This window comes from Ctenopharyngodon idella, chromosome 20, assembly GCF_019924925.1.
Source record: "Ctenopharyngodon idella isolate HZGC_01 chromosome 20, HZGC01, whole genome shotgun sequence".
Classification (NCBI taxonomy): Eukaryota; Metazoa; Chordata; class Actinopteri; order Cypriniformes; family Xenocyprididae; genus Ctenopharyngodon; species Ctenopharyngodon idella.
Genome location: NC_067239.1, coordinates 29,334,711 through 29,872,084, shown reverse-complemented (window position 1 = coordinate 29,872,084; position 537,374 = coordinate 29,334,711). Strand labels below are relative to the sequence as shown.

Here is a 537,374-nt window from a genome sequence, read left to right as displayed (position 1 = left end):
AAGAAGGGAAATTACGGTTGAAATTCTTTCAAAACACTATAATGAAAACAGAAAATAGTCTTGCTTGGTGTCGGCATGCAGGGGACTTTCTACAGAGACGCAGATGCTGAAGTGAGAATTCACCATAGACACCAAATCCCACAATGCAACCCCTCAGACACACTGCTGTTATGCAGACGCCTCCCAAAGGTCATGAGCTCTTCACACACATACACACACACCTCCACAAACTGCCTCACCTCACAGCTGAGAAATAGAGCCTTACAGATCTGACAGAAATTCATACAAAAATAACGGGGCTAGTTGTCACATTTTGTACTCCATTTTCTCACTGTGGGTCAACTGAAACTTTAAATGACCTTTCCACTGTTATAGGGGGGGATATGGTTATTTACCACATGTTGAGCCTTATACTGGGGCAAGTTGTCACAACAGGAACCTGCTGTTTATTGACACTGATTGGAGAAGAATATGCTTGTTTGAAATATGAAATATAGTGTAAAAAAAATCTGTATTTTAAATGTTATTTAATGGCCTTTCAGTACAATTTAAACAGTAAAACAATCAAGTGCAAAACTCATAAAATGTAAGAAATGTAAAATGTAAAAAAAAAAAAAAAAATGTAATTACAAAAACAAAAATTGGTAGAAAAAAGTAATATGATTAATAAATTGTATAAAACGTACATATACAACACACGTGACAACTTGCCCCGGCCTGATATTTATGATAAATGTTCTTGTCTATTGTTCAACCAAACATCTGTTAATTATATAGCTGACTTTTTAATTAGACATCTTGTTTACATTTACATCTTGTATAAAAGTGAAAGTGTTAGTGAAAACAGTGAAGAAGCTGATAGGGATATTTAAAAAAAAAAAAGAAAAAAAAAGGAAATTGCATAAACATACAGTAAAATAAGTATTATCTTTGCAAATAAATATGATGGTTCCACATAATTTTATATCGTATTGTGTATATTATTACATAATAAATTATTATAAATTATATATATTTTTTTATACAAATGTTTTAAATATAAATATTCCATGTAGTCTCTCAAGCAGCATGAACTCATAAAATTACTTGCACAAGAATGAGAAAAATGCTGTTAAAATAGCTTTAGATTAAGTATATCACGTCACTGCTTGAAATTTCACATGCAATACTCGTCTTCAGTATTAATTAATTTTTGCATGCATTCCATCAGTTGTATTTTATTACAGAATGCAACCCTCTGCGACCCCGTAACTCACAGACGCGCGTGTACACGCGAGCAGCCCAGACCACGAGCACCACTCCCTGTGTGAGTGACAGGTGGAGAGCAGCTGCAAAGCGGGCCGGCGAAGATAACAGCAGATAAAGCCTTTTCACACACACACACACACACACACACACACTGAGGCCGACATTTACAAACCAGAACAAAACAAGGTAAAGGCATCTGAAGATACAGCAAACAACAAGCTGATATGATTTACAGCTGAAACCGATCACACACACACACACACACACACGCACCAGCAGTGATCAATCAGCATTAGTTCAGCATCATTGAGAGGGCTGGATGTTGACTTTACTTGCCTCTCTGAATGACTGGCCTGTAGTGTGTGTCCTAATGATTTAACTGGACACATTTCAGCTGGTATCCATCATCTGAGGTCGGATCCAGGGAGCTGGTGCATGCTGGGAGAGAGAATGAGACTGATTAATTGCACTTCCTTCACTAACAATAAAGTACCAACAATTACTATGGTAGTACCATCTTTCTTTTTCTGTTTGGATGTGTACAATAGCACTCATAGTGTTAGTATTGGTTTTGTACGTACCATAGTTTTACATGTTTTTGGACATAGATTCTATGGTTTTCTTCTATGGTATATGAATATGGTACCGTTGAACACTTTTTCTACAAAAATATGAAGCAGCACAACGGTTTTTAACATTGATAATAATTAAATAAATGTGTCTTGAGCATTAAATCAGTATATTAGAATGATTTCTGAAGGATCATGTGACACTGAAGACTGGAGTAATGATGCTGAAAATTCAGCTTTGATCATAGGAATAAATTACATTTTAAAATATATTCAAACAGATAATATTGATATAATGGTTTTTACTGTATATGTGATCAAATAAATGCAGCCTTGGCGAGCAGAGGAGACTTTTCAAAAACTTAGTCTTACCAACCCCAAACCTGTGAACAGTAACAAGAACAAATTATCTGTGCTGCTTTTCACATTCACTTTACAGCTCTATACTGTTATTGTATGTCAACAAATATCACATTTCTGTCTATTTTTAATTCAAAAGTGATACGACAATGAAACATAACCAAGATCACCAATTAGCATCCTCAGCTATGAAAGAGCGTTAAAATGCATGCGTTTGTTTGGTGTGTCACAACAATGTGGCATTATGAAAACAAATCTCTCTTCATACAACACACGTCTAGTAGAGGTCACACCTGCCTGCTGCAGGTCACACTCGTCTGTTTGTCCTCCCTCTCTCCGCCTGCTGTCTTTCCTCAGAAGTAAACACTCGTTGAGCGGGCGGACGGAGGCGTGCGGTCTGGTGCGTGGCAGCTCTTATCTGGCCTGCGCTCAGACAAAGAGACGGAGAGGAAGGTAAACACTTGCACTTTCAGGCTCACAGCAAAGCACACAAACCTCAAGGCATTTTCCAGTATGGCAGGTGCTGCTGTTGTGATCTAACACACACACACATACACACACACACAAAGGCAACAAGAACTTACAGTAGGGTGAAAACACACAGCTTGATGGGGCTGTGAAAGAGTATAAAGGCTTTTTTAGGCACGGTACACTCTGTATTAAAACTTTCCATCTGATTGAGCATGCAGATAAAGGTTACTGCAGCGCTGCAGCTCAGAGATTCTTAAAATGTCTTCCATCCATGGATGGATGGGTGGATGGAATGAATGAATGAACAATGGATGGATGGATGGATGGATGGATGGATGGATGAATGAATGGATGGATGGATAGATGGATGGATGGATGGAACAAACGAACGAACGAACGATGGAATGAACGAACGAACAATGGATGGATGGATGGAACGAACGAATGACGATGGAACAAATGAACGAACAAACAAACGATGGATGGAATGAATGAATGAACGATACATGGATGGATGGAATGAACGAACGATACATGGATGGATGGAATGAACGAACGAACGAACGAACGAACGAACGAACGAACGAACGAACGAACGAACGAACGAACGAACGAACGAACGAACGATGGATGGATGGATGGATGGATGGATGGATGGATGGATGGAACGAGCAAATGAACGAACAATGGATGGATGGATGAATGGAGGGATGGATGGAACAAACAAACATACAATGGATTGATGGAAGGAAAGAAGGAACGAATGAACGATGGATGGATGGATGGATGGATGGATGGATGATGGATGGAATGAACGAACGATGGATGGATGGAATGAACGAACGATGGATGGAATGTATGAATGAACGATGGATGGATGATGGATCGATGGATGGATGATGGATGGAATGAACGAACGATGGATGGATGGAATGAACGAACGATGGATGGAATGTATGAATGAACGATGGATGGATGATGGATCGATGGATGGAATAAACGAACGATGGATGGATGGAATGAATGAACAATGGATAGATGGATGGAGGAAACCAACAAACGAACAAACGATGGATGGAATGGATGGATGGATGATGGATGGATGGAATGAACGAATAAACGAACGATGGATGGATGGATGGATGGATGGATGGATGGATGTAACGAACCAACAAATGAACCAACGATGGACAATGAACAAATAGATGGAACGAACGATAGAAGGATGGATGGATGGATGAATGGATGGAATGAACAAACAATGGATGGAAAAAATGAACGATGGATGGATGGATGATGGATGAATGGATGGAATGAACAAACGATGAATGAATGAACGAACGAACGAAGGATGGAACGAACAAACATGATGAACGAATGAACGATGGATGGATGGATGGATGGAATGAGCAAACGAACGAACAGACGAATGAACGATGGATGGATGGAAAGAAGGAATGGTCGATGGATGGATGGAGGGATGGATGGAATGAACAAACATACAATGGAAGGAAGGAACGATGGATGGATGGGACGATAGACAGAATGACAGAATGATAGAAAGATAGAACGATAGAACGATAGATAGATAGATAGATAGATAGAATGATAGAACGATAGATAGATAGAATGATAGATAGAACGATAGATAGATAGAAGAACAACACTGAATGATAGAACGATAGAACGATAGAGCGATAGATAGATAGACAGATAGATAGATAGATAGATAGATAGATAGATAGATAGATAGATAGATAGACATCTCTACAGAAAAGCTGAAATTCTTGAACATGCATATCAGTAAAAAAATCTTGTGTGTGTGTATGTATGTGTGCGTATGTATGTGTGTGTGTGTGTGTGTGTGTGTGTGTGTTAAGTGTTGGCCGGTTTGGAGTGTCAGTTAAACGTGGCACATGTCTATTGTGTTTTGGGACCCCGGACCCTCGGCACAATCCAGCAGGAGGTTTGCAGACGGCTTTCTGTGGTGGGGGGGGACACAGCTGATCCACACAAAAGACTCGGACCTCCTGTTCACAAGCAGCACACAATACCCCGACCCTAATGCTTGTAAATCTATTCACTGATCAGAGCGTATGGCAGCACGCCGGTCCCAACGCATTTACAAAATGAGACGGCAAGAGCCGAAAAACTATGACAAAAGATCCTGAAACATCTGAGCGTTTTAACAGGACAGAAATCTCAAGTGTGAAAAGAAATGTAGTTTCAGAAAGTGACAAACAAACACTTTACAATAAGGTCAATTAACAATGTACTTTTTGATGCATTTATTAATCTTTGTTAACATTAGTAAAAATCTAATTGTTTAGTTCACAGTGCATTAACAAATATCAACAAATACAACTTTTGATCTTAACAATGTATTAGTATATGTTCAAAATGAAGTATTGTTCATTGTTAGTTCATGTTAACTAATGTAAGGCATCTTTACACAGCTGATTTAAGGCTGCTCTTCAAGGCATTCTGTGTAAAGACGTAATGCTGCATAAAAGCCAGACTCAATCATGCCTGCTCTGACCCACCTTAACCCAAAAGTACACTATTAAAATTGATGTGTAAATGCAATTATGGCACCTCTGAGCAGCATTAAACAGCCTGTGCAACAACATCTAAATCACACTTTAGATTAGGATCCAAATCTCACTATTAACTAAATATTAACTACAACTTTTGCCTCAATTACTTCCAAATTACTGCTTATTAATAGTTAGTAAGGTAGTTGTTACATTTAGGTATTGGTTAGGATTAAGGGATGTAGAATATGATCATGCAGAATAAAGCATTAATATGTGCTTAATATGCATGCTAATAAGCAACTAGTTAATAGTGAGAATTGAACCCTAAACTAAAGTGTTACCGACATGTAATCGCCAATTCAGAAGCACTTCTGTGCCACCTTTAAAGTGAAAATTTGCCACAAGTTAACTTAAATGAAACCCTGTTGTAATGTGTTACCCCAAAACTGTTTACTTGGTTTGTAAAATACTGATCATTTATTATGTTTCTTGCATCTCTATGTACATTTTTACACAACCATTATAAAAGTTTACCATAGTTTTCATTGTGGTGTGCACAAAAGTGAGCATAACAAACCCTAGAACTGAGAACAACCTCAGAAGAATCTACAAGCATCAACACACACACACACACACACACACACACACACACACTCACTGCTGTGTGTTTGAGCTGTTCAGTATTCGGGTTGATGAAAGGTTGACGGTGGGCGGGGCTGTGTTTCAGGAAGCACGACCATAATTATGCAAATAAACCTGGCTCTCCCGCCTCCTCCCTTCACTGTCAGACTGCTGATCGGGCCAGACCGCTACGAGCACAAGCTGCACATGTCTGCGCACACACACACACACACACACACACACACACACACACACACATACACACACACACAATGTCTCTCCCCAAAGTGCTTGGAGAGATTACATCAGACTTCGTGATCTATGACATCAACCTCTGTGTGTTTCATGTGTTCAGCTTTGTTGAACATGCAACAGAAGCTGAAATGTATCTTGGAGGAAAAAAAAAAATGCTTTTGCAGATGTCTTCAGAGGTCTTTATTATTCATAAATAAAAGTATATCATGTTTTTGAAAACTTATTTTAGTGTAAAAGTTTGTGTTTGTTGGCTGAGAAGTCTTTGGTATGTCCTAATTTACATACCTCTGTAAACGTGTGTGTGTCCTTTTCTCCAATTCAGTTTCAGCTGCTGTTTAATGAATGCATGGAAACAAACACTCACCCGTCACCCCCTCCTCTTCACCAGCAACAAAGAGTTCATTACTCATTTACTGTACAAGAAAGAAAGAGAGAGAGAGACAGAGAGAGAGAGAGAGAGAGAGAGAGAGAGAGAGAGAAATGTTTAAACTGCTTTAAAATACTTAAATTGTTTTAAAATGCAAGAGGCTGTGCGCTATGGTGTTTTGAACACAATTAAGGGGTGTTTATTGTAGTATTATTTATATTCTATTATAGAATTTATGGTCACACTTTAGATTAGGGTCCAATTTTCACTATTAACTACGACTTTTGCCTTAATGAACTCTTAATTACTGCTTATTAATAGTTAGTAAGGTAGTTGTTAAGTTTAGGTATTGGTAGGATTAAGGGATGTAGAATATGATCATGCAGAATAAGGCATTAATATGTGCTTTATAAGTACTAATAAACAGCCAATATCCTAGTAATATGCATGCTAATAAACTACTTAATAGTGAGAATCGGACCCCAAACTAATGTGTTAATGAAATTATTAATATTTTGAATTAGCTTTTGTTTTTACATTTTTAGTTTGTAATTTTAGTTTACATTTTAGTATTTTTTTCTACGTTCTTTTCCCCTTTTTATCATTAGTTTTTATATTTCTTTAATTTATTTTTATTTCAGTTTTAGTTTCAGTAACTTAAATTTACTTAAAGGATTAGCTTAGTGACCTTTCCAGCGTGATTACATAATGCGTGGCGATTGCAGAGCAGTGCAAGACAAGCATTTGTGGTTAAAAAAATATATACATTTTATATACAAATGGCCGCCTGTTTCGCTAGATAAGACCCTTATTCCTCGTCTGGGATCATGTAGAGCTCTTTGAAGCTGCACTGAAACTGACATTTGGACCTTCAACCCGTTGAACCCCAGTGAAGTCCACTATATGGAGAAAAATCCTGGAATGTTTTCCTCAAAAACCTTCATTTCTTTTTGACTGAAGAAAGAAAAACATAAACATCTTGGATGACATGGGGGTGAGTAAATTATCAGGAAATTTTAATTCTGAAGAGAACTAATACTTTAAACTTACTTTTTCCAATCTATTATTTATATATATATATATATATATATATATATATAATTTTTTTTATTTCAGATTTATTTCATTTACCAAAAACAATTATGTTTTAAACACAACAATAACAACATTGATTTATAGGCAACAGAAATATGATTAAGCAATAAATAAATAAATACACAGTTACACTTGCTGTTAATAATCACAATGAACCACTGTGTATTGTTCCCAATTCTTGAAAGCATTAATAGGCTGAAGAATTAGTGCTTGTATATCGATATTTTGCCGTGGCATTGAGAGTGTCTCGTCCAATCAGAATTTAGAGTCAGAATTATCACCTTTAATTATGAAACTATGGAAGTTGTGTCCGAATCTGACCTTGTCTCATCCTGACTCGAGCAAATGAACAGTCTGCAGAGCTGCAGGGTACAGTGTGTGTGTGTGTGTGTGTGTGTGTGTCCTGTGGGGGTTTCTGTCTGGCCCCTGTGCCTGCATCTATTCTGGGTCGGGGTTGTGGTTGCGTTGCCAGGGCTGGGAGCCGGTGCCCGGGCGCAGGGCGGGTGACAGCAGTGGTGGGCTGTCAGGACGACGAGAGGCCGTCTGGCACACAGGGAGCAGCACCGCGGTGGAGAGCTGGCACGTGCCGTCGCAGCAGGGCCCAACAGAACCGTGACAAATCGCTGAAAGAGCCCGATTCAAGAGCGCAACACCATGCACCTGAGGACGCTGTCAGAGAGAGACACACACACGTCAGAATTCCAGCATCATTAACACATGGTGGACAAATGCATCCTGTTCAAAATTACACACAAACCAGCCTAAAACTTGCAATGCATTTTTTATTCAGATTCTATTGCTCAGAGGCTGCTCTTTGAGAGCTCAGGAGATTTAATTGAGAACTAAGACCACAATTCCTTGTTGGATCTGTTTGTTGTTGCGCTGTGGGACAAAGAAAAAAAAAAAAAAACATTTCACTACATTACATCACATGTACAGTACCAGTCAAAAGTTTGGAAACATTACTATACTAAGTTTAATATACAAAAGAAGTCTCTTTTGCTCATCAAGGATGCATTTATTTGACCAAAAATACAGAAAAAAACAGTAATATTGTGAAATATTATTACAATTTAAAATAACTGTTTTCTATTTAAATATACTTTAAAATATAATTTATTCCTGTGATGCAAAGCTGAATTTTCAGCATCATTACTCCAGTCTTCAGTGTCACATGATCCTTCAGAAATCATTCTAATATACTGATTTATTAAATAGTTGTGCTGCTTAATATTTTTTTATAACCTGTGATACTTTTTTCAGGATACTTTGATAAATAAAGAGTTAAAAATAATAACAGCATTTATTTAAAATATAAATCTTTTGTAACAATATACACTGCCATTCAAAAGTCTGCGGCCAGTCATTTTTTCTTTCTTTCTTTTTTTTTTTTCTTTTTTTTTGAAAGAAATTAATACTTTTATTCAGCAAGAATGTTAAATTGATTAAAACAAAAAAAAAGTGAAGTAAAGACGTATATTTCTATTTTGAATAAATGCTGTTCTTTTTAACTTTTTATTCATCAATGAATCCTGAAAAAAGTGTCACAGGTTATAAAAAATATGAAGCAGCACAACTGTTTCCAATATTGATAATAACTGAGTATCAAATCAGCATATTAGAATGATTTCTGAAGGATCATGTGACACTGAAGACTGGAGGAATGATGCTGAAAATTCAGCTTTGATCACAGAAATAAATTATATCTTAAAGTATATTAAAATAGAAAACAGTTATTTTAAATTGTAATAATATTTCACATTATTACTGTTTTTTCTGTATTTTTGATCAAATAAATGCAGGCTTGATGAGCAAAAGAGACTTCTTTCAAAAACATTAAAATAGCAATGTTTCCAAACTTTTAACCGGTACTGTATGTGTATGAGTTTTGACTTCAGACTTCTTGGCAAACCTGAGCAGTTTGAGACATTGTTGAAGTCTGAAACTATACGAGACACATCAACAGTCTCCAAATGTTTCCATTTGCTCTCTAACTAGGATAAATAACTGTAAAGAGATCTCACTTGTGACCGGTCTCTCCTGCAGACATGCACAGACAGACTCAGCGGTGTGTCCTGAACACATTTCCAAACAAACCTTTCTTCTTTATTAGCTGGAGGAAGAATGCTATATCTGTGATCCACTGCGGACAACAGACCAAAGGTTCACGACGGACCTCCCACCTAAAGCAATTTCATTAAAAATATGTTCCATTCTGTTGGGATCGGGAAGTGTATCACTATCCACGCTGCCATAGCAACAAGGACCATGTCATAAAGGGTCATTTCCTGAGTACCGTGGTATTCAGCACAGAATACAATGTGAGCACAGCTGAAAGGGCTCTCACACTCACAAAAAAAAACAATGCTCATTTGCTGATTGTGTCTTTGTTTTGAGTTTTATATATTTATTTATGCATTTAGTCACTGAATGACTTGACTTGGGGTGCAACATATTGAAAACATCAAAGCTATGCATGGAGAAAGTTCATTGTTGATAAAATGGTTGTTTTCAGTGAATTGTGTGACATCTGATTAAATTCCATTGTGTCTAAGAATGAAAAGATATATTTTGTGTTGTAGAACCTTTCAAATGCAGTAGTTTATGAATATGGTAATCATTCTGTATCTGATACCTATGGAAGCTTGTTCCCGCCATGGAATTTAAAAAAAAAAAGAAAAGATAATTGCGACATTTTAATCTCACAATTCTGAATTGTTTTTCTCACAATTGCTAGTTTACATATCGTAATTCTGACTTTTTCTCAGAATTGTGTGATATAAAGTCACAATTGCTTGTTATAAAGTCAGAATTGCAAGATTTAAACTCGCAACTGCGAGAAAAAAGTCAGAATTGCAAGATATAAACTCGTAATTCTGAAAACAAAATCACAATTGCGAGTTTAAATCTTGCAATTCTGACTTTTTCCTCCAAATTGCGTGATATAAAGTCACAATTGCAAATTATAAAATCAGAATTGTGATAAAAACCTGCAATTCTGACTTTTTTTTCCTCGCAATTCTGACTTCTTTTCTCAGAATTGAGAGATATAAACTCGCAAATGCGAGTTATAAAGTCCAATTCTGAGTTTATATCATGCAATTCTGTCTTTATAACACACAATTAAGAGTTTATATCATACAATTCTGACTTTATAACTCGCAATTGTGAGTTTACATCACGCAAATCTGACTTTATAACTCACAATTGTGTTTATATCACGCAATTCTGAGAAAAAAGTTAGAATTGCAAGATATAAACTCACAATTCTGAGAACAAAAAAATTACAATTGCAAGTTTATCTCGCAATTCTGACTTTATAACTCACAATAGTGAGTTTATATCATGTAATTCTGAGAAAAAAAGTCAGAATTGCTAGATTTAAACTCGCAATTGCAAGAAAAAAGTCAGAATTGTGAGATTAAAAAGTAGCAATTACCTTTTTATTTTTTATTCGGTGGCAGAAACAAGCTTCTATTGATACCATTACTGTACTGTTATCACCAAACATTAAAGCATCTGAAATGTGTTGTAAAATGCTCAGCATGGCCACAAGGGGCGCTATAGTGGCCATTAATCAGTTTTCTCCTTTGTTGACATGTTTATATGTAGCTACCTAAATATCAACACATCCTGTGTACTTAGGTCTTGAGTTCAGTTACTGACACAGTAAAGCACAAAAATGAGCATTTTTAGCTACAAGCAATCAACTCTTAATTTGCTTGGACCAAAAACCAAACAATCTGTCTCAATGCGTTATTGCTACTTTTGAGAAAAGTACATTTGGTATAAAAAAAATGACTAAACAAAATTAAATGTTTAGAAAAATAATGCATCTGTAACATACACAGACCAGTACCTAAATCCAAACATCTGTTCATCATTAGATCTTAGAGTGAAATATACTAAGCATGCAAGTAACGTTTCAAAGTACCATGGACAGCGCAAATCAAAGCATCCATTTACCATTACTATTGAACATATTTCAGTGAAGGAAAGCCCTTTGAATTCATTGTTCACTTCATATTGTTTGTCCTTTTGGAGATGGATGACTTAACGTTCGTGAGGGTCATGAGGGGTCAGCAACGGTCTCCTTTGACATTCAATGTGGTCTAGAGTGTGTGTGTTGACCAGACGCAAGGCACAAGCCCAAGACAGAAGACCCTACAAATCTATTATAGATGCGTGATAGTTTAAGAAAGGCAGCATTCGGAATACAAAGACACAGCTATTGACAGAAAAAAAGGACACAATTTTAACAAAGAAGATCAGGGCTCAGAGAAAATCAGCTTTGAAAAAGGAGTACAACATACATGCAAACTCCAAACTGCAAAAGTGTGTTAAGCCCAGCACGAGGAAAAAACGGTGGCTACCTTCACAAGTTATCCTCCTTTGGACGAGGTCAGCTAATTAACCTCTACGGATCAAGATGACCTTCCCTGCGCTCCTTAACTGGGCCGACCTGAATCCCTGCAGATAATTGCCTCGTTGACATTCAGCCAATCACAAAATCCAAGCCTATGAGAATTCGGTCTGTGCGGACGTGCCACGCGTTCTGCCAGTCGCGAGATTTGCCCCTTCAAGTCATTAAAGCCACACTGAAAGACTCCAATTAACCTCATCAGCTCCCGCTTCTTAACAAGGTGCTAAAAGCGGACAAGAAAATGTGTCCGCTGTCATGATGAGGATGGAATCAGAGCCTGCTAATCCAATCTCATCTCCATTACTCAAAATAAGCACACTAATTACATTTTCATATGCATTTCAGAGCCGGTATAGATCAGTTTACCCCTAGCACCAACAGGCAGCTTGATTATGCAGTAAACGTTTTCTTTTTTCTGGAAGAAGTCCACGCTGCGTCAGTACGAGGGTGAGTGTGTCGAGGAAAATGAATGCTGTTAAAGTAATTACGCTCGTGAGTAATCCCATTTGGGCTAAATAAATCTGACATGGACACCGCATTAGTCAGGGAAAGATGCTTTGTGCACGTACCTTAAAACATGAAACCTCAAAACTGTGTGACTCATTTTCTCTCTCTCTTGAATGATAAGGAGAAAGTGTTACCGTTTTTGTCCAAAAAGTTGCACAAGACTCCCAGGAAATCTGGTGCACTCTAAGAAAACACTGGGGCAGTGCCCTTTCAAAAGGTACACCTTTGTACCTTATCTACCCCCAAAGAGTGCATATTAGTTTCTTAAAGGTACATAGCAGTATCGAAAGTGTACATATTAGTACCTTTTGAAAGGGTACCTTTTAGGGGTGTAACAGTACACAAACATGATGGTTCGGTACGGGTTCGGTACAACAGGGGGGAGTAAATTAAACATTTTTTTTTTTATTAAACAGTGGATTATTGAACGAATTGTGTCTCTCTCTTTAAATAATTCAATCATAACATTTTATTAAGGATAAAAAAAAAATCTCAGCTAATGCTGTAAACTATATACATATTACTATAATATTTAAGGTTACAATTAAAAACAGAGCCCAAACTATGAAATTCAGTTGCTATTTATTTTTAGATATAATAATCAACATTAAAAAAAGAACCTAAATTGCACAAAAGGCAGGTTTTGCATTAACTTCTAAATCTAATTATAAAACTATTTTTCAATTACTTTTCTATTCCAATTAATTTTTCAAATATAAACATTTACACAGTTACTGTCATAACTTGTTTTCATGACAAATTTATTTAAACATATTAAATAATTAAGACATACTAACAGGTAAAGTAAATATAATGAACATATAAGCTAAAATAGTGCATATATTTAGTAAAAATGCTTCCCTATAGAGTTCATTTCTCTAGTGCACTAACATGCTGTGGACACTAAATGACTTGCCTGAGGTAAATGTGATGCTACGTGAGATGTTATTCTCAAGCTGTTTTATTGAAGTCTTTCCGGAGTTGAAACACTCGTTGAGAGATCGTAAACATATCTATGCATAGATTGTCTGTTCTTCTTCTTCTGCGCTTTTTCCTGTTGTGGCGGTTAGTAAACAACATTGCATTACCGCACACGCCCCCTTCTGGATTGGAGTGTGGATCGCCTGTGACCGACTGTATTCGTCATCTGACTGTATGCACAAATACATGTACTGTTACACCCCTAGTAGCTTTTGTATAATTTTTTCTGCGAGTGTGGAGTGTCTTCAGGCTATGAAGGCTTTATCTTTGTCTCATTACCTTGAAATGGGGTGCATCCGGAATTCTGCTGGAGTTAGTTAGCATTACTGCCTTAGAGATGACATCAGTGGGCAGCTGTGGGTGGGGAGTGTCCCACGGCCCTGACGGCAGTTTTTGCGCAGCGCACGGCGACGTCTCAGAGCTGTGCTGGCAGGCACTGGAGCCATCTAATTAACACAGGGAGAAGAGAGCGCTGTGCTGGCTGGTTAATTGAGCCTATGGGGCATTCTCTTACAGTAAGGGCTGAGTCCATTTACCAGAACGCTGACTCCACAACATAGGTTTTCAGAGGTGCATTAGGAGCTGAATTTGAGGGGAAAGAAGTGGTTATTCTAGAGATGCTTGGTCTGAATCTCGAGGCCAATTCCACCTTTTTTGGTCACTACAGGTGTGTTGCTCACTACATTATTTGGTCATCATGGTAGCCTTATGTCATCAGCATGAGTGCCACTGTTGAGTACCAGCAGCAGCTGTTTACCACTGTAGCTAGGTAACAACTCAGAAGGGGAAGACAACGGCATCCCATGGTTTTGTCTCTTTGCTTTTACTATCAAAACATGCATAGAACAGAACTTGCATCTGCTGTGGATTTACTGAAATAGATGCAACAAATGCACTGCCCTAAAACAGGCAAATTATGTATCATCAAAAGCACAAATTGTTTGCATACCAATTCAAGAGTCCACATTAATCATACCTTTGACCACTGATTCCTAACCAGGAGGTACTTTGGCAGGTTCCAGGGGGTACTTAGAAAGATTTTGGTATTGTTTAAACCTGTAAAACAAAGAGTACAGCTTAAATGAAGAATTTTGATTTTGAGTGAACTATAACTTTATGTCAAGGATAGCTAAACCTTCTCCTGGAGGGCCAATGTCCTACAGATCTTAGCTCTGACTTGCCCCAATCCACCTGCCTGGAAGTTTCTAGTATCCGTAAAGAGTCAACACCTTGATTAGCTGGTTCAGGTGTGTTTAATTGGGGTTGGAGCTGAACTCTGCAGGACAGTGGCCCTTCAACAGTCAAGTCACTTTATACAATACAGATTGTTTCAAAGGAGCTTTACAGTAATAAACGGAAATGACAGATGAATGATGCAAACATCATTAAATATTCTGCTGTAAAGCAGCTCTAAAAAGACAATAGTGACAGACATCTTCTTTTGTGTTCTGCAGAAGAAAAAGTCATGCAGTTTTGGACCAGCTTGGCTGTGAATAAATAATGTCAGAATTTTTATTTTTGGGTGAACTATCCCTTAATTGCATTTAATTTATTAATAAAGTTACTTGTAGGTCTAGTTTCTCTATGGTTGCCTCCAGTTCTTGACATTAACTTTTTTGGCTAGTGGTTTTTCAAAGTTACTAACCACTCAGCATTTTCACTGGCCACAATTTTGACATTGATACCATGGGGAAAAACTGGCATATAGATATTTTTAATATTATCTCATAATTTGGCATCAGGTATATTAGGCTGCTGTCACTTTAAGACCTGACGCACGGTCATAACTGACTCCGTTTACGTGAATAATCACCAAAACCGGCATTTTGCTATTATTTTGAGTGTATTTGACTGTTTAAGCCAAATATACAGTATAAGAAATAAAAAATAATTCAATTTAGCATTGAGAGGTGGCTTTATGTGTGCACACTTTGGGTGTGAGCACAAAATCTGCGGAAATGAGAAAAATTATGCACAATACACGCAATCCATGCCGAAATTCAAGTCCTGTAACACCAACAATATTCATCCGGAGCAAATGAAACAAGTGAATGAGAGAAGGGGGGTTTGTGTGTCAACTCGCTGTCGGAGAGATGAGAGATGAGAGAGTGAGAACGCGCAGCTGGTATCGTGTATCTATTCTGCGTCTTTATGTATCAAAAAATAAATATTTTTGACAACACTATATTATTTCAGATGCCTTTTTAAAAGACTACAATTGAAAAATGTATAGCACATATTACATAAAATTCAATCCACCAAATTGGCTAGTAGCAGTGACTGCGTTACACGCCACTGCTGAAATCCACCTGCATTTGTTGGGTTGGCAGGTGTTTATGTCAAGCCCTGGTTGCCCCCCAGAACCATGGAAACATGTGATAGACAAGACTAAAAGGTTGGGGAAATCCTGCCCCAGACACTGCTTAAAAGATGATGTGCATTTGAGTTTGTAAAACAGCTTGCGCACCAACCAAACAAACTGAACTCTGACTTCAAAATCTCTAGTGTGAAGTCGCCCTGAGGCTAACATGTCACCTTTATTTCTAGTTGAATGCCTAGCCATGATGTCAGATCATGTAGAGGTGTGTCTGTGATGTCAGTAGACCAGGCCTGTCGCTGAAAGCTCTGGGGACCGTCTCTGCCACCGCACCACATGGTCCCACGTCGGCCCAACGCCCAATGGACCACAGTGATTCAGCAGATGTGCGCATACCGTCTTGCAGATGGTAAACACACACACACACAAGCCAACTGACATGGAGTCTGCTCGTTAGATGGCCCTAACGATGCCAGATTATCGGCCCTTCGGCCCTGGCACTGCAAACCCAGCTCAATTTTTTCATTCCTAGGGCCTTTCGTAAATAAATAACAACAACAAACAGCAACAAGAGTGCTATACCCAGCGGGGCTTCATGTGACATATGGGATCTCCCTGCTTTGGCCGCACGGAGCGACACGGACACAGATGGCGGCTCTCAATATGGCCTCCCTCTCTGTCTCGCTCTGAAAGCCCCCCGTTCGCTGCATATTCAAATTAGCACGCTCGCGCTGACAACTGCTACCCTGCGACTGCGTTTCCAATTGTTGAGTGCTGTCAGAGGCTCAGATGGGTTAAACACAAAGGCGAACAATTAGACGAACGGTTCTAAGAGCAGCGTTGCATTAAACACAAGTTGTAACGAGCTTGAAAGGACAGAGGCGAGGTTGACTCACGTCTCTCTGCGGGCTTTGACGGGGTCTCCTGAGGCCACGGGGGAAAGGGTGGGTTAACCAGTAAAAGCGCTGTGTGTTTGCTGAGACAGGGGTTGTCACTCTCACATTAAGCTTTAGATGGAGATCTCTAGAGGACCCCAGAAGAGCTCCTGGAACATTACAACACTGAGTATGGTGTTCACACCACTTACACACATTGATGCAGATGGCCTTTAAGTGCTTTCTCAATACAACACAAAAAATACATTACAAACAATTCTGTGCACATCATAACTTATTTTGGTTGGGGTAATAAAAGTGCTATTAACTATTTCACCTCCACTGACAGCATTCTGTCATTTATGAGACAATGCTTCCCTGCCATTTCCGTCATTTATGAGACAATGCTTCCCCACCATTTACAGAATTTTTTTTCCGTCATTTATGAGACAATGCTTCCCTGCCATTTCCGTCATTTATGAGACAATGCTTCCCCACCATTTACAGAATTTTTTTTCCATCATTTATGAGACAATGCTTCCCTGCCATTTCCGTCATTTATGAGACAATGCTTCCCCACCATTTACAGAATTTTTTTTCCGTCATTTATGAGACAATGCTTCCCTGCCATTTACAGAATTATTTCTCTGTCATTTATGAGACAATGCTTACCCACCATTTACAGAATTTTTTTTCCGTCATTTACGAGACAATGCTTCCCCGCCATTTATGGAATTTTCCATAATTTGCAAGACGCTTCCCCGCCACTGACAGAATTTTCCGTCATTTACGAGACAATGCTTCCCCGCCATTTACAGAATTTTTTTTCCGTCATTTATGAGACAATGCTTCCCTGCCATTTCCGTCATTTATGAGACAATGCTTCCCCACCATTTACAGAATTTTTTTTCCATCATTTATGAGACAATGCTTCCCTGCCATTTCCGTCATTTATGAGACAATGCTTCCCCACCATTTACAGAATTTTTTTTCCGTCATTTACGAGACAATGCTTCCCCGCCATTTATGGAATTTTCCATAATTTGCAAGACGCTTCCCCGCCACTGACAGAATTTTCCGTCATTTACGAGACAATGCTTCCCCACCATTTACAGAATTTTTTTTCCGTCATTTATGAGACAATGCTTCCCTGCCATTTCCGTCATTTATGAGACAATGCTTCCCCACCATTTACAGAATTTTTTTTCCATCATTTATGAGACAATGCTTCCCTGCCATTTCCGTCATTTATGAGACAATGCTTCCCCACCATTTACAGAATTTTTTTTCCGTCATTTATGAGACAATGCTTCCCCGCCATTTACAGAATTATTTCTCTGTCATTTATGAGACAATGCTTCCCCAACATTTACAGAATTTTTTTTCCGTCATTTACGAGATATTGCTTCCCCGCCATTGATGGAATTTTCCGTCATTTACGAGACAATGCTTCCCCGCCATTGATGGAATTTTCCATAATTTGCGAGACGCTTCCACGCCACTGACAGAATTTTCCGTCATTTACGAGACAATGCTTCCCCACCATTTACAGAATTATTTCTCTGTCATTTATGAGACAATGCTTCCCCAACATTTATAGAATTTTTTTTCGTCATTTATGAGACAATGCTTCCCCGCCATTGACAGAATTTTCCGTCATTTACGAGACGCTTCCCGGGCATTGACAGAATTTTCAGTCATTTACGAGACAACGCTTCCCCGCCATTGATGGAATTTTTCGTAATTTACGAGACAATGCTTCCCCACCATTTACAGAATTTTTTTCTGTCATTTATGAGACAATGCTTCCCCACCATTGATGGAATTTTCCGTCATTTACGAGATGCTTCCCCGCCACTGACAGAATTTTCAGTCATTTACGAGACGCTTCCCCGCCATTGATGGAATTTTTCGTAATTTATGAGACAACGCTTCCCTGCCATTTACAGAATTTTCCACCATTTATGGAGACAACGCTTCCCCGCCATTGACGCCATTATGGTGGTAGCTGGCACTTTTTTTAACTTTAAAAAAAAAAACACTGGCGAGGAAAGAGTTGAATGTTATTTTATATTGTTCATGAGTATCAAATTTGCCTCAAAGTTTCTACTAAAATTATTTAGGAAAAATTAAAACACAAAGGAGACAATTGTTGACATGCAGTAATAAGCCAAGACTATATAAAGCTATACAATTCATATACAATAACCTGGATTTGAGAGAACTTAATGAGAAATTAAATGAGTTCATATTAAAATATTCAAGTTTTGATTCCACACTTGATTTTGATTCCACGAGCAAGTGTATCCCATCAATATCTCCAATTGAGCGTTTGTCATCGGTCTAATTTTTCTCTCGTGGTTCAGAGATTTACAGTCAACTATATTTTAATGAGGTGAAGGAGTGTCTCAGTCTCTGATGAGTTTCAGAGTCATCAAGCTCGTAAACAGATGGAGCCAATATCTCGCTTTCTCAAAATCCACTCCAGATCTCCACCTCCAGTGTATTAAACAATACGGCCGGTTTCTCTCCCTCTGTCTGTCCGCCCTCATCCCTCGGTCTTTCTTGGGAGGAGTGCCGGGATTGTGGAGGATAGGGGGTGGGGTGGGGATCTTGAAAGAAAGAAAGAAAATGGACTTCTGTGTCAGCAACAGCGTCTTTCTTTGCTCTAATCCTCTCGCCCCAAGCCTCACGGTGCAGTCAAGCGCGCTGTTACATGGCAACAATTAGGAGAGCCGAATCTCAGCACCTGGTCCTCCCCAATCTACGGCAGCTGACTGTACACACACACACACACACACACACAGCCAGGTGGCACCTCTTCAATCACATTAGCTGGCCACTCTAGGGTTAATAAAACTCCGGCCCCCTCCCTGATCTGCCTGCCGCCCAGCCTTTTCACCCCAGGGCAGACACTATGTATTCTTTACAGGCCCAGTAACAATGTTGTTTAAACCCGGTTAAAGAGCTGGATCCATGCGAGGAGGGCCGGGCCGAATGTTTAAGGGGCCTCTGTGGTTTCTTCAGGTCTATTTATGCCAAGTGTACTGTATAACAATGAGGCCTTTACAGAAACAACAAAACCTAAAACACTAGATTTTCACATTTTCAGAAGAAGAGGTAAGCGGTGCCTGCTGGTGAAAAACCCAATGCCAACACTGGTGAAATCTGACTAATAATTTGCCATGCATTCGCAAAATCCATTGCTAAGTTATTCTGAGCAGTTGCTTTGGTGTTGCTAGTGTACTACAAGAGGGTAAGGTACAGTATTCTGAGTGTTTTCTAGGGCATGCCTAAGGTTTACTGGTAGGTTGCGAAGGGGTTCTGAGTGGCTGCTAGGGTGTTCTAACTGGTTTCAAGGGCATTCTTCTGATTTACAGGTAGGTTGCTAGGGTGTTGATAGGCAGTTGTTATGGCGCTCTGGGTGGTAGCTAGGCAGTTTCTAAGGCATTCTGAGTGGTTGCTTGGGTTTTCTGGCCAGTTGCTAAGCAATTGCTAGGATGTGAGATTCTGAGTGGTTTGGCTGTTGCTAGGGTGTTATGGGTTGTTTTTGGACGTTGCTAGGTGGTCGCTAAGGTGTTGCTAGGGTGTTGCTTGGATGTTAAGTAGATGTTAATGTGTTCTGATAGAGTAGGGTGACCATATGTCCCATTTCCCCAGGACGCGTCCTGTCCAGGATTTCTAAATTGCCTAAAATGGCTTGAGCCCTTGCCTCTTTAATCGTGTAAGTGGTCATATCGATGTGCCCCCGGAACGCAATTTAGGAACGCGATTTCTACACGGAGGTCTGTGCAAGCCACTGTTCTTACTGACAGTCTTCATGCAATGCATTAAAATGTTGTCGTATTTGCAATGCTTTGACCGTTCTCTGTAGATCCAGCCTTCTCGCAAGCCACGATTGGTCGATTATGTATAATGCACGCTATTGGTCAAATTATTTTTCAGTCATTACCTTCCGCAAATATGAAAACAAAACCAAAACCAGGACATTTTATGTAACTTAGAAATCCTGGACAGGACGCGTCCTGGGAAAATGGCACATATGGTCACCCTATGATAGAGACAACACAGAACAGCATCCAGAAAGCTGTAGAATCACCCTAAGTTATTCTGGGTGGTGTCTAGGGTGTTGCTAGGCAGTTGCTAATGTGTTCTAAATGGTTTCTAAGGCATTGCTAGGTGGTTGCTAGGGTGATGTGGGTAATTACTGATCCAAATCTCTCTGATAATTCTGGGCTATGGCTTGGGTCTCTCCTTCGATGTACATATATGTAGTTATCTGTTGGGCAAAAGTCATAAAAATAATGAGGTACTATCAATAGACCATATTTTGAGACCATACTACTAAATTCATGTAACACAATATTTACATGGCATTCAAAGGTACTTCAAAGTATATTTTGGTACATGTCCATTGTAATTTGTTAGTGACATGGCCGTTGGACACTAACATGAGATAAGAATAATCCCACAACCTTTTGTTTGACTTTGTATTCCTTTTTTGTTTGTTTGTTTTCTTTTGTTTCTTGTCATTACAATGAGAGCCGAGCCAACAGCGCTCATTTTAATAACAATACCTGTAGATTTATATGCTAGGGTCGTGATCGCCTGCGATTTGTGAACACAAATTACAAGTGCGAATTAAGCAGCTTCGGCTTGAGCTGAATGCTATCGGTGATCAGAACGCCTGTTGCTTTGTGTTGCAGTAAGACGCCACAGACCCAATGAATGAGTAAACAGACATACAGAAAGATTAATTGAGCAAACGAACCTCTCCTGAATGCTGATTAATTCAGATGGAAACACAAATGAACAAAAAAACAAGGCTAATCCTTCTAACTGCCAGGCTGATGATATTCTGCATTTGTCAAGCGCCGAGGGAACTTTAATGGTTTACACAGGCTGTGCGCTCCATTAGACCCATGATTCATTTCTTCACATGCATTTCTACATCCTCTCTGCTCTCCCCTGCCTTTCAGGTTGACACACACACACACACACACACACTGAAGATGTGCCATTTAACACATCAAAGCTTGGGGACTGAAAGCTGCGAGCTGGAGGACAGACAGATGCAGCGCTGCATCACTTTAATCCTCTTTACCCAGCCACGTGTGGAGAGAGAGACAGAGAGACAGACAGAGACAAACAAATTCCACTCAGAGTAAACATGCTAAGGTGCAAGAGGTGAGGAACGCTCTCGCGCACACACACACACACACACACACACACACACATACACACACACACACACAGCCTTTGAACTATGTAAAGAGGCATAATGCACATCCTATTAATGATTAATCAGTCCTGGTTCAAAATAAACATTCACTTTATGCTTGTCAAGACAGAGAGACCATGTATGAGGAAGGAAGGAAGAAAGAAAGAAAGAAAGAAAGAAAGAAAGAAAGAAAGAAAGAAAGAAAGAAAGAAAGAAAGAAAGAAAGAAAGAAAGAAAGAAAGAAGGAAGGAAAGAAAATATTTCCAAGTAAAATAATAATAATAATAATTAAATTAAAATGTTAAAAAATATTTATTTAAATAAATAAAAATGCTTAATTGTTAAAAAAAAAGTTAAAAAAAAAATAAAATAAAATTAAATGTTAAATAAATCAAATTAAAAGAAAGAATAAATAAATTGCAAAATTGTTAAAAAAGTTATTAGATGCAGAGACATTAGATGCAGATGCATTAGAAGCATCAAAAATAGAAAAATTACAGATAATTTCAAATTACAGTAAATAAATGTTAAATAAGTTTTAAAGGGATAGTTCACTCAAAAATGAAAATTTGATGTTTATCTGCTTACCCCCAGGGCATCCAAGATGTAGGTGACTTTGTTTCTTCAGTAGAACACAAATTATGATTTTTAACTCCTACCGCTGCGGTTGGTGAGGTCTGAAAACGCGTTCTGATGACGGAATTGATGTCTTGCGCTTATACTTCAATGAGTGCGAGACATCACTTCCGTTGTCAGAGCGCGTTCAGACCTCACCAACCGGATGCGCAAGACAGTTGGACATAGTGGTGTTTTAGAGGTAAAAAATTATATAAATACTGTTCGGTTTCTCACACAAACCAATCGTTTCGTGTCTTAGGACATCAATGTGTCGTCACGAGCCGCAGGGTTTAATTTGGATTTGTCTGTGCATGTTTTTTTGACTCTTATAGATGGAGTTCCCATTTACAAGCATTATTCGACTGGCAGACCGCAACTCTGCAGACCGCAGAGTTAAAAATCATCATTTGTGTTCTGCTGAAGAAACAGTCACCTACATCTTGGATGCCCTGGGGGTGAGCAGATAAACATCAAATTTTCATTTTTGGGTGAACTATCCCTTTAAATAAATGTTAACTAATTAAATAAAGTGTCAAATAAATCATAACTAATTAAATAAATTAAATAAATAACAGCCAAACCATAGCAACATTACCTCAACCAATATTGTGAGATTGGGGCGGGGTTATCTGTTTGTTGACCATGGGGAAACCTGTATGAAAACAGTCATTATTTTTTGCAATTACATTTTGGAAAAATACACAGACAAAAGGCTTTTGACTATCAGTCCTCCTGCCTTCAGTGACCTTCAGTGTGACCTCAGATGACCACCACCTCATCCTCAAACTCCAACTTTCTCCCAGAGTCTGGAGAGTTCTGCGATCAGCTGTGCTGAAGGTCTCGCTAGAGGAAGACAATTCCATCAAACCAGAAGAAAAAAGCACTCAGGGTATCTGTGATAGTCACATAAAAGAACATCGGCCTGCGAAGAGAAGAGACACATTGTTATTGATACAACAGAAGACAGATAATGTGAAAAAGAAAGGTTGGAAACACTGAGTTATTGATTTCTACTGTAACCAACCACAGATCAGCAGCATTCACCAGAGATTACTCGACTAAAAGATTATACATTTAGAACATATTAAATTCTTCAGCCATTAGTTTATGTGTGTTAAAATATGCTCACTGACAAAATCTGAGCACTTAAAAAAAGGGTTCAATTTGTTAATATTAGTTAATTCGCTGTAAAAAAATATTGTTGGTTTAACTTAAAAAAGTAAGTAACCTGGCTGCCTTAAAATTTTTAGTTCATTTAAACTAAAAATTTGAGTTAATACAAAGGAGGCTGGTTTAATCAACAGAAATATTGTTATCTGAACCACATTATTGAAGTTGATTTGACAAAATAAATAAAAGTTGTGATAAATCATGAAAATAATTTTTATAGTGTAGCAATGAAGAATTTTTTTTTTTTTTTTACATAAATTCAAATACAAAATATAAATACTAGATAACAAACTAAATTTAATATATAATACTAATCATTAAACATATACTATTCAAAAGTTGAGTCATTAAGATTTGTTAATGTTTTTGAAGTCTCTTCTGCTCACCAAGGCTGCATTTATTTGCTCAAAAATACAGTAATATTGTGAAATATTATTACAATTTAAAATAACAGTTTTCTTTGTCAATATATTTTAAAATGTATTTTATTCCTGTGATGCAAAGCTGAATTTTCAGCATCATTACTCCAGTCTTCAGTGTCACATGATCCTTCAGAAATCATTCTAATATGCTGATTTGATGCTCAAGAAACATTTATTATTATCAATGTTGATTTGTGAATTATTCGATTAATAAAAAGTTCACAAGAACAGTATTTTTTTTTGTAACAATGTCACTTTTGATCAATTTAATGCATCCTTGCTGAATAAAATATTTTATTTCTTTTAATTAATTTTTTTTCTTCGAAAAACTAAAATCCTACTGATCCAAAACCATTAAATATTAGTGTATATGTTATTATTCATTGTTAATTCATGTTTGCACATAATACATCAACTAATGTTCATTTATAAAACTTGAAATGTTAAATGTTTTTATGTAGAAAGTAACATTTACCAAAATGAATAAATGCTGTTTTAGTAACCACAAATCTGATGTTTGAGTCACACAAAATGAAGAAACACAAAGCATTTGTAAAGCAGCCATCTGAATATAACTCTCACAGGCTTCTGTGCTGATTAAAAATTACTGGAGTAAGAGCATCTCCTTCAGTGAACCAGGAACGGGCAACAGCGATTCCATTTCACATGGCTGTGATTTCATTTCCAAGAGAGGGGGAGAGAGTGAGAGAGAATCCCTGAGGAATAACAGCGCTCCGCTGGCAATGACAAGTTTGACAGCTTCAGCCACAGAGACAAAGACAGGACAAAAGTGAATAATGAGTTCTTCACATCGGGGGATTCCTGCGGCTGAAGGTGCCAGTGAGTCAGAGCCACACAGGCGGACGACAGGTTCCTCCTCCAGCACCTGATGGTGGCAGCTGCCTTCTGCACCGACATGTCCTCACATGCCATTCCAACATGCTCTACGGACACGCTGCCATGCTGTTCCTGACAGCAAACACAAAAACCAGACAATTCAGCGCAATCTCGAGATGAGCTGGGTTCACTCCAGTGTGAGGGAATAACTAACTCAAATTAGCAGCACTACTTAACAAAACTACTTATTTTAGTAGTGTGACAGTAGCGGAGCATAGTGGAGCATTTCCAGGAATAAATTTTGAGAAAACGGTTGTTTTAGTGTTGCATAAACGTAACACAACCTGGCGAAACAGTCAAACGCACTTCTCTCAAATATAGCCCTGGGAGGTCCAATTCATTTAAGTGATTATGGAGCTTAATGAACTGATTCACATAAATGATTCAATGATTCATTTGGTTCTCTGCAGCATTTTGCATTTTGTCAAGAATTATGTAATGCATCACTGTTTATGACTCGTGTTTATAAAAATGAGGTTGTAGTAGGGTCCCATTGAGATGTTTATTTAAAAGCTATTTATTTAATTCTTATATATATATATATATATATATATATATGTGTATATATATATATATATATAAAATATAAATATAATATATATATGATTATTTATATTGTAATATATATGTAATATATATATATATATGTTATATATTTTGCAATATATATATATATTTATATTTAGTAGTAGAGACCTGTTCTCTGGAGTGACGAATCATGCTTCTCTGTCCGGCAATCCGATGGACGAGTCTGGGTTTGGCGGTTGCCAGGAGAACGGTACTTGCCCGACTGCATTGTGCCAAGTGTAAAGTTTGGTGGAGGGGGGATTATGGTGTGGGGTTGTTTTTCAGGGGTTGGGCTTGGCCCCTTAGTTCCAGTGAAAGGAACTCTTAATGCTTCAGCATACCAAGACATTTTGGACAATTTCATGCTCCCAACTTTGTGGGAACAGTTTGGGGATGGCCCCTTCCTGTTCCAACATGACTGCACACCAGTGCACAAAGCAAGATCCATAAAGACATGGATGAGCGAGTTTGGTGTGGAGGAACTTGACTGACCTGCACAGAGTCCTGACCTCAACCCGATAAAACACCTTTGGGATGAATTAGAGCGGAGACTGCGAGCCAGGCCTTCTCGCCAGCATCACTGCCTGACCTCACAAATGTGCTTCTAGAAGAATGGTCAAAAATTCCCATAAACACACTCCTACACCTTGTGGAAAGCCTTCCCAGAAGAGTTGAGGCTGTTATAGCTGCAAAGGGTGGGCCAACTCCATATTAAACCCTACGGATTAAGAATGGGATGTCATTAAAGTTCATGTGCACGTGAAAGGCAGGCATCCCAAAACTTTTGGCAATATAGTGTGTATATGTGTATATACAGGTGCTGGTCATATAATTAGAATATCGTGAAAAAGTTCATTTTTTTATTGTAAATTATTTTAAAAAATGAAACTTTCATATATTCTAGATTCCCTACATGTAAAGTAAAACATTTCAAAAGTTTTTTTTTTGTAAATTTGTTGATTAGAGCGTACAGCTAATGAAAGTCCAAAATCCAGTATCTCAAAATATTAGAATATTTACATTTGAGTTTCATTAAATGACCATCCCTACAGTATAAATTCAGGGTATCTCTTGTTCTTTGAAACCACACTAATGGGGAAGACTGCTGACTTGGCAATGGTCCAGGAGACAATCATTGACACCCTCCACAAAGAGAGTAAGTCACAGAAGGTCATTACTGAATGGGGTGGCTGTTTACAGAGTGAAATATCAAAGCATATTAAATGCAAAGTTGACTGGAAGGAAGAAATTGGGTAGGCAAAGGTGCACAAGCAACAGGGATGACCGCAAGCTTGACAATACTGTCAAGTAAAGCCGATTCAAACACTTGGGAGAGCTTCACAATGAGTAGAATGAAGCCGGAGTCAGCACATCAAGAGTCACCACACTCAGACATCTTCAGGAAAAGGACTACCAAGCCACTTCTGAACCAGAGACAATGTCAGAAGCATCTTACCTGGGCTAAGGAGAAAAAGAACTGGACAGTGAACAGTGGTCGAAAGTCCTGTTTTCAGATAAAAGTAAATTTTGCATTTCATGTTGAAATCATGGTCCCAGAGTCTGAAGGAAGACTGGAGAGGCACAGAATCCAAGCTGCTTGAAGTCTAGTGTGAAGTTTCTGAAGTCAATAATGATTTGGGGGGGGCGTGACGTGTGCTGGTGTTGGTCCATTGTGTTTTATCAAGTGCAAAGTCAATGCAGCCATCTTCCAGGAGATTTTGAAGCACTTTATGCTTCCATCTGCTGACAAGCTTTATGGAGATGCTGATTTCCTTTTCCAGCAGGACTTTAGCACCTGCCCACAGTGCAAAAACCACTTCCAAGTGGTTTGCTGACCATGATATTACTGTGCTTTATTGGCCAGCCAATATGCCTGACCTGAATCTATGGGATATTTTCAAGAGAAAGATGAGAAACAGTCGATCCAACAATATACAGATGATCTGAAGGCTCAATAGTGCCTCAGCAGTGCCACAGGCTGATCACTTCCATGCCACACTTCACTGATGCAGTAATTTGTGCTAGGAGCAAGTCATTTGCTGTAATATGTCCTGCCGATCAAGTATTGAGTGCACAAAAGAACATACTTTAAAGAACTTTAACTTTTCTGTTTTGCAAATCCATTTTTTGATTGATTTTAGGAAATATTCTAATATTTTGAAATACTGGATTTTGGACTTTCATGAGCTGTACGCTCTAATCATCAAAATTTAAAAAAAAAACTTTTGAAATGTTTTACTTTACATGTAGGGAATCTAGAATATATGAAAGTTTCATTTTTAAAAATAATTTATAATAAAAAAATGAACTTTTTGATGATATTCTAATTATATGACCAGCACCTGTATGTATATATGTATATATATATATATATATATATATATATATATATATATATATACACTGTATGTATGTATGTATGTATGTATATATATAGAGAGAGAGAGAGATTAAATAAATATAATACATTTGTTTATTTGTATTGTAAAATTATTAAAAACTAAAATAAAATAAAGCTAAACAGAAACATAAAAAGGCTAATATAAATGACAAAGCATATCAAAGTTACTAAATCTAAAATCACAACTAAAAAATTCAAACTGCATCCAATACTTTAAACAATGGCATGTGTTTTGGTCTGTTGGTCCGACCAATTGAAGACAGGGGAATATGTTTGAAAACAATCATAATTTTGCACGTTTGGTAACGCTAAAGGTGCAGAAATTCAATATAGTTAGCCACTTTCGTTAGTAGCAAACTACATTTTCAAACTACTAACCTTCCCAAGATAATAGCTACAGAAAGCAGCAAACTGGGAAGAAATGCCGGCTGTTGTCCAGGGAGAAATCAGTGCTAATTAGAAAATTTGGCCCCGGTTCAGATGGATTGACACGTCTCTCGGCTGATCCGTCCTTCCTCATGGACTGCGTGTTACTTCATACGGGGGATTTTCCACTTAGCCGAGTGGATTTCGCATCATTTCTTGTCAGTTTGCTTTGTTTGTGTGAGGTGAGCGGACGTGCATCTACGATAGACACTAATCTCCGTCTCATCAGAGCGACGGGTGCGAGGCATTTATGGCAGATGTCCATTAGCAGCCGATCAGCAGGGTCTGTCTCCACAGGGGCCGTGACAGGTCTGAGTGTGTGTGTGTGTGTAAGAGAGAGAGAGAGAGAGCGTGTATTACGGATCCGGCTCTGTGCTGGTCCTGTGGAGTTCTCCCTCGCCCCACACGAGCGTCTCGGACACAAGCTGCCGTCCTCCCCCCCGCCTCTGAGATCAGGAACCCACTTATCCAGCCACGCCATTGTCTAGTGTGTCCACACACATCTGTTATGCTTGGGCAACACCGCCGCTGACAGACAGTCCATTGTTCCTGTGGCCGGTAGGAGGACGCAGTCACAGTTTGGGGTAATTGCCGCTCCTAATTAGTTCAAGACACACACACAAAATTGCTTTTTAATTAAATGCCATCCAGCCTCTAATGAGCAATCAATATCAACCAATAAAAAGAGACAACATATCCAGAATCCAAGCGGGATAAAGCATAGAATAGGTTTTCTGAAGAAAATGCTCATGCAAAAGTAACTGCCATAGGCATTCAAGTCAGTTGCCAGGGTGTTGCTATGCAAGTATTCTAACCCCCGGTTTCACAGACAAGGCTTAAGCCTAGTCCCAGACTAAAATGCATGTTTGAGCTGTTTTAACTGAAAGCAAATTGTACTGACATATCTTAAAATATGTCAGTGTCATTGTTTTGTCTCAAGACGCATACCAGTAATGTTTTTTTATAAGACATGTTTTTAAAAGCTACTTAAAGGGTTAGTTCACCCAAAAATGAAAATTCTGTCATTAATTACTCACCCTCATGACGTTCCACACCCGTAAGACCTTCGTTAATCTTCGGAACACAAATTAAGATATTTTTGATAAAATCTGATGGCTCAGTGAGGCCTCCATTGACAGCAAGATAATTAACACTTTCAATGCCCAGAAAGCTACTAAAGATATATTTAAAACAGTTCATGTGACTACAGTGGTTCAATCTTAATGTTATGAAGCAATGAGAATACTTTTTGTGCGCCAAAAAAAACAAAATAATGACTTTATTCAACAATATCTAATGATGGGCTATTTCAAAATACTGCTTCATGAAGCTTCAAAGCTTTACGAATCTTTTGTTTTGAATCAGTGGTTCGGAGCGTGTATCAAACTGCCAGAGTCACATGAACTATTGAAATTTTGAAACGTTTCAAAACACTTAACGAAGCCTCGTTTACTGAAATCACGTGACTATGGCAGTTTGATACACGCTCCGAACCACTGATTTGAAACAAAAGATTCGTAAAGCTTCGAAGCTTCATGAAGCAGTGTTTTGAAATCGCCCATCACTAGATATTGTTGAAAAGTCGTTATTTTGCTTTTTTGGCACACAAAAAGTATTCTCGTCACTTCATAACATTAAGGTTGAAACACTGTAGTCACATGAACTGTTTTAAATATGTTTTTAGTACCTTTCTGGCAATTGTTAATTATCTTGCTGTCAATGGAGGCCTTACTGAGCCATCGGATTTTATCAAAAATATCTTAATTTGTGTTCCGAAGATGAACGAAGGTCTCACGGGTGTGGAGCGACATGAGGGTGAGTAATTAATGACAGAATTTTCATTTTTGGGTGAACTAACCCTTTAAATGTCCTAATTGAACTAAGGCCTAATCCTGGCTAAATCTTAGCCCTGTCTGTGAAACCAGGCCTGAGTAATATTAATAGTGATGCTTGACGTAGCAAAAAACTAGTAAAATATTTAAGAAATTAACAATTCTATTCAGCATGGATGCATTAAATTGATCAAAATTGACAGTAAAAGATGTTAATAATGTTACAAAATATTTCTATTTTAGAATGTTGGGAAAAAAAATATACAGAAATATTGAGCAGCACAACTGTTTCTAACTGATAATCAGAAATGTTTCTTAGCAGAAAATCATCATATTAGAATGATTTTTGAAGGATCATGTGACACTGAAGACTGGAGTAATGATGCTGAATATTCAGCTTTGATTACAGGAATAAATTACATTTTAACATATATTCACATAGAAAACAGTTATTTTAAATTGTAATAATATTTCACAATATTACTGTTTTTAGTATTTTTGATCAAATAAATGCAGCCTTAGAGAGCAAAATCTTACAGACCACAAAATTTTAAAAAGATAGTATATGTAAAGAAAGGAGAAAGAAAGAAAAAGGGGTGAGTGAGGCTGGTCTTGATTAATCCCAGAATGCCGAGATGTCCCATGTTGCCATGGATTCTGTAACCTGATAATGTGAACAGACTGTACCGTCACTGTGGGAATATGGGCGGCTTTCACCTCATCTCACAACTCAGGTCCTCTCTGAACTCCCTGTGGGCCGCTGGCTGACACAGACCTGCTAATGATGACGGGAACCGTAACCTGTAGATGCAAGAGGGGGAAAAAAAAAACAGAACTCCATCTGTACCCAAAATCACAATTAATGCATATGTAGCTTTACAAGCCACTCATTATTTAAAAGTTAGGCTACATGTTACTTTCAAAAAATAGTTAACTAAATTAAAGGTATGTAAGGGAACAATATCTTTTTAAATGTATCAGATGATGTCATTTGTAATTTTACAATTAAACAAAAAACAATTGGAGGAGCAGCATTAAACTTGACAACTAATAAAACTAGAAACACTCAAACTACATAACAGAATCAAAAACATAGGGACAAACAGCAGCATTTAACTAAATTAATTAGTGAATCATTCATATTAAATATCCAAACGAATCAATTAGCAGGCTCCTCACGGACAATCTGATGTGTATTATACATAATATGGCAAAACAGCAAGATCCAATGTGATTAGTTGGCTTCACACAATTCCAAGAAATCTAGGTTTTACAGTAAGTCTGCCGGTAAAGTCATGTTGACAAGGTACCAGGCTGCAAAAAGCACTTCTTAGGAAGAACCAGACACTAGATTTGCACAGGTCAATGCAACAAATCTTTGAAACATATTGAAAAGTTTGAACTGTGGTCACAATAGCTTAAAAAGATGAGCAGTCTGCCTTTGCGTAACTATGAGCTCTTTTCCAGTGATCAACCTCATCAGAAAGCTCTCTAGACCAGTCAGATTTTAAGAGGGTTACTAGATGGATTGCTGCACAAATTCAGTTTGTGAAATGTAGTGAAACTGCAGTCAGAATAGTGTGCTGACTGCAATGACTCGATTAAAATTTCATTTGACCGTTCTGTGCATGGTATTCTGACAGAAGAGAGATTCAGGAGTGAAGATTCAAGCCTTCAGTGTGCTGTCGAAGACATTTTGAGCACATATACCTGGCAGCTGTTCACAGAATCAGCAACGTACTTATGTAGAGTCGGCCAGCAGAAATAAGTCTTCACCAGTACAGTTGTATTTGGAATGCCTGGATGACCAGCGCTCAGCCAGGAGGGAATTCGTCGGATTAACTGTCGTTTTACTAGTTACCGTTCTGTAGCTCCCTTCAAATAAGAGCAGTGGCGGCGGAACTAAACCCTCAAATGGAACGGTGATAAAACTGCAAATCCTTGAAAATTCTACAATTCTTTGGTTGCTTGTGGCCATTCTGGTTTTCTGGATCTCTGAGGCCTGTTTGAAAATTGTATGAAAACATTTAGATATTAGACTATTTATTTATGATATAGTGTTATGAGAGTAAGTAAATCTTTTGAGCATTTAACTGAGAATCTTAGTTTCAGATTGTTTAATGAATATCTCATACAGTGTTCCCAATTGTTCCCAAATGGGTAATTAAATAGTTTAAGCTGATGATATTAATGTACAAACACACACACATATATATATCTTCTTGAGACAATGCAATTTTTATACACTTCAGAATTAACATATATAAAAGTACAACAACAAAAGGGGTCAAATTTTCATCACAATATAAATCAAGTGACTGAATGAGTGCAATATATTTCAAACCTTGTTCTCAGGAGTTCTAGGAAGAAAAATAATTCTCACAACAAATTGCACAGGTGAGGCGATGCTACAGGTGTTGAGGTCAGTGAAAGGTCCAGGTGACCATCTGCCCATGTGACGGCTCGCAGAGATCAGAGAGGATGTGAGAGAGTGTGATCAACCTGAAATCAGCCGAGATTAAAGCCAAAACAGCAGCAGCGTGCCAACACTGAGGAATAAAAGAGGAAAATAAACACTGGATGAGGCAGATAGAATGACAGAACGATAGATAGATAGATCAATCAATAGATAAAACAATACAACAATAGAATGATAGAATGAATGATAGATCGATAGAACGAAGGAATGAAAGAAGGAACGATAGACAGACAAATAGATAGATAGATAGATAGATAGATAGAACGACAGACAGATAGATAGAATGACAGACAGACAGACAGATGATAGATAGACAGATAGATAGATAGACAGATAGATAGATAGATAGAATGATAGACACAGACAGACAGACAGAGACAGATACATAGACAGATAGACAGAATGATAGACAGACAGACAGATACAGATAGATAAACAGATAGACAGACAGAATGATAGACAGACAGACAGACAGACAGACAGATAGATAGATAGATAGATAGAGACAGACAGATAGATAGATAGATAGATAGATAGAACGACAGACAGACAGACAGACGATGATAGATAGACAGACAGATAGATAGACAGATATAGATAGATAGATAGATAGATAGATAGAATGATAGACAAACAGACAGACAGACAGATAGATAAACAGATAGACAGAATGACAGATAGATAGATAGACAGACAGACAGACAGACAGACAGACAGACAGATAGACAGATAGACAGATAGATAGATAGATAGACAGACTGACAGATAGATAGACAGAAAGACAGACAGACAGACAGACAGATAGATAGATAGATAGATAGATAGACAGACAGACAGACAGAGACAGACAGACAGACAGACAGACAGACAGACAGATAGATAGATAGATAGATAGATAGATAGATAGCTAGATAGATAGATAGATAGTCAGATAGATAGACAGAAAGATAGACAGACAGACAGACAGACAGAATGAAAGACAGATAGATAGATAGATAGATAGATAGATAGATAGACAGACAGAATGAAAGACAGATAGACAGAATGAAAGACAGACAGACAGACAGAATGACAGACAGATAGATAGATAGATAGACAGACAGAATGAAAGACAGACAGACAGAATGAAAGACAGATAGATAGATAGATAGATAGATATGAATCAGATCTCAGCTCTGTTAATGGATCTTCTCATCTCTGATCAAAGGTGTGCGTGTGTCTTATATTAATCATCTGTGTTTTTCCTCATTCATGTTACGTCTGCTCAGTGTCTGCATGTGTTTGTACTGGACCTGAAGCCTGCCAGCAGAACCATCCAGATGCCACAAACACACGTTCATAACATTAAGTACACAAGCTGTGTTCTGACTGCACCAGTAATGCATTAAAGTACAGAGAGAAGGGAGGCTGGGGAGACGGCTGTGCTCGTACATTAAGATCCTCTGGGTTTTGTCAATACAGACCCAAAATTACATCACTCACTCACATCACTGTATGCATCTTCTGCTTTAAGAGGTAGACAATATGTGTGGAATGAACTGAATGGATATTCCAGCTCAAGATCAATGCATTTGAACTACATTTTTTGGACAATGTGAATAAATAACAAGCAATATAAACAGGACGCCTGGAGCCAGTCTAAATAAATAATTCATAGATGCACATAAACGCAGATTAGTACAGTGATGGCTTTTCATTCACAAGATGAATACCATAAGTGAATGGAAGTTGTCACACACAGTGTAAATATTAGAACAGTTAACAAATAACACATTCATAGTCAATATTTCAAGTTAAAACTAGATGGAAGAAGCAAAAATGCTTTGTTTTTTCTAAACTGTCAGATACTCATTGTTTTTATGGGTTATGTAAAAGCCAAAGCCAAAGAGAACGAAGCTCCTGGATGTTTTCTGCCCTAGGGGAGGATTGCATTTAATCCAGGCTTTAGAGAGAGGCCTATCTGAACATAATCTCCAGATTAAAAACACAAGCGTTTAATTCAGAGCCCTCTTTCACAGCCTCTCTATACCATTCTGTAAATATTATAGAGGCCATTCATTAGTGCACACACACCACAGCACTACGCATGTCTACATACAGATGGGCGATTGACTGAAAATGAAATATTTAACTCCTTCAAACTGTTTTATGCGTAAATGTGTTACCACATTTATCACGTTTGTAGAAGATCTGATCATGTAACGTGATGGTGTGGATGGTAATGATGTATGATGGTAAAGACATTTATTTTTAGATAAAATTGTAAAATATGTGCTCTTCTGCCAACTCTCATTTCCATCATAATTTATTATCTATTTGGAAACACTACAGCAAACAATTTATATGAAGTGATTTAGTATCAGTCTTAAAATGTATAAAATACCAAGAGTTCTGCACATTAAGGTTGACCTGGTGTTACCTCTTACTGTGAGACACAGGAGAGAGCAAATATCTTATCTGAGGTCCTTGGTTGGTTGTCCTTCCTTCAGCATCTACACACACACACACACACACACACACACACAGTCTGTACAAATCAGGGTAGTTAAATACGGCGCACTTTTACTGCAGCTTCTGTAAATACCTGCTGTGCACCTGAAAAATTAGTGCCCGGATAAATCTGACTAAAGATTTTATTTCAATGCAATAAATGTACGATATTTTAGTTCGATAATGATTTTGATTTAATATTTTGTATTTTTAGGGGATTTTATGGCACTAAATTAATATTATGCAGTCGTTCAGTTAACCAGTTAACAGCCACTTTTTGAGCATAGACCTGAAAATGAAATATCCAACTTAAAGGTGCAATATGTACATTTTAGGAGGATCTATTGACAGAAATGCAGTATAATATACATAACTATGTTTTCAGTGGTGTATAAAGACCTTAAATAATAAACCGTTATGTTTTTATTACCTTACAATGAGCCATTGCTATCTACATACACCGCGGGTCCCCTTACATGTTAAGTCGGCATTTTGTTTTTACAGTAGCCCTAAACAGAGAAACACTCTACAGAGCGTGTTTGCTTGACTGGATACTCTCTGCTGTCGACATCTTTGTCCTGTGTTGGCCACCGTAGTTTCTCTATATTGCAATTCGCAACCTCACCTCTAGATGCCGCTAAAACGTACACACTGCACCTTTAAACTGTCATAAATCTTGAATGTTTTGGCGCACAGACTTAAGTTAAAAAAGTGGGGGAAAAAAAACCCTTAAAAACAGTTATAAAAGTTTACGTTTATTTCTATGAAAAATGCACAAAAATACTATTTTCAATTTTTATATAAAATATATATTTTCCAAAACATGTTTTACTCTAAAGCTGTGAGAAAATCAAAGCTATAAATCTAATCAAGTTGTGTTCCAAATTTAAGGTTGATATCTCAAAAAATTAGCTTTCAGTAAGATTTGTTTGACGCAGTACCGAATGCTATAGATATATATACAGACCTATAAAACTCATTCCAGGCCAAACGAAAAATCAAATAGAGGTCACATGGGGGTAATATGTTTAAATTATTTGCTAGCTGTTTGCATGTTTCATTTATAGATATGGTATAAGAATCTTGCTTAACTTGTCTGACCAGTATCTCTTTTAAACTGATGAGTGATCTTTAAATAGAGATAACTGAAAAATGTATGGACAAATAAACAATGACTAGCTACAATTCAGCACTGGAAGGAAATGATATCACCCCTGAGAAAATTTATTTCATGTTCTAATACCAAATGACTGAATCCACAGATATGATCACCTATATGCTGCATCTCAGAAAGAGAAAGGTTAACATTGTGCCTTATGGTTTATATATAATTTGCAGTTATTATGGGTAAGGGTTTTTATCGTTGTACAACTTGCTTCCGTCTTTTTTTATCTGTTACTCTGCAATATTATAAACCAACTCATCTAACTAAGTAAAGGAAATTAATCTGGACATAAGACCTGTTTGCAGGTTTAAGATGGCATGGCAAGCCCGTCTGGCTGGAGCATTGAGCGTTAATGGCTAATGAATAGGCAGCACCTGGTTCCTTCATGCAGCAGCGCCGCAGGTTCGCAGGAGGAGCTGGATGATGATGCCAGCGATCTGATCTCAGCCAAAGCTCGATACCATCAGACCGCCTGTGCCCCTCCACACCTCCACACCTACAGAGAGATCCACACGCGGCCCTGCGGACGCCACGACAATTAAATTACCTTCATGAGGTGAGGGACCCAACAGAACTCAACAAGCACCTCTTAAACGGTCAGAATTCAACAACAACATCAAAGTTACTTGCAAAACAATACATGTGATTAAAAAATGTTAAATATAACCACAATTATAGGGTTCAAGAGAACAAAACTGACCAAAATTACCAAATGTAAAAGAATATATTATGCTTTTGCTGTGGATAAAAGTTGTTTTGGTGGTAAAGTTCAACACACAGCTAAAGATTTTTTCAGTTATGGCGCCCTCTAGCATTGGAAAATAATACAATTGCCTCATTGTCCCACTAAATTGTATAAGGATTTGTTTTAATAGGCCAATAATATGTCATTTAACTACTTATCAATGCTATACGTGTGTGTGTCAATGACGTGACGGGTCGTTTTTTTGTTCAAAGGCCTTAATAATAATAATAAAAAATGAAATCCAAAGTATGTAAGGTAGTACAACTAGATCTCTTTTATTGAATCCAAAAGGTTTTAAATATATTTTGCTACATATAAAGGTATTTTAAAGATTTTGAAGTGTCAAAAGTTCATTCGGTTTAACCGTCCAAAGGCCAATACAGCCATTTCATTCATTATTAAAATATCTTAAAATGTAATAAAACATTTTTTTTTTATTCTGGCATGATTTTATAACATTTTATATCAACATAGTGCAAAATGGTATTAAAATTATGTGTAGAAGTCGTTGCTTTGTTATGAGAAAGAATGTCCGGAAAAATTAATTTAATTGATGTCATTCGGAGTAACCAATATAAAGGGACAATTTTGGATCAAGTCATGCAGTCAATATCATGTGACAGGATGTGACATCATTCAGACACCTGCAAAGGACCACATGGTCATGAAGCAAAGGAACTAACTCTCTTTTAACTATTTGAAAAAGTTATGTTATCACTTGCTCATACACATGTCCCGAAACATCAGGTCATTCGGTACAACCGCTATAAAACATGGAAAATTTTGGAATATTTTAAAAACTTGTACTAAATATAAAATGCTTGATTATCCTTTTGCTAGCTAGCTAGATATCAGCCTGTTAGCATTGTTTGAAAATCTTGTCATTCAGTAAAACTGAAATTTTGGTTAAACCAAATGACTTTTTTAATGACAAATTTTGTCCATCTTGTAAAAAAAAAAAAAAGACAAAACAATGTTAATTTATTATAAAAACCACATAATCTCATAGTTAACACTTAATACAACTTCAAAATTAATTATATCTCCATTATGTTTTTTTACACTTTTAAAATCTTTATTTGTCAGTGACCCATATATACTGTGTGTACATATATGGCACGGCTGTGATTCGGCCTTAGGTAATCACAGCGTGCTGATATACAGCCATATCACATGTCCGACGGCATGAGTGTGTAAATAAATAAGAAATAACAACGGAGTGTCTTTAAAAACCTCTTTTGTGAGGAACTACTTGTTAATTTCTTATCCATTTTTAATTTATGTGCTAATACTCTGATATTTAAGGGGAATAAAATATAACACATCAAGATGTTCCCATCATGGATCATTTTAAGGATTTAGTTTTAATTCATTAACTTTGTTTTAAATCATTTTTAATTTTATTTACATTTTATGAATTAAACATCTTGTAATCATACATTGTCACTAGAAAAATAGAAATAACTGTTAAACATAATAGTATTATGCAATCATTTGAGACATTTCTCCTTATATAGAACCTTTTTGGCATAAAAGGTTCTGTAAAATTGAATCAAGAACCATAGAGTTCTATACAGAACCCGAGTGAACTTTTGATTGAGCTTCAATTCTAGCTGAGAAGAACACCAATCTGTCGTTTAATAGATCAGATCCAGATCTTCTCTATTTTGAGGAGCCGTGTTTCACATGGGATCATAGTGCTGTTTGACAAAAGGAGCCATTTGGGATGGCACATGGCCAGACACTTTGAACAGGAGCCAGGTGCATGTTGGGATGCTTTAGACAGGGTGAGAATGACACTTGCTGTGAAAGCAGGTTGTGACAACCACCAAGGCCATGTAGCCGAAACCAGTGAGACTCGACGGCCTGTGTTTGTCTCTAGTGGTATTGCAACTATTAACACGTTAAAAACAATAGCAACACTCTCATCATAACCACACTCTGCGTCAGAAATTATGGATCGGATCTCTACGGAGACAAAGCTCACAAGTGAACGGCTAAAAGTGGATACAATCCAGACAGACAGGAATCATGTGATTGAAAACATTTGCTAACCTGATGGGAGGATTTGGACATGAAATGAGGATCCTAAGAGGAAATAAAACCTGAACAACAGCACCACCCGGTGACGGGTCTCCTGTTGTTGACATGGGCAGATTGACTGCTCTAAGTATAAAAAGGTCACAAAATGACACATTAAGACATTAAAGGTGAAGTATGTAAGATTTTTTTTATGTTAAAATATATTCTCTTAACCCAGTTTATTATTTGACTACTATTAGTATATCGTTAATGGGTTTATCTCCCCGAAAAGTGTACACATTGAACCCCCCCAACCACCATCATTCAAAACATCGAGAGCGGTCTGCTCAGATCTGTCAATCTCTTTCCAGCTCAACCTATAGTGTGTGTTTGGGGTGTGGCTACAGTAGCAGTCGAAGCCAGAGGGTGTTTAGCAGGTGTAGGACCGTGATGATGCTTTACATGAGAGAAAGACAGTCAGCTTCTTCGGGTAAAGGAGTGCAAGCCAAATTTCCGAATTTACTAATTCAGCTAGGTGGCACTAATGTCGCAGAAATAGGCCTACTTTTAAGCATCTTTTGTACAAAAGTTTAATCTTTTTTATTCTCTAGGACATGGAATGTTCCTCGTTAACATCTGAATAAATAGCTGACAATTAACTTTTACTACATTATACATATTTTCCATATAATAGCCACTTTTCCAAATCTAGCCATTTCAATTGAAGCTATTATAGACAGATAGATAGATAGATAGACAGATAGATAGACAGATAGATAGACAGATAGATAGAAATTTGTGGTCAGTAATTTTTTTTTTAATGTTTTTAAAGGAAGTACAACATACAATAAAAACAGCAATATTCTGAAATATTATTACAACTTAACTGTTTGAATTTATTTCTATTGTAATATATTATAAAATGTAATCTATTTTTTAGAATTTTCAGCATCATTACTCCAGTCTTCAGTGTCACATGATCCTTCAGAAATTATTCAAATATGATGATTTGCTGCTCAAGAAACATTTCTGATTATTATCAATGTTGAAAACAGTTGTGCTGATTCATATTTTTGTGGAAACAATGATAGTTTTTTTTTTTTGTTTGTTTTTTTTTTTTTTCAAGATTTTTTGATAGAAAGTTCAAAAGCATTTATTTGAAATGGAGTAAATACATTTATAATTTTACAAAAGATTTGTCACTTTTGGTTTAGATTTTAGTTGACAACACATCACTTGATATAAATATAAACTGTTTATCAATATATATAACACTAGCTCTGTGACAAATTAAATATTCTATGGAATATTTTTCTATAACACACCTCATAGCATATTTTCATTAGCGTATCATCATTCTCATCACCAATAATGCAAATGATCTAACAATTTGGTTAAGATGTTGTAAATGGTATCAACTGAACTAATCCCCCGAAAGCTTTTTCAGAAATTATATCTTGCAAAGAGATGGTCCATCTTTGCAACAAAAGTCAATAGTTGCTTCAATCTCATCTGAAAGAGAAATAATCTTTCCAGCCCTGGCTGCTCAGGGTTACACTTAGAGGTCACTGAAAATAACACACTGAAGGATGACAATATATTTCAAAAGGTTTTCCCTCACTGTGTGTGAAAGCATTATTTGTAGAGGAGGGTTTTGATTAACAGTGAAGGGCAGAAGGTCACAGAGGTCAGGAATAAACGGCTCTGGCATCAGTTTTGTGATTCAGGAGCATATGAAGGTCAAGCTCTTTCTAAAAGAATCTCAAATGGAGGCAGAACGACATAAGGACAAAAACATTTTAGCTTAGTTCAGTGTTTTTATGAGCATTCTGAAATTCTTGAGCCTTATTTACACAGGCAATAGCCATTTTGGTCATATTATTGCACTTTAAAGAGATTTTAAAGATCAATACACAGACAATTGTTTAAACTCATCAGTCTTACATTTGGCTTTCACTGTCTGTAAATGAAAAGCATTACTTCTAAAATATTTTCAAAAGAGCTAAATTAATTGTGACCACTAGGAGGCATCAAACTTCCACCCCAAAAAAAGTATGAACAAGTAAAAATTAATATATGAACTAAAACCAAATAATTAAATTATATATGTCATTAATTATAAATTAATAAATTATTATAAAGTATAAAAGAAAAATAAATTAAAAATATTAACAATTATCATAATGATACATTTGAATTATATATTGTATACATTTAAAATACAAAATGTAAATTCAAAATAACAAAAACAATCATTAATATTATTATTTATAAATAACATTCTAATTAGTATTTTGCATTAATTATGATTTGTAAACAATAAAAAGAAATACCGTTCACACCCGAAAAAAATACTGGTATAGATATAGAATCATTTATTTATTTATTTATTTAATGCAATATTTTAGTCACCCGACTTGCATCAGGCATTCATTAATTATTTGTAAATAATGAAAAGTTTTGTCTGTAATTGAATTACACATTCCTAAATCAAAGCAAGTAATTATAAATAGTTGAATGTGCTGGATTGTTATGCTGTGGGATGAAAGCTTTGCTTTATTTTTGTGTGGGTTTCCTTTCGATGTGAAGGTGGACAGCAGAGTTAATGAGCATAAAATACTTTACAGACACTTCTCTCTGACTGATTCTCATGAGCCTCATCTTCAGTCTCAACAAATCATGTCTGCATCGAATGCAATCAAAAGTGTGGCCACATCTTCACAAATCCAACGGAAATCCACGTTATCTCAGCATGTGTCAGCCAAATGTTTGAATAATTGACACCTTAATGAGGCTAAATTAATTTGCCCCTAATGACCCTGCGCCTAACCAGAAGCACACTTGACACGCTCCTCAAATTCACAGCACAGGAAATCTGTCCGTTTCGGCCGGTTTCGCTGGAATACAAGTGTTTGTGGGTTTTAGAGGGATTTCAGGTTTGATGAGATGGAAACAATGAAGGAGAGGCTCTTCAGCAAATGATGATGAATTCTGTGTTTTTAAAGCAGGCAGAGATCAGCGCGTCAGCAGCTGAACTCTGTGGAAACATCTCACTGCCGGGTTAAGATCTTTTGTGTTATCAGCGCAAAATAAATAAATAAAAAAATCCATCGCATAAAGGATCATTCAGTCTAATCCTGTGTGTTTTATTCAAGTAGTGTTATGCTGAACTGAAACCACGCATATCCATTCAAGCACTCTGTATACAGCCTGTTTATTATTCAAATTAGTATCAGCATTATTGTTGTTTTTATTTTAATCGTTGAGGTTAACTGACTGAAACGGTGGTTTAGAGGCTTCGATGGATCTTATAAAAGACGTTTTCATTGGATCAACAGAGATTTTGCTGGACTTTAGATATTTGCTTTCATTCTTTATTTAAGTTATAGGCCTATAAAAGTTTCTACAAAAATAGTTGCATTATACTTTCTAAAGGATTGATGTTATTTCGCTTATCTCAGTGTTTCAGATAACATGATGGCCTATATCTGTAATGTTTAAGTAAATCTAAAAACAGACTCAGTCACTGAAAATCTTCCACTAATGCACTGATCACACATATGCATATTCAAACTTGTTTATATAATGACTTAAATGAAGTCTGCCACACAAAGTTATCATATAGCATCAGAAGACATAAATATTTAGGCAGCATAAATATCTATAGAGTTTGCATAGAAATAGTCACCCAAATTGTGAACAGAAGTAATATGATATTTGTACTATAGGGATTTTTTTAAAGAAAGGATGCATTAAATTAATCAAAAGCTATGTTTATAATGTTACCAAAGACTTCTACTTTAACTTTCTATTCATTAAAAAATCATGAAAAAATTGCATCACAAAAAAAACAACACATTTTAAATTGTAATAATATTTCACACTGTGATTACCTTTTTTTTTTACTGCATTTTTATTACAAAAATGCATAAAAAATAAATGCAAATACAGACTTCTTTCAAAAGCATTAAAAAAAAAAAAAAAATTAACAACCGCAATTTTTTAACAGTAATTTATCTGGTAAAATAAGCTTAAGCAATTCTGAGTTACTGAAAACAGCCTAAAAAAAGACTTACTATTGGCACTCTGTATAAATAGACACTGCCTTACTTTTACGCCACTATTTTTTTTTTTTCCTTCATTCTGGACCTTGACAGCCCCAGTTCCAAATGCACATTCATTACATAGAAAACACCATTCAGGATAAAAATAGAAGAAATGCATACAGGTTTTCAGAAAAACATGAAGGTGAATAAATGACAGAAATGGCATTTTTTGGAAGGAGAGTGAGAGATTCTGCCTCCAGGTTTAAGGTGAGCTAAAGCCTCTCATAAAGATGCAGCTGTCCCTCATTTGAGATTCTCAGGCCTAAAAAGACACCCATGCCGTAACCTCCAGGTGTCCGTGGGTCTTTCAGCTCTCAGAGTGCTCTGTGAAACCCAGCGCTACAGATGGAGACAAGATAAGAAACGCACTCATTGAGGGGGAGGGCTCATAAAGGACAGGCAGAGAATGAGTGGCACATGAAAAAGACGAGTGACGTGATGAATCAATGCAATGAGCCACTGCACACAAAACAAAACACGAGACCCTGTCTGCTATTTACATTCAACGAGATATTCACACGCTCACACACACACACACACACACACACACACACGGCTCCTGCGTACATTTAAACACAGAGCACTTCTAATGAATGAACGCCTTTTGAAAGCTCAACTGTGAGTCTCGTTCAATAGTCGTATTAATATATCTGTCTAAACAATCTGAAGAAAAAGTGAGTCACCCGCCACAATGCTAGAACATTGCTAGATTTCTAGGTGGTTACCAGGGAGTTCTGAACGTTGCCAGGTGGTTACTAAGGTGTTCTGGGTGATTGCTCAAGTTGCTAGAAGGTTGCTAGGGTGTTCTGGTTCCTAGAATGTTTCTAGGTGGTTACTAGATTGTTCTGGGTAGATAGAATGTAGCTAGAACTTTGCTAGGTGGTTACTAAGGCATTCTGGGTGGTTTCTAGAAGGTTGCTAGGTGGTTACCATGGTGTTCTGGGTGGTTGCTAAAACATTGCTAGAAGGTTGCTAGGTGGTTACTAGCGTGTTCTGGGTGGTTGCTAGAATGTTGTTAGAAGGTTGCTAGGTAGATACTAGGTTGCAAGGTGGTTACTAAGGCATTCTGGGTGGTTTCTAGAACGTTGCTAGAAGGTTGTTAGTTGGATACTAGGTTGCTAGGTGGTTACTATGGTGTCATGAGTGGTTGCTAAAACATTGCTAGAGGGTTGCTAGGTGGTTACTAGGTGGTTACTAGGGTGTTCTGGGTGGTTGCTAGAACGTTGCTAGAAGGTTGCTAGGTGGATACTAGGTTGCAAGGTGGTTACTAAGGCATTCTGGGTGGTTTCTAGAACATTGCTAGAAGGTTGTTAGTTGGATACTAGGTTGCTAGGTCGTTACTATGGTGTCATGAGTGGTTGCTAAAACATTGCTAGAGGGTTGCTAGGTGGTTACTAGGTGGTTACTAGGGTGTTCTGGGTGGTTTCTAAAACATTGCTAGAAGGTTGTTAGTTGGTTAATAGGGTGTTCTGGGTGGTTGCTAAAACATTGCTAGAAGGTTGCTAGGTGGTTACTAGGGTGTTCTGGGTGGTTGCTAGAATGTTGCTAGAAGGTTGCTAGGTAGATACTAGGTTGCAAGGTGGTTACTAAGGCATTCTGGGTGGTTTCTAGAACATTGCTAGAAGGTTGTTAGTTGGATACTAGGTTGCTAGGTCGTTACTATGGTGTCATGAGTGGTTGCTAAAACATTGCTAGAGGGTTGCTAGGTGGTTACTAGGTGGTTACTAGGGTGTGCTGGGTGGTTTCTAAAACATTGCTAGAAGGTTGCTAGGTGGTTACTAGGGTGTTCTGGGTGGTTGCTAGAATGTTGCTAGAAGGTTGCTAGGTAGATACTAGGTTGCAAGGTGGTTACTAAGGCATTCTGGGTGGTTTCTAGAACGTTGCTAGAAGGTTGTTAGTTGGATACTAGGTTGCTAGGTGGTTACTATGGTGTCATGAGTGGTTGCTAAAACATTGCTAGAGGGTTGCTAGGTGGTTACTAGGTGGTTACTAGGGTGTTCTGGGTGGTTGCTAGAACGTTGCTAGAAGGTTGCTAGGTGGATACTAGGTTGCAAGGTGGTTACTATGGTGTCATGAGTGGTTGCTAAAACATTGCTAGAGGGTTGCTAGGTGGTTACTAGGTGGTTACTAGGGTGTTCTGGGTGGTTGCTAAAACATTGCTAGAAGGTTGCTAGGTGGTTACTAGGGTGTTCTGGGTGGTTGCTAGAATGTTGCTAGAAGGTTGCTAGGTAGATACTAGGTTGCAAGGTGGTTACTAAGGCATTCTGGGTCGTTTCTAGAACATTGCTAGAAGGTTGTTAGTTGGATACTAGGTTGCTAGGTCGTTACTATGGTGTCATGAGTGGTTGCTAAAACTTTGCTAGAGGGTTGCTAGGTGGTTACTAGGTGGTTACTAGGGTGTTCTGGGTGGTTGCTAGAACGTTGCTAGAAGGTTGCTAGGTGGATACTAGGTTGCAAGGTGGTAACTATGGTGCCATGTGTGGTTGCTAAAACATTGCTAGAGGGTTGCTAGGTGGTTACTAGGTGGCTACTAGGGTGTTCTGGGTGGTTGCTAAAACATTGCTAGAAGTTTGTTAGGTGGATACTAGGTTGCTCTGGGTGGCTGTTAGAACGTTGTTAGAAGGTTGCTAGGTGGAAACTACTATAGGGAGTTTTGGGTAGTTTCTGGAATGTTGCTAGGTGGTTACAATGGTGTCCTGGTTATCCAATCAGTTCCACAAATCTTCTAATCTGTAGATCTTTAGAAAACCATCTTTTACTGCTGCTTTAACCAATCCAGAAACCAAAACGCTGATATGAAAAAAAAAAAACTCAAATAAACATCAAGAACTTTAATCTCCACAAAGCCACAGAATTCAACTCAAAAAACAAAAAATGGTTCTTGATTGGAATTGATTCTTTGCTGGACCTCTTTGTACTGCAAAGGTTCACTGAAAAACCTTTTTGAATATATATCCAAAAAGATTTTTCAGTGAACCTTTGCAGCAAAATTCCATTATATTTTTTCCAAAATTCTGTGTTTTCCAACCTTAAACATAAAGGTTCTTTCTGGTTCCATGAAGAACATTTACACAAATTTTGCACAAATTGTTTTTTTTTTTAAGATCTGTTCACTGAAAGGTTCTTTGAGGATCCAAAATGGTTCTGCAAAAACCTTTTGGAACCTTTATTTTTAAGAGTGTTCAGAGCAGTATTATAGTCTATACAAATATTCACGATTGTTTTCATGACATCTAGCTCATTTATACATGTTTAACATCTTAATCTTGCCCTAAGAGCGGTTAGAATTATTTCTTTGGGTTCAGCCCTCACATCTGTTGTATCCACACTGGCTGAACTGACACTTTCTTTCTTATTTAAAAACAGGCAAGACGTGATACTCTAATAAAGACAAACTAGCACTTCCACCTGACAGCACGACAACTAAACAGCTTGCTGCAACAATGCCAATTACATTTCCCTGTTTGAGCAGGAATGCTGTCCCGGGTTACACTAATAGATGTTTAGTTAAACCCTCACTTACTGGTCCTGACCTTTCAATGTCCCTCTCAACAATAGGAAACTCTTAAAGATTCAGTCATGACCTCAGCAGAGGAGTGACTTCTGATTGGCTGAAACAGATGTCGAAGCATGAAGTGAAATGCAGGTTAATAAAGGCCAAAGGTTTAAGGAATATTTCAAGTTAGATACAACCATTTTTTTTTTTAAATCATTGGTCTGTGTTGCCAACTTAGTGACTTTGTCACTAGATTTAGTGACTTTTCAGACTCCTTTAATGACTTTTTTCAATTCTAGTGAATTTTTGGACTGCTGGTTAACATGTAGTCAGTCACTGCTCACTACATCATACTCGTTCCATTGTCTGACAGAAAATATGTAAATGAGAACAGCTTTATTTAGACATTTGGCTATGTATTATATTAAAATCAGTATGTGAGCATGGATGAAGAAAGAAAACAGATGTAAAGTGCCGACATTAGGCAGAATGTAAATATGACGCAATGACAAATATTAATAAATTTTCAGTTTAATTTTAGTTGAAGTTTTAGTAATTTTGTTGTGCATTTTTGTCATTTATTATTTTTTAGTGCTGTCAAATTGATTAATCACGATTAATTTCATCTAACAAAAGTTTGTAAATATACTGTATGTATATATATATATATATGTGTGTGTGTGTGTGTGTGTGTGTGTGTATACAGACACACACATATACATACATATACAAATATATACATATTATATTTATATATATACAGTATATATATATATATATATATATACACAGTATATATATATATATATATACAGTATATATATATATATACACACACACACACACACATATACATACACACTGTATATGTACACACATACATACACTGTAAAAAAATTATTTTCATGATTTATCACATAATTTTTTTCTTTTGTCAAATCAACATCAGATAACATAATATTTTGGGTTTCTTTTGATTAAACTAACTGCCTTCACTGTATTAACTCAAATTTTTAATTTCAATGAACTTAAAATTTTAGGGCAACCAGGTAACTAAGTTAAACCAACAATTTTTGCACTTTTTTTTTACAGTGTACACATATATTATATGTTTACAAAATTTTGTTATATGCGATTAATCGATTTGACAGCACGTTTTTTTTTTTGTTTGTTTGTTTTTTGTATTTCTGTGTAATTTTTATAATTTTTTATTTCAGTTCAGTTATTTTAGTGCATTAAGTTGATATATAATAAATGAGAACTTTGTGAAAATGAGAAATGTTTCCTTGGCAATTGGAAATAAGTATGTTTTTGTATATTTTATTTTATTTCAGTTAACGTTTATTTCAAATAACAAAAACTTTTTTTATGGTTTTAGTTTCAGTTATGATGACCCTATATACAACTATCCACAATAAATAACTTGAACTATTATCTAGAGAATCTGTACAGCACTGAAGTAAACATTAAAAACAAAACAATAAAAATATTACAATGATTCACACTTATGGCCACAACAAAACGTAAACATTACGTGTCCAATTATTAATAGTGACATTGACCATGACAAGCTATATCTTTTACCTCATGACTACTGAAACTTTCACATGATCCAGTATACTGCAGTATGCATTAAACATCACACTCCTTTCCAAAGCCTGTTTCTGTGAGCAGCATGCTGTACTGGACAAAACACACACACACACACACACACACACAGCACTAGAGATGCATTTACGGGTGTGTGGAAAAGAGCAAACCCTATAAGTGGCCATTAAAATAAGCTGTAGCATCACTTACACCTGAACACTTACAGGACACAACAGTGAAGCTCTCTCTCACACACACACAAACACACACACACACACTCTTTCACTCGTTGTCCATCTATCCATCCATCTCACATACACACATTTCTCTCTCGTTCTCTGTGGGTGTGTGTGTCTCTCTTCATGCTTCAGTCTATTTTAGGCTTTCTACTGTTAGAGTTGCTGTTGTTACTTATTATGTGAGGATTGTGGCATTTTCTGCATTATATTTGCTAGCTGGTCATCACAGCTATGTTGTAAACATGCCTACCCTGTTTGTTTCTTTTTACACTGACAGATACTGGAGACCAGAATATCACAGGGACTTGAGGAGGGACTCTCCACCCAGAACACCCTAGCAACCGCACAGCAACAATCAAATGCAACATTTTAGGAACGAAATAGCAACGCAACTAGAACACACCAACACTGCAACAGTGAGTTTTAAACAGGCAGACTACATCAACATTTTCCAATCAATCAATCAATCAATCATATTTCTGGTTTTCATAAAAAAACAAGATGTCTAGAAGATACAGAAAGAGTAGATTACCCAGCTATTATGTGTTTCATTTATCATGATAAATACCTGCTTGATCACAAACATTTTTAGTAAATAAAAGGCTTTTACCAATTGTATCTAAAGAATTAGTTCCTAAGTTAAGAAATCCCACACATCTTTTAATATTGATTTTCAAAAATAGTTTTCCAATGGGGTCCGTCTGGTAATGGTGTGCAGGAGCCCACAGCCATGTGAGAAGATACACAACTCCATTACAAGAGGAATGGGTTACATGTTTTTACTTATTAATAGTTTTAGTAATGATCTTCTGAGGGACATAATGATAATGATCTGACAATGTGACCAGAAATGAACAAAATCCCAAGAAAATGCGCCATAGAAAACAAGCGATTGACTGAGAATTCTAAAGACATACGATCAATACTGGATATCATTTCGGATCACCATGAAAGCAGTATTCGGTCTTGGGGGAAGAAAAAAAGTATTTTTAAAAATGTACTAAAATATTTACATAAAATATTTTTTTAACCTTTAGGTCACAGCATAATGCATTTCGTCATAATTTACCCATGTACTAGGCACAGACAACCAGATTTAGTCCTTTAGTGCCCTTTTCAGCCTGCATTAAAATTTTCACTTAATTTAATACAGAAAAGTGACTTCACATTCAAATGCTGACAGTTACAAGGACAGCAAAAATAAAGCCAAAAAAATTAATTCATTAAAATAATTTACAATTTTTGTCATTTATAAATTATCTGTACTATAAAATAAGTTATTTTTTGCAGTAACACTACACAACTTAAATATCATTAATCAACAAGACTGTCATGTGATGCTTATGAAAAGTTGCAGTGATCATGAATTTTATGCTGATGATTAATTGTGATTAACAATTTAATTCTGTTCTGTAATCTTGTATATTATATTATATTATATTATAAAATAGGCCCATATGATTTACTTTAATGCTTTGAAAATGTATATTTATTTAATAATATAATATAATATAACACATGAATTTCACATGTGATCACATGGGTTGCACATGGGGAATTGACATGGGGTTCACACGAAAATGTTCCCGTGTGAAAAACATGTTTTATGTGTGATTCATATATTTCACATGTTCTTTTAACATGTTTTCACATTTTAAATTTCAGATGTGCAAAATCACGTTTTTGCACGTGAAATTCATGTGGCTTCTCTGTAAGGGGTATAATATAATATAATATAATATAATATAATATAATAAATGCAGTTTGATTAAATCTGCACAAGCTTTCATTTCATATGAAGAAAGATCTTTGTGTACTTTACAACACTATTTTTTTTATATATTCCTTGTTATTTACTCCACTGCTTCTCCTTTCCACACAGGAAAAGGAGCCACAATATTGTGCATTTAATGATATTTCTTACATTTCTTGAATTTTCCTTATTTGGATAGCAAAATGTGAAATTTTAGGTACACAATTATTGCAGTTATCTCAAATAATTGTGACTAGATAGAATAACCATGATCAGACAATTAATGGCATTTTTGGTGGCAATTTTTACGTTCATTCAAGTCCATCCATAGCAAAACAGTGCAGAACGCTCCTAACCCTGACTCAAAGTTTAATATTTAGTGTCAGAAGTTTGATTACATTGCTAAACCCAAGTATGAGCAACAGCAATTTGGCCGCTAATTAAATTGTTTTTTAATAACACCAAATGTAAAGTACAGCAATGCATCATTAAACAGAAAATTGTCCTTTAATGTGTGTCTCTCCCACAGCTGGTTCCTTTCAGCGGGCTTACGGATGAGCTCAACGCCACTATAGAAACCATCGGCACCCCCTCACCACCTGCCCTCCATTACTGTCCGTCTTCAAACATATGTTTTCACATGCAGCCCTGCGACACACAATAACCCCAGCACACGGGGGCTCAGGGGTGAGGGTATCTATCTCTAATGAGCCCAGTGTCTTGTTAAGGGGGCAGCTCTGGGTTTGTGGAAGAAGGCCAACAGGAAACAGACTAATGCTGCTGGGCTAAATGGAAATCCCTCGAGTCGGAGGGTACAAAGACTCCTCTTCGGGTGCCTTTGCGCTTTTGTTTGGGTTTGTTTACCCTGTCTGCCGGCCGGGAGTGTTGGTGGTCTGCCCTGTCACGGCCCCCCGGGGACAGTTCTACACTCGCACACACGGCTCAGAGGGATCTATTGTGATAAATGAGAGGGCACACACTCACCGGCTGAGGTGAGAGGCGCTGTGCACAAACATCCGCAGGTATTTGGGTTCGGTTCTGAATGCCATTTGAAGAGGAGAGTGATGTGTGTTCATGACAAGCGATGGAGTGTGTGTGTTTGCAATAATGTACAATTTTACACTAAGTCTAACCTTACGGTTTATTTTACCTTATTGTTACAAATCTCTGTGCATTTCTTTCTTTTGAAGAACACAAACAAAAACATTTTGAAGAACATTGGAGCCCAAACAACTTTGCAATCATGTACAGTTTTAGCCATTTACTGATCATCATCCCTTCTGTCAAAACTTAAGTCTAACCTTACTTAACCCTCTGGTGCTATTTGGTAATTTTTTTTGTCTGAAAAATTTTACATTTTTGGGGGGAATTTTTTACTTCATTAAAATGGTACGACACTTGGTAAAGGTTTTGGCACATGCTATGTAAACAAAAACAAAAATATCATGGACATGATTCGAAAAGGTTAAATGGTCCTGAAAAAAATAGTCACTCATTTGTACTGTCAAAAATGAGCGCACTGGAAACAAATGGGAAGCAAATTTCATCTAGTGGAAACGTTTGGTACTGCGCCCAAACAAAATCTTACTGAAAGCTCATTTTTTGAGATATTGACCTCAAATTTGGAACACAACTTTGATTTTCTCACAGTTTTAGAGTAAAACGTGTATACATTTCATTATAAAATTTAAAAATAGTTTTTATGCATTTTCCATAACAAAAAAACTTAATAAACATACAATAATACAATAAACCTAAACTTCTATAACTTTTTAAAAAGATACTAAACTTAAGTCTGTATTCCAAAGCAGAAATCCCAAAGTTGGAAATTTCATTTTTAGGTCTATGCTCAAAAAGTGATAAATGTAATAATGTAATAAATGGATCATAACTACACCATAAATATAATTTGATACCATAAAAGCCCCTAAAAATACAAAATATTAAATAGAAAACATTATTGAACTAAAATATAGTACATTAATTTCTGTCATTTTTGACCGCCGCATCAGCACCAGAGTGTTTAAGTGATAGTTCACCCATAAAATGAAAATTTTGTCGTTGTTATAAATCTCTATGCATTTCATTCTTTTGAAAAACACAAAAGATTATCTTTAAAAATGCAATAATGTACCATTTTTGTAGCCATCAACTGATAACCTTTCCCTCTGTGAAAACTGAGTTACCCTTAAAGTGGTAGTTCTCCCAAAAACTGGAAATTCTGTCATCGTTACAAATCTCTATGCTTTTCTTTCTTTTGAAGAACACAAACAAATATATTTTGAAGAACATTGGAGCCCAAACAGCACTGGGACTGAACCTTGTTGACTTTCTTTGTACAGACAAAAACACAGACATTTTTCAAAATATCTTCTTTTGTGTTCTACAGAAAAAAGTACATTTCAGTTTTGGATGATCTATCCCTTTAACTTAACCAACTTTAACTAGCAGGATTCACCTCAAACTTTTCCTCTGCCATGCCAGTTGCTGACCTGAAAGAGAAAATTGACAGCAGTAGAAGAGTTTACACTAATGTCTATGCTGAGAATGTGTCTGCCTTGTGACACATTACAAAATGCAAAGAAGCATTTGTGTTCACACTTGCATAGAGTATGTTAACTGTATGAACAGATAACTACTTTCTACATTAGTAAAGAGAGACAAATCCAACCCAATCGCATTATTTTATGGGTTTGCCATTTTGCATGAATTCCATCTATGTGATTTGTATGGAAAAGTACAATTTTTAGAAAAAACATACCTAAATGTTGTACGCAGATCGTGCAAAAGTGTACAAATTCATAGCCATTAATCCACCAAAATGTAAAATAGTTATGAATTGTCATGAGAGTGTGTTGGAAAAATTGCATGCATAATTATTTCAAGCACTGCAACTCCAGTGATCTCTCTCTCTCTCTCTCTCTCTCTCTCTCACGTAATGATTCTGGTAATAACTTCTGTCTCTTCTACGTGTGACAAAACAATCATTGTGTGTGATATAATCCTCCAACCAACAAAATGAATCTGCTGATGGCTCATATGTGTAGTTTTCAGACAGATTACATCTATATGTGGCTATTTTCTCAATGAGACATTTTGATAGAGTAGAAGAGTGAATCATGTTTACTTGCTTGTCTATTAGTTCAACCACTGTCATTTTCACTGTCATTATTTTTGATATGTATAACGGTGGCCTTAAAATGTATTTGGACACTTAAGACATATTGAATGTTGCTGCATTAGATAACAAAATATTAAAGAAAATAGCATCTGCACTCGAATGCTGATGCATCTCTTCACTAACATCACTTTTCTTAAACATTTTTGAAGTCTCAATGTCTCTGGTAATTTTTAGTGAATGTAATAAGGCAATTATTCTCAAGCTCACACAGATTCACTATCAACACCAACAAACAGATCAAACGATACTGTCTTCATTTTCAACACTGCATCTATTGTTAGTATCATTTCAAACCCATCAACATTTCCATTTATGCATTTGTCGGATGCTTTACCCACAGCAATTTACATTGCATTCAAGGTAGAGGTGGGAGATATGGCAAAAAATTTCATTTTTCTTTAAAATAAATGCCTCTTGATTTGATGATTTATCATCTAATAAAGTCATACTAATAAAGAAACAACAAATGCAGATACAGAAATGTTTTGCTAGCATATATGGTCCAGATCTGGGCATCAATTATCTTACAATATAAGTTTAGTCAATATTTTGCTCAATCCCATTTCTACTGCACCAATTTTATGTCACTATATTTTTTTCATGGTTGAAGAGAGAACATAAAACGAGCCCACTGTTGGTCCTTACAGAGAGAACAGACAGACAGAACTTGACCCGTACGATAGAGAGCACGCAGGCAAGAGCGCTAAACACTTTAGAGGATTTCTGAACAGCTCCATTAGCCTCAGTCTGATGGATCGGGCTCCATCTCACATGCATGCCGCTCTAATGAGGTCTACCTGCGCTATTGTGTCCCATAAATGCGTCATTTGTGTGCTGAATGCATTACGTGCCAATCCAAGAATTAAGAATATGTATGTGAGACAAAAACAGAAAAGATGGAGAATGATTAGCTCTATTGTTCATGGAGATTCTGCTGTAATTGAGTTACGTTGCCTCATTTTATTTAGAAGAAAGGGGTATTTAGCGATATGTAAAGTATATAACATGGTCTGAATTGTGTCATTGACAGCACTTTTGTTAGATTTACCCTGCAATGATCTGGTTATTCTGAGCAGAAGCAAACAGAACGAACATGTTACTTCACCCAAAAAATTATCATTAATTACTCACCCTCATGTTGTTCCAAACCCGTAAGACTTTTGTTCATCTTCGGAACACAAATGAAGATCTTTTTAATGAAATCGGAGAGCTTTCTGTCCCTCTATTGACAAATTCACCCAAAAATAAAAATTCTGTCATCATTTAGAAGAAGAATTTTAAAACATGCTTCCACTTCATTGACTTTCATGGTTTGGAAAAAAAAAGACAGAAAAATGAAATGCATACAGGTCTGGAAAGAGGATGATAAAGGGTGAGAAAATGATGGCAGGATTTTAATTTTTGGGTGAATTATCCATGAACAACACCTGTGTGAACTTGAGGAGAACTGACTTCATACATCCACTAAAAATCACCAAACACCAATTAAAGACATTGAGACTTCAAAAGTGATGAAGAAAAAATCCTGCAGCATTAGAGACAGGCAGATACAGACACTTGACATCAGACATTAATAAGTGTGGCTTCAGTGTCCAAATATTTTTGATGTAATGGCACGTTTCTTTATAGACCAGCTGTCTATCAAAACTGTAATCGTTGGCCAGATCATGGAGCGTAGGAGAGAATTATGACCATGAAGAGAAACAGAGCGATTCGCCCACCTCTGAAGCATTTAGATGTACTTATCGTCCTCTCAAGAACACTTCTCAAACATATTATGATTGCATTAATTTTCAAGGCAAAACAATGTGACAGCCCTTGAGATCAAACCAACAACAAGACAAAAAGCAGACTACTATCATATGTAGTAAACATCCACCCACAACACCCTAGAAAGTAGCATAGCAACACCCTGGAAACGAACTACAAAAAACCAATACAAATCCAATGTTCTTTGGAAAGAGACTTATCAGATATGTCAGATAAATTGTTACTCAACATAAAATTAATGAAGGAAGAAGCTTGCTTTAGACAAATCAAAGGTACAGTGTTTTGGCATGCCCCAACTTTTGACCTTCAATTCTGCAATAAAAAAATAAATAAATACATGCAACATTAGCTATGTTTCCATCCAAACAAAGTTGCAAATTTAACTTATGTGCAAAATTGGAATATCTCATAAAACATTTGCGAATAAAGCAGTGTTTCCATCCCATGTGTTCAGGAGAACAAAATCATCACTTCCTGGGAAATTGGTGGAAAATATCTGTATTAAAAATTTGCTGCAATCGGGGAAGCCACTGTGGCTTGTTTCCTACATCATAAATGACTTGCGTATCAGAACGCACAGACGAAATCACTCTGATGACGCCGGAGCTTGGGCCCATCATCGCTGCTTGCAGCTATATTTCTTATTTGTCATCAAGGTTTCAGGGGCTTTTGGCGCCCTTAATATGCTCAACAACTCTATAAAATTTGCATACAAGTCAGAATCGTCGGCCGGGACAAAGCTGGTACACGGGCGTGGCGGAAAAGGCTCTACAGCGCCCCCTTGAACTGATGACAGACTTTGGCTCAGGCATTTCAGAATGATCAAACGCACCCCTGTTTAGTCCAGTTATCCAATCACATCCTCTGTTGAGGCAAAGTGACAAGAGTTTTTTGTTGTGCATCGAGGGATTTATACTGTCAATGTGTTTCCATTGTAGTTTATGTGCATGTCTTCATATCGGATAAAAAATTGATCTGCCTCAATTGATCACACAAGTTTTAATATGTATTTTTAGAATTTATGGTCATCTTGGCGTTTCCATCCAGCGTTTTTTCATGCGATATTCCAAAATGCGCATAAAAACAGGTATTTGGAAACATAGCTAATGTCATAATTTTGAACTGATATATAACTCATTGCAGAAAAAAAAATATTTTAATGGATGTACAAATATAAAAGTCAAAAAACACAGTATCTAATTTCGGAAAAGGAATATTTATGGCACTCAGACAGGTATGTTCTATGCAATTGAGCTGATAGAAAAAAAAGATACATTTCTAGTTTGAACATTATTTGTTCTTTAGATATCCCTCCTTAAAAGAAAAAAAAGTATCACCTGTATGCAAAGTGACCCACATTTCGTTTTTGATAATTGAAAATGTGTACAATTTACCAATTTACTCATGGAGCCACATTAAGATCTCCATATCTCTGGGATTGAACTATTGAGGGACTTTAAAATGAAGATGCCAAAAGGACAGTTGGTTATGAACCAGAATCTAAAAAGATATTAAGATATCTTTAATACTTCTTGAGTTACAGGCATGCAAACTTGAGGCAAAAAAGCACAAGACGTGCTTATTGCCAGTTTTGAATGGTCACCGTTGGCATATAATGAAACAAAGATTGCTATAGACAACAGATTTTACAAATAGACCTACCAATCTCTGTGTAAAAGTAAAATAATGACACTGCCATATTTCTAATGTCATTTTTACACCCCTCTAATTTGGCTCCAAATCTCAGGTGAAAATTGTCATTTTGACCCCCTCTACAAAATAGTAGATTACTCAGTAAATATACATCTGTGACATTTAATATCTTGCATTTCATCACTATTTATGTTTGTCTTTCAACAGAAAAAATATTAACAAAATAAAAAATTTGAGCCGGGAAGTTTCAGAAATTTGGTTGATTTGACACGGAATGACACAATAGGTAAATAAAAGGAGCAATTCCAAGAGGGTCCTCGCACCATTGGTACTCAGGCTCTAAATATGGGAAAAATATGATGAACAATAATGAATGAGAAATGCTAACCACACAAGGTCAACACATTTGCTCTGGTTGAGGAGGTAAGAATGTTTCGGATGTGACCTCTTTTACTGAAGGTCGGCAGGTAGAGACACAAGACACCTGAAGGACAGAGACATTATTACAGCACCAGAGCTCAGCTGGACAAGATCAGAGCGATCTAATCCATTCAATAGTGCAAAACGACATAATGGATAGAAATACAATGAGGACAAACTCCTTTAAAATGTTTACATTGCAATGGCAGCCGTTAAGCGTATGATCCACATCTATTTCCACTTTAAATGACAGAGCTTGACTCAACTGCAGCTCAAAATCAAATGAGTAGGAACTTCATCCTAAATCCTTGAATAATATCTCATCATTTGTAGTGGCCTTCAGGCTCTAAGAAAACAACCGCGCAAAGCAAGGCAGACTTCTGTTTAACAGCCCCTAAACATTTTAACAACGAATGCTATTATTATCAGATTACCAGGGGCATTTGGCACTGGAAACCTAAATAGTGACAACTATACCTAACAATGTGTTATATTAATGAGTTCTGGGTGACCCTGTACATGGTTTGAGTCTTTATATCTAGCATGAAATCTTGCACGATCAACAAAATATACACTCAGTTTTTATCGGGTTCTTAAAATATGCTGAAGCCATAATGATTAAAACTGTGTTTTAGTTCAGGATTACAGCTAAAATGAGCTGAAGTAGTCTATGCATGACAAACGGCCTCTGAAAATGTTTGACTCCCTCTTGTGCTGGAGGCTAACGGGAAAATGTGTTTATTATTAAAATCGTGTACGGGCGGATCCTCACCCTTGGCATCTCTATGCTAATGCGCAGGTAAGAGCCCTTGTGCTTTTGTGTTACTGGGCACAACAGGCCGCCTGCCAATGCGGTGTCTTGCTTTCAACTGAGTGCTTTCAATTCTCATCAATTTAGCCCAATTAAAGCGCTCTGCCTGCACGAAGAGCATTTTAGAGCCCCGTTACAAACCCACTCTTTTCAATTAAGCTAAAAGATAAAGATCCAGGTTTCACTGATGCATTGAAATGCACTGCTGTTTCTGTGCCTACTCTCTGTTCAATACCCTACCTCGAGGTCGACGCACTAAAAAAAATAGAATCAGCATTCAATGCTTTAAGTCACACTATTGCATACTTGAAAAACATTAACATTATATGCACCATTGGCTAAAGACAATAAACACAATATTAACGTGAATAACCAATTTTAAAAACACTGCTGAAACTTTAAAAGCATCACATAGATGAAATCGTTATCTAGCCTATATGCTAGTGTACTTCTAACATTGACTATTCATTAAAAAAAAAAAAAACGTGATCAAATTTTTACTCTTTCTCTTACTAACAGATCAAAAAATATTAGTGACTCATCCTGCACCTCAAATATTTTTGTCGAATCAAATGCTCTTTAGCAATTAGCAAATCAAAGTTCACAGCGATTTGAAAAAGGGAGGGAAAAAAAGCCCAAACATCTTGTTTCAATAGGAAATATGTCAATACAGGAAAGATGCCTGTTCTCATCAACTGAATTCACTTTGTCTTTTTTGTATTATAAGTTATTAATACAAAACTTACGCTTCCAACAAAAATTGGCCTCTTCGTAGTATATTCTCCGCATAGAGTGTGTCTCCACGCAACGCACAGATGGAAAGTCAGACTGGAACATTGATATGAGTGGATCGGAGCGTTAAAGATTCCACCTCCAAGCTCAAATCGTTTTATAATCACTCGGCTCCGGATCCATTCCAGGTTTTCCATTCTATTTTCTTACCAGGACTTGGGTTTATCTTCCGAACGATCATGGAGCAACAGAAAACAGACTTTCAAAAGCCCGTTCCTGGCTGCAGGACAGGTACTTTCAAAAACCTCGATCAGTTTCCACTCAGCACCTCAAACATATCGGAACACTATAAACACGATCGCAAAGCGTGCAGCGCTCCCAGTTCAGTCAACGGTCTTGGAATGTCGGCCAATCAAATTTGTAATAAATTAATACGCGGCTCTCTACTTGTTTTTGATTGGTCGATCAGTTATTTTTGGCAAAAATTTAGTAAACGGCAGTAATATCACTCCACGCTCTATATATTTTCGCCTAATAATATTATTTATTTATTTAATTGTTTGTTTGTTTGTTTGACATGTAGCCTACTAGCCTTTATACAGTCTATCTATGGTACTAGCGGGTAAATTAAGTGACCCTTTGCACTGCCGTATAGGCCTATTTTGTTTTGTAACAATGACTAGCTGAATTTGATATTTTTATAGCCTATGTAATATGTGTTATTTTTACTTGTTAATATATGTTGATTCTTAGTTGGAATAATTGGTGATAAAGTTTACTTGTCACATTTTGGAGTATGAACATTAAACAAAGTTTAAAAAGTTAGCAAATACATATTTGAGCAAATGTTTACAGCAAAACAGTATTAGTATTCACTGTCTTGCCAAATTCACATAATTTGGGTCATTTTATTTGCCCAAAGGTCCTCTTGGCTTTAATTAACACATCCTGATTGGCTATAATCTCAGCACAGATCAAAATGAAGGTAATTTTCCATTCCAAATCTACCTTGATTAAGAGTTTGCGTAATGCTGTTGAATCGAGGGCAATTAGGCTGTTGCCGTTTATGTCTGTATCTGTACTCCACTGAACCCATTTACTTCCATCATGATTTTATCAAAAAATATTTTTTGGCTGAAAATTATGAACAGAACAGTATGCTTTAATTGGTGTGAGTCAAACGGACCACTTTTATAAATAAATAAAAAATTTCCTTTAGTCTGGCAATTAAGCCAAAAAATGTTTCTGTTATTTCTGTATGTTTTTCCTTAGAAGTTCATTAGATGCTTTAAATTCAGGTCAGCTGCAGATCTGTTGGAAAATTTTGAGATTATTAGATTTTTGGACATTTTGCTCTTTTGGAGAAGTTACAATTGCAATGTTATTGTTTTTTTCTGTTAACTATTGGGTGATCATTCCTCATTAACATGTATCGCACTAATGGAAAATCCTGTTAGAGGATGCTAATTGTGATGGAATATGAATGTCAGTTGGGTGTTGGGTAGGATTGCTTTTCGTTTTGTTTCCTTTTTTTTTTTAAACAAAACCATCTTGAGTGGGCTTCTTTTCTAAGGCATTCTGAACAAGGCCCACGGTTCAAGGCCCGCTCTCAGCCTTGGGTGTGTAAAATGATCCTTTGTAGCATGTGAATTGAGATTGAGATTTTCATGTGTTTGCATTCCAACTTGTAAATGTGAAGAGAGAAAGAAGAGGATATTTGAGAAATAATAAGTCATTCTCACTCACTCAAACTCTGTGTTTTCAGTTTATTGCAATTATGTAATTTCTACCAGTTACAAGGGGTAATATCTAGGTCATATTTCACCCCAAAATCAAATTACATTTTGCATGACATTTTTTGCATATTAAAGGTATAGGATGCATGTTGAATTGATCAAAACGTCATTTTATAATGTAATGATCTTCTCTTTCCAAACCAGAGAAACACATTTGTGCAACTGCTCCTGCTTAAACGCATATGCTCATTTGTAAGGAACCTCATTATGTGTTCATTAAGTAATTGGTCTGTGGTTGTTTATGTGAGTGTTAAGGCTGTCCATTCAGGAGCCTTTGAGAGATGTATTGTTGTCAGGGTTCATGTTATGAATCCAGAATGAGATGTGCGGGTGAATTGTATTGGTCAAACCCGGTACTACACTGAAAGGCCAAAACACTTTGCATGCCCTGAATGATAATAATGGGAATAATGCCAATAAAACATGAGGAATAATTTACTGGGTCCTCCACTAAAGAGCAACTGTTTGCACATTTGCCATTGACATATTTTATTGTATTTCATTGGTACAAAGAATTGTAATTTGATGTTCAACGGAAATGGAAAAGCACTGTTAAACTATAGTTGTAAATCCAAATGGAGTTAAATGACTTGAATTTGAATTCAGAAAATATTGTGTTCACAGTTTCCTCTATATACATTATATGTTTTGTTTGGTTTATTTACTTTTTATTGCTATACATGGGCTTGATCAAACATAGAACAAATGTTGTGATCTATTACAGGGTTACATATGGTTTATTATCCACTTGATTTGACACTGGCAAAAAACAATACATGGACAAATATATGCAATAAAAATACATTAGACATAAATAGGCAAATGAACAAATGAGCAAACAGATACCAACAAACTTTACATAGGACTTAAAATCAAGTGCTGTCCAGCAGAGGGCGCTGTTCTTCAAGGTGTAATATTTAGCTCTTCAAATGACACTAATCAGCACACCATCTTGAGTCAGAACTGTCAACATATGATTGTAGTGAACATATTATTTATTTTAATATATGTTTTTATATATTTTATGTGTTTTACTATTTCTTTACATTGTCATTTTATTGATTATTTGTTGTCAAAATGCTTGAAATAGAGAGTGAATACAGAAAAATATTTAGGTCCCTCCTCAAGAAAACTTTGCAGAAAAACTAAATTAAACCTAAAACATGTTTGGTTTGCTGGTTTTACAGGGATTTTGGGCACTTGTCAACTGGAGAACAGCTAAACTAGCTTAACATAAATAAGGTCAGCTGGTTTTCTCCTTTTCATGTGTTCATGGCAAGCAAATTCACATCTTACTTTTCTTTTCTTTTTCTTTTTTTCTTAGAAGAGGAACATTTTTCATACAATACAATTTCTGCAAATGATAAGTGTAGCAAATAATAAGTCAGTACAGCCCTAATAATAATTTTAAGAAAATTAATTAATAGGTTAATAAATGCTGTAAAAATGTATTGGTCATTGTTAGTTTTTGTTAGTTAATGCATTAACTAATGTCAACACATGAGGCATTATTGTAAGTGTTACCAATATTGAGTAAAGAGTCTCAACGACAACCTAAAGGCATCCGAAGTTCCACAATCCACCACAAGGGAGCAGTAAGTCTACGAAAGGCAATGCAGAATACATGCAGGAACTTCAACACACAAAAAAACACATCTGTAGGAGAGGTTTATATCAGGAATGCCTGTTAGTTCATGTTTAATGAGATGAAAATAAGAATACACTATTTTATATAATTTGCTTTTGATATGTTTAACTGCCATTGCAGCGAGATTCATAATGCCTGTTCGCACCAAATCGTTTTAAACATAAAAGAATAACAGAGTCCACATCACAGCTATAACAAATAACAGCACAGAGAAATATAGCCTATCGTTGGAATCACTTTCAGAACTTTTTTTTTTTTCAGCTGATGAAAAACATTGACAGCCAATCAGAATCCTGCTTTAAAGGGTTAGTTCAACCAAAAATTAAAATTCTGTAATTACTCACCCTCATGTCGTTCCACACCCGTAAGACTTTCGTTCATCTTCGGAACACAAATAAGATATTTTTAATTAAATAGGAGCTTTTTCTGTCAAACTCCATTGACAACTACCACTTTGTCGCTTCCAAAAGTTCACAATCTCTGTAAAACTAATCAATATGAATTGAGTGGTTTAGTCCAAATTTTTTGAAGAGACTCGATCGCTTTATATGATGAACAGATTGAATTTAGGCTTTTTTCATAGCCTATATAAACATTCATCAACGCACATCAGTTATGGTAAATGGAAGCTCAAGCATGTTTGCTTGACGTGCGAGAACCAATGAGGTTCATTCTCGAGTGTTATGCAGCACGTTTGAACCAATGAGGTTCAGCTTGGTGAAATCAAAGTTTTTTTTATGTCTGTGACAAGTGTTTACGGAGCTTGATCAAAGCCACTGGAAGGCAAGCCTGCAACCTTTAGCCAAAAAAAGCGTAACGGCTAATGCTAACTGTTAAGCTGTAAACAGTCAGTAAAAGGCTGGCTCTATGAACGCAATAATACGTTTTTTTTAAAAACTGGGTACATTGAGATTACATTATTCTACTCACCCTTCAACCAACGAACATTAAAAGGACATTTAAAAGTGTAAAAGCATCAACAAGGTACTTTCAACAGACCATGAAAAAGCGCGATTCTTCCCACAGCAATAACGGACGGGTTAAATATAACTATAGTAAAATATATCTGTATTATAATATACGTTGCCTTAATAAAAAAAAGTTCGTGAACTTAAGCATTGCGTGATACTATTTCAAAGTGATTTTCATCATTTTTACAGATAATAAATTGTATTTACCTGTGAAAACAAACCTGGAAAGAGACGTGAGGCTTTGAGGAGAAAAACGAGAGATTCTTCGTGCATTCCAGTGAATTATTAATGGGATATATCGTAAATTATATCGGGAGAACAGACCACAAATGTGCAGTATATGTTGTCCTTTTTCATACTATTACAGCGGCATGCAAAGGGACAAAAGAAAATAATCACGAGGATAGAAAGCAGTGACTGAAAAGAGCTCTTGCCATGTTATAACATGGTATTTTAACGTAGCAAGCATTACGTTATTCTCGTGATGTCTGAAAATAAAACATGAAAGAAAAATTGACAGCTCATTCAGTCAAACTGACGGATAAGTCTTATTTGTAGAGCAACCTTATGATTTGAAACGATTCGTTTCAGTCTTTTTAAATGGAAGTTCCCCAAACCGGAAGTGCAACCCATAATTCGAAACGCAGTAGGCTAGTCAGGTGGATAGGCTGAGAGGTGCCGCACGTGATTAAATTAGCCGTTACGCTTTCTCCAATGGTAAGAGATACAGACTCTCTCATCTCCCTATAATAATACGATCTCTGGCTTGATGATCCGCAACATCAGTTCACAAATAAAATATATTGTTTAAATTATTACTGCCTTTAGATATTATTTTTGAATAAATGTAAAACTGCTTAAAAACACTAACTTGATGAGATTTACTTGGTTTTAATAAATCGAACATTAATCACATTGTTAATAGAAAAATTCAAAATAGAATTGTATTTGGTTTCCTTTTTCCCTTTTTTTGAATGTTTATTGAACCAGAAATATGTGACAACAAACTGGGACATAAATTTACATTTGATATATATATAAAAAAAAAAAATAAATTAAATAAACTGTGAGGACTTTGCCTCCTCATTTCAGAACACCACTGTTATCTTTATAGTTCTTGTTCTTGGTGTCAACGAGCCTTTACTCATAGGCAGATGTATATTGGATTGCTGAGTTCAAGTATATGCGTCGCGTTCTTCAAAATGGATGTTTTCCATACATATTAGACAAATTCAAGACAACATGATTTGGTTTATGTTTCTGGAGAATTAAATGATTGAAAGTAAATATGCCATATCTTGCTCAGACGATGGTTATTTTCTTTCTGAAGAGCTGATGAGGAGCTGATGGATTTTTCTATAGGAAACGTTGTAGGCTGTTTTCTACATGAAATATATAGTTACAGAGACGATAAACATGATTTGATTGACATCATCATGGCTACTTAAAGATTGCACTGCAGGGTGTCCATTTTTTCAAGAGATCCAATGCATGCACATTTAATGTGTTTTTTGGTTTAAGTAAACGTTTGCTTATTACTCTGGTTGTATGGAGGGCTGAATTATATGAGCCTATGTGATTTCACCCACAATTGCATAAATGTGTGTGTGTGCGTGTGCGTGTGTGTGTGTGTGTGTCCGTGTCCGTGTCCGTGTTTGTGTGACAAGAGGCTTCATCAATGATCGAGCCGCTGGATTCGTGGACATAATATGAAGACTCAAGAGCAAATGAAGACAAGGACAAACTACTGAATTTGCATCACCAAAGATCAAACAGCTCTTCACAGAAATCAGCTGAATACTTCAAGTCTCCATAGATTGTCATATGATGCTCATTTGCATTGGAAAGGAGCTACAGAAATCTGCCACTATGTAGTAAAAATAAATGCAATTTAAAGACATAAACTGATACTGATACAAAATTATGTTTATATCAGTATGAGTTGTTAATGCAAACACTTAAAATCACTTTAGTATTACAACAAGTCTTTGTCGTTTACTTTTCTTTTTTTTTCATTGTGCTGATTAATGATTTAATGATTATTTGATTAATTTTAATTATATATAATATTGTATTGCTATATATATATATATATATATATATATATTATAATATTATTTTAATTAATGATCATTTATATAGATCAGTGGTTAAAACTGGTGTTGTGAAAATTGGTTGTTTTTAACAGTTTTTTAAACACTTTGTAGCTTGAGGACGTTATATATATATATATATATATATATATATATATATATATATATATATATATATATAGTATTATAATATTATTTTAATTAATGATCATTTATATAGATCAGTGGTTAAAACTGGTGTTGTGAAAATTGGTTGTTTTTAACAGTTTTTTAAACACTTTGTAGCTTGAGGACGTTATATATATATATATATATATATATATATATATATATATATATATATATATATAAAGTCTTTTTCGTTTTGTTATTATTTATTTGTTATAATTTCTTATTTGAACGCCTTTATTGCTGGTTTTGATTGTTGATTTGGAGGTGCAATTCTACTTTTAGCCAGCGCGTGGCGCCTCCTGCATCATTTCCTGATGACCCGGAAATTAATCACAGTGTGCTGGGGTAAATCAACTGCGTGCGCTGTGTTTGGTGACTGTTTTCATCCTTCTGCGTGTTTAGCTGTTTTTAACCGTTTTTAAAGTTGCTCTTTCATTTAAAGTGCTGTATTTTACGGGAGATGGGAGTCCCCGCATTTTTCCGCTGGTTGAGTCGGAAGTATCCGTCGATAATAGTACATTGTCTGGAGGAGAAGGTGAGAGACAACAACATCTGAATGATAATTTAATTAATTGTGTAATTAATCATTTAGTTATACGTAAAACGGTTATAATGAAACATGATATACAGTCCTGACGCTCACATGTGGTTGTGTTCGTTTCAGTTTGTTTTTGTGTCAGTTTGAGTTTATGCGATTTTAATTTTTTTTCCCAATTAAATTTTTTGGCTGAATAGAAGTTCACCGCAGTTGAATTATAGATCCGACTGTCTGGTTGTGTCTCAAACACCTTGAGAGGTTATTATCTAGACTGCATTTTAGGTTGCTTAGATGCGTGAGACCGCTCGAACGACCAACCAACCAATCACAGAGAAGTATGCAAATTTTCAGCCGATCGTGCTTCAAGTACCCACATTTCACTTCAGAACACAGCTCTGATGCCATGTAAATGAGTATAGTTTGACAGTTGTCTAGGTTTTTAGACTATGATGTCTACTAGGTAGGTTGGTCAGTTAGGTTTAATATCTTTATATATGCATGAATCTATATAAATGTCTACATTTCTTATTTTCAGGCCAAGGAGTACAATGGCATTAAAATCCCAGTTGATACCAGCAAACCAAACCCTAATGAAGTGGAGTTTGACAACCTGTATCTAGACATGAATGGAATTATTCACCCGTGCACACATCCTGAGGACAAGTGAGATTCTCTCATCTGTTGACATGTTTTGATGTATTTAAGTGACTTGCTTTATGAAAACATTATTTTAACCATTCGCAGGCCAGCACCTAAGAATGAGGATGAAATGATGGTTGCCATTTTCGAATACATTGACCGTCTCTTTAACATTGTTCGACCGAGACGGGTTCTGTACATGGCAATTGATGGTGTGGTATGTATCATCCTTCATAATCATCTTCATATCTTCTCTATTAGGCCAGTTTGACACTACATGCACCAGCAAAACTATGACAGCATGTTTTGCTTTCAGTATTTCTACTGCATAACGGAGAAAATAAAGTCATTTCTGGGGCGTTGTATTGAGTGTTTCCTTTAATAATGCACATAAATTCAGGAGTGAGCCACTGGGAATTATTACAAACTTTGTGGTGAAATCAGTTACATTTTTAAGTGTTAGAAATGAATATTTTTCATTAAATGTGAAGTTTCTTTAAACTAGCTGGAAATTATACAGCTATAATGTAATTCCATAACAGCTATAAATTCATAAACCTTTTGCTGGAAGATGATGGAAAATAAATATAGAAGTTGGCGTGACAAAACAAACGCACAAACTATTAGATAATGACGTTCAGTTAAAAATATTAATATGTAGTTGGTCAACTCATTTAGTTTTCCAAAACTAAAGTTTAAGAGTGGGGTAAACAAAGTGACCGTCCATAATTTCTTTAATGCACTGAAAATAAAATATCAGTGCATCCATGAATTATGCACACTGTGGTCAACAACTTCAGTAAGCATTTCTTGTGCTGCTCTTCGGTATTATTTGTAGGCTCCTCGTGCCAAAATGAACCAGCAGAGATCAAGACGCTTCCGGGCCTCTAAGGAAGGAATGGAGCTTGCAGAGGAGAAACAGAAAATGAGAGAAGAAGTTATTGAGAGAGGTGAGAGACATTACACCTCGTCCGAGTTTTGGCTGAAAAACAGTTTGGGAATTCCTTCACTAATATGTTCAAGCTGCAGTAAATGAGCACTAAATTTTGACTTGGTGTTTATGATGCATTTCTCTTTAACTGTTTGATTCATGCTTCTCTTTTTAGGTGGTTACCTTCCTCCTGAGGGAATTAAAGAACGTTTTGACAGTAACTGTATCACACCTGTAAGTGTTCATACTTTTTGGATGGTTTAATGTTGTTTCCTCTGATTATGTACCGGCCAAACAGCATGTCATTCTGATTGTTTATCGCTATTGACATCTACATTTCCTCCGCTCTGTTACTTTACATTTACAATTTAAGGATTTGAGAATCTCAGTACTTGTTTTTATGTTCTTGTCAAATGTAATTAGTAGTTTTCCTGTGTTGTGTTTAGGGAACCGAGTTCATGGATAATTTGGCCAAATGTTTGAGATATTATGTCGCAGACAGACTGACCAATGACCCTGGATGGCGCAATGTCACAGTAAGTCATACGACTCCTCAAATGAACTGTAATTAATCCTTTTATTAAGTTTTGTTTTGTTGTGGGATATAATCAATAAATAAATACTTTGTCCTGCAGGTTTTCTTGTCAGACGCCAGTGTTCCTGGTGAAGGAGAACATAAAATTATGGATTTCATCAGGAGACAGAGAGGTAGAGTCGAGAACTCAGATTTTGTGAAGGTCTTTTGAAATACTGATTTGATTTGTGGTATGATTCTGTTAGTTAAAGCATTTTCATCTGGTGTTCTGTTTTAAATAAACAACTTAACATTTTCCTATCCCACAGATGCTTTAGGATAAGCCTAAAAATGTCTAAAATGTGGTTTGCAAAGAGCTTTACTGGTCTAATGTGTCATTTGTGTCGTTTTCTTTTCCAGCTCAGCCAAATCACGACCCAAACACGCATCACTGTCTCTGTGGAGCTGATGGTAAAGTGTTTTTTTTCTTTCAGCAACATTAAAGTGAATTTGGCCATGTAGTTTAGACTTTAGTGAGCAAAATTATGAAAGTGAGTCCTTAAGTACTTGTTTCCATGTTCCAGCTGTTTCCATCCACTTAATTATATGCGCATTTTGGGAAATCGCATTAAAAAAAAAATGCTGGATGGAAATGCCAAGATGCGCATAAATTCTAAAAACGCACATAAAAAAAATGCTGGATGATAATGCCAAGATGCGCATAAATTCTAAAAACGCACATAAAAAAAAACGTATGCGCTCAACTGAGTCGGATAAATTTATGCAATACGAAAACATGCGCATACGATGGAAACATTTTTACCGAATAAATTCCTTCATGCACATTAAAGACGTGACTTTGCGATGGGACAGTATAACTGGACCAACCAGCGTACTGATCTCGTTGCACAGCATCTGAAATGCTGTTCATTTTGTAATACTTGAGCAAAGCCTGTCATCAAAATGGTTCGGTATAATTCCCTCCCAGAAGCGCCTCACTCGATTATGTTCACAAACACCAGGCATCTGAATGCAAGTTAACATGACAGCATTTATTGCATTCATCTGCACACTTTGAGGCGCAATAATTTATTATATATGAAAATTATTAGATATAGTGGCTTCTACTGCAGCAACTTCCAATTTTCTTAGTGATATTTACCGCCAGTTTATCAGGAAGTGACGATTTGTTCTCTTGGACTGGATGGAAACAGTGCTTTATTCGCAAATGTTTTATCCAAATTTGCACACAAGTTAAATTTGCAACTTTGGATGGAAACATGACTATTGTAACATCTGCATGAAATTGTAAATTCATCCATGCACTAACTTGCTCTTCCTGTGATATGCTCACTTGACGTCATAGACGTCCGTACTACAGTTAGCGAGTCACGTTCAGATCTGCCTCCATTCCAGTATACAGTGCTCATTTTCATGATTATACAGTGCTTATTTTCATGATTATACAGTGCTCATTTTCATGATGCAGTCAACAACCAATGGATAAAATTACTACGTGGAAAAAAATTTTGATAGCATTTCAGTCAGTAATGTCAAAATATGGTAGTAAATTTGGTTGCAACTTCCATTTCATGCTGACTTTTAAGTTACAAAACATGATTGAGATCATGAGAGGGTTTATTCAATCTGTCTGCTTTTATTAGTATGTATAAAGGGACTTGATGCAAAACATTGTCTGTAGTATTAATGCACTTCTGTAGTATTAATGCACTAAGTGGACGAATGAGGAAACCTATATTGCATCTGATCAGTCTGGAGAGAAGATACTTCAAAACATCAATCTGACTGAAAGCTGCCGTTATTAACATTTTTATGAAGAACATCGACTGCGTGTTTCTGTTATTTAACAGTTTTGTCTTTGTACTTTCCGGGTTTGTCATTCTCTGAAACTTTTCTGACTGAAAAGGATTATTAACTGTCTGTAATAAAACATTTTAGAAGAGTTCTATTTGGTAAACTTCATAATTATGTGTTTAATTTTCTCTTTTTTTTTTTTTTTTTTTTTTTTTTTTTTTTTCTGTCCAGCTGATTTGATAATGTTGGGTTTGGCGACACATGAACCCAACTTTACCATTATAAGAGAAGAGTTCAAACCCAACAAACCCAGACCCTGCGCCCTGTGTGGTCAGATCGGCCACGAGATCAAAGACTGCCAGGGACTGGCCCGAGAAAAACAGGGCGAGGTAACAGACTCATCCTCTCCATCCATCTGCCCAGAACTTTACCTCAGCTTTGTGTTAACTTGTGTTTTGTTTTCTCTTTAAGCATGATGAATTTGCAGACACAATTCCGGCATCAGAACAGGAGTTCATATTCATCCGTCTGGCTGTGTTACGAGAGGTTTGTTCTGTTTTTTTTTAAGTGTTTTATGTTTTATACATTGTTTAAATTTGTCGGATTATTAAAATATTTTGCTAGCTTAAAGTCTGCATGAAACTAAAGTCTTTTCCTCATTGGAACAAGAACAAATGTAGGGCGGGACTTGATTTTGTCCATTGGGAATTGATTGAATGGTTGTGGTTTGCTATTGGTCAATCTCATATGAGTGACAGGTTGTCCTGCCCTTGTGCCAATTGATTTGATTTCATGGTGACTTTAAACTAGATTTTTATAAGGAAAATGTGATGTTTGCAAATGCAAAATTTGCTGCCATAAAGCTTGGGAATTGGGAGTGGATACGAAGATGTTTGGGAAAACCAAATTGGTAGGAAAACAGATCATGTATGTTTATTTAAACAGGTTTGTCTGTATATAATGTGTTTTTTTGCTCCACAGTATTTGGAGAGGGAGTTAACGATGGCCAGCCTACCATTCCCGTTTGACTTTGAACGGAGCGTCGATGACTGGGTGTTCATGTGTTTCTTTGTGGGAAATGACTTCTTGCCCCACTTACCATCTCTTGAGATCAGGTGCGCTCACAGAAACCACTTTTATTGTTTTGTTGTGCTCTGCAGTGAGTTCTGACTCTAGTTTGTGTTCAAACAGAGAGGGCGCCATCGATCGTCTGGTTGGCATCTACAAAGATGTTGTTCATAGGACCGGGGTGAGTATTTCCATTTCCATATATCCCGTGCTTGAAGGCAACATGAAATTGCATTCATTTTATATTATATACAATGGTGTGACCTTGATTTTTATCTGTCTGGAATTGATTGAAGGGAGACATGTATAAATACACTATATGAATGGTTTTTTTTTTTTCCCCTTCTCTCTCTCTCTCTCTCTATAGGGCTACTTAACAGAAAACGGCTTTGTCAATCTCGAGCGTGTGGAGCTCATTATGCAAGCTGTAGGGGTGGCCGAGGACAACATCTTCAAAAAGCGCAAAGACGACGATGTGAGACCACACGATAATTGTTGTTTGCTGTCAACACTGTGCACTAGAGGGCTTGTGACCTCTGACCCATTACACTAATGATTATAATACAGAAATGTGCTCTCTTCATTGCCTCATCATGGGCTTTTATATCCTGCAGGAGAGTTTTAAGCGGAGAATGAAGGAAAAGAAGAAGCGGATGAAAGTGAGTGAAAATGTGCTCTTCATTCTAAACAAGTTTTGTAGTAATTAAAAAAATGTTGAGAGGTTTTGCAATAATTCCTTTTGAAATGTTAACATGCATACACCCACAGTTCCTTTGAAAGCCAGTGAGTTGAATCCATTCACAAGGTCATTTAATTCAGCTGACGGCGCCTGAGTAGTTTGTATCTTGACCCTGCAAAATCATGCATTCGCTCACATTCAGTGTGCATTTATATCATGCGAATAACACATTTTTATGTCAGTGATCAGTAGGACTGGATAATATAGATAGATATTTTTTTTTTGCACTTTTTTTTTTTTTTAATATATATATATATATAACAATTTGGTAACACTTTACAATAAAGACTTGTTTGTTCATGTTAACCAATGCATTAATGTTAACAAACTAACTAGGAACAATATATTATAGCATTTGTTAATCTTTGTAATGTTAGTTTAAAAAAAATTTCAAGTTAGTTCACAATGCATTAACTAATGTTAACGGATACAACTTCTGATTTTAAAAATGTATTAGTAGATGCTAAGATTAACATTAAGATTAATTTAAGATACAGACTATGTAGAAGTATCTAAATCATCAATTTCTTCTTAATTGAAAGTGACATGTGAAGGCCAAGTATGGTAACCCATACTTTTAATTTGCCTTCTGCATTTAACCCATCCAAGTTAGTACACACACGTTAGGAGAAGTGAGTAGTGAAAACACGCACACTGCAAACCGTGGAGACACACCCAGAACAGTGGGCAGCCATTTTTGCTGCTCAACTCTTGCTCAAGGGCACCTCAGTGATTTCCTGCCGGTATTGAGAATCCAACCAGCAACCTTTGGGTTACCAGTCTGTACTACTCCGTAGCCATTAGGCCACGACTACCTAATGAATTGAATTGCTCTCTTCCCAGGCGCAGCAGGGTCCATCGTTTATCCCTGGTGGTCAGTTTGCCCCTCGGGCCCTGGGCGGCAGAGACGGACCCATGGTAGTGCAGAACGCCAGACATTCCGCATATGAAATGAGGATGCAGGGCAACCAGCGCAATCAGGTCTGTCACACTGTCTTTGTGATTGTCAATAAGGGCTACAGTAGTTAAAGGGTTAGTTCACCCAAAAATGAAATTTCTATCAATAAGTACTTACCCTCATGTCGTTCCAAACCCGTAAGACCTTTGTTCATCGTCTGAACACAACTTAAGATATTTTTCATGAAATCCAAGGGTTTCTGAAACATGCATAGGCAGCAATGTCATTGCACCCTCTGAGGTCCAGAAAGGTACTAAAGACAGTCCATGTGACTACATTGGTTCAAAGTCGTTATTTTTGTTTTGTTTTTGCGCACAAAGTTTTCTTGTTTTTTAATAAAATTAAGGTTGAACCACTGTCTTTAGTACCTTTCTGGACCTTGAAAGTGGTGGATAAATTGCAGTCTATGGAGGATTTGAATACTTCACGGATTTCATCAAAAATATCTTAATTTGTGTTCCGGAGATGAACGAAGATCTTACGGGTTTGGAACTACATGAGGGTGAGTAATTAATGACAGAAAGTTTGTTTTTGGGTAAACTAACCCTTCAAATTGATCAGAAGTGACAGTAAAGACATTTATAATGTTACAAAAGATTACTATTTCAAATAAATGCTGTTGTTGTTTTTTTTTCTTTCTGTTTTTTGTTTTTTCTATTCATCAAATAATCCAGGACAAAATGTATCATGGTTTCCACCAAAAGCAGTAAATCAGCTTATTAGAATGATTTCTGAAGGATCATGTGACACTGAAGACTGGAGTAATGATGCTGAAAATTCAGCTTTGATCACGGAAATAAATTACATTTTAAAATGTAATTTAATATAAAAGTTATTTTAAATTGTAATATTTCACAATATGACTGTATTCACTGTGGTTTTTCATTTTTGCATCAAATAAATGCAGCCTTGGTGAGAATAAGAGACCTTTTAAAAACATCAAAAAACTGAACAACCCCATACTTTTGCGCATAAGTATATAAGGTTTTTGAGCTCTTTTGCCATAAATTCCTGAGATTTTCAATTTGTGTAGGATTTTGGGTGTTCTGGCTATTAGATATGATTTCATAAAGTTTTGGTCACACAACTTGTTGCTTAAACAATCTTAGAGCTCATTTATTTGTATTTTTGTAGTGAAAGATTCATACATTATTGTTAATCTCGTTCTCTTCACTTACAGAACTCGACTGCTGCATTTTATTGCTGCTTTTGTATTTCTTGTCATTGTTTTGAGTCTCATGCTTATTTTGTCATCTTGGTTGAATCAGCTGTTTCTGTATTTTCAGGAAGCAGCTCAGTCCTTGAGAGCCATGATCAAAAATGGAAAGGCATGTATCTTTTTCTCTCACTCCTGCTCTTTGTACAAATTTTTGAAAGGGCTTAGCTTTGACAAAGTCTATGACGTCAGAACATGACTGTCATTGATATAGTGTATAACAGCACGACTGTCCTTTCTCTCAGGGTGCTGCTGGAGCCAGTGACAACATGGAGACTCGTGGTGTGAAACGTAAAGCAGAGGACAGTGACAGCGAACCAGAACCGGAAGATAATGTCAGGTAACGACACAACTCTAGGAATTCAATTCAACATCAAGTTAGAAATAGTCCTTCTTTCTAGCATGCATCTCGAGTCATTTTTAATGCTGTTTCATTGCTCTTTGTTTTTCTATTTTTAAAATACAAGAGCATATCTCATGTAAAGGCCAACTAAACCCTTCCAGTTCCGGTTTGGTGAGCCTGAAACTAGCTTAATTATACCAGCCTTCCTTAAGACCGCTTTTTTGACTAGTCATTAATGACAGTATTGTCTTTTTAGAACTGCAAAATTTGAATTTCTCATAGTTGATTGAGTTTACATCTATTGCTATTTTCCTGTTTATTGCTGTGAAGCTGCTTCGAAACAATCTATTTTATAAAGCTCTATAGAAATAAAGGTGACTTGACTTCCACAAACTAGTCGACTAGTTGCACATCCCTACACAAATCTCTGTGTGAGTCATGCAGGAGTCTCTACCGCCAGTGATTAATACAGCAAATGTTTCAGTGATTAGCTTTCCAACGCAGTCTAAATCGATTGAGTTCAATTGGTATTCATGGAGGTTTTCCGTGTCCCCGGTGGGACGCTGTAGAGGTTACACTAGACAGATGCAGCTCATCCTTGATTATGTGAGCTGCATTTCCAGAGCATGTCAAAATATCCTGACCAGCGCTAAGGTGGAAAACAAGTTTCCTATCGCCCCTTAATGGAGCCCGTCAAAGTGGGAAATTCTCATAGGCGTGCATATGCATAAAAGTGAACCCGTTCAATTTGGCACAGGAGAGGCTGGTTTGGGTTTAATGAATTCAGGCCTTTCTTTGGAGAAGACAACAAACTGTGAGAGGTGTATGTATCTGTGATGGTGTTATAATTGTGTTTCACAGGTTATGGGAGGACGGCTGGAAACAGCGTTACTATAAAACCAAATTTGATGTGGATGCGACGGACGATGAGTTTCGTAAGAAAGTGGTGAAGTCTTACGTGGAGGGCCTGTGCTGGGTGCTCAGGTACTACTATCAGGTAAGTCACTGGTACACACCTGAAGCTGAAGGTTTATAGCCTTTAAAGTTGACCAGTTATTACAACTATTTTTCATTATTTCTTCCATTAATTGGATATTCCACTTCATGCTCCCCTTCAAACAATGTGCATATTGATGCTTAGAACTGCACGATTAATCGTAAAAAGATTGCGATCTCACTTCAAACACCCATGCGATATCATTTTATTAATGACAAGGATTTGCCGTGGCTATTAAACCTTTGACAAAATCATACTGGAACATTCAAATCTTTGTTCGTGCTGAGCCAGAGAGAGCAGTTTTGAACCACCCAGTAGTTATTTGTGTTAAAAATATTCAAATTATCACAGAAGGACTGAGATAAGTTTAAAGTTAGGATATAAACACTGATGTCTACAATAGCGATCAAAATAGAGCAAACCACCTTTTGAAACCAAGTTGGCATTTCAAATAACTGTTGTATCAATTACATCTTAGGCCACTAGGTGGCAACTAAAAAAATTATTTTTCATTGAATCATTCACTCAAAAGATTTGTTCAAAAACACTGATTTTACGGAGCCCCGAACATGACATGCAGGAAAAAAAATAGTAGGCTAAATCGTGCGCACGATTTACTATTTCGTTCCCTCGATTTATAAATCATGCATGATTTATAAATCAAGTGAACGAAATAGTAAATCGTTTTAATTTTAAAAAAATTTAAAAAAAAAAAAATTTCTGGCATGTCATGTGTGGTGCTCCGTATGATTCATCCAGTAACTAATATTTATTGAGTCATTGAATTCATTCAAATTAATTAAACATTTTCCAGCAATTAGAGTCCAGCAATTATGTTGTCAGAACCTTTAGTAAATTACATTCTGTTTTGTTCTATATTCAGAATCGTGGGAGAATAGTGGTCTCTATTTGAAACCAAAAAATCGTGATTCTCATTTTATCCAGAATCGTGCAGCTCCATTACACCTAGGCCCTGTTTACACCTGGTATTAAAATCGGATCGATCGAAACACAAGTGGACGATGCTAAATACAGTTGTAAACGGGGTGCAAAACATTTTGAGCTTTTCGACTACCTCCGGAAGTGGTCGTAAGTGGACAACGCATTTGACCGGATTACTTTTGTATTGTAAACACTCACGTGATCGAATGTGTTCGAACAGCCACAAAAGACCACCTGCTATCCGCCTACTGACCGAATGTCTAAACATTATTGGAAGCCCGCTAGCCAGACGGAATGTAAACTTTGTCGGCTGAAGACCCAAGTTTGGTTTGAAGATTAAAAACGTACCAAGCACAATGTTCTCTCATCATTCCTGATTTCTTCACAATTTTCTACAAATGGCTACAATATTTTTTTTTTATTTTTTTTTTTTTTTTTTTTAAGGTCAGTTTGGCATGTTATAGAGCAAATAAACAAATAAATTTGCTTAAAGGGGAAAAAAATCATTTACCAGTATCGGAACCAGCCAATTAGCTTAAAAAAAATAAAAAAAATCTGAATCAGCAATGAAAAATGATTGGTGCATCACTTATTTCCTACCTTTTAGTCTTTTCTCCTTTTCACTTACGAGTCAGAAATTAACAGTTTCCACATTCTGTTTTAAAGTAGATCCAGGAAATGTTGCAGAATATCCTCTGCTTCATCTGTTTGTTCATCAGATCTAGGATCAAACAGCTTTGCGCTGTGTTTGCGCTGCTCTTTGAGCCAGTTTTAATGCAGGGTCTTGATCTTTTAGCTTTAAATTCAGTCATTAGAGCTCCGTTCTCTCCAGTAGATCTCCGGTTGATTAGAGTTCTGTGTGCAGGGATTTGTCCACAGTAATTGGAGCTTTATATATATATATGCGCGGCCTGCACTTGCTCCATGTGCTCGGCGGATGAGAGCCATCCCACGGGAACCGCTGAACAGATTCGTTATGGAGTCTCGCTGCTGTGTGAGATGCGTTTGCTCCCTTCTGCCACATATTCGCTGATTTGCGCGCACACACGGAGACACACAAACGCTGCCAAATGGTAGATGTTCAGGGGCAGATCTCAACATGGCTTTTATTTACCCCCATTAGGGTGTCTATTTTTTCATTTGAGGGGTCACGAGTATAATTTCTATTGCACGGATTTCCTTGCACCTTTTTGCTTTTTGCCACTTGACAAAATGTCAGTTTAAATAGGGAAAATTAATAGATTGGTTGACTCTATAAATCAGGAAGCTGCCTCTGCCGTTACTGGAGCGCCAAAGAGATTGTCAGATGTTCTTACTCAAAAATCCGAAGCATCTGTAATATTGTTTTAAAATGTGAAAATTGTTAGTGATTTGTTTTGATGTGATCTATTTTGTGTGTGTGTGTGTGTGTGTATGTATGTATATATATATATAGTATATATGTATATGTATATGTATATATGTATATATGTATATGTATATGTATATATGTATATGTATATATGTGTATATGTATATATGTATATGTATATATGTATATATATATGTATATATGTATATATATATATGTATATATATGTATATATATATATATATATATATATATATATATATATATATATATACACAGTGGGTACAGAAAGTATTCAGACCCCCTTAAATTTTTCACTCTGTTATATTGTAGCCATTTGCTAAAATCATTTAAGTTCATTTTTTTTCCTCATTAATGTACACACAGCACCCCATATTGACAGAAAAACACAGAATTGTTGACATTTTTGCAGATTTATTAAAAAAGAAAAACTGAAATATCACATGGTCCTAAGTATTCAGACCCTTTGCTGTGACACTCATATATTTAACTCAGGTGCTGTCCATTTCTTCTGATCATCCTTGAGATGGTTCTACACCTTCATTTGAGTCCAGCTGTGTTTGATTATACTGATTGGACTTGATTAGGAAAGCCACACACCTGTCTATATAAGACCTTACAGCTCACAGTGCATGTCAGAGCAAATGAGAATCATGAGGTCAAAGGAACTGCCTGAAGAGCTCAGAGACAGAATTGTGGCAAGGCACAGATCTGGCCAAGGTTACAAAAAAATTTCTGCTGCACTTAAGGTTCCTAAGAGCACAGTGACCTCCATAATCCTTAAATGGAAGACGTTTGGGACGACCAGAACCCTTCCTAGAGCTGGCCGTCCGGCCAAACTGAGCTATCGGGGGAGAAGAGCCTTGGTGAGAGAGGTAAAGAAGAACCCAAAGATCACTGTGGCTGAGCTCCAGAGATGCAGTCGGGAGATGGGAGAAAGTTGTAGAAAGTCAACCATCACTGCAGCCCTCCACCACTTGGGGCTTTATGGCAGAGTGGCCTGACGGAAGCCTCTCCTCAGTGCAAGACACATGAAAAAACACCTGAAGGACTCCAAGATGGTGAGAAATAAGATTCTCTGGTCTGATGAGACCAAGATAGAACTTTTTGGCCTTAATTCTAAGCGGTATGTGTGGAGAAAACCAGGCACTGCTCATCACCTGTCCAATACAGTCCCAACAGTGAAGCATGGTGGTGGCAGCATCATGCTGTGGGGGTGTTTTTCAGCTGCAGGGACAGGACGACTGGTTGCAATCGAGGGAAAGGTGAATGCGGCCAAGTACAGGGATATCCTGGACGAAAACCTTCTCCAGAGTGCTCAGGACCTCAGACTGGGACGAAGGTTTACCTTCCAACAAGACAATGACCCTAAGCACACAGCTAAAATAACGAAGGAGTGGCTTCACAACAACTCCGTGACTGTTCTTGAATGGCCCAGCCAGAGCCCTGACTTAAACCCAATTGAGCATCTCTGGAGAGACCTAAAAATGGCTGTCCACCAACGTTTACCATCCAACCTGACAGAACTGGAGAGGATCTGCAAGGAGGAATGGCAGAGGATCCCCAAATCCAGGTGTGAAAAACTTGTTGCATCTTTCCCAAAAAGACTCATGGCTGTATTAGATCAAAAGGGTGCTTCTACTAAATACTGAGCAAAGGGTCTGAATACTTAGGACCACGTGATATTTCAGTTTTTCTTTTTTAATAAATCTGCAAAAATGTCAACAATTCTGTGTTTTTCTGTCAATATGGGGTGCTGTGTGTACATTGAGGAAAAAAATGAACATAAATGATTTTAGCAAATGGCTGCAATATAACAAAGAGTGAAAAATTTAAGGGGGTCTGAATACTTTCCGTACCCACTGTATAATATATATATATATGTATATATATGTATATATAATGTATATGTGTGTATGTTCTTAATATTTTAAAGGAAGATATTTAAAGTTGGACTTATCTGCATATACTGTATAATGTACAGTGGCAAGAAAAAGTATGTGAACCACTTGCAGAATCTGTGAAAATGGTAATAATTTTAACAAACTAAGGGAGATTATAGAAAAATTTTTTAGTACTGTCCTGAGTAAGAGATTTTACATAAAAGATGTTTACATATAATCCACAAGACAAACAAATAGCTGAATTTATTCAAATAACCCCATTCATAAGTATGTGAACCATTGATTCTTAATACTGTGTGTGGTTACCTGGATGATCTACGACTGTTTTTTTTTGTTTTGTGATGGTTGTTCATGAGTCCCTTGTTTGTTCTGAGCAGTTAAACTGAGCTCTGTTCTTCAGAAAAAATCTCCAGGTCCTGCAGATTCTTCAGTTTTCCAGCATTTTTTGCATATTTGAACCCTTTACAGCAGTGACCAAATGATTTTGAGATTCGTCTTTTCACACTGAGGACAACTGAGGGACTCAAACACAACTATTAAAAAAGGTTCAAACATTCACTGATGCTCCAGAAAAAAACATGATGCATTAATAGATGGGGGGTGAAAACATTTAGAATTTGAAGATCAAGGTAAATTGTATTTAATTTGTCTTCCAGGAAACATGCAAGTATTTTCTGTTGCTTCTGAAGGGCAGTACTACATGAAAAACAATGATATTCAAGCAAAATAAGAGAAATTTGGACCTCTTCATCCTGTTCAAAAGTTTTCACCCCCCGACTCTTAATGCATCGTGTTTCCTTCTGAAGCATCAGTGAATGTTTGAACCTTTTTTAATAGTTGTGTTTGAGTCCCTCAGTTGTCCTCAGTGTGATAAAATGGATCTGAAAATCATTCAGTCACTGCTGGAAAGGGTTCAAATATGCAAAAGATGGTGGAAAACTGAAGAATCTGCAGGACCTGGAGATTTTTTTTTCTGAAGAACAGAGCTCAGTTTAACTGCTCAGGACAAACAAGAGACTCGTGAACAACCATCACACAACAAAAAAACAGTCGTAGATCATCCAGGTAACCACACACAGTATTAAGAATCAAGGGTTCACAAACTTTTGAACTGGGTCATTTTAATAAATTCAGCTATTTTTTTGTCTTATGGATTATATGTAAACATCTTTTATGTAAAATATCTTACTCAGGACAGTACTAAATAAAAAATAACATGCATTATGTATAATCTCTCTTATTTTGTTAAAATTTTGCACATTTTCACAGATTCTGCAAGGGGTTCACAAACTTTTTCTTGCCACTGTATATACTTTATAGCAAATCTCAACTGCTTGATTTGATCTCATCACAAAATGTAAACTACATTAACATTCAGCTCTAATCTATTAAATGTGACTAAGGCACAAAGATATTAAGCTATTATAAGCATTAACATCATTTTCTATAGAGCTGCTTTTGAAACCGATTTGTGAAAAGCGCTATACAACTAAAATTAAGTTGATGATAAACAATATTTACCTACACATGTTATTTACAGAATGTAAAATGCCACACATGAACTTCATAAACCGCTTTGAGTGACTCAAATGAATCCTTGAATCTTTAGAACAGATTCATTGTAATGCACCATTTGAAAGAACTGATTTTCAGAAATTAATTGACTGTAAACCTCAGTAGAAAAAATGCAGGAGTCTGACACTGACACTTGTCCCTCTTTACTTTAATGCATTTTTCTGGTTGGATTTGGATCAGTTTTTGGGGGGGTTGTATATTTTAAAAGTGTATCTGCTTTTAAAAAAATAATAATAATTGTAAATGTTTAAGAGTATGCTAGCATGACCTGAAAAGTTATAGACATGGACTAAATCCACAGATTTTGGTGTTTTCATGAGTGTGTGTGTCTTTTGTTGAAGCCCTTTTGGCTTTCTCTTAAACTGTCTGGTCTAAATGCTCTCTGGAGTGTTAATTGAGCTGTAAATTTGATGGTGTATCAAGGTCTCCCATTGAAAGTGTCAGTGTGACGGGCTAATGGAAGAGGACGTAAAAATGACTTGGATTGAAGGTCTTTCAAAATCGAGGATTTCTGTTTGAAGTAACTGAAGATGTATTTAACTTGTCTTTGTGTGGTATGACAGTCTCTAAGTGTTTTTTTTTTTTGTGTGTGTGTGACAGGGCTGCGCATCCTGGAAGTGGTATTTTCCCTTTCATTATGCTCCGTTTGCCTCCGACTTCAAAGACATCAAGGGCATGTTCAGTGATTTCGAGAAAGGGACCAAACCGGTAATTTGAAACTCATTGCATTGGGACACAAACTCTGTTATGCGTGATTTGTTTTGACTCAGTGTTGCAATGTTGTTCCTGATGTGTTGACTTGATTTACTCGATGTCATAATAATTCTTCATCTGCAGTTCAAACCTTTGGAGCAGCTCATGAGTGTATTTCCTGCTGCCAGTGGAAACTTCCTGCCGACGACATGGAGAGCCCTGATGACGGACCCAGTGAGTGGGAGATTTACCTCTGACTTCTTATACATGAAACTGCATTCACAATGCATTAAACAATCACAATGCTTAGGAAAAAGTTTCACTCAAATTGCTTTTAAATTTCACAAATAATTTAAAAGAAATGGCAAGTAACACATTATATTAAACATTAAATTTTGAAGTAGAAAGACTGAAATGGTATTTTCTTGTTAAACGTACTCCAGTCATTTTTTGCAGTGAATTTTCAAGTGAAACTGTATTTGATTTTGTCTGTTGGGAATTTGTTTTTAAGAGGCATTGATAAGCAGATTTATTCAAATGTACTCAAACATATTTATTTATTTATTTAAAGGGGACCTAGTATCTTTAAATGCAAATGAGCTGCTGCTCCCCACCCCCCTTTCCAGAAGAGGACGGAGCCTGTACAGCTCGTGCCTCGGATACTCATCCAAAACCAAACAGATATTTTGTTCGTTTTTGGCAATCATCTCTATCGCGACCATGCTCACGTGACATTGCAGTTCTTCGTCACCGTGAAAGTTTATAATCTGCATGTGTTTTAAAGCCACATCAGTCTAAACTTCTGATACATGGTTTTCTGTGCGCACGCATCTAAAGCATGCACACAGAAAGCTAGCTGTCAGACGGCGCGTCCTGTGAGTATTAAACTCTCTATCACGTCTTATTGTGCTTAAACTGTAAAAGACACAATATTATGTCAAAAACACAAGTTCTCGAACACAATCGGTTATGTTTGTGAACGTAAACAGCAGGGAAAGAAATTGCATTTGTATATTAGATCTGTGTATTAAAATGAAAGCAGCATAATATACAGTACCTACTGCTGTATGTATGCTGTTAATATGAATCAAACAACAAAAGAAAAACAGAATCACTCACTGCTTTTGATTGAATAACTTTAGTAGCTTTAATAAGTATCTCTTAAATTATTAATAAAATTATTTTATTATGTTTTGATGCCTAGTCCTCCGTAGTCATGCAAAGTAACAGCAGGGACATTTGAGAGTGTAAATGGCATTAATTTCAAAAATGTTCCTTCTCTTTGTTAACTGTCTTCATCTGTCTTTAACAGGAATCCTCAATCATTGATTTCTACCCCGATGACTTTGCCATTGATTTGAATGGGAAGAAGTACGCCTGGCAGGGTCAGCGCTTCGCTTTGAGCTTCACAGTCTGAACAGTAACAACGAGTGCTGTGTTGTTTTCAGTCATTGTGATTTTTGCTCTTCTCCTCGCGACAGGTGTTGCTTTGTTACCGTTTGTGGACGAGCGGAGGTTACGGGCAGCTTTAGCAGAGGTCTACTCTGATTTGACCCCAGATGAGGGTAAGGCATATACCTTCATAGCCAATAAACAGTATATTACTGAATGTCTAAATGAAGTCAAGCAGAAATTTAAAATAATTTTTTGCTTTGAAGTGGTGTTGTAATCTGACTCTACCGTCTGATGGTTGTTTTCAGTGAGAAGGAACAGTCTGGGAAGTGATGTCATGTTTGTTGGGAAGTCCCACCCCCTCTGTGATTTCATCCTGGAACTCTACCGTGCAGAATCTCATGAGGTACTGGTCTTCCTGTAACCTTAACCCAAACTAATCATCTAGCCATAATTTAAAGTTTTTGATCAGTTAATCATGATTTTGGCTGCCAATGATTGTGATAAAATGAGGTAAAATGAAAATGTTCTCATTTTGTGTAGTATCATTAATCCAGCATGCTGATTTTCTTTAGTTGTGTGCTATTACCCCTCCCTAAAAGCACCAACAAATAAACAAACTATAATATATGAATGATAATGGTAACACTTTACAGTAAGGTTCCATTTGTTAACATTAATTAACATTAATAATGAGCAATACCTTTATTACAGTATTTTTTTCATCATTGTTAATTAATGGGAAAAAAAGCTGTTCATTGTTAGTTCACGTTTGTCCATTAAATAAACAGATAAATGTTGATTTAAATAATGTATTAATTAATTTTAATTAACACTAAGATTAATAAATTATTATTAGTACATCTTAACTAAATGTTACACATATTATAAAATGTGTGACTGCAGAAGAGAAATATTTTTATTTATTTTGTTTATTTAATAATGGTTTTATTTTTTTGTTTTATTGTTTTTCAGTTTATTTCAAGGAAATCCACTTTTTAAATAGGTTCAATAAAAGCATGAAATAGGTAATTTTTAAGTTATCATGATCTCAGTATTGACCAAAATAATTGCGATTATGATTTTTGCCATTATAGAACATCCCTATATTAAAAGCAATCAATCTTGACCAAAATCTTTAGTGTGAATGATCCTTAATTTGTTCTCTCAGTCTGTAATTTCCAATCCTCTCTCTTCAAGGGCACTGAGATCCCTGCAGAGTTTTGCCATGGAATCCAAGGTACATTAAATCTAGATGAAGACCCTATTCTACCAGATAAGTAAGGAGTCAACACATTTATCTTTTGTTTCTTGATGCTTTTTGTGGGCAACGTCTGTTGAGACACTTGAGACTAAAGCTTTGCAAATCCTGTGAAACATTATTTTTGTTTTCCTCAGACCAGTGGAGTCGCCCATCCCAACGCTGAGAGATATCCGCAGTAGCTGCGCTATTGGGTAAGAGTTTGTTTTACGAATCAACCAATTATCCGCTAATGTGCATCAAATATCGTCTGATTCATAGGCCTGAACAATATTGATTTATTGCTAATCGATTGCATCTTTCAACCCTTCCTTTTCAGTTGCTATTTTGATTTGGTTTATTAGCTCATGTAACAAATCTGATATTTTTAAGCCGTTGGCTACTCAAGAACTCGTATTTGTGTCCTCCTAGAGACAGACATGACCATCTCAAAGAAGCATGGTTGTAGAATTGTAGTGTCAGGCATTGAAACATTGACCTTGTCCTGCCGATATTTACTGGTTCCTCTAGAGGTCAGACACAGCATGAAACCCACAGACGTTAAACAAAAACTTTATATGAAGCTCCTTCAAACTCTGGACCGATGCCGTTCATCTGAATGGCTCTGGAATGAGATATATCCACTTAAACTTTGTACTTAAATACTGATTGTTTCTGGTTGACAGAATCAAATTCAAGGATCCGCAGTTTGGTGATGGTTTTGTGTTCAAGGCTGTTGTCCTATCAGGAGCAAAGTAAGTGCTGCACTATTCAATGAAAATGCATAAATATCAAGACCTATTGAATATCCACACAAAATGGATGGGCTTTTCAATGATGCATTGATGTTTGAATATTTTATATTTATGTATTACAATTTCTCGCTCCAGGATCCCTAACAAGGTTCTGAAACCAGGTGACTGGGAACAGGGTAACCGCGGCCCATGGAGACCTCAATTGGGATTTAACCCAAACCGGCAACAAGCCCATCTGGACCAGTCGGGTTTTAGAAAGCTCAAGTAGGTCTCGAAAATCCCACAGAATACATCAGTTTATTTGGTTGAATTCTTGCATTTAATGTTTTTAAGTGGTGTTGTGTAAAAAGAAACCAAATTAGTGCAATAGTTTGTATAAAATGGGCTAATTAAACATCTGGCGAATTCAGACTTCATTGACGAGAGATGAATTATGCATGATGTTTAGGGGAGATGTATGCACAAAAAAGCCCACCAAAGACTTAATTTCTTAATGAAAGCTGTTTTTGGATTTGATTGGATGGCGCACACAGGTGTTCTTGGACTTCAAAAAATGTTACATTTTTTAAACCCTCTATTTTTCAATGCTTGTTTCTTTGTCAGAATATTTGGCATTTAAGGGATAGTTAAACATTTTAGATCAGGAGTTATCAATCTTTTCCCAACCAAAGCAGTATATTTAAGTTTTGGTAGTTTTGTTAGGTGCTTTAGTCCAGAAGACCCCCTCAGCCAACTTGGGGACAACCAACTAACTATGGACATTTAGTTACTATTTTAATACTTTTTGAAAAATTTAATATTAAATTATATTCAATTTTGAAATCCTTACAGTATCCTCCAGAGGCTAAAAACTCTGAGTATCAACATATAAAAACTTCCAACTTATGTTAATTTTTCCTCTTCTCTCTTCAGTCACCATGTGGGCAGAAGTCAAGGGGCGGGCCATTTTGGCCACGGCCCTCCTCTCGAGGGTCAGCATAGGGGCGGTCAGTACAGCAGTGCCCCGCCCCCCAGAAGCTATCACCAAGGAAACTACCGTCCACCGCAGAGAGACCATTACCCTCAAAGCCAGTGTGAGTTTAAACTTTCCTAGAGTAAAATCATCTTTTAAGATAATTGAAAAATTAGCACAAATTAGAAAATATTTAAGCTTTGGGATCATCATAGCAGCATGAGCATACAGTTCCCTCTTTTTGCACACGTTTTTGTTTTCCACACACAACCAAGATCATTTAGTAGTCAAATTTAACTTAATATGATACGCAATTCCTCATACTATGATATAAGGCTTTTTCATACAGTCCACTTTTGTTTCAATGGTCCAGAAACAGGCTTTTGTGTCTGAGCAGCATTTAATACAGTAGTTTGGTGACACCAGGGGACAGGAGTCGCTCTTGATGTGTACAGTGACCTGTGCTCGTGAGCAGCTCCTGTGCTGCTCTCCTCCGCCGTCACTTTGATGTGCCAATTTGCAAGCTGATGAATAATCGCATCTGTGGGCGAATGGAAGCCGCCCTGCTGCCACTTGATGCAAATAGAGGTTCGGGGGTTTTTGCTGATCACTGCTGCTCTTCAGTGGCCTGCGGACTCCAGCCCTGATGCAAAACCCTTCAGTTAAACATACTGCACACTAACCGTCCTGTATGCCATTCATGTTTCTATGGATAAAGCTGGGTCCACGCTGTACAATTTGGCCGTCTGAGACGAATGTTGAGAATCTTAATTGATTCATCTGATCCTAGGCCAAAATCTGAAGTCTTTCATCGTTAGTTTGACTTGTTCACCGACAGCTGATTAATGACCATTGCAATCAAATTTTACCTCCGACAAAATTCTGCCGGTGTCAGAAAATTTAACACAGTCCTGCAGTGTGGCTTCTCCTACGACAACCGTCAAATCAGAAACCAATGGGAGTGCCGAACCTGATGACGCAATTAGTGAGACAAAAACAAACCATCACTTGCTCAACACACATCGTTTTTGCTTGCTAGCCACCATTTCTATCCCACATGTAATGCAGCTCAGTCACCGAGCATGTCACAGATTTATGATGTAAAACTCCAGACGAGTCTTCTTTCCTGCATCTGTTTAATGCGTCTTGACTGCCGTACAGTCTGACATGAATGGCAACTGAGATCCCACAGTGTGACATGAGGATCATGTTCGTACAGTCTGACAACTGGACTTTTATAAATCATACAGTGTGCACCTGACTAGTAAAGATTCAGGATTTTTGCCTGCATCTTCTGTTTACACAGTTAAGAGAGAAAACGTGTAACAGTGTATTGGATCCGTGCACCTAATAAACCTGAATAATGATAAATTATAAATGATAATCAAACAAGGAGTCTCACTCGCTGATCTTGACTGAATAACTTAAGTGGCTTTAAAAAAGATTCATCTATATTTAATGTGTACAGTAAGACTATGCAGTGTTATCTTACATTTGATTCTTTTTTTTTTTTTTTTTTTTTTTGTAGGTTACTTTTTTGAAAACCACCATTAGTACACCTTCCTGAAAAACTTAACTTTAATTTGTAATTTTGTTCTCTTGTGTTTTGTTTGTAATTATTTTCTTTGTTCTTATTCTATTGCTTACTGTCTTGTGTAATTATTCTGAGGACTTTTTCTTACATTAGTTAACCTATATTAGCCGAAGTATCGATAAGGACGTGTGTCCACCAAAGCGTTTTTCCTGCTTCTAGCTTATTTTTCCATTTGTTTTCACTGGGAGTGCCGCGTTTTTAAAATACCAGGAGTGTAATGAGGTGCTGAGCGTCTATTTCACACTGAAGCTCTAAGCACTTGGCTTTTTTTTTTTTTTTTTTTTTTTTAAACTGGTTGCCGAGAGTTGAAGAAGGTTCAACTTTTGGTAAAACGCTGCGCTCATCACTGTCACTTTGTAGCCAGCCGTCCAATCACAGTGGAGGAGGGGTGGGACAAACACAACACCGACCAACCGCCACTTTCTGCTTGTACAACGTCAACAGATGACAACAAGCATAATAACCGAACAAAATAATTTAAAACAAGAGCCAGAGCAAATTCTTTACATTGTATCAACCTTTTTATATATATATATATATATATATATATATATATATATATATATATATATATATAAAAAGGTTGATACAATGTAAAGTTTTTGCTCTGGCAAATTAATAATCAATAATTGTGATTTCAGTATTGACCAAAAATAATCGTGATTATATTTGCCATAATTGAGCAGCCATACAACTTCAATATGTTGTCCACGAGTCATGTATACAGTTATAATGCTTTTTGTGTGTGTTCTTGGAGCTAAAACAGCCATAGACTCTTTTCACTTTCATTGAATAGAGCAGCATGAGCATTTCCCCAAACATTTCCTTTTGTGTTCCACCTAAAAATGAGACTTTTCTGCAATTTAACAGTTTCATCATTCTGGTAGTTGCATTGCTGGTGCTTTTGTTTCTCTAGTGAAGTGTGTCTGTCTGCCAGAGCGCAAATCCTCGTTAACTTTTCCCAGCTCGCTGTCCTTCTCCCTCTCCCTCCTGCGGTGTCGGTTCAATGCGGAGTTCCCGAGACGCGCTGAAGGCTTTTGTTAACCCTAATCAAAACAGCTGGTGCTAAAGGACCAACTAGTGTATTACAGTCCTGTGGTCTTCATTCTATGGATATTGATAAGCTGTATTGTAGAGGTTCATTACAGGCTCATTACAGAGATCAGGGTCCATCTGTGTGTACGTCTGCGCTCTGGGACGATGTAATCCCTGTGTTAAGTTAATGAGAACACCGTTTACTGTTGTGTTTTTAATGCGTAATCCTATTTGGGCTTTGTGTCAACTGGCTTTAACTTCCCAACATTCAGTATGTGGACTGCAGTCGGTGTTTATTGAGAGCAGGATGAATTGGCTGTAATTTCGTCTTTCGTTTGACTGGTTGTGAGATGAGCTGGGATGAATTAGTGCTTGATAATGGAGGTGTAAGTGGGTGGTCTGGCTTTTCTCTCTCTCTCTGGTCATTAGATCTCACACTGGATTTTTGGAGGTGTTTATTGGCTGCCAAATTAAATGTCTAGGACATCTGACAGCATCTGTTGCATGCTGTTGATCACCACAGAAAATTTGGTCTCGTCCTGCTTTTTATAGTAATGCTTATACAATAGACGTCAATGGGGCAAGACATTGCAGCTGAAAATGCAAAGGTATAGCCACAAGGCAATATTATGGTCATTTAAGACTTATGTCATTTATAAATGTTTGGTAACATTCTCTGTGAAGTTATATCCAACTTAAGCGACCAATTTAAGCACTTATACTGTGTTTTTCAGATATGTCAGTGAAATACCTTGCATTTATGCATTTAAAGGGATAGTTCACCCAAAACTGAAAATTATCCCATGATTTACGCACCCTTAAGCCATCCTAAGTGTATGACTATCTTCTTTCAGATGAACACAATCGGAGTTATATCCTTGCAGCTTTATAATGGTAGTGAATGGCAATCCTGATTTTGAGATCCAAAAAAGTGCATCCATCCATCATAAAAGTAATCCATACAAATCCAGGGGGGTTAATAAAGTTTACTTGCTCAAATGATGATTTATGCAACTTAAACATATACCTGCTTTTTAAGTTTCATTTAAGTTTTGTTTTAGCACTGGTCATTAACACCTCAGATTTGAAAAAGACCTCCAGAAAAGGCTGTGGGAGTGTAGATGGTGGGAAGAGGGGAGACAACAACCAATAAAACATAGATCTACAACATGCTCATTATACAGACAAATAGGGCTGGGCGATACAGCTAAAAAAATTATCACGATATAATGTTTCATATTGATCGGTATCGATAATTATTGAAAATTTTAGTAGGAAAAAAATGTTTGAATTTAACCAATGCATTTTTAATTAAGGCAAACAACAAATAATTTTTAAAACAAAGCTAAATAAAATGGAAACACATCTTTCTTATATTTTATATGAAGATTAAATAAATAAGTGTTAAACTTAGAGCTGCACAATTCTGGATAAATTGAGAATTTTTTTTTTGTTGTTGTTGTTGGTTTCAAACCGAGATCACAATTCTGAATGTCAACTAAACGAAATAATTTACTAGAGGTTCTGACAAAATATTAATTGCTGCCGTCTATTTTAAAATTTTAAATATATTTGAATTATTTAAATAAAAATAAAAAAATCTGTTTGGATGTATATCCATAAATACTCTTGTTTCATTACTGGATGAATCAGTGTATTTGAAAGAATCTGTTGAATGAATGATTCAACGTCAATTACATTTTTTTTTTTAACAGTCACTTATCACCACCTGGTGGTGAAACAATGTAATCGATAAAGGCGTAATTTTCAGCGCGTTCAAGTTTCTTTCAAAAGCTGATTTGCTCTTTTGATCGATAACATAGACAGTGTTTTTATCTGAACAGTAAACTTATCTCAGTACTTCTGTGATAATTTGAATATTTGTAACACAGAAATAAAGATACTGTGTGGTTGAAAGCACTGTTTGTGCAGCTGTTAATAAAGACAAACTTTGAAGTAGATCAACTGTAAGACATAAGGAAACCATGAAACTGCCACTGACGAGCTGATATGTCCTTTTTTATTCACAATCTCCTCGTCGCCGGCAGGTACAGCACTCATTTTCATGTGTTTGTGTGTTCTGATCTCACGTGGCGATTGCGCACCTGAAATCCACAGCAGCTTGTTTGCGTGTCACTCGTAGCGCATCTGTTTGATCCAGCAGGGATGGAGCGAGCTTGAGAGTTGTTCACGCAACCGAACTTCATGTCTGTTTACATTTTAATGCATTTAAGTGAAACTATTTCAAGAGTTATATCGAACATTTTTTTCTATCGTTATCGAATAAGAAGTACCGTCGATAAATATCGATACCGTTTTATCGCCCAGGCCTACAGACAAATGAATATTAAAATATGAGCAGAGAAAAAAAACAACAAATCTAGTTGGGGGCACCTTGATGTATTTTAAAAAATTATAACCCTATGACAACAAACTCAAAAAAACCTAATCATTAGAGACCACTAACAACTATCATGAACAATTCAAATATGTTTTGATGAATTATTCTTGGAAAAACGGCATTATAACTTTGAGCTATTGGTAAAAAGTGAGGAAGAAAAGGTCTATTATTTTATGTTTACTAGCACTACAATCTCTGAACAAATGACATCAGTTTAACACAAATAACAAACGCATAGTTAGTTTTTGTCTATTCTTCTTTGACTTTTTGGTCTACATCATTGTCTTGTGAGTCTCAGAATAATTCATGTCGTCATGTTTGTGATCAGGTGTACCTCTTTATCAGTGTTTTTATTTGCACATATACATTTGAAGGAGACTTGATGAAATATGTGCGCATACACTGTGTTAGTTCTTGTTTGGAGCACATATGTCCATAACTTTAAAAACACGCTTGCTCCAGTCCGGATATGAACTGTGATGCATTTTACAAGTGTTGTTAAACTCTTGGTAGTCAAACTCCAGCTCTGACAGCATCGTGGGGAAAATGCAAACAACACTTTTGTGTTACTCTAGTGAGGAAACACACAACACATGTATCTGAATGCGAAGCTGAACGAACAGCACTGAAACAGTCTTTTGTGACATTTGAATTCTCAGCTGCAATGCAATCTCATGCATAATACAGCGCAGTGATTGGATTATAAGCAGGGCTTGACATTAACACCCGCCAAACCTCAAAATGCGGGTTTCAGCAGTGGCGTGTAACGCAGTCACTCCTACTAGCCACTTTGGTGGGTTGAATTTTATATATAATATATACATTTTTCAACTGTAGTCTTTTAAAAAGGCATCTGAAATAAACTAAGTGCAATGTAGTGTTGTCAAAAATATCTATTTTATTTCTTTCTGATCTCGAGTTGAGACACAAACCCGCCTCCCCTCACTCACTTGTTTCAATTGCTCCGCATGAATATTGTTGGTGTTACAGGGCTTGAATTTCGGTGTGGGATTGCGCGTATTGTGCATAATTTTACTCATTCCCACAGATTTTGTGCTTGCATCCAAAGTGTGCGCACACAAAGCTGCCTCTCAGTACAATATTGAGTTATTTTTCGCTGCTTATTGCGCTTAAACGGTCAAATACACACAAAATGACAAAATGCCGGTCTTGCGAGTATTTATGTAAACACAGTCAGTTGTTTTAAGTGAATGTAAACAGTTGAGAAAGAAAACGCATGTGTAACAGTATAATGGATCTGTGCGTCAGGTCTTAAAGTGACAGCAGCCTAATATACCTGCTGCCAAATTAGGAGATAATATTAAAAATATCTGTGTGGCAGTTTTTCCCCATGGTATCGATGTCAAAATTGTGGCCAGTGAAAACCACTAGCCACTGACTGGTGAGCAAAAAAAAGTTCGTCAAGCCCTGATTATAAGAGTTCATCCTCATGAATACATGCGGAGACTAGCTCAGAAACTGATGACGTAGACACATGCTCTCCAGCCATGGCAGCCAATCAAGGCTTTTTAAACCGGAAGAACCAAATATCTCTGAAAAATAAAATAAAAAACATCTCAAATGTTTTGGGTTTTGCCACATCCACAGACTTTCTTTGTAAGTACATTACTATAAATGCAGTTGTTTTTATCGTTGTTTTCTGTGCTAAATCTCTTTGCATCGACACCTAGGTCATTATTTTTAAAGCCGTAAAATCCTGTTGGCTTCCAAACGGGGAATTATTTTTTTCTTTCTGTCTTTGCTCCACCTTCAAGCCTACATTTGTAAATGACAGCTTTTTCTTTTGGGCTGAAGTTCTTGTCTTTGTCCCTCTCTCTTATACACACACACACACACACACACACACACACACACATACACATACACACACACTCATCTCTGCTCCTGCCCCTATAAAACAAACAGCTCGGAGCCCCGCAGCTGGTGATCGCCTTGGCAACGGCGGATCAGGAAAGGAGCTGCTTGCTACTTTTTTTAAAGTCTGTCTTTGTGAAGGACCTGCAGCGCTGGAACTAGAGCACTTGAGCTCGCCGCAGCGCCGGCTGATGAATGCTTATTTCATTTAGCACGGGAAGAAATGCAAATGTGCCACTTTTGACGTCCCCCACCCCCCAACACTAAATCTTGTTCATATTACTGAACAACATGATTCACTTCATCTCTGAAACTGTTTCCCCTGAAGTTAGAAGCTGATACAAATTAGGTTAATTAATTCTATTTAATTCATTTATTTGTTCACTCTAGCTTGGTTTGTGGTGGTGGTAGTTTTGGTTTGTTTGTTTTTTTCCTTCCTGAAAATGCTGCTTGATGTCAGTGGATTTGATCAATTTCATTTTAATAAAAATATCCCATTCAAAAGTGCTTTTATGTAGCATTTGAAATATTATCTTGTTTACCCAGTTGTGGCACCTCTTCAGAAAATCATTGTAGTTTTAGATTCAAGGTTCCACATTAAAGCAGATAAATTGAATTGAAACTAGATTTATTATGTTGTGAGTGGTGCTTGCCCATCCAAAACTTGATACAAGTATGCTAGGGTTTTATGGGTGCATACCAGGGTGTTCCTAAGGAGTTTTAGTGCCGCTATGTTGTTTCTAAGGTGTTGTAGTTGGTTGCCAGGATGTTCCTAAGGTATTTTGAGTGCTTCTAAGTGGTTTCTATGGTATGCTAGTGGTTGCTAGGGTGTTATCAAGTTGTGTCAGTGGTTGTTAGTGCTGCAATGTGATAGCTATGATATATTAGCGGTTGCTAGGGTGTTAATAAGGTGTTTCAGTGGTTGTTAGTAAAGCCTTAGAAACCACTATAAAACTGTGCTAAGTAAAATAAGCATTCACTAACAACCATGGTAACGCCTTAGGAACCACTATAAAACTGTGCTAAATAAAATTCATTCACTAAGGTGTTTTAGTGGTTGTTAGTGCTGCTATGATAGCTATGGTATTTTAGTGGTTGCTAGGGCCTTACTAAGGTGTTTTAGTGGTTGTTAGTGCTGCTATGTGATAGCTATGGTATTTTAGTGGTTGCTAGGGCGTAACTAAGGTGTTTCAGTGGTTAGTGCTGCTATGTGATAGCTATGGTATTTTAGTGGTTGCTAGGGCGTTACTAGGGTGTTTCAGTGGTTGTTGGTAAATTCTTAGCCTATTTTATTTAGCAGAGTTTTATAGTGGTTTCTAAAACATTACTAAGGTGTTTCAGTGGTTGTTAGTGCTGCTATGTGATAGCTATGGTATTTTAGTGGTTGCTAGGGCGTAACTAAGGTGTTTCAGTGGTTAGTGCTGCTATGTGATAGCTATGGTATTTTAGTGGTTGCTAGGGCGTTACTAGGGTGTTTCAGTGGTTGTTGGTAAATTCTTAGCCTATTTTATTTAGCAGAGTTTTATAGTGGTTTCTAAGGCATTACTAAGGTGTTTCAGTGGTGTTAGTGCTGCTATGTTATAGCTATGGTATTTTAGTGGTTGCTATGGTGTAACTAAGGTGTTTCAGTGGTTGTTAGTGAATGCTTTTCATTTAGAACAGTTTTATAATGGTTACTAGGGTGTTGCTAAGGTGTTTTTGTTATGCATTTGCTGAGGTATTCTATTGGTTGCTTGCTACGGTGTACTAGGTGGTTGCCAGGGTGTTCCTTAAACTTAATATTTAATAGATCTGCGCAAACATTAACAATAAAACTGTTCGTTGTTTGTTATATTGACCGAGGTGAATAAATACTGTAAAAAAAAAATAAAAAAAAAATGCATTGCTCATTGCTAGTTAATGCATTAATGTTAACTAATGGGACCTTTTGTAAAGTATTACTGCGTTTTGTTTTTTTTGTTGTTTTTCAGTGAGGGTTTTTTTTGTTTGTTTTTTGTTTTGGGTTTTTTTTGCATTACTGTGCAGATGCTAAGGTATTCGATTGGTTGTTAGGGTGTTCCATGTGGTTGCCAGGGTGTATCTAAGGTGCTATGTGGTTGCTAAGGTATTTTTGTGGTTGCTATGGGGATCTATAGGCTGTGTCCCAAATATCTGGGATGAAAATTGTCTGACCATTTGGAAAAACTAAAATTACACCAAGACGCATGATTTGAGGAATGCTTCATGTCTGGATCGCAGATGTACATGAACACGTGTCCTGTACTGGGACTGCTTTAGAAAACACCACTAATACAACTCTGATCACCTGTTTTCATCTTCACAGATTCCAGACAGCCTCCAGCGAGCACCACAACGCATAACAGGTAAGATGTTTTCTCTTTACTCACGGCCACATATATTCAGTCCCGAAGGTTATTGCAAGGTGTTCCCACAATGCACCTGTGACAGTCTGCATTATACATCTCTTCATGCATACAAGAATCCGAAACAACCAAATAGACTCCAGTTACCTTTTCCCTCCCTTCCTGTGTAGGATACGAGTTATTGATGTTCTTCCTGGGGGGGCCGGATTGGAATTAGTTTCTCTGCGCGCTAAACAAATGTTCTCGTAAAGAGGTTTGCAGGGCTTAATGAGGCAGCACTAATGCGGTTGCAGTTCACTGTCTCTTGTGCGCAGGGGCCGCACAGAGCCGCCATTGATTCTGGCTCCAGACCACTTCAGGGACTAATCAGCTTCTTTTGGTACAACTTTTTAGGCCCGGCAGCCCATTGTGGCCCTGTGTCACCTTAGGTCAGTAGTTATTAGAGCAGAGTTTTCTTTAACCGTCCAGGACGGAGCCGAATGAACCTGGAGGAGGGATTATGGATTCCTCAGGAAGATTGTGACCTGCGTCAGTAATGAGGGATGCTGGTCTGTCCCGATCGCTGCTTTAGAGACCGATAGATGTTTGGGAGGCGTGGGTAGGTGAGCTGGTTTTGTGGTCGAGCGCTGGTTACTGCTGTGTTATTCGTAGCGTTCAGGAGACTTTAGTTTTGATGCGGAGGAGTGAAGTGGAAATCAAAGAATGAGCTGGACTTTGCATTTCAAAATGCCTTGAGCGCCTTTATTTGTACTGCTTGAGCTTTTTGTAGTTTCAGATGATACAATGAAAGATTAGGTTTTTCTGATGTCTAAAACAGAAAATATGAGTGAATGTTAAAAATGTGATTATCCGAGCCTTAAAAAAAAAATTGGAAATATCTATACTATAATTGAACTAGTACACTATCTTTCAATATTTGGAGACTTTCTAAGTCTCTTCTGCTCACCAAGACTGCATTTATTTGATCAAAAATACAGTAAAAAATTAATTTTGTGAAATATGATTTAAAAGAACAGTTTTCTGTTTGGATATGTTAAAATGTAATTTATTCCTGTGATCAAAGCTGAATTTTCAGCATCATTACTCCAGTCTTCAGTGTCACATGATCCTTCAGAAATCATTCTAATATGATGATTTGCTGCTCAAGAAACATTTCTGATTATTATCAATGTTGAAAACAGTAGAGCAGCTTCATATTTTGTGGAAATGATACATTTTATTTTTCAGGATTCTTTGACTTAATAGAAAGTTCAAAAGAACAACATTTATTTGAAGTTTTTTTTTGTCAAATTTAGTGCTGTCAAATGATTAAATAATTAAGTTTGTTTAAATTAGGAATGCACCAATATGAAATTTTTGGCCGATAACCGATAATTCTTTATATTTGAAAGCGATAACCAATATATGTTGGCCGATAAATCTAAATCCAAATTTTTATGTAATTTGAGAGCCTGATTACAAAAACAAAAGTTTCACTATTAAAAGCCATGTCCCAAGCACACAATTATAATGTTTTCATTATAATTTTATGTAGCTTATATGACAGACTTGCCCTGCTCATGTTGCACTTAACTGTATTTTCATTTTCAAGTCATTTTCAATCATATTTCAAGCAATTCAAAACAATCATAGTGAACCGTGCACATCTGAAGTGTTTCAGCTGAAGGAAATAATCCATTATTTATCAGCTTTAATATATCGGCCAAATTTTCTTATTGGGCCGATAACGATAACATTAAAAATGAACATATATCGGCCGATACAAATATGGTGGCCGATATATCGTGCATCCCTAGTTTAAATATGTGTTTTGTGTATAGTTATGTATACAAAAATTCAGACGCTTTTTATATTTTTGATATATTTTTACTAGTGGGTGCACTATAGTTCATTTATGTAAGTGAGGAGAGCAAAATAAAGTAAACTGTGACATATATATATATATATATATATATATATATATATATATATATATATATATATATATATATATATATATATATATATATATATATATTTACTGTCACTTTTAATCAATTTCATGCATCCTTGATGAATAAAAGTATTTCTTTCACAAAAAACAAACATGCTTTTGAACAGTAGAGTACCTTTATTAATAGCTTAATACCTGTATTAATTTATCAGGGTGTTTTTTGTTGTTGTTGTTGTTGTTTTAATTACTCCTTCAGGTTGTAGTTTTTATTTTATTTTCATTTTTTCTGTGAGAGTGTTTGATGGGCCCATTGTTTGTTTGTTCTCCACAGGTTCCAGGATGGCAATTGGGATCAGTCCATGCAGTCTCAGGGCGCTGCGTACCAGCAGAACCAGCAGAGAGGACGAGGAGGAGGAGGAGGAGGCTGGAGAGGTGGACAACAACGGCAGGTCTGCACAACAACTGATCACTTGATAATAAAACCTCATACGTTGGTCTCGGTGCTCATGGAAACCTCTGCTTGTCTTTCAGGGGTATAATTCTGGACGGGGTAATGCGTTTCCTCAACCACCAAACCGCTACACCTGGAACTGAACTCTGTCTTATATGAGGGGAAAAAAGCTTCTTGTTTTCTATTCCAAGCAAACATTGTCTTTTTTGGGCTGTTGATTTGTAAAGGTTTTCTTGTTTTTTCTTATTTTACTGACAAAATGTTCTTATGTACTGATTTTTAAGAATATGCCTGTAAAACTTCTGAAATACACATAAGAGACAAGACTGCTGAGTTTGATCTGTTTTGTGTGTGTGTGTGTGTGTGTTTTGTTAGGCATTCATTAGATTCTCAGATTTTAATAGTTTATTTTAATGTAGATCTATTTATAAACTCCTAATTCAGCAGAGTCAATTTTCATAGAGCATTTTAATCTTTAAATTAATATTCATAGCTCATCTCTTGGCAGTTATAGATGCAGATGGACATTTTGAGAGTGTTTAAATTGAATTAATGGATTAAACATGAATAAAACAGAGTCGAATGGAATATATGACAATGACGAGTAAATCTGCTCCTGTTTTAATAGAAGCTGCACTTTGTTTTAATTTTTGCCCTGTTAGATAATTATTTCTTTTGAATCAAGAAAAATCAGATTTGATTGAGCAACGCAAAACACAAAGGTGAATATACACGTTTAATTTTAAAAACTGTTTTAATAATACTAATTTGGGTAATGTTTGTTTCTTAAATGTTTATTAAAGTGAACGGTAAAAAAATCTTGCTGTAGATTGAAATTATTTTGATGTCGCGGGGAAAATACGAATTCGTGTTGATGTATTAAAAATGTGTATTTTAAATCTAAATTTCGTATTTCCGCAGTTATATTTAGTGTAATCATTGAGATTTCATTGGTCTAATTTATAACAAATGTTATTAGTTTTTCAAAACTAGTATTTTAAATAAAAATAATGCGGATAATTCTCTTGATTTGCTTCAACTTCTTGAGGAACAAAAAAAAAAAGGTTTTACACTTCAAGTAGTTTCTTTCATATTTGCAGCACTCATATTTATTGTTTTCCTTTTAAACTTACAAAAGACTTCAAGAAAGCATTCTTTGTCCAGTGTTAGATATTTACACAAAACATTTCTTCATCTACAGCTTGTATTTTACAAAGCAACAAAAACGATGTCGGATTAATGGCATCACACTAAACTAGTCTTCACACACACGCGCGCGCACTCCTCATCCGCGTGAAGCTTTTCATTCAATAATGATTTAAAGTTACAATCCATACAATTCACATGATGAGGGTCCTGCATCAGACGAGTGCCGTTTAAAAATTATTTTTAAAAAAAGGTCTGTGGAAATTCACATATTGATCCGTTTCTCTGGTGATTGGTGGGTGAAATGTCACCATGTTCTGCCGTACAGCAGGTTGGAGCTCACCATGCTGCTCGTGTACTCGATGAGCGCGGCGTCAGTCTGAGAGAGGCTGTTCATCAGAGGAGGACTGGGCGACATTTCCTCCAGATCCTCGGCTGAAGCTAAAGTCTCACTGCCCATCACGTTCTGCACCTGCTGATGGACGGGCGTCGGCGTGCTGGACCCGTTCTGACAAGGTTTACCGTCCTTAACGAGCACTGGCACTGCCACGCGCCTCGGCGACTGTTGCGCACACAGGTTTCCGGTGTCCGGCTGCTGGGACGCTTTATCTTTCGCCTGGCGCTTCATTTTATATCTGTGATTCTGGAACCAGATCTTGACCTGGGTCGGGGTCAGGTGAATCATGCTGGCCAAATGTTCCCTCTCCGGTGCCGAGAGATACTTCTGCTGCTTAAACCGCCGCTCCAGCTCGTACACCTGCGCTTGAGAAAAGAGCACGCGCCGTTTCCTCCGCGGCGCCGCGTGTAAAGTCACCATAGATTTACTTGCATCCATGCCCGGTAATGTTCCCATGTTCATGCCCGCTGAGGGACCCATAAACCTGGAGACTTGAGAGAACAAGCAGATTAATATTAGTATTGACGCGTAGTCAACTCATAAAAGCCAATTTTAATTAAATATAAAATTTAAAATAAATAATTACATTCTATAGCATATATAGGCCTAGCATTTTTAAAATTATTTAGAGTGTTTTACGGAAGTACAAAACGTCCACATATGTAGGCCTATTATAAATAATAAGTCGAAAGAGTGGGAATAAAAATAAGAATTAAACAAATAAAGAGATTTAAAAGTGCAAAGCCGAAAAGAGAAAGGAATTAAAGGAAATTCTATCTGTATTTCTATCTATCTACATTGAAAAAATGCTGTAGGATTTACTTATTTTTACTCAGAAATGGCTCTAAATTTCACAAATAATTAGAAAGAAACGGCTAGAATTAAACGTGAAATTTTGAAAACTGAAATATTATTTTCTTGTAAAACGTAGCCTACTCTAATAGCCTCATTTTTTATTTACAACTATCTATCTATCTTTGTTTATTTCATGGTTTCTGCATGCAATGCATTATATATAACTTGAATAAAATGCATGCAAGACAAATTCCATAAGCCTTATTAATGTGACAGCTTGACAGAATGTAAACAAATAATGTTATTTTCTCTCTCTCTCTTTGAGAATTAAAGAGGTGCTAATTCTAAACGGCAAAAACCTTAAAAACATGCCAGTTTTTGATTGATATTTCTCAGTTAAGATATACATAATGAATTATCCTTTTCATCTAACTCACTTGTCGGGTATCTCGGCTCCGGGTTCGAGCCGTACCAAGCCGTCGCCGTCGCGCCGTTCCTCATGCTCTCCTGGTAGGACGGAAGGTCTCCCATGGCGCCGATAGTCCCGTTGCAGTATCCTCCCATGGCGCTGTGCGAGAACTGAGAGTGCGGCATGTGGTAGGTGTTATGGCTCATGCTGTGCTGCTGCAGGTTCGCCTGAGACACCTGAGTCTGTCTGTACAGAGGAGACGCCAGGCTCGCGCTGCTCTCCATAGCTGCAAACTTCTTGAAGGTCTCCTCGATCGGGCTCAAAATATCGCTCACTGAGAAAGGAGTTGAATGTTTGGGGCTAAAGGACATGGTTCAGCCCGCGAGCGAGTTTGCTGAAGCTGCCACAAGCCCGTGGATGTGCGCGCGACCGCCAGACGCCAAGTGTCCTCCGTGCGTACCGCGTTCACTGAGGTCCGAGTGTGCGCCCTGGAGAAAGAGGCGAGTCCTGGACGCTCTTATTTCTGCCTTATTCCCGTCAGACTGCTGGTTTACGACAAACGCGAGGGGCGGAGCAACGAGCCAAACGAGCCATTGACATCCTAGTAATTGAAGAAAATACTCGCGGAGCAGAAGATACACAAAGAATGCCATCAGAAAGCAAATTTGTATCATTTTGAGCTTCCAAGTGGCGTCAGCTTTTTTACATCAATCTATCCGAGCTTTCGCATTATGATAAGTGGCGCTCACAATCTGAATTCTCCTCCAAACATGATCGGAGATTTCTCTTTATACAAACTTGAGAGCTCAGTTTGACATGTGTGATGTCAAAGGTTAGGCTACAATTTCACTTTCACGGTTTGTGCTAAAAATCAGAAGAATGTGATCAATTCATTTGGTTTGAAATAACGGCGCCAAACCATCAATTTGAACTGCAACTCAGTGTGTTCTAATTAAACCGAAGCAAAACCGAATTGGCGTTTAGTTTAAATGACAGTCTATTTCTTTTTTAATCTTTACAAAAGTATGGAACAGTTTATAAACTCTTAAAACTAATCTTAAACTACCGGTTTAGTAAATGATTGCTTGCGCGTAGGCTTATTTGCTTTACTTACAAGATGATATCATCATAAATTTAAAATTCGTGGCGTATTTTTCAGTATGCAAATTGAGGACCCCTTAAACCTGTAGAATATGAAGTCAGAGGGCATGGCCAACAGCACAAAACAGCCGTGTGTTTCCAGCTCCACAGTCCGCAGAGAGCAACGTGACATTTTTGTTTTTGTGTTAAAAAAGAGCGAATGAAGGAAAGTTTCTAAATTGTGAATATTCGTATATTTCCTGCATTTTTTTTTTTTTTGCCTAAGGAGTCACAGACAGAAGTTGGAAATGAAAGCGCACAAAATATGCCAGGTAATCAATCGATATGTGCTAGTTTATAGTGTTATAATTAAATAAGAAATGGTCTGTGAAATCATACAAACAAGAAATGTGTTTGTTCGAGTTCTTTCTTGATCATTTAAATTCCGGCTGTGTTTGTTTGATAATGTCTTAACTTGGGCGCGTTCTTGTGATTCAAATGATGGAAGAGACAATTAAACATTGAAAACGTTTTTTCGAAAACGGACGAATATTCCCGATTTTTCTCTGGCCGCGTCAGGCAAGATAAAGAACTGAAGGGGGTATTTTTATTTAGTCGTCCACAGCGAGGGGAAAATGCCAAACAAATCATGTTTAAAACGCCACTGAAAATACAAGTCTTGAAACAGTTGCATTATTTCCAAAAATGTCATTTGGAACGGGTGAGATGAGCGCGTGACGCGCAGTGCAATGCAGTGATGTAAATAAATCATATGAGTTATCTACATTTTAAATGCCATAATTTGTGCAGGAAGGGACTTTATTTAAATGACTTTCATGTGAAAAAGCGAACTGGAATTGTGCAGATTTAGCAGGCCTTCCAAAACAACAAAGAACGGATTTTAATCGATTGCGTAAAATACAACCATGCAGACATTCATGTATTGCCCATATTATTACTTTATGTTATTGATGATTATGCTTTTGTTAGCTTTAGTATTTGTGTTTTAAAATATGTTAAACCACCTGTATTAAAGGTTTCATGAACTCATTAAACAGTTGTTGGATGTTTGTGGCTCAGAGGTCCAATCGGAAAGCGCGCAACCACGAGACCTTCTTTGTTTAATCTTCTTTATTTTGTCCTGGTGAATCTCCAGGTGTACATGTGGCACCGTGGCGCTCTCGAGGACGCATTCCAGCCTGTGATGAGGTGAAAGGTCCAACGCAAGTGACAGAGCACTTAAACAGCCTTTCTTCTGCTGTCTCCCGCAATTAATGTTATTGAAGGACTGAAATGATGCTAATAGTTAGACAGAAAGCCTCTGGCTGTGTGGAAATACATGTATCTAATCAGTTTGCCATTGCATTTTAATGGAATTGCGTTTATAAAAATGTGTAAGTTAAAAAGATAATCTGAAGAATTCCCTGCAGTGATGTGAAATGAGGTGAGGTCTGAATGAATGATGATAAAATCATTAGCCTTTGTAGCCTCACTGTTTTAATACCTTTACATATTTCTTCATGAGCTCCACGAACAGATTTGTTTGACTTAATAAAGACTCGAACTGAATTGTATAGCCCTATAGTTTCATGCTTATTTATTTTTAATGTCTTATTAAGTATAAAAAAGACAAAATATAGTACGACAATACTAAACCTAGGCTGTTCATCATCATTTGCGTAAACATGTTTATGAAAAAAAAAATGATTTCAAACAAAAATCTAACGAAATAGAAATAGAAAAGAATATATCAAACATCTCTTTTCTATTATTTTATCTGAAGTGATTGGGAATCAAAATATGTCAAGACAATAGAGGACTTTTATCTTATCAATTTCAGCTTGCAGTTTGGGGAAGAGGCCAAAGTTCTCATTGTAAAGATTATTTTTTATTTTATTTTATTCTTTTTTCCCCTTTATCGCTAAATGTAGGCAATATTTACTGCGTGTCTTTCCAAAAACTAAAGGAAATTTAAAGGAAGATCGATTTTATTTTGCTACAAAACTCCAAAGACTTGCTTGTGCATGTGCACAGTTTGTTTATTACGTTTGTTCGTGTTTTTCTTTCCTTATAAAAATATATAAATCTTAAATATGTCATATATAGCTTAATTACATATTATAAATTATAATATGTACAACTTATATATAAATAAAGTTTACGTTTAATATAGCCTAGTCTATTTTTTTTAGCTCTGTCTCGACATTACCAATATATCTTTTTAAATTAGCCTAATTATTTATTTTTAATAATATCCACAGTGACGTAGTAAAACACAAACACTCAAGATACACCATATGCGTTATGAGGCAACATACTGTTTAAAACGCATGGCAATTAAATATTTTCTGACACGAAAGAATGCATAATAACCAGAGCAATATATATAGTTTTTTAAGTACTGTAAAATATATATTATTCATGGAAGAGAAAATAGTTATGCTTCAATCAAATAATACATATATTTTTTGAATGATTACATATTAGCTTTTTTCAGTCAAAAAGAAAACTGTGATCGTTGCCCCTTTAAGCTTGTCACGTGAATTAGAAATGAACATTTCATGAAACCTTTTCTGTGCAAGAAGGTATCAAGTGCACTGCACATCGAAACACTATAAACAACGACAAAAACATATCGACGATTTGCAGGTTTTTATAAAAGAAAAAAAAAGAATGATTGTGGTGATGAATTCATTTGTGATAATTGTGATTGTGTTTTTTTTACAAGGCTTTCATTTTATTGTATCAATATGTATTTTATGTCAAATAATTGTATTTTGTCAAAGTAAATTGAGCTATAAGGTTGTTGTCCAATATATATAGCATATATATGAACATATATATGTTCATCTTTTCTTGTCCGCCAATATATATACTACAAATTATTCAAAGCATAGTAGCACACATTTTTCCCCCAGTCCAAATATATCCAAGATATATCCAAGACAAAACATGGGGTTTTTAGGCCATGTTCTCTGTTGAATTCACATCTGACCTCTAATCTCCTCCCCCTCTTCAGTTGAGCTTTCCATCGGTTCTTTCTCACATACCTACCCACCTTCTCTCTCTCTCTCTCTCTCTCTTTGTCCTGCCTCTTCCCCCTCACCTAAAGCAGCAAATCTCTCTTTCTCTCTCTCTTGGGTTTAAATGAGAAGAGCAGTAGGCCAGGCAGCTGAGCTCCTGCAGCGTTTGAAGAGGCGACCCACTCTGCCCGCTTTAAAGACTCGGTTCAGACCACCTGGCTTCCCCACAGCGGACCCATATCACCCCATCAAACCAGTCCCGTTTTTAAAGATGGCTGTCTGGGTTTACTTTAATCCATATTAAATTGAATTACAAACACTGGATGTCCATTGCATGTCCTCATTTAGATAGCTGCTATAGTGTTTATGTTTAACAATTTTGTATGCTAATGAATTAGCGTATATACACTGATGAGCCAAAACATTATGACCAGCAGGTGAAGTGAATATCATTGATCATCTCCTAACAAGGCCACATATTAAGGTCTGGGTAGATTAGATGGTAAACAAACAATCAGTTCTCATAATCAACATGTTGGATGCAGGAGAAATGAGCAGGAATAAAGATCTGAGTGACTTTGACAAGGGCCAAATTGTTATGGCAAGGTGACGGAGTCAGAGTATCTCTGAAACGGCAAAGCTTGTGTGTTTCTCCCGGTCAGCAGTAGTGAGAATTTACCAACAGTGTCCGAGGAGGGACAAACCACAAACTGGGCCGAGCCAACAAAAGGTCTACTGTGGCACAAGTTACACAAAATTGTGGTAATGATGGTGGGAGGAATGTGTCACAACACACAGTGCATCTGCTGCGTATGGGGCTGTGTAGCCGTAGACCAATCAGAGTGCTTATGATGACCCCTGTCCACCATCGAAAGCACCTACAATGGGCACACAAGCCTGAGTCCAATTTTCCTTTACATCACATGGACGGCAGTGTACGTGTGCGCTGTGAAGTGATGGTGCCAGGATCACTGTGGGACGACGACAAGCCATTGGAGGGAGTGTGACGCTCTGGACAATGTTCTGCTGGGAAACTCTGGATCCGGTGATCCATGTGGAGGTGAATTTGACACGTGCCACCTAACACTGTTGCAGACCAGGTACAGCCCATCAAGACAATGGTGTTCCTGGTGGAAGTGGACTCTTTTAGCAGGATAAACTCTGTCACACTGCACATATTGATCAGGAATGGTTTGAGGAACATGATGAAGAGTTCAAGGTGTTGCCCTGGCCTCCAAATTCCCCAGATCTCAATCCAATAGATAGATAGATAGACGCAGCTAACATTTATTTCACTTCATAAGTTATTTGCTTCATTTGGGTTATATTTTTATTTGAGTTTTTGCTATAAATGGCCGTTTTTAATGATAAGGCCTATTTATGCATCTATGTCAACACTCCACTGCAATTAAAGTGTTAGTTCACCCAAAAATGAAAATTCTGTCATTAATCACTCACCCTCATGTCGTTCCACACCCGTAAGACCTTCGTTCATCTTCAGAACACAAATTAAGATATTTTTGATGAAATCCGAGAGGTTTTTATCACAATAGACAGCAATTTAACCACCACTTTCAAGGTCCAGAAAGGTACTAAAAAGACATTGTTAAAACAGTCGATGTTACTGCAGTGGTTCAACCTTAATTTTATGAAGCGACAAGAATACTTTTTTTGCGCAGAAACAAAACAAAAATAACGACTTTATTCAACAATATCTTCTCTTCTGTGTCATTCTCATACGCTGTTTATGTTCAGCGCTGGTTCTATGTCAGAACGCCGACTCATTATTGGCCGACGCTGTTCACGTGAGCATCGCGACGCATGCGTGTGATGCTGACGCAGGAGCAATAATGAGTCGGCGTTGAAACGCTGAACATAAACAGCGTATGAGAATGACACAGAAGAGAAGATATTGTTGAATAAAGTCGTTATTTTTGTTTTGTTTTTGCGCTGCACTCACGTCGACTGTTTCAATGATGTTTTTAGGACCTTTCTGGACCTTGAAAGTGGTGGTTAAATTGCTGTCTATGCAGGAGTCATATAGCCTACCTCTCGGATTTCATCAAAAATATCTTAATTTGTGTTCCGAAGATTAACGAAGGTCTTACGGGTGTGGAACGACATGAGGGTGGGTAATTAATGACAGAATTTTCATTTTTGGGTGAACTAACCCTTTAAAGGATGTCAGGATGAAGTTACATTTGCTTCTTTCGTAATATTTGCTGAGGTAAGCAGATGTTTTGTGAAGATGTTTGTCTACAGAAGAGCCCTCGAGAAAGCTTAGAGCACTCAGGTGCGTCCACACACAACTAAATGACATCTGACTTTACGTAGAGACGTTCAGGTTCAGAACACAACCACACAGACGTTCTGGATCAGCAGAATTACAACATCTCTCCCACTGAAATCACTCCAAAACACATCACTCAGAAAGGGGAATCAGCCAAAAACGTCTCATGTGAGATCTGAGTTTAATGCCAGATGTTCAGTAGATAGAGAATATAAAATCTATAGATTCATATTATTGTACCCTGTGATTAAAGAGCAACTAGAACCAATTTTAAGATAAAAAGAGAGTCATCTACACACCTGAACGGATTTTTGGATGCGGTAAAGAGTTGAAAGTTGATTCAACGTTTTAAATTATGTTCTTTCTCAGTTTGGACCACTGTGAACACAAAACTGTTCTGGAATGTCGCCACCTCCAGGCCAAAGAGAATAGAACGTTTAATAATCCTTAACATTCCATTTACTTTCAAAGAAACTTTATAATTTAAACGATTTTTTTTTTTTTTATCTAAGGTGTATCTATTTTGGACAGGAAATAAAAGCATTTTTTTTTTTTATTAATGCTTAAATAACAATTACATAAAGAACATTGCCAAGGGATTACATACAAATACACAAAATAAACAATAGATACATTCTACATAATTAACACAATTACAAAAAATTTAGAATAGTTCAAATATTAAATTTAAGAGAAAAAAAAGAGGAGAAAGGAAAAGCAAACCTTAAGAATGGCATTACGATGGGATAAATGTTATACAAAAAAACTTTTTTGAAAATAAATGCTTTATTTGAGCGTTCAGTTTACAGTATGGTACAACAAAATTAGAACATATCAATAATTATTAAGAATAACAGAAATAGAAAGAATTAAAGAAACATTTAACAACCAACACCATAGCCAGAGACAGAGACACAGAAACTACTATTGTAGTCATACAATAACATACAGACAGTGATACACTAGGAAAACATCTAAATAAATAATTTTTTTTCAAGTTTTGCGACGTTTGGGCGTTATTACGTCATAATATTCCCATAATTCCAAAACCTCGAGCTCTTTTAAAATACAAACAAACGCAAATAATGAATTATGAATCCAGAGGATATCTGTGCGTGATGGCAGGTGAAAATGGTCGAGATGAAAAAATATTGCATCACAAACATGCGCACATGGAGTCTTCATGAAGAGCTCAGCTGAGATAAGGTCGGTTCTCTGGGATCTCACTTTAAAAATCTGAACCTGAAGTCTTTGAAGTTTTAATTTTAAATTATGTATAATAGAACTTTACCATAGAAACTTTGCAAACGCCATCTTTGAACTTGTTAGCATGATCAAATACATTGAAAAGTTGCAATAGGCCTAAGTTTATGTGAGAAAAAGTTGTTTACTTTTCTGTTAGTATGGGCAGAACTAATCAGGTGTGGTTTTCAGGAGAAATTGTTAAGGGATAAATTGAGTTGAAATCTGAGAGATACAAGCAGATATTGATCCTGTTCAAACTCGGTCCTGGAGGGCAACTGTCCTGCAGAGTTTAGCTCCAACTTGCCTCAACACACCTGCCTGGAAGTTTCTATGTCTAAGACCTTGATTAGCTGTTCAGGTGCGTTTAATTTGGAATCATGTGATCTCTGCAGGACAGTGGCCCTCCAGACAAAGAATATACACTGACAAGAAGCGAAACTCAATAGAACGTTCCATTGCAACACCGGCGCCCAGCAGCAGCCCTACACTCGGCAGTACACTAGTTTCTACGGCAATATCAGCTGCTTTGTTAAAAAAAAAAAAAAAAAGTACATTAAAGCTAAAATCTAACCTGAATGATGACAACACAGAATAAAATACTATCGCTTATTTTACAGACTTTGTGTTTAAGTCTTCCACTTTTTTCACAAAACCTTTGCTCTCTAGAAACCCAGTCAGTTTGGGTTAAAATTCTTTGAATTCTAATATTAGCATTATAAACACTGAATTAATACCAACATATGAAATTAAATTAAGGACATGAATCAGAAAATTTGGGAATGTTGGACAGTATAACAGCTTGACAGAAACTGTTTTTGCAGTGTTGTCTTATATTAATGTCCGTTAAAGCAAGACTATGTAAACAAAAAAACACAGCCACTGTGTCCAAAAGTGGAAATTATGGGATAACAGACACAGCAATGCATCATGTTCTATAAAATCATTATGTTTGTAGCGTGATCCAGTGAATTAAAACGTATATTTCAGACCTAGTGGAGTAATTTACTATTACTATATTACTCTACTAGGTCTGCCTGTACGTTTTAATTCCCTGGACCACGCTACAAACGTGATTATCTTTACTTTATTAATTATTAATTTATTAATTTACTATTAATAGTAAATATGTAAAGTTGCATAAAATGGAAATACTCAATAAAGTAGGCTAACTACGTTACCTCAGATGTGTAATGGTTGGATTCCACAGCTGATCACATAAAACATATATAGGTTAAGACAATACAACATTTACTGTAGGTGTCATAAAATGTACTGAGTTTGAGAAATTTTCTATTGCGTTTCTGATTTGGCTGTGAGATTCGCAGATTTTGGGTGCGTAAGATGTGATGGATTCTATTGTCCAGTTGGCATTTTCACCCCAAAATGGCTGCCGCGCTGCTGAAGCGCCTCCTCGTGGCTGTTACCCAAAAAGCATCAGAGTTTCGCCTCTTGGGTTCTATACTCTTTGCTCCAGAGGAAAACCCCTGCTCTAGATGCACGAATAACAGTGCAACCCAGCGTTTTCATTTAAATCGTTATAATAATACAATGCTGCCACCAAGTGGTCATTGAAGAGAATGCAGTGCGTGTGCAGCTCGTAATATGCACATTTACCAGCTTTTCAGTTATAGATCATATTCGTCAAAAAGTGATTTCTTAGTGACTTCTGTTTCTTTTAATATAATGTTTTGGCTACATGGCACAAAAAACCCAACTAGCCTACCTGATTTCACAGTATCACCGAAAGTGTTTAATAAAATACACCTTATTTAATGTGTGGAAGCAAAAATTAACCTATAGTAAATTTCACGTTTTTTTTTTAAACATTGATATATTTAAAAATACTCCATTATGTGTCTTTTCTAGTCTATCTCGTCGTTTGTTTAGTAGGCATGTGGTTTAGACGCCCCTGTAGCTGCCGGATATCTGTTTGTGAAGCGGATCAAATCAGCTCTGAAAACAGTCAGCGTGCAGAAAACATTGAAACAACTCCAATTAACATTTTTTAAATGTGGTTAGAAAAAATGCCCTTGAAAATCAGGTCTGGGTAGCTTACCTTAGGGAAAAAGTTAAATTCCGACACTGACTGTATGAATGATTATACGGTACATTGTTCTAGTATTTTTTTCCTGAACCTTCACAACATTCAAAAAGATTTTAAATGATTTTCTCGCAAACAAAATGTACACATTTAGTCACAAAAGAATGGCGAGGACACGCGTGGTTATTTACATACATATATATATTTATAACTACTGCATTAGGCTATAAGCTTTCAATCTTGTATCACAACACAACAAAATCAATAATATCGTTTTTGCGCGGTGTCCAGAAGAAAAAAAGTTTATTAAGTTTATTACAGGTTAGTCAGAATAATACAAATAAAATAGAAAACAAACAAACAAAAAATGCTCAGAAAACTATTTCCAATTAATTTCTTAAACGTTATCAAATTGTCAGTAACCAACCTACACTGATCGTACTCTTTCTAAATGCAACGAAAAGTAATATTTGACAGTTGAATATTAATGAAACTTACTCATCAATACACAGTAAAATTGCCAACATAAATATATCTACAAACAGCACGAGATGATGATGATGATGATGATGATGTCCCATTTTGTAAGTATTTCAGTTTCAACGAAAATAATACAAATCAAAGGTGGGGGGGAACATTAGAACATTAAAACTCATTTCCACATTGCAGAAATATAATTAATGAAGCGACATGTGACGAAAACAACTTTATATTTTCAAAGTTCCGTCTCTTCACCAGGACCACGGCTGCAGATGACTGACAGGTGTCAGATGTGTCATCATGATGCTGGGGCAGATGTTATGACTGTGATGAATTTGCGGGAATTGCTTGATGTTAAAAGCAGAAAATGGTGCCGCTGCGGTGACGTCCTGAGGACTGAGAACATGACACGGTCTGCCGTCCCTCACCAGAACCGGAAAAGAAACCCGCCGTGGAGAGAGCAGATATGGGTCCATTCCTTTCTCAGCCCGGGCTCTTTTCACTTTGTACCGATGGTTCTGGAACCAAATCTTCACTTGGGTTGGGGTCAAATGTAAGACCTTAGCTAGATGTTCCCTCTCAGGGGCGGATAAGTATCTCTGTTGCCTGAAGCGTCTCTCCAATTCAAACGTTTGCGTCTTTGAAAACAGGATTCTCCGTTTTCGCTTTTTCGCCGAGTCCTCCGAACTCTCCCTGTCCCGATCAACAGACTCATCCGCGGACAGTTCGGGATTCAAGTCCTCTGGAGATGCTGATGGCGCTGCTGAAAATATTTAAATACCATTATTGATGTAAATTAATAACGTTTATGCGTAATCGAATTAGATAAAAAAAAAAAAAAGATCAATATTGATAATAGATCATAAAAAAAATAAAGATCCAAAAGGGGGTTTCGTAGCGATGCAGAAGAACCTTTCAGTAAACAATTCTTAAAAGAACCATTTTTTCTTAGTGTGAAGAATATTTCAATGGTAAAGGTTCTATATGGAACCATAAAGAACCTTTATTTATTTAATTTTTTTTTTTTGGTTGCACTTTATTTACACACCTAAGGAAGTACACTGTAAAAAAGAATTGTTGGTTTAACTTAAAAAAGTAAGTTACCTGGTTGCCTTAAAATTTTGAGTTCATTGAAATTAAAATTTTGAGTTGATACAATGAAGGCGATTGGTTTAATCAACAGAAACTCAAATTATTATGTTATCTGAACTACATTAATTATCTAAGTTGATTTGAGAAAAGAAAAATGTTATGATAACAAATCATAAAAAATAAAAAAAACAAATGTACAGTGTATGTGGTAACTACATGGGTTAAGGTTAGGTTTAGGGATAGAATATTACCCAGTTATTGTAATTACTATAAGTACATAGTATGGGGAAAAGGACTGTAAAATAAAGTGCTACCTATTTTTTTTTTTTTTTTTTTTTAAGAAAGTAAATGCGTAAAATCATGACCACTATGAATGCATTTCTTTGAATTCCGCGCACTTCTTATTGTTTTATCTGATTCGAGTCTATAAAATAAGTTTTAAGATACTGAAATAGGACAACAGCAGCTTGAAATATTTATCTAAAATGCATAAACGTACTTGGATATTTGTGGCCACATGGAGATCCGAGCCAAAGCGCATCTCTGGAGGACGCGCGCTGCTGATTTCCAGAGAGTCCTTCATCCGCCTCATCTTCAGTGTCTTCAGTCACTGATCCTTCATCGTTCGTGTCCGAGAGCTCTAAAATATCACGGACAGAGAATCCAGCCTTGGAATTCTTTTGGGACATTTTCCAAACCAATATACCGTGACAAGTCTCTCCAAAAGCGTTCTGGTAAGTTATAAATCAAGAGAAGATCCGTCGGATTGGACAGCGCGCGCGCACGGATCCAGATCACAGATGCTCCTCGGATGCTACAGTGCTTGACCCAACCAATCCATTAGTCTGGTCCATTTAAGTTCGCAGGTGAGTGTTGGACCTGCAGAAAAGGCCTCGACGATCGAGGGCGGATCTCTGGAGTCAAGTGCGGGTGTGAAATAGTGAGTCGAGCTTCTATCAGCGGAACAGCAGAAATGCATGAGTGGGATGAGGTGACACGACTAAAATGGGAGAGATCCCCCCCCAAACTCATTTACATATCACAAGCGTCCGCGGCACAAATGGAAACCCTCCGTTATAGGCTAATTATCTTTAAAAACGCACGCATTTTAGCTACATTGTAAGGTGTGATTGGTTGGAAAACATTGTGTGTTGTGGATGATGAGATGTCCGTGTTGAAATGGGATTGTTTAAAATGGCAAGTGGCCAAATTATGGAAACCTTTTGGGTCAATATTTTGCTTAGAGCTTAAGTCAAGTACCAAATTCATCAAGCCACCGACCCATATTTGACGACAAGAGCAGAATCCTGTTACTGACCTCCTTCAGAATTCATGCTATATGCTGTAGGTCATTCATACTTAGTCTGGTGCTTAAAAGCTTTTGGTTGTTGATGCATTCAGATGTTTGAAGCACTTCACGCTAAATCGACATACTTCACTGCATACTTGCTTTAGAATGATCACAAAGCGTTTATTTTTAGACCGAAATACGTAATTATAGTATGTACACAATATGAGTTCTGAATCTGTTGCAGGTGTTGCAGGTTTTTGGTTCAATAATTTTTAGTATAAAAGTTAGTGCAATTAGTGTGTGATTTACTCTTTATTAGTGGTTTGTTTTTATTTTCTTGTTTTATTTGTGCGTGTGTGCGTAATTTTGTGTGTATTTCGAGAAAAACTACTTTGCACAAGCTCTTTTTACTTTCATTAAAACGTTCTTTTTTTGAGCTCGATCTCATGAAAGTGCGTATCAATAGCACGATTTTCTGTTTATATTTGGCGTGCTTTTTATACGCAATAATTGCCATTGGCATGCATATAATACGCACTTTTCGCGTGCATATGATACGCAATTTACGGCGTGCAAATGATACGCACATTTGGCGTGCATATAATAAGCCCCTTCCCCACACCACTAATCCTACCTTAGGTTAGGCTAAGTAGGCTACATACTGCGTATCATATGCACGTAAAAAGCAATTTCAGCGTGTAAATAGCACGCTAAACTCGTGCTATATCTTTTTTATGTGCATAGAAAAAAAATCAAAGCTTTAATCGATATGAACGATTTTCTGATTATCATTTTGTCCAGATAACTGTCTTTTTGTGACTCTGAACGTCTCATTGACTTATTTTTCTCCAGTATCATCTGAAATGAGTTGGGTGTCTCTGGTTCCTCTTTTTGACAGTATATGTGATGTGAATGTTCAGTGCGCTCTGCGCGCGTCATGGGTGGTCGGACTGTGCAAACACATCTACAAACCAACAGCTAAGCTCTGGACAATAGGCCAATGAAAGGCTCCCTCTGGAAGTTTTTGTGCTAGATCAGGTTTTGCATTTATTTGGGGCGCAGAAATAATGGTTGATTGACGCCCTCGCACAATACACCCAAACTGGTAAAATAAAAGTGAGCGCGCTCCTTGTTGTCATGGTATTCAACTGGCCTCAATGAACGATTCTTTCATTCATGTTTAGAGCTTTGACTGTCTTATGAAAACCAAATTAGACATTCATAGCGAAATATTTGAGAGTTTTTTAGCTTTAGATATAATTTCCTGCGTTCATGTATGGGGTTTTACATCACTAACGAGCTGCCAGTGAATTGCTGTAAGATGAATAATACAGTGAGAATGAGGCTCTGAGAGCTTAAGGCATAATGTACACAGATCAAGCTCTTAAGAAAACTTCATGAAACAAATCTCAAGGATGTTTTTATACAAGCTGTAAAGTGGAACAAAGAAGTGTCCTCTGAAATGCAAGAGCGTGCGAAATAGGAAAAATCATTTATATAACACAATATACATGTTTACATTTGTGTGCAGCTGGACAGAAGTGTTGTTCGTTTCTGATGCGCGTTTAGAGCTACAAAACGTTCCTGAACTGTTAGTTAGTTGTCAAAACGTGCTAAGGATTTGCATATTTTTCGTAGTAGTATTATGACAAAGTAGCATTGCTAAATATAGAATCGAAAAATTAAAAAGCAGATTTGTGCTCGTCCTTCATGTAGAGTTGTATCAAAGACTGTAGATATAGGTAGATTGGTTGAATTGTGTGAGAGCGCCATCTAGTGGCTGTATATGTTGCTTAGAACTACTCTAAAAGAAAAGGGAAAAAATGTTCACCTATGGCAGGGGTGTCCAATCGTGCTCCTGGAGAGCCACTGTCCTGCAGAGTTTAGCTCCAACTCCAATTAAACACAAATGAAGCAGCTAATCAAGGTCTTACTCGGCATACTAGGTGTGTTGAGGCAAGTTGGAGCTAAACTCTGCAGGACCGTGGCCCTCCAGGAGCACGATTGGACACCCCTGTCCTATGGCATCAGACTGTAAATGTAAAATCATTTTAAATTCTGTTTGTAACCTTTATCCGTATAGCCAGCATGTTAGCTTTTGATATACTTTTGTTATTTGTGCTGTTGTTAATATTCTTATGAATTTGTTTAGATAGTTAGTTTGCTCATTAGCACCATAAAGACACTACTTAACTTGACTTAAACAATGCAGTGATAATCGGTAACAAATAATAGCAGTGATAACCAGTAAGGAATAGCTATGTGACTTTAATTTTCCAGAGACATCGACTGAATGTTTTGTTACTCTCACATTTTTCATATGAGATCTTCCTGACCCATGATGTAAGAAAAAATTAAAGGATTAGTTCACTTCAGAATTAAAATTTCCTGATAATTTACTCACCCCCATGTCATCCAAGATGTTTATATCTTTCTTTCTTCAGTCAAAAAGAAATAAAGGTTTTTGAGGAAAACATTCCAGGATTTTTCTCCATATAGTGGACTTCACTGGGGTTCAACAGGTTGAAGGTCAAAATGTCAGTTTCAGTGCAGCTTCAAAGAGCTCTACACGATCCCAGACGAGGAATAAGGTCTTATCTAGTGAAACAATCGGTCATTTTCTAAAAAAATCAAATTTATACACTTTTTAACCACAAATGCTCATCTTGCACTGCTCTGTGATGCTCCACGCATTACGTAATCACGTTTGAAAGGTCACACATGACATAGGCGGAAGTACTGCGGCGAAAAACTAGGGCGAAAAACTCCATCTCATTTTCTCTTCCAACTTCAAAATCATCTGACATCGTTGTTTTACCTTTTTGTTTGTAAAGGATGTTTGACTTAGTCTTTGCATGTTCGCTTTGTAAACACTTGCTCGGTACTTCCGATTACGTCATGCGTGACCTTTCCAACGTGATTACGTAATGCGTGGAGCATCACAGAGCAGTGCAAGACGAGCATTTGTGGTTAAAAAGTATATATATATATATATATATATATATATATATATATAATTTTTTTTTTTTTAGAAAATGACCGATCATTTCTCTAGATAAGACTCTTATTCCTCGTCTGGGATCGTGTAGAGCTCTTTGAAGCTGCACTGAAACTGACATTCGGACCTTCAACCCGTTGAACCCCAGTGAAGTCCACTATATGGAGAAAAATCCTGGAATGTTTTCCTCAAAAACCTTAATTTTTTTTCAGCTGAAGAAAGAAAGACATAAACATCTTGGATGACATGGGGGTGAGTGAATTATCAGGAAATTTTAATTCAGAAGTGAACTAATCCTGTAAAGTGAAATTTATTTAGCCTATTGTCTTTTAAGTGAAAAGAATATGGGTTTGTTCTGTTTAGGTTTCCACATTTAGGGTTTCTTATCTGTATTGCTTACAGTGACATCAGCCTAATTTGACAGGTAGGCTATTTTTCTGTTTTGATACTTTTGTGGAATGCAAACTCTTTCTTTCTCATGTTCTCCCTCTTCTGGTACAGTCTGGTATGTACAATCTACTAATGGGTTAAATTACAAAGGTTGGGTTTATTAATTAGGAGATGGGCAGTTCAGGCCAGAGAGGCCTTTAAAAACCTTCAGTTTGGCGCCTCTGATATTTAGAGGGAAAACTGTGCTGTGAGTGATGAATGGCAGTACTGAAGGTGTGTGTGTGTGTGTGTGTGTGAGAGAGAGAGAGAGAGAGAGTGTGATATAAAGGTCTGAAATAAAAGTTAAGCAAAGAAAAAAGTAAATGAAAGTAGAAGAATAGTAAGAGCAATGGTTGAGTTGGTATGCTGTCATGAAAATAATTTTTTTATCAGCACTCCACCTACTGGATAAATTACGCCACTGCCGGTCATGAGTGCTGCTCACATTTTCTGTTTTTTTTATTAGAAACGTAATATTAAGAATTTTCGTTTATTCCTTAATTCATTGTATTCTTTTCTCGTCAGTAAGTCAGTCAAAATAAATAGGCCTAAATCTCTTTTGAAACTAATATAATATATATTTCTTTACTGCAGTGACCTAGATGTCTCGATTGGCCTTTACATGTCTTGTACAAGTAGACAATGTTTTATCCCTGTACCGGTTCAACGTTTACATTAAAAAAAAAAAAAAAAAAAAAATACAATATCCATATCGTAAGTTTGTAAAACCACAGTTTCACGCGTAAATAATAGCCTTTGCATTGTTTAATTACAGTATGGCAATTAGTTTAGTATTTTCTTCGAAATGCAAACAAATACACCCAATAAAATGATGCGTAATTAATTTTGGTGCCCCTTTATTTAAATAAATAAAATTATATTAAAGATTCATTTCGTTTCTCTTGATGCGTGTAATTCCTAAATGAACCATAAGATGGCGGTGCTGTCATACTTTTCCTCTTCGAGTTGCTTTCTTTAAAAAATTCGAGACTAAATTCCTACTGCGTTTGTGACAATTAATGCATAGTCACTTTTTCGTGTAAATAACATCACATCATTGTTTCCTTCTACTGACATTGCATTAAAAACAATAGGCATATCTGAAGCCTGCTATTCAGTTATATTACTTATTTGTTTTCAGAGTTCAAACTTTGCAATTAAATTCAAAGTAGCCTATAGTGGGAAAAGTGCAATAAAATTATAATTGCAGGTTGTAAATTTGTAAAGTTCACCACTTTAAAAATGCTTAAGCAATTAATCTTGAAAGTTTAATATTTTTCAATTTCAGTGGGTAAGGTCAACAAAACAGCGCGCCTGCTGTGACAATATAGAAGTTTATTTTATATGGATATAGGCTATTAATTCATACAATTATATTGTACACTTTTATTGTTAATTAGGGTTGAACTATCGTCAGGATAATTGTATCAGTCCTAAAAATGCTTTAATACATATTTACAGGCATTAGGTTTATAGAGTTCTTTCAAAAAAAATTATTAAGACTTTTAGAACTTTACAGTCTGTTCTTGAGATAACTTCGCACATTCATTTTCACATTTGAATATATTAAAATATCACACTTTTCAGTTAGTCTTTGCATACAGTCACTTCTAAAATGGCAGGAAAAGTACATTTTTTAAGTTTCATATATCTGTGAAAGGGCAGATGATGAGGATCGGGGCGGAGTCACGCGCTGTCTAGTGTGATTGACGCTTGTGACGCTTCGAATTGAGCGCACGAGCCAGTCTGCTGGACGGACGCAGTTTCTCAAGTGGATCAAAGATTACTGTAAAAACCTGCTCAGTCCTAAACTCAGACACTTCAGCCATAAAAAAAGAAGAAGAAGAGGGCAGTCCTAACGGGAGACACGGGGAAACCTCTCCAATGCTGCACGAGACTACAGCAGCACAGTTAAAGGTTAAAGGAGCACAACCACTGTAGGGAAATATCACTATGCAAATGGGTAAGTTCCTCTTGATCTGTTACAGCATAGTCAGGAATAGAAAATAAAATTAATAATGCATGCATCCACACCGATCAAATGATGTATTTTGTGCAATTAGATGCGAGCAGAATGACACACTTTTCATATAGGGGTGAATTCAGGTTGATTGGGACACTTTTTGGCATTGAGATGACTCGGAAAAAGTGTCCCAATGAACCTGAATTCACCTATTAGACATCTAAATATTCGATAAATTAGATTAAAGTAGGCCTAGGCCTTAGCCTAAATCTAAATCTTTTTGCCTACAAGTTTCATTTGTTCCCTAATTCCCTATTGTTTTTTAAGAGAAGAACCGCCAGAAACCCCCTTTAATTTTAAAGAAACCATTCAGTAAAATAGTTCATAATATAATAATAGATTACAAAAGATTCTTTGTTAAATCATGGAGACTTTATTTATGTAATTTTTTTATGATTATTTTGAGTGGTGATCATTTAATTTAGACAAACGCTGCAATGCAAGACAAAATTGTAGGCTATAATAAAAATGATGGTAAACTATAAAAACTACACTGTACCGTTTTAAAAAATAAAGGCTCAAAAGGGGGGTTTCAGAACGTTCTTTAAAGAACCTTCGATCAGTTCGTAAAAAAAAAAAAAACTTTTTTTTTCTTAGTGTGAAGAACATTTTAAAAAATCTAAAGAACCTTTTTCCACTATAAAGAACGGAAATATTCCATGGATGTTGAAGGTTCTTCATGGAACCATCGAAGCCACTTAAGAAGCTTTATTTTCATAATTGTATATTATGTACACGATGAATACACAGTGGTTCGTTGTTGCAGATCAGACGTACGGGGAGGTGAACCAGCTCGGCGGTGTGTTTGTCAACGGTCGGCCTCTTCCCAATGCGATCCGGATCCGAATCGTCGAACTGGCGCAGCTCGGAATCAGGCCGTGTGACATAAGTCGACAGCTCCGGGTCTCTCATGGCTGTGTGAGCAAAATCCTAGCCAGATACAACGAGACCGGCTCCATTTTACCCGGTGCTATCGGTGGGAGTAAACCCCGGGTCACGACGCCAAACGTGGTGAAGAGCATAAGGGATTATAAACAGGGCGATCCTGGAATATTTGCTTGGGAAATACGCGACAGACTGCTGGCGGACGGAGTGTGTGACAAATATAATGTTCCGTCTGTGAGCTCCATCAGTCGCATTTTAAGAAACAAGATCGGGAACCTGTCTCAGCCGAGTCAGTACGACAGCAAACCCTCTCCACCGCAGATCTCATATAATCCCGTGTATTCATATCCATACCCGAACGCCATGTCTCCGACCGGGTCCAAACTGGGCAGCCCTCCGGCTGTGTCAGTCAGCCTGTCCCGGGCCTGGCCCTCCGTGCACACCGTCAGCAACATATTAGGAATACGGGCTTTCATGGATCCCTCAGGTAATCACACCTTCTTATCGATGCCGCGTAAAAGTTTGGTACAATTTTACGCGCAATGCATGATGCTGTTTCTATTGATCAGAATATTCATATTCATTTATCAGCTATTTTTGTCCAACTGTCATCCAACAAAAGTTCCTGTATTTGACGAAATATTGTCAGGGATTGACAGTGTGTTTTTATTACATTTTTGAAGGTGGATGAAGTGGTGTGAGATAATGTGTTTTCTGCGTGATGGAAATCATTTATGTACTTGATTATTTTGCTGCACTCAGATCAGCTTCTAATAGCTTCTTTAGATCAGTGTTTAGCTTCTTCTTAAAGCATATGCAGACATAAAAAATTAAAGTTTTTCCTGGCATCACTGTGAGCTTCTGCCGAGCTGAATTTGACGTTTAAACGATGCGCAGACTAAAGAAAAATCAACAGCTCTTACAATACTCTGACAATGGATTTATAGGGTTTCTATTTCTAAATCTGACTAATGTTGTTTGCATTATAGCAAGAAGACCATAATTGTTTCAGACTGAGCCAAAAAGTTCAATTCTTTATCTTAATTCAATTCTATTCAGCTCTTTTTACTCCAAGATCAAAATGCATCATCGTGAAATCATCTTTTATTGCTGTTGTTGTTAAAGTGATGCAGCTGAAACTATTTAAACGTGTTTTGTTTTAATTATTATTATTTATTTATTTTTACAGCAATTGCTGGAACAGAGAGTTATCAGCCGAAAATGGAGGACTGGACGGGTGTTAACAGACCTTCATTTCCTTCCATGCACGGAGTCAACGGGATCGAGAAACCTCCTATAGAAAGTGACATCAAGTACACGCAGGTGCACTTTTAATTTATTGGATTATTTATGTGCATAATTTACACAATTACATGTTTGATTTCCATTTTGTTCACAGTATAAGCAGGAGCTCACAAAAATAAAGGCTCTAAAAGGTTTTTTTTTTTTTTTTTTTTTTTTTTTCAGTGATGTCATAAAAGAACCATTTTGGGTTCCACAAAGAACCTTTCAGAATCATTTAAAGATTTTTTTTTCCACTATAAAGAACCTTTTAGTTCTTCATGGAACCATAGATGCCATTAAAGAACCTTTATTTTTAAAAGTGGAGATCTTGTTGCTTTTAATTTTTATAATCTCTTTTTCTAAATTGTTTAGTCAAATCTAAAATTGCGTTATATTTATATCATGGGTTAAAAATTATCTAAAATTTGTTGATAGCATTTTATTTTCCTCATAATGTAATTTTCTGTTTGTTTTGTTTAGCTAATTAACCTCTTCTTAGTCGTTCTTTTTGGTGCAAAGTTATAAAATGATCGATCAAGATACCTTTAATTTAATTTTCAGGCTTCATCAAATTTATCGGGGTATGTTCCTGCGTGCGCGTACTCCGCCACTAATCAGTACGGTGTTTACGGTGGGCACGCGGGTAACTACGGGCACTGGCAGTCTCAGGGCGCGAGCCTCACCCATCCCAACAGCGGGTCCATGATACAGAGCCCGAACCTGCACAGCGCCATATCCTTCAAAAACACGCCCCGAGAAGGTAAGATGCCACCTGAATACTAAAACCTGTTCACACGAATTGAAAACAAAAACAAGAAATAATGGAAAAATTTAATTAGTTAACTACATCAGTTAACACAAATTAAGAATGAACAATACTTCTAAAGCATTTATTAATATTAGTTAATATTAACGTCAACAATTACTCATACATTATTAAAATCAAGTTGCATCTGTTAACATTAGTTAATCTGAACTAACATACAAACAATGAATGACTGTATTACCAAAGATTGATAAACACTGTATTGCTCATTGTTAGTTTAGTTAATACATTAACTAATGTTAACGAATGTGAAGTGTTACCAAAACAAATATTCAGTAGTGTGATGCAATAACCTACAAAACAGAAACTTAAACTGAAAAAGAATTGTTTAAGAATGTAAAAACGCTGCAGTAATTTTTTTTTTAGTTTGTAAACAGTAACTTGTGCAATAGAAGTCCTTTAGTGTAGAAATAGAAATTGTTTCTAAGCAGCTTCACAATAACAGAATTAATTATGCAAACTTCATCAAATGAGACTATATTATTTTAATGCGCCTATGATAGAGCTATACTATTTAAAAACAATACATGTACTATACAATAAAAAAAAATGATTTTTTAAATATTAGAGTAAGTCTATATTGTTAGGAAATCAATATTTTACGTAAAATGCTGATATGCTTTTAGCTAGTACACTCTAAAAAAAAAAAAAAAATGCAGGGTTAAAAACAACCCAAGTTGGATTAATCCAGTGGTTGGGTTTAATGTTTGCCCAACCTGCTGGTAGCATTATTTAACTCAACTATTGTTTAAAAATTACTGTATTGCTTGGTTAAAATGAACCCAAAATATGTTGGAAATTAATATGTTTAATAAATTAACATTTATTAATAAGTTTAATGAATAATTATTAAACAATAAACATGTATTAAATTGCTTATTAATAAATGTTCACCTTTTGATTATTATTGTTGCCTCCTGTGTCTGACTTTTTATTTCCAACCTATTTTGGGTTCATTTTAAGCCAGCCATTTAGTAATTTTTAATCAATAGTTGAGTTAAATAAAACTGGCCAGCACATTGGGCAAACATTTAACCCAACTGCTGGGTCAAAACAATCCAAATGCCAATTTTCAACCCAACTTGGGTTGTTTTTAACCTAGCATTTTTTTAGAGTGTAAAACACAAATCGCTTGTGACATGAATTTTCTACGTAAACCATCATATTTGTTTATATTAACAATTTTATTATTTGTATGTGTACTGAAGTGTTTTATATTGCATTTTATGCTATTTAGTTTAATGCATTTTAGTTGAATACATTATTTCCTGTGTGTTACTCTGAAAGCGTTTTAGGTAACACTTCTTTCTGTTTTTATGTCGCCGATTTTAATGCACACATCAGCTGCCAGATTTTACCCCCAAAAACTACAGTGTAGGTCACAGTGACATTGTAAAGGAAGTTACTCAGCTGAAAGGCTCATTTACTTGTTGTTTGCTTCATAAACACTCGTCTCTTTTGGCTCCAGCTGTAGGAAGAAAGAGTCCAGTGAGCAAACACCAGCACGAGAGTCTGAGCGCCGTTCATGGACTCTCAGAGTCATAAGAGCAGAGAAAACAACTCATCTCTTCATCCTTCACGTGCAGCTTCAAACACTCGCTCATCTGGATAAAACACTCCTGAATGTTTCACACCATTAAGGAAAAGTGGGATCTGAAGCTGTGGAGAGACGCCACAGAGGATTTCTGCAATATTTGCAGTAGATTTTTTTTTTCTTGTTCTTTGGTGCAAATAAATGTAGCGTCAGGCTGTTGTTATAAATGGACTGCGACTTTTCTAGTTATAAAGCAATATTGTTAGAGTCATTCGCCATATGGAAATTAAATCAAACTGTCCATGTCATTGCATTTTCGTGTTTGTATGATATTGAATGACCTATTGAGTTGGTACACATATCTATTTTTATAAATTCATTTCTGCTTAATAAAGGCATGTCAAAAGTGAACTATCTTTCTATATGGCTGATTTCTACTCAACAGTCACAGATAACATGTTTACAGTGAGATTATGTGGGATTTCGCTGTCAGTGTTTGTTCACGTGACTGAAAACCGAATAAACAGACGGACGATGCTATCAAACTGTTGTCACAGGTCCGTTTAGGTCACCTTAAATGTTAAAGATGTATATATGAATAATGCCACTAATATTTACACTAAATTACTTTATAAAAATAGCAGTTTTTAGCGAGTAACGAATGCAAAGATGGCCTATATCTATGTTAAATAAATACACAAAACAAATGAAATGTAGGGTTAACAACTATTAAATAATAGATCAAAATTTGAAAGAACGAAGGAGAATAAACGAAAATGCATCCATATTTCCTGACAGGCATACGGAATATTTCTAGACTATTTTTTACTTTGTTGAATTTTTTAACGTTATTGTTAATGGTCTTGATTTTTATTGAAAATAAAAACCTAAAAATCTAAAATTTACTTCAATTTGCGATACTGCATTTGGAGTGTTTTATTGGTGTGGTTTATTTATAATTGTATTCATTCAGCATGTAATTTCACCTTTCTACTTGTTACTCTCTAAAAAATGCTGGGTTAAAAACAACCCAAGTTGGGTTAAATATGGACAAACCCAGCAATTGGGTTGATTTAACCCAGCGGTTGGGTTAAATGTTTGACCTGCTGGCCAGTTTTATTTAACCCAACTATTGATTAAAAATTACTATATGTCTGGCTTAAAATGAACCCAAAATAGGTTGGAAATTACATTAATTAAAGACACATAATTACTATAGGCAACAATAATAATCAAAAGGTGAGCATTTATTAATAAGCAAATTAGTAAGTGTTTATCTTTCAATTATTATTTATTAAACTTAGGCTATTAATAAATGTTAATTTTTAATATATTTTGGGTTCATTTTAAGCAAGCAATTCAGTAATTTTTAATCAATAGTTGATAGTTGAGTTAAATAAAACTACGCAGCACGTTGGGCAAACATTTAACCCAACCGCTGGGTTAAAACAACCCAATCGCTGGGTTTGTCCATTTTCAACCCAACTTGGTTTGTTTTCAACCCAGCATTTTTTTTAGAGTGTAGTTGTTCGATTGTATTTTCTTTCTTTTTAAATAACATTATTGATAATTATAATTAGGCTACAATATGAAAGCCAAAAATTGAGGATTTGCTTTTGACGTTTTAGCGATTTTTTAGCGTTTACATTTTTGCTAAATCGGTAGAACTGAATTCAGCACTTCAAAATCCCGCTATGTCTTTTAATTATTATTAGTGAAACTGTTTAATGCTAACCGTGTCTGTCAGATGAAGTTAGCCTACACTGAAATGTGTTGAACATCTGGTTTACTTTTAGGACAAGGCGACTGCTCGGATTCATAATTAAAGGTAGCTAAATTGAGTCAAATTTGACTAAATTTGAACATTTGTTAGAGGGCGAGGTGTAGATCACATTATTAGAGTTAATATGCACAGTTAAATAATATAAACACAGACTCAAATATGTGTACAAGAATATCCAAACGTTTAATTGCAGATTTCAACACCATGCATGTAGATATAAGCATCTCTTGCAATGCTGTATTTACACAGAGATATCAAATAAAACAAGGCACACCCTGAAAACAACTATATCCTGGTAAAAAGTTGGTCATTATAACCGTAGGTAAACTTCCATCATCCAGCTCCTGTTAGCAGAATGCTTTGATCGGAGTGAACCTTATCTGTCCCGTCTTGAGCTTCTTCTTTCTCACTTATTCAGAGCTTAACTCTTGTTAGCTCAGGCATGTCTGGTAATGTGAGATGTAACAGTCCAGTTGCAAACATCTCTGTCTGAATGAGGGTGTTACGCCGAGATGACTTGAGTTAATAAGAAGCTCAATAATGGCTCAGCTCAGCGAACCAAAGTGTTTTATGATCAATAAGCAAAAATGCAAAATAAATTACATTGAGTTCAATGAGACTGTCTGACTGTCAAAGTGATGCAATGACGATTTACATCAATCAGTTTAATGTCATTCAAATGATTCACATAAAGTGGTACAAAAAAGTCTGAAACTTTGAAAATCTAGATTTAAAAAAAAAAATCTGGAAATAAACAGTATTACCCCCAGTTTCACAGACAAGGCTTAAACTAGTCCTAGACTAAAATGCATGTTTGAGCTTTTTTAACTGAAAGTAACTTGCACTGAGACATCTTAAAATATGTTTCTGCCATTGTTTTGTCTCAAGATGTACACCAGTAATGTTTTTTGCTAGTGAACGTTTATAAAACTTAAATACCCTAATTGAAATAAGATTTAATCCTGGTTTAGCCTAAGCCCTGTCTGTGAAACCAGCCCTTATATATATACACCCAAACCCTTATTATTTAATAAATGTTTATTGTTTAATTAGTATTCATTAAACTTAATACATGTTCATTTATTAAACATATTAATAAATGTTAATTTCCAACATATTTAGGGTTCATTTTAAGTGAGCAATACAGTAATTTTTAAACAATAGTTGAGTTAAATAAAACTACCCAGCAGGTTGGGCAAACATTTAACCCAACCGCTGGATTAAAACAACAAAATCGCTGGGTTTGTCCATTTTCTACCCTACTTGGGTTGTTTATATATATATATATAATTTCCCATAATAAAATAAAACAAATACAAGAATATAAACAATGATAATTCAAAAGTTTGGGGTTAGAAAGATTTTTCTTTTTTTTCCCCCCTTTTTTGTGTGCAAAAAAAAAAAGTATTTTATGCTCACCAAGATGCGAAAAACAGTAATACAGAAAAACATTAATATTGTGAAATATTATTAATTTAATATAACGGTTTTAATATATTTGTAAAATGTAATTTATTCCTGTGATCAAAGCTGAATTTTCAGCATCATTACTCCAGTCTTCAGTCACATGCCGTGGTGTAAAGTATTTGAGTAAATATAATTAATCACTGTAGGACTCAAGTATCTTTTTGGCTTTATAGTTTTACTGAGTATCAAATATATTAGCAAGTTTTTTAATAAGAATATGTAGGGTACTCTATACTCTGAGTAATGCAAATTACAATTACTTGTTATGCCACCTAACATTTTCTGCAGCAGTTTATTTCTGCTACAAAAGAAGCGATACAGCCAACTACAGGGCATTGAAGGTACTATATCTTGTGCGTTTTTCCTTTACTCACCCAGACTTGTCAAGATGACACGAATGTGAGCGCATTAGCAGATAGTGGTGAATCGCAGGTGTTTTATATTTGATATGAGGTCATGACTGCAGCTGGTGAAGAGGCCGAAACCAGCACCTCCAGTGCAAGTTAATCTTATTTAACATTATTTTATTTATCCGTTATATTGAAGAGGCCTTTTTGAAGGATGGTTTACTTGTGGCCTTTTTGAGCACTTGAGCTTAACTGGGACCTGAGAGTTTGATGTTTAAGAGGCTGTTGTGTCAACCTTGACTTAGCCTGTTGCAGTTTTGAGGTGTTCAGTTTTATTTTGGTTTTAGAAAATGAACATGTTTGCTCAATAATCATCTGTTTCTTGTTTTTCATTGGCATCATGTCTCTTAGGTATTGAAGACTAGTGTATCTTTTAGCCTATGTAAAACACTGTTAAAATCAAGGCCCAATTTCACAGACAGGGCTTAGCCTAAGCCAGGATTAGGCCTTAGTTCAAGTAGGATATTTAAGTATATTTTATAAACGTACACAAGAAAAAAACATTACTGGTGTGCAAAACAATGGCAGTGACATATTTTAAGATACGTCAAGTTGCTTTCAGTTAAAACAGCTCAAACACGCATTTTAGTCTGGGACTAGCTTAAGCCGGGGGTTTGACTTTTACGCAAGTCGTATTGGTCATTTTCACTGTAAGGTATTGGTACATTTACTCAAGTATGGTTTTCAGGTACTCTTTACACCTATGGTCACATGATCCTTCACAAATCATGCTGATTTGCTGCTTATTATTATCAATGTTGAAAACAGTTTTGCTGCTTCATATTTTTTTAAGAAACCCCAAGATTATTTGATGAAAAGAAAGTTCAAAGAACAGCATTTATTTGAAATATAAATCTTTTGTAACATTATAAATGTTTATACTGTCACTTTTGATTAATTGAATGTGTCCGATAATTCCTGATAATATAATTTGATATGAAAACATTTGTATTAAATTAGAGAAATCAAATAGAATGTCTCAGACTTTTGGACCCCATTGTATACAAAAGAGTTTAAAGCATGATGATATTCATATCATTGTGTTATTTTAAGACTTTGCAGGCAAACAAAGAGCTGGTTAAGAAATACGTCACATTTTTAAACGTCTTAATCCACGTCTCAAACATAATCCTGCAGAGAATCCTAATTTTCTTATGATGATGATGGAACACGCTCACAGCATCACAAGAAGGGAGGAATGTCAAAACCTGAAGGTAATTATGGGGTATTATAGGTACATGCTTTGTTGTGTAGAACTAGATTTGACTTTTGTTAGTTATGATTGTCCTCCACACCTCAGAACGTCATTAATCTTGTCCAAGTCAAACACGATTAGCTCTATTTCAGGCCACAGAGTTTGAATGTCTCAGTCAGAGCAGCGCAGACAGCAGGCGCCGTGAGATGCACTGTACAGTCGGAGCGTGAAACCACAGCCTGACGTCTCCTGCCTTACTGCTGTCTAATGGGTAGGACTACCTATCACACACTCATTCACAAGCACCACACACATTCAACACCACACGCACTTCATCCTACACACGGCTATTCAAATACACAAACAAAACAGCATCATATGGTTCCTCGAACAGTCTTACTCAGTCCTCAACATTGAAACTAGGACTGTTGATTTTATGGACCAGCTGATGGGTGGCTATATTATTATGCATTGCAAGGATAAAAAATAAATAGGCTTATCAAATTTTAAAAGGGAGGAGGAAACACTTCCATATCTTTTGTTGTTGCTGACGTCAACGTTTTTGTGTTCAAGCAAACTCTTCAGTATTTTGATTCAACATGGAGAGGTTGCGTGACAAGCCCTCATCTTCAAAAACCATGAACAAATCTCCTCAGATAAAAAATGTGCCATTAAATAGCAGTTTAATGAACATGTCTTGTGCTGAATACAAAGTGTTTTGTATAGTGAATCGTTGGTTATTTAAAACATCAAAATAAAGACATTTACAAATAAAATATAATTTTATTATTAAAAATAAAAACTAAATTATTGAATATTTTTGGGCCTAAATTTTGTATGACAAACAATTTTGTCACAGAACTTGATGTCAATGTAAAAACCTTTTAGTTTGGATATGAAATCAGTTTGTCATATATGTGCGGTTCGCAAACGAATCATTAATTTGAATCAGTAACGTTTAATGAATCAGACAAGTGAATTGCAAATAAGACTGATTCTGTCGAATCCAAAATCATAAGTGTTTGATCTTATTTAGATTTACACTGTTTTGGGGAAAGTTACTTTTAAAAGTAATGCATTACAATACTACGTTACTCCCTAAAAAGTAACTAATTGCGTTACTTAGTTACTTTTTATGGAAAGTAATGCGTTACTTTTGCGTTCGTTTTTCTCATCTGGGCTGGGCTGTTTGTTTGTTTGTTTTTATAACAACAAAGGCCCTTTCACACCAAAAGTGAAATACGCCTCAGGCTGAGGGAAATTCGCGCCTGTACAGTAGAGGGCGCAGTTCAAACAAACAAGCCTTTCAGCTGTGCTGCCATTCTGAGGTGAGTTTCCCAAAAGTATCGTTGAATTGTTGAATTGTGTTGGTAACGACGGAACTTGCGACCATAGTTGGCTTTGGGAAACGCACCCCTGGAATACAGAAAAATAGGACGCTGGAGAAGAAGTAAATGAGTAAATATATGCTCACAGTTCACAACAATGACGATATAAAGATAACGATAAATATATAAAAATCGTTCTCAATATTAAAGAATAGCAGAGTTCCCACCACAGCTATAACGATAACGGCACAGAGAAACGATATCTTTGGAATCAGTTTCAGAACGATTTTATCCAGCTGATTAACGATAAAAACATCGACAGCCAATCAGAATCCATCCTACTGCAACGAGCTCAAGCATTTAAAGTGACAGACATACACGCGCTTAGAATGAACAGAACGATATCGTCCGCTGGTGTGGGCACGTTATCTTTATAGTTATCGTTTTTGGTGTGAATGAGCCATTCTAGAACTTGTCTAGAATGACCATAATGTTTACACACGTTTACCTCGGTACTTACTCTCGATTTCTCTCAACATGGGGACAGAAGAGGTGTCAGTCAATAAATGGGAAAAGAAAGTAACCTGCGTTACTTATTTGAAAAAGTAACTAATATTTTGTTGTAAGTTTAAAAGTAATGTGTTACTTGAAAAAAGTAATCTGATTACATAACTCATAGGGCTGGGACAATAAATCCTTGAATAGCGAATCGAGAAATGATTCTGAGATTTTCCGAATGCATCGCGATTCTCTCTCGAATCGTTTCTGTGCTTAGTTTTTAACAGCAGATGGCACTGTGTGCTTTAGAAACAGCCTTACTTGAACTCGATACACACACCACTTGAACCTTCTATAAAATAATCATTGATAAAGTTCGAAAAGGTTGAAGTGAATTCCAAGGGTGTTTGCAGTGGGCTGTTTACATTAATCTCGTCATAAAAGCATTCTGAGGCGCAAGTACATGAGCGATCTTCTTCGTCAGCATTTGGGCATGCGGTTGAAAACTAGCCTAGAGCGCCATCTGCTGTTAAAAACTAAGCTCAGAATCGATTCAAGAGAGAATCGCGATGCATTCGGAAAATCTTAGAATCGAGATGAATCTAGGCTATTTATTGTCCCAGCCCTAATAACTCAAGTTACTTGTAATGCGTTACCACCAACGCTGGATTTACATTTATGCATTTGGCAGACACTTTTATCCAAAGCAACTTAATTGCATACATTTATGCAAACACTATTCACAAACCCCATATATTTTACTACAAACAAATCACTGACTCTTTTTGTTTACAGTTCATTGAGTTCAAAAGAACAAGTTCTTTGAGCAGTAAAATGAGCCTGACTTCCCATATAGTCTGTCATTCAAAGTCTCTGACGCCAAATGCACCACTGAAATAAAAAATCACAAAATGACTCTTCATTACTAGTGTGTTACTTCCCCATTCATCAAACACATCCTGATGTGGAGCTTCATGGGAAATGAGCTAATGGGTGCTCATGTGACCTCAGCAGTTTAGGGTTACTCTGTTTGTTGAGCACTTATACAAGTGTGTGTGTGTGTGTGTGTTGCCCATCTATTTCTGTCGTTTAGCCCGTCTTGGTCTTCAAAACCAGCCTGTGTCTTCTAAACAGTCTCTGTTTGCTCTTATAAACGCAGGCCGCTGCGGAAGCCTGCGGTTCTGATCCGGCTACGGGCTCAGCACTTCTTGTGTTTGTTTGGGTGATATGCAGGCTTGGCTTTGAAAGATGACTGGACTGACTGACCTTTTAGAAGCTGCCATACTAAAGAATATGAATTATTGTCCAGAAGTCCATAAAAAAGCTATGGGTTTTATGAGGTCATGCCGAGCTTCAGTACATTCTTAAAAATAAAAGGTTCCAAAAAGTTTTTTTTTGCAGCGATTAACCACTTTTGCTTCCCCAAAGAACCTTTCAGTGAACAGTTCTTAAAAGAACAATTTTTGTCTTAGTGTGAAGAACATTTAAAAAATCTAAAGAACCTTTTGTGGAATGGAAAGATTCCGTAGATGTTAAAGGTTCTTCATGGAACCATCAAGGCAAATAAAGAACAGTGTAGGGAGAGTCGAGGCTGAATTTGTTTTAGTTTTGGCTTGTGTTTGAGCCAGACAGCTTGGAAAAGTAATGCTTAGAATATTTGCATGAAATAAACAGGAATTTCCTCTTTTTGAAAAAAAAAAAAAAAAAAAAAAAGTATGTTCAATGGTAAAGTAAGATGATTTCAGCACCTCTGATGAATGGCTACACTATATTTAATTTTGTCATTTCACCTTAACATCAACATTTGTGTGATTTTGTCAGTCAAAACACATTGATGCAGTGACATTGTATTATGTTGAATATCGCAGTTTTTTTTTTTTTTTTGTCAGTTTTTTTTTGTCAGTTTGTTATTGAGGGATTTGTGGACACATTCATTATTTTAGATTTGTGGAGTAAAAATTATAGTTTGGTAATTTGAGGTGAAAAGAATTGGCACAGCAGACCCAAGTGGCATGTTATTACACGTGTTGTTGTTGTTTTATTATTTAATTTTTATTGCAATTCAGTAGGTAATTATTCAATAATTCCACGAATTAGATGTATTTCAAACATCTTCACTTTTCCTATTGGTGAAAACATTAAGTTTCATGAATTCATAGAATTGCTATTATGACATATTGTCAAACAAAAACATGGGCAATTAAATATGTCAATATTCATATTCATATATATGTCATAGAAGAAATGTAGGCTATCTTTCAGATGAATGTCTTTTACTGGGATTCTGCTTTGTCTGTCATCGGTTATTCAATCATAAATTGTCAAAACACTATTTTAAAAAGAATAGTTGATGTAGTATTTTACATTACTGACAAACAATATATATAAATATTAATGAATTTATACATTTTGTAAATGTTTACCCGGATGGCACTTTGAATAATTCTGTATTTGACAGCTAATTTATCAGATGTGTTTTATCTTAATACACATTAATGCATCATCAACCCACACATAACTTATATATAAATATTTTCATCATCCCCCATCTTAAACTACAAACTAAATGGCTCCGAAAATGTTTAATACTGTTTAATTTTCTGACACTGATCTAGCAAGAGCCAAACAGGCTGTACATTTTGTGCTCTAGTAGCTGAAGTACAAGAATCCTCCCCTCTCACCAGCAGCCCACCCTATATGACTTCACTGTATCCCATAATGCAATGCTCCTAATGTTAACAGCTTCCTCATCTGTGGGCGATGCAAGAAACAGATGCGAAAAACTGCAGCACTATGCCAGTATTTCTATATAATGAGCTTTAATATGCAGTCGGGATCCTGATTTAAGGACATAAAAATATAATAAAATGTAAGTTGGATAGTTACTATTGTGTAACTTGCATAGAATGTGTGTGTGTATATATATCAGAAACCTTTACATCAAAGCATCTTTTAGATCCTTCAGTCAAGTGTATCCAAACATTTGCCTGCATTATATTATAAAAAAGTAGTATTTTGCAATAACAAATTAGTTTGTGTTTCCACAGATGCAATTGAGTAACTAGATTTGATTACATTCTTCTGAAAAAAAAAGACGCCTTTGGTTGTTAAAAGGCATTATGGGACGGTCTGTGCTTTCAACAGTGTTTTAAGGTGGGTCTATTTCAAAATCATCTACCATGATTGAAAGACCTGGATAAGAGCTTTTTGGGGTCATGTGACACCAAGTTGTGTTTCATCTTTTGCACTGACTCTCTGCTGACCTTGTAAGAGTGTTTCATTTGTAACGGTGGTTGGCAACCGTCAAACTCGTTTTTCCACCGCAGCGACACGACTGTCTCTAATCTGAGCTCCACTAAACTCAGTCTGCACATTGGACAAAAGAAAGAAAGAACTGAAAAGAAAAGCGAGGTATTGAGATGCTTTTCATTGATGTCATTGTGTTGATTGCTCTTGAAAACACGGTGTGAATATGTCTGCGACTCAAAGGCATCTTTAATGAAAAGCTGCACGCACACATGAACTGAACTGATCGCTATCTCCTCCTGAGGAGAGAAAATTCAAGTCTTGACTGTAATCGGGAAATTCCATCTCAACTTACTGGCTGACGTCCACAGAATATCTTAGGCCACCGATATGGAAAAGGGCCACTTTTACAGCACCTCCCAGGTTAAAAAAGTGTGTGTGTGTGTGTGTGTGTGTGCGCGCGCAGAAACATTATGGTTATTGAGAGTTTAATGCAACATCCCATAAATTAAATTAAATAGAATTAAATTAAAAAATAAAATAAATAAAATGAAATATAAAATTTAATTTAATTAAAAATAAAATAAAATAACAAAATATAAAATAATAAAAAATAAATAAAATATGTCATGGTTATTGGGAGTTTAATGCAACATCCCAGAAAATAAATAAAATAAAATAAAATAAAATAAAATAAAATAAACGTCATGGTTATTGGGAGTTTCATGCAACATCCCAGAAAAAAATTAAATTAAATTAAATTAAATTAAAAAATATGCCATGTTATTGGGAGTTTAATGCAACATCCCATAAAATAAAATAAAATTAAATAAAATAAAATTAAATTGTAATGGTTATTGGGATTTTCATGCAACATCCCAGAAAAATAATAAATTAAATTAAATTAAATTAAAAATATGCCATGTTTTTGGGAGTTTAATGCAACATAAAATAAAATAAAAAATGAAATAAATAAAATAAAATAAAATAAACATGTCATGGTTATCGGGAGTTTCATGCAACATCCCAGAAAAAAAAAAAATTAAATTAAATTAAATTAAAAAATATGCCATGTTATTGGGAGTTTAATGCAACATCCCATGAAATAAAATAATATAAAATAAAATAAAATAAAATTGTTATGGTTATTGGGAGTTTAATGCAACATAAAATAAAATAAAATAAAATATGTCATGGTTATTGGGAGTTCAATGCAACATCCCAGAGAAAAAATTAGAATAAAATAATAAAAAAATGATAAATATAAAAAAATAAAATAAAACAAAATAAAATAACTTGATGAAAATGAGAACAGTTCTAGGGGAGCACAACAATTTCCAAATAAATATTTCCAAATTTTAAAAGAGTTGAGCAATTTAAGTAAAAAAGGTGTCTGTCTAAACGCTAAATCACCTCTTCACGTCTAAATTTGTTCAGTCCAGTCTAGTCACACTTCTTCAGATCATTTACTTTAGACTGAAAAATCTGTCATCATCCACCCACTCTCGTGTCACTTGAAACTCCTATGACTCTTTCCCCAATGAACACAAAGGAGCTATTATCAGAATGTCATGTTTTTTACATGCAACAAAAATGCAATATGATCACCGGCTGTCAAGGTCAGATGCGGTTTTAATTTTGTTAAAAGAAATAAAAAGAAATACTTTATTGTTCAAATGTTTGCAGTTTATTTTGCTTTATTCTTTGGTCATGTCTTATCTCGCCTAGGGAAAAGTGAGCCCTCAACTGGTGCCCTTAAAAAAAAGTGCATGCCGCCCCTGTGTGTGTCCCGTTTTACCTTATCAGCAGCTCTGAGCTGCTGCACTGATGGCAGTGACTGATAGCAGAGAGTGTTGTGAGTAACCAACCCGCCCCCAACCTCATGGAAATGAACCAGGGAACAGATCGCAACCAATAGCCACCGAGGAGCTGACTTTACCCTACCGTGCCACACAGCACGACCCCATTCCTCCATTTCCCACTTCACTTTATCATCAGCCTTGGCAAACGACTGTGAACAATTATCAAGGGCACAGTACTGATTCTCTAATAGCTCCATTAGCCAGAGCGAGTCATTTCTGACGCTAGGTGCTGGTTTAATCCGAAAACATCAGTGCTGAGACGGCACATTCTGTAGCACTGAATCAGAAAGGCTTTAGATTTCTTGACATAGATTCAGCAAAATGCAAACTTTAGTATTTTATAGGCACAATTATGATAGTATCAATGTGTTTTTTTTTCTCACTGACCTTAGCTGAGTTCACATCTGTGCTCTCGTTTTCATATAGTCTATGCTATGTGTTCATAAAAATGTAAAAGTGCCAAAACTTGTTCAAAACGTGCTTGACCTTGACCCCATTTATACCTGGCATTAACATCCATTTTTTGTGATCCGATCACAAGCTGTCAGCGCTAAATACAGGTGTAAACGGGATCTAAAATACTCGTGATTGATCACTGAAACCACAAAGGACACATTCACACTGCAGGTCCTGATTTTTTTGATGACCAGCCAGCTTAAATATTCTTTTAAAAGTGACCCATATCCGATATCTGGATTTACACTATACACTTGGCGAAATAACCAAAGGTAGACGTACTGACCCGGAAAAGGAAGTAAACTGCACGATTTGCAATGGACGCAGATGAAATGATAATATAAACGTTTGCTTTCCGCACCATCTTTAAAGGTCACTAAAACATTGGGTTGAGCCTTCATCCCCCATTGCACCATTGAAAAGAGTCATGTGACCACAGTTGGTGTCCACCTGAGTTGATGCCATTCACCACCGCCGCTTTTTCAATGACGTACGACTTCCATTGACAAGGGAATATCCGATCTGTCCGCTTACATGGCAGACGCACCGACTTATATCAGATTTATTTCCACATATGAATGAGGCCTGAAACTGATCTGAGAATATCAGAATCCATGTGCTTTTTTCCTGGTCATGGGTCATATCCGATCTGTGCCACATGGGAGGAAAAAATCAGAATTGGGTCACTTGAAACATGCAATGTAAATGCGTCCATATGGAGGTTGTCAGAAACGCACCTAACCATATGGCACGTGTAGTGTAAACGCTAATCGTTCTGAATGCGCAGTGAAGCCCCGCCCACTCGTCGCCCCACTCAACACGTGAGCGCACGAAGCAAAACAAGCAATTTAAACGTCGCTAACACGCGGATTACGTTTGAAATCTAAGCTCCCTTCTTTATCATTTTTATTCACTTCTTTTCTTGCTTGCTTGTAAGCCACGTAACATTCGTTCATAGCGCCACACTCGGCACTCCCGCGAAAGTGACGAAATTAAGGGTTTTTGGGTGTTTTTTTAAATTAGATTATTATATAAAAATAGATTATCTGAGGAAAGTCTGATGACTCCATTGACCCTTGTTGTCTTAAAAACAAGACAAAAACTTAAACTAAGAGAAAAGAACATCAAAAAGAGTGACACAAAACAATAAAAACACTGAAAAATGAACTTTCACTGTTGTCCATATATATATATATACAGTCAAAATTATTTAGACATTTTTGATATTTTTGATATATTTTTACTAGTGTGTGCAGGACACTATAGTTCATTTATGTAAGTGAGGATAGCAAAATAAAGTAAACTGTGACATATTATATCCAAAAATTCTTCATACAGTGGACTACCAGTAAAATTGATAAAAAATTTGGAACCAAAAATTATTCAGACACTTTGACCTGACCATGTTTTGCTTAAGTGTTATCTGACATAAGATTTTTTTTTTTCTGACAGTTTAACTCTGAGATCTTGTCATATTTTATTACCATTTTTTTTTAAACTATATAGTGAATAAACTGTATTAATGAATGCAATGTTCAAGATGTCTGAATAAATTTTGGTTTGACTGTGTGTATATATATAGGCCTTTATTACAATATATTATTTTAAAAATTAAGTTATTATTAAAATATCCTGAGAGAAACGGACATTGTAACTGTTCTCTAAAGCATCTTTAAGACACATTTCAATTAAGGTCAGTGTTAACAGCATGTACGTCAAAATGCAAGTGGGTCTCATGGGGGAGACGGCCCTCAAATCTCATTCTGTTTCCTCTCTCGTGAAACTTGAAGCTTCAGCGTCGACAGACGGGTGAGTGACCGAGCCACACCTCATTCCCAGAGGAGCTTTAAAAGCTTCGCTCCTAATCCCTTAACTAAATATTTCCAGATTATTTTGTCTGTTGATGCAGTGAGGGTTTGCTTCTCCAGAAAATCTCCGGAGATTAAGAGATCAGGAACGCTCTGGTAGCTGGGAATGTGAAGGTGAAGATCATGACCGAGACATCAACGAAAGCAAAGAGGAAAATGTTATTGCTCTTTCATATCTCAGGTGTTTATGTTTTATTGAATTATCCTGTCTCAGTTAAAATCTTTTTTGGGGGTCATTTTCTCCATTTTATCTCCATTTCATCTTATTGCAGACAATTGAGAAATTAAAGAGATCTTGTTTGTGATTTGTCTTTCCAGTGAAGAGTTTCGGATGAATTTAAGTTGTTCAGTAATGGCCACTTGGAAAGGTTCTCACAGGATTGTTGTTCCAATGGACATACTTATCATTATCACTTCATTATTCTTCAAGTAGACTGAATAAAATGTTATTGTGTCTCATGTGAAGCCAGTAGTCTTCATCTCATCCGTCACTTGTGTGTGCGCAGAGTGAGTGTGGATGTGTTGTTTCCTCTCAGCTCATCAGCTCTGAATAGGTTCTGTGTACACACTAGTGTGAGAGAGATGCATCGAATGGGGGCTTATTCAGGACCTGCAGTGAAGGAGGATGTTTTCAGCCCTTCTGGGTGGTACTGTGGGCGCCCCCGATGCAGATAGTATTGTCAATGTGAAAAGGTGATGTGTTACAAAAGAAAAGAAGGAAGGGCGAGAGAGATGCATGCTGGGATACATGTGCAGGTAGACTGTCTGCAACAATGGTGCTCTTTGGCTCTTAACTTATCTGTACACAACTATAGTAACCAGTAGATGAACTCACACATACAAATGCTCAAACATGAACACACACATACATGTAAAATGATTGACATTTAAATCAGATATCTTAACAGGATCCCTATTTTTTGGTATCATATACTGTTAAACAGCATTTAAGACTTTTTAGGCTGGCTTGTGTTCACTGTTAATATCACTGACACAAAACTGTCCTTGACTGATCAAAAGGTCTCAAAGGGAATAAAAAATCCTTGACCCTGGTAAAAACAGTACAGTCACACTCATTAGTTTACAATAAACATATTAAGAAATGCAATTAAAAGTGATCTTAGGAGTTATACGTCTCACCTCTCAAATCACCCCCTCATTTGTTCCATGTCGGTGATAAGAGGCTTTAATCATCGGCTCGGTCTCAGTACAAACAGTCTAACGTTCATGGTCTGCCTACAATGTTTTTGCTAATGGGTTCAGGCAGCAGTCTTACAGATATTTACAAGGATATCAATGACAGGAGCCTGTCGACTATCAGTTAATAATGTTAAACATTAATATTAAAAATAACATTTACTTGTTATATTACTTGTTAGTAGAAAAAAAGATTAAAAACATGGAAAACGAGGAACTGATTTGACTGAAAATTAACAGTAAAATTACATACATTAGCAGAATATGTCCAAACAAACATTTGCCTAATTCTCATTGATTTGAAATGCTAGAACAAAGCACTTCTTTAGACAGTAAAGGTTTGGGAAGAGAGGCAGTAAAGCTTTAATAGTCATTAAAAAGAGAGACTGATTAACTACAGGTGACAAGTGCCTTTTTACATATTCTTCTGTTGATCTTCTGCTTGATTGAGTTTTAATAGGTGGTCAAAGTTCACGAAAATGGCGACATGTTCTTGCAAAACAGTCTGGTTCGATTGGACATGTTTACAGTGATCTGTTTAGCACTATAATATTCTTAGCAGTGATGGTGGACAGCAGCGCGCTAAAACTGGCTAGTTTAACCAAAGGCTACATTTAGTAGCTAGTAGCTGGCGCCGTTGCTATTTTTTATTTGTATTTTTTTTTTTTTTTAAATAATAACGCTTTCAGTAACGTAGTTTTTATTAAATACGTAGCAGGGATTTCAGCTGCATTATTCTCAACCGACTGTTTGGAATCAGAACAAGCGATGTCCGATTCAAGAATTAATAACTCTTTCGAATCAGTTCATTTCGACAATTCTGAATCGTGGAAGTCACACGTTTGAGTTTGAATCGATCGGAGCTGTTCCAGCGTCAATGACTCATTCAACTGAATCGGTTCCTCCAAACAGAGACTCTTCGCGATTTCAGCCATGTGCTCAACTCACCGTGTCTCAGTGATCATGGTCATATCTTACCAGGTGAATGAGATTAATAAGCGGTATAAAGAAAATAAGCGGGAAAAATAAGTAACGTTAGGTCTACTTAAATGTTTGCTCTTCTTCAGTTTGCTCTACTCAGGTGAGGACGAGAGACAACAGGTTTAGGCTACTGTCTGCTAATTAGTGAGAATTTGCTGCTTGGGTTTTGGATTTGAACATTTGTTTGGCCAATAAGTAACCACCTGGCTAGCAACCACCAGGAAAGCCCTAAAAATCACCTAGAAATTGCCACAACCACCTAGAACATTCTAACTGCATAGCGACCGAGGTCTATTTTATTTTTGTGGATTGTAACCTACGATTGTAACACTCTAAATTTAATCTGAACTTTAAAGCTGCAGTCCGTAAGTTTTGCCTCTTTTTCTCCATCTCTGTTTGAAACCTGCAATTGCAGTTATTTGCGGAATTATCATCTTTACGTGGGTTGTGCATCGGCACAGTGCGGATGAATCTAATGTTTGCTGTCAGTCACCATACCGGTGCGGATACTGTACTTCGGAACCACAGATTGTAGTCTTGGAAGTATGACCAAAATAATAATTTTCACAGGAAAATGTCATCTGAACAAGTAAGTAACATGTCTGCCACATTTGTTCTGACCAACTGAGGGGGGAAAAAAGCATTACAATAAATCGCACTACCAATGGTAACGATTGCTTAGCTCATATCACATCAAACTGTGCAAATTATTATCGTTATACTTTGTTCTCAAATTGTTAATGTTAACAACATCAGCATTGTGACTACGTGTATTTAGTGTGTATTAGCGTTACCTGTAGATTTCAATTTCTGTACAGTCTAATCTCTAACGTTAATTTGTCATACCATACAATTCGCCATCAAAATGATAAGTTTAATTATTCCAGCTGTTGTGAGAAAAGGCTATAAATGATTCATCACTTGCAGCATCCTCCCATGTGCAATAGCCTACTAGCCGGGACTACTTCTTTATGTAAACAGACATAATGTAATGGCGGCATGCTCGAATTACCCGCAGAAACCCACCAGTACCACTCGAATTAGAAAGCATTATTAAAAGCTTACAGTTGTGAATCAGACTTAGGTAAGGAGATAGTTTTGAACACTGGCTGGTTATGTACTTACTCAGAAATGGATTTTGGATCATTTTTAACCAAAAAAAAGTTACGGACTGCAGCTTTAACAGAATGTTGATGTCTGACGTGTGTTGCTAATGTGTTTAAACATTATCTTTAAAGTTAGACAGAAGTACAGTTGGATATGCAAGGACTGAAATAATATTTTTGTCTTTATTGTGTGGTATGTTTGAACAGACATGTGATAATTGATGACTTTGATCACATGAAAATATAAACATTTAAAAATGTCATGAGATCACAGAAAGACAGTTTGACCTTGCTGTTTTATTGTTAGTCTAACCAATAAACCAGCCAATAAGAACGTATGTTTTAGTCATTTCAAGTGTTTTCAATGAGGCATTTTGTTATTTTTCCCCTTTTAATGGACGCACAGCACACATTTGAGTGTTATGCAGGGAGGAAACTGCAGCAGACCACCCACCCCTACGCGTCTGAACCAGGGTCCAGAGAGGGTAATTAAGCTGTTTTCTTGGGTCATACAAGTCTTGCTCGTTAAAAATTAGAGGAGTGACGGGTGGTTGTATGCTGGAATACGCCAAAGACCGCTGGGTCAAGAAACTCGTGGGCCAAATAAATTTTGCCGTTAATGAAGGACGTCATTCATATGATGATCATCATCCTCGTTGTGTGTGAGAGATTCACCTTAAGACCAAAAGAAAAAAGACAACATTAATTAGGCACTACTTAAAGGGATAGTTCAGCGAAAAATGAAAATTCTGTCTTTTTTTACTGACTCTCATGTCATTCCAAACCTGTATGACTTTCCTTGTCCTGTGGAACATAAAAGAAGATATTTTGAAGAATGTTGGTTACCAAAAAGGTTTCTATTGACTTCCATTATATGGACAAAAATACAATGGAAGTCAATGGGAACCGAAATGGTTTGATTAGCAACATCTCATTCCAGGAGGGTATTCCTGAAAACAAGGTTAACTTACCGTCACATATACCCTGAACTCTTGGTTGATTAACCCAAACCTTGCTTACTCGAGGTACCTAAGTGAAAAAAAAAGTACACTTCCATAATGTACTTAAAGTGCTCTATTTTCATGCACTAATTTTGTACTTAATATACTAAAAATTCTTCTTTAGTACTTAAGGTAATCTTAAGAACATCTAAGTGTACTCAACTGTGCTATTTTGAGACACCATGAATGTGAACTAAAATGTGCTTTTAACATACTATCGCTGTATTAAAAAAATATAGTTACCACTTGTAGTACACTTGAACCCATAAGTATACTACAAGTGGTAACTAAATATAAATATTTTTTTAACAGATATGTGTGGAATTGTCATGAAAATGTCAAAAATGGACAAAAAAAATTACAGCAGTCAAAAAATAGGCTTCATTTTATTTATGCAAAATATTTTGAAATATTAAATAAAATATATATTATGTTTTTAAATATAAAAAAAACATTACTATTAAAAGCCAATCTTTGTGTTGAAGTAAACCTGCTATTGAGGGCTGAACCCACAGTGGTTTTAAAAAGCATATGCAAGACTTTTTTGTATATGCTTAGTTTAGTGAACGATCTTCAACATTCTTCTAACAGCTGTTCAGGCTTATTGGATGTTCTTTAGTGGAAAAATTGATTCGTGAAATATTTCAATTGTGGAAATAAGGTTACATAAAATAATATTTAATCAAAGGGAACCGTGCACATTTAATGATCACAATGAGAGATGTTAAGTATCATGGTTTAAACAAATGGATTTTAAAAGCTGAACCAGTCTTACCAGGGATATAATCACATGTGAAAATGATTTTTTAATTCCAGTGGAACAAAATGCATCATTAGCTAAAACATAGTTCATCAGTGAGCTTTCATCAATGACACTATTTCCAAATACAACATACTTCCTTAACCAGCGTTAGCTGAAGTAGATCTATATCTAAACGTGTAATAATGCACCCAGATGACTGAGGGCAGGGTTTCGCTGTCATAACACCATATGTGCCAAACATCACAGTCTTTGTCCATCTGTTGAGCTGACCATGTGTGATTGTATAGCATGAAGTCATGGGCAGATCTGAAGAAGACTGGTCACTTGTTTTGGCTTCAGCTCTGAAACACACTCATGTCATTGCCTAGACTTCGAGTGTCTTTCAACAGCAATTAATGCAGGCTGAGCTCTTGGCCACACCCCTTATGTAAATGTGAGCAAAGAATAATTTGAGTAGATTTGATATGGTCAGGTTCGTTGTTTTGCAATAATATTTCTCTGTGCCAAAGATATCATCAGACTCATGAGGACTGCCTGTTCTCATTTTGCTTGTTCAGTTTACTTAATTAAAATGAGCTAAAGCAGCATTTTTTTTAGTACTTTGTCAAAATATTTGTTTAGTCCTCTAAAATGGTAGTTTGCTTAATGCATTTTGTTTTGGGATTGAATAATTGTTGTTGAATTGGCTAAAACTGGACAGTGGATTTCTAGTTCCCAGCATGCTTGCATGAAACTTTTTTGGGCGAGAAAATGTTGAAACAAAGTCTCATTTTGCTCGTTTTTGAGCACAAGATGAGAAAAGGGGAGACTTGTTAATAAATGCCTTCTGAAGCAAACCGATGCATTTTTGTAAGAAATTTATCCATAATTATAACTTTATAAACTATAATCACTATCTTCCAGTAACGTCCTTCCACGTGTTCATGAGAGAGTCGAGCTCTGGTGTATGACGTAGGAGTAGCGTAAGATTAGGTGAGAGTAGACACCTCTCGCAGTTCAAACAAATAGAGCTGGGCAACAAACTCAATCTCCTCTGACATTTCTCTTAAAAAAATTTCATTTTAGACTTCTAATTTGTGACTGGCATTTTGTTTTGCTCTGTCCTCTGCACTTCCGCGTTCGTCAGTACGTCATGCATCGGGTCAGAGGTCACTCTTCCACTGGAACTAGACTCACATACAGCCGTTACCGGAAGTCAGTGATTATAAAGTTATAAATATGGATATTTTTCTTACAAAAACACATTGCTTTGATTTAGAAGGCCTTTATTAACCCCCTGGAGCTGTATGAATTACTTTTATGATTTTTTTGGGCTTCCAAAAAAAAAAAAAAATGGTACCATTCACTCCCATTATAAAGCTTGGAAGAGCCAGGATATTTTTTTAATATAACTTCTTTAATATAACTGTGTTTGGCTGAAAGAAGAAACTCATTAAAGGATGGCTTGAGGGTGAGTAAATTAAGTAATAATTTTCATTTTTGGGCGAACTAACCTGTTTAAAGGTTCTTCATGGAACCATTGAAAGAAACTTTATTTTTAATGTGGCTTTTTTGTTTGACAGTCATGGCAACTAGAAACTGTCACTGTGTGGCAAGAGGTGCGTAACTAACGATTCTTCACAATTAAAAACTTTTGTGTTTGACAGAGAAAATACCAGATTTGAAGTGCATGAATAATGTTGAAGTGAATAAATAATGCCAGAATTTTCATTTTAAAGACGACCTATAATGCCCCTTTTCACAAGATGTAATATAAGTCTCTGGTGTCTCCAGAATGTGTCTGTGAAGTTTCAACTCAAAATACCCCACAGATCATTTATTATAGCTTGTCGAATTTGCCCCTATTTGGGTGTGAGCAAAAACACGCCATTTTTGTGTGTGTCCCTTTAAATGCAAATGAGCTGCTGCTCCCGGACCCCTTTCCAGAAGAGGGCGGAGCTTTAACAGCTTGCGCTTCGGTTGCTCAACAACAACAAAGCTGGAGTATCTCACGCAGCCAAAATGAGGATTGTCAGTAACGGTGTTCAGACTTACATTGTTCAAACCGGAGTTGGACAGTGATGGAGAGACTCAGGAAGAAGTTACAACTTTTAGAATGAAACTGGATGTTTCTGAATGGTTAGTGGATAAATTTATGTAGTTGCTGTGGAGTTGATTCAATCCATTGACTAGCATGTGCCGTCATGTTAATCTTTTGTGCAAATCCAGCGTCGAATTGACCCTTGTTTGTGAAGCAGTCCGTGTGTAAAATGATGGCATGGTAACAACACTCTACTACAACAACTCTTCCTCTTCTCTAAAGCAGCCCAACATGACCTCACACCCTTTGGTGCATGTTCCTGGGAACAGGGTTTATGTAAATTTTAGGGTTAGTGATGTCACTCCAGAAGCTAGCTGTATTTCCTACCAGCCGTTTGTTGTAGTCCTTAAAAAGCAATTTCTGTAAAAGAAAATATCTCCGTTTGCATTGAACTTTGAGCGTCGTAACTTTGCAGATGTTGTTTATGCTCAAACAGCAACATTACACACTAACTGTAGTTAAAAAAGTGAAATTATAATCAACCACACCTTTGAAATGAAACTGAGTGAGCATGCTGTGCAAGATGCAGGCCGCAGTCAAGAGGGGTGAGGATGTGTGTCACAGAACCCGCACTGATCGCCACTGTTTGTAAGCAAAGCCGAGCAGAGAGATTATCTGCTGCAAGAGCTGCGGGGCTGTTGTAAATGATCTGTCGTGTGGGTGATAAACCCTGTCAAAAGCACCTCTAGCGCAGCACCTGGGCTTAAAGAAAGTCATGCTCAGATTTGTCTCTTGTGCAAGATTAAAATCAGGATGCGGTTGACTTCAGGGTAGGACTGAAGGGTTTATTTAACTCTAATGAATATTTCTCATTTCGCACAAAGATATTCCTGCAGAGATCTCTGGGAGTTCTGTGTATCTCAGGATTTAGAACGATCCGTTTTCATCATTGCAAACAATCCGTATAGGAAGCACTGAGCCTTGTATGAGTGTGTGCATTTTTTGTGTATTCCTCACAGTGTTAATCGTCAGTGCTAATTACAACAAACCCATGAACGGACTGACTGGAATCTGTTAAGATTCTGAGGATGATTGCGGTATAATATGTACACAGCGTTGCATTTGGTTCATCCAAAAGAAACAGCAGGAAGCCCACAATAAATATTGTGACTGAAAATAGAAATAGCTTAAAATAGAAATTCCTTTTTCTTAACTCGTTGTGCACGTCTAACAAGCTCCATCGGCCAATCGATTCTGTCGTTACAGATGAAAGCAAATTACAGATTGAAAATTAGTTGTAATTGCTGTGATTAAATGGTTGGAAATGGGTGATAGCATCTCTCAGCCCTCCACCCACTAAAGAACGAGACTCAGCCATTAAATTATCCAGCTATCAGGAGTGGTGGAGTTCTGCTTTGAAGTTGTTGGTTTAGTGAAATGGCGGGACTCGATTATGAGCAAAATTAGGGTGGCAGGCCGACCGGGAAGGCGCCGCGGCGTAAAGGGTCAACACCGAACGAGGGCGGGAGCCAGTCGGCTTTGGGTAACATGTTACTGCCATTTCTGAGAATAATTTGTTGTTTTTGGAAACAGATGACTAATTCTAATGGGTTTGTAAACTAATAAAATCTTATAGGAATGAAATAAACCTGAATCAAACTCTCCAAAGAGATGTTAGCATTCTTGTATTATTCGACTGTTTACTGCAGAAACATATGGTAAAAACTTATGAAATTTGGTAAAGTTACAGCATGGGCTCTAAAATGTCACCTGACTCCATTTGTGGTTCCTCAAAATCTCTAGCGGCACCAAGAGTTCAGATTTTCAAGTGCGCTTTAGCTTCTAAGTTTTGAACTAAAATACTTGGAAAAGTATACAGACTTACAAAAGTCTGTATTTAGAATTATTGATTAAATGTATTGTAATCAAAACAATTAAAAATTGGTTTTTTATATATATATATATATATTATACACACACACACTACCATTTAAAATATGGGGTCGGTAAGATTTTTGAAAGGAGTCTCTTCTGCTCACCAACGATGCATTATTATACAGTAAAAACAGTAATATTGTGAAATATTATTACAATTTAAAATAACTCTTTTCTATTGGAATATATTTAAAATGTAATTTATTCCTCTGATGGTAAAGCTGAATTTTCAGCATCATTACTCCAGTCTTCAGTGTCACATGATCCTTCAGAAATCATTCTGATATGCTGAGGATATTTTTCAGCACTGTAAACCCGAGTTGGCAAAACTCAAAAAATAAACATTTTCAAGTTAATAAATTCAAAGTTTAAGTAAGCAGAACTGGCAGATTTTTATTTTGTGCTCAAACATTTTAATTGTTCTTAATTTGAAACGTTTGAGTACACTAATTCATACATTTAACTTACAATTATCATATAACCCCAATGTAAACATTTTTATTAGTGTAAAATAGAGTACCTCAGGGATGACGTGTTTTTGTAGGCCAACCCGGAAGTTAGCGGCGCACAAGTTTTCTCGATCGAAAGCCTATGCATTTTTCCCATAGACTTTTGGAAAATCGCAAAAAATAAGCTCTGTGTTTAACAAAGGGTTATGACACTTACACGTTTTGTCTATCAAGATAATCTTTACAAGTTCACACAACATTTATACATTTTGAAGCCTAAATAAAGTCGTCAGATATAAAAAGCTAACAGTAGGGTATAAACGGACTACAGCACACCATGGTCACGGATCAATGTCACCACCACCGAGCTTCCTCAAACTTTATTTAAAAACATGCTCGCTGATTATGATCTGCGCTGTGTATGAATACTTAACCACTTTTCCATGAGAAAGGCTGTCCAAATGTCCTGTTTGTCATGATGACGTCTAAAGTCCCCGCCAAAGGAAGTAGTCCCTTTTAGCAATTTGTTAGCAACCACCGATTTTAAGACACAATAAAGGTTTTAAAAAATCACAAGTGGGTTATAACTGGTGTGTTTTATGTCATAGATCAAAACGTGAAAATATTTAGAGGCTTTGCTAACCACAGACCTTATTTCAGGCGATTTAGCAAAAACCCATTCAAAAAACCCATTGACTTTAGGGCGATGGAACTGGAAGTCGCTTCCGGGTTTTGCCTACAAAAACAAGTCATCCCTGAGGTACTCTATTAGCTATAACAAGCAATTTCAGAAAATGCTAACTTGCTAACATGTTAACAATAGCATGGTATAGCACTTGCTGAATGAGTATAGCAATATAAAGCATTTAACATACTTGCTTTCAAACCAAGCCACATGCACCACTTGTCACCATGATTGTAACTCTCCAAAAACCCACATTAATGAAATAGAACTAAAACATGTCAAATTAAAGTGTGTTTACTGGAGTTATTTTAGATGTATTGGTGCTCACTTGGTTGAATTATTCTGCTACACAAAGTAGGCCTATTTGAGGGATTTTTATGAGGAAAATTGAGTTGAAATTACTTAAGGGTGCATGTTGAAGACATGTAAAGGCTATTTGGTCAAACACAAATTAGATGAGTTCAAAATACTTAGAAGTCTGATGCAAACAGTTGCCTCATTTTTTTTTTTTTTTTTTTTTGAGTAAAACCAAGACGGAAACTCTTCTAAATTAGCCTAACAAAGCATGAATCACTACTAAATCTCCCACTTAACATTAATCTTACACAAAAAACATTATATAACACTTAATTTTAGCATCTCTTCCTTTTGAGTGTCATGGGTAAAGCATGCTGGGAAATAGAAATCCCAGCCCAGTTTCAGTTAATCTTAAGTTCGTCTAAATTAAAAGAAATAAGTAAACAATGAAACAGTTCAGTTTAGTTAAAATATATCAGTTCTGTGAACTTGAAAGAAAAAGAAAGTGCCAAATACTCATAAAAGTTCATTTGACTGAACTAATTTGTTTACGCTTGTCCTACTCAAACCAATTAATTATTTTGAGCGTTAGGGTTTACAGTGAGGATTTTTTTGGTGAATAGTTCAAAAGAACAGCATTTATTTGAAATAAGTCTTATGTGACATTATAAATGTCTTTACTGTCACTTTTAACAAATATATTGCATCCTTGCTGAATAAAAGTATTAATTTCCTTAAAAAAAATTGTGATCCTAAACTAGTGCTCTTTATTGCACCAGAATGTAAATAAACCGTACAACAGTTAAATGTAGTTCTTTACGTTGTGGCTTCCATTTCTGTTCTCGTAATAGCCCACCTTGGTAAATGTGGGTTATCGTAAGACGTCAGGAAATCCCCAATTTCATCCACGGAAGGCTCATCTCCGAGTATGGATACTGAGTTTGGCTGGGCTGCCATGAATTCCCTGTAGCCACAGACAGTTGGAGAGGCACTGATGCACACCGATCAGAACACATTATTTGGGCTGGAGCTCACACGGACAGATGGGAAAATGACAGGGTGAGTCAAACCAAGGGGAAGAATTGGTTTCCTGTCCACAGAATATTCCTGATCTATGATGATAGTGCAGGAATGACTGTCCACAATCAGGGCCCCAGGAGGGGAAGTCTCACAGATCAACATTTACAGAGGACTCAGTCGTAATCTTGTTCATCTAAAGCGACGCTGGAGTAAAAGGACACTAAATATTAATCAAATGTCAAAATGTTCCAAAATACTTTTAAAAATAAAGGGGGTTTTTGCTGTAACGCACTGAAGAACTTTCGCCAAAAGAACTTTCAATGAACAGTTCTTGAAAGAACTTTTTTTTTTTCCTTAGTGTGAAGAACATTTGTATCTCAAGAACCTTTTGTGGAATGTAAAGGTTCCATGGATGTTAAAGGTTCTTCGTGGAACCATCAAAGCCAATAAGGAACCTTTATATTTTAAGAGCAAAAAGTCTGATATTTAGGACCCTTTTAACACAATTTCTGTATTGAGATGCAAAACTATTGCTTTAAATCTCAGCTCTGAATCCTTATATTGACATAGTCTCAAATCCAACCACAAAAAAGAGACCACACCTGTGGCAAAGTTTCCATTAAACACCCATCTGTGTGTTAATGATGTGAATCTATTTGGATGCACTTGTTATATGTCACTAATGGCTTTACAGCGACTGTTGCGCCCATATTTCTTTTCAACACCTAAAACCTGTAATACCCAGATGCAGGACTCTGAATAGACTCCGACATGCTGTTGTGTGTGTATACACGTACATCTATGTTTAGGTTACCAACAGGCCACCTAAATATTTATGTTACTAACATTTCATTGTGGTAACACCTTTGCGAGACATGATGGCATCATTGAAATGTATACAGCAACATGTTCAACATACTGCCACTTTGATTTCAGTTTACCCCATTATCTGATTAAAAAGAGGCAGGATTGGACGTTTACTATATCCGTATCTAATCTGAATGTCTCCTGGGATTAAGCTAGAGATAGTAGGGGGTTTTCCAGCATCTCATTTGGGAATGTTTATGTAACCCTTACAATCATTTGGGCTGTTTGTTTCGGGTCCAGCCGGTGGTAATGAAGCCAGTTGAAGTTAACTGCAAAGAAACCGTTTGAAAGCTCTGTTTGTTTTCACTCAGTCTTATCGAAAGATTTGAGAGCAATTACACTTTGATATAATTGCTATTAGATTTAAACTGACTGCAGTCATCAGAAAACAAGCCAAGAGCTTTAATGGAGTTTTGTAATCGTGGGTGGCATATCTTCAAATGCAGTATCCAGAATTATTTGATACTATATAATTGAAAAATACGTTATTAAAAATTTGTTCTTGGTGTGTTGAAGATACGGTGTGTGTGTATTTTATGTATTTGGTTTATCTAATTTATTTAAATTTACTTGCTCTGTGAAGTCACAAAAATAGCTTTACATTTTTTCACTTTAAAATATTTTTAACCAGTTAATTATAAAAATAAGGCATTATACAGAATAAATACTGAAATGGAGCATTATACATGCACTTTACACCATGAAAATAACTAGATCCTTTTTAAAACAATTAGATTATTATTTATCCAAGCAGACCTGCAATGACTCTGTTTTTTTTTTTGTATGTTTTAAATCAACCAGTGCATGTTTTGGATCACTCTGTCCTGTTTTACAGGCTAATATTTCCACACATTAAAAGCATCCCAGCATTTTTATATACAAAACATCCAGGGTAATGAACTTGAGTAATGTTTTGGTGAGAAAGATGTCTTAAAGACATCTTTTGCAGGTTATATGCATTACTGGAATGCAGTTAACTATGAAAAAATAGGGCCAAATAGGCCTATATTTTAACACAAAAGTGTTGATTAAGAGAAATGCCGTCTTTTAAAAGAGAACAATCAATCAAGACAACAAATTGATTAAATAATTTTTTTTTCACTAGTTTCATTACACTTCAAGTTTATGGGCTATATGCGTTCATGTTCAAAGCACTCAGGATTTGTGTGTGTGTGTGTGTGTGTGTGTGTGTGACGGCTTTCATTAAACTGATTAATGTCACAATCATGTCCATAGGCTATACTGAATAACTTTAACATAAAAATCATTTAGGAGAACTTTCTTAGCTAAAAGATATTTGAATGTATTGTAAAATCTTGATAGCTTACAATTACGATGTTGTTTGAATTATTTAGTGTTGCCAAATTTAAGACTATTGTTTTTCTTTAAAAAAGCGACTAGCGACGAATATAGCGACTTTTTTGACTGCTGGTTAAGATGTCAGTCACTATCATACTCGTTCGTTTCGTTCCATTCAGCTATTTATTGTATTATTATACAATATTTGAGCATGGATTAGGAGAGAAAACAGATGTAAAGTGCCGACAGTTGGCGCATTACGTCATCTAGCGACATTTTGCGACATTTTGAGCAAGATTTACAAAAAAAAAATCGAGCAGGTTTTGGCTATTTTCCATTGAAAATAGTTGGCAACACTGGAATTATTTATTTTTGTAGTAAGGTCAGAAGCAATCATAAAAACAAGAGACATGTTTCTCAACATTTTTATTTATTGTAGGCTGCATGCTAAATTCTGCAAGGTAGCTCTTTTTTAAATAGTCTATTTGAAATTTCTTGTGCTTTAATCAAAAACATGTTGCCCGTCCCGATTAGCCTACTAATATCAAGTAGGCTAGTCATGTGGAATTCAGATGCAGCAGATAATTTTAGGCTACATTATAGGCTAGCCTATATGTGTGTGTAAAATTACGCATGCATCTGAAAACTATTCGGGTTTTAGCCTACGTTTTAAAAGAAAAGATTCTTATTAAAAGCTTATTTTAAAAAATATGAGAAGGAACGTGTATATAAAAATATAAAGGAAAATTGAGAAACTGGTTTCCCATGTAGGTTAATCTACTCTTAACAACAGTCAAAACCATTGTGAATCTTTATGCTATTTCATATTATTTTGACTGAGTGATCGACACTTGGCCAACAGCAACACGACACAGGACTATATCTTACAGCAATAAATTAACACTGACTGTGCCCATCTCAAAAAACTTCCAGAATCTTCACACCGCCTTTCGGGCTTTTCCACTCTGATGATTCAACACTGCCATCTACTGACCGGGAGAGACTACTGCAAACACAAACTTGAAAGTGTAGCAATATTCAGAGTATTTCGAAAAATTATAAAGTAACTATAGGCCTATGTCATTGTGATTTTGCCAAGTAAGACATGTTCATGGATCAACATATTTTAACAACATTCCTGTCCTAAAATTTAGTCCTAACTCTGTCCCTACCCCTATAACCATACCCATAATTTATCCCTAACATTTGAGGGAAAATAGGTGAATAACATGGATGTAGAAGCACCTAAGCCTAAAATTGATATAAACTGTAAACTTGATTGAAATGTTTTTCCAGGATAGCCTACTTGGTGAAATCATGTTCACCGTTATATGCTAACCAATCACAGAGGGAGAGTATTTAACATTTAAATAAACGAGAACAAGAAATCAGTGAATATCAAATAGGCATTTTCTCATTGTAATACATAAGTAAAAAATAATGAAAGATCTTTTGTTTCTGTCTAGCAGACCATAAATGATTTTTTTTTTTTTTTTTTACATTTAGGCTAGTACATCATATTTAACCTATAAAGCATATATTTCTGACCACCAGCAGAAACAAGAATCAAGTTTTGAAGTTTGACCAGATCAAACTCAATGCACAATTGACTTCTCTGAAACACGCTTCTGGAAAATCACTTCAGTCGTGGTCTTTCTGGTCTGGCTGATGCGTCGTCTTATAAAACTGATCCAGCAGTTGTCCATCTTCCATCTCATCGCTGACATAAATCAGAGGTCCATTAATACATGACTCGTTTAGTTCTTTATAATGAATAACCTCTGAAGATTTTGTCTGCACTTTGCAAAAAATGTCTGATGAAAAGGTTTGTCTTTAACGATTTAAACTGAACGATGGCTGGCCTGTTAAAAGCAAAATGAAAGAATGCAAAAGTTAAGAAACATCATATGCACTGTCTTCCAAAACATTCATCAGCAGGGTAAAGCACCTGCAGGTATACAGGATCATCTTGTGCGGCCTGAGCAGCCTGTCTTCACATGGAGCGCAACGATCGGCCGGGGAATTGAGTGGAAGTTGTAAAAATAGATGAAAAAATCCAGAAAAAGAATTCATCCTCATTTGGCTGTGACGGTGGTCTGGGTTTTTTTGTCCCGAGTGTATCCTCAGCAGCTGAAATCACTGAAGATGTTTGTGTTTGCAGGGAAAATATCACATCTATCATTCATTTGCGGGGCTTGTAGGCCAGAACCGTTTCCACGTTTGACATACGGCTCAGTCAAGCGGTCTCATGTTACGCTGCTTTCCAAAAGACCATTCTCATTCACTACAGCACAGATTCAAACACTCACCTTTCATTTTACCTGACCCCATATAACAGAGTTAAAGCACAAAGTCGATAGATAGATAGATAGATAAATCGATTGATTGATCTTTATTTTCATCCCTTTCCATACAGTTTATTTTATTGCCATGGTTTAAATTAACAAGTTTATAGTGTTTAAGATTTTTAAAAAATGTTTTAGAAAATTGCCAGAATGCATTCTGTGTGAATGCAAACATGTCCCCGGATTGATTCCGGGGTCGACCCTGGGATGGGGACCTAGTAACATTAGGGGCTTTCGCACCGAATAGTTCTAGGAACTGAGTTCTAGGAACTAGCCACTAGGATAGTTGCCCGGGAACTCATTCCTTCCCCGGGCCATGTTCCTGGTTGCATTCGCACCGGGAATAGGAACTCTGAAGCGGCAGAAAGTGGCATCTTTTATCATTTACAAACGCAAAAAAATGGTGGATGGAGGATACCGATAGTTATATAGTGCTGGTTTAGACCCTACTCTGAAGTAAGAGCTAATTTAGTTCCTCCAAAAGGAGGTCCTAGAACTAAAATCGTTCCTAGTTTCTGCGGTGTGAACACGGCAAAATCCGGGTACTTCAGCCAATAGTTCTAGGAACTATGAAAAGGTTCCTCCGGTGCAAAAGCCCCTATTGCCGGTGTTGTGCCGAATTTCGACTCCCTGCCAAATTATTACCCCCTCGTTGAAGTCGCTACCTGATTGCCTAATCCTAACTCCACCCCTAATAATAACCCCTCCCCCACACCTAATCCTAAACCTACCAATACTAGGGGGGTAATAATTTTGCGGGGGTCAGAATTCAGCACAACACCGGGATCAGTTCCAGAACACGCCCTGTGTGAACAAAAGGCAGGACCAATACCGTAAGGGTTGTGTCGTAGTGATGACGCTGAAGCTGAGATCGTTCGCCATCTTGTGGAATGGTACGCAATGCGCTACTTTATGATCAAATCAGAAAAAAATGCACGAGCATGGTTTCATAAGCAAATGGCAGTTCATAAGCAAACATAAGACACTGCGGAGACATTATACACGTCACATCCCAATGTCACGTGTCTTTAAGGTATCTTTACAGGATGTGAACGCACCCACAGATTCTGGAAAATCACTGGCAGTGTGAATGAACCAAAATCAAACGCTCCCGGGACAAATCCCGCGGGACACATTATCCGAGTATTTTCCGGAATCTCTGTGTAAACAAAACTAAAAATGGTTTCCATCTTGATAAATGTGAGTTTTATGTAAATTATGATAGGGACATGAAAATGTGCATAATAGGAAGCGCCCAGTTAAGGTCATGTATTTCGCCCAAATGCAGGAAACTCGTGGTAGCCTATTTATTTTTCTTGGTCTCAATATGTGCCTTGAGTCAATATGTGCTGTGTGTCCTTCAACATTATATAGTGAAACTCCAAAACTCACAAACACAGTATAACCGGCAGAAATGTTCCACATATGTACCAATATGCCAGAAGTGATGTATCCTGACTTCTCCTGGAAGAACATGCTGGTGTATCAAGGCCTGAGTTTCCTCTGTGCTCCTGTCTGCTGGTGGCCTGAGCTCTCATCTGTCCGCTGTCCCACAGAGGCCATAAATTGTTCAGATGAGATAAAGTCCTTGCGTTCCCTCCCTAAACTGCTGCGTGAAATCTGCATGGCCGTGTTTTGACAGCCCGCGGCTTTAAATCATTGTTTTATGACGGCCAGGGAAAACGTGTCCATATTCCTGTCGCTGATTTATGTTCATTGGAGTCTGGAGAATATGATAATTTGGCTTGAGCAGATGGATAGAGAGATACCAAAGGGCTTCTGTGCCAAACGCTCTCATGCGCTGCACAAATGGAGTCCACATGCTGGAGAAAGACCCTGACATCTCTGTTCATCTTCTCAACATCACGTGCCTCTTCTCCTGCCTATAATGAATTACACTTATGTTCAATGCTATAAGCGAGGGATCAAGTCTCATAATTCATAATTCTGAGTCATACCATCATAAAAGAGCTTAGAGTGGCTAGCCAACATCACAGCACACAAAAAAAAGCTGACATGAACTTGATGCCATTGCTTTTTCAGAAACAACTGTTTTCCGAGCAGAACAGAGCAGGATGAGTGACTGGAATTTGGTTTCCTCCATGACTGCAAATTTATTTTACTTTTTCTCCTTCTACAAAGCCAATAGTGTCATTGTTTACATGCCATATCTGACTGTTGGCCTTATTATAAAAATGACCAGCGTTGGGGAAAGTTTTTAAAAGTAAATAAAAAAAAAGAGTAAGCACATTTATAATGTTGCGAAAGATTTCTACTTCAAATAAAAGCTGTAAAAAGAATGTAAATAAATCCTAAAAAGAAGTATCACAGTTTCCATTAAGCAGCACAACTGTTTTCAACACTGATAATTAGAAATGTTTCTTGAGCAGCAAATCATCATATTAGAATGATTTCTGAAGGATCATGTGACACTGAAGACTGGAGTAATGATGCTGAAAATTCAGCTTTGATCACAGGAATAAATTACATTTTAAAACATATTCAAATAGAAAACAGTTATTTTAAATTGTAATAATATTTCACAATTATATTTTTTATCAAATAAATGCAGCCTTGGTGAGCATAAGAGACTTATTTCGTAAATATAAGACACCAAATCTAACTGACGCCAAACATTTGAGTGGTAGTGTATTTAAATTCTCTAATTCTCTGAATGTTTTCATGTATGGCTCACACGTATACTGCAGGTCATGATGTAAACACTGGACAGGCGGTGGTGGTCTGACCGGAGGGATAGCGGATACCCAAACCACACTGGCACTAACTCACTCTTCTAGAGGGCCAGAGCCTCGTTCCAGACAGCCATGAGAGCTGAGCAGGAAGCCAACAAAACTAAACAGTGTTTTGGGTCATATAAGCTAGCAGATGTTCATAGATAATGGCAGACTACAGTCCAAAACATGTTGATCTTCACGTTTCTACATTTATGTTTTTATATAACTCCTTATATATTAAAGGCACAATATGTAATTTTTCGCCACTAGAGGTCGCCTATTCAAAACAAAGGCGTAGCTTGATGACACCGAGATTGAGCGTGGAATCATGGGAGATGTTGTCTCCACCTCAGAGCCAAGGGTAATCATGTTCATGGATGAGATTATTAATGTTACTGTAGTATAAGGCAGAGCGGGGCCGAATGCTGTTGGAGCTGAACGAGGCCGCTGGATCGATTGCTAATGAGAGACGAGCACGACAGATGTCTCGAGAGTGGCTGAACTTTTAATATGCCACAGTCGCTGCTTCCGCTTCTTCCGGTCAAGCGTCCGTGTCCTGGTTAAAATTGCTTATTTCTCTGGATTTAAACACTGGGAAACATCTGGGATAATGGAAGCACACAAGTCAACAACCATTCTGATTATGTTAGTGGCTTTTGGATATTTTAATCCAATAATCTTACATATTGTGCCTTTAACAATTTGTTTAGCTTTTATAAAATAATTTAGCATTTAAGTGCACTGCAGCATCTTGCTCACTATATAGGTCAATTTAGGAACGATGGATGGCACATATAGAGGCTAGGGTTCACGCCAAGAACAATAACTATAAAGCCCTGGGTATACTTCGTTTTTTAATGTGTACACTTTTAACAGTCAAACACACAGCGTTGGAAAGTACACTTCATTTGACTCGTACGCATACTGAGGCATTCGATGCATGTGCAGTTTTGAGCAATCTCCTTCCACGAGTTACAACTCATGTAAACATCTTTGTATTCTTTCATGCTAGAGTTGTACAAATGAGGGTACTTTCTAACCTCTTCTCACAATCTCTCGTTTATGTAGGCCTCCATCGTCGCTGTACCTTGCATGTGTTCAGGTCTGTCTGTTTATGCTGTTTTTCTTTGACTACCTTGTGAATCGACGCCCCCAGGGCACGGTTGCCACCTTGTGGATAAACTAATTACTGCAAAAAAAATACAAATTACTGCAAACAAAAACAAAAAAACAAGTACGCCGGTTACAAAAATCCGGCGTTGTGCATACTCTTCTGATGCCGAAATTCGCGTCACACGCACTGTATGTAAAGTGTAAAAAGTAAACTATACTTTGGGCGTAAAGATAACTATATTAACGTCCACAACAGCGGACAATATCGTTCTGTTTATTCTGTTTATTGTCTGTCATTTTAAATGCTCGAGCTCCTTACAGCAGGATGGATTCTGATTGGCTGTTAATGTTTTTTATCGCTCATCAGCTGGATAAAATCATTCTGAAAGTGATTCCAACGATATCGTTTCTCTGTGTCGTTATTGTTATAGCTGTAGTGTGAACTCTGATTTTTTAATATTATTGAGAACGATTTTTAGAACTATATCTTTATCGTTATCTTTATAGTTATCGTCCTTGGTGTGAACGGGCCTTTAACTGTGAGAATTTTAAGACAGAAAATCTCTCTGAGCACCTTTAATTATTTTCCGAAAAAGTTTCAGTGAAAAAAACGAGTCAGATGGAACATTTTCCCTATGATCTTCTGGCCAGAGGTTTAGCTAATCTGTTATCTAAAGGGGTCTGAATTCTCATAGCAGACTTTCCATCCTTTCTCACTTGATTTCCAAAAGTATCTAAACATCCCTGCGTAGACTTTAAACATTGTGTGGTTGAGGCATTTACCAAACTCTCTTTCATCCCACATGTCTTCCCACACTGTCCAGTGCACAGAGCCACAGCATGGAAAAAGATTTCAGCAGTGGAGTCACGACTGCGGACGGCCCACCCATGTCTTACCTCACGCCCTTTGGCCCCGATCCTGCGAGATGAGTTTTCCTCACTTGTAACTGGCAGACAGTGAAGCACATCGGATGAAACTGATTCTTCTTACTGATCCTGGTCTGCCGTGTCATCCATAGAGACAAGGAATATCACAACACTCAGACCATATTCACTAGCTGTTTTAGTGCGTGAATTGTTTTGAGCATTTATCCCCCTGAATTCCTAAAAGTTAATTTTGTGTGCATGATGCAATAAAGCACTAAAATATGATGAAACAGCCATCTCTTTGTCTTGCTGTGTGTGTGGAGCAGGGTTGTGACCGTTAGTTATACTAAAACTATATAAAACATTTTTGTTAATTTAAATAAAGCAGAAAAAATTATAAATATTAAATGAAAAACTTAAAAATGCTGCCTTGGCAACAAACTGAAAAAGTTTAAACACTAAAACTAAACTAACTGGAAACAAATAAAAACTAAACCTGACTACATTATAAAAATAATAATATATATATATATTTTTAAAATGTCAAAAGCACACAACAAAATTACTAAAAATTAAATTGAAACTAAAAAGGAAAATAGGCCTAAAAAAATAAAAGCTAATTCAAGATGTTGGCCTAATAAAAATTACGGAGCCCCTAATGTTGAGGGGAAAATATCTCGCAAATGTTTTTGCGTTCGCTCGCAAAACTTTTGTTTACTACGGAGCCCCGGACATGACATGCAGGAAAAAAAAATAGTAGGCTAAATCGTGCGCACGATTTATTAATTCGTTCCCTCGATTTACTAAAACGTGCGCACGATTTACTATTTCGTTTTTTATTTTTCGTATTTATTTTTTTTCTTGCATGTCATGTGCAGGGCTCCGTAGTTTTCTTTCGAGCGAACGCAAAAATTCTCGGGGAACGCAAAACATTTGCGAAAACATCTGTAATCTAATTCAGAACGTATAATAGGCCTACTATTTACTGCTCCTAATTTTATTTAAAAGCATAAAACTGCTAAATAATATAACGTTATAAAAGTGAGATGTCAAATATTAGCGCTAATTTTGTCTTGTGCATGATTTATAAATCTGTGTAGGGGCCCTGATGGAGTTGTCATGCTAAATGCCTGTTGTTTTTCATCTCTATATATTTTCTTTATCCTTTTTCTAATGGCTTTGTTTATTTTCCTTCATTCTAAAAATCATTTAACAATTGTATATTAAAAAAAAACATGTAGGTTATATCACAGGATGAACACTGCACAGAATAATTTGCTACAGGCTTCATTAGACCACAAAAAAGGACCATAACGATAGAGTTTTCTCAGCAGTTTCTGAAAAACGTGACAGGTGTCGTATGATGGAAAGAGACAAGGTGAGCCTCAGTTTTATGGATTGGACTGGACTCATAATTTGAGTTGGAATTAATATTTTGATTGAAATATAAAGAAGGATGTTACTTTATTAAACACGAGGGATTGTAGCCTATGGGCATACTTCAAGGAACGACAGATTCTTATGAATTACGTAGAATAAAGAATAAAGGGCGCTTGATAGAAATAGTTGATATCATGTCAATATTTACAATCGCTATTAACAATAATATATACTTTTGATGGCGTTGTTTATTCACTATAATCGAGTTAAACGCAGTTTGGGATGTAGAGTAGAGTGCAGTACCGTCCATCAACACTACGTGTCGCTGTAGTAGGCTTATATCTTTATATAGGAAGGTTTATGTCTTGCCTCAAAGCTGTTGCTCACTAGCCTATTTTGTCTTTTTTAATGGTGGTATCGCTGTAGATGATTCCTTGTCTCACAGTACATTGTGAAGCAGCATTACTGGGATTGAAAGATTAATTACAATGTGTTCCCATATAATTTTCATCTGTATAATTTATCCAAATGATATTAATGGAAATTCTGGGAAACAAGTTCATCTTCGTTGTTTTAATGATTGAGCTGCTTTAGATTTTTTTTTTTTTTTTTTTAATTATTGTGAAGTTCAAAAGTTCGTGAAAGAGGGGTAGCATGATGACGATATTTATATAAATCCGTGAAATCGTCATTATGGCGATCAGATTTAGCTACTTTCAGTTGAAAGCAGTTTACAAAACACTGATTATATGCCATTTTGTAGTGTAAACACTGCGAGGTGTGACATTCAAAATCCCTAAAGGAAAAAGTGCACGTAATTAACCGAAATGCTGTATTTGAACATTCCGTTTACGGTACAACACAATTAGAAAATATCACTAATTATTAACAACGATAGAAAAAAAAAATCACAATCGCTATCATTTTAACAGAATTGAGAGTCCCGCCGTTAAGCAGGACATCAAAAAATTAGTTTGTACTCATAGCGTTCCTCTCCACGGAAATCTTTAGTAAAAGGCGAAAGATTTATACGATATGAAGAGAAACATGAGCGTACTAGTTTTAACGTCGCACCAGCGCGCACTCGAGTATAAGGAACACACTTCACGATAACGGTTGGAACCTGACTGACACCGTCTGTTCCTCATTTAAAGGGATAGTTCACCCAAAGATTAAAATTCTGTGTATTTTAAAGAATGTTGGTAAATCAAACAGTTGACGGTAGCCATTGACTTCCATAGTAGGAAAAACATACTATGGAAGTCAACTTTCAGCTGAAGAAAGAAACTCATACAGGTTTTGGAACAACTTGAGGGTGAGTTAAATGATGACAATTTTTGGGTGAACCATCCCTTTAAATTTTGAACAGACGGTGTCAGTCAGGTTCCAACCGTTCTCGTGAAGTGTGTTCCTTATACTCGAGTACGTGCTGGTGCGATGTTAAAACTAATACACTCATGTTTCTCTTCATATCGTATAAATCTTTCGCCTTTTACTAAAGATTTCCGTGGAGAGGAACGTTATGAGTATAATCTAATTTTTTGATGTCCTGCTTAATGGCGGGGCTCTGAATTCTGTTGAAATAAAAGATTGTGATGTTTATTTTTTATTTACTTTTAGTTAGTATTTTTTCTATGTGATAATGAAGTTATGGAAAACATTGAACAACCAACACCATAGCTCAAAACAAAAACAGCTAGACAGTAACTTAAAAAAAAAAAAAAACGAAACCGGAAGCGCTGTATACCCACAGTGCGGTTTAGCCCAATAATAAGACCATCTCTTTAATAACAAAGTAGGCCTACATTTATTATTGTTTAATATCAGAATGCTGAAACTTGTGGATTTTTTTTTTAAATGTGGGTGGTATTTCCTATGTTTGATAAATTTGTTCAATGTAGTATTAGCAGACTTCGTCCATTTGAACAAAATTAAAAACTTCCTTTCGATTTAAGTCAACTGAGTATTGTTAAATAAAAAAGAAAATAAAAGTTTGTTTCTCCCCGTCGGGGAATCGAACCCCGGTCTTCCGCGTGACAGGCGGAGATACTGTCCACTATACTAACGAGGAAACAGCTGATAGTTGTACGCGGGATTTGGGCTTTTATGTGTATATGTATCAGGCACAGAAACGCGGAAATGTCAAATTAAAAGTCCCACATCCCGTATGAAAAACAGCTCACTCCTCGTTAGTATAGTGGACAGTATCTCCGCCTGTCACGCGGAAGACCGGGGTTCGATTCCCCGACGGGGAGAAATGATGTTTTTTATTTTTTTGTCCATTTGATCTCAAGATTATACATACATGAGTGGACCAGTTACAGGTTTGGTCATATTTGAGTTTGTTTGTCATGATCTTAAAAACAGTTCTAAATATTGAAATTTGTTTTCTAAACATAGTATAAATTGTACTTCATTCACAAAGCTAATATGTTTTTTTTTCTTTTAATTTAAATTAATTTTAATTCTTAAATTGATGAGTGATGAGTGGACCCAGTCATGAAAGCAGCCAGCAAGTGTCAAGCATACATGCTGTTTTATTTTTTCAATACTTTACTATATTATTTCATAGTCTTTATGATTTTACTAGAAGTTAATAGTAATGGTTGAAAATGCTACGAGGTTTATTGCATGGAATTATTTTTTGTTTTGCAAGTTGTATTTGCATTTCCTTTATTTCATTACATTGTGCATTTAAGAAGTGGCTGTTTTTTGAAAATGTAAAGCAGTTTTTCTACCTTGCCAGTAATATAGACTGATATTATACGTCTACGAGTAAAGCCAAAGCCACTTTAAGGCAATACTATGCCATATTAAGACAACCTATGGTAAAGCGACCTGGTTCCGTGAGTGATGACGAAACCGGAAGTAAACTCTCTTACCCATAATGCAACGGAGTACGATTCATTTTTACGAAATATTTTTACATTTTATTAACCCATATACTCTTGTTTGTTATACAGTTTAGTTACATAATCAATTTATCATTGTAACACGCTGTGCTGTTGCATTATATTTGCAATGTTGGTGTTTGTCATGTTGTCACCGTTCTTGTGAAACATGTTTCTGTCACTCGGGTTCGTGCTGCTGCTCTAGAAGCTTCAATACACTCATGTTTCTCTTCAGATCGTATAAATCTTTCGCCTTTTACTAAAGATTTCCGTGGGGAGGAACACAATGAGTATAAACTAATTTTTTGATGCCCTGCTTAACGGCGGGGCTTCCTAGTGTTGTATAATATTAGACCACATACACATGAAATATCATAACGCTCTTTGACATCATATTATATGTATCACCGTCTGTTACGTGTGCGTACGCCCAGTATTAGATGCTGGTTTGGAAGTGTGATTGTACTGAATAATGCAAGTCCCGTGTTTCGTTTCAGGTGGATGGCCGTTTCGTCTTTAGGTGTAAAGTAGTGGACAGGATCTTTAAGGCTGGTGTTCGATTCCCTCCGATTGCGATAGCGAATTATATTTTGCTTTTTTTTTCTCAACGCACACAATAAAGAAACAAAACGTTATGCTGTGTTCATGCATTTCCAAAAGTGCTCATTACTTTCATTTTGGTGTTTTCGTTAGATTCTTTGAAGAGAACGTTTCCTTTGTGCTCCACTCACTGATGGAAAACAACGCCCTCTTTTGGTCTGGTGTCAGTTAACAGGGATCATAAAGTGTTTTTTTTTTTTTCTTTAACCTAGAAATCACGTTTAAAACAAAAAGGAGAAGACTGGATGAGTTGAATTATTATCATATATAGAAAATGTACTAACTATCCAGTCATACAACAAATAATCTACGTTAAATGTTGTCCGTCAGGTTCCAACCGTTCTCGTGAAGTGTGTTCCTTATACTCGAGTGCGTGCTGGTGCGATGGCCAAACTAGTACACTCATGTTTTTCTTCATATCGTATAAATCTTTCGCCTTTTACTAAAGATTTCCGTGGGGAAAAACACGTATGAGTATAAATAAATTTTTTGACGCCCTGCTTTACGGCGGGGCTTCCTAATTTTGTACAATGTTAGATCATATGTTCATCTTAGAGTAATGACACCGTTCTCAATTCTGTCGTGAATAATGACAGTTTGTCTCGTTGCACTATTCTACGCCATTTTGTAGTGTATATACAGCGAAGTGTTACATTCTAAATTCCTAAAGGGAAAAAAGTGTACGTAATTAACCGAAAAAACGAAGACACTTAATTTTTAATGCTTTATATGTGAATATTTAGTTTATAGTTGAAAATAACAATAATTATTAATAACAATAGAAAGAGTGAAATTTATTTATCATTTGAACAGAATTGAGAGCCCCACCGTTAAGTAGGGCATCAAAAAATTAGTTTATACTCATAACGTTCCTCTCCACGGAAATCTTTAGTAAAAGGCGAAAGATTTATACGATATGAAGAGAAACATGAGTGTACTAGTTTTAACATTGCACCAGCACGCACTCGAGTATAAGGAACACACTTCACGAGAACGGTTGGAACCTGACTGACACCGTCTGTTCAAAATTTAAAGGGATAGTTCACCCAAAAATGAAAAATTCCGTGTATTTTAAAGAATCTTTGGTAATCAAACAAAAATACTATGGAAGTCCACTTTCAACTGAAGAAAGAAACTTTGGAACAACTTGAGGGTGAGGAATAACAAAAGGTAGATTTTTGGGTGAACTATCCCTTTAAATGTTGAACAGACGGTGTCAGTCAGGTTCCAACCGTTCTCGTGAAGTGTGTTCCTTATACTCGAGTGCGTGCTGGTGCGACGTTTAAACTAGTACGCTCATGTTTCTCTTCATATCGTATAAATCTTTCGCCTTTTACTAAAGATTTCCGTGGAGAGGAACACTATGAGTATAATCTAATTTTTTGATGCCCTGCTTAACAGCGGGGCTCTCAATTCTGTTGAAATGATAGAGATTGTAGAGTTGTTTTTAGTTTACTTTACTTTTAGTATGTTTTCTACGCGATAATAAAGTTATAGAAAACATTTAACAACCAACACCACAGCTCAAAACAAAAACAATTAGACAGCAACTAAAAAATAAAATAAAATAAAAAGGAGAAAGAAAGAGGGCATTACTTGAATTAAAAAGAAAATCACATTAATTAAAGTAATTAAAAGGCTGTGCAAATTGTACATGTTCTGAGTGCTTTTTTGTTAAGAGAAGGTGATATTGTAATCAAATAATGCTTTGTCTCTTGTAATACCAAAAAAAGTTTACAATTTGAAAATGTACATTTATGAATATAAAATGTTAGATACTTCATGCACTCAACTGGAGGGGGAGGAGCTATTAGATTCTGATGTTGAATGACAAAATAACCTTATAAAGTTCATACACTACACGTTTGAGTACATAGCGTAAAGTGCGTCATTTTGAACACAACTTTAAAGTTAAACTTCTTAAAGCTCTAATATTTTGCGAGACTGCACTGTTTGGAATGTAAATAGACGACTAATGTGGTTAAGTGTCACCCGAATGTATTTTAGGATTTTTGTCTTGTGTTAATCTTAAATGTCTTCGTTTTTGGTTAATTGTACAACTTTTGTTACTTTGTTTCTGCTGCTGATGTGGCTCTAAAAACAAAAATAAATTAATTAATACATCTTTATTTCAAGATTAGAGAATTAAATAATTTTTTAAATCATAATATATACAAAGTATTTTTATATGTATATTTTTAAATACATTTTATATTACATGTTTAACAAAAACATTAAAAGTCTTTGCTTTTTAAATGTTTAAATTTGTGCATTTCTTGAAGGCAGACTGGATGGGACTCGTGGAGTTTGACCCTTTACCCACAAGCGTCACACTTAGTACTACATGAGTGATCTTTGTCCTGCAGCCTCCGCCCTCCAGATAACCAGCACAGAAGCACAGAGCAGGTAACAAAATAAAACTGCAAATGCAGTCTTGATTGACAATATTATATTGCATTTATTGTGTTTGAATAGAACAACGTGAACAAATCAAAATAAGTCAACAGTGGGATTACTGACTTGAATAAATGTCTTTCGCTTTTACACTGTTGTTTACAAATGTACCTGTTCCTGCATGTATGCTTGTTTTACAGAAATGTGAATTTTTGACATCTAGCCTATATGACTTGAATTTAACTTCATTGCAACTACTTGTGACCTGGACTGAGTTGTCATGTAATGAATTTGATAGTAACTAAAGTCCACTTTGAGGTTACTGTACTATCAGAGACGGAGATGACAAAGCACATTATCATTTTTATGTCACAGACCAGCTATTTGTCTGTCTGTAATCAGCATCAAATGGGACTATTTCTGGATTGACATATTTTCTAGATTTTTCTCTGCTGTACACTTGTATGCTGTCACACATTTAGATCCTGTGATATTTCTGTTCTCTCCTCAGTCTTGAAGATGGTGGTTTTGTCTAAAGAGTACGGCTATGTGGCGCTGACAGGAGCGGCGTCATTTCTCCTGATGGCTCATCTGTCTCATGCCGTGGTGAAGGCTCGGGTTAAATACAACGTCAAGGTAACATAACACACACTAATTACTATGGAAGCTTGTGTCTGCAACGAAATAAAAAATGCAACTGCAACTTTTTATCTCACATTTCATTCATGCAAGTTTATATGAGGAAAAAATCAGAATTGTGAGAGATACACTGATGAGCCAAAACATTATGACCAGCCAAAGTGAAGTGAATATCATTCATCATCTTCTAACAAGGCCACATATGAAGATCTGGGTAGATTAGATGGTAATAAAACAGTCAGTTCTCGTAATCAGCGTGTTGGATGCAGGAGAAATGAGCAGGAATAAAGATCTGAGTGACTTTGACAAGAGCCAAATTGTTACGGCAAGGCGACTGGGTCAGAGTATCTCTGAAACGGCAAAGCTTGTGTGTTTCTCCCGGTCAGCAGTGGTGAGAATTTACCAACAGTGTCTGAGGAGGGACAAACCACAAACCGGTGACAGCGTGTTGGGCACCCAAGGCTCATCAATGCATGAGGGCAACGAAGGCTATCCTGTCTGGACCGAGACAACAGAAGGTCTACTGTGGCACAAGTCACACAAAATTGTAATGATGGGAGGAATGTGCTGCGTATGGGGCTGTGGAGCTGCAGACCAATCAGAGTGCCTATGATGACCCCTGACCACCATCGAAAGCACCTACAATGGGCCTGGGAGCATCGGAACTGGATCTTGGATCAGTGGAAGAAGGTCGCATGGTCAGATGAGTTACGTTTTCTTTTACATCACGTGGACGGCCGTGTACGTGAGTGGCGTTTACCTGGGGAAGTGATGCACCAGGATCACTGTGGGATGACGACAAGCCGGTGGAGGGAGTGTGAAGCTCTGGGTCCGGCCATTCATGTGGACGTATATTTTGACATATTTGACCAGGATCACCCCTTCATGACAGTGGTGTTCCTGGTGGAAGTGGCCTCTTTCAGCAGGATAATACACCCTGACACACTGCACACATTGATCACAACATAATGAAGTGTTCAAGGTGTTGCTCGGGCCTCCAAATTCCCCAGATCTCAATCCAGTTGAGCATCTGTGGGATGTGCTGGACCAACAAGTTCAATCCACGGCGGCTCCACCTCGCAACCTACAGGACTTGAAGATTCTGCTGCTAACAACTTGGTACCAGAGACCACAGCACACCTTCAGAGGCCATGCCTCGGCGGGTCGGCTCTGTTTTGGCAGCATGTGGAGGACCAACAGCAAATTAGGCAGGTGGTCATAATGTTTTGGCTCATCGGTGTAAACTCGCAATGTCAGATATAAACTCACAATTCTGACTTTATTTCCGAGTTTGTATCTAAAGGTTCTTCTATGCATCACTGCAAAACCCCCCTTAAGAGTGTACTCTCGTCTAATGCAGAATGTATTATGAGTTTTAGATATTTACATGTTTAATCATTAAATTTATATTCAAACACAAAAATCTAATAGAAATATATATTTTAGATAAGCGGTTCTCAAATGGTTTTGCGTCAGGACCCAGATTTTATCAAGTGGCCACATACAGTACAAAAGTTGTTTATTGTGCAAAAGAAAACAAATGTTCTTAAAATCAGATATTGATATACTTCACACTCACATTATCTAAGTTTAATGATCTTAACCATTATATGATTAATTAAATTTCATTGTTTACTTTTAGCATTTATTCCTTCCACCATGTATGCGACCCATCAGAACAAAGTGCAAAGTGTTTTTTAGAGCACTGAAGCACTTCAGATATTTTCCTTAATGGTTTTTGTGTAATAATTAAATTTGATCTATGAAGAAAGTATTTATTTTATTTTCTAGTATCCTACAATGTACAGTAATGATCCAGAGACTGGCCACAAATTCAACTGTATCCAGCGAGCGCATCAGAACACGTATGCATGCATCTGTTCACTGCTAAATATTCAAGTTTCCTTTACAATAAATATCAGCTAATTTCATGTTTTGCATTTGATGGAGAAGTGAGTGTTGTGATTGGTTTCCTTGTTACTTTTTTGATGATTTATTGATGCTGTTGTGGATATTTTGTCATTGTATTTATATACGTGCCATATTCTTCCAGTGTTGAAGTCCTGTCTCCATTCCTTTTTCATTTATCTGTGGGTGGGATTCAGCATCCAGTGAGTATAGATTCAAGCTTTATTAATCCTAACCCGGAGGTGGACTATAACTATCCATGCACGCTAATGCAAACTGAGAGATGAACTGTTTGTTGTGTGTCTCAGCGCCTGGCCAGCGTGTTGGGAATGATCTGGATTGTCAGTCGGGTGCTGTACGCTCAAGGATACTCTTCTGGAAGTGAGTCTCTTTGCACCTCCGCAGAACTGATCTGTGTAAAGACAACGCAATTATGAATGAATACAACTGAGTTTGTGTGTTGTGTTCTGTAGAGCCTGAGAAGCGCCAGCGCGGGTCGTTCGGGATGGTTGCTTTGCTGGGTCTGTTCCTTTGCACAGTGAACACCGGGAGAACGCTGCTCGGATGGGGACCTGGGTTAAAATGGCCAGTGTGTTTTAAATAGTGGAAATCATGTTTGCAGTTTAATTCTACTGTAGTTCTACATTCTATAAAGTGACAAGTAAAAAAAAACAAAAAAACATGTTATGTAAAATTTGGAAAAACACAAGGAGGCTCATTTCACACTGTAAGACCTCTGGGAATTCTCTGTGTGTACATTTATGTTTTAAATAAATAACATAAAAGTTGAAATGTTTAATTCAGTTACTTTTTTGTCATAAAAAGTACAGTGAAATTATGTGAAACATGCTATAACAGCCAAGTGTAGATTTACCACATCACTGTTATTTTAAATTGCATGAGATACTATTAGTTAAATTAGTTTTTATTTTGTGTATTAGTTTTAGTAATTTTGTTGTATTTTTGTCATTTTTATTAGTTGTTTTTTTTTTTTTTTAAATATGTCTATATAGTTTTTATTTTTATTGCAGTTTTAGTTATTTTAGTACATCAAGTTAAACTAAATGAAAAGGAGAAATGAGGCTTTGGCAACTATAGCTGAAATAAAATTTCAAGTTGAAGTTGCCAAATCACTTCTCCATTTCATAATCAACCAAAACTAAAGCTAAGAAACTAAAGTTCAGATAAATGTAATATTGACTCTTACTCACTGAATTGTATTAAGTAAACTGTAAATATAGGTTACATGTGACTATTTTAATAAATTGCATGCATCATACAATATGTAGGCTAAATATATCGTAGGCTAGTAAGCTATATATGTTATTAGGCCAGTGTTATTAGGCCAATGTAAAATGTCACATGTGATTCTTATATTGTTCCATAAACCGTAGAACATATAAATATAATGAATATAAGGAGTTTGCCAAGATATCTTGTGGATATTTTAGGAGCAGGTACGAGGTGTTAATGTATTTTTTTTTTTTTTTTTTTAAACATACAGGTGTGCAGTAGAATATAATGTATGTGGATGGTGTCATATATCTTAGTATATTGTTTTTTCCCCCCGCCTCGATTCATCTAGTACTGGTCCAGTATGTTTGCTATGTGAGCGGCCATTAAACTAAATTTACTACATTTCCCATAATCCATGTGGTGTAACGGAAGTGGCGTGGAATATAGTGGCTCCTGGATTTAAACTGAAATGGGCTCTGGCCCCATGAAAAGAAGATTTTAGACATATAATCGAACTTTTATGATATATTTATGACAGGATATTCGTTTGTAAAGTTTCTCTGAAATAATAACCGGTCGCTTCAGTGTTTCGCGCGCGTGTGTTTTACAGCGTTATTTCAGTTGTTTGTTTACTAAAGCTGAAAGACACCTTCTGCAGAATCCGGTGACACTGTGCGATCCGTTTAAATTACATGTCGCTGTAACCTCACCGGTCATTATTCCCGCTGGATTAAAGTGCCTTCATAAAGCAGACAGGTTTTATGCTCGTGTTTAATTCAAGAAGCTGGTTATTAGGCGCTCAGGATGAACTGGGACCATCAGTTGAGCTCCATCATCTCCGAGGCCGACGGAAGTGTCGCAAAAATGAGGGTAAGAGAGTGTATTTCATCACTAATGACCATGAATTTTATTTTTTCTTAAATGTATGTCAGTTTAGTATGTTGCAGATACTGGCCGCTAGAGTGCGCTCTCTATGTCTGCTAGATACATTAAAGAGACAGTTCACTCAAAATTAAAATTCTGATATTATTTACTCACCCTCATGTTATTCTCAACATCTATGACTTACTTTCTTCTGTAAAATACTGCTTTAATTTACCTTGGTTATTAATATTGTGTCTTACAAGGAACGTCTAACTACATATGGAAGATCTCCCAGAGGAACTGAAGGTAAACTCATTTTTAAATGATTATTGAGTCCATTAATAGACAATTGACAGATAGAGAATATTCTCTGTAATTCTTTTCAGTTTCCATAGACATCGAAAACCTTGAAATAAAAAGAGTTTTAAAAATAATCATTTCCTGGCCTGAAGAAGTCATGGAAATGAGTAAAATTTTAAAATACTGGAAACTTTTTATTGTCAGAATATTAAAATACTAAATTTTCTATTTGGGAGCAATGTTCGTTCAGTATTATTTATATACTATTATAGTTTTTATTTTATATTTTCAGTTTTTGGTTTCATTTTGTCATGTGCTTTTGCAATTTTTATTCGTTTTTTTATTATTATTATTATTTAGGTTTAATTTATTTCTATTTCAGTTTTGGATTTAGTTCAGTTTTAGTTTTTATTTATTTTATTCCAGTTAATAATTTTAGTTCCTCATCTTAAACTTATTTCAGCTAGTTGCCAAGGCAACATTTCTAATTTCCATTTAATTTAAGTTTTTATCTAATATTTATATTTTATTTTATTTCAGCATTTATAAGACTTTCATAAGTTTTAATAGTTTTATTTAACCATAATAACCCTGTTTGGGAGTTAAATCTCCATAAAAATATGAGTAATAAAAAAAAATCCTTAGTCATTTTGACAGACTGGAAAAAAATTATGGAAATTCATTGATCAGAGGGGGTAAGAACCGAGGACCATGGTCCAATAAACAAATAAAAACCAAAAAGTGACCAAAAGTGATGTCTGGTCTAGGAAAATTGACATCTTCACCCTTTATTAAAATATTATTATTATTATTAATATTATTTTTAATTTTTGTAAGCATATTGCTTAGTAGTCTTATTTATGAGAACGCAATAAAACATGCCAAATTGTGAAGTCATAATTTTTGTCCAGGCTCTCATACAAAGAAATTATGAACACATACAAAAACAAGAGAGAAATATTAATAACTGTTTATGTTGTATCAGTGTATGCTTTTTCCTGTGAGCTTTTCTATGCATTTTTTTTTGCATAGTAAAATAAAACTTGTAGCTGTAGTTTGTCTTTTTTTGCTGAATAATTTTGTCAGATAAATACCATAACCAAGTTTATTGTTTTGTTCTTGACTCATATTTAAAATATTTAAAGAAATATCTTGATGGTTTCATCAAACTCATAGGGTCATTAAAACCAATATCCCCTCCAGAAATCAATTTTGGCCACTACTGTACATGTTTAATCTGATTTCGTGTGTTTCTCTCTGTAGATGTGTTTCCGGTCAGAGACGTCACAGCCGGAGTTGATCTGAAACCCACTTCCTCTCTCAGTCCTGCGGTTCAGTGGTCAGATCTGACCGCCATCCAGACACAGTTACAGCAACAGAGTCAGGTCAGACTAACACCTGCTCTGGTCACATGATATTAACGTCTGACTCGAGTGATCCGATCACGCGTGGAAAGTTGAGTCCATCTGCTATTAATATGTGTTTGGATCACATGACGTATTGGATCATTTATCTGTATTTAGTGCTGTCCACCTGAGATGGATGTTACCAGTTGTAAACTGAGGCACAAGTTTTTTAAAATGTTGTTTAATTATGCAAATGCAGCATTAAGTAATTAAATATGCAGCATTTGTATACATTTCCAGAGCAGAAATATGAACATTGGATAAAGCCAGGTTCAAAAATTCTTGTTTCATTTTGTTGACATATTAGAGTTTTTACAGAGAGGATTTTGGATATCTATTTTTTATTGCTCTATAAATCAGAAAATAGTCAACAGCCAGGAAGAAAAAAAAGTTTTTCACCATGGTTTTAGGAATAAATGTTAAATATATATCAAGCAAATCATATATGAACAAACCCTTCTGTGAAAACCTTCAAAATATAAATATGAATAAAACTGTAAAGTTTGGTGGGTTGTAAATAAAAAATCTACAGATGCAAATAGATAGATATCATATAAAGTCTAATGCATGAAAAAACAATGGTTTTGACTGAAGCATCTTGCCTTAATATAATAAACTGAATTCTACAGTGTATCATTCTCACATAACAAATAAGTTTTGTATGTTATATTGCCACAGGCCATTGAGACTTTAACACAGAATCTTCGATTATTGGAAAGAGAACGAAACTCTCAGCATAGACAAATACAAACATTACAAGGTGATCTTCCATCTTAATGTGTTTCAAGATTTTAAAGGGGTCATGACATGAGAAATAAAATTTTCCTTGATCTTTTGACATATAAGAGGTCTTTGTACCATTAAAACATCCTGCAAGTTTCACAGCTTAAAACATCCTCTTCTTTATAAACAAAGCATTTATTTAATCTAGCATTTATTTTACATTTGCATTTGACTGCCTCCAGAGCAAGACATCGACAGAGAGTTATACATCATCGCACCATAGGCCCCGCCCACTGACGTTTAGTCGCTTAACAGCTGACACTTGCCTAAACTGGATGTGAGCGTCACGTCAAAAACAAAAAAAAAATAGAACCCATTATAATCGCTGATGCTGTCTACACTGGATACAGTATACAGATGCGTGTTCAGTTTCTGACATACTCCACGCACTTGAGTCTGTTGTGCAAAACACTTTATTATCATTACAAGTGAACCTCAAGGAACATTAAAATGATAAAAAATCCATGTCATGACCCCTTTAATGAACACTTCTTTTCAATAAGCTAATAAATAGAATTTGCCAAGAACAAAATCTGCTCTGATTGAGTTGATATTAATTCTAGAGCCGGTCTCTTCCAGAGGAGCAGAAGAGACTTCAGGATAAACTGGAGGAGAGAGAGCGGGATGCGGAGCGGAGATCATTGAGCCCTGGACCGGATCGACGGATAGAGCAGTGGAAGAGAGAGATGGATCGAGAGCTGAGCAGCCTGAGAGCTCAGATCAACCGAGCCACGACTCTAGGAAACCAGGAAGAAAGGTCTGGAATGAGTCTTTCGTGACATCTGTGGAAAATAAATAAACCCGGTCAAAAATTTGGAATAATTATGATTTTTGTAATGTTTTTGAAAGAAGTCTCTTATGCTCACCAAGAATACATTGAACAACAGTAATATTGGGAAATATTATTACAATAAAAAAGTGTTTGAATATATAATAAAATGTAATTTATTCCTGTGATCAAAGCTGAATTTTCAGCATCATTACTCCAGTCTTCAGTGTCACATGATCCTTCAGAAATCATTCTAATATGCTGATTTAGTGCTCAGTTATTATTAATTATTATTGGTGCTGAAGTATTAATTATGGTTCGTATTATTATCAATGTTGAAAACAGTTTTTCTGCTCAATATTTTTGTGGAAACCGTGATTTTTTTTTTCAAGTTCAAAAGAACAGCATTTATTCGAAATAGAAATCTTTTGTAACATTATAATTGTTGCATTAAATCAATTTAATGCATCCTTTGCAGTTAATAGAAACAAAGCTGAAATAAAATAAAATAAAAACAGTAGTTGAACTTAAACTAAATGAAAATTAGAAATGTTGTCTTGGCAATAAACTGAAATAACATTAAGTTAAAATTATTAACTGGAAATAAATAAAAACTAAAACGAACTAAAACTGAAATAAATAAATAGCAATACTCAAAACTAATAAAATTACAAAAGCACAATGAAATGACTAAAAATTAAACTGACATAACTAAAAGCTAATTTAATATTATTATTAAAACTGTAATAAATCTAAAATAATAACTAAAAACACTGCACTGAAGACTGGAGTAATGATGCTGAAAATTCAGCGTTGCATCAGAAATAAATTACATTTTAAATTATATTAAAATAGAAACAATTCTTTTAATTTGTAAAAATGATTAATTTAACTGTATTTTTGATCAAATAAATGCAGCCTTGGTGAGCAGAAGAGACTTCTTTCAAAAACATTTAAAAAATTGGAATTATTCCAAACTTTTCACCAGCAGTGTATATTATAAAAAAAGTGTTGCAAATATATTGTAAATAGTCACTCAACCCTGTCATGCACAATAAGATCTGGAATGCGTATTAAAAAAGTAAATAGGGTCAGTTTTGATTTCATCTTGACTTTAAACTAAGTATGCTAGTAATCCATTGTGAACATAGACTAGTGCAAAAGAAGAACAGCTTGTGCATGTACAGAGTACAGACATTGATTGTTTGTAAACAGTTTCAGCTCTAAACTCCGCAGAGAAGAACTGGAGCAGCTCAGGAGAGAGGTGGACATTCTCAAAAACAAACTGAGTAGGTCATATACTAGTTACTTTTCATATACCTGCATAGAGAATGTTTGAAGCTATAGATGCATGAACTGACTGTTCCACCTGTGCATATCAGATATACACTATAATGTTACATGCATAAATCAAACTCTTTCAGTATATGTGTGTCCTGTTATTACAGTCAGGGCTTTCTGCCAGTGCAAATGCACTTTGTGTTAAAATAAACACCTCCTCTGTCACGTAAATAAACATCACGCTCAGATACAGGCTATGTTTGTGTTGGCTTCACATTCATAACGACTTCAATATTGATAGACATTCTGACTCTGGGCGTTTTGGCTACATTTATACTATGTTCATGAATGTTAAACAAGCAAACTGGTTTGTGTTTCTGTAGTGCGGCAGGAGGAAGATACGTTCCAGCTCCAGTCAGAGGCCAGAGAAACAAGGAGACAGTATGAACGCAGCTCTAAGGTAAGTGAAACATACACACATAGGGTATGTATACTACTGTTCAAACGTTTGGGGTCAGTAAGATTTTTTTTTTATTTTATTTTAAAGAAATTAATACTTTTATTCAGCAAGGATGCATGAAATTAATCCAAAATGGCAGTAAAGACATTTATAATGTTACAAAAGATTCAAATAAATGCTATTCTTTTGAACACATTTTTCATCAAAGAATCCTGGGGAAAAAAGTGGTTACTACAAAAATATGAAGCAGCAGAACTGTTTTCAGCATTGATAATAATCAGAAATGTCTCTTGAGCTGCAAATCATCATATTAGAATGATTTCTGAAGGATCATGTGACACTGAAGACTGGAGTAATGATGCTGAAAATTCAGCTTTGATCACAGGAATAAATTACATTTTAAAATATATTCAAATAGAAATCAGTTATTTTAAATTGTAATAATATTTCACAATATTACTGTTTTTGTTGTATTTTTTCTCAAATAAATGCAGCCTTGGTGAGCAGAAGAGACTTCTTTCAAAACCTTTCAAAATTGTTCCGACTCTAAACTTCTGAACATTAGTGTACATATTTTTATCTTTTGCATTTTCTGATTTCTTAAAATGGTGGTTTTTTTTTTCTAAAGTTAGTCAAGATTTAATATTACCTTTAATATACATTTAAAATGATTTCTGTATGTAAATGACCTCTGTTATGATACGCAATATACAATATATGCAGTATCCATTAGCATAAGGATTCATGTTGTGAATGAGATGTTTTTGCTGTGTAGTTTCAACAAATAGCATGTTCTGTGTGCTGTTTTTGGTTCAGTTCACTCTCATTTCAGTGCTCATGTGATGTTTGTTTTCTGCAGACGTTAGAGAGTTTTACAGATTCATACCGTGCACACAGTTTTGAACTAGCTCAGATGGTGTCACAATACCAGCACACTCAACAAGAAGTACGTAACCTCAGGTGAGTGTGTGCTACAAAACAGCTGGAGTAGTGGTTCTCAACCAGGGGCCTCAAGATGACTTTAAAATGAGACAAAACAAGCATTAAAATGAGATGAAACAACTAAAAATCAAGATATTTCACCCTCTTGAAGCTTTGGTGGGCAGTGTTTTTCATAAACACTTTTTGTTATACTGGTTGAAACTCTTTTCACATCCTGATAGCAATCAATAATAGAAGTGGTCTAAATATTAAAAAGTGTAAATATATCTTCTGTGGAAGTCTCAGGACCAAAAAATATTCGTCCAATCATTGCATTTAGTCCAAAGGCTCCTTCGAATGTGGTCTACGAATGCGTCGTTCGTTTCCCGGGCCGTGAAGGATAGAACGAGTGGATCCTTCGCAGCCTAGTCTATCCCAAGATTCAGTGCACACTTTCTTAAAGGAAATTGCCGGATCTTATGCTTTTAAAGCTAGCTTGCTATTGCTAGCCTCTCCGAAATTGCCTACCCTAGCTTTAACAACCAGTTCTCAGTGCATTAATTAATGTTAAAGGTGACCCTTTTGACAAGATGTAATATAAGTCTCTGGTATCCCCAGAATGTGTCTGAAGTTTCAGCTCAAAATACCCCACAGATCATTTATTATAGCTTGTCAAATTTGCCCCTATTTGGGTGTGAGCAAAAACACGCTGTTTTTGTGTGTGTCCCTTTAAATGCAAATGAGCTGCTGCTCCCCGGCCCCCAAGCTCGCTTGTCATACCAATACACTGAGGCATACATAATACAGAAGCTAACACATTAAATATAACTCGCAAAATGGATCATTAAACTGTTTGTGATGCAGCATATAACATAGGTATGGCAATTGTATTTTGTGGATGTTTGCTAAAATTTGATTCTGAATGATTTTGATAGCGTGCTGCACGGCTAACGTGGCTAAAGCTACACACTGTTGGAGAGACTCAATAAGAATGAAGATGTGTTTATGAATTATATAGACTACACGCGTTTTGGGGTTAAAAATGAAAATAACGAAATGGCTCTGGTTTCTGTGAATACAGTAAGAAACAATAACTTTAGCCACATTTAACAGTACATTAGCAACGTGCTAATGAAACACATTCAGGAAGACAATTTGCAAACATCACGAAATAAATATATATGAAATTGGATTAGCTGGTATCGATCCATCTTTGAATGTGCAAATCCTGTGTTTTACTGACTATCTTGTGAAGCATTCTAGTGTTAATGACTTACACATACTGGTATATAAATTTATCTAGCCACATTCCCTTCATAAATAAAATTACACCACTGCGTCCTTAGTGGCTCAGATGCCAGGAGTTTATGGAGACTCATATGTTTGCTATTATAGCCGTTAACAGATCAGTGATAATGTTTACATAGCTGAGACATATCACAATAGAATAATCATAATATATGTATTATATATATTATAATATATATTATAATAAGATCCCCTTCCTACGTCACAAAGGGGAGTGAAATCAGAGCGGCTCGATTTTTCACATGCTTGTAGAGAAAGGCTTACCAAAACAAAGTTACTGGGTTGTCCTTTTTCACATTTTCTGTGCTGGTAGATGCACCAGAGACCCGATTATAGCACTTAAACACGGGAAAAGTCAGATTTTCATGACATGACCCCTTTAAGATACATCTTTTGATCTTAACAATGTATTAGTAAATGTTAATAAGCTAATGATAGCTAATGATAATAAGCCTGATGAGAGGAGGGCACTTTATTTTCTCTGTGTGATTCAGAGTCACAGTGTCTGAGCTGAAGGACGAGGTGAGAGGTTTGGTCCTGAGAGACGCGCTCCCCACACCAGCACAGGTACCACAGAAACCAGGTGAGACGCAGCTGTGAACACGCACTAATTAAAGCGTCTTATACTGTTTTTTTGTTTCCCCTTGAAGGCCACTTATAGTGTTAGGTTTTTTTTTTTTTTTGTGCCAAAAACCATAATTTAGCATCTCTCTGACATTTGGAATCAAACTGACTGTTTGCCTGCTGCTCCTTAAAGATTTCTGTGCAGTTTCCCTCTTTTTATGTGGTGTGCTTTCATTCTTGTCTTGCACCTGTGTAGTACCAGTGGTAACTGTGAAGACGAGGCCCGAGAGACGGGTGTCATCAGGATCGGAGGATGATTTCAGTCCCACCCCCAGCCTGGCTGAGATCAGCTCAGACGAGTTGGATGCATCCTGGCTGGAAGAACCAGGTGACACATGGACACATAACCGCACCAGACACTGACACAAGTGATACACGTGCACTGAAGGGTGAATCGGGTCGTATTTCACTGTAAAATCTAAATAAAAATAAGCCTTTAGTACACTTTTTCATTGTTTTCTTAAAGGATTAGTTCACTTCAGAATTCAAATTTTCTGATAATTTACTCACCTCCATGTCATCCAAGATGTTCATGTCTTTCTTTCTTCAGTCGAAAAGAAATGAAGGTTTTTGAGGAAAACATTCCAGATTTTAATCCATATAATGGACTTCACTGGGGTTCAACGGGTTGAAGGTCCAAATGTCAGTTTCAGTGCAGCTTCAAAGGGCTCTACATGATCCCAGATGAGGAATAAGAGTCTTATCTAGCAAAACGATCTGTCATTTTCTAAAAAAAAATAAAAATTATATACTTTTTAACCACAAATGCTTTTCTTGCACTGCTCTGTGATGTGCATTACGTAATCATGTTGGATTCATGTGTGACGTGTATACATATATATATATTTTACATTTTTACGATTTAATTCAGAATTAGTTTTTCATCAACTTGTGAACCCCAGTTTGGGGAAACCCAGGTTTACACTAACAATTACCCTTTTTTCTAATTGATTTTAGAGCTACAAACCAGAAGGAGGCGTCGACGTGTTCGTCTAAATTCAGACCTCTCAGGAAGTGACATCAGCGATGCTGGAAGTGGGCTTGAGAGCAACCTTGACGATGCTGAAGGGTTGGACAGAATTTCAGACAGTCCTCCAGATCTCAGTCTCAGTGACCTCTGACCTTAAAGGCCAATAAACCATCGTGCTGCTATTAGAGGAAATGGAAACCTTGTTTTTAAGTGTTGGCTTAAGAGTGTAATGGACAGTTTACTTCTGTCATGAAGGCCTGGACTGATCTATTTCTAATATAATGGATCTACGTTGAGGTAAAATTAAGTCCATGGTGCACACTGAGTTTTTGTAGTATTCAATAAGACTGACGTACATTAGACACAGATAGACTTTATAGGCTTTGTAAGTATTGCATTGACATGCTGTATTTGGAACCACATACTAACATATTACTCTTACTAATTTGATCTTTCTGTGGCAGAAATAGTAAGATTAGTATGCGGTTCCGAATTCAGCCATACAGTATTCCAGAAATTGAGGTATTAGTTAACAATAAAAGATGCAAAACGGCTTTTGAAATGATGCAGAAAAGGGGTTTTGAATATGAACATGCAACACAAAACACCCAAACAGTCAAAGAGAGTTCGACTTGTGCTTGTGTACGTTTCAGCATATTTGCAGTCAGTATTTGAAGCATGTTTACATAAATGTTTATTTATTTCTCTTTAGAACAACATGCATTGATGAATCGCTCACAGTAAGACCAGAAGCCTCTATTTCACATTGACTTAAAATTGTGAAAAAAATCAACTTTTTACCACTTTTGAAATAAATCTGAATAATTATATTGTACTTGTGTTTTTAGTGTTGTGAGACAACTTTCAAAAAGTAACAATTTAGTGTGTATTTTAAAGATTTTTATTAATTAAAAAAAAGAACAATGTGTAATAAGAAATGCACTCTCACAAGTTACTACATGAAGTAAACTATCACACATCCATCAGCCAACAAACCACAAGAACGAAAATACTGTATTTTTCACTTTTATTAATCAATAAAAAAATGGGTGTTAAGTTTATAGCTATATTTTTGTTCATTTTTTTTCTCAGTTTTTATAAAAAACATTTCAGGCACAAGAAAAGCTTTAAAGTGAAAGTTCACCCAAAAATGAAAATTCTGTCATCATTTAGTCACCCTAAAGTTGTTCCAAACCTGTATGAATTTCTTTCTTCATTTGAACACAAAAGAAGATATTTTGAAGAATGTTGGTAACCAAACAGATGACGGTAGCCATAGTATTTTTTTTTCCTACTATGGAAGTCAATGGCTATCGTCATCTGTTTGATTACCAACATTCTTCAAAATATCAAAATGTTCAGCAGATAAAAAGAAACTCTTACAGATTTGGAACAACTTGAGGGTGAGTAAATGACAAAAAATGTCATTTTTGAGTGAACTATCTCTTTAAAACTATGGCTGAACGTCTTACTGTGCGTTGCTCAGTGTTGGCTGCCTGTCAAAGTGCACCTAAATAGATATTTTTATCTTAAAACATAATCTTAAAAGCAGCAGAATTATGTCTTATCGTAACTGTGAAAGCACTGAAGTTGTGTTTCGGATAAAAGAGCCAATTGCATTTTCGCCATTGTTGTTTTGTCTATTTGAAGACAATCCAAATGATAAAAATAATTCCCAATTTTCTCTTGAAGTTAAGTGAATGTTTATATGCCAGACAAAAATAGCATTTCTCAGAAGTGGAAACATCCTTGGGAATGAAGCAGAGAACAAAGTGAAATTAACACTGGAAAACCATTACAGATGCTGTTCATGTTTAAAAATCAGTTTACAGTAATGCATTTACTATGAAGTCTATCCTTGTGTGTGTCATGCAAAGGTTACAGTGTTTGGCAGCTTTACAGGAGTTGAAAAACAGTGTAACTTTACACAGACAAGGTTAGTACACTATTTATTCACCCTAGTCTCATGTTAACGTGTGTATTGTTTACGTCTTGTGGCTGTAATGTTGAAAATGCATTTCAATGTTTATTTTGGTGCCCTTTAGACTTGCACTATAAGTGCACTACTGTAAACATGATTGTTGCTCTTTAACAAAAACAAGAACTTGATCAGAAAAACAACAAAGCAGCAAGTTAGAATTCTAGAATTAGACAAAATGTAACACACACACACACACACACACACACACACAACTGAAGCAGATGCAGAGACGACACAGCTATCAGAGAAACACATGAACACACAGAGCCAAAAACAGCTCCCAAATATTCCCGCAGCACACGACCCTTCCCAAACCCCACGTAAAGTGCAAGAATACAACCCAAAAATACAGGCACTGACAGCCACGGTGAATTTAACAACTAAAGTGGAGTATTACGCTACATTTAGTCCTGTGACAGAAACAACAGGAGTGTTTGTGCCTCTATGAAGCACATGAGCCATTCAATTCTGTCTGTCTTGTGTTGAACAGAGGATGTTGGGCGAGGAACATCTACGTTTTTCAGTAGCTGTACATGGAGAGAGGGGCGTCCTCCAGCATATCGTCCTGAAACACACAGATGTCAGTGAGTCGTTCTTAGGAAACAGTGCCATTTATGAGCTATATGTGTCCCAATGACATAAAGAGGCCATTTTTATACACTTTTACAAAGTCTTGATGTTGTTTTAGGGCTCTACTAGAATAAGTTTTTATGCTTGAATGTTCAAGCACGTTATTTTCCTCCGTATTTGACATTGCTGCAGCTCATTCCTGGAAGAAAACTCAAGACTACAATGGAGGCGTTTCAGGGAGTTCAGAAACAGTGACACTGATATAGAAAATAACTCCCGCTGGAGGGACGTTGTGCTTTTGAACTTTGCAGACCTTTATCATGCTTAAACAGCAACATTACACACTAAAGAAAAATGAACATGTAAAAGGCCTTATAGGACCCCTTTAACAGGATTAACAGGAAACTACATTATGTGATGGATTTTCATTACATATAGGTTTAGTCTAAAGACAATTTTAAATGTTTATTAGGCAATCTTTTCTCTGGCAGAATTGCAGAACTTTTCCCTGTACTATGTTCAGTCTTGAATATTTAAGGGAATAAAAAAAAAAAATAATAAAAAAAATCAGTATCAGTTATGGCCTTAAAGAGTTATATTTTAAAGGTAGATATTTAAAGGGTTAGTTCACCCAAAACTGAAAATTCTGTCACTTATTACTCACCCTCATGTCGTTCCACACCTGTAAGACCTTCATTCATCTTCAGAACACAAATTAAGATATTTTTGATGAAATTCGATGGCTCAGTGAGGCCTGCATAGCCAGCAATGACATTTCCTCTCTCAACATCGATTAATGTACTAAAAACATATTTAAATCAGTTCATGTGCGTACAGTGGTTCAATATTAATATTATAAAGCAATGAGAATATTTTTGGTGCGCCAAAAAAACAAAATAACGACTTATATAATGATGGCCGATTTCAAAACACTGCTTCAGGAAGATTCGGAGCGTTATGAATCAGCGTGTCGAATCAGCGGTTCGGAGCGCCAAAGTCACGTGATTTCAGCAGTTTGGCGGTTTGACACGCGATCCAAATCATGATTCGACACGCTGATTCATAATGATCCGAAGCTTCCTGAAGTAGTGTTTTGAAATCGGCCATCACTATATAAGTCGTTATTTTGTTTTTTTGGCGCACCAAAAATATTCTCGTCGCTTTATAATATTAATATTGAACCACTGTACTCACATGAACTGATTTAAATATGTTTTTAGTACATTAATGGATCTTGAGAGAGGAAATGTCATTGCTGGCTATGGAGGCCTCACTGAGCCATCGGATTTCAACAAAAATATCTTAATTTGTGTTCTGAAGATGAATGAAGGTCTTACGGGTGTGGAACGACATGAGGGTGAGTAATAAATGACATTATTTTTCATTTTTTGGTGATCTAACCTTTTAAGGGAGTGACATCAAAAAAAGTTTTACTTTTTTTAATCAATATCATCAGTATGGCCCTAAAATGGGTAAATATAATGTCTTGAAAGCTGAATTAGCACAATATTAATAGGTTATATAGAATTTAAACAATTTTCTTTTCTTGAAATTAAAATATCATTCATTTACTAGTGTATTTTTGTCCTAGATTTTTCGAGAAAAAGCAAATTTGCTGAATTTTTCTGTGCATGACCTGTGTTCATTTTCACATATTTAAGGGAGTAACATAAAAATATTTATTTTTAAAGTGCCCCTATTATGCAATTTTAAACGATCCTAATTTTGTTTCGGAGGTCTCCTAAAATAGGTTTACATGCATCCAAGGTCAAAAATCACTAATTTTCTCATAAAATACACTGCACATACCTCTCTTCTCACACTGTCTGAAACGACTTGATTAAGGATTCGATCTCTCTAAACCCCGCCTTTCCGAGAGACTGCTCTGCTTTGATTGGTCAGATGACCCAGTCTGTTGTGACTGGTCTACCGCTTACAGTGCGTTTTGGAAACGAAACGTCTATTACCATATCTTAATTTCAGCTCCAGATCTTTCTCAGTGCTTGATACGCAGTGATACGAACAGCAACGCTGGCGTCGGTTTTACCGTATCAATTTGAGTCTTCATCCTTTGGAAGTGCAGCAAAGTAGATTTGCTTTGGCAGCAGAAAACAGCGTCTTTTCGATATGTCGACAACACAAACCAAACTCTTTCAGGCCTCAGCTACAACTAAAGTGTTTGAGGGTTAAAGCAGACGTTCACAGGCAGCCAATGACGATCACAGACTGGGATTATGCAAATTTGTTACAAACCTACGTAGGTTCATGTCGGAAGTAAGACTGGAATTATTCATTTCAGGCAGTTGAGCATTGGTTCTTCCTTTTGGGAGACAAAACTCCATTTATCGGCACTTTGATCTTTGAAACTTTGTAGACCTTTTACATTCACATACAGTCATATCACACTACATGAAAGGCAATATTTGAAAAACATAATAGAGGCACTTTAACATCAATATCACAGTGGTTCCTCTAATGTTTATGGCGGTTATGATACATTTGAGCCTAAAATGGGAAACTATAACATCTTGAAAGTTCAGCCATAACTTTTTTTTATTAAAATGAAATGGCATAGCATTAGTATAAATCATCTAAATGTCTTCCTGAGAATGACCATTTTCCTGTCAGTGTTGAACTTCTGTGACATGGCTAATTGCTTAGCAGTTTATTTAGCTGGTATGTGTGTGTTTTGAAATAAATCGAGGAAACTGAAGTCATACCATGGGGAGATCTTGAAGTCTGCGAAACTCTGGGCCGTCATTTGTGTTTCTGAATTTCAGGAATATGAGGACCGACACAATGGCAGCAACGACGACAAACGCCGACACCAGTCCAGCCAGGAGCGGGTCAGTGGATACTTTATTGTCTAGAAATACCAGGAAGAAGGAAAACAGAGAATGAGAGAGAGAATTATACTTGAACACTTTCTGGAAAATAATATGTAAATATTGTGTGTTTTTGTGCTTGAGCATTTCGACAGTGACGCACAGGCCTGGCCAATCCACAAAGATCTGTCTGTTCTTCAGTTGTGTCAGCGTGAAGACGTCCCGGCCCTCAGGCGTCCCTCAGAGCTCGGCGTTACTCTACAGATATAATGACGCTCTTGTTTCCCAAACGTACCATTATCAGTCTATCTGCTGTTAGACATCTATTCATATCCAGTTTTATGGGGATTTGTTTTGCTTGCCATTATGGTAAACAAAAATGCAGATGTGCGCTAAATATTTGTGTGTGCAGCTGCATTCGGTCACAAAGGCTTCAACAAAATGAATAATCATGTGATGTTTGATATCACAGCAGTAAATCATGTCCGCATTGAAACACAGAAGGCTTTCTGTCCAAATGCATCCTAACCAGGCACGAGAAGTTTCCAGCAGAAAGTCATGTTTTTGTCCTCACTAACAGGCAAACAGGACATAATTACATGACAAATGTTCAAATGTTTGGGGTCAGTAAGATAAGTCTCTTACGCTCACCAAGGCTGCATTTATTTGATCAAAAATACAGTAAAAATAGTGAAATATTATTAGAATTTAAAATTAATTGTTTTCTATTTGAATATATGTTAAAATGTAATTTATTCCTGTGATCAAAGCTGAATTTTCAGCATCATTACTCCAGTCTTCAGTGTCACATGATCCTTCAGAAATCATTCTAATATGATGATTTGCTGCTCAAGAAACATTTCTGATTATTATCAATGTTGAAAACAGTTGTGCTGCTTCATATTTTTGTGGAAACTGTAATACATTTTTTACTGTCTTTACTGTCACTGATAAATTTAATACATTTTTGCTTAATTTTCTTGCTTGCACTACAATAAGCTCAGTGGAAAAAATACATCAAATATGGCGGATAATGCAAGAGTAATTAAATATATACTTAAAAGTACTGACAAATATTGTTTATAATAATTACATTTAATATATGCATTATATTTAAGTGTATTTAAATATATTAAGAGTAATGTATATTTAATAATTCAGAATTCATACTGAAAAGTACAGACAAAAATATTTTATAATAAAAAATACGCTATATTTAAGTATTTAAATATATTAAGTGTAATATATATTTGATATTAAGAAATTTTACATAAATGTACTAAGTAGTTTATAATAATTAAATACACTTGTATAGTTATTAATATATTACTATATTAATATATAGCTATTAATATAGCTTTATATATATATATATTTATATATTAGGACTGTCAAACGATTAATCACGATTAATCGCATACAAAATAAAAGTTTGAGTTTGCATAATATATGTGTGAGTACTGTGTAATTATGTATATATAAATACACACAAATTAATGTATATATTTAAGAGAAATGTTATTTATGTACAAAATATGTTTTTATACATAATATAAATTATATAAAAATATAAATAAATACATATACTTGTAAATATTTCTCAAATATATACATGTGTAAATAAATATAAAGTGTGTATATATATATATATAATATAAAGTGTAATATATATTTAATAATAAATGTAATAAGTGTAAATCATATTTGCTGAACAAAGTCTTACATTTACTAGTGAATCTAAGATGTTCTTGTTTTGAGGATGTTGTTCTTAAAGGAAAACAAGATAAAATACTGATCATGAAAATAATTGTTTGCAGTCTAAAGGTGTGGCTACATTTACCGTTGCTTATAGAAATTTGGCAGACGAAATCCAGTTATTCCAATAGGAATGTGCGCGGAAAAGTTCCCCACACAGATGTTCAAGTTGGTCACGCGAATTTGCCAGCTGACCAACAGAAAGCTGCTTGGTTTGACAGTGATTTCTGTGTGAGCGGTGCTTCGTACATCACTACGCTGTTAAAAATGGACACCAGACCTGTTTTTGCATGCACAATTTCATGACCACACCTTAACACAAAGTAGGAAAAGCCACTGTTTTCACGTACCATCGTCTCCGACGTTCAGTGCCGAGGGGGTGTCCACGTGGGCTTTGGCCTGGACGGGACTGCTGCTCGTTGACATCTGTGTGCTGACCGCAGGGAAGGCGGCTGCAGTGAATGATGACGTTGTCGGAGAGGATGTCTGTTTGGGATGTGCGCTCGTTGATTCTGGGCGGGTCGCTTCTGGAGCTCTGGTGGTTTCAGTGGGTGTCGGGTGGAAGGTGGTGATGTGGATGATGCTTGTGGACTCATGGATTGTTGATGGCAGGACTGTAGCAGGTGTTGTAGGTCTTACCATGGTAACTGTTGTCTGATTATTCATAGGTGACACATCAGACTCATTTCGACTGTCAGTGATGTTCCCAGAGAAACTGACGTTCTCCGCTGGGGCGGATGAGTTCGCCACCTTCTCTGATGGTGAAACAGACATGATGGCGTCAAGACAGGAAACACACACAAACAAAGTGTCATTCACCCTCAGATTTGAGTACAACCTCCAATACCAGTTGCACAATTATAATAATTTTGATATATGCCGTATGATAGTGACATAAATCAGTCATGTTTTTAAGAAGTCTCTTAAGGACTGCATTTATTTGATGAAAAATACAGTAAAAATAGTCATATTGTGAAATATTAGTACAATTTAAAACAACCGTTTTCTGTCTGACTGTATTTTAATGTGTAATTTATTCCTGTGATCTATACTTTTCAGCATCACAGCCTTCAGTGTCACATGATCCTTCAGAAATCATTCTAATATGCTGACTTACTGCTCAAGAAACATTTCTGATTATAATGTTGAAAACAGTTGTGCTGCTTCAGATTTTTCTGGAAACCATGATACATTTTCTCCAGGATTCGTTGTTGAATAGAAAGTTTAAAAGAACAGCCTTTATTTGTAACATTATAAATGTCTTTACTGTCACTTTTGATCAATTTAATGCATCATTGAGGATTAAAAGTATTAATTTCTTTAAAAAAAAAACTGAACTGTACACAGTAAGAACTAATAGGTTATTAAAACGTGTTTTTTCCCCTTTTAGTCATGTCCTATCTCGCCTATTGCACAAAGTAAGCTAGGACCGCCACTGGTGCCCACTCAAAAAATGGGTCCATGACGTCCCTGGTGGGCAGAACTGTAATTATTACCATGTTTCCATGGTGACCTCTGCATAATTACACAAACATGGCAGCATATCACAGATCTGTTGACAGAAATGTTGTGAAATTACTAAAACGCATACATACTGAGGTGAATAATGACAGATGAAATGTAGCTTTGGGATTTTTTTCCATTATGAGCACATGACTCAACAGGCGGCTACATGTTCAATGCCGTTTCTTTGGTTGGTGATGCCTTCTTTGGGACTTTGTTAAAGACAAAAAGCATTTCCAACCCATTTTAAGTCCCGTACTGTGACTTATGTCTGAGTGAAACATGATATTCAGTCAGTCAGATCGCAGGGTTAGACTTGTTTTAATCCATTAGAAAGTGATTGGATTGTGAAAAGTGGTTTCTTTGTGACGGATGGGGGAAGGGATGAAAAATAAAAGGGCTTGGAGATGTCAGAAAAAAGGAAAGTTGCTTCAGAGGTGGAGTAAGTTGTTAATTCTTTCATTTTGATGCTCTTTTTTCCTGTGTAATGACAGGAACATGTAAATAGAGTTTATTTGCATGTGTTCATAAACCAGAAATGAGGAACCACTGGAGTTGGTTGTTCTGCAATGATCTGAATGTGAAAACACTGAATGTTTGCCACATGTGTGTGAGTTCTTTAGAGAAAGAGAGAGAGGGGCTGTGTTCACAATATCACTATCTAGCATGCTATTACTATTTCTGCAGTATGTATGCTACCATGCATTCAAAAATGTGGGGTCACTGAGATTTGTTTGAAAGAAATTAATACTTTTATTCAGCAAGGATGCATTAAATTGATCAAAAGTGATTGTAAAGACTGTTACAAAAGATTTCTGTGTCAAATAAATGCTGTTGAACTTTCTATTCGTCAAAGAATCCTGAACAAAATGCATCACGGTTTCCACAAAAATCTGAAGCAGCACAACTGTTTTCAACATTGGTAATATTGAGCAGCAAATCAGCATATTAGAATGATTTCTGAAGGATCATGTGACAGTGAAGACTGGACTGAAAATTCAAATAATGAGTAGTATACAAGCATGCTATTGCCAATTTAGCCCTTCAGTGTGACAAATGAATCAAAACTAATATCAGACATGATGTTTAACATCTTTTTCTTGACTCATTTGATTCGACTGTCAACAGTTAAGATATCTTAACACAAAATCAATTTAACAAATGAATGACATCCTCTTAATGAAAATGAGATCATGTGAACGTTGTAAACCTGCATATTGTTTCATATAGATAGTACATTTGAAAATAGTAGGCGGTATTCAGTACACTACACTGTGAAAAAATAATTTTTTGAAGTTGGAAATAAAATAGATTATTAGTACATTTTACAAGAAAATACCACTTCAGAATTCCATGTTTAATTCAATGCATTACTTGCCGTTTCTTTGTAATTAATTGTGAAATTTACTAGTAATTTTTAAGAGAAAATTGTTTTGACACCAAATTTTTTTCCATGTAGTATTTCCCCTGAACGCAGCTGGGTTTTTAACACTACAGTATTGCAGCAGGATCACTTTTAATGGTGTGTTGGTGAGATCTTTCATCAATTCACAGTTGTTCTGTTTCACAGTGCGTGTCTGTGCATGTGTGACGTGTGAGTGTGTGTGAACAGCATTGAGCTGTATGTGCTGTGTGTCAAACTCTCTCTCTTTCTTTCTCACACACCTTCTTTATGCCTTGCAGTTGTAGTTTAGAGCCGCAGATTATTTTATAAATTATCTGTTTTATGAGGTCAAGGGTGGTAGTTAAAGGTGCAGTAAGCGATTTCTGAGAAATGCTGTTGAAAGTGGATCGGACAGAGCACCACAGCACACTTGTAGCCAATCAGCAGTAGGGGGCGTGTCCAGTCATGATGGGGGAGGAAAGAGAGTGAACAAGAGGGAGATTTGAAGAAGAGAGATGGCTGAGAGACATTACAGAAGAGAAAAGGTCAGGAATATCACTGGAAAAAGAAGGCAAGAGCTTTAGGACCCGCGTTAATATTAGAAAAGCTTTCCAGCTTTGGAGAGACCAAAGCGGGAAGGCCTGAAAACGGACGCTGAGGTTTTGGGGGCGGAGCACTGAAGGGAGGGGCATGTTTGTTTGGGTTGATTTCAAATATCAACAGTGTTTCTCAGAAATCACTTACTGCACCTTTAAGTGGTTTTATGGAAGAATTCACCCAATAAACATGACACTCCTTTCACTTACTCACATGTTGTTCTAAACCTATTGTGATTTTTGATTATGAAACAGCGGGAATGTGATTTGAGTGCTTTTCAGTGAATGGTGACATACATTGGTGTGTTCTGACATCTGCTTTTGTGTTTTAGGGAAGAAAGAAAGAAAAACCATGTTTGGAACGACACGAGGGTAAGTAAATGATGACAGAATTTTTATTCTTAGGTTAACTATTCCTCTATGGTAGTTTAGTTTCAATAAAAATAAATTAGCAGAAAATGTGTGTAGACTGAGTCTGTTATTTGTCTGATGAACAGTTTTTTACTGTTATTTATAAAGTATTTATTAAAAATTAAAATGTTATTTTATTTGTATATTTTCAGAATATTAGTAATTTTGTTATGTGCATTCGTCATTTTTCTTTTCTTTTTTTTCCTCAGTTTTAGTAATTTTAGTACTTCAACTTGACCTTATTTCAGTTAGTTGCCAAGTTTTTAATCTAATATTTATATTTCATTTTAGGTAACACTTTGCAACGTACTATTAGTTAATGCATTAACTAACATTAACTAATAATGAGCAATACATTGTTACAGTATTTATTATTACAGTATTTATTATTGTAAACTGTTTATTGTTAGTTAATATTAGCTGAGGTCCATTAAATAATAATTTCAATTTTGATAATGTATTAGTAAATGTTGAAATTAACATTAACTAAGATAAATAAATGATTTCAAAGTGTTGTTAGTTCACGTTAAATTATGTAGTTAACTGTTTACAAATGAAACCTTATTGTAAAGTGTTACCTTAATTTATTTCAATTACTGAAAGTGATTTTTAATTGTTTTAATTTTAGTTAACAATAACAACACTGCTGAATTAAAGTATTAAGTACACTTTAAGAAATATCCATAAAAATAGGACACTGTCAATATGATTTTTTTCACAGGTGTTTCAGAATTATACATTCTGTTGTGTTTCAGGGTTAAAGCAAATGTCTGTAAAATTAACGGATTATGTCCTGGCAGAAAATTTCCAGCACCTTCTCCATTTTTCTCTTACAGTGTACAGATTATTTCAGAGACTAAATATGTTTCAAATCCAGTGATTAGTTCTCCCTCACAGACGCTTGTTGTTGCAGTCTTGCAACTTGCTCAGAGCCTATTAGATTGGGGTTTTGACGGCACTGTTAATCTCTGAATAAAAACCCAGATTAATAAATGGTGTACCTGTCGTCGTGTCTGTGTGAGGCGTGGGCTCAGTGCTGGTCGTGTGGTTGGTCGAGGACTGTGTCTGATTGCTGACAGGCGGTGTCTCCGGCTGCAGGGACGATGTCATGTTGACGTCACGCACGCCGTCTCTTCTCTTCACAGAGGCGTGAGGTGATGAGGACACGTGAGCCGCAGACGACACGCAGCGGTAATCACCTGAAGACAAGAGTAAAACGAGGATACAGAGATGATGTATGAATCAGGAACACAGAACTAGGGAAATTTCGGTCTGTAACATAAATTATTCAAAATAATCTGCATATTTAAATGAAAATGGGATCATGAATTAAAAATGAGAGAATGTCTCTGCCAAATCAGAATCCACAAGAGGGAATGTTTAGTCTTTCATAATCTGATGAAAAGTGTTAATAATTAATTCAATCATTTAATTAAGCAACATTGGAACATCTGAAATTAAATAAGTAGAAGTACTAAAAATAGAAAAAATTAATTAAAGCTAAATAGAAATACTGAAAAAAGTAATGATAAAGTGGCAAAAAACAACCAAATGACTAAAATTTAAAATTAAAATGGAAAATATATATAATGGAAAATAAAAGCTAATTAAATACACTGTAAAAATGATTTTTTTGAAGTTGTAAATAGAACAGAATATTGGAATATGTTTTACAAGAATATTTCAGAAAACTTCAGAATTTCAATGTGTTACTTGCTGTTTAATTGTGAAATTTACGAGTTTCTACACCAATTTTTTTCAGTGTAGTATAATAATATATAAATACTAAAATAACACTGCTGATTTCACTTGAAACATAAATTGACAGTATTTTTATCTCGTTTTTTATGATGTTTGTCCATGCACAGCTCGCTGGTATGATGCTAGTATGTAGTTACCAGAGCATTGTTTTGAACAGATTTATAATATCATTTATCAGTCATAAATAAAAAGATAATTATTTGTTGTAGATGTTGGCTAATATCTGTACATCATTATTTGACTCAAGAGACTTCCTTTAACATTGAGCTATTATAGGATCCCTAATCTCTGTCTCACTCGCTCACACACACACACTTGTGTTTGTGGGTCACTACCCAGAATCCTTAGGGATTTTTTTTTTAAGGGTTTTGTGCACCACACCCTGCCACTTCACAAGATTTCTTTTGGCTGAGCTCCTCAATAACAGCCCTGTTCTGATCCACTGCCACCCCACGTCATGAACCACACAACCCGCTCGCAACGGGAATATACGACGACTCCGGAGGATATTTTGGGAGTGTGATTCAGAGCATGATTCAGCAGTTTATTTTGTTCTTTTTTGGGAAAAATACACCAGTCCACAGCATGAAAATGGCCTGAGCAGCATCAAACAGAACAGATTCATCACAATGCTTCATAAAGACAGTCTATGGCCTTTTCATACTCACTAGCACTCAGTTTTTCACTCTTAACCTTTGCACCATTTTTTTTCTCTCTCTCTCTCCATTTAGTTTATTTCTGTCTCAAGACACACATCTTCCATTTAAGCCCTGTGTGTGTGATATGAACAGCTCACATTATATCAGAGAACGGTACAGCATTACACACAACTTAATTTTTTTCCACATCAGCCTTCTTTAAAGGCCCACTGAAGTGCCTAGGAACGTACAGCATTATTCAATGTGTTGATGTAATTTCCACTGAAACAGGAAGACAGGGCAGTACATATCGAACAGCACCTCCCCTTTTTTAAAATAGCCAATAGCATTTTGTTTATATCACAGCTCGTCCAGAGCCATTTCCTTCTAATCTCTAACTGTTTCTCCTCCTAATCTCCTCCATATTGCTTTAAAATACAGCATTCTGTGCAGAATTCAAATGGGTCTGATACGTTTTGTGCTATCGCTAATCGCTCTGTGCTATCGTGTCTCTGAACCAGAGCAGACTGTGTGTGCGCTGACACACTAACACGAAACCAGACTTCATTCGCCTCAGTTGAAAGCATATTTACACTGTCTGAATCGTTCACCATATAGAAAATAGTAAATGTGTGAACAAGTGACCGATTTTAACCACAGATTCAGCGTCTATTCATAACATAGGGGGCGGGATGCTTTAGATTCTAGAGAGCATTTGATTGGTCATAAAATCTGATGAGAAGCTGAAGTGCAGGGTGACGAGACTGTTTTTGAACGCTTTTATCTTCTATGAATTTTGACATTCGCTCCGTCCAAAATCAAACACCTCTCTACTACATAGTAGCTGAAAAATAGTAAGTCAACAGAGTAGTACATCCGAATTCATAGTATTCGAAAAACAGTAGGCGAAAAGTCACCGGATGACCTACTACTTCCGGCGAAATTCTGAAATGCACATTTGACGGACATTTTATTATCCCCTGAGGCCACGGGAGAGGATTTATTAATGGAGGTGAAGCAACGCAACTGACGCTGGTAGGTCATGTGATAATAACAACATGGCGGATGTAGTACGTCCGGATTACATTCATACTACACACATTCATACTATATAGAACGTATTTTTTTAACGGTCACGAAGTAAGTTCAAATTCAAATGTAGTACCTACTCAGTACGTGATTTTGGATGCAGTGATTGTTTTGGAGCACACTTGCTTATAGATAAGAGAAAGGCTAACAAAAAACTTAAATTTTGATTTCATGCCGACTTTAAAGAAACATAAAAGGTTCAATAAAAGGTAAACTCTACATATGTTCATTAGCGCAAACAAATTCGTGTAAAATCCGGTAAATCGTTAAGGCATGTTTTCTTTGTTGTTAAAGTGCTCATATTATTCTTAAATGCAAAACTGTGTTATTTGAGCTGTAGAGTCATTTAAATCATTTTCAGCTTCCAGTTATTTTTCACTGACATAGTTCCTGTTTTGGATTTTTCTCCTAGTGTCATGCATCATTTACTGTGTTTACGTGCTTGTAACTTTGAACGTATTGAATGGAATGTTTCAGTCCTGTAGTCTACATTGGATTTCAGTGTTTGTATTTTAAAGTTTAATAGGTTTCCTCGTGCAAGTGTTTCTGTACACACTTTTTTTTTTGTTGCTTTTTTTGGTGAAACGTCTGTAGTAATGAACATTATGCCACAAATGCTGTACAAATTAAACCTGGAAATCAAACAATGTGACTTCTGTGTCAAAACTAGAAGCAATCTGATGTATCAAAATCCCTTCTATATTTGCATCAGGGGTTTTAAACACGATCTTAAACTACCCTCAGTTATGAGGAGCTCTACAGACACAGTTCCATGTCAAAATAAAACATCCTGTAAAGATGTGATTTGCAGATATGAGAAGTGAGAAAACCTGCAAGTAGATGTGAGAAACATGAAGGAGGAAAGCAAGTGAGAAACAGATGATGACATGCTGGGTGAATATTATTAGAGGTGTTTGCCACAATGTCAAGTATTACTATAGCTATGTTTCCATCCAAAGTTGTGAATTTAAGGGGTTAGTTCACCCAAAAATGGAAATTATACCATGATTTACTCACCCTCAAGCCACCCTACATGACTATCTTCTTTCAGACAAACACAATCTGAGATATATTTAAAAATATCTTGGCTCTTTCAAGCTTTAAAATGGTAGTGAACGAGGGGAATGCATACATCCAGCATAAATAAAGGCCTTCTGAAGCGAAGCGATGTTTTTTTGTAAGAAAAAAATCCATATTTAAAACTTTATTACCTAAAATAACTAGCATCCGGCAGACGACCGTACACATACTGCGCAAGTCGAATTGTGCCACAAGAGTAACCTCTGATGCGATGCATGACGCAGGATGCAGGAGTAGCGTAAGTTTAGACGCCTCTCGTGGTTCAAACAAATAGGGCTGGGCAACATACTCAAGCTCCTCCTTCTCTTATATCGAAATCCTCCGACATTTCTCTTTAAAATTTCTCGTTTTAAACTTCTAAGTCATGACCGGTGTTTTGTTTTGCCCTATCCTCTGTGCTTCCGCGTTTGTTATTACGTCATGCGTCAGGTCAGAGGTCACTCTTCCACCGCAAATCGATGCGTACAGCCGTCTGCCAGAAGCTAGTTATTATAGTTAATAAAGTTTTAAATATGGATATTTTTCTTACAAAAAAGCATCGCTTCGCTTCAGAAGGCCTTTATTAACCCTCTTGAATTATATTTATGATGGATGGATGCATTTTTTTTTGGGCTTCAAAACCCTTCACTACCATTATAAAGCTTGGAAGAGCAAGGATATTTTTAAATATATCTCCGATTGAGTTCGTCTGAATAAAGATAGTCATATACACCTAGGATGTCTTGAGGATGAGTAAATCATGGGATCATTTTCATTTTTGGGTGAACTATCCCTTTAACTTGTGCGCAAATCTGGAATACTGCATAAAACATTTGCGAATAAAGTAGCGTTTCCATCCCATGTGTCCAAGAGAACAAAATCGTCACTTCCTGGGAAATTGGTGCAAAATATCTGTAATAAGAATGGGAAGGTGCTGCAATCAGGGAAGAAACTGTGGCTCCCTTTTCCGTAAAATAGGTGGGTCGAAACAGCTTATGAGTATAGCTAAACTTGTTTAATAATGTGATTCATTTGTGCTTGTTCCAATCATGTGATTCTTTCCTCAATATGAAAGTGAGTTTGCAATGTATTGTGGGGGATCTACTCACTGGCACACAATTTTAAGGGGACGTGGAGGCTGAAGGTCATTTTTCACCCTCCAGATCATCTCCATGGATCCCAATGGTGATGCTTCTATTTCAAATCTATCATTATTTTAAGTATTCATTAATATATTACATTATTTAAATAATTTAATGCATTAAATTATTGGTAATATATTACAAAGACTTCATTACAACAGTAGCCAAAACAATGACTAAAACTGTTGCTTAACATTACCAAGTAAGCTAGTGCAGCTTATGTAACACCAACTGAAAAGGAAAGTGTTACTGCATTTTAAAGAAGAAAAGAATATTTTTCTTTGGAATACAGTGCACAAATAAACTGGGCAAAATAAGACCAGGAATGAAAGTAAACAGGGTTTTTTTTTTAAAGCTGTAAACATGGAATTAAAAAAGAGAGAAAAGTTCAAATAGTTCCAAAATGAAAGTGAGAGGAACGTTAGAATGCAAAGAGGACAAGCCACAGAAACGCTCTAAAAATACACCACGATTGTTCAGCAGCGTGTCCTGAACAATCTCACTCTCACTCAGTCATCCTCAGGGAACTTTACAGGCCGTTCTGTGAGAAGAGCTTAGCTTAACAAAAACAGGCCTTCTGCATTACAATCTGATTTAAATACGGTAAAAACACACCGCTGCATGATTCTAATTACAAACACTGGCTATAAATGAAAGCATTCTGGGATTGAGAGACAGTATGTGTGGTTTAAACAAGCATTCCCATGATGCTCTCTGTGCCAGTTCTGGGAGAGAGAGAGAGATAAATTTCATGCATTTCCGCCCTCATATGAGCATGATTGTGTGTGTGTGTGTGTGTGTGTGTGTGTGTGTGTGTGTACATGTTTGATAATGGAATATTCACAATTAAATTTGATTGAGTTTTTCACAAAGCTGGTGACCATGTGATCTAAGTACATAACTAAGTAGACAGCAAAAGTTTTAACTAATGGCATATAAAATATCATATTTAAATATTCTGATTTAAATCACCAGCTTATGTTTGTGTTCATATTAAGTCATGTTAGTTATTGTCCAGTATCCAGTGTCAGGCTGTAATTAGAGTTCTGGATGAGTCTCTTTCTCTTTCACCGCAAGACATAGGGCTGAGCCTCAAAACATGGTGAGCTGCTCCCTAACTAGAAAGCATTTTTGAGTAGGCCTATCTTAAGTACATTCAGCAGTTTTTGGAATCCATAATAACTACGGTGGCTGCCTAGGTAGGCAGCTAGCTAGGATTTGAGACAACCATTGTTTGACTGCACAGGATACGCGTGGCAGCAGAATACATTTCACAATTGCCATTACTATAATTGTATCCAGACAGACGATAGATAGATAGATAGATAGATAGATAGATAGAGAGAGAGATAGATACATACATAGATACATACATAGATAGATTTTTTTTTTTACCTGTAATCAAAGAACAGTAAAAGAGCACCATCGCGCAAAACGCAACATTTCCACATCTGCCCATATCCTTCATATGACAAAAGAAAAAACTAACTTTAACCTAAACTAATCGAGTCCTTCTTCCGTTCTTTCCTTCTTCAGACGTAAAAACAGAAACAAAAGTCACAAACGCCTCTAGATGGGCGCTGAAAGAGATTAATTCAGATGTCAACGTGTTTTTCTTAGTTTCCTACAGAGTAACAGAATCCAGTCAGATGATCAGATCAGTTCATTCACAGCAGATCTAGACCTGAGGTGATCCGCTGCGCGCTCTAGCCTGAGCGGTGGGCGGAGCGCGGTGACGCGCGCGCACGAGGGGCCGTTCACACACAGCAGCTGGATGGAGCGTCTCGAGACGCGTAACTGTAATTTCCAACAAAGCTCATAGCGAAGCATATAACAACTTTTGTGTTGTACTCCAAGATGCTCTAAGAATATCATGGCATAATATCCAAGTTTTCTAATGCATTCTAATAAATTATGTCTCTCTATATATAAATTATACACATATATTTTTTTTTAAATTAAAAGACATTTTACCCTTTACAACAATGAAACACAAGGTTATATAAAAGAGCTCAGACGATGCAAAAGCTCCATTACTACTACTGCAAATTTCCTTAAGGTTGTGTTCTTCAAATTTTATATTTTATTAATAATAATAATAATAATAATAATAAAACAGTTTGAACGATTTTTAGAGGGGTTTTGGGCACCGATAGATGAATTATCACCAGTGCTGTGCTTTCTTACAATACACAATAAATAATCAAATAAATGTAAATGTAAAACAATAAATGTAAATATACACAATTGTTTCGTCTTACAGGACGAAATCAAAAACCAAAATGGGAAATGGTATACAGTTTTAAAGAGAATAGGCTATATCATAAAATAAGTGTATGGTGTAAATATACATAATGGAGCGAGAGCTCCATCTATTGCACACTAACAGACACCGAAATCCATGGAAAACTTCTTAAGTACCACACAGAGTCGCTGTGATACCGCACTTGAACGTCAGTCTTTAAAAACTACATTGCCCATAATGGAGGGCGAAGGACCGTTTACAGGGCCATTAAAATTTAGCCTGATTAAAAAGGAACGTCATGGGAAACTCAAATGATCCATTGTTATATGAAAGCAGCATGCTTTTACATACACATTAAAAAAATTAAAAACAATAGAAAAAATTATGAAACATATTTAAGCTGGGAATAGTTTTTTTTTTAATGAAGGCAGAGTGTTGGGCACGCGCAGCGCGTGTCGAATCATCGATTCATCTGTTCAGTCATACCGACAAGAACGGTAGAGGGAGGACATACGCACACTGGATCACCGGGACCGGACCGTACAGAGACCCGCGGGAACATTGATGTGACATATGGTCATATTTTATCGGTCATCTGAGATATGAGTGAGATTTATCATGAGTGAATTATGAGAATGAGAGACATGAGCTCGCGCGCACCGGCCTGATTGCGCGCCGGGCCGAATCAAATTCACCTCAGTGAAATTAATCAGCGTTATTATTGTAATTACATTAATCAGCAGGATTCTTATAAGACATAAGGTTATAGATTGTGTTCAAGTGAGCGAGAGGAGGTGTGTGTTATAGTAAACACAGCGATGGAACCGGACACAGCCGCAGACTTCACTGTGGAAAACGTGGAGAAGGTAAAATATATACATTTATTATCATTCTGTCAGTCGCTAATATTTTTTACTAAGTTATTTAATGTTCATTTACTCTTAATGAAAACTGTATATATATAATATTTGATATTTTGAATATTGTTGTTGTACAAGTGGGTGATTCTCATAAAGAACATGTCCAGAATAAAAACAACTCTTTTTATTTTGCATTTAATGAACTCTATTTTAGGACCATTAAGATTTTTGTTATATTTATTTGTTTGTAATTTTGAATATACTTTAAAATTTTTAATATTAGTTTCTCACTACTGTAATGCAACTGTATTTCTTTTTAAACCAGCATAAATCAAAGGCAGTACTTCCATAATCAAATAATAATAATAATAATAATAATAATATATCCTAATTCTTTCCTATAATAGTAATCAAAATTAGATTTATTACACAGAATATGGGGTTTAAATGTGCTTAATTGTCATGAAAACTATGCCCCATTGCTCAAAATAATAAAGGTTTTAAAAATACTTAATCTTCTTAAAGAGCATAATATAATTTCTCATTCCTTTCTTTTAATTTTGTGGTGAAATATGACCGGGACATCTTCTTGACAGGTGTCGTGAGATTCGCCCATGACAGTTGCTGTCAGCATCAGTGTAAAAAATGTGATGATTAGTTGTTCTGTCCTAATTTGCTTTCTATTTTGACAACTTTAGTTGCTGCATATATCAATTGTACACCTTTGTCTATTTCTGAGCTTAATTGTTTCTGTATGTGATTGTAATGCAGCTGATCTCAGATGATCAGGTTACAAACGTGAAACTCGTGTTCATCATTAGATTAGATTAGAGAAAAGAGAGCCATATCGATCCATCTGTAAGGATGAGGAGAGAGGGTGGTGTCTCGTCCGTCTCATCTCTGCCTGGTGGAGGGTTTCTCATCTTTATCCTGGACAGCCACTGTCATCCCCAAAACAAACGCTTTGTTCCACTCATGTGATACATACACTCATAATTGTTATAGCTTTTGATCCCATTAACAGCAAACATTGTGTCTTTTTAAAGGAATGCACTCGATTGCTGCTGAACATAATTTTGACTCATCCTTCAGTTTGTGTACAGTACTGCAATTACAGTGGAAGTCTTTGGGGCTAGATATTTGGGAGGGTTTAAAAGCAGAAATGTAACATTAAAATTTTTGTTAACGCACTTATGCTTAATACTTCCATTTAATATTTCAAGGTCAGCTTTAGTGACATTGTTACCACATTGCATGGCAATGAATACACATTTACCACATTTATATTTACATTTTAGATGTTTTATTTGGATTGCACATTTCACAAGGACTAAAAGACAATAAATATCTGTAATAAATACAGACAATAGTACCACAAGGTACGCAGAATCAAACCAAACCAAACCAAAATGATCAAAATAAGTAGCATATATGCTTTTTTAAAATCAAATCATCATCAAATCATTCACTCCTCATGCTGTGTGCATGCATGTATGTATGTATGTATGTATGTGTGTGTGTGTGTGTGTGTGTGTGTATATATATATATATATATATATATAATATATATTTACACACACTGCCCAGCCCCCCCCTAAAAAATATATATATATATTGAATCACCTCTTGATGGAAATAACATCACAACATTTATTTCCGTCAAGAGGTGTGTCAATTTTTGGTCAAGATCTTGTATTGACAATGCAAGAGGTGAGCACTCTGTAAAGTCTCCTCCAGCACATCCCAAAGACTTTCAATGAACACAATTTGAGCCTGATGAATCTTGCTTTGTCATCCAGGAGTATGGCCATGATACGACTTCTTACATGGATGTTTAAGAAATGAAAAACTACACACTCCATCAGTTAGGGTTAGAAGAACTGTTGCCAAACATATAACATGCTAGAAACATAATAATCACTGCAATAATGCAATAACAGCGACTTTTTTTTTTTTTTTGGCCGGGCAGTATGTGTGTGTGTATATATATATATATATATATATATATATATATATATATATATATATATATCTCTATATATATATATATATATATATATATAATATAAAAAATACACACACACACAGTTATTGCACATATGTTTTAAAAAAATGTGTTCTATGAGCTGTCAAGTTGGCTAAAGCCGGGTGCACACTTTATGATTTATAATAGTCCTTTATAACTGTTGCTTGTCAAACTGTACGAACAGGATCCCTGCTGTAAGCCACGTCACGCTGTAGGATCTTGGTTGTCATTCATGTCATACTGTACGGCAGTGAAGATGTGTTAAACACAGAAGCACGCAAGAAGACTTGTCTGGAGTTTTACATCATCAATCCATGACACGTTCGATGACTAAGCTGCCTTACATGCTGGATAGAAATGGTGGCTAGCAAACAAAAACAATCTCCGGTGTTAATTTTGATCATGGCAATGAAGACGATGTGTGTTGAGCAAGTGGTAGTAATTACGTCATCAGGTTCGGCACTCCTATTGGTTTTTGATTGACAGTTGTCGTAGGAGAAGTCAGACTACAGGACTTTGTGTCAAATCTTCAGACACCAGCAGAATGGTAAAATTTGATCGCAGTGGTCATTAATCAGCTGCCGGTGAACATGTCAAACTAACGATCAAAGATTTTGGCCTATAGGATGTGAGGAATCTTTTGGGATTCACAAAATTTGTCTCAGACGGTCAAATCATGGCCAAAATCGTAGTGAGAACCCGGCTTACATCGTCTGTTTAGCATTGAGATTGTCGTTTCAGGCAAATGATGTAATTCCTGAGTTTCTTCAGATTTTCTCTAATATGTAAACACTAAACAGTCCTGAAAAGTCCCAAATCGCAAACTCTACTGAGCATTGGTTTTAATTTCTGGTCATCAGTTTTGGCTCTTGTTTTCTGATGAGCTGCGGACGGCAGATGCTTTTATGTGCTGATTGTTGGAACTCGCTGTCAGATGGATGGTTAAAAATACATTTCTGCCTTTTTTTGCAAGATGTGCAATAGCTCCTGTATCAGGACGACACTGTCTCGGCCTTTCTTCCATGGTTATTCTCTCTCAGTCTTGTTGGTGCTCAGCAGACGACGCACACAGAGGTCGTTGTATGTGTTTATTGTGTATTGTTCTGGGCGGTGTGATGGTCAGGCGTAACCATCTGCAGAGAAGCGTGGCTCATTATGCAGAAAAATCTGAAAAAATGGGAAATATTCATGTCAGTTATGCACAGAATTCGGATTAAGTGATTTGTTTGTTATCAGGACTCAACAATTGTAGTATTGCTGTTCAATTAATCACAGGAAACCTAATATTTGCTGGAGATGATCAGACTGAGATGGAGTCAGATGCTTGACTTTAGATGGTTTCCATGTGAATGTGTGTTTGATTATTCACCCAGGGCATCTGGAGTGTGTGTTGTCATGTTCCACTATTATGTCTTGATTGGCTCGACCGTTAGCTTTGCTAATTATATCTCGGCTTGTGTGCAGGGATTCGGTTGTCGGGGCAACCTGATATGTTTTTCCAACCATTGACTGTTCAAACCAGTCGACAGCCACGTCACACTGTAATTCTTAAACACACACACACATTTATCTGATCTATTAGTACTGAAAGGTCTAAAGGCGTATCTCATAATGTGATAATTTCTTCTGTTTGGGGCATGTGTATCAATTTGCTTTAGTGCTGTCTCTCATTGTTGCTGGAACATCAGGTGATTTTGTTGTTGTTGTTGTTGTTTATTTGATTATTTACTTCTGACTCAATGGGAATGAATCACAAAACACATGGCTGATGATGTCAGAACAACCATTCCTGATTACTCCAGATGGGCTGTTGAACACAATCCCAAAAATCTTTAAATGTCTGGATTTATGCAGTTTTTGGTATTCAGGATGAACAGGTTTTGATTAGTCCACTGGGAAACAAGTCGTGTTTACAAAGAAATAAGTGTCACTGATGCTGGTCACTATTCACTGCCATTTATATGGAGTAGTGCGTGCGGGATATATATTTTTTAATTCTCCTTTTGTGGTCCATAAAAGAAAGAAGGGCATACGGCATTAGAACAACACCAGGGTGACTAATTTATGGCTTAATTTTCATTTTAGGGTGAACTATCCCTTTAAGAAAGGCATCTAATCACAGTCTGGTCAACTTAAACCAGCCTGATTATTAAAGGCTTCCTTAAAGGATTAGTTCACTTTCAAATGAAAATTACCCCTGAGCTTTACTCACCCTCAAGCCATCCTAGGTGTATATGACTCTCTTCTTTCTGATGAACACAATCGGAGAAATATTAATAAATATCCTGACGCATCCGAGCTTTATAATGGCAGTGAATGGGGGTCACTAGTATGAGCTGAAGAAAGTGCTTCCATCCACATCCATCCATCATAAATATGTGCTCCACACGGCTCCGGAGGGTTAATAAAGGCCTTCTGAAGCGAAACGATGCATTTGTGTAAAACAAATATCCATATTTAAACAAGTTACGAAGTCAAATATCGAGCTTCCGCCAGACCGCCTTCCGTATTCAGCGTACGAAGAAAGTGTAAAACACTTGCAGTTCACAAAGCTTACGCTACGTCCTACGCCTTCCCTGTTCAACTTACGGAAAAAGTGTAACTGACGCGACGCCAGTTTACACTAGAATACGGAAGGCGGTCTGGCGGAAGCTCAATATTTGACTTCATAACTTGTTTAAATATGGATATATTTTATACAAACACATCGTTTCGCTTCAGAAGGCCTTTATTAACCCCCCAGAGCTGTGTGGAGTACATATATTTGATGGATGAATGTGGATGGAAGCACTTTCTTCAGCTCATACTAGTAACCCCCTTTTACTGCCATTATAAAGCTCGGATGCATCAGGATATTTATTAATATTTCTTTGATTATGTTCATCAGAAAGAATAAAGTCATATACACCTAGGATGGCTTGAGGGTGAGTAAAGCTTGGGCTAATTTTCATTTTAAAGTGAACTAATCCTTTAAGACAATTAGTTGACTAGTCATTCAGGCAACTCACAGCTAGTCTGTTTTGAAAATGTGTAGCTTTGCACATCCCTATTGGTCACACCTGCTTGTTTTAGCATAGTATACAATTTCTGACTTACCCGTCCTTCCTTATACATCACATTTGCAAACGCTAAGTGGTCGCTTAGCATTCAAACTCGATTGGTCATCCTCTTCTTTTCTAAGTAGGTGGTTCTTAGCCAGAATGTGGAGCAGAATTTATGCTGATAGTACAAATGCAGACAATGCCTGTAGCACAGCTCATAGAGTCAGTTTGAGCGAGTGATTAATACGTCTGGGTAAAATGGATCCTACAGAATGAGTGAGTCATCGCACACACACATAGGCAAGATCGAATGCGCTAACCATGTCAATGGACCAAAGTCATTCAGTGCTGGTCTTTAAGAATGAGTTTGTGCAGAATAGATGGTTGCCATAGAAACATTTCAAAAGATGTACTTGAACATCCATTTGTACCATATTTATTTTTAACCGTTTTTTAAGGATTTAAAGCATCTCCGGCTAATAGCACTCAAATCTGATCGCACACAGTTGGTTTTGTCATGTCACCAGGTTTACTCTGACAGATGGCTGTTTCTCAGGGGGTTTCTGATGTAGTGACACACACGTCTCTAATTCCTCTCTGATCATCCTTGATTTTTATCTTTTATGATTGAAGTATTCAGACTAAATCATAAAAATACTTACACCTAAACATAGTGTTGTGATATAGACGTTTTGGCTAATAATACATCGGGGTCAGTAAGATTTTTTTCAGCAAGAATGCATTAAATTGATCAAATGAATGTTTCATTAAATTGAAACATTTATAATGAAATAAATGCTGTTCTTTTGAACTTCCTATCAATCAAAGAATCATGAAAACATGTATCATGATTTCCACAAAAATATTTCTGAAGGATCATGTGATGATGAATACTGGAGTAATGATGCTGAAAATGTAGCTTTGCATCACAGGAGTAAATTACATTTTAAATTATATTCAAATAGAAAACGGTTATTTTAAATTGTAAAAATATTTCACAATATTACTGTTTTTACTGTATTTGTGATCAAATAAAGAAGCAGAAAAATCTTCAAGAAACATTTTAAAAAATCTTACCAACCCCAAACTTTTGAACGGTAGTACTGACTAGTTATTTTTGAAACTATGTATTTTTGTGGTAAACACTGGAAGCTTTAATTATTTCTCGTTATTGCTGAATGAATATGTCATCATTTGCTGTGCCCTCCCACCATATTAAACGCTTTACTTGCAGAAATGAAGGCACATGCATCAGCAGTTGTGAGACCCGGAGAATCACTTTAACAGCACACACTTTCATATACGTGTCTGCTAAACTGCCCCGCAGGAACCTTGGGGTTAATAAAGCGTTATTATTTTGTATCCATGTGCTCCATAATGGCCAGAGTGCAATGTATCACTGTCTAAAACTGTCTCTCTCTCTCTCTTTGTGCGTCTCTCTCAGGCCCTGCATCAGCTCTATTATGATCCTAACATCGAGAATAAGAATCTGGCTCAGAAATGGCTGATGCAGGCTCAAGTGTCTCCTCAGGCATGGCAGTTCTGTTGGGTTTTACTGAGACCGGAGAAGGTAAGAACATCCCGTTCTGTTTGCTGCACTGTCATTCCCTCCTTTTCCATCTGTGCTTGTCCTTTATACCCAGGTTAAATGGGTTGGGAATGCTGTTTCACAATGGCTTCTACTGCTTTTGCTGGCAGTTGCTTTGTAGCAGCTGCCGTTGCATCAACTAACCTACACACCTCAATCTCAGGTTTCTATTTCATTTGGTTTCATTTGACAAAAAGATGTCATCTGAGTCATCCCAAAATTGACAAAAAAGTAGATTTTTTTTTTTTTTTCCGCATTGTGACTTTGCAACTTTCCATCATGCTTTGCAACTTAAACATCATTGATGTTTTTGTAATGAGAATTGATCATTGAAATGCTAATCTTTTAATTGTTTAATTGTAATGGAAATAACATCATATTGCAACAGTATTGATCATCCTAAAATAGGCTTCATGCAAAACACATTTTCTTTTGATTTTGGAGTAAAATATGACCCAGTCCTTTACAGGGTTCATGATATTCACCCAAAGAACCTAGTTAGGTGATGTTTGCTGAATCATTTTAATTTGCCCATTTTCCTGTACATATTCTGTCAAATGATCTAAATCAGTCTTTTTAAACTGTTTTGGCTTCAGGAGTCAAATGTGATGCACTCAAGTGGCGGTCCATTATAGTTCTGTTCATTGTACAAAAGTAAACAAATATGTCTTTAAAATCAAACATTAAATTTAAAGGTACACTTCTAAATTCTAAATAAAAATATATATATATATATATATAAAAGTTATAAATATATAAAATGAAAAAATTAAAATGTATATAAAATTTAATATTTTATAATGAATTTATGTTACAAATAATGTAAAATATAGTTATTTAAATTATTGCATTAAAGTAATTGTTTTACTGTATTACAATAATGTGTATATAATGAGCATCATCAAGGAGAAGGTACAATTTTGCAGTATGAGACTAATTACAGTAATGAGAATTCATTACATTCAAGTCACATATACTAGGGATGCAACTGGTCACAAAACTCACGGTTCAGATCATATTGTGGTTTTTGAGTCACAGATCAGATCATTTTTCAGATCAGCAAGAAAAAGGAAGTAAGAAATGTATCTTTTTATTTATTATTTAAAGAACACTTTGGTGTTCACACTACTTTGGTACCACACCAGAAACTACCAGCCAAACTAATAGTTCAAACATTATTAAAGACAAGTGAGCAGTCAGTAATAAAATAAGAACAAATACACTAATTACAAGCATAGATAAATACAATATAACAAAGTTACAAATAAAGTAAGGTAATATTCAGGTATTGAAGTGTAAAATAACACTGCGTAGTGTTCACTATATATATTAAATATAGATTATTCTTTGTTAAGGCTGTGTTTTGTTGTTTGATTAACATAAATGGCATAAGACCTAAGCATAAGACTGTCACTTTAAGAACTAATGTGGATGATAAACATCCGATTTCTTTCTCACTGTTTACATTCTCTTAAGACATATCCGACTGTGTTTACAAGAATACTTTCTGGGAATTATTACAGGAATAATTTTGTGTGTCCATTCAAGTGCAAGGAGTCCAAAAGAGGACTCAATTCTGTGTTCTCGTGGACAAACAATTGAGTTCTCTTTTGTCTCATCTTGCACTTGAATGGTTCAAAATTGCTTGAAGACTTAGAAACGCGTGCAGATGATACATTTTCTCTCTATGATGGTTAAACTTTACAATTAATCCACAAAACACATGCATTCCGACAGACAAAGACTATTGATATATAGAAAGACGGTTCACTCCTATTAGTTATGAATGGGAGAAACTGCAACATGCAATATGGCGGAATACGTCCTGCCTTCTAAGTAAAAGTGCCAATCGCTGATTGATAAAGTCATTGCAAGTGCTGTTAGAAGCTCCGGATCCCGTAGAAACCTGAGACTCGCGCATAGGACCGCACATGCGCATTGGCTCGTCAAGTCTGAAAATAAGCTTTTTTAACGCTATTTGAGCATAAGAAACAACATGTATGGGACAGTTCATGTCAGATTTTGTTGCTGATTTGAAATATGTTATTGTGAGCTCGCCAAGCAGTTTTTGAGATTTCGGGATTCCCCCATTCAAATAGATAGGACTCCCAAAATAGCTCCCCAGAGGCATTGCAAATATGGCCGCTGGGTGAACAGACTTTCCTTGAAAGGGACTTTGATACGGATCAACTATGATCCATTACACCTCTAACATATACAATGGAACAAAAGGTTATTTTTGAAATGTTAAAATCCTCATGGAAAATGTCCTTAAATTATTATGAAAATAAGCCCAAAAAATTGGCTTGCGACACACCAGTTGAGAAGCGCTGATCACAAACTCTGTGCCGACTAATGATGCAAGACGACTTCATGTTCTGTGTACATTTAATCTGATTTCTTCTTTATGGAATCTATTAAAGAGAAACACAATTAAAGTCTTCCTTCATCTCCCCAGGTTCCAGAGATCCAATACTTCGGCGCCAGCGCCCTTCACACCAAAATCTCCCGCTACTGGGCCGACATCCCCGCCGAGCAGTACGACTCGCTCAAGACACAGCTGTTTTCTCAGATCGCTCGCTTCGCCTCCGGCTCTAAGATTGTCCTGACCCGCCTGTGCGTGGCGCTGGCGTCCCTCGCCCTCAACATGATGCCCTGAGGCGTGGCCGGGGGCCGTGTCGGAAATGGTGCGCATGTTCCAGGAAGAAGGAGGTGAGGTGGACGGCCGCGCTCGCTGCTTGGCCCTGTTGGAGCTCCTCACAGTTCTCCCGGAGGAGTTCCAGACCAGCCGGCTGCCGCAGTACCGTAAGGGTCAGGTGAGAGGCGCTCTGGGCCGGGAGTGGACGGCCGTATACCCTCTCCTGCAGCAGCTGTTACGGCAGCCGGACTCTCCGCCGCTGGTGAAAGCCCGTGTGCTCAAGTGTCTGTCGAGCTGGGTTCTGCTGGACGTTCCTCTGAACGACAGCGAGGGATTGGTCGAGGCCAGCTTCACGGCTCTGGCAGATCCGGAGCTGTTCGATACGGCTGTGGAGGCCATAGTCAACACCATCTCACAACCCGACTCACAGAGGTTAGTCTTCATCACTGCACTACTCTGATAACACTCATGCATTGGGGCACGAAAGCAGTGTGGCGGTGGAGTGAGATTTTTATAGAGGTAAATGGAGGTTGATTTTTATAGAAACATAAGAAACATGCACAGCATGTCCAAAATTCAATGTTTTACACACCTAGCAATGGCTGGGGAATTGAGAAAATTTAAACCGCCATCTTTTTTTTCCTGGCCATTAATGTGTAATTTTGCATTTTATAACATGGCTGAATCATATGAAGCCTGTCAAATAAATGTTCTGGGCATCATATTTCACCCAGAAAAAAAGTATTTTGCTTGAAGAAAATGAAAAATTTCGCTGCAAACAAATTTGCGTTTAAGGACCATTAAGATCAAAAGTCATGACAATTAATTTGATATCATGGTAATGTTATTATTATTATTTTTTTGTGTGTGTGTGTTACCTTTAATTCATGCTGACAGTAAATACTCAATTGATTTATTACCAGTTAATTTGTTAAAATATTTAAAATTATAACTTAAGTTATTTAAATATAGTTTAAAATAATATAATTAATACAATTGTATTACAGAATTTTTTTTTATTACAGTAATGCAAATCTAATGAGCATCACCAAGGGGAAGTAAACAGTCCAGATTTACAGTAATTAGACTAATGAGAAGTTTATTTTCTTTTAAGCCACTTATATCAAACAAAATGTTGTTTTTGAAATGTTGTTTAAAACATTTTGGGGAAAATCCTTAATTGTCGTGAAAATAAGACAAATAAACTCCTAGAAATAGGTTTCATTATCTTTATGCAATATATGTTTTTTTTTGTTGTTGTTGTTGTTGTTTTTTTTTACGGTGAAATATGACCTGGACATGTTCTTGTGAGATGCACCTAAATATATATTTTCTAATGTACAATGTGAGTAACTCTCAATCCTTCGTTAAAAAGTAAATGGTGTCAGACCGTTGTTCTTACGTTGTGAATTACATCATAAATACATTATTAATAATTGCACCAGCCTTTTTCTTTTTACCAATTTACTTTGCAAAGCCAGCTTTTACCGGTGTTATTTTACTGCTATTTATATACTTTTAGTTTAAATTACTTTAAACTTTAAATTAGCTTTTATTTTTATATTTTTATTTTATTTATTAGTTGTTTTGTTATTGTGTGTGCTGTTGTCATTTTTATTAGTTTTTGTTTTTTTTAATTGCTATTTAGGTTTCATTTATTTTTATTTCCATTTTTGTCATTTTATATTCTATATTATATTTTATATGTCATTATTTCTAATTTTCATATAGTTTAAGGAATATTTATATTTAATTTTATTTCAGCTTTATTTCAACCTATTTATTTATATATATATATATATATATATATATATATATACACACACCCACATTTTATTTATATACATAAATTAAAATAAGCATTGAACAATATCAAGTAGATACTTATGCATCTTTGGGAATGGCAATGTTATGGAAAGAGAGAGAAAAATGGAGAATAAACACAGGTGAGATAAAAGTGACTGATGGGGAGAGAGAGAGAGAGACAGGGAGAGAGAGATTTGGCAGAAGAGAGACAGAAACAAAGGCAAATTGAAACACAGTCACATCAGAGGAGAGAGAGAAGGGGGGTGGCGGCGACAGGTTTATTTCAAGGATGGCTGGCGTTTCCATGGAGACAGAGCGAGGGAGCGATGTCTTACGCTCTGGTTGGTACAGACGCGGCAGGAGCCCACCCCTTCCCCCCCTCATTGAAAGCAAGAGCCAGCGGATGCAGAGGACGGACCTTTAGAGGTGAAAGCATCCTTGATTGTGGAAAGCTGGTGGTACGAGGTTAAAGTGCTTCTGCCCTGATGGAGACAGACAGTTGTCCACCGCTTAAGTACTTGAGTCTAATGCTGTAGTTTAATAGTTTCTACAGGTGTACGGCTGAATTCACTTCACAGTTCGTGAGGGGTCTGATTAGGACAGGTGACCTTTAGAGGGAGATTTTGATTTTTCATGGGAAGTTTGTGCAGCAGGGCTGTTTTGAAGCATAGATCTTTTGCACTGGATTTTTATTCATTGCATTTTGTTTTATGTTGATTATAAAATATCAATCAAATACATTAATAATATTAATGAAATACAGTATTGACAAGAGAAAAATGCTAACTGCACTTGGCTGAGTAAGCCATCTTAAAACGAAGATTAACACGGAGTTATGCATATTAAAAATCTCTTCAGCTCATTTTAATTACATAGTACATAATTAAACTATGAATTAATTTCTTTTCAGTCAAACTCTGACAGCATTGAGTAATTGATTAGTATTATCAATGTATCATTTTGTTAGTGCATCATTCAATATAACAGTTGCATGTCATTTTATTGTTTTTTAATCCTTTTTCCATTAAATAAGCCAGATTAGACTCCTCCCTCAGGCCGTGTCTTTGACACCCGTTACAGACAGACAGTTGATTTGATGAGTAAACACATGGACAGCTAGCGTGCGAGTTTTTACTCTCAGCTGTCATATTTTGATCTGCTGCTGAACGTGTGAAGTCTGTAGTCCACTCCCAACCACCCAAATCTCATTGTGTGCTGCTTTGTGTTCAGTATGGCAGGTGTGTCACCTGCTCTTAAAGGTCACATCGATGATTCTTCATTGATTTTCGTTATTCATTTCACCTTTGTCCTTTTCTCCATCATGCCTGGTGCCTCATCTTCTCTCGCTGTCCTCTGCCTTCATCACCTCATTGCCTCCTCTCACTGTTTAAACACATTACAATCAAGCCTCTCGGGAGGATGCCATTGGACCAAATGCATCCTGTTGCCAAGCAACTCATTTCATCTGTCTCCTGGTGTTTGAGGGTAATTGCGCAGAGAGGCAGAGGGAGCGTCTGTGTCCGTAGAAACACAGTGAGATGGCAGGATTGAAACAAGGCTAGAGCGTTTGAGGTGAGAATGAATCTGTGCTCTGATAAATCAAACTCAAATTGGTCAGTCTGAGAGACATGACAGCACACACAGTGTGAGAATCTCTGAGCCTGAATGTTGTAGTTATGCCGTATAATCTCATCCAAGGTTATAATTGTTAAAGGGTACCTATAATGCCCCTTTTCACAAGATGTAATATAAGTCTCTGGTGTCCCCAGAATATGTCTGTGAAGTTTCAGCTCAAAATACCCCACAGATCATTTATTATAGCTTGTCAAATTTGCCTCTATTTGGGTGTGAGCAAAAACACGCCGTTTTTGTGTGTGTCCCTTTAAATGCAAATGAGCTGCTGCTCCCGGCCCGCTTTCCAGAAGAGGGCGGAGCTTTAACATCTCACGCTTCGGTTGCTCAACAACAACAAAGCTGGAGAATCTCACGCAGCCAAAATGATTGTCAGTAACGGTGTTCAGCCTTACATTGTTCAAACCGGAGTCGGACACTGATGGAGAGACTCAGGAAGAAGTTACAACTTTTAGAATGAAACTGGACGTTTCTGAATGGTTAGTGGATAAATTTATGTAGTTGCTGTGGAGTTGATTCAACTCATCAACTAGCATGTGCCTTCATGTTAATCTTTTGTACAAATCCAGCGTTGAATTGACCTTTTGGCCTTTCATCCACACTGAGTTTTTTGTCCAGTTAAAACTGAGCTTATTGAAGACGTTTTCCCAAGCGGATACATTTGAAAACAATGATTGACGTTTAGTCATGTGACGCATATTGTACCCATATACATTTATGGTTGAATTGCCATTGTTGTGCCTGTTATTCACTTTTATAGTGCTACTTCATACAATCTTCATATCACATTCATGAAAAATGACAGAATGACAGAATATTTACTAATATTTAGAATATTTATTCTGCAGCAAAACATGTTAAATGTTGCGTTTTAGACCATAAATGGAATTACGATTTTGAGTGCAACCTGGACGCACCAGTGAGAGTTGGGATATTGTGCTAATAAAATGATTATGACAGAAGGAAAGAATGAGAATATTATTATATCTGGTCTCTCAGCATCATCTCAGTGAGCTTTTATGATGATTTATGCATGCGCAGTAATTTTAAAGTTTCAGACACTTCAGTGTGGAGGAGCAACTTTTCGGAAAATGCTTAAAAATGCAAGTGTAGACAGGGAACGTTTTGAAAGGAAACAGTTTCAAATATATATGGATTAATGTGGACGTAGCCTTTGATTAGACCAACGTTCACCATCTCAAAACACACAGGTGTGCTGTGACATTTTCCTGAAGGTGTTGAAAGCTCTTCTTGACCTTGACTGCAGTGTCATTGACATGATTATTTATTTATTTAGAGCCTATTCTAGTAAAAGCATCTTAAAACCAGAACTCATAAATAAATGCACTCGCCAGAGCTGCAGCCCCACCAGCCATTAGATCAATGAAACCAGGAAGGACAGGGTCACACTGCAAACAAACGCAGCACTTTAAAGGGGCCACATTCTCCATCTAGGGATGGGTCATGACTAATTTACTAGCCATCCAACAACCAGCTAGTTTATCTAGATTTTATTTATATAGGATCTTTCAGAAATCATTCTAATATGCTGATGTGCTGCTCAAGAAACATTTCTTACTATTATTGTTAAATGTTGAAAAGAGTTGTGCTGCTTAATATTTGTGTGGAAACCATGATTTTTTTTTTTCAGGATTCTTTAATGATTAGAAGGTTCAAAAGAACAGCATTTATTTAAAATGGAAATCTTTGTAACATTATAAATCACTTTATTTTTAATCAGTTTAATGCATCCTTGCAGAATAAAAGTATAATTTTCTTTAAAAAAAAAAAAAAGCATTTTCATTGTTGAACTGTGCGACTTGAAAGATTCAAAGTTTCCATTGACAAAAAAATTGTATAGCACACTGAAAAAAGAAAAGCTGCATGGCATGAAATGACAAAAATGCAAAGCAGAAGATATTTAATATATAATAAATTGATGGAAAGCAGGATTTGACTTGACTCATAATTGATTCCAAGTTTGAGATTAGCATGTTTACACAATAAATAGATTGAAGACAGAGTAATCATTACTTTCAGTATTTAAAGAAATGTTGCATCATCCATCTTAGATGATGTTTTAATTACTGTGCAATGTGTGCATTCTGTGATTGCCTCATCCGTTAAGGATGCGTTCAGTACTGCATTAGAATTTGGACAGAATCTGGAGTCTCTGAATGCAGCATAAGGTTTCTCCATGCCATTTGGAACAGTTGGTTGCCTGAAATGCCTTTAAATGCTGCCAATATCTGTTTTGGAACAGAACTTGTGTTTACATTGACAGTGTCTTATTTTTTTTAAATAAAGAGCAAGAAATATCATCTTTTCCATGAAATGACCCCTTTAAAAAAAACATGAGATCCTTCAGTGTCGTTTAGTGTGTGCTTGGCAGGCACACTTTTCCTTCAGCACACTTCAGAAACCGGTTTAAATGAAGAAAACAAGACCTATCGATCTGTGAAACATCTCTTTTAGACTAATTTATTATCATCATATTATATCACAGTCTGTGTAATGTCTCATTTAACACATTCTCAGAGGAAACGAGCATTTGATCCTGTTTTGTCACGTCATCTTCAACTCAAATGTTTTTTAGTTGATAATTACAATCAGATTGCTGGAGGTTTAATGATTTATTTCATCTGTTATTTTTATACTAGTTTTTGCTACAAATAAAATGAAACCGTTTGAGTCGGATGTGTCAAAAAAATGTTTTTTTTTGCCACCGATCTGAAAAAAAGCCCAACAGATGAGCGTTTAAGGGTGTGACGCTGTAGATTTTAGCTATGTTTGCCCTAATGAAGTGCTCTTTAATGCCACAGAGACATGATCCCTGATGTGTCTGTCGAGCGCTGAGCCTCAGACGAGCCAGTAATGAGCCGGCGTTCGTTCTTTTTCTTTGTCCGTACCTCGTTAACATTTCCACTCGTGTGTCCTTCCTGCTGTTGACACCAAAAGGAGGATGAGATGGCAGAGAGCGAGAGAGCGAGCGAGGGGACAGATTGTTCCAAAATCGCTGAGATGGCAGCAGGGGTGAGGAACATGACTGAAGTTCATGTGGGAATGTGGTAACAGCTGTAGACAAATGAAGGAAAGCGTGATGATTTGAAGAGAAGAGTTAATGTTGTCCATTGTGTTTTTGTCAGAGAGCATTATGGGAATGTGTTCAGAAGTAAATTAACCAAGCAAGTCAAGTCAAGTCAAGTCAAGTCACCTTTATTTATATAGCGCTTTTTACAATGTAGATTGTGTCAAAGCAGCTTTACATTGATAACTGGTACATTGTTTGACTGCACAGCAGCTCTTAAAGAATAGTGTCAATGCAGGCAGATCAAAAGCACTGTTGAATATCAAAATGTCAAGTCAAGTGTCCCCAACTAAGCAAGCCAGAGGCGACAGCGGCAAGGAACCCAAACTCCATCAGGTGACATCAGGTGGCAGACAAGTGGCAAATTGGTGTTAAAATGGAGAAAAAAACCTTGGGAGAAACCAGGCTTAGTCGGGGTGCCAGTTCTCCTCTGGCCAACAGTGCTTTGTTACAATTCAGGTTGCTATCATAAGTCCAATAGGATCGCAACATTAAAAGTATTTATTTCAGTTCCATCCAATTGAGGATCGTATTCATCACGCCGGTATGGACGGTTGTTGAGGAACTGTGTCGTGGCTGTCGTGTCGATGAGGCCTTCACAGGGGATGATCTAGTTGACTCAATCTCTGCTGATACTTCAGGGCTGCGTTGTGGTCGTGTCAAGGTGCAGGTCCTTGGTCTCACCTGGATACGGCCCGGATCCGGTTGACTACGGTGAACCTCGGGATAAACAGAAAGACTAATATTAGCGTAGATGCCATTCTTCTTCTGATGTAACGAGTACATCAGGTGTTATAGGAAGTGTTCCCGGTTCCGGCTGACCTAATTTATGCAGCCTAATAATCCTTTAACGGATTTGGAAATATAAATTGGTAATGTGTTATGTGTATGCCAGGTTAAAGAGATGCGTTTTTAGTCTAGATTTAAACTGACAGAGTGTGTCTGCTTCCCGAACAATGCTAGGAAGATTGTTCCAGAGTTTAGGTGCCAAATAGGAGAAGGATCTACCACCTGCAGTTGATTTTGATATTCTAGGTATTATCAGCTGGCCTGAATTCTGAGATCGCAATAGACGTGAAGGACTATAATGAATTAGGAGCTCGCTCAGGTACTGGGGAGCTAAACCATTTAGTGCTTTGTAAGTAATTAGCAAGATCTTAAAATCTATACGATGTTTAACAGGAAGCCAATGCAGTGTTGACAGAACTGGGCTAATATGGTCATACTTCCTGGTTCTAGTAAGAACTCTAGCTGCTGCATTTTGTACGAGCTGTAGTTTATTTATCAGGCGAGCAGAACAACCACCCAGTAGAGCGTTACAGTAATCTAGCCTTGAGGTCATGAACGCATGAACTAACTGTTCTGCATTTTTCATTGAGAGCATATGTCGTAGTTTAGATATATTTTTAAGATGGAAGAATGCGGTTTTACAGATGCTAGTAACATGGCCTTCAAATGAAAGATTGGTATCAAAGAGCACACCTAGGTTCCTAACTGACGACGAAGACTTAACAGAGCAGCCATCAAGTGTTAGACAATATTCTAGGTTATTACGTGAAGAAGTTTTTGGTCCAAAAATTAGAATCTCTGTTTTTTCTGAATTTAGTAGTAGGAAATTACTGGTCATCCAATTTTTTATATCAGCTATGCACTCCGTTAATTTTGTGAATTGGTAAGTTTCGTCAGGGCGCGAAGAAATATAGAGCTGAGTATCATCAGCGTAACAGTGAAAACTAACGCCATGCTTCCTAATGATATCTCCCAAGGGTAGCATGTACAGAGTGAACAGTAACGGTCCTAGTACTGAGCCTTGTGGTACTCCATATTGAACTTGTGATCGATATGACATGTCTTCGTTTACTACTACAAACTGATAACGGTCAGATAAGTATGATTTGAACCATGACAATGCAATTCCACTAATGCCAACATAATTTTCGAGTCTATTTAAAAGAATATTGTGATCAATAGTGTCAAATGCTGCACTAAGATCCAGTAACACTAATAGAGAGATACAACCACGATCTGATGATAAGAGCAAATCATTAGTAACTCTAATGAGAGCAGTCTCAGTACTATGGTACGGTCTAAATCCTGACTGGAAATCCTCACAGATACCATTTCTTTCTAAAAAGGAACATAGCTGTGATGATACTGCCTTTTCTAGTATTTTTGACAGAAAAGTGAGATTTGAGATCGGCCTGTAATTGACTAATTCTCTAGGATCAAGTTGTGGTTTTTTAATAAGAGGTTTAATAATAGCCAGCTTAAAAGTTTTTGGTACGTATCCTAATGATAAAGATGAATTGACGATATTGAGAAGAGGGTCTATGACCTCTGGAAGCATTTCTTTCAATAGCTTAGTCGGTATAGGGTCTAACATACATGTTGTTGATTTTGATGATTTAACAAGTTTAGACAATTCTTCCTCTCCTAAAGCAGTAAATGAATTGAATTTTTCCTCAGGGACACTACAATGCACTATCTGACACGATACTGTAGTAGACGGTTGCATGGTTATTATTTTTTCTCTAATATTATCAATCTTGCAAGTAAAGAAGTTCATAAAGTCATTACTGCTGTGCTCTTTGGAAACATCAGAAGTTGAAGCTTTATTTCTTGTTAATTTAGCCACTGTATCAAATAAATACCTAGGGTTGTGTTTATTTTCTTCTAAGAGTTTTGAAAAATAGGCAGATCTAGCAGATTTTAAGGCCTTTCTGTACTCAATCATTCTCTCTCTCCACGAAATACGAAATACTTCTAGTTTTGATTTCTTCCAGCTGCGCTCCATTTTTCTGGCTGCTAACTTTAGGGCCCGAGTGTGGTCATTGTACCATGGCATTGGATTAATTTCCTTAATCTTTTTTAAACGCAAAGGAGCAACTGAGTCTAATGTGCTGGAAAAGACAGAGGCAATAGTTTCTGTTGCAACATCGAGGTCTTCTAAGCTGTCTGGTATGCTAAGGCGATGAAAATGATCAGGAAGATTATTTATAAAGCAATCTTTAGTGGTAGAAGTGATGGTTCTACCATATTTATGGCATGGAGGCAGTTTAGCCGCCTTGACTAAATGTAGTATACACGAGACTAGATAATGATCTGAGATGTCGTCACTCTGCTGCAGAATTTCAACAGCATCAATATCGATTCCATGTGACAATATTAGATCTAAAGTATGATTATGACAATGAGTGGGTCCTGACACATGTTGTCTAACACCAATAGAGTTTAGAATATCTGCAAATGCCAATCCTAATGCGTCTTTTTTATTATCTACATGAATATTAAAATCACCAACAACAAGGACTTTACCTGCAGCTAGTACTAACTCTGATAGAAAGTCAGCAAATTCTTTGATAAAGTCTGTATTGTGTCCTGGTGGCCTGTATACAGTAGCCAGCACAAATGTCAACTTACATAATGTTACGTAAAGTACCATAGTTTCGAAGGAATTATATTTGAAAGACTTCTGACTAATACTGTAAATATTACTATAGATTACAGCAACACCTCCCCCTTTGCCTTTCTGACGGGCATTGTGTCGATAATCATAACCTTGAGGACTAGACTCATTTAAAGTAATGTAATCGTCCGGTTTTAGCCAAGTTTCTGTCAAACACAGCACATCTAGATTATTATCTTTGATAATATCATTAACAATAAGTGATTTTGAAGAAAGGGATCTAATATTTAACAACCCGAGTTTTATCATTTGTTTAGCATTATTATCTCTATTTTTTATTTGTTGAACATCAATTAAATTTTTACCATTAAATGGGTTTGGAAGTTTTTTGTTTTTACTAATTCGGGGTACAGACACAGTCTCTATTTGAAAATATCTAGGTGTAAGAGTTTCTATGTGTTGAGAGTTATCTGAATTTTCTGACTTCTGTAACGTGAGGCAGCTAGCAGACGGTCGGTTTAGCCAGTTTGTCTGCTGCTTTCTGACCTGGGCCCCAGTTTGTCATGTTTCAGTTCTAAGACTATGTGCCATATTACTAGAGAGAAGAGCAGCACCATCCCGGGAGGGATGAATACCATCTCTTTTTAACAGGTCAGGTCTGCCCCAAAAACTTTTCCAATTATCTATGAAACCTATATTATTTTGCGGACACCACTTAGACAGCCAGCCATTGAGTGATGATAATCTGCTAACTATCTCATCACTCCGACGAACAGGAAGGGGGCCAGAGCAAATTACTTCTCCTGACATTGTACTTGCGAGTTCACACACCTCTTTAATGTTAATTTTAGTGATCTCCGACTGGCGAAGTCGAACATCATTAGTGCCGACGTGAATAATAATCTTAGAGTATTTACGATTAGCATTAGCCAGCACTTTTAAATTTGCTTTGATGTCAGGTGCTCTGGCTCCCGGCAAACATGTGACTATGGTGGCTGGTGTCTCTATTTTCACGTTCCGTGTAATAGAATCGCCAATAACTAGGGCACTTTCAACAGGATTCTCAGTGGGTGTATCACTGAGTGGGGAGAACCTGTTTGATGTTCTTATTGGAACGGAAGAGTGGTGTTTTTCGCGGCTAGGCCGCCTCACCGTTACCCAAGTGCCCTGCTGCACGGGCTCTACAGCCGGAACCAAACAATGTACAGAGTTCACTAAGCTAGTCGCATCCAAAACAGTATCTGAAGCCCTTGCATTCTTACTATCCTCGATTAAAGTTTGGATGCGTGTCTCTAATTCTGAGATTCTCTCTGTCAGCCTGACTATTTCCCTACATTTATGACATGTAAATCCCTCATCACTGACAGAGAGAGCTATGGTAAACATGTGGCAAATGGAACAGGTAGCAATGCTGGGAGAGGATGACATGACTCACCGTGTTTGTAGACTGATCCGACTTACCACAGCTGTTTGAAGAACGCGTTGAAAAAGGAGCGCGCGAGCGACTGTTAACAAGTTGACAAGCTAGCGCTGCAAATGCAAATGCGTTGTAACAGCGATTTAGATTCAAATATTACAAGCTAGCGACGTCAGATTAGTGTGGTAGGCAATATTACATATACGGTAATAAAAAAATAAGCAACAATGAATAAAAGTAAGAGATTCAAAACAAAGCTATACGGAGTTACAGACGCAAACCAATCTGAGCAGCGAGGCAGACAGGAGCAATCGACAGGAGCAATCGACAGGACAGCCTAAATGGACAGCCAAACGACGTCACATGAAGTTACTGCATTGATAAACCTTTTGTTTAGTATATGTGTGTTATCATGGGCAGGTATTAGCATTGAAGTCAACATGAACCAAAATTGAGCTTATTTACTCTCTTAAAGGGTTAGTTCACCCAAAAATGAAAATTCTGTCATCGATTACTCACCCTCATGTCGTCCAAATCCATAAAACTCTTGTGCTCTATGTATATTCGCTGATCACTGTTTATTAGGAGTGTAAATCATATATACAATCCAACATCGATTCTCTGTGCCAGGGATACGATATTTGCCGATACCTCAACACAATGCAATTACGATTTGATTAGACTTGGATTAAACTGCTCGATTCACATGGACTGATTTTACAATCTCTTTATGAATCATCAGAGTTTCGGGTGAATAGACTTTTTTAAATGGAGGGACAGAAATCTCTCAGATTTCATTAACAATCTCTTCATTCGTGTTCCGAAGATAAATGAAAGTTATGGGTTTGGAACAACATGAGGGTGAGTAAATGATGAGAGATTAAAGCAACACCGTGTAACTTTAGCCCCTCTATTGGGCGAAGCATAAAACTAAGTCGTGCAGAGGAGCATTGTTTTGGTAATTATGAGAGTTGTGATTTGGCTTTGCTCTTCTGCTCAAATGAATCCGATGGCTTGAGGCTCGCCAATGTGCTCATGGTTACAGGTGATCGCCTTATCAGTGTGAAGATTACTAAAAACATGAAAACTCTCTCAATAACAAAATACTGCTATCTGAAAAAAATGTCTTATGAGAAGGTAAGTACTAGCTTATATCCCATTGTTTTGACTTGATGAAATCAATTGTTTTAAAATGGCATTACAGAAGCTTTGCAATGCTGACATTAGACATAATTATTGCAATTCATATCAGATAACGGTGGAAACTTGGCAGGGCTGTTTATAGGCATATAGACCAAAGTAGTAACTGGTTTAGAGATTGGCATTGTTACCAACATATACATTGTCAGTGGACGGCAAATCTGATGCTATGCAAACTATGTCGATTTGTGTTTTATTACTGTCACTTTCCTTTTCTGCTTGCAAACTCTTTTCAGTTTGAGGTTTCAGTTGTTGTGGCTTCAAGCTACAAGTACTGTCCTGACCTTCTTTCCTTTATTTACGGGTATGACATAATGCATGCATGAATGATGAAAGTATGCAGTTTCCCACAAAAACACTGCTTGAAAGATGGTTTTGTGATGTACTTGCTCCTTATTATTTATTTATTTTAATTTAAAACTAAAAACGTTACCTGTGAAGCTTTAAATGTGTTGCTAATGTGGTTTCATGTTGAGTCCTGAACATCGTGTGGATTGTGTCTGTGTGTTTCAGGTACGTGAACACTCTCTTGAAGTTGGTACCGCAGGTGCTACAGCTCCAGGAACAGTTACGAGACGCTGTACAGAATGGAGACATGGAGACGTCACATGGCATCTGTCGGATCGCCGTCTCTCTGGGAGAGAACCATTCAAGGTACAAACACGCACAATAGGTGAAGAAAATGTTATTTAAGTACACCATTAGAAAAGGTGAAACACTTTCTAAAACAGTTTATAGGGCTGTTAATTTATTGTGTTAATTAGATGTTATTAATTATAAAAACAATAAAATAATGACCTGTATAAACCTGAATAGAAATCTTTTGTAACAATATAAAAGTAAATTTACTGTCACTTTTGATCAATTTAATGCATCACTTCTAAAAAATGTCATTTCAAATGTAATTTTTCAAAAAGAAAAAGATCTTACTGTCCACAAATCCATAATATATAATACTGATAAATATTTTAATATTGATAAAGATTTTCCAGATGTGACGTAGTGTTAGTGTGATCAAGGTCTCTTCTCCTCTTTTCTATCAGAGCTCTATTGGAGCAGGTGGAGCACTGGCAGAGTTTTTTGGCACTGGTGAATATGATCATGTTCTGCACGGGCATCCCAGGGCACTACCCCGTCAACGAGACCACCAGCTCTCTCACACTTACCTTCTGGTACACACTACAGGTGAGAAACACTGCTAAGATCTTAAACACTGCGTCTCTGCCTACAGTGTGCATGTATCTGTTCAGTACCTCACTAGTGAGCAGGTGCACAGATGAATTAGTGCCTTTTTTCCTCAAATCCAGCACTTGTTGATGATAGTGATGATAACTAGATAGTGAATGTGGCACCTGAAGGCCAAGTATGGTAACCCATACTCTGAATTTGTCCTCTACTTTTAACTCATCCAAGTTAGTACACACACATTAAGAGCAGTGAGTAGTGAACACACACACACACACACACACACACACACACACACACCCAGAACAGTTGGCAGCCATTTTTGCTGTGGCGCCCGGGAGCGATTGGGGGTTAGGTGCCGTGCTCAAGGGCACCTCAGTCATTTCCTGCTGGTATTGAGAATCGAACCCGCAACCTTTGTCCAAATAAAACTCTTTAAGTTCACACAGAAGCAGAATATTATGTCAGTTCAGGACTTGCTACTGAATTGTGAATGACTGTTCACACATACATTAAGGCTGCACGATTAATCGTATTTTAATCGCGATAACGATATCTGCTTCTCTCGATTGATTGACACACAAACCCGCCTCCCCTCACTCACTCGTTTCATTTGCTCCGGATGAATATTGTTGGTGTTACAGGGCTTGAATTTCAGTGTGGGATTGCGCGTATTGTGCATCATTTTACTCATTCCTGCAAAATTTGTGCTCACACCCAAAGTGTGTGCACATAAAGGCACCTCTCAGTACTAAATTGAGTTATTTTTTGCTGCTTATTGTGCTTAAACAGTCAAATACTCACCAAGTAATGTCAAAATGCTGGCGAGTATTCACGTAAACACAGTTCTTTTAAGTGAATGTAAACAGTTGAGAAAGAAAACGCATGTGTAACAGTATAATGGATCCGTGCGTCGGATCTTAAAGTGACAGCAGCCTAATATACCTGATGCCAAATTATGAGATAATATTAAAAATATCTATATGGCAGTTCTTCCCCATGGGACTGATGTCAAAATTGTGGCCAGTGAAAATGCTGACTGGCTAGTAACTTTAAAAAAAACACTAGCCACAGTGGTTTTAAAATTAATGTCAAGCCCTGCCTATAGGTAATAGTTAATATATGTGTGGCTTTAACGCAATATTGTATAAAGTGGTAAATAAATGTGATGTGACTTGACTAGGATAGTGCCGAATAGCAGAGCTGGTGCAAACATATCCACATCGCTATGATCAGATGCTTTCTTTACTGCTGTTTTCTCACCGCTGTCATTTTAGTTGTGTGTTTATTTTGTTATTGAGAGGAAAGCAGGCAGCACCTATTTACATATTCATCTAAACTGCGCTCTCATCAGTGTGTGCCACATCGGAATGTTCGTTAACAGTATACCACTGCGAAGGTATTTATTTTTTACCCCTAAGCAAAGAATGAAAAGTAACTTTGCTGTGAGTACACAAAATGAATCTTTGCTAACTCCACACTCCCTTTCAATTTCTTCTTCTTTTATGTAGGCTTCGCAGCTTTGTTTGTGTGTAAATTTTCAGCAGTGACGGAGAGTGTCTGTTAGAGACATTGAACTGTCCTTCGCACTGTATTTGAATATACACCTGTGCTTTACTGCAGTGTGTGTCGTCACGTGTTGAATATTCAGGAATGACCTTTGCCTGCGTCCTTGCCTGTGTTTACAGTCTGCATTAGCTGAATATTTTATGTCTATGTTTAAAGGTTTAAATCCAGTAGCAAAACTATTGGATTATGGATGTTCCATTTAATTTCTCCATAGAGAAATAGAATATTAACAACTTTTAAACCTAGGTTAAGTGATGATATATGCTTCTGTAGAAGACACAAGTCAGTGTGATTTCAACTTCATTTTTATTTTCACTCGTTAAATTTTAGTACACGCCACCAGGAGCTCTGCTCTTTTTGGAAAGAGTCGGTACAGCATATCTATCTTTTACAAATATAATAAAACTAAAGACTTTTCGGAGATATGAAGGATGCAATACTACTCTATAGGTACTCAAGATTAACATGAGATTGGCGGAAACTGTGTGTGTTATGTACCCTTTAAACCATACACAGTTGGTGACTTACAGTCATCCATTGCTTTAATTGCACTCTTCTCACAAAATAAATTAAATTAAACTCAAATCAACATTTTAATTATTTATTTTACTAAGTAACTGTGTGATAAGTGATATTGACTCACTGGCTGTATTTTTCCTTTTTTAATCAGTAGTTTAGTGTTTATTTGCTGATGTTTGCCCGTGTGTTTCAGGATGACATCATGTCGTTTGAGGCAGAGAAGCAGGCCGTGTATCTGCAGGTCTACAGGCCTGTGTATTTCCAGCTCGTAGACGTTCTGCTGCACAAAGCGCAGTTCCCCACGGACGAGGAGTATGCTTCCTGGTCATCAGACGAGAAGGAGCAGTTCAGGATCTACAGGTCTGTGTGTGTGATTCATATTCTCAAGGGCCTGTTGTAACATTTTCTTCTGCACTCAGCAATTTCATGTTGGATTTGCTGTATTTGCACAGCAGACAAAGTTGCTGTTCTTATTAGGAATGTGCAAAATTAAATATTTCAATATTATTAAAATACACAAGTATTACAATTTAATATTTATTATTACTTTAATATTTAAATACTTGATATGTGTAAGGCTAAAACTTTTCATTTTAATTGTCTTAGATAGAAAATGAATGAAACAACACAAAGGGTTTGTGTTACTTTTCTAAGGCATGAAGTGTTGATAAAATAATGCATTTCTGTGATGTTTGACTCTTTTAGGGTGGATATATCCGACACACTGATGTACGTCTACGAGATGCTGGGAGCCGAATTACTCAGTAACCTGTACGACAAACTGGGGCGACTCCTCACCAATACAGAACAAACAACAACATGGCAGGTCAGAAAATAATGGATTCAGTTTTCATTGTTTTTGCTCTTTCATTAAACAAACAAAGCAAAGGGACGAACTTTTGTGCACATTGCTAGGGCTGCACGATTAATTAAAACAAAAACAAAACTGTTATGGCTCAGTGCAATTATGAATAAGCAAAGGCTGTGATTTCATTCAGTAAATATATGCTTCTTGTTTCATAGTGAAGCTCGGCTTGGTGTTCTTTTACACGAGAGCAGCTGTTTTCTGTCTCAGAGCGGCTCGGTTCACAGAAAATGTGGCTCCACGTGAACTCATCTCTGCATCTGCTCTGAGTTTAAGTCGCTTTTGAATGCGCCAACCATCTTCCCAAACTTGCAATGAGAAGCACTTATAAACTGGATGTTGTCAGCTAAAGAGAAAATGATTTAAGGGCGTTTTCCCGCCAAAATAAAAGCTTTTGCTTTAACGTTTGAAAATGAAAAAAAAATAATAGTAAATATAAAATAAATATTAGCATTTATTTTATAAATATTAGTATTAAATAAGTATTAGTACTGTACAATAAAATTATTATATTATTTTACTTATATTACTTTATCTTAACCCTTGTGCATTCAAAAAAAAAAGTTACACATAGGTGCAAAATGGACAAAAATGTCCATGCCATAAAATTGTCATAGAAATATGATTTATTAATATTTTTTTCCACTTTCACTGATGTAAATTTTTTAACCAGCATCTGTTCTATCCATAGATACCAAATATTCATGAATTTTAAGAACTTTAACTCTTTAAATGCTGGTTTGTTTACATAATGCCATAGGTGTTTTTTTTATGAAAAAATTAAAAATAGTAGTTTATTTTCATAAACTAAATGCTAAGGAGAATTTTTTTTCTTTGCTTATTAGATTCTTGGGTGTGTCAATGAAGAACAACAACATTAATTTTGAGGCATTTATATTTTTTATGTAGTGTCAGATTTTTTACAAAAACTAACACTTTGGTCCATAATGGACAAAAATGTCCATGCCAAAAAACTGTCATAGAAATGTTATATATTAATATTTTTTTCCACTTTCACTGACTGTTTTTTTTTATTTATTTTTTGATCAGCATCTCTTCTATTCATAATTACCAAACATTCATTAATTTTCAGAATTTTAACGCTTTACAAATCGGTTTCTTTACATCCTCAGCTTCTAATGCACCTGTGTGCTCACTGTCAGTGGGCAACACTAGCTTCAGAGCTTCCTCTGCTGAGTAACGTCTCTTCACATCTTGCAAACAATGAAATGATCAACCCCTCAAGCACCACATATTTATAGGTTTGGCTGTGAGGACACCTGTGTGAACTCAAACTTTGTATAAAATCTACCAGACTAAACAATCAGCATTTTCTTGTGGTGAAAACTAAAACAATGTGTTTAGGGGCTTCTGAACTTCTACTTCAAATTCAAGAGTACCTTTTATCTCCGTACAAAAACAATAACAAGTGAAAAAGTGCAATCAAGGGTTAAGATGCATGTTTGGTCGAAAAAGAAAAACCTCAAACCTTCTTTGACCTTTTTCATAGTTTTCACATGGCCCTATGACCCTGCCAAGGGTGTGACTCATACATGGAGTGGGATTTTTGATTGCCAGTACAATATAATTTCTTTCAAACTAATTACACACATTAAATTTTCAGTAAACACATGCAAACTACACTCTGACATCCTTACCAACATACCCACACAATTATAGCTGCATTATTTTTCCAATTGACTCTATAATATGCATAAGCAGAAAACACAAATAAAGCGAGTATTTCTTTTATATGCCAAATTTGAAAATATGGCACAATCTAGTAAAAAATGGTAAAAAAGTAAAATTTGAAGCCTTGCCGATAGAATGAATGCCTATTTGCAAATATTGTATCATTTTATAGTCAAATGGCCCTGGGTTAAAAAATTGCAGTTTTAATGGGTTTCAATGTGGACATTTTTGTCCTTAAGGTCCTGAGTGTGAGTATTTTTTGTACAGAGGGTAAAATTGATTTTTTGAAGGAAATGAGGGTAAAATATTAAAATTCCAATAAAAATAAACACCTGAGCCAAAATTCATGGAGTTGGCATTAACAAAGGCACACTTATAACAAAAAACAAAACTGAAATGGACAAAAATGTCCATAAGGTTGCACAAGGTTAAATACTCATTTTTTTATTTTACAGTGAAGTATTACAATAATTGCTAACAATAATATTTTTTATTTTGTTTAACATTTTTATGTATAGTATATGTACTATACATAAAATATACATATAGTATATGTAGTTATTATTATTTTATAGTCATTTTGATATATAATCACAAAATTGCATATAATTGCATATTATCTAAAAATTGTGCAGCCCTACAAACAAAGATCTAAAAAAACCTGTTTAAATCGCATTTTTTATCAGGAAAAAAAATGCAATTTAGATTTTTCAACCCCAATCTTGCCGCCCTGCATGGGGTTTTTAACAGAAATTTGTCTTTTTTGTTCCAGCATACAGAAGCGCTGTTGTACGGATTCCAGTCCATCGCTGAAACGATAGATGTGAACTATTCTGATGTCATCCCAGGACTCATCGGCCTAATTCCAAGAATCAACATAAACAACGTCCAGCTGGCCGACACGGTCATGTTCACAATCGGTGTGTGCTTGCATATTGGTGCTCATGTAATATTAAAAACAGTCGTTGTGCCATTTCTGTGAAATTGTCATTTGTCATCTCAAAGCAATTTAGGCTGTTTTCACACCCTCTGGTCCAGACCAGACAATTCCACACAATTACTTTCCCACACAGACACTTAGTTTTGAGTTCCAGCCCAGATATTTACCCATTACGTCTCTCCCTGTAGGAGCGTTGGCAGAGTGGTTGGCGGATCATCCGGTGATGCTGAGCAGCGTTCTGCCATTGGTTTTGCAGGCATTGGGCAATCCAGACCTGTCTGTTTCCAGCGTCTCCACATTAAAGAAGATCTGCAGAGAGTGCAAATATGACCTGCCCCCATACGCTACCAATATAGTTGCTGTGTCACAGGTATCACATGCTCTAATGAACATGATACTTACACATATAGGACAAATTTACAGTTTTTCTCATCTGAATGTGTCTTTTTCTTTTGTCTTATATGCAGGAAGTGCTTATTAAACAGATCCACAAGGTGAGTTTGTATTTATTTTGATGAATAAACCCATTTGGTTTTGCTCAGATGAAGCTGATTTCATAGAGCTGTTAATGTTAATTTTTCATTTTTGGTCAGCCGTTTTGAAATCAAAATCTACTTTGCGTAGTATCCTGATCAGGTGCTACACAACAAAGCGTCAAATGATTTGTCATTGTTCTTTACCTTTTGTTTAAATCAAAATGAACTAAAAAATGACCGTATTTTCTCTCGAAATACATGTTCATGTTCTTATTTTGCAAAATTTATCAATACACATTTTGTTTTTTTGTTTTAAAAAAGAAACATTTGTCTTTAATTTGGTCTGCCTCTGAAATTGCTTTTGTGAGTTCAAGTTTCTGCTTATGCAATGAAATCTCATTAGTCTAAAATCGTTTTCTGCCTAACAACCCAGGTTTCCGTGGGTCCTCAGAAAGTCTTAAATTCAGTTTGATCAAATTTAAGGTTATAGAAAGTCTTAAAAATCTTAAATGGTGTAACAGCTGTATCTGAGATTTAATTCAGGGTAAACTCTCGTGGCTTCTTTCTGAACCACCCTTCATAAGTAGGAAAGACTAAGAACATTATTATAATATTTACTATACTATATTACTATACTATCATCTTTTATTGCCTTTCTTTAAAAGGATCATTATCGTATCTGCAAAAAAATTGTATCGATCGACCTCTAATTTGTATTTATTGATATATTAGTTCATAATCTAATTGTAAACTCAATTTTTACGTATAGTATATATTAAGTCTGAGATACATGATTTATTTTGAGATTGTATGGGTTTGTTCTGTGAAGACATACAGTATTAATTTTATTTGTGCAGGTCTTTTATTAAAAATTCTGCAGATCCCTAGGGCATAATTGTTTATCAAACATCAAATATGTTCTGGTTGGCGTTGATTTTCGGCACTTCGCACAGCTTTTCCACTTTCACTTTTGGGGACAAAAACAATACTTGAAGCTGGAAATGCACCACACCTGGTTAGCACATGGTATTACACCTGTTCAATCTCTCTCTTTCCCTCTAGACGAGTCAATGTATGTGGTTGATGCAGGCTCTGGGCTTTCTGTTGTCTGCACTGCCAGTGGAGGAGATCTTGAGGAACCTTCACTCTCTGATCACCCCATACATCCAACAACTGGAGAAACTAGCAGAGGAGACGGTGAGACATTAAAGCGCTCGCCCGAAGTCCTCTCAGGCCTCTGGGTTTGTTTATCCGTGTGTTCGTTTGGCCCGGTTGCATGTGAACAGACCCTGTTTCTGCGTGAGTGTGTCATAGGGTGGAACATTTCTCAGCAGGAACAGATTGGCATTACTCTGGGCGCTGGAAGAGTAAACCGCAGGAAAAATCGGCTTAATGTTACTGAGAGCCCTGCATGGATTCATATTAAGTAACTGATATTTCAAGCACAATATAGCAAGATATTTGATCTATTTTTGCAGTACAAATTGAAGTGGTGACAAAAAAGCTTAAGCAGGATCAATGTAAATACTGATAAAACAGCAGATCAGTGCACTGGCTTTAACTGTTGCGTTGGTAACTATTGTATTCTTTAGCGTTCTTCTTCCACTCTGGAAGTCTATGGCAGCCCATAGAACCGCTTGCGGGAAATTTATGAAATTTGGCACACTGTTAGTGGCTAGTCTGAACTGTCACCATAGCAAATTTGGAGTCTCTAACTCAATCCCTCTAGCGCCACCAACTGTCCAAACTTGCGCTTATGTTTATGCTAATAACTTTTGAACCGTATGGGCTTGAAACTAGAAAATTTATATTTCTTCTGATTTCTTGGCTCAAGACAATTCGATTGCACCTGATGACATCAACTCCTCCTAGGCCTGATGACATCAACTCCTCCTAGCTCCGATTTTCACAAAAATTGAACCTGATCTTCAGACCATGCTGACAAAAAGTTGTGGAATTCAAGTTGATTTGTCAAACCGTTTTCGAAAAATGTGCAAACGAATTTTGCATAGCGCTTGCAAAAATAGACTCCTCAAAAAATAATCTCCTCAATGCTTTATTGTATTCAGACCAAACTTGGTCCACGTCATCACAAGCATGACCTGAGGTTACATGCTGCGTTTCGGCACAGCGCCACCTTCTGGTCCGGAGATACGAAAATGGATATTTTTGCTTATTTGTCCAAAAATCCATAAAAGGGGTCTCGTTAGATTTGGGGAATCATGCCAAGTTGATTGATATCCAATTTTCCCATATCGGCCATTTTGGGCGTCGACCATTTTGCATTTTGTAGTAAAATGCTGTATTTTATGAATGTATCAATTATGCCCTAAAGGAGTCTGAGAGGTTTCGGACCAGCGCCACCTAGTGGTGTGAAAAATTATTTACATGCTTATAACTTTAGATGTGGTTGACTTATTTTCACGGGAGTCATCTCCTTGGATTCCTGAATCCTTGCCCAGTCCAGCAATACCAAACATGCTAGGTTTTGCCTTATGGTTAGTGCAACATTATGATTTAGCGTTTAAACAACATTCACAAATATCTTAGAAACCGTTCGAGACAAAACACCATAGGAAAATCGGAAACATAGGTCGTTGACTACACTAATGGACGAATGTCAAAATTTTGATAGTAAGTGGCAAAAAAATGCAATCAAAGTCAGGTGTGGGTAATTTAGGTGTTCATACATATAAATGTCTATAACTCCTAAAATTTGACACGCTTATGTATGGGGGCACTTTGAGGACACACACAAAAAAAGCAGTGGAACTGCGCAACTTGGTGGCGCTATAATTGAACAAAACATGACATTGGTTCTAACTACAGAACAGTTTGTCTGATTGACTTCAAAATTGACATGCAGTGTCTTTGTCTCAGTTGCTATCATAGTCCATTATGACGTTGGTCTGCTGCTAGCTTCCTTGTTTGCTTCTGTTGTGCTTGGCCCCTTAATTGCTGCTTGCAGCTATATTTTAAAATTATACCTATAATTGAAAATAACCTTCAAGCATTCGCTCTTTTACTGCCAAAACATCTTGGATGTAATGGAATAGGTGCTGACCTTATTTGTTCTGAAGTTCATGCATGCTGAAGTTCCCCACGTTCAATGTGCTAAGCTGCCAAGAGCAACATTTTTCGTTAGTGATGCACCAAAATTTTGGCAACCGTAGATATCCGGCTGAAAATTAATTTCCGTTTTATGGAGGGCCGAAATCATTGACAGAAATGATGACATTAAATTATGTGTCATGTTTTATGTATTCACTCAATCAGTGTTTCAACCACGAAAAAGACGTCAATAAAACAGCTGGTAAACAATGTCTCATGTAACGTTACATTTACCTCAGGAAAATCATTCAATCTCAATAAACTTGTTAGTTAGCTAGAAAAAAATATTTTAGAGAAGAGCATATTAAATATATATATGCACTATATTACATATTCATTATATTTTAACTTGACCTGTTGTCTTTAGTACTTAATGTATGTTTGAATAAAAGTCATGAGAACAATGAATAAATATATCATTAAAAAGTTACATAGGGAATTATTTGGAATTTAAATTTCTATATACAACTCATTTTTAATTAGGGTTTGATTAGTTATTACATTTGTTTAAATAATTGATTATTAAATAAACTTTCATTTCTGTTTTTGGCAAAAGGAAAACTTGAATTTCGGTTTTGGTGTTTCAGTGAGAAATTAATTTTGGTGCATCACTATTTTTCATTCCTCTTAAGATATAATGGAAGCAATAAAACTATTTAATTAGTATTGCACCCTGCAAAAAAAAAAAATAAATCTATGACTTCCATTGAAACTGAGACAGTGGCTCACTTTTGTGAGCAACTAAAACACCCTAGCAACTATATTGCAATTCCCTGGCAACCATAAGCAAACATCACTTGCAAACGTCATAATCTATCTTCTAAATACTTTTGCATTGTATTTATTTTGCATCTTATCAAAATGCATGGAAATCTAAACCGATTTCACTCCTAATTCCTGTTCGGCTTCATATCTCGTCTCTCTCTACAGGCTGCATGTCTATTTTTGACTTTAGTTTTCTAATACCATTCCTTCCCGTCTGGTCCTTCCAGAAAGACATTACATCAGCCTTAGTAAACAGGCTGTGATGGGGCGCTCACACAGCGACCCCTGCTGGTCACAGACTTTGAGGATGTGTCTAAACACTCAGATCTCATGCGTCGGCTCTGATGCTATTTTCAGATGGTGCTGTCAGTAGAATTGCTAAAAATACCCGAAGTAAACAAGACCTCAGTGTACACTTCTTCACATATTCTTTATAAAACAAATTGTTCTGGTAATGATATCTGATTGGATGAGCTTTTTGAAGCAAATAGACAACACATTCATGCATCTCTGACATCATATCAATTGAATTCTACATGAATGATTTTACAGTTAAAACTAACTAATGAACTTTATTATATGTACATTTTTTTTAAATAGGCATGAAGTGTAATGTTTTTCCAGGTTAACCTTTTGAAGATAAGGTCGTTCCTTTGTTAAATGTTTAATTGTGTGTCTCTTTCCTTTTGTGCTTGTGTGTGATGTCATAAAGGAAGGAAGACAGTGTAGCGACTCGCTCTGCCTCTCCGCCAATCACTGAGCTGTTGTCATGGAGCTAACAGCAGTAATTAGACTGTTGGCCTAATGGTTGTTTAACGACTCTTTAATTACTGCTGATGTTCCCGGGAGTGCCGGCGCAGAGCGCACGCCCACCCCACCCGTCGGGTCTCATTATTTTACTACATGATTCAAGCACTCATACTGTGGGATATTTCTTGCTCGTTTGTTAAATGTGTTGAAATGGACTATTTTTATTAGTAGTTTGAATTAGTTTTTATTTGTACATTTTCATTTTAAATTTAGATAGTTTTAGTAATTTTGCCATTTTTTTATTAGTTTTTTTTTTATTTTATTTTTTATATGTCTATATAGTTTTTATTAATTTATTAGAAACATTTTTAATTGTAGTTATTTTAGTACATCAAGTTAAACTAAATGAAAATGAAAAAATGTTCCCTCGGCAATTAGTTGAAATAAAATAAGCAATATTTTATTTTATTTCAATTCACTTTATTTTAATTTCAAGTAAGAAAAATAAAATTAATATTTTTAGTTGACTATAATATCAGTATATTTATAAAATAGTAGTACTTATTAATAAATGCACAATTGTAGATAATAAATATTTATATTATTTTATATTAATATAATACTATATATTATATTATTAATAATAAATATTGTTATTTAATTTACAGTAATAGTATTTTAAAAAATATGTATTTAAGAAAAATAATTTTATTTTAAAGTACAGCTGTAAAATATTAATAATTTAGTCTCAATTTCTTTATTATCGATCTTAGCCATATTAGATTTTTAACCATATTTAGATTTTATTTAGTTTAATCTTTCAGCCCTGGCGAACAACAGTTTGAGCTATGCTAATATGTGAAGTAAATCCACTCACAATAGATGTCATTTATATACAGGTGACTTAAAGGTACAGTAGCAAAAACAGTCGGTTTAATCCAAAGTGTGATTGAGAGGTAAAATGGCCACAGACATCTAAATAACGGCTGATTTGCTGGATGAAATCTTGACAAAATATAAGTTGTAAATAGTAAAATATGGACCTTTTAAAATGAAAAGGCATATTGTATAACAATCTGACCCTGGTTTCTCTTTTCAGCCAAACCCCTCGAATAAACTGGCCATTATTCACATCCTCGGTCTGCTGTCCAATCTCTTCACCACACTGGACATCACCAAACAGGAGGAGGAGTCAGGAGAGAGTGCCCCACCCGTCAAATCAGCCCCGCCTCAGACAGGCCCCAACCCTGTAAGCACCTTCCTGCTCTCCGCGGTCACACCGAAGCAGACATTTCCATGTGTCAGAGGTGGACTGTAGTGTGTTTTGTGTGTTTTAGGTGGTGGTGGTGCTCCAGCAAGTCTTTGCACTGATACAGACGGTCCTCAGTAAATGGCTGAATGACTCGCAGGTTGTGGAGGTAAGATTCATCTCAAGCTCCTTTTTCTGCATCACCTCAATATGGAAGCAGTATTTGTGTGCAGGACAGATTTAATTTTGCACTCTCTCTCTCTCTCTCAGGCGGTGTGTGCCATCTTTGAGAAGTCTGTGAAAACTCTCCTGCATGATTTTGCCCCCATGGTGTCTCAGCTGAGTGAGATGCTGGGGCAGATGTACAGTACCATACCGCAGGCATCTGCGCTGGACTTAACCCGCCAGGTACACGACACACACAATGAAAAATGAATGTTCATACAGGTAGTAGTGGTAGGGTTCCTGCGGGTCCTTAAAAAGTTAATTTTGCTCAAGTTTAAGGCTGTAAAAGTCTAAAATATCTTAAATGGCATAACATAAATATAAATATAATTTTACAATGTCTTAAATTTGGGATCGTATTTAAAATATATATAAAATAAGTCAAAACATCTGCACTGTTGCGTGTTGTACAGGCTCACTGTTTCAGAGCCGTTCACGATCAATGAATACTGCGCATTTATGCCAAGCAATTGCTTATGATAGACTGTTGATGAATTATGAATTATTAACAATGTTTACATTATGGTGTTTGCAGAGCTTGACATTAAAGGGTTAGTTCACCCAAAAATGAAATTTCTGTCATTAATTACTCACCCTCATGTCGTTCCAAACCCGTAAGACCTTCATTCATCTTCAGAACACAAATTAAGATATTTTGATGAAATTCGAAAGGATTTTTTATCCTTCATTGAAAGCAATGAAATTACCACATTCAATGTCCAGAAAAGTAGTAAAAACATCGTTAAAATAGTCGGCGTGACTGCAGTGGTTCAACCTTAATGTTTTGAAGTGATGAGAATACTTTTGGTGCGCAAAAACAAAACAAAAATAACGACTTTATTCAACAAATTCGTCTCTCCCCTGTCATTCTGCTACGTTTTTTTCGTTGCAGCGCTTCCAGGTTCTACATCCGAAGAGCGGCTCCGTATTGGCCGACGCCTGTTCACATGAGCAGCACGAGGTGTGTGTGTGATGCTGACACAGGAGCCGGCCAATAATGAGCCGTCGTTCAGATGTAAACACGGAAACGCAGCACTGCGCCAGCTGCGTAACAGACTGACACAGAAGAGGAAAAACTGTTGAATAAAGTCATCATGTTTGTTTTGTTTTTGCGCACAAAAAGTATTCTTGTCACTTCATAACATTAAGGTTGAACCACGTCACGTTGACTATTTTAACAATGTTTTTAATACTTTTCTGGACATTGAATGTGGTAATTTCATTGCTTTCAACGGAGGATAAAAAACCCTCTCAGATTTCATCAAAATATCTTAATTGTGAATTGCATGTCTTACGGGTTTGGAACAACATGAAGGTGAGTAATTAATGACAGGATGAACTAACCCTTTAACCACATTGGCTAGTGGTTTTCCAAAGTTGCTAGCCACTCAGCATTTTTGTTGTTGGAAAATTACGTTTAATATAATTAAAGTTGACTATGGCATGCTAAAATTTACTTGAGCTAGATGTACAACCCTTATTTTTAATTTTGTAAAATGTAAATGACCACTGTACAAACCCAAATCCAGACTGCACTAAAGGTCATCATCAAATATTTAGCTCTGATAAGATTGTGTTTAAAGCTCCCTTCTTATGAAAACTTGCAGCCTATTAAGACATAAAAAGTAGCTTCTTATTGTATATAATAAAAATGGTCCAGGGGTGAATAAGATCAACTGAAAAGATAAAAACTGAACTCAAAAAACCTTGACAGAGAAACACTGTCTGTTTAAATATTTATTAACAGCAGTAAATACAGTAATGCAGAGTAGAAAAATCTCTTCACTAGCAACAAAGAGCAAAGAAGAACATTCATTTTGTTTAATCAATTTAAATTCATAAAACTCAAAAAAACATTTTGACTTTACATTTTATGTGTGAAATGTGAACGTGAGAATGAAGGCCGACTTCATGAGGACCAGCTATGTTTGCCTAATATCAATACATATGTATATAATCAATAAAATGTCTTATCTAGGAGTATTTTAAACTTGCAATTATCATGTTTTGCAATTGAATGCGTGCCTCACTAAGAATCTGATATACATGATTTATTTTGGGATTGTTTGGACATGACGGTATTCATTTTATTTATGCAGGTCTTAAAAAGTCTCACATTTGATTTAAAAAACTCTGCAGAAACCCACATGTGCTGTGCTGCTTCTTTTTGTGGAGTTTCATTTGATTAATTTTGTTTTCTTGCAGATGGTCCACATATTTGCCAGTGAAACAAATCATTTTCCCCCAATCAAAGCGCTGTTTGAACTGGTCACTTCTGTTACTCTGACCATCTTCCAGCAAGGTAGGCATGCTGGGAACACCCAGCTGCAGAGGGTGAAGGAAATCATGTGGTTTTGATGTCTTTAACAGTCACTATTTCCAGTTGTTTGCATGTGTCTGTTTTTTAAACCCACACACACAGAAACAGAGTTCAGAAATGAGCATGTTTTTGAAACGGTTCTTGTTTTCTGAAATGGTGTGGTGACTTTTGATCCTGTTATTCTGTTTGAGATTTTTACCCAATGAGTTTCACACACACGCTTAATTCAAGGGCGTTTTCACACTAGAGTTTCTGATCTGGATCCGAATGCATTCAGTCCTGTTTACACCTGGTATTAATAGACGTTTCATGTGATCTGATTGATTGACAGGTGAGTAGGCAGTCCTTCACTGTTATCTGGGATGCATTGGGATGCACTGTGCAATGTGGTTTCAATTATTTGACCATAACACAATTAAACCCCTGTTTACACATGTATCTTTCACTCACCACTTGTAATTGGATCACCTGAGATGGATCTTAATACCAAATGTAAATGGGGTTCTTTGATATCAGATTTTATGAAAGCCGTTTTCCGAACCATTTGAAAATCTGCTGCTTGCTGCACTGTCCGATAATTGAAATTATCTTGTCTACAGAATTACTGCGCTTTCATGTAAGCACAAGTCAAGAGAAGATCAAATCACACGCAGGATTTATGTTAACGTTTCTCTATTAGATACAAAGAAAAATAAATTACTATTCACTCAATTTGTTTAGGCCTACATTTAAGATTTATGTATTTGAATTGCATGTGAAGTTTCCATTTGTTTGAATTAAACAGTTTTAACATAAACAAATAAACTTATTGTGATGCATATTTGTCAATCATACATAATTGAAATGGGTAAGAAACAGGGTAAGATTTCTGTAATAGTACTAATGAACTCAATTTGTTTTAAATACAAAATAACCTGGTTTATATATTTATCATGAATAAATCCAGTTTGTTTCATTCTCATGCATTTTAGCTAAATGAATATTGCTTGTCTCACAGCTAGACATATTTGAACTGTTAATACTTTTTAATTGAATAAATTTAATTGTATTGTGCTTTTTTACATTCAACTTTCTTGAGTTTGTAATGTTGCTGTTTGAGCATGAAAAAGCTCTGGAAAGTTCCAAAGCACAAAGTCACCCTAGCAGGAGTTATTCTCTATATCAGTGTCACTGTTTCTGAACTCTGAGTTTTCTTCCAGGAACGAGCACATCACAATATTGCTCATTTAAATAATTCCCCCCAAGTCATACAGAAAAAAAGAGGTTGGCCCTGATTGAGTTAATTAGTAGTGTGTTGAAACTGGCAGTTATGGTAAGGGGCGGGACATTTCCCAAACACACTTGAAGCGCTTGACCAATCACAACACACTGGTCCAGCCGACCAATCAGAGCACATTGCACTTTTTGGAAGGAGGGGCTTCATAGAGACAGAAACTAAACAGTGTTATTGACAGACTGGGAAGAGAAGAGATGCAATAATGTCAAATATGTGAAAGATAATGTGTTTTTTTTTTTTTGTTTTTTTTTTTGTTTTTTTACATCTAAGGATGAAAACCTAGTAGACCCCAAAAACAAATTAAAGGCCTCTTTGATTGTTTTCATAATGAACAGATTTATGCTGATTCTAAGCAATCTGAATAAATGCATTTTGAAAATATGGTTACTTAAATAAAATTAAATAGATCCAAATAGTTATTAATAAACTGCCAACATTTTTTTGAGTTTGAAAATCTTATCTGTTTCATTTATGTATGACTGACAAAATATGCATCACATTATGTTTATTGGTTTGTTTGTTTGTTTAAACTGTGTAATCTAAAAGCATTTTATATGAAATTCAAATACAATTTAGGCCTAAGTATTCATTTGAGTGTTGTAGCAAAAGGTTGCATGATTCACCAAACGCAAACAATATAGTCGAGATTTATGTTTGGATTTATTACTTTGTAACTGAGAAGGTCTGCTTGTATTAAGTCCCCCTGTAAGTCAATAATTTTATCCCTTAAAACTCGTCTTTGATCACCAAAATTACATATTTAAAATTTTCCTTGAAAAAAATTCTTCATGCCTTAAAATAGCTTGAATGTAACTCTACACCCTTGCTTCATTTAGTATACGTGGTTCTATGAATATGCAAATTAGCCCCACCTCCACTCACTCACACAAGTTCAGAAATTCACACGTTGACGTGATTATTTTGATGTCAGAAACACCAGCGTTTTTCGAGACTGTCTTTAGATCACTGCAGTTTTAAAGAGAAAATACTCAGCAATGGTGTTGACTTTGCACATTGTTTGTCTTAAAGCACCACATAGACATAATAACATTAAAAGCTTGATTTTCACCACAGGGGGACTTTAAAATATGATTATTAGTGTAGCCCTACTTACTATTAATGCTGTGTATATGCATTCATAAATTGGGGATTATGCTATGTGCACCTATTAAACTTGTCTTTGGGCTTCACTATTTTCATGTCTCCACTTCCATCACCTTTACTTGTTGACCTGAATAAACAACATGGCATCATTTGCTTAGTTACTGTCGGTTTGCAGATTCTTATACTGCAAAAAAAAAACTAAGCAACAAATTTCACTCAAAAATTCTAAAGAAACTGCAAGAAATTTAGAAGTTTTTTCTTGTAAAATGTACTCCAGTAATCATTTTTATAGTGTATTCATTCAATGTGTTAATTTTATCTCATCTTGTTCAGACTCAAAACACCAACTTGTTTGGTGATCGACATCATAATGACCGAATTTTAATTTTTGATGATATCGAACTCTGGACCAACCAATGACAAGAAGTGTGAAAACAGCCTAAATTTGTCCAGCATGACTCCCTACTTCTCACACACACACACATACATTTGTTCTTTGCATGTGCCCTCTAGCACACTAACCACGCTTGCATCCCTCACTTCCTGTTTGTCATTCTTCACGTTCTTCTGTTTTAACCACATCGTTTCCAAATCAGCAGAAATGTGAGATAACACTCTTATCCCGATCAGGTGACTTGGCCGAAAGGATCTGCCGTGGCCTGTGTGTTTGTTTGTTTGTTTTCTGTGAAGGGGTGGGGTTTGGTGGGTTGGGTGGGGTCTGGGTTTGTGGGGGCGGGGTCTTGTTTGGAGTGTGGGAACAGCAAAGGGAGGGAAGTTTGGGACTGACTGCTACCTTGCTCTTCCGGGGTGGCTGTGGGAACCAAGCACTCACCAGCCGCAGCGGGCCAGTCGGGTGTATGAATTGAATTTACAGACAATGAAAACAAATAAAACGCACACTAAAAAGAAAGAAAGAAACACAAGTGTCATCACAGTAACAGGTGCCTCCTGGGTTCCCACTCCAAACCCACTGTTTCTTTTGTTTTTTAGGTTTCTTTACTTTCTCTCGTTACTTCTTTTTGTTTTCCTTCTTTGTTTCTCCCCTTCAGAACGGACTCATTGATCTGTCTTTTTTTGTTTTTCCTCTTTTGTTTTATCGCAACTGCCTTCAAGTCGTTCATGTTCCCTCCTCTTTCTCTGCCCTACTTCTCTCACGCGTGCGATTATTTCCGTCCAGTTGACTTTTCCTTTCCACATGACTGTTCGATCTGTTCTGTTGCTGTTTGTATATATTCTTATTATTCTTATTATTTCTTAAGTTTCATCTTTATTATATTTTAGGGCCCAGGGATCATCCTGATATTGTTGATTCATTTATGCAACTCCAAGCTCAGGTGTGTTTTTGGTTTCTTATTTCATTCACTTTGGGTTTCTCTCTTCTCTTTCGCTGTCCCTTTCTTTCTCACTTTCTCTTCCTTTCCGTCCTGTGTCACGGTCTTTTCAGACCCTTGTTTTGCTCGGGCAGTGGAATTGACCTGAGGGGTTTTGCTATTGGATGATTGACAGCTCTCTCGTCCAATAGTCACACAGAACATCTCCGATCTGTGCACATCTCATTTGATCCAAAATCCTGCTGCTTGTAGCTGTATATTAAACATCTAAACGTGGCTGTGATTGTGTGGCATCTTGGCACATTATTATTATTTTTTTTATACAGTGAAGTTGGACTAATATGTTTAGACATCTGAGATTTAAAGTGAAATTAAAGTTTTAGGATTTTGAGTAATTTAAATGTAAAGTTATGAATATGTTTTATTTTAGATTCTGTACTATTTAGAGGCCACTAATAAAATAAGTAAATAATAAAGATCTTCCTCTGTGCAATGTCTTTATATCGATATGCACGTGTGTGTGTGTGTGTGTGTGTGTGTGTGTGTGTGTGTGTATATATATATATATAATATATATTACACACACGCACCAATCAGGCATAACATTATGACCACATCACGACACCTGTTAGTGGGTGGGATATATTAGGCAGCAAGTGAACTTTTTGATCTCAAAGTTGATGTGTTAGAAGCAGGAAAAATGGGGAAGCGTAAGGATTTGAGCAAGTTTGACAAGGGCCAAATTGTGATGGCTAGACGACTGGGTCAGAGCATCTCCAAAACTGCAGCTCTTGTGGGGTGTTCCCGGTCTGCAGTGGTCAGTATCAAAAGTGGTCCAAGGAAGGAACAGTGGTGAACCAGCGACAGGGTCATGGGCGGCCAAGGCTCATTGATGCACGTGGGGAGCGAAGGCTGGCCCGTGTGGTCCGATCCAACAGACGAGCTACTGTAGCTCAAATTGCTCAAGAAGTTAATGCTGGTTCTGATAGAAAGGTGTCAGAATACACAGTGCATCACAGTTTGTTGCGTATGGGGCTGCATAGCTGCAGACCAGTCAGGGTGCCCATGCTGACCCCTGTCCACCGCCGAAAGTGCCAACAGTGGACACGTGAGCATCAGAACTGGACCACGGAGCAATGGAAGAAGGTGGCCTGGTCTGATGAATCATGTTTTCTTTAACACCCCGTGGATGGGATGCGTGTGTGTCGCTTACCTGGGGAACACATGGCACCAGGATGCACTATGGGAAGAAGGCAAGCCGACGGAGGCAGTGTGATGCTTTGGGCAATGTTCTGCTGGGAAACTGCCGGGAAACTGCCATCCATGTGGATGTTACTTTGACACGTACCACCTACCTAAGCATTGTTGCAGAACATGTACACCCTTTTAATGGAAATGGTATTCCCTGGTGGCTGTGGCCTCTTTCAGCAGGATAATGTGTCCTGCCACAAAGCAAAAATGGTTCAGGAATGGTTTGAGGAGCACAACAATGAGTTTGAGGTGTTGACTTGGCCTCCAAATTCCCCAGATCTCAATCCAAGTCCGATCCATGGAGGCTCCACCTCGCAACTTACAGGACTTAAAGGATCTGCTGCTAACATCTTGGTGCAGATACCACAGCACACCTTCAGGGGTCTAGTGGAGTCCATGTCTCGACGGGTCAGGGCTGTTTTGGCAGCAAAAGCGGGACCAACACAATATTAGGAAGGTGGTCATAATGTTATGCCTGATATATCATCAAAAATATATATATATATATATCAAAAAAATCATTTAAATCATGTCACTTCAATAAAATATAACACAGTTGAAAGAGTCAAAATCCCACAAGCACCCCCTGCCCCCTTCCAGTGTCATTCCAGCCCTTAAACCGATGAAAGCCTAAATTGATTCATCTCAATTAATTGATTAATTGAATCAAATGAATTGGCTCTCTCGTTTATGTATTTGGTCCTCATGAAGTTCTCATGAGGTTTTCCCTCTCTCGGTTTCTCTCTCTGTGTCTTTCTCAAATATCCTCTCATCCTCAATGAGTTTCTTAATGCATCAGTTGTCTTTATCGTACATGTTATTTAGATTTCTGTTGCATTCAGTCCAACTGAGCAGAGAAAGTAGTGATTGAACAGATGTGAACAAAACAAGTGAGAACGCTAAAGAGAAAAAAAAAATCATCATACCTTTAGTTTCTATTAAATTTCAGTATTTTAGTTTTTTTGCTGTTTATTTCTTACTTACCTGATCTGTTTGCATTGAATATGTACGTTTGGTTGATTTTCTAGAGCTAGACAGATATAGGGAGTGAGTGAGTGAGTGAGGGGAGGGTGGCACATGAGTGGCACATGAGTGATTGACAGGGTTCCAGGGGCGGGGTTTGAGTCATGTGCTCTGTTCATTGGCTCTGTCTGATTTGTAGGCCCTCAAACGGAAGCCCGATTTATTCTTATCAGAGAGTCTTGATGTGAAAGCCGTGTTCCACTGTGGTAAGTCTGTTTAAAATGTAGAAAACACTGATGGATCCTCCTCCTTTAGTGTGTATGAATGTCTCTGTAATGTTTAACACAGAGTCATTTCTTTAATGGCGCTTTGTTTCGGCCGTAGGAGTGCTGTCACTGAAATTCCCAGAAGCCCCAACAGTCAAATCTACCTGTCTTTTCTTTGTAAGTCAGAGGTCATCATGACAATCTGAAGGCCCGTTCGCACCAAGAGCATAGGAATACACCACTGGTCAAAAGTTTGGAATAATTTTTGTTTGATGAAAAACACAATAATACTGTGAAATATTACAATTTAATATAACTGTTTTCTATTTGAATATATTGTAAAATGTAATTTATTCCTGTGATCAAAGCTGAATTTTCAGCATCATTACTCCAGTCTTCAGTGTCACATGATCCTTCAGAAATCATTATCATATGCTGATTTGCTGCTCAATTATTAATAATGGTTCTTATTATCATCATTGTTTTCTGATTAATATTTATGTGGAAACCGTGATACTTTTTTTTTTTTTTTTCTTACAATTCTTCTTTTACAAAAGTTTATATATATATATATATATATATTAGATATATATTTTAACAGATTTCACAAAAATATGAAGCTGCACAACTGTTTTCAACATTGATAATAATATCAGCATATTAGAATGATTTCTGAAGGATCATGTGACATAAATTACATTTAAATTACAATTTTAAAGCAATACATTTTTTAGGAATAAATTACATTTTAAAATATATTCAAATAGAAAACACTTATTTCAAATTGTAATAATATTTCACAATATTACTGTATTTTTCATCAAATAAATCCAACCTTAGAGACATAAGAGACCAAAATATTAAAAAATGGTAATTATTCTGAACTTCTGACTTGGTAGTGTATATTGTTTTGATTGAACGGCAAGATGCTCTGTGTGTATTGACCTTCAGATTGTGTCTCTTTCCCTCCTGTGAAATATAGCATCATAAATGGTAGCCGTGTGCAATGTTGAATTGTTCCTTTATTTGCGTCGACTGCAGACGGAACTAATACCGCACTGTGCAGACGTTCCTCCTGTGGGTCAGGTCGTACAGGAAGACGGTAAACTCCTCCTATTGGCTGTACTGGAGGTGAGCGCACAACTTTTCACCAGAGGTTCAGAATATAAAACGCACAAGAGTCTGATCTACTTTTTTTTTTTTTTTTTTTTTTGGCAGGCCATCGGTGGTCAGTCGTCCCGCAGTCTGATGGACCAGTTTGCGGAGGTGCTCTTCTGTCTGAACAAGCATTGCTTCGCTCTGCTGACGGTGTGGCTCAAAGAAGCTCTGCGCTCGCCGGGCTTCCCGTCCTCACGTGTCTCTGATGAGCAGAAAGACACGTTCAGTCAACAGGTGCTCAGGTGAGATGAGTTGTGCCATTTTATAATTCTGGATAGCAAAAACTGGTATACATGCAAAACACAGTCCTTTAAAATGTTTGCGTGAACATTAATTTGAGGTCTGTAAGATTTTGAATGTTTTAGAATGTCTCTTCTGCTCACCAAGGCTGCGTTTGTTTAATCAAAAATACAGTAAAATCAATAATATTGTGCAATATTATTACAATTTAAAATAACTGTTTTCTATGTGAATATAATGTAAATTGTAATTTATTCCTGTGATCAAAGCTGAATTTTCAGCATCATTACTCCAGTCTTCAGTGTCACATGATCCTTCAGAAATCATTCTAATATGATGATTTGCTGCTCATGAAACATTTCTGGTTATTATCAATGTTGAAAACAGTAGAGCAGCTTCATATTTTTGTGGAAACTGTGATACATCTTTGAATAAAAAGTTTAAAAGAACAGTATTTATTTGAAATAAAAAGCTTTTGTAACATTATAAATGCCTTTAACTCTCATTTTTGATCAATTTAATGTGTCCTTGCGTAATGCAAGTATTAATAAAATATATTTTAAAAAAAGAATAAATAAACACAAAATCTTACTGACCCCAAACCTTTGAACAATAGTGTATGTAGCTTTCAACCCAAAGTTTTTTGATACATGCAAGTTTAGTCATTGGTCAGAGTATTATTTATATACTTTTATGGTATTTATTAATATTTTAAATTAGCTTTTATTTTTATATGTTCAGTTTTTATTTTTATTTTTATTTTTTTGTGCTTTTTTTAATTAGTTTCTGTTTTTAAATATTTACTTTACTTAACTTTTATTTCAGTTTTATTAGTAGTAATTTTAGTACTTCAGATTTTTTGTATTTCAGTTAGTTGCCACATTGTTTTTAATATTCCTTTTTTCTATCTAGTGTTTATATTTTATTTCAGCTTCATTTCAGTTAACAAAAACAATTTTTAATAGATTTAATTTTAGCTTAAAGGGATAAGATTACCCAAAAATAAAAATTCTGTCATCATTTACTCACCCTCAAGTTGTTCCAAACCTGTATGAGTTTCTTTCTTCAGTTGAACACAAAAGAAGATATTTTGAACAATGTTGGTAACCAAACAGTTTCTTGTCCCCATTGACTTCCATAGTATTTTTTTTTTCCCATACTGTGGAAGTCAATGGGGACCAGCAACTGCAAACGTTTTTCAAAATATCTTCTTTTAATGTAAATGATGACAGAATTTTTATTTTTGGGTGAATTGTCCCATTAAGTTTTAGCTAACAAAACAACACTGCTCCCTAAATCTAATGTAAATTGAATGTACATTTTTTTTTCTTTATATCCTCTCAGGGAGCGAGTGAACAAGCGGCGAGTGAAAGACATCGTGAAAGAGTTCACCCTGGTGTGCCGCGGCCTTCACGGAACCGAGTACGCCGCAGATTACTAAGCCACACGAGTACGGACACAGTGTGAGGAAACCCAAAATGTACAATTCCCAGAAGCCCTCACTGCGACGTGAATGATACTGACAGTCTGAGAGTCGGGATCTTCCACCAACTCGTCCTTCTCGCTCTCTCTCTCTCTGTCAACCTCTCTCCCATTGGATTTTGGGGCCTCCGCAGGACGATCCGAACAGTCGACATCTCTGCTCCCAACATCTCACAGCATGTTCGCTGGAAACCATTCTTTGATTCCCCCTACGTTCGATCTTCCGTGGCTCTTGGGCTGTTTTCCTTGTGATAATTTGCATCCGTTTGAACGAAGAAATAGTGTTAGTTAAATGTTTTTTATTTTTTATTTTGGAGAAATAAAAAGCATATATATATATACACACATATATATATATATATATATATATATATATATATTTAAATATATATAAATGCACATAATAATCTAGTAAACCGTGGGGTGACGAGTCCGTGTGCTGCTAACAGAGAGAGGGACCAATACAGACTGTTTTTTCTCTGTGGCTTTATATCTATCCTCTATATCTCTGTCTGTCTAACCCCTCCTCACACTCAATTCTGCCAAAATGTTGTGGACGTTTTTTAATAAAATTATAATTATGGTTGTTTATATAATATATATATATATATATATATATATATATATATATATAATGTTAGCAGCGTATTTGGGGACTAGTAAAGGCTGGGTGTTACACAACGAAAAAGAGAGATGCGCAAAGATGATAGTTCAATCAAAAAATAAAATTGTCATCATTTACCAACCCTAATGTAATTCCGAACTTTTATGATTTCTATATTCAAAAATTCTCCTTTTGTGTTTGATTGAAGAAATTAAGTCAAACGGGTTTGAAATGACATGAGGGTGCATAAATTATGACATAATTTTGATTTTTGGCTGAACTGTCCCTTTAAATTCGGTTGGTATGTGCACACACATCAAACAATTGAGTTCACTCAACAACTAATTAAACGCGTACCGCATGTCTCTCTCTCTCTCTTTCTCGTTTCTGCCCGGCTGCTGCTTGCCGACATGTAGCATGTGTGTTGCGTTACATACGGGCCCAGAATGAGTCATAATCAGTGGACGAGGGCTGTTCTATCGTGTTCGTTTACTAGTGAGTCACAGAGTGAGAATAAAGGGAGAGACAGAGAAGTCAAATGTACATTAGGTTTTTTTTTCTTTCTTTTTTTTGTACCTTGTTTTAATTTATTAAATACATCTGAGATGGCAGCACTGGGTTCTGTGGTCTGTTTGTGTGAATGAAGGTGTGAATGCTCATCACAAGAAGACAAAACCAAACCACAAGCTCTTCAGGTGAGTACTGGAGTGTATGATTAATTTGTTAATGTTCTGAGGCTACAGGAACATTTTTTTTTTTTTATCATTTTTTTTTTTTTTTTACCCCAGTGAATATTATGTTTATTTTTTGAAAGGTGTTTATTTTTTAAAGTCAGTTGCTGTATGCACTCAAAAAAGATATAAAAAGATTTTAAAAAAAAATAAAAAAATAAAAAAAAAAGCTGAGTATTTTATCTTTAAAACTGCAGTGAACCGTGGTTTGAAATCGCTGGTGTTTCTGACGTCACGAACTACCTTGTAACCAATCACATCAACATGCTGGCGGGCTTTAGCATATCATTAACTGACCGCAAGGGAGTCTCAAAAGAAGGTTATTCCGGTATATTTTTCTGTTGATATGAAAAATCGGGTAGATTTAGCAATATGGCGGGTGTATATGATGCATATTATGATGAAATATGCCTTTCTCCACTGAGTTGTTCAAAGCGTTTCTAAGGATACTTATTTTTAGAAGGCAGCTGTCTGACTCGCGAATTAGCAACACATTATTCATTATTAGCCGTTTGATAACATAGTCAGGCAAAAGGCTAATCATATTAATTACAGTTATGTGTCCGACGTTGTAAAAAGAGAAACCATTGTGCAGCGTTCACCTCAGTAAGTTGACCGAGTGGATTTCGTCTGAGCTCGTGCGAGTGAGTGGAGGCGGGGCTAATTATCATATTCATAGATCCGCGTTTATTAAATGAAGGGTGTAAAGTTACATTCAAGCTATTTTAAGGCATTAAAAAATAACGGGGAAAAGCGTTTAAATATGTAATTTTGGTTATCAAAGATGAGTTTTAAGGGAAAATAAAATGATTGACTACAGGGGGACTTGTGACAACATGCCCCAATACAGATTAAATGGGATACATTACAGAATTGGAACCTGAATTTAAATGAAATTTTAGGCTTTTCGGCTGAACAAGCTATTCATGTAACTGACAAATTCAAACCAAACCGATTACCTAAAAAAATTATATAAATGGCAGTGAAGTAAATGCGCTCAGTGAAATGACTATGCCGTTTATATTTGATGACAGGGTCGAGGCCCCACATCAAGGACGGTAACGATAAAGATATTGTTTTAAACACCGTTTTAAATGTAAAAGAATAGCAGAGTCCACACCACAACAATAACTATAGGCACAGAGGAACGATATCGCTGGAATTGATTCACAACGATTTTCTCCAGATGATGAACGTTAAAAACATTGACAGCCAATCAAACTCTAGAGTAGCCTATTTAAAGGGATAGTTCACCCCAAAATGAAAATTTTGTCATCACTTACCCTCAAGTTGTTCCAAACCTTGTTTGAGTTTTTTTTTTTTTTTTTTTTTTTTTCTGGTGAACACAAAAGAAGATATTTAAAGAATTTTGGTAACCAGACAGTTGACGGTAGCCATTGACTTCCATAGTAGAAAAATAAAATAAAATGGAAGTCAATGGCTACCGTCAACTGTCTGGTTAACAAACTTTTTTTTTTTTTTTTTTAAATATCTTCTTTTGTATTAAACAGAAGAAAGAAAATCATACAAGTTTGGAACAACATGAGGGTACGTAAATGATGACAGAATTTTCATTTTTGGGTGAACTATCTCTTTAAAGCGACAGACGACATAACTGCAGCGCGCGCATATAATAAACAGAAAGTTGTCCGCTGGCGTAGACGCAAATATAGTTATTGTTAATATGTTTAGCTTTATAGTTATCGTTCTTAGTGTGAATAGGCCTTTATTGCAGTTCTTCATATTGACCTACAGATGTCTCTACAGCTCTGGAGAAACATCAAGAGATTTTAACGACGAGGCTCGTGAGAGATTTTTTTTTTTTTTTTTTTTTTTTTTTAAACTGCTGACTTTTACAGTTAAATAAGGTGATGCACTGTTTAAGTGTTAAACTGCCTTGTGTCGGTAAGATCAATTAATATAGGCCTATGTTGGGATATTATTATGTAGCCTATGGAAAAACTTTGGTAGGGAAAACTCAGTGGTGAAGAAGACATGCAAAGTGATTTACAAATGGCATCCATTTAGTAAAATGACCTTCATAAGTTGGTAACACTTTACAATAAGGTTCATTTGTTAACATTAGTTAACTACATTAGTTCACATGAATACGGAGGCCCTAAGAGGCCATACATTATTAAAGCATTTATTAGTCTTAATGTTCATTTCAACATTTACTAATACAAATATAAAACGTTGTATCCGTTAATATTATTTAATGAATCTTAGTTCATATTAACTAACAATGAACAGTTGTATTTTTATTAACTGACGTTGACAAAGATTAATAAATGCTGTAACAAATGTGCTGATTGTCAATTAATCTTATTGGTACCACTTTACAATAAGGTCCTATTAGTTAACATAAGTTATACAGGGGTTGGTCAATGAAACTGAAACAGGTTTCACGTCTATCATATGTGCAGCCTGGTGGCCAATCTTCTCTGATTTTAAGAGCCGAGTGTGAAGTTTGAAGTAGCAGAACAATAGCACAGCTGTACATAAAATACTGCAATCCACACAACATAAATGGGAGACATATCAGAGTTCAAAAGAGGACAAATTATTGGTGCGCGTCACGCTGGTTCATCTGCGACCAGGACAGCAAGTCTTTGTGGTGTATTGAGAGCTATGGTATCCAGCAGCGTACCAAACTACATCCAACAGATGTAACTGTTGACGCAAGTGGAAGCTGTCTGAAAGGGATGTCCAGGTACTAACCTGTATCCAAAAACATAAAACCACAGCTGTCCAACTCACCTCGACTCTCCTGTTTCCACCAAAACTGTTCATCAGGAGCTCCACAGAGTCAATATTCATGGTCTTGCTGCTATAGCCAAACTTTTGGTCACTCGTGCCAATGCCAAATGTTGGTTTCATTGGTGCAAATCTTGGGCTGTGGACCAGGTGAAACATCTGATGAGTCCACTTTCACTGTCTTTCCCACATCTGTGGGAGTTACGGTGTGGAGAAGGCCCGAAGAGTTTCAACCTCCAGACTGTGAAGCACGGCAGTGGATCACTGATGGCGTTCCCTGCTGTGCTTGATGGGCGTCACAGCCAAAGACTCCCGAAGACAGCCAAAGTGCACCTGATGGTTCAAACATTGAACCCTGAAGGTGTTGCTGTGTATCAGCATGATAATGCACCAATACACACAGCAAGACTGGTGATAGAAAGATTTGATGAACATGAGAGTGAAGCTGAACATCTCTCATGGTCTCCACAGTCACCAGATCTGAATATTTTTGAGCCACTTTGGGGTATTTTGGAGGAGCGAGTCAGACAACATTTTCCTCCAGCAGCATCACATAGTAACCTGGATACTGTTCTGGAAGAGGAACGGCTCAGAATCCCTCTGGCCTCTGTGAAGGACTTGTATCTGTCATTCCCAAGATGAATTGATGCTGTATTGGCCACAAAACAAGGCCTTACACCATCCTAATAAATGACTGTGGTCTAAAACCAGGTGTTTAAGTTTCATTGTCCAACCCCTGTAGATCATATTATCCCAGCAGCCTCCCTTATTTGTGTGTAATTTGGTATTTTCTGTCTGATTCCAGTTGTTTATCATTGTGTAAAGTAATTAATTTTAATGGTACATTAATGGTGACCTACTGACAATATAAAGCTTGATTACACCTGCATAATCTCTGTGTGATGCACAGAACTGGATCTCTGGGTTTGGTCCAATTAGTGATTAGTTCATTTAATTTCATTCTAAATAGCAGGGATTATAGGAAATAATACCTAAACAGAAACTTAATTGAATCAAACTGACCATAAAATAGAATAATTTCTACAGAAATAAACAGAAATCTAAAGAAATAACAGGTTTAGAATGACTTAACGTGAGTAAACTATAAATATGACATTTTAAGTGAACTATATCTGTAATATTAAAGAGTTTTAATTTATTTTTAATCTTTTGCTGCTGTTGTTATTATGTTAAATAAATACTTTGTTTATATAAGCTTTAACACTACAGTATTTTGACAGTCATGCCGATGAACTGAAGATTTAGTAGTAAATTCAGGGACTTTGGGACCAGGGGGAATTCTGCCTCTCTCTCTCTCTCTCTCTCTCTCTCTCTCTCTCAGGTCTTCTTCCTCAGACTCTCTCTCTCTCTCTCTCTCCTGTGTCTCCAGACTGAAGTCATGGAATCAGACATCACTTCATGTCCTGCAGTCTGATCCTCTCAGGAATCCTCGGATCTGATGGGACATTTAAGGATGTTTTTCCCTGATGTCTCATATTCACTGCTGTTGTTGGGAATCTCGTGTCTGACTGGCTTCACTAAGACTTCACAGGAGTTCTCAGGTACTAAACACCATCACCATCATCCTACAAAAGTTTGCGTATTTACACTTTATGATAGGCCTATTATCCTTTTAAATTTTAAATGAATTCACACGCGTTTAATCGAAATTGTGTTTTTAAACTTTTTTCAACTTCCCAGCTGTATGTCTTTAGTTTTAATGCATTTTTGAGGTGTCTGTGTTACACGCGCGTTATTTTATCCTCCTGTAAATAAGTGAAACATTGTAAGTTAACACATTCTTTCGCGGGAACTTCCTTGACCCACGCGATCAAAGAGAAACTGCACGTGTGCGCGCGCGCTCATGGGGTTACACTATTACATCTTAATATACAGTTAATATATACAGTGAGGTCCAAAAGTCTGAACAACTAATGAAAATGCTTCTGTTTGCAGTTTTTATAATTTAACAGGGTTTTTTAATTACAAAATATATTGTCAATTTGGGTTAGTCTATCAAGTTAGATACTGGAATTTCAGTGAAAATGTTTGAGAAAGTCTTTTGAGCACCACTGCATATTATTATATAGCCTACTACAGTATTTATATAGCGATCCTATATGAGATAAATACATGAAGCATTGATTTTATGAACTCTGTTGTTCATTTTTAGACTGTTACATGGATTTCAAAGTGTTATGATAGTTTGATAGATACACAAACGGTTTATCTGTGGTTTATGAAGGTTGTGTGTTTAGCTTGTGAAGAAATGAAGGACATAGATATGAATTGATCAGAAACAGCTGTGATGTGTTGAGTGAAGGCAGATCTCAGTGTGTGATGGTGTTCCCTGCTTGTTTTTAATAGAATTTTGTTTGCATTTCTCTTCTTAATTTTCTCAGATGTGCACAGCTTTGCTTTGGACGAAAAATAAACATCATGTTTTTTTCGGTCTGAGTACCACAATTGAACTTTCATTGACAGTCAGGTTTATTTGTATAGTGCTTTACACAATACAAACTGCTTCAAAGCAGCTTAAACTTAAAAGATTGAGCCTTAATGAGTGAATCTCACAAAACCTGTTAAGATCTAAGATCATGTCAGGATATATAATAATTTAATATATATATATACACACACACACACATATATTATATATTTACAAACTTTCATGTTAGATGGGATTAATTGTAATTGATTGATTTGACAGCACTTACATATAATTATAATAATATATGTTTTATATATATATATATATATATATATATATATATAATATGAAGCCTTTTTGCACTGAAACATTATTACTGCAATGTGAAAAAAAAAAAAATTATTTATGTCATGGTAGTATTTGTTGTACTTTCTTTAATTGTACTTTAATTGTCTTTAATTTCTGCCTATTTAAATAAAAAAAAGGTAAATAAAAAGGTTTTCATTCGTATTAAACTAAGGAGATTCATCAGTGAGCATAATGAGAATTACAGTAATGAAAATTGTAAAATGTCATAGGAATAATCACAATGCACCAAATGATAACTAAACAGGCTTCATTTGTTGAAGCAAAATATTATTTCCCATTTTTTTCCCTAGTTTTGAAATATGACCAGGGCTTGTTTTTGGGGGATTCTCATGAGCAGCAAAAGTCAAACTGTCCTGTCAAAGAAAACACACAGGACTGTTGTTCTGTTGGGTCACACAGGACCGTTCCGGTGACTCTTACTCTGAAAGACTCTCACACACTCTGGAACGTCCGTTTGATTGACAGGTGCTTGAAGAGGGTGACAGAAGTTGTTGATGGAGACGGAGCATCTGTTGCTGGGCAACAGGCCTGTACATCTGTCCTACAGGAACCTCGTGCCTTTGTGTGTGTATGCTGTGTTTCATCTTGGTTAATTAGCTTCACACACACACACTGATTCATTGTGTGAGTGTTCACTACACAGTGAAAGTAGGCATAAAGCTGTGGGCGGGGCTTATTGAGGCGCTGAATGGGATATGTGGCTGTTAAAGGGTCAGTAGGTCAACTGAGGTCAAACTGTTTGATGGATCCTGATACACCATTAAGACTGCCGTACTGTCATTCATGTGCTTCAGTCTTAAAGTCCATATGAAACGGCATTTAAAGGTGTGCTACGTTTTACAGAAAGGAATGAGCAGCATTTTTGATAAACGCATTTAAAATGAGATGAAGACTTGAAATTTAACATTCAGTAGGAAATGATGTCGGGTGGAGCTTGATTTGATTTGATCTGTCTGGATTTGATTGCCTTGTGATTTTTGGCTATGATATTATTGGTTAATGTGTTTGTTCCCCATCTGTGTGGATTTGATTATATTACTAACCATATAAACACTACAGTTCAAAAGTTTGAGTGAGTCAGTAAGTTTTTTTTTCAACATTTTTGAAATGCATCTCTTCTGCTCACCAAGGCTGCATTTATTTACAGTAAAATCAGTAATATTGTGAAATATTATTGCCATTTAAAATAACTGTTTTCTTTTTGAATATATTTTAAAATGTAATTTATTGCTGTGATTCGAAGCTGAATTTTCAGCATCATTACTCCAGTCTTCAGTGTCACATGATCCTTCAGAAATCATTCTAATATGATGATTTGCTGCTCAATAAACATTTCTGATTATTATCAATGTTGAAAACAGTTGTGTACAATTTTTTTCAGGATTATTTGATGAATAGAAAGTTCAAAAGAACAGCATTTATCTGAAATATAAAGCTTTTGCAACATTATTATCTTTTCTGTCACTTTTGATCAATTTAATGCATCCTGGCTGAATAAAAGTATTGATTTCTATCAATATAAAAATCTTAATGATCACAATATTTTGAAATCTATTATATATAATTAAATGTGTTATATTTAAAATAACATGCACTGATTACATGAATTAAGAAAGTAATTTTGATTCCAGAAATATATATTCAGGTAAAAGCAATAAATGTATCTATTCCAGGATGTGTTTTTCCTTATAAATTTGTCTGTTACCAATGCCCACAACTCTGGTCACATTATGAGTCTAATCTCACTCCATCTCTTTGCATCCCGTTTCTGCCAAGAAGGAAAAATCTCCCTGTCGGAAGAGAGTAAATGCTTGAAATCAGAGAGTTTAGCTGAGGTGAGAGTCGCTCTAATAACCTTTATACTCCAGAAAGCCAAGAGGTTAGAGTGTGTGTGTGTGTGTGTGTGTGTGTGTGTGTGTGTGTGTGTTCTGAGGGACTTTGTTCCGGAGGTGGAACTTGAAACCAATGCCTTCTGTTTGTAGAAAAGACCCCCTTCCCCAAACTCCAAGACCCTTTTTCTCGTCCAGGCCTCTCTCTCTCTCTCTCTCTCTCTCTCTCACACACACACACACTCACACATTTTTCTTTGCTGGTCTGTTAATTATTGGTGTTTGCTAAATCAAGTGCTGCGATTATCATTGTTCATATATAAGGTCTGATTTATGCCGTTGGAGTTGGAACAAACCCCAAAGCCTTAAATAATCCTGCGCATGAACGATTCTTCAGATTATGTTTTGATAAGGAGAGATGTGCTGTAAGACAGGTGAAAAAATTCCACAGACTTCCATTGAAGGAGGGACCCGAGGCATTTCTATAGAGCAGAATATCATAGAGACTTGAGGAGGGACTCTTCTGACCAGTAACCAATCGCCTACAAACCACCCAGAACACCCACTGCTCACATTTTCTTCAGAAATGTAAAAAAAAATGTAAATCTAGTATTGATCATTGTCTGGAGCAGACACATCACATACCGTATGTTTTGCAGAAGTGCTTTATCAAAACACCTCTGTGTGTTATCTCTTTCACACACACATACACACACGCAGCGTCTGGCGAGTTGTGTTTGAGCAGATCCTGTGGTTGAGTTGTTATGTCTATGGCAGAACGCTGTCTGTGTGCTGTGATATGTGTGTGTGTGCGTGTGTGTGTGTGTCTGATATCAGCACATCAAAGCTCTGAGGAGAAATTAAAATGGAAACATATAACACACTTGTTGATGTGTAGAGTTTATCCCTACAATGAATGTGAATCAATTAATTTTGGAAGAATTAGAAATTGAAATAGCAATAATTGAGTTCATATTGACACTTTAGATTGCACACGTTGGTATCTTGGCAAATCTGAGCACAGTTTCAGACACTTTTGAGATCCCTTCTGAAACTTTAGAGGAGAGATGCTTTAGAAGCAGGATAGTTCATTTGCTCAAAATCTCAATTTGCTCTCTATTCGATCTCATTGCGTTCTAGGAGAAGAATACATATTTGGTATCTGGTTAAAAGTTGCAGTGAACTCTTATTATATACATGTTTGTGTATTATATTATTGTACATGATGTTATATTGTAGCAGAGCCGCTGTCACTGAGTGGGAATGTTTATGGACAACTCTGTCAGGTGTTACAGCTCACATTATTATCAAAGGAAAAAACAGATGATAGATGGATGCATACATGTGTAGTAAGAGAAAACAAAAGTAGAAAGAGAGAGAAGAGAGAAGGTCTCCTTCACAGCAGAGGTGGAGGAGCAGATGAGAACAAGGAGCTTTTGTTTTCTTGATCACGTCCTGATCCGTTAAAACGCTCTCGCTCACTCTCTTTCTCGCTCATAGAGAAAAGTAGCCACAAAAACTGCTGGTTTATTATGTGGTGTTTTCAGATCCACCTGCACCTAAACTGCTCATATAAAAATTATGATTGTTTGTTTTACATTTTCAGTTAGAATATTTTGTCTTAAATTCTATTTAATTTCCTTTTAGTATTCTAGTCACATTTATTGTGTTTTTTTATTTTGAAAACTCTCTTTTTATTTGTTTTAGTTCATGAAAATAGATCGTTTTTTGTCATTTTAACCCTGTAAAGCCTGACATTTAAAATAATAGTCAAAAATTGACTTCTGTTAAATGGAACAGTTTATTGACCGTTTAGACAAAATATTTTTATCATATGTTTTTTGTTGAGTATCATATTTGATACATCAGGGCAGGCTTTTATGGCTCATATGATATGATATAGTGAGAATATGGAGCTCATACTGGAGGAGAAAACATCTCAATTTTATTCAGAGGCCCAAACTGAGCAAAAATATTCAATTTAGGTGCTGATATTTGTGACCCTGGACCACAAAACCAGTCATAAGTCACACAGGTATATTTGTAGCAATAGCCAACAATACATTGTATGGGTCAAAATTATCAATTTTTCTTTTATGCCAAAAATCATTAGGGTATTAAGTAAAGATCATGTTCCATGAAGATATTTTGTAAATTTCCCACTGTAAATATATCAAAAATGTGGATATGCATTGCTTAAGACTTCATTTGGACAACTTTAAAGGCGATTTTTTTTGCACCCTCAGATTCCAGATTTTCAAATATTGTCCTATCCTAATAAACCATACATCAATGGAAAGCTTATTTATTCAGCTTTCAGATGGTAAAGATTAAAAAAATTGACACTTATAACTGGTTTTGTGGTCCAGGGTCACATTTATATAAAATTTAGATGAAATTCTGATGCTTGTAATGTAAATAAGATCTTTAGAACATTACAGCAGATACATAAACGTCATAAAATCATGTAAATATCAGTCGTCACTCTATATCTGCCAATAATATGTCTTAGTAAGATATTTAAATGCTTAGTTTTATGATCAAAGCTCTGTAGTTTTAAAACATATAATGCAATGATGATTGAGAGATGAACAAATAAACCTTCTTCATATGGATCAATTTTTTGGAATAGAGATTTATACATCATCTGAAAGCTGAATAAATAAGCTTTCCATTGATGTATGGTTTGTTAGGATAGGACAATATTTGAAATCTGGAATCTGAGGGTGCAAAAAAATCTAAATATTTAGAAAATCACCTTTAAAGTTGTCCAAATGAAGTCCTTATCAATGGATAACCATTTTTGATATATTTACAGCAGGAAATTTACAAAATATCTTCATGGAACATGATCTTTACTTAATATTCTAATGATTTTTGGCATAAAAGAAAAATTGATAATTTTGACCCATACAATGTATTGTTGGCTATTGCTACAAATATACATGTGCGACTTAATACTGGTTTTGTGGTCCAGGGTCACATTTGATACTCACATTTTAACATGATTTTTCTATAAAATAATTTAAGGATAATCAGGTAAACTTAAGTTGCTTCAGTGCAGTAAGTGTTCATCTTGAAATATTACTAACAATATAAAAAGTTATTCTTACATTCACTTTATAAAAATTAGTAAACATTCACAGCAAAAAAGACATAAACCTCGACCTGAAGGGGGATGTTTTTATACAATTATACTAATTTTTATTTGTTAAAAAGTATAAAATATCAGACGACAGCAGGCATGTAGATTGTGTGTGACAGCAAAAGTTTTGATCATGTTGATAATTTAGAAATTTGTGCGGCAATTATGATACACTAGGATTTATAAGGTTAACAGTTTTCATTTACGATACTAACCTTATTTATAATATGAGGGCGAATAAATAACGACAGGATTTTAAAATTATTTTTGGGTGAACTATTCCTTGAAAACGCTGAGATTTAAGCTCCTTCAGCTGATCTCTCTGTGTGTGTGTGTGTGTGTGTGTGTGTGTAATTCATTAGCAGCCTCTAATCTCTATTGTAGTGCCATGTTGACACTCTCTCTGCTCACACACGCGCACACACACACACACACACACACACTCAGTGTTGTATGTTTCCTGTTCTCTGAGGTTGAGCATCAGAGGTCATGTCAGGTCATCCCGAGGTTAATGACAGTGTTTAGAATAAATCGTCTACTTATTATGAGCTTTGATGTGACCACTGTCCATTTATTTAACCAGTATTTTGCTCTTAAGCGTTCAGCGTGTGGTTTAGGGTGTGTGTGTGGTTCCTGTTGGCTGGAGATGTTCTCCTAACAGCTGCGTTCCGGTTTTGAGGGAATTCCTCCTCAATATCTGCTCTCTCATGTTAAACTCCGCTCTATAATTTTCCAAAAATATCCCCCGCAGCAGTAGAGCCGCTTTAGTGCCGCTCCAGTGAGTCACGCTAAAGACTTTCTGAGGACTAAAGGCGATTAGTTGCACCAGTTCGGCTCTTGTCACATTACTGTATATGCATGTGTTAATTCAACCACCTCTTTCTTCACTCATTATTTGATTAAATGACATTACAAGACATTTTTACTTACAACTGAATTAAAAATGCTAAATAATAATTTAATTTTGAGATGATGGACAGCACTCGCTGAATTAAACATGCAGCGCAGAAAAGGTCACAATAGTATAACATACTACTGTTATGTGTTACTGCATACTGTTTTGCTTACTAATTTTTTATAAATAAATAAATAAATGCATACTGTTTTTATATATATATACAGTATACTACTGTTAAAGATATTTTTGAAAGAAATTAATACTTTTATTTAGTATGGATGCATTAAAATGGTCAAAAATGACAGTAAAGACATAATGTTACAAAATACATCTATTCCAAATAAATGCTGTTCTTTTGAACTTTCTATTCTTCAAACAATCCTAAGAAAAATGTTAAAATATTAAGAGTCAGTATATTTTCATTGATTTATTTTAAAGTATTGTTGAGTCAATCTCATATTATAATTAAACATGATCAGAATTTTAAGGCTTATGTTTTATGTTTAGATGTATATTTACAAAAAAAAATAATACAACTATTTTAATATGTATCTTTAAGGCTTTTTAATGCCATTTTAATGCAATTTTGTTATATATATACAATAAATATAATCATATCCTGCTCATCCCACCCTGTTATGCCGCATTCGATCATCATTCATTTATTATCTGCTTAAAGGATTAGTTCACTTTAAAATGAAAATTACCCCAAGCTTTACTCACCCTCAAGCTGTCCTAGGTGTAGGTGTACCCTGATGCTCCAAAGCTTTATAATGGCAGTAAATGTATATTTTACTTTATAACGTGATAAATATGGATATTTTTCTTACACAAATGCATCGCTTCACTTCAGAAGGCCTTTATTAACCCCCAGAGCCGTGTGGAGTACGTTTATGATGGATGGATGCACTTTCTTCAGCTTCATACTCGTTGGTCCCACTCACTACCATTATAAAGCTTAGGAGCATCAAGGTGATTATTAATATATCTCTGATTGTGCTCATCAGAAAGAAGAGAGTCATATACACCTAGGATGGCTTGAGGATGAGTAAATCATGGGGTAATTTTCATTTTAAAGTGAACTAATCCTTTAAGATCAATAAATCCTTCTCTTGAAATATTGCTTAAAAAAAAAAAAACAGATCCATTTTTTGCTCAAGGTGTCACTACATTTGAAGACTGACCCTGTTGCGTCGTTCTTGCTCTTTGTGAAGTGTCTGTTTGTGTGGATGGTGATGAAGGTTTTCAGATTGTAGCTTCCACTCCTGGTGAATGTCAAATGTTCAGAGAATAAGAAAGTATGCAAGACACACACACACACACACACACACACACACACACACACACACACACAGACAGCTCACCTTTCACAAAATAACACTGAACGCCAAACAGGCCGACTGCTGGATTGTGTGTGCGGGTGCGTGTGCGTGCATGTGTCAGTGTGTTTATTGTGTTTTGCTTCACGTTACTCTGCAGACGTGTGGAATTCTCCTGTCATCTCTCTCCACCAATCACAGCGCAGCATCATTTAAACTGAAGGAAACTCCAGCACTACTAACACACACACACACACACACGGCCTGTTTTCTCTCTCTGTGTCTAATTGACCGTCTCTCATCCAGTGTCTGTGTTTTAGGGTACTGGGAGGGCAGTAAATTACCCCCTTTTGCCCTCTCACATCACATGACTGAGCACATGACATGTCGCTTCCACTTTTTCCACTTCGTCCTCTTTGGTCTGTGTTTGAAATAGCCGTCCCCAGTTTTATTATTATATTTTTTATATTATTTTTGCGTTATTCCATATGTATACTATACTTTTGCCAAAATTTCATTGTAAAACATTATAATCCACAATACAATGTGCTCAAATTGACCTACATCTATTTCCACTGTGATTTATGACATACTTCATGGATTTAGTGAGGAAAAGAACTACAATCCCATGAAGCATTGCAAACAGCATAATTGAATTAAAAATGATGAAGCATAAAGCTACTCATTTACAAATGTTGATTATATATAAACAATATATTTTAAGCTTATTGCAAAATATGCATATTAATATACAAACATTCAAGTCATTTGAGAGAGTATAGAGATTGACTCTATCACGCCATTTGCAGTGCTTCATGTGAGTGGGTGGAGCTAATAAGATATTTTGGCGCTTGTTTTGACTTTCATTGGTGGAATTTTCTGTATGGCATCATGGGTAATGTAGTTTTTCACCACGAATTCCACTGTTAAACAATTATTTTCCATGAATTCCACTGTTAAACACAATTATTTTTCACGAATTCCACTGTTAAACACAATTATTTTAAAACTAAGCTGAAATAACGTGGGCTGATGGCTTCAACAGAAGCAAATACTATCAATTAACAACCTCGCAGCTCACAGTAGGTCTGTCTTTAAAGGTTTATAAGTTACCATTCAAAATCAATCTCCCTATGGAAAAAATTAATAGAGTTTTTACTTCCGGAATCCGACTGTTGCGCTCTATTATAAAGTGCTCTCTTCCCTGCAGCATTGGCTCTTTCTGTCTGTTTTGACCTGGTTTTATTCTTGTCTTCTGTTTATTGTATGTTGTGTTCAGGTTAACCTCCACCTGAGCTGCTTTTAAGCGCTTCATATTCGTGATCGGTGGCCTAGAGGCCGTTCTCTGATTGGAGATCCCACGCAGGTGTTGTCTTTCATTTGAGCCGTGATTGGTAAAAGGAGCTGTCAATCAGCGGCTGGAATGTTGGCTTCTTTCCGAGAACAATAGCAGGAGGGATTGTGTTTGGAAAGCCTAAAGCACTCCAAGGAATCCCAAGTGGATTGTACAGCATTCCTTTCATGAGCAGGAGAACAGGCCTTCTGTATTACATTATTATTTCATTATTCTTTCATCTAGAGCACATCATTATGAATGCATTTGAGTACCTTTGTTATTTATCTGAGGCCATTAAATCATGGTGACCATGCTTCTATTTTGCATTTCTTTTACATGTATAATTGATTGCTATTAGTTTATTATAAATTATAATAAAAAGGCGTGCAGTAACCAGGAAACTCCCAATGGGAAAAGTAATCCTAATGAAAAGCTCTCTCCATGTATTATAAATATTATATTATTATTTGATGTGAATGTTGTCATTAACATGATATTGCGTCAGATTTCAAAAAAAAAATTTTTTGTCTGTTTTAAAACACTTTTTCATCTTAAAGTCGGCATGAAACGGAAGTTGCAAGCCTTTTCTTACCTATTGTATATACGAGTGAAACAGCTTCTCGAACAAGAACGAATGTTGGGCGGGACTTGATTTTGTCCATCAGAAACTGATTGGATTGTTGGATTGGATTGCTATTGGTCCATCTCGTGTGATTGACAAGTGGCCCCGCCCTCGTGTCAGTAAACACAACATCAAAGAAGAGAAGAGATGCTGCAAGAGGGAGGAAAATAAAGCACTGCAAAATAAATAATCTTTATTTTGATTAAAGATTATGAGGGATTGTTTACTGATGGCATAAGCCCCGCCCCCTGAGTTCTGTGGTCTTATTACTATAACTTTGTCTAACTGCGTGACCGTGAAAAAAATAGAGCTGTTTGCTTTGCTCTCATTACGACTAATAGAGGATGAAGGAGGATGTGTGGTCCTGGTAAACCTGACGTTATTCGGACAAAATGTCCCCACAAAGATTGGCAATATCTGAAATCCTTGCCCTTGTGGGGAGATTTTTTGGTCCCCATGAGGAAAACAGCTTGTAAATCATAGTAAGTGATGTTTTTTTGAAAAATGTAAAAATGCAGAAAGTTTTCTGTGATGAGTAGGTTTAGGGTTAGGGGATAGAATATACAGTTTGTACAGTATAAAAAACATTATGTCTACGGAAAGTCCCCATAAAACATGAAAACCCAACATGTGTGAGCGAGTGTGTATGTGTGTGTATGTTGAGCCTTTGGTGGTCTGATCATTACAGGTCTGGGCTGGTTGTGTATATTGAGGTAATGTTTAGTGCTTTGTGTGTCTGTCTCCATTATTCCTTTGATGAACAGAGTTGACATCACTCACTCAGCACGGAAGCGTTTGTGTAAATCGCTTCTTTCCGTTGTGAAGCTGGACTGTTAGGATAAAACACTTTCTACTTAAACAAAAAGTAAAGCACTTATTTAATAGTACTGATGTGGTTCATTTATAATTTATTGAGTGGTCAGGAACACCTTAGCAACCACTGCAACACTCTAGCATTGACGGATTGCACAGACAAATCACTCTCGTGTTTATTTTTTTCAGAATTTGAAAATGAGATATGTGAGAAGATGATAGTTTACAGTGAATGATAATAACAGCTGTGTTGTCTTTCTGTGGAAGGTTATCTGTCCCGTGTGCTGAGGAATTACACCGAACAGGCGTGTGACGGAGAATTCCTGACTGTCCGCTGCCCGCCCAGAACCTCCATCACCGTCCAATCGGCTTTCTACGGCGGACAAGACCCCACCCACTCACTTCAGTGCCCATCCACTTATAGCAGTGCTGGAACACACTCAGTGAATGACATCACTTCCTGTCATGTGTCAACATCTTTGCAGGTAATACACAATGAAATAAGAATAATAAGAGTGATTAAGTAAAACGATCCATTCAATTCCGGACAGTGTTATTTTAGTATTATTTATATACTATTATAGTATTAATTAATATTTATTTTTATAATATTTTATATTATTATTAGCTTTAATTTTTTTTTAATTTTTCATATAGGTAGTATTAGTACTACAACTTAAAATGTTTTTTTAAGTTTAAGGTTTTCATGTAATATTTATATTTTATTTCAGGACATTACAAATGTTCTGTTTTTTTGATGTACCAACGAACATAAGACTCTCCATAGATTCCGAACTGCCTCACAAACACCGGACTGCTTCACAAATGAGGGTCAGATAAACGCTGGATTTGCACAAAAGATTAACATGACGGCACATGCTAGTCGAGGAGTTGAATCAACTCCACAGCAACTACATAAATTTATCCACTAACCATTCAGAAACGTCCAGTTTCATTCTAAAAGTTGTAACTTCTTCCTGAGTCTCTCCATCAGTGTCGACTCCGGTTTGAACAACGTAAGGCTGAACACTTTTGTCATTTTGGCTGCGTGAGATTCTCCAGCTTTGTTGTTGTTGAGCAACTGAAGCACGAGCTGTTAAAGCTCCACCCTCTTCTGGAAAGGGGGCCGGGAGCAGCAGCTCATTTGCATTTAAAGAGACACACACAACAACTGTTTCATGTTGACTTTAAGAGATGGAAAGTTCTCCATATCTTCTTCTTATTTGTGAATGTTTATGAATTCACTTTATGTGTGTGGTCCAGTGTTATATCATAATGAGGCTGTATTTTGTTTTTGTGCATTTAAATGTGTTGCGACGTGGCAGTAGCTGGTTTGAACTGCCGCATCTGTGACAGCACATGCACGCGTGATTTACGGTCGCACACTTGGTGAAACCACATGCTATAAACACACACATGTATAGCACTGTATGCTGGAGTAAAATTACACTCTGTGTGTTTTTATGCCCAGAGGGAAGGAATCTTCTGTGGGGAAAATGAAAGGCGTGGAATGTATTTACCTGAATGAAAACATGCCATTCAAAGAGCTGTCTGTGTCTCTGTGTCTGTCTGTTTGTCTGCAGAAGATGTTGGATGAATGTGAGGACAGGCGGAGATGTCAGGTTCTTGTCAACAGTCGTTTGTTTGGGACGGACCCCTGCCCGACCATCAGCAAATACCTCAGTGTGCAGTACAAGTGCAGGCCGAGTGAGTTTCTCACACACACACACAAACACACACACGTTTACTTGGCTATCGAAATGAGAAAATGTATAGACTTATATTTTATATGCAGCTAGGTATATAAATACTATAACCTAACTCTAACCCAGTGGTTCCCAACCTTTTTTCCAGGAGACCCCTATTTTAACATTCAAAATCCTAAAAAAAAAAAAAAAAGGTTATTTTCCATTAAAGGCACAATATGTAGTTTTTCGCCGCTAGAGGTCGCTGAAAATCAAGAAAACTAGATTTAAACAATAAGACTGAACGTGTTGAGCTATATAACAATAATTAGTTTTCTGTCTATAAATGTAACCAAACAGTTGTTCCCTTGTCTAATAAAACATGTAATATATTAAAGCGTCTTTAGTGTTTTTACAAAATAAAACCAGAAATCGAGGGTAACGCGGGTATGACGCGGGTAGGACAGTCGGACACGTCCATGTCCTCGTTAAAAATTGCTTATTTGGGATTTAAACATTCTTGGAAACATTTGGGATAATGTAAGTACACAAGTCAACAAAATATATTACACTGTTCTAGTGGTTTTTGTATATTTGAATCCAAAAATCTTACATATTGTGCCTTTAACTGGCTAAAATTTACAACAGTGCATAAAAATGTGGTCTGAGTTTCACAAACAAAAACCGCAGACAGGCTGAATGAAAATATAAATCCACTCTCTGTCAGTAGGTGGCGCTTATGTAACAGCAGAAATCCTCTCACTTCTTCCTGACATTTTTTCCGAACGAAACCTACGTGAGACTGTTGCTTACTACTGGACAGTATTTTCCGTGAATTTTTCGAATCCTGGCAATCAAATACGTTTTAAAATGTTTTACTAACCGTCGTAAATTGTATTGTGGTTTATTGTCAAACTGATAACCGTTTCATCCCTAGCCCTCAAACTAGAGTGAGCTTGGCAACCCCTCGTAAATCTTTAGCGACCCCTAGTGGGGGTCACGACCTCCAGGTTGGGAAACGCTGCCCTAAACCACACCCTAACCATAAGAGAAAACTTTGAGCAAAACTATATTTACTTTATTTTTATGCCTTTTGACAAATGAAGACGTCCCTAAACAAGGGTTTTGGGAGTTTTTGTCCGGTTTAGCTCACTTCTGGGTACAAATTTGTCCCCAAAATATGGTTAAGGTGCACGTATACACACGCACACACACACGCGTCCACTCAGCCATATCTCCCCTCTATTGGCTGCTTTCAGCAGGTTTTTGTGTTCTGTTAGCTGAGCAGAGAGAAATCTGTCCACTTCTGTCCTTTCTCTCATGCAGGTCTGACAAATAAACCCCTTTACCTCAGTTACAGGTCACTGTGTCTGTTAAAGCTCCACAGATATAGACACACTGAGTTGAGCTGAATAATCACCCTATTGTCTTCTGTAAAACTGCTTATATCTGAATTAAATTCTTTCTATAACTGATGAACTTTACACAGTTATTGAACTGAACTGAATCAACACTGAACTGACTTGAGCTGAATAACGACACTATTAGGGGCTTTCGCACCGGAGGAACCTTTTCATAGTTCCTTGAACTATTGGCTGAAGCACCCGGATTTTGCCGTGTTCACACCGCAGGAACTAGGAATGATTTTAGTTCCATGAACTCCTTTTGGGGGAACTAAATTAGCTCCTACTTCAGAGTAGGGTCTAAACCAGCACTATAGGAACTACCAGTGATGTAATTGTATGTTGATTGGTCAAACGCATGTCAAACACCGGCACCCGGCATTTTTAAAAAGCCGTTTAAACATATTTACTTCACGAACATGGAAAACTCAGGGAGCTATCCTAGTGGCTAGTTCCTATAACTGAGTTCCTTGAACTATTCAGTGCAAAAGCCCCTATTGCCAGCAGAATTTTAATCATATTCGATGAAGCTTGCATCACTGATTCTGTTATTTTCCTGTTTACTACTCAATCTCTACAATCTCTGTTGTATAAAGTGCTATAAAATTAAAGGTTACATGACACACACAGGCTCGTTTTAAAATCTAGTTAACATCAAAATGGACACTATTTACTTTTTTAATATATGTTCCTTTTTGGCTGACGTCACCAAGCCCTCAAACCACCATACATAGACACTTTTCATGATCTAATTAATTCCCAATCAATAAATGGATAAGAAGCACATAAATACAATAAATACAAATACATACATAACACACAATGAAGTATTGATATGAATCGTCCACTTTACAGCACAACTGTTTTCAACATTGATAATAATCAGAAATGTTTCTTGAGCAACAAATCTGCATATTAGAATGATTTCTGAAGGATCATGTGACACTGAAGACTGGAGTAATGATGCTGAAAATTCAGCTTTGATCACAGGAATAAATTACATTTCAAAATATACTCAAATAGAAAAATTATTTTAAATTTTAATAATATTTTACTGTTTTTTACTACTGAAAAGTAGTGTATTTGATCAAAATACATGAAAAATGGTTATTTTGTGAAATAACTGTTTTCTATTTTAATATATTTTAAAAGTAAATTGGTTTGTGTATGTCATTTCATGATGACTGTGTGTGTGTTCTCTCTCCAGATGAGTATAAGAGTAAAGTGGTGTGTGAAGGGGAGCGGTTGCGCTTGGGCTGTAAGACGGGGATGCAAATCGCGGTTTATTCCGCCATGTTTGGCCGCACGCAGCAGGGCACACTGGAGTGTCCTCCACACCACCGGAGAGCGCCGTCTGTCGGTGAGAGCTCAGACTCATTTCTCATTTTCACCAGGTTGAATCAATGAAAGTTTTGTTTTCAAATTCTTGTGAATTTTGAGCATATTAGTGTTCCTTTATATCAGGAATATAAATATATATATTAGTTGTTATTTTAGTTTTATTATAATTGTATTTTGAATTATCTTTTTTATATTTTTAGTTTTCATGTTAAATATTTTTGTTTATTTTTTTTAGTAATTTTATGTGTTTTTGTCATTTTATTACTTTTTTGCTTTTTTATATATTGCTATTTGTTTCATTTATTTTTATTTCAGTTTTAGTTCATTTTAGTTTATTACTTTAATACTTTAGTTTATTGCTAAGGCAAAATTTCTTATTTTCATTTAGTAAATGTTTTTAATAGATTTAGTTAATGATAATACATATATATATGTGAATACAATACAAAACAAAACAATAAAATATATATATATTATATTTGTACCCATCCTTCGTTGTCCTGTGAAATGCTGAACTATGTTTGATCATCTTACGTTTTAGATGTTGTCTTTGTATCGATACTGGCAGTTCTTGGTCTAAATAATCTGTCTAAAATGCAATTACCTACAGTAAAAGTCTTACACAAACACACACACACACACACACACACACACAGCTCTTACAACACCTGTGCAAATACGAATGACATCACATCATCTCAGGTGTTTGTCTTCACTGCTTCATTTCTCTTGTTTCTACATGTTTGTGTTTGTATCTGTATGCGTGTGGAATATGATGCTGTCAGATCGTCTCATTGTTATTGTGCCAGTATCAAAGGATCAAACTGTGTCATTTTGTGCCTGTTCTGGGGAAGTGCTCCGCCAGGAACATGTTTGAATTCAAGGAAACTTCTCGGATGTGTGGGAGGAAATTCAGTTAGAACGTCACTCTCTTTTTGTCTTGAGTATCAGCTTATCTCATCTCCTTTTACACTCCTGGAGGGTGTGTGTGTGTGTGGGGGGTGTGCCAACATTTTTTGGTCCCCATATGAGGAAAACAGCTTATAAATCATACTAAGTGATGTTTTTTTCGAAAACGTAGAAATGCAGTAAGTTTTCTGTGATGAGTAGGGTTAGTGTAAGGGGATAGAATATACAGTTTGTACAGTATAAAAATCATTATGTCTATAAAAAAAGTCCCCATAAAACCTGGAAACCTGTGTGTATGTGTGTGTGTATGTGTGTGTGTGTGTGGGCGAGAGAGAAAAAACACCCTCTTAACCAGTGCTTGACTAATCACTCTGACACTGGACTCAATGACGAGGTTAATGGGGTCTGTTTTTCTCTCTGGACTTCCTGTCAGGTAAAGACTGAGAGTGTTTCACCAGAAGCTGCTCAAGAACCTCCATCTGTAGAGTTAAAGGTCATTAAAGCCATTAAAACTGAATCAATCAGAACTTAAAGACTGTTAGATCTTAAGAACATTTGAAACACATTTGATTTTGAGTAAAACAGAATATTCAGCAGCAGGATTTGATTTTTATCCATCAGATTTTGGTTGGATTGTGAAAATTGATACTGTTGGATAATATTATTTTTCAACTTCTGCACAGTTACATCATCAGTCATTTCAGATGTAGTGAAATGATTATACTGTAGATATAGTATATTTTCTGTAGAATTAAACATTTTTTTAGAACAATGTTCGCAATAAGACATTTTATGAATTATGAATAAAATTCACAATTAATTTTTTTATACTGAGTAGACTACACTATACTATTTTTATAATCCCTCCTAATCTTTAATGAAACTTTGGGCCCTATTTTAACGATCTAAGTGCATGGTCTAAAGCGCACAGCGTAGATGCACTTAGGGCATGTCCGAATCCATTTTTGCTAGTTTAACGATGGGAAAAATGGTCAGCGCGCCCAGCACATGGTCTAAAAGGGTTGTCCCTATTCTCTTAATGAGTAATGGGTGTGATTTGGGTGTAACGTGCAATAAACCAATCAGAGTCTCATCTCCCATTCCCTTTAAAAGCCAGTTGCGCTCGCACCATGTTGGATTCGCTATTTACATGGTGGAATTTGAAAGCTGAAAAACTGAACTCTTCTCTAGCGAGGAAACGGATCTGCTCGTGCACGAGGTTAAAGTGCACGAGCAGACCATCTACAGGAAAAGCCGGATTCCACCAAAGCATCTTTATGCACACAATAATAATTGGCATTTGTTAATATTTGGCATGTTTGTGTGCTTCTGCGCATCCCTGTGTGTGTAATAAGAAGAGTATACACGCGCTGTGCACCCGCATATAGGCGCATATTACTAACGCGCTCTTTAAATAACAAAAAAAATATTGCACCATTGACTTTAGACCAGGTTTCAGTTGGTCAACGGCGCAGTCGTTTTCAGTTGCCTCAAAATAGCAACACGGCAACAATGCGCCTGAACACACCTCATTTTCAGACCAGCACACCCATGGGCGCACAAATGGGTGCAAATGCATTTGCTATTTAAACAACGTGGCACAGGATGTGAAAATGATTGCGCCGGGTGTATGATAGGGCCCTAAATGTTTCAGTCCTTAATTTTGAGCACTTTAAATTCTTTACAAATGAACTATGAGTATAGTAGTTAAAAAAAATAACTATACCCATTATGCTATTAATTATTATCTCCATCTCCATTTAGACATTTAATTAATGTGATCTGCTAATGCATCCTAAATTTCAAAGCTTTTGAACGGTAGTGTATCTAGTACTTACTCACAGAAGAATAAAACACATGGCCTCCATGGGCTTCTGTACAGTTCCCACATCCCATATTTCCCCCATACAGAGCTGTAAGCTCAGATTCGAGCGTGTGTGATGAAGGACTGAAAGTGACCCTGGGGTTTTTCTCTCACGTGGATCCAGTTTCTGTATGTGCTCAACCAGAACTAGAGCTCCAGCTCAGCGAGCAGAAGAACCGTTAGATCCGTTCAGATCCCGGTCTGTCATAAGCGACATCATCAGTGTGATACAGCAGGTGATGTGTCCCAGCGGCCCAATAAATAGTTTCCTCAACTTTAACTTTGACAACACTGGCTGGTTATGCCGTTCATAAATCAGATCGCTATCAGCGAGCAGGTCTCTGTTTACTAACACGACTCTGTGACCTTCGACCTCTGACATTTGTTGAAGCCATTAGTCCTGAGGTGACGACGTGTCTCCGGTCCTCAGATCTTCAGTGAGTGATGGTTATGTCAAGTCTTTGTGCTTTGTGTTAATGGATTTGTGTAAATGGGCCGTCACTCTCGTTGTGGGTGTTCTGTGTCACTTCTGGTTCTGGTGTAATTCTGACCCATGTGGACTCTCTTTCTTAAACCTTAACCAGTGGACAGATGCATTTTTAACCATTGAGGGAATGTACACTCTTGAAAATAAGGTTCTTTATTGGCATTGATGGTTCCATAAAGAACATTTAACATCCATAGAACCTTTCCATTCCACAAAAGTTTCTTAATAGTGGAAAAAGGTTCTTTAGAATTTTAAAAAGTGTTTTTACAATTTAAAAAAAAAAAAAAAAAGGTTCTTTTAAGAACTGATCACTTAAAGGTTCTTTGGGGAACCAGAAATGGTTCTTCTATTGCATCACTGTGAAAACCCCGTTTGGAACCTTTATTTTTAAGAGTGTAGGTCAGGGGTGTCCAATCGTGCTCCTGGAGGGCCACTGTCCTGCTAAGTTTAGCTCCAACCCCAATTAAACACCGGAAGCAGCTAATCAAGGTCTTACTAGGCATATTAGAAACTTCCAGGCAGGTGTGTTGAGGCAAGTTGGAGCTAAACTCTGCAGGACAGTTGCCCTCCAGGACCGAGTTTGGACACCCCTGGTGTAGATGATGACCTTTGACCTTTTCTCATAATTTTGTTTTAATGTTCTCTTTATATGTCATTGTGTTTGTCGTTTATGACAACCTAAATTTGAAATGGCCAATAAAAGTGAAGCGCAAAGTACATCTAGAAAATCTACATTTTTTATTTTATTTATTTATTTTTTATTTCAGGTCATCCAGACAGGTATATATACTATAATTATAAATATATTTTTAATATAATTTTTAAAAATAATTTACTGCTTTTTTTAAAATAGCATAATTCTAATTCTAAAAAAGAAAGAAAGAAATTACTTCACTAAAGATTGGGCTTATAATATTATCATTTGGACTAATAACCTAAATTAAAAATACAAAAAAAAAAAAAAAAAAAAAGGTGAAGCACAAAGTACATCTAGGAACTCTATGTCTGTTTTTGCTATTTATTTCAGGTGATCCAGACAGGTAAAAAAAATAAAAATAAATAAATAATAATACATTTTTAAAATAGTTTATTGATTTTTTTATGTATTCTAATTCTAATGTATTCTAAAAAAAAAAAAAGTAAAGATTAAAGATGGCATTAGAACAAAAATATTTAAAAATTATAATATAATTGGGGTTGATAATCTAAGGTGAAGGACAAAGTAAATTTAGCATATCTATGTATATATTTTTTTAATTCCAGGTGAGATATATATACAGTCAAACCAATTTTTTTTAATATTTTCCATTTTCACTTAAATTTTTTTTAATTTGTAGTAAATTTGATGTGCTTTGCAATTTTTATTCGTTTTTTTTTTTTTTTTTACATTTCTAAATAGTTTTAATTTATTTCATCATTTTAGTGCTTCAGCTTATTACAGTTTTAGTTGGCAAGTTTTTTATCTAATATTTATATTTTACTTTATCTCAGCTTAATTTCAATAAACAAAAATGTTTTTTTTAATTGATTTAGTTTTAGTTAACAATAACAACACTGATTATAGCAATAGTCACCCACATATGATGGCTATGATATTTTCCACTTTTTGGTGACTTGAACATGTTATCTAGCAGTCTGTTGGTTTTAGCCACGTCCATTCATTGACCGTCTGATTGATATTACACTCTGAACTGGAAAGCACCTTCTCAATCTGGCCAGCTCTAATCTGATTGGCTAACTGAAGTTCCTGAAATAAAAGCATTATTAGTTCACTAGGAAATGAAGTCGTGTGAACAAGATACAGCAAATGCTTTTGAGGATCAGATAACCTGCAGATTTTCGGCTTAGTGGCATCAGATCTCTGAAACATATTCAGACGATTGAAACAAGAAGAAAAGCAGCACTGACAAATAATGAATACAGACTTTGAAATACTTTCACTAAATGACATAATTATAGGACATTTTTAAGGGGTTTAAAGCCAAGTTTGTCTCAAAAGAACACGCTGTATGTTTATGTGAGCATTTTGCCATCTGCCGTTCTGACCAGCGGCTGCAGTTTCTTCCTCCCCCGCAGAATCAAGCGGTAAAGACACATAATGATGGGCGGACGACAAGCCCAAACATGAACACAGACACACACACACACGCACACACTGCTATCTGTTAAATGCCTGTGTGCTTGTGTATTAAAACTGTTTGATGTTCTTCACTGTGTTGCTTTATTGTTCTGTGTGTGAAAGTAAAACACGTTCATATGGTGTTTTATTTATCCAGAGCTGTGACGGTACCTTCAGGAATATGTTTATTCATACCAAGGTTATATAAAAATTCATACCAGGGTTATATAATTTTTTTTTTTTAATGAAATATTAAAACTTTTTCAAAAAAATTTTTCAGATATTTGCCAAGAAATGTTTCTCATTTTCATTTAGTTTGTCTTGATTTGACTAAAATAACTAAAACTGAAATAAAAATGAATTGACTAATTTTTCATTCATTCATCAAAAACAACAACAAAAAAACTAAAAATGACTAAAACTTGAACAAAAATGTAAATAAAATGCAAAATATTTACATAACTGTTAATAAAAACTGTTGTCTCAATGATGTAACCCTCATTCATATAATTTACAGGCAAAATTCTGTCTAGAAGTGACAAATCCATCAATTGGGTACATTCAGGGGCATCTCCAGTTGGAAATTATGAATTATAAAAAATGGCTATAAAATTATAAAAATTATTAATAAAGGAAATACTGTGTTTTCAGTCATTATACTGTATTTCGCTAATAAAACAGTGTTTCTGAATCTAGACTTTTATTTTGAAAGACGTGCGTGAAAGCGGTTGACTCTTCTGTCAGAGAGTGCCTGAGGAAAACGCGATCCTGATTCAGTATCTGCGGCCAGATGAGATCATGTTGTCAGGCTATATGTCAGTGTCATTATTCAAACGTTATTTTCGTAACTTCTTACGAAATAAAAAAGTCGCTGACCTCAGAAAAACGAACTTTCCTGTCCTGTCAGACGTTATACTGTGCTCGTAGCGCGCGCTCCTAAATTGCACGCGCGAATGCGGCGGCGCGCGCTGTATATCACTTCACTATATATAAAGAGCAAAACAAATCACGAGCGTAGTTAAGTTGTCAATAAGTAAGATATGAAATTACCAAAAAGTACCATTGAATTACGTAACTGTTACGTCAACGTTAGCTGGGAAGGAGTAGCATACAGGTAAGCTGTTCATGATCAGTGTCCATATGTTTCGTTAACAGTATTGTTTATTTACTATGGTAACTGTTTAATTTTCACTTTGTGTTATTTTGTATATTTGTATTTATTTTTTTGTTTTTAAATGACTGTGGTGGCTCATACCAACATACTAACTTTATTGTATTAACAAAAAGTAGTTTGGGACTGCTATTTAATATCTATTTATTACATTTCTTATACTATTTTAGGATTTAGGTCAAATTTCTAAAAAATTCTGTCTCAGCCTAATGACCATGGGAAAATGTGGGTTAAACCAGGTGAGAACCGCTGTTCAGTCTACACCATTCTTATATATTTTTCCTCTGATTTCAGGGATAAGGTTTAGGAGTAGGGATAGAGTTAGGGATATGTTTTTGGCCAGGAATGTTGTTCTAGGATCAACTAAAGATGTTGATCCAGGAACATGTCTTGCTTTGCAAAATCACAGTGACCAATTGGCTTTATCTATATAAACAATAAGTCTATGGTATGTGCTTATTTTGAGATCTCACCTGATCTGTCATGTGATTCCAGACTGCTCGTCAGACGTGGCTCTGCAGGTGATGACATCACGTTGCCAGGGGAAACGTTCCTGTGTGGTCCGCGCCTCTGTACAAGAGTTTGGAGACCCCTGTTACCGTGGCACTCGCAAATACCTCAGCGTGATCCACACCTGTGGTGAGTTACACATCTGAACACACACACAGCTGTAGAAGAATGCAGCTTGATACACCTTTATTCCCATTATTAACTAGACTACATTAATAAATGGGCCACTCTATGTTATTGGTTGCAAATTTGAGCTGTCATAATTAAAAAAGTTATTAGTGACGGAGATATCTTTGATAACTCAATTAACTATTGGGCATTAGAACAAAAAAATATGTAAAACTTATACTAATGCTTTTCATGTGTTGTTTTTAATGATTTATTTTTTGGCTAATATAAGTATTGTTTACTTGTATCTTAAAAATAAATTTTTAATAAGTTATACGCTATATAATAAAAATAAATATTATAAAATTCCTTACCTTTTAATTAGAACAAAAAATATTTAAGATTATAATGTAATAAAGCTTTTCATGTGTTGCTTTTAATTAATAATTTTATTGCCGAATAACAGAAAACACAAAGTATTGTTTACTCCTATCTTAATTAATTATAAAATATTTATTATAAATGTAGTTATAAATATTAATTAAAATAAATAGTATAGAATTTTTATATTAAACATATATAATACATTTTAATATTAAAGTATTAATGCAGCATTATATTAAAGTTTTTAACCTGTTTTCTGTCAAATTTCCAGCAAATTATAAAGACAATGAAGAAACAATAATTTTTTTAATTTGCCCCAAATTCTTAAAATGTCATTCTGATTTTCAATGCATTTAAAGGAATAACATATGGTTGAATGTCATATTAAATATATCTCAAAGCTCATTTTCTCAGCTGGTTTGTAACAGTTATCTTGGAATATATTTGCCCTGTTCATTAGTGCTTGATTATGGTTTTATATCATTACAGTAAAGGACAATCAGTTTCTTTTGTGCAGATAGAGACACTGTTTGAACACTAGAGGGCAGTAATCACTCACTCTGAACAAAGGCTGGCTGTGTGTGTGTGTGTGTGTGTGTGTGTGTGTGTGTGTGTGTGTGTGTGTGTGCGTGTACAGAAACCAGCTAAAGCTCTGGAGCTCATGTCTGGAGCACAAATGGTGTAGGACGAGTTTTAAGTCAAATTCATGACTTATAGTTAGAGGTTTGTTCAGATCACTAACCCTGTTAATACTGTCAGTTGTCTTGTTTTTGTGTCAGTGTTTTCAGTTGCTGTAATATTGTGAGTGTTTCAGCAGCAGTGATTATAGTTCTGCAGGATTTCAGGACTTCTTTTTGACTGTAATCTGGTTCCTGTCAGTCCAAAACAAACATCCAGACCAGACATCAGAACGATGTATCTGTCTGTCCAAATACTTGTCACAGACTTTTGAAGAGTCGTGTTTCTGTACTTTTAACAAATTGTTATTATTGCAATCATAGTTATCGTGTTTCGGAAGCGTGTGGTTTGGTTGTGAAAATAGACAGGGGAAAGTATGTTTGTTTTAGAGCCGATATCAGCTGTGAGGTTTTCTGGGACGGTCTGTGCTGTTCTGGTCTGATTCGAGATGTAAAACCAAACTCGTATGTTAGCGTGTGAGTGATTGTGATGATTTAATGATGTCGATCAAGCAATAAGATAAAACAAGTTTCTCAGCTTACTGTGTGTGTGTGTGTTTATGCTCAGATCAGATGAATGCAGTTTTTTGGGTTTTCTAGGTGGTTGAATGTAAGTCATGCTGACCAAAACTTTCCTTGTTCTCAAATGAACTATTTCCTGTAACCGGAAATCTGATAAAACACCAAGCTGCCCTTGAGTCAAAGCTAAAAATGTATTTATTTATTTATAAAAATGTATTTATTTATAAATATAATTTATTTTATTTATTTGTTTATAAAAAATATTTATTTAAAATATGTTTAAAAATCTCTATATAAATATATAAAATATTTTATAATATTTATTTAATTATAAAATATTATTTATATATTTTAAATATAAAAATATTTATTCATTATATATACAAACACAGATGTATATAATATATATATATATATATATAAACATTTATTTATTTATTTATTCATACACACAAACACACATATATGTTCTATATATATATATATATATATATATATATATATATGCACTTTGTGTGTGTGTGTGTGGTTAATTTTGTTTATTTATTTGTTTATAAAAATGTATTTAAAATATTTTTTAAAATTCTATTTATAAATATATAAAATATTTTATAATATTTAATTATAAAATATTATGGGTAACACTTTACAATAAGGTTCATTAGTTTATGAATTAACTAACATGAACTAATATTGAGCAATACATTTGTTACTGTATTTACTAATCTTCGTTAACATTATATTATTATATTAACATGTTAGTTCACAGTGCATTAACTAATATTGACAAGATTTTAATAATGTATTATTAAATTAACATAAACAAAGATTAATAAATGCTGTAGAAATGCAGTTCATTAAAGTGTTAACATTATTTATGCATTTTAAAAATGCAAATATTTATCAATTCTTATATATATATATATATATATATATATATATTTCTAAAATGGGGAAAAATGTTTTAGGGTTAGTCTAAAACTAAAAGATAAAATGTCTGTGGTATGTCCTTTATTTAGAGAGAAAAGTAAAGCATTTTTCTTCAGAAGTGAATGAGGAGAAATGATCTTGATGAAATGTAGATGGATTTGAGGTTATGAGGTTCATATTTATGGCTCCATCAGTGTGACTGACAGAGAATTTGAGATAAATGACCATGACTAATGTTTTCAAAACCACTGACAACATTCAGCTCAGGAGAAATGGACAGAAACGAGTGTGGTCATGTGACCCATCATGAGCGACAGGGAGAGAGAGCTGAGGTGTTTTGGTCTGTTGCGGCATACCATTGCCCTTAAAAGGCAGTGAATTTCATTGGCTGTATGACCCGAACATACGATGCCAGCCCTGCTTGCACATGCTCAGTTCAGTGCCGTAGTTTCTGTGTTTAATAGTTTGGAAGTTACAAAACACTTGGAGGGACTGAAGTGATTTATTTACTGTTTTAAAGAAAGCTTGCTGCAATATCACCAGTGTGAAAGCAGCATGTTCACACATGTGAAGGGCAGATCGTTCTGTGGGTCAGTAGGGGTGTGGTTGAGGTCAGAGGTCAACTACATAGCTGCAGATCAGCCAATAGGAAGCCAGCATGCTTTAGTTCAGCACTGACCGTGTCAAACACCACACAGGAGGATTGTGTGAATGTTTGTGCACTGATCAGCTCTTGCTTTCTCTCATGTGGTGGTCTTTGGCCTTCTGGTGTTTTTCTTGGGTCTGTATTTTTCATGATGTCATCTGTAAGCTTTTCACACACGCTTTAACACTGGTCGCGAGGAAAGTTTGGAGAATGCTTTTGTAAATACTGAGATTTTCAAGCCTTGAAGATTCAAAAAAGTGGTCCATATGACTATTTCTAGTCTTCTAAAGTTACACAATGTCTTTGTATGATAAACAGACTGAAATTTAAGTTGTTATTCACCGACAATCTTCCTCTCTATTAAGCTGTTAACCACTGAATTCATGAACGAAATGTTCAGTTCATTTTTGTGAACTGAATCAACTGATTCATTAAGAAGATTCAACTCAAAAGAATGATTCCTTCACAAATGCTTCTGCTATTTTAGCATTATTTATAGACTATTACAGTATTATGAATTAGATTTATTTATATTTCAGTAAAGCAGTGGCTTTTATCTTGTGTTTAGTGTCTTTCTTTTCATTGTTAGAGTGTAGCGGCATCTTTTTACAGCTTTGTCTATTTGGAGCTTCTATTCTGTGGAAAATGAGTATTGGAAGCGTTTCAGATATTTCATTATCGATATGTTTGGAAGAATCGATATTTTTGACATCACTACATTGCGCTTAGTTCATTATTTCAGAAGCCTTTTTAAAAGACTACAATTGAAAAATGTATATATTATATATAAAATTCAACCCGCCAAAGTGGCTAGCAGGAGTGACTGCGTTACACGCCACTGCTGAAATACACCCGCACTTGGTGGGTGTCAATGTCAAGCCCTGATTAGAGCGGATTTCAGTCTTTATATATAGTGCATGAATCGTATGGACAACTTACAGTTTTATGATGGCTTTGCATGCTTTTTAAACCTTTTTAAACCTTGCAAACCTATTTATCATAATTGCATGGAAAAGAGCGACCAGCACAATTCTTTAAACTTCCTCATTCTGTGAGGAAATGAGGACAGAATGAGGGTGAGTAAATGATGACAGAATGTTCATGTTTGGGTGAACTATCCCTTTAATTTTAAATTGGCTGTATTTCCTTTTTGGATTAAAGTCAAAGTAATGACAGAGCAAGTGAGAGAGAGTGCGAGAGAGAGAAAAAGATCAAAGATCCAAAGCCACAATGTCCACTGAATGAATCTCTAATGTCACTTCCTGTTTCTTTTTGTCTGGCTTACAGACACACACACACACACACACACACACACACACACACACACACACTACAGCTACACGCCCCTCCAAAGTAACTCCTGCCCCTCTCGCTGTCTCGCTGGTAGGCTGAACGTGTGTGTGTGTGTGTGTGTGTGTGTGTGTGTGTGTGTTCATGTTCCCTCCATGTTCACTGAGGTGATCAGAGCTGCTCTCTCTCCGGAGAGAAAAGCGTGAATCAGGAGAGACGTGCTGAAGGAAGAAAGGCAGGAGGTCACATGAGATTCTTGAGGAGATCTGCTGAGTGATTTGTGTTTGGAGGAGCGGCGTGGAGTTTTAGTTTACGGCTCAACCGTCTGTCTGTGACGGCGAACACACGTGTGCACAGGTAGATGCTGACCGGAGAGAAAATAGTGTGAGGAACAGATTTTCACCAGCATGTGTTTGTAAGTGTGCTTCTGAATTCATACCCTGTGTGTGTATTTGTGAGATTTTTGAGCAGTTTTTCTTAATGAAGTGACTGTTTGAGAGAGTTCGAATGTGTGTGTGATCAGAGGATTTTATTTGGTGTGTTTACTAGGTCAAGCATCACTAGTACTGTTACTAAAGGAGTTAGTGATTTAAACAAACCTCATAAAATGAACCATTGTATTCTCATCCCACACGTTTCTACTACAGACATAAATGATGAATGTGGACTCTTTTATGTAAACAACCACCTAGCAACCATCCAGAACACCCTAGCAACCACATAGCAACGTTCTCCAACACGCATATGTTTACTTGGCTATTTATTTTAGGACGTAACATAGGCTTGTATTGTTTCATAAAGCTAATTATATGACTACAGGCTAACCTAACCCTTACCATAATCTTACAAGAAACCTTTCTGCAATTTGTGTGTGTTCTGCAATTTGTATTGTGTGTGTGTGTGTGTGTGTGTGTATATATATATATATATATATATATTGCATTCTATGGGTCAGTAATTTATTCAGCAAGGATGCATTCAATATAATTTTTCAAAACATTTCTGTTTCAAATAAATGCCTTGGTGAGCAAAATAGACTTTCAAAAACATTAAAAGATTTTACCAACCTCAAACTTTTGAACAATAGTTTTTTGTGTGTGTGTATATATATATATATATATATATATATATATAGTTAACAATATTTAAAAAAAAGTTTACTTTTATTTATGATCTTTCATTTGGAGGAAATCCACGAAAGAGTGCTTTAGCTCACCAGGAACAATTTTGCTTTCAAGTATAACACACACACACACGCACGCGAACACACACACACACACACACGATTTGATGGTGGGAAAGATTCTTGTGCAAGTTAAAGATACGTGAAGTAGTAAGAAGGTGTGTGTCTGTTTAGTTACAGATTTACTACACACACATTTGACATGCATTGTGTGATTTCATAGAGTCTGTGTGTGTGTGTGTGTGTGTGTGTGTGTGTGTGTGTGTGTGTGTGTTAGAGAGTGCGTGTGTGTGTGTGTGTCTTGTTCACCTTCTCAAGTCTCTTTGTTACTAAATGAAAATCTGCCTTCAGTTTCCTCTCGTGATCTTCTGTTTTGTTTTCTTTTTCTTCACGTTTCTCCCTCCTTTTAAATGTGCCCCCATCTCTCTCTCTCTCTCTCTCTCTCTCTCTCTCTCTCTCTCTCTTTTCTACCCCGGGCTCTGTTAACTCTCTGTGTCCTGAAGGAATGACTGATTGAGCAGATGTAGTTAGTTGTAGCAGATGTTTTATTTTAGGTCTTTCATGTTCACTCCATCGTTAAGTGTTCATGGACCTCCTGAATGGATACAGTTCCTCAAAATGGCAAGTTCTGATTGCCTGGATTTATATATTTTCCAGAAGGCAAGGTGTACAGGTTTATATCAGTCCACCAGGAAACTAATTTGCATTTAAAGCGTTTACAGTGAGTTCTTCTGGATTTGATGAAGTGTATATAGCCGCCTTTCAACCGCAGGAAGTAGAGTCTAAAGGAAGTTCCAGGTAAAAAGTTCCCCTTCAGAAAGTCCCTGCTCATGAGGTAGTACTTTTTCAAAGTTCACGAACTTTTGGGGGTGGGACTTGGGTGCTGAACATGCTGATTGGTTGAGTTCATGCAGCATTTTATTTCAACCACCATTTTTAAAAGTCTGTTGCGGTGCGTGCAGTAAGAGTTGTTTGCTATTCGAATCAACAATGGAGTTTAAAAAATACGACCGATGGACCAATGAGGAGGTTCAGGCTTTATTAAGCTTATATGTACAGGATGAAATCCAGCAGAAACTGGAAAGTCGCACACAGTCCTACGTCACCGGACTTAATCTTCACAGTACTTTAGACCGCAATGGAAACGCAGACAGCAACAGGTCTGGGGGGAAAAAAGTTCCTGGGACAAATTGTTCCAGCTAATTTCGGTGGAAACGCGGCTTATGTAAGGTTCATGGCACCATATATTCAAAATTTTGTTTGAGACACATAGTAGTAAAAAATAAAATGTCATGAACACAACTGTACATTATGCATCTTTTCAGGGTTTTATCCATGATCTGTGAAATCTCCACAACGTCTACACATATTTTCCAGTTTCTTCATTATTGTCTGTACAGCCATTCACAGATATTGCAGTGTCATTATTTTATTGCATCCCATCCCTTAACATATCACAAACGTTAAAAAGTTTATTCAAAAGTTTGGGGTCAGAAAAATGAATACTTTTATTCAGCAGGGATGCATAAAATTGGTCAAAAGTGACAGTAAAGACATTTATAATGTTACAAAAGATTTCTGTTCCACAGCTGTTTTCAACATTGATAATAATGAGAAATATGAATTATTTCTGAAGGATCATGAAGACTGGAATAATGATGCTGAAAATTTAGCTTTGCATCACAGGAATAGATTACATTTTAAAATATATTAAAATAGAAAACAGTTATTGTAAATTGTAATAATATTTCACAATAATACCATTTTTGCTGTATTTTTTAATCAAATAAATGCAGCCTTCTTTCAAGAACAGAACTGCTACAGAACTTTAAATGGCCTCCATGTACATTAATATCCACAGAGTGTGTGTGTGTATTTGTGTGTACAGTTTGTGTTTATGAGACTTTCAGCCCCGTTTAGAGACACAGAGAGAATATTTGCAGCATATGTGGATTTATTGGCCAGACTTGTGCCTATTAACACTAATTTGTCGGGACAGAGTTTTGGCACACACGTTTTCACCAAGCAGAGCAATTGAATTCACAGCTTTATTTTAATCACGCGAGATGCGAGCGCAGCAGGCCTGCGCTTATTAAAGCTGCTCACTGTAAACAGACGCTTTGAGTTTGTGTTTCCCTCACAGATATGTGTTACGAGATCAGTCTGCTTTTATAACCCTCAGCTCAGATGCTGTTCGGTGTTTCATTTAGTCTTTATAAGGGCCTGTGACGGAGTCAATACACACAGGGCTTTTAAGATCAGTTGATAATGTGGTGATTTACGTCAGGAATAAACTAGTCTTCTGTTCTGCAGTTCACAATACATTCATAAACCAGACCGAGCCAGTTTAGACTTTTGCAAGTCTGGTTATTTTTGAACCACTAAAGCCAACTGTTGTGTAAAAATGGCCCAAGTCAGACAATCAGTCAGACAGTCAGTGAAATAACTAGTCCAGGGGTTACTGTAAGTGAACTGGATGACATACGGATCAGCCTGCGTTTCTTTCTGTTCATATTTGGTACAATTCTACTCATTTTACCTTACAACTCAAGATATATTCTGTGTTTCATTGCAGATTCAGCGTTTTATTTATAGACCGGAAGATGCTGGTTTAAATCACCTTCAAGGAACTTCCTCTGACCGCTGCTGTTCTAACCTTGAGCAAGACTTGTTTAACAGAACCAGACTTTGCAGATTAATCTGGCCAGAAACCACCCACCTGGGTCATTTACCATTAACTAAAACTATAACTAAACTAAAACCATAAAAAAAACAAAAAACATTTTTGTTACTTGAAATAAAATAAATGTTAACTGGAATAAAATAAAATATAAAAAACTTTTTTTTTTTTTAGTTAATTGCCATGGAAAGCTCTCAGAAGGTGATCATGAATTTGAGACGTGCTCAATGTTAAAAGGTGTTTATAAGCACAATAAGCAGTGGAAAAAGAACTCAATGCAGTGCACACGCTGACTGACGCACAGCGGAAAGCTGCGTCTCTCAGCATGTGATCATGAATTCAGTTCTCTTTCACATCTTATTGCACTTGAATGGTTGAATACACACGTAATTATGTCAAAATGCCCATCGTGTGGAGTATATAATCACAGCCAGTTATGTGTCAAGTGAAAGTAAACAGCTGGGTGTAAACCGGATGTGTATCAGTATTGGTCTTAAAGGGAACCACTGGTATTAAGACTTGTATGGCATAATATAACGTAAATGATGTCTCTTACTGAAATATGTAGTACAAAAACCATGACATATTTGGACAATGGGCGGCGCCATTTTGTTTAGGTGCACAGCGCGTTCTATGTCGATGACGTCAAATGGTGGCTCTCGGTGAGCTACTGACCCTACCCTGTTGCTATTTTTACTGCAACACAACTCAGGATATAATATACGATGCCAATTTTCAGTCGATGAGCCACAAGAGAAGAGATGTAAGTCTTCACTGCTTTACTAGCGATAAGAGGAGAAAAGACTGGGAAGTTGTGAAGAATGTGGACGTCTTTGGACTGCGTCTTTGTTCTTTCCACTTTAGCCCTGATGCCTTTGATACTTTTCATCTGTATGTTTTGGTGCAGCGGTAATCTAGTAATGCATACAAGTCTTAATATCCGCGGGGTTCCTTTTAAAACCCGATCAGCCTTTTCAATTTGAGCCAGAGCACAAAATTAGTGAGGATGAAAACATCGAAGACGTGCAATGGCTCCGTGGCTACTGTTGTATGATTGACGTGTAAAAATCGTCTGATGTGTCAAATGAATGCATTACACACAGTTAAACATGCTGAGAAGATGCAACTGTTTTATGCGATCAGAGATATCCCGTGCATCACGGCACACACAAGCTTTGAGGCAGTCTGTCTCAATCGGCGTTTGGTTAAAGCACACACTTATATCCATCGGCAACTATAAGCTCTTTCAGTAGCTGTGGTCTACTAAAAGCCTCAATAGCATCAGGGCTAAAGTGAAGAGAACAAAGACGTGGATCTTTAGGAAATTTTATTCGTCCACATTCTTCACAACTTCCCATTCTTTTCTCCTCTTATCGCTAGTAAAGCAGTAAAGACTTACATCGCTTCTCTTGTTGCCCATCGACTGGAAATTACAACCAAAAGCTGCACAATGTGGCATTGTATATTATATTCCAAGTTGTGTTGCGGTAAAAATAGCAATAGGACAGTGTCAGTAGCTCACCGAGTGCAACCATTTGACGTCATCGACATAGAACGCACTGTGCACCTAAACAAAATGGCGCCCGCCATTGCCAAAATATGTCATGGATTTTTTTAAATAACGTAAATCTTTCATAGGTTTTCTACTACATATTTCAGTAAGAGACATCATTTACGTTATATTAAGCCATACAATTCTAAATACCAGGGGTTCCCTTTAAAGTGACAGCAGCCTAATAAACCTGCTGCTCTCTGTGTCATTAATGTGAATCAAACAAAAAAGAAAATAACGTACTGCTCTTGACTAAATAACTTTTTTTTAGCTTTAATAAGAATAAATTTATATTTAATTCATACAATGAAGACTATGCAATATTTTATTTTTACATTTGATTATTAAATTACTGTACTAATTGGAACTACATGTTAAATAAACCTATTGTACCTGAAAACTTTTAATTCATATTTTTGTTATATTGCATTGTTTGCAATTTGCTTTTTTAAATAACAGAAAGTAGATAAAATGACCCAGAATAACTGATATATATCATTATTGTGAAATACAATTTCTCATATCGTGAGTGAAATAAGAATTTGGTCATATCGCCCACCCCTACTAGTTACATAAGTTTTTCAAAATAAACATAACTGCTTCAGAATTTGCATTTTCGATAAGGGGCGTGTGTCATTTATGTTGTAGAACAAAACATCCAAGTATCATCAAGTTATGTTTACTGCAGACTTTATTTTACTCATACGCTGAAAACCCCCATTAGAAAATCTCGAAGGAACCAGTGGTGAATTAATTTTCCGGGTTTTGATGTCATCCCTGAACCATTCTATGATACTATGATGTAAAACCAGCCGATCAGGTTGGAGCTTGCTGTTTTGGAGATCTCTTGTGTGTAACATGCAACGTTTGAGGTCATTTAAGGCTGAAACTTCAAAAAGGAGCACAGTTAATGCAGGACTGAGCTTTGAGTCACCCACAGGAAGATCAACTGTTTTCTGGCCTGATTCTTTCAGGCTTTCGTCCAGAACTTTGTCTGATTTGCTGCAGTTAATGTGTGACTGTAGTTTGAGTGTGTGTAGATCTGCCGTGGCTCTATGTGTGTGTGCGAGAGGGTGTGTGTACTTGTACAACTATCTTTGTGAGGACCACACAAAGATAAAAAAAAATGAGGAGTTTTAGACCATCAGAGAGTAAAGTGAGGACATTTTGTCTGAGACCCTTTTAAAGGCCTGTTTGAGGGTCAAGTCTTGGTTTTAGGGAGAAAGTTATAATTAGGTTTAGGGTAAGGCTCTGGGTTAGGCACTTAGTTGTGATGGGTAGGGTTAGGATAAGGAGCTAGAGACTGTGTTGTGTCAATGAAGGTCCTCACAAATATAGATGTAAAGGAGTGTGTGTGTGTGTGTGTGTGTGTGTGTGTGTGTGTGTGTTTGGGTAGGCGTGGGTTTGTCTGCCGTGTCAGCACAAACACAGAGTCAGCGCTGTGTGTGTGTGTTCTTTATCAGTGCCATGCTTTGAGTTCAGTAACAATGCCGTAACGTGACTGTTTGTCCAGGTGGATCTACACAGAGAAAACACTATCCATCTCTCTCTCTCTCTTACTTTCTCTTTCTCTATCGCTCTCTTTCTACATAGTGTGTAGAAAAACATTCTTCGGATGTTTCACTGATCTGTCATTTATGAGTGTGTGTGTGTGTGTGTGTGTGTGTTTCTTCATCTCTGGGCACTTTTGGTCCAGTGCACTTGTAGATATTAAACTCTTTTAAAGGACACTTTTAGACCTAGTTTATTGAATTTGTCTACTAACAATATCCAATAGTGTTTATATGTGCAGAATTCTGCCGTTTTTCTACAATCCATCAAATGTCATTTCCAACACATCTCAATTAATAACATTTTGTGGTGGAAATAAATCATAAATCATATTTTCACAAATCTTTTTGACAAAATTACAGTTTGTGTGGAAATACACAATAAAATATTATAGATTAATTATTAATATTAATTATTAATAATTATAAAATATTTTAAATCTATATTTATTATATTTTAAAATATAGTAAATAATAATGATAAAATATATTGTTATATTTTCCTTGATTTTTCTGCTGTTTTCTTCTCAAGTTACATAGTATCTCATATTTCATCTCAAGCTTCTCACTGAAATTAAATGGTTTGTTAATTTTCCTCCTTGTTTAGATTTTCCAAGCTTTAAAAATGATGAATTTTCATATTTTACACAAGGTCTGCGTTAAGAGGAAAACAATCTTAATGCTTTGAAAATCCAAACGAGGAGTAAAATAAGTATAAATCATTACATTTCTCTGAGACATTTGAGATGAAATTTGAGATATTCGATGATTGTATACATAAAAGACATGGAAAATAGCACAGATAGTTGATAAAGGCCAAATTTTGTAGGACAGTTTTAATCTGACGTTCATATAACAAGAAAAACACTGAAATCTAAAAGTGTCTGAAGAAACTTGCATGTGTGTTCATGTGTTTACTTTGGACAAGATTGGCAGGGCGTCAGTTGTTGTGTTTGCGGACCACTTTCATCTTTGTTGCAACATCTTAATGTCCTTCACATCTTTATTCTGATCTTGAAGCCTCAGCAGCTTTTAGTTTGCTTGAATACATGTTTGTGTGTGTGTGTGTGTGTGTGTGTGTGTGTGTGTGTGTGTGTGTGTGTGTGTGTGTGTGTGTGTGTGTGTGTGTGTGTGTGTGTGTGCGCGCGTGCTCAAACAGGGTTTTCCACAACTGTCTCATACAGAATAGAGAACCAGTTCTATGAGAGGGATCAGGCTGGAATTCTGGCAATTCCCAGAATGCATTCCTGCCAGATGGCATGTGGGTAAAGTAAACTGTGGGTCAGTACAGTGAAACTTGAGTCTGAACGTGTCACGTTAGTGCCTGATTATTTTAAAGGCTCATAAAACCTGCTGCTCGTTTTTACCCTCTCCAGCCAGGCATCATGGAAAATGTGTTCCTGTTGAGTGCTTTGATGTTAAATACATTTTGTGTTGATGTTCAGTAACTAGAGAAGGACAAAACATACATTTATATGCAACAAACACTGACCATTCCTCCATCATCATTTCTTAGACTCTGTCTTTCCATTGCATCTGAAAGACTTAGAAAGAGCTGAGAGTTTTCATGTGAGGATCTAATATTAGCTCTGCGATGATAACAGCTGTCTCTTTTCTTCTTTATATCTACACACACGGCACACAAAGGTTTTCACTGCTCTCTAGACACTGAGAGGGGAGTATCTGTGGAAGTGTACTTGACATCATTGAATTATTAAAATAATTCATGTGTCAGCAAGGGTTGAGGACAGGAACATGAAGAAGATGAATTAGATAAATGTGCTTTAATAAGCTTCAAAGATACATACAAATGCAGGGACCACTGAGAACTGAAACAGAGTGACATATAAAGAGGTAGTAATGGGGTGAACACCTGCTGAAATGAATGACAAATCATATTAGTAACCATGACGACAAACAAGGAGCGGGAACTGAACTAAGGAAAACAGGAACCAATGAATACTAATTAAAAGTCCATGACAGAGAAACTAAGAACAAACATAACCAAATATCACTGACATCATGATACTGTAAATTGTTGTATAATGATGTTTAAGTGAAATTTCTTTGTCTTTTTTCACATTGATGTACTTTATACCTGAAATTAATTAAATTCAATAAGAATGCCTTTTCACCAAGTTTGTTCCAGTGAATTGAGGTACATTAAATACAAAGTTCTGTTATGAAACTCTAGATGGTGCAGGCTGATTAAGGTCCTTAAAGGGATAGTTCACCCAAAAATGAAATTTCTGTCATTATTTACTCTCCAAACAGTTGATGGACCCCATTGACTTCCAAAGTATTTTTCTACCGTACTATGGAAGTCAATGGGGCCTATCAACTGTTTGGTTACCCATTAGGGCTGGGCGATTTTTCCGATTTATTTCGATTAATTCGAATTTAATGTTTTGCCTCGATTTTATTATTTTTTAATCGAGAAATCGTGATTTTTGAATAAAAATGTTAGCAAGCATTATAATTAGACATGTTGACAATACGACAAAAGGAGAAGAAAATGATCCGACCACATGATGGCGCAGGCGCGCCTGATTAACCGCTCTCATGTGACGCTCTATGAGCGTAGAACACATCACTATTCTTAAAGGATTAGTTCACCCAAAAATGAAAATTCTGTCATTTATTACTCACCCTCATGTCGTTCCACACACGTAAGACCTTCGTTAATCTTCGGAACACAAATTAAGATATTTTTGTTGAAATTCGATGGCTCAGTGAGGCCTGCATAGGGAGCAATGACATTTCCTCTCTCAAGATCCATTAATGTACTAAAAACATATTTAAATCAGTTCATGTGAGTACAGCGCTTCAATATTAATATTATAAAGCAACGAGAATATTTTTGGTGCACCAAAAAAAATAAAATAACGACTTATATAGTGATGGCCGATTTCAAAACACTGCTTCAGGAAGCTTCGGAGCGTTATGAATCAGCGCATCGAATCATGATTCGGATCGCGTGTCAAACCGCCAAACTGCTGAAATCACGTGACTTTGGCGCTCCGAACCGCTGATTCAACACGCTGATTCATAACGCTCCGAAGCTTCCTGAAGCAGTGTTTTGAAATCGGCCATCACTATATAAATCGTTATTTTGTTTTTTTGGCGCACCAAAAATATTCTCATTGCTTTATAATATTAATATTAAACCACTGTACTCACATGAACTGATTTAAATATGTTTTTAGTACATTAATGGATCTTGAGAGAGGAAATGTCATTGCTGGCTATGGAGGCCTCACTGAGCCATCGAATTTCAACAAAAATATCTTAATTTGTGTTCCGAAGATGAACAAAGGTCTTACGGGTGTGGAACGGCATGTGGGTGAGTAATTAATGACAGAATTTTCATTTTTGGGTGAACTAACCCTTTAACTCAATCTGCTTGCAATCACATTATTCTCTGTAGGGCACAGCTGATTGGTTCCTGCTGTATCAGTAGCCAATGAGCTCGCTGCTCAACCTTCAAATACTTGGTCAACATTTGCTGTAGAAGTTTCAGCACGCTTTCAGAAACCCTCTACCTTCCCCAGCTCCACCTGTGTAGATCTTCTACGGGTAATTCATGTGTGCTATATTGTACAGCAGCAGTGTGTGTTGTATGTATTGGAAGTAGCAAGTCCCGTACTTGGTCTGCAGCAGCAGCAGCAGATCTATTCTTCCAAGACCAAACATCTCAACATTGTCATATCCATTACCATGACGAACACTCTGAGAGTTGTCATGACAGAACTATTGGTTTACTAAAAGTCCACATGAAAATACACTTCTGGGGTGAGTGTTCATTATTTTTGCAATACCATTTTTACACACTTCAGAAACAACACACTTCAGCATTAAGGAGAGGATCAGGAATGTCTGTCCTACAGGGAGTTTGATAGTGTACAAGAGCATGAACATCACAATTAAAGATTACGCTGACTGAGACTAAACACTATTACACAATAACAAACACAACACTGCCCAATATCCCCTCCTACACCTGCTCTAATGAAAGACAGTAAAGCAAACAGTGTTTCTATAAACACACACACACACACACACACACACACTTGTTACATCATCATTCTCTCATCAGCGCCTGCCCTGGAAATGCCACTTGGTTCTAAAGGTCAACAGGTGTGTGTGTGTGTGTGTGTGTGTGTGTGTGTGTGTGTGTGTGTGTCTGGTCCTGGTAAACCCTACATTATTGGGACAAAATGTCCCAATTATAGCAATATCTGAAATCTTTGTCCTTGTAGGGACATTTTTTTTTGGTCCCCATGAGGAAAACAGCTTATAAATCATACTAAGTGATGTTTTTTGAAAATGTAAATATGTAGAAAGTTTTCTGTGATGGGTAGGGTTAGGGGCAGGGGAAAGAATATACTGTTTGAACAGTATAAAAATCATTACATCTATGGAGAGTCTGCACAAAGATAGTGAAACCGAGTATGTGTGTGTGGTTCAGTTATTCCCTACTAGTAATACCAGAAATTTGATCATGTGGGGAAATTTTTTGGTCCCCATGAGGAAAAACAGCTTATAAATCATACTATCATGCTCCTCACTTACATTTAAACTACATTTTTATATTTTGTGAGAAAATTGTCCATGTGTAGAATAATTTTTCTATGAGTAGTGTTTGCACATGCAAAACTTGCCATATGATGGGTTGCCAGCCTGTTGCTATGCAGTTGCTAGGATGTTCTGGGTGGAAACAAAGAAAAACAAATGAAACACACACACACACACACACACACACACACACAGTCTCTCCTCTATGAACTTTTATTCTTTTTGTACTTTGTTTGCACACTGATACTGAATCTCAATAGCACTTTCTGTGGTTTATAGGAGTGTGTGTTTCAGGATGTGTGTGTGTGTGTTGTATGCGGTTTGGCTGGTGTTCTCTTGATGTCTTACATTAGAATCACACACACAGACAGATTGCTGTAGTTATATTAGTAGATCTCTATTTGAGCAGCAAGGACTCCAGCTGTCCCAGAATGCCACACTTCAGTGAGTTAAGTGTGTCTGTTTCCTGCACAAATCAGCATATGGCACATAATAGAGTTGTACTATGCCAGAGAAAACATGCATGCACACACACGCACACACACACATATTTTGAGGTCTGGAAGAGGTTTAGTTTGACTCTGATGACAGGAATATTTCCATGTTGATTCTTTCACTCTTCTCTGTTCTTTTTTTCTTCTTTGTGTTTAAACATAAAGTGTTTAAACAATTTTCAGACAGGTTTCCCTAACCCTCCCCTTGTCTTCCATTGGTTTAAACCGATAGCCCCTCCCTAAACTCACGCCATTGGTTGAGTCAGTGTTGCTTGGTTGTGCTGGTCAAGATACTGATGTTTTGATAGCGCTGATAGCTCAGAGGTTGCTCTTTCAAAGCTCACAAGACTTCTTGCAGATCTCAGTTAAGTACCAACTTTGTGTTGGAGCCGATAGCCTCGTGGGCAGTGCTCCAACATATAGTGACCCGAGTTTGATTCCCGGCTCAAGGTCCTTTGCCAATCTCGATTCTCCTCTCTCCACCCTGTACTTTCCTGTCTAATCTCTGTACTGTCCTTTTCAATAAAGACATAAAAATGCCAAAAAATATCGTAAAAGTACCAACTTTATCTTGTGTGTCTTTAAAATTCTTTAGGAGAAATAAAAAATAGACACAAATGAGTCAATAGCTGACATACAGTGAAGAGCTATAAAATTAATGCATAACCCCATTTGGTCTTGGAATTTGATTTTTAGATCGTATTGGCAAATCTGAGCACATTTTGAGATTTGTTTTGAAACTCTAGACTTATATTTGAGTATTTCATTTGTGATTAATTTTTCTTTAAATGGGTTGTTCTCATTTTGCCTTTTTCTTCATTTTTATTCTGTCATTTTTTTTGAAGATTTTGTACAAGCATGGTTGAAAATGAACACAGATATACATGAAAACACACACACACATAAATATACATAAGCTCACATGTGCCTCCAATTACCCCCAATCAGTGGACTGTAATTGCTCCAGGGGCATTACAATCACACACACACACACACACACACACACACACACACACACACACACACACAGAATGATTATTGTGTCAGTCTTTTAGTTTGACCTCCCTCAGAGAAACCGTGTGTGTGAGTAGAATAACTCAGTCATCAGTAACTGGCACTGGTGAGTGTTTCAGCTTTCATGAGGAGATGTATGTCTCTGTGTGTGTGTCTGTGTGTGTCTGTGTGTGTGTGAGAGAGAGAGAGAGTCCTCAGGCTGTTTCCAGACTGTCTCTAGAGTTTAACTGAAACCTGTTTCGCTAAATTTGGTGCCATGTTTATTCAGAGAGGGTTTAAAATAAATGCTGTGCGTTACTGGAACTGTGTGTGTGTGTGCGTGCGTGTTTTTGTGACACATCAGGACACAAATTTGTATAATGACATGGGTATTACAAGGAGAGGGTGACTTATGAGGATATTACCCCATGTCCCCATTTTTCAAAAGGCTTATAAATCATACAGAATAAGTTTTTGTGAGAAAGTAAAAATGCGCACAGTTTCCTGTAATGGGTAGGTTTAGGGGTAGGGGTAGTGTAGGGCGATAGAAAATACAGTTTGTACAGTATAAAAACCATTACGCCTATGGAATGTCCCCACAATTCACAAAAACAAACCTGTGTGTGTGTGTGTGTGTGTGTGTGTGTGTGTGTGTGTGTGTGTGTGTGTGTGTGTGTGTGTGTGCAAACCAGACCTCTCTGCCCGACTGTTGCAGGGCCATTGGCAGGCCGTAAGGGGTCTAAGCAACAAAATAATTAATATAATTTCATTTATATTATTTCCATTTAATTATTTAATTATATTGTTATGTTATACATAATAATTTAAGTAATATAATATAGTATGTACTGTAAACTACTGTTCAAAAGGTCAGTAAAAAAATTTTTTTTAAAGAAATTAATTTTATTCAGCAAAGGACAATTGGAAAAAAAAGTGACAGAAAAGACATTTATAATGTTACAAAAGATTTCTATTTCAAATAAATGTTGTTCTTTTAAACTTTCTATTCATCAAAGCATCACAGTTTCCACAAAAATATGATATAAACATATGATATGAATATGATATGAACCAGTATTTGATGTGGCTTATCAGCATAAAACATCACAAAACTCAGTCTGAAAACATGTGCCAAATGTAATCAAATTTCAGTGATAGAGTCACTATAACTTAAATGAATCCTTACTACACAACTGTGATTTAAGGACGTTTATATTCCCCAGTATCTATAGGATCTAATCTTTCAAATTAGCCAATTTGTGGTCATTTTGTCCACTCTTCTAGTTTTAGACCCTGATGATTGCCACTATATTTTCCGTTTCCATCTGCACAAAGGCAGTCTTGTATTTCTGTGTGTATATTGGACGGACTTGCGATCGCAGCGGAGGGAATGATATCTCTAATGCATTGTGAGTGTGTGTGAGGGGGTAGAAGATGATTCATGAGTAGAAATATGTTTTTTGGTGAATTATTGAATTATGTGTTTCTCTTTAGTGCCAAAGAAACTCGTGCAGGAGTCGATTTCCAGGCATCCGTCGTTCCCCTCTCCCCCATCAGTGCCTCATGACCCCAACGTGGTGGGAGACAGCGCCCCTCCGGACGGGACCCCGTCTCTGACCTCTGACTCCGCGCCAGGTAAGAAGCAAACCATAATGACTGAACCTAAACACAACCTCCAGAAAATTCCAACTGGAATCAGCTTAATTGCTTTTATCAGAGCAATGATGGGAAACACTGATCTGAAGTCATGAATCAGAAACCACACACACTCTCTGTGTACAGATGCTGATAGTTGCTGTAGCTACAGCCGTGTTTTGACTGTAGAACAGAATCAGACTAAAACTAAAACAACCACAGTGCATTTTCTGTGAACTGAGACTGTACAAAAACATATTTGTTTAAGAAGCTTTTAATGTCAGCTTCGTTTAGATGACTCTTTATTCAAAAAACCCTAAAAATCAATATAATAGCCTTGAATAGCGACCAGTATGAAGCTTTAAAAAAGACTCAAAAGTATCATAATTTTACAGAGGTCAAGCTCCAACAATTACAGAAAAGGCACCATAAAAGTACTATAAATTAAGTCCATATGACTTGTGCACTGTATTCTTCTGAAGTCATGCATGAATACATATTGCAATATGCTATGACAATTCATGTTGCATCAGGGTTTGTGTCAATCAGATCAGTCATGACCAATGACATTTGATGTCTTTGATATTTAGACATATATAGCGCATAAATCGTATAAATGTTTTGACAGCATCCAATAGAAAAATTGTGCAAAACATTATTTTTTGTGTTATAAAATTGAAAAAAGTCATAATGGTTATGCCACAAGATGATGGTTGAGTAGATGATGATTTTCATTTTCATTTTTGAGTGAACTTTTCCTTTAACACCACATATGCACACTCACAATGAGAAGCTGTTGATGAATTATTGATTGAATTATTCTTTTGTTTATTGTCAGACATGAAAGCTTAGGGCGTTTTAACCCACCATAGATAAACTTTTTGTTTTATAACGATCTCATTATGATGATGGTTGGTTCAGCTCAGTGCGGTACATTAAAGTCATGATGATTGTGTGCATTTGATGGCAGGGAAGTCGACGCGAGGCCGGAGTTCTGGTCCTTATTCAGAACAGACGGATCGGTCTGGAAAAAGCGATCCGAACCCAACCATCTCCACCGTAATCAGACCAGCCATGGCTCTCATCAGCAGCATGCTGACGGCCTACACCTACATCACAGGTAACGACACACACATCTGCTGTGGATCTCTGAATGTAAGCACTCAATAGCTCTATAGATAAACTCAAAAATATATATTCATATATTCATTATTTAGTAGTCAGCAGGTTCTTGTTCTAAAGGAAATGTTTTTTTGTTGTTGTTGTTTTTTTTAATCATTTAAAATCATATAAAAATCTTCTTATTCACTATTATTCAACCCACAACTAGTTTGTAGTCTGTAAGATTTTTTATTGTTTTTGAAAGAAGTCTCTTCTGCTCACCAAGACTCCATTTATTCGATCAAATATACAGTAAAAATAGTAATATTGTGAAATATTATTACAATTTAAATGAACTATTTTCTATTTAAATATATATTATTTATAATGTCATTTATTCCTGTGTTTCAAAGCTGAATTTTCAGCATCATTACTCCAGTCTTCAGTGTCACATGATCCTTCAGAAATCATTCTAATATGATGATTTGCTGCTTAAGAAACATTTCTGATTAATATCAATGTTAAAACAGTTATGCTGCTTCATATTTTTGTGGAAACCATGTTACATGCTTTTAAGGATTCTTTGATGGATAAAAAAAAAATTATTTGAAATAATCTTTTGTAACATTATCTCTTTACTGTCACTTTAGATTAATTTAATGCATCCTTTCTGAATAGAAGTATTAAATTGTTTCAGAAAAAGCATAATGACGGTGGCCCACACTTTTGAACAGTACTGAACAGTACATTTCTGAATTGTTGATATATTTTCTCATTATATTCAACAAGATATTCAATGAGAAAAACTGTAGGATTGTACTTTCAGGAATTAATTGAATCATAAATACAAAAATTGCTATAAAAAAGTGCTTGGATTTACTACGTGACATCAGTTGCTTAATATTCCAAGTCAAACTGATCCTAATTGGATAGAAAACAATTTATCAAAAATCACACTATGAAAAACAAACACACAAACAAATCAGGTAGAATGAGTAAACCTATAACATTCAAAAAAGTAGACATGAGAATAAACTGTATTTAACAATTTGCTGGTCAAATTGACATCTCAATCGTAGTAGTAATTTCTTACGCACATTCCACAACACCTCACTGTCACCACTTTGCATGCATGTTCATGACCCTAAAGGCCCCGATATACTTACAGTGAAGTTCTTTTTCATTCTTCGTTTAGGGGTAAAACGAAGTTCGAAATACGTGAGCAGCGATATACTGTTATCGAACATCTGACGCCGCCCACACTGCTGAGAGCGACGTTTAGATGAATTTTTAAAAACGGCAAGCTTTTTTTTTTTTTTTTTATAGAAAGCATAACAAAAGCATCTGATCATAACAATGTGGGTATGTTAGCACGAACTCTGCAAATTAGCACTCCAGTAAAGTCACATCACGTTTATTTATATGGCATTTTATTCAATAGATTGCTTAAAAGCAAGCAGCTTTACAGTATCAAACATGAAAAACAGTGTCAGCGCCTCATTTCATCAGAAGCACAACTTCATTTTCTACTATAAAGTGGCTATCCAGTGTGTTCATGTTTTCACCCGAGGAGATCTTACCTCGACGGATTCAACAGATGAAATGAGTCCGAGAAGACAGGGTTGCCAGGTTTTCACAACAAAACTTGCCCAAAACTAGCCAAATCACGTTTTAGGCAGGGTCCCCTGGTAAAAATCGCATTCCGAGTGGTAAAATCCGCGTTTCTAGTGGGGTTCCCCTGGTAAAATTCACATGCCAGGGGCTACATATCGTGCTATTTGGCGTTGCTTCAACCCCCAGACATGAAAAACAACCCACAGGAACAGTGTTAAAGTAGCCTAATTCCGTGGGAAAACCGTGGACTTGGCAACACTGAGAGAAGAGTTCCACGTGAAAGAAGGCGGAGCCTCAGCGTACACCTCCTTTTACGTTATCATCAAGGACCAATGGTAGTACGAAGGTCTTTTGCAGCTGGAGCGCACTTTGTTAGGCCGTTTCGAACTCACAAAACTAACTTCGTTTTGGCCTGATTTTGTTCGAAATGACGTCACATCAGTTCATTCTTCTATTTCATTTGAAGTATGTTTTGGGCCTTAAATCAGGTATATTCACACAATTTCAAGAAAAACATCCTAGGTTAACCGGTATTTCCGACAACTCAAATATGTGTTTGGGTCAAACTGACCTGGAAAATAATAAAGTAAATGGGTCCATTTTGATTTCATGTTGTCTTGAAAAGTGTTTTCTCTCTCCATCACAGAGCACCCGGAGCGATGTGCGCTGTATTTCATGTGCGGTGTGTGTGCCGGTCTGTTCCTCACGCTCTTCGCGCTGGTGGTTCAGATTTCCTGCCGTATGGACTGTAAACGGCGTCACGGCGTCGCTAAGAAGCGGCCAAGACCCACGGACTCTGACAGCGACACCAGTGACTCTGATTCTGACTGGGACTCGAGCTCAGACCTCTCGGTCCGCCGGCACCGGCGCTTCGAGCGCACGCTCAACACCAACATCTTCACATCGGCGGAGGAGCTGGAGCGAGCGCAGCGGCTGGAAGAGAGAGAGCGAATCATACGGGAAATCTGGATGAACGGACAGCCGGACGTCCCAGGAACGCGTAGCCTGAATCGCTACTATTAGAGCGCCGCCTCTGATCGGACACATCCAGATGGGAAGCTAACAGGAGTTTCCTGAACGCTAAAGTGTTTGCCACGTGTGGCATTAAACTGCGCATTTCCTTTGCAGTGGAAATAAGCTTTAGGTTGCGGCGTGCTTTATCCGTAACCTTCCGTATGCAGAGGTGAATGCTGCATTTCCACCAGTGGGATGTGGAAATATTCCTACTTGATGTCCGACATCTTGCAGTTGTGAATTTACGCAAGTTGGAAGTTTCGTTCCACTGAACTTCGAAGTAGAAAGTTGGACATTCCAATTTTTAGCATTGAATGGAACGCAGGATGCGGCTGAAGCTAAGGCTCATGGGAGATGTAGTTCATTTGAAACTGGCTCTAGGAGTCTATAGGCAGCTCTGAGAGGTGTGATAAGCTCTAAGCACTGTGATTGGTCCATCACTCTGCCTGTCAAACAGTGAGGACCGCCGTATGTAGGGAGAGGTGTCGCCAAATTAAGTGCCTTCCAGTTTGATCTGACAAAATACACATATACAGTGGGGCTAGTGTGTTTGGACACTTACAAATATCTGAATGTCATTGCATTAGCAAACAAATATAACAAACCAGGCTGCATTTGCAAACAAATGATGCTAGAGCTTCACTTTTCTGCGTCATTGACTTCGCTGTGTCACAATGCATTTTTCGGTAACACTTTTCAATAAGGCTCCATTAGTTAACATGAACTAACAATGAAATATATTTTAAAGCATTTATTAATCTCAGTTAATGTTAATTCCGACATTTACTAATACATTATTGAAATAATTTAATGAAAATTTTATTTAATGAGAAAAAAATCTGTTAATATTATTTAATGGATCTGAGCTAATATGAACTAACAATGAACAATTTTTTTAAATTAACGTTAACAAAGATTAATAAATACTGTGACAAATGGATTGCACGTTGTTAGTTCATTTTAGTTAATGCATGGGACCTTATTGTAAAGTGTTACCCATATTTCATTTTTATCACTATGTAATTAAATTATTTATCATATTTTTTATGGTTTGCTTAAAGTCTGCTTATGCTGTCATACTTTAAAATAAATGCAAGTTTGTTTGATATTTTACTATCAAATGCAATGACATTTGTACATTTTTAAGGGTGACTTAAGTGTCCAAATAATTTTGTGTGTATATATATATATATATATATATATATATATATATATATACATATACACATCTCAGCCTTATTGAAATCTATTTTATATTTAAAAAGTTTTTGATACCACTATTTTTTTGGATGAATTATTTTTATACTGATTGCTCAGGGATGCAATCCAAGTGTTCTGTGTATAATCTTCTATTCTTAAAGGGGATGAGAGACATTGAAATGTTCCTGCATAGATGCAACCGTAGCCTCAAAGAGGTTCTTATAAGAACGTGACGTGTGCCTTAAACACAGAGCGCATCTGCCAACACAGTTAATCACTCGATGACTATATTCAATGCTTTCTGTGTGTTACAACTGTGGTTAATGTGTTTCTGTTACATGTCATGAGGGCTCAGAATTCATGCTGATGTTACTAAACCATAAATAACGTATTTTACGCTCTTAAAAATAAAGGTTTTCTAAAGAACAAAAAAAAAAAAAAAAAAAAAAACTACAGGTAAATAGACTACCATTTACCTTTCCTTTACTCAACATGTATTGCATTGTGACTTTGAAACGTAAATTTATACGTAAATTAGGCAACATCCCTCTGGTGCTCTTTGTGTGGCTCTTCGTACTATATTTTAGTTTGATAATGCTTTTTTTTTTTTTATATATATATATATATATATTGTATTTTAGGGGATTTTATAGTACTAAATTATATTTATGGAATAGTTATGATCCATTTATTTCCTGTTAATCGCTTTTTGAGCAAAGACCTGAAAATGAAATTTCCAACTAAACTGTCATAAATCTGGTTTGGAGACTTTTTAAGTTTGGTAGTTTGGTCTCTTTTTAAAGAAGACGCTTGGCAGATTATTGCTGAAGTGAAAAAAGTTTTAAAAAGTGAACTTAAAAAATAATTTGAACTGAAATTTGAACTTAAAAAAACATTTATTATGAAAAAATACTAAATATAAAAATACTATTTTTAATTTTTATATAAAATATATATTTTCCAAAACACGTTTTACTGTAAAACTGAGAGAAAATCAAAGTCATAAATCTAAACAAGTTGTGTTACAAATTTGAGCTTGACATCTCAAAAAATTAGCTTTCAGTAAGATTTTGTTTGGGCGCAGTACCAAATGTTTCCACTAGATGAAATTTGTTTCCAATGCACTCATTTTTGACCATGAACAATACAAGTGTGACTATTTTTTTCAGGGCCATTTAACCCTTTTTGTAATCATTTCCATGATTTTTTTGTTTTTCACGTAGCAAGTGCCAAAACCTTTTTGTAAAGTTTTGTATCATTCTGATAAATTTCTAAAAAAAAAAAAAAAAAAAAAGACCACCAGAGGTTAATATTCTCAGAAACTGAATATTATATCAAAATTAATTTGGGCCCCACATAAAATGTCAAAAGAAAATGTGGTCACAAACTCAGCAGGTGGTAAAAATGTAATAAAAATATTTAATAAGACATTTTATTTAATTTTTAAGATAAAATGGCTTATAAAGAATTAGGAATCTCTAACTATTATTAAAACCAATACAAAGATCCTAACCAATGTTTATGTAATAGACAAAGCAGATACAAGTCATAAAAGTTTGGTAAAGCCTGTAGTCTCCATCCTCTCACTGAAACCTTTATTTTTAAGAGCACATGCCCACACAGCCATCATTTTAGAAGTAATATGTAAGGTTTTTATTCTCTTGTCACTCAAACCAAGCCAACACATGAAGTGACTCAACATTTGTATGCATGTGGATTGTTTGTTTGCACCTGAGCTCTTAAATCTTGTAAAGCGGCAGGATGTTTGTGTTGTAATCCATCACAGACTTGTTTGTGTACTGCTGGTGTTTTATTTTCCAGTAATATTTCAGCATGGCTTTTATAGGAATATCAGCTCATGGACAGAGCAGGACCTGTGGGAGGTTTTGTTTTGATTGTAATGGAGCATTAAATAAACTGCATTGAATAAACTGAACTTATAGCGCCACCTGTTGGTGAATGATTCACAAGACTATTAGATCTAAAACATCTTGCATGAAAGAAATTGTTTACATCACCATGACAACCGCCAGTGTTTGTGGTCTCCATGGAGGCCATTATAAACAAACCTCCTCGGGGAAGAGCAGCAGTTCCCACAAGAGAACAACTTACATTTAACTTACTTTGTTTACTTGGCTTTTACTCTATTTTAATATAGATTAGGGTAATTAATTAGCCATAATGTCTATCAATACAAGACACGGGCTTCCTTTCCTGCCAGGAAACACTTTTCGTGATTTAACGGTGAGAAACTTTGACCTATAGGCCCAAATTAACTTTGCTAATTTCTTTTTTAAATTTAATTGTTTTCTTTTGTAAAATCTAATTCTGCATTTTTAAATCTTTATAAACGTTCTTAAATGCAAATTTTAGATTTTTGCTGCACATTAACAAATTATTAATTATTTTTTCCAAGGAACATTATGTGAGTCTATTTATCAGATATGCAGATATTATATTGTTATGCATTTACCCATTATTTCTGTGCTGTTATTCAGAGATCAGCTTTCCACAGAGCTCAGACTCTTGATTTTAAGAACGGTTACGCTCTGCCCCGGCGGCCCGCGGTCGGTATTGGACAAGAGCCGCTGGTGTCGCTGAACATCAGTCACAGCGAGAGGAATCAGCTGATCAGTGACATCCCAAATCTGACCTATGGTACAGACACACACCGACACCTGCCGCTCCAACACATACCGGCACACGCTGCTTATGACAAGAAGGTGAAGAGTCATCTATCTATCCATCTATCTATCTATCTATCTATCTATACCGTCCGTCCGTCTATCTGTCTGTCTGTTGATCTGTCTATCTGTCTATATATCTGTTTATCTGTCGTTCTATCAGTCTATCTATCTATCTATCTGTCTTTCTATCGATCTGTCTATATATCTGTTTATCTGTCGTTCTATCAGTCTATCTGTCTTTCTATCGATCTGTCTGTCTTTTTCTATCGATCATTCTGTCTGTTGTTCTGCCAGTCTGTCTATCTATAGATCTGTCGTTCTATCTATCTGTCTGTCTGTCTGTCTTTCTATCTGTGTCTATCTGTCTCTCTATATTTGTCTGTCTGTCTATCTATTTGTCTATCTATCGATCTGTCTGTCCATCTACAGTGCACAGCATAAATGAGTACACCCCCTCTGAACAAATACAAAATATGTATTTTCTTTATGATCACTAATACAATTCATGGAAAGATGGCAAAACTAAAATGTATTAAACATATACATAATAAAAACTGAGAAATATATGTCATTAATAGCCATAAAATAAATAAATTAGCCAATTTTGTTCAAATTAAGGATTGCAGAAATGAGTACACCCTAGGTTTAATTCAACAAATGTATAATATTCTAGCACTTAGTATGCCCTCCATAATTTTGAATATACCGCTCTGACCCTTCTTGGCATGGAGTGTACAAGTGCATGACAAATTGTCACATCTGTCCTGTTTAACTCCTGGATGATGAGCTCCTTAAATGCCCTGATCTTTAATGGGGAGTGTTGCTCAACATGTCTCTACAGAATCCCCCACAAGCGCTCAAGAGTGTTAAGATTGAGTGCAATACATGTCCACAGAAGGTTTTTCACCTTGGGAGAATGCATGTCCTCATTGTCATGTTGAAAAAATGCCCAACAATGCAGGGAATGAGGAAAGGGTAACATCTTCTGTTTCATGACGGTGTATTAAATTACACAGTGGTGTGGGAATTCATGACAGCATTGATAAAGCACAACTCCCTCACACCTTCAGCACTCATGCATCCCTATATAAGAGCTTTACTACCACTGAACTTTACTGTGGGAATCAGGCACTTCTCACTGTACTCCTCCTCTAGCAACACCAGAACATTTTGGATGCTGTTAGATCCAAAATAATTGATTTGGTCTCATGAGACCAGAGTATTGATTCCCAGAATCTATATTTTGTAAATATGGGCTTTGGAAATGGCTAACTGACTTTGTACTTTGGCTACAGTAGGTAGTTCCAGTGAGAACAATAACCATGCATGTCATTTCTGTAGGCTGCATCTTACTCTGTGAGATAAACAGTCACTCTTTTCATAGCTTTTGCTGGCTCTGAGACACTCGTTTGGTATTTCTCTCCCTCATCACTAAATGAAAGCTTAAAATGAAGGCCTGATTATTTCAGGGGCCTTGTCACAAGTCCATTGTTTTTGAATTTCTGTGTTACTTTTGCTATATTTTCACACTTAAAACAATGATTTGGTAATCCTCTTGTACAACCGTCCTCTTTTGTGCTAAGAAACGAGTCTCCTGACAGTTCTCTCCCAAGTGGTTCCATTGTTGTCAGCATTAAGTCTAAGAATGATTCAGTGGGCTATATAACACTTTTAATTGTCAAGAAATGACTTCTCTTTAAATGTTTTGGTTCAACATTGCCATAAAACTTACACCAGAAAATTTTGATTTTATTTTATTTAGTAACTTTTAGGAGGGTGTACTCATTTCTGCTACACAACATTTTATCACCTTGATAAGAAAATCTTATTTTCCTGAATAATTTTGACATGCTTCTTTGGTAATTGATTAAGCAGACTTGCTGGAGCATTATATCTCTAAAAAACCCTAATATGTCTTCTAAGTAATTGAGTAATTGCTGACTTTCAGAAGTTTCAGAGGGGGTGTACTCATTTACGCTGTGCACTGTATATGTCTGTCTATCCATCAATCTGTCCGTTGTTCCATCAGTCTATCTGTCTGTCTATATATTTGTCTGTCTATCTATCGATCTGTCTATCTGTCTGTCTCTCTGTCTATCTATCTATCTCATTGAAACAGAACCAATCTCTCAACTTTACCCTTTGATTTCCAGGTGCTGCGTTTCTATGGTTACTTCCGGCAGGAAGTGTTGCACTCCCCGGATGAGCACTTCCGCATTCGTCCGGTGGTGATTTATTATCACTTGGAGGATGACAGCATGTGTGTGATCGAGCCACCGGTGGAAAACTCAGGAATTCCTCAGGGAAAACTGATCAAACGTCAGAGGCTGACCAAAAACCAGCGCGGAGAGCTTTACCACTGGAAAGACCTCAATGTTGGGATGGACATGAGTTTGTTCGGAACAGTCTACAGGATAACACACTGCGATGGCTTTACACAGGTACACACACACTGATCTATAGACTGCTGCTTCTGATGGGTTTGGTTTGACTGAGTGTGTGTGTGTGTGTGTAGGACTTCATGGAGAGTCAGGGAATAGTACTAAATGAGTCGGAGTCCATTCCCAGAGACCCGTACACCATCCGCCGCATTCAGACACAGCAAACTCACATCATACCCTACGACCACAATCATCAGCTGGAGCGGTTCCTCGCCCTGGATCGACAGGTAAACAAACACACACAGTCCTGTATGTTCACCCACACATGAATTAATTTTCTCACTCTTCATTTCTCTGCTGTCTCGTGTGTATTTCCAGGTGCTGCGTTTCTTTGCGCTTTGGGACGACTCGGACTCTCTCTACGGAGAGAAACGGCCCGTAACGCTGTATTACTATCTAGTGGACGATTCTGTTGAGATTTGTGAACATCACGAGGCCAACAGCGGCCGGGACCCTTTCCCAGTGCTGCTCCGCAGACAGAGGGTCCCCAAACACATCAAACCAACCTGCGGTGAGACCGTAAACACACACTAGCAAAGTCAAACAGCTTTACAGAAAATCATGATGTTAATGTTTATAATATCTCAATATCTTTATGCCTCATAGTTGCATTTAGAAGATCTGTATGTGGATAAAGTTGGACATACTTACTACATTACATTAAAGGATTAGTTCACTTCAGAATTAAAATTTCCTTATTTACTCACTCCCATGTCATCCAAGATGTTTATGTCTGTCTTCAGTCGAAAAGAAATTAAAGTTTTTGTGGAAAACATCTCAGGATTTTTCTCCATATAGTGGACTTCAGTGGGGTTCAACGGGTTGAAGGTCAAAATGTCAGTTTCAGTGCAGCTTCAAAGAGCTCTACACGATCCCAGACGAGGAATAAGGGTCTTATCTAAAGAAACGATCAGTCATTATCTAAAAAAAAAAAAAAATTATATACTTTTTAACCACAAATGCTCATCATGCACTGCTCTGCGATGCGCCACGCATTACGTAATCACATCAAAAAGGTCACGTGTGACATAGGCGGAAGTACCGCGGTAGGGTGAGAAACTCATTTTCTCCTCCAAACTCAAAATCGTCTGACATCGTTGTTTTACCTTTTTTTGTAAAGGATGTTTGACTTAGTCTTTGCACGTTCACTTTGTAGACACTGGATCGGCACTTCCGCCTACGTCATGTGTGACCTTTCCAACATGATTATGTAATGCGCGGCACATCGCAAAGGAGTGCAAGACGAGCATTTGTGGTTAAAAAGGTTTTTTTTTTTTTTTTTTTTTTTTTTAGAAATTGTCCGATCGTTTCTCTAGATAAGACCCTTATTCCTCGTCTGGGATCATGTAGAGCTCTTTGAAGCTGCACTGAAACTGACATTTGGACCTTCAACCTGTGAAGTCCACTATATGGAGAAAAATCCTGGAATATTTTCTTCATTTCTTTTTGACTGAAGAAAGAAAGACATAAACATCTTGGATGACATGGGGCTGAGTAAATTATCAGGAGATTGTAATTCTGAAGTGAACTAATCCTTTAACAGAGCAGAACTAATTTTAACACGGAGACAAACCTCCTTCAGTTTTGTTGCTTTTTGTGTTTATAGAAGTATAGACACAATAAATGACTGAATTCTTAAACTTCTCTCTCTTTTTCGACTCAGAGCCGTTCCCCAGCAGTGTTCTCGAAGTTTCCCCTCATGACGTGAAGGAGTATTTCTCTCCTCAAGACTTCAGGGTCGGTGAGGAGGTCACGCTGATGGGGAGGCGCTTCCTGCTGTATGACTGTGACAATTTCACCCGGAAATACTTTGAACAGAATCACCCCGACATCTTGCTCAAACCATTTACTGTTGACACTAGAACACCACAAGACATCAAGAGGGTCAGATACATACTTTTGATTGGGCTAATCTCATCTTTATTGAAAGTTAAATAATATTTAGTATGTAAATGGTATGCCACTTTCCACAAATAGGGTACACTCATGTTCTGTGTTATCTTGGACTATTCTGACATCTAGCGGTGTGAATGAAGCGTCACGCAAATGTTTTCAGTTAGCGATGCCATTGCAGAAATACACCATTCAGAGTCAGCTATGATTCATGTATTATTCCACTCATCAATGAATGATTTATTAGTGAATCGGTCATTATTAGCGACATCAAAATGTCTTTTTTTTATATTCTTACCCAGCAGTCACAAATATTATATTAACAAATGCAAATTTTATTATTTAATGTTAAAGTTAATTTTTAGAATATAACAAAATGTTCCAAATGTTGTAAAAATGTTCCAAATGTTTGAAAAAGAAACAAAAAGGCCTATTTTGTACCCTATTCATGGAAAAATACCATTTCTATCCAGACTGTTTGTGAGGTAAATGATTTGCTTCATTTTCCTTTCCTCCATCTGTTCATCCATATATTCTTTCCGTGTGTTTTCTGAACGCACGCGTTAGCTTTATTGCGGTGATGACGTGTCATGCTGTCACGCAGGTAATTCCTCCGTATAACGGCTTCGGTTCTCTGGAGGACTCGTTACAGAACTGTCTGTCTCTGATTCCTGAACCGCCCAAGAAAGACGTGATCAAACTGCTGGAAAACGACCACAAAGTCCTGCGTTACGCCGCACGGCTGGTAAGAATACACCTCATTTGCATAATCTCCCGAGTCCTAAGTGAATATTGCGCTAAAACAACGCAACGCAGAGTGCCGTCGCCTGAATCCGGTGCTACTTTCAAGTGTCTCGTATCACTCCGTGGGCTTGCGCTCCTTTGTTTCATACAAAGGCAATAGACGCCATTTTGCATGTTTGCGAATGAAAAAGAAGAGAGAACATAAAGAATACTAGACCCAAAAAATTAAAAAAAATTCTGTTAATTTACTTAGCCTCTTGTCATTTCAAAATCATTACACTTTTGTTCATCTTCGGAACACAAATGAAGATTTTTTTAATGAACATTTATGTCCGTCTATTGAAAGTCTATTCACCCAAAACGTTGACAGGTCAGTACGTAACTAAAGAGTTCGTAAAATAAATCCATATGAATCGAGCGGTTTAATCTTCTGAAGAGACACGATTATGATGAATAGATTTAAAGGGAACCTATTTTGCGCCATTTTACAAGATGTAAAATAAGTCTCTGATGTCCCCAGAGTGTGTATGTGAAGTTTTAGCTCAAAATACCCCACAGATCATTTTTTATAGCATGTTAAAATTGCCACTTTTTGGGGTTGAGCAAAAAAGCGTCGTTTCAGTGTGTGCCCTTTAAATGCAAATGAGCTGCTGCGCTCGGCCTAAGAGGGCGGAGCTTCAAGAGCTGATTCTCCAATGAACTGTAATAAAGTGCTCTCACCTTCATTACTGCCGTATCCAGTATCACTCTGGAGGCTGTAAGCTGGATCATGAACAGTTTACTGATCTATCCTTGAGTAACAACTTTTTAGTACAACCTCTGTTTTGTATTGTCCCTTTGTATTGACATTTGTTCACAAAGAAGTCCGGTGTGAAATGATTCGCGCAGACATAAACGAATTTCCGTAGAGTTGAAGGAGCATTTTCTTCGAAAACAAAATTAATCCACCTCGTCTTCAGCGGCTCAGATTTAGGGAGTAAATGGAGAGAGCTATGTGCAGAGGCGTGTTTACCCACCACGCAAAGCACGCAATTGCGTTGGGCCCACGCGATTTCTCCCTAGGGGGATCCCCCCAGTGGTATAGTCTACATGATACGCAGGTATATGCCTTATACCCACTAGGAAAGGTCAAGGATTTCCGTATATCCACTTAAAAAAGCGTGAGGATACGGATTTGGCGCTCTTTGATGGGGTGTGACAGCTCGCTGTAGCCTCAGTTCAAGAGAAGCGGCAGCCTGACACGCACGTGAACTGATCCTCTCCTCCGCTTTAATACCAGTTACAATGCGAAATAAACATGAATGAACACCTAAAGGTATGTTAAAAGATACAGAACAACTTACCAAAATCCATATCATGTCTCGTGTAATCGCTTACTCAGTGTTCAACCGCAGAAAGACGGTAATAAAAAAGCTAGTAAACAAACAAACGTAACGTCACATTTACCTCAGAACAAACATATTTAGTGACTATAAACTCGTTAGTCAGCTCGAAAAATTAACTCTACAGAGGAGCATTTAGCTAAATATATGCACCATATTACATATTAATTATGTTCTTCAATAGCCTATGTTTGAATAAATCCATAAAGTTGACAGCCACCATTTAAATGTTTATATTTAAAAAGAAAAACAAAAATTTGGAGTAGAAATAATTTTAAAGTTAGTAGGCCTATTATAACTTTATTATTATAAAAATTTCCTTTAGTGTAATTTAAGTTTGTATACAAATTGGTTCATTTTAACATTCAATATTAATGTAGTACCAACTGATTCCCATGTATATTATACAGCATTAGTTGAGAGATTTTTTTTCTTGAGAAAACTTGTAGCCTACCTGATATACAGTACATCCAAAATAACTGATATTGACTCGAATTGCAAGCTTGTGAATCGAAATGCAAAACTATGATGACAGACTGACAGGAAATGGTGCAAAACGGAGTTCAATGGTAATATTGTGACATACTGATAAGCCTCATCATTCCATTATTAATAATAGTTGCAACTTGCACTCTTAAATGTGTATTGAAAATTGCCAGCTGATAAAACCTATGATCCAGAGACCATATTCATATAACATCTAAGACAATGTAGATCTTAACTGGCTAAGTTAGATGGTGATTAACACTAAACAGTAGAAAATCAGTCCAGTCTCTCCAGCAGTAAATGTCATTGGCTGTTAAAGTGTTGTGTTGCTTATAATAAATTGACATGTTGATAACACACACATAAGCATTGTTTCAGAATGCTCTCAATTACATGTAGCTTGTCAGAAGCATACTATGCATTAGTGAGTGTGGTGGTGCTTATGGGGTGTCGCTCTGGGACGGGAGTATGAGGCTGGGAGAGAAAAAAGGAAAAATCACAGTATACTCTCTACAGACACCTCAAATCCCCCCTCTCGCTGGGGCCCCCTCCTGGAGATTTGCTTAGGTCCCCCAATAATCTAAACACGCCCCTGGCTATGTGGATTAATCCATCCAGCTACAGAACACCGAAAACGCTTGGGAGACGCTCTCGTCAGTGCAGCAATGGCGGACTTTACTGGCTGTGAACTCACTCAGGGCGGGTCTATGTTAAAACGGCAGTGTCTGTCAACATTCGTGGGCGGGGCCTGTGGCTAATGTGATGTCACATTGCCAGGGATCTGGAAATGGCTTGTTCTGAGACACCGCTTATGATTTATGGGGATTAAAAAAAAGGAGTGGTTGGATTTTTATCATTGTAGGGTGGTTGTGTACACACTGCCAACACACATTTATGTTCAAACACCATGCAAAAGTGAATTTTGCACTTTAATTTAGGCTTTTATTCACATGTAAACACGTAACTTCGCTTCATCACTACTTTAATATGACTAATGTTGCTGCCGTACTCGTCTTGTTGCTAGGCCAATTGTTTTGTACAATGGACTATTTTTTTATTTATATTTTTAGCGGGAGATTTAAGATAATATACAAGTAAAATTATCAAATAGGGCTAAATCTTAAAACAATATTTTATGTCCACATATTTATTTATTAAGTAGCTTTCACTTGTTCATCATGTCAAGGTTTATTTTACGCGATAAAGGTCAAGGTACGCACATCCAAATTGTCTTGGACAGGTGCAAGATCAAAAAAATATATTAAATAATACAAAAAAGATCTGCACACTGTTATTCTCCCTTTATTTAGAAAAATGTAAAGGTTTATTTTACGACAATGACTGTACATTATTCCTTACATATCAATGTTATCATTCTCCATAGGATTCCCAGAATCCCCTGGATGAGGGACGGCGCTTCATTCTGTCTTACTATCTGTCTGATGACATGATCTGCATCTTTGAGAAATCCACACGTAATTCTGGCATCATCGGAGGAAAATTCCTAGAGAAGACTCGTGTCCCAAAACCAGGAAGCACAGTGGAAAACCCAGAATACTACGGACCAGCAGACTTCTCTATTGGAGCTACTGTGGAAGGTGTTGATCAGTGACATGACTTCCTGGGAATCATTGCACTTTTTTTTTTCTTCATATGCTGTTGTTCTTTCTGCTCTCCTCTACAGTGTTTGGCCATCGGTTTGTCCTGACGGATGCTGATCGTTACGTGTTAAGTTATCTGGAGTCACTGCCCCATCACGTCCCTGAACAAACACTGTCTTCACTGAGACAGAAGTTTGTGGGCAGTCAGACCTCAGACCAGGACGAGCAACATGAAGGTAAAATATGTGTTTGCTTGTGGTTTTGCAACTACAGCCTTTCGGTTACATATTCAAGATCTTCAGCCAAGTTCCTGTGAAGAGGAAATGCAATATTCATGATTAAGCCTTAATGGCAGTTTCACTTGAAATCTTTTTGAATGTTCCTCTTCACAGCTGAGACTGATGGAGCTCCAGTCCTCCTCCAGAGCTGAAATCCGTCCAATATAATGCTACCAATCCTCAACAAGATACCAACAGATATCGTCTGTAAACATTTGTTTTATGTTTGTGCCTTTGGATGTTGTGATTTTCCGTGTCTTGTGATGTAAATGTGCAATAAAGACCAGAGCAAAACAAGCATCTGTAAAACTAATTGGTGTTATTGAGGCTCATTTATGTAACATTTGCCTGTATTTCATAAAACCTGTCCATGTCCTATTTCACCACAAAATTGAAGAAAATAATCTTTTATTTCTGGGCTGGTTTCATGAAAGGCTTAAGAAAAAAGTTCCAAACCAGCAAACAATGCAAAAGGTCAGTACACTTTCAACAAAAGAATTATAAAACACTTTAATAAATGACACCATCTTCCTAAGGAAGTATAGTCTTTGCTGACCCTTTTTGTTCACAGCGTCAGTCCATTTGCCCCACCTTAATTTGTGATCTAAAACAACTGTGAGGTATTTATAGTCTTCAACTCTCTGAATCTGCTCCCCTTTAATAGTGGTCACACTCACAGAGGGCTCTTTCCTAAAACCAATACACATTTCTTTAGTTTTTAAAACATTTAACTTAACATTGATGCGTCACACCAAGAAACAAATTCATTTTAAAAGGGTCAATGTCTGTCCTCATCCCCTTTAAGGAGACTAACCAAAGCAGTATCATCTGCAAATTTAATTAAATGTCTCCTTTGACATTCGTAATTTGTTTTTCAGACAACGAGGTACCCACACACACACACTTAAAAAAATCCTGTAACCACAAAATCAGTCCTCCATCTAGAGAGAAATCTAGATAGTCTTTCAGCCAATACAGATGGTAAAATGATATTAAAGGCAGAAGAAAAGTCAGCAAAGAGAATTTTTACATGATTTCTGGAACCCTCAAGATGTGAATAAACATGCAACAGTGTTAAAATAGCATCATCTGCTCCCTTATTGGGCTGATAAGCAAATTGAAATGGATCCAATAAATGCTGTGTGTTTTCCACTATATACCTTTTAACAAGCCTTTCGCAACATTTAAACACCAAAGAAGTCAATGCAATTGGACGATAATCACCAAGTTCTACTGGTTTGTTAATTTTAGGAATAGGTACCATAGCTGAAGTTTTTCTACAAGGTTGGCACTACATGCTGGTCAAGAAACAATGAAGCAAAAACTGTGGATAATTGCTCAGGTTTTTAATACATAACCACAAATATTGTCTGGCCCAGGACTCTGTGTGTATTACATTTTTGGAACATTATTTTGACATCAGCTTTTGTAATAGAAAAAATATTAGTCGATGTCAAAGTATTTTCTTCATTTTTATTTCTCTCACTTAATACTCTCTTTATTCCAACTCTTAACAGTCTTAACCTGAGGTATCTCCCTTTCAAGAAGTCTTTGATATTTAGGTTGAAAATTAACAACATCATGGTCCGATCCTCCCAATGGTAGCAATGTGGAGGCAGAAAAGGCACCTTTAACATTGCCATAACACTTGTCCAATGTCTTATTTTTCCTAGTGCAACAATTCGCATACTGATAATAAGTCCTCAAATCCGTTCGATATGCTGTGAAGCCAGTTGGTTCAACCTCATGTTGAACCACATGTTAAGTGTGTGAAATGTATTCATTTAATGAGAATTACTTGCTAGATTAGAAAAATAAAATCTTGTAGCAGTATTAATAACTATTATACGTCCTGGGGAAATATTTAGTCACAACTGTAAACTCAAAAACTTTGGCTGAACTTGATTCAATCATTGGCAGTGGTTCTACAAGATGGAAACATGTTACATCTACTCAGATACTTCATGTTGGATGAACTTGATTTAATCATGTCTTATTTTAGTTCATCCTACATGTTTCCATCATGTGGAACCACTGTCCACGACTGAATCAAGTTCAACCAAAGAGCTTCTATTTACACGTTAGTGTTGCCAACCAAAAGATGGTATGGGTCACATTAATAACATTCCCACAGTAGCTGTTTATTTATTTTTTTCACAAAAGCTATCTGAATTATTGTTACACCATGTCTACACCAGATGTGAGCGGCGCGATGCGACAAAAACAAACAGAACCCATTATAATTAGTGATGCTGTCTACACTGGATACGGCGCATCCAGATATGGTGATTAAAAAAAAACAAGATGGGAGGAAAAATTATATGTTAATGCTTTTGCGTCCCTCCAAGAAAACTGCGTTCACTTAGAAAATGTTTGTGTTCCCCTGAGAAACTTCATACATTTAAAGTAAATTACACACAAACCATTTAAAATGTTACTTGAGATTTTTTTTTAAAGAACAAGTATTTTTGGGAATACAAAATTCATAATTTTTTTAACTAGAACATAAAATGGCAGTTCTGAAGGAATGTATTTTTAAGAATGTTTCGTGAATCTGTCCACTTGATTTTAGTACCATTAAATGTTTTTTTTTTCAATGATATATTTCATCAAGTGCTTTTCTAAAACAGTCCATATATGCCATGGTGCTCATATTTAGTTTTGTTTTTAATAATAATAAATAAATAAAACATGTCCAGGTATGCTTTTATAAATATTTGTATTACTGTTGAGAATGAGATTTTTGCATTACAGAAATGAAGCACTTTATTTTATGAACAATAAGATTTTTTTGCATTGAAAAATAGGCTTTAATGCAAAAAAGGTATTTAAATATTTGTAAAGTGCCATTTTAAACAAATGTTTAAGCTGGTTTATGCTGGTTTTATTTTTATTTTTTTTATGTATGAGCAGACAATGAAACAAAACAACTTTTTCTTAATGTAAAACAATTTTCTTGGATGAAATGTGACATGATTTCATTAAAGTTACCCTATTACCTAATGTGAATTATCCATTTATTTGATGTAATAAACAATGAAGTAAATAAAACAAAGGCTGAAATGTTTCTGCAAAGACAGAAAACTCAAAACAATTTAACTATTCAAAAAGGTTCAATATTTATAAAGCATCGTCATATACAATCAAATATCAAACTGCATAAACGTACAAAGCAGAATAAACGCTCATTACAGGAGAAAGACTGAATGAGTGAGTGTGTTTGCTCTCATTCAGGGTCATTTCATTACTAAAACCCTTGTTCCTACCTCAAACCGGACAAAAACATGGATTTTCCTTGTCTCTTTGCCGGTTCTTTTTGGATTGTCATGTAAATCTTTTGTTCATTACAAACTCAGAATGTGTGAACGAGTCTCACAATAACACATCTGATTCAAATCATCTCAATGAGTGTCCTTTCTAGGCCACCGTAGTCGCCATTTTGTACCTCAAGATATGCAAATGCAGAAAAACAAACTAACCTCAAAACAGCGCTTTAATAAAGAAAGACTGAGTGAAGTTTAGAAACATATGCAGAAGAAATAACATGAATACTGAAACTGTAAAGAAATTTAGAACGTTGACAAGAGCCTGTTGAAAGTCCTGTTGTCACTTCCTTGGAGAAACGCCACATGCACTTCTCTTGACGTGGTAACAGGAAGCAGCAGGCAGATGATCTGTTTCCTGTTCCTGTGCCCTCGATGTGTGGAGGCCATCCGCTGGAATGATGCTGTAGTTTAAGGAGCTTTGATCTTCTTGAGACGAGGAGATGTGCCGTTCTCCGCTTTAATGAGTCCATTCTCATGATGACCGACTGCAGAACACAAACAGCTTGTGTTAGAGAAGAAAAACGTATCGCTGAACACCAAACGATGTCATGTGTAACCCAAGACAACAGACCTACAAAACCAGCGTCTGTCATTCTGTACGTCACGTTTTGGCTTTCACACACACACAATAAAAGAATATTATTGCCCAGAGGCCAGGCAAAGTTCACCTAGAAACCTAAAAATAATTTCTAAGCTCTTCACAAAAGCTTTGTGTGAGGAACGGACCAACAGTTAAGCCATAAATCTTGCCTTCTGCAGTAGCTTGTATCGCACTGCATATGCAAAAGTGTGAGTGAGTATTTAACACTTTTAGGTAAACTAACTCTTAAAGGGTTAGTTCACCCAAAAATTAAAATTCTGTCATTAATTACTCACCCTCATGTCATTCCACACCCGTAAGACCTTCGTTGATCTTCGGAACACAAATTAAGATATTTTTGATCAAATCTGATGGCTCAGTGAGGCCTGCATCACCAGCAATAACACTCCCTTTTTCAATGCCCAGAAAGGTACAAAAGATATATTTTAAACAGTTCATGTGACTACAGTGGTTCAACCTTAACATTATGAAGCGACGAGAATATTTTTGTGCACCAAAAATAACAAAATAGCGACTTTATTCCACAATATCTAGTGATGGGCGATTTCAAAACACTGCTTCATGAAGCTTTGAAGCTTTACAAATCTTTTGTTTCGAATCAGTGGTTCGGAGCGTGTATCAAACTGCCAGAGTCACATGAACTATTGAAGTTTCAAAACACTTATGATTTCAGTAAACAAGGCTTCGTTACATCATAAGTGTTTTGAAACTTCAATAGTTCATGTGTCTCTGGCAGTTTGATACGTGCTCCGAACCACTGATTCAAAACAAAAGATTCGTAAAGCTTTGAAGCTTCATGAAGCAGTGTTTTGAAATCGCCCATCACTAGATATTGTGGAATAAAGTCACTGTTTTGTTATTTTTGGTGCACAAAAAGTATTCTTGTCACTTTATAATATTAAGGTTGAACCACTGTAGTCACACTGTTTTAAATATGTTTTTAGTAGCTTTCTGGGCATTGAAAAAGGGAGTGTTATTGCTGTCAAGAGGCCTCACTGAGCCATCGGATTTGATCAAAAATATCTTAATTTGTGTTCTGAAGATGAACAAAGGTTTTACGGGTGTGGAACGATATGAGGGTGAGTAATTAATGACAGAATTTTAATTTTTGGATGAACTAACCCTTTAAGCTTAAGGCTCTGACATCCATCAAGTGAAATAGAAGAATGAAAATGAACTGATGTGACTTTATTTAGAACAAAGGCCATATATTCACACAGCGGCAAAATATGGTTGTCAGTCCTGAAATCGAGTCATTGATATGGTTGCGTTCACACAGTACACACAGTATTTATGGGAGTGACAACCGAAGTCTATAACCGAACTTACACCCATACATTTTCAGGACTCACAACCGCATTCTTGGAAAACCGGCACTGTGCGAACGGAATCCGACTGGACAACTAGTCAAACAGTGCGAGAGAGCCACTTTGAGTCTGCGCTGCACGAACGCGCGTCGACCATGTGTTGCAGGTTTTCAGTAAGTTGCTGTATGAACAGGACATTTTGAGACTCACACCTGTAAGCAAATGTGGTTGTCAATCCCAAAAACTAGCCAACATCAGGCCAAAATAAAGTTTGTTTGTGTTAGTTTCTGGAGTTTGAAACAGCTCACTTTGGCTGGTAAACACCTTTGAACTACCATTGGTCCATGGCGATTACGTAATAGGTAGATGTGGCTCTGGGGCTCCGCCTTCTTAGTGTTTTTTTTTTTTATCTCAATTTTTTTTAAACATCTAGTTTAATTTTGAAACATTTTACAGCTTAATTTAAATAAAACAATCAAAACTAAATATATATATATATATATATATATTATATATATATATATATAAAAATGTAATTTGTATTTTAACAATGTTATTATTGTATCATTTATTAAAACGAAGAACATTTCTCAAGGTTTCCCATCATTTTTACATTTATTCCATGAGATTCCACAGAAGTACTGGATAAAAGTTTATAGTTCGGATATAAACACTGATGTCTGCGGAAGCAATCAAAATAGAGCAAATCACATTTTGAAAGTAACATGGCGCTTCAAATAAAGATTGTATCAATTACATCGTTACACCAGTAGGTGGCGACAAGTGACTGTTAAATAATGTATTTGTCATTGAATCATTCATTCAAGAGATTTGTTAAAAAAAAAATGCTGATTCATCCAGTAATGAAACCAGTGAAGCATTTCTGAGTGAGTCATTGAATCATTCATTCAACCCGATTTTTTAAAACAATTTATTCAGATTAATTAAACATTTTAAATAGACTGTAGCAATTAACATTTTGTCAGAACCTCTATTAAATTACATGTTATTTTGTTTATTTGTCTGTTCAGAACCATGGGAGAATTGTGATCTTGGTTTGAAACAAAAAAAAATAAATAAATAAAAATTTGAGCAGCTCTACCATATTTCATTTATTTTTGTACTGTGGATTATTTTCCCATCCAGTTTTTTGAGGAGGCACTGCCATTCTTGCCTCCTCAGAGAAAACACCACTGGCAAGTGCAGTAGTCAACATTGAAGTCGATCAAAAAAGTTCAAAGTTGTCCTAAGAAGAAGGTTTCAGGACAACTTTGATGAAAGGTTTTGATCCACTTCAAATGTTGACTACTATAGTTTCGACCTCCCAAAAAGAACTTCGTTTTGGCCTGATTTTGTTTGTTACGCCACACCAGTTCGTTCTTCTATTTAACTTGAAGTATATCCAAGCCTTAAGCTTAAAAGAGTTAGTTTACCCAAAAATGTTATTAATTACTCATGCATACTGTTGTAGCCAATGGTGATGTTTATTGTATTATTGAGAGGAAAGCATGCGGCAGATTTTTAAAATCCATCTAAACGTAGTTGGGATGTTCGCTAACAGTATAATGATGCTCAGGTATTTCAAACTTCTTTTTACCCCTAAGCGAAGATACGAGTATATCAGGGTCTAACTAGTGCGGTGTAATTCAGAACGAGCGTGTACCTGAATCCCGTTTCAGCGTGCGCTGCATATGTTGTTTAGCGGCCGCTCTCTTCCGGGCCGCCTGCTCCAATCTCAGCTCACGTGTTCGGCTCAGCTGGAAACGGAAGAACTTCCAGAGCAGCCATGATTGAGTGAAACACACCATGAACAACACCAGCAGCCTGTGTGTCAAACACACACACAGCATTACTCTCATGTGTCTCTTGTGATGTACTGAACTACAATGAGCATGAATGTCAATGTCACCTGATAGAAAGAGTGTTGAAGTTTCCAGCCTCCAAATCAAGCGTCTGGTTTTCAGAACGAGCCAAACCGAAGCCGACAGCCAGGAACATCAGAGTCAGAGTGATCATACGGGTCAGGACGAACCCAACAGACCACATCTCAAACCTACACACACACACACAAACACAATACAAGCAAATTGCTGTTATATAGAGAGATTATGATATACACTACGGTCAACGTTTTGGGTCAGTTAATGTTTTGAAATACATCTCTTCTGCTCACCAAGACAATGATCGAAAATACAGTAAAAACAGTAATATTGTGAAATATTATTATAATTTAAAATAACTGTTTTCTATTTGAATATATATTAAAATGTAATTTATTCTGACAGAGTTTGGCTCACATTTTGTGGTGGTTTTCATCAATAAAGTAGAAGAGTCGAGACAGATGGAAGCCCATCTCAGAAAGATACTGCAGAAACAACAGAACCAGCCCGACCCGTGTCAAGCTAAAGAGAGAAATGAAAAATATATATTAAATTAATCATTCTTCATGCAAATATCTGATATTATACAGTAATAGTTGTTAAATTATAATATTATTTGAATAAACACTTAAAAACCCTTTTAGTTTAGAGCACACATGTAAACATCCATGTTTAACAAAGCCCTAAAATTATATTTGTTTACATATATAATTTATATTATTCATATATATTATACATATATAAATATACTGAAATATTACGTATCTATATTTATTATAAAATTGTATGTATTATATATTTTATATACATACATGTACATATATATGGAAGTTCTTTTGGAAACAGTATTTTGCTGGTACACTGACAAAAGAAAGCCCACTGGTTGTGTAAATAACAGACATGGTACCCGTTTCATACCATAAAAGACTTTTATTAAAAGTCAATCCAGCAATTTTATGGTGATTTATTGGTTTTCATGTGTGAGCGCATCTATAGTTCATGACTTACTTCAACAGATACGCAGCCAGAATGTGTAACAGATAGAGACTGATGTACTGCAGCTGACGAGGGATTTCCTCCTAAAAACATGAAAAGAGCAACACAATTATATTTTTATTATATTTCTATTATTATATACTTTAATTATATTATGCGTATACATACATATGTCCCCTGCAAAGTTTCTGCGATCCTCTCATCTTCTCTTACCTTTCTCACTTTCTGGAAGTAAAGCTCAGGTAGTGCGTGAAACCAGTATGCCAGCTGTGTGAGGTAGAAGAACTTCACCTGAAACCTGACAGAAAGACGATTATAATCACATGACAGAACCAAACAAAATCAATTCAACCACTGACACTGACTGTTTCCATCCAAAATCGCAAATTTAACATGCATACAATCAGAATATCGCTTAAAACATACGCAAATAAAGCAGTGTTTCTATTCCATGTGTGCAAGAGAACAAAATCATCACTTCCTGGGAACCTGGTGCAAAATATCTGTAATAAAAATGGAAGTTGCTGCAAACAGGGAAGTCAATGTGGCTCTTTTTTTCTCCATCATAAAAGACTTGTGTTTGACTTGCGCTGTCATGTTATCTTGTGTTCGGATGCTGGTGTTTGAGTACGCAATCAAGTGATCTATGGGAGGGAATTAAACCAAATCATTCTGATGACAGACGTTGGCTCAGGCGTTTCAGAATGATCAAACCAACATTTGAGATGCTGTGATGCGATTGGTCTGCTGGTTAGTCCAGTTATCCAATCACATCCTCTGTTGAGGCAAAGTCACGTGAGTTTTTTGTTGCGCGCCGAGGGATTTATTCAGTAAATGTGTTTCCATCGTAGTTTATGTGCATGTCTTCTTATCGGATAAAAAAAAAAAAAAAAAAAATGTATCTGCTCCAATTGAGCACACAAGTTTTTTATGTGCATTTGTAGAATTTATGCACATCTTTGCCTTTCCATCCAGCATTTTTTTTTTATGCGATATCCCAAAATGTGCATAAAAATAGGTGGATGGAAATATAACTAATGGCTAATGTTTTATTTGTTACATTATGTTTCATATAGTGTTCGCATTGAGTTGGAAGCATCCACAAATTAATCATATATATATATGGTTTTATATATAAAAGTAATAGCCAAAAAAAGAAGAAAAAAAAAAAGAAGAGAAAAAGTATATTCTGCATTAAAAAAAGAAACCTTTAAGGCCATTAATATTTTTCACCCAAATTCTCATTGAATAAATAAATAAATCACCCTACTGTCTTAATGATGTTTATTCATTAAAATCTGCATAAATTCTGTTCTACAGAAAAATAGATAATTAGCAATTTAAACATGTATACATTTTTCATGTTACAGTAGTGAGAATTTGGATGCAAAATATGACAAAAAAAAAAAAAAAAATCTCACAATGCAATAATTGCCCAAAAATAGGCTTCATTTTCTTAATAAAAAAAAATCTATACATATTTTTTTTAATTATTTTTGGATGAAATAAGTCTTATGACATGTTCTTGACAGTTTTCATGAGATTCATGCTTTGATTATGTGTGTACGTACCTCAGGTGAACATGAGGGTAATTCTCCCAAAGGCTGCTGGGATGCAGGAGGTATCCCTCCTATTAATCACATCAACAATTAAGTGCCAAACAGAAAGCTTGAGGTTTAATATGTTGTGTGTGTGTGTGATCTGGGTGCTCTTACTGTGGCCATGACATAGAGACTCCATACACTGGACACCAGGTAAAACACACACAGCTGCCCAGATTCATTAAACTTTGTGTTTTTACTCTTCGACAGGTGGAGACGGCGGTTTACTTTCTACAATGGAGCACATGGAAAGAAATAATAATAACATGGTTTGCAAATTAAAGAAATGTATCTGTTGCTTGCAAAAAACCTACTTTCTAATGATTTTTTATCCCATAATAGAGCCATCTATATGGCTGTGCATCCTGCACTAATAACATTAAACTACATTACCCAAAATGCATTGCATTGTAGCACTTACATCTAGCACATACTCCTGCACAACCGCATGAAGGATGATGGTGATACAAAGATAGAAGAGGACAGTGGCACAGTCTTTCCATCCGTAATGATACAGAGTCACTTCTCCGTCTGAAACACACACACACACACACACACACACACACACACACACACACACACACACACACACACACACACACACACACACGTTATCTCATGTTACTGATGCGTCAGACCACACTGGATATGACAGACTGCAGTATATCAAAGCAAATGACTGTGTGTCAGACCTGCACTCATGGTGCTGATGTTGTACTGAGGCTGGATGAATAAAATGGCTGTTTTTGCTGTTGTCTGAAAGAGAGAAGATATTTCCTCAATGATGAGCAAAACACACAGACGTGACCCTTTACCTAAACACACACACACATAGATCACATGTTCTATAATAAACTCTCATGTGCTTTCATTCTGTTACAGCTGAAATTTAAAGTTTAGATTTATTACTCGTTCTTAAACATTTAAAAATATTGTTAGACACTTCCTGTCTGCGTATTTTATTCTGACGGCAATCCAATACAGAGACTCAAAGGAATAACATTACAACAACAGTAGGAAATATTATATAATATAATATCCAAAGAAAAGTCTTATACATAAAGTATTTTAATAATTTTAGTAGTTTGTATTGTATTGAAGCTTGTTCCTGCCATGGAATTAAAAAAATAAAATAAAAAGGTAATTGCTACTTTATATCTCACAATTGACTTTTTTCCCCACAACTATGAGTATAAACTTGCAATTGTGAGTTATAAAATATAAACTCGCAATTTGAAGGGAAAATAAAATCATATATAATTATTTGCAAAATGTTGTTTACTTATTATTAGTACTTATTCTACTACATCCTTGTAAAATTTGTTTGTTTAAAATGTTTACTAAAATGGGATTTTGTACAAAATTGACATTTCAATGTCAAAAATATTGCTGTCTGCTATATTGTTGCACATTTGACAAATAAAACATTAATTGGCTGAAACTAATAGCTTATTATAATAAATCTAGTGGAACCAGTGTTGGGGAAAATTACTTTTAAAAGTAATGCATTACAATATTGCGTTACTCCCTAAAAAGGTAACTAATTGCATTAGTTACTTTTTATGAAAAGTAATGCATTATATTACTTTTGCATTACTTTTCCTCACCTGGGCTAGGCTTTCTTGTTTGTTTTTTTAATAACAACAAAAAAAGTTCTTTTTTTTGGCAAATGTTAAGGCCCTTTCACACCAAAAGTGAAATGAATAAGCCTCAGGCTGAAGGAAACGCTTATTTACACCTGAACACAACTCAAACAAAACTTTCAGCTGTGCTGACATTAAAGAAGATTAAAGACTAAAGAAGAACAAGATACAGGAGAAGGAAGTTCAACACTCTTATTTCTAAATCTAATCTAAATTTATTTTTGCTTAGTATGTTTGAATTAGATCATTGAAGGTCAGCAGCAAACACACTGGTTAATAAAGTGAGATTAAATACATAAAAGTATACATGTGTAAGTTAATATAGTTAATTATTACAGGTTTGCATAAAATTCTGAGATTGCATTTCACTGTTTTTATGCATTTTGAAGAACACTGAATGTTTTCGTGCAAGTGAGATGAGGAAGTGCATGTTCACATTTAGCCTACAACTACAATAACCATCATGTTCACACAGCGCACACAACACCTCTGACCTTTATTTCTCTCAACATGAAGACAGGAGAGCTGTCAGTCAATGTGAAAAAGTAACTCAGATATTTTGTTGTAAATTGAAAAAGTAATGCGTTACTTTACTAGTTACTTGTAAAAGTAATCTGATTGCGTAACTCAAGTTACTTGTAACGCGTTACCCCAAACACTGAGTGGAAGTGATGTGTTCATGAATACTGTATGGATAATAAATGGAGGATTGACATGCACATTGTGCAGGAAGCATGAAAACCAGTACTTGCATTCCACATGCATTTTAGCAGTTTGATTCATGAGAGTTCCCACTGATTTGTTTATTAAAATTTAAAAGCATGAACACAGAGGTGTTGGAATGAAACAGATGTTCAGAGCAGCAGGTGTGAAGGGGAAACCCATCTGAACACACATATGTTTGCATGACAGATGAGATGCGTGAAATGAACCTTGAAGAGAGTTTCATTCAGTGTTTCTGTTTGCCAGGCTAAAATGACAAACCTGAGAAGACTTTATCTAGAAACTGTAAATGCCCATTTTTGCTTTAGGTTACGGATTCACAAGCGACAGATCATGATGTAAATGAATATGAAGCGGTTTTGAGATTCTTATTGGATTCTTTAGGAATGTCAAATTGGGCGCGAGTGAGAGACTTGACGTGGCACTTCAGCAGAAACCTGAACATCAAAAAAAAAAAACTTTAAATACACCATTATGACACTTGGTTTGTGTTCAAATTACACATAAAATGCTTTACGAACTTCATGTATCTTCATCATCATCATCACAATGCAGAAATATGGGCCCAGGTGACGTTGATAATGTTTTGAATAAAGTTGTGAATATAGGCTTCTTTTAATGCGTTGAACTCAACCAAAGTGGCGTTTTAATGCACACTTTAATGTAGATTAAATGCATTAACTGGGTGTCTGACACTTACCTTTACAACCAGCTAAGTGGATTAGATTTGATCCAGAAGCTTTACACATTCAAATAAAAGTGGACTCTGTCCACATTTTGGTCTGTTTTTAAAGTGACACTGTGTGTCTTAAAACTGCATATTTACTTTTGATGCAAAAGTCAGAAGAAAAAAAGAGAGACAGACAGAAAAACAGCTGGCAGAGAGACAGACAAGAAAAAAAGGGAATCCAAAACTCTTTTAACTCACCTCAAACATCAGTCCAATCAAAATGAAAATCACCAAACTAAAGACAATGTCCGCGTGATTCTGAATGAGAAACTCTTGGCTGAAGAAAGGATAACTCTTATTTCTTCTGCGAAAAGCCATTTTACAAGTTCCCGACTTTCTGCTGTGCTTTTTTTTCCTCCAAATCTCAAACTTCCACGAATCACTCCAAACTTCAGTAAGCGCACTGCGCATGCGCGTTTTAGCCACGAACGAAAGTTAGCTCGCATGCGCGGTAGAGGTTCGAAAGGATTGGTGGACCGACCACAGGGTGGAATTTTTATGAAAAAATGCACTCCTTTTGTTTTTTAACAAATTATTTAACATTCCAGATACATTAAATAGTAATTCTGGTCGTTTAATAGCTTATAAACTAAACTTCATTTTCATAAAAATATTAAAATTGCTTAAATGAAATCGGGTAGCACTTCACATTTTAATTTCATTTAATAATATTTTAATATTATAATAATAATTTAATAATAGATTAAATAATACGTTCAATCGTGTAAAATTCGCTGTACAATTATTTTTTAATTCATTGTCTTATCAGAAACGACTGTGATTGGTCCATCCACGTGTACCACGTGACAGCACAGCAACAACTATGTGCCGCTACAGAAACTGTCTGTATGATCATTAAGCTGAAAAATGACATTGAAAACTTTGAATAGCCAGTTATTAAATTGAGAATTTTCATGTAGCTTAAGCCTTGTGAGTGAAACCAAGGGAGTGTCTTTTATTATACTGTAGATCGTATGTAATATAAATCCCTTTGCATTATTGTATAAGTTCAGTGCCTTTCCTTCGCTGTTTTATGCGACTGTTGTTATTCCTATCCGTGTATATTAGTCATAGTTTCCACTGTTTATTGTAGGCTATATTTGGCATAATTTGCAATTTCCTTTATGATGATTAATATTTTCTATGTGCAGCAGTATAGATAAAAATAAGCTTTATGACATATGTCACAAGTGGAGACATATGTGAGAGATATTAAGACACGTTCATAATTCTTGTGAAATTAATTTAATGAATAAATGGAATTCACCTTAAGAGCAAACAACCCACATCCAGAAAAATCAAACAAACTTTCATTGACAATATCAGCTAATCACCTTATGGCTGAATTTGCTTTGAAATTATTGCTGATATTGACCTGTTAGGGGACATAACCCATCACTACTGTTTAAGCACACAGTTTAAGCATCCTTCAGAAAAATGCATGCAAATAACAATTCACACTCTCAAAATGCTTTAATGAAAAACAATGGAAAACACACACACAGTGAGCACTTTAAACAGTGAAAAAACACTCCAGTGGATATTCACTAAAATAACCCTGATACATTATGAGCCTTGAGTTCCTATCCAAGGCAATTGTATCATATATAGAATATGTTTATCTTTCAGAATTTTGTTTCGTTTTGTTTTATTTTAGATGTTATTTGTACAACTCTGTAAAGATGAGCTCCAACCAAAAACTGTTGTTATAAATACGTAAATGAACAAATCAATGAATTATAAAAAATAATGAAGTAAATAAACAGCTTAGATAGATAGACTTTAGGGTTACGGTTAGTATTTGAAGCATGAAAAAATACAAAGGGATAAAAAAAAAACTAAACAAAACTGACCTATGCTTCAAACACAAAACCATAGATTAGCAATAAATAAATAAATCCAAGAAACGATGATACATCTCTGTAGATGGCATTCAACTGATACAAATAACTGAAGTACCAGAAAAGATCAGAGAGGAAATATTCTGACATGGAGCAGTGGACCAAATCTATAATCTAAATATAATAATCATAATTATGGTGGTTCTAATGCTCTAATGCAGATATGATGTTCTGAGATGAGTTTTGTCTCTATTTATGTCTGTATCAGGCACCAAAAAATAATAAACCAGACCACAGCCCTTCATAAGAGTGGAATTACATTACAGTCTGAGAGGACAGAAGTTAAACAGAACACATACACACACACACACACACACACACACACACACACACACACACACACACACACACACACACACACACCTGTAGCTTACAGAAAGATTGTGCTTTCAGCTCAAACCAACAGCATGTAGATTTTTATTGGTTATGTTCAGAATGGCTTACTCCCATACATGCATGAAATACACAGATGATGATTTTATCTCCTTTTAGAAATATTATTTGTTTGGACTGTCAGTAGTTGCAACATTTTGTCAAATAACTGGATTAAAAATGTAAAATAACCATTTTTATTTCTGAGATGATAACTAAATGCAGCTTAATTGAACAAGCAATGTGATGAGGTCATGTGATAATGTTACTTATTTAATATTGCATATCGCATACTACTTTAGATACTATTTTATTCAAAAACTAGGATGCACTTGTGCACACTAGTATTCCATTCTGAACATAACAGATAGACAGTGAGAGAACTAAAAACAGAACAAGAGAAAAATAAACATTCAATAAAGTTTATATCTTCATATGTCTGAATGTTTTATTCAATTTTAAAGTCTTAAATATCCAGGTTCAAGTTTTTAATGTTCCAGCTGCTTGTATTTCATAAATTAATGCCCTGTTCGTTCATACTGACAGTGATCGTTAGAGGAAGCGGCTGTATGTTAGCCGTAAAACTATTATTATATTTTTTTATGCATATATTTTTACAAAAGTTTGGGGTCAGAATTTTTTTTTTGAAAGAAAATAATACTTTTATTCAGTGAGGATGCATTAAATTGATTAAAAGTGACAGTAAATATTACAAAATATTTGTATTTCAAATACATGATGTACTTATCCTATTCAATCCTGAAAACATGTATCGCAGTTTCCACAAAAATATGAAGCAGTAACTGTTTTTATCATTGATAATAATCAAAAATGTTTATTGAGCAGCAAATCAGAATGATCATGTGACACTGAAGACTGGAGTAATGATGCTGAAAACTCAGCTTTGATCACAGGAATAAATTACATTTTAAAATATATTCAAATAGAAAACAGTTATATTAAATTGTAATAATATTACTGTTTTACGGTATTTTTAATCAAATAAATGCAGCCTTGGTGAGCAGAAGAGATGTATTTCAAAAATTAGAGACCCCAAACTTTTCAACAGTAGTGTATATATTTTATATATATATATTTAATGTGACAACAAATCTGTTTTCCTGCCACTTCACATTCTGGAAGGGAAAAGAGTATAGAAATTGCAGCAGTGTATAATATATCACATCATGGAAAAGATAAATAGCTTTCCACATTTTTTTTAAATTATATCCCTGAATGTGGGCAAAGACAAATTACACAGAACAGTGAAACGCTCACAACAGCATTAGCTCCTCCTCCATCTTACCTTCACTCCTATCATCTTCACTCTCCAGATGCCATTGAAGCTCATTTGCATAAAGTTAAAGACACGTTGCAACAGTGCCTCAAAACTTTCTGCTGGAAAATCGCTGTCAGTGTGAACGCCCCTTAAAGTTTAAACGGTGAATGCTGTTAAAACCCACCGTCCTCTTCTGGACCCCTGCGGGACAGAACAACCTGCCTGCGGGGGCCTCTGAGGTGGCTTCCAGAACTCTCTCCATTCAGTCCGGGCGCGGAAGTGTAGCAGGGCCCCGCTCGGCCCAGAAGCCCCCTGACGAGATCCCTGTGCGGCCCGCTGTCTATGGAAATGGGACTCAGCTCATCCAGAGTCTCCAGCCCGGTTCCAGAGCCGAAACCGAAGGCCGTCTCGCGGTCCAGACGCGGGTTACTGGAGCTGCTCGGGGATTGTGGGTCGGCGCTGAAGTATAAAGTGGAGCTGGATTCGGTGGGGCAGTAATTGGGTTCAGGACTGTCCCCAAACACAGACTTTCCCTCCGGCGAGCTCCTCTTGCACTCAGAGACAGGCGACTCTAATGGGCTCTCCATTTCGAGACTGTCATCCTCATCCGCTTCCTCTTCCGCTCTGGCTTCGCTCACGCTCTCAAACTCTTCCCTGCAGTCGGATAGCGGCGCCATTGTGTCGTCCCGGCTTTCTGAGGTGGACACACACCCGTCTTCTAGGATTTCTCCCTTCTGATCAACCATCAGTATCCCGGATACTCCACCCGCCCCATACGCCCCGTTAATCTTACCCGGGTCGCCGGTTTTCAGGGCGAGTCGGATCAGCAACCAGTGATGGTGGCGGCACTCCCCATCTGCCTTCACGCCGCAGCTCCCGGGATGCTCCAGTAGAGAGCCGGGAATCCCAGAGAGGGAGAAGGAAGGATGAGAGGATGGGAAGAGCATGGGAAGAGGGGCCAGAGGAAGACTTTTGTCCCCCAGAGAGAAGGACGAATTGCCCTGCTGAAGACACTCTCGGCCCATGTGTGCCCGCTGATGCAAACCCTGAGAGATTTCAGTGGACTTGGGATGCAGGAAACGATAGTACAACATCAGGGATGTCAAACCTGAGAAAGATAGAGAGTAATACAATTAAAGACGACCTATAATGCCCCTTTCACAAGATGTAATATAAGTCTCTGGTGTCCCCAGAATGTGTCTGTGAAGTTTCAGCTCAAAATACCCCACAGATCATTTATTATAGCTTGTCAAATGTGCCCTTATTTGGGTGTGAGCAAAAACACACCGTTTTTGTGTGTGTCCCTTTAAATGCAAATGAGCTGCTGCTCCCGGCCCCCTTTCCAGAAGAGGGCAGAGCTTTAACAGCTCGTGCACATCTGATGAATGGGTAATAATTTTTAGAAAACATGTTTAATCATGGTAAAATTGTACTTTCAGTTCTGCATTAAACTCAAAAGACTTCTGTTTCAAATAAATGCTTTTTTTTTAAACTGAACTCTTGAAAAAAAAAATATCACAGTTCCCACAAAAAATATTAAGCAGCACAACTGTTTTCAACATTGATAATAATCAAAAAATGTTTCTTGAGCATCAAATCATCATATTAGAATGATTTCTGAAGGATCATGTGACACTGAAGACTGGAGTAATGATGCTGAAAATTCAGCTTTGATCACAGGAATAAACATACATAAATATATTTAAATAGAAAACAGACATTTTAATTTGTAAAAATATTTCGCAATATTACTGTTTTTACTTCAATAAATAAATGTAGTCGTTGTGAAAATAAGAGACTTCTTTCTAAAACACTAAAAAATCTTAGTTTCCAACAGCTCTTACACTCTTAATTTAACCATTTTAGTCTATATGGTATTTTAATTAATATGGTATGGTACTTAAATGTATAATATACCATGGTAAATTCAAGATCAGCAAATTCAATTGTGTTGCAAAGCAATTGGCTTTTTTCAAAAATAAGTTTGGCATACCAGTGTGTGGTTATTCATAAAAGAGCATTTTTTACTTTTGCGTCATTTCAGTTATTTTACACACAGAAAGACTTAGGAAGTTAAACACATCACCTGTTTTTTATTAAATTAAATATGTTTAAGGGACTTTTATTTCAGTGCAAATGATCAAACCCAATGCAGAATAAATTTAAAAAATAATTTTAAAGGCACACTATGTAAATTCTCTCCATTAGTTGTCTTCACGTCTACAGCCGGGGGAAAAGAATCGGGACGGGATGTGAGCAGAAATCATGTACATGGATGAGATTATTAACGTTACTGTAAGAAGCGGAGCAGGGCAGTGCTGTTGGAGCTGAAAGAGCCCGCTGGAGCAATTGCTAATGAGAGACGAACGCGACACACGGATCGAGAGCAGAGGAGCTTTTATTATGCCACAGTCGCCGCTTCTGCTTCTTCCTGTCAAGCGTATGAGGAAACAGCGCTGTTTATCATATTAGATACATTTGACTGTGTTGAAAATGATGTTATAACATTACTCTGTGCGTTCGCTCGGCGGCGGCTGTGAGACACTTGTCGCTCACTGTAGTAAGCTAGGTCGATATTAGCCATGGTAAAACACGGTACTCGCGGTAAATCAAGAAAACGAGATTTAAACAATAAGACTAACTGTGTTGAGCTATATAACATGATTAGTTTTCTGTCGATGAATGTATCCAAACAGTTGCTCACCTGTCTAATAAAACATGTAATATATTAAAGCGTCTTTGGTGTTTCCATGGTTTCTACAAAATAAAACCGGAAATCGAGGATAACGCGGGTATGATGTCATTGATAGGCAACGCACGGATGCAGTCCGTGTCCTGGTTAAAATTGCTTATTTCTCTGGATTTAAACATTCTTGGAAACATCTGGGATAATGAAAGTACACAAGTCAACAAAATATATAACACTGTTCTAGTAGTTTTTGGATATTTTAATCCAAAAATCTTACATATTGTGCCTTAAACCATTAATGAACATAAAAACACAAAACACTTTCATTGCTTTTTCTCGGTGTCTGTCTACATTATTCTTAATGATATGACTCCTTTGTTATTGAGATCTGTCTTACTAGATGCGCTGAACACACACACAAATTCTCACCGAGCAGAAAGCTGCAGAGCACAGCAGTGGGAACGGTCAGGCTATCCCATGATGCATCAGTCAGGATGTCAGAAGCAGCCAATATCAGTGTAACATTCTCCAGCAGCATCACCTACACAGCACAGAAACAACAGAGCTGTCACTCCATTGCTTAAAGGAACAGCTCCAAATTCTGCATGAACTATTCCTTTAAATCCATATTCATTTTCTGCATATTGATAGGCTCAGTAGAGAGTGTTAGAAAAACAGATCAAAACATTATTAGCACAGATCCTCTTCAAATATATCTCATGCTCTCATTAAGATTGTGTGTGTGTGTGTGTTTGTACCGTATAGAATCCTGCCATCCGGAACCGGGATGGTCCGTCCTTCACGTTGAGAAACAGGAACACGTGTACACCTCCCAGAATGATGTTAAACACGCGCCATGACCACTGACCAACATATATATCAGTCTGCTGGGAGACCATCCACAGTGCAGCCATCAACCAATGAGAGGCTGGGAGAAAATTAGACACAAAGATTACGAAACTTTGAAACTTTACGAAAGGGATGAGTGATTAATATTATGTGTGGCAACTGACAGTATACAATACAACAAAAATATAATTCATGCAAATTATTTTATATATATATATATATATATATATATATATATATATATTTCTTCTTTTTTGGTACAATTTTTTTCCTTTTGATTGTAGCATGAAAAAATTCAAAAGTTTGTGGTCAGTAAGATTTTTTTTTTATGTTTTTAGAGTCTCTTCTGCTCACCAAGGCTGCATTTATTTGATCAAAAATACAGTAAAAACAGTAATATTGTGAAATATTATTACAATTTAAACTAAATATTTTCTATTTGAATATATTTTAAAATGTAATTTATTCCTGTGATCAAAGCTGAATTTTCAGCATCATTACTCCAGTCTTCAGTGTCACATGATCCTTCAGAAATCATTCTAATATGATGATTTGCTGCTCAAGAAACATTTATTATTATTATTATTAATGTTGAAAAATATTCTTTGATGAATAGAAAGTTAAAAATAACAGCATTTATTTGAAATAGAAATCATTTGTAACATTATAAATGTCTTTACAGTCACGTCTTGTTAAAAGTAACGTGTCCTTGCTCAATTTCTTACTGACCCCAAAGTGTCCGTTTCTTCAGATACGTCATTGATAATTTACTAACAAAATCTATAATCTTCATTCAGACTCACCCACGACCCCGATGACCCAGCAGCCGAAGGTGCGGGTGAACAGGGCAAGGCTGGTGAAGCGGGCGGCTAACATGCCCGCCCTCCACAGCAGCTGGCACAGGAGCGCCGCTGGCGGCATCTGCAAATGCCCAGGACGGATCAAGCAACAGGCCCGACTGTAGAGCACCAGCGCCCAGGACAGTGAGAGCAAACACACGGCACCGCACAGAGCGACTGAAGACGCATATGACAGACAAAAACACACACCGTTATCTATAAATATTTGGAAATGCAATGACTGTTTTCAAACAGGTTTCAGTCTGTAACTGAGCTCAGGACTGACCTGGAGATGAGAGGCCGTAGCCGGTAATGGTAAGAGCGTATGTCTGCAGGAGCGTCTGCGGTAGAGTCATCAGCAAGACCTCCAGCAGACGCAAAGCAGACACGTCCGCCTGCTGCATCACCTCCTGCGAGTGCGACAAGCCCGGAGCTGTCCATTCACACACACTGCAATCCCAAAACCTGACATAGAACACACATCAAGCCACTTTTATTTTAATAGCGCTTAAAGGGGACCTATAATGCCCCTTTTACAAGATGTTATATAAGTCTGGTGTTCCCAGAATGTGACTGTGAAGTTTCAGCTCAAAATACCCCACGGATCATTTATTATAGCTTGTCAAATTTGCCCCTATTTGGGTGTGAGCAAAAACACAAAGTTGCAAATGCAAATGAGCTGCTGCTCCCAGCCCCCTTTCCAGAAGAGGGCAGAGCTTTAACATCTCACGCTTCAGTTGCTCAACAACAACAAAGCTGGAGAATCTCACGCAGCCAAAATGACGAAGGTGTTCAGCCTTACATTGTTCAAACCGGAGTCGACACTGATGGAGAGACTCAGGAAGAAGTTACAACTTTAAGAATGAAACTGGACGTTTCTGAATGGTTAGTGGATAAATTTATGTAGTTGCTGTGGAGTTGATTCAACTCATCGACTAGCATGTGTCGTCATGTTAATCTTTTGTGCAAATCCAGTGTTGAATTGTCCCTCGTTTGTGAAGCAGTCTGGCGTAAAATGACGGCATGGTAACAACACTCTACTACAACAACTCTTCCTCTTCTCTAAAGCAGCCCAACATGGCCTCACCCCCTTTGTTGTGTGTTCTCGGGGGGCGGGGTTTATGTAAATTTTAGGGTTAGTGATGTCACCAACCCAGGACGAAGCTCATTGTAGTCCCTACCAGCCGTTTGTTGTAGTCCTTAAACACAGAATTCTTTAAAAGAAAATATCTCCCTTTGCATTGAACTTTGAGTGTTGTAACTTTGCAGATGTTGTTTATGCTCAAACAGCAATATTACACACTAACTAAAGTTAAAAAAGTGAAATCATAATCAACCACCCCTTTAAATCAATTAGTAAGTCTTTACAATCCGTTTCAATTAGTTAACATTAGTTAACTACATTAGTTAACATGAACTAACAATGAAAAATACTTCTAAAGCATTTATTAATCTTAGTTTATATTAATTTCAACATTTACTAAAACATTATTAAAATCAAAAGTTATTTATGTTAACTTTGGTTAACAGGCCTCAGCTAACAAGAACTAACAATAAACAGCTAAAGTTAACAAAGATGAATAAATACTGCAACAAATGTATTGATCATCGTTAGTTAATGCATTAACTAATGGGACCATATTGTGAAGTGTTACTAATTAATGATATATTAACTTAATTTTGACAAAAAAGTTTGGAAACCCTGGAGTAAATGAACTGAAATGTAATTTCTGAAGGAATTGTTCCTTTAAACAGAAGCACAAACACACACACCTTTTAAAGAGGCCCAGGTGAAGTGTGTGAATGATGAAATTGTGGCCTGTACGTTTGTCTCCGTCGGCCCTGTACCATCTGAAACTCAACACCTGCACCAGTGACCCCGGCAACATGAGGGCAAAGGTCAATCCGGCCAAACACAGCTCCTCCTGCCACAGGTAGAAGCCCAAACAGCAGACCACTGATGAACAGCAGAGAGAACATTTGTTACCAAACATCTCCATCTGTGCACTTGAATATGTTTGAGATTATCTCTAACAAAAGAGCAGTGAAATGAGATGAGATTATATCACAGTAAATCCACGTTAAACTGTAATATGATAGAAACAATTCTGTAATCTGTCATTTCTGACAGTCAAGCTTTGACAGATCAGGTGTTTCGCGGATCCCTAAATCTCTAAAGGCGCATCGGAACAATATTTATTTTGAAAAGCGCCCTTCAAATAAATTTTAATTAAATGTTTCTGTCCAGTATTATACATCTAACAATACTCTTACAGTGGATGGGAAATTAAATACGTTCAACGTGATACAAAGTAAATATTACTTTTTAATAATTTTCCATTGTCTTCAGTGCAATGACAATATAAAAGCCAGTTATTGTTATTATAATACATGTTGTCTTCATAACATCATGCTTAATATTTTTCTTGCACACAGAATATATAAATAATATATATATATTCTTCTATATATTAATATATTCCAGACATTTTTACAATAAATTAATATATATGTGTCAGTATTTACATGGTGATCCAAGGTACTTCCAAGAATACCATGGTACATGTCCAAAAATCCATTGTAGTACCGAAAAGTACCATGATTTTAACATGTTTCTGAACAGGTATCATGGTTACCTGGTATTTCAGACATGTACTGCAGTACTACCATATTTTTGGACGTATTACGGATTTTGGACATCTACAATAATAGTCCCATGGTATTCTTTGAATTATCTTGGAGTATTATGTAAATATCATGGTAAATGGATACGGTAACGTTCGTTACAATGTGATTTATGGGGTGCATTAGATGCACCTGTGATGCGGTATAAGGTCACTCACGCGCCGCTCTCTCCGCCAGCAGCACGAGCGCGGACGCAGCGAGCAGCAGCACGCGCCAGCAGCTCGACCACGCGCCGCATCCTCTCCGCTCCGTTACCGGCATCTCACCGACCGGGACTCGGCGTTGTTCGAGACATCTTTGTGTTTGTTGTTGTTGTCAGCGGCGGATCCTCTTTCTCCTCTCCTCTCCGTCGTCCTGTCAAAATATCTGACGTCATGCTTCTGGACTTTTAAAGAGACAGTAACGCGCATCCGCTAATAAATTCATGTTGTTGTATGAATAGATGGATTTGTTTCATATTTCTGTAATTATGTTACATTCTTACCTATGGCTGCGTTTGTCTGTTTGTGTGTAGGTGTAACTGTGACCCGGATGTTTACAAACAGATGCTGTTTTGTAGGACAACACAAGAAAAACGTGATATCAGCAGGACACACACACACACACACACACACACACACACACACACACACACAAACCTACCTAAGGTATAAAAAAAAACACCACACGTGTATTTAAAATGTAGTATAATATATTTAATGGTTGTTTAAATAGCAAAACATGAAAAACAAAGTCATGAAATAGAACAAATGGAAAATACACTATATAAAAATATTAAAGCACTGTTTTGGGTAACAGAAATTGCACTAATAAATTATATAAAATTACAACACATAAAACACTTGACAGCTGCTTTCTCCAACTTGACATTCATGAAAATACTCATACCCTGAGAATAGTTCATCCTTAAACTTTGTCATATACTGTAGTCGACTCTTGTCTGAAAGCATGTTTGTGTGGTTTTATTGTGCTCATGTGTTCAATCAACACATATTGCAAAAATATGATCATATTGGAATTTTATTTAAACAAAAAAAAAACAAAAAAAATTTAAAAACTTAAACCCATTTGTGACAGCCCTGATCTCACCTATAAGCGATTTAACGTCTTTTGCCAGTAGTTTATCACATAATAACACATAAATCCAGTGACTGCAACATTTAGGACAATTAGACGTTATCCAAATATAATGATAATATGATAATATGAGTGTGTGTGTGTGTGTGTGTATGTATGTATACACACGCACACACACACACTACCATTGAAAAGTTTGGCTTTGTTAAGTTTTTTAATGTTTTTGAAATGTTATTTGATCAAAAATAAAGTAAACAGCATTATCATCATTACTCCAGTCTTCAGTGTCACATGATCCTTCAGAAATCATTCTAATATGCTAATATGCTGCTAAAGAAACATTTACTATTATTATCATGTTGAATACAGTTGTGTTGCTTCATATTTTTGTAGAAACAGTTGTATATTTTTTCAGGATTCTTTGATGAATATAAAGTTTAAAAGAACAGCATTTATTTGAATCAGAAATCTTGCGCACCATTATAAATGTCATTATTGTCGCTTTTGATCAATTTAATGCATCCTTGCCAATTAAAAGGATTAATTCATTTCAACAATGCTAATGCTATTTCATGCATTCTGACTTATTTACACTGTTAAAGAGTTGGATTCTCATGCTAAACATGGCCAAAGTTTCAAAACACGAGTTGGACGTATGACAGAGTATTTCTGTGCCAAATACACTACTTCCGGTTTTGGATAATGTTTCAGAGAGTTTTTTTCGAGTATGGCCTTTTATCACGTAATAAAGGGCGGATTTCCTCGTATAGGCACTCCTCCCTGATAAGCGTGCACACACACGTTACCCATAGCAAGAGCAAGCCTACGCCCATCAACGCGCTTCGTTCGGGATACGGAAGCCGAGAGATTTTTCAACAATGTCACCAAAGGAGTGTGTTTTTGGTTGCGAGGGAAAGATTACCTTTTTCACCTTCCCAAAGAACTCAGCGTTAACGAACAGTGGATGAAGTTTGTTTTTCTGGGGCAGCAACGGAGTTGTGCATGTATTCGCAATTTCAATGACGAATGTTATGTAAACAAGTCCCAGTTCGACAGATTTGCAGATCGCGGGCGGTGAGTAAAACTGCATCAAATGTCTGTGTTTTGTTGGCAATCGGCGCAAAAGTTCATATAATGTAAACAACGTGAACTTTTTTGTTCCCTTTTTATTTATAATGATGTCACAGCTTGCAGATGATCTTATAAATATGATAAAACTAAAGACTTTTCAGAGATATGAAGGATGCAATACTACTCTATAAGTACTCAAGATTAAGATGAGATTGGCAGAAACTGTGTGTGTTACCTACCCTTTAAATGATAAGCCAGTCAAATAAAAACAAAAACAACTAAAAATGTATGTTTAAAATATAAATGAAACACCTATATAAAACTATAAAACAGAAAATCACAGAAAACACCCTGTAGACTGTCAAGACTGTGCATCTCTTACAAATATCAGACTGATCACCTTCTTGTTTAATGGAAACCTTTTGAGAAAGAGGCCTGGACGATTCATTTCTTTATTATTTGGACCTGTGCTGCTTCCTGCTTCCGGAGGACAGGTGGATCTGCAAGTACCTGTGTCCAGATCACCTGGCACATCCTTTTTATGGACTCCGTCTCCATATTAACCTCAAGGCTTTCTGCACCTTCGCCGAGATCAAACCTCTCGAGCGCGTCATTGGCTAAGTCCAGCTGAGAGGCGGAGCCTGTGACGCTGGTGGCAGGACAGAACTGGTGGATGTGGATCTGTAGGCTGCACAGGTGTGTGTACCTGCGAGGGCATTGCGGGCACTGGTGTGAGTGTGAAGCGTTGTGCAGGCGTCTGTGGAGCCGCAGGTGGATGTGCTGGGTGAAGCTGGCGGGGCATTGCTTACAGACGTACGGCCGTTCACCTGAGTGCAGCCGCAGGTGAGTCTTCAGGTTGCTGCAGCTGCTGAAACGCCTGTTACACACCTGCACATGAGACACATCACAGCAAATAAGATCTTCGTTTTCTCTCCTAGAAAGCAATGAGATGTTCCTCTGTGTGTTCTTACATGGCATTCATGTGGTTTCTCTCCCGTATGAACCTGGATGTGCTTTTGAAGGTGAGCCAGCTGGGTGAAGTTCCTTCTGCAGATTTCGCACCTGTACGGCTTCTCACCACTGTGAACTCTCAGGTGCACCTGGAGATCAGAAAACCAAGAACCGAGAGACATTTAGTCAAATAATAAAAAAATAAATATAGCTGCGAGCAGCAAATATCAGGGTTCAAGCGTTTTAAGGCCTTTAAGCATATGTGTAAAAAGGTATTATGATTTATTTAGCAAGCCTGTAACCATCTCGATCATAGATAGAAAAGAGCATTTACAGCCAATACAGGCAATTTACCATAGGAAATATATGTTTTTTAAAGCTTTTTAACAGTTATCAAGGTTGAGCCAAAAACCTAGGACTAGTTCTCCAAAGTTGGTTTTCGAAATAATCTCCAATATTTAATGAACGATCCGATGGACAGCGGCGGTCCTAGAGGCAAAGTTGATCAGAATGAGGAGTTATACTATGTGGTACAAATGTCGCAGGATACACAATCCTTTATGAACGTGAACAACGCAAAGGTGCCCCCCGGTGGCTGATTTCTTTCAAATTTCTCACAGGCCTCTATGGGCGTGGGTCAAACAGGCCCAGCAAGTTTTGTTCCAATCCCCCTTCGTTATCCTTGTCTGATAGCTGCTTAAACTTCTTGGCCAATGGCGGCCATGTTTTTTTGAGATGCGTCAATGGCCCTATTCCAAATGGCACCCTAAACCCTCACAATCTTCCTCTGAGCCCACACTTTTGTGACGTAATGCCGCTTTGACTGCCGGGTAATTCCTCTGTGTAGCTCGCAGACTTGCAGGCTCAGCAGAAGTGCGCATCGAGGATGCATAGTGGCTGCAAAGGGGGCGCTCGCAAGCACCCTTCTGAAAGCTAAAATTACGAATGGGACACCATACGGTCTCGTGGACTTAACGGACACGTGCACGTTGCGGCCACAAGACCGAAAGCCCTGCTGAAAAATCCAGCTAAAACCAGCCTAAGCTGGTCAGGCTGGTTTTAGCTGGTCTCCCAGCCTGATCATAGCTGGTTTTAGAGGGGTTTTGGTTAGCTAGGAGACTGAAAGGCTGGGAGACCAGTTTGACCAGCTATGCCAGGCTGGGAGACCAGCTAAAACCAGCTACTTCCAACTTAAGCAAGCTAAGACCAGCCAACCAGCTTTGGCTGATTTTAGCTGGATTTTTCAGCAGGGAGTGCACATGAAGTGTGCCATTTGGGAAAGGGCCAATGTCCTCATAGACAATCATGGAACCTCAGACAAAGACACTGTATGCCAGTTTTCAAGTCGATCGGACTAACGGTGAAGTAGTTATAGCTGTTTTCATGTTTTTTTTTTTTTTTTTTCTGTTATAGTACCAGCAAGTGGCCAGTCGCTGTATCCTTTTTCACGTGACCACAGGTGAAAATATCTCATTCCGTTCACAAATTATAGCCATTTTAGTAATAGTGGCTTCACACACTTGAATAATTATTATAATAATTATTGACAATCAGACTCTGGAGAATCTTGCTGCACTGGTTTGGTTCCGATGGGGCAAAAACCTAGGACTAGTTTGCAAAAGTAGGTTTTTCAAAAAATCCAAAATACCAGGAAATATATATTAAAGAGCCCCTAAAGGGACACATAATTTTTCTTCCCATCTCATATTTTTTTCCATCATCATCACCATTAGGGGCTTCATAATATTTATAATTTTAACAGGTCTTGATTTTAAAAATATCTAAAATATATCATTATCTCTGACAACTTTCATTAAACCACTGACACTGTAGCAATTCATAAAAGAAAATAATCCATGTACCTTCAGGTTTGACAGCTGACTGAAGTTCTTCCCGCAAACGTTACATTCATACTGGATCTTTCCATTCTGTCTCTGCAATGGATACGGTAAAGCCTTGTAACCTACAGTCTGTCGCTTCTGGGCGCCCTGAGACTCTGTGCTGTGTCTGTCAGAGGAGGAGCAACCTGGGGAAGCCACACCCATCTCAGGTGAGTCTCTATTGGCTGTGATGTCATCAGCACTGGATACTTCAGCAGGAGAGGGATCGGTTGCATTGCTGAGGGTTGGCGGTGGGTTACGTGACATATTTGTTAAGTCTTTAGGTTTTGTCTCTCTTATTGTAGAGTCTCTCACATCAATTTTGAGGTCGTCTTTATTGGTCAACGCTAATGAAAGGTGATTCTCTTTGGATGTTTGACTCAAAAGTGATGGATACATGTGGATTGGTGGAATGGGAATATTATGGGACATGTGTGCTGCTGTTCGGCCAAATCTTATTGGCTGATGTGAAGGCACGTACTGAATAATAGGCCATATATACCTTGGCATAAAGGACTGTGGAATAGCAGGGGTGTATACATGTCCTCCTACGTTTAAAGGAATGTCAGAGAAGTTATTAGTCATCAAAGATGGAGGTAATTTTGGATTCTGCAGGTCTCTGGTCACTTTTTCCCCATATTTAGATGGTGTGATGGTGCTAAGTGGAGTTACAGTGTGATGATCAGTCCCGGGATTCAGATCCAGGATCTCAGTGACAGTATAACCTCTCTTTCTACTCCTCACCTGATCTTTATCTTGAGAATTAGCTAAAGCAGGAAATAAAGCAAAAACATTTGAGTGAATGATTAACATGAAAGAAAATATTTATATTTAACAAGAAAGTTTAAAACTATTCAAAAATATAGCTGCAAGCAGCAATTATGGGGCCAAGCACAAAGAAGGCACAACGAGTCACGCCAACATGGCTGTGAGCATCAGACCAACTGCAACAGTGAGCAATTAAAGACCTATTAAGATCATTTAGATCAAAAATAGCTGAAAAAACATAAATACAGTCAATAATAAAGATTTACTGGTTTATCACTTTCGACCAATAGGTGGCGCTGTGACCAAATTAATGTGGTATGGTCAGTGTGGGGTGACAATGACACTCGCAAAGTTTGTTGTCAATATGTCAAAGCACTGCAGAGATACAGCCTCAAGAGTCATTTTGGCATCAAGCCTCAAATTTGTTGCTGTGGTATACAAAAACGGTTTTGTCTATCAACACGAAATCCATAAATTTTTGTCGGCATAGTCTGAAGATGATGCGATTAAATTTTGGTGAAAATTGGACCAACGGTCTAGGAGTAGTTCGAAAAAGTATGTTTTTAAAGAAAATCAAACTGGCGGACAGGAAGTTCGGCTGACTATGGCTAAATTGGCATTAATGTTCTCAGCATGACCCACGGAATCTATTAAGACCAGTCTCATTACAACAGGCCACATTTATATAAAGCTATTAGCATGTCTCGAAACCTTTTGAGTACCTTCAGAGCATGGTGCCGATAGCACATAGTGAGTTACGTAATGGTACACCAACGCATTCATAAAATGTAGCATTTTATATCATAATACTGTATTGTAGTTAATGGCAATTTTCATGTGTCCTCAGAGTGAGCCCATACATGTGTGTGCCAAATTTGGTGAAAATATCTCATTTCATTTTGGAGTTATAGACATTTAAATGTATGAGAACATAAAAAATGACCCATGGGTAACTTTGTTTTGATTTTTTTGCCACTTCTTATCAAAATTTTGACATTTGTGCATTAGCATTTAACCAGTTAACTAATTATGGTTCCATGTTTCCTACGCTGGTTTTGTCTCGATCGGACTAACGGTTTCGAAGATATCCGCAAAGGTTTTTTAAGCGCTAAATCACCACGTTGCACAAACCTAGCATGTTTTGTATCGTTGGACTCGGCAAGGATTCCAGAGTCTAAGGAGATGACCTGTGAAAATAAGTCAACCACATGCAAAGTTAAATGCATATAAATAATTTTTTTCTCCACTAGGTGGCGCTGGTCTGAAACTTCTCAGGCTCCTTCAGGGCATTGTGCCGATGACCCATACCAAGTTTCGTAATGATACGCTAATGCGTTCATAAAATACAGCATTTTAGCACAAAATTCAAAATGGCCGACGGCCAAAATGGCCAATATGGGAAAACTGGATATCCTTCGACTCGGCATGATGCCCCAAATCTAACGAGAACACATGATTTTTGGACAAACCGTTCAGAAGTTATAAGTAAAAATAGCCATTTTTTTTGTATCTCCGGACCAGTAGGTGGCGCTGCGTCGAAACGCTGCATGTTGCCTCAGGTCATGCTTGTAATGACATGTACCAAGTTTGGTCTGAATATGATAAAGTGTTGTGGAGATACAGCCTTATGTCTATTTTCGTAAGTGCTATTTAAAATTCGTTCGCGTGTTTTTCGAAAACGGTTTGAGAAATCAACTTGAATTCCGTAACTTTTTGTCGGTATGGTCTGAAGATGATCTGGTTCAATTTTTGTGGAAAACTGAACACACCTTCGGTGCTTGGCCCCTAATAAAAGAACCACTGTGACAAATAAACAGCCATCACATGGTGAAACAGTCTTTCCAATGAAATTAAATGTGAAAAATAGAGTCAATGATGGTCAATTTAAAGCTGTAATCCCATTAAACCGCACAATATATTGCTAATAAAATAAAATACATTTATTCAATCTATTTGTATAGTACTCTTGACAATCAGAATAGCATGAAATTGATTGTGGCTGTCACTCACGGTGTGGGGGAGGTGGCTGTTTCAGAAAGGCGCTCATTGGCCGCTTGTATTCTAGGCTCCGCCCCACCAGTAGCTTCTCCCCCGGCATTAGATCCTTCATTGCATAGAAATAAACCTGCATTCCAATTTGGAATCCTGCAAGATTCTGTTGCCACGGAGATGGGGCAGAATTTACAAAGCACATCCAACCGCAGTCGCTCTCATGCTCACAAGACAGGAAGTGATGTAATCGCCCCTCCGAGAAGATCTTAGCAAGAAAAAAAGCATTGACATTTTAACAGAAGATTAAAAATTATGCATTAAAGTATGAAATTATCCTCTTCAATCTTTTTATCATCCACCAGTGTTGGTATGAGCAAGAGTATTAGCTAATATGCTTAGCAAACACCATTAATAAGCATTCAGAGGGGTTTAGGAAACCAAACCGCGTGACATTAGGCTTTTGCTCTCAGATTTAAAGTGCACATCTATTTGTGCGAGCGACTGTGTGAAAGTGAGAGGTTGTGGTTTAGATGTTGATTCACGCTTTTAGCTGCTGGTTGAACACCCTGCTTGTTTGACCTTACGACACCTGTTTCTCTCTCTCTGTCTGTCTTTCCCTTTCTCTCTTTCTTTTTTCAGTTTAGTTCATCCTGGCTAATATCGAACTTAAGAGATTGGGCTTGCTCATTTATCAACTTTCTTTGCATGCCATGCAGTCATATAGAGAGAACAAATTCATTTAGAGAAATATTTAGCCCTCTAGACATTTATAAGGGTGTATTTTTTTGGTATTGTATTAATTCTTTTATGTCAAATACTATTTAATTTACATATAATCATTAACATACTGTATAGTACCATTCAAATGTCTCTTATGCTCACCAAGGCTTTTTGATCAGAAATACAGTAAAAAGAGCAATATTATGAAATAATATTACAAGTTAAAATAGCTGTTTTCTATTTGAATATTTTTTAAAATGTAAATGCAAAGCTGAATTTTCAGCATCATTACTCCAGTCTTCAGTGTCACATGATCCTTCAGAAATCATTCTAATATGCTGATTTGCTGCTCAAGAACCATTTCTGATTATTATCAATGTTGAAAACAGTTGTGCAGCTTCATATTTTTGTGGAAACAACATTTTTTCCTGGATTTTTTGATGAAAAGAAAGTTTAAAAGAACAGAATTTTATGATTTAGAAATCTTGCAAACATTTTAAAAGTCTTTACTGTCCCTTTTGATCAATTTAATGCATCCTTGCTGAATAACAGTATTAATTTCTTTAAAAAAAAAAAAAACGTTACTAATAACCCTAAACTTTTAAACAGTAGTGTTTTTTTTATGCATTGTATATTACCTATAAAATGAAATCAAAATATCTTGAACAAGAAATGTTCATAATATTACATGTTATGAATTTGGGCAATTCAATATGAAATTTATGCTTTTAAAATATTGACTGAATTTCGGAAGTGTGAAATTCAATGGTGCTGCAAATGCATCAGAATGATCTATTAAGGTTTTCTGGAAACCTTGTTCTCGGTGCGTGTATGTGTGTGTGCGCGAGCGCTCCTGTCAGCCACTTCCTTGCTGAGTCAGTGTGTGAGATACGAGTGTATAGTTTTACTGGCACATGTAAGCGAGAAGGAGTGCGTCAGAGAAACCCAACATGAGCACACCCCCCCCTGAAACATGACTGGTAAATATGAACCTCAATGACTCAAAATGGTTTTTGATCTCTCTCTCTCACACACACACACACATACACACACACACACACACACACACACACACGTTTCTCATCTTTCTTGCGTGCACATCTGTTGACGTACCATCCAGATGTGTTTCCGGCTGATGTTTGCAGATATATCTTCAGGGTGGAGAGGTTCTCCCTGCAGCGGGCCGAACCGGGTCCCTACAGGAATGAGCTCTGTGGTGAAAACACCCAGCTCCTTCTAACAGCACAATAGAAGAAAATCAGAAAGCATTACACAAAAAAACTATTTGCAGCAAAACCAATGTGTGTGGTGATAAATTAACCCCGGACTATAGATGATGACTCAGAAAGCTCTGTCTCCGTTTATCCAGTAAAGTGCCTCTTTACTTGTAAAAACTGTTGCTTTGTGAACACTTTGAAATATGGAGCATGTTTGTGCATGAGTATTTAAATGTGAAATTCATGTTTAAGTGATTTTTGTGGATGTATAAAGTCAGTTCTCCTCAGTTTTATTGCAGAGTAGTTCATCACATTATCACACATCTATTGTTTTGTCATTTCAGTTCCTGCAAACGTCTGTTTTACTTGACAAGTGTGCTTGTGGTATCTTTCTTTACAATGAATTGATACTTATTTAATATTTTGTACCTAATGCAATGACATAACAGTTATTTTAGTATCACTGAGATAATGTTTTTAATTAATATTTTGAATTTTTAAAAAATATTTTCTGTTTTCATTTTAATTTTAGCTAAATTGTTAGTCATTTTTTTAATTGTTTTTTTTTTTTTTTGCCATTTTTATAGTTTTTTTTTAATTTATTTTTTTTATTTAGTTTTAGTTATTTTAGTACATCAAGTTAATGTAAATGAAAATGAGAAATGTTGCCTTGGCAATTAGATGGGAAAAAAAAAAGTTTAAGTTTTTTATATTTAGGGGCCAAGCACTGAAGTTGCGAAGTCATCTATTGTATCCATTAGTTTTCTTCTTCTTCTTCTTCTTTTGCTCTGGAAGTCTAGACAGCCCATAGAAACTTTTGTGAGAAAATTATGAAATCTGGCACACAGATTGAGGACAGTCTGAAAAGTAACCAGAGCAATTTTAGATTCTCTAACTCACCAGTCGTCCACTTGATAACACACATGCATCACATGCGCCACCAACTGTCCAGATTTGCACTCATGCTTATGCTAATAACTTCAGAAACAGTTGGGCTAGAAACTAAATTTTCACCAAAATTGTCTCAGATCATCTTCAGACTGTGATGGCAAACAAATGACCAAAAGATTTTCAGAAAACCAAACCGTTCTCCAATAATGCGCAAACGTATTTGAACAAGAGCACGCCAAAATGGACGTGAGGCTGTATCTCCGCAATAGAGTACCTCAGGGATGAAGTGTTTTTGTAGGCAAAACCCGGAAGCGAGTTAGCATTTTAGGACTTCCGGTTCCATCGCCCCAAAGTCTATGGGTTTTTTGAATGGGTTTTTGCTAAATCACCTGAAATAAGGTCTGTGGTTAACAAAGCCTCTAAATATTTTCACATTTTGATCTATGACATAAAACACACCAGTTATAACCCACTTGTGATTTTCTTTAAACCTTTATTGTGGCGGTTGCTGACAAATTGCTAAAAGGGACTACTTCCTTTGGCGGGGACTTTAGACGTCATCATGACAAACAGGACATTCGGACAGAATTTCTCATGAAAAAGTGGTTAAGTATTCATACACAGCACAGATCATAATCAGCGAGCATGTATTTTTAAATAAAGTTGTTCTTTAAATAAAGTTTGAGGAAGCTCGGTGGTGGTGACATTGATCCGTGACCATGGTGTGCTGTAGTTCGTTTATAGCCTACTGTTAGCTTTTTATATCTGACGACTTTATATAGGCTTCAAAATGTATAAATGTTGTGTTAACTTGTAAAGATCATCTTGATAGACAAAACGTGTAAGTGTCATAACCCTTTGTTAAACACAGAGCTTATTTTTTGTGATTTTCCAAAAGTCTATGGGAAAAATGCACTGGCTTTCGATCGAGGGAACCCGTGCGCTGCTAACTTCCGGGTTGGCCTACAAAAACACGTCATCCCTGAGGTACTCTATGACTTCTCGTAATAAGACCAAACTTGGTACATGTCATCACAAGCATGACCTGAGGCTACTTGCAGAGTTTCGGCACAGCGCCACCTACAGGTCAAGAGAAATTAATGCTTAATTTTTGCTTATAACTTCTGAATGGTTTGCCCCCCCCCAAAAAAATGGTCTCTTTTGATTCAGTGCAGCATAACTAGTCGAATGATACCCAATTTTCCCATGTCGGCCATTTTGGGCATTGGACATTTTGAATTTTGTCGTAAAAAATTCTGTATTTTATGAACGAATGAGCTTTTCATTATGAAAACCGGTATGTGTCATCAGCATCATGCCCTGAAGGTACTCAAAAAGTTTCAAGACAGCGCCACCATGTGGTCAGAAATTATAATGAAATTTCAAAAAATGCTAATAGCTTTTGATTAATTTTGCCTATTTTAATAAAACTGGTGTTCTTGGATTCCTTGAGTCATACCAAGAACAATGATGCCAATTATGCCATATTTGGTTGAAATTGCTGTCTGCCATTTTGAATTTCTTTGAAAACCTACTTTTTCAAACTCTTCCTAGACCATCGGTCCGATTTTCACCAAACTTGCCTCAGATCATCTTCAGCCTATACCAGCAAAAAGTTATTAAAAGCTTTTTGATAGACCAAACCATTTTCTAATAACGCATCAACAAATTTGATGGCATGGTGCCAAGCTGATCTGAGGCTGTAACTCTGCAATGCTTTGGCATATTGACATCAAACTTTGTACATGTCATTGTACGTGTCACACTGACCACACCACCTCAATTTTGTAACAGCGCCACCTATTGGTTAAACACTATAAGCAATTAAATTATATTACATGTGACTGAACTTTTGATTTTTCAGCCATTTTGACTAAAATCATACAAAATGTCTTTAATTACTCATTGTTGAAGTTGGTCTGATGCTCCCAGCCATGCTTGCATAACTCATCATGCTTTTTTTGTGCTTGGCCCCGTTAACTGATGCATGCAGCTATATTAAATTTAATTTCAGTTAACATTTTATTTAAATTTTTTTTTTTTTCAATTTAAGCATCCAAATATATTTTTGTAGTCACTGTACATGTATGTATGTGTGTACCTGATTGCGATGTGTAAATCTGAGGTATCTGGGCAATGATGTCTGGGCTCTGGTTTCCATCTCACATTGATCTTTAACATGACGTGTGCTTGTCACATCCACGCTCTCCTCAGTTTGTACAGTGATGCGCTTGTTTGATGTGGTGGTGAGTGTTTTAGATGGCATAACAAATCCGAGCTAAGATTACACCTGTGTATGACAGACAGAAAAATGATCAGTGTAAGACAAACTATTTTTTCTGTATTTCCCATGCAGTCACTAGGATGGTTGATACTGGCAAAAATGACATTCATGATTTAAAATAGAAGTTTATGCAAAAAAAAAAAAAAGATTATAAATAGCAATTGAATTCACTCATCTGACTTCAGTTCATTTGGAAATGATGATATAAACAGAACAAAGTGTAAATGATTGCTAACTTTCCAGTAACTAACTAACCAACATTTCCATTAGTTAACTGAATGTGACTGGACATTTGAATCTTTTACTTAAGAAAATGAGCAATTGGAAAGACAAAACACAAATGACCCAGCAAACAAAATATATTCTAGGAACGTTTTGCTAAAGTTCCTGTTAAGCTATGAAATTTTATCTCTGAATGTTCCCTGAACATTCAAAGAGTCCAGTTTTTTATTTGTTACACAAACATTAAGGGAACATTCAATTTTATAATTTTGCAAACATTATGAGAACATTACTTTTGAATGTTCTCTGAACATTCTGAAACAAGTATTAACATTTAAAAAACAAAACGTCCAAAACATTTCAGAAAAAACGTTCCATGAACGATGTAAAAATAATATTTCTGTGCAAACATTTCAAGAATATCATTAAGGACCAGTTAACTCTGAACAAACGTTATTAGTGTTACTGAAAGGACATAACTTTGTGAGAACCTTGCCAGAATGTTCTGATAATGTTCCCTGTTAAGTGTGGAAAATGGAGCTCAAATGGAGATTTTCCAGTAATATGCAATCAAAAGCAAAAAACCTTCAGCTGCTCTCCACATTCATTTTATAGCTCTATAATTTTACTGTACTATATGTCAAATGTCTCATTTGCATCTATATTTAAAGAACCATTTGAGATAACGTTAATTATATAAAACATAAGTCTCTGGAGCTATGAATGAGAAACAACTGAGCAAAACAATTGTCCTATATAAGGAATGCAAACATTTTACTGATCTTTTTGATTCCGATCTGATCAAAAGCACATGTTTGACAGGTCCAAGTCCTGTCAGTTTGATGTGGGAACTCAGATGAACAAACAAGTAAGAATGAAACTCAATAAAAGAGTAGAGTTCTCGCTCTCACACAGCGCTGTGACCACAACACATCTGACCTGAAGAGGTTTCCTTCAGACTGATCTTCAGCTGATTCATACGCTTCTCACACGATACCCTACTACACACCAACTGCATGTTCAAATAGAGTAAAATGCACACTTACTGTGATGAGTTGAGTCAGTGTGAGTTTCTCTCCAGCTGTCTGTAGGAGGAGGTTGCAGACAAGCTCTCTATCTCTGTCTCTCTGTCTTGAATGTGTAGATACCTTCGTTTTCATTCAGACATCACTTGACAAACTCCACCCTGATGTCTTCCTCCACCCCTATGAGTCTGTCTCTCTCTTTTCCTTTTTGAGTGTGCATTTTACAGAAACTCACATGGTCTCTATATGACATCTCAGACATGTCATAGTTTGGATATCTGTTCATATTATTCATACAATTATCATATTCAGTGCTGAATAATGACCCCCACCACCACCCCATTTATTAATCTAGCTGATACTTAAAAATGAAACAAAAACTGTTTTTTCTTTAAAGAAAATGCCTACACAAAATAAACAGAATTAATATTTTGTAAGTAGGCTTACATTATTCTTATATGTTCTGTTTAATTTCCGTGCTGCAAAACATACAGAACAAACATTTTAAGTATACAAATACTGTATGGCTTTTACAACACCCTATAAATAAATAAATTAACAAACAAACGTGCAAAACCCATTTCCGCCACATAAGAAAAAATGCTTTTGTAAATTATAATTATGGCATAAAAACTCAAAATTATGACATTCTTAGCCATAATTATTAGATGAAAAGTCAAAATTATGACTTCAAAAGCCAAAAATATGACAGTCAAAATTTCAACTTTTAATCTCATATTTTAATCTCGTAATTAAAACCTATTTCGAACCTCTCTTTTCTCTCTAAGATGTTAGAAAAAGTTGTTGCCTCCCAGTTACAGGCCTGTTTAACAGCACACAACCTCTATGAGCCTTTCTAGTGTGGCTTTCATCCATTACACAGTCCTGAAACAGCCCTGGTTAAGGTTCTAAATGATCTCCTTCTAGCTTCTGATTCTGGTGCTTTTTGCACTCTCCTTCTGTTAGACCTCAGCTCAGCTTTTGACACTTTTAGTCATGAGATACTCCTGTCACAGCTTTCAGCAACTGGAATTACTGGCACAGCCTTTGACTGGTTTTCCTCCTATTTGACAGGTAGGCAACAATTTGTTATATACCAGAAGAACAAATCATCCACCAAATCAATCAGTTCTGGAGTACCTCAAGGTTCTGTCTTGGGCCCTCTTCTTTTCACTATTTATATATTACCAATTGGACAAATAATTAAATGCTATGGGTTTAACTTCCACTGTTATACTGATGACATTCAGACTTATTTTAGCACACCTTCCACCTCAGTGTTTTCTCCGCCTACATTAACAACTTGCATCAATGAACTCGTCCAAATAGCCAATAGGTGGTGCTACAGCGATCAAAAACGCAAAACTGCTTATAACTCTGAGACTGTTTGTCCCAGACTTTTCCTTATCTTATATCATTGGAATCCTTGGCTCAAGACAAACAAAATGTATATCCGATTTCATTTCCACCATAAAACTTTTTCCGCCATCTTGGATTTTGTCCAAAACCTACTTTTGTGAACTAGTCCTAGGTTTTTCGCCCGATCGGAACCAAAACAGTTCAGAAATATTCTCTGGAGTCTGAATATCAATAATTATCAAAAAAAGTTGAAATTTTGCTTCATGGTCACTAAGGAGCACCAAAACGTTCAAAACGGGTGGGGCCACTTTTACTAAAATGGCTATAACTCTTGAACGGAATGAGATATTTTCTCTAAACTCGGTACACATGTGTATGGGCTCAATCTTTGGTCACGATAAAAAATTGTGTCGATTGGACACTAGGTGGCACTATAACAGGAAAAAAAAACATGAAAACGGCTATAACCATCTGACCGTTAGTCCAATTAACTTGAAAATTGGTATGCAGTGTCTTGGTCCAAGGTGCCATGATAGTCTATGAGGACATTGGTGTATCTCAAAAAACATGGCCGCCATCGGCCAATGAATTTTGAGCACCTATTAGACTAGGTTAATAGAGTACCTCAGGGATGACATGTTTTTGTAGGCAAAACCCGGAAGCGAGTTAGCATTTTAGGACTTCTGGTTCCATCGCCCCGAAGTCAATGGGTTTTTTGAATGGGTTTTTGCTAAATCACCTGAAATAAGGTCTGTGGTTAACAAAGCCTCTAAATATTTTCACGTTTTGATCTATGACATAAAACACACCAGTTATAACCCGCTTGTGATTTTTTTAAACCTTTATTGTGTCTTAAAAACGGCGGTTGCTAACAAATTGCTAAAAAGGACTACTTCCTTTGGCGGGGACTTTAGACGTCATCATGACAAACAGGACATTTGGACAGCCTTTCTCATGGAAAAAGTATTCATACACAGCGCAGATCATAATCAGCGAGCATGTTTTTAAATAAAGTTGTTTTCTAAATAAAGTTTGAGGAAGCTCGGTGGTGGTGACGTTGATTCGCGACCATGGTGTGCTGTAGTCCGTTTATAACCTACTGTTAGCTTTTTATATCTGACGACTTTATTTAGGCTTCAAAATGTATAAATGTTATGTGAACTTGTAAAGATTATCTTGATAGACAAAACGTGTAAGTGTCATAACCCTTTGTTAAACACAGAGCTTATTTTTTGCGAAAAGTGGGAAAAATGCATAGGCTTTTGACTGAGGGAACCCGTGCGCCGCTAACTTCCGGGTTGGCCTACAAAAACACGTCATCCCTGAGGTACTCTATGGAGGCCGATCGGAAGGAAACTCGGTATGGGTCATTGGCACAATGTCCTGAAGGAGCATGTCCTGAAGTTTTCGAAAATTACATTTTCAGATGCTTTTAACTTTGGGTGTGGTTGACTTATTTTCACGGGAGTCATGTCCTTAGACTCCTGAATCCTTGCCGAGTCCAAACATGCCAGATTTCGGTTTATGGTTTGTGGAACGTTGTGATTTAGTGCTTAAAAAAACTTTTGTGAATATCTTCAAAACCGTTAGTCCGAGACGAAACCACCGTAGGAAACACGCAATCATAGTTCATTAACTAAATGAAAATGCCCAAATGTGAAAATTTTGTTAGGAAGCGGCAAAAAATTCTATCAATTTTTATGCTCTTAATTGTCATAATTTTGCCTTTTTATCTCATAAGAGTTACCAAAGCATGTTTTTTTTTCTTATGTGGCGGGGATGGACTTTGCAAAAGCATAATGAAAGAAATAATTACCCCAAATAATAATAAAAATGTTCTGTCTTTTAAAATCTTCTGTCATTTACTCACCCTCATGGGAAGGATGAGGGGTTGGTCAATTCCAAAAAGTACATAAGGTACCATAAAAGAAGCCCATATGGTTCATGTGCGTTATTTCAAGCCTTCTGAATAATTTCGATTGCGTCATGCGATAGACAGAGCGTAATTTATGTCGTATTTATTTTACAGTCTATATGGTAGCTATTCATTTAAAATCTTCCCTATTCGAATCTGGTGTTCGTTTGTTTACATACGCGCAGTGAGCACCATACCATACAGTGCACAACAGATATGCTGAATATAATAAACATGACTTATAAATATTAATTAGTACATTTGTTAGCAGATCCTAGTTAACGTTCATTATGAGTCATTATGGCTCCGGCGCATTTCTAACTCCACCTGCAGAGGGCGCTGTGCTGATTTCAGCGCTCTTTCCTCCGGAGCGTTTGTCTTTATACGGATTCTTTTCCTGTTGATTCCGGACATTGTGCTGCGGCTCTCAAACACACTGAACTCCCCGACACTCGTCTCTGTTAATTTCATCATATCATTATTTCATCTGTTCATCAGCTCTGAAGATCACTGAATAATGGCTTTCCAGTATCCAAACGCCTATAGAGACGAATCAGTGGTGAGTGAGTGAATAACAGAGAAAAAGAGTACATGAATGAATAGATGGAAGGATGAATGAATGAGAACAGAGGGATAAAAGAATGAATGGATACATAAATAAATAAATAAATAATCGATAAATATGTGAATGAATGGCTGAACGAATAAATCAATGCATGAGAGACTATAAATTAATGGAATAATAAAGTTTAATGTTAATAATTGCTTTAATGAATAATGGATGAAGGATAGATAGATAGTCACATATATAATATATAATAGATTAGATAGTAATATATGTAAAGAATAGATAAAATACAGACATGTGTAAAGGATTGATAATAGATGGGTGAATAAATTTATATTAGAATAAATTAATGCAAAAATGAATGGCTAGGATTATAAATGCATCCATGAAAGACTGAGTGAATGAAGGAAAATAGAAGGATGATTGAGTAAATGAACTTATAAGAGACTGATTAAAGGTGAGAATGAATAAATGGAGGTCCTGGTTGTTTACTTGAAGATATCTTGTGACCATGTTGCCATGGTGACCTCACTGCTCATGTGATGCATGTGTGTTGTCAGGTGGACGACTATCATGGCTATAAAATTCCTGACCCGTACATCTGGCTGGAGGATCCTGACAGTGAAAAAACACAGGTGATCTCCACACAACATCTCTCCACTCTCCTCATGAACATGTGACGTATGACTCTATATATCTGAGATGTGACTCTTAATGTATGTCGCTCTATGTATCTGCCAGGCCTTTGTGAACGCTCAGAATCAGCTGACCCTGCCGTTCCTGGAGCAGTGTGAGGTCAGAGACGTCTTTAAGGATCGCATGACTGAACTCTATGACTATCCCAAATACAGCTGCCCCTTCAAACGCGGGAACAGGTGAGGCGCAGCAGCAGATCAGCATATTAGAATGATTTCTGAAGGATCATGTGACACTGAAGACTGGAGTAATGATGCTGAAAATTCAGCTTTGATCACATGAATAAATTACATTTTATTATATATTCAAGCAGAAAACTTCTTTTTTGTAATAATATTTCACAATATTGCTGTTTTTACTGTATTTTTGATCAAATAAATGCAGCCTTGGTGAGCAGAAGAGACTTTTTTTTGTGTGTGTGTTTTTGGAAGCACTAACAAACATTGTTTTCCCCCCTCGTCTTTTAGGTATTTTCACTTTTACAACACGGGTCTGCAGAACCAGAGTGTTTTGTACATGCAGGAGAACCTTGATGCAGAACCCAGCGTGTTTCTGGACCCAAACACCTTCTCCGAGGATGGGACGGTCGCTTTACGAGGTGCTGGATGTGTCTGTGTTTGTTTCATGAAGCATGTGACGTCTGTTTCTGCAGTGTGTTGATGTCAGCTAACGCCAGCAGCTTATTGTCAGGTTACGCGTTCTCTGAGGATGGCGAGTACCTGGCGTACGGTACCAGCGCGAGCGGATCGGACTGGGTCGAGATCCGTTTTTTGCGCGTGGACGGCGCCGTACTTCTGGAGGATCAACTGGAGAGGGTCAAATTCACCTGCATGTCCTGGACTCACGATGGAAAGGGACTCTTCTACAACTCTTACCCCGAGCAGGAGGGCAAGAGTGACGGTAAAGACGCACAAACACGCGTGATACACAAATTCACACATGCAGGTGTAAGAGACATGTTATTTTAGTATTATTATATACTAAATTAGTATTAATATTTTGCATTAGCATTTATTTTTATATTTTAGTTATTTCAATTTTAGTTCAAGTTTTAGTAATTTTGTGCTTTTGTCATTTAGCTTTAACTTATTTTTATTTTAGTTTTAGTCATTTTAGTACTTTCGTTCATCTTCAGAACACAAATGAAGATTTTTTTTTAATGAAATCTGTGAGCTTTCTGTTCCTCCACTGACAGTCTACGCAACTACCACTTTCAAGGTAGTAAAGACATCATTAAAGTAATCATTGTGATTAATATTTTGTAAATAAATTGATAAATTGTGTTTTTTTGCGCAAACAAAGCACTCGCGTCACTTCATAATATTGAGGTTAAGCCACTGGAGTCACATGATTACTTTAATGATGTCTTTACTACCTTTCTGGGGCTTGAAAGTCGAAAACAAATCATTGCAGTCTATTGGAGGTCAGAAAGCTCTCAGAGTTCATTAAAAATATCTTAATTTGTGTTCCAAAGATGAACGAAAGTCTTACGGGTTTGAAGCGACATGAGGGTGAGTGATTAATGACAGAATTTTTTTTGGGTGAACTAAACACTGTTAAAGGATCTTACTCTCTCTGTCTGTCTCTCAGGTACTGAAACGTCCACTAACCTGCACCAGAAGTTGTACTATCACGTGTTGGGAACCCCTCAGTCTCAGGACGTCCTGTGTGCCGAATTTCCCGATCAGCCGAAATGGATGAGCGGTGCTGAGGTAACAAACACACACAGACGGTACTTCATTTCTGATCGTGTTTGAGGTGAATAATGTATGCCTGTGTGTTTTCAGGTGTCTGATGATGGCCGTTATGTGCTGTTGTCCATCCGAGAGGGCTGTGACCCCGTCAACAGACTGTGGTACTGTGACCTGAACGACGTGCCGCAGGGAATCACTGGTACAGATGCACAGAAACATTATTATTCAGACAAAAATACTTCTTTTCTTCTGCCAGTGTCTTATTTCCTCTCTTCTTGATGGTAGGTTTGTTGCCATGGGTGAAGCTGATCGATAACTTTGATGCGGAGTATGAATACGTCACAAATGAAGGAACCGTTTTCACTTTTAAAACCAACCTGGACGCTCCTCAATATCGACTCATCAATATCGACTTCGCCCAACCGTCCGTCAGCCAATGGAAAGAGCTTATTCCCCAACATGACAAAGATGTCATCGGTGAGCAGAGATGCTGTTTTTTTTAAAATCAAAATTCACTGTATTTTCTTTCTTAATAACTGTCACAGGACTTATTGTGCCTAATTCATCTGCATGTATTACAACTAGGGATGCAAAGGGGCGAAAATTTCCAGAATTTCTGGAAACTTTCAGGAATCTTTTGGAACTTTCAGGAAATTTTTGGAAAGTTCACCCCTTTGTATCCCTAATTATAACAATAAAAAGTTTATTTTCATAATCTACAAATTCAGATGTATTTACTTTCTCCCTCTGAAACATTTTTTCTGACCCACTTTTAACAGTCAAATCAAATAAATTGATAAAAATGTCCTGTCGTAATTTTTTTTCTCACTGAATATTCTGTCATATTTGTCATATTATGGAATTTAAGTGTATTGCTAATGCAAATTATATATATATATATATATATATATATAGTTTTTTTTATTAATTAATATGTATAATTATAATAGTGTAATTTATTATTCAATATTATTTTATATATTTTTTTTTTAGATGAATTTTTAATAAATTAAATGTATTAATAAATAAATATAAATATATATATATATAGTATAAATTATTATTTATTATTATTTTATATATGTTGTTATGTGTAAATTATTTTTATTTTTTAATTAATTTTATTAAATTAAATTAAATGTTATTATAATTTTAAATATTTTGTCAGTGGTTTATGATGATAATGATAATTAAAACACAATTTCTCTCTTTCAGTGTTTGCTACCTGTACATACTCCAGCTTCCTGTTTGTGTGTTTCCTCCATGACGTGAAGAACGTGTTGAAGATGTTCCATCTGTCCTCGGGGGAGGAGATACGCACGTTTCCACTGGACGTCGGCTCAATCGTGGGCTTCACTGGGAGGAAGAAAGACTCCGAGATCTTTTACAGCTTCACCTCATTTTTGTGTCCAGGTCCGTCAAGATTCAGAAGCTTCCAACCTTAATAACTCATTAATAACAATCAGGTAATGTTGTAACAGGTGTGTATTGAGTGACGTGTGCTGTGTTTTTCTGCAGCGATCATCTATCACTGTGATCTGACTAAAGAGCCGCTGCAGCCACACACCTTCAGAGAGGTCACAGTGAAGGGCTTCAGTCCTGCTGACTACCAGACCACTCAGGTACAGCAGCACGCTTGTTCATCTGTCTGTCAGTGGTTTGATCGCCTTTGCTTTATGTCTGTGTGTGTTTCTTACAGGTGTTTTATCACAGTAAAGACGGCACCCAAATCCCAATGTTTATTGTCCATAAGAAAGGAATCAAGCTGGATGGTTCCCATCCTGCTTTCCTATACGGATACGGAGGTTTCAATATTTCCATCACACCCAGCTACAGGTACAATACAAACCAAACACAAAAACATATAGCCGATCACACACTTCACACATGCATCTCCCTCCTGTTCCTATAAACGTCTGTCTCTCACTGTTTGTTTTTTTTAGCGTTTCTCGGCTGATATTTGTCAGGCATCTGGGAGGAGTTTTAGCTGTGGCCAACATCAGAGGAGGTGGAGAATATGGAGAGACGTGGCATAAAGGCATGTGACTGTAATTCTGAAGTTAATCAGGGATTGAACTGTGCATATGTTCTGAATAGAATACTTTATAATTGCATACTATGCATTATTTACTGCCTACTATTTAAAAAAAATTTTTTACAGTACCATTGAAAGGTTTGGGGTCAGTAAGATTTTTGGTAACACTTTAGTTTAGGGTCCAATTCTCACTATTAACTATTTATTAGCATGCATTTTACTAGGATATTGGCTGTTTATTGGTACTTATAAAGCGCATATTAATGCTTTATTCTGCATGACCATATTCTACATACCTTAATCCTACCCAATACATAAACTTAGGTACCTTACTAACTATTTATAAGCAGTAATTAGGAGTTAATAGAGGCAAAAGTCATAGTTAATAGTTAGTTAATAGTGAAAATTGGACCCTAATCTAAAGTGTGACCAGATTTTTTTATTTTGAAAGAAGTATTAGTTATATTCAGCAAGGATGCATTAAATGAATCGACATTTATAATGCTACAAAAGACTTTTAATTCAAATATATCAGTTTCCACAAAAATATTAACTCTTTTGAACATTGATGATAATAAGAAATGTTTTTTTGAGCATTTCTTATTAGAATAATTTCTGAAGGATCATGTGACACTGAAGACTGGAGTAATGATGCTGAAAATTCAGCTTTGATCACAGAAATAAATTACATTTTAAAATATATTCAAACAGAAGACAGTTATTTTAAATTGTAATAATATTTCACAATATTACTGTTTTTACTGTATTTTTGAGCAAATAAATGCAGCCTTGGTGAGCAGAAGAGGCATATCGCCAAACTTTTGAGCGCTAGTGTACATGCTGCAGAAATAGTGTGTAGTATGGTAGAATGCATTTGGAACATAACTCAGTCCGGTGATCTTTAACATTTTGTTGCATTTAAATGAAAAGTCTGTTTTTTCTTTGTGCAGCGGGGATGTTGGCCAATAAGCAGAACTGTTTCACTGACTTTCAGTGTGCAGCCGAGTATCTGATAAAGGAGGGTTACACCTCCTCCAGCAAACTCACCATCAACGGAGGCTCCAACGGGGGGCTGCTCGTGGGTACGACACACACACACACACACACACACACACACACACACACACGTTTGTATTCTCCTAGTACTGAGTCCTGACTCCTCTCTCCTGCAGCGGCGTGTGTGAATCAGAGGCCTGATCTGTTCGGCTGTGCTGTGGCTCAGGTCGGCGTCATGGACATGTTGAAGTTTCATAAGTTCACCATCGGACACGCATGGACCACTGATTTCGGCTGCTCTGAAATCAAAGAGCAGTTTGATTGGTTAATCAAGTGAGTTTACTTTCACTCAGTCCATTGATGCACAGAAACATTTAATTCTTCTACAATTTTTAAAAGCAGCAGAGGCAGTGACACATCTGAGACATAAATACATGTCAATTAAATTTATAGTTTGGATATAAACACTGATGTCTATCATAATAGAGTAAATCACCTTTTGAAAGTAACTTAACGCTTCAAATAAAGATTTGTATCAATTATATTGTTACACCAGTAGGCTGTTAAAAAATTTATTTGTCATTGAATCATTCATTCAAGAGATTCATTAAAAAATGCTGATTCATCCTGTAATGAAACAAGTGAAGTCTTTATGAGTGAGTCATTGAATCATTCATTCAACACGATTAAAAAAAAAAAAAAATCAAATTAATTAAATATTTTTTAAAACAGACTGCAGTAATTAACAGTTTGTCATGTCGTTTTGTTTAGTTGTCTATACAGAATCATGGGAGAATAAAAATTTCTTTTAAACAAAAAAAATTGTGATTCTCAGTTTATTCAGAATCGTGCAAGCTCTACTAAATAGCAATATTTTAAAAATAACAAAACTAAAAAGTACTTAAAATTGCTAAAACCTAAAGTAAAGGCTGACCCCAGACAATAAAATGTGATTTTGTAACAAAATATATATATATTTTTTTTAAAATAGTAATTTTACTTACTTTATTGATGTTTTTACTCTACATTTGTGCAGTTTTGGGGGGATTTATGGCATGTTTTAAATTTATATTAATAAATATTTTATAAATAGGCTTTTTTTTTTTTTTCAAAATAACAACCATTTATGTAAAGTTCACTTTCAAAAAGACCCACATTTCTAACTTTCATTCAGTGAGATAACATGGACAATTTGCCACGGTTTAGTGTTAAGATTTTTGCCATCTTTTTGAAAATATAGTTTTAAAGAGCTGATCCTGATTCAATGTTCTGATCCCGCAGGTATTCTCCTCTTCACAATATCCGTGTTCCAGAAGGTGACGGGGTTCAGTACCCCGCCGTACTGTTGTTGACGGGTGACCACGACGACCGCGTGGTGCCGCTGCACTCATTAAAGTATATCGCCACGCTGCAGAATGTGATTGGCCACTGGCCCGGCCAATCAAACCCTCTCTTTATCTATGTGGACACAAAGTCGGGCCACGGAGCAGGAAAACCCACCAGTAAAGTAATTCAGGAGGTGGCGGACACGTACGCCTTTATCGCTCGCTGCCTGAACCTCAGCTGGCTCGAATGAAACGTTACGAGGCTCTTAACCTCCTCTAAGCTGTTCCTCTACTCCTGCAGGTTTATTCTTCTTACAGTCTGATTTAATTCTTGCCTGTTTGCGCTCCTGTTCACTGAAATACTCACTTTTCTTGGTCTCTGTCTTTCTCACTCCTCCACGGTTTCATTATTTGATGTGTTACTTTCTACTAGAAACGCTAAAATCATTTCAAACAGGAAGTGTTGGCTGAATGCTCTAACCTGAACCGCATTCATGACTGATTTCATATCAGTTCACCATGTGTCACGGCTGTGTACGGGATACACTGGGCTCTTGTTCTTAGGACATATTATAATTACTGAAGTCACGGGGTGAAGTGTCATAACCTCTCAAGCACTTTACTAAAACTGTATTTATTTGATGACGTAAAGGCATGAACAGTTTATGGATCACTGCATCACTTCAATGTACAGCATCCATAAAGAAATCATTTTGCAAGTGAGTCTCATGAAAACATGTTCAGATCACATTTTGCCTCCAAAAACTAAAAGAAATAAATGTCAATTATGCCTAAAGAAAATGAAGCCTGTTTTTTTTTTAGGATTTTTATTGTTTGTTACACTAATTTTTAATGGCAGTTAAGCACATTTAAACTAGGGGTTGAGTGTTATGAATGCTTTTATTTTTCATTACTGTAATCTAATCTGTCTGGACATGTTTCCCATTCTCATTACTCAATATGAGAATATAATACATTTTTTTCAATCAGCATTAATGATATAAATGTGTATATAAATACCTTGTAATGTCACTGTAATGACAATGAGTGTTTGCGTACAGTATTGAGAATTGGGGAGGATTTCATGAAAATGTCACATTATTTCTTTTGATTGGAGTTGAAATCTAACCTGAGCATGTTTCTTAACATGAGATTCACCTTTACAGTGTTTGTGAGAACGTGTTCATTTGTGTGAATGAGCTGTATCTCTTGACAGAAATCTGTTTCTACCTCCACATTTATGCAGATGGTTTTAACTTTAAAGGGAAAAGCAAACAAAATAACCGAGTACAATAAAACACATTTGAACATGAACAGTGTGTGTGTTCAGTTAGATCAAAACATAGCTGTTTTGGTTTGTGTTCTATTAGATTATTTCGCTTCACCTTTTTAAAGACTATAGGGAAATTATTAAACTCGTCTATTTGGATTCTAATATATACACTCATATACAATCATATAGTGTTACTCACAGTATCAGTTTGAATTGAATTGCTGCAGTGTCTCACTGTCTTCCTCTGCTGGCTGGTTGCAGGATTACATGCCCACATCCAATCATACAAAACTAAAGCAGGTTCAGCATTATGTCATATCACTCTATGGCTACTTTAGGGTCATTATAATGATGTGTAATGATATTTGACTTTGAGCTTGTCAATTACACACAGACACAAATACACGTATATATCAGGTTTTACATATCAGGACATAAAAAAATCATCTGGTCTTTAGTAGGTCTTAAAATTAGGTAAATACAACCTCAGATAAACAACAACACATGACATATTACACTGTCATTATTTATTTAACAAAAATAAAGCCAAAATGGAGAAGCCATATGTGACAAACTAAGCACACCCTATGATTTAAATGCTTGTACAACCCGAATTCTGGAATGTTGGGATGTTTTTTAAATTTGAATAAAATGAAAACGATAAGACTTTCAAATCACATGAGCCAATATTTTATTCACAATAGAACATAGATAACATAACAAATGTTTAAACTGAGAAAGTTTACACTTTCATCCACTAAATGAGCTCATTTCAAATTTGATGCCTGCTACAGGTCTCAAAAAAGTTGGGACGGGGGCATCAAATGGCTGAAAAAGCAAGAAATTTTGAAAAGATTCAGCTGGCAGAACATCTAGCAACTAATTAAGTTAATTGATATCAGGTCTGTAAGATGATTAGCTATAAAAGGGATTTCTTAGAGAGGCAGAGTCTCGCAGAAGTAAAGATGGGCTATCTGAAAGAGTGTGTAAAATGTTCCTCAACGTGAAATTGCAAAGGCTTTGCAAATCTCATCATCTACAGTGCATAACATCATCAAAAGATTCAGAGAAACTGGAGAAATCTCTGTGTGTAAGGGACAAGGCCGAAGACCCTTATTGGATGCCCGTGGTCTTCGGGCCCTCAGACGACACTGCATCACTCATCGGCATGATTGTGTCAATGACAATACTAAATGGGCCCAAGAATACTTCCAGAAACCACTGTCGGTAAACACAATCCGCCGTGCCATCTGCAGATGCCAACTAAAGCTCTATCATGCCAAAAGGAAGCCATATGTGAACATGGTCCAGAAGCGCCGTTTCTATCAGGTTGAGGTCTGGACTTTGACTGGGCCACTGCAACACCTTGATTATTTTCTTTTTCAGCCATTCTGCTGTAGATTTGCTAGTGTTCTTGTGATCATTGTCCTGTTGCATGACCCAATTTCAGCCAAACTTGAGCTGTTAGACAGATGGCCTCACATTTGACTCTAGAATACTTTGGTATACAGATGAGTTCATGGTCGACTCAATGACTGCAAGGTGCCCGCAGGTCCTGTGGCTGCAAAACAAGCCCAAATCATCACCCCTCCACTGCCATGATTGACAGTTGTATGAGGTGTTTGTGCTGATATGTTGTGTTTGGTTTTCGCCAAATGTGAGGCTGTGCATGATGGCCAAACATCTCCACTTTGTTCTCGTCAGTTCCAGAAGTCTTGTGGTTTGTTCAGATGCAACTTTGCAAACCTAAGCCATGCTGCCATGTTGTATTTATAGAGAAGAGGCTTTCTCCTGGCAACCCTTCCAAACAAGCCATACTTGTCTCGCCTTTTCTAATTGTACTGTCAAGAACTGTAACATTTAACATGTGAGGCCTGTAGAGTCTGAGGTGTAGCTCTTGGGTTTTTTGCAATTTCTCTGAGCATTACACGGTCTGACCTTGGGGTGAATTTGCTGGGATGTCCACTCCTGGGAAGGAGTAATTGGCCGTGATTAGCAACAGTTCTGACTGTTTTCCACTTGTGAATAATCTTCCTTACTGTAAATGACTTCAAATGGTTGGAAAAGGCCTTGTAACCCTTCCTAGATTAATTGGCAGCAACAATTGCTTCTCTAAGATCATTGCTGAGGTCTTTCCTCCTTGGCATTGTGTTAACACACACCCAAAGGCTCCAGACACTCAAACTGACAAAACTTCTGCTTTTATAGAGTAGGTCATGCTTGCTGATGAGGCATTTGATTAGCAGCGCCTGACTGCTACTTACCCTCTTCATTCCTATGGAAGCAGTAAGGGCGTACTTAGTTTGTCACACATGGCTTCTCCATTTTGGCCTAGTTTTGTTAAATAAACCATGATATGGTATAGTATGTCATGTGTTGTTGTTCATCTGAGGTTGTATTTACCTAATTTTAAGACCTGCCAAAGACCAGATGATTTTTTATTATGTCCTGATACGTAAAACCATAGAATTAAAAAGGGTTAGAGTTAGGCCATAAATGGCACAAAATCTCATCTCAGCACTTTTGTTGAATGCCTACGCTATTTTTAATTTGGTAAATTCATCTGAATATCAACATTTGTGCGATTTAGTCTGGCAAAACAGTTTTGAGGTTAATTGATCTAATTTTGTGTCTCTGGAAAATCGTGATCTATGACATCGCATTATGTTGAATATCAAAAAATGTTGTGTCTATTTGTTAAGGAGGGATTTGTGGACACATTAATGCTTTTAGATTTGTGGAGTAAAAGTTATAGTTTTTATTTTGAAATAAAAAGATAAAATTAGACCCTTGGGGTAAGATGAGCCACCCAGATTTGGCACAGAATGCACCAAGTGCATGTTGTTACTTGTGTATTTTTTAAATTTAATACTTATTGTAATTAATGAGGTTATTATTTGATATTTCCATGAATTAGATGTACGTTTCAGATATCTTCATTTTCATTAAAACCCATTGAGTGAAATCATTCAATTTGATTTCACAGTGTTTCTATTATGACATATTTAATTGCCCATATTTTAATTGAAGATAAGTCACAGAAAAATTTTACCTTTCAGATAAATCTCTTTTACTGGGATTCTGCTTTATCTGTCATTGGTTATTCGATTATTCGACTAAACTGTCAAAATAAAATTTTAAACGGGGCCATCTTACCCTTCTTTTAATATTTTATATTTTGTGCTATAGCAACTAAATTAGCAAATGCTTATATTTATTTTCTATAATAACACACTAGCTGATGCATCATCATCCCGCACATGCTAAACTTACATCTTAATATGTTACAATGTAAAAGTAAATCCACATTGTTCTTCAGGGGGGCATCTTCCCCCCATGTTACCATACATATTGAGATGTAATATCAGAGAAAAAATAACGTTTTAGGTTACATACTAATCATATAGGCCTACATTTAGGAATGAGAACCAGATGTATGCTGTAAATAATTAGTCATTGACGCAAATGCTATGAGGTCAAGACCCCCACCCCTCAAAAAGTCATTGTATAATTGGCATACTGAATCAAGCTTCCCACGGTCTTTAACTTGGACAAATTAGGGTATTTTAATTAATAATCACGCAAATGTTGTACTTTACAAAATCTAAAAAGTTGTTCGTCTTTCATAAAAAATACAGAGCGACCCGTTTGCGTTTTGAGGTGGTATGAATCTCCAGTACCGGTGTGAGAGCAGTCCGGTGTTCCGGTGCGCGCGGGTGCGTGAGGAGGAGGAGGAGGGCGGGTGTCGCGCGCCTCGGTGAGTCCGGTTTAGATCACATCACTTCGGAGTTTCTCTCACGCGTTTCTCTTCATCATGGCGCGATGCGTCCCTGACACCGGTTCCGTCCCGTCCCCGTGATGCGCGTGATGATGATGATGGTGACGGATGAAAGATGGAGAAACTATCCGCGAGCATTACCGGACTCTCGTGGAGCTCCGTGTCGCTGCCGTTGGACGTGATCGTGAGCAAATTCCGCTTACCGACACTCGTGCGGCTGAGCCACGGTAAGAAAGCACCAGAGTTATTGAATGTTGTTATAAACTGACTAGATCAAGCACATAATCAGCGAAGCTGCGCTCCGAGCGCGAGAGTTTGTTTGACGTTGTTGCGCCGCATCGCGTCAAGACTCTTCAGCTTGTTGCCGAATCAAAGTTAGCGGAATAAGAAACATGACATTTCGCTTGTATATTAATGAACTTTTTGCTCTGATTATGCAAATTAATTCTGGAAACACCCGAGATAGTTTCACAAACGCTTATAAAATCTCAATTTTTATCGCATGAAACGTTGTGTGAATGTTTGTAACACAGAAAGAATCCTCAGTGAAGTGTGTAGTTGATTTGTCTTTTGGCTAAAGGTGACAGAGTGTGTGTTGTGTGTTAAAGAGCTGCAGCTCTTTTCATATGTTAATGTTGTAATGCGCTGTAGTGTGTGTTGAATACTAAACAACCTCCTGCAGGAGAAACTCCAACATTTACTCAACAATCACAACTGAAGAACAGAATTAAACTCCCATCATTGTTGACACATTCCCGTGTGAGTGTGTGAAAGTTTGACTCTCTGTGGTGGGGAAAAGCTTCTGGATTGGAACTAAAATAATGATCAATTACTGCATTTTTGGCTGATATTAGTCATGATATGATATGTGACAACATGTTCTTTACACACCTTTTACACAAGTTTCACAGACATTTTGTGTTTGCATTAGTTAAACTCCATATTCTCTGGTGAGAGTATTTAAAGAAATATTTTGCACCCAGAAATGCATATTCTGACATCATTTACTATACCTGAAAGAATTTCTGTTTTGGGTGAATTAACCCTTTAAACATAAAATGGTGTCACTTGACACAGCAGCTCTTCTGTAAAGATTTGGACATTCTTAGAAATAAACCTTGCTGAAAAAGGTTCCTTTTAACACAAGCAAACAGTCCAGAACTTAATTTTCCATTTCGCCTACCAGCTGAAGACTGAACCTAAGACAATTCAGGGGCAAGACTTTTACATTCAAGACTTTTCTACCCTGATTAAGCTCCACTGGCACGACTGTAATGGATTATTACTTTTTGTTTATTTTATGTGCATGTACCGCATAAATACTTATGTCTGTTCACCCCGAGACTGATAACTATAACTATATTAGTGAGTTTAGCTCCAAACCTAATCAAACCCACCTGAACAAGCTAATCAATATCTTCAGGATTACTAGAAAGTTATAGGCAGGTGAGTTTGATCAGGGTTGGAGCTAAAAACTGCTTGAGGGCCAGAGTTAAGAACTCCTGCTTTCTGTTTATGCAGCTATATCGTCTGTCGATTTATAGTCAGAATCAGAATTCTCCAGCTTTTTAAAATTAGATGGATTCTGAATGGCTGACAATGTTTGTATAGTTCATCAGTTGGAAAAAAGAGATTTCAATGATAGTGTTACTCTTTGTCGTTATCGTTATAGTTGTGATGTGGTCTTCACTATTTTATTAGGGTGGAGTCACAATGACCATAGTCTCAGCTTCAGATGTCACGACCATGGACCGCTGACTAAACGTTTGATGCGTATGGCATACATAACTGGAAACACTTCAGGATTTTTGAAATAGTCATCTGATTGGTTGAATTGGTTGAACAGGATGTCCGGGAGACGTATGTCTCAAAAGATGCCATGAAGCCAAACCCCCTCATGGAAAAAGAACACTGTCATGTTTACAACTGTGCCAACGAGCGCTTATCATGATCAACTAAATGCTAGATTTCAAAAGTATGTGAAGTAAACTTCACAGCATAGAATCTTTAAAATACATCCAAGAGTTTTGCACACGGTCTGTTATTGTAGGGACATCAACGTTACATTTTCACGCCCCTAAACATGATGCAGAACAAAACTAACTGTTATTGGTTGTTTTACATGTCAGTCAGATAGCCTCTGGGCGGTCCTTGGCCAATGAAAGCTGCTATGGAGTCCAGTCCTTCTGCCGTTGTCATGACAAATCAGGTCCTCCCTCGAAATCTGGTCTCCCCAAACTGTCAGTTAATGATTATCCTAAGTATATACGAATGAAAATAATTTAAAATACGCATATAGCTCACTATATATAATGCGTAAGAAAACAAAATAGTGCATTATAAAACCAATTGAATGTAATTTCTCACACTCGATTAACTGTTAATTAATAAAAAATACTTATAATAGCCTATTATAATTGAACATCATTAATTTGTTTTATTTATCACTGAAATATTTGGACATTTAACACTTAATTTAACATACATTGAAGATGATTGTAAATAAATGTGCAAATTCGTGTATAAACTAAGCTATCAGGCTAATTGGGTATCTGTATGCTGTGCTAGTACATAAGCTAACTAATACAGACATCAATGATCATTATAGCGTAGTTGAAACAATATGTATCATAACATGATTTTGTAGGAAATGTGATCAGGCAATAAAGAGAGTACCTATTAAAAGCAATTTGAACCAATGGGATCGTGTGGGGTCCTAATGGAGACCTGATTTCAGGGGGGACCCAATTCGCCACTACACCGTCAGTCTGAAGGTCTGGCTACGCAGGACTACAATGACCGTTGCTCAGAAGATTTCGTGGGCAAAATCCAGTCATTTTAATAGGTATCTGCGTGATTGTGAAATTCGCCAATACGAAGTTCCCCATGCAGGTTTTCACTCATGTTCAGGTTCAGTTCACTGCGTAAACCAACAGAATCTGCTTTATGAGCTCTGCTTTATACATCGCTACAGCATTGACGATGCACAGTGGAGCTTTTTTGCAGACAAAAATGTGCCAAAATTTCGCTAATGTTCTGCACCTTTAGAATTAGAATGATTATTAAAATTTTATGGCTATAGTTATCGTCCTTGGTGTGAACAGGCCTTTAAAGTGCAATAAATACACTAATATGTTATACAGTATGGCTGCATCCGAAATCGCATACTATCTTGAATAGGGTCTTATTTTGAATAAGTAATTACTTTGCAACTGTTAAAAAAGTATGTTCTATATGTGTGTAGTATGAATATAATCTGGACGTACTTCATTCACCATGTTGTCATTATCATGTGACCTACCAACTTCAGTTGCGTCGCTTCACTGCCATTCACAAATTCTCTCCCATGGCCTCATGGGATAGTAAAGTGTCCATCAAATGCACACTTCAGGATGGCGCCGAAAGTAGTAGGTCATCCGGGTACTTTTTGCCTGTAAGTACAAAATATAAGTACTGTGAATTTGGACATACTTATTTTGTCACGTACGGTTTTTCACCTACTATATAGTAGGGGTTTTCGGATGCAGCCCATAAATATGGTAGAGTGATAACAGATTTAATAATGTTTTTTTATTATCTGTCTTGTTCCTGTTGACTGTAATGTTAATTTTAAACCTTCAGATCATCTGCTTGATTAGATGCTGCTGTGATGTGTTTGTGTGTAGGAGGATCTCACTGTATCAGCACAGACAGCAGTAATTATACACAACAGACAATCTGCAGAGAATGTGTCTGTGTTGTGTTGGACTCGTTCCCTGTGTAAAGCATCTGTTTGAGACTCATCTCAATGAAGAATGCATTTAATACCAGATCAATACAGTTCACCTCTCTCTCTCTCTACCCATTCATCCATTCTTCAGCGGAGAGATCCGCCTGATGTTTGTGAGGTGATGTTGTTTGTGTCTGATAGCTGACCTCAGTTCTCTCCAATAAACCCCATGTGAGGAAGTTCAAAGAACTCATTTGATGTTTGTGGTTGAGCTCTTATGTGTGTGTGTTTGTGTGTGAGACTGACTGTCTCTTTGGCTGTGTGTGTGTTTTAAAGCGACAAATTGTATCTGTTTCAAGGACAGATGCATCCGGATTTGTAGTTTTGTAGCTTTTGTGCGTTATGTGCTTTGTGATTTACAATTCCTGGTCAACCTTTATGGGTGTGTGTAAAGAATAATGTCAAGTCGAATTTATTTGTATAATGCTTTTCACAATACACATTGTTTCATAGCAGCTTTACAGAAAAACATGATGTTAGTGTTTATAGTATCTTAATGCCTTACACTTAATTTAACCCATACATTTTAATTTTGTTGGTGTAAATTAATGCAATTAGGTTGATTCAGCAACGTTAAATAATATTTTGACTTGAATAAAACCAGGCTAATGATTTTTAGGTTACCATTTTTTCAGTGATATTTACATTTTACAATGATACAAGCAATTGATAAATGCTGTATATGGGTCATTGACGAATAAGGTTTTTAAAAGTGTAAAAATAACATAATGGAGATATAATTAATTTTGAAGTTTTATTAAGTGTTAACAGTGAGATTATGTGGTTTTTATAATCAATTAACACTGCTTTTGTCATTTTTTACAAGATGGACAAAATTTGTCACCAAAAAGTCATTCGGTTTAACCAAAATTTCGGTTTTACTGAATGACACTTTTGGTTATACTGAATGACAATATTTTCAAAACAGTGCTGATATCTAGCTAGCTAGCAAAAGGACATTCAAAAAATTTATATTTAGTACAAATTTTTTAAATATTACAACATTTTCCTTGTTTTATAGCGGTTGTACCAAATGACCTGATGTTTCAGGACATGCGTATGAGCAAGTGAAAACTCTCTCCTAACTATCTGGAGTTAGTTACTTTGCTTCACAACCATGTGGTCCTTTGCAAGTGTCTGAATGATGTCACATCCTGTCACATGATATTGACCACATGACTTGATCCAAAATGGTCCCTTTATATTGGTTACTCCGAATGACATCAAATGAAATTCATTTTTCCAGATTTCTCATAACAAAGCAACGACTTCTACACGTATATATATGATGTTATAAAATCATGCCAGAATAAAAATATATACACATTTATTACATTTTAAGATATTTTAATCACAAATGAAATGGCTGTATTGGCCTTTGGACGGTTAAACCGAATGACCTTTTGACACTTCAAAATCTTTAAAATAACTTTACACCCTGTCCTAACCAGACGCAACGCCACAACATGCGATAAAAGGTATCTTTTCCATGTTAATCAGAGTTTTTGTCCTAACCAGCCGCGACGGCGACATGCGACGATTCTGTTTTAGAAACAGTTTCCATTTCTCTGCGATGTTGCAGCTGGAACAATGACACAAAGTATGGCAATGATAATATATTAGGTACTGTTTATGTGCTTTATTTAAATGTTAAAAGCGTCTAATGTGAGTTTGAATATCATTCTGTGTTCCCAGCTTTTTAGCTGTAATGAAAACAACACTGGCCAATTCACCTCAGATCTTGAAAATAAATAAATGGCCACAAGAACGTTCAAACTGTCAACTCAATGCGAACAAACAAGTGTATTCTATGACAAAGATTGGTTCAGTCACTCCGTATGTACTTTAAATAATGTTTAAATGGTGTAATATTTATGAATTTTACTATGTACTTGCCCATTTCATTGTGTCTGCTGTGCTCTTGCAGAGAGAGCCCGCCCACACTCTCTTCTGATTGGCTGTGGTTTTTGATTGATTTTATCGCTTCTCATTGTCGCGTTGCATCTAGTGTGGACAGTCAAATTGCTCGTCACTGGAATCTTATCGCGTCGCGTCTGGTTAGGACATGGTGTTATATGTAGCAAAATATAACTAAAACCTTTTGGATTCAATAAAAGAGATCTAGTTGTACTACCTTACATACTTTGGATGTCATATCCTTTTTATAATTTACGTTTTTCAACGATATATAACAATCAAGTATTTGAGATTTGCTCAACTATACATCTTGGTAAAGTTTGATTTACTTATAGAAGTTGTTTGTTTTGTTATTAATTTATTTAATTTGAGTTAATGTAGAGTCAGCCAAGCATCACCGATGCTGATCATCTTGAAAAAGCCAAGTATTGGCCAATTAATCAGCCTAGCCAATATAAATGTCTTTTTTGCATCAGTGCTGAACCTGTTAATGATGAATAATCATATCAGTTGTGCATTTTTGTGTATGTACAGGTGAGAATGTAGAGGGTCTGTCGGAGGAGGATGTGATTTTGCTTCACTCCTGCAGACAGTGGACCACCGTCACTGCCCACAGCCTGGAGGAAGGTCATTACGTGATCGGACCTAAAATAGACATCCCACTACAGTATCAAGGTACCATATAACACACACACTGGACTGTGTCAACAGGTGTACTGACACTCTGAGGCAAGCATTACTTTTGCTAGTTCTATGGACGTGAATGATATTTCAAATTAGTTTGTTGTTGTGTGCTATAACTTTTCAAAGTGACTTATGTACAAAGTGACTTATAAGCAGCTCTTTTTGAGAATAACTTTTACTTTATGTATTGTGTATAACTTGTGTATTGTGTATAATTGTGTTTTAATGAGAAGCCAAAGGAGAATATCCACATTGGTGGACAATAAAGTTCAAACTAACTAACTGTAGCAACATCCTTGCATTGTGGTGAAAATGCACCGCACATTTTCATCCAAAATCTAGTTCATAAAAGTTGAGTTTTAAGCAAATAATCATTGAAAGCAAACAGCAGGAATATTTCAGCACACAAAACTGATTTCATTATTATCCACTGAGAGTGTACAAGCTATTAAAAACACTCAGGCCAGAGAGAAAGAGAGAGAGACAGAGAAAGGGAGATGATTGGTTGTTAACAGCATATTGATTGTTGTATTCAAGCACTTAACTTCACACATGGTCACTTAGATGTTCTGAATTACACACAGAGTCAGTCGCTGCTCTCTCACACACAGTCAGTCTCAATTCAATTCACAGTGTTTTATTGCAGTGAGTGTTTTCATACAATATGGGCAAAGTGTTCAGGTGATACAGGAACAACAATAAAGAAAAAATAAATTATATTATGAAGATTATGATTTGTTTTCTCTCTAGAGAATAAAGCCAAAAATGTATGTTATTTAACCATCCTAAGATTGTAACAAAGAAGTCTAAATTCTTTTATGAAGTAATTCGATATAATGTTATTAATAAAGTTTTTCACACACACACACACACACACACATATATATACACATAAATGTGTTTAATATTTTAAAACAAATAATATTAAATCATTAATATTAATTTTTATTAATTATTCAAACCACCTCTCTCTTTATATCTATCTATCTATCTATCTATCTATCCATCTCTCTCTCTCTATATATATGTATATATATATGTATGTATGTATATGACATAGCAATGTAATTAAATAACTGCAATGTTTATAACTTGAGGAAAAAAATGATTTCATCAGAATACACGACTGCTTATGAATGGCTGTCAATGGAGAAAGATGCTTTTTGCCCACAGAATGGTGTAGTTACAGCATCCACCAGCAGGGGCAAATTTTTAAAACCCTGACTTTGGTTAGCGCTCTCATTCATAAAGTCAAACTCATCATTACCTCATCCTGACGTCATTCCCATGAGAGCCGCGGAGGAGCCCGTTTTACTGAGCTTCCGGAATCGCAGACATTACTGCGCTGGACTTCCTCTCATGGGACGGCCGTTACCTAATATACCCGCCACCCGCACCATTAGGTCAGGTGACCAATGAGATCATCTGTTGGGGTTTCCGGAGGCAGTAAGATGCTGAGAGGGATGGATGAGGTCATTTGTGTCTCGGTGGCTGGGTCTAACGTCTCTCAGATAGACAGATAAAGTGCTAATAGGGAAGATGGAATTACAGAAGGATGATTTTTACACAGCTGAGAGATGCAGAAGATGAGACCATGTTGATATTTTAGATTTGATACATAAGAGGGTTGTTATTGATGTCTCTCAAAACGGAAGATCTGCAGAATATAAACACATTATATTTAGGGGTTCAAGCGCGTAGTGCTGAAACCCTATTGTAGTTGTTAAAATTTCCAAGGATCAGCATTCTTCCCTAAAAGTGATCAAACCGTAAGTCATGACTGTCTATGAGGACATTGACACATCTCAAAAAACATGTCCGCCATTGGCCACTGAAGTTTGAGCAGCTATCAGATAAGGTTAACGGAGGCCAATCGGAATAAAACTTGCTGGGCCTGTTTGACTCACGGCCCTAGAGGCCTGTGAGAAATTCGAAAGATATCGGCCACCGCGTTTTTCACTTGCATAAAGGATCGTGTATCACACGATTTTTCGCGCACACCCACGACATTCGTTCCACATAGTAGCACTCCTCATTCTGAGCAACTTTGCCTCTAGGACTGCCGCTGTCCACCGAATCTTTTGTTAAATATTGGACATTATTTCAAAAACCAACTTTGGCAAACTAGTCCTAGATTTTTGGCTCAACCTCAATAAGCTTTATGAACCATAAATTTCCTATGGTAAATTGCATGTATTGGCTGTAAATGGTCTAAGTGGTTACATGCTCGTTAAATAAAACATAATACCTTTTTATGCATGTGCTTGAAGTCCTTAAAGCGCTTGAACCCCGATAATTGCTGCTCGCACCTGTATTTGTGTGTGTTTCTGACTTAGCTACTGTAGGGACTGGGAATAATAATCTCATTCATTTTCTGCATAGAGAAATTGATTTTTAATAATAACATAAACCTATTACAATAAACATATTTTGTTTACACTCTATGAAGAAAATGAACAAAAAATACTTTGCGAACCAGTTTTGCACTCTATACAAAAACTAAAATTTGTGCATGTGTATTTCTATACATCTGGGGTCAAACTTCTGCAGATTGCCCTCTTAAAGGAAAGTGCCTTCTCAAAAGGAAAAATTATTTATAAAAACAAAAGATTCTTGATTTACTTACTTCTGAAAGCTGTATTTTAGGTGTTGTGTTAGAATTAGACTATTAATAAAGAAGAAACTATGAGAGGTGCTTGACCAATCAGAACTCACAACCATGACGCAAGAGTGATGTGAGTGGTTGCCAACACCCTGGCAACGTGGCTAAGGTGTTTTGAGTGTTTTTTGAAAGTTGCAAAATGGTTGCTGGGGTGTTTCTAGGTGAAACCCGCTTCCAAGTCTCTATGATATTTAGGTCCATATACATCCTATAGATTTGTAAATCCAGTGTTTTGTCATTAATTGTATTTTTTTCAGTCTTGTCAGTTGAAAATAGGTAAATTAAGGTAACAGCACATCTCTCCTCAACAAGACACATGATTTGAGGAATCATTCATGTCTGTAGCACAAACTCTGCAGGGTTAGTTCACCCAAAAATGAAAATAATGTCATTTATTACTCACCGTCATGTCGTTCCACACCCGTAAGACCTTCATTCATCTTCGGAAACAAAAATTAAGATATTTTGATCAAATCAGATGGCTCAGTGAGGCCTGCATAGCCAGCAATGACATTTCCTCTCTCAAGATCCATAAAGGTACTAAAAACATATTTAAAACAGTTCATGTGAGTTCAGGTTCTACCTTAATATTATAAAGCAACGAGAATATTTTTGAGGGCCAAAAAAACAAAATAAGGACTTTTCAACAATATAGTGATGAGCGATTTCAAAACACTGCTTCGGAGCTTTACGAATCGAATCAGTGACTCGGAGTGCCAAAGTCACGTGATTTCAGCAGTTTAGCCGTTTGATAGGAGATCCGAGTCACTGATTCGATTCATAAAGCTCTGAAGCAGTGTTTTGAAATCGGCCCATCACTATATTGTTGAAAAGTCGTTATTTCGTTTTTTTGGCACACAAAAAGTATTCTTGTCGCTTTATAATATTAAGGTAGAACCTGAACTCACATGAACTGTTTTAAATATGTTTTTAGTACCTTTATGGATCTTGAGAGAGGAAATGTCATTGCTGTGAATGCAGGCCTCACGGAGCCATCAGATTTAATAAAAAATATCTTAATTTGTGTTCTGAAGATAAACGAAGGTCTTACGGGTGTGGAACGACATGACGGTGAGTAATTAATGACATTATTTTCATTTTTGGGTGAACTAACCCTTTAATACACAAGAAATCTCTTTAGATTGCTATGTAAAAGTGTGTGCGCTAATGAAATGTGATTGGTGTATTTAAATTTACGCTTGGTGTGATTGGTTGAAGGTGTTTTTCAACAGTAATTTTAGTGGCTTTAATAGAAGAGATTTATTTTGTACAAATGCATCCAGAACAGAAAAGAAAAGTGAAAGTTCAGAAGAGAAAGAAACCCTTTCAGCTCTGAGTGTCGTATAGAACTGCAGAAATAAAAGCTGTTGCCAGGAGACAGAAAGACAAAGAGAGATACGCTCTCTGACGCTTTATCTGTGTGTGTGAAAATGACCTATACGATCACACACACACACTTAAATGAGGACATACCATAGACTTGTGTTGTTTATTTTATAAAGCGAATGCGAATTATAATCTTGACAGACTAAACTCCATACTCTAAAAGAATCCTTTTGCATTTTTTAAAATAAAAACTGTATGAACTTATTTTTATCTTCCAGGATGTCATCAAAGGGCAGTTCGATTTAGCTCACTTCCTGGGGAAAATTTTGTAAAACTATTTCTTTGTTTCTGTCTTTCACTCTTTTCGCTCTGTCCCCAGGAAAGTTTAAGTTGTTGGATCAGGATCGGGATGTTCGTGAGCCGGTTCAGTATTTTGGAAGCGTGGAGGAAATTGCAGGAATCTTTCCTGATCGCGTGTTTGTCATGGAGCCCATCACGTTTAGTGTTAAGGTAATGACAGCATCTCAGCAAAACCTCACATCAATCTGTCAGTAACTTTTATTAATTACAAACTAAAATTAAAATGAAAACAGAAAATATAAAAATAAAAACTCATTCAAAATATTAATAAATACTATAATAGTATATTAAAATAACACTGCAAATGTATTCAGTAGCTCAACAGTTTTCAAAATAGTGTCACTTTAGTAGTTGTGTAGTACATTGTCCAACAAATAGTGATTTAACATGGCAAACCACTTCACATTGTATTACGCACACTGCTTTATAATTGACTTTTCATTGTAAAGTCTAATTAAATGTATAATTCAGATTGTTTAGACAGTTTCACGTTAAATAAATCAGTTCAAAAGAAATGACTCACTGATTCATTCAATGTGTATTTAATGTTTTTGAGCCAAGATTTGAGTCAGAAAAAATTATAAATTATATACTATCACAGTTACATATCATCGAAACCTTGCATCTCCATATTTTGTCATTTTTATTTGTTTTCATAAATTATTATTATTAGTCAGCCTTCACGTCTTTCTGTGGGTTTTGCAAAAACTTAACCAATGAAAAATATTAAAAAGAGCTTGTGACTAAACCTTGTAACTCCATTGGCTCCTAAAACTGTCAGTCAAACCTCATAACTCCACCCAGCCTCTAACTGAATGAAGTGCGACATGTAGTTTGGACCTTTTCTGCTTGTTTGCGGTGCAAGGGTAAATAAAGAACTGTTTGTTTGAATAAGTACAGCGTTTTCTTTACTCAAGAAACACTATTTATATAAAGGCTTATGTTTTATTGTATTTGAGGAGCAGAGAAGAGTGTCTAAGTCTAGCATTTGTTGTCGAGTCATAGTCTTAAATAGTCTGTGTGGTGCAGCTTTGTTTTTAATAACATGAAATTTTGGCCAAAGTGACAGAAAAAAACTGATTGACCGCATAGCTACAGTAAACTTTATAACCTGTAAGTTGGTGAAAATGTAATGTGAAACCTCAGATGCGGCCGTTCTAATGACGAACAAAACACGTATTTCCAAAATTCTCAGAAATTCGCTGGACAAAAACCTCGTAACTCCATTTGAAGCTTGATTTTGGTAATATGTTAGTTATATAATGACACATGCAAGTGTCTGACTATACATAAAGCCACAATATTCAACTTTGACAACTTTGTTTTTTCCATTTCTTGAAAAGTAGCGTTTTTGGAGGTTTTCACCCCACAGCGACGATATTTTAAAAGATATTGTCCCCTTAAATGGCTTCAATTTAGTTAGCATTTTGTTAGTAGCTTCTAGTGTAAGTAACTAATTTTAGGCTTGACTAGTTTAACTGCTGTAAATTATGGGTAGTTTGTAGCTTGACAAATGAGGTTCGTACTTTACGACATCAGTCATTGTTTTTTTGCATTAAATTCTAATCCGTTTGTCTCTCTCTTTCTCTTTCTGTAGGTGGTTTCTGGGGAGTTTACGGAGGATAGTGAGTTGTATAATTTCTCTCTGCAGGCGGGAGATGAATTGACTCTCATGGGCCAAGCAGAACTGCTCTGCGTCCAATCGACTCGCGAGAAATCCCGCCTGACGACGCTGCTACGGCGACTGGGCAAAGCAGGCGGAGCTTTGGGACGTCCCGCCCGCACAAAGATGCCTTGTTTGATATGTATGAACCATCGGACCAATGAGAGCGTCAGTTTGCCGTTCCAGTGTCGCGGGCGGTTCTGCACACGCTCGCCGCAGGAGCTGCAGATGCAGGGAGGCGAACACACTGTGCGCAGCATCATTGAGCGCGTGCGGTTACCTGTGAACGTATCCGTGCCCACGCGACCTCCTCGCAACCCGTACGACCTCCATGCGATCCGCGAGGGTCATCGATATAAACTCCTCAGCATCATCAGCAAAACTGTCGTTCTTTGCTGCATACTACGTAAAGAGGAAGTGACGCCATCGCACTTCCTGTTGTTAACGGACATGCCGCGCTTCACTCTGCCAGAGGGGCTTTTGCGCGCGGACGCTTCCTACCAGCAGGTGGTACTACAGTGTGCGCTGCGTTGCCAAGAGAGCTTCGACCCAGATGATTACTCACGTGCCGTGCGTGAAGTCAAGACGGACTTCTCCGAGGAGTGTCTCAGTCCGCGACGAATTCGGGTGTGCGTTCAAGGCTACGGGCGTGACGAGTTGGGGACGTCCCTGCAGAGACTGTCTCTGTGCGTGTACGGAGGCGGAGCGGTCACGCACACAATCTCACATGGCTGCAGAGACTCGCTGGTCGACTCACACACGCTGCCCTCTAGTGACGGCGATGGAGAGGAACGAGAATATGTCACACCTGATTGGTCGACTGAGACACAGGAGATTCCATATGAGGAGCTCTGGACCAATCAGAGTTCTGGAAGCTTTGGGGTGACATCTGAGAGCGCAATGAAGGCAGAGCATAACCTCATATCCTTTCACTCCACAACCACGTCATTGGATGGAACGGTGGGTTCCGCCCATGTCTCCATGGTGCAGATGGAAGCAGGAAGAGTATCAAGAGTATCGACTCCACCCCCAGTTCCACCCAAATCAGAAGCTGTAAGCAGTTGTTTGCCACAGATTTTCAATTAAAATTCTGTTTTTGCCTCATATTATTTTTTCATAAAAACATATCTGGTAGGGCTGCACAATTAATCGAATTTCTAATCGCGATTACGTTTACAGATGCCACAATTTCGAAATCGTTCAAAGGCGCGATTACATCACAAAATATCCATTTACATGGTCTCCGTTCTTAAGAGGTGTGTTTCGAGCATGCTACGTTGTGAGAGGCGAATCGCAACCACTTCAGCGTGTAAAAGGTCTAACCCAGCATAAAAGGAACTACCAGTGACATAAGTGTATGCTGATTGGTCGAACGAACGCGAAACACCAGCACCCGCCATTTTTTTTAAAAAGCCGTGTACACAGCCTATATATTTACTCCACGAACTTACTCTACAAACATGGAAAACGGTGATAGATGGACCTCTCAACCTTACGCTAAGAAGAAAATCCAGCGCGACTTTGAGCGGACCAAGCGAAACATGATTATGTATTTCTGCTCAGCTAGCGACATTGGGCATTAACCACATGGCAAACGCTAATACTTTTTCATATACTGTCTGCTTTCTTTGGATAACAGTTCTATCTAATCATGTATTAGACAGGATTGTTAAACAGATTGTAAACTTATGAAGACGGAGAATGCGAGCACTGTGTGCTTAGGCTCTGGCTGAGCTGTTCTCAGTGCCATCAAAATAAAAGTCCACCACGCCGTCAAAATGAAAGTCACAACAACAAGCGCAGTTTACGTCAGAGTTCCTACTGGCGGTGCAAATGCAACCAGGAAAACGGCCCTAGGGGAACATTAGTTCTCAGGGAACCACCAGTTCTTATAACTAAGTTCCTAGAACAACATGGTGCAAAAGCCCCTATTATTATTACATGCATATGTTTACTTTTTTTATTTAAAGAACAAACCAAACTAATATATAGTTGACATTTGAGGCTTAATGCTATAGAAAAGCAATAAAAAAAATCAGCTTCCAGCTTGTTTTTTATTTTTACATAAAAATATGGCATGCAGTTGCTTCAAACAATGGTATAAAGCTATTCAAAACATCATTCAATGTAATTGAGATAATCGTAATTAATAATCGCAATTACAATTTCAAGGGAATAATCGACAATTATGATTTTTGTCATAATCGTGCAGCCCTAATATCTGGGCCGTATTTTAGCCCTAAAATGAAAGAAAAATATATATTTTGCATTAAGAAAGTGAAACCTATTTTTAGGACCATTACTTTTTCATTATATTACATTATTTTCATGATAATTAAGCATGTTTTCCACCCCAATTCTCATTTTTTTTCTCATTATTTTCAATGGTGATTCTCATTACAATTTATTTTATTTTTTTTGCTGTGTTGGGCTGGTCGAGAAACAAACAAATCAATGTTTTGATAGTGTCACGGTGTTCACACCTTCAAATGGCTTACTTACACACTACACTGCATATATATATATATATATACACAAGTCGCTGTTTGGATTTTAATAGGCAAATGCTTAAGAGTCTATGATTGGATCATTATTGCAGTGGTTATTATGTTTCTAGCATGTTATATGTTTGGAAACAGTTCTTCTAACCGTAACTGATGGAGTGTATAGCTTTTCATTTCTTCAACAACCATGTAGGAAGACACATCATGGCCATGGGATGACAATGTCACGATTCATCAGGCTCAAATTGTGAAAGAATTGTTGGGAGGGAGCAGGAATAATCATTTTCACACATGAATTGGCACTGACCTTAACTTCATTGTAAGTTTTTGGGATGTGCTGGAGGAGACTTTACAGAGTGCTCACCTCTTGCATTGTCAATACACGATCTTGACCAAAAATTGATGCACCTCTTGATAGAAATGACGTCACAACATTTATTTCCGTCATGAGGTGCATCAATTTTTGGTTCAATATATATTCAATATTTAATTAAATTTTTGGTGTGTATATCAATATATATACACACACACAGTATATGGCATTTCAATAATGTTAATGAGATTTTGTTTTGCATTATAATGATAATTTTAGGGAAATGTATGTATTTGTTATGGAAAATAATGCCACTTCAAAAATATTTTAATGGTTCTAAAATAGGCTTAATTTTCTGTAAGTATAATGTAAATATTATGTGTAAATATAAAAAATATTATATTAAAAAAGAAGTATAATAATAATAATTCATAATATTGTATAATAAAATATATAAATAGAAGTCCCTCTTTGTTTCTATTGATTTTGAGCTGAAATAATCTGGACATGTTCTTGACCATTTTCATGAGAGTTTCTTCTTTTAGACATTTTCCTAGTGTTATTGTGCTTCTGACCCCGAGCTCAGCTGTACTGTAGTTCAGTAACCCTCTTTATTGTCATGAGAATACTTGTCTTCCTCAGTTCTTTTTGCCACGGTCCCACACGCATGTGCATTATATACAGTATCACACAGCACTACTGCCCTAGACTAAATTATTGATACTATTGCTTTTAAAGACTGAATAATGAGCATGCGTTTACCGGAACACAGGCATACACACACAACACACACCACACAAACATAATCACACATCATCTCAGACAATATATTTTATATAATGTTAATATGAGGAGCTACTTGAATATTTTGAACACTTGATAATACTAATAATGCAGGTGGTAATGTAGCAATTCTTTCTGATAAAATTGCTGACATTTTACAGTCAGAGAACATCCCGTCTCATCAGGATGTAGAGCCAGAATTAAAGTCTTTTTGACACTGTTGACTGAAATTACAGCCTTTTGCTTTTCCTCTCTCTCTTTCTCCCACACATAGAGGCTTCAGTTCTGGCCTGTAATTTAGCTTCCAAAACACACACACACACACACACACACACACACACACACACACACACACACACACACACACTGTCCCTGGTGTATTTGTGGAGGGAAGTGAACTGTATCCCTGAGTCCCAGAGTTGTTCCTCCCAGAAGAGGAAATTTGGACAGTGATTAAAGATATTAAAATGATCATTAAGACAGTATTTCCATATCAACTGTAATGAAAAAATAAACACTTGTAGAAAATGTCTAAATCTTTTTTAATATCATTTGTTTGATCATATTGTACTGTACATCATTTACAGTTATTAAATACGCACATAATTGATCTCTGAATGGAAGTTTTGTGGATATCAGATTTAAATAGATTCAGGAGCACCTTTTTGATTATTAAAATACAGTTAAAATAATATTAAAATCATTAACAGTTTCCATAAAACAAACAATATATCGACTTATAAGAACACTTTTTTTTTCTGTTCAATAATTTACACATCAGCCACAATTATGTATTTGAATTATCTTAATATCTTATATGCAATCATTTGATTAATTAATCATCAGCATATCATGTAATTAATTTGATTGACTGCCCGAGATAAACTGATACTTAATATTACATCTGTTTTAGTGATCATAGTTTGAATTCACAGTATCATATTCTTTTAATGTATGAGTTTTGCCTGTTTTCAGTTTAATACTCATGGTTTAGTATTTATTATTCCGTGATACATTTCCATATTCTGTGTTTAATATTCATTGTTCAGTTTTCAGTATGTTCAGGTTCAGTGTTAATGACATGAGAAAATGGTGTTTTACTTTCTTCTGCACAGAATGTGACATTTACTTGAGTTGTGAGGAAGACAATAGCAAGACTTTGTAATATAGGAGATGTCACACACTCTAGTGTGATCTAGTAATAGTTCTTTTGCATTTCTTCTGTCTCTCTAGGTGAAAGAGGAGTGTCGTTTTTTAAATGCTCCTCCTGTTCCGCCCCGCTGTGCTAAAGGCCCCGCCCCCAGCCCTCCAGTCCCCTCCCGCTTCCCTAAAACTCCAGCCACACAGACGCTCAACCCAAACCTCTCATTTTATTCCTCTGGACTGCAAGAGAGGTAAAAAATCACATGCACAGAAAAATGAACTTATTCAAAGATTTAAGATATACCAAGACAGTGCACTTATTATGAGTGATAGAAAGTGCAATGTAAAATTTGGCAGAACAAGTCCCCGCCTTCTAAATAAAGACATTGTGTGACTGCAGCTGTTGCCATAGAAATAGTCTACTTGTTTACTCTGAAATATATATTTTTTTAATGATATTTAAGCATAAAAATATAACATTTATGGGACAGTTCATGTCAGATTTTGTTGCTGATTTGAAATATGTTACTGAAATGTGAGTGTGGCAAGCAGTTTTGAAATTCCAGGATTGCCTCATTCAAGTAGATATGATTTGGTCTTGGATGCCAAAAATAGCTGCCGCAAAGGTGTGGCCGCCGTCTTTTCTTGAAAGGAATTATTAGGAGTATTGTGTACCCAATAGAGCAATTGTAAGTACTTATTGATTGGAAATAAGTAGGAATGGGAATCAAGAGGACGTTAATTATTCCATTAATAATTCTTTTAGTAATTTTGAGGAAATATTTCCCCTTCGGAAGCACTGATAATTGATCCTAACTATATCAAATACTTCTAAACAAAATCCTAAGGAACAAAAACAATATTATTTTTGCATTTATTTATAAGATGGTGCAAAAAGACAACAAATAATCAAATGTGAGATAGAAAACTACTGCTTTACTGAGGATAGGCAAATGTTTTGGTCACAACATGATCATTCATTTGCTTTCTTTCAAATTATATCAACGAATAATAAATTAAAAGACATATACTTTACAAGCACAGCAGATGACCTTCTGTTACACCCACATCTACAGTAGAAAACACACACTCCCACATCTGTAATAAACACGGAGATGTTAGTCCTGTCTGAATCGGTACATGAAATCACAGACGTCGAGTGATAAGAACTCAAACATTGTTTAGAAAACTTGTCCTGTCCAAATGGGGCTTTAGTCTGTGGGCCTATTTCGCAACTTTTCTATTTATTTTTTCATAAATAATTTTATTTTTTTTATTTTATAAATCTATTTGGATTAGACTTTTGTACTTTTTTTTGGTGATTTCTTCTTTTCTCTCTCTCTATCAGTTCTGCTCCTCGTAGCGGCAGCAGCTCTCCATCGCCGGACTCTTACTCTCTGTACTGTTACCCATGCGCCTGGGCCGACTGTGTGACTTCTGACCCCTGCGTAAGCCCTGATCCCACCCAGCCCGCTCAGGCCTGTTGGTCCCACCCTCGAGGAGGTGGGTCCTACACCTCCAACATCCTCAATACACCTCTACTCAGCACTGACTCCGCCCAAAAGAACTACTCCACCTGCCCCAGACCACGGCCGGTGGCGCAGAACCGCTTCGCACCATTCGGTGCCCTAAACCCCTTTGCCAATCCGGGACACACCCACGCCTCCTCTGACTGGCTCACCACTGGTAGGAACTCTCCCACTCTAATACCCGACCTCATTAGCTCCACCCCCAAGGAGCCTCAAACCAATCAGGGAGCTTCAGAATGCAGTCCCGAGCCTCCGCCCAGACCAGTCAAGAATTCAGAAGAGGACACGGTCACTGTGGACCCCGCCTCCGGATCAGTCGCCATGACGAGGGGGGCCGAGGGCGGGGCTGGGTCTTCATGGCGACCCCCAGCGGAGCTCTGCTGGCTCTCGGTGGAGGAGGTTTCGTCCAGTCTGAGGTTTATCGGCCTTTCAGACGACGTGATTGGTCTGTTCAGCCGAGAGAGGATTGATGGCTCTATTTTCACTCAGCTGACAGAGGAAATCCTGTCGGAGGACTTTAACCTCACTAAACTACAGGTCAAAAAAATCATGCAGTTCATCAAGGGATGGAGACCCAAGATATGAGGGCAGCATCCTCGTGAATGTATAGATGTTTTTATTTGAGAGACACAAAATTACTCCAGCCACAATGAGTGCTTCTGCTCGGACAATTTCAGATGTTTTATAAGTGTGTGTGTGTGTGTCTGAAATACACCTCTCTAATCGAAGGACTGACAGATTGTGACTAATATATTATGGAGCACTATTTGATGTTTTTATTTTTGGGGCGGGGTGATTTGTGTACCTTCAGTGGACAGTCAGAGCTTATCTTGTGGCCGTTCTGCTGTCTTTCAAGGGTTTACTGACTGTGTTTTGACCTCTTTTGTCTGTTTTCTAATAATCTGACATGATTGTCAGTTGGATTTGGTTCAATCTGGGTGAATCTCATGAAACCTGTCAGGAACATGTCCAGGTCATCTTTCTCCCCAAAATCAAAAGCATAAATAAATAAATTGTCATTGTTAGAATGTATGAAAATCTCATTCTTGTTACTGTAATGTGGAAAAAAGGTTTAAATAATATGTCACGTTACCTTAATTTATAGTGCCTTATACAATACAGATTGTTTCAAAGCAGCTTTACAGCAATAATCAGGAAAATAACAGAATCAGTGATGCAAAATTCATCAAAAACGAGACAAATTCAAATTGTGCTCTAAAGCAGCTGTCATTCTTCAGCTCAAGTCAGTTCAGTGTTGATGCAGTTCAGTTTAATAACAAGTTCATCAATTATGAAATAAGGGCTATGAGCAGCTCTTGAAATGTAGGAAGAAAGTGTGTTGCCAAATTTTACTTCCTTAATTATCCCCAGGCACAATGCGGTATGCCTCAGGGCTTAGTGTTAGGCCCGCATCAGTTACGATAAATCATTTTAATTACAAAGTGTGTAATGTGTGTGTTACCTCTGAAGTAAAATAATTTATACTATTATTTTACTGTATTTTTTTTAATAATAAAAAATGTAATGATAATCATTGAGAATTGACAAGAAACCAGAATGACAAAACTCAAAAGTAAAACTTCTGAACACATTTTTTTAATAAGAACTTTGGTGGGAAGTGTTCATAAAAACATTCTGAGGAAAAATATGCAAAATAAAATTGATTTTTGGGGGGTGGCTTTTGACAGGTTTGACAAGGTTCATCCACTTAGAGCACATTTTTCTTCATTCCATCTGCTCATACTGAGCTCATGTCATGCACACAGGAAGTGAGAGTTTTTAGAGACTTAAAGAGTTCAGTTCGTGATGTACACACTAATAAGAGCAGTGAGTTTACAGTCTAAAGAACACACTGTAATTAGGTGACTGTAATTAAGAGTTTACTAAACACAGCCCACACTGATGGGAGGATGTGTGTTTGAGGTGAGTCAGAGCTGCTGAAATGAGAAGGTTTTAGCCTTATCTCACTGTTTTTTTAAAAAATGTTTTATCAGCATTTCAGGAATGTTTATTTAACAGATTTCCCCTTTTGTAGATGCATGTGTAATATTTAACAGCGGTAGTGTTTCATTTGTACTGTAATTTCATCATGTATGATTTAATCCTGCTGGATCAATTACAGAAAAGAATAAATCAATAGTGCTCACTTGAACAAAGAGCTATTGTCAGGTAAATCTTTGATGTTCAGAATGGAAGTTTACTAGCTTTTTTGCTTAGTGTATACTGTTTGGAACTATTTTCGAACAAATCCAAGTCACTTAACATTAAACGGGGCCAATTTTATTTATTTCGGGAGTATTTTTGCCCCAAGCCTCTATTAATTTACGACGCTGTAATGTCATATATCCCAGTCAAAACGGTCAAGTGTAAAGGAGCTAACAAAGCTAAAATTTAAACGAATTCATATGCCCACATATTTATATCCCCATACCTTAGTGAGAGCTTTGTTTCCTCGCTAGTGATGTCAGAAACAGACGAAAATCTTCCTCAACTTGAAGACGCGACCGTTATTCTTGCTAACGCGTATTTGGCGGGCTTGCCAGTGCTGCTGGAGTTACCGCCAACTGAATTAAAAATATTAGTTAAAATAATGTTTTAAATAGAATATAATAAACTCAATATTTATTTGTTAAATCAATTAATATTTTACCACTCTCCGCGCCTTAACCGACATGCTCTGGGGCCCCACAATTTGAAAATCCCTGTACTGCAGTACATACTTTGTAATGTATCGGTATATACTTACATACTGTATTACGAACATATCAATGTGAGTACATATAATACATTCTTTACTCTTTCAACGAGTTTTCCTTTACATACAGTGAAATACAGGTCGGGTGTGAAAAGACCCTTTCAGTCAAAACTGAGAAGTTTATTGTAGCAGAATCATATGCAAACATACAAACTACTATGCTATACAAAAAAATACAACAAATAATAACTGTGCAATAGTCCCTCTCCAGCTCTACCTGGAGATAATCTGAGGCACCTTGGTTAAAAAAAAAAAAAAATTTAGCTGCAACATTCATAAATGTTTTTACAGTGCTTTGTAGTGATGTTATGTGTACCTGAATGAATATTATTCAGAAAATTCTTTATCTGTTAAAAAAAAAAGAAGTTTATCTTGGTGTTGAGAACAAATCTCAACTTTTATATCATTAACGTTTTTTTGATCACATAAACAAACTGATAAATTATGTACAGGCCAAGTTAGGAAAGTGCTGCTTTTTAAACCACAAATGATAAAACACAAATAAAGGATTTGTAAATGATGCACCATTTTAAGTAAGTGAATGTAACTTTTTTTTTTTTTTTTTTATAAGATGCCAAATACTGAGATCAAAAAAATTATAACGGTGGTGAATTTTCACTTGTGAAATCTCTTGCTGGAGTTCTTGGCGTGGTCGATGAGCAGCTGGCAGGGGGTGAACTGGTTACCATAAACCTCTTCAAAGCGCTTCATTTTCTGGACAAGTTTGTCTGCTCCGTATGAATCCACAAAACGGAACGGGCCTGAAATATAGAAAAAAAGTGTCTTGCCAAAGTTTACTTTACAAATCCTTAATTATCCCCAGGCACAATGTGGTATGCCTCAGGGCTAAGTACTAGGCCCGCATCAGTTATGATAAATCATTTTAATTACAAGGTGTGTAATGTGTGTGTTACCTCCCAAGCAAGGCGGGAAGCCAAGCCCAAACACGGCTCCGATATCTCCCTGCACGGGGTCGGGCAGAATGCCTTCCTGTAGACACAGTACGGCCTCGTTCACAAATCGAGACACGAGTCTGTACTGAATATCCTCATCGGAGGAGCTAAAGAAGGCCAGAGAGAAATATGAAGTGGTTTTTCAGAGGTATGTCAAGGTTTAAGATGCTACAATCTGGGGTGTTAATCATGTGAACCAACTTACACAGCAGGGGGCGCTGTTAGCTTGAAGCTCTTAAGAATCTCTTCGGCTCCTGAGTTCACCTTCTTTTCTTTCGACTTGGCTTCGTACACGTAACAACCCTTTCCAGACTTGCGCCCTGAAGTGCACATATATATATATGAAATAACAATCTGAAAGCTGAATTCGAATGTGACGAGTATAGTTAGGCTTTTTACTATAGTTTTCAAAATTAAGTCATCAGTCGAATGCACATTCATTTTTTGCTATCAATGTTCTGTAAGACCAACAATTCTGACAATTCATGAAGATAAAGCTGTATGTAGTTTAACAGATGTACCTTTGAACCCCTTTTGGACCATCATCTTCAAGACCTCAACATTTCCTCCTCCGAATCGTGTTCCAAAAGCCTTGCCAAGATCCTCTGCAACATGAGCCGCCACGTCAATACCGACCTCGTCAGCAAGTGTCGCCGCGCCAACAGGAAACCCAAATCCTGTTGTCAGGGAATCCAATTTCTTGGGCCCAACTCCTTCCTATAGCCAAAGTGATGAGACACAAAGATTACAGTTAGCTCATAGAATTAAAATAGTTTTGAACAAACAGTCAAATTAAATTATTGAATTAAAAAGTTGAATTAAAATGTCTCGTTCTTCACTAAGACTCAATTTAACTACAAGCAAGCAATTCATTTTTTAAATCTTATCAACATGTCAGCATCAGACAATCTTCATGGCAAGAACAAAGTGTACAAGTCACACAATTAACAAAAAGCTTTATTACAAGAAAATAATCTCTGAATAAAAATTGTCTATTTAAACATTAAAAACAATCCAGTCCAGTAAACTATGTTTAATAGTCATTGGAGTCTGACAAAGAAGGCATGATGGTGGTTCTTCACCCATTATGTGAAATCTTGAATTACCTAAACTGCATCTAGTAAAAACAACTTGATCATACCTAGATTTGAAATTACTAAAAAACTTAATCTTATCCACAAACGTGCAAACTTGAGTCTTTAATTGGAACAAATAAAGATCATTTTTCCCTGCATGAGCTATTCAAACATGTAGGAATTTACCTGCAGCGCACGAACGGCCTCGGCTAACATGGGCGCCAGACAACGAGTGGTGTAAAACCCTGGACCATCCTGTTGAAATATACACACATAGTCACTCACTGATGCCTGATGAATGCTGAAAACATGTAAGAGAACGTGTTCTTACCCCCACCACTATGATGACCTTCCCCTGTTTAAGCCCCACGGCCACGGCAGAAGCTGTTGTGTCTTTGGAGGTTTTATCTGTGGTGATGATTTCCAGCAGCTGCATTTTATCCACCGGAGAGAAATAGTGCATCCCGATCACCTACATAACACACGTGTAGTTCAGCATAAAGACTTTTGCAAAAAAATCACTCCTTCAGTACTCACTAATAACAATCAAACCCAATTAAAAAAAACACACACACGCACCTTTTCAGGTCTCCTGCTGGCTGCTGCGATGTCTTTGATCGGCAGAGCGGATGTGTTGGTGGCAAAGATACAGTGAGGAGGAATCACCTACACACAGGACAGGTATGGTCAGTAGTGTATATGACTAGAAACTTACCAGCACAGCTGTATAATCGCACTTAAAGGGATAGTTCACCCAAAAATGAAAATTCTGTCATCATTTACTCCCCCCTCAAGTTGTTCCAAACCTGTATACATTTCTTTGTTCTGCTGTACACAAAGGAAGATATTTGGAAGAATGTTTGTAATCAAGCAGATCTCGCCCACCATTGACTACCATAGTATTTTCTTTCCTACTATAGTAGTCTATGGGGGGCAGGATCTGCTTGGTTACAAACATTCATAAATGATGACAGAATTTTCATTTTTGGGTGAACTATCCCTTTAAACACACACACAAAACTGAACTTACGGCCTCAACCTCCTTCACCACTTTATGTTTGATCGACAGGTCTTCAAACACGGCTTCAATGACCATATCCACATTCTCAAAACCATGGTAGTCCAGCTGTCCTGACAGCAAGGACATGATCCCATCTCTCTTAAATGTCGTCAAACTCTTCTTTTTTGTTTTGTCGTTAAGCCTGAGAAAGAAAAAGGTACATATTAGTACCTTAGAGAACAAATACATACCTTAAGGTACTAATATGTAATTTTGGTACCAATTTTAATACTAATTTTAGTACTTATTTTTTACTCCAAAAAAGGTACATATTAGTACCTTAGGGAACAAATACATACCTTAAGGTACTAATATGTACCTTTTTGGAGTAAAAAAAAGGTACAAAAATGTTCTTGTAAGGTAGTGCCCCAGTGACAAGCTGTTGTACCCCTAAAGGTACAATTTTAAACCCTTTTTTTTTTCCTGTGTGTAGACAGAAAGATCACAGCACTGACATCTGGTGGCTCTCAGCTCTAATTGTTTCTTTCTAATGTCATGGAGTGCAGCACCCTCTGCTGCCTCACACTATAACTTGCAGCTGATGTTGCCAAGTCAAGTGGGTTTGAAAAACAAACTGCTGTGTATTATTTGTATATTATATCTATCATGAGTATGTATATCTCTGTGTGTGCTACACCAACCCTTTGTACACCTGTTGTTGACCTCTGGCAAGTCCTTCCTGTGTTGTGTCCTTTAAGATGGTCGCCACACCCTTGTCTACTGTTACCTGGGCGATACCTGCTCCCATAAGCCCTGCCCCCAAGACAGCAAGCTTTCTAAAAAAAAATCAAAAGCACAATTACACCCATGTCCTGATGACATCATATCACTAATGCCCTCCCATCAGACATACTTCACGTCTCTCTCTGGGCGCCCAAAGTGGTTCTTTTTGCAGGCCACCTGACCATGATACAGGCCAATCAGAGCTCTGGACTCTGATGTCATCGCCAGCTTGCCGAAGTTCTAGAAAACAGACAAGAGGAGCTGCATTAATCAATTATGATGTAGTTATTTTAAGTAAACCTGTAAACTTGGCTTTTATGGCTCATATAGTATGATATAATGAGAATATGGAGCTCATAATTGAAGAGGAAAAACACAAAACAAAAATATGAAATTCTGATGCTTGTAATGTAAATCAATGAGATCTTTATAACAGTATAGCAGACTACTTATATTAATGCATATAAATATCAGTTGTCACTCTCTATCTCCCAATAATATGTCTTGGTAAAATATTGAAATGCCTAGTTTTATGATCAAATCTCTATAGCTTTTATTGTGGGGGTCAAAACATATAATGCAATGCAATGATGACAGAGATGAACAAATAAACGCTCCTCAAAAGCCTGATAGATCAAATTTGATACATTTGAACATGATTTTTCTAAAAAATTTTGTATGGATGATCAAATATACCTAAGTTGCTTCAGCAATATAACTTTATAACAATATAAAAGTTGTTCTTACATTTATTTCATAAAAATCTGTAAACATTTCAAAGCAAAAAACATACTAAAAAGTATAGACTATGTACAACAGTTTTTTTTGTTTAGCAAAGTTTTGCTCATGTTGATAATTTAGAGGCCTTTGTGTATCAAATATGATACAGTAGATTTTACAGGGTTAAACTTAGTGAAACCCTGAAATCTGATTGGATGTGCCACGTTCAGGAGGGGATGATACTGACCTGAGATTCAGCCTGATATCCAGCAGCGTTTCCTTTTTCAATGCCCGTCTGAACACACTAAAAACACACAAAAACTATTGAGGTCATTCATGAGTGCCTGAGCATATTTGTGTCTGTGCATGCGTGTGTTTACCTCTATAATCTTCAGCGGCGCAGGATAAAGCCCTTTACTCTGTTTCATGACTTTATTGTGGACAGTTTTGTAGATCTGTTTCCTGACCGGCGGCAGACCCATTACAAAATCCTGCACCTCTGGAAAAACAGATTATAAAACAATAAAAAGGCCTTTAATAAACAGACAAGTAAAGAGTCTGTCTTATCTCATCTTGACACTGATGTGTTTGTCTTACTCTGCATGAGTCCTTTCTTCTTTTCCACAGTGACTTTTTTACCAGCGAGACCTTTAGCAAAATCAACAGCCACTTCCTCCAGATACTCGATGGTCCTCTCTTCTGGACTCTTCAGTCCTGGACCTGCCACATAATACACAAACACGTTATCAGGGTCCAATTCTGCACCTGTGCGGCTTTTAATCTTTCCTCTGAAGTTCAATTCAAAAGCTAGTCGAGGTTTTTCCCATCTTATATTTATATTTTCTTTTATTTCAGCTTCAAGTAGCGAAAACAGTTTTTAATTGTTTTAGTCTAGTCTGGAAAGGAAGTTAATGTTAGAGTATGTCTAGATACTATTTTGAACTTTATTATTATTTAAAAACAAAGCAAGGAAAAATCCTGTTTTCCATGATAAGAGCTCCTTGAATATATTTACATGATTCATTTGTGATAGAGGGACTGTTTATAATAATATAATATAATATAATATAATATAATATAATAATTGATTAAATCACCCAGAGGATCCACCAGCTGATGTACGAGCCCCATTTTTTTGGCTTTATCTGACTTTATGTTCCTGCCGGTCAACATCATATCAAATGCAGCGGGAAGGCCGACCTAAGACACACAAACATCATTATGAAACATAGTACCCTTCAGAGTTAGGGAGCATCTACATATCCCTGTCCACCTGAGCGATTCGGGAGCATCAGTAAACTCCTCACCATTTTGGGCAGCCTCTGAGTCCCTCCAGCCCCGGGCAGCAGTCCAAGCATCACCTCTGGGGTGCCCAGAATCGTCTTCTTACTCTTAGTGGCCAGGCGGTACTGACATGCAATGGCAAACTGAAAGAACAAGAGAAATGAGAACCATGGGTGAATTAAGTCTGTATTAAGCCCATTCACACCAAGAGCGATAAATATAAAGATAACTATAACGGTAAGTATATTAGCGTCTACACCAGCGATACTGTTCTGTTTATGATAAGCACGTGCTACAGTTATGTTGTCTGTCGCTTTAAATGCTTGAGCTCTTTAAAGCAGGATGGATTCTGATTGGCTGTCAATGTTTTTACTGGTCATCTGCTGGAAAAAAATAGTTCTGAAAGTGATTTCAATGATATTGTTTGGAAATCTGCGCCATTATCGTTATAGCTGTGGTGTGGAGTCTGCTATTCTTTTATATTTAGAATTATTTTTAGAACTATATCTTTATCGTTATAGTTATCGTTCGTGGTGTGAACAAGCCTTAATTCAGTATACAAATAATGGAAACATCTGACTTTATAATACCAAATTATATTACCTTTTTTAAATTCTATCTTTAACAATTTATACACTTCTTAACTGTTAGGAAGTGTATAAAAATCACTTCTAAAATTAGAGTTATTTTAGTATTATTTATATACTATTATTATAGTATTTATTAATAATTTTGAATTGCCTTTTATTTTTATATTTCCAATTTTCAGTTTAATTTTAGTAATTTTGTTATGTGCTTCTGTAATTTTTATTAGTTTTTATTTTTGTTCTATATAGCTTTAATTTACTTTCATCTCAGTTTTCGTTTTCGTTTTAGTAAAAGACTTTTTAGCATAAATTTTCATCTAATATTTAGATTTTATTTTATTAATGCTTTATTTTAATTACTGATAAATGTTATTAGTATTAGTTAACAATAACATCACTGCTGTTCACACAGTTAAAAAGCCATCTCAAAAGTGATCTAATGACTAATTAAAAACAAATGAGAGTGAAATAATACATGTGCTGACCTCCAATCCGCCGCCCAGACAGGAGCCGTTAATAGCAGCCACAATAGGGATGGGGGATTTCTCAATCTGGTCAAACATCTTCTGTCCTTCCTGTGACAGTGATGTCACTTCCTCTGCTGTGCTGCAGGCCTGAATCATACTGAAAGACGGAGATAATGATGAATATGAGTCTCTATAAATGGTCAAGGTAATCTGCGTGTGTGAGAGTGTGTGTTGTACTTGATGTCGGCTCCGGCGATGAAGCATCCTGGTTTTCTGGATATGAGGACGGCGCTCTTCACTGCTGAATTCCCCCAAATCTCATTCATCACCTCCGCCATCTCTGCCTGCATCTGCTTGGACAGAGTATTCACCTACAAAACACACAATAATTATATACAATCTCAGTTCAAAAATTTGGAGTCTTTAAGATATTTAAATATTTCTGAAAGAAGTCTCTTCTGCTCCACAAGGCTGCATTTATTTGATGAAAAATACAGTAAAAACAGTAATATACAGTGAAATATTACTACAATTTAAAGTAACTTTTTTCTATTTGAATATATTTTAAAATGTAATTTATTCCTGTGATCAAAGCTGAATTTTCAGCATCATTACTCCAGTCTTCAGTGTCACATGATCCTTCAGAAATCATTCTAATGCTGATTTGCAGCTCAAGAAACATTTATTTATTATTATTAATGTTAAAAACAGTTGTGCTGCTTCATATTTTTGTAGAAACCTTGATACATTGTTTTTTTAAAGATTATTTTGATGAATAGAAAGTTCAAAAGAACAGCATTTATTTGAAATAGAAATCTTTTGTAAGATTATTAATTTCTTTACTGTCACTTTAGCATCCTTGCTGAAAAATCTTACCATAAACGTTTGAACAATAAACACTTTGATAAAACTTTTAATCAATAAACACTAGCTGTGTACGAAATCGCCCCCTATACCCTCATTCACTACTTCTTACATTAGTCCACTAATATAGTCCAGTTGAAAAAGTGAATGAAAATGATAGAGTGAATTCAGATACTCATTTGCAAAGTTTGTGCAAAATGGCCGCTCCAGTAGAAATGAAAAGATTTATCTTGAACTCTGTCAATAATCAATTAAAAAGAAATGTATACCTGTATGATATTACGCTGTAGCCACAGTGGACAAGCGGTTTGGAAAATGGATAGATTGATGATTCAGCTGCTGGTGCCATCTTCTGGTCAGACATGGGAATTCATTCCGCAAGATTGCATTATGGGTATTCTCTAGCCGTTGAGTCTAATCGGTTGTACACTCGTTATTGTGGTGCATTGTGGGACTGAATGAGTGCCCTCGGTGATGTTCACTATGGTTTCGGACACCACTAAAAATGGCTGTTTCCTCAAATAGTGCCCTATTAAACGGGGGGCGATTTCTGACACAGCCATAGACATTATAACACAAGAGGAATCGTGGGATAACAGAACTCACCTTTGAGTTTGGATCATTGATTCGTACCACAGCAACATTATCCTTGACTTCATAACTGACATGAGTGCGAGCTGAAGACGGAGAGACAAAGGAGTGATTAAAAAGAAAACATTGTCTTCATATTCATCAGTTTTGTGTTTAATAGTTACCCAGCACAGCTGATGATATGGATAGACTTCTCTGTCCATGACCTACGACCCAAAAAACATAAATAAACATGATCACACATCTAAAGTTCCACTTGAACTTTCCATGAGAAAAGTTACATAGTCCACATAGAGGTCATTTTCTTTTAACAAAGCAATATTTATGAATATTTATCAATATTTCATTGATTATATCACAGTATAAATTGTAAGGTCAATATGTTGTACACCACACAGCAGTCTTAAAGATAATATATTTAATTAAATGTGGGGTCTCCGTTGAAATGCTCAAGTGACACAGTGACTTTGGCCCAGAATCCTGTTGTCATTGGAGACCTGCATGACCTTTGCCCCAGTTCCCCCATACAACCCCACCTGTCACATTCACATGACCAAACACACACCGCGTGCAGGTACACTTGTCTGTGTGTGTCCAATCAGAGGTCAGCAGGTCATAGGAAGTTTTTGTGTTAATAGTTATGCATAAACTTACAACAAACATTAAATAAATACACATCAATATACAGTACATTAAATATTATAATTGTAATTAGCTGTTCATTTAAAAAATGTTGCATGTTGAGTGTTTTACAAGGGTAAAATTCTACATGTTCTGTATAACATAATGAGAAACGTAATTTTCCATATTGAGCATTTTTACCAGCTAAATACCATAGTTACTGTTGTTACTACACACAGATTTCATCTGCCATTCATTTTTAAAATAGCAACACTTACACAAAATAATTCCTTGATACGTAAACTTTTTTAGCATATTTTGCCTTAGTAGCCAAAACTTCCAATTATCCATCGATGTAAAATAAATAAATAAATAAATAATATTGCAAATAACAGATAACATCTCTTACATTCCTTAAAGGAACATCTGTATTAATTTTTTTTTATTGATTTTACAGTCACAACAACTGTAAACACAGTTGGATGGTAAGCTGTCACGCCCCTGTATTACAATTAATTACTAATTATGCATATATAATTATAACTTAAAATCTTATACTTCACACCATTATTACTATAATTATATTTGCTGAACTGTGACCCACTGACCTATACTGTAAAAACTAGGTGAAAGTTCATTCATGCAGGTCACCTCATTCAACATCTCCCATACTCAATTAAAAGTGCTAGTAACGGATATACAAGTACAATATAATGTATATACACAATAATTACATATGCGTTTATGAATATAAGTTTGTCACCTGTGACAGTTTTCACGGCTGTACAGCAGCCCCGCGCCAACAGCAGTCTCGCGCTCGCCATCCTTCTCAAAACGACATCACCGTGAGCGCGCGTGTACGCACTGACAAGCGCGAGCCCCTGCAGCCGCCATTTAGGCTGCCAATTTAGCGCCTTTAAATAAAACCATATCACCCCCCGTTTGGTGCATATAATAACGTTTTATATTTATTCCTTTGTGTATATTGATGTAAAAAAAAAATGTCGTTTTAAAAAAAAAAAAAATAAAGTAAGTAAGTATTCGCGGGATATTTCCCATGCTCAGGCAGTGATTCGGGTTGCCAAGTTGACGCGGGGTCCTGCGGCTCGTGCACTGCTGTAGTCATTAGGCAGACGAGAGACATCAAACATCGCGCTCTCTCCACATTTACAACATTAGCAGGTAAAAATATAATTTATGTACTTATATTACAACACACATTGTGTTTATATGATGAATCCTGATGAATATCTTAAACAGTGTTTTTAGGCATGCGGAAGAATGAATCCGTGTACTTGTTTATGTGTGTTAAAGTGTTAGCTTTATGTCATTACTGTTGTTTTACTGTCATGTGTGGTTATATCATGATCAGTGTTGTTTCATAATGATGCCAAGATCTTAAGTAGCTGTTTAAATGTTTAATGCGGTTGTGTATTTGTCCTTGTCCAGTCTACTGACAGAAGTAGGTGAAGGGTCACACACTCACACACTCTCTCTCACACAAACACACTCACCAGATCAGTGTCAGACATATATATATATATATATATATATATATATATATATATATATATATTACTGTATTATGATTACTAACACATACTTAACAGGTTAATGTAAAGTATGAATAGCAGCTCAAAGAGCATTTGGACACTTTAGCAACACTTGTCTCAAATATCTGAAAGTCATTGCATTGATGCAAAATATAAAAGCAAGTGGCATTTATTTGAATGAAAAATAGCACAAGCAAAGGGTTTTCAATCAAAAAGTATCAAATTATACTACAAAATAATAATAATAATTTTGAATATGAAGACAGTCAGTACTGTTTTTGTGGTTAGTGGAGCATGTTGATAGTTAATGTGATGGTCTACACCTGTAGTTCCTCTGCTAGGAAACATTCATACATCCACTAAAAATCACCAAAACACCAGCTGATTCAAAGATATTGAGACTTAAGAAAAGTGAGAGTTAATAAAGATATTCTGCAGCATTTGAGTGCAAATGTCACTTAGTTTTGATATTTTACTTAATGTACCTCACGCATTTTCCATTTTTATTATTTTAAGTGTCGAAACACTTTTAAAGGCCACTGTACATTATATTAAAAAATCTCGTACACTCAATCATCTTGGGCTCACAAAACGTTTGTGAAACGCAGCCCAGGTTAGTGTAAAATATAAATACATTTTATTATACAACACTTACATCACTGTGTGATAACAGTACGTTCAGTAGGATAATAAAACATTCATTTGTTATGCTTAACTCAGCTCTGTCAAGTTTTATTTTCATTGGTATTCATTGAATTTATGAATGAGAAATAAAACTGTTAAATTTTTTAGTTTGCTTTGAAATATTACTCTTAATAATCATTCATACTTTGCCTCAAGTCTTCCAGATAATCAAAGATGGCGTCTATGTTGTTGACCTCACTGAGGAGCAGTCCACTGACATCTATGCAGGCTGCCCAGTTCGGTAAGACGTCCTAGGTCTTCAGAGCTAATGAACACATCACATTATGCAGGTTACTGAACATTTAACATGTCATTATCACTCATTAGAACTGTTTCTCTCCAGCTGCTCGTTCTCTCAGCACATCTGTCCATCTGCAAGCTCAAGGTAACGTGTACGGTGTAATGCTGACCAGTGCTCTGTCCAGCTACAATCTATTTTGCTATATTCTATAAGGTCCTCATAAAACTAAATGAAATACTTTTAATATTACATTAGAGTAAATAAAAAGAAAAATGCACATTCCTTAAAATATTTTTGTTGTTCTTTTCTGTGTCTTTTATAACCAAATAGTAAAGAGCAAGAAGACTCTGGCCAAACCAGGAGTGAAGAACATCGTTCTGGTGGATGGCGTCCGAACCCCCTTCCTCCTGTCTGGCACCACGTAAGACATGGCCTGACAAGTTGCACAAAGTGCTTAAGTGAAATTCAGATATGGCTTCGTGAACTGAAACAAAAACAATCACACAATCATTTATAAAGAGGAGAAAGGAGATTAAAGCAGCATTGTTTATTGATAATTGGATACATCTGATCTTTGGATACATTACAACAAATCAAAACTAAACTTTAACTGTCATGTTAATAATGAAATTCAAGACAAACATTTTGTTCGCCCGAAGTCAGCTTAAGATTTCTTTTTCTAATTTTTTTTAAGATGACTGGTAAAGAAGATGATTTGTCGGATTTCCCTAAATAGAAAAAATGGAAAAATAACTACTAATTTATGCATTTGGCAGAAATTAACATTTGTTTTAATGCATTTGGAAGGCACTTTCATTCAAAGTGACTTATATTGCATTTAAGGTATAGATTTGATCAGTTCATGCATTTTAGATTCAAATCCATGACCTTTGTGATACTAGCACTGTGTTCTACTGTTTCAGGTCTGAAATACTGTTTGAATTATGTTGTTGAAGTATTTTTACTGAAATGTTTGCAGTGATACACTGGACTTGCTTTAATATGTCACTTCAGCTTGTGTTATTAATACAGAGACTAAGCATTAGATTTTTTGGGTGTTAGTAACTAGATTTTAATTTTCTAAAAGAAATACCAAGCAGCAAACAATTAAGACAACAGGAAATTTTCAAACTTTAAGGTTACAAAATCCAAAATTATATGGCACGCAATTTAACTACAGACTACAAATAAATGTTTCAGACTGAATTAAAGGCACTGTAGGGTTGGCAATTTTTTTTATAAACACTTTTTGTTATACTGGTTGAATCTCTCTTCACATGCTGATAGCAAACAATAATAGAAGTGGTCTAAATATTAAAAATGTACATATATCTTCTGTGGAAGTCTCAGGACCCAAAAATGTTCATTCGTGTTCATCCAAAATGTTCGGTCCGAATGCAATGATACGATGTGCTACCTGCCTGTCAACATATGCACCTGCTCGCCCAGACATCACACGTCATCAGTGCGTTCTGTAAGGCTATGCAAAGTTGTAGACAGACGTCAGTCACTGAGCGCCACAAACAAACAGCAGCCGCCTTTTACATTTCCTCCTGAACCAAAACAACGAGCTTATGCTGTGTTCACGCCATGTTGTAACCATAATTAAAAGATGGCAACCCGGAGCTGTTCACATCCTCAGACTCAGATTATGCGTTTCTATGTCAACACTATCAACGCTGAAATGAATCTGCAGAGGTCAGGTGGTACAAGTAAGAGCTCTGTAAGTTGTTCACATTCATTATTATTGTAATGTTATGTGCTTTGAGACATGATGTAATTTAAAACTGCACTATGTAACTTTTTTGTGTTCAGATTTTACAAAATTTATATTAAGTACATCATGAATCCATTTTCCAAGCTGTGGTTTTGTCTTATCCTGAATCACTACAGTACACCTATAATAAGTGTTTATATTCAAAATATTTTAGACCGGTCGGGTCGGCACCGCTGCGGAGTAGCCCAGTACCTGCGTGACTCATCATAGACATAAACAGAAAGGGGAAGCTCCGGCTACAATACTCTTCTGCAAGACGCATGCAGTTTTGTCTATTAACCACAAGAGCGGCAAAAGTTCCATGGTGTTGCTTTAATGCCGTCTCTCGTCTCGTGACACTTTGCAGACTCTGCTGTGAGAGTTCATGTGTTTTGAAGGAGGCGTGGTTTTGTAGAGCGCTCTGAAGGGAATGTTTTAGGAATATCAATGCCTTGCAAAAAACTGTGAAATCATTCTTTGTGTCTCTCTGCTCTCTCTGTCTTTGTTATTAGATACGCTGATCTGATGCCCCATGATCTGGCCAGAGCAGCATTACAGTACGTCACCACAAACACATACAGTATAACGATTCACTCGTTACTCTAACGTTCAGGACTAACTGTCTGTCTGTGTTTTTCTTCAGGGGTCTGCTGAACAGAACCGGTCTCCCTAAAGATGCTGTTGATTATATTGTCTATGGAACAGTTATTCAGGAAGTGAAGACCAGTAATGTGGCCAGAGAGGTCAGTCTGTCCTCTAGTCTGTGATGATTTCTAAAATAGAATTTGGATGTTCAAGCTATTTTTAGTTTGTCTGGTCTGTGTTTATTGGTTGGCTGCTGAGAAACATGCTATCAGACTGACCAATGAGAGGTCGGACATCTGTACAGAGATTTCATCTTACTGCAATGACAGTGTTTGTATATTGGGTACTGAATTAACATTTTGCCACACCTGTCTATCAGTTTGATTCAGTGCAAGAGCTTTATTTTTCAACATTGATAATAATAATCAGAAATGTTTCTTGAGCAGCAAATCGCCATATTAGAATGATTTCTGAAGGATCACGTGACACTGAAGACTGGAGTAATGATGCTGAAAATTTATAGGAATAAATTACATTCTAAAGTATATTAAAATAGAAAAACGTTATGTTAAATTGTAATGATATTTCACAATGTTACTGTTTTTACTGTATTTTTTATTAAATAAATGCAGCCTTGGTGAGCAGAAGAGACTTCTTTATAAAAACAAAAATTTTTAATGTTTTCAAACTTTTGAAATAATGCATATATAATATGTTAATTTGGAATTAAATTTTGATTGTTTTCTTGTAGGCGGCACTTGGCGCTGGATTCTCAGATAAGACTCCTGCTCACACGGTGACTATGGCGTGTATTTCCTCCAACCAAGCAATGACCACAGGTACTGAACACACACATTTTTTGATGATAGCTGTTTAAATGCATGTAACTCACATTTACAAACACATCACTCTAAACAACCAATGGTCACTTAGTATGCATGAACAGATTGAAATTGAATTAAACTTTATCATTCTACAGCAGAGGCAACTTAACTGTTGATTGTTAATTTGTTTTCTAGCTGCTGGTTTGATCGCTGCCGGTCAGTGTGATGCTGTAGTTGCCGGTGGGGTCGAGTTTATGTCTGACGTTCCGATTCGCCACAGCCGGAAGATGCGGAAGACAATGCTGTCACTAAACAGGGCAAAGACCCTCGGGGCACGACTTTCTCTGCTGGGCTCCATCCGCCTCGCTCACCTTGCACCAGAGGTACTACATTATCCATAATACACCTCACATATTACCCCCAGTGCACCTCAATTTGATTATCATTAGAGATGCACCGATCGACCAGCCAGAGTCCGGAATCAGCCGATGTTCCACATGTTCAGAATCACCGCTCACACTCATAGCCGCATGTTGTTGGCTTAGAAATGTTATATATATATATATATATATATATATATATATATATATATATATATATATATATATAAAAATTGCTATTGTTGTTATTGTATATATTATGTGAAAAGTATTATTACTATTAGTTATTATTATTTATAGAAATAATTAGCAAAAATTATACAGGAAATTGGAGGAAATAACAGGAAATTATACTGGAAATTACACAGGAAATAGCTATAAATTCTAAACCGCTATTAAGACAGCTATAAACACTTTTGCTTAAAAATTATGACATACATGGCACAACATTACTGATTGTTTGTAATTCTCAACCCATTCTGACTGGTTCTACATAGACTATCACAAGTCTCATAGAATCTGTTTTATAAAATGTAATCTTTCAATAGGACATCTATATTTAATTTTTTTTAGTCTGTTTAAATACAGTCCATATGGTATAGTTGAGTTTCCTTCCTTAAAAGCTCCTAAATGTCTGTCTCTCTATGTGTTTAGCTGCCGGCAGTAGCCGAGTTCTCCACAGCCGAGACAATGGGTCACTCCGCGGACCGTCTGGCGGCTGCATTTGGCGTGACGCGTTTAGAGCAGGATGAGTTTGCGTTGCGGTCTCACATGCTCGCAAAAAAAGCTCAAGACAGCGGGCTGCTCAGTGATGTCATCAACTTCAAAGTGCCAGGTGAACAATTAACACAACTACAACAGCACTGGCCGCTTCATTTCAGTTTCTGACCAAAAATAGGTTTTGTTTTTGTTGGTAATTATTTTATTAATTCAGCTTGCAGGCAATTTGTGAAAGTGCAATAAGCATTTGAACAGAAATAACAAGACTTTAACAGCTAAGTTTGATTTGAGCAGTTCTGATTGTTGTTCAAATGTATGTTTTATCACAGGGAAGGATATTGTGTCTAAAGATAACGGGATCCGTCCTTCCACCATGGAACAGATGGCTAAACTCAAACCCGCTTTCATCAAGCCTCACGGCACCGTGACGGCCGCAAACTCCTCTTTCCTGGTCAGTTTATCTGAGATAATGCTGGTTTATCCAGTTTGTTTTTATCCCTTTGTTTTAAGGATCATCTGTCAGATTTGTCACTCAAAGATGAACTTTCTCTGTGTGTGTGTTTTCACTCAGACTGACGGTGCATCTGCAGTTTTGATCATGTCAGAGGAGAAAGCTCTTGCTATGGGTTACAAGCCTAAAGCGTATCTCAGGTACAAAAGCAAAAATAATGCCTTACATTAAAAAACTACCAACGCTGACACATCTGTATTTTCCTTAACAATTTAGCTGATCTGTGCAAATGTACCCATGAATCATGGATATTTATTGAAATGTATTTATTGAATTTTAAGATACTCGTTCTGAAATGCTATCTGAAAACCAAATGCATGTATTTAGAAATGTGTGTAAAAGTGTAGAATTTTTTATTCTTTTAGTGGAAATTAACCATAAAACTTTTGGAAAAAGATGCATTTTACCTTTAAGTAAATGTAATTTTCTGGTTAATCAAGCTTGTGTTTTCCTGAAGCTGTTCATGTCGTGGAATGATCAGTGTTTATAGTGTCCCATTACAGCAGACAGACGTCATGTGCTCATCTCTACAGCACACAGCGGCTTGTGGTTCTGATGTTGATATTACTGTATGTCTGTGTTTTTACCTTCAGAGATTTTGTGTATGTGTCTCAAGACCCAAAAGACCAGCTGCTTCTTGGGTGAGTTCCTGCTTCTTTTCTTCTCTCCTCTCTGTTTCTCTTTCAGGCCTGTGAGGTTTTGTGCTGTGGGTTTTGTTATTGTTGTGGTTGGGTTGTGTTGTGGCGTGCGAGTTTGTGACTGACATTCATTCAGTCTGCAGAAAAATGAGACTCTCTTGTATAGATTGCTATTTAAAGTTTTATGTAGGTTTACATTTACACATTTGGCATTTTTGGTTTAAATGTTTATTTCCTTATATATATATATATATATATATATATATATATAATTTTTTTTTTAAATTTAATTAGTCATTCTTAATTTAGACATGCTAATAATCAGTTTGGCAAGTATATTTTACCAATATTGACAATTTTTGACTTTCAGTTCTACTTTGGTTCTCGCACAACATGTTAAACGCTTAAGTAATTTATTCAATGTACTGCTTGCATAAATTAGTTAGCTTTTTACGTGCAATACTGTTCAAAAGTTTGGGGTCGTAAGATTTTTTAAAAAATGCTTTTGAAAGAAGTCTCTTCTGCTCACAGAGGCTTTATTTATTTGACCAAAAATACAGTAAAAACAGTAATATTATTACAATTTAAAATAACTGCTGCTGCTATGCTTAATATCTTTTTGGAAACCAAGAAACATTTATTTTTTCAGGATGAATTTAAAATTCAAAAAGCAGATTATAGTGTCAAAAAGCAGAAATAAAACTTAATTAATTTGGTTCTGCATATTGATTATGAAAAGTAATCTGTGTCAACATCATTCAATCTCTAATATTAAGGTTTAAATACAGTATGTAAATGTGATGTTTTTTTCCTGTGTGGTGATTTTTTTTATTTTTTATAAATATCTTTCTATCTCTTTCTCTCTTCTCACACACTCATGTCTTTGTTGTTTTCTTCCTCAGGCCGACCTACAGCACTCCAAAGGTCCTGGAGAGGAGCGGTCTGACTTTGGACGACATCGATGTGTTTGAGTTTCATGAAGCTTTTGCTGTGAGCATCACCTTCTAGTTTTCCATTGATACTGCTTGAAATATCCTGTGCAGTTCTACAGACCCTTACTTGACATTTCCAGATTTAAATCTGTTGAAACCAGTGCTGTTTGCATGTGTATAATAAGTACATAAGTTTGAATGCACCTGTTGTGATCTGGAAGAATTTTGGGGAAAACTTTTCTGCGCAAAATCTGCACTTAAACAGTTATTAGTGAGTGCGTGTGTGAATGGCGTTCAAGTTAAGTTTTACTGTTTTTTTTGTTTTTTTGTTTTTCAGGGTCAGATCATGGCAAACCTGAAGGCAATGGACTCTGACTGGTTCGCTCAGACATATATGGGCAGAAAATCTAAGGTAGGCGTGTGTGTGTGTGTGTGTGTTTTACACTAGGTGGTGTGCAAAAGTGCTTAAAGATTGTCCCATAGGTTGTGCATTCAAAGCCCAAGAGGGCTTGATTCATGAACTATCACCGTTGTGCCCTTGAGCAAGACACTAAACCTCAGGATACTCCAGGAGGATTTGAGCGGTAATAAATGTACTAGATGTCACATTGCGTGAGAGAGCATCAGATGAATAAAAAATTATTATAGAAACCAGGGGCCTCATTTATAAAAACGTGCGTATAATGTTGACATTTTCAGAAACGTTCCTATGAACGATTTATAAAACGTCCGTATACACAAAAATGTTCCTCAATGCATCTCACTTTATGAATCGCTGTTCATTTTAAATTAAAGCGCAATGTATAGAAGCGCATCAGCTCCACTAGAACGCCCACAAATATCTCTTTATGGTTCAGAAGAAGTATGGCACTCATCATCAATGGGCAAAAAAATCAAAGCACGCTCTGAAAACCTATGTGCGGTATATGGCCTGGTTTCTGTACATTATTTTCAAGAAATCATTAATATAAATGGATTTATTTCAGTGTTGTAATTATTAAAAAGCAGTTAATATTATGCTTATTTGTGCACATAATTATATCAATGCATGTTGTGATTGTCTATTTATTTTTACATTTTTGTAAACAATTAATTGTTGAATTAATTGAATTACTGATATGCCAAAAGGTTTGTAGGCATGCTCGTACACATAAGAACATTTTCACGTCAGTTTCTGCCTTTATAAATCCTGATTTGTTTCTCACTTTTGACATAGTATAAAATCCATTTAGGTGTTTAGGATCAAATCATATGTGCGTTTTGTAAATGAGGCTCCAGGTTTTGCATTTGCCATGCAAAACTGGTTGCTAAAGATGATGTTCGACTCAAAATTGGTTGGAAATCTTGCTTCCTTCTTTTAATGAGCAATAGTAATGTAGATGATATTGATGATAATGAAAACTCATGGTCATTGTTTCTCTGTTTTTTCAGGTCGGTGTCCCTCCAATGGAGAAGTTTAACACATGGGGAGGTTCTCTGTCTCTCGGGCATCCATTTGCGGCCACCGGCTGTAGGCTGGTGACCACAGTAGCTCACCGACTGCAGAAGGAGGGCGGTCAGTATGGCCTGGTGGCAGCGTGTGCCGCTGGAGGACAGGTGTGTGACACGATCGCTTCTACAATGTACTGTACACATTTGCACACGTGTGGAAATATCCTCATAACGTTCTCTTATATGTGTGTTGCAGGGTCATGCTATGGTGATTGAAGCTTATCCTCAGTAATCTGCGTAATTCCACTCTGTACATGCACACTAATAGTTTCTGTAAATACTAATGTGCCGTAATGCCTTGAAAGGAAATGTTTCTGGAGTTATCTGGAGGTTTTTCATTTTGAAATGATGCTTTTGATGTGGATGTAAATGTTAATGTAGCTTTATTTGAGAACATGTTAAGGATAAGATCAGATAAATATGATATTTTTGCATGCTAAATATAGCACTTAAAACCAGGCCAGTTAGATTTGGACATTACGTAAGAAGGCTACAATTCACATTTGATTTTGAAAGGGGTGATATGGAATCTAGAATTCTAGATTTTTTTTGGTCCTAATTCTAAGCATTCTAATCTCCAGATGAAGATCATTTTATCTGTCAAGTTTAGCAGCTGGATCTCTTATAGCTGTTTGATTGTTTCATACGGCAATATTAGCAGATCAATTGTCAGTTTATGGCATTTAGCTCTTAAGGAATGGATTGTAAGAAGGACTGATTCTAGATCAGCCATAAAGACACTGGTTACGCACTTAAACACACATGTGCCTCAGATTCAAGCAGGTGAAAGTGGAGAACTCCGTTATCGCTTTCTCCCTTTTCTATCAGTTTGTACAAATAAACATCATTTGAAATCGCCAGTTACGTTCATGTTTTCATTACGTTCTATAAGGTGTGTGTGTTGTCATGTTAGTTGCTTGGTAACAATTTATGGGTCATTCCACATAACAGGATTTTTTATGTATTTATTTAAAATTGTAAAATGTATACAAAAATGTTTCAAGTATTAACATAATGTGTGTGTATATATATATATATATATATATATACACACACACACACATACATACATATATACACTGTATATATATATATATATATACAGTGTATATATGTATGTATGTGTGTGTATGTATATATATATATATATATATATATATATATATATATATATATAAAATGTATGCTTAAGGAATTGTATATTTTAATAAGGGTTATTTATGATTTATGATGGGTTGAAACACCTTGGGGACACAACATCCACCTGAAGTCTTTTTAATACAATTAGTTTTGGGAATTATACCCTTGTAATTTGGCTAATAATTAAATAACTAAACATATATTACATTAGTTTTATATAATGCTAAACAGCTCATGTGCTTGTTCTACTTTTGTAGCATTTTGATAAATATAAAAATTAATTATCACATATAAAATAATAATATTTAGTCATGTTATTGTAATGAAACTTATATTCTAGAGATAATAACATAGCCCTCAGTCATATGAGGAATAAAGGCGCTCTAACGACGGATTGCCTGATATTGACGCAGCGTTACGTCACGTGCAGCGCAAGTTTTGCGCACATTCATAAGCGGAGCGCTGTTTACCGAGTGTGTAATTGTATTCATATGCACCCAGAGGATCATCCTACTGCGCCGTGAATCCCTTGGTGTGTAAATACGAGCGTTTCAACTCCTCAGAAGATGAACTACAAATATCGCCGTTGGACTGAAGCGCACCGGCGTCACGATCCCATATGAACGAAATTCCTCACAACAGCGCGACACGGATCTGTTTCATCCCGCCCCCCTTCACGACACAAGTTGTTTTCCTTCAAATTGCTCGTTTGCCATCATTTCACATTCCGCAAAACGTCGGCTTCATTAAATTATTTTTAAACGAATTAATTCCAATATTTTTCCAAACAAGCGTCACGCCTCTAGCCTACTTCTATATTTGCGTATTAATGTTGTTATTTGTGCAGAAAAGTTTTTTGGAGCGCTTCAGAGATTTTGAACAGGAGTGAGGTGGAGAGAAAAAATGTTTTTATCCAGACGCAAAACGGAGTAAAATGTAAATAGCGGTTGCGTGTCGGTTTTTTGTTTTAACCTTCAAACGTCGTGAACCCGCGAGACGGGCGCCGCAGCGCGCGCTTTGATCAGCCGCGCGCCTTTTATGCCGTTTGACTGGAGAATGCGCGCGGTGCTGTCGGTACAAATCTGCCTCACACTCCTCACCCCGTCAAACGGAGAGATGGAGGTGAAAGAGAGGGAGAGAGAGACAGGTGGAGGGAGACACTTTAATCTCGTCCTTCTGCTCGCGCTCGCACCTGCAGAACCTCTCTCGCGCGCTTTAAAGAGGAGAGCGTGCGGCCCCTGCGCGCCTCCATGAGTTTAACGCGCCCGGTTACCGGCTGCCGCTGCGAGGCCATAATGACAAACACAAGCTGTGAAGAAAATATTATAACATTTTAAAAGCCTGCCTCCTGCTCAGGCTCCTGGGAACCGAAGGTAATTGTTTATATAGGATAAATCTGTATTCTAAACTTCGTTTGGGGGGAATTTCCCGTTAGTAAACAGGCGGAAAATATAAAGGGAAATTGTTAAGCGCACGTGTTGATTTTGTAGTTTCACGACTCACTTTCTCAATAATATTTTGTTAGCATTTGTTTTGGGAGGGTTTCGCTAACAAATTATCATGGTATTCTGTCAGGTAACTTAGGGTAAATTCTGAATACCATGATAAATGAATATGGTAGACCTTCAATACCATATCATCTGCTACCAGTTTTGTAAGTTTTCTTATTGGTAGGGTCAACATTTTTCATCTGTAAAACTCATTTTATAGACCAACATGTATTCACAGCCTGACTGCAGTGTGTGGATTATTCATTGACCTTTGACCCTTCAAAGTAATTTTTAAAGGGTTAGTTTACCCAAAAAATGAAAATAATGTCATTTATTACTCACCCTCATGTCGTTCCACACCCCTAAGACCTTTGTTCATCTTTGGAACACAAATTAAGATGTTTTTGATGAAATCCGATGGCTCAGTGAGGCCTCCATTGCCAGCAATGTCAGATCCAGAAAGGTAGTCAAAACATATTTAAATCAGTTCATGTGAGTACAGTGGTTCTACCTTAATATTATAAAGTGACGAGAATACTTTTTGTGTGCCAAAAAACAAAATAAAGACAAAATATCTAGTGATGGCCGATTTTAAAACACTGCTTCAAAGCTTTACAAATCTTTTGTTTTGAATCAGTGATCGTGTATCAAACTGATCAAATCACATGACTTTGGCGCTCCGACTGATTTGAAACAAAAGATTCGTAAAGCTTCTTGTCACTTTATAATATTAAGGTAGAACCACTGTACTCGCATGAACTGTTTTAAATATGTTTTGAGTACCTTTCTGGATCTCGAGAGGTTCAGTGACATTGCTGGCAATAGAGGCCTCACTGAGCCATCGGATTTCATCAAAAATATCTTAATTTGTGTTCCGAAGATGAACGAAGGTCTTACGGGTGTAGAACGACATGAGGGTGAGTAATTAATGACAGAATTTTCGTTTTTGGGTGAACTAACCCTTTAAGTGATTATTCCCTTTTTTGCCCTTTAGCGCCTCTAGCACAAATAGCTAACCGTCAACCACATCACTAAAGTTTTTTTGCTATAGTGAAATATTTATTTATTTAATTTACATCTTATATTAATTCTAACGGAAAGAGCTCACGCAGTCGCTTGCTATTGTAACCTCCTTGCAAACATTTTTTTGCAAGCATGCATTTAGCTAACTTTTTTGGTTACTGAAACATCTGAAAACTGTTGAAATGCATACTATGTATGTGTATGTATGTAAAAAGCTGCTTAATTGTAACATCCCCCAACTTTCTTTGCAGGGATTCAAGTCTTAATTGGATGGGGCTTTTGGTTCAACAAAACCGGTTAGTGTGAACTCAGATCAGTTTATTATCATACGATCAGTTTTTTTGTACACTTAAATGAGGGTAGGAATCCAAGATCAGCGCTTTCTCACTCACTCCCACACTTTCTTTCACTTTTCTCGCATTTATATCTTATATATATCTGTAGCACCTACAGCTGTAATGTGTGTACCATGAGCGACAAAGCTTTCCCTGCTAATATTTCAGCAGTTATTATCCATTATTTCTGTCTGTGATTTGACCAAATGCGTTTGCAAAACGACCTGAATCGATTTGCATTCATTCCAACCACTAATCATCTGAAGCTGTTTCTCAACAAACAGACGACACCGAGATAGGATAGGCTACTAAGAACAAATCGTGTTGGATGAAGTGGATATTTTCCTACAAACAATTGAAACAAAAGGCTACTTTTGTCAATAAGCGTCCATTCAAACCTAAAGTTTTGTGTGCGTACACGCTGTTTTTCAGTTGTTTTCCTAGGTGGACGTGCGCTAGATGGATATCTTTGACCATTTTTTGCCTTTTCGTGTCGTAAAATGTGTAAAACATGTCTAGAGACATTCGTTCTGCTCAGGTGTACGTTGTTCTCACTGATCGTTTGATCTGAAGCATCTCAAGTCTTATTGAAATGTTAGTTACATGAATTCTAAACATAGTAGAAAATTAAAACAACTCTCGAGTTTAATTTTTAACAACTTTTTAGGGTTGTTTTTGAAAAAAAAAAGGTCTCTCTACGTACCCTTAGATGAGATCCTGCAGGCGCCGCTGTTCTCTATTACTACAAGATCAGTTCCTTGTCTACATATTTATCGCAATCAGGCCATAAAAGCCCATAATTCACCATCAGACATGAGGCCTAAATCATACTGCATTTTTCCCACAGACCTGACATATCCTCCGCCCCTTGCTTATTCTTTTTTTTTTCTTTTTTTGGCTAATTGGTTAGGATGTCAGATACACAGTCTGAGCTACATTTAGATTTTGATATTCTTTCCAAATCTGCACAGAAAATGTATCAAATTTCCACATATTCCGTCTGACTCTGTTCATATTTCACCTATAAGCAACACTAGGCTCAACCAGAATGCTGATGAACTTCCTAGTTGTTAAAAAATCTGTGCCTATAGTTTTGCAAAGCATTTACTGGTATCATATTAATATTATTTATGCCAATTTTTCTGAGGTTGTAAAGTCTTATGTGTCTCAAGCACATTTATTTGTGGTTGATGTGCTATTCATTCAAAAAAATGCAACAGATTTCCATCTGCCTCTGTTCAAATTTCACATATAAACAACTAGGCTCAATCAGAACTTCTTAGTCGTTAAACATCGTTGCCTAGTTTTGCCGTCTCTGAAAACATTTACTTTTCACGTTAATGTTATTAATACCAATTCCGCTGAGGTTGTAAAGTCTGTGACATGTACTGTGTGATTTATTGTTTTGACCGTGCATTTTATACAGATGTAGTTTTATATATTTGACATATTGCCGTGTTTTGTGTATTGTTTCGTTTTGCTTTTACTATGGAACTTCCTGTCTTTGGCATGTTTGCCTTAAACACCCCAGAGAGGGAATAAATGATTTTTTTCTCCCCGACTCTAATTTGTAAATTGCATCGATCACGGCTGGCAGGAGATATGCCGGTGGATTCATACGGAGCGAAGGATTTATTTCATTTTTAACAGGACACTGACACAATTCTCATTACCGGACAAAAATCATTAGCAGCTCCACAGCTACATTCAGACAAATCGAGTAACTGTTAATTTTTCCGCCAAGGAGCCATGGGATCCATGTGTGTGTGTGTGAGAGAGAGAGAGAGAGAGAGAGAGAGAGAGAGAGAGAGATAGTGAAGGGGGGTTGGATCTGGTGCACAAAAAAATATAATAAATTAAAATGGACGACATGAATTGAGCGCCGAATGTCAAACACTGTCAACAAGATGGCTCTCTGTCACGGGGAGAATTTGAGACATTAACAGCTTCTGTCATTCTGCTGACAAAATGGTAGCAGAGATTTCCCAGGGTGCCGAGATGACTGCTGGCGTTTGTCAACAAGCCGCTGTCAGCGCAGAGAGAGAGAAAGAGCGAGCGCGAGAGAGAGAAGGCATACACAGTGTCACTGACAGCTACCACACCAACATCCCATGAGTCCTCGCCACCCAGAAAGAGAGGGAGAACAAGTGTGTGAGGGGAGAAAGACAAGAACGGATGGAGGAGAAGAGGGAGAGATGGATGGATGGATAGATAGAAGGAGGGGTGCAGGTCTCTGGTGCACCTTTCATATAAAATTGCAGGAGGAAAATGAGCTGTCACTCCAATTCCCAGGATGCTTTGCTGTTTAGCATAAGTGCGCTGTGTGGGCTGCTGTCGGACAGACTGACTCAGAGAGATAATTAACTAAAGCTGCAGTTTTCCTCCTCTCCTCTCCCTCCCTCCGCCAGACGCCTTCTCCAGCGCTCATCTGCATTTTTGCCAGAGGCGAGCGGTTAGCACAGGAGCCGGGTGGAGAGAGGGTAAGAAGCCAATTAGTCAGGTGGATGGATGAATGATTGACAGCAGGCTGCTACCTGAGTCCCACTCTACATTAATGCTGCTGTGCTCGGCTCGGCCTCAAACGCGCGCCAGTTCTTGTGTATGTGTGTGTATGCGCAGGCCCGGCATCGCACACCATGCCGAGATGATCCTGCGCCCCGGCGGCTTTGTGCGCTTCCCGTCCTGTCTGTCTTGCTCTCATCTAAACCCTTTGTGGCAAGTCCGAGTCTTCTTTTGTACCTTCCCCTCTCCCCTCCACCCTCAACGGAGAGCAAACCGACGTCTCGGCTACTTTAAGCGTTTCCCCGGATCTGTTTGTAGGCATCGTTTAGGATGCTGATGGCCGTATAACAATTACGTGAGTGTATGGTACGCTCCTGTGATCTCACACAAACAACTGTGACCGTCTCTCAACAGTTGATGCTGATTCTTTAATAGGTCGGATTTACTCTTTTGGTCTGAATTCAATCCTGGTGCGAGCGTAAACTTTCACTGAACCGCAGACGTCCTGCAGCGGTGTACTGACAGCATGAAGATCGGTATGATATGATAAATCACATTGTGTCTCATGCGCCACCCTTCCTCGAGATCATTTCAACCACATTTGAATCAGACAACTCCAGCATGATGCCAAGTCCTGATCCGGAGGTTTCTGTCTGTAGGAATTGCCATAAATGAAGTCTGTTCAATAGGTTGTACTGTGTTAAAGGATTATTTCACTTCAGAATTAAAATTCCCTGATAATTTACTCACCCCATGTCATCCAAGATGTTTATGTCTTTCTTTCTTCAGTCAAAAAGAAATTAAAGGTGTGGTAAGTAGATTTTGAACAACGCTGTTGGACATTGTTGATATTTGAAATCAACCCAAACAAACACACCCCTTTCTTCATTCTCTTCCAAAACTCACCCTCCAGTCATAACCACCCTGCTCCGAGTCGGTCTCGAACCCCGGCCCGATCGCTGCTGGCATGTGAGGCGATTGCACTAACAATGATGCTAAACACCGTTTAACTGCAAAATTCTCACTATCTGGCCTCTGTTACACGCGCAATGCGTGTGGATGTCTGTTTATCACAGCTGACGTGCAACAAAATGCTTCACAAAAAATAAAGCGCAGTTGATGAACGAATGACAAGGAAGCACAAAAAATTAACGTACAGTACGCAAGAGTAAATACAAAGTGTTCGTTGTTAGTCGCAAACAGCACAGCAGCTCCAGACAACCAAAACCCAGTGTTACTGACATGTGAAGCAGGATCAAAGCAGCCTCCGTGTCTTTTCAGGCCTTACCGCTTTCACAGCTCTCTCTAGCGCTGGAAAGCTTTTCTAATATAAACGCAGGTCCTAAAGCGCTTGCCCAGTCATAAACCTTCATTCCAGTGATATTCTTTTGAGCTCTTTTGTATTGTGTCCCATTTCTCGTTCTGCAGTTTTTTTTTTTCTTATTTTCAAATCTCCCTCTTGCTCATTCTCTCCTCGACCGTCATATGCCCCCTAATGCTGATTGGTTAGACGTTAGTTGTTGGTGTCGGCCGACTAACTTCCAAACACTGTTTTTGAAATTCTATTGAGTCCCCCTTTAAGGTTTTTGAGGAAAACATTGCAGGATTTTTCTCCATATAGTGGACTTCAACAGTTACCAACGGGTTTCATTGCAGCTTCAAAGGGCTCTACACGATCCCAGATGAGGAATAAAGGTCTTGTCTAGAGAAATGATTGGTCATTTTCTAAAAAAAAAAAAAAAAAAATGCTTATCTTGTACTAGGTCTGCGATGCATTTCGTAATCACATTGGAAAGGTAATGTGTGAGCAGTGCAAGATAAGCATTTGTGGTTAAAAAGTATATAAATTTTAATTTGAAAACGACCAATCGTTTCACTAGATAAGACCCTTATTCCTCGTCTGGGATCGTGAAGAGCCCTTTGAAGCTGCATTTAAACTGCAATTTGGACCTTCAACCCGTTGGTAGCCGTTCAAGTCCACTATATGGAGAAAAATCCTGGAATGTTTTCCTCAAAAACCTTAATTTCTTTTTGACTGAAGAAAGAAAGACCTAAACATCTGGGATGACATGGGGGTGAAAAAATTATCAGGAAATTTTAATTCTGAAGTGAACTAATCCTTTAAGGTCTTTGGCACATTTTTGTTTTTCAGAGCTGTATTTTCAACTAATCTGTTAGTCATGGGATTGATTGCTCATCCAGACTGAAAAGCAATCAATCCAACTGAGCTCGATCAGAATTAACATTTGATCAGATTGGAAGGGGTGATGTAGACCTAAAATAATCAGATCATTAGGAAAAATTTAAGCAGGTAAACACTTGAATCCAACTATTTTCGCGATCACAGTACGATGCGTATGTTTACATACATTTTACATCTTACAAATGTGCGTGTGTTTATTTATGTACGTCTTACATATTTGCTGGAAAAGCTCTTCTGACATATTTGGCAGCTTTATAAAGTTGTTTTGGAATAAATGCAATATTTGAAATGGATTAAAAGTAATAGGTTTTAATTTTGGCTGTCAATTAATTCAAATATTTAATCATGTTTAATTTGTAATTTTGTCATTTTTAATTTAATGCATGCATTAAGGTCCAAGAAACAGGCCCATGTGTATTAGCTGCACAATTTTATCTAATCTACTTCATGTAATTACAATTATATATATATATATATAGTAAGCAGCATTAAAAAAGCATAGGAAATACAAACATGGAGCTCAATGCAAAGGTGCATGATTATATTCACAATAGAAAATAGAAAAAGTGACTTTAGCTCTGTTAAACATGTATCTAGATTTGATTTATAAATAGGAAACCTGTATAAAAGCATTTTCTTTATGATTTAATAATAAACGGGTGACTTTTGTGCGTGGGTGTATGTACTGTTCAGTTGCAATAAGCTCTGAATAATCATATGGAACAGTTATAGTAAATTGATTAAATGCATCAATGAAGTCAATATTAAATCAATTGTATGTGTTAATGCATTAACTTTGACAGCACTAGTTTTGATCGATAACCGTGTTACATAATGTACACCATGTCTTCAAAACAAGAAATTTCTTTTTAAGCATCCCTTCCAAATGTGAAGTTTTACACACAGAAAGAGGCAATTACTTCAAAAGAGCATTTTTGCTGAGCACAGTGAAGCATGTCAGCAGAACTGACAGAGCGCAGGTCCGTGTGAGGTCTGGTTCAAAATGGCTGTCAGAAAGGGAGACCCAGCGTTTAGTGTCTGTTTATAGACGTTAAGCTAGTGAACGGAGGGAGGAGTGCGGATACTACACCTTAAGGGCATTTTTCCCTCTGGCATTTTACTGGCTGTGGCGTCATACTGCTAGCAGCATCAAAACACCGGCAGCCTTTCTGAGCTGACAAGATGAAGGGAACATTGAGAGGGCCGGTGTGTTTGGTGAGAGAGCATCACCAGCACAGGAGATACTCAAAGCTGCAATACTGCGCTGGGCTACTGCAGACAGATGGGCCATCGACAGACTTCGAAGCTCGGAAAAATCTTTTTATGTGCATTTTGACTGTCAGTTTTTAGAGGTAGGATTCAGATTTGAATAAATGAAGTGATAAACGAAGTGCTTTGGTATGAGGGAAAGAAATACTCTATAGAATACAAACCAAGCCTGAGTGTACACTCTTAGAATTAAAAGGTTCATTGGGGTTCTATATAGAACTTTTAGAATGCCAAAAAGGTTTTCTATAAGGAGAAATGTCATAAATGACTGCATAATACTTTCATGTTTAATGGGTTACTTCAGTTTTTTTCTAGTGATAGATTCTTTACAAGCTGTTTAATTAATACCATTTTGTCAAAAAATAAATTAAAACTCAATTAATTAAAACTTAATTTATAAAATGATCCCATTATGGGAACTTCTAAAAGGTTCCATAAACTGTATAAAGCAGAACAGAACATAAAGGACTTTTTCTTCTAAGGCCCTGTTTACACCTGGTATTAAGATCTGTTTTGGTCGATCGGATCACAAGTCCACTTTCAACCACTTCTGTCCTGATTTCTTCGAGGGGAGGGTCTATGGGCGGGTAAATGTATGGGTTTTGTATCCATTCGATCTAATGGACAAAATAAGCTCTCGCAATTTACAAAACAGAAACGGAGAGCTTTCGTTTCTGTTTTGACAGCCGCAAAAACACGCTGAATGCTGTGAGTGCGTGTTAGAAATCAGGAATGGTGAGAGAACATTGTGTTTGGTATGTTCTTCGTCTTCAAACCAAACGTGGGTCTTCAGCCGACAAAGTTTAAATCCGTCTGGCTAGTGCACTTCCCATAAAGTTTAGGCATTTGGTCAGTAGGCGGAGAGTAGATGGTCGAATGTGGCTGTTCGACCACATGAGCGTTCCCACTACGTCTGGTTGAATGTGTTTCTGACTACCTCTGAAAGTGGTCAAAAGTGGACAAGCTCAAAATGTTTTAGACCCCGTTTACACCTGTATTTATTTAGCGTCGTCCACTTGTGATCCGATCGACCAAAACGCATCTTAATACCAGGTGTAAAGAGTGTCCCAAAAGACCGTTTATAGACTGTCTGGTTTATGCTGCAAACAAAAATGGCAAGAGCTTTCTCAAAATGCTAAGGGCCAATCTGACTTCACATAATTTCCAGGATTCAGGTGCACAGGTTTTTATCAGTCCACCAGAAAACAAAGTCAAGTTCCCAGGCTGCTTCAGTGAGAGCTTCTGAAGAGGATCTACTCCAGAGGTTAGTAACTGGTTAATATTTACATTATTTAGTTGTTTATTATAGAAATTCTTTATTTCCAAATATAGAAAGTCATGTATTCCAATCTATCTCTTGCAGTGTGAAGAAACAAGCCAAGTGGAATGTGCTGCACATTTGAGCTGAAAGGTATGGTTTGGTCTGTATTTTGCTTTCAGAACAAAACTTTTGAGTGAAAGTTGGAGAAATTAAGAAAACTTGCTGATAGATTTAGCTATTTTTAAAAAAGACAAACAAAAAGTTATGTTTGTTTTTTATAGCACAAATAAGGCTAAAAAAGCAACAACTGCTTTTTTATTTCACCAGTCAGTTGAATAAAATATGCTAAAAGAAGACTCAGTTCACTGACAAGGTGATAAGAGACTGAATTTTCTTTTTTTATTATTTTACCTGTAATATAATCTGCAAAACAAGATCTGCTCCAGACATACGCATGTTTAGATGTAGGTTTCCACAGGCTTCTCTTATCATGTTGTCACTGAATTCCTTGATTCCACCGTCTTATTAGAGCTTATTTTATTCATTGTGAAAAATGCATAACAATATTTAGGCATGTTTCCCTTTTTAAAAACAGCCAAATCTCTTGGAAATTTCTGTCATTATTCACATATAAATGAATGGATTACTATGGTAACAGCTATTTGTTTTGCCTCCTACTAAAGTAAGTGATGACTAGTGATATATATATAAGAAGTTAATTCCCTTCAGCAAGGATGCATTAAAGAGATCACATTTATAATCTTACAAAAGATTTCTATTTCAAATAAATGCTGTTTTTTAAACTTTGTATTCATCAAAGAATCCTGAAAAAAATGAAGCAGCACAACTGTTTTCAACATTGATAATAATCAGAAATGTTTCTTGAGCAGCAAATCAGCATATTAGAATGATTTCTGAAGGATCATGTGACACTGAAGACTGGAGTAATGATGCTGAAAATTCAGCTTTGATCACAGGAATAAATTAAATTTTAAAATATAGCCAGACAGAAAACAGTTATTTTAAATTGTAATAATATTTCATAATTTTACTGTATTTTTGAGTAAATAAATGCAGCCTTTCTGGTTTAAAACAGTTGTGCTGCTTCAGATTTTTGTGGAAACCATGATACATTTTGTTTTTCAGGATTCTTTGATCAATAGAAAGCTCAAAAGAAATATTTTCTAACATTATAAATGTCTTTACTGTCACTTTTGTTCAATTTAATGCATCCTTGCTAAAAATAAGAGCATTGTAAATATTTTTTCTTTAATCCGACATTTTCAATTCAGTTTAAGTTGTGCATGTATATTGTACATTTAGTGTTCAAGTTTGTTTTTATCACCCTATTGAGATCTTCATTGAAAAATATACATATATTATTTTTAATTATTATTATCTAAAACATCCCCTTAAAGGATCCCCTATTTACCTATTTTTCCAAAAAGATTCAGCGTTGTTAATCACTAAAGATTGAGTGGTTGATCAGTGCATTTTCAATGACCAATTCCTAAGCTTTAACATTTGGTCTCTAGATCTTGAATATTTTATTACATCTTAAAGGGTTAGTTCACCCAAAAATTAAATTTGTCATTAATTACTCACCCACATGTCGTTCTACACCCGTAAGACCTTTGTTCATCTTTGGAACACAAATTAAGATATTTTGATGAAAGAATAACAAACAAATTCGTCTCTCCCGTCATTCTCATACGCAGTTGATGCAGTGTTTCTGTGTTTATGTCCGAACGCCGGCTCAGTATTGGCTGGCTCCTGCCTCAGCATCACACGCATGCGTCGTGCTGCTCACATGTACAGCGTCGGCCAATACAGATCCGGCGTTCTGACGTAGAACCTGGAAGCGCTGGATGTAAACATTATAAGAGAATGACACAGAAGATAAGATATTGTTGAATAAAAAAAGTATTCTCATCGCTTCATAACATTAAGGTTGAACCACTGCAGTCATGTCGACTGTTTTAACAATGTTTTTAGTACCATTCTGGACCTTGAAATGGTTAAATTGCTGTTTATTGAGGAGTCATAGAGCTCTTGGATTTCATCAAAAATATCTTAATTTCTGTCCCGAAGATGAACGAAGGTCTTGCGGGTTTGGAACGGCATGAGGATGAGTAATTAATGGCAAAAAATTTCATTTTAGAGTGAACTAACCCTTTAACTACTGTAATTATGAGTAGCTTGTGGCCTGGCAAACTAGTTTCAGGCTTTTTTCCATATTTGGTTCAGAGTTTTGGTCCTGAGCTTGATTACACCCCCTGTCCCTGTTGTACTTCTGAGTACCACCGTGAATACTAGTACAAGTTTTTTAACTAGGTAACCCCTCAGGACGATGTCAGTGTCGCTGTTTTATTCATGTTTCTCAGCTTTGGATTTACCACCAGAAGATTACACGCACTTGCATTTTTCATTGCAAGAAGGCAATTCATTTGACATGCAGCTTTCAGAAATGCCTTATTACAGTAAAATATTATTTAAATATTTTTTTTTGTGTGTGTGTGTGTGTGTGTGTGTGACCTGGAACATGCAATAAAGTAATAGTGGTGCATTTCCACAATTAAAGATGGACTGAATTCAAAGCATCTGTAAACTATACCAGAGTTCAACAGTTTTTGCAAGTTCAGAAAACCTTTTTCACATCAAACCAAACCTGAAGCCTGCATCTAAAGCTCTAGTGTGAAATCGCCCTCAAAGTAGCTTCCCCAGCACTGCTTGAGATGATTTTGTGTGTGAATTGCCAGTTGGTTGTGGTTTATGTTGTACATACAGTATCTGTCAGTAAATGGGAGTTTGAGCCCCGGTGAAGGAGATACTGTCACAAGAGCCGAGAGCTGTGAAAGCCTCCGTCGGGACACACGCGTGCACATACACACACTGTGCTGGGACACGGACACCTGCTCAATAACGAGGGAAAGGGAGGAGAGGATGGAGCGATGGTGGATAGACTAAATCCTTTTTTCCATCATTACCTCAGTCCCGGCCCAGCGATGGCTTCTCTTCAGAACACTCTCTGCCTTCTGCTCGTTTAATTAGTCTCAGAGCTGCTCTCTCTCTCTCTCACACACACACACACACACACACACACTTTAGCTCTCAAATACTCTTCTCGATCACTCCTGTAACCTTGCTGTACTCTGTTAACTCAAAACCCTTCCTATGTTCCCCACATTTTCTCCATTTCTCCGTCTTCCTTTAGAAGTCACATTATACAGTGGGATCCAAACTTCTGAGACCAAGTTGGAAATGGGGAATTTTTTTAAATTCAAACCTGGAAATGAACAGATTTAGGATTTTGGAAGATTTTAAACAGAGTAAAGTTATGACATATAATTAGAGAAAAAAATCCATCTATCTATCTATCTATCTATCTATCGCTCCATCTATCTATCGCTCCGTCTATCTATCGCTCCATCCATCTATCTATCCATCTATCTACCTATCACTCCATCCATCCATCTACCTACCTATCTATTGCTCCATCCATCCATCTATCTATCCACCCATCCATCTACATACCTATCTATCCCTCCCTCTATCTATCTATCTATCTATCTATCTATCTATCGCTCCATCCATCCATCGCTCCATCTACCTATCACTCCATCAATCCATCCATCTATCTACCTATCTATTGCTCCATCCATCCATCTATCTTTCGCTCCATCCATCTATCTATCCATCCATCACTCCATCCATCGATCCACCCATCCATCTACCTACCTATCTAGCGCTCCATCCATCCATCTATCTATTGCTTCATCCATCCATCGCTCCATCCATCCATCTACCTACCTATCTATCCCTCCATCCATCTATCCCTCCATCATCTATCTATCTACCTATTGCTCCATCCATCCATCCATCTGTCTGTCTACCTACCTATCGCTCCATCCATCCATCGCTCCATCTACCTATCGCTCCGTCCATCCATCCATCTATCTATCTATCTATCTATCTATCTATCTATCGCTCCATCCATCCATCTACCTACCTATCTATTGCTCCATCCATCCATCTATCTATCTTTCGCTCCATCCATCTATCTATCCATTCATCTACCTACCTATCTAGCGCTCCATCCATCCATCTATCCATCTATTGCTCCATCCATCTATCGCTTCATCCATCCATCCATCTATCTATCTATCCATTGCTCCATTCATCCATCTATCTATCCATCCATCCATCCATCCATCTACCTACCTATCTATTGCTCCATCCATCTATCTGTCGCTCCATCCATCCATCCTCCCTCAAAGTATTTTTCTAGAATGTTTTACATACAATTATCATATACATACAAGAATCATTACACACACACTAAAAAAACAGTGACAGAAAATAATTATGTGCCAGTAGTAGTTTTGCGAATAATTAAAACATTCTCTCTTTCTCTCTGCATGTGACCCTGTGGTTCTGACCCGTCCGTACCCTCTATTGAGACGGTTCTCTTCAGCCAGAGTGTCTTCTGCTCCGGGCCTTCTGACCGCTCACCCCTCATCGCCCGGCCTACACCTCACCATCTCTCGAGTTCATCCCTCCATCCGCTGTCGTTGCTCTTCAGAGTCTTTGTTTTCTCGCTGTCAGAAATGAATAATTTTGAAAGTGTTTTGAGCTGTTTTGAATATCTGATGTGTTTAGCATATTATTAGTGCCTGGTACACAGAGCAAGTGCAGAATGTGAATTTAAATGAGTTTAAAATCTGATCTGAGATCCTGTTTACTGTCGAGCTAAAACATTTAGTGCCTGTGTTCGCTCTGGCACTGCGAGGAAAGTTTGGGTAAATTGTTTAATGTGCGGGGCTGGAGGGAAAAGATCGCGAGCAGAGCGAAAAGCAAACAGAGAGACAGAGCTGCACTCCTTCAGTCTGTCTGTCTCTCCTCTCTGTTCTCTGCGTCTGAAAGAGACGCGCTGGTGTGATAGAGTTCACGCTGACAGCCTGACACCACTCATCTGTCTCCTGAGAGTCAATCATTCCAGACAGGTACCATTACTCAAACACACATACACACACACCAGCCAGAACATGCACGAGAACACACACCAAACAGGAAAGTCACTCTTTAGCATCTCTCACAATCAAAACAACATACATGTGTGTGTTGTGTGACACACAACTCTTTTAAACACAGAAACGCACATGTATAAATGATCACATTACATATCTGACACATCTCAGATGTAAATACTGTGATTCAACTTCATGAACAACATTTTATCAAATTAATCTTTTTGAAGTGGCTCTTCTTGGTTTCAGAAACTAAATTCGCTGCAGGTTTATAGAGGCTGCTTTGTTAACAAAATGAATTACTTTTAATTTTAATTTTCTTCTGACTGTATTAATGAAAGTTTCTCCACAACAGCAGAAGTATTCACAGTGCCTTCCAAATTTTCTTATTCTGCAAATCGGTATCTCAAGAAGATGAATTTGCATTGGGAGGACACTGATGACTGTCCAGCGAAACAGTTTTCAACAGTGCTGTACACACCAGGAACAATATCCATATGGTATGATTTTATTATTATGCATCTTTGTTGTAGTTGTTAAAGATCCATGATGAAGTATCGGGTCAGATCAATTTTATTATATAACACTTAATACAATACAAATTGCTTTACAATTACAGTTTTACAGTAAATATCAGTATGAGCAAATGTGCTTGTCCTCTATTACTAGTTATTATAGTTATTATGTTGCATTGTGGGAGTTTTAGGCAGTTTTGCACCCCACAAGAAGGGTGTTTCTCGAAGCGTGAGTAACTGAATCACTTCTCACAAAGGGCCCTTTCACTTTTTTAAGGGAGCTATCATCATTTTGAGACCGTTTGTTTTGTCGTTTATGATGACATGATCCTGTGTGGTGCATTCTTGTGATTCAATTTGAAGAAATTTATATTAGAGATGTTACCCGGGATTTAAACCCAACAGGAAATGTTTATTTTACCATGCACCACAAGCACAGTAGACACAGTACACAATATATTTGAATTAAAGATATGTGCAGTCAATATTGATGCAAATGTACTTTTGATTTTTTTTTTTTTTTGCTACATTATCAAGGTAGCATCCCAAAACTAGGTGTTGTGCCTTCATGTATGGTGTTCAGACATATGCCCATATGGCATGACAGAAATGAGTAGGGCATAGTTATGTTCTCCTCCTGATGTTCATTTTCCCTGTATGGTGTAATTTAGCATGAATGTAATGCATTGACCAGTAAGCTTAATGTGAATATAAGAATATAAGATTTCAAAATGCTTGTAATTTTACTTAACAAAGTATTTTATGATAGTGTTAAATCATACTAAATTACTACCGTTTTAATTGTAGTGCAGGTAAATATGGTATTTTGGCGGGAACTATGGTAAAGGGAGAGTGATAAGTTCTCAGCAGATGTCGCTGTTGCCACAGCAATACTAACCGGCTGCGCGCGGCGCGCTCTTTATCTCCACATTCATTAACTTATTTACCAGTTCTGCTGGTGGACTTTCAGTTAAAGTGATTACACATACCTTCTGAACGGTAGAAACAGCATCAATGCAGCGTCCGCGGGCTTCGCGCCACGCTGAGCTTCACCAGGCCTCACCTGTCTCGAGCCCTCGCGCGCTCTTGCAACCCGGAAGCTGGGCGAGATTAATTGTATCAGAGCTGCCGCTCGCGCCAGCAGGGGGCGTTACGAGCACACTGTGATCAAACCAACTTGGCTCTAACAAAAAGTACTGTGGTACCATTTTATTCTTTAAGTAGATTTAGAGTACCATGTACTTTAACCTAGTACTTTTTGTCATTCATAATGGTTATAGCTTACCCTGATACAAATCCATAGCATTGCATTGTTTTGATGACATTGTGTCTGTCTTGTTCTGTACTTTTGGACAATGGCGCGATTGTAATTCCATGGTTTAAGAAACTTAGTTTAAAAAACACCACATTACCTTTTATAAGGGATGATATCAGATAAAAATACAATGTTACTCTGATAAATAGGCTACTACCTCATATTACTCTAACAAGGTAGCTGCAAAGTACAGTAGGCCAACATGTCCAGATCCAAGCGCCCTTGTTTCCTTTCAGTTGTTCTGTTGAATGTAGCTCCCGTTGGCATTATGATCGTTTTTGTGGTATAGTAATCATAAAATACCATAATATTACCATGTTTCTGCAGCCTTGGGCCTCTCAACGTCTTTACAATCTTCCTCTGTATACTCTCAAGTGAGTTCAATATTCATAACTCATAGATTTATGTGTTAAGAATAAGCATTCACACATTTTCCTGATTGAAATAACGAGACAAGAATCGCTTCCTGCCTCCAGGTGCAGACAAACACCTGAACATCCCGCGCGATTCTTTCATTTTAATTAAACGCATCACGATCACGTAGGCCTATAAACGTCTATTTTACTAATCTTTTGTTGGCAAGTTTGAAATTCAGTGCAGTCAATTCTGTACTTGTTTGTAGAGCCGTGTTCATTAGCGCCGGAGTCAATAGCAGCTCTTAACATATCTCGACTCAGATTAAAGGTTTAGTTTAGCTTTCAAAGTCTAACGCGCGGGTCAGGACTCGCTGGCTGTCTGGATTACAAGGGTTAACAGGAGACTTAACCGAATCAACTTAACCAGATAATGCAGAGGATTTATTTCTGCCTGATTATTCTAATATGCTTTAGATGACGACTGGTGTGAAGACTCTTGCTCTCACGCACGCGCGGCACTAGAAGACCTATAAACTTCCCTATTAGCTGCTTCAGTTAAAATGGCATTTGTGCAGTATTTTATCAGGCAGTTGACAAGTGAATTAGAGTTGGCTGTTAGCGCCGTTGAGCTTTATGACAATAGCCTTAGGGTCTCGCTAAAGATCGCTGCACCGCCCTGCTCAGCCCGCGCCGCTGCGCTCGGCGCGCTAACCGCTGACGCTCAAACCGAAGTGACATGCTGTCATAACAATAGTTTACAAAAACGTGAAGTTCTGCGTTTGGGCAGAAAAAGCCAGAGAGTTTTAACTTCTGCGTCTGTCTCTTTTTTCCCCCCTCCCTACCGACATCCCATTTGCGCTCTGACAGATTTGGATGTTTTGCTAATGTTCATCTGCCTCCATACATAAAATGCTAATACTGGGATCGTCATTTGAAAACGGCTTGTGTGTGTTTGTTTGGCCAGAATGTTGCTTTCACAGAACTGTCTCCCTCTATGACTTGTTGTAAAGGTAAATATAGTGAAATATTGAACAATCTGGCTGCCCAAAAAAATGTACGCGCACTGGGAAAAAAAAGTTTTTCCATCTCTCACCAACACACAAAATACATCAAAGAATTGTTCTTTCTTATTGGTATTCTCTGAACGCTTCTGAAGGTACTGAGGTCGCAGTGAGGTCTGTAACCCTTCTCTCTCTCACACACACACACACACACACACACACTCACACACACTCACACACTCAAGACACACAGTCCAAATGAATTCACACACTGTCATACACAAAGACAGACAGATGTATTGTATATTGTGAGTGTGTGTGTGTGTGTGTGTGTGTGGATGTGCGTGTGTGTACCTGGCTGCTCTGTGAAGTCTTTAATGGGATTTTGCCTCGGGCTGTTTTATTAAGATGTTGCTTTCTGCTGCCTGTGCAGCTGACACCATTCCCCCCACCCCAACCAGACACACACACACACACACACTCCCCCCAGACCCCACCTCCAAAAGTACACACACACACACACACACACACACACACTCATTCATCCCTCTGAAATTTCTGCCACACTGCAGTCCTTGCTCTCAGTCTGAGGCCGGCGTGTGCATGTGTGAGAGTCAGAGGTCCTTATTTCTGCGTATATCATTCTGTTTCTGAACGATTACTCAGACAGGATCAGTTTAACTATAAGTGTGTTAATGTGTTTTGATAGTTGAGAGTGTGTGTGTGTATGAACACTTGGGGGTTTAGCTGTACTTGGGATAGTCTGTATCGTATTTGGTTATATATAAAAACAACAGAAGTTAACATTCCATTGGTCCTCATTTACATAGATATGTTAACATGTGGGTTTACCTATAGCTAGTTGTTAAAATTGTTAGCTAAAAATGAAAACCATCCATAGGGACATTCTCATTTGCAACAAATATTCATAAATAAAGTTAAATGTTTTTATTTAAATTTTTAATTGTTTTGGTGATTATGATTAGTTTTATATAAAAACTGTTGCAATCTGTTTTTATTTATATGGCTAAGTGTTTGTATATGTGTGTACTTTGGGGACAAATTTGTTATAGCTAAAATAGTTATAGCTAATTTGACAAAACCTGGTTGGTGACGTCCTCAAAGGATAAAACATAATTAAAATAAATTTGATATTTATGTATTTGGCAGATGGATTTGTCCAAAGTGACTTACAGTGCATTCAAGGTATTTCAATGCTTAATTCAATGTTACTTGCTGTTTCTTAGTATTTATTTGTGAAATTTACTAGCAATTTCTATGTGAAAATTTGTTTCAGTGTATAGATGTCCTCATTTAGTGGTTTTAATTAAGGAACTAAAACCACATTTTTCCTTCCAGAAATGTGCTACAAAATACACCTGCCTTGGGGTAAAAATATATTTATTTATTTATTTATTATAATTATAAAAATGGAAAAGTTTTAGTGTTTGCGATCAGTTTGGGTTTAAGTGTGTGTAGTGTTCATAATTAGTTTTACATAAAAATAACATAAGTCTATGACATGTCCTCATTTATATAGCTACGTCAAGTGTGTGTGTGCACTTAGCTATATTTTGATACAAATTTGTTCCTAACTTCGTCAACTAAATCTGAAAAAACAATTTTCACTCAGAAATTGCTAGTAAATTTTATAATTACAAAGAAACGAAAAGTGACACAATGAATTAAACATGACATTTTGAAGTAAAAATACTGAAATAGTATTTTCTTGTAAACATTCTCTATAACTTTGAAAAATAATTTTTTACGATTATCAATTTGTGAATTTTTATTTGTAGAAATGATCCATGAATCGTTTAAAATAGCGTTCTTTTCTAAAAATGAAGTTTTAATTTACGCATAGGGTTAGGTTTAGATAGCTGTGTGTGTGTGTGTGTGTGTGTGTGTGTGTGTATGTGTGTGTGTCCTCACATGGACTGGACTCCAAATGGAAAAAGAACCACATATGCATGTGTGCATGTGTGTGGATGGCTGCAGTGTCAGGCTGATTGTGCTGTCAGGGTTCGAGATGCTCAATGAGCTTCCTGTTTGTCTCGCTCTGGGCACCATGTTCATCTGCAGACACTGACTGAGTGCCCTGTCTCTCTGTCTCTCTCTCTTCTCTGCTGTATCCCTGAGGCCTATAGATTGTGCAGAGCAACCCGCATTCAGCAGCTTAAAGACACCGAGAGAGACAGGGAGGCTGGAAAGGAAGGGACACAGCAAAGAGTGACAGGAAGATGGAGGAAGAAAAGAAAAGAGTGCATAACAGGAAAAGAGGTTCAGTTAAGCTCTTTCTCTAACACACACACACACACACACACATATATATAGGGAGCTTGCTGGACACTGATGCTTTGTGACATCACAGCACTTTGTCTGATATTTTAAATATGAGGTTGAGACCCTGGTCGGGGGCGGAGCTTCAGAACACACAAATAAGAGAGAGACTGTGCAGCGCAATAGTAACTGCCCTTTTTTAGTAGGTTTGGCTCTGGAAGTATTTTTTGCTTTCATTTTCTCTATAGTGATTCAAAGTAATAAACCAGATCAACCATTACAAACTTTGATTTGATGCAAGAAATATTTGAGAATCGTACACTGTAAAAAATAATTGTTGGTTTAACAAAAGTATTTAAAAAAGTAAGTTACCTGGTTGCCTTTTGCAATTTTGAGTTCATTGAAAATAAAAATTTGAGTTAATACAATGAAGGCAAATGGTTTAATCAACAGAAACTCAAAATATTACGTTATCTGAAACTCATTAATTATCTAAGTTGATTTGACAAAAGAAAAAAATTTCTTATAACAGATCATGAAAATAATTTTTTACAGTGTGAAAACATACTTGAAGATGCAATCAACTACTAATTATAAAAACAAGGTTTGCAATTATATTTTATATTACTCTGCACTTACATTTTACTAATTATATAATTAACTACTTTAGTTAACATTAACTAAGAATGAACAATACTTCTACAACATTTATTAATCTTAGTTTGTAAATCTCAGCATTTACCAATACATTATTAAAATCAAGCTGTATTTGTTAACATTAGTTAATGAACTGAACATGAACAAACAATGAACGACTGTATTTTTATTAACTAACATTAACAAAGATTAATAAATACAGTAACAAATGTATTGCTCATGGTTAGTTCATATACTAATGTTAACAAATGAGACCTTATTGTAAAGTGTTACCGTAAATGGCTTAATAAACAAATTATATCATGTCTTAATGAAAATATTAAAATGTGTAAGTGCAGAATATTTCTTATTTTATATTATTTTATTTTTTTTTTTTATTTAAAATATATATGTGAGTCAAATTTAATTGAAAAAGGAGAAATATGCCGAGAGGGTTACTAGTTAGTTAATGTTAGTTAGTTAGTATTCAAGTTAGTTAGATTTCTCTGGGTGAAGGTTGGTAGTTTGCTCCATCGCCAAGGGAAAGTTTGTGCAGAGTAAAAATATCAGTATAGGTCGGTGTAAAAACAATAGAAGTCAATGAAAAAACAAAACAAATGTGTGTTTGTGATGCAGTATTTCACCAGGGAGAGATTGATTGACAGGCTGAGGGGCGGGACTTGGACTGACTGACAGTCATTAAATGTCATTAAGAGCAATTAGCAATTAATACAGAAGTTGCTAATCCCTGAAACAGCCGCAGTAATAAGTGTATGACAGCAGACACACACACACACACACACACACACACACACACACACACACACAGAGTGACTGGTGGAGACTCGTCAGAGGAAGAAACATCAGTCAGTATCGATTGTGCTTTAATTTCTGCAGTCAGCCTTAGGCCTCAATCACACGCCACGTTTACAACTAAAGACACGCAAACACGCTATATTTACACAGGAGCTTAGCACAAACACACACTCTGTCAGACTTATTTAGTCCATTCATTTTTTTTGTAATAAACTGCCAAAAAATTTTTTTCAGAATTCTTTAACGAATGAAATGAAGTTGTACATTTTTTAAAAAATATCTTACAGACCCCCAAGCTTTTGGACAATAGTTTAATATAATAACTGTATTTATTGTATATATTTTACCATGATGCATACCTATTGTATATGTATCTGTATCGTTCAAATGTTTGGGGGTCAGACCTTTTTTGAAAGAAATTAATACTTTTATTTAGCGAGGATACGTTAAATTGATCAAAAGTGACAGTAAAGACATTTATAATGTTAAAAAAGATTTGAATTTCAAATAAATGGTGTTCTTTGGAACTTCTATTCATCAAAGGATCCTGAAAAAAAAAAGATTTCCACAAAAATATGAAGCAGCACAACTGTTTTCAACATTGATAATAATCAGAAATGATTCTTGAGCAGCAAATCAGCATATTAGAATGATTTCTGAAGGATCATGTGACACTGAAGACTGGAGAAAATTCAGCTTTGATCACAGGAATAAATTACATTTTACAATATATTCAAATAGAAATCAGCTATTTTAAATTGTAATAATATTTCACAATATTAGTGAATATTGCTGAGCTTAAAAGACATATTTCAGAAACAGAACATATCTTGAACTGTATTGTGTGTGTACATACATATACATATATATCTATATACATACATACATACAATACAGCATACTACTCTTACTATTTCTGCTATATAAAGATATGTCACAAATAGCATGAGTAGTACTATATGCTTAGACAGTCTCTCTCTCTTTATCGCTTTTTCTGTGTCTTTGTCTTCCACTTTGCCTTTCTGCTAGTTTCTGTCAGGAAGGTGAGAGCGAAACAGAGGGACGAGAGGAAGAGATGATTACAGCGACGTAACTTTGGAGCAAAAGGACAGCGAGAGACGTTTCTGAAGCATTGAAGGAGATGCGCGAGCGAGAGAGGGGAGAGGATGCGAAGGGTCGATTTATCTTACATTGACAGGAGCGGCTTCAAACGATGACCTTGAGGACTAATGAGAGTAAATGAGTGAAATATTTTTCACTTTTAAAAAAGTGAAACTATAATCAAATGGAAGCCTGAAAGATGGACTAATGAGCTTCAGTGATGATGAAAGCATGCGAGAGAGAGAGAGAGAACGATACGGACTGAACGAGAGAGAGAGGGAGGTAGTCATTTGGCAGAGCCTGCAGTGTCAGGCCCTCACTCCTGCCATCTCATTAGCTGACCTGACGACTGCCTGATTAGAATACGTTTGATGAAAATTTCAAGGATTTTTTTCACCCCACTCAACATTCAAAATTTTTGGTGATTTAATAAATATTGCACAACTTTTTTTTTGAGACACAGAAACTGGGAGGTAATTAATTAAGATTAAAGCCGTCTGGACCAAGTTGATTTACCGTCATTATTCACCCTGAAATCAACAAATATATTTAAAACGCAGAGACAGCAATGGACAAATGTTCAGATGCACACATCGCTTTTCATGAGAAACTTGTTGAGCACGCAAGTCACATACTTGCATGTCAGATGTTATTTCACTCAACACAAGCTGAATTTGTACCCTTCAAAAATTAATTGAACATCTTATTTCAAGCTGTCCAGTTTGTTCCAGATGCTTCGTTCTTTGGTGTTTAATGCTGGGTTTACAAAACATTAGCACCACCAAATAACTAAATGCTCAAATATTATTTGTTTACAATTGAAGCAAACATCTTGCTCAAGTGGTTTATGGCATTGTGATTTTGGGATGGTGACCACGAGGAACTTTGTTGTTCTCTGATTTTCGATGCTCTTTTCAGTGAGGTAAAGACACTGTGCTTGTAAAAAAATTCTTCACATGATTCAAAAGTCCCATAGAATTAACTAGAAAATGTTTTTTTTTCTCTCTCTTTCAGATATTTCCACTTTGCCAAAAACTTCAGGCTCCCCTGAACCATCTGAGCCATCGGGATTGGTCTGTTATTGTGGTAATTAATGTATCCACCTTTAAGCAGCAAAGTAATACATATACAATGTGTAATATATGTAATATATATACACACTACTGTTCAAAATTTTGGAGTCATTAAGAAATTAGTACATTTTACAAATGATTACTTTTGTTCAGCAAGGATACATTAAATTGATCAAAAGTGACATTAAAGATATTCATAATGTTACACAATATTTCAATTTCAAATACATTTCATAATAATTTTTTTCCTTGAGCAGCAAATCAGCATATAGAATGATTCCTGAAGGATCATGTGACACTGAAGACTGAGATAGATAGATAGATAGATAGATAGATAGATAGATATTTGCATACATTATTATGTTAACTTTAAACTTTCAACTAAAGTTTTATTCAGATTGTTTTATCCAGGTAATGTAGGGTGCTGTTGAGAATCAACCCTGAACACCACAGGTTAGTCACCTAATTTTTCTTCTTTATTGCTGAAGTGTGTCTTTTTTATGTTAAAATAGCGGTGCCATGGTACAGTACAGTACAGTATGCAATCTCTGTTTCAATTGTTAGAAGTTGTAAAGGTACCAAAATACCGAACCGTACCACTTTTTTGGGACCCTTCTGTTGGGATACCTAGCACAGTAGTCTGGTACCTCAAGGGTGGAGCTAGACTCACTGCAGAAAGTTGATTGGTTGACAGAGAATCGTCACTTGTGCGTGCTACAAGGGGAATGATAACACGAGAGGTGCCATTTTTTAAATATACAGTTGAAACAATACTGTTGCAATACAAACAGCCACATGCTGAGAAGCAAGAACGAGATCCGCTGTATGTCCTCCATTGTTGTTTACTGTGCCGCTTTCTTCTTCGTGTGAGAATGACGTTGATCGCTACCAGTGTTGCCAAGTATGCGGTTTTCCCGCGGAATTGGGATACATTAACACTGTTGCTGCGGGTTGTTTTTCATGTCCGCGGGTTGAAGCGACCCCAAATAACATGATATTTAGATCCTGGAATGCGAATTTCACCAAAAACCCTGCCAAAAAACGTAGATTTTACCCTCCAAAATGCAATTTTTACTGCGGGACCCCCCCGAAGCGCGATTGGGCTAATTTTTGAGAAGCAATTGGGCGGGTTTTGTTGTGAAAACCTGGCAACCCTGATCCACCATGCCTATCAAGTAAGGGTACTGTTGGCGGTGGAATCACAAGCCGGATCAGGGTTTACCATCCTGAATCATATTGTACTGCTATAAGCCATAAGTGAAGTGAAAGTGACATGTGAAGGCCAAGTATAGTAACCCATACACAGAATTTGTCCTCTGCAATTAACCCATCCAAGTTAGTGCACACACATTAGGGGAAGTGAGTAGTGAACACACACACACACCCGGAGCAGTGGGCAGCCATTTTTGTTGTGGTGCCCGGGGAGCAACTGGGGGTTAGATGCCTTGCTCAAGCGCACCTCAGTCATTTCCTGCCAGTATTGAGAATCGAACCCGCAACCTTCGGGTTACCAGTTTGACTCTCTAACCATTAGGCCATGACTGCTCCATAGTAGTGCAAAAATGTCACACTTCACCTTTAAATCTGATCTTGACCAGAAACACTCCCGATTTGTCCACATCAGCATCCCTCAATCTGTTTCTGGTTCACATCAATGGTTTGTTTAACCGGCTGCTCTTCGAGAGCTCAGTAAGCACTCGTTCTGTGGTCCGATTCATTTGTGCACAGTCAATTCCCTGTGGAAGATCTAGGAGGAGCTGTTTGTTGGGCTGGAGGAACTGCCCTGTGGCAGCTCTTTGAGAGGTTAAGCTGGAGATTGTCATTGCCCAAGGTGAACTGGCTTTCAGTGGTAACCGGATGGAAACTAGAAAGGCGAGTTCAGGTCAGTTATAAATTATAACAGCTCCATGCGGCGTCACAAAAAAAAACAATTAATAATAGAAAATATTCTCTCTAATTGCTGGACTTTAATTAATGAGCCCTAACCTTTGGAGAGAGGGAAATTATTCATGTATCTGGTCGAAAATATGAATATGCAAATACCGGTTGCACCCCTGGAGGACAGCACACAATGACAAACCAATGTCTATATTTTCATATTTTCGTTTGTTTTATTCATCCTCCCCTAGACACGCACGCAGAACCGTATGAAAAGCCATTACAGAAAACAGCCACAGGTGGTGACGGCTAATGCGCAACTTCCCCGCCAATCCGAACGATTCGTTGCCTTTTGCTTTTTTCCCTCCACATCTATAAGTCGTAATTAAATCAGTTTTGCATAAAAAATAGTTTCCCTGCGTGAGATGAGGTTGAAGTTAAAACGTGACCCTTTCTGGCCCGAGAGGACGTACGTAGTAATGAACAAACTATCTGACACGAATACATCCAGCAAGCTTCTACAAACACGTACTCGCTATTTACTAATTCATTTGTGGGAAGAAAAATTCTCTCTTTACTCTCTGGCTGCGGAGTTAAATACTCGGCCTTGAGAAATCAGACCATCAACCTCTGAGCTACAGCAGCTGCAACTAAATTAGTATGCCATTAGCATGTTTTATTTCTTTAGGTGAGGAATTACATTTGAATATTAATTTGACTGCATGTTTAAAGGCAGTGCTTACCGGATCTCCATAAATTAGCTTTAATATGTGGATTAGCCCCTTAGCATCATACGCCAGTGCAAGGCATGAGACAAGACTAGCGTCTGAAGTGAGTGTTTTTCTGTCTCGGATCGCCACAAGCGGGACGTCGGGATCGTGACCCGTCAGGCCTTGCGCCCTAGAGCTGTGTATGATCGTAACATAACACGGTATGTGTAGCGGTTATGTCACTGATAGCAACAGCATTCGAAGCACTGGAATACTGTCACAGCTTCAACATGTCAAAGTATTTCAAGTAGGCATGAATGTTTTTACATACTATATTGCCAAAACATTTATACACATGCAGTGCCAATAATGGTAACAAAATATTATTTATGAAATATTAAAAGTTAATTAAATATGTTTAATGTTTTTTTTTTTTTATTATTCTTATTTTAGGTATTATTGAGATACTTATATAGATTTTATTGAATAAGTTTTTTATATTTTCCATTTCCATTTTAATTTAAGTTAAAGTTTTAGCAATTTCGTTGTTTGTCATTTTAGTAGTTTCTGTACATGTATATCAGTGTCGTGCGGTGGTGTTTTAAAATGAGGAGGCAAAGTCCTCACACACACACACACACATATATATATATATAAATGTAAATTTATGTCCCTGTTAAGTTTAATTTTCCTGGTTAAATAAACATTACATAAAAAAGAGAGACCAAATACAATTCTACTTTGTATTTGTACACTATGTAATGTTCTGTTTATTAAAACCAAGTATAAATTTCATCAAGTTAGTGTTTTTACGCATTTTAACATTCATTCCAAAATAATAACTAAAGGTAGTAACAATTTAAACAATTATATATTATTTGTGAAGTAATGTTCAGTTTTTCTTTTTAATAGTCAACTTATTTTCCGCAGTTATCAAGCTTGTACGCGCTCGTCACAGACAGACACGAAGATGTACCTTTAATTTCCCCAAGCTGATTGCTCACGAAACCCCCCACAGTCTTCATGTTTTCAGGCCATTTCAAGTTTGATTTTGATGTGACATAAAGTGGTGATATCTAAGAGGCTGAGCTGTTTACTTACTTTTTAATTAGTCTTCCCATGAATTAATTAGTCTACCATCATTGTCTTCATTCAGGCCAATACGAGAATGTGCACGAAAACAAGAGGCAGGATTTATCGCATGAACCAATCATAACCGATCATATCCAATCATACCGCGATGGAGGCATTGCCTCCCCTCTCATGACTTTCCCCCATTCATTCTCAATTACCCCCCATCAAACTCACCGCATGCTTTCAGGAGGTCTGTTTAAAGTCAATGGGCTCAGGGGAGGCAAGCCTCCCGCTGCGGGTGTCACTGTTGGACACTGTTACTTTATAAAAACAAGTGACTTTTACTCCTTTTAATGTCACAATTTGTAATATTTGCGTTGTTTTGTTTTTGTAATATCGATTATTTTCTGATCCAGTTTTTTTGAGGAGACACTTCTTTCTATGCATCCTCGGAGGAAACGCCCCTGATGTCTGTATAGTTTTCATTAATTTTTATTTGAGTTATTTTAGTACATCGAGTTAAACTAAATTAAAATGACAACTCTTGAATATGGTGATCAAAGCAATTGGTTTCTAAGGGCGAGCAGCTCAAAAATTAATTTGGCTGCAACAGATGCACAACTGCCCTTTGCATTTGATGATTTATCTGATAAAATGTGGAACAAGGATTGTTTTTTTAAAAGTATTTGTCTCTTATTTTTCTAAACTTGTCATGTACATTTTTCCTCCAAAGACACGTGTCATTTCATTCTGTTTTAAGCATTGTATTTGTGTTGCGATAAACGTCTTTAAGAGAGCAGAAAACATAAGCATCGCATCTTCTGGATATTGTTCAAACATTCAAGAGGGAACATTTTGCAATGTATTGCAGATTAGCAAACTCTCCAAAACATGCATATATATGGAATAAAATTCTTCTTTTTTTGTGCATAAATTAAGTTTTTGTCCATTTGTGACTAGGGCCTTTAATATAATTTTTTTGCTGACTAAATGTGCCTCTCACGTCTCTCAGCAATAGCAAGTATCTAATCAAGGCAAATGGCTTTGATGTGAACTAAAGGCTTTGACGTGTTCTGCTCCAACTTCCAGTTTTGATAGGAAATGCGTCAATACAGAAAAATGTAAGTAACTATTAGTCTTTACATAATCATGGCGCCCATCAGCATGCTGGAAACTACAACCTGAGGGGATCACTGTGGTCAAGGGACGAGACAACAAGCGGTAATAGCTTGAAAGGAAGGCATAATTGGTTATAAAGAAAACAAAGCAAAAGAAAGAGGGAGATGAAGAGTGGCAGACAGCAGTAGAGAGAGAGCTGAACTAAGGGATGGGAGATATGTCTGGATGAGTGTGTTAGAACCGAGGCCTGGGGCCATTCTGAGAGCGAGAACCATAACCTGCCTAAGGGAAGAGGGACTAGCCTCTGCTAACACAGGTGAGCGCATGCAGTTTTAATACAGCTGTTGTAAACATCATTATACACCCTTAGCACAGGCTTCAGATGTATTTACAAGGCACTAAATATCTCCATCTTTCATGAGGCCTTATGAATGGCTCATGGTATTGACATTTTGTGTGACTTATAGCTGTGGTAACTTGTGAAATCTGTATTCATAGAGCAGCATGCAATTGCTCCGGGTTGTAGTTTCAGGTTTTAGTTTCCAGTGTGCAAATGTGTAAAATTATGTAAAGACTAATAGTTAAAGGGATAGTTCACCCAAAAATGAAAATTCATTTACTCACCATCAAGTTGTTCCAAACCTGTTTGAGTTTCTTTCTTTTGCTGAACACAAAAAAATATATATATTATGGCATTTTATTTCAGCGTTTGGAAGATGTTGGTATTAAGGGTACCGCCTTAGACTGGTTTACATCATACTTGAAGAATAGATCATTTTCGGTTTGCATTGGAAATCTGTGTTCTACATCAGCTAAATTACATAATGATGTGCCACAGGGTTCTATACTTAGGCCTATTTTATTTTCATTGTACATGTGCCCTTTAGGCTCAATTGTTCATAAATACAATATTATGTATCATCTACACAGACAATACTGAGTTATATATTCCAATAGATCCGAAATGCTCTCAATCTTTTGATGCACTTGTACAGTGCTACCCTAGTTCTGGTTTCTTTACACTGGGTAACCAGAATATGAGTAACAAAACAGTTGATGGTCCCCATAGACTTCCATAGTATTTTTTTATCCATATCAAGGATGTCACTGGGGTCCATCAACTGTTTGGTTACCCATATTCTTCAAAATATCTTCTTTTGTGTTCAGCAGAAGAAAGAAATTCATACAGGTTTGAAACAACTTGGGAGTGAGTAAATGATGACAGAATTTTCATATTTGAGTGAACTATCCCTTTAATGCATTGTAGAGAGTAAAAATAGACACAAATGAATCAACTGTTGACACACAGCAGTAAAGAGCTATAAAATCTTAGATATTTTGGTGAGAAAGGTTTGAGTTCATATTGAGATATCTGACTTTTGATTGCACACGTGGTATCTTGGTATATTCGAACAAAACGTGAGACTTTATTGAGAGTTTTGAATTAGCTTTTATTTTTATATTTTCAGTTTTAATTTTAGTCTAAGTAATTTTGTTATGTGCTTTTGTCATTTTATTTTAACTATGTCTATATATAGCTTTAATTTATTTAAGTTTTAGTAATTTTATAACTTTTTAGAAAGAGTTTTCACTCTTATTTATAATTTATTTAAACTTTATTTCAATTATCAAATATGTTTAACAGTTTTAGCTAACAATACCAACACTGCTCTCCAATTGCTCTCTATTGAATTTCATTGACAGCTGGGATATTACAGAGATCTCATGAAATTCACACTATGAAATTTGGTTTTGTGGCTCATAAATGCATGTTTCTCCACAGAATGAGCTCTGGGGCTTGGGTTTGTGCTGTGGTTGAGCTGGTAAACCCATGAGGTGAGCAGATCCTAACCCCTGACATGCACGAGAGACGCTTGTTTATCTACCATCTGTGAGCTTTAAGAGAGCGTTGTTTGAGAAACACGCTGGATTGTGACCTTAAGCAGGTAGTTTTTACGAGATAAACACAGGATTTCCTCAAACCCAACAAGGCTGATTTTAAACATCTTTTTGACTGTCGATTACAGAGATCTTAAATACTGATAGACAATCCAACAGTAAAATGTCTCCCTGAGGAAATCTAAGCTCTCGGATAAAGGCCTAAAGAGATCCTTTAATTCACATCTTGATATTCTTCCTGATTTTAGACAGATTGTCTCTGAAATCTACCCTACATCACAATGTTTGTTTGCTTTACAGGAAAACTCAGGCACACAGGTACTGTAGATAGGGAAAAATTTAATTTGCAGTATATCCATCCAATAAGCACATTAGGTTAAGTGGTTTAAACAACCTCCAAAATGTTTAGCAGACACTTTTATCCAAAGCATTCAAAGAATACTTTTTTCCAAAGTTCATGCATTCCCTGGGAATCAAACCCATGACTTTGCCATTGCTAGTGTCATGTTTAACTGTTAAAGCTACAGAAATGCTGTGCCATTGTGTATGTGCAACAGAACTGATGCCTTAAATTGCACAACTTTTTGAGGTACTGTGTGCTTTTACTTTTCTAAGTAATCAGACTTATGATTTTTGGCTGGTGAACAATAAAAGAGGTGAAAAATTACATAGACTCATGGTCCACGTTCACACAGCAGCAGAATACAGTTGTCAGTCCTGTATTTGAGTCCTTAATACGGTTACGTTCACACACAGTACGGTTATTTACGGTTATTTAACCGAACTCACACCCGTACATTTTCAGGACTCACAACCGCACTCTCGGAAACCCCGCGCTGTGTGAACGGAACCACACTGGACAACTAGTTGTAAGTCACGTCATACAGTGCCAGAGAGCCGCTACACTAAGGGGTTTTGTTTGTGTGGTTTCACTTTCGGTTACTTACAGCGACGGAGATATGAGATGTGTGTCATCTGAAGGTTTGAGATCCAATCACTATTCTCCACCGGAGCCGCTCCTGTCAGTTTTGTTTTGTGTTTTATGCGCGACTCAAAATGCCGCGTCATGCGCGAAACACTGCAAAGGACGTGAGACGCGAGTGCGACGGTTAAATCCGTCCGGCTGGCGCATTTACATCGAAGATTCTGTCGGTTAATGAAGATTAGACGGACGAACTAGTGACTCAATTGGACTCTTGTCGTGTCAAAAAGTGATAAGACTTTTCAGTTTTATGAACGTCGCCATCTTTGATATTACTTTGGTCACTGTCGTACGTGACGTCACCGTCGACCGTTATAACTGCGGTTACACCCACTGAGTGGCAGCATTGGTTTTCAGCGTGAATGCCGCCAAAAACACACAAAACGCATCCAAAACGGGAAAAAGCTTTGCGTTTGAGTGTACAAATACTATAGCTTTGACACAAAATCTGAGGTATATTTTTACAGACTGCCAAAAGCTGCAGAAACAAGAAGCAAATGGATCGCTGCAATTCACAGAAACAACTGGACTCCAGGCAGAGAAACTTGGATTTGCAGTTATAATTTTGTGTCGAACCGATGGATTTTGGGGTAAAATCATACCCTATATATTGTATTGTTATATATTGTGTTGACAACTCATCAATTAATTATTTACCATCTTATATTCTGCATAATTGGGTGTTTTTAAATAAACACTGACAAAAACTATACAAGTTTTAGGGCTGGAAGATATGACGATATAACATTGATATAAGTGATCACTCGGATTTATTGTAGTTATATAAAGCGTCCACAGGCAGATTTGCTTTATGTATTTCTCCGGCATCAAAATCAGGCACATATAAATGTCAGGAAACACGATTCCTGGCTGCATGTCAATATCCATGGATTAGGTTTCTTTGACATGTTATAAGGAACACTTTCGAGCCCAACTTTTAGTGTAATCGTTTGTTTTACTCGCGTTTTCGCAGTTTCCCCTATTTAATCCAGTCATGCAGCAGGTTCTTTAGCCACTCAGTCCAGCTGAGGGAGCGCGTTCTGGCGGGAAAGTGACGTTAATGCATACCCTCTATACGGGCTTGACTTTCGTTGAACGTTCATACAGACCGTATTCGAGATGTTACTGCAAGATGCTGTGTGAACGGGACATTTCCAGACAAACACCTGTAAGTAAATGCCGTTGTCAATCCCAAAAACTGACAGTGTGAACACATTGCTGGACCTGAGACCTATCTTTGTAGGTCACGTGTGAACAGGACTTTAAAATGATTGAGAAATGTAGATCACTGTTTATCTCCAGTGATCTACATTGAGGAAAGAAATGTTGTCAAATTGGACAATTGCTAAACAAAATAGCATCTCTCCATCTGAGCAGATGAAGAAATGATTCGATAAATTATAGAATAGAGCATAAATTCTCTTAGTATCTTACTGTTGCTGATGTGTGAATTATATCAATATGTATAAAAGAAAGTTGTTGCATGTGTTAATATGTAGTACATTTTGGGCATTTTTACTGTGAAAGTGGTTATAGAGAGTTAAAAATTTGCTTTCATACATTCCAAACCTGTAGAACTTTCTTCTGTCAGACAACTCCCTTAAATTTCTATTGTATTTTTCAAAACATTTTCTTTTATGTTCCACAGAAGAAACAAAGTCATACAGGCTTGGAACCACATGAGGGTGAGTAAATAATCACTGAATGTTAATTTTTGGGTGAACTGTCTCTTTAAGGGACTTAGAAACCATTCACAGCTCGCATTTTCCTCAGAAAAATTTTAAAAAATGTACTGCTGGCATGCGTTTTTTATGCACTGTATAAAGCGTGAGATATTAGACATTCAGATTCTGCGATTGTGGAGTCAAGGTCTGAACCCTCCCTCGACAGACGCTCGCTCTGCATATGTCATTACCATAATGAGCACACGCATAATTTACAGTTTCTTTAACTTTAATTAACACAACCACAAATAATAAAATGAATAATAAATAGCTGGCTAGCATTTAATTTCCTGATGTAGAGCTCCATTTTTTTTTTTTTTTTTTTTGCTTTGACTTTTTAGGTTTTTTTAAGGAATTGTTTAGTCCCATCCACCAAAATGCGTACACACACACACACACGCACACCTTTATGTGCTATATTGCACTGTTCTCTCCTGCATGTAAGATTTATTCTCACATGTATCTTTAATTCTTCCATCAGAGCAGAGTGCTGTTTGAGCTGAGAGGGAGGCAGGCGGCTCAAAGCAGACGTGTCAAACCAAAGTAACAACCTTAAAAAACGATTTCTCATCAAATTAGGCTGCAGTCCCGTGTCCCACGGTACCTCAAATAAAAAGCAACCATCAATTATGGATATGACGCTCCTTCCTCACTGCAGTTATATATATAAATGTGTGTGTGTGTGTAGCATTTAGAGTCTCTCGCTCATATTAGCTGCAGCTCCTCCCAGGTGTGCTGCTGAACATTTAATGACGTCCTCAGGGCAAAACACTTAAGGGTTAACCAGTCCGCAACAGCCCAGAAACACACACACACACACACACACACACACACACACACACACACACACACACACACACAAACTCCCTTAGACACAAATTGACCCCTCTAGCTTCCTTGGGTCAGTTTTCCCTGGATTGGATATCAGTAGGAAATTCAATTTCAACAGATTCTTCTCAACCACAGTCTCCATAACTGAGGCCTTCATGGATAAATCAAGAAGGTTATTTTCAGATACTGCTGTTTATTCGCATCATATTCATAGCTGGTGATCCACGTAAATCTGCATTTATTGTAGTAAATGGACACAGCGATTAGCTGTGTGGAAAACAGAAAGTTTAGACCAGTTTCCTTTATTAAGTACAATTTCATTCCCTGTTGTCTTATTAAACTAGATAAAAATATTAAAATCACAATTTCACGACCAATCACATTATGTTTTCTTTTATAAAAATAGGACATAGTCATGCATTTAAAATAATTTCCCTATTTCTAAAATGTAATTGTGTACGTGTTTCTTCTTTTTTTCCTTTAATTAAAACTAACAAAAAAAATATATTATTTTTTAAAATGATTTATAATTTTAAAGGGTTAGTTCACCCAAAAATGAAAATTCTGTCACTTATTACTCACCGTCATGTCGTTCCACACCCGTAAGACCTTCGTTAATCTTTGGAACACAAATTAAGATATTTTTGTTGAAATCCGATGGCTCAGTGAGGCCTCCATAGCCAGCAATGACATTTCCTCTCTCAAGATCCATTAATGTACTAAAAACATATTTAAATCAGTTCATGTGAGTACAGTGGTTCAATATTAATATTATAAAGCCACGAGAATATTTTTGGTGCACCAAAAAAAAAAAAAAACGACTTATATAGTGATGGCCGATTTCAAAACACTGCTTCAGGAAGCTTCGGAGAGTTATGAATCAGCGTGTCGAATCAGCGGTTCGCCAAAGTCACAAAAGTCACAGTTCGACAAAGTCAGCAGTTTGGCGGTTTGACACGCGATCCGAATCATGATTCGACACGCTGATTCATAACGCTCCGAAGCTTCCTGAAGCAGTGTTTTGAAATCGGCCATCACTAAATAAGTCGTTAATTTGTTTTTTTGGCGCACCAAAAATGTTCTCGCCGCTTTATAATATTAATATTGAACCACTGTACTCACATGAACTGATTTAAATATGTTTTTAGTACATTAATGGATCTTGAGAGAGGAAATGTCATTGCTGGCTATGGAGGCCTCACTGAGCCATCGAATTTCAACAAAAATATCTTAATTTGTGTTCTGAAGATGAATGAAGGTCTTACGGGTGTGGAACGGCATGAGGGTGAGTAATAAATGACATTATTTTCAGTTTTGGGTGAACTAACCCTTTAAGTTGAAGTTAAAAGTTTTTAAAATCACTTTCCATTCTGTTTTCTCTTTCCAGTCTTGTAAAATCATTTTAACAAACAAAAGCCAGTTCCTGTATGATGTCATCCTACAGGAAGTGACATCATTTTGGAGGGAAATCGACAGCAGCGCAAATATCGGTGAGTATTAGCGGTGGATTTTATGAATTCTGTGATGTTAGTTGGTTTGTCTCGCTTGCAATAGTATTTGATACTGTCAGAATGTCTAAAGATGGTTAAAAAAAACTAAATGATCAAGTTGACATGCAAGTCAACTGTCAGTCCTTCAGTGAACAATGGTTTTAATTAACTTATAGTTATATTAGTCAACTTATAATTAAAGTTTAAGAGCATAACCGGAACACTCAAATAATACTACTTAATTTACTTTGTTAAAATTAGCTAAATCAACACAATTTCTGAACATTTTGCGAACATAATTTCATTATGGTTTTTTGTAAAATGGATCGGGAGAATACATTTTAAAAATTAATTTATACTAATAGCTATAAAGTGCTGTTTTATGTGTTTTGGAGTAAAGGTAAGGGCTTGTCAGTGTTTAATGTTCAATCTCTTTTATATTTATGAGTTTTTGTGGCTACTCATCCCATGCATTTCATATATTAAGAAAAAGTTTAACATGTTTAAAATGATTAATGTGCCATTGCTAACTAGTAGTTAATTCAAAGAGTTTCATTTGGATTTTATTCTGTTTAATTTAGTTAGGTTTCCACTACACAAGATATTTAAACAAAACATTTGTTTAATTTGTACAAAATTAACTGCGAAAAGTTCCTCAAATTTAATTAAATTAGCTGCACCAATTTTGTTTGTATTTTTTTATTTTTTTATTATTATTTTGAGAATGGCCCAGCTGGTTTAGATGTGCAGTGATAGTCTGTTACTGGCACAAGTTGGTTAAGTTGGTTATTGTTGTAAGTAGGCCTACTTACTGTAAACTACCAGCATGATGGATTTAAACTGGTCATTTAAGCTGGTCACTAGATTAGACTTGATTAGACGCTGATTCTCTTAGACACAAACAGACCGTACAAGCTGATCTTAGTCTCTGTCGTGCATTTTTCAAACTTCACCAGTTTTCAGGTTTTTATAAACATCTGCATCAGAGGTCCCATGAGAGCAGGGGCATCCAGGAAAGACCAGAACACACACATTCACACACACACTCCGCTTGGCGTGGCCGCCCCCCTTTCCATGCTTCCTTCCGCCTGAGTTTCCATAGCAGCATGCAACGGCCAATCAGATGGCAGGGCCGTAGCGCAGACTGGCAGATTTGAGCGCCTGACGCTGACACGGCCCGTCACCGTGGAAACCCCCCCAGGCACTGTAGCAGTGGGTGGGGGTGGGGGGGGGTGTTGTCTGGGTGAGCTGGATGCTAAATGGCCTGCTGTCTGTCAGAGCGTACCCATCATCCTTTGCACGAGTTCAGTGTTTTTAGTGTGTCACGATGAGCGTTTGAGTGACATTTCACATAGTGAACAATATTTATGTAAGTAGTTTTGAATCATTCTGTAAATGTGTAGAAGTCTGTCTGGGAAAAAGGTCTGTCTCAACTTGTGTATTTGATGAATTGGTGAATCTTATGAAACCTGTCAAGATCCTGTCCAGCTCGTGTTTCACCTCATAAAATACAAAGAAATTATGAATAATTAGCTTATTTTAAGGACCATTCAGGTCAATATTTTCATGAGAGCTAAACATTTTCCATAATACAAAAATAAACATCTAAAATTATAATTATTATTTTTTAAAAATCATTATACTACAGTATTTTGGACTGTAATACAGTAAAAAAAAAAAAAAAAACGGAAAATAATTAGAATATAATGACAGTCATCAAAATACAAAATAATAAAAAAATAAATAAAAATGCAAAACATTTTCAAATTATGGAATTGGGAATTTGGTAATTAAAATAGGTAGGAAGCCTATTTAATTTTTAGGGAAATTAAGCATAAGCATTCAATCCTTAAGCAAAATTTTATTACTATGATGCAAAAAATCTCATTCTCATTACTGTAATTATTAAATATATATATATAAGTATGTAGTATTTTTGTTACATTCTTAATGTTGATTTTTTTTTACAGATTCTAATGAAAATAATCACTGAGAAAAATGGAACCAAAAAGTCAGAAGTAAAAAATATCCAGATGCATTACAGTAATGAGAATTTTGGGTCAAAATGTGCTTAATTGTCATGAAAATAATGTCACAATGCAACAAGATCTTACAGGTCCTAAAAACATGCTTCATTTTATTTACGAAAAACATAACTTCTTACTTTTTTTATTTTTATTTTTGGCTGAAATGTGACCTGGTTTCATGAGATTCACAGGACTAGATACATGTATGTATGAGAGTGTGTGTGCGGGGGGGTCTCGGGGATGTCAATAATGTCAGTTTTTCAGGTGATCGAGGCATCGTGCCGTTTCACCAGTTCTGTTTATACACGGCGCTCGTCTATCTGCCAGCATCACTCTCAGCTCATCCCCGTCTCTCTGTCATTCCCTATACATCTCCTCAGCTCTATACGTTCACTCTATATCTGTCTGCAGAGCACAGCTCGCCTGCATTAATTCAACTCTGCTTCATTAAACCTGACCACCGGAGAATAAGAGTCGTTCTGTTTCTGGCCCTGAACCGCAGTGTGTGTGTGTCCCTCCGTCTGAGTGTGTGAGGAAGACCGAATTAGTGTTTGCATTTATGTGAGGATTGAGAAAATAATTCATGTGGATACAGTAGGAATGTGTGCTTGAGTGTGTGTGTTTGGCTCTTGGCAGCTCATTACAGCTCAGCAGGTAATTGGCCAGACAGGTCGCCCCAAGGAACCCTGGGAACAGAGCTGGGGGGCAGGAAATGAGCAGTGACCGCAGTAGACCACTCGAACACTGAGTGTGTGTGCGTGTGCGTGAGTGTCATGACCGCGCTGTTAATCGTACGGTTAGCGTTAACTAACCCGAGTGCAGCCGCCGCAGTGACCACTAACAGACCTGTCTGCCAGATCTACACATACTGTCTTAAAAATGCACACACACACTGTTTTTGATCGCTAGAAATCAATTTTGCACTGATGTTCAGTAGGCTATGGGTGTAATGGCACACAAATATTATGAAGTCACGGTTCGTTGTGTTATGGTACAGCAGAGGGAAAACACAATATAAAATTGCTTTTTTTTTTTCTTCTTAATTAAAGGGGAACTATTATGCCCCTTTTTTACAAGATGTAATATAAGTCTCTGGTGTCCCCAGAATATGTCTGTAAAGTTTCAGCTCAAAATACCCCACAGATCATTTATTATACCATGTTGTGAATGCCCATTTTTGAGTGGAAGAAAAAACATGCTGTTATTTCGTGCACGTGTCTTTAAATGCAAATGAGCTGTTGCTCCCCGCCCTGCTTTCCAGAAGAGGGCAGAGCCTGTACATCTCCTGCCTCAGATACTCTGCCAAAAACATTTGTGTGGTTTTGATTATCATCTCTATCGCGGCCACGCTCATGTCATTAAAGTTAATTATTTGCATGCGTTTTTAAGCCAGTTTAAACTTCTGATATATGGTTCTCTGAGCACACACATCTAAAGCATGCGCACAGAAAGCTGGATGTAAACTAACTTCTCTTACACATCTTATTGTACTTAAACTGTCAAATACACACAAGGTTATGTGAAAAACACACAAAGGTCACAAACTCAGTCGGTTATGTCTGTAAGCGTAAACAGCAAGTAAAGAAATCTCATGTGTATATTAGATCTGTGTATTAAAGTGACAGTAGCATAATATACAGTACCTACTCCTATATATGCTGTTAATATGAACCGAACAACAAAAGAAAAACAAAAATCACTCACTGCTGTTAGTTAAATAACTTTGTTTGCTTTAATAAGAGTAAATTTCTTACTTAAATGCTGCAGTTAAATGCTCTGGCGAGGAGATGAACATGGCGGACTGTGTACAGCTCATTCAGGGGCGGAGCTATGCTAATAGGGCACATTCCATCGTCAGTTGTGGGTGGGGCTCTTACGTAAGAGTAGGGGGAAATCTGGAACCACTTTGTTTTGAGAGACTTTATGATTTATGGGGATAATAAAAAAGGAGTTAGTGGATTTTTACCATTTTAGGCTTGTTGTTTACACACATCTGTGTTTAAACACCTTGTAAATGTTAATTTTGCATAATAGGTCCCCTTTAAACAGTGCTTTACTGAGCAAACTGTCTTTAAATTAAAAATCTGTCAATACTGCTGCAACCGGCTGCAAAACACTCTTCGTTCTGCATTTTATAGTGCTGTTGTGAATGGGGAAGAGATTTAAAGTGCTTCTACTGTTGGATGCAAAGTATTTTTAACAAAATGTATATTTTACTCAGAATTATTGCGCTCACATTTTATTGCGCTTCATCTGTTAGTCACATGCACGCACCGGTGCTTCTTTAGTGAAGTCTGTGAAGTTTAACGGAGACTCTCTTGCTGTCAGAATGATCCTTTATATACAAAATGGAAATACTGGTGTGACTTTCTAACATTTACATATAAGGATACAACCGGAGCAGCTCAATACATCCTACATTAGGCTATTTTTTAGATGTGTTTGCAACATGAAAGTATATCGTTATACTCGGGGGCTGTGTCTGTAATATCATACTCTCTTGAATAGGTACTTATTTTAAATAAGTAATTACTTCACGACTGCTAAAAAAAGTATGTTTTATATAGTATGAGTGTGTAGTATGAATCTGGATGTACTACATTCTCCATGTTGTCGTTGTCATGTGACCTACCAGCATCAGTTGCGTCGCTTCACTGCCATTCACAAATCCTCTCCCGTGGCCTCATGGGATAGTAAAGCGTCTATCGTATGCACACTTCAGAATCTCACTAGAAGTAGTAGGTCATCTGGGTACTTTTGAATTTGGACATACTTCTTTTGTCACATACTGTTTTTCACCTACTATATAGTAGGGAAGTATGTGATTTCGGATGCAGCTGTGCAGTGGTTAAAATTATGCTGCATTTGTTTGGTGCCGAACCAAAAGACCTGTATTGAAACTTTTCTGTACTGTTACACCCATAATGTTCAGTGTGTGATAGAGAGCATTATTGTATATCACAGTATGCTGAACATTGTGTTGTGCACTTGTTAAACTACTCTTCTCATGAAAGAGCTTGAGGGTCGTTCACACTGACATCGATTTGCAGCGACAAAACCACTGGAAGTCATTAGTTTTCACCTAGTTGGGGATTTGAGGCGACGTGAGTGACAGCAACTGTTAGCAGTACAACAAATATGAGCTAACTTTAGTTTAAGCAAATAAATGCTGATGAGATTTGGCAACTGCAAATGGAAGTTCACATGATCTGCTGTCTGATGCAGTTGGATACCGCAGAGGAGTAGGAACGGCTATTAAAACCAGTCCAATAGCTTTTATCCAAGGAGATATTGTGATTTGTCTTGACTTCTTTACTGGGTCTGCTAGATTGTGATTTAAAAAAAAAAGAAAAATTAATTTGTTGTGAACAAAGGCTTTAACTACAACACAATGCCAGTGAAAAATGTACAGTACCATTCAAAAGTTTGGAGTCAGTAAGATATATATATATATATATATATATATAGAAACAAGTGCTTTTATTCAGCAAGGATGCATCAAATTGATCAAATGTGACAGTAAATACATTTATATTGTTACCAAAGAAATATATTTTTAAGTAAATGCTGTTCTTTTGAACTTTCTATTCATCAAAGAATCCTGAAAAAAAAAAGCATCACAATTTCCACAAAAATATGAAGCTGCACAAGTGTTTTCAGCATTGATAACAATAAGAAATGTTTCTTGAGCAGCAAATCAGCATATTAGAATGATTTCTGAAGGATCATGTGACACTGAAGACTGGAGTAATGATGCTGAAAATTCAGCTTTGATCACTGGATGTATTTTCGATCAAATAAATGGTGCGAATAAGAGACTTCTTTCAAAAACATTTGAAAAATCTTACCGAACTTTTGAAGTGTATATTTGTGGGTGACTCTTATAATGAAATGTCTGGGTCATAGTTCACCAACAAATCAAATAAAAACAATAAGAAGTTTCATTTTTCATGAAGAAAATGAGGCCTATTTTTAGGACCATTAGGATTTTTTGCACTATGATATTATTTTCATGGCAATTAAATTCTAATATATTATATGCAACGCTCTCATTCTCATTTCTGTAATACAGTATGGTCACAATTACATAAAAATCAGCATAATTTAAAGTCAGTATGATGAATATTTACAATTGTACTTAGGCAAATTAAATAATACATCTTTTTTTCATTACATTAATGAGAATGAGATTTTTCCCCCACATTAAATTAATGAAAGTTGCCATTTTTAGCATTACAGTAATGCTTCTGATTTTGGTCTGAATCATGGGTTTCAGTTTTCATGTTATTCACCCTTTGGCCCAGTTTGGCATACTAACATCATTTGAACTGTAGTTTATTGCTTTTTTTTTGCATGTGTTCTTTGGAAATATCGTGGTACATCTTGTTAATGTTGAGAATGCATCATATATATTTAGTTTTCGTACCTTGTTTGCTTCATCAGGTGGTCTAAATTGCAACACTAATAATGGAACATGATTGTATTGACTGGCATGTCATGCTAAAGCTTCAGTTATATGTGTAAATATTCAGATGGCCTGTGAGAAATACCTGCTCAGATGTTGAATAAGCATCTGAGAGTTCACCAAAACTATCAGAGTTCAACTACAAATTTAGTTGTTTTCTTGCTTGCTTTGAAATCAGTTTAAAGTGCTCTGAAACGCCTTCAGGCATGTGATTTGAAGGTCAGGAAGGTGTAGAACTGAAAACAGCGAAAAAACGTACAATAAACCAAAGTCAGATTTTTAGAAGTGTCTTTGGTATATTGCAGGTCATTATTAAACCACTTCTAATTAGCTGGCCTGTTTATGTCTCACATTGAATGGGAGAGTGACGTGTGAAGTTATGTGGCGGTGAGAATGAGATGATAGCGCCGCTGAGAGACCGCGGAGGGTGACGGCTTCACATTTAATGAAGTTGAACGGCTCTCGCCCCGGGTCATTTGACTGGGTCATTGTGCTCGTATGTTAATGTGGTTAATTAATAGGAGTGTGAGAGGAGCTGCTCTCCTGTGTGTGTATGTGTGTGGGATATATATCCTGGGGCAATGAGGTCGAGCTGTAGTTTTGGGAATGACTGGTGGTGAGTAGTTAAACTCAGGTAGAGTCTTGGCTTAAATTAATGCACTCTGTGTGTTCATGTGTGTGTCCTTTTCCACCGGTAATGAGAGTTCCAGTTTTTCAACAATGCATTATTAGAATTCAATCCTTAGTTTATTGGCCAGAAAAAGAATATATTTTTTAAAAAGAATACTTTTTAAAGTACAACACTTTTTAAATGTTTTAATTAGTTTATTTTTTTATATTAATATTTTTTAAAATATCTATATTTTTGAAATATATTTAATTCTTTTAATGATTTTGATAAAAATAAAATCTATTTTCAAGTACACTTTTTAAGTGTTATTTATTAGTTTATTTTCTATATTTATATTTTACAATTATTTATCTATAGTTTTGAAATATATTTAATGCATTTTATTGAATCCTTAGTTTACTGGCCAGACAAAATAGTACATATTTAAAATAAAAAATACTTTTTAAAGTAAAACAATTTTTAAATGTATGTGTTTAGTTTATTTTTATATTTTTATACCTTTATATTTTACAAATATTTATCTATATTGTTAGAAATATTTTAATACACATTTTATTACAATTTTATTGAATCATTAGTTTGACTATAAAAAAGAATATCTTTTTAAAAGAATGCTTAAACACATTAGTTTATTTTTATATATATATTTTTTATATATTCATATCCATCTATATTTTTATAAATATTTGAATACTTCTAACTCTATTTTCATTTAATTAAATCCTTAGTTTATTAGCCAAATTGAACATCTATTTTGAGAATATTTTAAATGATTTCTCATATTTCTAATGTTTATATATCTATATTTTGTAAAAAAAAATTTAATACTTCAAAATTTTTAATACTTAAGCACTGACAATGTGTTGTTCACAGCAATGTTTAAACGCGAGGAGATCATATTTTACTACCCTGATCCTAAAAACCTTGGGTTTAATCAAATATATTCATCTGTATATAGAGAGAGTTCATTAGTTGTTTTTAGAAGGTCTCTATTGCTTTAAGAAGCAAATGTAAATGTATTTAAATCAGAAGTGTGTCATTTAGTATCACAAAATGGAATTGTAAAACTAACGTTACTGTTTTCAATCATGTTTGCAGGAACTTCTCTCTGCCATTCATAGGCAAAACAGATAGTCCGATAGGCCAATGGTTGAGCCAAGTCGGGCTAGTTGGGACAGACTCTGCATTAACCTGGGATAAATCAAAGTATTTAACAGCAAAAAATGACACATTTCAGCTTTAAATGAAGCAGGTAAGTGAAATACTCACACACATATACATTTAGCTTATACTGCTAATTCATCACAATTCGGATGCACCCCCAAAAACACACACACAACCCATCTTGAGTCTGTTAATATTGCTAAGTGCTGTACAAAAATCCACTTTCCATGTGTCCACCCAGATGCTTCAGGCAGAATTCCTGTGCGTGTGTGTGTGGGAGACAGATGTAGAGTGACAGGTTGGGTAGATTGGCCCATGAGCAGTAGTCGCCTGTGGCACTGACATCACACACACATACAACACGCTCACCCTGTCTGTGGGCGATTGTGTGTGTCGAGTGGGAGGATTCGCCACCACACCAAAAAACCACATAATGAAGCCTGACACTGCTGTCGGGAAGAGGGAGGAGTCTGAGCCTTGTGTGGACACGCCCACCAGTTTACTGTAGGCTGAGAGGGAGGGGCCTCACTTAGACCTGCCCACTGACAAAATGTATCTGATAGCTGTGGTGTCGTTCATAGGCCTTTAGACTTGTTTATGAGAACCCCATGAATTGCCGTTTGGGACCCATTTTATGCCTGTTTTCTGCTGGTTTTCTAAGTGAAGTGGTAAAAGACCTAATTGAAGTTGATTCAGAATTTTGATTTAAGTTTACAAATGCAAACTATTCTTCTCTTTGAAATAAGGTGCACACTGATAAGGTGCACCCAATAAAACCTGGAACATGTATAAAGAAAGTAAATGGGGTAAATATTAATGATTCATTTTGACTTTAAGCTTTGCTTGTGATACAAACATGAATGATTGCCTCAAGTTGTGCAGCTTGTTGTGGATGTGATATTATTTTTGTTTTCAGCTGGTAGACGATAAAACATGTGAAAATATACCATAGACCAGAGCCACATCATAGAGACTTTAGGTAACAACCCAGAACACCATAGCAACACCCTGGTAACCACTCAAGACACCTTGACAACAGCATAACAACATACTACAGTATAAAACACTCAGTACATCTTAGCAATTAAAAAGCAGCATGCTGTATAGCACTGAAAAAACATTAGCAACTTCATAGCAACACCCTGGCAACCACTCAGAACACCATCGTAAGCACAAAGAAATACAATATACACTCTCAGAACACCTTAGCTACTGCATAGCAACACCCTGGCAACCAATCAGAACACCTTTGCAACCATATAGCACCATACTATTTAACACTGAAAAAACATTAGCAACTGCATAGCAACACCCTGGCAACCACATAGCGACATACAAAATAACAATCAGAACACCTTAGCAAATGCATAGCAACACCCTGGCAACCAATCAGAACACCATGACAAGAACATAGAAATACAGTACAACAATCAGAACACCTTATCTACTGCATAGCAACACCCTGGCAAGTCGCAATCAATCAGAACACAATGGCAAGCACATAGAAATACAATATAACACTCAGAACACCTAAGCTACTGCATAGCAACACCCTGGCAACCAATCAGAACACTATGGTAAGCACACAGAAATACAACACTCAGAACACCTTAGCTACTGCATAGCAACACCCTGACAACCACTCAGAACACCATTGTAAGCACACAGAAATACAATAAAACGCCTCAGAACACCTTAGCTACTGGATAGCAACACCCTAGCAACCAATCAGAACACCTTTGCAACCATATAGCACCATACTGTATAACACTGAAAACACATTAGCAACTGCATAACAACACCCTGGCAAGCACATAGAAATACAATATAACCCTCAGAACACCTTAACTACTGCATAGCAACACCCTGGCAACCCATCAGAACACCTCTGCAACCATACAGCTACATAAAACTGAAAACACATTAGCAACTGCATAGCAACACCCTGGCAACGATATAGCGACATACAAATTAACCCTTAGAACACCTTAGCTACTGCATAGCAACACCCTTGTAACCACTCAGGATACCATGGTAAGCACATAGAAATACAATATAACCCTCAGAAAACCTTAGCTACTGCATAGCAACACCCCAGCAACCCATCAGAACACCTTTGCAACCATATAGCACCATACTATATAACACTGAAAATGCATTTGCAACTGTATAGCAGCACCCTGGCAACCACTCAGAACATCATGGCAAGCACATAGAAATACATAACCCTCAGAACACCTTAGAAGCTGCATAGTAACACCCTGGCAACCAATCAGAACACCATAGTAAGCACACAGAGATACAATATAACCCTCAGAACACCTTAGCTACTGCATAGCAACACCCTGGCAACCCATCAGAACACCTTTGCAACTGCATAGCAACATAACATTCAGAACACCTTGGGAACCACATAGCAACACTTTAGCATCATGGAATCGAGTTTTGTACAAGTGAAATACAATGTAACCTACTAGTTTTTGCATTGCTTAACCAACCTGATCCAAAATTCAGTGTCTCCATGGTTATATGATCTCTGTGGATACAGTGGCAGGTGTTCTCATGGTCTCCATGGTTATCACTGAGTGGTCTTCATAAATAAAGAGAAAGAGAAAGCTGGAGGAAAGAGCGAATTAGGTAAAGAAGAAGAGAGCGAGGCAGAGGTTGCATGTAGTGCCTGAAACTCGTCCCTGAGCCGGGTTCGAGGCGGCGTGTAAAACCCCTGTCACAGCATCACTGGGAAATACACGGCAAACACACGCACACGCACAATCCGCTGATCAGAGCCCACAGACATGGCCAATTTGCACTTCTAAGCATCTGCCTTAAACCACTGCGTGTGTGCATTTTAAAACACTGTTTCATGAAGCAGAAAATGTACCTGTTAACCTGTTTGACACATCAAAGTGCTTCACTAATAGCTAAACATTTACCTTCTGAAATTAGAGTGAACAGCTATCGTAGGGTCTGGATTCAGATATCAGCTGCTGGCCGTTCAGACAAACACACGTATTACACGACTGCTTAAAACATGAGGCCCTTCGTGGCTGTTTAATGCTAAATTAAAGCAATAGTTCACCACAAAATGAACATTTAGTCACTATTTACTTGCTCTCATGTCGTTCTAAATTATTTGACTTTCTTTCTTCTGTAAAACACCAAAGAAGAACATATAAAGGCTATTTTACATGCTTTTTTCCATGCACTTACACTGAATGGGAATTGGAGCTTTCAAACATCAAAAAAGATGCAAAAGAACCATAAAAGAATCTCAAAAGTGGTCTAAATGACTCATGCAATAGTTGCAATGTTTTTGCCACACAAAGTCTTCTCATAATATTTAAGTTGTATGGACTAGTTTTATGACACATGTATAGTGCTTGTGTACTTTTTGAAGCATGAAAGCTTCTGTTCCTATTCATTTTAATTGCATGGGAAACTCATCAAATTGTTGTGTTCAGCCCGAGAAAGATATGTGTTTGGAACGAAGGGTGAATAAATGATGACAATTTTAATTTTGGGTCTCTTTAAGAAACCAAGATTTACTATCTTCAAAAGAAATTTTGTGCATAACTACACTCTAAAAAATGCTGGGTTAAAAACAACCCAAGTTGGGTTAAATATGGACAAACCCAGCGATTGGGTTGTTTTGACCCTGCGATTGGGTTAAATGTTTTTATTTAACTCAACTATTGTTTAAAAATTACTATATTGCTCACTTAAAATAAACTCAAAATAGGCTGGAAATTAACATTTATTAATCTGTTTAATAAATAATAATTTAATTATAAACATTTATTAAATCGCTTATTATTAAATGTTCGCCTTTTGATTATTACTGTTGCCTCTAGTGATTATGTGTCTGATTTTTAATTTCCAATCTATTTTGGGTTCATTTTAAGCCAGCCATATAGTTATTTTTAAGCAATAGTTAAGTTAAATAAAACTACCCAGCAGGTTGGGAAAACATTTAACCCAACTGCTGGGTAAAAACAACCCAACTGCTGGGTTTGTCTGTATTTAACCCAACTTGGGTTGTTTTTAACCCAACATATTTTGGAGTGTATCTTTTTTTGTGATGTATAAACTATCCTGCATTTCTCCCCCTATTTTATACAGGTGTTTTAGAGGAAGATTAAAAAGCTTTTTATTTTTATCTATGTGCATTTATGTATGTTGAAGTATAAGTTTGTAAGTGAAGTAGTTATTCTACCTTTGGGGTCAGTGAGTTTTTGTTTTTTAAAGAAATTAATACTTTTATTTGGTAAGGATGCAGTAAATTGATTAAAAGTGACAGTAAAGACATTTATAATGTTACAAAACATTTATTTCCAACATTGATAATATAAGAAATGTTTCTTGAGCAGCAAATCGTCATATTAGAATGATTTCTGAAGGATCATGTGACACTGAAGACTGGAGTAATGATGCTAAAAAAATGTAGCTTTGATCACAGGAATAAATTACATATGTTGTAATGGGTAATTGATTCATGAATCAAAGCCCTTGTTTCTGAATTTGTTCACAATATACTGTTTCACTTCATAAAGAACTAGAGAATAGAATAAGACTGGCTGAGTCTAACCAAAACCTGAACACATCTAGTCATCCAAATGTCTATGATCAGCCACGGCGCTGTGGCGAGCCGACACATGTGCATATTCTTTTTGTTCTTCGCGGTTCTCTCTCAAACCACCCAAAGCGAGCCGGACAGATTGAGTCCAAACGCTGCACTGAGGTGTTTAAACGGTTACCTGTGCTTAACACAAAGGCACCGGACTAATTGACACAGACAGCAAGAAAATAGGATCTGTCTTAGAACATCTCTCTTCTACCGGCTCTCTCTCTTTCTCTCCCTCTTTTCTTCGGACGGATGAAAGGCCATCATTCCATCATGTGTGGTTAGCGTTTTCTTCGTAGCCTGAAGTGAAACAGGAAGTTCTTAACTGTTCAGTGGCTTTTGCTTGAGGCAAGGTTCTACCCTGCTCTCTCTTTCACTGTCTCTCGCTTTCTTCCCCCACCCTCTAACACACACACACACACACACACTTCTGTTCATAGGGCATCTGCCTTCATAACCATCTATGCTTAATACAGCACATGGTAGAGGAACGTCTCAGTTGGAGCTGCTTCACTCGCTGTTGTTAAACTTCAGAGCTTTTCATGCTCATGCCAAAATGTAGATGTTTTTAGGTAAAAACACAGCTGTGATTTTATAGAAAAAAATTGTGTATATCATTGCATTAGATAACAAAATATCAAAGCAAGTGTCATCAGTGCTCAAACGCTGCAGGAGCTTTTCTCAGAACTAATTTCACTTTTCTGAGCCGTTTTTCCAACTCATCTCGAGATCATTTTTAGTGCGTGTATGAAGTCAGTTTCCCTCAAATTTCCCATTGATTGTGATTTTCTGATTTCATAGTAAGATGTTGTTCCTATTTTTATTAGTCCTGGACCATTATTTCCTCTTAACCAATCAGATATTCCTATTAACCAGTCATTTTCTTTTGATTTTAGTAGTAGTGTATACAGTAGTTGGTCCTCCTTGGCAAAACCTCAGGCACCATTTGGCAACCAGAAACCTTTTGTGTTTTAATAGTGTTTGTGTTTTAATTGTTTATCATTTAAAACCTATATTTTGTGAAATATTTTGCTTGAAAACTGTGCTATAGTGCTTTTTTTATTTATATTAAGGGATACTATATTATGCATATAATATTTTAAGGATAGATATTATGTATCAAATGCAGTGACTTTTAGACATTTTAAGTGTGACTTGCAGTGTTAGTATAATTTATATACTATTATAGTATTTTGAATTAGCTACATTAGAAATTAATTAAAATAATATTTTAATAAATTAATAACAATAATTTATTATTCATTTGTTTAATAATATTTTTTAATAAACTTAATATTTTAATTTTTATACATTTTACTTTTAGTAATCTTGTGTGCTTTTATTATTTTTTATATTTTTATTTTTTAGCTTTTTGAGGTGTCTTCTGGGCCCTGGAGATGTTGTGACATGCCCTGACTAACCCTAAGGCTCAAAATAATTAATTGGTTAGAGCAGGACAAACTTAAATTAGACAAATTAGTTCAGTCAAATTTACTTTTACGAGTATTTAGCACTTTCTTTTTCTTTCAAGTTCACAGAACTTATATATTTTAAGTAAACTGAACTGTTTCATTGTTCTGAGTTTTAAGAACTTATTTCTTTTAATTTAGACGAAATTAAGTTTAACTGAAACTGGCCTGAGATCTCTATTTCCCAGCATGCTTTGCCCATGGCACTCGAAAGGGAGAGTAAATGCTAAAATTAAGTGTTATATAATGTTTTTTTTTGTGCAAGATTAATGTTAAGTGGGAGATTTAGTAGTCATTATTGTTTTGATATGCTAATTTAGAAGAGTTAATGTGGGTTTTTGGAGAGTTACCATCATGGTGAAAAGTGGTGCATGCGGCTTGGTTTGAGAACAAGTATATTAAATGCTTTATACTGTTGCACTCATTCAGCAAGTGCTATACCATGCTATTGTTAACATGTTAGTAAATTAGCAAGTTCTGAATTAGCTTGTTATAGCTAGCTAATTTTACAATAATAACATTTTTTACATTGGGGTTACATGATAATTTTAAGTTAAATGTATGAGCGTACTCAAAACATTTCAAGTTAAGAACAATTAAAATGTTTGAGTACAAAATAAAAATCTGCCAGTTCTGCTTACTTAAACTTGAAAATTTTGAGGCAACTGATTGAACTTATTCGGGTTTACAACGTAACATTTTTATGGCTTAAGTCTGATTACACTGTATTTAGCACAAACTCACAATAATATGTGAGAAGCATTTATGTAAATGTATGTATATTTGAGAAAATTACATTTATGCGTGGTTAGCGGAAAATCCAGTCCTCCGCTCACACCAGTCCTCCCAGTATGCCGAGCGCAGTGACACGGGTTTGCTATTCCGCACGTTGCCGTGACCCGCCGCAGACGCTTCTTGGCTTTTTCTTGGTTTTCCCCGCGGCACTTTTCTGGGGGGCGGTAGAACGGGGCAAAGAGCGTGAACCGGCGTGTGTTTGTGTCTGTGGGGAAAGCGGGTGACATTTAGAAGCTGCTTGGGGTTTCGTCCCGTTAATATCCAAACTAATTAGCCTCAAAACGCAGCGGAGTGGAATCTCTACCCAGCCTAGCGGCTAAAGCACTCCCATACAGACCAGCACACCACCACAAGCTCCCCAAGAACCACAGTCCACACGATCTGTGTGTGTGTGTGTGTGTGTGCGCGCCTAGATTACAAATGTCAGATAGAGATCGTAATTATAACTTCTCAGCTGGTATATCAGTCAAAACGCTGACACCCTCTCCCTGTCTCTCTCTCTCTCTCTGGCCTGTCTGCTGTGCGGTGAGGGACGATTGTCATGATGTTTTGACAGGCTGGTCAGAGCTGCAGTCCCTGTGGTTTCACAATTATGCAGCAGATCTCAGCTCACACCCCACTGCCAACAGATACAGGCCAAGAATCTCAATGCAGCTCCACACACACACTTGTTCTCTCTCCTCCTGCTTTTCTCCACCCCGTGGCCTCCGCTCCCTTTATCAGCTTTACAATTCTCTTATTGTACAAGTCTCTTATTGTTTCTTTCACATTATTGTTTCACACAATCACTTTCATATTTGTCACACTCTGTCTTTTTCATAATTGTGTCTGAGACTGGAGGATGTGCATTTTCAACATTTAAGGTAAAACAGGTTTGTCTGCCTGTCTAACAATCAACTATCCCTCCATCCTATCTATCTATCTATCTATCTATCTATCTATCTATCTATCGTTCTATCGTTCTATCGTTCTATCTATCGTTCTATCTATCGTTCTATTGTTCTATAATTCTATCATTCTATCATTCTATCTATCGTTCTATCATTCTTTGTATCTATCTATCTATCTATCTATCTATCTATCTATCTATCTATTTATCTGTTTATCTGTCATTCTGTCACTCTCTATCTGTCGTTCTATTGCTCTATCGTTCTTTCTATCTATCTATCTGTCTGTCTATCATTCTATCTAACTATCTATCGTTCTATCTGTCTATCGTTTTATTGCTCTATCTATCATTCTGTCATTCTATCTGTCTGTGTGTCTATCTATCTATCTATCTATCTATCTATCTATCTATCTATCTATCTATCTCTATCTGTTGTTCTATTGCTCTATCGTTCTATCTGTCTGTGTATCTATCTGTCTATCTATCTATATCTGTCGTTCTATCACTATTTGTCGTTTTATTGCTCTATCGTTCTATAGTTCTGTCTGTGTATCTATCATTCTATCTATCATTCTATTATTCTATCTATCGTTCTGTCTATCTATCTATCTATCTATCTATCTATCTATCTATCTATCTGTTTATCTGTCATTCTGTCACTCTCTATCTGTCGTTCTATTGCTCTATCGTTCTTTCTATCTATCTATCTGTCTGTCTATCATTCTATCTAACTATATCTATCGTTCTATCTGTCTATCGTTTTATTGCTCTATCTATCATTCTGTCATTCTATCTGTCTGTGTATCTATCTATCTATCTATCTATCTATCTATCTATCTATCTATCTATCTCTATCTGTTGTTCTATTGCTCTATCGTTCTATCTGTCTGTGTATCTATCTATCTATCTATCTATCTATCTATCTATCTATCTATCTATATCTGTCGTTCTATCACTATTTGTCGTTTTATTGCTCTATCGTTCTATAGTTCTGTCTGTGTATCTATCATTCTATCTATCATTCTATTATTCTATCTATCGTTCTATCTATCTATCTATCTATCTATCTATCTATCTATCTATCTATCATTCTATCTATCGTTCTATTGTTCTATCTGTCTATTGTTTTATTGCTCTATCATTCTATCGTTCTTTGTTCAATCTATCTATCTATATCTATTTATTGTTCTATAATTCTGTCTGTCTGTCGTGCTATCTATCTATCTATCTATCTGTCTATCTATCTATCTATCTATCTATCTATGTATCTGTTGTTCTATCATTCTCTGTCTGTCGTTCTATCCATCCATCCATCCATCCATCTTTCCATCATTCTGTTTGTCGTTCTTTCGCTATCTGCAATATAAGCCCTGTAAATCTTCAAACATTAAGGCTTTTAAACTAAGGCTTTGTCAAGTCACCATTTGAAGTTTATAACTTTTTTAGTTTTCTAATAAAAAAAAAACTTTTAAATGAATTTACAAACCCGATTCCAAAAAAGTTGGGACAACTGTACAAATTGTGAATAAAAAAGGAATGCAATGATGTGGAAGTTTCAAATTTCAATATTTTATTCAGAATACAACATAGATGACATATCAAATGTTTAAACTGAGAAAATGTATCATTTTAAGGGAAAAATAAGTTGATTTTAAATTTCATGGCATCAACACATCTCAAAAAAGTTGGGACAAGGCCATGTTTACCACTGTGTGGCATCCCCTCTTCTTTTTATAACAGTCTGCAAACGTCTGGGGACTGAGGAGACAAGTTGCTCAAGTTTAGGAATAGGAAAGTTGTCCCATTCTTGTCTCATACAGGCTTCTAGTTGCTCAACTGTCTTAGGTCTTCTTTGTCGCATCTTCCTCTTTATGATGCGCCAAATGTTTTCTATGGGTGAAAGATCTGGACTGCAGGCTGGCCATTTCAGTACCCGGATCCTTCTTCTACGCAGCCATGATGTTGTAATTGATGCAGTATGTGGTCTGGCATTGTCATGTTGGAAAATGCAAGGTCTTCCCTGAAAGAGACGATGTCTGGATGGGAGCATATGTTGTTCTAGAACTTGGATATACCTTTCAGCATTGATGGTGCCTTTCCAGATGTGTAAGTTGCCCATGCCACACGCACTCATGCAACCTCATACCATCAGAGATGCAGGCTTCTGAACTGAGCGCTGATAACAACTTGGGTTGTCCTTGTCCTCTTTAGTCCGGATGACGTGGCGTCCTAGTTTTCCAAAAAGAACTTCAAATTTTGATTCGTCTGACCACAGAACAGTTTTCCACTTTGCCACAGTCCATTTTAAATGAGCCTTGGCCCAGAGAAAACGCCTGCACTTCTGGATCATGTTTAGATATGGCTTCTTTTTTGACCTATAGAGTTTTAGCCGGCAACGGCGAATGGCACGGTGGATTGTGTTCACCGACAATGTTTTCTGGAAGTATTCCTGAGCCCATGTTGTGATTTCCATTACAGTAGCATTCCTGTATGTGATGCAGTGCCGTCTAAGGGCCCGAAGATCACGGGCATCCAGTATGGTTTTCCGGCCTTGACCCTTACGCACAGAGATTGTTCCAGATTCTCTGAATCTTTGGATGATATTATGCACTGTAGATGATGATAACTTCAAACTCTTTGCAATGTTTCTCTGAGAAACTAGTTTCTGATATTGCTCCACTATTTTTTGCCGCAGCATTGGGGGAATTGGTGATTCACTGCCAATCTTGACTTCTGAGAGACACTGCCACTCTGAGAGGCTCTTTTTACACCCAATCATGTTGCCAATTGACCTAATAAGTTGCAAATTGGTCCTCCAGCTGTTCCTTATATGTACATTTAACTTTTCTGGCCTCTTATTGCTACCTGTCCCAACTTTTTTGGAATATGTAGCTCTAATGAAATCCAAAATGAGCCAATATTTGGCATGACATTTGAAAATGTCTCACTTTCAACATTTGATGTGTTATCTATATTCTATTGTGAATAAAATATAAGTTTATGAGATTTGTAAATTATTGCATTCCTTTTTTATTCACAATTTGTACAGTGTCCCAACTTTTTTGGAATCGGGTTTGTAATTGAATTCATTAAATTTATTTTAATTATACTTCATTATATTTCATTTCAATTAGCAATTATGCATCCTGTTTGCGATACCTAATTGCTAATTCAGTTCAAATTCAGGAACTGAACTGTCATTTTTAAAGACATTCTCAATTCAATTCTGAATGGCGCACCCTGATTAATTCCACTCTCTTGATTTTCCTTGACTAAATAAAGAAAAATAATTTTATTTGCATGTGTGTGAATGGATTGCTTTGAATTATATTTTTTTTATATATTTGACGTCTGACTGAAAAGCAGCTCATTGTGGCATAAAGATGCTCTCAATATGAATAAGACTTTTAAACACAGATTTCAGCACGCCATGTTTGTTTATGGCAAGCTTACAGAGTAGCAGTCACTTACAGTATGTCATAGTTTGGCTGTGGAAAAGCGAAATGTGGCCACAGAGATGAAGGTAACGAGAGAGAGTGAATGCAGGAAACCACGAGACACTGTTAGCATGTGAATGCACTGCTGTAACAGACATAAAGAGACTGTGTCTGTGTGCATAAGATATTTTGATACATTGAGGTTGGAGATAGTGAGAGAGCGTTTGACACAGAGGTCACCTTCATCTCATCTGGGAAAATCGTCTTCACAGGGATCCTCTGCAGCAAGGGATTGTGGGTGTTTTGGCCATCCAGAATACTGAATGTAGCAGCACAAACCTTGAAACGCACCCAGAGGAAAGTGTTATTGCTCAGAGGTTGCTCTTTCATACCTCAGGAGACTTCAAGTTAAAGTTTCATTTTAAGGATCAACTTTAAGATGTTTCTCCTAGCAGACTCAAATTGTTGAAATACAGAAAGAGTACATATAAGCTATAAAAATTAAACTCGTTTTCTTTCAATTAGGACAGATTTTGTATTTATAAATTTTTTTAAACGGACTGATTGTAGGCCTCATTGATCTATGGAAGCTTGTTTCCGCCACGGAATAAAAAAAATTTAAAGATAATTGTGACTCAATTCTGACTTCTTTTCTCAGAATTGTGAGATATAAACTTGCAATTGCGAGTTATGAAGTCCAGTTCTGAGGAAAAAAAGATATAGTTTATATCTTGCAATTCTGACTTTATAACTCGCAATTGTGATTTTATTTAGTTATTTATAATAAGTGAAGTTTACTGTTCAGTGCACTGATGCCAGGCTTATTTTGGATAATAAAGTTTATTGTTAAATTGTTAAATACCCTGCCTTCATTACATATCTTTATCGTGTCAGTATAAGTGTTTGATCACCACATTTGAGTGATCATTACAAAAAAACAGTCAAAAGTTTGGACACACAAATGGGAAGTGTGTCCAAACTTTTGACTGGTACTGAACTATAATATACACAAAGAATATCGGCAGATATATCGATATTGTACTTTTTTTTGCTTCCTAATATCGGTATCGGCATCGGACCCCAAAAAACCCATATCGGTCGGGCTCTACTTTATAACACAATTGCGACTTTATATCACAAAATTCTGACTTTATAACACACAATTGCGACTTTATATCACAAAATTCTGACTTTATAACACGCAATTGCGACTTTATATCAAAATTCTGACTATAACACGCAATTGCGACTTTATATCAAAATTCTGACTATAACACGCAATTGCGACTTTATATCAAAATTCTGACTATAACACGCAATTGCGACTTTATATCAAAATTCTGACTTTATAACACGCGATTGTGACTATATCAAAATTCTGACTTTATAACTCGCAATTGCGACTTTATATCAAAATTCTGACTTTATAATACAATTGCGACTTTATATCACAAAATTCTGACAACAACTTGCAATTGCGACTTTATTTCACGAAATTCTGACTTTATAACATGAAATTGCGACTTTATATCATGTAATTCTTACTTTACAATTTGCAATTGCGACTTGATATCATGATAAATGGATAAATATTAAGTCTGAGTCTGCTTTTTAAACAAAGTAAAGAAGCAATGGTAGGAGGATGGTTAGTATGCGCCAACATCGGGAAACCGTATATTCATGCAGTGAGCGCATGTCAAAAGATCAAATCCGATATGAAGCTTGTGACATATAAACACGCACATCAACTTTATTATTATTATTTTATCAACACTTTATTTAGCGTTCATGTAAACACTATGATCGGATTCATCAATCTGAATGATTTAATTCCGATTGAAACTAAATTTGTCCATGTAAATGTAGCTAATGTCTCAGACTTGCTCTAAACCCTAAAATCAAAGCTCGATTTGAACTCAAACATTTCTCATCAAGTTAAATAACACAAGATTTTCCATTTTATTTTTTATAGCTGTATACCTTACTGTATTTCAACAATTTCAGTCTGTTAGGAGAAACATCTGAGAAGAATTTCAAGTCTTAATTTGCTCTCCATAAAATCTCACTCCTGTCGATGAGTAACAAGTGAGACATTAAAGAGATCTCACTTGTGGTTTGTCTTTCCTGTGGACACACACACACACACACACGTTCTGTCTTGAGGTGTGTGTGTTCGCGCTGTGTGCTGTTTTGTTTATATCGGTGTGCTTTATAAGCTCGGAATATAAACACAGATCTTGTGGTTTGTTTTTATTTGCGAGAACGACAGGGATGATGAAATGATATCATAAAAGTGTCGGCGTGTGTGTGAGAGTGTGTGAGGCAACGATCAGAGCCGGAATGGCTGTTTGTATTAATATTCCCTCAGGTGTGAAAGAGAAGAGATAAAATCAGATGTGGCTCTGATGTTACGCCTCCTGATAAACTGATATAATTAAAAATAAATATAAACCTTCTATTTCCCTCCGTGCCGCAGGCCATGGAAGTGTGAGGTAGATTTCCTTTGAATGCAGGGATGGTAATTTCTCTAAAATCATCAAATCTGACAACAAAGAAATGAAGATCTCCAGCGCTGCGCACACGGGTTTCTCTCTCTCTTTCACAGTTACACTTTTCTCTCTCACAAATGCACTCAGACATTCACAGAGGCGTTGAAATGCTTCCAAATTAGGCAATAAAATCACAGCTTTTAAAATTAGGGTCAGAAATTTGAAATTGGAGAGAAACTTTCCCCAACCTGTTTGACTTTCTTTCTTCTGCATCACACAAAACAAGACATTTTAAAGAATGGAACCAAACAACATTGGCTTTCATTGTATGGACAAAAAACATAAAGTCATAAAATTTTGGAATGACATGAATGGTGAGTAAATAAAAAATAATAATTTTTGGGTGGACTAATCGTTTAGCCTGGGCCTGGGGCAAGAATACCTGTGAAAGTGACAAAAAATGTGTCATATAACCACACCACCATTCAAAAGTTTTGAGTCGGTAAGATTTTTGAAGGTTTTTGAAAGAAGTCTCTTCTGCTCACCAAGGCTGCATTTATTTGATCAAAATACTGTAACGACAGTAATATTGTGAAATATTATTATAATTTAAAATGACTGTTATCTTTTTGGATATATTTTAAATGTAATTTATTCCTGTGATCAAAGCTGAATTTTCAGCATCATTACTCCAGTCTTCAGTGTCACATGATCCTTCAGAAATCATTCTAATATGCTGATTTGCTGCTCAAGAAACATTTCTGATTATTATCAATGTTGAAAACAGTTTGCTTCATATTTTTGTGGAAACTGTGATGCATTTTTTCAGGATTCTTTGATTTAATAAAAAATTTTTTATTTGAAACAGAAATCTTTTGTACCATTATAAATGTCTTTACTGTCACTTTTGATCAATTAAATGCATCCTCGCTGAATAATAGCATTCAAAAAACAAACACTGAACTGACACAAAACATTTGAATGGTAATGTAACATTTACATATTACATAAACATTTAGTCTATTTCACAATATTCTAAGTTTCTATATTATTATATTAAATAGCACTATTCAGATTGTGCTTGTTTGTTAGGGTGATGTCTGTAAAATCTGCATGCCATCCATGTTTCTTGGTTATCATGGTCAACCAATGGTTTCAAGAGCGACTCCATACAGGAATGATAATTTAGAGACTTAGGCCTATTTAAATTCCCAAATGCTCATTACCTGCAAAAATGTCAGATAGCAGCCCTATGGCGTTTAGTAGTGGTCAAAAAAGTCATTTAAAATGACTTTTGGGCCAATTCCTCCATGTTAACATGGAGATTGCGATTCGGGCAGAAATTCAATTACTGTTCCATGGTGAATTACCAACCAAACAGTAGATAATTCAGCTGGGAATTTGATCCCGGCTGGTGGAAAAAAACATAGATGGATTCCCATTAGAATGGCAAAAACTCAGATTATCATCTATAAATGCTAAAATTACATCATGTGCCTGTGTAAAACAGTTACTGTCTGTGTTAACATGCAGGAATTGGCCTATTTAAAATAAAAAAAAATTCTAAATTTGCCATCCCAATATAAAAGTAAAAATGACCCTGGAAATCATAATGGTTCCAAAATGGAGTTTTCACAGCGATGCCGTATAAGAACCATTTTGGTTCCCCAAAGAACATTTCAATGAACAGTTCTTAAAAGAACAATTTTTTCTTAGTGTGAAGAACATTTGAATAATCTAAAGAACCTTTTTCCACTATAAAGAATCTTTTGTGTAATGGAGCGATTCTTCATGGAATCATCAATGCCAATAAAGAACCCTTATTTTTAAGAGTGCATGATGCAAATAATGTCCCTAAGAATTAAATATAATCTAAGGTAATGTAATTAATTTTTGACACTGCAGGCTTCATCCCAGATCACATTTTCTGATCCAAATTTCCAACCCAAATTGGTTCCGGTCCAAACGCATTCCAGCTCCTCATTTACATGCGCGCTCATTTAATTCACTCATTCTCGTTAAGGTCTTCACGGGGCGGCAGCAGACCGATCATGTGAGCTCGCTGTCCGTCAAAGGCGTCTCTGAGTTAATCACCCTCTCCATGCTGGTTTCTTCTTTTTTCTCTCTCTCTCTTCTCTCGCTTTCTCTTCCTTCTCTGTTTTTTTCCCAGCTTCCCTTTAGAGAAAGTTTCAAGAAGTTTCTATAAATTAATAAAGATCTGGTGCTGTATGAAGCCGATCTGGCTTTGAACGGGAGCGTATTGATCTCACAGGTGAAGCAGGGATCAGCACTTCAAACGGAATGCGTTGTTCCAGAGGAGAGTTTGGAATGGCAGGCGCACTCCCGTCTGAAAGCCACAGGAACCGACCAAACCCACACAACGGGTCATACGGCAGAGACAATGGCCACATGTTGTATTTCACCTGTTATGGCAAAAAACTCTGTTAGGGAAGAGTTGATAGGCTCGAGTGGCATAAATGAGCAAGATTTTGTTGCCGATATTTAGTTCTGCTCCATTCATTTGGTTGGAAAAAACGGCTTTCAGAGAGTGCAGATATTAACTTTTGATCACTCCACTTCTTCTTTTGGGATCATTTTCTTTGGCGAAACAAATATAAACTACATTTCTAGCTCTACACTCTTACAAATAAAGGTTCTTTATGAGCATCAATGGTTCCAGAAAGAACCTTTAAGTTCCATGGAACCTTTGCATTCCACAAAAGGTTCTTTATAGTGGAAAAACGTTCTTTAGATTATTAAAAAATGGTTCTTTTAAGAAATGATCACTGAAAGGTTCTTTTAAGGCATCACTCTGAAAACCAACCCCCTTTTGTAACCTCTATTTTTTTAAAGAGTGTATTATGTCTAAAATGTCAATATTAACGTTTTTGGTGTGATATTACTTAATGCTCTTTGTCTGTGTGTGGGTTATTAGTGTATAAGCCGATTTGTCTCTGAGCCGTGTAAGAAGATGATTCTAATTAAAAGCGTATGTAGGAGAGTTTCCTCTATTTGACTTTAGCTACAGGGAACAAATCCTGCGGTTAATCCAACCCGAGCGCACTGCCAGCGGCCTCACAGGGGTGTGTGTTTCTGTGTGTGTGTGTCTCTACAGAACTGAAAGAGAGGACAGTGACAGCATACACCTGATTCACCTGCTCTGTCACATGGTAAGGAGTTGCCTACAGTATGTACCGTCAGATCTATATTGCATGCAAAAATGGCAAGCGCTTCCACAATCACAAGCTTTAATCTGATTGGCTGATTTGCACAAGTCAGGGTGTGCATGTTTATATCAGTCCGTCTGGAAAAGTCTTTGCGAGTTCCCTGGTTGCTAAAATGAGCCTTCTGAGGAAGACCTACTTGCTGGATTTGGCAAAGTTTGCGAGGTTCATGAAATCAAATCTTTGAAAGTTTCATTGGAGGCCCTTGTACAGGCAGGCAGCAAAAAATCGGATTCTTTTTTTCTGGCGTATCTGTTTAGTTGGTTTTAGCTTGAACAGCGATACACCACATGAAATCCGACCAGATCCGAACCACAACCACATTTGGGATGTGTAACATCCAAGTGCGCAATATTCTCTTGATTTTGAGCAAGTGATCATACGAGATCTGAACCCATTGCACAAAATGATTCTTTTTTTAAATAACACACCAAATAATATTGTTGATAACTCTTTACAATAAGGTTAATTAGTTAACATTAGTTAACATGAACTAATAATGAACTGCACTTCGACAGCATTTATAAATCTTTGTTGATGTTAATTTCAACATTTACTAATACATTATTAAAATCAATAGTTGTATTTGGTAACATTAGTTCATGAACTGTGAACTAACATGAACAAACTGTGAACTGCTGTATTTTTAACTAACGTTAACAAAGATTAACAAGTACAGTAACAAATGTATTGTTCATTGTTAGTTATATATCAACTAATGTTAACAAATAAACCTTATTGCAAAGTGTTATTGTTTTGTTTAGATATTTTACAGACAAAAAATACTAAACAAAAAAATGCTCATTTGTAACATTTTAAGTACTTTTTACTTTAAGTATATCTTTATATAGTAAAATACATATGCACACACATGCATACATATATATTCATAAATGGGTCATTGACAGATAAGATTTTTAAGTGTAAAAAAACATAATGGAGATATAATTAATTTTGAAGTTTTATTAAGTGTTAACAATGAGATTATGTGGTTTTTATAATCCATTAACACTGCTTTTGTCATTTTTTACAAGATTGACAAAATCTGTCACCAAAAAAGTCATTCGGTTTAACCAAAATTTGTTTTTACTGAATGACACTTTTGGTTATACCGAATGATATTTTCAAACAATGCTAACAGGCTGATATCTAGCTAGCTAGCAAAAGGACAATCAAACATTTTATATTTAGTACAAGTTTTAAAAATATTACAACATTCTCCATGTTTTATAGCGGTTGTACCGAATGACTTGATGTTTCGGGACATGCGTATGAGCAAGTGAAAACATGAATTTTTCAAATAGTTAAAAGAGAGTTAGTTCCTTTGCTTCATGACCATGTGGTCCTTTGCAGGTGTCTGAATGATGTCACATCCTGTCACATGATATTGACCACATGACTTGATCCAAAATGGTCCCTTTATATTGGTTACTCCAAATGACATCAATGAAATTAATTTTTCTGGACATTATTTCTCATAACAAAGCAACGACTTCTACACATAATTTTAATAAAATTTTGCACTATGCTGATATATGATGTTATAAAATCATTCCAGAATAAAAAAATTTCATTTTAAGATATTTTAATAATGAATGAAATGGCTGTATTGGCCTTTGAACGGTTAAACCGAATGACCTTTTGACACTTCAAAATCTTTAAAATACCTTTATATGTAGCAAAATATAATTAAAATCTTTTGATTTCAATAAAAGAGATCTAGTTGTACTACCTTACATACTTTGGATGTCATATCTTTGTTTTTTATTATTATTATTAAGGCCTTTGGACAAAAAAATGACTCGTCATGTCATTGACCCAAATATAAATATAAACAAATATATTCATGTATATGTGATACGCTGATTTAAGTCTTGCAAACCTTTGACTGATTCACTGAGTACATGTTTTAGACTGATGAAACGTCAATTATGAATCATTTTGAGTCATAATCATTTTCAAAATAAATATTTCACATAAATCAAATCAATCAGTTCCGCTATTTTATTTAATGATCACTTTATAAATGTCTTTACTGTCTTTTTTTAATTAATTTAACACATCCTTGCTGAATAAAAGTAATTTCTTTAAAAAAAAAAAAAAACTTACTGACCCCAAACTTTTGTAAAATATATGAGCAAAAACATCATCTAACATTTGGCATATTTGATTGTATAGTGATTGTATATTAATCGCCTAAATTATTACATTATTAGCTAACTGCATTCTCCAAATTGTGATGTTGACATGCATTCTCTGTAAAGCTGCTTTGAAACGATATGTATCGTGAAAAGCGCTATACAAATAAATGTGAATTGAATTGAATTGAATATTTGTTTCTATATGATTATATTAAAATATGATCTTATTTACTGCATGTATGATCTTTGATGTGGCCTGATCAAATGATGCTGTTTCTATGTGTGATTAGTCATTAAAAAATGCAGATAAAACACAAACACACACAGGAACAGAAATACTCTAAATGTTTGTGTTTTAAAACCGCCACCAAACAACTCGCGCACACACACACACACCTGGCAGTAAGCAACATGTTCCTCTGCCGCTCTAGTGTGTGTGTGTGTGCGCTCGCTCAGATCTAGCTGTTCAGGTAACTGTTGTTTTGCTGCATACGCATGTTTACTCGTTTTTCTCTCCCTCCTCCTGTGGCAGGCCTGTCATCCCTCGCTCCGTGTTAAAAGCGCTCTGAGAGGCAGCTAATGCTGCTCAACAACACGCCTGAGCTTTGAAGAGCTGCGCCAGAGACACACTCGCGGTCCGGGTTACATCCTCGCTGCCACGGTTAGTCTCGCACACACACAGCGCTGGTCTCCAATTACTGCTTCCTCCATTGTTTCTTGTTGATCGGACAGGCCTTGATGGTGTGTCATGGAGAGATTTGTGTGTGTGTGTGTGTGTGTGTGTGTGTGTGTGTGTGCACATTTCTCCTGAGTTTGTGCTGACAGACAGTCAATTTATGCTGTAGTTACCCAGCATGCATAGGTGGATTAATCAGTATTCTCATTTGCATAAATCAGCGGTGGAGGCGGGACTTTGCGTGGCATCGTGTTTGTGGGTTGGCTGAGTGGATCTGGGGGGGTCTGATTTGATTGGTTGATCTCGCTGTCAGCATTTGTGTTGCCCTGCAGGTCCCCCCTCCTTCACAGTAGAGTGCAAACCGCACACACACACACACACACACGCACACACACGCTCGCAGACGGAATAGGCCTCCTGTCAGAGGCTCGTTTGGAATTCCCTTTAAAGCCGGACGGAGCGTCTGTACCTGTCAGAATGCCTGAGAAGAGATCTCTGTGACTGACTCTTACACACACGCGCAGGGCTGTACCTCACCCACCCTCCAGACAAATGCCTTCATCTAACACTTCAGAGAGAACCGGCCAGCCAGAGGAGAGCAGTGGAGAGGAGGAAGCAGAAATATTTAAGTCTATAACAAGTCCAACATTATTGACCCTTTAAATGAGTGTGTGAATCAGTGATTTGTTCTGGAATAAGAGTGATGTGGAATGTTCTTAGTTGTGTTTTGCTTAAGTATTAATTTTCTTACAAATAAAAATGAGTCAAATATTGATACTGTTAAAAAATGTGGGGTCAGTAAGATAATACTTTTAGTTTTTAAGTTTTTAATCACATTAAATTGATCAAACAGTAAAGACATTTACAGTGTAACAAAAGATTTCAAATTCAAATAAATGCTGTTCTATTCATCAAATCTCAGTTTCCACAAAAATATTAAGCATCACAACTGTATTCAACATTGATAATAATCAGAAATGTTTCTTGAGCAGAAAATCAGCATATTAGAATGATTTCTGAAGGATCATGTGACACTGAAGACTGGAGTAATGATGCTGAAAATTCAGCTTTGAATCACAGGAATAAATTGAATTATGAAATATATTAAAATAGAAAACAGTTATTTAAAATCTTAATAAATTTTCACAACATTACTGTTTTTACTGTATTTTTGATCTAATAAATGCAGCCTTGGTGAGCAGAAGAGACTTCTTTCAAAAAAATTTAAGCAATCTATCTGACCCCAGACTTTTGAACGATAGTGTACAGTAGAAGTTTATGTGAATTGTAGGTCAGATCATTTGCTTTTTCATAGCTCAGGATATTGAATTAAGTTATGTTTTTGTATAGTGTCAACTTTGTCTCAGAGGCTTCTTTCAAAATGAATTAGCATTTGAATAATAGGAATAATTGACAGAAGTTAAATTAGACAGTAATAATACAGCAGAAAGTGGATAGCATATCAGATTATTTGGGGGGGTTTTTTTTGGTGAAGTTTCAACTTTGTCTCAGATGTTTCTCATAAAATTCATTACAGAAATGCAAATATACATAAATGAGACAATTGTTGATGTATTGAAAGTATATAAAGAGATATCTGCGAGGACTTCAGATGACGCAACATCTGGATCTACATGCACATTCCCAAATTTCTATGTATCCTAATTATTGTTAATATGTAATTCATTATTTCCAGGAGCTCTTTGCTTCTACCTTCAATTAAACTGCTAACAGTGATTGTAAATTAATTGCCTAAATTATTACACTGTTAGCTAACTACATTCTCTAAATTGTAATGTTGACATGCATTCTCTGTAAAGCTGCTTTGAAACGATATGTATCGTGAAAAGCGCTATACAAATAAATGTGAAAAATGAAAAAATATAAAATTGCTGAGAAATTTGATGTGAAATATTTGGTTGCAGACTTTTCCAGATAAAAATTTTGAAGCTCAGAGGTCACTCTTTAATAACTATGACTCAATGGCTTTACGTTTCAAGTTATGTTTCAGTATCAATTTTATATCCGATCTTTCTCATAATATTCCTAAAAAAACATAAATAAAATTTCATAAAATTAATTTGAATTGAATATCTCAGCTCAGTTAAGTGCAAGGAGAAAATTGAGACATTGTTGAGATCTCTTGTGAAACATTTGAGGTTCCTCAGTTTCTCCAGAGGAAAATTAGCAGGAGGCTTAAGTACATTTTCATTGCTCTCCATTAAATATCATTGCCACTGAAGAGCAACAATTGAGACATACTGTATATATGAAGATCTTGTGTGACTATAGTCTTTCTAATAGGCCATTTCAATAGACCCTGTGAAAGCTTTAAATCAGGTGTTGTATAGGATTGTTGTGCAGATTCACAATTAGCTGTGCTGCTGTTCTGGGCAGCACTGCATTAGGGCAACAGAACAAAGACAGATGCACTGTGGGATATGAAGCATTGAACACACACACACACACACGCACACTGTGCCCAAATAAGCACAGAACATGTGTATCTCTGCACCAAAGGGAATGAGGCTGTTTTTCTTCTCTCTGTGCTTGTATTTGTGCCATTAAATGTGTATTTCAGTATAGGGCCGGTCACATTTGGTTCCATTGACTGTGAATATGAGAGACAGGAAATGCAAGCTCAAGCGAAGAAGTTTTGCATTTCACTGCATTCCACAGTTTAAGTTCGGTGAACTCTGACCTGCGAATTCGTATGACGTGAAGACGTGTGACCAGTAGAAGATTTTAGCAGAACCCGTGTCTACTTTAAACTTTAAATCTGCAGGATTGCAGCATTGCAGTGAAGTGCAGTAGAATGCATATTTTTCATTCTTTTTTTTATGTATTATCGGTTGAATTGTGTTTTTAAAAAAGATGCCACAGAGTGTGACACCATTTTGTGACTGTTGCAGTCAGAGATTCGGCAAATTTTATGTAACGGGTGAAATAATATTTATGTGTCGGGTGCGGTGCGGTGCGGGTGCGGGTCGGACGCGTGGTAGGCACGGGTAGACTGCGGGTCCAATAGCCAAGACTATTCCAACTCAATTCGGTGCATTTGACAGCTGCTTTCAAATGGTGCTTATTTGTGTTCACGCTCTGTCTGAAGACCGTTAAAGGCTTCTAATTAAAACAGGATTTGCAGCGCTGAGCATTGTAGCCAATTGCGCTGCATCTGATTGAAAGCTATAGTGATTATTAAAGGGAGTGCACTTTGCTCGCTTTATGTATTTAATATAGGCTATTTACAATTTGAATAAAAGTTTTAGAATATTTTTCGCGCTGCTACAAAAAGGACCAGCGGCCAGGTAAACACTGCTTAGTTTCAGAAGAGACAACCGCGTTTAAATGCCGAGTGAATCTGATCAAATATTTACTAGCTTTAAGCTTACAGTTAAATAGCCCTACTAAAACATTCTTTGTTCTATTATTTTACTTGTGTTGTTTAATGCAGTGTTTAATTAGATGCAGCGACATATAATGCCTAATGTTGGTTTTATTGCTTGTGTTAGGCTACATGAGAAAAAAATTTTTGTCTACCTGATGTAGGAGATTTAATGCGGGTGTGGGTCGGGTCGCGGTTTTTATGTCAAACGGGTCAGGTCGGGTGCGGGCTAAAATTAGTGTTTCTGTCGGATATCAGGTCGGGTGTGCTGTTAATAACTGCGGGTGTGGGTTTATCAAACAGGACCCGTGCAGGACTCTGGTTGCAGTGTCATGGGTGGTTGTCAGGGTGTTGCTATGTAAATTATGAGGTGTCCTGAATCATTGCCAGGATATTGCTTTGAAGTTTTTAAGGTGTCCTGGGAGGTTGCTAGGGTGTTGCTAGGCAGTTGTTCATTGGCCCAAGTCTAAAGAGCCCGCCATCAAGTCTTGGTGATATTCCATGGAATTTGTTCTGGCATTTTATCACCCACCTGGAAAAAATAGTGCATCTGTTCGTACCTTTGAAAACACAAACTTTGCAATAAATCCATGTTTTTCCCATAGCTTGTGAAACATCATCTCCATGTGAAACTCTTGTGGGTTTCGGCTGTAACAAACACTCGGGAAAACACACTGATTGAGTTTGCAGGTGTTTGGATTGAATTTGAAGGTGTTATTGCAAACAGAGATTTGAATTTCCATCCAGAGCAGAAAAAAAGGAAATGAGACCAATAACCTTGACTGGCATTTACTCCTGTGTGTGTGTGTGTGTGTGTGTGTGTGTGTGTGTGTGTGTGTGTGTGTGTGTGTGTGCGTGCGTGCGTGCCTGCGTGGGTGTGTGTGTGTGTGTGTGTTTTATATGCATGAGGATTCTTTCATTTGTGTTTTATTTGCGCTCTTCGGTTGGGGAGATAAAGCTATTAATATATATGGCGATGAGAGGAGAGAGGCTGTGGCATATGCCTGCGAGCAAGAATATTAAAACTAAGAGAACTATAGTGATATCCAGCCCAGGAGTACACACACACACACACACACACGATTCATGTAGGAGACACGAACAATCTGGTGCTGGTTATTGTCGTGTGTAATCGATTTGCTCGGCCTTCTTAGATCTTAGGTCTTAGTTTTCCATAGGTCTCACATGATCTGACTCTCTTTCTCTCTCTCTCTCTCCCAAGATAAAAGTAGCTTTATTGACATGGTAAAAAAAACTGTACATTGGCAAATAATTACTAACATTATACATATATAAACACATAAAATAAATACATAAACATTTAAAAGCATTTTATGCCCGTTGCATATATATATATTTTAATAAATGTAAATGTAAAAATTTTTAGACCCTATTTTTATGTCAGTTTGCCCCAAATATATATATACAAATATAAATACATGTAAAATATTTTATAATTTTATTAGATTTTTTTACTTATTTATATATATTTTACTTTTTTTTGGATGTAAGTCAGTTTGGATAAAAGCATCTGCTAATTGCATAAATGTAAATGTATCATTTTTATTATTAAAATATAATAATCGTAACTTTATCATTTATAAATGACACAATGCAACAGTCATAAAATGTATAAATAGTGAAACAAACTGCATTTAATAACAATAATAGTATTTCAGACTTTTATCCTAAACACACTTTTCCTGCACCTCTTTATTGCACTTGTTCGCCCATTGTGTTAAACAATCATTGAAATGTGTGTATTTTGATTGGGGTAAATGCTGCTGTTAACAATTAAAACTCACACTCACTAAAGGATGAATGAGTGTGTGTGTGTTGTGAGGAGAGCATGTGGTGTTATAGAGGGATTAGTGTTTTAATGAGGGGGTGTGGCCAGGGTGGGCGGGGTCAGCCACTGCCTCAGGCAAAGAGCAGAGGGTCACACTCACACACACTGGGATGGACACACTCAGGGGGCCTCAATTAGAGGATGGAGGATAATTCCCCCCACCTGATACCTGCTGTCGTCCTGCGCTGTCCTTTTTCTGCCCTCCTGCCTTTTCTCTTTCTTTTACCATCTTGCTTTACCCCTCTTTACCCTTTTACTGTCAGTCTCTCTATCTGTTTTTTGATTGGAGTAGTAGTATTATTGGTATATAATGGCCAATGGCCCCAATAAGTATTCATTAGATCAAGTATCTATATCTGTGTCTCAAATGCTGCAGGATTTTTTCTCTTAATCAACAGTTTTTCTTCATAATTTTTGATCAGTGCCTTTGTTTTAGTGATTTTTAGTGGATTTATAAAGTCAAGCTCACACAGGTGTCCTAGAAGAGTAACCACAGGTGTAGTTCAACATGTTAAATATCAACATATATCTCTGTGTGTGTGTCTAATTTACATTATGTTTAGTTTAAAATCACATTTATTAATTACTCACTGAAAAATGTCTATAAACCTGTGTGTGTGTTTGTGTGTGTGCGTTTCCTCATTTGCATGTCTGTTATCTCAGGTTTCTTTGAATTGTTTCTGTCCCTCTGGATTTTGTGATTGAAACCCTCCCAGATTCTGTTCCTCTCCTTCCTTTATTCTCTCTGTAACTCTCTCTTTCTGTCCCTCCTCCATCTTCTCTGCTCTCCCTCTTTCTCCTCTCGCTTTGCACCTGTTTCCCGCTCTGAACAGCTGCTAATTGGGTGAATCTAATTAGTGATTACCCATAAACCTCAGCGGTGTTTGATAGGTTTGTTCTCCGACCCGTAAAATAATCCATCACTGATACGTGTGTGTTTGTTTGTGAGTACCAGTCCCTGTATCTGCGTCATAAACTGCCATAGGAGAAAGCATTTTAACGTCAGAACATTACATATCATTTAGTACTAACAAACCTGTCTCCCAAAATATATCAACAATATCATTGTTGTTTTCTAATGGGTTCAGAGGTCACCGAGGGGGAATTCTATGACCTTCACATGACCCTCATTCCAAGCATTCCAAAAGTCATTTAAAGTCATTCAAATCGCAGAAGTTTTACAATAAAGGTTTACATAAAAGACCCAAAATAAAAGAAAACCTATTTAATTGCACATCCAAAAAATGTAAATCATATATATTAAATAAGTAAAAAATAAAATAAAATGATAATATATAATTTTTTGGGATATACAGTCTCTTTAAATATTGATGTGATAAAAATAATGATTTTCTATATATATATATTTATGACAAAAAATATAAATCATATACACAAGTAAAAAACATAAAATTATATATATGCAGTCAAACCAAAATTTATTAAAGACATTTTTGACATTTTTGATATATTTTTACTAGTGAGTGCAGGACACTATAGTTCATTTATGTAAGTGAGGATAGCAAAATAAAGTAAACTGTGACATATTATACCCAAAAATTCTTCATACAGTGGGCTACCAGTAAAATTTATAAAAATTTGGAACCAAAAATTATTCACTTTGACCTTCTTTTTTTTTAAACTATAGTGAATAAACTGTAATAATGAACGAAATGTTCAAGGTTACTTCTAAAATATATATATATATATATATAAATATATATAAATATGTATATATAGTTTACTTTTTATAATAGTTATATGTATATATAGTTTACTTTTTATATAGTTTACTTTTAATTTTAATATTAAAAGACAAGAAATTATATATATATATATATATATAATTTCTTGTCTTTTAATATTTTTTTCTGATATTTTTAAAAAATGTTTCTATTTTTGTGTCCATTCAATGAAAGTCAAAGGGGTCCATTTATTTATTTATTTATTTATTTAAATATCTTCTTTTGTGTTCGCAGTAGAAAGTCATACAGGTTTGGAACAACATGAGGGTAAGTAAATTCTGTCAGAATTTAATTTTTAGACATTTATTTCTAAATCCTTAAAACTCTTTAATTTTTATACACTGACTGAACAAGAAAACGTTATTTTATAGCACACATACTGTGTTCTACAGCATCAATCCGTAGACATGATCACACTCATGTACTTTAATCAGTATCATTGTAATATGATTAAACCTGCTGTTGAGAAACACTGCAGCTTGTGATTTCTGTGGAAAGAGCTGCGTTGCACACAGCAGAGCATGATGGGACGGATAAAACAGGGACTATTAATCCAGAATGCCCCAAATGAGAACGAGCGAGAGTTTTAAAACTCGTTTTACTACAGGAAGCTGTCACAGACATTTACTTTCGTGCCGTTTGCTGCAACAACTTTCTTCCATAAGCCCCCGTGACCCCAGAGACAAACTCACTACGCCTCCATACCCTAAATAACTACAGATTAAAATTTTACACACACTCTCTCTCTCTCATGTTCTGACAAAGAGCAGTGTTGGCCTGTCATCTCCCATCTCATCTGCTGAGGAGACATCGCTGTGCCATCTCCTCTCAGTAAACACAAACACACACTCACAAATACGTTCAGACACACTTCGGCACAAACGTTCATTATTCTGTTCACATGCATCATGCTGAACACACATGGAATCTCAAAGAACAGTTTATTAAAACCAGAAATATTAGATACATGAGTATAAAAGAATATTGGAGTACATTTTACAAGAAAATACTATTTCAGTCTTTCTACTTCAAAATGTCATGTTTAATTCAATGTGTTAAGTAAATCCTACACCAGTTTTATTCTGTGTGACATTCTATATTAATTCTATACTGATGCACCATGCTTCTATGTTGCATGGCAGCTATAAACATATTAAAGGGTTAGTTCACGCAAAAATGAAAATTCTGTCATTAATCACTCATCCTCATGTCGTTCCACACCCGTAAGACCTTCGTTCATCTTCAGAACACAAATTATGATATTTTTGATAAAATCCGATGGCTCAGTGATGCCTCTATTGACAACAAGATAATTAACACTTTCAGATGCCCAGAAAGCTACTAAAGACATATTTAAAACAGTTCATGTGACTACAGTGGTTCAACCTTAATGTTATGAAGCAATGAGAATACTTTTTGTGCGCCAAAAAAGCAAAATAACGACTTTATTCAACAATATCTAGAGATGGCCAGTTTCAAAACACTGCTTCATGAAGCTTCGAAGCGAATTTTTTCGAATTTTGTTTCGAATCAGTGGTTCAGAGCGCGTATCAAACTGCCAAAGTCACGCCCCCCAGTGGTGAACCATTGAAATTTCAAAACACTTATGACATAACGAAGCCTCATTTACTGAAATCATGTGACTTTGGCAATTTGATGTGCGCTCTGAACCACTTCGAAACAAAAGATTCGTAAAGCTTTGAAGCTTCATGAAGCAGTGTTTTGAAATCGCCCATCACTAGATATTGTTGAATAAAGTCGTTATTTTGTTTTTTATCCACAAAATATCCAAAAATATCCACATTTAAATCTTTATAAACAAAAATAACTGGCTTCCGGCAGACGGCCTAAGCAAGTTGACTTACAGCGAAAGAGTGACCTCTGACCCGACGCATGACGTAATGACGAACGCGGAAGCACAGAGGATAGAGCAAAACAAAACACCGGTCATTAATTAAAAGTCTAAAATGAGAAATTTTAAAGAGAAATTTCGATATAAGAAAAGAGGAGCTTGAGTTTGTTGCCCAGCCCTATTTGCCCGAGAGGCGTCTAAGCTTATGATACTCCTACATCATGGGTCACATCAGAAGTTACTCTTTTGCCGTAAGTCAACTTGCGTAGACCGTCTGCCGGAAGCTAGTTATTATAGTTTATAAAGTTTTAAATATGGATATTTTTCTTAAAAAAAAAAAACATTGCTTTGCTTCAGAAGGCCTTTATTAACCCCCTGGAGCTGTATGGATTACTTTTATGATGGATGAAAGCATTTTTGGGGCTTCAAAATTATTTATAATTTTTAAATATATCTCCAATTGTGTTCATCTGAAATAAAAAAGTCATATACACCTAGGATGGCTTGAGAGTGAGTAAATCATGGGATAATTTTTATTTTTGGGTGAACTAACCCTTTAAGACACCTGATTTAAAGCATAAAGTTTTTTTATTTACTTTGTGCTTGACATCTTTTAGACAATGCCTCCTGTAAAATATAGTTTTAGTTTATCATATTCAATATTTTTGTGAATATAATGGCTAGAGTTTGAAGGTCAGTCAGTGAATGTGTTTGTTTTGCCAACAAATCGACTTGTTCTTGTAGTGTTTTGCTGACCGCTGTCATTGTCTATTCTAATGCAGATGTATAGATTTATAGATGAGGAGAGATCTTTATGTTTAATTTATCACTTCTCTCTTCCTCCTGCTCTCTTCTCAATGTCTGTTTTTTTTTTTTTTTTTGTAATCATAAAGATGAAAGCACTGATGATTTTTGCCCTTAAGTATAAACAGAACTGGCTGACGACATCAATATCCACAAATCTAAACAAACGGGAAGAGCAGCAAACTTCACAAAAGTGCCTCTTCAGCATGTGTGTGTTTGTGCGAAGCACTGACCAATTAGCCTACAAATTAGAGCAAAATCAAGGTAACGAGGCTTGAGCAGGATCTTGATCGATAAAATGTTTTTTTTAAAGCCCCCAAAATCTCACTTTAGACATAAAGTGAAATGAGAGTGAAACTGATTTCGAATGGATACAGACATCAGAGTGGTTCAGATACACATACACGCAAATTCATTGTGACGTTCAAATGAAGTTGACTCTGCTGGGACGGCTGTCGTGGAAATAAAGACACGACCATAACAAACTCAATAAAACACGAGTACAAGAGAAACAAATAAACATAAAAGACAGAGAAAGTGTTTTAGGGTAAGGGACATAACCTAAAAACAACACAACTCTACGTGTGTGTGTGTGTGTGTGCAGAAACTGATTGCTCTCTGCTAGTTTCAAGACATTGTGAATTTTCCTTTTTCAGCTCAATAACAATAAAACAGAGAAAGTCTTCAGATAAATAAGTGCCTCTCGCGGGAGGAACGGGACAATCTCTTTATTTTTACTGTCGTTTGTCCATCACACATTTTTTTTCATGGTTCATTACTGCTTCTGTCAATGGCTTTAATTTTCCACTTCTCTGCCCTGACACACGGTGAAGGACCCGCACTGGGCTTCACTATCTCTGCCTGTCTGAAAATACAAACATGCAGCTCATGCAACTGGGCATAAAATGTGAGTTTATGTGAGTTTGAGCTTACTTAGCGGGACAAAATTGCCCCTAGAAGTGAGCTCAGTCTGACAAAACTGCCATCAAATGCCAAAGATAAAGTTTTGCATTTTTGCATCTTTTTCATATAGAGTTATGGTTTGGTTATGGTTATTATAAAAAGAATGAGGCTAGTTATCACATGAGGAAGCTATTTTGAGTCAAAAGTCAATAGTTCAAATCCTTGTTTTGTTAGCAGTAATTTTGTCTTTTTCAATCATCTAGATAAATGCTAAAAGCAGAAAAGTTAAAAGAATATTTTTTTTGTGTGTGTGAATGCAGTGTTCCAAATTAAAATATTAATATTTCTGTACATACCTAACAAGTGAACACAAAAAATACACTGGCATTCAGACAAGAGTCAACTAGCGTTTAAAAGTTTGGGGTCACTGAGATTTTTTTTTAATGTTTTTGTATATTTTTTTAAATGTTTTTGACGTCTCATACTCAAGGCTGCATTTATTTGATCAAAAATACAGTAAAACAGTAAGATTTTGAACTATTATTATAATTTAACTCATAGAAATCATTCTAATATGCTGATTTTCTGCTCAAGAAACATTTATTATTATTATCAATGTTGAAAATAGTTGTGCTGCTTCATATTTTGTGGAAACCATGATATATTTATATTCAGATTTTTTGGAAGAATAGAAATTTCAAAAGAACATAATTTATTTGAGAGAAACATATAGAAACATAAATATCTTTACTGTCCCTTTTGATCAATTTAATGCACCCTTGTTGATTTAAAGTATTAATTTCTTGCTGTCAAGTCAGGGCAGGTTGTTAGTTGTTTTAAACATTTTGTTTAAATACTATAATGTTTTATAATCATTTATTTATGTTGGCCAAAACAATGGTTTGAAATTGTTCTGTTTTTCCTTTTATAATTTTATTATGTTTTTATGCTTCATAGTTTAACTGTTAATAACATATCAAATGAACTGTATCCTTTTTTCTTCTTTTTCTCTTTTTTTTTGACTTAAAAATTTTGAATTCATACAGAAACTGAGTTTCAGCAATATATCCACCCTAGGAAATATTCACATGTGACAACTAGCCCCATTTTCCTCTGCATAAGAACAATATACGTCTATGTCCTCATTATCTGGATGAGCGTGTTTGCATTGGTTCAGTCTCAAAAACTGGTGCTGTGTGTCTTAAATTTGGCATGAAACAGAAGTTGCCATAGCTTTTTCTTCCCTATTGTGAAGTAATGGCTTCTCAAACAAGAAAGAATGTAGGGTGGGACTTGATTTTTTTCATTGGAAATTGATTGGATGGTTGTGTTGTGGTTTGCTATTGGCTGATCTCAAGTGATTGACAGGTTGTCCCGCCCATGCGCACGTAAACACGTCATCAGATTAGAGACGCCACTGCAAGAGGGATGGGAAGTTGTTTTGATTAAAGATTACAAGAGCACATGAATTTTTAAAAAATGATGTGCACGGATAAATCATTTATAATAAATACTGCAATATTCCATGAAAAAATGTCAATTTTGATTTAATTGTGACTTTAAGAGGAGCTGGCGTTGTCTGCCTTAAAACAGTTATTGCGTTTAAAAGAGAACGAGGGGAAGCGCGAGAGAAGTGAAATGCAGGGAGACAGGTGTTGGCAAAAGAGCAACCGAATGAAACATGAGGTGAGACAGACGGGTCGAAGAGAGGCGCAGGTAGAGAGACAGATATTCTCTCATTCTTATTCATTTAGAACATATCTGATAAACACACACACGACCTCTCCGGCTGTACAGAGAGAAAGAAACGAGCGGCTCTCTCCTCCCGCTAAGTTGTCACATTGAATCCGCGCTGATGGGGGAGGAGGGGTCAGGGTTGGGGCGTCGCCTCAGGGCTCGTCGCCGAGCAACAAAAGACCACTCAGCTCGCGTTAGCCCTCCCGTCGGCCAATCAGGACTGACGGAACTCGGGCGCGGTCCGCTGCTAGCCTTCAAATGCTAAGTGCTTCATTAGCCACCTTTCATATCGCCGTCGCCCCCGGCAACCCACTTTACACTCGCCATCCCTGGGAGCGCGGCAAAACTTCAGACCGCCGTCAGGCCACACACACTCACACACACATTTACTGTCATCAGTGAATTTTGTGGTTTGCAGAAACGCTCACAGTCATACAATCACAACTCTGAATTCATCATGCGCGCACGTAACAGCAGAGTACAGCGTGAATTTGTTGTTATGAGCGTGTAATGTGGTTAGACATTACCGTGTGTGTGTGTGTGTGTGTGTGTGTTCGTGTGTGTGGCCTGAAGCTCAGCAGATGCCTGAAGCCTCTCCTGTCAGGATGGAGAGATCGGACGGAGAGGGAAACAGGAGAGAGCAGCTCCATTGGGGTACAGCTGTCTGTGTGTGTGTGTTATCTGTTATCTTCCTCTCAATGTCCTCCTCTTTCTCAGTGTGTCATGGTGAAACATTGAGTCAAGCAAACACTCTTTCCTCAGGACTGAATTCACACTGAAATCTGGGAAAGCAGCAGTACTTAGTACAGCAAAAAGTAGCCTACCAAGAATTTTAAAATACCATACAAATACCATGGCATGTGAATGGAAGTTATTCGAAGCCATTGTTGACCCTGGACCACAAAACAGTCATAAGGGTCAATTTTTTTTTAATAAATAAGCTTTCAATTGATGTATGGTTTGTCAGGATAGGACAATATTTGACTGAGTTACAACTATTTGAAAATCTGGAAAAAATCAAAATATTGAGTTAAAGTTGTCCAAATGAAGTCCTTAGCAATGCATTACCACTCACAAAAATACATTTTTATATATATTTACAGTAGGAAATTTACAAAATATCTTCATTGAACATGATCTTTACTTAATACCCTAATGATTTTTGGCATGAAAGAAAAATTTATAATTTTGACCCATACAATGTATTGTTGGCTATTGCTACAAATATACCTGTGTGACTTATGACTGGTTTTGTGGTCCAGGGTCACATTTGTATATAATAAAATACTGTGGCGTCACCATCTGCCACTGAAAGAAACGTCTGCAATCAAAGATGGTTTGAATCTTAACTAGTTTTTCTTCCAGGTTAAGATCAAAGTAGCAGCTGAACACAAAATTGTTGACTGTACAGAAGTTGTGCTTGGAATAAAATATTGACATTTTAATTGATATTAAAATTATAGGACTGTTTTATAAATTCATGCAACAGCAGATGGGTTAAATATTATATCAGTATTAGAGAAATTCAGTTTGCACCAGTTTGGTTGGATGCAAAACCTTTGACATCATCAACAAGAGATATGGTAAGTGTTCTCTCCAACTTTAAAGGCGATTTTCTCAATATTTTGATTTTTTTTGCACCTTCAGATTCCAGATTTTCAAATAGTTTTATCTCGACCAAATATTGTCCTATCCTAACAAACCATACATCAATGGAAAGTTTTTTTAGTCAGCTTTCAGATGATGTATAAATCTCAATTTCAAAAAATTGACCCTTATGACTGGTTTTGTGGTCCAGAGTCGCATATCGCTCTCAGTGACCTTGTCCGAACAAACCTGTGACCCATTTTGTTTGGAAACAGCTGGTTTAAAGGAATATTCCAGGCTGAAAACATGCTAAATACCTTGATGTTGATTACCACAGACAATAATTTTGATTTGTCACTCGGTTTGAGTTTGTAAATGAAACAAAATTGTACTGAAAGTTAACCATATACAATGTAAATCTATAGGGCAGCACTTGTTTGTTGTTTTTAACCCAGAATATTCCATTAATGAAAAGTTAGAAAAGAGTGTCTCTGTTCACGATGAAGTAAATTAACCATCTTATCTGTGTTTGAGAAATCAGCAGTATCTCTTCATGTTGCCTTTTTGGTCATCTTTACATGTTTTAGCCTGTTGATTGTTTGGAGATGCTGGTACTTTAAATCTGATTAATTTGAATATTCATTCAGGATATTTAATTGTTGTATTTGTTTAAAGGAATGTTTTGCCCATTGAAAGTGCATTAATATAAACATGACTTTTGTGCATATATTCCATGGCTGAGATAAACACATTTAGCTTGCTGTCTGGGATGGAGGACTCAACCACAAGATTTGACCTCTAAACTGACCCCTAGACTACTTAATTATTCAATATAGTGAAGTCAGAGTAGTGGAGGAATACTGTAAGAATGTAAAGACTTGCGTTTTGGTTGACAGAATGAGAGTAACATGCTCAGTCGAAATGAGTCTGTGGTCGTGTCAGTAAACTTACTGAACACAGAACACTCGTTTAATAGGAGATGTTTTCTGGATAATTTGTCAGGTTTTGCGTTCATGTCGATCTAAAATATGATGAAGAAATGCTTGAAGTGTTTAATAGGCCCAAACTCTCTCTCACTCTGTGTGTGTGTGTGTGTGTGTGAGAGAGAGAGAGAGAGAGAGAGAGAGAGAGAGGGTCAGTCGTACTGTATTCCCAGTGCTCCCTCTAGTGGACTGATTGCTTTACAGCTCATTCAACAATCCCAGTGTCACTCACAGACTCTCATATGTAAGAGCACAAGTTCTTTTAGCTATTTAAATAAAAACAGTCTTTTCAATTTATTTATTTTTTTATATAAAATAATTATGACTACAGACTAACTCTAGACTAACTTTTTTGTAAAATTAAAAAAATACTTATGTACTTCATTAATTAGAATTATTTTGAGGGCATCTGCACATTATTTTGACTATTATGTGCATAAACAGCTCAGTAACCCCCCCCCCCCCCCCCCCCCCCCCACACACACACACACACATTACACTGTAAATTTGATACATTATATGGGATGTGTTTGTAGTGTTATAGAAATTATTTGCATATAGAATGTGTAATTGTGAGTGTGTGTGTTTTTCAGTGTGTGTCAGTGTGTTTATATTTCTGTGCATGTGTGTATTTGTTGGTGTGTGTGTGTGTGTGTGTGTGATTCCCCTGTGTTGGCCTGAGGGCACCTTCACTTCACAATTAATGGAGAGTCTCATGGGAGCTTCAGTCTCCCTCTTTTACATGAAACCTTCCTCTCCTCTTCCCTCCATCCCCCTCTCCTCCTCATTCACTCTCTTCTCTTCTCTTCTCTTCTCTTCTCTTCTCTTCTCTTCTCTTCTCTTCTCTTCTCTTCTCTTCTCTTCTCTTCTCATTTTCAACACTTCTTGTTTAATTTCTTCTCATTTTGTCTTGTTTGTTAGCTCATCTTTTCTTTTCTCTCATTTTCTTGTTTCTTCTCTTCCTTCTCATTTTGTCTTCTCTCAATTTTTTAATTCAATTCTTTGGTAACGTTTTATTCTACGGTGTCCTTGTTACACATGTAGTTACTGTAGTAATAACATGCATAATTACATGCAACAAACCCTAAACAAAACCATAATCCCAACCCTATAGTAAGTACATGTAGTTAATTATTATTACTCATTTCTTAAATGTACAGTTACACTGTAACAGACACCTTAAAATAAAGTGTAACCAGTGTTTCAATTTAAAGTACTTTATTGGCATGATTGTGTTTATATAATATTGCCAAAGCATAATAACTGAACACATATCAAAAACAGTATTAAAATAAGCTGCTAAGTAATGAAAAAATAATAATAAAAATAATGAAAATTTTATATAATATAAAATAGACTTATCAATGAAACAAACACTGTATATATACACACGGATAGTCTTTGATTATATTAATGAAGGCAAATCTCTTTTTCTTCTCTTCCGCTAATCCATCTCTCATCATCTCATTTTCTTCTCATCTCATTTCTTCTGCGTCTTTGTCTCATCTCTTCTTTTCACTGATTTTCTTCTCTGCTCATTTCTTTGCTTCTGGACTCTTCTTGTCTGTTTTGTCTTGTTCATCAGCTCTTCTCTTCTAACTCTTCTATTCACCCTCATTTCATCTCTTCCTCTCATCTTTTTCTTGTCACTTCTCGTGACGTCTCGTCCTTCTCATTTTTGTCTTGTCTCATTTCTTCTCATTTTGTCTCTTGTCAGCTCAACTTTTCTAACTCTTCTCTTAATTCATTCTCATTTCATCTCTTCCTTCTCATTTTTGTCTCGTCTCTTTTCTTCTCATTTTGTCTCTTCTCTCATTTTCTTCTCTTATATCACCTCTTGTCTCTTCTCTTCTTTTTCCTTTCATTTCATCTGTTCTTACTTCATCTCTTTTCTAGTATTTCTTTCAGTTTCTCGTTTCATCTCTTCCCCTCATCTTTTTTCTCACCACGCCTCTTCCTTCTCATTTTTGTTTTGCCTCTTTTCTTCTCGTTTGTCTTTTCTCTCATTTACTCTCTTCTTATTGCACCCCTTCTTGTCTCCTCTCATCTTTTTCCTTTCATTTCATCTCTTCTCACTTCATCTCTTCTCTACTATTTCTTTCAGTTTCTCGTTTCTTCTCATCTCTTTTCATTTCATTTGCTCTTTTGTCTTCTTGTCTCTTCTTGTCTCATAGCTCTTCTCCTTTGATTTATTTCTATTTTCTTTATTTAATTTTTTCTCATTTTGTCTCTTTTGTCAGTTCAACTTTTCTAAGTCTTCTCTTCATTCTCATTTCATCTCTTCCTCTCATCATTTTCTCGTCACTTCTCATTTGGTCTCTTCTCATTTTGTCTCTTCTCTCATTTTCTTCTCCTCTCATCTTTTTCCTTTTGTTTCATCTTTTCTCACTTCATCTCTTTTCTACTATTTCAGTTTCTCGTTTCTTCTCATGTCTTCTCATCTCTTTTAATTTCATTTGCCCTTTTGTCTTCTTGTCTCTGCTTTTCTCATCTCTTCTCCTTTTCATTTATTTCTAATTTTCTGTATTTCATTTCTTCTCATTTTGTCTCTTTTGTCAGTTTGATTTCTCTAACTCTTCTCATTTCATCTCTTCCCCTCATCTTTTTCTCATCACTTCTCATCACGTCTCTTCTTTTTTTTATTTTTGTCTAGTCTCTTTTCTTCTCATTTTTTCTAATTTTCTTTTCTTCTCTGCTCATTTACTCTCTTATTTCACCTCTTCTTGTCTCCTCTCCTTTTTTTCCTTTCATTTCATCTCTTCTCACTTCATCTTTTCTCTATTTCTTTCAGTTTCTCGTTTCTTCTCATTTCTTCTCTTTCTCATTTTCTCGTCACTTCTCATAACGTCTCTTCTTCTCATTTTGTCTCTTCTCTCATTTTCTTCTTTTCCCTGCTTATTTACTCTCTTCTTATTTTACCTCTTCTTGTCTCCTCTTATCTTTTTCCTTTCATTTAATCTCTTCTCACTTCGTCTCTTCTCTACTATTTCTTTCAGTTTCTCGTTTCTTCTCATCTCTTTCTCATTTTCTCGTCACTTCTCATAACGTTTCTTCTTCTCATTTTGTCTCTTCTCTCATTTTCTCATTTTGTCTCTTCTCTCATTTTCTTCTCATCTCTTCTCTTTCTCATTTTCTTGTCACTTCTCATCACGTCTCTTCTTTTTTTTTATTTTTGTCTAGTCTCTTTTCTTCTCATTTTTTCTCATTTTCTTCTCTTCTCTGCTTATTTACTCTCTTCTTATTTCACCTCTTCTTGTCTCCTCTTATCTTTTTCCTTTCATTTAATCTCTTCTCACTTCGTCTCTTCTCTACTATTTCTTTCAGTTTCTTGTTTCTTCTCATCTCTTCTCTTTCTCATTTTCTCGTCACTTCTCATAACGTCTCTTCTTCTCATTTTGTTTCTTCTCTCATTTTCTTCTCTTCTCTGCTTATTTACTCTCTTCTTCTCTCACCTCTTCTTGTCTCCTCTTATCTTTTTCCTTTCATTTCATCTCTTTTCACTCCATCTGTTCTCTACTATTCTTGTTCTCGTGTTTCTCATTTCTTCTCATCTCCTTTCATTTCATTTGCTCCTTTGTTTTCTTGTCTCTTCTCCTCTCTCATCTATTCTCCTCTTATTTTAATCTTCAAAAAAAGAAGACAAGAATATTTTAACCCTCCAGAATATCATCAATTTTTCCTCCCACAAAACACACAACAACACACAACTGAAGAACACAGCAGGCCACATCACACATCTATTTTTTTTTTTTTTGCGTGCATGTATGAAAACACATTTTCACATTTTGTGTCGTCTCTCTGTAGGCCTCCTGTGTCTCGTGTGCACCACATAAGTTTGCGTCTGTGTGTTATACTATATTAAAGCGCACGCAAAACCTTTTGGTTTATTTAGATAAAGACATTCCCAAAACCACACAGACGGATCTCCGCAGAACAGAATCAAATCTCAGGAAGCGTTTGATAACGAGAGGAATGAGATGATTGCATCACCTTGTCTTCCACCCGTTTCTCTCTTTTTCTCCCTCTCTGCCTCTTGATATCTTTTTAAATCCAGAGAGAACGGAAGATTTCATTTCTTCCTCCATATGTAATCAACATCAAACACGCTCGCGCACTTTGTCCTGCTCCCGACGACACTTTCCATCATTTCGCGCAGTCTCACCTGTGTCATCAATTAGAGTGTCTCTCCGCACAGTGCATTATGGGAAGGAGTTCAGAGCTGTCAGGCATCATGAAGCGTTATCGTGCGTGCACGCAGCAGGAGTAATGCGAGGCGTCTGCGGTGTCAAGCGTTCTGTTTAATGTGATTCTCTCTCTAGTACTGTAACTCTTTCTGTGGCTGCTGTTTACCATACAATAATACAACAAGTGTGTGTTTGAAGAGTGACTGCTCTGTGCGCTTATGTGGGCTGAAGGGGACGGCACGTCACCGCCTATAAACTCATTTCAGACTGAAACCGTTTCTTGTTAAGAGACATTGTGTTACCGTGTTTGACCTGGAGCGGGTTAGATTGACAGAGTGAGTTTTATCCTGCAGGTGTGGATGATTTGGAGAGTCTTTCATAACGGTGAGAGACATGATTCTGGTAAGGGTCAAACACAGGAATATAGCTTTATATACATTATACTATGTCCACTAATCTCACATTTTGGGAAATCGTTAATTCTTTTTAAAGATCAGTCCCTGTTTACTTGTTTTTAATACAACACTCTTAAAAATAAAGATGGGTGATACCACAGAAGAACCAGTGAATAGTAAACAGTTCTTTAAAGAACCATTTTCTTTTTATTACTGTGAAGAACATTTTTAGAACCTTTTTCGGGTATAAAGAACCTTGTGTGCATTAAAAAGGTTCCACACTTTTAAAAATAAAGTTTCTTTATTGGCATCTGTGGTTCCATGAAGAACCATTAACCTCAATGGAACCTTTACGTTACACAAAAGATTCTTTATAATGTTGTTTAGATTTTTAACATGTTCTTCACACTAAAAAAAGGGTTCTTTTAAGAACTTTTCACTGAAAGGATCTTTGGGGAATCAAAAATGGTTCCATGAATTTTGAAGGTTCTTCATAGAACCATCAATGCTAATAAAGAAACTTTATTTTTAAGAATGAAGTTCTGGGTCTTTTTGTGAATGATTCATAAGTCCACATTTTAATAACTTTCTCTGAAACAAATTTCCCTTTTCAGCTCAAGTCACCTATTCATAGTTTTCAGTCACGTGACTGCCACGAAGACCTGGAGGGCAAAACGAACTGAATTACGGACCAGTCAATTTTCCATCTTAAAAGAAGAAAATCAAATATGTGAACGAAATGCAAGTTTTGGGCACTTGTGATCCATGTACAGCACCTGCTGCAGTACTTCAACAGTGGGACGTTCTAAAACGCTTAATGTGAAAAACACTTAAAGTCTGTTAATGTACTAAAACAGTGATAATAATAAAGGATCAAATTCAGTATAAACCTTTTAGAAGATGCATACTAATATACAGAGCAGATGAACACAGAATATAAACACAACGCACAGTTTCTCGTTAAGCATTTTTCCAAAGAAAACCATTATAAAGAAAACGCTTAACAAGAAACTATGCGTTGTGTTTATATTCTGGGTTCATCTGCTTGCGTGTATATTAGTATGCATCTTCAATAAGGTTTATCCTGAATTTGGTCTTTTTATATCACTGGCGAAGGAATGAAGGAAAACCTTGTTCTGCCCTCCAAGTGGGTGTTCCTATAAGGGTGTGACGTCATGTGAAAACTATGAATAGGCTGCAAGGTTGATAATTTTCAGGCAACTGGTGTGTCTTTTTAATGTCTTATCACAGCAATTCAATGCAGATTAGTGTTAAATAAAGGTCACATAACAAATAAATATAGATTTGACATTGAGGCATTAACATTGGGGTACATGGAGATGCTCCTGAGGATGAACTTCACCTTCAGCGTCCCGGTCACCGTCTCTGTACCCGGCATGTTGAGGCTCAAATAAATGGAGCCTGATTCCTGGGATAAAAAAATGTATATGTAATGTATAAAATGTTTTCCAAACTCTCAAACTCTCAAAATGCCATTTTTCACGAATCTGCTTTAACAAACCTTTAAAGAGGACCTATAATGCCCCTTTTACAAGAATGTGTCTGTGAAGTTTCAGCTCAAAATACCCCACAGATCATTTATTATAGCTTGTCAAATTTGCCCCTCTTTGGGTGTGAGCAAAAACATGCCATTTTTGTGTGTGTCCCTTTAAATGCAAATGAGCTGCTGCTCCCGGACGCTTTCCAGAAGAGGGCGGAGCTTTAACAGCTCGCGCTTCGGTTGCTCAACAACAACAAAGCTGGAGAATCTCAAGCAGCCAAAATGAGGATTGTCAGTAACGGTGTTCAGCCTTACATTGTTCAAACTGGAGTCGGACACTGATGGAGAGACTCAGGAAGAAGTTACAACTTTTAGAATGAAACTGGACGTTTCTGAATGGTTAGTGGATAAGTTTGATGCTGAGATTGATGAAGAGATTGTAGAATGAAGTCGTTATTTTCGTTTTGTTTTTTAGCACAAAAAGTATTCATGTTGCTACATAAAATTAAAGTTAAACCACTGTAGTCTTGTTGACTGTTTAAACTAAGTCTTTAGTACCTTTCTGGACGTTGACAGTGGTAATTAAATTGCTGTCTATGGACGAGTCATATACCTCTCGGATTTCATCAAAAATATCTTAATTTGTGTTCTGAAGATGAACGAAGGTCTTCCAGGTGTGGAACGACATGAGGGTGAGTAATTAATGACAGAATTTTCATTTTTGGGTGAACTAACCCTTTAAATAGTGCTGTCAAATCGATTAATCGCCTCTAATATAAAATTTTGTATATGTGTTTGTATATATACACACACATATATTTACAACAGGGATGATCCCAACATCTGAATAGAATTAATAGTAACGTTTCTGATGCTTGAGAATTCTTCATTTCATCTTGTCAGGTTGTTACTGCAGTAATATTGTCACAGTACTCAGTGTGTGTGCGTGTGTGTGTGTTTAAACTCAGATTGACTGATAGAGGCTTCAGGGAATTTGCTCATGGCTTTTGCCTATAACCTTTATATAAAACCAGGTTTTGATTTGAAACGTCTCACTGGCACTCGTGACACTGCATTTCAGGAATGAGTTTGCCGAGTGTTTCTGCAAAAGCCAGACGTGCGTCTCTTCAGACAGTTGGCTGTTTAGGTTATCTTCCTCACATCGAGAAGCTGCGAGTTATCATGCTGTGTGTGAGAGAATGTGATATTGTTTCTGTGGCGAGTGGGAAGGTCTGCGCCGCGTAATTAGAATATCGGCTCCTGTGTTGTGACTGGCTTCTTTGAGCGAGCTCACCTGTGTGCTTCCTGCTCATTAGCATTCTCATGCATATTAATAAGGAGCAGAGGCGCAGCACGCCCTAGCTTGGCCGCAGGGCATCATGGGAGATTACTTGCATGAGTAATCCCGCTGGCTGGAGTTGGTCCAGAACTCCACAGCTGTCCGTCAAAGCGCAGGCGGGCAGAAGGGCATCAGGGTGTGGCGGGGCAGGGCAGTAAAGGGCTAGCGTTTAGCATGGGCTTAGCATTAGCTCATCAGGGATGAAGACAGTCTCTTTTTGAATCATAATGAGATCACTTACAGGTTTTTTAAAGGCAGCTTTGCTGATTAGCTTCTATTTAGTTCAGGATTCTGTTCTCTAAATGTCTAAAGCTAGTGCTGTTTGCTCTCTGATGTATCTTTTTCAACATGTAATTCTACCTGTTGACATCTCAGATTCATTAGTGCAAGAAGAAATGTCTAGTGCTGAATTACAAAAGCATGTTTCTGGGACGAGAGAATCACTTTAATCGCATGTTTAATGTACAATATGATTCAAAGGTTTGGGGTCATTATAGTTTTTTAATGTTTTTGAAATAAGTCTCTTATTCAAGTCTCATTTTCTTATTCAATGCTGCATTTATTTGATCAAAAATATGATTACAATTTAAAATAGCTGTTTTCTATTTGAATATGTTTTAAAATGTAATTTATTCCTGTGATCAAAGCTGAATTTTAATCATCATTACTCCAGTCTTCAGTGTCACATGATCCTTCAGAAATCATTCTAATATGTTGATTTGCTGCTCAAGAAACATTTCTGATTATTTTCAATGTTGAAAACAGTTGTACTGCTTCATATTTTTGTGGAAACTGTAATATATATTTTTCAGGATTATTTGATGAATAAAAAGTCCAAAAGAATAGCATTTATTTGAAATAGCAAACTTTTGTAACAATATAAATGTCTTGACTGTCACTTTTGATCTTTTGAATTAAAATATTAATGTATTAATATTTGTATTAATCATAAAAGTGGTCCATATGACTCTTGCAATATATTCCACTTTTAAAGTTATATGATATTATTCAGACTGGACTCTGAACAGACTTTTATTCTGGATTTGCATGCCTTTTTGAAAGTTTTAGTTCCCATTCAAAGTAAAAAGTTTTAGTTCCCAAAAGAGTGACCAGCACAATTCACAAATCATATTTTCTCCTTTTTTTGTTCCACAGAAGAAAGAAAAGTCATATAGATGGTTTGAAACATCACAAGAGTGAGTAAAACATATATATTTACATTTAGTAAATAAATGTATATATACTGTAATAACAAAATCTTCATTTTTGTGTGTTAGTTTCACTCTTAGAAGAAAAGGTTTTGTCAGGCACTTCATAATCTTTTAGGGTTTCCCATCATGGGAACATTTTATGGATTTAGTTTTAATTCATTTTTTATTGTGATTTAAATTTATTGAATTAAATGGCTCATAAACATACTTTATCACTAGAAAAAAAATTAAATAACCTTTTAAACATAAAAGTATTATGTAATCATTTAAGGACATTTTTCATTGTATGGAACCTTTTTTGTCCTAAAGCGTTCTTTTAAGTTGAGTTGAGAACCCTAGAGTTCTATATAGAACCCCAATGAACCTTTTATTCTAAGAGTGTTCCTTTAAATGTGATGACACATGTTGCTTCATTGCTCATGACCTACACACAAGAAGAAGCCAATTTCTTTCACAGTAAAACATCTCCATGTTAGGTTAACCAGCAGTGTCATCAAAGGGAAGGTAACATGTAATTCAGCTTGTTTTAAAACCATCTAACTGCAGCCTACAGGCAATTCATTTACTATGAAGAAATCAACAGCCAAGTTGACCCCAACCGATCCTAGAATCAAGTGTCTGTGTGTAGTTATTATTCTATAGCCTTCATGTATCATATCTGAGATTACATATGAGTTAAGAGTGTTAATCATACTGTAAAAAAAAAAAAAAAAAAAGGGTACGATATATATCTGAAGGAATTTTCCCTATTTATTTATTTTTTTCGCAGGTGTTTTACCTGTATTTTGAATTACGCATTGAATTTGTGTTGTGTTTTAGGGTTAATGGAAATTTCCATAAAATTACTGGATAATATCCTGGCAGAAAATTACCAGTAGGCCTACATTTTCCTTTTTTAAAAAATTAAATCTTAATCAACTCAGTTTATTTATTTTCTTCATGTGTGTTCCCAGTCTTATTGTGAACAGTTCATCAATGCATGTTGTTCCAGTGTCTTTCAGTGCAGGAAGCTACTTTTCTTTTCAGCCGACGTCACAATGAAAGAAGCTGTGTTTTAAAAGGGAAGTATACATTCAGATCTGACTGCATTCTGGTACGCACCCTCTTTTCATCCTCCAGTAAGTTCCCAGTAGATAATATCAAGTCCTTCCCTACCTCTTTTTCTCATTTAGCATTCAGTTTTTCTTGAAAATAAGTAAAATTGTTTGCAAATGCTGATTCATGTTGACAGTCGCAGGCGAAGCCAGAGGGTGTTTAGCCGGTGTGGGACCATGATGACGCGTTACAGATTTGGTTACAGGGTGCAAGCCAAATTTCGCTGCATTTTGACCTTCAAAAATTAAACAGGTCATGATCACGTCAAAGTAGAGTTGTCAAAAGTACCAACTTCGGTACCAATCGGTACTGAAATTTTAAAAATGTGAAGCTTTGAGCACTGTTGAGCAGATTTGTAAACATCTCTGATTGGCCATTGTGTTGGCGCGCTCATCGGATATAGCTGAGTTTCCACCGCAGGAACTTTCTCCAGGAACTAGGGACTTTGGGGTGGTACTCGGTAAGAAATTCCCCCTCAGAAAGTGCCTGCTTGCTACGTAGTACTTTTTCAAAGTTCCGGAACTTTTGGGGGTGGGACATGCTGATTGGTTGACTCCACACAGCATTTTATTTCAACCATAGTTTTTTAAAGTCTGTTGTGGTGTGTAAGAGTTGTTTGCTATTCGAATCAACAATGGAGTTTAACAAATACGACCAGTGGACTGACGATGAGGTTCAGGCTTTATTAAGCTTATATGCGGAGGACGAAATCCAGCGGGTACCGGAAAGTCGCACGCAGTCCTATGTCACCGAACTATCTTCGCAGTACTTTAGATGGCTATGGAAACACAGATAGCAATAGGTCTGGGGGGAAAAAAAAGTTCCTGGGACAAATTGTTCCGGGTAATTTCGGTGGAAACGCGGCTTATGTCTGTGATTGGCTACAATGGTCAATGCACGGGAGTGATTGAAACCACACGGAAGTGTTTGAATTTGAAAGCAAAAGCGTTTGAAAGCAGGCATCTATCGGCGGACTGTTCTGCGATAGACGCCTGCTTTCAAACGCTCCCGTATGGATCTGTGGAAGCGCTTGGTGAAGAGCTTCATTGATGACTATTTACAACACTTTTGAAGCGTTGATCATTGAAGCCAATCACAGGCATATCTGATGAGCGTGTCAAAACAATGGCCAATCAGAGGTGTTTACGAATCCACTCAACAGCGCTCAAAGCGTCACATTTTTAAAATTTTCGGTACTTTTGACAACTCTACGTCAAAGTGAACGTGACATTGCAATGGAATGTGCTACAATGGACGCTTCAATACAACATCATCATGCACCCATTCAGAGAGACAAATGTTCCAGGTTATATTGTTTACTTTTATGTGTCCAGTTTAGACACTAGACAGCCTCAAATAGTTGTGGTGCCAAAAAATGCACCTGGTGCAGAAACATTGACAGCGTTAGCTTAGGCTGCTCAATTGTTTACTCATGGCACATAGCAATACAGCTAAAAGTATTCCTAATATGTTGAACCTTTTATTGAAAGTAGCTACTTTTACCTGTTAAGACATGCTTTCACAAGCACCCATAAGAGCTGTGTTTGTGATGTTTGAACTGGGGGAGGCGCGACGAGCGAAAGGCCGTTTGCAAAATCTGATTTATTTTTGTAATTCTGCAGGATGTCACTAGTGTCGCAGAAACTACATACTTCACACTTAAAGGGACAGTTCACCCAAAAATGAAAATTTTGTCATCATTTACTCACCCTCAAGTTGTTCCAAACATATATGAGTTTCTTTCTTCAGTTGAACACAAAAGAAGATATTTTAAAGAATGTTGGCAATCAAACAGTTGATGACAGCCATTGACTTCCATAGTATTTGTTTTCCCTAATGGCTATCGTCAACTGTTTGATTACCAACATTCTTTAAAATATCTTCTTTTGTGTTCAACTGAAGAAAGAAACTCATACAGGTTTGGAACAACTTGAGAGTGAGTAAATTATGACACAATTTTAATTTTTGGGTGAACTATCCCTTTAAGTAAAGTCCAAAGAAGTGATGATCGCTGTATCATTTAATAGAGAACAATGCAAGATTGGTGTGTTTCAAATGTGTTTATTCATCAATGTTTATCTCTGTGGTACAGAAATGAGATTCCACATTTGCTGGAAATTGAATGTTTGGAATGAAGAGTTGCAGAAGAGCAGTATTGATCTGTCCTGTTCCAGCTCTCTGAAGTCTATTAGTGTTTCCACATCATCAGATATATGAAAGTGTATGCCAAATATATATATGTATATGTGTGTATGTGTGTGTGTGTGTGAGAGAGATAGAGATAGAGTGAGAGGTAGGGAGCGCAGTGGGGTTCACATACTGTGTGAATACTAATTCAGCTCTCTTGGCAGGTCAGGGTCCCTCTCCTCTCGACATTTACCCATCTGCACCGCAGCACACACTCTCACACTCAGCTCCTGTGGATTACCTAGGCCGCAGGACAGAGCCGTTTCTATGGAAACCTCATAGCAGGCCGCATGAGTTAACCGTATACCTCTTGTAAAGTCTCTCCTCTAGGAGTGTGTGTGTGTGTGTGTGTAAGGCACACAGCGCTGGGTGAACTGCACTCCGACATGTCACTCAGGTAATTATTGTACTCTTTAAAGAAAGACAGAAATTCTTGCATTCTTTTCCTGAAGATGGTTTTATGATAAAGCTTATCAATGACTAGATGACACCTGCAAAACACCTCAAAGAAACACTGGAACCACACGTTTTACTCATTCGAAATGCATTAAGATGAGCAGATTATGATACATACGATACAAGTCTTACCGAGGCTGCATTTATTTGATCAAAAATGCTGAAAACAGTAATATTGTGAAATATTAATACAGTTTAAAATAAGTGTTTTCTATGTGAATATACTTTAAAATGTAATTTATTCCTGTGATCAAAGCTGAACTTTCAGCATCATTACTCCAGTCTTCAGTGTCACATGATCCTTCAGAAATCATTCTAATATGCTGATTTGCTGCTCAAGAAACATTTATTATTATTATCAATGTTGGAATCAATTGTGCTGCTAGATATATTTTTGTAGAAACAGATATTTTTTTCCAAAAATATTTTATGAATGGAAAGTTCAAAGGAACAGCGTTTAATTGAAAAAGATATCTTTGTCTTTTCATTCCACTTTTGATCAATTTAATGCATCCTTGCTAATAAAAGTATGAAATTCGTTCATAAAAACAAAAAACAATTACTAACCCCAAACTTTTGATAATGTACAATACTATATATTAGAGATGCACCGATAATACATTTCTCCACCAATACCGATACTTTTATACCTTCTTTTAAATTAATAATTTCATTATAATTAATAATTAATCATATTTTTAATTATTATATTTTGAAAGAAATGCAAATAAAAACTTCATTCTCTCCATTTCATCAACTTGTTTCAGAGTAACAAGATAAACACATTACTCAATGTTAACACACATTAACTAAATTCTGAAGATGAAATTAATATTTCTTAACTTTCTGAATGTTATTAATTCATATAATTACTATTAATATTGAATGTCAAACTGGTTTCTTAGCATTTTCTTTACACAAAGAACATATGCTGTGCCCTCTTTTGATTGACAGGATATATCGGCCCTGACTATCGGCTGTTTTTAAACTATCGGCTATCAGCCGTGGAAATTTGCTTTTATCAGCCGATACTGATTATTGGCCAATATATATCGGTGCATCTCTACTATATATATTCCGGGTTCAGAACAAGTTAAATTTAATCTACAGCATTTCTGGCATAATGTTGATTACCACAAGCATTAACTTGTCTCCACATGTCCCTCCTTTTCTTAAAAAAAAATAATGAAAATAAAATCTGGGTTAAAATTACAATGGAAGTGAAAGGTTTGGCTATCTGTAAATGTTAAAATAATCACTGTTTCAGTAACAATATGAGTGTTATGATTATGTTTTTAGTATGAAACAATCACTTGCTAAGCTTTTCTGTTTGAAGTTATCGAATTTTACAACTCTCCATGACGGCGCAATGACGTAAAAACCCTAAAATCCCAAAACAAAAAAAATATTGTTTAAACAGCTTTGCAGCTCAAATAATACACATTTAAACAGAAAAAAATTAACGAAAGTGCATTTATAAAATTATAAGTCACATTTTAAATCCTCTCAAAATTGTCTCCATACTTCCATTGTAAGTGCCTCACCGTAAACTCCATTTTTTTCTTTTTTCATTTTAAAGAAAAGCATGGACAGGTCAAAACTGTTGTTATTTATAGTAAACAACATTATGCCACAAATGCTGAGAACTTAACTTGCCTTAGCTTAACTTAAGGAGTTCACGTGCATTTACACAGTATAGTATTTGTATTACAAATCAGGCTGTGAACAAGCTTGCAAATTGCAAATTTGTTATTGTACATATATAGGCTGCGATACAGCAGATTACACAAAATATTACAATACACAATCATGTTTAATTACAGAGTTCATGTTACAGTGTGGAATTATGTAATTGGAATTACATGAACATCACAAAAAACCCAACAGGTAGCTGCAAAACTAAACCAAGACCATGTTAGTGCATTTCATGTGATGACAACAGTAATGAGAACAGAGAAACGGACGGATGTTGTCATTTCAAGCCATTTTCAGCCATCTGATATTGTGTGTCGAAGTGTTTATCGGAAGCGGTGTTAATGTCATAATGTCTATACGAGACGGGGTATATTACAGGGTATCTGACATTGAGTGTGCGCTTGTGTGTGTGTAGGTTACCATTTGATTGACAGGTGAGCAGAGTCTCAGTGCTCTGGGCTTCATAATCAGCAGCTTTATTCCGAGCACAAAGGATTGTGGGAAGAGAGGGATGAGAGAAGCCGAGAAGTGCAGAATAGTAAAATTCCCGGAGGAGAGGAGGGGTTGCCTTCTCTCCTTTGTTTATTTCTTTGCTTTCCTTTGAACAGGTTCTCAGTGTGTGTGTTTTTGGGAGCGCAGGTAGTGTATTTGGTGTATTTTTGAGTATGTGCACTTCTCTGTGTGTGTATGTCTGTGTTTTTTTGAAAAGAGTGTTGTTCTCATTATGACTGATAGATCAAAAGCACGATTAATTTCTGAGCACGTCTTCCCTGGTGCTGTTGCTCCAGCTGTTCAGTGCTGCTCATGCTGATAAAACAGCCTCTCTGATTGGACGAACTCTTAGTCAATCAAACATGTGGGTGTGTCCAGGTGGCGGGGGCTTGGTGATATTTTTGTATCCGAGATGTTTTTCCTGCATTATTTTATTGTTTCCTGATTTTTTTTTTATAACATTCATCTGGATATGTAGGGGTGGACAATATACTGGTAGAGATTTTAGACTATTGTCTCTATTGCGATTACACTCGTGTGATGTTGCTATGCTGCGCTGTCATGAAAGCTTATCATTTTAATGCATTTTTTAGCATTGCGGTTTAAAAACAAGTGATTTTAAACCATTGAAGTGCAATAAGCAGCAAAAGAGAACTCATTTCACAAAATGTGCTGTCTGACTGTTTCTGATCGCTGTCTGAGAGAAGCGCGCACATAAAGTCGCTGCTCATAGAGCGTGTGAGTACTGAACTTAGTTCTTTTTGCCACCTTATTGGGCTTGAACGGTCAAATACACACACACTTATGTGTCAAAATGCCCATCTTTGCAAGTATCCTCGTAAACACATCATTTATATATCTAAAGTTAACGTAAACAGTTGAGAAAGAAGATGCATGTGTATCAGTATATTGGATCCCTTCGTTCGCTCTTAAAGTGACAGCAGCCTAATAAACCTGCTGCTGTCTGTCATTAATGTTAATCAAACAACAAACGAGAGAAAATCTCTCATTGCTCTTGACTGAATCACTTTTCTAACTTTAATAAGAATTTAATTTACACGGTGAAGACTATGCAGTGTTTTTATACATTTGATTATTTTATGCAATTTAGCCGATGTAGTATTTCTTATTTCTAGTGCTTAAAGTTTTTCAGGTCTATTTCATTTTTGTCTTTGTTCTATTGTAGTTTGTAATTCGTTTTTTTTTTTTTTTTGTTCTTATTTTATCACTGACTGTTTACTTGTCTTCTGTACGCTTGAGTTTTTTGTTTTGTTTTTTTACTTAATTTTATAACTTTTTGATATTGAAATTGGTGACAAGAATTATAAAATGTCAATGGTATCACAATTTTTGACATAACCTTATTCAAAGCAAGAATAACTATCATTATCTTGATATAAAATTACTCATATTGTGTTAAAAGATTTTGGTCATATCACCCACCCCTATGGATATGTGAAATATATTTTAATTTAAAGTGCAATTTTAATCAGTTGTAGAACGTGTATATTTGCTTACACATTCAGTCTTCCTAATGAGGTTAAGCACTTTTTAAGTTAAATATTACTATTTCTTTCTTGGATTAATCACTTTTGCTTGTTGTTTTGGATAAATGAATTATTGAAAAATGAAGTAAATTTAGCACTGGACCATTAGTGAGTTGATGCTACTGCTGCTCAAACTTTCCAACCTCTCCGGGCAGCTGTGTTTTTCCAGTGAAGGTTTTATTCAAGGCGGCGTTTCTCAGAACTGCTGCTGAGACTCATTTACTTCAGCTCCAGGAAGTCAATAGCATCACTTCTCTTTCCTTTCTGCTTTTTCTTTTCTCTCTTTCGTCAGATCTACTTAGTATGTTCAGAATGTTCCTCGCCCGTCAGTCTGTTTATTATTTCCATTGCATCTCTCTTTCCGTTTCTGTCTGTCCATCCATGTGTTTCTGGAAGGATTTTACAATGAGAAATGATTCATTTGATCTTTGCTTAGTTGCTATAGCCAATAAACACCAGCTTCGGGTGATTGTTCATAAACAAAAATGGGATAAAAACCCAAATCATCCAGAGTAAAAGTTCGTTGTTAGAGCCTTTGAGCTCGAGTTTTCCCGCTTAAAAGTTACCATATTTTCTAATATTTACAATATCCCTGTCTGTCTGTCTCTTTCTCTACCAGTTCAAATGTCATGTATGTGATTTTTCTCTTGTTTTGGCTGCTGATTAAGCTCATATCCATAAACAAAACGACCTCGTTTAACAGATTACAAAGGAATTACACGATCAAAGAGCAAAAGTCAGGATGTGTAAGAGAGTGGGAGAGAGAGAGCGAGTGTGTGAGGAGATTGTTTGTATGTGAGACACAGAGAGAGAGAGATACACCTCTTGCCCTGCTCTATCTGATATCGGAATCCATTTTGTGCTGAATGAACGTAACAGCTAATCCCGCCCTCTGGTACAGGCCTGAGGGTCTCTGACACTCTCTCTCTCACACACACACACACACACACACACACACACACAGCAGACACACTGGATTTAAATGCATTCAAAGAACCATCATTTTGTTGCATTCCAACATGTTTTTATAAATGCACACTGTTTTGTGAATGAATGCTGACTTGCACTAAATATGATGTATCCCTGTGTGTTTAAGAGGACAGGTTGCACTACAAAGTACACTAGTCACTAAGTTTACTATTTTATTTATTTGACGTAGCATGCTATTTACTATTAAAAAGAAAGTTCTTTGAGATGAGTATGCCACCCCACTTGAATATTATCCATTCTAATTGGATTTCAGTGAAAATAATGTTGCCACTAGTTTAAGGCGATTCAGATTTCAGTGGTTTTGAACTGGATACATTGTCACAGATACTTTATGGAAGCTAAACAGGTAAAACATACAGTAAAGAATGTAGTATACACCTATAAAAATAAATGTTTCAAAAGAAGGTTTTTGCAGTGATGCCATTTTTGGTTCCCCAAAGAACATCTTAATGAACGGTTCTTTGAAGAAAAATATATTTCTTGTGTTAAGAACATTTAAAAAAAATATAAAGAACCTTTTTCCACTATAAAGAACCTTGAATGGAAAGATTCCATGGATGTTAAAGGTTCAAGATGTTAAAGAGCCTTTAGTTTTAAGAGAGTAGAACAACTTTAACCATCAAGGGTTCGTCTACTGATATGTCATGATTAGTGATGACTTAGATGTGACCTGCTTTACTGTTGCTGTAAAACTTTTAATAAATGTAGGATGAATTGTAACTTTAGGAATTTCATCATAAACAACAACTGTTTTAATGGTAGTTTTTGTTATCTTGTTGAATAAGCTTGTTGAATAACCTCTGCTAAGTAGGATAAGAGATCTAATGACAGATCATCTCGATTATTAGATGAAATTAGATTAAACTGGGTCTAGATTAAAAGAATCAAACTACATCTTCAATCTCTGAAATGGCTATTCGACATGAAAGCAGGCTGTTCATTTAATATAAGTGAGTTTTCCTCACTGTGTAGCTCTGCCTCTGGTGAACATAATGAAGTATTGATCCATTTTCATGCTGAAAATGGACTTTAATGTAAAATTTGCTGGTCAACTGCACAAGCTGTCCTCTTCAGGTTGGGGTAATTTTTGAATTATCCCATTTTAGCACATAAAGGGCTTTTAAATTAGAGTTATTGGATATATGATAACTGGTTATGTACAGTCTTGGAATGGTGTTAGAGCTTTACATTGCTCTAAAACTGACCGGAGTATGACTTCCAGAAGTTTGGTGAGTTCACCGGACCGTAAAGCTCCGTTTGTAACGGACCTTTGACTCGGAAATAATGAAGAAATCAGACGGAAACAAACGATGACAGAAGTTAAATACTGTGTCATCGAGCAGATGCTCATATGTAGAATTTATTACTTTAATTTGTCAGAAATTACAAGCTCGATGAAAAATAAATGTTTCGACACGTCTTTTAACTGAATATTTTTTATATAGGCCTAGGCTAACTTTTTATGTAGGCCTACACAGGCTACATTTTATTAGCTAGCCTATATGAATTAGCTATTATCATTATTTTTTGAAGATTTTATATTAGGGTGTAAAACAATTTCGAGGCCTTCCTTGACTTTTTGTTTGTGTGCGTGCATGCGTGTGTGTGTGTGTGTGTGTGTGTGTCAGTCAGCGGTCTACCGTTATTTTGGCAGATTGCTCTTTTTAATTAACGCTCATTTTGCGCGCATCTGGCACGTGTCTAGATTTAAATTAATTTTTAAGATTCAGTTTAGTTCACTCAAGGAAAAATAATACACTGACGGTCAGTGTTGTTTGTTGAATTAATAAATAGTTGGTCATTTGTCAAGACACCTCATTTGGCACATATTTTGACAGATCTGGGAGGCGGGAGAAAAACTACCGTTATTAGTTTAAATCCCTCTCGTACGTTTTTGATAAACAGTTTGGGTGATTACAGTCTTTCACTGACCATTTATTGATTCTACTTGGGAATCTTAACGAAAAGGACCGAACAATGCAGCGGAGGCCTAATCGTGGGTTGTTTGAGGTAAATGTAGTGTCTAATCATGTAGGCCTATTGTCATGACATAAACAAAGTTTTACGTTATATATTTACATTGAAACAGCACAGTTAAATTAACCAAATATTTCGTGTTTTTGTCCCAACAGAAAGAAAATTAATTTAGTGCACTTCATTAAATTCACCACGCGCTGAAACTGACGCTGCGCCCCTCCCCCTTCAAATCTATTAGCATATAAAACTCTGTGTCTGTGTGTGTGTGTGTGTGTGTGGTAAATGTAGGTCACATCGATGAGGACTGCATACTTTGTAATTAGAATTATCTCGTAAACACCTTATTCCGTGTTTTACAGTGTAGAGAGCTGGAGAGCCGTTACTTAACGGACGCCGAGACCATATTGAGCTTTACTCTCACAACCTCAACTAGATGAACTTCATTTGGCCAGTTGTCAAACAAACGTTGTCAACATGTAGTGTATGAACTTGAGTTTAATTAAAACGTTTTGATTTTCTCTATCACTGTTATAATTCCAGATTCACAACACTTATAATTTTATCTTTTGTTAGATCACTGGTGTCAAACTTAATAGGCTATTTAGGAAAAATACAAGGAACGCTCTGAGAAACTTTTTTGAAATGGTCGATTTTTTTCTTTTTTTAAAGATATAAAGTCTTTTTTTATTAGCAAGGCTAATAATCAGATGTGGTTAAATATGACGTTTGAACCATCATATCCAGCAATTTAGCATTTTAGCAAGCTGATCTGCTCATAGATTAGCCATCGTAAAATCGCAAAATGACTAAAGTTGAATAAAACACCATGTTTACACAGATAAGGATATCAGTCTTCATGTTGTCTGTCAGTGTTTTCGTTTTATAGGCTAAGCCTTCTTCATATTTATGTTTTGAAAACATTTCGATCTTGCATGTTGAAATGGTTTTAAATGAATTCAGGTTTTTATGAGTCACTAGTTTGTCTTGGCTTATGATTGTTGATGCTCCAAATGACAGTTCTTATGATCTGGTGGCAGCCAGCTGCCAGTCACCGTTTGGGACGCTTTTAATCCAATGTTAAATCAATTACAGTCAACTCTGGGCCAAACTACACTGGGATGGACACCTCCTCTAAAGTTTCATTTTGCATCTGTTATTTTTATTTCTAATTTTCCATGGATTGGTGGCGGATTTACGTGTCGAAACGATCTCGAGGAGCATCCAGACCGAACAGATGGACTGAAGCCCTGACCGGTACAGCGTGCATATGTGCATCCGCTGCTGTGCGCGTTAAGCCCTATTAAGACCGTCTACCGTGCAACTGGTGCTTCTCTCAATCCCGCGAGCTCTCGCAGACTACACAAGCGAAAGCTTCTAATCCCTCACGTGAGAGGACTAGTTCTCTCGCGCTCACATCGTGTAATTTACAGTCTGCCTGGAGGCCCTAGATATATATCTGAAACCAGACCGTGTTATTTCATAAGAGCCTCCTGCTGGGCGATTCATTTCCGCCGTCACCTCGAGACCTTTAAAGTGCATTTACAGCACAACAACCAGCTCATTTTACTACACTATTCTGTTTTTATTAAGCAACACACCGTTTGTTAGCTACATTTGTGTTAGTCGTATTAAAAATCGCTATGATTTTATTAGCCTAGCTGATTAGCCTACATTGTGCCATGTTAATTCAATTCATCCTGGTGTTTGGTCTTTTAGGATCATATATTTGCTTTCCTTTCTGTTTGCCAGAGAGAGAGAGCCAATGATATAGGCCTGTTAGCTCAATAATGTGCTAACATCAGTCCTTTTAGTTAGCCCATTAAACGAAAATAAAAAGAGGCTTCCCTTCTCGCACGTTGTTTTCCGAGTAAAACATTTATGAAGTGAAATACGTCAGTATATGTGTATGTTTGTGAGAGGATCCTCCCTTCGCGCGAGACACCGGGCGCTTGAGGCGTCTCCGTCCGCCCTTCTCATGCACGAGGGCGCGAGCCCGCGGTAATGGCGGTAATTTGGGTTAAATAAGGGTAGCATCAGCTTTTTAAACACTTAAAAACTGTCAAACCTCTAGCAGACACAAAAACCTTAAGACTCGAGTATTTTGCTGCTGGGGAGGGAGGAGACATTCAGAAACGAATGACTGGGACTCACTTAAACACACACGTTTGCACATGAGCTAAAAGTCTTTCTCATAAACTGTTAAACGTCATCACCGGTTTTATTTTCCTAGGGAAAAATATACAGTTATTAATATTCAGGACCTTTATCACAAGCTGTAAGTAATACGGGTGCCCGTGTCTTGTCATGCACCTGTGTGGTTCTTAAAGCATAAATTTGACCGACATGCTGATTTAAGCGATGACCCCCCACGCGCGCCCCACTCATCATCCTAAACGTGCACAAAATACTTCCAGCGTGGGTCAGACCGTCACTGTCCCGGTTCAGTAAACGACAGAACAGAAACAAATTCAACAAATGCTGAATGGATTGGCTGCAAGAGGATTAAACTGAATCAAAAGTGACCACAGAGCACCGATGTGTTCAAAACCCATTGCTAAAATACGAAAAAATCAAAATACTGAATGAATTAAACTAAAAAAATAAAATAAAAAAATAGTGTGGTCTATTACAACCGATGATAAAGGGGTATAAATAGGTTATTTCTATACAATAGCAATAAAACAGTCTTTAAATAACGTACATTCAATATTATTCTGCGATGTAATGTTTTTGCAGCACTATTTCCAAACGAAGTTTTCGATTAAAATGGAAAAAAAATGGCCTTGTGTGATAATAATTAAGAAAAAGTAAAGGGAAATATTCGTTCTACCATGAACTGTATTTGCAATTAAATTTGCTTTCATGCAACGTGTCTCTCGCTCAGTTAAATAGAAATAAAAATATTTGATAAAACAGATTAAGACCACGCTATAAACAAGTGAAATAACGAAACATAATGTTTAATCGTGCAATCAAAATTACAGCGACACAATACACCGAGTTAAACTTACGTGTTGTTGAAAAAAATCCAAAAAGCAGGTAAATGGTAAAGCCGCGAGGAAAACAGAGACAAATAAAACTGGCCCTTCTACAGAAAGCACTAACGACCTTAAAGAAATGTCCACAAAAATCATCAAAAATGTTGAAAGCGCACTTGGTTCCTTATTAGGCGAAGATACAATATTTATTCCGTGTCTCCAGGGATGAGGCTGCTCTCTCTATTGTCCTCCCTTTCCTCAATGCTGATGCTTAATTTTCAAAACTTCTATATTACCAAGGGACCTACGACATCAGCCGGAGAAATACCCAGCAAGTACAAAATCCGAGCCAGGGAGCGCTTTGTGCAGAGGGGAGGCATTTCAGCCGCTTTTACCGACTGCGCGAGGCGACATTTCATTTTCACGCGCTATTTTGGGGATTTTTTTTTTCTTTCATTCGTCCAGCAGCGCGAGGAAATCGGGTTATTGGATCGCGAGAATGTCAGCCACATTTCCGGGACTGGTGCACGATGCGGAGGTATTTAAATTCTTTTCTTATCACCTCACAAAAATCATCTGATTTCGTTTCATTTAGCGAAAATTATGATCACTTAGAAAAGCGGAGTGGAAGTTAAGACTTCTGAGGGGAGTTTGCTGCAAAGGCGAGGATAAATACTATGTATTCAGTTCTGGTGAAAATACCTTTTACTACTTGTTTTTTCGTTGCAAATGTGGGTCTCGAGCGTTCTTGTAAAAATCTACACAGTTATTGGAACCATTTGCTCGTTCTTTTTTCATATATAATAATAATAATTAGCAATAGTGCAGACTATCATGTCTTGTGCTTACCTGCAGTGAAACGGGCGTAGATTGTCGGGACAAAATGGCTTTTAATGTCGTTTGCACGGATGTAGTAATAATAATATAGTCAAATAACACACTCCGTGGCAAATGATAGACAAGTGAGGGAGGGAAAAAACGCTGTGAGCTCGTGGAGCAGTTTGCAGTGTGTTTCACGCACTCCCTCCCAGGCACGGAGAGATGACATCGCCGTCAGGTACTTTTCTAAAGACACTTTGAGCTGCTGTGTGTGTTTGTGTGTTTGGGGAAGGTTTGAGTTTCCGCCGCGTGAGAAATGCGCGCGGATCGCTGCGAGCGCGTGTAAATGACATCCCTCATATTTTTCTCTTTTTTCCCCGCACAGATACGTCACGACGGATCAAACAGCTACCGTTTGATGCAACTCGGATGCTTGGAATCTGTGGCCAATTCGTCTGTCGCTTACTCTTCGTCGTCTCCGCTTACATACCCAGCTACCGGAACCGAATTTGCCTCCCCGTATTTTCCCACGAACCACCAGTACACGCCCTTACACCACCAGTCCTTCCACTACGAGTTCCAGCACAGCCACCCGGCCGTGAACCCGGACGCGTACTCGTTAAACTCTCTCCATCACTCGCAGCAGTATTACCAGCAGCTCCATCACGGCGAACCGGCGGACTTCATCAACCTTCACAACGCCCGGGCGCTCAAGTCCTCGTGCCTGGACGAACAGCGGCGGGAACTGGGCTGCCTGGACGCGTACCGTAGGCATGACCTGTCAATCATGAGCCACGGCTCTCAGTACGGCATGCACCCCGAGCAAAGACTGCTGCCCGGGGCGGGTCTGGGGCTGCCGCCACCGGGGGCCGATGACCTACAGGTACAACTCACCGGCATTCTACCGTTCAAGCACAAAATACACACACTCAATGTGTCACCAACGCAGGCTGCAGAGAAGTTAACGCCTTCAGGGATGTTGTATAGTCACTTTCACTGCCCGAACAGAAGAAATGATTGCCCGAGGGCTTGAACGAAAAACCTTAAACATCCGGAGAGATTGGAAAAGAAAAATCGAGGCCGCGCGATCATTTTCTTTTCGGCCTTTTCGCTTTCGAACAACAAATTAATTTAATAAGAAACAAAACATTATATAGTATAAATAAAATAAAATAAGCTGTGTACAAATTAAAAAAAAAAAAAAAAAAAGTCTGTGTATGAAAAATGCATTAATTCCCAACCTGTAAAACACGTGAAATAAGACTTTTTAAGGCTATATTTTGAAACGTTTGCAAGCACCATATTTCACTTGATTTAACTGGCGGATTTTACATATTTAATATAGTGAATATTGAGAAGTCTTGAATTCGGCAGCGCGTATGTCGGGCCTCGCTGCTGTAAAGCCGCTGTTTCTTTTTCCTCCGTTAAAAGGCGGATTAAGGGCTTGAAAAAGTGCGAACAAAAGGCAAATCCTCCGCAGTAGAGCACCGTAGTTTATCCAATTTAGGACTTAATGTCAATCAACTGGTTATTTATGCACAGACATCTGAAACAGCTCAAGTTTAACTGGTGAGTCAAAAATATGTTAAGATCAAAATAATGATCTAGTCCTTTTAAAAAATATATAGTGCGACAGTGAAATTGAATAGATTTGAGAGAAAATATTCTAGCTAACAGATTACATTTTGGTTATTTTACTTCATTGCATAGAAAGAAAATTGTAATAGTACATTGAGTATTTAAATGATAGCATCGACGTAATCTAATTTATAATGAAATAATTCTATAAAATGTTAGAGCATTGCGGAATACGGTACTAATGACTAATATAAAATATGTGAAGTAAATGTGCATACACTTTTATTGCTTTGACTAATTATATATATATATATGTGCATAATTTATTTTTGATTTGCCCATCACGTTTTACAGGGCCTATTTAAATAATTTGGCCCAAATAACTTCTATAACAATATAGCCTTTGTGTTCTATTTAATTTTACATTTGAATGCAATAGAACTATTTTTAGAACACCCGTAGTAATTCTATTTTAGCATTGATGCAACTTTGCAATTTTGTATCACTTTTTGTGCATGGTATATAGCCGTAGAAGTTTAGGCGTGTTCAAAACAAAAATCGTAAAGAATCGTTTTGGTATTGCTGTCGCGTGTTCAGAGACAAAAAAGGCCCACAGGAGAACAGACACAAACACATACGTCCCGTGAAAAGGTTTTGGACCTTTCTTTGGTGCTGAATGAAACCGTGCGCTCGGTGAAGGCCGCGGAACAGATGCGGGCAGTCTCGTGCACACAAGCGCATCTTTGAGCCGCTAAACAGATTTGGCACGCGGAACAATAGAAGCTGCCGCACCTTTAACACGCACACGCGTAATTTATGCCTGATCCGACGGGTTTGTATATTGATTTTATAATCACTTTAACTGCGGGGAAAAGAAAAATAGAGCAGGAGTTTGTTAAAGGGTTACAAGAGCACGCCAGTATGGTGTCAGTATGGATGTGAGCGTGTGTGGGTGAAATATGTGTGTTTTTTTTTTTTTCTCTGAATGTGTGTCTGACTTGGCCTCCAGACTGGTCGTGGCTCGTGAGACGGATTAACTCTTTTCTTTTGATGCAATCCAGTGTTCCTTGGCTGATGACATCACTGATAAGAGAAAGTAAAATAATAATCTGTTCGTTTGGCATTACAGTGTAACAGGTTCCTCTGCAGTTTAACTAACCACGTGGTCTGTCATACATGCCTCGTCAAACACAAATACTGATCACAATGTAGGCTATAAGATTTGTTCATTATTGATCATCAGGTTCATATACATATACATATATATATATATGTTTATGTGTCTAGGGATCTGTAGACGCGCAATGCGGACTCGTGTTAAATGGCCAAGGAGGAGTGATCCGGAGAGGTAAGGTCACAACACTCACACTTACAAATAGAAAGCATGACACACACACACACATATATATATATATATATATATATATATATATATATATATATATATATATTTCGAAGCAGTAAATAAAACAAAGTATGTTTTAAAAGAAAATAGCCTACTAGCCTACTAAATTATCTTTTTACTTCAGAAATTCACTTTTTAATTCAATGTGTTACTTGCCAATTCTTTGTAATTATTTGTGAAATTTAGTAATAGTAATTTCTGAGTGAAAATGTCAGTGATGTTGTTGTTGTTTCAATAACGTCAGTCGTGTCTTTTAAATGATTTTAATCTTTTATAATAATAGAAGACTAAAATAAATACCCTAAATTATATTGTTATATTTAATAATTGCTTTCCAATGACAAGACAATGATTTAATATTTTAGCATAAGCATTTTAATTTAAAAATAATAAAACTCAACGTTAGTTTTATTCATTTATTTGAATCCCAAATGTTTTTATACCGAAAAACAAATAGTAATATTTAAGTAAAAATTATTTTATTTTGTCTTTTTGCAGGAAAAACTCAATAGGAATTGCATTAATGTGAATGTCATTCAACAGGCCTAATACTTTCTTTGTTGTAACTCTTAAATTATTACTTGCGGCATAAATAAATAAACAAATACAACAAAGAAATTATAAACATTTCAGTATCGGTAATTAATTTGGCTACATTAAATGCATATTGTATTTACATATTGATGCAACAATTCTTTTATTATTTCATCAAGCAAAAAGGCACACATTTATATTATCTTTAACGTTATTCTAAAATGTTTTGAAAGGCAAATATCAAGTAATTTAAGATTATTATTTTGGTGTTTTGTTGTTGTTGTCATAGACGTTGGCGTTTTTTAAATGTGTATTATTTGTATGGAAATGAATGTTATCTTTTGTCTTGTTTAGCTACTATTATTGTAGACGTAGCCATTCAGAGAAAAAAATCATTAATTAGTAAGAGAGCGCATAATGAAGGAACTGTAGGCTTTATTGTTTAGAAGTTCAAACCCCGATAAAACATATTTCTCAAGGTCATTCTCCTTTGACAGACGTTCGCGATAATCTCAGAAGAATTTGTGTATTCTCTGTCCGCTGCTATTTTGTAAAATCGCGAGTCTTGTGTGGATGAATCGAATCGCGTTCATATTTCGTAATATTTTCTTAATATCACTCGCATCTTTGTCTGTCTCTTCAAAGCAGCAGCGGATCGACACACATGTGGAGTTTGCCATAAAACGAACGGTGTCTTGGGCGCTTAATTTTTAATAAACTCTGTCTAGGTGTTGGGCTCGCCATCACTTCCAGTTAATGGTGTGCAGGATTTAGCCGCGAGCTCCGCCGCTCCAACCATCACAACCAATAATCATTGCTTTACCTCGCGCTCCGGTATCGATAGCTTCTCGCGCCTCGGGCGCACGCTTTGATATGTTAATGCCGCGCGGCTCCAAATTCAGTGGAGATCATATTAATGTTGTTCACACTGACTGCAGCTTTGGCTTCGTTGAATATTCAGATAACCTTTTTCAAAAGAAATCACTCAAGAAACGAGGATCCTACTTAGAAAAGTCGTCTGTGTTTTAATCATGATTAGCCCTCTTAGCTTTCAGGAATTTGATCAAGCTTCACCCCGCCTTTACACGTACACACACTGAATGTGCATCTTTCTCTTCTGTGCGCGCGCTCGCTCGCTCACGCGCGTGTGTGTTTTAGGTGCTGGGTGATGAGCGTGAGGCGCGCGCCGTAAACACACACCACCGCTACAGTTGAAATAGAAACAGAATGACATTTGGCCTATGTCTTTTTTTTCTTTAATTTTCGTGGCAAACTCGCAAAAAGCGCTTGATTCGCTTTGTGATCGCTCGCGCGCTGCCTCGGGCTACTCTCCCTCGCGCTTAAATACCCGCTATCGCCTCTGGGCCCGGCGCGCGCGACCAGACTACCGGCAATAGCTCTTTTTCAATTGCCCTTGGCAACATAAAATACAAACTACTTTGAATCAAAACATTTTGGGTGGAATTAATGTGAAGTGAACTTGCATGCTAGCAGAGATCTTGGGTTTGTCAGAGCGCTTTAGGGTGACTGATGAGGAGCAGGTTAGAGGCCCACTAGCCAGAAAAGCCCTTCAGGAACACACACGTTCACACTCAAACACAAATACACACACACACACACACACACACACACGTGGATAAATAGGGTAGAAGACCCACTGATTCCAGCTCAGTCTGAACATGTCATTTATAGATCTTTACAACATAAATGGATCTGCCTATAGTGTGGATTTGACTTACAATGCTTAATAAATAAACATAATATTTAATGTGCAAAATGAACAACTCCTGTGCAAAACATAATTGTTCATACAGGTAGTTGACATGAAATGCTACTGCATCAAAAATAATTTTAATTTTAGTAGCATTTTTTTATTATTATTATGCATGCAGATTGTATGAGCACATATTATGACTACATGGAATATTTTCACATTTTAAACATTCATTTGTCACACCACATGACCTATCAAAATATAGAACTATAGACTATAGAAGGCAAAAAGCTGATTAAAGTAGTTAAAAACTTTAAACTAGAAAAAACTTGCACCTGAGCCCTATTCTGGGTTTTGGATGTTTTTTACCTACCTACAGTACACGTTCATTTATACATTCATATATATATATATATATATATATATATATAAAGTGCATGGACATGTTATCTGTCAACCACCTATATCTACACAGCTTTAAAATAGTTGGCTGTAGCAAAAGAAAAGCATTAAGAATGATTATGAATCATTGTCCATCGATTTCTTTTCAGCGATCTGATCTTTATTCAATTTCTGGAGCTTGTATCTGGGTGATTTTCTCATAAGCGCCCATTTGACATGTTGTTTGTTGTTGTGTACAGGTGGCACGTGCGTAGTGAATCCTACAGACCTGTTCTGCTCTGTACCAGGAAGACTTTCTCTTCTCAGCTCTACCTCAAAGTACAAAGTCACCATCGCTGAAGTCAAACGCCGCCTGTCTCCTCCAGAGTGTCTCAATGCCTCACTACTCGGTGGGATATTAAGAAGGTAAGAGACACAGTTTTAACACACCTGAAACTCAGAATGCACATGTTTGGAATTTTGGAAAGACGACATACTAAAGCATCCAAAGCTGTAAGAACATGCAGCATTTGTGCACAAGTCCTGAGAGGAGCATAGGGTTAGTGTTTGTTGGCACAACAATGTTAGACCTTCAGTCATTGAAATATGAAGGAAAACTCCTTTTTTACATGTAGTTAATTGGCAAAACAATGCAAGACATCTGAAAGCGACAGAAAAAGGAAAAATAGATGGAGTCCTGGACACTTAATCCAGAGATAAAGAAGAGAATGTGGCTGTATGTGTGAGAGAGAGAGAGAGATGGAGAGGGAATGAGAACAGTGAAGCTGAGGCTCCATTATTGATGAGGGACACAGACTGGAGAGCAGAAATGAGGCCAGTGACGAGAAGAGAGGAGACACACACACACACACACACACACATTCACTCACTCATTTCAAACACACAGGACAAAACATCCTGGTAATGCACAGGTTCATTAACGCCTGCAGAATCACCAGCAAAATGTTCAGAAATTCATTTTACATAAATGAAAAATTGTATATTGACTGTTAAATGAATATTTAAATACCCTTTATGCACATTATGTAGCGATGCATGGACATGAATGAACAAACTAAGCATTTGCTCCTAAATATTTGTGTTCATTGAAAAATGTAAGGACTCACTTTAGTTGTCACGCAGCTGCAGTTCTCATGTGCTCACTTAGGAATGGAGGTTTGTAGAGTGTTAAGGTTTAATAATGTAAAAGTGCTTTGGGAAAAAAAGACTGGATGAGAAGGACATGTTGGGCAGCGAACGCTCTTCAGTGGATATGAAATGTAAATGTAAGTGTGTTGCTGATGGACTTTCTCCATCTGTGTGGGTCAGAGCCAAGTCAAAGAACGGCGGTCGCTGCCTCAGGGAGAAACTGGACAGGTTGGGACTCAATCTCCCAGCAGGCCGCAGGAAAGCGGCGAACGTCACGCTGTTGACCTCTTTAGTGGAAGGTATGGATTCATTGAGCTTTATTTCTTTGTTTCAAGAGGCTTTTGTTTATTTGTTTCAGACATTGAATTCTAATTTGATTTGATGCTAGATGTTTGTGCAATGACTCATTTTATGAACGATTTGGTTTGTTAGTTGTTTAAAAGAAGCAATTTTACTCTGAGATTAGTAAAACTTGCACAACTTGTTACATTTCATTCTGTTTTATTTGATATCTAGTTTTTAAGACCTGCATTTTTGTAATTCATCAGAAAAGCATCTGGTTTTGTTTCTTCATTTTTGTTGAGGATGAGATCTGTTAAGATTGTCTATTCTGCCATAAAAGAAAAAGTCTGAAATATTTTTAGTCTTCAGACATAATCTTTATTACTCAAGGGAAGTTTGAAATGAATTCCAATGGTATGAGACAGATTGATGCAACATCTATGCAATTTTTTAGGCAGCATTTAGAGAATGAACTGATTTCCGAGCTTCACTCATCACTCATCTTTCCTCCTCTGTGTGTGTAGGGGAAGCGCTACATCTGGCTCGGGACTTTGGTTACACCTGTGAGACAGAGTTTCCCACCAAAGCGGTCGGGGAGCATCTCGCCCGCCAGCACACGGAACCAAAGGAACAGAACGCGCGCAAGAAAATGGTGCTGGCCACCAAGTAAGACGGCAACTCTTTAGTGCTTTTAGCGAAATTTGTTTTCACTTAACACTTTATTGGATAGACATTTTAAAGGGACAGTTCACCCAAAAATGAAAATTCTCACTTAATCACCCTCATGTTGTTTCAAACCTGTATGAGTTTCTTTGTTCTGTTGAACACAAAAGAAGATATGTTGAAGAATGTTTGTAACCAGACAGTTGACAGTAGCCATTGACTTCCATATTATTTTTTGCCTACTGGCTTCCGTCAACTGTTTGATTACCAACATTCTTTAAAATATATTCTTTTTTGTTCAACAGAACAAAGAAACTCATACAGGTTTGGAACAACATGAGGGTGATTAAGTGAGGACAGAATTTTCATTTTTGGGTGAACTATCCCTTTAAATCTTGAAAGGATAAATTGCGCCAAATGCACCAAAATGGTTCCAAATGTTCCAAATTTGAGTTTTCGCAGCAATGCCATAGAAGAACCATTTTTAGTTCCCCAAAAGGCCTTTCAATTTTTTTTCTTATTGTGAAGAACATTTTAATAATCAGAAGAATGTTTTTCCACTATAAAGAACCTTGGAATGGATGTTAGAGGTTCTACATGGAACTATAGATGCCAATAAAGAACCTTTCTTTTTAAGAGTGTATGTATGAACATATCTTCAAAAACAGATGCGAAACTGCACCTTAGAGAATTAGATCTTGGAAAAGGTTTTGTTACCAAGGACTGGAAGAAAGGATGTGTTTGCATGTGAAAATTAAGACCTCATTAAATCTCCTTTATGGACTACTTATGAAGAATGCCTTTTTCGAGATGCATCCTTTTAACTGTGTTCGAATGGCTTTGTGTCTACAGGCAGATCTGTAAGGAATTTCAGGATTTGTTAAGTCAAGATCGATCTCCACTCGGTTCTTCTAGACCAACACCTATTCTGGACTTGGACATTCAGAGACATCTAACACACTTCAGGTATAGAGTCAAAACCTGCTTGCAAAAATACATCAAACATAGTATTCAAACAAGTATTGTTGTTAATAAGCATTTTCTGTTGTCTTCTTTAGTCTAATCACGCATGGATTTGGTACGCCGGCGATTTGTGCGGCTCTTAGCACCTTTCAAACGATCCTCAGCGAAATGCTTAATTACCTGGAGAAACACTCAGCCAATAAGAGCGCAGGAACGCCAGACACCAGCCAGATCAACTCCAACTCGGACAAAACACTGCGCAAAACCACCGAAGCACCGATGAAGGACGGTAAAATCGAGAAAACAGAATGACTCTGACGCAAGAGTGGCCGCTTTCCCAGTTCCTGATCTGAGCCCTGATGGGCGGGCCTTGTTCAGGGCGTGGCTACTTGGGGCGGGGTTACAGGGTTTTTATTCCATATTCTTTTATTTATATAACTGGCATAACTTCTTATGACCTCAGCTTTGCCTGTATGTACAAACCAGTCACGTCATTCTCACTGCCCAATACTTTGCAAAACAAACCATTTTCATTATTTTATAAGTTATTGAAGAAGTTATTTTGCTTAAAGTTTGTCTGTATGTAATTAGTTTAAATAACGATTTTAAAGATGCAATATCTTTTATTAAAAGACTCACATTCCATTTCTGCCAAGACCTAATTTGAGGTCAGTTTGAGACTGTAAATTATGACAGGTAACTTTCCCTGTTGCAGTTAGTTACTGTATATTGTGCATGTTAAACTTTGTACACCATCTGAAACGGACATTCCCCACTGTTGTTCCAGAACACAAACTCTTGACTGCATTTGTAAAAAAGTTATATATAAATATATAAATTCAATCTTTTCTTGTAGGCTTTGAACTACATATATGAAATAACCCTACATGCAAACTACTGGTGTTCAATAAAGCATATTGCTCAAAGTCTTATATTAACTCACCTGACTGGAATTGAATTCATGTGCTTCTTCTTGAATACAAATCATAATTGATGTGCATTTGCAATGCCACACTTCTGGATTTGACACAGACAACACCTTATTGATTAATCAATCACATATTCAACTTAACCTGCTGTAGCCAAAAATTCTCACTCACCTGCTTTTGTTCTGCTAAATAAGTGGATTTTACAAGAAGTCTTCTCTGGCTGACATTTCCTCTCAGGCTTTTCCTCATCCTTTGTCTGGAGATCTTGATTTTTAAAATAAAGGCTGGAGGAAAGTATTTGCTTTACCTCACCCACAGAGAATGGAGATACCAGTGAACTCATTCAACTTAAAATACTGAGAAAATAATGAATGAAAACAATAATATGAAACGAGAGAGCAAAAGTAGCTTTACTTGTCGAATTATTACATTTTACTCATTCCAAAATCATAATCACAATACAGCTAAACTTGATTATTTGGACAAAATACATTTTCATTATGATGGAATATATTTTAAATGTAAATTAAACATTCCGAAAAAAAGGCTGATGTGGGATAGCTAAATGAGCACCCAAACAGCACAGATCATTAACTGCAGAGAAAGACCAACATGTTGCGCCAGAAGGCTTTACAAAGTCAATAACTGACTGACAGATCGATGCGAAGCTTTTCACAAGATAAAAGCGATTCACATTCATATTCACAATTTTGGGTAGGAAACCGCTGTCTGATCTCAGTAGCTACTGAGGACGTTTCAATAATCGACGTCAACGTTAACGAATGTAGCCTAAATAAACAAAATAACACAATCTTGGGAAAAACCCAAACATATAATTAGCGTATCCTATTTATTTTTTACGAGTCAGTTTGATCAGTTTGGGCAGTTCTAATGCATGTGTGACGTTCAATAAAGTTCCGCTTCAGCCTTCAACTCGACCTAGTTTACGCGGCAATTAATTAGCCTAGCCTAGCCTACATGTTCATAACGTAAAATGCAAGTGAAAAACCAAACAATTGGCACAAACATTCAGTGTTTTAAAGAAACACGTCCATTCTGAGAATAGATTATTTCTGAAAGCAATCGAGTCAGACTGTTCCAACCCAAAGGTTTATTGTCATAAATAATAGCCTATACACCACAACTTTGTTCAGATAAAACGAAGGTCTAAATATATTCTTATACGCATAGGCTAGATGTTGATATTAGCCTATAGTAGGCTAATTATTGCTTTCGCAGTTGTGTACCCAATTATGAGTCCAACCACACATTTGCTTCACTACCTGTGGACATGGGGACATACCGTCGATACCGACAAAGCTAATTATAATTAGCTACAGACTTACCCTATAACAAAAACTAGGCTTATTTCCATTTTCACAAAAATAATAAAATAGGTAAATAATAATAAGAATATTTTTAATTCTACTTCGTGAATAGTTTTTAGGAGTGAGGACGTCCTGGATGTCACCAAAATGAGCTTTTCCTCAGATCTAGCTAACATCATACAGAGAGAACTTTGAAGGTCTGGTGGGAAACATGTTTGTGAAGATTTTTTTTTTTTTTTTTTTTTTTTTTAATACAAGTCATCGTCCAGACGCTGGACGAACCTAACCTAACGAATCTGGATTAGGTTGAAGACTTTCTGGCCTCTTTTGATGGTCTTCAACATGAACTCAATCGATATTTATCATGTTACTTGTGCGCCATCTTGTGGCTGGTTTGTGTAATGGCAGTGCAATGGTTGAGTTCACGCACAGACGTCAGTGCAATATTATATGACATTGTTGTAGGACAACTTTTAAATGATAATTTTAAAATATATATCATTTTTAAAATTCTAGAATATAATTGCTCATATATATATACACATGTTAAAGGTTTGCACATTTACACTAAAACAAAACCAAATCTTTACAAACCATTATTTTGTTTGTCATTGTCTCAATATTCTCAGCTTTATGTTTTGCACATATGACAAAAACATGTTTTTGCAATGCCAGAGATGTGTGAGAGTCTGTGTGTGCTCATGTGTTTTTTGTGTTCTCTGAGAATTTTAATGTGTGATCATGTTTCAAATTCAAATCAGAGTCTGTGCAGAATGAGCCTACTTTCTCTCAAACTGTTTGGACATCTGTCATGGCCTCTAGACATGCCCAGAGTGAGTGTGTGTGTGGGTCTGGCACTTTCTCTGTGGCAGCGGGGCTGCTGAAACATTAATCGCAGATTATTTTCACTCATCCATACGTCAAGCAGCATCTTAATGGCCAATGCAACAGATCTGAGAGCACTTGAAACTGACATGAAACTGGGTCAAGATCAGTGAGCTCAGATAGTCTCCCAGTGTCAGAGATGGAAATGTTCTGTACGCATTTAGTTTCTTTAGATCATTCTGGAAAATGTTAGGAGATGTAGCAAAAATGCTGACAATGCAAATTAATCGTCAGTAACAAAATTTCCAAAATGGAAAAGGTGTATTACTAGTGACCCAGTGACCCCTTGTGCAGGAAGGAGGAATAGTTCCCTAGATGAAGATAAACTTTGTATGACTGTCTGCAACTTCAACTGTCTGTTCATACTGCTGTATCTTATGTATTTAAATAAATTACTCTCTGATCTTTAGAAGCAAGATTATAATTTAAATGGTAAGTGCTTGCGTTGAATTTCTAACTTACATTAGGCCTACATGGTTTTTCTTTTTTTTTTTTTGTTATCTCTTATATGCTGTTTCATAAATTGTTTTGTGTTGCACACCTAATTGTTTTATTGTTTACATTTTGCAGACAGTAGGCTATTTTAATAACTCCCATACCAACCTGCTAGGACTGTCACAAAAAGATCAACTTGTGCTCATCGATCATCTATTTTAATAATATCAATTTTCGGTAGCTTTTCAAACTTCAGGGTTTGTTTGTGACTACAGAAATTCATAATAAAATAGGAAATATTCACTGGAGTAGAAAAACGTAGCTATTAATAAGCCCCTGTCTTCCCTGCTTATAACCCTCTATATATCATCTATTTCCCGTTTTTATTTTTTATTATTAATTAATTTATATATTCATTTGCAGTTCAAGACTTTTTGATCGCCATTTCAGGTAAGCTTTTGCTCTTGTGTAATTTTAGTGTTTGTACGATAGCCTAGGCCTTGTTTTTTTTTTTTTTTTTTCGCACATTTTAAACGCAGTTTTGCAGAAATTATGTTTTACTATCACGGTAAAACGTTGTTGCCAAGTGTTGAAGCGAGAGGATGCAAGTGGGTTTTTTTCTCTCTCTTTGTTTTAATTTCATTTGCTAGTTGATTCAGGCCATTATATTTTGATCAAACTAAGTTCAGAACCACTTTAGAAACAGTTCTGTTCACTGTGATCACTTGATTCGGTTTAAAATTAGGCTTTTCTCATTTTAGCTGACTGTGATAAGTGTTTGCCTCAATTCCGATTTGCAGTTATTAATCGCGTTACAGCGTAATTTAATTATTCATTTGAAGGAAAAAATTACTTGATAAAAAAAACGCTTGTCACAATTCATTTCAACCCACGTAAGAATAAAATACATTAATGCTTTACAATCAAATAGGCACATTTAGGCACATTTACCTGGAAATCAGTTTGTATACGACGTCTGAGTCAACAGTTTCCAAGGGGCGGAGCTTAGCGAAGGCTCAGTCACTGGCAGGTGTGTAACAGAGCAGGGCTGGGACTAAACTCTGCAGGAGCTGGACTGGATTGAGCACCGCGGTTCATCTGGATGTCAGATGTTTCAGAAAACAGTAAGTATCAAGGTTACATGAAGTTTAACTGTTTGACCGCACTTCAAAACCTCTGAAACGTTTTGTTATTCTATTTACACTGTCAAAACCTCAACCTGAAACGTGCTTTTTGTTCTCTCTTTAAGTACTATTTGTTTGACAGTGACCAGCAGGGGGCGCACTGGACTGACTCTCTGCAGTATAGGGCGCGCAGGCCTGTAAGAGGCAGCTGTGGACATCTGACCTCGCTCTGTTGCGATTGGCTTTGAGGTAATGTTTGCTTACAGCACTGACAGAAATCTGATAGTTGTAGTGAAACACTGAGCAATCAAAAGCAACTTGTTTCACTTATTCATTGAATAAACTGTTGCACATAGGCTGGTTAACCTTCAATATAGAGAGGATTTACCAATCTATATTGGCCTTTTTTAACTGTTACATATATATTAGAGATGCACCGATATATCGGCCAATAATCGGCGATAAAAGCACATTTTTATACTACCAGCTGATAGTTTAAAAACAGCAGATAGTCAGGGCCGATATATCCTGTCAATCAAAAGAGGGCAGGAAAATGCACTGAATTTGTTCTTTGTGTAAATAAAATGCTAAGAAACCAGTTTGATGTTCAATATTAATAGTAATTATATGAATTAATAACATTCAAAAAGTTAAGATACATCAATTTAATCTTCAGAATTTAGTTAATGTGTGTTAATATTAATTTGAGTAATGCGTTTATGTTTATAACTGATACCAGTTACTCTGAAACAAGTTGATGAAATGGAGAGAATAAAGTTTTTATTTGCATTTTTTCCCCAAAATATAATAATTAAAAATATAATGATTAATTATTAATTATAATGTAATTATCAATTATCATTAATTTAAAAGAAGGTATAAAAGGCAGAACCCCCAAACTATCGGTATCGGTATATCACTCTGAATAATCGGTTATCGGTAACAGTGGAGAAATTTAGTATTGGTGCATGTCAAAAAAAAAAAAAAAAAAAAAAAAAAAATATATATATATATATATATATATATATGTATATATATATATATATATATATATATATATATATATACATATACATATATATAGAATGACTTCTAAAATTATTTATAAAACTAATGGTTATTTTAGGTTAGGCTTTTAGGCTACTTTTTATTCTGTTTCCTTTAAATTCCATGTTCACACGTTGACTCAGTCCTGTAAAATGGCAGACTGCGTTTGTTAAACGTTCATTTCATCTGCAGTTGATGATGGAGCTGGAGTTTCAGCGAATCCCCCCGCAGCAGGTTTACATACAACCCAAAGTCAACACACTTAACATTAGACATTCACTGTATCAACGCCGTTACAGCACACACGCAGACGAACACAGTAAAAGGAATCAGTGATTTTTCTATGAGCTTTACGTTTTCAGTGAGTGAGTGAGTGAGAGAGAGAGAGGGAGAGAGAGAGTTGAGATCTTCACTCTTCACATGAATGCACTCGTTATACAGGGATCAGCGCGCGAACATGCTGTGGAAACTGGTGGAAAATGTCAAGTATGAAGATATATACGAGGTAAAGAGAAGACAAACTGCATCCGCATCTGTGTTTTTTTTTTTACTGTATGGTTTATTTATATAACGACAAAAATGACGTTGTATTTGGTCGTGATTTTATTTTTTCTTAATATATTTGTCTATTTTTTATATGGGGTTTATGCTGGTTATTACAATAATGAAGAAAATCAAAAGATAAAATTATTTTGTCATATTTACTTAATTAGGTCTTTTCTATTATTTCTTGTACGCAATTTTTGTAGCTTATTAAATGTAGTAATTTTAGCAGGTTACCTTACTTCCATTCAAAATATTTTTTAGTTGTTTCCAGGAGAGTTTTTAATATTATAACTTAGTAACGTAATAATGATGCAATTTGTAAAAAAAAAAAAAAAAATGCTTTTTTGTTTTAAATCGAGGCACGCTTTTACACTTTTAGTATATTAGTTTTTATGTATTGAATGAAATATTTTAATAGTTTAAGTATTAGCATAAAAACAAAAGAAAAAAATCTCAATTATTATATGCACTGGAAAAACTTCTCGCATTATTTTCTTGAGAATGTGCCATATAGATTTATTAATAAGAGAATCGCATCCAGAAAAGGAGAGGACGCAGAGTCACGCGTGGGAGTCCTGTGGATTCCCCTGAATGAGCTCGAGCTCGTGGGAGAGACTCGTGGTGGTTTTTGGAAAAGCCTCGCGGGATGCCGACCCAGAGAGTCACACATGGCTTTTCTCTCACAGTCACCGTCACGCGTGTAATTAAACACTTCGACCCCAGTCCGTGAAATCGACCATTATACGAGCTGTTTAATGGGGCACCATTAGTGGAGGACTTTAAACTGTCAACCCGGTGCAAAAACAATTCAACCATTTTCGGACATTTAGTTTAAACCACGATGATGCATCGAAAGGGCTTTATTATATCAATCCAGTGATGTTACCGTGAAGTGAATGTTTTGTGTTAGGCCTGCTTAAACGTGTGTTGTGATGTTAAGTAGCGAATAAGAGCATAGTTTGACTAGTTATTGTTTATGTTGTATAAAGACTCTTTCCCCCAAATTAAGCTTTTTTTCATCAGATATAAAGAGGTAAATTGACATGTGGCTTCTTTTTATAAACTCAAGGAAGTGTCTAGCATTAGTGCCCTATGGTGGAATCTGAATTTGCTATTGTGAGTTTGGGTTGCTAAGTGTCTGAATAGCTTTAGTGAGTATGATGTAGTGGTTATAATGCATATTAAAGTATGCGAGTATGCTTGTGAATGAGGCCTCTGTCCATCTGCCCTGTTCAAAGCAGCTGATTCCGGCGATTCGTTTGTTCTGGCTGGAGATAAATGGACTCTGCACACACAACAATAACATAAAAGACAACAATAGCAAAAGAAAGAGGTCTGGACCCGTGCATGCCGGACCTCAAACAGAGAGGGGAATAAAACAGAGCACGAGTGTTTCCTCCTCCTGAATGAACGTCACTTACAGCAGCAGCGCCTTCACGCTCCGCTGCTCCCCACTGCTTTAAGTATTCCCGCAATATTAGAGGAGTCATGAATAACAATTATTCTGAGGAGGTGTAGCGAGGCGAACGGACGGAGCACTGCGCACTCTGGATCAGAACGCCGGATCGGGAAGAACAGAACCGAGACGTGGAGCAACAGGGTTCTCTAGGAGAAGTCATTTGAGCTGAAAAAACAAGTTTTTGCTCCGCGTGTTGTCATGAGGAGTTGAGAAAGGAGCGCGTTTCTTCAGGCGAGCGTGTGTCGTGCAGTCGCGTGTCCCTCTGCTCTTATTCCGCCCAGATGTTAGTGCACACGTATTCCTCCACGGTGAGTCTGAGAACAACAAGAAAGTATTTTATTGTAGCTGCGTTGTAAAACGCACTGTGGGAAAGGCGGCGTTTTGCGAGATACAGATGCAGCTTAGTCGCCTGTTTAATTATGCGTTCGCCCCAGTGTGTGATTATACATTGTTTTAGATGTTTTGAGGAGCTACTACACATGAATCAGTCAGAAAATACAAATATTTTAAAATCTTACGTACTTTCTAGGATCACTGCGGACACCTAAATATCCTTTCGATAGCTATTGTTGGATCCGGTCCAGCAGCCAAAAATCCAAAAAGTTTATTATTGTTTTTTTTTTTTTAAATAGAACATTAATGTTTGCATAGGTTCGCTTGTAATCGTGTTTATATTCTTTTCTCGTTTGAAGGACCGCCATGATGGGGTACCGAGCCACAGTTCCAGACTGTCCCAGCTGGGTTCGGTCTCTCAGGGTCCGTACTCCAGCGCTCCGCCGCTCTCCCACACACCTTCCTCGGACTTCCAACCGCCGTACTTTCCCCCACCGTACCAGCCGCTGCCGTATCACCAGAGTCAGGATCCGTACTCACACGTCAGTGACCCGTACTCTCTGAACGCTCTTCACCAGCCCCAGCAGCACCCGTGGGGCTCCCGTCAGCGGCAGGACGTGGGCTCGGAGAGCGGAGGTTTACTGCCGCAGCCTCGAGCTTCTTTACCGCAGCTCTCGGGTCTGGATCCCCGGCGGGACTACTCGACCGTGCGCCGACCGGACGTGCTGCTCCACTCTACACATCACGGGCTCGAGGCGGGGATGGGAGACGGTCTGTCCCTTCATGGCCTGGCGCACGGCATGGAGGATGTGCAGGTTGGTTATGATTTTTGATTTTTGGCTTGGAAAACAACCTCTTTTTGGGGATAGAAATTGCACAAATACGTGGAATAAATAAATTAGATTTTTTTCCTTTTGCAGTTCAGATGAGCTAATAATTTTATTTAACGAATTAATTTGTGATTTTTTCATCTTGTATACTACAGTTTTACAACATTATAATATTATAGAGTACAGCTCTATTATGACAGTTGTATATTTTCAGGGTGTTTTCTGACCTGTTGACATTTTCGTTGACACGCTAAACATTTTAACAGATGTAGGCTAATTCTTTCCTGAACAATATGAATAAAAGGAGTCTTTAGCATGCATATGTAGCAGCTTAATATTTAAAATACCCTAAAGGCTAGCAATAATTTGTTGTCGTGGTAAACACATTTAAACAATTTTAGACTATATTTTTACGTCATTACTAATAATTAAAACCATTACAATGCGGCCTGCGTTAAGGAAAACTGTTGTTAACTGAAAAGAATTGTTGCAATGGCTAAAAATAAAAACATCACAAACAGCAAATCTGTTAAGGCTTCATCTGGATTCACATTTCTAACCATCTGTTTTTTGATCAATATATCTCTGCACACATCATATCTAATTTCGTCAATTGACAAGTTTATATAAATTTTAAGGCAAGGCCTGTCCCCGTTCAGTTGACTGGACAATGACTGTCTGCCTCTCTTCCCAAAATAATTATAAAACCTAACTGACATCTGGCTTTATTTTCTTTAAAAAACCAAGGGAGATTTTGTTCAGAATTGATTTTGTTTCAATTAAATCCAGATGAGTTTACGTGTCCTGTCTACATGCTCATCCAGAAAACATAAATGGAAAATTGTAATTCTGGAAGAATTGTTAAGTGAAAACAATGGTATGAGACCTCAACTTAATTTAAAAAGCAAATTTTCAATTGCAAATGTACATTATTTGAATCCGAGTTTTTCCCCCTTGAAATGTATTTTTATTTTTATTTTTTTTTTGGTGGAATCCACTTGTATTTTCTTAACTAAACAGAAGGTTGTTGTCCTGAGGTTATCAGATTTTTTATAACTGGCTGTAGGTTTTGTTCAAACGTTACATGCTTTCACATTATAATGTCTTTTTAGGCTCTGGAGGACGCAAACAGCGGGATGAACATCCTGGATCAGTCAGTCATTAAAAAAGGTAAATGAGAAAATGGCTGGAAGAAATATGCCAGTACTGTATTTACGTGATAATGTCATATTTTCAATTATCAGCAGCAACTTTTTGGAAAGCGTACTGATATAAATAATCACTGTTGTATGGATTTAGGGCAAAAAGTCATTTCAGGTGAATACACCTTAGCACACCCTTATACGCATGCGCTGAACCACATCTGGAATTCCTCTTACCTTTGGACGCCCAGTCAAAGCAAGCGGAATTGGAGGCCATTGAATACTATTTTTAGATAGTCATACTATTAGGATCGAACAAAGGACTTAACCCTTGTTGTATGTCTAAGTTATTATCAGTTGTCTCTTATTTTCTTAAAATTCCAGATGTAGGCCTATCTGTGCATACATTTTCTACATTTTCTTGGACAAAAATCGGAAACATGACTGTGTAAAATCGACATTTCAGTTCCACTTTGTTGACATGCTATAATTTCTCCACGGAGGTTTTGACATATTTACTCTGAGATAAGGCCTTCATGCAGTCATAAGAGCTTCCAGCAACACTCCCTGGGCTCGTGTTAATATTTGTCCGTTATGAGGGACGTTTGCCGGTAATTTAGTTAACGGAACACGGGCCTCCCAGAAGAGACGGCCTTTAAGTGGCCGCTGTGATGGATGGTTTTCTGAGCGCAGATCTCGTGAGCTCGTTTAGAGCTCGTTTTCTCTATTATCCCCTGTAGAGATCTCCGCGGGCTCGAGCGCTCGTTACCCCATTAGCGCTTAAGTTAGTAGACGTCATTTGACGGTCAGCTTGTGAGAGTGTGTATCTGGGGGTTGAAAAATAAGTGGTTAATGTTATTAGCTCGTGTCCATCGCCAATCGATAATACAACAAATGAGCTTAGTAGTTTTGAAATGCCAATGTGGAAACAAAAGATGATAGGAAAGTGTGACTGAATTGGAGGGGAAACCAAAGGAAAGCACTAAATATTATTGCCTGGCAAGATTTGTAAGTGTAATGCTAGCATCTCATTCACGTTGTTGGAAACTGTAAATGCTAACCGCACAAACCGACATGGAATCAACATTCCTTTTCAATTTGACACCGTTGATGATAGATATAGGATACAGTTGGCAACATGCTTAGATAACATCATTAATTAAATAATAACAAACTGTAGGCTTTCCGCGCTGTTTGCATTTGTGGACAATTCTGGCTTGCTTTCTATTGTACGTGGAATTAACGTGTGAAAACAGGAGCACGCGCTGGCAGCTCCGGGCGCGTGCGGGGTGACCCTGACCAGCCGAGGGCTCGAGCTCACGGCGCTTTCTTGTGCCAAGATTTCACATTACATAATATTCTCACAGGCTGTCTGTAACTAGTCTAGACATTGTTTTAAAATAATAGCACCTCTTGTTTTATCGCTGCGAAGCAAATACACTATGTAAAGCGGTCATCATTCCCAAATATGAGTAGGTCTATATTAAAGGTCGTAGCTTAATTTTCTGTTTGATCCTCTCGCACAGTTCCAGTTCCTCACAAGAGCGTCGCTTCTCTGATGATGAACAAAGACGGTCTAATCGGCGGGATCTCCGTGAACGTCAACGAGGTCTTCTGCTCGGTGCCCGGCCGCCTGTCGCTTCTTAGCTCCACATCCAAATATAAAGTGACGGTTGGCGAGGTCCAGCGGCGCCTCTCTCCGCCAGAGTGCCTGAACGCCTCTCTGCTTGGCGGGGTTTTGCGGAGGTGAGAACATCATATCCGCCAGAATCCAAATTATAAGCAGTGTAGAGGTCAATGTATTAAAGACAAAAAAATCTTACAATCAGTTTGAAACTCAAACATCAGGGTTCTGCTGTTACCATTTTCTGACTTGGCGGACTTTTTTTTTCTTTTTCTTTTTTTTTAGGCTAGGCTACTTCTGCCAATAAGATGTCTGATTTTGAATTATAAATTTTCATGGTGTATCTTTGCTGTTTGTCTTTATAAAACATAACTAATTATCCATTTTCTGATCAGAGCGAAGTCGAAAAATGGCGGTAGATCACTGAGGGAAAAGCTGGAGAAAATCGGCTTGAATTTGCCCGCGGGGAGACGCAAAGCAGCGAATGTCACTTTACTGACGTCTCTAGTAGAAGGTAAAGCAGGACATCTGATTCTGATTCCCCTGTTCACTGATTCTTTTCTTCATATCCTCGATGTTTACTATTTGGGAGTTTAGGCCCATCAAACAATCCCCAATTCTGATGGAAAAGTCGTTTTCGGAACGTTGTAGTTTATCTGTTTAATCGTGGATCTCGAATAATTTGACAATTTAAGCCTAAAATGAAAATTAGGACCTAAGGATGAACCACGATCATGATCATTGAAATTTTATTGCTTAGTTTGAGAGTTTCTATAATCTGCTTTTCTTATCTTCCTTAATGCAGTGCAAATAGTTAGATGCAAAAGCACTAAAACGAAATTTTACCCAGTACGGCTAATTTCATATAATTATTGTTGCGACTGTCTTGTTGATGCTGCACAGCAATTTTTCATTTGTTTAATAGGCTATCTCTCCCTCCAGTTCAGTTGCAGCTACGGCTGTAATTTAGTAGCCTATAAAATATTTTCTGCGAAAATGTGGAGTAGTGCCTAATTCCTTTTCACTATATTGTATTTATTTTTCATTTCCAGGAGAAGCTGTTCATTTGGCTCGGGACTTTGGCTACATTTGTGAAACTGAATTTCCTACAAAGGCCGTGTCTGAATATCTGAACAGACAGCACACAGATCCAAACGAACTGCACTCACGAAAGAACATGCTGCTCGCCACAAAGTACGTATACGTCATGACGTGTCACAACGTGTTTCTTGCATGTTTAAGTGATATTTATGCCTTCGTTGCTTTCTTTGGAAGCTGGTAACCGCTTGAGCAAATGTGTAGCCACATTTCGAGGTGAATGTGGAATCCATCACGGATTGCTGGGGAGTGTGTCGTTTTGATGGCTGTCCGCTTAGTGCCTGGTGCGTTTTGACACGTTTAGCTGGTTTCTAATGAGGCAGTTCAGGCCTAGCAGAAACACGCGTCTCTTATCCATCTCAGCCTGGCACCGAGCTAGAAACTCATTATATTTAAGTGAAATGTTTCAAGTCTTAAAGTGCCAGCTTTCCCCTTGAAGTTTTGCCTAAGGTCATCCCTCCTCCCTCGCCTCTCCTTTCACAGTCTGTCTGTCAAAGTCCCGTCAGTCAGCCCGCGCCCCCGCCCCTGCACGCGCCTCGGGCACTCGCGTTCTGTCGCTCTGGAATGAGAGAGCGAGGGAGAGACGCGCTGCGCTCTCCCGACTGGACAACAAGACTGTTTGTGGTTCTGAGACGCGAAAGCGAATGTGGGTCAAAATCTGACAAGCCCAGACAACTGCAGATGCCGCAGCAGGGCTCTGCAACACTGCCAGTTGGAGGCATTTGAACTGTTTGTCACAAATGACCTTTTAGAGATTGAAGTGTGATCGTTTGCTCAGATTCTTATTTGAGACTACATTACACCTCAACGCATTATTATTATGAACACATTACACAAGTAGGCTACTTTTGGGTACATGCTGTTAAAACGATAAGAATTTAATATAAATTCATGTTTTTTCATGCATATATTCAAAATGAATCAATTGTAAATGACTTCAATGCTGCAAGTTTTAAAGAGCATAAAATATGAATTATCGTGACATTATTATAGGATCTTTACTTTGGTCACACTAGATATTTAAACTAAGCAGACTGAGACATGTGGAGGTCAAATGTTGAAAGGTCATTAGTATGTCAGGGCATCTGGGCACATGGCTAAAAGTTCTGCCTGTATTTTTTTTTTTTTTTCTATATGATTCCCCAAAGCAAGAAAGGCATGAATATTTAGTGCACTACCTCTTTCAGGAAGTGAAACATGCTGAGAACGGAATATTCCGCAGTAATGACAGATAAAGACACTCTCCCAGTAGACTGGAAGTTAAATTGATGGCTTTATTCTAATTGATGGGCTTTCCTCTCAGAAGCAGAAATATGCAGACTTTGCTCTGAGGATTTAAAGTTCTGTATCTCTTTTCTTATGTATGGACATAACTCTGGAGAGTTTCATTTAAAGTAGATATTATCCTCTTTTTTTTTTTTTTTTTGGTCCTTTTTGTAGAGTTTTTGGGAGGAGACTTTTGGTCACAATGTGATTGGGGGATGAGAAATGGGTCTTTTACCCATGATTCCCACGGACACAACAGAGCTACTACCACCATTACTAGTCTGAACCTGTCAGAGCACCTGTTTCCTAAGTGTTTTCTATTACTCAAGATAATTAAGAATGTCTTATCTTAAAAATAAAGGTTCCAAAAGAAGGTTTTGATGCCATAGAAGAACCATTTTCGGTTCCCCAAAGAACCTTTCAGTGATCAGTTCTTAAAAGAACCATTTTGAATAACATTTGAAAACATTTGAATAATCTAAAGAACCTTTTTCCACTATAAAGAACCTTTTGTGGAATGGAAAGGTTCCATGGATGTTAAAGGTTCTTCATGGAACCATCAATGCCAATAAAGAACCTTGTTTTAAGAGTGTAGGCAATCACATCATCAATATGAGAGACACTGAGATGCACAAACATGCTGATATATTGTAATCTTTGATCAGTGAGAGTCTGACATATTGAAAGTTTTCATGAATTATTTTCTCATTTTATCAATTTCATCATAAATGTGCAAATGCTAATTTATGGATGAGGGTTTTCAGAGTTGCTATACAGTGGCTTTGATATTATGTATGAGGTTCTCCTTTATAATCAATATTTCACACAAAGTTAAAAGAATATGTAGATTTATATATAAAGAAATAAGAAGGAATATCCATGGCAGTAAGTTGACAGCTTCTGTTGTGGGCTTTTTATTGGAATCAGGGTTGGTGTCTGTTCCATTTGACTGTTTAATTCAACTTATGACTTAAATTCATTTCTTGAAAAATGTATGCTGTAATCCATGAGCGAGCAGGTCGCTTTTCCTTAACTGATACAGAAGATCAAGCACGAGCCTTCTGATATGTTCTGATAAATGTGAATGAAGAATTTGTCATGCTTGATGTGCCAAGAAAAATGTCACGACATTCTCTGATTGGATCACAGCTGTGTCGATGGTGAAGGAATTGGATAGGACACAGTTAATACTAGTGCGACTGTGATTGATCCTAAAACCCACCTGACTAGTCTTGTAGGCAGAGCATGTCTAGACCTCACACTGTCACATTAGCAGAATGTTGTGCATTTATACACATTTTAATTCGGCATTATTTTCCTACAGAATAAGAAATGTCGTTCCTCCAGTGACCTTGTGCAGACACTCAACATGAGACAAGCAACAATTCATATAACAATATTCACAATACATACAGAAAATGAACAGCAAAAAAAAAAAAAAAATGTTATTAGACAGCATATATGAAATTTAGAGCATTATTACAATCTGTAAAAGAGCATTATAACTTTTCCCTCACTAGCCATTGTGAGATTTACGCTTAAAAATTAAGGTTCTTTATTGGCATCTATGGTTTCACAAAGAACCTTTAGCATTCTTGGAACCTTTCTATTCCACAAAAGGTGAAGGTTTTTTAGATTATTAAATGTTCTTTTAATAACTGTTGACTGAAAGGTTCTTTGGGGTACCATAAATGGTTCTTCTATGGTATCGCTGTAAAAACCCCTTTTTGAACCTTTTTTTCAAAGTGTACACTTAGAAAACATATTTAATATATAAAATATAGCCTATTATTTTACGTAATAAGAAATGTCTTACATGATTGCATAATACTTTCACGTTTATTGGGTTATTTTAATGTTTACGAGCTGTTTAATTTATAAAATTCAATAAAAAAATTAAATAAAACTAAATTATTTAAAACTAAATCCAAAAAAATGATCCCATGATGACCTCTAAAAGGTTCTATATATGACACGCCTGACAGAACCCTTTAAGGTTCTATATAGAACCCTTTCTTCTAAGAGTGAACAGAATAAGAAAGTTCCTCCGGTGACCTTGTGCAGACACTCAACAATAAACACAACAATACCCACAATACACTTGTAAAAACAATGGTTCCAAAAGAGGATTTTCACAGTGATGCTGTAGAAGAACCATTTTTGGTTCCCCAAAGAATCTTTCAGTCAACAGTTTTTAAAACGAACCATTTTCTTAATAATTTAAAGAAACTTTTTCCTTCCAAAAGAACCTTTTGTGGAATGCAAAGGTTCTATGGATGTTAAAAAGTTCTTAATGGAACCATAAATGCAAATAAAGAAGCTTTATTTTTAAGAGCGTACACTACATACAGAAAATGAGCAGTATATAGTACAAAAATGTTATCGGACAGCAAATAAATTTAGTATTTATATCTTTTCCATCACTATCCACTGTGAGACATACAGTAAGTAATTTTTGCTAATAAGTGTATTTAATTTCAAATTAGCCTCTAATTCTACATTAATATCTATAGTAGCCAATAAACTCTCCCTCTGGCAAGATTTCCTAGTTAAACAGAAATTATGGATTGTCTGCAATAATGGAAACTAAGAAAATTCTGGACTTCATCTTTGTCTCTCTTGCGCAAATATTTGTGATAAAACAACAAAGCGTCATGCTAAATCTGAGGTTACATCCATACGACAAAGATTCACCATAGTCTGACAGACCATAAAATACACATATACTTTGCATAACTGCAGCAATTTATTACAAATGAAGTTCTCAGTCTGATTATTCATATACAGATTACAAGCCAAATTTTAAAACTCTGAGATTTAACATTCTTTATAACACCTCAAGGAATATTTGCTTGTCTATGAAAATGCAAGAAAGAGAATTGAACTGGAGGTTGTATTTCTTTGGATGGTCTGTGATTTGGATTGTCTCTCTTCCTCTCTTCTCAGGCAGTTGTGTAAGGAGTTCACGGACCTGTTGGCTCAGGATCGCACTCCATTAGGAAACTCTCGGCCTACGCCCATCCTGGAGCCAGGAATCCAGAGCTGCCTGTCACACTTTAGCTTCATCACGCACGGTTTTGGTTCTCCAGCCATCTGCGCCGCCCTCACGGCTTTGCAGAATTACCTGACTGAAGCCCTTAAAGGCCTCGACAAGATGTTCCTGAACAACCCCACTTCCAACCGACACACACCTGCAGACGGACCCGGCTCCAAAGGCGGAGAGAAAGAGGAAAAACACAGGAAATGAACTGTGGAAATACGATATCAAGGAAGGAGAGTCGTTGGAGATGTTCAGAGATTCTATAAACTCTAGTTTTATGACATTGCGTTTTACATTCTGGGTTGAAGGTGGAGAGTGGACGACAGATCATGGGAAAACGAAAGGAACGATTGACTGGAGGACACAAGTCTGCTGTGACACGTTCACCATCTTCATCTCATTCGTGTGCGAGTGTGAAAACATTCAAGGAGTGTTTGTGAGTGTGTGTTTTTGTGTATAAACGTTTGACATTTTACATGATGTTAGACGCAGGCTGTCCTTTACACACATGCTCATGAATCTGATACCTAATATTTGAGTGTTCATCCGTGTAATGGCCAGCACACAGCACACAGGTTTGCTTGGGATATTGGTGGAGACACTTTTAACTACTATATTTAATTATACTTATTATACAAAATTATTGGTGCACACTTCTGCAATATTAAATACATTCCATTCAGCCTTTGCCAAAACTACAGTACAACAAATTCACACAAACATCTGTCCATAAAACACAAAAGTGGTTGTTAAGTGAAACATTTGCTCCATTGCTTGAAAGAAAGACAAATTATTCTAATATAGGAGATTTTATTGCATTTATTGCAATGAAATTGAGTGTTAGCCAAAAAGAGGCTGTAAATGTGCTACAACAAAGAGTCATGCTAGTTACGGTCCAGTCCATCACTGATGTTACATCCATAGTATGAGCTATACTTTACATAATCACAGTAATTCATTACATATGAATTTCTCAGTTTGATTATTCATATAAAGATTACAAACCAAATTTTAAACTCTGAGATTTAACATATTCTTTCAAACACCTCGGGCAATATTCAGAAAAGCTTGCTTTTCAAAAAAGCAAGAAAGAGAAATGAACATGAGAGCAATTTTGTATTTTTTGGTTGTATTTCTTTGTATTTGAAACTGCTATTGCTTGTGCTGTCTTGGCCATTTGGTTGTGAAAATGTGAGGACATTTTCAACTTACTTTTAACATGGCAATCATCTTAGCTGACCAACTGAATCACAACTGGGATTTCATCTGTTGCTTATGTATTATTTTTTTTTTAATATATACTAAAACATTTACACAGACTTAAATCAACATAGACACACATTTATGCCCTAAATATGGTTTATTTGTTTTACAACCCTACATCAGCTGAATGGAAGCTTGCTTTGACCGTGGTGTTGACAGCGTCAACAAAAAAAGACTTTTGAAAACAGACATAAAAAGGTTCTGCATATAACTGAGGTATATAAGGACAGGTGACCGCGCGTGCTGGAACGCGGCCACGCGCAGCCTTTTCGCGCTCGCCTCGACCGGCGTGGGCGCGCATTTTCTCAGTCCCGCAAGCTGGATTATAGCCTGTCTGTCAAAGTTAATATTTGGTTTACTGTGTGAGGAAGGTTCTTTTATTTATGTTTGTATATATTTATTTATGCTTAATTTAATGGGCGTTTGTACATAGGAATAGACTGGGTCGTCTATCTGTGACTGTCTCTGTGCGTGGGTGAACGCTTGTTTTAGATAGCATCTTGTATTTTTTGTTTCATAGATACGGTGTTATGTGGTGAAGGCTAGAAGTTGGTTCTTGTCTGGTGATTTTCATTTACCTCGAAATAAGAATAAAACGTGTGTTTTATTGTAGGTGTTGCTGTGTGGTTGGTTAACTCCTTGTGTTCTTGTTTCATGCGTTAACGTGACAGTTCAAAGACGTTTATTCAAGTAGGCTATTTTAATTTAAAGTAGTGCCTACATCCAGAATAACTAAAATTAAATATCAGATTAATAATAGGCTATGTTCACGTAGTCCTATCATTAGTAATTATTTTATTCGCATGAAAGTTAATTTTCAGTCAGGCAACATTAGCCTAGCATACAGGTGACATCTTATATGCTAACATTGGATTTGCAAACAATATTTCATTTTATTTCAGGAAAAACAACATCATTCGTTTTTTTTTTTTTTTTTTTAATAATTAGTAATTAGCCTACTGAATTATTTCATCATAAACCTCCAATATATAAATGCTATGTATATGTTTTCTTTACAGATAGCCTAGCCTCTCACGATCTTGTTCCTTGGATATTTATTTTGCTATAGTTAGCATAACTGCAACAGAACTAACTGTAACAATGAATAGCTAATATGAAAAAATAAATAAACTGCAGTCTATTAAATATCAATGATGTCATAGTTGTATTAACAATATTAGATCACAATATAGGCTACTTTAGTCCTATAGCCTTGTTTACGGTTCAGCTAAAGACGGAAGGGGCTATTTATACAAATATTAAAACGTAAAAATCGGTAATTGAAAGCACTAGCCTACCTAAAATTATTGTGAATATGCTATTATTATTATTATAAACATCTCGTAATATTTTCATTACTTATAATGCAATCAGCAGAACGGAAATCAACAAGAATCGTAAACGGAAATGAGAATTCTGATTCTGCATCTTCCCGTCTCTTTTTAAGGCAAGCAAAGAATGCCAAAATTGATCGAAAACAATCCCTTGAAGGCGTGTGTCCGCGGTCGCGGCAGTAAAGTGAACTCATATCCCGGCCGCAGGTCAGACCCCCGCGCGCATCAGCTCGCGCTGGTGTATTTAATGCGGAGGAGCGCGTGGCCTGCGGGTTCCGTCGCGTGACTCGTCATGCGTGAAGTATTGTGACCCAGGTGCAGCACCCGCATGTCCGCGAGCGACGTGGATCTCTACGAGATTCAGAGATTTCTCTTCAGCAGAAAAAAAAGACTAGCCTCGCTCTCACCCACGGGACCTGAAACAACACAAGCCGAGATCTTTCATCCTTCCCTCGAACTCGGTTCTCATTACCTCTGAAAGAAAAAACCCAAAACAATACAACAAAAGCCCATAAGACCAGACCCATATCTAATATCGCTGATTTTTATACTCAATAATACTTACTGACTTTAAACAATAGCTGTTTTTAATCATACACATCTAAAATCAGTAGGCTTTTCCCCCCAAAGCATAAAAAATAAAATGTGCATCAACAAAATGCCCTATGGGAAAGGAAAGCTCCCTGATTTTATCAAACAACTGATACCATTTCCAATGTTGTAACTTGTAACCAAACATTCATGATTGGTTGTGAGTAGGGTAGGCTATACGTAAAAGTTGAAAATCTCTCATTAAAAATCCATTTTATCCTTTTAATTCATGATCAAAAGAGGGACACAAAGGGATGAAGACAATGACAAGACATAAAATATCGAATGTTTGATACACTTCATGTCTGAATCGGTCTGAGGTGAAAGAGACTATGGCGTCCTAAAACTAAAGGTTTAAAAAAGTCTCTTTTCCATCATCTTATTTTTTTTTCGGGATGAGATGAGGAAGAAGAGCTTTGTTTGAACGCAGGTCCCTGTGCTCGCTGTCACGCAATGGACTGTAAAAATGGTTTATCGAGACACGCGCCGGGCGCGCGTAATTCCTGCTCGAGGCGGCATGACCGCAGGCAGCGCGAGCCTAACTGATCAACCTGGATATTTCATTATTCATTAATTTACTGTTTAACAAATCCCGCTCATTATCGCGGGAGCGGCTGGCAGGATCCGACCGTTCGGCGGCAGTTGGTGTCAGGCGTGGAGAATTGGCCCATTTGATCCTGAGCTGTTTTTTTTCTCTCTGTGTGTATTATTATTATGGGCTATTCAACATCCCGAAACAGCTCGAGATCGTCATGAATAATAAGCAGCGCGCGAGCTTGTCAAAGCCCGTTGAGCGTGACACAGCCTGTGGATAAAATCGAGGCGTTTTTAATATAACCCCCACTTCAGTCACTATTTGGAAAAGACAAAACAACACGCTGATAAACAAACGGAAATATGCGATTACTACGGCAATGACACGAGTCCACGGTGGACGAGAGGGACATCAAAAGCAAAGTGTCTCATCAGACGTTTTAAAGGTTCTGTAAGCGATTATTTTGGAATGCCAAACACATGCTCTTCTACCTGAGATACCACTGAAATAAGTGTGCTGAGATAACACACCTGCCTCTGTAACAGCCCTAGGTTCTGTAAACAACAAAAACTCGGGAAGCGGCCCGCCTTTTTGTAGCCAATCAGAAAACTTTAGCCAATCATAAAGGCGCTCTATTGCTGTCAATCTTTTTGCGCGCCTTCGTATGTTTGTGATGATTTGAAGAACGTATTTTTAGCGACATGGCGTTTGGCGTACAGGCAGTTTAATTCAAGTGTGGTCTAAGTTAGCAAAACGGCATTTTAAAGCACATTTAATAATACAACACAACAACAAGGTTATGATTTGTTATCTTTCGCTTTGACGACAGTGTCTAATGGGTCACAAATTGACCCTTTTCACACGTCCGGGTTTCTCAGAAGCGGAAGTCGTCATAGTTGGGTAAAATTCCATGGCGGTGAATGAGAGAATGCATTAAATATATTTTTTTTTGTGTTCCCATTTACTCAAATAGCAAAAGAAATACTCAACAACAGTGTTTTCATAACTTTCAAAAAGAGAGAAAGATGTCAACTTTACCGTCACTCCCATAGCCACTGTATTAGAAACACCCTCACAGCAGTGTTAACTAGGTTTTTGTTTTTTGTTTTGTAATTTGATGCAAAGGTAATATACTAAGTATAGTGTTATAAATGTATACACATTTAAAAAAAAAAAAATGAAAATATAAAAAACATTGCAAGATTTACGATCCTGATGACCGTTAAAAAGCGTCATCCCGGTCTGTGAATAGGATCTATTAATAGCAATATAAATTGACCAACAAACAAATGGCAAAATAAGTGTAAATTTGTTCTAATCACCTTAGGTTTTGCAAATCATCTCAGGTTTTACAAATGTTCTTGTGATGAGAATCATATGTTAGTGCATGAAGTGAATAAAAAAAATAATTAAGTCATTTAGGCTTTTTGTTTACATTTAAATAGGATCAGATCATAGCATAATAAAATAACTTTCTACAAATTAAAGTAGTCTTTTTTATAATTTTATTGACCAAAAATATCACACTAGTAGCCTAAATAATTCCCAGAGACCGTCCCTTAAGAAATGGCTAAAAACCATAAAACAGGCACTTAAAAAAATAGAAAAACTGCTTTCATACATTGTCACTTATGCTCTAGCTTCTGGACTGCTCTGATTTACATTTGAAACTCCACTGTTATTGACTCCTGTTTGATAAACTGCTTGTGAGTTTGCTCATTTGTAAGTCACTTTGGATAACAGCATCCACTAAATGATTCAATGTAAATGTAGGCCTCTTGCAGTAGTGAATGGTTAATCAATGTCATGTCATCTTTCATTAACTGAGCATGATGTCGTTAATGGTTGTGGCTTACAGTCTCTGTGTTTAACGCTTCATTGAATCAAAACACCTCCCATGACCTCCTCCTTCGCTGCTTTTACCTTGCATCTTCCTTCCTTCCACACTAAGGTTCAATGAGAGTTTCAAAGCCAAGAACATACTGAGGTGCTCACTCCAGGTAATGTATTTGATTTGAGATTCTTCAAGCGTTACTTAAGTTGTGCATTGAAGTTAGTTTGTAAGCAGAAAGAGAGAACAGGCTATAAAAATGTTTTTTTTTTTTGTAATTTTCCAATACGTTTCTCCAGGTAGCAAACACAGACTCATAAAAATACACACACAGTAATGCCTACCAAGGCAGTATACTGGTTTTATTTGATGTGTGTTTGTGGTTTTGCCTCATTGGGTTTGTGTGAGTAAATGATTGATTATGTTCGGCTTTGATGTTTCCTCTTACACACACACACACACACACACACACACAAAATCATAAACAAGCTTATAGTCTTTTTCTCCTCG

General features: G+C 36.7%; 19 protein-coding genes, 6 long non-coding RNA genes and 8 other non-coding genes across 48 annotated transcripts; 21 read left to right on the top strand and 12 right to left on the bottom strand.

Annotated features, from left to right (window-relative positions):
• Positions 1 to 1,143: 1,143 nt before the first annotated feature.
• LOC127502399 (uncharacterized) lies at positions 1,144 to 7,529 on the bottom strand. Its single transcript, XR_007926854.1, has 3 exons — positions 5,844 to 7,529; positions 2,471 to 2,600; positions 1,144 to 1,686 (listed from the first exon to the last, which is right to left on the bottom strand). It is a non-coding gene; the product is annotated as an uncharacterized LOC127502399 (long non-coding RNA).
• Positions 7,530 to 21,665: 14,136 nt separating this feature from the next.
• Positions 21,666 to 23,743, top strand: LOC127502650 (uncharacterized). The gene is made up of 3 exons (XR_007926893.1): positions 21,666 to 22,114; positions 22,798 to 22,920; positions 23,208 to 23,743. It is a non-coding gene; the product is annotated as an uncharacterized LOC127502650 (long non-coding RNA).
• A 4,237-nt stretch (positions 23,744 to 27,980) lies between these two features.
• LOC127502923 (uncharacterized) lies at positions 27,981 to 59,173 on the bottom strand. 4 transcript variants are annotated; one of them, XR_007926963.1, is made up of 6 exons: positions 58,847 to 59,173; positions 36,689 to 36,834; positions 35,079 to 35,151; positions 32,564 to 32,729; positions 30,868 to 30,981; positions 27,981 to 28,945 (listed from the first exon to the last, which is right to left on the bottom strand). It is a non-coding gene; the product is annotated as an uncharacterized LOC127502923 (long non-coding RNA). The 4 variants fall into 4 exon arrangements; XR_007926960.1 differs by having other exon boundaries at positions 36,610 to 36,834; positions 58,847 to 59,172; XR_007926961.1 differs by lacking the exon at positions 58,847 to 59,173 and adding an exon at positions 37,024 to 37,149 and having other exon boundaries at positions 36,610 to 36,834.
• Positions 36,730 to 51,639, top strand: LOC127502924 (uncharacterized). The gene is made up of 3 exons (XR_007926964.1): positions 36,730 to 36,870; positions 48,790 to 48,928; positions 50,795 to 51,639. It is a non-coding gene; the product is annotated as an uncharacterized LOC127502924 (long non-coding RNA).
• A 6,649-nt stretch (positions 59,174 to 65,822) lies between the features above and the next one.
• xrn2 (5'-3' exoribonuclease 2) lies at positions 65,823 to 98,072 on the top strand. Of its 2 annotated transcripts, XM_051874761.1 has the most exons (31): positions 65,823 to 66,046; positions 66,585 to 66,712; positions 66,794 to 66,905; positions 67,527 to 67,638; positions 67,795 to 67,853; positions 68,066 to 68,155; positions 68,255 to 68,327; positions 68,554 to 68,604; positions 70,180 to 70,337; positions 70,420 to 70,494; positions 70,930 to 71,063; positions 71,140 to 71,197; positions 71,384 to 71,491; positions 71,631 to 71,675; positions 72,599 to 72,736; positions 74,000 to 74,041; positions 74,175 to 74,269; positions 75,134 to 75,269; positions 81,663 to 81,770; positions 81,900 to 81,989; positions 83,068 to 83,140; positions 83,237 to 83,320; positions 83,456 to 83,553; positions 84,348 to 84,427; positions 84,546 to 84,602; positions 85,074 to 85,142; positions 85,278 to 85,406; positions 86,055 to 86,215; positions 95,323 to 95,362; positions 97,627 to 97,744; positions 97,827 to 98,072. In XM_051874761.1, the coding sequence occupies exons 1-31, from the start codon at positions 65,972 to 65,974 to the stop codon at positions 97,887 to 97,889; spliced, it is 2,859 nt and encodes a 952-aa protein (XP_051730721.1). In that variant the 5' UTR covers positions 65,823 to 65,971; the 3' UTR covers positions 97,890 to 98,072. The 2 variants fall into 2 exon arrangements, 1 of the variants encoding a protein (XP_051730721.1); XR_007926787.1 differs by lacking the exons at positions 86,055 to 86,215; positions 95,323 to 95,362; positions 97,627 to 97,744; positions 97,827 to 98,072 and having other exon boundaries at positions 84,348 to 84,387; positions 85,278 to 85,340.
• A 287-nt stretch (positions 98,073 to 98,359) lies between these two features.
• On the bottom strand, positions 98,360 to 101,068 carry nkx2.4b (NK2 homeobox 4b). Its single transcript, XM_051874762.1, has 2 exons — positions 100,522 to 101,068; positions 98,360 to 99,780 (listed from the first exon to the last, which is right to left on the bottom strand). The coding sequence occupies exons 1-2, from the start codon at positions 100,862 to 100,864 to the stop codon at positions 99,200 to 99,202; spliced, it is 924 nt and encodes a 307-aa protein (XP_051730722.1). The 5' UTR covers positions 100,865 to 101,068; the 3' UTR covers positions 98,360 to 99,199.
• Positions 101,069 to 101,080: 12 nt separating this feature from the next.
• On the top strand, positions 101,081 to 103,147 carry LOC127502150 (uncharacterized). The gene is made up of 2 exons (XR_007926788.1): positions 101,081 to 101,905; positions 102,730 to 103,147. It is a non-coding gene; the product is annotated as an uncharacterized LOC127502150 (long non-coding RNA).
• Positions 103,148 to 110,600: 7,453 nt separating this feature from the next.
• On the bottom strand, positions 110,601 to 112,688 carry nkx2.2b (NK2 homeobox 2b). Its single transcript, XM_051874685.1, has 2 exons — positions 112,244 to 112,688; positions 110,601 to 111,415 (listed from the first exon to the last, which is right to left on the bottom strand). Exons 1-2 carry the CDS (start codon positions 112,431 to 112,433, stop codon positions 110,904 to 110,906), a joined length of 702 nt encoding a protein of 233 aa, XP_051730645.1. The 5' UTR covers positions 112,434 to 112,688; the 3' UTR covers positions 110,601 to 110,903.
• A 5,493-nt stretch (positions 112,689 to 118,181) lies between these two features.
• Positions 118,182 to 123,425, top strand: pax1b (paired box 1b). Its single transcript, XM_051874682.1, has 5 exons — positions 118,182 to 118,425; positions 119,252 to 119,857; positions 120,560 to 120,693; positions 121,216 to 121,414; positions 122,949 to 123,425. The coding sequence occupies exons 1-5, from the start codon at positions 118,416 to 118,418 to the stop codon at positions 123,023 to 123,025; spliced, it is 1,026 nt and encodes a 341-aa protein (XP_051730642.1). The 5' UTR covers positions 118,182 to 118,415; the 3' UTR covers positions 123,026 to 123,425.
• A 36,698-nt stretch (positions 123,426 to 160,123) lies between these two features.
• LOC127503028 (U5 spliceosomal RNA) lies at positions 160,124 to 160,238 on the bottom strand. The gene has a single exon (XR_007927012.1). It is a non-coding gene; the product is annotated as a U5 spliceosomal RNA (small nuclear RNA).
• Positions 160,239 to 160,635: 397 nt separating this feature from the next.
• Positions 160,636 to 160,751, top strand: LOC127503026 (U5 spliceosomal RNA). The gene has a single exon (XR_007927010.1). It is a non-coding gene; the product is annotated as a U5 spliceosomal RNA (small nuclear RNA).
• A 432-nt stretch (positions 160,752 to 161,183) lies between these two features.
• trnad-guc (transfer RNA aspartic acid (anticodon GUC)) lies at positions 161,184 to 161,255 on the bottom strand. The gene has a single exon. It is a non-coding gene; the product is annotated as a tRNA-Asp (tRNA).
• Positions 161,256 to 161,367: 112 nt separating this feature from the next.
• trnad-guc (transfer RNA aspartic acid (anticodon GUC)) lies at positions 161,368 to 161,439 on the top strand. The gene has a single exon. It is a non-coding gene; the product is annotated as a tRNA-Asp (tRNA).
• An 851-nt stretch (positions 161,440 to 162,290) lies between these two features.
• On the top strand, positions 162,291 to 162,406 carry LOC127503027 (U5 spliceosomal RNA). Its single transcript, XR_007927011.1, has one exon. It is a non-coding gene; the product is annotated as a U5 spliceosomal RNA (small nuclear RNA).
• Positions 162,407 to 163,073: 667 nt separating this feature from the next.
• Positions 163,074 to 163,190, top strand: LOC127503020 (U5 spliceosomal RNA). Its single transcript, XR_007927005.1, has one exon. It is a non-coding gene; the product is annotated as a U5 spliceosomal RNA (small nuclear RNA).
• A 305-nt stretch (positions 163,191 to 163,495) lies between these two features.
• LOC127503023 (U5 spliceosomal RNA) lies at positions 163,496 to 163,611 on the bottom strand. The gene has a single exon (XR_007927007.1). It is a non-coding gene; the product is annotated as a U5 spliceosomal RNA (small nuclear RNA).
• A 357-nt stretch (positions 163,612 to 163,968) lies between these two features.
• On the top strand, positions 163,969 to 164,083 carry LOC127503021 (U5 spliceosomal RNA). The gene has a single exon (XR_007927006.1). It is a non-coding gene; the product is annotated as a U5 spliceosomal RNA (small nuclear RNA).
• A 497-nt stretch (positions 164,084 to 164,580) lies between these two features.
• On the top strand, positions 164,581 to 168,408 carry mgst3a (microsomal glutathione S-transferase 3a). Its single transcript, XM_051874686.1, has 7 exons — positions 164,581 to 164,655; positions 164,962 to 165,081; positions 165,581 to 165,705; positions 167,500 to 167,573; positions 167,762 to 167,819; positions 167,925 to 167,997; positions 168,090 to 168,408. The coding sequence occupies exons 3-7, from the start codon at positions 165,589 to 165,591 to the stop codon at positions 168,218 to 168,220; spliced, it is 453 nt and encodes a 150-aa protein (XP_051730646.1). The 5' UTR covers positions 164,581 to 164,655; positions 164,962 to 165,081; positions 165,581 to 165,588; the 3' UTR covers positions 168,221 to 168,408.
• A 145-nt stretch (positions 168,409 to 168,553) lies between these two features.
• Positions 168,554 to 179,373, top strand: LOC127502115 (troponin T). Its single transcript, XM_051874681.1, has 11 exons — positions 168,554 to 169,722; positions 169,980 to 170,022; positions 171,280 to 171,401; positions 172,101 to 172,182; positions 172,785 to 172,962; positions 174,190 to 174,263; positions 174,639 to 174,715; positions 175,575 to 175,675; positions 177,439 to 177,527; positions 177,765 to 177,896; positions 178,526 to 179,373. Exons 1-11 carry the CDS (start codon positions 169,657 to 169,659, stop codon positions 178,687 to 178,689), a joined length of 1,128 nt encoding a protein of 375 aa, XP_051730641.1. The 5' UTR covers positions 168,554 to 169,656; the 3' UTR covers positions 178,690 to 179,373.
• A 178-nt stretch (positions 179,374 to 179,551) lies between these two features.
• LOC127502117 (uncharacterized) lies at positions 179,552 to 196,977 on the bottom strand. The gene is made up of 5 exons (XM_051874683.1): positions 196,648 to 196,977; positions 190,565 to 190,762; positions 186,020 to 186,424; positions 183,810 to 183,955; positions 179,552 to 181,084 (listed from the first exon to the last, which is right to left on the bottom strand). Exons 1-5 carry the CDS (start codon positions 196,718 to 196,720, stop codon positions 181,040 to 181,042), a joined length of 867 nt encoding a protein of 288 aa, XP_051730643.1. The 5' UTR covers positions 196,721 to 196,977; the 3' UTR covers positions 179,552 to 181,039.
• Positions 196,978 to 197,958: 981 nt separating this feature from the next.
• Positions 197,959 to 246,151, top strand: ipo13b (importin 13b). Its single transcript, XM_051874690.1, is given in 22 exon segments — positions 197,959 to 198,363; positions 204,869 to 204,994; positions 207,471 to 207,665; positions 207,667 to 208,082; positions 220,713 to 220,853; positions 221,243 to 221,384; positions 223,666 to 223,832; positions 224,178 to 224,298; positions 226,802 to 226,949; positions 227,158 to 227,339; positions 227,437 to 227,463; positions 228,508 to 228,642; positions 233,171 to 233,320; positions 233,409 to 233,489; positions 233,591 to 233,728; positions 235,751 to 235,847; positions 239,527 to 239,579; positions 241,990 to 242,056; positions 242,175 to 242,233; positions 243,098 to 243,187; positions 243,275 to 243,456; positions 244,799 to 246,151. Coding segments are annotated over 22 exon segments (2,862 nt in total). The 5' UTR covers positions 197,959 to 198,315; the 3' UTR covers positions 244,896 to 246,151.
• Positions 246,152 to 250,379: 4,228 nt separating this feature from the next.
• Positions 250,380 to 299,375, top strand: LOC127502396 (protein eva-1 homolog A). Of its 4 annotated transcripts, none has more exons than XM_051875315.1 (8): positions 250,380 to 250,590; positions 262,058 to 262,275; positions 263,377 to 263,497; positions 266,086 to 266,238; positions 273,265 to 273,408; positions 292,358 to 292,498; positions 293,469 to 293,618; positions 295,860 to 299,375. In XM_051875315.1, the coding sequence occupies exons 1-8, from the start codon at positions 250,488 to 250,490 to the stop codon at positions 296,234 to 296,236; spliced, it is 1,407 nt and encodes a 468-aa protein (XP_051731275.1). In that variant the 5' UTR covers positions 250,380 to 250,487; the 3' UTR covers positions 296,237 to 299,375. The 4 variants fall into 4 exon arrangements, with proteins under 4 accessions (XP_051731275.1, XP_051731274.1, XP_051731277.1 ...); XM_051875314.1 differs by having other exon boundaries at positions 250,381 to 250,590; positions 263,374 to 263,497; XM_051875317.1 differs by lacking the exons at positions 250,380 to 250,590; positions 262,058 to 262,275; positions 263,377 to 263,497; positions 266,086 to 266,238; positions 273,265 to 273,408 and adding an exon at positions 277,880 to 278,193.
• An 81-nt stretch (positions 299,376 to 299,456) lies between these two features.
• On the top strand, positions 299,457 to 309,252 carry efhc1 (EF-hand domain (C-terminal) containing 1). Its single transcript, XM_051875313.1, has 10 exons — positions 299,457 to 299,671; positions 299,926 to 300,150; positions 302,268 to 302,555; positions 302,630 to 302,782; positions 302,874 to 303,066; positions 304,219 to 304,439; positions 305,053 to 305,193; positions 308,445 to 308,658; positions 308,745 to 308,897; positions 309,054 to 309,252. Exons 1-10 carry the CDS (start codon positions 299,609 to 299,611, stop codon positions 309,089 to 309,091), a joined length of 1,689 nt encoding a protein of 562 aa, XP_051731273.1. The 5' UTR covers positions 299,457 to 299,608; the 3' UTR covers positions 309,092 to 309,252.
• Positions 309,253 to 311,942: 2,690 nt separating this feature from the next.
• tram2 (translocation associated membrane protein 2) lies at positions 311,943 to 322,174 on the bottom strand. 2 transcript variants are annotated; one of them, XM_051875318.1, is made up of 11 exons: positions 321,945 to 322,174; positions 319,343 to 319,406; positions 319,072 to 319,181; positions 318,765 to 318,881; positions 318,621 to 318,679; positions 317,218 to 317,347; positions 317,062 to 317,132; positions 316,471 to 316,575; positions 316,083 to 316,226; positions 315,837 to 315,997; positions 311,943 to 312,750 (listed from the first exon to the last, which is right to left on the bottom strand). In XM_051875318.1, exons 1-11 carry the CDS (start codon positions 322,155 to 322,157, stop codon positions 312,674 to 312,676), a joined length of 1,251 nt encoding a protein of 416 aa, XP_051731278.1. In that variant the 5' UTR covers positions 322,158 to 322,174; the 3' UTR covers positions 311,943 to 312,673. The 2 variants fall into 2 exon arrangements, with proteins under 2 accessions (XP_051731278.1, XP_051731279.1); XM_051875319.1 differs by having other exon boundaries at positions 317,263 to 317,347.
• An 801-nt stretch (positions 322,175 to 322,975) lies between these two features.
• Positions 322,976 to 332,891, bottom strand: xkr5a (XK related 5a). Of its 2 annotated transcripts, XM_051876089.1 has the most exons (8): positions 332,845 to 332,891; positions 332,519 to 332,714; positions 331,449 to 331,632; positions 329,962 to 330,140; positions 329,640 to 329,852; positions 328,746 to 328,915; positions 328,417 to 328,528; positions 322,976 to 326,406 (listed from the first exon to the last, which is right to left on the bottom strand). In XM_051876089.1, the coding sequence occupies exons 2-8, from the start codon at positions 332,619 to 332,621 to the stop codon at positions 325,472 to 325,474; spliced, it is 1,896 nt and encodes a 631-aa protein (XP_051732049.1). In that variant the 5' UTR covers positions 332,622 to 332,714; positions 332,845 to 332,891; the 3' UTR covers positions 322,976 to 325,471. The 2 variants fall into 2 exon arrangements, with proteins under 2 accessions (XP_051732049.1, XP_051732050.1); XM_051876090.1 differs by lacking the exon at positions 332,845 to 332,891 and having other exon boundaries at positions 332,493 to 332,692.
• A 142-nt stretch (positions 332,892 to 333,033) lies between these two features.
• prdm1c (PR domain containing 1c, with ZNF domain) lies at positions 333,034 to 346,625 on the bottom strand. Its single transcript, XM_051876091.1, has 7 exons — positions 346,480 to 346,625; positions 345,029 to 345,217; positions 341,933 to 342,055; positions 340,118 to 340,364; positions 337,322 to 338,106; positions 335,480 to 335,608; positions 333,034 to 335,396 (listed from the first exon to the last, which is right to left on the bottom strand). The coding sequence occupies exons 2-7, from the start codon at positions 345,191 to 345,193 to the stop codon at positions 334,953 to 334,955; spliced, it is 1,893 nt and encodes a 630-aa protein (XP_051732051.1). The 5' UTR covers positions 345,194 to 345,217; positions 346,480 to 346,625; the 3' UTR covers positions 333,034 to 334,952.
• A 3,495-nt stretch (positions 346,626 to 350,120) lies between these two features.
• Positions 350,121 to 358,360, top strand: prep (prolyl endopeptidase). Its single transcript, XM_051875716.1, has 15 exons — positions 350,121 to 350,291; positions 350,861 to 350,935; positions 351,042 to 351,175; positions 351,464 to 351,594; positions 351,687 to 351,896; positions 352,587 to 352,708; positions 352,784 to 352,889; positions 352,976 to 353,167; positions 353,906 to 354,103; positions 354,209 to 354,312; positions 354,390 to 354,526; positions 354,634 to 354,728; positions 355,676 to 355,807; positions 355,898 to 356,054; positions 357,003 to 358,360. The coding sequence occupies exons 1-15, from the start codon at positions 350,250 to 350,252 to the stop codon at positions 357,295 to 357,297; spliced, it is 2,130 nt and encodes a 709-aa protein (XP_051731676.1). The 5' UTR covers positions 350,121 to 350,249; the 3' UTR covers positions 357,298 to 358,360.
• A 3,529-nt stretch (positions 358,361 to 361,889) lies between these two features.
• On the top strand, positions 361,890 to 382,908 carry gareml (GRB2 associated, regulator of MAPK1-like). The gene is made up of 6 exons (XM_051874703.1): positions 361,890 to 362,324; positions 368,318 to 368,458; positions 372,835 to 372,965; positions 374,413 to 375,531; positions 379,312 to 379,472; positions 380,570 to 382,908. The coding sequence occupies exons 1-6, from the start codon at positions 362,213 to 362,215 to the stop codon at positions 381,333 to 381,335; spliced, it is 2,430 nt and encodes an 809-aa protein (XP_051730663.1). The 5' UTR covers positions 361,890 to 362,212; the 3' UTR covers positions 381,336 to 382,908.
• Positions 382,909 to 383,610: 702 nt separating this feature from the next.
• Positions 383,611 to 393,356, bottom strand: hadhaa (hydroxyacyl-CoA dehydrogenase trifunctional multienzyme complex subunit alpha a). Its single transcript, XM_051874704.1, has 20 exons — positions 393,215 to 393,356; positions 391,995 to 392,036; positions 391,846 to 391,916; positions 390,613 to 390,746; positions 390,394 to 390,532; positions 389,345 to 389,464; positions 389,135 to 389,237; positions 388,635 to 388,757; positions 388,418 to 388,536; positions 388,285 to 388,341; positions 387,448 to 387,557; positions 387,236 to 387,370; positions 386,565 to 386,736; positions 386,114 to 386,200; positions 385,866 to 386,006; positions 385,721 to 385,789; positions 384,980 to 385,175; positions 384,664 to 384,778; positions 384,420 to 384,565; positions 383,611 to 384,266 (listed from the first exon to the last, which is right to left on the bottom strand). The coding sequence occupies exons 1-20, from the start codon at positions 393,273 to 393,275 to the stop codon at positions 384,121 to 384,123; spliced, it is 2,286 nt and encodes a 761-aa protein (XP_051730664.1). The 5' UTR covers positions 393,276 to 393,356; the 3' UTR covers positions 383,611 to 384,120.
• Positions 393,357 to 393,500: 144 nt separating this feature from the next.
• On the top strand, positions 393,501 to 403,626 carry hadhb (hydroxyacyl-CoA dehydrogenase trifunctional multienzyme complex subunit beta). Its single transcript, XM_051874705.1, has 16 exons — positions 393,501 to 393,633; positions 394,845 to 394,929; positions 395,032 to 395,073; positions 395,260 to 395,350; positions 397,198 to 397,242; positions 397,329 to 397,428; positions 398,022 to 398,109; positions 398,290 to 398,477; positions 399,129 to 399,309; positions 399,524 to 399,645; positions 399,766 to 399,845; positions 400,299 to 400,346; positions 401,246 to 401,333; positions 401,613 to 401,687; positions 402,707 to 402,871; positions 402,963 to 403,626. The coding sequence occupies exons 2-16, from the start codon at positions 394,863 to 394,865 to the stop codon at positions 402,996 to 402,998; spliced, it is 1,416 nt and encodes a 471-aa protein (XP_051730665.1). The 5' UTR covers positions 393,501 to 393,633; positions 394,845 to 394,862; the 3' UTR covers positions 402,999 to 403,626.
• A 29,282-nt stretch (positions 403,627 to 432,908) lies between these two features.
• Positions 432,909 to 492,542, top strand: LOC127502914 (uncharacterized). 3 transcript variants are annotated; one of them, XR_007926955.1, is made up of 9 exons: positions 432,909 to 433,206; positions 434,674 to 434,726; positions 436,879 to 436,939; positions 437,420 to 437,456; positions 439,714 to 439,816; positions 448,038 to 448,191; positions 464,919 to 464,973; positions 467,701 to 467,829; positions 491,264 to 492,542. It is a non-coding gene; the product is annotated as an uncharacterized LOC127502914 (long non-coding RNA). The 3 variants fall into 3 exon arrangements; XR_007926956.1 differs by lacking the exon at positions 436,879 to 436,939; XR_007926957.1 differs by lacking the exon at positions 436,879 to 436,939 and having other exon boundaries at positions 434,674 to 434,836.
• A 1,835-nt stretch (positions 492,543 to 494,377) lies between these two features.
• Positions 494,378 to 515,278, top strand: tfap2d (transcription factor AP-2 delta (activating enhancer binding protein 2 delta)). Of its 4 annotated transcripts, XM_051876320.1 has the most exons (9): positions 494,378 to 494,635; positions 494,766 to 494,998; positions 505,941 to 506,438; positions 508,421 to 508,481; positions 511,428 to 511,593; positions 512,497 to 512,615; positions 513,123 to 513,264; positions 514,114 to 514,227; positions 514,320 to 515,272. In XM_051876320.1, exons 3-9 carry the CDS (start codon positions 505,974 to 505,976, stop codon positions 514,534 to 514,536), a joined length of 1,284 nt encoding a protein of 427 aa, XP_051732280.1. In that variant the 5' UTR covers positions 494,378 to 494,635; positions 494,766 to 494,998; positions 505,941 to 505,973; the 3' UTR covers positions 514,537 to 515,272. The 4 variants fall into 4 exon arrangements, with proteins under 4 accessions (XP_051732280.1, XP_051732279.1, XP_051732278.1 ...); XM_051876319.1 differs by having other exon boundaries at positions 494,378 to 494,998; XM_051876318.1 differs by lacking the exons at positions 494,378 to 494,635; positions 494,766 to 494,998 and adding an exon at positions 495,929 to 505,274 and having other exon boundaries at positions 514,320 to 515,278.
• Positions 515,279 to 520,247: 4,969 nt separating this feature from the next.
• On the top strand, positions 520,248 to 533,185 carry tfap2b (transcription factor AP-2 beta). 2 transcript variants are annotated; one of them, XM_051876339.1, is made up of 7 exons: positions 520,248 to 520,477; positions 522,670 to 523,125; positions 524,253 to 524,310; positions 525,809 to 526,028; positions 526,302 to 526,420; positions 526,959 to 527,100; positions 531,217 to 533,185. In XM_051876339.1, the coding sequence occupies exons 1-7, from the start codon at positions 520,397 to 520,399 to the stop codon at positions 531,515 to 531,517; spliced, it is 1,377 nt and encodes a 458-aa protein (XP_051732299.1). In that variant the 5' UTR covers positions 520,248 to 520,396; the 3' UTR covers positions 531,518 to 533,185. The 2 variants fall into 2 exon arrangements, with proteins under 2 accessions (XP_051732299.1, XP_051732300.1); XM_051876340.1 differs by lacking the exon at positions 520,248 to 520,477 and adding an exon at positions 521,829 to 522,285.
• The last annotated feature ends 4,189 nt before the right edge of the window (positions 533,186 to 537,374 follow it).

Bases quoted from the DNA above. Each gene is read 5' to 3' on its own strand.
- gareml (XM_051874703.1), top strand. From the start codon at position 362,213: ATGGAGAAACTATCCGCGAGCATTACCGGACTCTCGTGGAGCTCCGTG. The intron at 362,325-368,317 runs GTAAGAAAGCAC...GTGTATGTACAG, and splicing joins ACTCGTGCGGCTGAGCCACG to GTGAGAATGTAGAGGGTCTG. The intron at 375,532-379,311 runs GTAAGCAGTTGT...CTGTCTCTCTAG, and splicing joins TTCCACCCAAATCAGAAGCT to GTGAAAGAGGAGTGTCGTTT.
- tfap2b (XM_051876339.1), top strand. From the start codon at position 520,397: ATGCACTCGTTATACAGGGATCAGCGCGCGAACATGCTGTGGAAACTG. The intron at 524,311-525,808 runs GTAAATGAGAAA...CCTCTCGCACAG, and splicing joins TCAGTCAGTCATTAAAAAAG to TTCCAGTTCCTCACAAGAGC. The intron at 526,029-526,301 runs GTGAGAACATCA...TTTTCTGATCAG, and splicing joins CTTGGCGGGGTTTTGCGGAG to AGCGAAGTCGAAAAATGGCG.
- efhc1 (XM_051875313.1), top strand. From the start codon at position 299,609: ATGTCTATCAATACAAGACACGGGCTTCCTTTCCTGCCAGGAAACACT. The intron at 304,440-305,052 runs GTCAGATACATA...GCTGTCACGCAG, and splicing joins CACCACAAGACATCAAGAGG to GTAATTCCTCCGTATAACGG. The intron at 305,194-308,444 runs GTAAGAATACAC...CATTCTCCATAG, and splicing joins TGCGTTACGCCGCACGGCTG to GATTCCCAGAATCCCCTGGA.
- LOC127502396 (XM_051875314.1), top strand. From the start codon at position 250,488: ATGGGACATTTAAGGATGTTTTTCCCTGATGTCTCATATTCACTGCTG. The intron at 262,276-263,373 runs GTAATACACAAT...GTTTGTCTGCAG, and splicing joins ATGTGTCAACATCTTTGCAG to AAGATGTTGGATGAATGTGA. The intron at 263,498-266,085 runs GTGAGTTTCTCA...TTCTCTCTCCAG, and splicing joins GCAGTACAAGTGCAGGCCGA to ATGAGTATAAGAGTAAAGTG.
- tfap2d (XM_051876318.1), top strand. From the start codon at position 505,236: ATGTCAGCCACATTTCCGGGACTGGTGCACGATGCGGAG. The intron at 505,275-505,940 runs GTATTTAAATTC...TTCCCCGCACAG, and splicing joins GACTGGTGCACGATGCGGAG to ATACGTCACGACGGATCAAA. The intron at 512,616-513,122 runs GTATGGATTCAT...CTGTGTGTGTAG, and splicing joins GTTGACCTCTTTAGTGGAAG to GGGAAGCGCTACATCTGGCT.
- pax1b (XM_051874682.1), top strand. The intron at 119,858-120,559 runs GTAATCACACCT...TTATTTTTACAG, and splicing joins GGCTTTCATGGATCCCTCAG to CAATTGCTGGAACAGAGAGT. The intron at 121,415-122,948 runs GTAAGATGCCAC...TTTTGGCTCCAG, and splicing joins CAAAAACACGCCCCGAGAAG to CTGTAGGAAGAAAGAGTCCA.
- hadhaa (XM_051874704.1), bottom strand. From the start codon at position 393,275: ATGGCGAGCGCGAGACTGCTGTTGGCGCGGGGCTGCTGTACAGCCGTG. The intron at 385,176-385,720 runs GTAAATTCCTAC...CTTTGGCTATAG, and splicing joins AGGCCGTTCGTGCGCTGCAG to GAAGGAGTTGGGCCCAAGAA. The intron at 384,566-384,663 runs GTAAGTTGGTTC...GGCCTTCTTTAG, and splicing joins CTAACAGCGCCCCCTGCTGT to CTCCTCCGATGAGGATATTC.
- hadhb (XM_051874705.1), top strand. From the start codon at position 394,863: ATGGCGTCTATGTTGTTGACCTCACTGAGGAGCAGTCCACTGACATCT. The intron at 397,243-397,328 runs GTACGTCACCAC...GTTTTTCTTCAG, and splicing joins CTGGCCAGAGCAGCATTACA to GGGTCTGCTGAACAGAACCG. The intron at 398,478-399,128 runs GTACTACATTAT...CTATGTGTTTAG, and splicing joins TCGCTCACCTTGCACCAGAG to CTGCCGGCAGTAGCCGAGTT.
- nkx2.2b (XM_051874685.1), bottom strand. From the start codon at position 112,433: ATGTCCCAAAAGAATTCCAAGGCTGGATTCTCTGTCCGTGATATTTTA. The intron at 111,416-112,243 runs GTACGTTTATGC...AAATATTTTCAG, and splicing joins ATGTGGCCACAAATATCCAA to CAGCGCCATCAGCATCTCCA.
- xkr5a (XM_051876089.1), bottom strand. From the start codon at position 332,621: ATGCCGGTAACGGAGCGGAGAGGATGCGGCGCGTGGTCGAGCTGCTGG. The intron at 330,141-331,448 runs GTGTGTGTGTTT...GTTCTATGTCAG, and splicing joins CACCTGGGCCTCTTTAAAAG to GTTTTGGGATTGCAGTGTGT. The intron at 328,529-328,745 runs GTACAAACACAC...TGTGCTGTGTAG, and splicing joins GGATGGCAGGATTCTATACG to GTGATGCTGCTGGAGAATGT.
- LOC127502117 (XM_051874683.1), bottom strand. From the start codon at position 196,720: ATGAAGGATATGGGCAGATGTGGAAATGTTGCGTTTTGCGCGATGGTG. The intron at 186,425-190,564 runs GTACACCATTTA...TTTCACCATCAG, and splicing joins TCACACAGACACGACGACAG to AGAAGGTGGCGAACTCATCC. The intron at 181,085-183,809 runs GTATGACTTCAG...TGTGTGTTTCAG, and splicing joins GACTTCAAGATCTCCCCATG to GACGATATGCTGGAGGACGC.
- prep (XM_051875716.1), top strand. From the start codon at position 350,250: ATGGCTTTCCAGTATCCAAACGCCTATAGAGACGAATCAGTG. The intron at 351,595-351,686 runs GTGCTGGATGTG...GCTTATTGTCAG, and splicing joins TGGGACGGTCGCTTTACGAG to GTTACGCGTTCTCTGAGGAT. The intron at 353,168-353,905 runs GTGAGCAGAGAT...TCTCTCTTTCAG, and splicing joins ACATGACAAAGATGTCATCG to TGTTTGCTACCTGTACATAC.
- mgst3a (XM_051874686.1), top strand. From the start codon at position 165,589: ATGGTGGTTTTGTCTAAAGAGTACGGCTATGTGGCGCTGACAGGAGCG. The intron at 165,706-167,499 runs GTAACATAACAC...TTTATTTTCTAG, and splicing joins GGGTTAAATACAACGTCAAG to TATCCTACAATGTACAGTAA. The intron at 167,998-168,089 runs GTGAGTCTCTTT...TGTGTTCTGTAG, and splicing joins TCAAGGATACTCTTCTGGAA to AGCCTGAGAAGCGCCAGCGC.
- nkx2.4b (XM_051874762.1), bottom strand. From the start codon at position 100,864: ATGTCCTTTAGCCCCAAACATTCAACTCCTTTCTCAGTGAGCGATATT. The intron at 99,781-100,521 runs GTGAGTTAGATG...TGTTCTCTCAAG, and splicing joins GGAGCCGAGATACCCGACAA to TCTCCAGGTTTATGGGTCCC.
- tram2 (XM_051875318.1), bottom strand. From the start codon at position 322,157: ATGCGCAGTGCGCTTACTGAAGTTTGGAGTGATTCGTGGAAGTTTGAG. The intron at 319,407-321,944 runs GTGAGTTAAAAG...TCTCTCTTTCAG, and splicing joins TGATTGGACTGATGTTTGAG to ACAACAGCAAAAACAGCCAT. The intron at 315,998-316,082 runs GTGACATTGACA...TTTGACACACAG, and splicing joins TTCAACACTCTTTCTATCAG to GCTGCTGGTGTTGTTCATGG.
- prdm1c (XM_051876091.1), bottom strand. From the start codon at position 345,193: ATGCCATCTAAAACACTCACCACCACATCAAACAAGCGCATCACTGTA. The intron at 342,056-345,028 runs GTACACACATAC...TTGTGCTGTTAG, and splicing joins GATTTACACATCGCAATCAG to AAGGAGCTGGGTGTTTTCAC. The intron at 338,107-340,117 runs GTGAGTGACAGC...TTCCTGCTTTAG, and splicing joins ACAGCCACCTCCCCCACACC to CTAATTCTCAAGATAAAGAT.
- xrn2 (XM_051874761.1), top strand. From the start codon at position 65,972: ATGGGAGTCCCCGCATTTTTCCGCTGGTTGAGTCGGAAGTATCCGTCG. The intron at 67,854-68,065 runs GTAAGTGTTCAT...TGTTGTGTTTAG, and splicing joins ACAGTAACTGTATCACACCT to GGAACCGAGTTCATGGATAA. The intron at 85,407-86,054 runs GTAGGTCTCGAA...TTCTCTCTTCAG, and splicing joins TCGGGTTTTAGAAAGCTCAA to TCACCATGTGGGCAGAAGTC.
- LOC127502115 (XM_051874681.1), top strand. From the start codon at position 169,657: ATGAACTGGGACCATCAGTTGAGCTCCATCATCTCCGAGGCCGACGGA. The intron at 169,723-169,979 runs GTAAGAGAGTGT...GTGTCTTACAAG, and splicing joins GAAGTGTCGCAAAAATGAGG to GAACGTCTAACTACATATGG. The intron at 174,716-175,574 runs GTAAGTGAAACA...TGTTTTCTGCAG, and splicing joins AGTATGAACGCAGCTCTAAG to ACGTTAGAGAGTTTTACAGA.